The sequence below is a fragment of the Biomphalaria glabrata genome, chromosome 8 (assembly GCF_947242115.1).
Source record: "Biomphalaria glabrata chromosome 8, xgBioGlab47.1, whole genome shotgun sequence".
In the NCBI taxonomy this organism is placed as follows: Eukaryota; Metazoa; Mollusca; class Gastropoda; family Planorbidae; genus Biomphalaria; species Biomphalaria glabrata.
Genome location: NC_074718.1, coordinates 12,008,041 through 12,500,338, shown reverse-complemented (window position 1 = coordinate 12,500,338; position 492,298 = coordinate 12,008,041). Strand labels below are relative to the sequence as shown.

General features: G+C 36.6%; 13 protein-coding genes across 38 annotated transcripts; 9 read left to right on the top strand and 4 right to left on the bottom strand.

The window, feature by feature from the left end:
• The first annotated feature begins 8,463 nt into the window (after positions 1-8,463).
• Positions 8,464-23,995, top strand: LOC106070053 (alpha-amylase-like). Of its 2 annotated transcripts, XM_056039509.1 has the most exons (12): positions 8,464-8,489; positions 10,116-10,187; positions 14,544-14,677; positions 16,964-17,115; positions 17,849-18,043; positions 18,814-18,997; positions 19,650-19,789; positions 20,199-20,355; positions 21,054-21,226; positions 22,399-22,561; positions 23,441-23,594; positions 23,863-23,995. In XM_056039509.1, the coding sequence occupies exons 2-12, from the start codon at positions 10,148-10,150 to the stop codon at positions 23,895-23,897; spliced, it is 1,527 nt and encodes a 508-aa protein (XP_055895484.1). In that variant the 5' UTR covers positions 8,464-8,489; positions 10,116-10,147; the 3' UTR covers positions 23,898-23,995. The 2 variants fall into 2 exon arrangements, with proteins under 2 accessions (XP_055895484.1, XP_055895485.1); XM_056039510.1 differs by lacking the exons at positions 8,464-8,489; positions 10,116-10,187 and adding an exon at positions 11,680-11,807.
• Positions 23,996-30,078: 6,083 nt separating this feature from the next.
• Positions 30,079-49,469, top strand: LOC106070056 (alpha-amylase-like). Its single transcript, XM_056039508.1, has 11 exons — positions 30,079-30,236; positions 35,366-35,499; positions 36,592-36,743; positions 38,641-38,835; positions 39,261-39,444; positions 40,073-40,212; positions 41,191-41,347; positions 42,616-42,788; positions 43,476-43,638; positions 44,502-44,655; positions 48,911-49,469. The coding sequence occupies exons 1-11, from the start codon at positions 30,197-30,199 to the stop codon at positions 48,961-48,963; spliced, it is 1,545 nt and encodes a 514-aa protein (XP_055895483.1). The 5' UTR covers positions 30,079-30,196; the 3' UTR covers positions 48,964-49,469.
• Positions 49,470-53,782: 4,313 nt separating this feature from the next.
• LOC106067228 (glycine receptor subunit alpha-2-like) lies at positions 53,783-150,322 on the bottom strand. Of its 2 annotated transcripts, XM_056039515.1 has the most exons (10): positions 150,063-150,322; positions 138,314-138,384; positions 91,903-91,967; positions 88,626-88,693; positions 87,731-87,957; positions 84,376-84,458; positions 67,481-67,618; positions 58,769-58,983; positions 57,217-57,396; positions 53,783-55,984 (listed from the first exon to the last, which is right to left on the bottom strand). In XM_056039515.1, exons 2-10 carry the CDS (start codon positions 138,382-138,384, stop codon positions 55,820-55,822), a joined length of 1,212 nt encoding a protein of 403 aa, XP_055895490.1. In that variant the 5' UTR covers positions 150,063-150,322; the 3' UTR covers positions 53,783-55,819. The 2 variants fall into 2 exon arrangements, with proteins under 2 accessions (XP_055895490.1, XP_055895491.1); XM_056039516.1 differs by lacking the exons at positions 91,903-91,967; positions 138,314-138,384; positions 150,063-150,322 and adding an exon at positions 91,183-91,238.
• Positions 150,323-155,472: 5,150 nt separating this feature from the next.
• LOC106070061 (uncharacterized) lies at positions 155,473-181,763 on the bottom strand. Of its 4 annotated transcripts, none has more exons than XM_056038064.1 (21): positions 181,642-181,763; positions 179,774-180,103; positions 177,505-177,613; positions 176,586-176,702; positions 176,248-176,309; positions 175,661-175,810; positions 172,517-172,630; positions 172,155-172,235; positions 171,530-171,632; positions 170,934-171,007; positions 168,556-168,620; positions 168,019-168,170; positions 167,862-167,893; positions 167,002-167,101; positions 166,076-166,239; positions 164,553-164,730; positions 163,378-163,517; positions 162,466-162,560; positions 162,152-162,230; positions 160,868-160,976; positions 155,473-159,477 (listed from the first exon to the last, which is right to left on the bottom strand). In XM_056038064.1, exons 2-21 carry the CDS (start codon positions 180,053-180,055, stop codon positions 159,338-159,340), a joined length of 2,346 nt encoding a protein of 781 aa, XP_055894039.1. In that variant the 5' UTR covers positions 180,056-180,103; positions 181,642-181,763; the 3' UTR covers positions 155,473-159,337. The 4 variants fall into 4 exon arrangements, with proteins under 4 accessions (XP_055894039.1, XP_013085343.2, XP_013085341.2 ...); XM_013229889.2 differs by lacking the exon at positions 181,642-181,763 and adding an exon at positions 181,334-181,369; XM_013229887.2 differs by lacking the exon at positions 181,642-181,763 and adding an exon at positions 181,262-181,364.
• A 2,080-nt stretch (positions 181,764-183,843) lies between these two features.
• On the top strand, positions 183,844-188,349 carry LOC106070062 (mitochondrial import inner membrane translocase subunit TIM16-like). Of its 2 annotated transcripts, none has more exons than XM_056038067.1 (4): positions 183,844-184,001; positions 185,776-185,949; positions 186,524-186,646; positions 186,935-188,349. In XM_056038067.1, the coding sequence occupies exons 1-4, from the start codon at positions 183,999-184,001 to the stop codon at positions 187,031-187,033; spliced, it is 399 nt and encodes a 132-aa protein (XP_055894042.1). In that variant the 5' UTR covers positions 183,844-183,998; the 3' UTR covers positions 187,034-188,349. The 2 variants fall into 2 exon arrangements, with proteins under 2 accessions (XP_055894042.1, XP_055894041.1); XM_056038066.1 differs by lacking the exon at positions 183,844-184,001 and adding an exon at positions 184,104-184,387.
• A 4,761-nt stretch (positions 188,350-193,110) lies between these two features.
• Positions 193,111-255,618, top strand: LOC106070054 (transcription initiation factor TFIID subunit 1-like). Of its 2 annotated transcripts, XM_056037438.1 has the most exons (45): positions 193,111-193,282; positions 194,249-194,489; positions 195,472-195,580; positions 197,502-197,603; positions 198,253-198,372; positions 200,485-200,526; positions 201,046-201,173; positions 201,997-202,326; positions 203,355-203,531; positions 205,547-205,757; positions 206,772-206,825; positions 207,161-207,264; positions 208,000-208,131; positions 208,945-209,019; positions 209,356-209,469; positions 210,652-210,825; positions 211,521-211,694; positions 212,659-212,849; positions 212,965-213,079; positions 213,208-213,349; positions 213,550-213,680; positions 214,695-214,775; positions 215,011-215,133; positions 234,789-234,932; positions 235,307-235,391; positions 235,524-235,620; positions 236,885-237,008; positions 237,798-237,914; positions 238,341-238,483; positions 239,308-239,479; positions 240,574-240,779; positions 243,061-243,169; positions 243,680-243,778; positions 243,934-244,026; positions 244,372-244,456; positions 245,001-245,068; positions 245,173-245,292; positions 245,697-245,789; positions 246,380-246,532; positions 247,479-247,602; positions 248,033-248,127; positions 248,990-249,061; positions 249,916-250,036; positions 250,185-250,316; positions 252,154-255,618. In XM_056037438.1, exons 2-45 carry the CDS (start codon positions 194,286-194,288, stop codon positions 252,447-252,449), a joined length of 5,781 nt encoding a protein of 1,926 aa, XP_055893413.1. In that variant the 5' UTR covers positions 193,111-193,282; positions 194,249-194,285; the 3' UTR covers positions 252,450-255,618. The 2 variants fall into 2 exon arrangements, with proteins under 2 accessions (XP_055893413.1, XP_055893415.1); XM_056037440.1 differs by lacking the exon at positions 200,485-200,526.
• Positions 216,403-229,149, bottom strand: LOC106070063 (ankyrin-3-like). 2 transcript variants are annotated; one of them, XM_056037441.1, is made up of 3 exons: positions 228,684-229,149; positions 226,228-227,930; positions 216,403-219,582 (listed from the first exon to the last, which is right to left on the bottom strand). In XM_056037441.1, the coding sequence occupies exon 3, from the start codon at positions 218,754-218,756 to the stop codon at positions 217,557-217,559; it is 1,200 nt and encodes a 399-aa protein (XP_055893416.1). In that variant the 5' UTR covers positions 218,757-219,582; positions 226,228-227,930; positions 228,684-229,149; the 3' UTR covers positions 216,403-217,556. The 2 variants fall into 2 exon arrangements, with proteins under 2 accessions (XP_055893416.1, XP_013085346.2); XM_013229892.2 differs by lacking the exon at positions 226,228-227,930.
• A 57,956-nt stretch (positions 255,619-313,574) lies between the features above and the next one.
• On the top strand, positions 313,575-370,822 carry LOC106054617 (Krueppel-like factor 12). Of its 13 annotated transcripts, none has more exons than XM_013210567.2 (7): positions 346,189-346,343; positions 358,294-358,654; positions 364,033-364,785; positions 365,500-365,599; positions 365,714-365,798; positions 366,496-366,710; positions 367,165-370,822. In XM_013210567.2, exons 2-7 carry the CDS (start codon positions 358,553-358,555, stop codon positions 367,335-367,337), a joined length of 1,428 nt encoding a protein of 475 aa, XP_013066021.2. In that variant the 5' UTR covers positions 346,189-346,343; positions 358,294-358,552; the 3' UTR covers positions 367,338-370,822. The 13 variants fall into 13 exon arrangements, with proteins under 13 accessions (XP_055893728.1, XP_013066021.2, XP_055893731.1 ...); XM_013210565.2 differs by having other exon boundaries at positions 346,191-346,430; XM_013210566.2 differs by having other exon boundaries at positions 346,191-346,463.
• LOC129927674 (uncharacterized) lies at positions 327,139-332,479 on the bottom strand. Its single transcript, XM_056037752.1, has 2 exons — positions 332,167-332,479; positions 327,139-331,390 (listed from the first exon to the last, which is right to left on the bottom strand). Exon 2 carries the CDS (start codon positions 330,446-330,448, stop codon positions 327,539-327,541), a length of 2,910 nt encoding a protein of 969 aa, XP_055893727.1. The 5' UTR covers positions 330,449-331,390; positions 332,167-332,479; the 3' UTR covers positions 327,139-327,538.
• Positions 370,823-375,430: 4,608 nt separating the features above from the next.
• On the top strand, positions 375,431-408,459 carry LOC106076197 (uncharacterized). 2 transcript variants are annotated; one of them, XM_056038636.1, is made up of 19 exons: positions 375,431-375,750; positions 380,699-380,831; positions 381,056-381,172; positions 381,525-381,711; positions 382,666-383,983; positions 384,399-385,022; positions 385,877-385,971; positions 386,279-386,404; positions 388,647-388,713; positions 388,824-388,888; positions 389,652-390,181; positions 391,290-391,381; positions 391,531-391,652; positions 391,904-392,040; positions 394,469-394,642; positions 394,920-395,112; positions 395,473-395,592; positions 398,007-400,559; positions 401,566-408,459. In XM_056038636.1, exons 2-19 carry the CDS (start codon positions 380,791-380,793, stop codon positions 401,659-401,661), a joined length of 6,657 nt encoding a protein of 2,218 aa, XP_055894611.1. In that variant the 5' UTR covers positions 375,431-375,750; positions 380,699-380,790; the 3' UTR covers positions 401,662-408,459. The 2 variants fall into 2 exon arrangements, with proteins under 2 accessions (XP_055894611.1, XP_055894610.1); XM_056038635.1 differs by having other exon boundaries at positions 389,649-390,181.
• Positions 408,460-416,268: 7,809 nt separating this feature from the next.
• On the top strand, positions 416,269-436,723 carry LOC106054614 (uncharacterized). Of its 3 annotated transcripts, none has more exons than XM_056038431.1 (2): positions 416,269-416,393; positions 431,713-436,723. In XM_056038431.1, the coding sequence occupies exon 2, from the start codon at positions 431,759-431,761 to the stop codon at positions 432,920-432,922; it is 1,164 nt and encodes a 387-aa protein (XP_055894406.1). In that variant the 5' UTR covers positions 416,269-416,393; positions 431,713-431,758; the 3' UTR covers positions 432,923-436,723. The 3 variants fall into 3 exon arrangements, with proteins under 3 accessions (XP_055894406.1, XP_013066011.2, XP_013066012.2); XM_013210557.2 differs by lacking the exon at positions 416,269-416,393 and adding an exon at positions 416,400-416,721; XM_013210558.2 differs by lacking the exon at positions 416,269-416,393 and adding an exon at positions 416,731-417,023.
• Positions 436,724-447,761: 11,038 nt separating this feature from the next.
• On the top strand, positions 447,762-464,912 carry LOC106060823 (SH3 domain-binding protein 2-like). 3 transcript variants are annotated; one of them, XM_056038512.1, is made up of 3 exons: positions 447,762-447,854; positions 447,971-448,095; positions 460,700-464,912. In XM_056038512.1, exons 2-3 carry the CDS (start codon positions 448,076-448,078, stop codon positions 462,186-462,188), a joined length of 1,509 nt encoding a protein of 502 aa, XP_055894487.1. In that variant the 5' UTR covers positions 447,762-447,854; positions 447,971-448,075; the 3' UTR covers positions 462,189-464,912. The 3 variants fall into 3 exon arrangements, with proteins under 3 accessions (XP_055894487.1, XP_055894486.1, XP_013074283.2); XM_056038511.1 differs by lacking the exon at positions 447,762-447,854 and having other exon boundaries at positions 447,905-448,095; XM_013218829.2 differs by lacking the exons at positions 447,762-447,854; positions 447,971-448,095 and adding an exon at positions 454,763-455,132.
• A 17,777-nt stretch (positions 464,913-482,689) lies between these two features.
• On the top strand, positions 482,690-491,648 carry LOC106060825 (uncharacterized). Its single transcript, XM_013218830.2, has 2 exons — positions 482,690-483,273; positions 489,997-491,648. Exon 2 carries the CDS (start codon positions 489,999-490,001, stop codon positions 491,085-491,087), a length of 1,089 nt encoding a protein of 362 aa, XP_013074284.2. The 5' UTR covers positions 482,690-483,273; positions 489,997-489,998; the 3' UTR covers positions 491,088-491,648.
• The last annotated feature ends 650 nt before the right edge of the window (positions 491,649-492,298 follow it).

The following is a 492,298-nucleotide window of genomic DNA, read 5'->3' as shown; positions in this document are numbered from 1 at the left end:
TAATAAAATTCGCCCGCCCCCCCCCTCCGGGGGGGAGAGTCGGCCGAGTGGGGGGGGCGATCGCCCCTACCGGCCCCCCCCCTCCTGGATCCGCCAGTGTCCGAGAATCAATGTGAGAAAAACAACGTGTTCGACATTTGGCGTTGACAGACAGAGTTGATATACGCTTGGTAAAAAGCATAAAGTCTTGTGGAAGAAAGGGCGGTAAGAAATGTCTTAAGAAGGAATACGTTCACTCATGTGCTTCATACATTTCCACCTATTGTTAGAGGAGATACGAGTTACTTCTCCTGCTACCACCCAGTACTTGTAACTGGAAATATCTGGTCTTATAAAAGCCCTGCCCTAGTGACAGTTGTACTGTTGTACCATATTGTAATTTCGTTACAAAAGATTAAATATCATCAAAGCAGTTTAATTTAATTTGATTTAATTCAGTAACAGATTTAAAAAATTCTAATTAAATTATTGAAATGTAACTTTTTGGCACCACAAAAAGATACAAAAGAAAAAATATAAAGAACAAGACAAGAAGTGTAAAAAGAATCACTATCGCATCTTCAAAACTCAAAATGAAAACGAATAATCTTAATCTAGAATAAAAATAACCTAATCCAATTAAATCAAGCTGCATTTAAATATCAGAAAAAGACATTAACCAAACAGTTGATGACCTCTGGGACTGTCGTTGAAAGACATCTTCATATTATTTTAAAAAATTCAATACCAAATAAATACTCCAAAAAAAAGAATTAAATACTGGTTTAACAATAAAAGTAAAGAAGCTTTGCAAACAGAAAGAAAACCATTAAACCATAAAAAGTACCTTCAAATTCAACATCTAACCCAAAAAGTAAGCAGACAGCTGCAGAGTGAATACATACACAAAGTAATAGATGAGGATAATAAAAATCTATGCACATACATTCCATCTAAGAGTATCCCCATTAAAAGTGAAGTGAACTTAACACATAAGGATAACAGCAGGAGTATACCCATTAAAAGTGAAGTGACCTTAACACATAAAGATAACAGCAGGAGTATCCCCATTAAAAGTGAAGTGAACTTAACACATAAGGATAACAACAGGCGTATCCCCATTAAAAGTGAAGTGAACTTAACACATAAGGATAAAAGCAGGAGTATACCCATTAAAAGTGAAGTGAACTTAACACATAAGAATAACAGCAGGAGTATCCCCATTAAATGTGAAGTGAACTTAACACATAAGGATAACAGCAGGAGTATACCCATTAAAAGTGAAGTGAACTTAACACATAAGGATAACAGCAAGAGTATCCCCGTTAAAAGTGAAGTGAACACATAACGATAAAAAAATTACAGCTAACAATCAAGTAGAAAACATGGACGACATAGAAGTACACGAAAATGGGTTACAAAAACTTAGCCAACATAAAACCAAATAAAGTTTCTGGACCTGATGGTATTCCAGCTAGATTGCTCGAGCAACTAATCCACGAGCTAGCGCCAGTGCTTAGGCATCTCTTAATCATGGTATGTTTATAATGAGTAAATAGACCCAATTTTATTAGACTTTTATTAGGCGTTTAAAAAAATTCAAATATCTTGGCATTAATGGTTCATTTCATCAATAGGTTCTCAGAATTTCCCAATAGAGAGAGAGAGAGAGAGAGAACAAACTGTAATAGTAAATAACTCCAAATCAACACCAATATTAGTAAACTCGTGTGTACCCCGAAGAACAATCTTAGGCCCACTACTGTTTCTAATTTTAATAAATGACCTAACGAACGGCATTAGTTCAGGAACAAAAGTCAGATTATTTGCAGACGATTGCATAATATACAGAACAATAAAAACAACACAAGATACTGAAATATACAAAAAGGTTTAGAAGAATTATAGAAATGGGAATTTGATTGAAGCGTATCTTTCCACCCAGAAAAATGCCAATATTTAAGAGTGAGAAAAACACTAAACAAATAAAATGTACACATTTTATTCATGGTAAACCTGTTACACATAATACTAACTCAAAATATCTAGTCGTAATAATAAATGAAAAGTTATTATAAATTTTGCATATCAATGAAATTTTTGAAAAAATCAAACAAATTATAAGGGTTTATTACAAGAAATTTTTACAAATAAAACAAGAACAAAAAACTAAGATGCTATTTAACCTTATTTAGGCCAATATTTGAATATGCATCCCGCAACTCTAGAAAACATTAAGAAACTAGAACAAATACAAAATAGAGCAGTGAGATAGTATAGCAAACAAATATTCACATTTAATAAAACAAACATATTAAAATTAGTATTGGCAGAATTGAAGTCATTGGTTAATATTGTCAATGAAGGTTGAATGTCAATGAACGTTGAATATTAGAGACTGATTGAATGGTGTAATACTGGGTTCTTACTTCTTGAAGTGCTCTAGACACGTGACGAGACAAACACTATACGACTGACTCAAGTCCGTTCAGCAGACAACATGAAGATTTTATTTACAACATAATAATAATATACTGCACTCCTTGTTAGTGCTACAAGTCAAGAAATAATAATCCCATCCGCATAACAGCGGTATCAAAAGTATCCAATACGTTAACAACAAATCACGTCCGCATCTCAGCGGGTAACAATAAGAACAATTACTACTAGTGACACTGGAGCTTCAACTATAGATATCCATTGAAATACGAATAACACCTTAATATCCAATAAGCACATAATGAAATCAACTCTCAAATATTATTAATCAACAATGACTAGTCCATCGACTTTCATGCTATATGCATATATATATACACCAGTCCATGAAGAAACGTCCAACTTTCCTGGACCAGGAGCAAGACCTTACTGACTTGGCTTGACTGAACTCCAAGTCAACTTTATTCATTCTACTTCCTGTTTTCTACATCAGGAATTCCACGTGTCTTTTAAACTCTTAACATGACGTGAACTTTAGATCATGCAATGTCAACTAAGACTGTGACAAATATGCATGACTAGATGCATGACGCGTAGGACGTAATCATCTTCTTTTTTTGAAGTAACGTCTGTATTATATAAGATAAGAAGATAAGATAGTATTAGTATTATTAGAGACACTTCAGGACGGAAGAATGAAAAGTAAAATAGCAATTATTCATTAAACTTGAACCATAATTTACAAATAGAAAAACAAAATCTATTTAAATACTCAGAAAGACACAAAGACAGAAGCACATTTCTTATTTCATATGCTAGGACGAATTCGTACAAGTGCTCTTCTTCCATTAGAGAATGGAATGGAAAAACCAAGGACATAGAAGATTTTAAACCACTGATTAACATGCATGATTAGATTGACAAATGAAATGCGCATGACGTAATTATCTTCTTTTTTTTTTTTAAAGTAACGTCAGTAATTTATAAGATAGGATAAGATCTCTCTCTAACAATACAACAAGACGGCATTAATACAAAACATAGAGATAGTTTCGAAGTAGTAGTAACTAAACTAAAGAAACACAAGATTACAAAGAGAGTTTGTGTTACACAAACTCAGAGGCGGCCCCCGTCGAAGTCGGATCCCTGTCGGATCTGCATATTCGCAAATAATATTCAAGAGGTGATTTAATTTTGATGTAAAATGTTTTACACGTTTCGGATGTTAATTCAGAGTTGAAGATAATTACTTCCTAGTCCAACGACGGGGGATGGGAGCGGGTAGGGTTTGAACCCTGAACCCATAAATCTGAATGACAGTCCAGCGCGCAAACCGCACGACCAAGCAGCCATCCGATGGTCAAAAGTAATAATGTTTCAAAGATTCATTTGCCGTAAATTTAAATTTAATAAAAAATAGTAGATTAGTTTTAGTATATTAAAACATTACAATATTGATCAAAACGTTTGGAAATGAAAATCTACACTTTTTTTTACACTTTAAGTTTATAAATTGAAATTCTACATCTTAATCTAGTCTATTTTAGTCTAAACTAGATCTAGAAATTCTAGAAAAAAAATCTAGATTTGATCTAAATCAAGATATCATTCCTTTTTTAAACGCGAGTCACATAACGAGGCTTAATAAACATTACTATGCCGAGTTCTTTTTTCATTTCGTTTGAAGAATTTATTCCATATAACGTCAGAGGGAAAAAAAACACTACGTCACACGGCCTAGCTAGACTAAAAATCGCCTTCATCTATAAGAGCCATTTATCGAGTGTTCATAGACTTAGGTGCACCGAGTGCGTTCTTTAAGCATTTCATTTAAAGAATTCATTCCATATGACGTCAAAGGAAAAAAAACACTACGTCACACGGCCTAGCTAGAATAAAAATCGCCTTCATCATTACGAGCCTTTTATCGAGTGTTCATAGACATTGGTGCACCGAGTGCGTTCTTTTAGCATTTCATTTAAAGAATTCATTCCATGTGACGTCAAAGGAAAAAAAAAACACTACGTCACACGGCCTAGTTAGACTAAAATATGTTTTCATTAATACAAGCAATTTTTTCGAGGGTTAATAGACATTGGTGCACCGAGTGCGTTCTTTTAACATTACATTTAAAGAGTCCATTCATATGACGTCTAAGAAAAAAAATTCCATTACCTCACAATAGGCTAGTACCGGTACCATAAAAAAAAATGTCTTTATTTACACGAGATATTTAACGAGGGTTCATAGACATTGGTGCACTGAGTTCTAATATAATTTATTTAAAAAGGATCAAAGCCGCATTGTTTTTGCGTTTTGTCTATCAGTCGGTCTGTCCGTCATCTTGATATAAAAAAAAAACAACTAAAAGTTATTAAAAATTGATTAACCTTTATTTTACGTTTCAAAACATCGCAATAATTTTTAGGTATGAACACAATTGAAAAGTTTATATAATAGATTGTTCCGGATGTTTGTATAAATAGTAAAAGAAAAAGAGAATTTCAGATAAATGTAATACCGTTAATTAAATTTTTTGGATGGTCTCGTATAACAATTAGATGTACTACAGCCACGTGGAGAGATTTTCATACCTTACTTTGGTGTTTGGATTCTGTTTTCCTTAAAAATCGGAACATAATATTAACGATAATTAGATTTTTTAATGTTTTAGGTAGAAAGTTAAATGTACTGTAATTATTTGGCGTTAGTAGATTTTTAAATAAATTCGGAAATTTTTGGCGACGATTTGTAAGAAACAAAATCCGGAACTTTCTTCATCGATTACAAAACTTCTATGTTATGTTTTACAAGAAAATAAAATGTCTAAAAAGTAATTTTCAGTAATCAATTCTAGTAAATTACTTTTTTTTAAAGCCTTATGCGATTTCAAACAATCATTAGGCATAATTCATGTTTTATAAAACAATATCCGGAACATTTTTACACTTAATGAAATATAAGTCAGTATAGAGATTATGATTTAGCATTAATATGCTATTTACATAAAAAACGGAACAACATATTATTGATAATGTGTTTTTGCAACGTTTAAGCATGGAAATTGAATGTAATATAAGTTAGAAGAGCAAACAAACATTTGTTGGCGTTGATTAGTTTTGCACAAAAAAAATCCGGAACAATCAATTTTAGATACTTAAAACTATTGAGATGTTATGGGAGGAACATTAAAGGGTAAATCAGATTTTCAATAGCTTTTAGAGTTCTAGTTTTTTAAATCTAATCGTGACGGACAGACCGACCAACAGACAAAACGCACAAAAATAAGCTTCTTTTATTCGGATGGGGGCACTAAACAAAAAATAAATAAAATCTGATTTTTAAAAAAAGTTTAAGGAATTGGTTTAGCACCTGATCATGTTGCGATGTTACGCTACTGCACGAAAATCGCTGCATAAAAAGTCCATTTAAAAAAATGTGCGTGATATTTACATACAAAGTGCATTATTAGCCTTTATAAACAAACAGAAATGTTTTCTTTTAATTTTAGCAGCTAGTTGACCAGAAAAAACGTCTTTAACTATTATTTATATTTGTTGTAAACATTTCCTGTACATTTTAAAAATATATTTGACTTAGTGATACTGAAAATACACAAAAATTGTCCATCTTTGTTAGCATATTGTAACATTGCCTCCCTTACATTTACGTAATTGTTTTAGAATTGGTGTATTTTTATGAAAAAATCGCTTGCATAATTAATTTTATAAATTAAACGGTTTGCTTTTAGAAAACCAAAAGTAGCCGTTGCATCTAAACTTTTCAAGCCGGATTTAATGATTAAATAATATTTTTCCTATCTCTTCTAGTTTTCGAGATCTGAGTGTGACAGACGGACAGACGGACAGACGGACATTTTGCACAAACCTAATAGCGGCTTTTTCCCCTTACGGGGGCCGCTAATAAATGGAGTAGGAATCTTATAGTGCTGTGTCAATAAGATGACTAAACATAACATATATGATATAACATATAAGGAGAGCAGTACTACAACTAAACATGACATATAACATATAAGGAGAGCAGTACTATAACTAAACATGACATATAACATATTAGGAGAGCAGTACTAAGGTAACAAGTTTATTACAAGGAGAAGGGGAAGAAAATAGGGCAAAACGTAGGCAGGCTTAGACGAGGACTTGAACCACTGATCCCGACGGGGCGCCATCGCCTAGCAGCGACCATTCACCAGACCAACATACACCTCCGCTGTGAGGACTGTTATGGAAAGGAGTGTGGGCGGGCTCTATGTGGGGGCGTGCAATGCGTGGCCCGGGGCGGTGATGCGGGACCACATAGGCATACTCGTGTAAACGCTCTTTTAGCACTAAAAACTTCACACCTCAGGTACGCTCTGTTTATTAAGTAGCGCAAAAATATTTCTAATTAGGATGATACTGTAATGTTGCTTTACTTTTGTAGTTATTACTTCTACATTCTTAGAGATATGGTTAAACATAGAGGGAAAAAAATGGACAGATGTTTGTCTTTTTTTTTTACAAATTAAAAACTACATGTATTTAACATTTCTCTTCCTGCTTATCTTTTCTGTTGCCTAATGCTGCTGAAAAACAACTCAATACAACAAAAATTCGGTTAAGAGCCCGAATGATTTCTTAAGACTTTCTTCTAAGAAAACTGTTCTGTTAAAGGGAAAAATCTGACTTTATTTTAGCCAAATTCAGTGTCAAAGTATTTAACATAAACTGTTATAATTTCCTTTCTATAGTGTTCGTCCCGTGTTTTCTGCTCTACTTGAGATGATATTTTATTCTTTTTAATCGAAATTCATTTTTTCCTATTCATTTATTACATTCTTTCTACTTAAGTAGTATCCCTCTCCCAATACCCAACTTCCGGGTTTACGTCCTTCACGGGGTTTATTTGAAACATAAATTCGACACCACCTTACACTTGCAACACTGACGTGTGCAGACAAGAATTTTCACAAAAAGAAATGAAAAATAATTTCGTGTATTTTTCATTGACATTTCCATTTCTCAAGTGTTTGTCGTCTGAATGACTTGAATAGTCCTAGCAGTAAGTAGAAAAAAAAACAACACACCTTTCAGACCTTGCGATCTATAAGGGTAGATGATGTTTAGGTCCTCTGTTTCTTTGGCCGAAGGTTAACGAGCAGGGTGTCATGTAGCCAGCACAACGACCAACCATTTTTACTTTCCCCAATTAAAGTCTGGTACCCATTTGAGTTGGATGGACTCAGTGGCACACTAAACATTCCGACTTTCAGAATCTCAGCCTAACCACTCAACCACAATAATCCTTGTACAGGTGATAAAAGACTCTGAAATTTAAAAAATGGATTTTTTTTTTTTGTAAGTTTATGTGAATGAAGCATTGTGATTTGCTTTAAATTCCGGACCTTTTTGCCCGGTTCCGGCCAAATTTTGATGCCCGTTGGAGACACTATGGAGAGTCAGTGGAGACAGTGGCGCATTTCTTGCAAGAGTGTCCTCAGCTCCTTGAGCTGCGGGATAGTTTGTCTGTAGTCACTTGACCTGTATGGAAGCTTAAAGGCACTACGCCTAACAGCAGAATTTCTCCTCAAGGCTCTACGGAAGGACTAATCCTTCCAGTCTTGTTACCAATGGGAGCTCATCTCTCAGGTGTCGGACCTTGAATATTTTGTAGTAGTTTTAGTAGCGATGGATTAATACTTAGGAGAGAGGTTCTCAAAGAGATGTGCGTGGGCTTTCACTTATACTGCTTCCAAAGTACAAACATAAACCGTTGCGTATAGCAAAAGATCATTTACTGTCGTACCTTAATATGTAGGCGGGACTTAAGATCAAGGCTAGTCGCCTGGGTGCCATGTCACGTGATCAGTTGATCCTAAGGCAATGGCAATGAACTCCTTAGATTAGGTCACAAGAAGGCGTGAAAATAATGGTTCATGGTTAATATAGCGCGGACAAAAGGAAGGTTTTAGGAAGACTTTTGAAGAACCAGACTATTTAAAGAGGTAGTTAAGAGGTTTTTTAGTTGTAGAATGTCTGGAGAGTCATGCCTAGATGTCGCTAGTTAAGGTATAAAGTTGATTCGTTTATTTCATCTTCACTATTATTATAGTATCTTGTAACTGAATTAGTATTTACTGTTTCTATATTTATTGTTTCAAGTTCCAGTTTGAAGGAATTAAACTCAGGAGATTTGTGTCTACACTGTGTCGTATAATTGCATCTTAGTAGTGTTCGGGCCATATCAACGGCACCTCCGAATGCTCATGTCACATGATTTACGTAAGCCTCTCTCTTCCAATGACGTTGTGACATAGATAATTAGAAAAAACAAATGGTACAGTCTTTAAATGATTTGTATTCGTCAATGAGTTGGGAAATACGGGGTAATAACATCGTAATCTTAAAAGTCTCTTCTTGTAAATAACAATAATAATAAGGCTTGTCTTCAAGTCCGGAGATTAATGAGGAATGCAGTAGACCTTTTCCCCGTGGCTACGCAGCCCCAGATGTGACCTACATATTTTGCCCCATCCATCGCAAGCATAACCATTGTCCGCCGGTGATCGATTAAGATTTTCTTTTTCGCTGTCTGGGTCTGTCCGCAGATTTTCTTTTGTTCTCAAATGTGTATCCCGCGTCATTTGTGAGTGACCTCCAGCTGTCTCGTTCTGAAGCCACATGCAACCAGATATTTAATGTCAATTAAGGCAAGTTAGCGCCTAAGCCGGTCTTTAAAGCGTTTCCGTAGGGCACCTCTGATACGTCGACCACCTTTTAGCTGGTTATGTGTCGTGCTTCTTTTTATTTCTTTGTTTGTTTAAACATTTGTTAGATGTCATTTTAAAAACCAAAATAAATTAACATCACACAACACACTGCACTCTTTAAACTAAAAGGCGCATATTACAAAACTTGTATCCGCTCAATCTGTCTGTTTGTTTGTCTGTCTGGTAAAAAGTTCAAGTGGAAGAAAAAACGTGTTCATAATTTTTACAAGATTGACAGTTGATGTTACCTGTGTAAGACTGACAGTTGATGTTACCTGTGTAAGACTGACAGTTGATGTTACCTGTGTAAGACTGACAGTTGATGTTACCTGTGTAAGACTGACAGTTGATGTTACCTGTGTAAGACTGACAGTTGATGTTACCTGTGTAAGACTGACAGTTGATGTTACCTGTGTAAGACTGACAGTTGATGTTACCTGTGTAAGACTGACAGTTGATGTTACCTTTGTAAGACTGACAGTTGGTGTTACCTGTGTAAGACTGACAGTTGATGTTACCTGTGTAAGACTGACAGTTGATGTTACCTGTGTAAGATTGGGAGATATTTAGAAAATTAGGAGATATTTTTAAATAGATAAACTAATCAATATCAAGGACATTATATTGAAAATGTTACTGATTTTTTTAATAAAAAGATTTTCTTTCAATTCGTTACTTTGTCGGAGTACATTTTAATGTCGCTGATGTAAGTTGTCTTTTTTTTTTTATATTCAACTATTTACTTAGTCACAAGTCAATATGTAGACCTGAACAAGACAGCAACATTGACACTTTTTACTGAGCCAAATACTAATTATGTAGTGTATTTGAGCGAACCACTACTACCACACTCATATACACTACAATACTAAAAATCATAGACACATAATATAAAAGTTCCTTTGTTTTTGTCCACATTATGCAGACATTTGATTTGAACGAATAAAGCTATCAACAATGATTTATCAAGTTTTACTGGTGACGTTTTTTAACTATGGTAAGTTATCACCTGTAACATCAGCTATAAGCAAGCCTCGTTTTGAGAACAAATGTAAAAAAAAAAAAGTGAATAGTGTTTGCGTATAGGAGAATTAAGTAATAGTTTATATGTTTTTGTGGCCTGGGGTCTTATTAGAAATAATCTTCCATCTTCTGTCAAATATCTTTCAGCGTCAAGCGTTTCAAAAAGCCTCGAAAAACAAAGTTTGACGTTATTATAAAGAGTATGTGTCTGTCTGGTATAAATCTTGTACACATTATAGCTCCCGTTTCCCATTCTGAAATCAAGTTTAAATTTCGTTCAGTTTTTGTAAATTTAGGTTTCGTCTTTATTTTAATACCTCTTCTGGTATTATTAGAATTTCTGTTGTATATTAATTAAATGTCCTACTTCACATCAAATTTGTTGTTGCGTATGTCTACTAGATCTACTGAGTAATATTACCACAAACATGAAAGTTCACGAATAAACTCAAGCTTAGCAGACATGGTTTTTATTGAATGTAAATAACAATTCATAATATATTGACAACTTCAGCCATCAAGAAATCACATGTAATACTTCCCATAAATTGACAATATAATCCAATAGAATTCATCAAGTACATAGCTAGTAATGCTTTCTACACAATAAGCATGATACGTCTATCTTCTTCTATATCCATGGCGTCTACTGATTTCTGACCATGTGGTAAACTCTTAAAACGAGACTTTTTACCCATAATTCAACTGTGGACCCTTGTTTCCCACGTGAAACACAATAAACAATACGAACCAATGTATTCCGTGATTCCCGACTAGTCCATGTCACAATAGCTATCAAACAATGATGTGACAGTTATTCAATGTCGAAGACAATACATAAACCAAACTAAAAATGTACAAATTTGTTAATTAATTCTGTGGTTATTAATTATTACGTTTGTTTATATAAAAAGGAGATAAATATTGCGGTATTGAGAGATAATGTTTGTAATAGTGTGGTTCTCTCCCATAAGTTAACTTCGTTTTACAATTATTTTTTTTAAATTTTTGGATTCAGAGACATCCATTGCAATTATCAAAGTTTGCCCCTCCATTGTATTCCCGTGACGCATTTATGACGCTTGTTAGCAAAAACTTAACCACGCATCTACAGGAAATAACTGGATATAGTAGTTTGAAAATGAGAAGAAGTTGATTGATGTATCCCATAGTACAGTGTTTCCCAAACTTTTTCCTTAACGGAGCACTTCGAACATTCAGAGTATTACTTCATGTTGGGTGCTAGTAGTTAGTTATTCGTTCGTGGAACACCTATTCAGGCCTGGCGCAACATTAGGGTTCCGCGGAACACAGTTTATGAAACACTGACATATATATTAGATTGCTACTGGGTAGACTTCTTCATTATTATCAAACTGAACGCGAGGAAGCGCTTGAGAGTCAAGAATTTAAATTCTCTCTCGCGAGAGCTCTGGGCGGAAACACTGAAGCTGTGCGCATTGCACGTGCCGTCAAACAAGCCAAGATCATGTGACTTCCGGTGATACCAATCGTTAATAAAGGCATCAACACTGGCAATGTGAAGTCTTAACCTGTGAACAGTTCAGATCAATAGCTCGTTGACACGTCACAGGTTAGTGTTCAGACCTTCTGTAAAGATTGGTCTCACTTCTGCTGACGTTCGGCTTGATCAGTGTTAAGTATGAGCCAATAAATATAAACCGTTCTTCACTATACTGTAATAGCTTGTCAGGCCTTGGAAACCTCCATAACGTAGGTAGTTCGATATCCGCGTATAAACACCGGAAGTAGTATTCCATTTTTCCTTTGAAAGTCTGCCTAGGTCCAAAACGATGGTATTTTGAATTTCATAGTAAAATTAAAATTTCTTAATTTTTTGTACAAAATTTGTGCTCAATGTGACCTGGAATGTTGATATTTTTAAAAGGAATGTCCCGATTACGCCAGTGTTGGCTTGTTTTTATTTGTTTGAAGATCAAATGACTGCATATTTTTGTTTTTATGTTTGTCATATGAATTAGTCCACAAGGCAAGCTTTTGAAAAAAGAGGCATTTGGGCATTTGCTTAAAAATGCATAATTAATAAATTAGAACCGTATTATCGACCTTATTCGATTAAAAAAACGACATACAGTGAAGTACTCTCGATTCACTCAAATTTGTGACCAATTATCGATAGTTGACATTTTCAGCACTGAACACTATATTTTATGACAGAGTTGGCAGAAATATTTTTATCCATGAAATCAAGAGCTTTGTTAGAACATATATACATCCATCACTGTCAGTACATATTTAAATCCTTCTCAATTCACCCCCTATTTATAACCATCTATGATTTGAATATTTTCTTTTTAAAAGCAATTGATTAATCTACATATAAAATTAATTATTTTTACATAAGGTTAAATATTTTTCTAATTATTCCAATTCAATACAATATAGGATTTGATGTTATCTATTAGGGTAGTTCTGTATAATTTTAAACAAAAATTCTTAGTTATCTTTTAAATTAGTTTGTGCCACTAGTAATATTCATATAATTTAATCTTGGTTTTCATCACATAATGATCAACTACTCTAGATAAGTTATTATAATTATTTTACTTTTATTATTAGATTTTATACTATTAATTTAAAGATTTTTTTATTAACAATACTATATAGCTATTATTGTTTTATACAAAAATATAATAAATTTAATTAAATTTTAAAGGCAATACTATGAAAATTTTTTCATATTTAGGTGAAAGATATCAAGGACCTTTACATTCCATTAAAAATTGCTAGATTAGCAAGAGTTGCTATTTACCTCTCTGATATAATGCTTTTGGTTGTCCTCTAATTAATTATTAAACCATGATAAATACTATTAGTAAACTCCACTCAATTTTTAAATCAAACTCAAATTAATTGAGAGTGGACAGATGAGAAAGAAATGAAATGGCAAATGAAATAAAAGCTGCTTTGAAAGACAATGGTGTGCAAAATCCTCAAACACATGTTTTGATCGAAGAAAATATATTGTTTACAAAATCTGTGAAATTTGCAATATCTTATTGGGAAAAATATGAGGATGATGCTGGGATTATATTTATTCTTTAATTGTGATACTATTTTACATCTCTCTAAATGTATTTTAATGTTATTTGATTGATTTGCTAATGAGTGATAATTGTAAAGTTTATTAAAAAAAAAACATTTGTTGGAATCAAAAAATAAATCTACATTAATTAATAATCAACCTATTAAATAGAATACTTAGACATTTTTAAAAAATATATTCATGCATTAGACATTAATATTTAGAATGTATTTAATATTTTGATGATACCCATTATGTTCTTCATTAAATAGTGTTGCAGATTTTATATAGAATTGATATAGATGTAAAAATTATTTACATTTTCATGCATCAAAAATTACTTGAAATCAAAGCATTACTTTTCATTTTTTTAAATAATATTTTCAGCATAATAATTAATTCATACTTTAAAAGTATAGATACCAGACACTAAAATAACATTATTTATTTCTCTTTTAAGATTTAAATTTAAAAAATGACTTTTTAACAAACTTAAGTAATTTTTCAAATCCAAAAAGTGTTTTATTATATATTTATTAAGAGTACACTTTTTTTTCTTTAAATATAATTAATAATCCTATCCATACATTCAAAATAAATTCCATGTTACATGCAATAAAAGGAAACTCAAAAAATAAATTTAAAAAAATATGAGGTTCATTCTTGTTACAAAATTAGCTCAATTGGCAGCACAATAAAAAAAATACTCTTGACCTATTTCCCAGTTTGATTCAACTTCCGGTAGTGAACAGAAATGACATGGATCTAAAAAAAATTAGAATTTTCCCCTCTCAAATAAAAATTAATATCTCCCCTTCCACTTGTCATACAATGATAAATTTAGTATGGTTGGAAATATTTTTTCAAGCCCTTTTCAACCATATAGGTTTTATTAGTATATTGTGAGTTTGAATTTTTTATCGAACTACCTACATAACGGGTTTGCCCGATCAGGGTGCCTGTAGTTTTATCTTAATCTACGGGCATCAGACTTTTACTAATCTTTGTTGTGCTTGTTGAAGATAAACACCAAAATCTGTAATTAGAACTAGGAATAGAAGTCATAGTATGCCATAAAGTCCGAAACATATTTAGTTAGTGTATAAAATATAGTAGGTATTTCTGAATCCTCTTTAAAACGTTTCTCGAAAGAAAAAAAATTATGCCTAATTTTTAGATAAGTTTAGATATATTATTTATGACTGTAATATATATTGTTAAAACATATAATCACCAACTTATATAAATATACGCTCTCGTCAGCTCTCTCGGCCTACACTGACCCTCACTGTATTGGGGGCAGAGACGGTATTGTCCATCTGTTTGAATGGAAATGGAACGACATAGCCGCTGAGTGTGAGAGATTTCTTGGACCTTATGGCTATTGTGCTGTCCAGGTAAGGCAGTTCTCTTTAAAAAAAAGTAACAATATTTTTTTAAAACCTCGTCTTGAAATGTCCAGACGAGGTCACATGACTTGATTCTTAAGTTTCAAACTTTCCTTCAGAAATGTAGATTATTACATCCTAGAGCAAACCTTCTGCTGTACGGAATGGGATGAAAGTGGGCAGGGTTTGAACCCGAGACAATCGTTAAGACTTCCAAAGCGCATAGTATACGGCCAGACAATCATCTAAAATCATCATCGTCGATAATCTCCAAATGAAATGAATATGGTCCTTAGGTCGTCCCGTATTTATTCATGCTATTATTAAAATAGCAATTTATATTTTGTGGGGATACAATGCAACGATTTAAAAAAAAAATAATGAAATTAAAATATAATGAATTGTAAGAAAAAAATTGTTTAATATCTGATTAACGGCCTATGATTTTATTTGCAATGGGCATTTACAGTTATGGCTGATAGGTAGCTATTAGTCTGTGTATTTTTGTACAATTTTTGCACTGTAATATAGGCTACCATTTCTCGTCTTTTTATAATAGTTCGATTGAACTAGAGTTTAAGTATGGGACATAATGGGGAGTTAATTATTTTTGAGCTATTGTAAAGACTAGAGTGATTCCCCTTGTGAAGCTTATGTAAGGGCCTCTAGACCGTGTTTAGTTGCCACTTGCTCCTGAGTTACCAGCTTGACCACCTGACCTGTGTTTTGAATAGTATTTTTTCTGTTAGTGGTCGTGTGTCTTGGGGTACTCGGAGAAGTGTGCCCTGCTCTGGAGATCTTTGGGCTAAGTATGTCTTTAGTATTATTGTATTTTATATAATGTTTTAATTAGCAGATATAGCCTCAAATGATTTCCAGGCAGTATAGCTTTACCCTGATGTTCTGCATCCTGGGGTACTCCCAAACGTGACATATTTGTGTTACCTTTCTCTGAGGGATTCAACCTGTATTGAATCATCAGATAGGCTTTACCAAACGGATGTCTATAGGTGGGATTCTATGAAGCTTGTAGGCTCATAGGTTTCCCTGAAGCATATAGTTCATCATGACCCCTTTTATTTTTTTGGCGAAAAGCGGCTACTGTCAGCCTGAAGCCTGTAACCACAGAATGGTCAAAAGTGGTCATGTGTTGATCTGAGGCCTGTGACCTTTATTTTTCTACACTGATGTGTGATTTCCAGAATGTGACGATAATGTATATATTATATGACTAAGGCTGTGTGCCATACTATTTTTGAGTATCTTTTGTTCACTTTGTGTTGTGTCGGCCTGTGAGTTGATGGCCATTTATTTACACATTTATTTTACTCATGTAAATAAACTTTGTAAATATGTTTACCTGCGACTTTGTTAATCTTGTGTTGCATACATTAGTTAATAACTTAGGCAGTACAAGTAGGGGCCAATGTACCTCTAGACGAACGAGCCAGCACACCATTAACACTGATCTGTTGACCTAAAATATCTAACTAAATCTAGCTATAATTCTAATTGAATATTTGTAGCTATACCCGCTACTAGGTCCTGTGAACTGATCATATTGGCTCGTGAATCCTCATTATGTCACATGGGGGCTCGAAACATTTCATCAGGAATCCTCTTTATTTACGTGACAACAGCTGTCTTTCTATTTAGCGTCCTTGACATTGCTTAGTTTGTCTATTTATTTCAAACTCTCTCTCACGCTTCCTGTTTCTCAATTCCTCTTTTCAGCTTGCAAACTCTTCATGGGTAGAAAATGAAACGGATTTCGAAAAACGGCTCTAATGATTATTGATTTAAGCCTATAGCTAAAAATAAAATGTCAGCCAATTGTCCATAACGTATCTGTTTTGACTGCCGTAATTTTTCAAATTATAAACTTGTTAGACTTAAAATCGTCTATTTCGAAAAGGATTTAGTCATAAGTTTAATGAATATGTTACAAGATCTATATAATCGTATAGAAATATCTGCTTTCAACGCGCTTTCTTTTGCATTTCATTTTTTGTTTTCAAATTTCATTGTAATAAATCATTACTGATTGTCTATTTTACTAGTTACATTCTCCAGCCCACTTTGTTTTGATTGAATATTTTACTAGTTACATTCTCCAGCTCACTTGGTCTCTAAAAACATCAAACTTTTGTTGATTAGTTGTTGTTGTTGTTTTCAATGCAGAACGAAGGCTTAGATCTTGACACATTAAATACATTTTGTTTGGACTCCTATAATAAACTCTAGGATAGATAACTCTAGATAAGTGAATTATGAGGTTATCTTTCTTTTCCCCAGACCTCACCAGCAAACGAGAACAGAATTGTCACCAACCCTTACCGTCCATGGTGGGAGCGCTATCAACCCGTCAGCTACAAAATTCATACCAGGAGCGGCTCTGAGGATGAGTTCCGAAACATGGTTGAGAAGTGTCAAAAATCTGGGGTTAGGTAGGTTCCGACTTTTTTTTTCACAATCTTAAAAATAGGTCAATAAGTTTTTTTTCAATAAAATATCTCAAACCAATTGCCTGTCTGAAAAGGTAACTGAAGGAGAGTTTAAAATGGTGATATTATGAGAAGCGGCGCAGAACAGAGTTCAAAGATATTTTACAATGAAAGAACAATTGTTGGGAGACTTTGGGTTACGTAGAGCCTTTCTTTTGGACGCATTTCGAGTTTTTCTTTTTATATTTAACGTCTGTTTGCTATAAACATAGAATTGTGGTGGCCGAGTGTTAAAGCCTATGGTTTCCAAAATTGAGGAATTTAGTAATTTTAAGTTTGAATCCAAGTAAAGACTAAACGTGTAAGGTCTTAGAAAATTTTAACACCTCTGACTTCACCCAACTCTAATGGGTATGTGACATCAGTAGAGATGGTTGATCATTGTGCTGGCCACATGTTACCATCCCCAATCTTAGGCTAAAGAAACAGACAAACCTAATATATTTTGCCTCACGGAACGCAAATTTCTAAAAAAGAACCCTATATTTCTTTTTTTTTTTTTTTTGCTTTAAATTATGAAAAAAATTCTAGTCTATTCGCTTGTAGATTAAAGTGGAAAAAATCTAACATAATAGAGTGATTTCATGTTGACAAATTCTTTAATTAAACCAGAGTCTAAGTAACTAAAGTACTTCACTGGCTAAATACCAATGTGTCTGGGATTATTTGTGTTTAGAATTTATGTTGATGTCGTCATCAATCACATGACCGAGTCTGGAGGTCAAGGTTTTGGTACGAATGGAACTTTCTACGACGCAGACCACCTTCAGTTTCCCGGAGTTCCCTTCGGCCCGACGGACTTTAATGACGGAAGCTTGTGTCATTCTTGTGACATGAATATCCACAGCTACGGCAACGCTGAGGAAGTCAGGTGAGCGTGGTCCAGTTTTTAAAATTAATTATACAAGATATTTAAGAACAATGTAATTATTTACTTTATCAACGCAATACACTAATCACTGTGCCAGCGAAGTGCTTATGAAAATAAAAGGTTTCAATACTATCTATTGATAGTTTTTAACTTTTAAGCAACTACACAAAGAATAAAGGGAAATAACATATAGCTCTACCATCACATTTGTCAAGTACAATTTTTTCTTGTGTTGTATTTTTTTATTAACTAATTGGTTAGTTCTTTTATTCTTTCTTGTGTTATCTGATACAAGAAATAATTGTACAAAATTTCTACTAGATCCGAGATTGGGTGTGGGAAAAATAACGTTTACAAAAACTGTACGAGACAGACAGACAAAGTTTATATAAGCTTTGGAAAAAGTGCTTAGTTCTAAATCTAAAAACAAAGTTTCTTCGTTTTCACTTGGTATTTCTAACTAGTTCGTAATCCAAATGTGTCATGTGGTTCTTACAGGAATTGTTTATATATACAAAGTTTATATAAGCTTTGGAAAAAGTGCTTAGTTCTAAATCTAAAAACTAAATTTCTTCGTTTTCACTTGGTATTTCTAACTAGTTCGTAATCCAAATGTGTCTTGTGGTTCTTATAGGAATTGTTTATATATACAAAGTTTATATAAGCTTTGGAAAAAGTGCTTAGTTCTAAATCTAAAAACTAAATTTCTTCGTTTTCACTTGGTATTTCTAACTAGTTCGTAATCCAAATGTGTCTTGTGGTTCTTACAGGAATTGTCGACTTGTCGGACTTCATGGCGGACTTCTAGACTTAAAGATGGGCACAGAATACGTTAGTGAACAAGTGTCCAGCTACCTGAATCGCCTTGTGGATTTGGGAGTGGTAGGATTTAGAGTGGACGCTGCAAAGCACATGTGGCCCGAAGATCTGATAGAACTTTTTAATAAGGTCAAGGTTAGAGGAATCAGATGTTTTTCTATTGTCTTTAAATAAATCCATCACATCATTGTTGTTGTTTTTAAAATCAATTCCTCCTTTTTGAAGCTGAAGATGGTTTTTAATAACTCATCCTATTTATTTTTTTCTAACTCTTCATTATTGCAAGGAGTCTTTCAAGCAAACCTTTCACTATCAAGTTCTTCTATCACTGTCCATCCAATCATTTTACAAGAGTGTGTGGACTTCATGATTACATAAAAATGTTAATTTTCTAAAGAAAAATTGTTAGAGCTGTTTTCAAATTACCGGTCCACCTAGTTTCCAGCCACCACCATTAAAAAAGCCAAGCTCAGAAAGTGCAAAAAGAACTTTCTACATTGTGCAAACAAGAGCTTCTAAAAACACACAAACAAATATCAACAATGTAATAAACATGCGCAACAAAAGAATGCTTTTGTGAAATGCTTGTATTCATTGTCTGAACTTAGATACTAATAAAACAAGGATATAAAACTAATTTTAAAAAGAATTTTTAACAATGTTTTTCCACAAGTCAGCCCACTCCCCCCAAAAAAATATAAAACAGTCATGTTGGCAAATCAGTAATAAAATTAATATCTATATGTATGCATCTTAAAGTTTAACAAGTGTGCAACTTATATCAAAGGATCTCCCTATTGGAGGGCGCCCATTTGTGTATCAGGAAGTCATTGACCAGGGAGGTGAACCTATCAAAGCTGAGGAATACTTAGCTACTGGCAGAATAATCAACTTTAGATTTGGATTGCAGCTGGCCAATGTTTTCAGGTCAGTGCTAAGATCTACAAGTTATATAAGTTATAATTACTAAAATTGAATTTTGTAAACGAGTTTTAGCTTCTTGAGCTGATACCAATTTATATAAAGCAAATTTAATCAAGTACGAAGGATTCTTTGTTATAACTCTGTAAGTTATATGTTGCTTACCATCTATTGTTTAGTCTTTAAGGATTTGCTAATTGTTTTCAGCATCTGTCGTTTGGTCTTTCAGCACAGCATCTTTTGATTGGTCTTTCCCGATTGGTTGTTTAAACATTCAGTATCTCTTGTTAAGCATTTTTATCATCTTCTTTTTAGTCTAGTAGAAGTTTCTTCGACCTATTTTTTTTTTGTTTTGTTTTGTAAGCTGCCCATATTGCTTACATAATATTTAAAATATGCCCATCTTCCTCCACAGACGTCAGAACGCCATGAAGTATCTGAGCAACTGGGGCACTGGCTGGGGCATGTGGGCATCAGACTCGGTAGTCAACTTTATTGATAACCATGACAACCAACGAGGTCACGGTGGAGGCGGAGGCGTTCTTACACACTGGGAGCCCAAACCTTACAAGGTACATCATTATCTACATTTTACCTTCCTCTGATTTATTAGCTAAACACTTCCTTTTCTTTCCCTTTCTTGTTTTTTCTACTTACATTTTTACTATTTTATTTAATATATTTCTTTATAAATATTATAAAAGACTCTAGGTATCACATACAAAAACCGCATCAGAAATAAAGAGATACGAACCAGTAGTAATGAGATTTGACCCCACGATGACCTGTTAACTGATGTCGAAAAAACGAAAACTAGAGCTCTATGCCATATCATGAAGTCCTCAGAGCTCGCAAAGAACTTCCTATAGGGAATAGTTGTCTTCCTCTCTCTCTCCTCAGTGACTATCACTGTCTCTCTTGTCCCTCTAGTTTTTCTCTCCTTGTTTCTCTGTGTTTCCATGTATATCTCTTCTAACTCTACCTCTCCCTCTCTGTCTACCTTTTTTGTCTGTCTGTCTCTCACTCTGTGTCGTTCCTTCTCTCTCTCTCTCTGAGCGAACCTCTCATTATATTTCTGTATCTCTCTGTGGACCAGACTGTAAGCTAACGCCTGAAGTTATTTTGAAACTTAGTTATATAGAAACTGAGAAACTGAATACCAAAACTCAACTAAACCCGCACACAATTACAATAAGAGCATTTAAAGTTTGAAAGATAGATTGAAAATGTTTACCAAGACAACGATAAAATCTTTATATGTCTAAATTAGATGGCTACTGCCTTCATGTTGGCCCATCCCTATGGCATGCCTAGAGTAATGAGCAGCTACGAGTACAACAGGGCCAACAATTACGAAGGGCCACCACACAACAGCGACATGACCACGGCCAGTGTCCAGATGAGTGGTATGAGGTGTACCAATGGTTGGAGCTGTGAGCATAGGTAGGTGGAATAGAATCGACTCTTTGCCTTTATTGAATCGAATCTTTGCCTTTATTGAATCGACTCTTTGCCTTTATTGAATCGACTCTTTGCCTTTATTGAATCGACTCTTTGCCTTTATTGAATCGACTCTTTACCTTTAATGAATCGACTCTTTACCTTTATTGAATCGACTCTTTGCCTTTATTGAATCGACTCTTTGCCTTTATTGAATCGACTCTTTGCCTTTATTGAATCGAATCTTTGCCTTTATTGAATCGACTCTTTGACTTTATTGAATCGAATCTTTGCCTTTATTGAATCGACTCTTTACCTTTATTGAATCGACTCTTTGCCTTTATTGAATCGAATCTTTGCCTTTATTGAATCGACTCTTTGCCTTTATTGAATCGAATCTTTGCCTTTATTGAATCGACTCTTTGACTTTATTGAATCGAATCTTTGCCTTTATTGAATCGACTCCTTGCCTTTATTTAATCAACTCCTTGCCTTTATTGAATCAACTCCTTGCCTTTATTGAATCAACTCCTTGCCTTTATTGAATCAACTCATTGCCTTTATTGAATCGACTCCTTGCCTTTATTGAATCAACTCCTTGCCTTTATTGAATCGACTCTTTACCTTTATTGAAACGACTCTTTGCCTTTATTGAATCAACTCCTTGCCTTTATTGAATCAACTCATTGCCTTTATTGAATCGACTCTTTACCTTTATTGAATCAACTCCTTGCCTTTATTGAATCGACTCCTTGCCTTTATTGAATCGACTCCTTGCCTTTATTGAATCAACTCCTTGCCTTTATTGAATCGACTCTTTACCATTATGGAATCGACTCTTTACCATTATTGAATCGACTCCTTGCCTTTATTGAATCCACTCTGTACCTTTATTGAATCAACTCCTTGCCTTTATTGAATCGACTCTTTACCTTTATTGAATCGACTCTTTGCCTTTATTGAATCGACTCCTTGCCTTTATTGAATCGACTCGTTGCCTTTATTGAATCGACTCCTTGCCTTTATTGAATCAACTCCTTGCCTTTATTGAATCGACTCTTTACCTTTATTGAATCAACTCTTTACCTTTATTGAATCGACTCTTTACCTTTATTGAATCGACGCCTTGCCTCAATGTAAAGTTCTTATGTGTCTTAACACTTTACATCTTCCAGATGGAGACAGATCTACAACATGGTCGGCTTCCGAAACATGGTCTCTGGTACTGCTCTAGAGAACTGGTGGTCAGGGGCAGATTACCAAATAGCTTTCTCCAGGGGTGACAAGGGTTTCATTGCCCTGAATCTGGAAGGTTTTGACGTAAACCAGAACTTACAGGTCAGTGCGGAATTTAGAATGTTTCTTACACAAGTAAAATATAAAAATTTCTCAAATTAAAAAGTTAAAAAAAACTGGTTATATTAATGCAAATTGCATCAATTATTTGGAATCAATAATGCAAACATTATTATTAAAAACTTCGAAATAGTTTTACTAATGGTCTATGTTTAGTGCAAATGTCATACTTATAACATGCTAGATGTTTTATGGTCCAATCACTTGTGTGGACCAGTTGGGAAGGGGAAGGGGGGTGTACCTGGGCGGGACTGTTCGTTATAGAAAGCCTCTACACTGAACTGCTACGTCACAAATTGTGGGCAGTGGAGACTATAGCTCGTTGCTGCGCCGTACTAACCTGTTGTTATAGGTTTCTACTGTCCACAGGTTGTCACGTTATATCTCTCTTTCTCTCTTGTGGTTTTCTTTCTGTCTTTCTCTCTTGTGGTTTTCTTTCTGTCTCTCTCTTCTGTATCTCTCTCTCTCTCTCTCTCTTTCTTTTCTGCTTCTGTTTAATAAAATAAGGAATATTGTCTGACAATGAGTGCAAAACATTATAACTATAGAAAACCAAAAAATACACATAGAGACTATGTCTCTCTCTTCTACCTCTCTTTCTGTCTCTCTTTTCTACCTCTTTTTTTTTGCTTTTTGTCTTTCTCTTTTCTACCTCTTTTTTTGTCTCCATTTCTCTTCTACCTCTCTTTCTGTCTCTTTATTTCTCTTCTACCTCTCTTTCTGTCTCTTTATGTCTCTTCTACCTTTCTTTCTGTCTCTTCATGTTGCCCTATGTAAAGGAAGGAGATAAAATAAAAGTATTTGAAATAATTTTCTTGTTTTTTGTTTTAAGATCTAGTTCTTAATTTTTAAAATCCACAGACTGGTCTCCCAGCTGGAAGGTACTGTGACGTCATCAGCGGTGACATTGAGAATGACAGATGCACGGGCAAGACGGTAGAGGTGTACAACGACGGTACCGCCCATATCAATGTGTGCTCAAACTGTGACGACCCGGTGCTGGCCATTCACGTTGGTAAGTCTTTCGATTGGTACTCTCTAAAATGAGACTACTATTTGTTAAGGATGTCATAAGTCATTCAGCAAATCATTAAAGTTTGAAACTATCTTTTTATCTTATAAAATACAAACGTTGCTTTAACAAGAAGATGATTACGTCCTACGACGTAAAAAAATAAGTAGAAACCAGAGTGTAAAAAGTAAAAAGTAAGAGTGTATTTAATCATAGAACTAACAAATATTGATACGTGTGTTATTTCTTGACTTCATCTTATACATTACAGGCGCTAAGATTGGATCACCCCCAAGACGCTTTTAAACCCAACACAGAAGTTTTCAAGTAGAAACCCATCAATTTTTATTAATTTATTTTATTCATTGATGTATTATTTAACATTAAACCAAAATATTTATACAAAATAAGACAAATGTTTTTTTTTTGTTGTTGTTTTGTTTTTATTCGATATATCATAAAGCTTATATCAACTCACTCTGTCTGTCCGGTAAAAAGTTTGTACAAGTTATTTCTCCCACACCCAATCTAGGATCAAGCTGCAATTCCTCACAATTGTTTCTTTTACCTGACAACACAAGAATCAATGTTAAAAAATATCAATTAGTTAATCAACTCTTGGTAATTAATTATTTTGTTTAATATCTTAAACAAGGGAAAGAAATTCTACTGATAAGGTTGTATAAGTTTAATTATACTTTGTAGAGAAAGTTTTAAACTAACAAAAGTTAACTATAAAATCTTTTATTTTCATTAGCATTTACCTGGCAAAGTTGTTGCTTTATAGTTGAGAAGGCTCCAACTCAGAAGAAAACACCGCCAAAGAACACACCTCTGAAGAAACAAGAAAGCCCTGTTGTCATGCTAAAGAACAGGTTCTCTGTGCTCGCTGATGAGAGCATGGAGACTGAGCAGCATGTCAAAACCAATACTCCGGGAGAACCCGGAGACATCATGTTTGACACAGGTTCTCCTCAGAGAACCCAGCCAGACACCCCAACCTCTACCGAGTTAGAGGTTGACCAACTCCCTAAGGGGAGAAATCAAAGCGGAGAGGATGCCCGAGGTGAGAGAGGAGGAAATAACCTCCGCTCTAACCAGAGGGATCTCCCCTCTCCAGAGAGAAAGACTTCCCCCAAAAGGGGGTTGTCCTCCTCTCCATCCAAACCCAAGAATAAAAATACCAAGGTCACTGGAATAAAGGGAAACCCCTCCAGGGGCCTCCCAAGGCCAAATAGCTCCAAGTAGGTCATCTAGAATAAGCCATGGATTCCAGAATTGTACAGTGGAATTGTAGAGGCCTCAAGGCCAATTACGAGGAAATGCAGCTACTGATGGACTCTGAGACTCCTGTAGCTGTCTGCTTACAGGAAACATTTCTGAAAGATTGCATCAGCTTCCGAAGCTACCGTGCTTACACCAAGAATGTTGAGGATGCAGAGAGAGCATCAGGTGGAGTCTGTATCCTTGTGAAGGATAGCATCCCCCATGAGAGGGTAGAACTACAGACCACACTACAGGCCGTAGCAGCTAGGATAACCCTTCACAAGGTTATCACTTGCTGCAGCCTGTATCTACCACCAGGCGCTTCATTAAACCGAACAGACATGGAGGACCTATTGAAACAACTCCCCCGGCCTTATTTAATCCTTGGGGATTTCAATGCCCATAACACCATGTGGGGATCCAACAATACCGACACAAGAGGTCGTATGCTGGAGGATATCTTCCTCCAACATGATTTATGCATACTTAATGATGCATCACCGACCTACTTGCACCCAGGAACTGGATCATTCACATGCATTGACCTCACCGTATGCGTCCCCGGACTTCTGGACGATTTTAAATGGTCAGTTAGCAATGATCTACGGGGAAGTGATCACGTCCCAATCATCATTACTAACAATCTCCCTTCATTGGGACGACCTCAGCGGTGGAAACTGAATAAGGCCGATTGGGAACAATTCCAAAAAAGATGCTCTGAGGATATCACAGAAAATATCCTCCATGAACAGAACCCAGCTGATACCTTTGCTAGCAAGCTACTAAGTATAGCCAGGAAAGTTGTACCCCTAACCTCTGCAAATCCAAAACGGCCTAGCAAACCATGGTTTGATACAGCTTGCAAAAGTGCTATTGGTGATAGGAAAAAACGACTGGCTGCATTTATAAAGAATCCTTCCCAGGAAAACCTAAAGCTATTCAGGATAGCTAAAGCAAAGGCTAGACAAACCATACGGTCAGCCAAAAGGAATTCCTGGAGAAGTTTTGTCGGCAGTCTGGATGCCAAAACTTCTGCTAGAGCGGTTTGGAAGGCAGTAAGGCGAATCAAAGGGAAAGAATCAAATGCAATAGGGCATTTGAAAAACCAAGGACGAACTGTCACGTCCCCCAGAGAAATAGCTGACTGCCTTGCATCCTCAATAGCAGAAAAATCATCCACTGCACACTACACGCCAGAGTTTCAAAAAGTCAAAACCAGGGAGGAAAGACACCCCATTGATTTCAGGTCAGAGAACAATGAAGACTACAACAAACCGTTCTCGCTTGAGGAACTGAGGGAATCGCTGGACAAGTCACACGACACAGCGCCTGGAGAAGACGAAATCCATTACCAGTTCCTCAAGCACCTTCCCGAACCCTCATTGGCAGTCCTGCTAGGGGTCTATAACTGTGTGTGGCAAACAGGCGCTTTCCCAAACAGCTGGAGGAAAGCCACAGTTATACCGATACCTAAACCGTGAAGAGACGGCTCTGACCCAGCTAACTATCGACCAATAGCACTAACAAGCTGCATCTGCAAAACCATGGAAAGAATGATTAACAGTAGGCTGGTCTGGTACCTGGAAAGGAATAAAGTGATCTCAAACTACCAGTGCGGATTCCGGCAGGGGCGGACAACAACTGACCACCTGGTAAGGCTGGAAGCTTATATTAGAAATGCATTACTCAGAAGAGAACATCTAGTAGCTGTATTCTTCGATATAGAAAAGGCCTATGACACAACCTGGAAACATGGCATTCTACGTGACCTGGCGCTTATGGGGCTTAAGGGACACCTCCCCCGTTTTGTGGAGGAATTTCTGAAAGATCGAAAATTTCAGGTTCGAGTGGGCAACTCCGCTTCTGACACTCATGACCAGGAAATGGGTGTACCCCAGGGCAGCATTCTGTCAGTCACCCTGTTCAACATTAAAATAAATAGCATCATAAATGCGCTGTCCCCTGGCATAGAGTGCTCTTTGTATGTTGATGACTTTGTCATTCTTACTTATGGGAAAAACATGAACACCTTAGAAAGAAAATTACAGTTATGTTTAAACAAAATTCAGGGTTGGGCAAACTATAATGATTTCAAATTCTCCCGTAGACTCCCCGATGGCTGCTCCATCTTTACGGCCGAATTGCACGCAATATTGCTTGCACTTATGGCCGTAAAAGCATCAGAAAGGAGTAAATTTATAATCTGCTCCGACTCCAAATCTGCATTGCAAGCTTTGGGGCGGATGAAGACTGACATCCCATTGGTACATAAGAGCCTGAAGCTGTTGGACCAAATAACAGCCGACCGTAGGGATGTCACCTTCATCTGGGTCCCCTCCCATGTTGGCATTGAGGGAAACGAAGCCGCAGACAGAGAAGCAAAGAGAGCCCTAAATCATGCGGTGTCAGGAACCCAAATTCCCTACTCGGACCTGAGACAAAGTATTGCCTCTGCCACCTATCGAGAGTGACAGAACCGATGGGAGGCTGAGACTCACAGTAAACTCAGGCAGATTGTGGCGGATGTCAGGTGGCGGCCCACATCTAAGGGTCTGACAAGGCGTGGTAGCACAACCATGTCCAGACTTAGGATTGGCCACACCTACATCACGCACTCTTTTGTACTGAAGAGAGAGGAGCCCCCACTTTGCGAGTACTGTGACTCTCGCCTCACCGTGGAACATATCCTCGTTGATTGCCCCAGATACCAGGATGTCAGGGCGAAATATTTTAGAGCCACTAATCTAAAAACACTATTTAATAATGTCGACCCTGGGAAGGTACTGGGCTTTATTCGGGAAGTGGGGCTATCTACGAAGATGTGATTTCTGAATTTGTGAACATGCACTATTTACATTAGATTTTTACCAAATATTTAAATTTTTACTACCTTTACTATTTTAACTGTGAATAGACCTTGATTTTAATTATATGACTGTATAGAATCTGGCCCTTGTTGTTTAGAGAGAGAGTAGTCCTTAAGGGACTGCAGGCACGACATGGCCTAAATTGTGCCGATGTGCCTCAAATCAAAAAAAAAAAAAAATATAAAAAAAAATAAACGCATTTAAAAAGCGAACAGATTTTATTTTCTCCCCCCCCCCCCTTTTTTTTTTTCAACTGGTCCAGACAATTGATAAGATATTAGCGTATTGTGAAAGCTAAAAGCAAGAAATCGAAATAAACAAAAACAAAAAAAAAAATTGTAATTGCACAGATTTATTATTGTTAGTCTAGACTTATTACAAATTTAATGACTTGACTGAGCCAAACTAATTAATACAACTACGCTTAATATAACTTTTTGTGATTATTTTTAAAGTATTTTTAAAATGTTTTTTTTTTCTTGTTCTAGCACATGTTATAGGTTCAGGAAAGTCATTCAACTTTAAGAATACAGAAGCTGTAGAAGCTACACAACCCCAGATTTAACATAGTAACTAGTTATCAGTAGTATGATCCCATATATATATATATATATATATATATATATATATATATGTAAGCCCATATAATGAAAGGCCTAGTTGATAATTCCGAAGATTAAGTATAAGAGCTCACCCACGTGACCACGCAAACCCAGTTTTAACCTACAAATTTCGCAACACCTAATGCAGCAAAAGCAGCTGTTTTGTTTTGTTGTTTTATTCTGTTCGTTGTCGTTGCTTTTTGTTGTTGTTTTTTTTTAGACATTTCAATGGTTCTTCAGAATTTAAGATAATCTACACCCTAGCTCAAACCTCCCGCAGGACGGATATGATCAACTCAGCTACAATTGTTACGATATAGCCCTCACAGCTTTCCCCCTTCTACGACGCTGATCTATCTACAGTTAGGGATCAGCGGCTTCGCAGGCTCTGCGAGGGCTTAGCGCTTGGGGTTGTAAGCTGGGTAGTAGTCGCCAGCTCCTGATTTTTCCTCAGGGTTAACTTCAAATTTAAGCCTAAAACAAAATAATCCATCAAAGACACAAAACTGGAAAGAAAATGTGATTGTGTGCGTTGTGAAATCGATATTGGGACACGTCAAGAACAAGCAAAATCTAAAAAAAAAAAAAAAACATTATTAAGTGTAAAGGTAGGAACTCCACATTTACAAGACTGAAATGGTGGTATAATCTGAATTAGCCATATTGTTATTGTTGGTCTAGATCTTTTACAAATTTAATGACTTGACTGACCCAAGATAATGTATACAACTACACTTAATATAAGCTTTGTTGTTTTTTTTTAAGTGTTTTATAAGTTTTTCTTGTTTAAAAATCCAGTTGAAACAAATGAGTTCATAATTCACTTGTGAAAGTTTTTGTTAGTATCTTTATTGTCCTTGACATTGCTCCTTTACTTCAGCTGATTTCTTATCTCTGCTATTAGTTACCTAGTTATTGTCTAACTCTCTACTTCGCCCTAGTTCAGAAACATGAAAATCTTTCATTAGCTCTTGAAATTAACTTAGTCTTACATTGTAGTGGCCAACTAATTCAAGTGTGTGTATTTGTGTGTGTGTGCAATGTAGCGTTTTTAAAGTACTGTTTTTGCAAATTTTCTGATACCCTGATTTTTTTTCTCAAAAACCCTGATTTTTTTAATACCATGATTCTTTTCTTAAACCTTTTTTTCTTAAACCCTGATTTTTTCTTATACCCTGATATTATTAATACCATGATTCTTTTCTTAAACTTTTTTTTTCTTATACCCTGATTTTTTTTTATCCTCTGATTTTTTTCTTATACCCTGATTTTTTTTTCTTATACTCAGATTTTTTTTTACTTATACCCTGATTTTTTTTCTTATACCTTGATTTTTTTCTTATACTCTGATTTTTTTCTTATACTCTTTTTTTTATACTCTGATTTTTTTTCTTAAACATTGATTTTTTTTATACCCTGTTTTTTTAACACTCTGATTTTTGTATACCTGATTTTTTTTCTTTTTTCTTATACCTTGAATTTTTCTTATAACCTGATTTTTTTTAGGTATTATTATTTTCATGAAAAGCGTTATTTTGTCAGAGTACATTTTAACGTCGCTGTTGTAAGTACTATTTTCTCTAGACTATTTGCTTACTCACAAGTCAATAAGTAGACCTAAACAAGACAGAAACATTGACACGTAGAGTGATAAGAACAGGTTCATATGGTGACTTTGTACTGAGTCACTTACTGAGTTCTTTAGAGTAGTTGATCCAACCACTACTATCACACACACACACACATACACTACACTACTTAACATTTTCCTTTGTCATGGTAACGATAGACACATAATATAAAGGATCCTTTGTCTGTGTCCACTCCAGGCAGACCCAAATTGTCATTTGAACGAACAAAGCTAGCAGCAATGATTTCTCATGTCTTACTGGTCACGTTGTTTCATTATGGTAAGTTATCACCCTTGAAATTATCTACAATAAAGCCTCGTTCTAACAATAATGCTTCAAAAGTACAAAAAAAATACTGAATAGAGTTTGCAAATATAAGAACTAAGTAATGATAAATATTGTTACAAATGAACAGTGATAGGTAGAGGTCAACGTATGACCCCGGCGAGATGACACAGCAGCTAGTGTTCCCTGGAATCTACATGTACAAACAAAGACAGGATGTGAAGTGTCCTCACGTGTTGTTCCAGGGGACGAATAGATCTAAGTAGAGGGACAGTTACTAATGAACAGTGACAGATAAAGGTCACTACGTGTGACCCCGACTTGATGACACTGCAGCGAGTGTTTTCTGGAATCTACATGTATAAATAAAGACAGGATGTGACGTTTCCTGACATGTTATTCCAGAGGATACTAGGAGTGTTTGTGCAACTTTGGACAAGCGATTAGGGACTCTATATAAGCCAGAGAGTTAATGTGAAAGTCAGTCGTATGGAGTCGTGAGTGAGCCGTTACAGTCGATACAGACGATGTAAGACGTGTGCGGCTCTGTGGAAGAGAAATGTGCGACTCGATGCAAGTTAACTAGGGTAGAGTTAACTGGAGTGGACTACTGTCGTTAAAGTCTATACAGCGAACTACAGTGGACTTGAGCCGTTACAGTCGATACAGTCGATGTAAGACGTGTGCGGCTCGGATGTGGTAGACTGGAGTACGACTTGGTTCAGCTTTGGGAGACCTGGAGCGACACTGGGAAGTGTGTCGTTGGTCTGTTCTGTAGAATACGGCTCGATGCAAGAAGTGAAGAGATGAATTGCAACGAAGTGAAGAGATGCAGTGCAACGAAGTATAGCTAACAGTAAACTGACAGATATTGTACAGTCTTCTATGCTACATGTTACAGTAATGTTAGAGTTAATAGTCATTAAAGTTATATGAAACTGAAAGTTTAGTCGTCAAGTTCTTTGCAGTGTTTTTATTTGTGTGCCTACTAATACATTTAGCCAGAAGATTCTGAAATACGTAACAATTGGTGTCAGAAGTGGGATCTTTCTGGCTAGAATGTATTCCACCAAACTTCTTGATGAACTTGACATGAAAGAACTTAGACAAGAGCTTCGAGAAAGAGGTCTACAGCTTAACGGAAATAAGGAAACGCTAACAGCACGTCTCAGACAAGCCCTGTTGGAGGAAGATGAGAATCCGGACACTTGCCAATTTGAAATCAAACCTAATACGATGGATCTCCTGAGAACTTTGCAATACAAAATGAGCTCGGTGAATGAGAGCATTAAGGAGATAGAATCAGAAATCAACACTAGATTTTCTTCATTTAACCATTTGATCAAAGCCATGAATGAGAATGAACAAATAGCTACCACGCCCAACAAGACAGAAGAACAAACAGATACGATAAAAGATCAAACGAAAATCATGATGAACGAGCTACTGAAAACTCAGCAGTATCAGATTGAGTCGACTGATGAAAGAGCTACACCATTGATGAACAGCGAACAATTGTCCAACCAAGAATGTGACGATAGAGACAATTACGATAGAGATGCTGGTGATGGTTGTGCTGTCTGTGACTGTGATAGCAAACCAAACGAATGTGACCCACAAGAAATGAAAAGAGATGGTAGCTGTTATTGTTTCAACGAGAATCTGAATGAGACAGTTGAAGAAACAAGAGAAGAGACCTATAGTTCAACCGAAGATTTTGCTAGAGATATACCCGATATGAGTACATCAACCAGCCAGACAGAACAAGACAACATTGGGTCTGCGTCCAAGCCTGTTGCTGTGGGCCTTAAAGACTTCTGTCTTCTATCTGCCAGTGTCTACGAGAGGAACTCGAAACTTGATTACTGCAACAATGCGTTTGACAAGAACTGTACGTACGTAGCTTTACAAGAAGACTGTGAATGCCAAGAAATACACCAGCAAGGTCTGGACTTAACAGAAGCTTGTCCAGCTGTCAAGATCAGCGCGAGAAGTCCTGGTCAAAGTCAAGGAAACACAATAGAATCTGATGCTGAAGTTGATGGACCTTTGCACGTTGAATGTTATCAGCCTGCCCCACAGGCGAGTGCTCCAGACTCGGATGAAGGTGATGACGTGTTTGACACCTTGCCTTCAAGTGGACTTGCAGCTCATTCGCAAAGCACCCATCGAAGAATAATGCTGAAGCAACTTGTTAGATCAACAGTCTTGATGACTACAGCCATGAAATGCAATGCCTTCCTATGTGCTAAGTGGCTGTCATCAGCATTGATCGACAAGAAAGCAAGACAACGACATCAACGCAACCAAAGAAATATCAAATGCAGGAGTCGGAGAAAGCGATACATGCAGAGTGCAACGTGGATGGCTCCAACAAGATCAAGATACAAACCCACCCCTTCTCCCACTGATAGACCCCCACCTCCATTTATGAAACTCCATAGCCCATGTTGTTAGAAAACAAGCCCACCACTTCTCTCACTGATAGAACCCCACCTGCACTGATGAAACTCCACAGCCCATGTTTTTAGAAAGATTCTGTCCGGAACCATCAGACCAAAGAAGAAAGCCTTACGAATCAGTTGAAAGTGTGAAGCCACTAAAGAATAATCTAAGAACATTCCTCATGAGAATAGGTTGATGAAGTATAACAGAGGTTTTAGAGGAACGATAATCAAGTCAGAAGCAAGAAGGACAGAACTAGTGTAAGATGCCAGAACTGTGAAGTGAGTAACCATCTGAGATAGAACTGTACAAATAAAACTGTACGAGAAGATCATTCCAACAAGCATCGTACAAACCCAAAGTCAGTTGCTGTTGTAAGAAGAACATTGCTGTACTGTGATGAACCAGGTTATCTCTGAAGAAGCTCTGTAAAAAGATGCTGGAAAATGTAAAACTCAGCCAGTGAAGCACGAACTCGTTAGAATGCTGATGAATTTTCTCGACAAGAGTGCCCAATGTCGTCATCTGAAGGTCGATGTTTCAATACCAAGATTGATGAAAACATTTGTGAGGACCTGCTGAAAAATGAGGATTTGGCTCCCATTCTTCTATGGAAAGAAGATGGACAATTGCCAGATTGAAAGAACATCTCTGAGAAGGGGGCAACCACCAAAGCTTCCTACTTGATCGTTGATCGATTTCATCAGTATCGTGATGAAGTAGAATCTGTTCGGGACGAACAGATCTAAGAAGGGGGCAGTGTTACAAATGAACAGTGATAGGTAGAGGTCAACGTATGACCCCGGCGAGATGACACAGCAGCTAGTGTTCCCTGGAATCTACATGTACAAACAAAGACAGGATGTGAAGTGTCCTCACGTGTTGTTCCAGGGGACGAATAGATCTAAGTAGAGGGACAGTTACTAATGAACAGTGACAGATAAAGGTCACTACGTGTGACCCCGACTTGATGACACTGCAGCGAGTGTTTTCTGGAATCTACATGTATAAATAAAGACAGGATGTGACGTTTCCTGACATGTTATTCCAGAGGATACTAGGAGTGTTTGTGCAACTTTGGACAAGCGATTAGGGACTCTATATAAGCCAGAGAGTTAATGTGAAAGTCAGTCGTATGGAGTCGTGAGTGAGCCGTTACAGTCGATACAGACGATGTAAGACGTGTGCGGCTCTGTGGAAGAGAAATGTGCGACTCGATGCAAGTTAACTAGGGTAGGTAGAGTTAACTGGAGTGGACTACTGTCGTTAAAGTCTATACAGCGAACTACAGTGGACTTGAGCCGTTACAGTCGATACAGTCGATGTAAGACGTGTGCGGCTCGGATGTGGTAGACTGGAGTACGACTTGGTTCAGCTTTGGGAGACCTGGAGCGACACTGGGAAGTGTGTCGTTGGTCTGTTCTGTAGAATACGGCTCGATGCAAGTTGAGAAGAGATGAATTGCAACGAAGTGAAGAGATGCAGTGCAACGAAGTATAGCTAACAGTAAACTGACAGATATTGTACAGTCTTCTATGCTACATGTTACAGTAATGTTAGAGTTAATAGTCATTAAAGTTATATGAAACTGAAAGTTTAGTCGTCAAGTTCTTTGCAGTGTTTTTATTTGTGTGCATACTAATACATTTAGCCAGAAGATTCTGAAATACGTAACAATATGTTCTTGTAACCTGGGTCTCAATAGAAATAAGCTTACTTCTTCTGTAAAATACCTTTCAACTTCAAGCGTTCCAAATATAATCTAAAAAGAAAGTTGGAAGTTATTTTGTCGTTAGAGACATCCAGGGAAACATTATTATCTTATCTGAGCCATTGGCCTAAACTGCCAACAGGTTGCGACGTCTCGCTTCTTATGATGTTAGGCCTGATCAGTACATAATACTAGCCCATTAACATTCGTGTGCTATAATAAGTTGTTCAGTTGCTACCATACTCAACAGCCTTGAGACATGTACTTCTTAGCTGAGGTTTGTTGAAGATAATCATCGTCATCTGTAAGTCGAACTAGGAATAGAAGTCTTATTATGACAAAGTCGAGAACATATTTAGTATTCTTCTTCTTCTTGACACTGTCAGGTAGAATTGAGCCCTCGGCTCTTGGAACTCCAGGCCTGCAAAAGTGAACAAGAGCTCCCTTTCACCGGCCTGAATGAGAACAGTGTACACTGTTCTGTATGACGGGGTGTCAGACTCGAGGCCAGAGACCGCGTGCAGCGGGAACCCTGCCATTTTCCTTTACTATACCAGGCTAACCGTGCAGGACACGCCATTTATGTAACGGCTCCTTGAGGAACGGCGCCTGGATTGTGACAAAGTTGTGGGAGCTTTTTTACAACTCCGCACAGTGCAATGAGGATGCTCTCGCACCCCCCTTAGGCACCCCAACGAGAGTCTTGTTTTGCTACCATTTAGCCTAATCATTTCATCCTACGATCTTTTCCACCCGGGCGCCACTATGAGGCAGGGTAGCATGCCCGGGTTAGTATGTGTATAAAATATTAAAATATATAAGGTATTTCTGAATCCTCTTAAAAATTTCTCGGGGAAAAAAAAGAATAATGTCAAATTTTTAGATCAGTTTAGATTACTTATTTATGACTTTAATATAATGTTAAAATATATAATCACCAACCTATATAAATATATATTCATACCAGCTCTTTCAGCCTACACTGACCCTCACTGTATTGGGGGCAAAGACGGTATTGTTCATCTGTTTGAATGGAAATGGAACGACATAGCCGCTGAGTGTGAGAGATTTCTCGGACCCTATGGATTTTGTGCTGTCCAGGTAAGTTCTCTTCTAGTGAGGTAACAACATTATTTTAAGGCCTCGTTTTGAAATGTTCAGGGTGTATGAAGATGTCACCTGACTTGACGCTCAAATTTTGAGTGTTCCTTCAGAAATGTAGATTATTACGTCCTAGAACTAACCTACTGCTGTAAGGATGGAAGCGGGCAGGGTTTGAACCCTAGACAATCGTTGACGTCTGAATCGCATAGCACTCGGCCGAACAACCATCTAGAAACAACATTTTCGATAATCTCAAAGTTAAATAAATATGGCCTTTTACCATACAAAAGTTTGATAATCAAATTCGTTAGGATAGAAGAATATTTTTAGGATTACTATTAATCAATTAAACAAGATCAACATTTTAAAAATACATTTTTTTAAAGACAATACCAGGGATAGAACTAGAGTCTAAGTAATTTATAGCATTTATTTAAAACAGCTGACTTTCCAGTAACGTCTTGATCATTGTCTCATTGTTTGTCTGTTTGTCTAATTGTTTGTCTAATTGTTTGTCTAACTGTTTGTCTAACTGTTTGTCTAATTGTTTGTCTAATTATTTCCAAATTCTCTCTCACGCTTCCTCTATTCTTCAATTTCTCTTATCAGCTTGTACACAATTCATGCAAACCTAGAACCTGGACATGGCTGTAACGATGTTTTAATGTATATCTTGAGAAAAAAAGAATGAGCTATTTGGTCAGAATATTATCATCTTAGAAATAAAGTTTGTCTGTTATGAAAAGCGGTTGATTTAGAAGTTTAAATAGATATATTGTGGTATCCACATTATCGTATGTCAGCTTTCAACGGGCGTTTTATTTATTTATTGTATTTGGTGTTTATTTGTTTGTTTATATGCGTTTCATTATAATAAAAGTGTACTGATTGTCTACTTTGGGAGTTATATTTTCTATCCCACTCTGTCACTAAAAATGACATCAAAATCTTGTTGATTAGTTGTTTGCCCTATGCAGAATGAAGGCTTAGATCATAATACATGAAAAATAAATTTTGTTTGGACTCCTAGAGTAAACTCTAGGGCAGATAGCTCTTGGCGGATTGGGCAGTTATCTTTCTTTTCCCCAGACCTCTCCAGCCAATGAGAACAGAATAGTCACCAACCCTTACCGTCCATGGTGGGAGCGCTATCAACCCGTCAGCTACAAGATTAATACCAGGAGCGGCTCCGAAGATGAGTTCCGAAACATGGTTGAGAAATGTAACAACTCTGGGGTTAGGTAGGTTATGACAATTTTTTTTTTCACTTTCTTAAAAAAAAAAGTCAATAAGTTATTTCAAAAAATAATTGACGAGACTTCTTTGGTCAAGCAGAGGGTCAAGCAGAGCCTTTCTTTTTGACACAAACATATTTTTATTATTGATCTTTTTTTTTTTTTTGGTGATGATATATGTTTGAGTGCTAGATGACAACGATGTCATGATGTTACGATGAGATTGTGTTGATTAGACAAAGTGTTTCTGATGTTCTAATTTTGTAACGCTGTCTTTTATAGTCGATTTTAGACTTCTAAAACAATATCGTGATGCCTAGATACTACTTCAAAGTATAAACTCAAAACTGAAATCTGCTTGAAATAAACACAAAGCCTTTATTCTTGAACTAGAATCACTTTAATAATATACATTCTATACAAATGTACAATACAATTTAATAAAAATTTTTTTTTACTTTAGTCGCCGCATCTTTCCCAAACTCAAAATTCAAATCCTTAAATACATCCTCATGCTCCCCTTTCTGGTAACTATTTTCAGAGCTTATGGAAAAACAGTCATCGTTTTAAATAAACTTGTCATTACAGGTCAATAACATGCAACCATGACCTTGTGCTGGAGAAATACAATCTAAAAATAAACTTAATACAATAGCTGCTTCATGTTACTTGACACTTTTATAGTAACGACAACTTTCTAGAACTGAATGTAACAAAAACTAAAGAACTTATAATAGATTTTAGAAAGAAAAAACAAACTATACGTGAACTGCAAATAAACACTACATCTATAGAACAAGTAAAGGCATATAAATATCTAGGCGTTATCATCAACAACAAGCTTTCATGGGAAGACCACCTTGGAACTCTGACAAAGAAAACAGCCCAGCGACTCTTTTTTCTATACAAACTCAACAGTTTTAAATTAAACAAGAAGATCCTTGAGACATTTTACGGCGCGACTGTACAAAATCTGCTAACATACGGAATAAGTTGTTGGCAAGGCAACGCCTCATCTAAACTGTTGCAACGTCTAGAAAGCATCATTAAAAAAGCATCAAAAATTACACTCACAACATTACCACATTTAAAGGAACTTTTTGAACAAACGTGCCTAAGAAAAATCGAAAAAATCTTGGAAGACAACGGCCACCCGCTCCATCAGAACTACGCCAGGTCGTCGCGAAGTGGGCGACTGCTGTCAATCAAAACAAGAACGGAGCGGTACAAAAACTCGTTCGTACCTCACTCGGTCAGACTCTATCACCGCCACTCATTGATCAGGGAACATGAAATGCACCAAGATACCTGTGTGTAGTCGCTGAATGAACTCTTTATGTTGTCTGTTGTATTTATGTGTATTTTTCTGTTGTGTTGTCTTTATATGAGAAACGAGTCCTTGTAATCACAACAAATTTCCGTAAGGATCATTAAAGCAGTCTTAGTCTTAGTCTTAGTCTAATGAGACGTGGTGGCCAAGTGGTAAAGTACCCAACTTTCAAAATTGAGAAATCGCAGTGAAAAGTAAATGTTTGAGATTTTAGATTTGTTAAGAAGCCCCTGACGTCACCCAACCCTAATGGGTATTTGACTTCAGTAAAGGTGGTTGATCATTGTGCTGGCCACATGTCACCCTCGTCAATCTCAAGTTAAAGATACAGACGTACTTATATACTATGCCTCAAGGAACTCAAGTTCTTTAAAGGAACCTTACTTTTCTTTTTGCTTTAAAATAGGAAAAAATGTAATATAGTTTTGCTTGTTGATGAAAGGGAGAAAAAAAGAAAATCTAACATAATGTAGTGATTTGATTTGACGAATCATTTTTATTAAGCTAGAGTCTAATTAACTAAACCACATCACCTGTTCAGTGTCACTCTTTTCTGGGTTTGTTTATATTTAGAATTTACGTTGATATCGTCATCAATCACATGACGGAGTCTGGAGGTCAAGGTTTTGGAACAAATGGAACTTTCTACGACGCCGACAACCTTCAGTTCCCGGGAGTTCCCTTCGGCCCGACGGACTTTAACGACGGCAGCTTGTGTCATTCTGGCGACATGAACATCCACAACTACGGCAACACTGAGGAAGTCAGGTGAGCGTGGTCCAGTTCTTTATCAATTCTACAAGACATTTACGGAAAATTTTATTCACGTGACCTTTAGTCTTTTGAACAGGGCTCGACAAGTACAATAACTCCATTTAGTGAAAGATAGGCACTGTGTTTCTCAGACCTTGACCCCTGACACTCAGTTCACAAACAAATTACGTTCGCAAGAACATCCATTTTTTCAACAAACTAAAGGGTAAGATGAGGCGGTGTAAGCTCCCCCAGAGAATTTGGCGTTTTTCCAAACTTGCTTTTACAGTTTTGCAATGATTGTTGAAGAATGATGAAACGTGACTAAAATAAAGAGATGTTTTGTTCTTAACTTAAAAGTTTTATTATTTTCACTAACCTCCAAATCTTCACATAGCATTGCCAACTCGTTCTTAAAGGTGTCTTTGCCTCTATTAAAGGAATTGTCGTCTAGTCGGACTTCACGGTGGACTTTTAGACTTAAAGATGGGCAAAGACTACGTGAGAGATGAAGTGTCCGGCTATCTGAATCGCCTGGTTGATTTCGGAGTTGCGGGATTTAGAGTGGACGCCGCAAAACACATGTGGCCTGGAGATCTAATAGTACTTTTTAGTAAGGTCAAGGTTAGAGGAATGTTTTTTTTTTCTATTGTCTTTAAATAAATAACATAAAGTGTTGTTGTTTTTTAAATCAATTCCTTTTTTTTAAGCTGATATGACAGTTTTTACTATCTCTTTCTATTTATTTCTTATAATGTTTAATTAATACAAGGAGTCTTTCCAGCGAGCTTTGCACAATCAGGTTCTTCATTCAACAGTCCATCTAAAGATTTTACAAGAGCAAGTGTATTGGAACATCACGTTTACATAAGACTGTAAAATTTCTAGAAAAAAATTGTAGTGCCGTTTTAGAAATACCGGTTCAAACAGTTTCCAACCAGCACCCTTAAAGTTCTTTCAAAATAAGAAATTGCGAAAAGGATTTCCCACACTGTATATAGAAAGAGCTTCTAACAACATATCATCTTAAACATGCGCAAATAAAGATTGAGAGTGCCAAAGGCTACTATAATTGCCTGAACTCGGATAAAAATAAAACAAGGATTAAAAAAAATTAATTAATTTTAAATTGAGATTTAATATTCTTTGTGTGCCAACAAGTCAGACCCTGAAAAAAAAAACTGATGTTGGCTCTAGTACTAAATATATGTATGCTTTTTAAAGTTTAATAAGTGTGTAACTTATATCAAAGGATCTCCCAAGTGGAGGGCGCCCATTTGTGTATCAGGAAGTTATAGACCAGGGAGGGGAACCAATCAAAGCTGAGGAATACTTCGCAACTGGCAGAGTTACCAACTTTAGATTTGGACTGCAGTTGGCCAATGTTTTCAGGTCAGTGCTAATTCTTACAAGCTATATAAGTTTAAATTAACAATATTGAATGTTCAAAGCGAGTAGGCCTATTAGGTGTTTGAGCTGATGTCAACTTATAAAAAGCGAACTTAAAAAAGAACGACCGATTTTTTAAACTCTATAAGTTTTGTGTTGTCTGTCGTCTACTGTTTGGTCGTTTAAAATCTGCTTGTTTCTGTTTCATCATATATTGTTTAGTCTTCAATCATCTGTTGTTAGGTCTTTCAAGATATTTTTGTTTTTTTGTTTTTTCCAACATCTGTTGTTTGGTATTTCTGAATCTGCTGTTTGGTCTTTCAGCATCTATTGTTTGGTCTTACGTAATATGCTGTTTGGACTTTCAGCATATATTATTTTGTCTTACGGAATATGCTGTTTGGACTTTCAGCATATATTGTTTTGTCTTACGGAATATGCTGTTTGGACTTTCAGCATATATTGTTTTGTCTTACGGAATATGCTGTTTGGACTTTCAGCATATATTGTTTTGTCTTACGAATATGCTGTTTGGACTTTCAGCATATATTGTTTGGTCTTACGGAATATGCTGTTTGGACTTTCAGCATATATTGTTTTGTCTTACGGAATATGCTGTTTGGACTTTCAGCATATATTGTTTTGTCTTACGGAATATGCTGTTTGGACTTTCAGCATATATTGTTTTGTCTTACGAATATGCTGTTTGGACTTTCAGCATATATTGTTTGGTCTTACGGAATATGCTGTTTGGACTTTCAGCATATATTGTTTTGTCTTACGGAAAATGCTGTTTGGACTTTCAGCATATATTGTTTGGTCTTACGGAATATGCTGTTTGGTCTTTCAGCATCTATTGTTTGGTCTAAACATTCAGTATTTTTGTTTAACATTTTTCGTTTTTTTTTTGTTGTTGTTTTGTTGTGTAAGCTGTCCAGAATGCTTACATTATATTTAAAATATACCCATCTTTCCCCACAGACGTCAGAACGCCATGAAGTATCTGAGCAACTGGGGCACTGGCTGGGGCATGTGGGCATCAGACTCGGTGGTCAACTTCATTGATAACCATGACAACCAACGAGGTCACGGTGGTGGTGGAGGGGTTCTCACACACTGGGATCCCAAACCTTACAAGGTGACTATTTTATAATCATTTATTACATTTAATACATTATGATCGACCTTGAAGTGTTTTTTCATTTCTCTCTTTTTTTTCTTTCTTTACATGTTCTTTTCTTTTACTCTCTCTCTCTCTGTCTCTCTCTCTCTTTGTCTCACTCTCACTCTATATATATCTTCTCTTTTGGCCATTTTCTCTCTAGCTCTCTTCTTTCTATGTCTAGCTTTGTCTATGACTATCTCTCAGACTTTTTCTCTTTAACTCTGCCTCTCTTCTTTCTCTCGCTCTCTCTTACTTTGTTTCTTTAGTTTCTCTCGCGTATTTCTCTGTGTCTCAATGTTTCTCGATCTGTCTTTCTCTATCTGCCTCTCTCTGTTTCTCCCTGTCTCTTTCGCATTTTCTCTGTCTCTGCCTCTCTCTCTCTCTCTCTCTCTCTGAATCTCTCTTACTGTTTTCTCGTTGCGTCTCTCTGTTGGCCAGACTGCAGCCTATTGGTAGATCTTATTTTGACATCCAATCGGCTACTATACAAAAACGCTTTTAATGTAACGCTTTAGAGGCTCAGAACATGGAGACTCAGCCAAACCCGTATATAATTGCAATATGAGCGTTCAAAGTTTATAAGATAAGACTAACAATGTAAACCAAGAGTTATGGGAGGACATGTGTGTGTTTCCATGGTTTGGACGAGAAAAGGAAACGCTAGATTTTCTCGCTGTAGAATGATACAAGAAAATATTTTTAAAATACTTAAAAAACGAAAATAAAACTTATATTAAGCATAGTTGTATCAATTAGTTTTTCATCAGTCAGGTATTTAAATCTAGACTTACAATAAACGACAAATAGTTTGTTATAGTTATTGAAAGTTTTGGATCAATCAACATCGTTTTTGTAGAAGCAAATGTCTAGAACTACAATATATAATAAGGCTTGTCTTCAAGTCCGAAGATAAATGAAGAATGCAGTATTGCCCATTACTACGCAGCCCCAGCTATGACCTACATATTTTGCCGCATCCAATGCAAGCATAACCGCTGTCCGCCGATGCTCGGTTAAGATTTTCCTTACGCCGTCTGCGTCTGTCCTCGGCAGCGGATTTTCTTTTGGTCTCAAATGTGTATGCCGTGGCTACAATTTAACTACATACAATCACACCAAGTCTCTGAATATCGAAACTCAACTAAACCTGCATACAATGACAATATAAGCATTTACTGCTTGAAAGATGTATTTAATTTTTTTTATCAAGACAAGGATAAAATCTTTCATGTCCAAACTAGATGGCCACTGCCTTCATGTTGGCCCATCCCTATGGCATGCCTAGAATAATGAGCAGCTACGAGTACAACAGGGCCAACAATTACGAGGGGCCACCACACAACAGTGACATGACCACGGCCAGTGTCCAGATTACTGGTATGATCTGTACCAATGGTTGGAGCTGTGAGCACAGGTAGGTGGTCACTACAAAATCAAATAATTGTATGGCATTGTTTTCGGAGCTTACTTCAGAGCTCAGAAATCTAAGCGCTCGTTGTAAGTTGTTATTTCAACAAAGGTAAATTATAATTAATTTTTTTTTTTTGCGATATGATTATTTCCGAATGTTTATAAGAAAAAGAATCGAATGTTTATAAGATAAAGAATCGAATGTTTATAAGAAGACGAATTGAATGTTTCTAAGAAAAAGAATCGAATGTTTCAGTTTCTAGTGCTCGTCCTATCTCTTTACTCTTACAGGCTTTGATCCTTTCTTAACAATCAAACAAATGTCCTCATCTCAAAATGTTGATAAGACATTCATTTTTTGAAGCAGAACTATCCAGAATAAATGTTTTGAAAGATGACAAGTTGATCATCCCTTCTCTCGCAAATAAATGATAAATGTCATCTATTAGTTTGTGATACAATAGTTGGGTTAGAATCAGAAATACTAACGATAGGGTTACTTTCTGGTTGTTTTACCTTCCTATGTTTATCCTAATGACTGGCAAGGGAAGCGATTACTGAGTTTCTTTGATTATTTACTCTCTTTAATTATTTAAAAAAATGTGAATTGTAAAATCATTCATTAAATTGATTCCTCGCCTTTGACCAATGAAAATTTGTTATATGATGTGACGTTTTCATCTTCCTACAGATGGAGACAAATCTACAATATGGTCGGCTTCCGAAACATGGTCTCTGGTACTGCATTAGAAAACTGGTGGTCAGGGGCAGATTACCAAATTGCTTTCTCCAGGGGCGACAAGGGCTTTATTGCACTGAATCTGGAAGGTTTTGACATCAACCAAAACTTACAGGTCAGTGCAGAGTTTAAAAGGGCTGATGAAAAAAAAAGGCTGTGATTCGCGACTTTTCTTTAAATAGAAAATTGTAACATTTGTACATAAACCAATTCTGAGTTTGTGCTGCCTTTTTTTTATATCGATTGGGAGAGATAAAATACAGATACCACTAGCAGTACAAAGTAACTACACCACAAGTACAGTATAGTAAGTGCTACAGCAATTTGTGGCCTCTACAAAGAGTACCCGTTTTTATAATAATTAAATTGGCATATTTTATGATGTTCTTTGTCATCAGTGTAACTATTCGACCTCAGAGATCTGTTCGCTCCATGAAGTCCGCGCCTTTACAACTAAGTTTCGATTTGTGGGCTTTTCCAGCAAATGGACCAAAATTTTGGAGCTCGTCTGATCAGAGTTAAGCCCCATGTTTCACTATGTTCAAGAATAACATTTAAGGCTTTATCTGCTGCATGAATACGTAGATATACGGTAGATATGTGTGTCATTTTAACTCTTGTTTTCATGACTAATGTGTCTTCATAACGTCTGTAGCCTACATTATGTCTTTAACAGCGCTATGTAATCTAAATTACTATCATGATACATGCTATACTGCTACTTTGGTATGATATTATGATTTGTTGGCGTGCTAAAATATTTATAACACTCAACCGTCTTTAACATGTCTTTAACAGCGCTATGTAATCTAAATTACTATCATGATACATGCTATACTGCTACTTTGGTATGATATTATGATTTGTTGGCGTGCTAAAATATTTATAACACTCAACCGTACGGGCTGCTAATGCATTAGTCCCTTTGTTATTTTTCGCCCTGAATTATATGTCAAGAAATACTTTGATATTCCTCAGACTGGTCTCCCGGCTGGTAAGTACTGTGACGTCATCAGTGGGGACATTGAGAATGACAGGTGCACGGGCAAGACGGTGGAGGTGCATAACAACGGTACGGCCCATATCCAGGTGTGCTCCACCTGTGACGATCCAGTGCTGGCCATACATGTCGGTAAGTCTTAATTAATTAATTATTTGCATATATTTGAAAACAAGTCAACTGCCTCTTTAAAACCATGCGGTGTATGGGGCAGATGATGTTAAGGTCATTTATTTCTGTGGCCCACGGATTACCGAGTGTCATGCGGCCAGCACAACGACCAACCTTCGAAGCGCCTTTACTTTTCCCCAACAAATGTACCCACAAGAGCTGGCTAGCACCTAAAGGATCCCGAAATAAAAATTTCCAGTCTTATCACGTTTCAAACCCGGGACGGACCCTGTGGTTCAGAAACCAAGCTCCTTACCACTCAGCCACAGCGCCTTGACAATAGTGGTAAAAAACGAGACCGCCTTCTTCATCATTTTCACTTATCTCTTAGTCTGTTGAACCGTTTTGGCGCCGCCGTTTTGGCGACGCCGTTTTGGCCCCGCCGTTTTGGCGACGGGACGTTTTGGCGCGAGATATCATTTGACGATAATTTAATAAGCACGTAACTTTTATAATAATGTTTATTTCACTCTACCATAATATTGTATGTATAGTATAAATTCTCACACCGTTCAGCGAATTTTATTTTTTTTTAATTATAAAGGTTTTGCTTATTTCATGAATATAGGCCTATAGTAAGTCAGATTCCTGAATGGTAATGACAAGCTATCTGTGAGTTCTGCTAATCGCACTGGATGACATTTTTGGATTTCTTTCCAAAAGATTTTTTTTTTATTTGACATTAGTGTAATATACGAATTAGCTAAGTGTCACACTTTAATATAACAAAAACCATGTTAACATCGAAAGCTTTATTACGCTGAATGACGACAATCACTCCACACATAGTAAAGTTCAAGACAAGGAATGTGGTCAGTACAAACTCTAAAGTGAATCCACAAATGTAAACAAACACTAGGGGTGACAATAGATAGAAACAAATTCACGACACTAAGATACTTTGAAAAAATATATTTTGAGAAATTGGGAAGGGGTGATTTGGGTGACACATCTCGCATTGACGCAGGTAGAGTTAAACAAATGAAGACAAGACCAGCACCGAACACTGGTCGTTGGCGTCATGCGTCTGTCGATCATCTCCTTGGGAATGGTCATTACATGTGACACCTATCCCGCCCTCTCTCTTTTGCTCAAATTTCACTCCTTGTCTATACTCTTTCCTCCACCCCTCCCCTCTCTCACGCGTAAGACGATAATCTGTTTCTAGCAGTCCACTTGACATCCCTAGGTGCGAATTTATAATCCTTAATCTTTAATTCCGAGAGCGGCCCAAAGTCTACCCCTCTCTTTCAATCTCTTCGCCCTTACGTCTTTATAAGCTCGCGTAGTTTGGACCATTCACTCATCATTTTATCCAGTACGCAGACAGACTAGAAAAACTTTCGCCATTTTATTCTATTATATTTCTAACTAAAAACCTCTAATATCTTAAAAAACTTTTTGAAAATAAAAGTGTGCCTCTTAACAAACACACATACACAAGCCAAAATGTTTATTAAAGAAAATGATGTGAAAAACAAACACACATTTACATTTAGTACGTGAAAACACGTAACACAAACACTCATGCAAAACATAGATATGAATAATTCTTTTAAAAGAATTAATACAATAAACGTACATAATGTATTTCGCGCCAAAACGTCCCGTCGCCAAAACGGCTGGCGCCAAAACAACCTTCGCGCCAAAACGGCGGGGCCAAAACGGCGTCGCCAAAACGGCGGCGCCAAAACGTCCTGCTTCGTGTGACACCACATATGATCTGTCGACCGTCTTTCTCCATTCCCCTTTGTTTTGTTTTGTTTTTGCCTCGAATAGAATTTATTTGAACGACAGGCACGTTCAATCTTTAATGTTGTTTTCCTAACGTTTTCTCTGTCTGCCTATTCTTCATTTCATTGTATTATTGGCAAAAGGTATGGCCCATTTTATATGACCAAAATAATGTAATTTGCATTTGTTTTTTTTTTTGTGTTTTTTGTACATTAGTCAGCAAGTCATCGTGGGGCACAAAAGCCATTGTGATCATGTAATCTCCTAAACACAAAAAAAGTTATGAATCCTATCTTTTACTAGAAAGTCGCAGACACGCGTTATTTGACACATAGGGTGGCAGTCCACTGAGATTTGTCACCAGCGTTGTTTGGCACATTGGGCGGCAAGCTACTGAGATCTGTTAACAGCGTTGTTTGGCACATAGAGCGGCAGTCCATTGAGATCTGTCACCAGCGTTGTTTGGCACATAGAGCGGCAGTCCATTGAGATCTGTCACCAGCGTTGTTTGGCACACAAGGCGGCAGTCCATTGAGATCTGTCACCAGCGTTGTTTGGCACACAGAGCGGCAGTCCATTGAGATCTGTCACCAGCGTTGTTTGGCACATAGGGCGGCAGTCCACTGAGATCTGTCACCAGCGTTGTTTACAGCATCTTCCCAACTGATGTCTCAATCAACGCTGCAGAGCCACATTCAGCCTCCTGCGATCTTTACAGATGCCTTCCATGTTTCTCGTGTTCAGCAACGCTTTTTGCTCTCGGTGCCAGGATCTCTGTAAAGTTCTTCAAATATTGGCAAAACTCTAAAAGCTTTAGATTAATCAGATTAAAGGCTGATGCGTCGATGCACTTGTTTATGATAGATCCATTAACACAAACACCACTGACATATATATTGATGACTTTGTGGATAAGATTGGCATTGTAAAGAAGACTTACTTACTTACTTAGACTTAGGTCCTCCCGCGCCGTTCGGCGCATTGGGCGGCAAGCTGTCTCCATAATGATCTGTCACTGGCAATGTCTGAAGCCTCTTCCCATCTGGTGTCCACTGTTCTGAGGTCCTCCATGAAGGTGTGTCGCCAGGTAATACGAGGACGTCCCTGTTTGCGCTTTCCTCGTTTTGGCTTCCATGTTATCGCAACTCTTGGTGTGCGTAATTCATTTTGACGTAGAACATGTCCCTCCACATTGTAAAGAAGGGAAGATGGTAAAATAAAATAGAAAGCAATTTAAACAAAGCGATGATCGAAATGCTTGTTGTCAATAGCTGTTGAGAATGCTGTAAAAATTGCCTTCTAGAAATTACATCCAGGTAGAAAAAAATACCTGTAGACAATACCATCTTATAAATTACAGACGTTACTAAAAACAAAAAAAACAACATTCTTTTAAATCTTTTTTTTTAAAAGACAATACCTCTTATATACAACTTATTTTTATAGAGTGTGAAGTGCAGGGGGTGCGTAAGATGTGTGATTGTGTGTGTGTTTGTTTATTGTATTAGTTGTGAGTGGTGAACTGTTTTAGCACGGGGTTTTCAAAGGAGGACAATAAGGTTTCCTGTGGTCAGTCTATCAGTTGGAGAGGTGTCCTGGTCCGCAGGGCCGGTCTTAGCCCACTGCAACCTATGCGGTCGCAGTGGGCCCTGCGCTTTCATAGGCCCCGCGCTAATTCTAGGTGTAATCATTATGTTGCAAAATATATGCGAAAAATTCCTGGAAATCTGCTGAATTTATTAAAATCTCCTGAAAACTCATAAAAATTTACTGAAAAATATACTAAATTGTCATTTGTGGGTTTCATTCATTGCGGAAAACACCAATCCAACACGCGAGGAAAGAAAAAAATCATTGTCAGCTTTCATGTAATAAAATGTAATAATCGTGCGTAACTGTTAGGACCGGCCCTGCTGGTCCGAGTAGCGTGATGGTGATTGTTGTCAGTTGTATTGCCTAGATTAATTAAGTAGATATTATTTCTGCTATGTGCATATACTAGATAGTTAGGGTAATGTTATGTTGTGTCATGATACCCTTAATTAAGTAATTTATTATTGAATCTAGTCTAGGCGCCCTGGAATATTTAATTTGGGCACATTTAGATACTCTAGTAATGATGATTATGTACTCTATATTATATGTGTAACCAATTGTTATGCAGTAAATAAATATTAATTACTACTCTGTTGTTGAATGTACTTTTGTAATACTTATACGCTTTTAAGGATCTAGAATAGAGAATCATACCCTTAGTACATCGAGCCAGTTGTCTATAATAAGAACTACCCTAGTCCTTTACTGAGAGATAAATTGGCTCTGAATAAATAATGAATGTTTGATAATGCTGTGTAACTAGAGTTTGCCCAGTGCGGCCAACAATGTACACCAACTGTTACATTTCTATGAATGTTTTAATTGTTGTAACAAAGTTATCACGAAAGGTACGAATATTGTAATAATTCGTGTATCTCTTTCACAGGGGCTAAGATTGGGTCACCACCTCAACGTTTTGAAACGCAACATCAAGTTTAAACCCAACTCAGCCGATCAAGCTTGAAATAAACAGACGCCTTCGTGTCACTAAAATATTGAGAGCGGTTAAAAAAAAACAATTGTTTTTTTGTTCTGTCCGTCCGTCCGTCCGTCAGCATGTTGAATCAAGATTTCATAAAACAAAAGTATTATTGATATTCTAATTTCAATATTGACTTTCGAATAATTGTCATACCTAAAATCCCCCATTGTTCTTCTGTAATGTATATGATGATAAATGGAAACCTTTTGGTATCAACATTTGTGAATGGGTTGTAGGATCAAACGTACTGAATAACTAAGGTGCCCCTTGTTGCTTTGTGTATCACATGGATAGCCTCAACATTTTTTTTTACATTTCTGTTCACATATAGTTTAAAGAGGTCATTAAATATTCATAAAAAATATATATGTTTTTTGATATTTGAAAGTAATATTGTTTTGAGATAAATCTCTTGCATAATTTCTCGCCAACCCTGCCATTACATTTTTGTGCAAATACATTACCAACACTTTTTATCGTTTTCAATAGTATGATTGAATTGTGTGTGGCTGTTCTGGATGTTTAGTAACACTGACGTATTTCCTAAGAATGCAACATTGAAGTTTGTTAGATTTCCATGCTCTGCTAGTGATACTGGCACACAGGTTCAATAATTCATCAAGAGTAAGGACTTTTATTCTTTTAGAGACATCTCGTATAACTATGACTTTTTAGGGGCCCCCGAAAGGGAAACTGACGATGTTAGTTGTTTTTTTTAATCGGTCCGTCAGTCCGTATGTCTGTCCGTTTCTCCCATTAATCTCTAAAACTAAAAAACGTTATTGAAAATGAGATCTCATAATAGTTCGCAGCTTGCAAAGTGCTGGTGCAACGTTTTTTTTCTAAAAATGAAAACTTTTTGTGTTAAAAATTAATTATGCAAATCATTTTTTGTTATAAAAAAAAAAAACACCACTTTTAAAACAATAATATAAATCTAAGGGAGACTATGTCAACAAAGAATTATTTTTTAAAATATATTTTTGGTAACATTTATTCAAATATATTACTAAAATTGAAAATAAAACATTAAATAAGTTGTGTTTTTATGATACACAAGCTACTAAAAGTGAACAGAAAATGTTTATTTCTGTTTATAAAAGTAAAATATTTACGTTATATGTTAATATTATACACCTATTATACAGTCGACATTTTTATGCAGCGAGTAGAGTGCATTGGCGTACTATCCGCTGTGGCCGGCGTGCATACTGGACTCCAGATAGTCTTAAAAAATCAAATCAGATCTAGTTATTTCTTTTTTTAGCCACCACGTAAGTTAAAAAGTAAAAAAAAAATATATTATTTTTTATATTGCATTTCATTTTTGGCATACAATTGAATGTAATATGATATAAAATCTTATATCTATAAAAATATCTATATTAGGCAGATCCAGATTTTAAAGTGAAAAACATTGAAGTAGAGAAATGTCTTGAAATCGCTCTCCTAACTAATATTAAATTTGTGTAGTCAAAACATGGATTCATCTCATTTTTTTATATAACAGATTGTTCCGGATATTTATTAAATACATATTAACGCTTTATGACTGTTTGAAGTCTCTCTTCTGACTTAAACAGCATTTAATTTTCTTGCAAATACATTCAAAAACCTCAATATCGATAATAGGTTGTTCAGTTTTTTTAAAAAACTAATTGACACGAAATGATTGATTTCTCTATTAGCTTATACAACATTTTATTTTCTTGCCATCACAAAAGTCTATTTATCGATAATAGATTGATCTGGAATTTTTAGAAATTAAAAGCAAATTAACTCCAAATATTTCTAAATTGCTACTTTGATTTATATTACATTTCATTTAGTTACCAAAACGAAGCTAAAGTTTCCGTATGGATTGTAGGTTGTTACAAATTTTAAAGTAAACTAAATGAACGCCAAATAACTGTTTAATATGTTAAATTGTCTTTTGCCGGACGTCGGCGGACGTTGCCAAAAAAAACGCATTATTGCTCCATGAACAGCTTTCTCGAGGTTTAGTTTTACATTACACGTAGACCTACTTGTTTTGTTTTTTTTCATGTTTCTGTTTAATATTGTCTAAAGGCCGAAAGGTCCAATGGAACTTCATTACTACAACGTCAGCAACGTCGACAAGTTGACAGAAATTGTTCCGTTTTCCAGACGTCCATGTCTGTCATCTTATCATCACATTATAACTGAGGTTAACCAACGAAGCTGTGAGTTGGTGAGAGTTCATGCGGAATTAAGTAGCAATATTTGTGAATAGTTGGACTTGATTTAAGCAGATTCGGATTACCAGAATGTCTGGTTTGGCGACAATTTTTTTTTCCCAATGAAACTCCGGGAAAACCAATCTCCACCAGTTGACATCTAGAGGTCCCGGAGTTCTGTTAGAATCATCACAGACTGAAAAGACAGAAAATAGTATCTGTGAGGAATCATTTTAATTTTCTAAACCCCCCCAAAAAACAGAGATCTACGTGTATCTCTAGCATTGTTTATAAATCTCCCTTAAATTAGTTATTAGCAGTTTAAAAAGTATAATTTCTGACCGTGCATTGCCTCCATGTAATCCATACACTTTTTTTATTTAATACACAATAATTTAATTGTAAAGGTATAATAAATAATTGCTAAAAGTATCAGACATGATGAAGAATTTACAATAATCATTTTTTTAAATTCAGTATTGAAGAGATGACATTGCCAACAACACATAAGACACTAACGTAAGTTCAAGGTATACACAACAATTTACGTTGACATTGTTCATGATCTGTCCAAACATGACAATAATCTTACATAGGTGAACTTTTTTTTAATCAAAGCTAACAAATAAGTCAACATTAAAAGAAATTTGTGAGATAGATAATATATTTCAATAATTTAAGTTTTCAGGTAGGTGAAAGAATCATATCATAAAATTATGCACATTTTAACTTTAATACTATTTTTTTAAATATGTTAATTTCAATGCCTTTAGAACAATATATATTGAAAGCCAAGGCCACAGCGAACGTTATGGCTGCCTGCATGCAAAACTAAATATACCGCCCCCCTTTTTTTTTCTCTTAAATTTAGACTGAGCTCAATACGGTATACAAATGACGCCCTAGGATTTCAATTCATTTTCAAACCATTCCTTTTTCCTGTCACAATCTCCACGTTTTCGTGGTGACCGGTCACTTCATCCCCGGTCATTTCATCCCCGGTCACTTCATCCCCGGTCATTTCATCCCCTGGTCATTTCATCCCCTGGTCACTTCATCCCCCGGTCACTTCATCCCTCGGTCATTTCATCCCCAATTAAATATTTTATATATAAGTATGATTATGTAGAATGCTTTCTTTTTTACATTTTATGACATATTACTAATGCGTTTATAGTGTTTCCTCTTCCACTTTGTATTCTTAATGAGAAATCTAATATTATGATTTCCCAAATCGTCTGTTGTGTACAAAAAAATGTCTGTGTCAATTGCTTTCAAGCTCCTCTAAAACGTGAGACATTGCCCAGACCTGATTAACAGAATATTTCGTTCTATAACGGATTGCCAGCGTTGCTTTTCAATATCAGACACTATTTGCCGTGTTGAATCTTTTGATGTTCTCTTTTCAAGAGCAAGAACTAGTTCTGACATTTGAAATGTTCTCTATATGATCTGCATTCTATTCGTCTTTTCAGAGCTAATGAAATATTAGTCCAACCATTTATCTGTAATGCCTTTTTCATTTTCCTCGAACGAACTATATGGACCGCAAAATAAAGCGACCCAGAATACAAAAGCAATTGACGGTGTACTTTTGACAAAGCTTCTATTAACTCACTCTGTTTGTCTGTCTGTCTGTCTGGTAAAAAGTTTGTACACGTTATTTTTCTCACACCCAATCTCGGATCAAGCTGAAATTTTGCAGAATTATTTTTTTACCTGACAACAAAATACCAATTAGTAAATTAATTATTGGTAATAAATTAGTTTGTTAGGTATCAATGGAAAGAGATTGTAATTTACAGGAGTGGTGGTATAAGCTGATTTGTAAAAATGCCATCTTTTATCTCAAAGAGAGTAATTTTTTATTTCCAATCTAATATTACGCGACTAGAAATATGTGACATATTGAAAGCATTTAGAAAATATGAACACCCCCCCCCCCTAAACTCCGAATAATGTTACACAATATATCAACTACTATACTAAATATGAACTCAAATTTGTTTATATACATTTTATTGTTTGTATCAATTATGATAATAATTCAAGTAAACTGTAAAACAATGAAATGACATCAATAAGAATTTCAATGAAACATAATAAATGTCAAAGTAAACTTAAAGACAATAGTTCTATCGTACACAAACTGTTTTGTTTTTTGGTGGGGTTTGGAAGATGTATACTCAAGCACATACAAACATATTCACACAAACACATACAAACATATTCACACAAGCACATACAAACATATTCACACAAACACATACAAACAAACTCACACAAGCACATACAAACATATTCACACAAGCACATACAAACATATTCTAACATGCACATACAAACATACTTACACAAACACATACAAACAAATTAACACAAGCACATACAAACATTTTTACACAAGCACATACAAACGTATTCACACTTCACAAAAACACATACAAACGTATTCACACTTCACAAAAACACATACTAACGTATTCACACTTCACAAAAACACATACAAACGTATCCACCTAAGTAAAGCATACTAATAGTCTTATTCGTGCAAATATAACAGCAAACAACAATCGCATTATAGTCAGTCATTTAGTTTTCTGTAGTAGGATTTTTAAAGGCAAAGGATATGAAATTATTCAAACTGATATCAGCCAAGCCCTTTGCAACTGTTATTTAATATACCATAGGAAAAGATGCTATAGAAATATATAGCACCTGTTAGTGTACCGGTCCTATCGATATTGCCATTAACGTCAACTCCAAGAGATATCACATCATTGTTTAATGTTCACTTTAAAGTAGCAATGAAAAAAAAAATGTGATTATGGTTAGTAAAGATTTTCATATAGAACTATTTGTTACCGCCCTTGCCTAGGTTTGCTTTATTTTCTTTTTCCACTTAGAGGCGGACAGGCCCCGGGCGAGTGTCATACACAGACCAATCGTACAACAACATGCTAAGACACTCGTCCACCTCTTAATGCTGTAGGCCACATGGTTACAAAATGTGAAAACATAGGTAGGTACTGGCAATACGATATTTCGAAATAAACAATACTATGTTAATAGCTTTCATGGTAATTGGTAGATGCCGAGAAAGGCTTACAAAATATTGAGTAACTGGTCCTTGTTTATGAAAACTGGTTTGCTATTCGCAGCTGACGTGTCAAGGGAATCACCTATCACGCCCCCCCCCCGGGTCATGCAATGGGGCTGAGTTGATAGTCACACTAACCACTCCCTAAGCCCGCCTCTGTTTAACGAGAGTCCAGGTTTTGACATCATGTAGGATTGTTTTGTCTAATTAGGCCTGGAGACTAGTTCTTGGAGATACAATTTTTCTGCACACTACTGGTACTAACAGTACTAAACCTGAAAGACGGGAAGACTTTTCATTGAAAAAAAAAAAAGGAGGGTGCTAAACTTTATGATATATATATATATATATATATATCATGGGCGTAGCTGGAGGGGAGAGGTTGGGGGTCAAACTGTGACAGATATGACTTAACAGTCACCTCAGGCACTGCAGAAATGAACAGAACATCCTCATTCCACACCCCCCCCCCTCCTCATTTACTTTTACAAAGGTGTCATCGTTTAGTCGTCTCATCAGATTGATGGTTCAGTTTGACGATTTTCTCATGACCTCATCCAAAAGTAATAACACATTATGTGTGTAGACCATAACGCCCATCTATATAATAGTGTCTGTACAGCTGGAGTTGTATATACCCGGCTACGCTGGGATGTAGTCGCTAATCCTAGTTTTTAGTCATACAGATTAGCATCACCCAAGTCCAGCTCCACATTGGAAAAGGTCTTGTAAAAAGAGCAATCACGTACTCGTTCTATGTTGCTAATCATGATATCAACAGGTAGACTATGTGTTACTAAGGCTGATGTGTTTCCACAGTAGAATGGCGTTGTAATGCTGATCAATGCTTCAAGAAGCTGACAGTCCCGTTGAAAGCTGTAACTTCAGCTACGTTACCTGTTTTAGGTTAACGAAACCTTTAGCGACAACTTCTGAAGTGCTTCTAGTGTCACATTGGCATTCTCCTAAGCCAGAGATGGTGGTTTCGTGTTCGGTTAGATGTGCTAATGTGACGCTGGAGCTGCCTTTCCACAGCTATACTTGGATGTTGTGTCGCTAAACCTGGTGTTTAGTTATACTGAATAGTATTCACTGCCCAGCTTCAGCGTCAATATCAAACAAATAGAATAAATAGAAGACAAGGGTTGCAACTCTTGGTTTCATTTCCTATGTAAAAAGAAAAGTAGTTTCCCTTTAAGACCTTGTGATTTATGGGGCAGATGATGTAAAGGTCATCTGATTTTATATATGATGAAATAGAATTCTCAGATTATTGGGATTCAAGGGTTTAAGTTTGATCCTTGTTACTGTTCATGATTTAGTTTTCTCCTACCAGTATGAATACATGAAGATAATAATTCAAGGCCATGAGTATATCAATGTAGCCCACGGTGACACGGCATTCAGGTCACAGTCACATCGGCATCACTGGATCTCAAATTATTTTCCATATCATTAGTTTTACCCAAAGGCAAACGTGAAAACTTGATTTTTACTGAAGGTGATGTTTAAAGCTCAAGCATAGGCGTAGACTGTAATGTATACAAATATAAAAGCCATGAAACTAATAGGGAAGACAACCATGGATATTTTGTCAATCAGTTTTGCAAGATTTATCGACCTTGGGTCCGGTCTTCTTGCTGGAGGAGCAGCATAATTTGAACTTCTGGCATTTTTAGTCTGAAATGAAAGCAGATTGAAAGTATAAAAATTCGATAATCAAATATGCAAATGAAAACATTAAAAACAATTATTCAATTAGTGCCTATCCGATAATAACTCATAATTATCACTAAATTTAATCTAACGGCGAATATCCCGCATTGGGTTTGTTATCTTTTGCCCAAATTTATGCATTCTAAGGAAGATAACCCTTTACTCCACATGCTGCATCTAGTTATAAGAAAATGTTTCTGCAAGGCATTCCAAAAAAAAAATGTTTTAAACAAAATTAAACAAACTCATTTGCATCAATCTTTTTTTTTTCTTTTTTCTTTAAACTATAAAGAAAAAACAATATTTAACCAAGGTCAAGACAGAAGGAACTGACGAGGCATATCGACAGACGAATGACAGACAGACTTGACAGATTGATGACAACCTGATGATGTAATAAGACACACAGTACAAACATATGGATCGATACTTGTTTGTTTGACATGTTTCAGATATTTCTTCAGAATTGAAGATTATTACATCCAAGTTCAAATCTCCCGCAGGACGGTGAGGGATGGCAGCGGGCAGGATTCGAAACTGGGGGGGGGGGGGGGAACTAGACGACCGTTCCTAACGCCTGCAACATGACACCAGGTGACCAGGTAGCCGTAACTGGACATTATCTGATATGTTTCACAAACAAGCATATGTTTACCCATTAAAACAAAATAAAGTCACACTCTTTAAGTCAAACTCTGCTAGTTTTACGTCCACGAGTTAAGTTGCTCAAATCTTTTTTTTTTAAAGATTTTTTTATAACTTAGAACATTTTCAAGTCCAGCCACATTTGCTGCTCACTTTCAGTCTGGTAAAGGTAAGAATGGTTGGTGGTTGACATGGCCACGGAACACACACTTCCACTGACATTATGTGATCCCTTTCTAATATTATTGACCTTAAGTTCTCAATTAAAGATTTTATTTGACTGTTTGGGACCGTTCAACACAAGAAAACATGAAGAAACTAGGACATTCGTAAAATAGAGCCAAGTGGCTTATAACAAACGAGTACACACATTTCATTAAAGTATCTCTAATTTATAAAATATGCTGGGTTTTTTTTTTATATTAAATTTTGCTTTGTTTTTCTTAAATTATATCCGCTCCTTCTTCGTATTTTATTATCTTATTAACTAGAGTTTCTATCTGGTGCCAACTCAAGTGGCGCGTGCCTCAAGTGGCGCTTACATTACTTACATTAGTGAACGTGTCTCGGTAGGCCTGTAGTGGCTCCGACTCCATGATGACTGACCAGGTGTTGTCCAGGCTGGACACTCGGCGAGCGAATGAGTTGACCACGGCGAACTCAAGCAAAGAAGCGAAGGCAAAGGACAAGCAAGTGACCATCCAGACGTCGATGGCTTTAATGTAAGACACCTGGAACACGAGGAAAGACTGGACTAGCAGTGATAGGTCAGTTACATTTATTATGTACATTCATAAGTAGAATTCATTAGGTCATTCATTACGTACGAAGAAGAAGAAGAAGAATTATGTCATTCGTTAGGTACGACTGCCTACTAGGTTACGTAGGTACATTCATTTAGTACATTCATTTGTCTCATTCATTAAGTACATTTAATAGGTTATGAATATTACATTATGAATATTCATAGACTTGAATCTTAAAAATAATACTTCCTCTAGTAAATATGACACTGAAACGACTACTCTGAACCTAAGGTACACCGGTGTTAATATAGATTTAGAAGTCACGTGGTATGAATAATAGCCAATGGGAAGGAAAAGTACTTCATTCAAAATTTCAGGAGTTGTTACATGGAGAAAAGATCGACAAGATTGCCTCCTTAACATGGTTGAAAGGTGGACACTTGTACCCCGAAACAGACGGTTTTGTCACATCAATACAGGATAGAGTTATCAGGACTACAAACTTAGAAAAACCTTAACCCGTAATGTCATTGGTGTGAACAAATGCCCAAAGTGCAGAAATAAAATGGAATGATGGAAACGTGTAAGCCCATAATGACAATAAAGTTTTGTCCGAATCTTTCTACTTAAGTTGTTTATAGTCAGGTGACGAAACGAATTCACCAGCACCTGGCCTTGGCAAACTGAGAAAAATACTATTTTGCAATATAAATACTCACTACAAGAGGTTCTCGAGTCAACAACTACAATACTGGTATAGTTGGTCATTGATAGGGTGATATAGTAATAGTAGTAGATTTTAATAGACCAGACCTACTTTTTATCTCTGAACGTGATCATGGCTATTGCTGTGACACATTACTTTAACAAAATACGAAGATGGCCAAAGAGTAAACTGTGTAAACCTAAGCTCGGACATCAAGCGATTCTGTAAGTTTCCTAAAATTACAGTATTCTCAATAGAAATATCAGTCCATGGGATAATAACTCATACATTCTCATTACTCTGAATATTTCCTAGGAAGATTTTCATTGCGGTACAGCTTCAGGCTTGACATATTGTAAGAATATTTCTCAGTGGACAAACTTAAAGGGAGACTCCAATTAATTTTGTTTCCCTTTAATGAATCTCTATCCTGACAGCGCTAGATAATTTGAAACACTTTTATAAGAATAATAATAATAGTATTAAAAGCAAGAAGAGGAAGGAAATGTAAAGAATTATAATTATGACTATACAGACTAGACATAATTATTTTTCTAATCATATACAGCTAGGCGAAACACTGCATTCCTTGCTAAATATCTGATTCCAAGATATTCGCCATTTAGTTACAAATATGTATTCCAGATTTACCTTGGGTAGCGAAGATACAGCCATTGTCTTCATATTAGTGATAGTGAGTACTGTCAGTATCCCCAGGGATACCCTGCCCGGGACTGAACCAACATCCAGGTAGAAAGACACCCAGGAGAGGACAACCACCAGCGCGCTGGGGATGTACAGCTGTATCATGTAGAAACCGACTCGACGGTGCAGTTTGAGATCCATCTGAAGACAGGAGAACGTGTCTGAAAGAGTAAAACAAAGTGATTGGCTGAAAATATCAGCTTATGAAAATATCAGCTTATAAAAATATCAGCTTATAAAAATATCAGCTTATGAAAATATCAGCTCATGAAAATATCAGCTAATGAAAATATCAGCTTATAAAAATATCAGCTTATGAAAATATCAGCTTATAAAAATATCAGCTTATAAAAATATCAGCTTATGAAAATATCAGCTCATGAAAATATCAGCTTATGAAAATATCAGCTTATGAAAATATCAGCTCATGAAAATATCAGCTTATGAAAATATCAGCTAATGAAAATATTAGCTTATGAAAATATCAGCTTATAAAAATATCAGCTTATGAAAACATCAGCTCATGAAAATATTAGCTTATGAAAATATCAGCTAATGAAAATATCAGCTTATGAAAATATCAGCTTATAAAAATATTATCTTATAAAAAATTATCAGCTTATGAAAATATCACTTTTGACGTGTTTGGGACATATTGGGCATTTTCCTACATGGAAGCAAAGCCATAAATAACAAGCTGTTCGGTGTATCCGGTGAACAGAATACTGAAGTATTGATGAGCGAAGCATTTTAATAAAGCTAATCATTTTGTCCCCTTTGTAGCCCTGTAAAATCAAACTCCTATGCTGTTTCTCAACAGTTGTATTTCTATATGGAGCCCTTTCTTTTTTTTAATTAGGTTCCATTCTATCGCCACCAGATTTCTTCATATACCTTTCTCTTCTGTTTTTTCCCTTCTTACTAAATTTTCTTGCTTAAAGAACGTCAACAAAACCTCAAAATGTAAACAAAGAGCAGATAACTCTGATAACCTTTTAGTGTGAAAACCCAAATATTATAGATAAGAAGTCTATGCAATGGGAGGTGTTCACAAACATAGTTGACATTGACTTGTGCATGACTAAAATAGACTAATCTGTATAATGTAGTGCAAAGTCGGGGTCTCAGCCACGAAAAATATGTTTCCCAATCATTGATCTTCAGACGTGAAGAGTAGACTTTTAATTATAGTTGAGCATAAATAGAGAGTTCTATTCTGAATCCTATTTACACCGAGGCCAGATGTTATAAATAACAATACACATACACAAAAAACAGTGGCGTAGCATCCATGACGCGAAGGGGTTCAATGAACCCGGGCCCACGACCATTTAAGGACCCACACCCGATGGCGTAACAAACATGGACCAGGGCCAGATTTATCTATATGCAATATAAGCTATAGGTTAGGGCCCCCAAGAAATATTTAGTAGTCAAATATTATATCTGAACTAATTTGAGGTTCCTTATCTTAAATAGCTTAGGGCCTTTTAAGTCTAAATACAGCACTGCATGGCGCGTGATTAATGACCAATTGTGACCTGCCATTGGGGGGGGGGGGGACAAAAAAGTGGGGTAAAAATAACTGCAAGTTTGTAAAAAAAAAAATAATAATAATTAATTAACAAATTTAAAAAAATTAAAAGTTTCCTTAAAATATCCTTAACGGCATATCTAACTTTATTAACTTCAAAACATTAGCCCTGTTTTTAGTTAGAGCATGGCTAGTGTCAGTATACAAGCCACTCGGACGGTTTTGATGAAAAGAGCTGCTTTCATCAGGTTTATTGTAATGGTGTGACGGTGTGTTGGTGAGGACGTTTGGGTCCCATTCTTTCTTTGGGTTATTTCCCCTCCATGCTAATTACATTTGAAACCAAAAGAAAATCCGCTGCCGAGGACAGACGCAGACGGCGAAAAGAAAATCGTAATCGGCCACCTGCGGACAATGGCTATGCCCTGGATGTGGCAAAATATGTAGGTCACAGATGGGGCTGCGCAGCCACGGGAAATACTGCATTCCTCACTAATATTCGGACTCGAAGACAAGCTTTATTTGTTTATAATTAAACCATTGTTCTTTTTTTGTTTTTTTTTTATAAAAAGTGTGTTTTTTTTTCTATCACCAGAAATGTATATAAGATATTAAAAAGGTTAGGAAAAGTTACTTATGAAATCGTTAAAGTCTTAAGGATGTTGACTATTTGTGCTACTTATCTTGACTTCGTAGACTGAATTGGGGAGGAGGTTTATAAAAAAAATATCTAAAGATAAAGCGATAAATACATTTATCATGAAATAGTGTCTTTTAGTTTAACGACTGCTTTGTCGTATGGTATGTGCACTGGACTGTCGTTCGGATGGTCTCGGATTTATACCCCGAGACAGCATCAATGTTGCTAATTTTCCTACCGAATTGTTTCAAACAAAAAAAAAAAAAGAAAACATGATAGGCCTAATAATGACTTAGCTTCATCACCAAGCTTGGAACGGTGGAAGATGCAAACAAAGAGCACATTGAAGAAGTTGACAATTAGGCCTACTGACGGAAATTTCATCGCAAAGTGATTGCTAATTTTTTTACTTAAGCACGCAACAACCTTTTATTTAGAGGTCATCGTGAAGAGAATCGTTTAGGTGACCCAAGTAACAACGACAATTTCTTAGCAGTACATACATTCTTAAGAAAACAAGAACGGCAACAAACACAACCTCTTACCTCATCCCCCACAGATTCAAAGCGATATAAAAGAGCCTGTTGGACAATGTAGTTTTACCAAAAAATACTGAAAGAGATCCAATCTTCGCCATTGTTCTCCATCACGGTTGAGAACACTCAAGAAATATTAAAAGTTGATTAAATTAGCATTATTTTCTGAAATTGTTTTGTGAGCTCCGATGACAAAATATCCAAAGAAATTGCAATCAAGGATCATTTGTAGGTTTTTTTATATTTGTGAGAACCAGAAGTCTGCAACATTGGCTGAACAAAAACTAAAAGAAATACAAAATCACCATCTTTCTATAAATTACTTGCGAGGCCAAGGCAATATGAGCGGACAGTACAAAAGCCTTCTGGCATTGTTCAAACAAAAGCAGCCACTTGCGCGTTATGTTCATTGTACTTAAACATGGTCTTCAATGATTCTGTCGGTTGTGTTCATGAAGTTGTAATAGAATTAAAATGTCTTTTAGTAAATGTATCGATACATACAAACTACTCGATTTTTTTGTCTCACAAAATTTCAAAATTTGTCATATTGGGGGGGGGGGGGGGAGGGCATCAACATTTTCTTGAACCCGGGCTCACTGGTACCTTGCTACGCCACTGCACACACACACACAGGCAATTATAATTCTTGTACCTGTGGAACCTATTTAGGACTCGAATTGAAATTTAAGCTTTTCTTCAAAATTGTTTAAAGAAATTATCAAAAATGAAAACAATGTAAACCTATCATAAGAAATTTTGTAGATATCCTAAAAAGAGATTTTCATCAATGGCAATACACGGTACCAACATACAGTTAGTGTATTCGGTGTTAAGAATAAATTGAAGGTTGGTAATATATATATATATATATATTTGTGCAAAATCTTTTTCGTAGCTATTGCCTTTGTAGATGTTTTTTTTGTTTTGTTTTCATTGAAGTTCAATTTAGCTCCCTTGATAAAGCTTTATTATATCTAGCTCCATTGCATGATATAAAAATGAAAGGGAAAAGATTTTGTTGCCAACTAGAGGACTGGGCCTATTTCGAAGGACATTTGAACATTAACATTAACCGAGTAGAAAATTTATAAAAAAAAGCAGGATGAGGATCGAACCCAAAACCCAACAGTAACAAGAGACACTAATTCAACGTGTCCATCTCCCAGGGCGAAATATCAACTTGCGGTTTTGTGTTTTTTGTTATAAAGATCAGCAAACAAATAATTCCCAATGTCAATATCTACAGGGGGGAGGGAGGTGCTCTGACTCCACCTCTTTCCCACCTCACTAATAAAGCTATTGATTTAAGCAGAGCAAAACTTTATTCAATAGAAAAGTTTAGATTGTTTAGGCGGATACAAATTATACAAATTGTAATGACATAATTAGATGGTAAGATTAGATTTGCTTATGTAGCATGACACATAAACTACCCCAAGAGATTGATGACGTCCTCTATAAAGACTCTATAAAAGTAAGACCTCTTTTCAGAGCGGCCGGATAGCCCCATTACAGAGCCCTGCTCGAACTCATGAGGGCAAGTGATGTCAGAACAAGAGCCGAAGTACTTACACGGTTGACAAAAGATCAATCACCTTATATCTTGTGGTTTTTGGCTCGAGTCCTGGTCAAAGCACTTCGATTTTAACTCACATAATGATGTGTCTAGCGATAGTCCCGATTGTCAACCTAAATTCAGCCGACCTATATATCTTCAGAAATACATATGGTTAGTGGCTGAGGGCTCACAAGTTCGGATCTCGGTGAAGACTGTAAGTTTTAACTTTGGGATTTTTAGGACGACTCTGAGTCCAGCCAACTCTAAAGGGTACCTGTCATTAGTTGGGGAAAGTAAAGGCAGTTGGTCACCCCAGATTAAACGTCGTCCATAGAAACAAATGACCTTTACATCATCTGCCCTATACATAGCAAGGTCTCAAAGGGTTACTTTAGTTTTACATACCTTCAGAGATACATTTCTCAGAGGCTTAACTAGCAATAAGCGGCTGGTGCGGAAGGGCATCAAAATTTTACCACACAATCAAAACCAGCTCCTAACGTATTGTTCTGCGTGTAAAAAGACCATGTTAAGTTAAGTCAGTCCGATTGATCAGTCTCGAGTATTTTACATTTTACAGCCCTTGGTAAACAAAAATCTGGCACCTCGATGAATCACGAAAGAGGGGAAAACGAATTTGCATGACAAAACCAAGTGCGAGAATATAGCTTTTTTTTGGTGTGCATCAATAGGAGCTGCCAAAATGGCATCACATACTTTAGGTCAATGATAGGCGAACTACGGCCCGCGGGCCTAGTCCGGCCCTCGGAAAAGTTTAATCTAGCCCGCCACGTATTTTGCAAAAATGATTAAAAATAAAAATTTCCTTCATAATGTAAAAATTTAAGCTTTTAATACAATTTGAAACTTAAGAACAATATTAATTTTATTTCGTGATTCCAGACTTGATGCGTCTGCTGATTTGAAATCCGCAAAAGTGTAGTAAACAAATTTCAGTGAACGTTGATTGATCCTTAAAAAAAAAGTGGCTGTGGATCTGGTGTCTATCGTCTCTTTATTTCACTGTGCGATTCCAAAATCTCGAATATAAAAGTCAAGTTGATTCTGAAAATCGATGTGTGTTTTTTTAAAGACTAGTGCACGCAGAAGTAGCTTTTCATAACTATTAAAGGTAAACCATTGTGTCTCATTGATACATCCTTGACTGATGGCAAGAGAAAACAAAAAGCCGAAAAGTATTAAGCCGGAAAAATCTTATTCGAGAAGATTATATTTCTCAGAAAGCTCGTACATAAGGAAGTTATATTGTAGCGCACAGTAATGCTCAAAAAAAAAATAACAACTTTTTTATGGAGAATTGGTAAATAATTTAAAGAATTGCGAAGTTGGGAAAAAAATAATAATTTGAAACTGCAATTTTATCTTGAAAAACATCTAGATTTGAATAGGAGAATCAGAAGATAAAAATACAATTAACAACACTGTTACCTCAAAAATGGGTAACCTTAGGTCCCGCTAGAGGACTATGAACGAAAATATGAACTTCAATGTGGCTGCACAGTTCGTTGTATTTATAAGAGGCATAGATTTTTTAAAAAATGTGACAAAAATAAACATTTTGATGATTTTACCAATGCTTATGAAATAGATTTTAATTTCTCTGTAAGACTGTTACTAGTGTTACATATAAAATAGTCATCAATGTAATAGTAATGCGTGTAAATACTTAACATTCTCGTTGACTTGCAGATAGACGATTTTAAAAGTGTCTTAATTCAATGCAATCTGAATACTCTGAAGTACTTTACGACACGAAAGAAAAAATGACTTAGATCAGGTCGTGTCTTCGAGATAGAATTTGGGCACTGAAATACGACTAAGATTTTCTTCCATGAGAAAAACTTAAAATTTAAATATTCGTCATGGTCTTGAATTTTGCATTCTTCGCAGACCTGACGTCACATGAACAAATGAAATGTTAAAATACAAGGAAAAATAAAAAATGTGTTGACAATATCACATTTCAAGTTTCAAGCTACAACTTCAATTTGCCAATCAGCTAAAAAATGTCCTGTCACATTTCACGAGGATCAATTCACTGAATGAAGGGAGACAGACAAAGAAATTCTGAAGATAATTTTAGGCAATTTGCTGGCGTTTTCTTATACTCATTGCAATGTTTGCAAGTTTGTTTAGAAGTAGCTTTTTCAGTAATAACACATAGTAAAAGCTGTGTCAGCTTAACGGCTGAACATCTCAGTTCTTTCTTGAGAATAACCACGTCCTAATTGGAACTCAATTATGACCACTGTTTATCGAAACTTTTACACCTTCTAGCATCGATTTATTGAAATTTCGATATAATTAAATCTAATACTAAATTTCTGTATTATTGAGATAAAAAATATTTTGGCCCGCCAAAATTATTCCTTTAAGTTTTTGGCCTGCTACTTGAAAAGTTTGCCCATCACTGCACCACTGCTTTTCCTAGCTAACTAATGTTAAAAGTTGAATAATTATGAGATCAGTGACTGGATCTCAAGAGAAGCACTGGACCACTGCAATCGTTCACGCAGTCCTGGTTTGTTGTTTGTTCTTTTCATCTCATCGATACAATGTGAGTACTAACAAGGCAGCTAATAACGAAATATCAAATGAAGATGGTTATATCTATTGATGATGAGCACATACACGTCACCGAGACCAAATGTATTGATTTTCGGCAAGTAGAGTCCATGACGTCAAAAAACAAACATCGGACTAACGACTACAAACACAAGGGAAACAGGCAAGTCAATCTCGTCCAATAGAAGTAGAAGAAAGACACAGACTTAAGACAGACTGTCTCTGTGGAGTGACAGATGGTTATGTCTTAAGACATGCTGATTGGGGGTGGGCAGGAGAGAGAAAGAGAGAGAGAGAGAGGAAAAAAAAGAGCGAAAGAGTAAGGAAAATGGCAAATATCATTTGTCATGATCGGATTTCAGGGCGAGTCGATTATTAGACATCAACGACTTGGGAAAGAGGTCACCTGAGTTCACCCTGACTTTGACAAGGGTTATTGGGTTGTAATTTTATTATTTCTCCGAAAAACGTCAAATATTCCCCGATAATTGTGTGTGTGTGTGTTTCTGTGCGTGCGCGCTTGTTCAGTTTTCGATGTTTGCGAAGTGGCCAGATTTTAAAGGCCACAACAAAAAGACCAAAACATATTAGCATTGACAGCTGCTGTTTGTTGTCTGTAAATATTTCCATCCCAACATGGGAGAACATTTCTACATTTTAAGGCAGAAAATGTTTTCTACGCGCCATTTTAGCCTTGAATCTTTCTTTTATCTTCTCCCATATATTATAGAGTGATTGTGTGTATGTGTGTTTCTGTTAGCTGAATAGATTCTGATGTAAAAATCAATAAAACTATGGCGAATAATTTGTTTCTATTATCTTATCTTATCATTTACAGACGTTACTTCGAAAGAGAAGATGATTACGTCTAACGCGTGCCCCTTCGTCATTATATTCCTGCCAAGTCATTGGTTCTCCTGGCTGATTCAGGCAACCCGTTTCATGCTCTTGTAGCACAAGGAAAGACGGATCCTTTGTACAAATTTGTCCTAGCATATGGAACAAGGAAGGAATGTGCCTCTATCTTTGTGTCTTTCTATTTTATTAGCTTTTTTTTTGCATTTGTAGATTATGATTCAGTCTTAATCAATTATTGCTACTTTTCTTTTTAATCTTCTACCCCAAAATAAGGCCCGCGGGCCAGATCCGGCATGCGACGTGCTTCCATACGGCCAGCCTAAACGTCGGCATAAAATATAGAAAATCCCCCCCCCCCCAAAAAAATGTACAAAATGTATCTTTAGGGCCCTCAATATTTTCTAATGGATTACTACCAAGGCATTTAACATTATTACATTCATGAAATATGACTATAGAATGGACGGATCTTTACTTTTTATAGAACATGATACCAATGCTAGCCAACATGTTTGTTTTTATAAAGAAAGTCTGACTGTTTAAAAAAAAAAATAAAAAAATAAAAAAACAAGAATACCAAAATATAAACAGAACTTACGCCATTTTTTTTTTTGTAGTGTAAAGAGAAAATTCAAATATCCCAATACTTCAATGTAAGTACTAGATCCTCGGGTTTGAAATAAAATAGTTTCAGGTCAATTTCATTTAGTTGTATGTTTTCCATCATGTGGCCCGCGACACTAGTGTTGGAAATTAAAATGGCACGCAGATTGAATTAGGAATGGCATCACTGTATCTATCCTGTAGGAGTTCTAAATTTAGTGATTTTACTAAAAGTGTTACTCTAATTAAATGTGAATATTTGTTATAAATCTCACAGCTCAGTTTAGTTCAGAAAACAAAAAGATAAAAAAAAAAACATTATTTATATTAATATACTGACCATTAATATCCGACATTCGTTGGCATTCCTTGTAGTCCATTCTGGCCAAAATAAATTGCGACATCTCCAATTGTTTCAGGCAGGTAAGTGGACTGTCCAGACTCCATCGAAACTGTAAGCTCTGATTAGTGAAACCAACTGGAGAAAAACGTCACGGCATATTCGATATATTCAATTAAACAACAAGGGAATAGTAACACGTTATTTATATATATGTTTGAAATTTGGTACACAGTTGCAGGAATATCTTGTAGTTTCTGTGTACTAGAGTTATTTCTGTATCTAAAATACTTTTTTTCCCAAATATTTTTTTCTTTTCCCTAATTCCATATTTTCTAGAATAGACCATAGTGCAAACTTGTAGTTGGTCCCCAATGATTTAGATATAATAAACTATATAAATTCAAATTTTGTATTTGAATATCTTTGTTAGTTTTTTGAAATACTGTGTAGAAAAATGAACATACTGTTGTCTTGTTTTTGCCTCAAATTACATGTAAAAAATATTTCTCCACAAATATACACAAATTTGTAGACAAAACATTTAATTTTTTTTCCCAAACATTTATGTCACAGATTACATTATAGAATTGTTTGTACATTTCACTTTTAAAAGAAAATATAAGCCCTCGACATGAGCCTCGGGATTTACCCATCAAATTTAGACACTTGATAGCACGTCAGGATTTACCCAAGGGACGTGACTAGTATGTTTGAAATCTATTGGTTGATTTGAAATTAAACAAAGACATTTTTTGAAAAGAGTTAGCGCCAGAGAATTGGCGGGGAGTAAGGAGTCGAATAAATAATGTCCTTGTAGACAGTCACGTTTCTAAGAGCTCTGTTTGAAAAGCCTTTGTAATATGTTTCATGCTCATTGATTTATAATTTATACATAAGCTGTACTTACGTTATATTTGAATAAAGTTCCAGAGTTTTGTTTTATCAAAGAATCGTCAATTGTGATTCTAGATCTTCATTTTTTGTTAACTATTGAATTCAAGTAAAATCCCCGGCATCACAACACATCGTGACAACTTGCATCATGTATGTTGTGACATATCTGGCACTCTCCGACGAACAAAAGTTCATGGACAACTTTTAACGAAATTTATTCAAGATCTAGGACCAATTTCTAAAACTCTTCAAAGGAACTTCATTCTTATTTAACGGAGGTCAGAATTTCTGTGTTTAACAGGTCAGTTGGTTATCGATAATTCTTACGTCTAACTCACGAAATCTATTATTATATGTAATTGGCAAAAGGAATAAGACCAATATACATAATAACTGGCAATATAAAAGACCAGTAAAGCAAATAACTGGCAATATAAAGAAGACCAGTAAATAATCATTTGTCTAGCACAAAGTAAACAGAAGACCAGATTTAACCAACTGTTAAACCAGTAAAAAGTACATCGGCTCAATAGATCTATATATCAATCATACGACTCCAGTAACTACAAGTCTACTGTCAAGAATTTATTAGCAAATTGAGGCTTCAAGAACTTTGTCACTAGATCTATATTATTATTATATCTGAGATAAAGCCAAAATCCAGATATCGAACATTTTGCTCCAATACAAGAAACTAACAAAAAAATTAAATATGGCTTCCAGTTATAGAACACAACGATTCTTCGAATTGGTAGAATTAGCCAAAGAAAAGCAAATCCCAAAGTCAGACCAGTGGCAGTGGGCAGAGAAACAAGAAGAAAAGGAATATCAAGAGCAAGAATCTGAAAAACAAAGGCAAGAATCTGAAAAACGCATGCAATTAGAAGAAAAAAAATTACAAGACGCCGAAAAACAAAGACAACATGAAAAAGAAAAAATGGAATTCGAAAGGCAAAATAAAGAAAGCATTCCAATTCAAGGTCACTCAAGTATGTTTGACAAATACAGATTAATGAACAAAATATCGGCTTTCAACGAAAACATTGACAATATGGACTCGTATCTCCTAAGATTTGAAGAAATAGCTACAACATCCGGTCTACCTGAAGCACATTGGTCGAGCTCACTCCTCACCCTTTTGACTGGCAAAGCTGTCAACATTTGCTCACAACTGTCCATCAATGAACGCAGCACTTACTCTGATATCAAGGTAGCTCTACTGCGCCAATACGGAGCAACTTCAGCCAACTATAGAAAGAAATTCTATAATGAAAGGCCACAGCAAAATGATGATCCTCAAATTTTTGTAGCTAATATGTCAATGTGGTTTGATAGATGGGTATCCATGGCAAAAATAGAAGAAAGTTACCAAGCTCTTCGTCAACATATTATTATCGACAACATCACCCATGCTCACTCAGAAGATATTCAATCCTACATTATAGAGAGAAATCCTACTGATATACAGACATTAACCAAGATCATCAGACAATATAAAGCAGCCTATCCAAACAAGTCAGTCAAACCATCTGTTGAAGAAAATTTTGTCTGCTTTGCTCAAGACAAAAATGCAAGATATAAGTCAGATGACAAAGTCAAATGCAACAAATGTCATAAACTAGGGCATTTCACGTCTCAATGCCGCAGCAGAACCACAGAATGTTCATATTGCCATAAAAAGGGTCACCAAACTCATGAATGTTGGAAAAAACAGGCAGTCTCCAAAAATCAAAATTTTGATAGACCCACATCACCAACTCAAAGATACAGCAATAGAGAGCAATACAATCTCAACAAAGCACCTGGAAACAATAAACCAGATAACAACAAACCTCGCTACAGAAGTCATTCACAGGACTCCAGACCACAATATATGCCAAACAGAAGCTCATATAACAGAAGCTATTACAATGAGCACTCAACTATGACAGTCATTGCAAAGTCCAATGGTCTCAAATTTTATCCAGGCTTTGTAGGAGACAAGAAGGTGGAAGTTCTTCGTGACACCGGAAGCACGTCCACATTAGTACATGAACGCTTCGTACACGCAAACCGTTTCACAGGCAACCACGTCCAAGCCACTGCATTCAACGGAACTGTCAGCAAGTTACCTGAAGCCATCATTTATGTTACTACACCATTCTTCAGTGGTCAAACAAAAGCATTAGTAACACCCAATCTACCAGTGGACCTAATCATTGGAAACATAGAAGGAGTTAAAGAATGCACTCCTCAAGAACTTACTGAATGGACAAATGCCATACAGCAAGGTCAAAAATGTTTGGCAGTAATGACAAGATCCATGTCCAGACAACAAGAACATTTGGCACCTGAACAAGTTAGCCAAAATAATCACATGGCTACCTCAGTTACTCACGTTATGCAGAATGCAACAGAACCAGTTACTAGTCCAGTAGCCAGCAACAATCAAGAACACTCAACATGGACACCCCCAGTTACATCAAGCCCATACCTACCGGTCATAAGTCCACCTCCAATTCCAGAATGTCCATTATTGAACTTTGAAGAACAAGACGACATGCCCAGAGTCTCTAACAATGATACAAGAACTCTAACTGGCCAAACTGAAGTCCATCAAGACAAGTCATATTTCACATATGATGACTTCAAAGAAGAACAGAAACGAGATCCAACATTGCGAATACTTTATCAGAAAGCTCAAACAAACAGCTGAATCTACCAAATAAACCATATTTTCAAGATGGCCTCCTGGTGAAAAATGCCATGCATAAAGACAATTCCATTCAGCAAATAATAGTGCCACAGAAATACAGGAAAGAAATACTGGAAACAGGACATAACATTCCACACGCCAGCCATATGGGCGTAGTCAAAACTAAAGCCAGAATCCTCAAAGAATTTTATTGGCCAAGTATCATTAAAGACGTCAAGAAATACGTGAAGTCATGTCATATTTGCCAAGTCAAAGGACCTAAGAACAACAAATCACAGGCACCTATTCAAGATATGGAATTGACAGACAAGCCATTCCAAAAAGTCTCAGTTGATTTGATTGGTCCTATGCCAGTAGCTTCAACAAGAAACCATCGATATGTCCTGACATTGATTGACACATGTACAAGATGGACAGAAGCAGTACCTCTAGTCAACATTACAGCGCTTGACATCACCAGAGCTTTGTCAGAGATATTTTCCAGAATTGGTTTCCCAGAAGTTATCCTCTCTGACAGAGGCACACAGTTCACAGCTGACATTACCAAAGACTTCATGAACATGTACCACATCAAGATGAAGTTCACAACGCCCTATCATCCCCAAAGCAACGGGCTTTGCGAACGATTCAACGGTACTTTGAAGAGGTGCATTTCGAAAATAGCACACGACAATCCGCAGAATTGGGACTTATTGCTACCAGCAGCTCTGTTTGCATACAGAGAAAGTCCTCAAGAAACCACAGGATTCTCACCTTTCGAGATGGTTTATGGCGCCAACCCACGAGGACCGATGGCAATCCTCAAAGAAGCTATTATTCGCCAAAACTCAATTTCATCAGAAACCAAGACAGCGTTTCAACATGTGCAAGATACCAGAAACATAGTCATATCTGCATGTGAAAAAGCAAATGAAGCCACAGCCATAGCAAACTCCAATACCAGAATGAGAGTCAATAGAAACAGAACACTGAAACAATTTGAACCAGGAGATCAAGTATGTCTGCTACTACCAGACAAAAGCAACAGACTATTCATCAAATGGCAAGGTCCATTCCCCATACTCAGAAAGATAACAGATGTTGATTATGAGATAGACATACGCAACAAAAAGAAAATCTATCACGTCAACATGTTACAAAAATATAACAGAAGGTACCACAAGCCCAGAACAAAATGAAAGAGCCATATCATGTCTTGCAGTCATACCAGAAGAAGATGAAAATGACACGTCTGAATTTGACGACATCAATATGCCACAAACAACTACCAAACAAACTGAATTTTGGCAAGACATCAAACTCAATTCAATGACACCGCAAAAACAGAAAGAACTGACTACCATTCTCAAAGAAAATTCAGACATATTTACAGATGTTCCAGGCAAAACGTCAATTGCGGAACACAATATAATACTTACTGATTCCAAGCCTACAAAAACAAGACCTTACCCATTACCAGTACACTACAGAGACTTTCTTAAACAAGAAATTAACCAACTATTAGAGCAAGGAATCATTGAACATTCCAACTCTCCATATGCTGCACCAATAGTTCTTGTCAAACGAAAGCAAACGACAACTCCAAGAATGTGTGTCGACTTCAGACAGTTGAACAAAATAACCCAACTCGACTCATATCCTATGCCAAATCCTGAAGATCTTATGACCAAATTTTCAGAGGCAAAGTTCTTCACCAAAATAGACCTATCCAGAGGTTATTACCAAATACCAGTCAGACAAGAATGCAAACAGTTTACGGCATTCACCACAGCTTATGGACTATTCCATTTCAACTTCATGCCATTTGGTCTAGTCAACGCCAGCAGCACCTTTAATAGAGCAATTCACAGCATACTAGGCAATCGCTCTGACACAGTGTCATATATAGATGACATTTGCATATTCCATAAGACATGGAACGAACATATCAAAGGACTACAAGAAGTTTTCAGCATACTGAAACAACATGGTTTTACCATAAAGCCTAGTAAGGTAGAACTAGCCATGTCAGAAATATCCTTCCTGGGTTATAAAGTCAGCTACAATTCGCTGAGACCTCAAGAGAACATTATTCAACGCATACTAGACATCAAAGTCCCCACCAGTAAAAAGCAAGTGAGAAGTATTTTGGGTCTGTGTAACTTCTACAGACATTTCATACCAGGTTACACAGCACTCATAGCTCCATTGACTGAACTCACTAAGAAAGGACAACCAACGAAGATTCCATGGTCGACAGAGCTACATACCACGGTTGAGAACATTAAAGCTGAATTTTCAAGAGACACTATTCTCAAACTTCCAAATCCAGAGAAGCAATTTTACCTCGCCACAGATGCTTCATCTTCAGCCATAGGAGCATGCCTAATGCAGAATTACCAAGACACTTCACAGAAAAGCCAAGAGACTTTGCACCCAGTATTTTTCATCAGCAGGAAGTTGTCACCAGCTGAAACCAGATACTCAACCATCGAACGTGAATGTCTAGCCATTGTATGGGCCATAGCCAAGTTCTCCAGATACCTACTAGGTGCTCATTTCACACTCCTAACTGATCATGCACCACTAGCATTTCTGAACTCAAAAAAGTTAGCGAACAGTCGTTTAACTCGTTGGAGTCTACAACTCACAGACTACCAATTTGAGGTCAAGACAATTCCTGGACGTGAGAACGTCTTCGCTGACACACTTTCCAGATGTATTTAATTCTTAACATAATTGTATATATATTTTTCTTCCACAGGTGTAGTATATCAGTTTTGTATTGTCATATTTTAATTTCATCATAAGGCACCACGAAGAGAAATAACCTATTCAATTCAAGATTTAATTTATCCAAGTATTATGCTTTGTACAACTTTTGATATTGTTCATGACAAGCATTGTCTCATTTTCATAACCACTTGCATAGTGAGACAGGTGTTCAAAGTCATCAATAATTTTATTCACTGCATTTACATTTTTTATTATTGTTGTTATCTCCAAGTTGACTTTATTTTGTCATATGTTACCTCAACCATTTTTCTATAATTTCATGTATGGTATTTTGTGTATATTTAAATATTTTTAATACATATGAGCATTTCTATTACCATACAAATGCTAAATGGAGGGGGGGGGTAATATGTCACATATTACATTATAGAATTGTTTGTACATTTCACTTTTAAAAGAAAATATAAGCCCTCGACATGAGCCTCAGGATTTACCCAAGGGACGTGACTAGTATGTTTGAAATCTATTGGTTGATTTGAAATTAAACAAAGACATTTTTTGAAAAGAGTTAGCGCCAGAGAATTGGCGGGGAGTAAGGAGTCGAATAAATAATGTCCTTGTAGACAGTCACGTTTCTAAGAGCTCTGTTTGAAAAGCCTTTGTAATATGTTTCATGCTCATTGATTTATAATTTATACATAAGCTGTACTTACGTTATATTTGAATAAAGTTCCAGAGTTTTGTTTTATCAAAGAATCGTCAATTGTGATTCTAGATCTTCATTTTTTGTTAACTATTGAATTCAAGTAAAATCCCCGGCATCACAACACATCGTGACATCTTGCATCATGTATGTTGTGACAATTTACATCACTCTAAACTCTAAATAATTTGTAACAGAAAAAATCTGTCTTAACAACACAAGCGTCTAGTGTGGTAGCCTTAACTTGTTGCCACCACTGGCTAGCATATGTGAAAGAGGATCAATTTTGTAAGTCTCTCTTGCCAGTACATAGACTCTCCACAGCCATTCCTACACATTACCTCCTCGTGGTGACGGAAACTGGGGCTGGGAAGCCTCAGGCAAATCATCAAGGGTCTCTGAGGAGGCTTTGACCCAAGATGTTAGTTAGTCATAGCCCCATCGGCGTGCGTACCTGCCCTGCTACCCACAAACCAGGCCCCTAGCTAGAGATTAATAGCCGCAATGCTTTGTGTGTGTCACTGTAGGGTCTAAGGCTAAGGGAGTAAACCATAACAGAAAATCTGGTTTTGGAGCCCCGTAGGCGGGGGGGGGGGGACAGTAGCAGTGCTCCTGCGGCTACCTGACCCCAAATTGCGATGGCCTTCCATCCCTTTGGACCCGTCAGTATGGAAAAGAGGCGAGTGCTGACTTGTGGGCAATTTACCACCCAGACTTTCCCCCAGCATAGGAGAGGTCACTCCATCTCTGACAACCTGTGACCGCAGCAGAACATCAAGGATTTGCCTCTTTAGTCACACAAGAAGTTGCAAAGGGAAAAGGAATTCTGTCGAGACGTAAAATGCCAGACAACAAAGTAAGCAGGGCCGGTCTTAGGCCACTGCAACCTATGCGGCCGCAGTGGGCCCCGCGCGATGCAAATTCTAGGTGTAAATTATTAAATTAAACCATTTTAACTTATTATTCAAGGGTTCCTTGAAATCTCCTGAAATTATTAAAATCTGAAAACTGATGCAAATCTCCTTAAAACAGACAAAATTGTCATTTCGAGTTGTCATTCAATATGACAAAGTGGTCATCATCGAACCACGATGGACGAACTATATCAATATGGACAACGCCAATCCTACAAGCGATTTAAAAAAAACGACCTAGTCAGCTTTCATTTCATAAAAATGTAATAGTAAGCCGAAGTGTAACCAAAACAAGAAGTTCAAATACAGTACTTAATTTACGTTCATAGTCACTGGCATAGAAATATAAATCTAAATCTATCTCGACCTCTTAAGGAAAAAAAACAACAACAAAAGCGATATTTTGCTAGTCTATAGTAAATCTAAAAGGCAGATTTGAATGTTTATTTGCTTTTTTTTGTGGAAAACTACTACTGTAGTTGGCTCGTTAAGTTAATTTGATAGTGATTTTGTAGGCAAAAATCTTAATTTTCACTTATTATCCTTATCACAACCCAAATTAGGCCCCGCGCAATCCGTCTCGCTTTGGGCCCCGCAACCCGTAGGACCGGCCCTGAAAGTAAGTGTCTGTATGTCAGGAATCAGGAAGTAATGAAGCTGAATACATTGGGACTTAGGAGAGTAGACCAAAGTGGAAATAGAGAGCTAATGTTTGCCGTTTTCGTTCTTCTATAAAAACATTTTAGTATAAGAACAAACAGCTCATTAACAACACATTGGAACATTTCGCTCCTTTGTTTTCTTTTTTTTTTTCGGAGTTTTATTTTGTTTATTTATTGTGCTAGTTTCCCAAAGTGACTAAAGCGATGCCGTCAGTGCAGCATTTTTCATGTCACTAGGGCAGTGGGAAGATGTTTCCGAACAGCTGACGCTCTTCCGATCTTTTATTTTTAGAAAAGCATCAAGGCATTGTGGGAAAGCTAGGTAAAGGAATACATCAGCACGAATCTGTGTGGATGTTTAAAACAGGATTTGCACATGCTGATCTTTAAAAGAATAATACTGGTGTTAATAATAGGCACGGTCTGCTTTTAATTGAGTAGTGCTTTAAGTTACAGAAGTGTTGTATGGATGGTATCCATTTTCTTGAACAGATTAATATGAAAGTATACCCCATTGCCAATTTAAAAAAGTGCGAGACAGAATATTATATATTTTAAATGTTATGGTTTTAAAGTAGGTGTATAATTTTATCATAAAATATTATAATTTGCTTTTTTTTAAACGTATCCTCCACCTTCACATATCTGTCGACCGTCTTTTTCTATTCCTCACTATCCTCTGCCTTGAATAGAATCTCTGTCAATGGCAGGCCCGTCGATTCTTTGATGTTCTTTTACCATCACTTTCTCTGCCTGATGGTTTGAAATTCTGTTTTCGAATTTCCTCATTTGTGATGCGGTCTTTGTGGGTGACAGAAGGATCCTTCTATAGAGACTCTGTTCAATTCTCCTTTCTAATTCCACAGTCAGGGTCCAAGATTCGCAAGAATGTCGCCATGACCAAAGAGTGCGTCTGACTTTAATTTCTTTCCAGGATGTTTTAAGTTTCGTAAGCGCTGCTGTGGACTTATCAGTTCTAGTCAGTCAGGGCCGCCGCGAGGGTTGTGGCCGCCTGCGTGCGAAATTAAAAATGCCCCCCCCCCCTTTTTTTTTTCTCTAAAAAACAATTCCATTAAGACTGAGCTGGACGCTGTTCCAAAAGTGGCTTTTGATTTAAATCCATTTTTTGTAGACCGTTCAATTTTTTCCTTGCATATTTGCACCGCTGTTGTATCCCTCAAGTACAACTATGAGCCATGCACTAGGAACAATTATGGATATACGTGCCTACAGAAATCTGAATTATTGTTTCTTTGTAATAAACATTATAGAGTTATATGGTCTGGACGTGGATATGTTCACGTGTTTGTTATTGCAAGTTAAAGCATAAGAATAAATAAAAGCTGGAAATACAAAAGCCATCAAAACTTTTTCAACGTTCGTAAACTTTCATAATAATTATCACGATTGTATTTTGGAGAGATGTGCATTGCATCCACAATCATCTGACATACATGGATTCAGAGTTGTCTACAAATTTATCCAACAAATGAAGCAACTCAGCGCTGAATATTTTTCATGAGTTTAATACAAAGTAAATACTCCAAAGTACAAGTCACTTATACAATGGCTTGAAATAAAACATAGTAAGGCAGCTTGTTTCTCACATTCCCGAGTGGCGACTCCCTAGATAACAACATTTTCGTTCGAGCCCCTTTAAGAAGCTGTAGCCCAGGGGAGCGATGTAGGCTCCAATAGTGAGGTCCGTGAGTTTTTTTTTAGAATGTAGTAAAAAAAAAAGAAACTTAGTCACAACTTTTAGGTTTTATTTTTCATTTAGCCTTCTTTAATTGAACACTGTGTATAGAAATGATAGAAACCAAATTAACGTCTTGTTTACATAATGTGTAAGCCTTGTAAAAAGTTCCTCATGAAGGTAGAATTGAAGATATGGCAGGTTTCCACTCAAGCCGGCGAGGGGTCTGAACATTGTTTTCGCCGCCCCCTCCCCCTTTTAAGGTTGTTGGTCGATTGTTGGCTTGTAGCTCAAGACAGCTAGTACAACTAAACCGATGTAAGCGTTTTATATTTGTTAATAACTAAACTTTAAATAACTTGAACTAACTTCTTTGTGAACAAAAACTCAATAGAACTGTTTTAGTATTCACAGATTTAACTTGAGATATAGATCTAATAGTAATGAAATAAACTGATATTTAAACAAAATCTAGCTCACAAAAAAAAAGTCTTTACTCTTTCATGTCTTAAGATCGTCTCACATTTGCACTAGGCACGCTAATTTTATCACGGTCACTGCATAACCACCAATCAATCGCTTAACCTCTTCTTACCGTCGCCTAGGAAACACACACACTCCATAACACCCCTTTTTTGACTTTTTAATTACCGGTAATAGATCTACTTATAGTGCGGGCTATTTGACTTAAACAAATATTACAACAACCGCGAAAATTCATGGCCAGAAATGAGTAGGTGCCTATTGAAAAACCCGTGGGATTCCCTCGTACACTGCTCTATTTTTTTGATTCTAGTTTCCAAAATAATTTCTTATGCACGAATATCGTTTATATTTTCAAAGGATAATGGAATAATTAGAATTTATATAAAATATTTAAGAACATTTTTTATTTAACTAATTTTTTTTTAAAAAACCTTGCAATAATGATTTGGCCGCCCCTTAAAGTCGTCCGCCTGCGTGCAATGCACACATTGCACAATAGGTAGCGGCGGCCCTGTAGTCAGTAGTTCAGTTCCTGCGTCCGTCGTCTGAATCCCCCCAGGCCCCCAATTGAGGGGGGCTCCCAAATGTGTTTTTCGAATTTTTTTTAACATTAAATATTACGCCATCATCTAATGTCATGATGACGGATATCAAAATGCAAAGGCCCCCCTAAAGAGACCAAGCCTCTCGGGCCCCCAAATCACTAGCTACGCCCCTGTCCTCTTAACGAAATAAAACACTTCAATACTCCAATGAGAAATCACGACACGTTTGAGCACACACTTTTAACTAACAATATGGAACCTCATTTCAATAAGATTCACAAAAGTATTCAACATGAATGTTAAAACTTATTTACTGAAGGACTCCCCCCCCCCCACCCCCCCACCCCGCCTTTTTTTATACAGGTCTATAAATAACATTATCTAGAACGGGAAATGCAATAATTACTTTTGATTTCTAATTAATTTCCTCTCATTCTCCCCTCTTTTGTATAGAGACTTGAATGTCTTAAGCAATATAACTTCCTGTTTGCACATCTCTTGAGAGCTTAAAGCGTAAATGTTATATGTTAAATGGCAGCACTAGATGCACTGGTCTCTTAATAAGAAGAAATGTAGAATCAAACATAGCGAAATAAATAATATTGTTGTAACTCCGCTCCCGTGCCGACACTGATGGTGCGGATCAGAGCACCGTTCACCACGAGTAGGAGAACACAAGTTGATTCTACAGGAAGGACTGTTGTAGATCCGGCTGAAGGGATCTGCAGGTTATGGGGTCTGAACTGTCTTGGGCTAAGTGCTGTCCTGCGTGATACCAGTGAACTGTTTGGAGGACCTGAAGCGACACTGGGAAGTTTGTCGGTAGTCTGTTCTAGTGTTAAGTAGGTCTTGGTAGAACTTAAGACATTACTCCCTGTGACTTGATAGCTGAAGTCCATATCTAACTATTTGTTTATAGCTGTAAATAAATGTATCGACTATTATTACCTTCTACCTTTCGTTGAGTGCTTGCCTTAGATTTACTACAACATATTTCATTCATCTTTCTCTTCAAATGTATACGTATATACTAATGTGAAACTAATTGTCGAAACAATTAATAATACTTATGTAAATTCATATACGAAGCTAATTGCCGAAAGAACGATTACAAACTTGTAACAAAGATATTGAAAGCTGCCAGACAGCACTGATTACACTGTTTGAGAATGTTTTTTTTTGTGTTCAACTAAGCTAGATCTCTATCTTTTCATCTTTTGTTTTTCCTTTAACGCCGACTCGGAAAGAATCCTCCGAACTTCAAATAGATTGCAGATGTATAATGGGAAATGAAATGGGTCAATATATTGTCAACAAGTATATCCTATCAATCGCTCATCTTGTGTACACACTTCTTCAATCTAAGAAGTTTTTAGATCATCGTGGAGCACCAACAGAGAGAGGTCATGTGACGTGGCGCCATATTATTTCCGCCGGATTCTGATTAAAGACTATGACAGTCACCAGAAGAGTCAGGGGAGCGGTGGCGGTGAAGTCCCCTGGGTAAAAAACGCAATTACGCGTTAACCCTGAAGAATCTGGGTCCATTACTTACTTCCCTTTGACATCAATACCGGGGCTAAATATAGCGTTCTACCATTGACTGTTAACACAAGTACAAATAATCATATTGTTAATAATAACAATTTTATATCATTAGACATTTTGTTGTATACAGATTGAAATATCCCGCATAGAAATCAAAACCGTTTGACCAATGTTGATAAAACTTGACATAAATGTTCCTTAGGTCATGGCAGAGACTGTAGTGTATCTTTAATATCTTCCCACAAACGGGAGCCCTAATAATAAAAAGAAAATACCTAAATTTATCTCTCTTAAGAGCGAAAACGTTCAAAAACGAATCGGGTAAACCCGGCCCGCAGGCCGCGGATCATATTCGGCTAGTTTTGAATAAAATTTCTTGTTGAACTTCAAAGTAAACGAAGCTTTTATTGGCTGGCTATACATAGCTTTCAACTTGAGTGTAGAAATACAAGGGAAATAATAAATATTTTAAATTAAATACAAGTCATCAAGTCATTCGTCTTTTGCTCGTTCCCCCCCCCCCACTTCAACTTTCACTCCCTCACTTGCGATGGGGTTATGTTAGAATTTAAACTGCCTATTTAAGCATATCATCTGCCATAATATTACTCATGGCTACATCAGACAATCGCACACAAACTCTATAACATAAAAGTCGAGTTACTTTGGCCACCAAGATCTAGAAAGTGTAGTTCTATCTATAAAGTAGATTATAGTTTCATGAATGAGAATATCACACACATACCAATAGATCATAATTTTGTATGTCTCGTACAAAGAAGCTTAGCTACCCAACTCAGAGGCTAGAGTTTAAATTCCGATGTGATTTTAATGATTCACTCGGGCTGACTTATTAGCCGAGAACCGAAAGTCAGCACAAAAACTTTCTTCCACTACCCCCCGGGCACCCAACACACACACACACAAATATTCACAAAAAGACCGCACTGTGCAAGCTAGGAGAATACAAGACACCTAGTACAAAACGATAATAACAGATATAGATCTAATGATTCTATTATTTAAACAGAACTGTAATGTTTCGAATTATTGTGTTGGAATTAGATGTTAGCTATGATATTGTATTTCAATTCGACGCAAGATGAGAGTCAATAAGGATGATGGTATCATGAATAATTGTTTTTTCTCTCATTTTTTACAAATTCAAACTAAATGCAAGGATTGAAAATTGGAATGCTTATTACACTGAGGAGTCTACATACAATGCCTAATTCTTTTCGGTGCTCCCTGTCTAAACATATAGATCACATTATTTTTAGATTCTGTTTTCTAATCCTTTCTACAAAGCTTATATCATTTCACTTTGTCCGTGTGGTAAAAAGTTTGTACACATTATTTCTCCCACATCCTTTCTGCTGGATCAAGCTGAAATTTTGTACAGTTATTTCTTTTACCTGACAAACAAGAATTAATTTTTGAAATAATAATTTACTATTGGTATTAATTATTTTTTTGAACAAGGGAAAGAAATTGTACTTGACAGATGTGGTGGTATAAGTTGAATTGAGGCGGCTTGAGCCATGATTTCGAATTCAAGTTGTACAACTTTTTTTTACAGCGATCACGGTAACATTCATAAAGATACCCCATCTTTTACCCCGCCCCTTTCCCAATTTGACCAAAACGGGTGATAGGATTACAGCGCGTTGAGAAAGCTTAAAGCATGAAATTTGCGCTAAACAAAAATGATTTCTAAAAATATTAATAATAGCACAGATGTATTATTGTTAGTCTAGATCTATTACAAATTTAATTACATGACTGATCCAAACTAATCGATACAAGTACACTTCTTATAAACTTTGGTTGTTGTTTTTTTAATATCTATATATATATAATTCTCTTCTTCGCTCAACAGTTTGGACAACAAGAAGAAGTAAAGGAAAGATCACTCTTTTATTTCTGCGGATAGAGTTATCCCACGAACTTTACGAGCCTTGCATGTAGCGAAGTCATACAGTATATCATAAAAATTCTATTTCCTACATAGATAACGCTCAATAGCAAGAATAAACAAATGTTTCAATCTATACACGAGAAATGTTGAACTAAAGTAATTCTTTATTAGTTTGAGGCGCGAGAAGCTTCTTTCACCAGATTCCAAAATTATGGGATAATGCCGTTTTTTTTATTGCGCGTAGGATAGGCATTTTCCTTATTGAATGACACCCCAAAATGACAATTTTTGTCTTTATATTTCAGGAGATTCGTATCAGTTTTCTAAAGATTGTAATAATTTCCGTATATTTCCAGTACTTTTTCGTATATTTTGCAATTTCAGGAGCTCCTGGTAAATTGACAGGAGGCCACGGGAATTAGCGCGGGTCCTATGAAAGTGCGGGGCCCACTGCGGTCGCATAAGTGCGGAGCCCACTGCGGTCACCTAAGGCCGGCCCAGCAAAATAGCGGCGTATGCTACGCCGCCCGTCGACTAGTATTTTATGTTTGTCTTGTTCCTCATGCAGTGCACATGATAGCAATGTGAGCACTGATACGATATGACCAGCGTCCGTCTATAGTAACATTCCCTTGTTAGTGTTATGATTTGATTCACCAACTACATTGGTTTCAAGCACGAACACACACACACACACATATATAATTTTATGCCAAAGTGTGAATAAATGAAAGAATCAATACTCATGCTGGAGTTTGTGTTTAAGTTTTGTTTGTTTATTTGTTTGTTTCAATTCCTGATGTTGTTTAATCAATGCATAATTCAGAAAGAGAAAAGAATGGATTCAAAGATGAAGAGATTGATGAGAAACAAACTTCTTTTTTTTTATTTCACTTCTCAATCAAAATATCTCATTTTCAGACATTTGTAGATGTGTTGATGTGCTTTAAAATCTACTATATCAAGGGGCCCGAACTCTGGCCCCCAAACCTTCCTATAGAACAAAAACTATTCGGAGAACTGCCTGATCTGGAAGCCACTGCGCTGTAAATCTCAGATATAGGATTCCTGATCTGAATCCTCCGACATTGAGAACGAAGAAGCTTTAAAATCTTTCTCTGATATCACAGGATCCTTTGAAAGTGTTCAACATGTGATCACATAGATCTAGGTACTTTTAAAACCATTGTGTGCTTCTTTCCAGTCTTTGATTTAATTTGTTGTTTAGACAGTGGGAGATCGAGAAGAAAGACAATTCTTATGGTCTTCATTTATAACTCTAATTTATTGTAATCACGCCAGTGGACAGCCTCCTTTGAATGTTTATTTTACAAATTAAAATTCATTTCTTTGTTAAAATTAAAAAAAACTGTTACATTATTTAAATATCAATACTTTAACATGCATATAGTTTTTGCGTTGTATTAAAAGTGCATTTGATAACCAAATTTAACTCACAAAAGTTTAACATATGTAATTTGAACTTTTGTTTTTGTAATGGGAGCTAGTCACTGTTGATTCTAGATATTATGATTTGCATTGAGCTCTTATGGCAATGTAATCTTGTACTTATATTTATTGTTAAATAGGAACTTTGTTAAAAATCATTATCTGTATCGGCACTGCATTCTTTTCATTATGAAGCTTATCAACTAGCTGGCGAAACTTTGAAAGAGTCAAAGAGCTGGAAACTCGGCTGGTATTTGGGAATTTCTAAGGACGTCCCTAAGTTCAACAAACTCTCACGAGATCTCGACAAGTTTATACAAATAGCTAGATGATGCAGGGAAAAATTATGTACTGGCGTCTACAAAAAGCCCTTGATAATAGTCAAGTACTGCGTAAGTGTAGAACTTGCAAGCAAGTGTTGAATTGTACAAACTCATTTGTCTTCTTTTCTTGGTATCTGACACCCAGCATTTGTTTTTTGTAGCATTTACCGTCAAAGGTTTGAATTCTTTCGGCCTCAGCGTTCAGTGTCCAACTTCCACAACCATATAATATCGCTTTTAAAATGAACTAACGAATTCGATTTCTATCTAACTCCGGATCTATGTTAAAAATACCTAGGTCATTAAAATACCCAGCCTAACTTTAATGTGAGGAACCTACTTACAGCTCTTCATTAAGAGAGAACACGTTTGTTGATCCATTGGGAACCTGTGGAGTTGCATCAAGCAAGTCGCTGTCAGGGAGATTCTGAAATGAAGAGATTTGAGATTGAATGGACGAGGGATGAACAAAAAAAAACCCTGTACCTTAAGGTCAAGGTCATCGGGTGCATATATATATATGCCATAATTATTTTTCTTGATTAGTGTAAGACAAAAAAGAATATTTGTTCTTTTAGCGTTTACAATTATGTTTAATTACTTTGTTTTGTGCTAAATAATTAACTCTAAATAGTATGTAGTAAAATCTGGTGGAACTACATATTTTTTAATGCTTGGATTTAAAATAGAAAAATGTAATGATGACATTTTAAAGAGAAAATAAAGAACTATTTTGTTTAAATTTTAAAGTCAGATATTTTGCATTATTCATGTAAACGTCATTCATTATTGTCTGTGAATACTAGTCGTGATGTTGTTGTTGTTGTTTTTCACGAATCTTTCATTCATTTTTTCAACCAATCATTGTCATCATCGTTATCCTAGTCATCATCAAACTCTGTTAACAAAGAAATCATGTGGCCAGCACAATGACTAACCGCCTTTAATTTTTTCCCAACTAAAGTCAGGCGCGCATTAGAGCTGGGTGGACTCCAAGACGCCCTAAAGATCCCGGAATTAAAAATTCCAGAATTTGAACCTGGGACTCTTTGTTTCGAGTAGCCAAACGCTTTACCACTCAGCCACCGCACCTTCATCCCAGCCAGCTAATCTTTTCAAATCTCATAACGATCTCATAACGACACTTCTTAGAGAAAGCAAACATTTATTATAAGCCCTTACTTCGGGGTGATCTCAATTTTTGTTTGGTATACTGTAACAAGTTACACACAAATATTGATCAGTCGATTTAGGTTATTACTATAATCTTTGGTGGGGGAACTTTCTGCTAGGGATCATGTATACATCTAATCTATATCGAGCTGAACTAGACCCGACCTACTCAAGCCTCGTATATAATCGCCTTTTCAAAGCGAGAGATTGGACTCTTACAGTCATCAGTGTGTACACAGAAGATGAGACTACGCAGGAGAGCTTTGTAATGTAAAAATTTAAAGGCCTCTTTCTTTCATTCTCTCTTTCTCTTTCTCTCTCTCTCTCACACACACACACATTCTCTCTTTCTTTTTCTTTTCTTCTAACTCACTCTTCCTGTCTCTCTCTTTCTCTCTCTTTCACTATTTCATTCCATCTCTTGTCTTTCTATTCTCTCCATTCTCTCTCTTTCACTCTTTCTTTCCATCTCTTTTCTTTCTATTCTCCCCATTCTCTCTTTCTCTCTCTTTCACTCTTTCTTTCCATCTATTGTTTTTCTATTCGCCCCTGTCCCTCTCTCTCTTTCACTCTTTCTTTCCATCTCTTTTCTTTCTATTCTCTCCATTCTCTCTCTCTCTTTCACTCTTTCTTTCCATCTCTTTTCTTTCTATTCTCCCCATTCTCTCTTTATCTCTCTTTCACTCTTTCTTTCCATCTATTGTCTTTCTATTCTCCCCTGTCCCTCTCTCTCTTTCACTCTTTCTTTCCATCTCTTTTCTTTCTATTCTCCCCTCTCTCTCTCTCTCTCTCCCTCTCTCTTATTCTTCTCTCTTTCCCTCTTTTCCATTTTCCTCATTCTCTCTCCCAAGTTTCCCATCCCTCCCCTGCTCTCCATCCCTTTATCTCCCTCTTTCAGCGGCTGTCAGAATGGCCTCTATTCTTTTTAACATTTTCGTCACAACCCTTAAATGTGTAGATGATTGTAAGACACTTGATGGCGAGCCTAGGATACAAGTCTCATAAATAATCTATGTGACTATCCGATACATTGATGGTCATGTATAAACGTTTCAGAAGGTATACAGCCAGTCTTTCTCAGGCTAAGTTTTTTTTGTGTGGTTTCTAAGTTCAACAATTGCAACATTTTCACTTGATGTTAACCTTATTTAATAGGGCTTAAACATAGAAAAAAAAAGATCGGGACTTTGGTAAACATTGGCTAGTATCTTGAGTTGTTCTATCTCCATTAGGCTATGTTTCTTTTTCAAAGCAACACTGTTCAGTGCTAGAGACAAGCGTTGGAAAGGATGAGGAAAAGAAATTGGGGAGGGGGATAGAATTTAAAAATGCTTGCGGGGTGGGTGGGCTCAGAGGTGTAGAAAGTACTTGCAAAGTAAACTGTAACTTCTTACATACCCACTCTTACTCTCACAGTAACCCCGCCAATGGTAGTGCTCCATATAAATTACTATAAAGAAAAAAAAACAACAGAAAATTACCAGGAGAGTATTTTCGTTAGTGATGATGGTCCTAGATAATGGTGCGGGAATAGCCATTAAGTTGCCACACCACCCACTAGATAAGTGTACTCCTCCGCGCTGCGTGGATTATTGGACGTCTCAATAAGCTTTCCCTGAGTGTGTCTCTATTATTATAGTTTTATACTTTTCCATCGATTATCTATCTAGACGCTTTGGTTTCTTTAGTGTATTTACGTATTCATATAAACATTCTCATCCATAATTGAAGCTTTCTGTTACCAATGCACAGTCTAAGGGGTGGAACTTGTATAGAATTGTGTAGAAACTTGATATCAAACTAGAAAAGTTCCAATACTACTTGGAAAGTCTCGTGTAACAGAGCAGGAAGACGGTTTTAACTACATCGAATAAAATCAATAGATCAAGAACAAATACTAGGTTTGGGCTATAATCTACACGAACGGCGTTCAAATGTCCGCATTTTGATTAACCACTATGTTAAGATATTGAATCTACTGCAAGAGGCATTACTAACATAGCGAAAGAGTATAACTCTTGTAATCTACTATATATACGCAAATATACATGTAGGTCCCGCACTTTAATGGGTCCTGCGCTAATTCTAGGTGTAAATTATAAAATTAAACCATTGTAACTTATAACAGGGTTCTCACGGCCTCCTGATTTTCCAGGAGCTCCAGGAAATCTCCTGAAATTGCAAAATATACGAAAAAGTCCTGAAAATTTCCTGAAATTATTACAATTTCCCAAAAACTCATACAAATCTCAAATTGGGGTGTCATTCAATATGTAAAACGCCAATTCTACGCGCAATAACAAAAAATCGGCATTGTCAGCTTTCATTTGATAAAAATGTAATACAATAACGAATTTATTTTCTAAAACAAAATCTTTATTTCCACTTATTATCCTTAAACCCTACCCAGGCAGGGCCCCGCGCAATCCGTTTCGCATAGGGGCCCCGCGATTGTTAGGGCCAGCCCTGATCGGGGTGCATTATGAAGCGGGTTCTTTCCGAATCAAGTCAAATCAATGTACTTACCTCATTTTGTAGACGACTCTTCCATCTCTGTACAAATGCAACAGCCTGTTAGGGACTGTTATGTCGTGAAACTCGGACGACTTCTCGTTGACGAAGTAGAGGTCAGGGACCCAGAACTTGGCGATGAGCTTAGAGTCCAGCTCCAAATGGTCAGCGTTGATGAGCTCGTAAAACTGAAGCCGGAAGTCGTACCAAGACTGGGTGACCAGGACATTAATGGAAAAGTCCTGATTGACAAGTTATTCAAAATTATAATAAGGCCTTCAGTAATTAAAGAAACAAATGTATTAATCTACGAGACGTATGTAAAATTAGGGTTACCAAACGTCCGCTAAAAAAGGAGAATATGTCCGACTTTCTTGTTTTGTTTACTATCATAGCAGAGTATGCATCAATCGAGGCCTATGTATCAGAAAGATATCAGGCTTTTTGACAAGCATCGGTTAACATAGAAACATAGACTCTCCATTGTGTTAGTTACAGACCTTTATTCTCACAAAGTAAAATCAGAAGGAAAAAAAACCTAAATGAAGATCTTTCTTATAATGAAAGTCGCCTTGACTTTGTAATATGATGCTTACTATAGACTCTAGATGTCACTGTTTTAACAGCCTTTGATTTTATGTCAATTATTTATCATTGTAAGCCTAGTTTTCAAAGTTTACTTTTTGTCCTCCTATTAAGGTTGTGTCCTCCTTTTTGTCCTCCTATTAAGGTTGTGTCCTCCTTTTTGTCCTCCTATTAAGGTTGTGTCCTCCTTTTTGTCCTCCTATTAAGGTTGTGTCCTCCTTTTTGTCCTCCTATTAAGGTTGTGTCCTCCTTTTTGTCCTTTCCTAGAGTGTGCAGGTGTCTGGTAACCCTATCGATAGCTTTAAAACAAAGTGATATATTTTACCATAGTCTGCTCGTTGACCGAGTTGAGAGCGTTTATTTGAAGTGAGACATTCACCAGAGTTGGCAGCGCTACTCAGATTTGATGTGAGGAAAAAAAAAAGAGAAGATTATAACATTATGAGCAGTCTCTAGGGACATATACATTATCTCAATAACAAAAACAATAAACTAGCACAGTGATGTCCAATCAAATTCGACCTGCGGGCCATTTAAATTTCTTACTCCCGTGTCGCGGGCCACATGAACGAAAATGCACAAAAAACAAAAAAAAAAAAAAAACGAAATGAAATATACTTGATATTGAGACTATTTGATTAGAAACCCGTGGATCTAGTAGTTACCTTAAGAAATTGGATATCTGAAGTGATTTCTTTCACGCATCAGAAAATGGCTTAATTTCTGTACTTACAATAAAACCAACTCATTTTCTTGTCGCTTATTTTGCTAAATACTTCCATCGATCTCCAATCTGTAGGCGTAGTTTAACAATCTTTTTATTCGCGGCTCAAACCAAAAATGCCGTCCTATTTGTTTGATAATGAGGTTTATATATTGTTCTTTTTTTAAACAGCCACACTTTCTTTACAAGTGAGGCCCAACATAATTTGACCTCTTTTTTTTTGGAGGGTTGTGCCTACCCTTTTTGCCGACATATAGGCTGGCCGTATCTGACCCGCGGGCCGTATTTTGGGCATCACTGCACTAGCACATAGCTGAAATAGGCTTTTTCTTGTCCAATTGTAAAAGTTTGTTTAGGACCGAAATTCTAAGTACTTCTTAGTTCGTTTGTAGTAATGTGGTAGTTCACCACCGTAAACGTTTTCACCTTCACCTTCAACTATCCCTTAGTCTGTTGAACCGTTGGGGCACCACACAAGATCCGTTGACCGTCTTTCGCCATAGAAATAGAAGACTGAGTAAAATTCATTTAGACCTAATTAATAGATTTGAAAAAATTCTTGAACAAATAGAACCCATTCGTGATTACCATTAAAAGGAAAATATTTTTTTTAGTTTAGTTGTTTCTATATTTCGCTGAAAGGGTAACTTTACCTTTTTTTTACTATATTTAGCTATTAACCCTTGTTCGTAAAAGAAACAAAAAAAATGAATGGATTAGAACCCTCAATGTTATAGGACAAAGCTAATTGACAAAGTGGCTGACAAAAACTTGCCAATAAGAATAACCACGTTAGCGATCTTAATTAAAATGTCAGCACAGTTGCTTCCCTGGAGAAAGAATGAACAGAACTAGAAGTCATTCTGAAGAGTGTCCTTCGAGGATCAGGGCAGCAGCGACATTGACCATTCACTGATTCCTAATGCACGTGCAGTGAAGGCAAATGACGAGACTGTCGTTAAGATAATTGTAATTTAATTTCATTTCACTATGATTCTTTTTAGCTTCAGCTATTTTGAAAAGAATTCACTGATACTAGAAAATGTTTATGCCCATTGAGCGATGACAGTGATACCAATATTTTTCATTCAAATTATATTCTCGTATGTATTTTTTAATCACCAACTATTTAATTGGCATACTGTCATATAAACAACATTATGGTCATTGCTGAAGACTAGAGACTATACTCGGCACGCATAGTTCTAGCTCAGATGCAGTGGCATAGCTAGGGTGGGGTAGGAGGGGGGAGAATCTGAAAATCCTCCCGGGCCCCAACTTGAGGGGGCCCCCAAATTAGTGTTTTTTACTTTAAATATTACTAAAAATGCAGGGGCCCCCAAAAAAGCCCCCAAATGATGGCAAAATCTTAGATACGCCTCTGCTCAGATGGAGAAATTATTATGTCAGGTTGAAATGGCTGACGATAGGGATCAAAGGGTCCAAATGGCAAAAATCTGATAATGCTACCTGAAAAGAATCTTGAACATCATTCCTTTTCTCTCAAAGCAGAATCTGACAGAATGTGTATATGTCACTACAAATACAAAACGAACTTATTGCAATAGTGGGGGATTACGAGCCAACATATCTCTCGACAATTTTGACAGTACATCTAAAATCTAAAAACTGGATCAAATTTTTCCAAATGTTAAGATTACTTTGTCACGTAAAATAACGGGCTAATGATTCTTTGGTCTTTCATTTGCATCATCTCAGATATCGGCTAGATTATTGATTTATAAATATCGTCTTTATTTGAATATTTCTGACACTTGCGGTAAGTGCTGCATATATGTAAGTGAAGTTTTTTCAGTTTTAAAGTTTATCAACAATTAATGGCGAGCAACGATGAAAAATAAGCGACTCACTAATTTGGCTATTGATGGGGAAAAAAATAGCACTTAGGGAAGAAAGAGTACTTGTACAAATTTGTCCTAGCATATGGGATGAGGAATGTGCATTTAATTTTGTGTCTTTCTGAGTATTTTATTAAATTCTGTTTTGTATTTGAAAATTATGGTTCAGTGTTTTATGTATATTCGCTACTTTAAGTCTTCTATCCTGAAGGCTTTCTAAACTTAGTGATTTAACTAAAGGTGTTACTCTAGTCACTATAATGAGTGTAATAAATAATGAAGAGAAAACAATCCAATACTTTACAAATGGGCAGAAGTCAATGTCTGAACACAACAGTTATACACAACCTTGTTCCTCTCTCAGTCCGCCAGACTTGACCCAACTTTGTTTTTATGATACAACACATAGTTCATAGCCAGATAACCAAAACACCGTTGACCTACACGGAGAATGTTTACATCCGTCCCTTTTTAAGTACACAGGCCTGTGTCGCATGAGTCGGTTGATTACACAGAGGCTACACTGACCAGCATCACAGTTCAGTTACAACAATATATTACCAGTTTACCATGTGGATACATGTTCATATATTACCAGTTTACCATATGCATACATATTCATATATTACCAGTTTACCATGTGGATACATGTTCATATATTACCAGTTAACTATATGGATACATGTTCATATATTACCAGTTTACCATATGCATACATATTCATATATTACCAGTTTACCATGTGGATACATGTTCATATATTACCAGTTTACCATGTGGATACATGTTCATATATTACCAGTTTACCATGTGGATACATGTTCATATATTACCAGTTTACCATGTGGATACATATTCATATATTACCAGTTTACTATGTGGATACAGTTGACAATCTCAGGCATACGCTTGGATATTGGGTCACTACACCAGCAGTGGCTGAGTGGGGCCATACGTGAAACAAGTTGACGTCTTGGGAGAACCTAACATTACAAACAAGAAATCAATGAACCACTTACACATGTCAAACGTGGGTGTCACTGTACTGTCATAGTCTCCCAGCAGCGCGTTCAAGAACAAAGTCCTGTAACGAGAAGAGAAGAATCATTAGCCGAGCCCACGCCTTGTTTCCAGGCCGAGGCTAATTAGTAAAGAACAAATGATTTCAGAGCAACAAACAGTACAAAACTACTCCACAGTGAAATAAATTCACAGACACATTTCTAGACATGGTTGAATCTTAGATCTAAACAAAAATCTATGGTTGAATCTTAGATCTAAACAAAAATCTATGGTTGAATCTTACATCTAAACTATAAATCTGTGGTTGAAGCTTAGATCTAAACTATAAATCTGTGGTTCAATCTTACATCTAAACTATAAATCTATGGTTGAATCTTACATCTAAACTATAAATCTATGGTTGAATCTTGTATCTAAACTATAAATCTATGGTTGAATCTTATATCTAAACTATAAACTTAAGGTTCAACTACTGTAATTCTCGTTCGGCTCGCCGAGAACATAACTTATGTTATTATCTTTCTGTATCTTAGCATTGGGCAGTACACATACAAAAAGTCAAATATGAAAAAATATTTTTTTATAAAAAGCTTATATAGTGGAATCGCGGAAATATCTTTCAATATTGCAAGATTTTTCTGCCTTCCCTACAAAAAGAAAACATAATAAATTACGATAATTAATTAAATTAACTAATTGGTGTTTTTTTTAATTGATTCATGTATTGTTTTAGACAACGAATAATTGTGCATAGTTTTAACTTGATCCGAGAATGGGAAATGGTAAAATAACATATTCAACATTTGTACCAGACTGACGGATGGGCGAAATGTGCAGTTCACTTGTGCGTGTGTGAATGAAAAAAGGCACATTTCATTTAGGTTATGCAATCCCTTGTTTAATATAGCTTGCTGTCAGTTTGTTAACGCTGTGTTTCCCAAGCAACAGTTCAGGCTTGTTTGAATGCCTGTTCTCTCTACAGCATGCCAATAGAAATCATTTTTATTTACGTTCTCAATATATGTAGATTTCTTAGACTAGCCTATAATAACGCTGTTTCCATGGAAACCATTGAATATGTTTGTTTGCCTTACTGCATTCTTCCCCCATTTTTTTCAAACCATTTTTTTAAAAAGAGTTCTCGTTCTTTCCCCTGTTGAACAAACAAAACATTATGTGTATGTGTTTGTGGAAATGAGGAGAGGCCAGCGGCGTCGCTAGCTACGTTTGGCGGTGTGGACCGTACCGGGTGACACCGATCAGGTGAACCCACCTAAGGAAAACATTTTCAGAAATAATAATTAAAAAAAAAAGAATCGTTCAAATGTTATAGTTGTGTACCAATAAAAACGACACCAGCCGTCATAGAATGCCTGAACACTGTTTTGTTTGTTTTAAATGTTTCGGATGTTCCTTCAGAGTTGAAGATAATTACTTCCTAGTCCAAAACCTCCAGCATTACGACGGGGGATGGGAGCGGGCAGGGTTTGAACCCGGGACCATCGATAAATCCAAACGACAGTCCAGCGCTCAAACCGCACGACCAGGCAGCCATCCTGACCTGCAACGTCGCAACTTGTGGGCAGTTGAGACCAATTGCTGTTTGCCACGTCACAGGTCTGTACGACTTAGCAACGAGCCATTGGTGTAAACTGCCCACAGGTTGTGACGTCGCAGGTCAGTGTTCAGGCCTAGTGTAACGGTTGGTCTCGATCAAAGAATGTAGGTAATTGGATCACTGTCTTATCTTTTAACAAAAACATAAAATCAAAAACAAATGTCAGTTTTTGTTGTTAATGTTGAATTGGGGTGACGCCATTAGTTGCGTGACACAAAACCAACTGGTGGGGAAGTTAAGTATTTCTATTTTTTTTACAATGGGATACATTCACACAGACACATATCTGCAAAACCCAGACACAAACACATATTAACACACAAACACACAGACAGACACACATCCCGATGCATAACTATAGATCTATTTCAGACAAACTGGACAACTTGATAGCACTGGGTGACACGCCTCTATAGATTAATTGGTCACTAATTGCCCTGCGCTGACCTTCGCGTGTCTAGAAACAAGAGCCAATCAAGGCAGACGGTGTATTTATGACTGGATTAAAGGAAACATCTCGTTTATATGGTGTATTTTCTTTTTTCGTTGGCGTCATCAGAACCGGATATCTGACGAAATCTTGAAAGGTCAAGGGCGGTTAACTAACGAGAAAGACAACAAACCCTTTGACGGGAGTGACGACAAAGAAAGTCAGAAATCTGCGGAGGACTAAGAAGAAAAAACAAACAAAAAAAGATGGAAGGTTTCTGAACATAAAAGATAAAGTCATCTAATTACCACAAGTCTCTACATTCAATCTAAAGGGGAAAAGAATGGGTGTGGGGGGAGTGAGGGCTTAGCAAGATTAAGGGGAGGGAGGGGATCAGTCTGGTCTGTGCGCGCGCTATTGTGTGTGGACTCTGGGGGAATGCGTGGACTTTCGTCGTCCAGTGTATGCCAGACGATGCCAGCGATGCTGACAGCTGCTGACATGAAGATCTAATGGCCTTATACATTATAAATGTCGGTTCTCATTGTTTTAGATAGATGTGAAGCTAGGGGAAAAAAATTGCCAGAGATAATAAATCTTTGAGAAATGAGGAGAATCACTCAAGAGAATCACTCAAGAGAATCACTCAAGAGATTATTTAGAATGAGCGAATGCAGAAACAAAAAATTGATCAATGAATACCAGCATTTCAGTGAAGCATTTCTAAGGTTGCACCGAGGCATTGCTGGAGATGATATACATGGAAGGACGGAGAAATATTATTTTCAAAAAAAAAAAATGAATGAATAATTTTGAATGACAAGACGAGTTATTCACCTACTCATGCGTATGGCTATTTAATACTTTAAATCACTAAATCGCTAACTACGGCCTTCGGAACCAACCGCGACGTGATGCTTTCCGGCCGTACTTGAAATTTTATCCAGCAGTTTAAAACGAAGCGTAAAGGATTGCCTCCCTTGGTTTCGACAATTTCCGGTGGACATCCGGCTGCAGCCCATGTGTCGGAAATGTATATGTCCCGACATTGTTTGCTCCGAATTTATATGTCGCAAAATTATAGGACATAAGCCGAAAATGTAAGTGCATTGTGTTTTACATAGATAGTTGTGTATCAATGATTGAATTCTTTAGTCCCATGAGAAGTTGCATAGGGAAAATGATATTTCCCGAAATGTAAAATGCCAGAGAGAGAGAGAGAGAGAGAAAGAGAAATAGAGAGAGAGAGCTTGTTTAAAAAATATTATTTAGATTAGGCCAGAAACTATGGACTAGAAATCAAAATAAAATCCTTTTGAATAATTGTTGTTAGGTTCAACTTAAAATATATATTCTCAGATAAATACATTCTAAGTCTGGATGATGCATGATGCTAAAGTTGGACACTGTCTTGCTACCACATACTGTCTTGCTATTACCACGTACTGTCTTGTTACCACATACAGTCTTGTTACTACATACTGTCTTGTTACCACATACTGTCTTGTTACTACATACTGTCTTGTTACCACATACTGTCTTGTTACCACATACTGACTTGCTACCACATACTGTCTTGTTACCACATACTGTCTTGTTACCACATACTGACTTGTTACCACATACTGACTTGCTACCACATAGTGTCTTGTTACTACATACTGTTTTGTTACCACATACTGGCTTGTTACCACATACTGTCTTATTACCACATACAGTCTTGTTACCACATACTGTCTTGTTACCACATACTGTCTTGTTACCAAATACTGTCTTGCTACCACATACTGTCTTGTTACCAAATACTGTCTTGAACCACATACTGTCTTGCTACCGCATACTGTCTTGTTACCACATACTGTCTTGCTACCGCATACTGTCTTGTTACCACATACTGTCTTGCTACCGCATACTGTCTTGCTACCGCATACTGTCTTGTTACCACATACTGTCTTGTTACCACATACTGTCTTGTTACCACATACTGACTTGTTACCACATACTGTCTTGTTACCACATACTGTCTTGTTACCACATACTGACTTGCTACCGCATACTGTCTTGTTACGGTTATATGTATGTCGTTAAGCTAAGTCTCTACACCCATTAAAAATGCCTCTCTATAAAGCCGTCAAAAGTAATCTGTTTACATTTCGCTAGTCTTGTACTAGTCGCCCGTCATTGTCTCTAAGTCAAAAGTTTTCCCTTTTTATGAAACAAATAACTTTTCCCGCCAAATTCCTAATCGTACCATAACAGTACCAACAGTGATACTCGGATACTCAAGAAATAATGAAGAGTATATGGTGTCTTTGGAGGCTTGGTGGCTTAGTGGTAAAGCGCTTCGCTTCCGAACCTGGGGTCCTGGATTCGAATATCAGTGAACACTGGGATTTTGAATTTTGGGATTGTTACGGCGCCCCTGAGCCCACCTAACTCTAATGAGTAGCTGACTTTAGTTCAGGAAAGTAAAGGAAGTTGGTTTTCTATGTTGGTTACATGGCACCCTTCTTGTTATCAGTTGGCCAAAGAAACAGACGACTTTAACATCATCTATCCTATAGATCGAAAGGTCTGAAAGGGGAATTTTATGTTGTCTTTAATCAAGCTCCAACGAATGAAACTGATAGCGGATCTCTGATTTGGTGACATTACTAATCAGTGACCAGGCTAACTTCTCAAACCATCAGATTGAAAAAAAACAAAACGTTTGATCCCTGGAGGTCATTGCCTTAACATTCACTACTCATATGTCACGTGATTGGATGACTCGCCTACAGTTTCTACGCCTCCACAGTGTTTTCAAACCACATGGCAGACACAGGAGGGCAACATAAATACATTAGGTTGATAGAGCAGCTTTAGACCTTTAGTAGGCTAACAGCTTTTTACAAAGCTTAAATCAACTCACTTTGTCTGGCCAAGAGTTTGGACACATTATCTCTTAGACACCCGACCTAGGGTCAAGCTGAAATTTTGAACAATTTTACAGGAATACACAAGGATCAATTTTAAAAAAATTACAAATTAGTTAATTAACTATTGGTAATAAACTACTTTGTTTGGTATATCAAACAAGGGAAATAAATAGTACTTGACTGAGGTAGTAGTAATAGTAGTAGTGGTGGTGGTGGTAGTGGTGGTGGTAAAAGCTGAACTATAGCACTGGAGGATCTGGGGGGGGGGGGCGGTACGGGCGAAACGAAAATTTTCAGTATAAGAGTCACGATTGAGATGAGTTTTAAACACCAATAATGTTTTCCTAGTCGCCTTTTTCCAACCTTTACTCAATCTGATATTTTTCTAGTTAAATTTGGGACTATAACTCACAATTTATGCTTGAATTTTATTGAATATTATTTATCGATTTTTTTTTCGGCGGCGATCCTCAAAGCCTTAGTCTAAATATGTAGGGTATCTGATCTTTTCAAGGAACAAATCGGTTTTATTTGCAATGTATCAAGGGCCTATAAATTCAAGTACATTATTCAAAATTTCCTTTTTTAATAGGATGACTAATGAGCTTTAGGTAAGGAAAATGCGTTTCTTCAGTGAAAAAAATGCTTTTAGCATATATATTCTGTACATACGTTTATGAATAGGGTTAGGGTTTACTGGGCGATAGGGTTAGGGAAAATAATCGCCCCCCCCCCCCACTCCAATGTTCTGGATCCGCCCATGCTTTATAGATTGTTGTCTGCAACTTATTTCAAATTTCATTATATGACTGATCCAAACTAATAGTTACACTTAATAAAAGCCTAGGTTTTTTTAGCGGCCCCCGAAAGAGGAATAGACACTAATAGTTTTGTGTGGTCTGTCCGTCCGTCCCGTTTAGATCTCAGAAACTAGAAGAGAAAATGAAAATCGAACATTATGATATTTTAGACCATTCAAAGTTCTGATGCAACGTTAATGTTTTTCATGTTTGTTACTATTGTACCACGTGACAGTTGTTGTGTGCCGTGTATTACTTTGTTGCTATTCTATGTTTTGTTCGGCGTGACTTGTTTTCAATGCAACGTGAGATCGCTGGGTTTTGTGTTACAGAGTTTAAATGACTTCGTCTTTCAACAAAAACAACAACGAATCAAACAATTGAGACCCTGGATTAGAAGAGCCAACTGTTCAAGCGTTTTGATGACCAAGAGATATTTTAGACCAGTCTTTACCACTAGTTTGTCTGAAAATGTTTTGTCCTTCATGTCACGTAGGACATTCTCTGGTGACATCTTCTCTGGGGAGGATTCTGCAGTCGGTCAGTAATCAATTGGAAACATTTTCTGTCCATTGTTTTTTTTTTCGTCTACAGAGAAAACAGACTTGATACTCTTTTTATGTCCGTATTTTTTACGCCTGTTGGTGTTGCTGCTGACGGTAGTTGTTTTGTCCTTTTGCGAGCCTTTACGCCAGTGGCGTGGCCTGGCTGGAAAGCTGGATGACCAATATGTAGGTGAAGCTAAAGAGTAACAAACTCATTCGTATTGGGTTTTTTATTCATGACAGTCCTGTTTGTCAGATTGGAGAGATGAGTGGTTTGCCCTTGTATATATTTTGGGACTGGTAAAATGATTTCTAAAGACTGTAACAAGAGCTTAAATGTAAACAAGATGATGTTTTGTTAAAGATCAGACATTTCATATTTTTACCATCACGACACGTTTCATGATCTTAACATCACGACACATTTTCATGTTCTTACCATCACGACACATTTCATGATCTTAACATCACGACACATTTCATGTTCTTACCATCACGACACATTTCATGATCTTACCATCACGACACATTTCATGATCTTAACATCACGACACATTTTCGTGTTCTTACCATCAAGACACATTTCATGATCATACAATCACGACACATTTCATGTTCTTACAATCACGACAAATTTCATGTTCTTACTATCACGATTTCATGTTTTTACCATCGCGACACATTTCATGTTTTTACCATCACGACACATTTCATGTTTTTACCATCACAACACATTCTATGTTCTAACAATCACGACACTTTAAACTGAGTTGCCAGGTAAGAGACCACACCTAAGTGTAGGGGATTACCAGGTCAAGAAAAAGTGAATGACGAATCAGAAAGGAACTTTGTCTAGAGTTATGCCTCTGTTTACAAATCTTCTTATTACCTGGCAAACTCTTCATCATTCATGGGTTCAAAAAGATGTGTGGACACTGGTTGGATAGGGATCTCGAAAACAGTTTCTAACGACTCTCTACCCTGTATGTTGATTTTTTAATCCATGACATAAATAGCTAGTTTCTTAATGTAATCGTTTACAATATATATATATATATATATATATATATATATATATATATATATATATATATATATATATATATATATATATATATATATATATATATATATATATATATATATCCGTTTCCACCCGAGTCTGATAACCATTTTAGGTGTGCTGGCGTTTTTTGTTTTTTACAGACTCAAATAGAGAGAGAGAGAGAGAGAGAGAGAGATAGGGAGAGAGACGAAACAAAGCTAGAGGAAATAGAGGCTGCTTCTTGAAACTGTTAGGTAGAGTTGAGCTTTCGGCTCATGGAACTCTAAGCCAGCAAAAGTGAACAAGAGCTCCCTCTCACCGGCCTGAAAGAGAACACTGTACACTGTTCTGTCTGGCGGGGGTCAGACTCGCGGCCAGAGGCCGCGTACACCCGGACCTCTCGCCATTTTCCTTTTTTTTTATACCAGACTAACCATGCAGGACAAGCCATTTATGTAACGGCCCCTTGAGGAACGGCGCCTGGATTGTGACAAGGTTGTGGTAGCTTTTTTTTTTACAACTCCGCACAGAGTAATGAGGATGCTCTCGCACCCCCACGGGAGTCTTGTTTTGATACCCTTTGGCCTAATCGTTTCCTCCTACAATGGTTTCCACCCAGGCGCCTTTATGAGGCAGGGTAGCATGCCCGGGTGTTCAGACTTAGTATGACGATTGGTCTCGACCCAATGCGAAGCGGGAATACGTGAGGCGGGAAAACGTGATGCGGGAAAACATGAGTCGGGAAAATTGAGAAAGACAAGTCGCTGCGTGGATGGCATAGAGAAAAGGACGAGCCGATTCTTTGTTGACAGCAGAAGAACAAAACAGAAATTGTATAAGAATCAACATTGGAGGTCCAACGACTTTCCCAGGAGGTTAGGTAATAGAAAAAAATTCGCTTATCACTCTTCGCATCTCTTCTTTCTCTCTTTTTCTCTCTTTCTATCTCTTGTTTACGTCCTCTCAACATCTACAAGCCTGGGAAGATGTCTATACACATTGATTTTATCCACCGGCTCTATTGCAATCCGTTCGCAACATTCAAGTACCGAAAAGAAATTAAACTGGATTTGTTTTGTATTTCTTTTCTTTTTTTTTTTCCTCTTTTTTTTTTTCCTACAGAATGATTTATTTTAGGACATCTAAAAAACATGAATTCGTTGCGAGAAACATATTAAACGGAAAAATACAGTTTGATTAAATGTTGCTAGGCGCTGCCGAGTGTTGAGTGATAGTTGTTTATTTGTAATTTGTATAATATCAAGATGTATGACCAAACACGTGACCCCGTGCCCTTTCCTAACTACAGTTATATTCTATTCTATTCAATGAATCTAATATACAATGATGAAATGTTCAAAACATGAAGTCGATGGCCAAAATATACTTGTTTTATTATACAGTTAATACATATACTTACAGAAAATTGGAAATGTGCATATCTAATGTATATGATTGAATGTAAAGATATATGTATGTATGTCATGGGCGTAGCCAGGGGGGGGGGGCGTTTGGGGTTCAACCCCCCCCCCCCCGAAATGAAATCCCCCCCCCCTAAGGGGGGGAGTCGGAATTTAGTGACTGATTTTTTGCTTTGATTTTGTTTATTTTAGGTGAGATTTTAATACTAAACCATCACTTGCCCCAGCACAACCAAAGGGGTTTTGAGTTAAAAAACCCCTACCAGGGGGTTCGAGTTTAAAAACCCCTACCAGGGGGGGTTCGAGTTTAAAAACCCCTACCAGGGGGGTTCGAGTTTAAAACCCCTACCAGAGGGGTTCGAGTTTAAAAACCCCTTCTAGGGGTTTTGAGTTTAAAACCCCCTACCAGGGGTTTTGAGTTTTAAACCCCCTACCTGGGTTTTTTGCAGTTAACTCCCCCTCTTCTATAAAACAAAACAAAAAAAAATGCAATTCCAAGAGCACAGTTAAGGAAGATTTTCATTTTAAAACCCCGTCTAAAATTTACTATAAACCCCCTCTTTAATATAAAAAAAAGCTAATTACGCACTCAAAATGTTATGAGCGTAGCTAAATGGGTTTTGACTCAGTTTTGAGTTTAAACCCCACTTCAGCGGGGTTTGAAGGTAAAAAATACCTCTTTAATAATAAAAACAAAGCAAATTATACATTAAAAATGTTATCAGTGTAGTCTAAGGGGTTTTGAGTTTAAACTCCCCTCCAGTGGAGTTTGAGCTAAAAAGTACCTCTTAAATATAAATAAAAAAAAATTACTCACTCTAAAATCTATGAGCGTAGTCAAAGGGGTTTTGAGTTTAAACCCCCCGCCAGGGGGGTTTGAGGATAAAAAATTCATCTTCAGTGTAAGAAAAAAGCAAATTACGCACTCAAAATGCTAAGAGCGTTGCCGAAAGGGGTTTTGAGTTTAAACCCCCATTCAGAGGTGTTTGGTGCTAAAAATACATCTTCAGTATAAAAAAAAAGCAAATTACACACTAAAATTATTTGAGCGTAGCCAAGCCAATCGGGGGGTTTGAGTTTAAACCCTTCTTCTACAGATGGCTTTTTTTTTAAGTTTAAAACCCCTCCAGATGGTTTTGAGTCTAAGATCCCCCTACAGAGCATTTTGAGGTGGAAAACCCCCAACAGAAGATATTGACGATAAAACTTCTCTTTTCGATATAAAATCTAAAGCAAACTACAGTCACTTAATTCCAAGAGCGTATTCAAGAGAGGTTACACATTTTTACCAGTGGCAGGGCTCCATTAATAAACTGCAGTGAATAGTCATCTACCGAAATCGAAAAACACTAAATGTGGCTCAACAAAGATGGCTAAGATCGGGTCTAAATCAAGGAAATCCTATGCCGAACTGGGAGTCGACCCCTTAGTAAGATTCTGAGAGAACGACGCATGAGGTTTGCGGGACATGTTCTCCGACAAAATGAATTACGCATAAGAAGAGTTGCAATGATATCCTAGTACAACTTGACGCCACTCATTTATGGAGGTTCTCGTGGTAGGTGGGAAGAGGCTTCAGACACTACCAGTGACAGATTTTTATGGAAACAGCTTGACGTCAAATGCTCCGAACGGCGTGGGAGGGTCTAAGTCAGTAGGAATAGCACATTAGGTTTTTGAAAAAAACTTTTTAATAGCAGGAAAATGCAGTGTAGATACCTCAGAATATGCATTTTGTTGGCTTTCAATACCAGAAATAGTGCTTGGCGGCGGGGCTTCGCCCCGCGTTGGGGAGCTCCTAGCGCTCCCCCAGACCCCCTTGCTAGTGATGTCGGGGAGTCTACAATTTTATGGAAACAGCTTGATGGCAAATGCGCCGAACGACGAAGGAGGGTCTAAGTCAGTAAGAATAGCACATTAGGTTTTTTTTAATAGCAGGAAAATGCACTGTAGATACCTCAGAATATGCATTTTGTTGGTTTTTAATATCAGAAATAGTGCTTGGCGGCGGGGCTTCGCCCCGCGCTGGGGGAGCTCCTAGCGCTCCCCCAGACCCCTTTGGTAGTAATGTCGGGAAATCTACAATTTTTCCACTAATTCATGGAAGAACCTATTCTAGGGCACAATAAACGTCTTCCGAAAGAATGAAGGGTCAGAATGTAATAAAGATTATGTACACACACACACACACACACACACATAAACACATATAATTTTTTTTTCGCGAGGGAGGGGGGGGCGGGGGGGGGGGGAATTCACCCCCCCCCCCCGAAAAAAATCCTGGCTACGCCCATGATGTATGTATGTCTCGCACAGAAATCGAAACCGTTTGACTAATCTTGATGAAATTTGGCCTAAATGTTCCCTAGATCATGTCGGAGACCGTAGTCGTGGTGTATGTTTAAAGCCCCTCTCACAACCCAGGGGGCCCTTAAAAATAAAAAAATACTTTCATTTATCTCTATCAAAGAACGAAACTTATAAACAAATCGGGTAAACCCGTTTTCACAGTATTTTATATTTATGAATAAGTTGGATGAACGGATAAACCCGTTTTTACACTCTACTTTTATTTTTATGGTAAAATTTGAAATTTGCTATAGATCTAAATCCAATCCACTAGGTCATTAATATTCAAACTAAGGCCCGCAAGCGACGGGTCATATCCAGCTAGTAGAAATTTATATTAAAGACTGTGTGCACTAAATATGAGTCTGCGCAGTACTTTTGACTCTGTCTTGATTGAAAAGAGAAAGTCAAAGAGATATATTCATAGAAAGAAAGAGAGAGAGAGAGAGAGAAAGAGAGAGAGAGAGAGTCAGAGAAAGAATCAAAGACAGAGAGACAACACACAGAGAGAAAGCGTCAGAGACAGAGTGTTGGTGTAAGAGGCAGAGAGAAGAATCATAAAGAAAGAGACAGACAGACAGAAGGACAGACAGAGAACATATAGAGAGTCTGAGAATATACAGAAAAAGAAACCAAGACAGCGAGGCAGAAAGTAAAAGTTCCACTTTCAGACCTTGCGATCTATAGGGCAGATGATGTTAAGGTCATCCGTTTCTATGGCTAACGGTTAATAAGCAACCACCAACCGCCTTTACTTTATCCAACTAATGTAAGGTACCCATCATAGGCACCCTAAAAATCTCGATATTCAAAATCCCAGTCTTTACCAAGATTCGAACCCTGGAACCCAGGTTCAGAAGCCAAGCGCTTAACCACTCAGCCACCGACCCCCCCCCCCCCTCTTCCGAAGCAGAAAGACAGAGAAAAGCAGAAAGTTAGAGAGAGGCAGAGAAATAGAGAAAAGCCATAGAAAGAGAGGTGGAGAGACAAAGACAAAGAGAGAGAGAGAGAGAGAGAGAAAGCAAGAGACAAAAAAAGAGGGTTTGCTGTTTACTGATCGATAGGTCGATACTTTAAGGGCCAGATTATCTGCCAGACACAAAAGCAACGTGCATAGAGCGGAAGTCTCAAGGGGAAGGGGAGGAAACGTGTCAATGCAGCAGCAAAAGTTTTAAAAAAATAAATGAAGACAAATTTCGAAACTAACAAATTGTAAAAAAAAAAATATTTTTCTTAATTTTGTGTTTAGTAATTCCTTTGGGGAAGCGACGTGAAAGGAAGAGGGGGTAAGGGTATAAGGGAATATCACAACGACTGCAACCCTTAAATCCCGAGCTGCCGACCCCAAGGACTGCTCTAAAGAAAAAAGTACTGTTCTTTTTCTTTGTTTTAATGTTGAGGACAAGCAGTTTTATAAATACTGACTTAAGTTCCTGGTACTTGAAGTTGTTTTTTAGCGGCCCTAGAAAGGGGAATAGAGGCTATTGGTTTATTGGTTTTGTGTGGTCTGTCTGTCCGTCCGTTCGTCCGTCCGTCTGTCCGTCCGTCCCATTTAGATCTCGTAAACTAAAAAAGATATTGAAAATCCGACATCATGATATTTTACAACTTTTAAAGTTCTAATGCAATGGCTATTCTTTTCTTTCCTGAAAGCGAAAAAATTTAATTTTTGAAATTAACTATGCAAGCAGTTTTTTCATAAAAATACACCATTTTTACAGCTTTTCACTATTAATAGTTGTCACAGATTACATTATAGAATTGTTTGTACATTTCACTTTTGAAAGTAATATAAGCCCTCGACATGAGTCTCGGGATTTAATCCTCAAATTTAGACACTTGACATTCAAGTCAGGATTTACCCAAGGGACGTAATTAGTATGTTTGAAATCTATTGGTTGATTTGAATTTAAACAAAGACATTTTTGAAAAGAGTTAGCGCCAGAGAATTGGCGGTAGTAAGAAGGTAAAGTCAGTCGAATAAATAATGTCCTGGTAGTCAGTCACGTTTCTAAGAGCTCTGTTTGAAAAGCCTTTGTAATATGCTCATTGATTTGTAATTTGTACATAAACTGTACTTACGTTATGTTTAAATAAAGTTCCAGAGTTTTGTTTTATCAAAGAATCGTTAATTTGTGAGTCTAGATCGTCAAGTTTGTTAACTATTGAATTCAAGTAAAATCCCCGGCATGACAACACATCATACCATCTACATGTTGTCACAATAGTAACAAACACGGGAGGCTATTTAGTAAGGGAGTAAACGATTTACCATATTTTCAACACAATCATGCAAACGGTTTTAGATTTTTTGTAAAAAAAAAATGTAATGTATTGCTCAGTTAAGTACGTTCTCTCATACTCATTACTTCATGTACAAAAAATTCTATTTAACATGCATATAAGTGGAACATAATTTAAAACAACAGTTAATAAGTAGTTATTCATATTATCGCGTGAACTGCAGGATGGAATTGTGGACATAGAACACTTAACTAAAGCATTTTTTTTTTTTGCGGAAATGTTTTTTATTTAATCTTGAGGCTTTGAATAAGAGATTGACACTGCCTGGGTGGACCACTTCGGGGACCGATTCTGAGATTGTGTTTCCACACAAACTTTCTTTGTAAAATTGTTTTTTCTTTGTAACAACTGTACAGACTCAGCATTCAAAGAGTGATACGTCTCTCTCTCTCTCTCTCTCTATATATATATATATATATATATATGTGTGTGTAGTTATCGTTCTTTTTGTAAAGAAAGAAACAGTATGACATTGTTTTATGGATTAGATCAATTAGCCTAAAGTGCTAATAAATAAATGTAATTGAAACTAACACTTTTAACATAAAGGCATGAGAAGATTGGTCGTAGACGCCAATCTGTCAAGTCTGTCGCAAGTCTGTCAAATCTGTCGCAGGGGCTGAGGGTCTCACACTTTCACACATGCATCAGTTTATCGTTACAAAGGATCTAGAGTTCGTATGCACGCTAAGTTATGTAAAACCCAGCCCTGAATAAATAGATGTAAATGAAGTCATGGCATAAGCTTTAGAAATAGAAAAGTTGCAGACGATCAAATCTAGTGGCGTAGCTGCAGGAAATAATTTTTTTTAAGCTGGCTTACTCAGCATTACAGGGGCGTCGCTATACAGAAAAAATTCAGGATTACGAGTCTCACCAGTAGTAGCGCTGAAACTTTACACTTTATAGTAAAGCGAGAATCGACTACAAGGTGGCCACACTTTGTCATCAGTGTATCTATAATAAATATTAATAAAGAAATGCCCTTGTACTTTAGCGAGCTGATCCCTTTATATGCCCCTCAGAGAGCCCTGCGCTCAATGGACTTAACGCTGTTAGTGGTGCCACGTTTCTCCCTCAAAAGATACGGTCTGCGGCCTTTTTCTGTGCACCGACCAAAGGTTTGAAACTCACTCCCCATTGGTCTCAGACAGACAACATGCTACATTACATTCAAGAAGAACATTAAGACCGATCTGTTTAAAACTTTATTTAGATTAGTTTGTCATTTTAGCTCTCGTGTTTATATTTGTAATAGTATCACAGCGCCTTAGGCCTACATTTTGTTTGTTAACAGCGCTTTATAAATAAAATTATTATTATTATTATTACAGTTCAGTGGTGCTCAAACCCTTTACACCTGAGTGGAGTGGAGGACATTTAAATTTCAGATACGTGTGACTGGCAGCATCACGGGTGAAAAATCGTTCCGTCCAATGGAATTTGTCTGTGGCTTTAATGGCAGGAGTTTCTAGGGGCTGGATAGCACAACACTATGGAACGGATAAGGTCCACGGGCCTTAGTTTGGGCATCACTGTTTTAGTGTTTACTTAGACTTAGGTCCTCCCGCGCCGTTCGGCGCATTGGGTGGCAAGCTGTTTCCACAAAGATCCGTCACTGGCAATGTCTGAAGCCTCCTCCCACCTGGTGTCCACTGCTCTGAGGTCCTCCATGAAGGTGCAGCGCCAAGTTATACGAGGATGTCCCTGTTTGCGCTTTCCTCGTATTGTCATCGCAACAATACATCACATCAGTACACATCACTACATCACATCACTACACTACGTCAGTACATCACATCATTATATCACATTACATCAGTGCATTGCATCAATACTTAAATCACATCAATATATCACCTTACATTACATTAAAAGTTATGAAACTTTAGTTTTCACATCTTAATTCAAACCATCCAAAAGATACCAAAACAATTCCCATACAAATCTGTTCAATGTTTTGATAAATACCACTAATAAAATAGCTACTGGGATGAAATCAAACTGGCTGCATTCTTTGTGCTAACACCAAGCTCCTACATTGGTTCCTAAATATGTTTTGTCTCATTGATTGATGGGTATGCAGTGTTGATCTCCCTTTGCTATCATAGTTTTATTATGCTCAATGCGTCCTCTTCACATTTAAATCTCAAAGGGCTGCTGTACGCACGCTTATGCATAGGGTTAGGGTTTAGTGGGCGTTAGGGTTAGGGTTTGGAAAAAAATCGCCCCCCCCCCCCAAATCCAAAGTTCTGGATTCGCTAGTGAAATATAAAGAGAAAGCTTCTTGGTGTATCTGTTCCTGTTGGAAACAGGAATCGTTGACAATGTATAAAAGGAATGTGATATTTATTGTACACTTATTATCACTACAGAATGAAGTGAAGGTTCAAAACCCTTTGGTTTGTAGCGCAAAATGATATAATTATGTTACAGTATCTAAGCTTCGCTCTTTGATAACTAATACACGTAAATTCAATTGGGCACTAATGATCTTAACTTATACAATACAGACGTTACTTCAAAAAAGAAGATGATTACGTCCTACGCGTCATGCATGTAGTCACGCATGTTAACCAATGACTTAAATTCTTCCAAGTTACTGGTTTTCCTGGCTGGCTCAAGCAACCAATTCCATGCTCTAATAGCACCATGGATAATAACTAGTGGTAATAAAGCCATAAAGATAAACTACTCGGGATTATATTTAGTTGGCAGTAGAGATCTTTCAGTGTAGCGCCCATGGCATTGCTTAGTTCAGATACGTATCGCAAAATGTTTCGCATGAGCGCAGAGTTGTCTTCTGTGAAGTGAAAGAGTTGTCTTAGCTTTGTTTAAATAAAATAAACCTTAAAGGGAAACTCCGATGGTTTTTCAAATGTGAGTAATTGACATATTTGAATTCTGCGTAAAAAGTTGTAATAGTAAACATTTTACCATTTTTTTATTTAAATGCTTAGAAACATTTATATTTAATAAATTAGACAGTAAATTATTGACATCTCCAAAAAAAAACGGGGTGCTTTGAGATTTTGTTTTTAGGTTAGGCATACGTCACTTCCATCAACAATACTGATAAGGAAACTAGATTTAAACAATCGTATCGCTTCATTCTTACAGGCTCTTGGGCTTAATGACGGCCTATTTCATAGCTATGGTACAGTTATAAATACATGTATAGGTAGATCTAAAAGCATTAGGATAACGAACTCGAGAAAAAAAAGTAACATTTTCATCTAAGCCTTTCCCTATCCCAAGAAGTAAATAGATCGTGTGTCTAAATGATTCGAACAAGCTGGTCAGTGTAAGGCTAGTCGAGACTACGTCATGACAAGACAACCAAGCGATAGTGTTTGTTGTGTGTTGAGTGGTCAAGCGAGAAGATACACACTGCCGTGGTTAGTCAAGCATGTAAATCTCCTTTAACACGCATTTTGTTTCTTTGCTTACAAGATCTAGATCTGCATAGACGAAGATATATTTCTTTTACGAGAATGTTAACTTTGCTGTATGGTCTCCTGTTATACAATAAGTCAATATATTAAATTAGTAGGCTAGTGTGACGTCACATAGAAACCCGGTGAAAGTCTGACTGTTTTGGATGCGCAGGAAAATTACGTCGGAAAAACATCAAGTTATTATTGCAAATAAAAAAAAAAGAATCATATATTCATTATCTGTAAATCAAAACACATATTATATCAAAAATTGTCAAAACCATCGGAGTTTCCCTTTAAGCTGAAATTGTTAGACTTTTAAAGACGAGATATTTTCTTCTCCGACAGTTTTTGTTGAAAGTTCTCTCGTGATAGGCGTTGTTGCTGTACGGGCCTGACAGAAATGAGCGCAAGTTTGATCTCCAAGTCCTGTTTTTAATTGGATGATTCATATCTCGACTTCAGCATCTTCAGTCTGATCCTTCTTTTAGGATCGCCAGCCGCGCGTTTAACCATTTTATCAACGCGCATCTTTTTTTTTTCCTCACTGCATTCGCTTGTTTCTTAATTCAACAACAACTTTCTTCTGCAGTTGAAGATTATCATACGTGGAGGCACTTTCATAAATTGCAAGCTTTTTTAGGTGTATCCGGTATTCAGAATAAGGAAATATTCATAAGCGAAGTATTTTATCAACCATTACAACTTTGTTTTTCAATTTTCAGCACAATACAATCAAATTTCTCAATCCATTTGCCTGCAGCACAAAGTTTTTTTTTTTTTTTTTATTTAGCTGGTAACAGTGATCTTTAAATATGGCGTCATAGGCTTTGATTATTTTTTCGATTTATTTTAAAATCTCTCCACAACTTCCTCTTTTCATTTTATTTTGTTTTTCTTTGAATTCCTTTATGTCGGCTCCACATTTCTTCACATCGTTTTCTCTTCTTTTTCTTTCACAATAAATTTCATTATATAAAAAAAAAACATGTAAAGAAGATTTCTTGAAAATCATAGTGTAGATTAACTTTTAGTGTGGCATCCCCAAAAAAATATAACAACAACGAAATCAATTTAAGTTCATACAATAATTTTTAGAATGCAGACTAATGAAGAATAAGAATATATAGAGACATATCCCTAGACAGCAGTTAACAATTTTGTGTTATGCTCGAGGTGTAGTCAACAATTTGATCTAATAAAAGAAACATAATCTTGCGACTGATTAAAAGAGAGGAAAACATCAGCGTGACATTTATCCTAATGTGTACATGTCACCGTGGCATCAATTTTAATGTGTACGTTGCATCTATTCATCCTTTCTAATGTGTATATGTCATCCTCCCATCTATTCTAATGTGTACATGTGTACATGACATCTTTCCATCCGTTCCAATGTGTACATGCGAGCAGTAAATGTCAAGTCCTAATGTTTCTAGAACTTGATGAATAGTTATTACGTTTTATATTGTCCGCTTGTTTCAATATTTCTTTAATTCGTTTCAACGTCCTTTCATAAATAAAGAGTCTATCGTCCTAGTTCAAACCTCATCCAGGTGGTCAGGGGAAGGGGTGGAACCGTGGAAGCGAGCAGGGTTCAAACTAGGGACCATTGTGACGACAGTTTAAAGCGCTAACCAAACAACTTTCACTCTAAATGTTCAGAAAGATAAGGACAGAGATTCAAAAGTAATTCGTGGAAGAATCTCTGAAGAGCATGAAATGAATCTAAAGAATACATATCAAGAAGCAATCCAATTCAGAAAAGATTGAATGTATCAATGTCAGGTGTAGTTAAGCCTATGTAATTCAACATAGAATCTAATACAAGAGATAGAAAGAATCCCCCTATCCCCTTTCTTGCAAGAAAAGATAGAATTAGTGTAATGCAGGATTAGAAAGAAGTTATCAAGTGCAGGAATAGATATATCTAGGAATATAGGAATAGAATCGAATCTAACGATTAAATAGATAGAATATGTCTAATTTAGGAGATATAATCTATCTGACAATTGACATGATAGAATCTGTCTAAAACTTAGGAGATATAATCTATATGACAAATGACATGATACAATATGTATAATCTAAGGAGATATGATCTATCTAACGAATGAATTGATAGAATGTCTAATTTAGGAGATATCTATCTGACTAATGAATTGATAGAATCTGTCTAATTTAGGAGATATAATCTATCTAACGAATGAATTGATAGAATGTCTAATTTAGTAGATGTAATTTATCTGACGATTGAATTGATAGAATGTCTAATTTAGGAGATATAATCTATCTAACGATTGAATTTATAGAATGTCTATTTAGGAGATATAATCTATCTAACGATTGAATTGATAGAATCTATTTAGTGCAGAGATGAATAAATTCTATCTAATGCAGAAATAGAGTTTATCCATGTAGAAATATTTAAAATTTAAAGCAGGAATAAAATCTAAATAATTTCGAAATAAATTCTTTTATAATGCAGGACCAGAATAGATCTAAAACAGAAATGGAATTTGTTGCAGGATCAGATATAATCCAGCAAGAGAATCTATCTAGAGAATCTATATGAAACTGAGATAATTTTAGGAATGAGTCAGGAATCTATCGCATGTAGGAATACAAACTTTTCAACGAAGGGCAACATGACCCAGGCCTGTCACTTGTCTTTCAACACTAGTCATTACGTTTCCCATCAGCGCCAGCAAAGCATGTATGTCAAATTCATAAAATGCTTACGGATGATGGGTCTCTCTCACGTTCCAGGAAATACAGACACTGAAGACTGCCAACAAGCAGAACAATACTCATGTCATTCCACACAGAGAAAAAAACAGTTTTGTTGCCTAGAATGGACCTCATTCACCAATCGTAAACAAACAACATTTAGCCACGTGATAATATTGATAAAACAATTTTAAAAACCTATCACGTGACAGCCTTTACGGATTGCGTAATTTGTATAGAAGAGATAGAGAATCATGTGGCTAAATGTTGTTTGTTTACGATTGGTGAATGGGGTCCATTGTCTCTGTTAATTTATAAATATTTTCTTATTGGACTCTTCAGTATTGATGCAGTTGAGAAGTTTCTGTCCGAAAAAAAACAACAACAAGCAAACATATATCATATAAGGGAAAGAACTGCACTTGTAGTCATTTCTCTCCATACTGTAAGATTTATTTCCCTTTTCTATAATAAAACAAAATGTATTAATTACCACTAATTATTCAATTAAGTGGTTACTTTTTTTAAAAAAATTGATTCGTCTTTGTTAGCGAGAATGAATAATCGTGTCAAGTTTAAACTGCATACGGCATTAGAAAGTGGGAGACATAACGTGTACAATAGTTTTACCAGACAGACAGACAGACAGACGAGAGAGTTCATATAAGCTTGGTAAAAATAGCATGGACATCAGATTTTATTTGTTTTAATAAAATGCTCCATTGTCGTGTGTAAAATATCCAATTATGTGCTTTCAATACTATAGTGCGTGTGTGTGTATGTGTTAAGTGATCCAGTGTGTGTAAAGTGCCCTTTAGTGTGTATGGGAGTAAAGTACTACTGTGTGTGTAAAGTACTTTTTGTGCGTATTCGAGTAAAGTACTTCTGTGTGTTTGTATGTGTTTGTAAAGTACTTTTTGTGCGTATTCGAGTAAAGTACTTCTGTGTGTTTGTATGTGTGTGTGTAAAGTACCTTTTTCTGCGTGTTTGAGGAAAGTACTTCTGTGCGTGTGTAAAGTAATTAATTGTGTGTGTGAGAGTAAAATACTTCAGCGAGTGTGTGTGCGCATGCGCGTGTGTTACATAGCTAATGGCATTCTCATTAGAGTTCAACTCTGAAGAAGCCTCAGTGAAAACTTTTCAAATCCATTTAGAACTGGAATTTAAAAAAAAAAAAAGTGTATTGCCTTAGGGTTATCACGTGAGTCCGTAACATCAATGCACTAAGTTCAGCGGGGCATTTGGTGCAAAACTTAAATCAATCTATTGAATCAATCCAATGGTCTATGAGAAATCAACTTATATAGTAATTTTTTAAAAGAAATTCTTTAATTTTATCTGCTAGATAGGCGCTAATTACGTCCTATGCATTTCTTGTGTCTATCTAGTCATGCATGTGATCAGTTATTTAATATCTTCTTAGTCGTTGGTTTTCCTGGCTGATTAAGGCAACCCATTCCCTTCTCAAATTGCACTAGGGAAGAAGGAGCACTTGTATGTATATGACCTAGCATATGGAATACGAAATGTGTCTTAATCTTTGTGTCTTTCTGGGTATTTTATTAGGTTTTGTTTTTCTGTATGTAAATTATTGTTTAGTGTTTAATAAATTATTGCTACTTTACTTTTTATTCTTCTGTCTTGAAGTGTCTCTAAATTTGGTGTGTTACAGCTTTCTACTTTATCTATATAGTTCTCTAGAAACTACCTTAGTTTCTCTCTACGTCTAGGTGTTTCTGGGTTCAGCTGTAGTTACATAAAACACTTAAACAACTGGATGAAAATACAGAACCTTGATTAAACTTCATGGCACATATCACACGCTGGTCTCTCTTCTCTTCTATCTGACAACTAACACATTTCCGGTCATTTGTGCATTTGTAAAAATAGATTATACACACCTACAGACATTTATCCGTGACATGGCGATTTAACTTGTGGTGTTACTCTAATCGAATGTGAATAGTTATTTATCTACCTCGCTGCTCTATTATGCGCCAGTTCTAGTTTCTTTGTTTGCTTGAGTTGAGGGGTCCGAAACAGAGAGTAGATATATCTATAATCTATTATTGTATATTAGATAAGATAAGATTAGCCTAAGGTTGATTAGAATTTTAGTTTTATGTTCCCTTTTGATATTTAAAAATTTCTTAATTTCCCTAATGCTTTGATTTCTCAATTTTGATTTTTAATTCAATTTATATAGGGATTCACACTTGAAACTGATTCCTACATTAATTCATACCTGTATTTGTGTATCATTGAATTTGTTGTGTGATTCAAAATATAAAATCATTAATAATCTTTTTGATTATGCTACATCGAAAACGAAAGAGCTTCTTAAGGAGACATAGCTCTTATGGTTTGAACACAGACCTATATAATTTATATCTAGACTGGACATGGAGCTCTTTTAACACTACAAAAAATGTCGTTAAAAAAAAAAAAAAAAAAAAAAAGCTGAAACAAGGCGTTGTTTTGTAAAGTAGTTACAAGAAGTAAATTTTTTTTCAGCCTTAGATATGTAACATAATTTAATGCTCAGATCTAGGTCTGGTAATTGAATATCGAAAATACGAGCAATCTCGTCTCATAATTATCTTACTGCAACAATTAAACAATAGATACATAATCTAGAATGTACATAAGATGATTTAAATCAACAGGTGTGAATTATTTCGATCTAGAATTTTCGAAACATTATCTCAATGGAAATGGCTTCATTTCGTATATTTGCGTGAATTCTTTTTAAAAATCCGCAAAATGGTATTGCATTATCTCTAAACTTTGAAAAATAAAGATCATAACTTTTCTAATACAGTATAGATCGATTTTCCTTACAGCTTGAAATAGAGTTACGTACATAACAATGTATATAAGTATATATATAGGTCTGTGATCTGATCATTATTGGATACGAATTTGGTTCCTTTTCCAGTCTAGGTATAATATATTGGTCGATGGATTAGAATCTAGACTTCAGGAAAGGTTTCAGAACACAGTTGTTTCCCTTAACGAGGTAATTACCTTTCAGCAAGACTTGGTTTTAGAATGACTGGATGGTCCAAAACAAACAAACAGACAAACAGTGCAAACACAACAAATAAAGCGATGAGAAGAATGCATGGAAGAGTCTACAAAACTTGATAAGCCGACCTCTCTTCCACTCAGTAGGACAGCGTTTCTCAAACTGTTCTGATAAGTTCTGATAAGAGGATACAAAGGCGTGACGAAGAAAGGCTACAAATCGTCTTGCTTAACTTGAAGTTACTCTTACGATGATCATGGCAGTGGTAAATGACTGTTTACTATGTAAAATTAGATATGAATATCAATATGTCTCTCACAAGCTATTTAGTATTTACAATTCCTATATTCAGCTTGTACGTTCACAAAACATCAAAAACCTAAATGGAACCTGGACACAATTCTTTAAAACGGCTCTAATGATTTTCCTAGAAATTTGACAACTTATGTATTTCTTTTGGGAAAAGGATTACTAGCTATTTGGTCACACTGGGAAAACTCTAGTTTAACCGTTATAATTTTTCAAAGTATAAAAAAAAATTAAATAGATGACTAGAAAATCTTTATCTTGAACAGACTATTATGTTTTCGGGAATTTACGTATGTTCGCCTTATTAATTAAAGAGTTGAATAAATTAACAGAGGTTCAATAACATTTTTGCGCACCAGCGTTTAAGGCCAATCATTAGAATATTATAATTTCTAGTAGATTTTACATTCGCTTAACCAGAATTTTTATTCGGGGTGGTGGTGAATGGACGGGTAAATTTTTAAAAAATATTTTTCAAACTTATCATTCATTAGCTATTTATGCAAAATAATTGTTCTATAAGATGCATAAAAGAGGCATTGTCTTTCTTTTAAAGTATTTTTATTCATTTTTCTTGTGGTTTGACTTAACTTTACCTGCGTTTTTTTTTTTTTTAACTAGATTGAATTATTGCCTTTTAGACAGCGGACGAATGAGTGCAGGAAGCTCCTGTCGTCTGAATGCACCGCTGACCTCGCTCGGGGAGCTTTCAATGCTCCTTAGACACAGATGGCTAAGTGTGGAAGTAATCTTTACGTCCGGGGGAGGGGGGGGGGAGATCACGGGTAAAGGTTTGAGAATCACTGCTGTAAACCAACATGTCACGTCTTACAGCGTCATCATCTATCAACAGTACAGAATCTCGCTCGAGTCTAATTTGTTTACCAACAAAACAAAGCACGATGGAGGTCTACCAAAAAAAAACAACAAAAAAACAACAATAGCATCAGTCACTTGATAAAAGAGAACCCATTTTTGTGGTTAGAGCCAAATCTGTGTCCAATTGTATGCAGCATTATTGGCAAAACGTTTATAAGTTGCCAGAGTGTAGGCGTGAAAAAAAAGGGGAATATGGGAATACTTGTTACGAAGAATTAATGTCTCATTATTAGCTCTAAATGTATACCACTTATTTATTTTTTCGTTAAGATATGCAGGTCAATTGGCAGGTTTCGATATTCTGAGCCCTACGTACATGAAGGTAAAATAAGATTTCAATAGAGCTTTCTTTTTGTTTTGTTTTGTGTTGTTTTTATACCAAGTTGTTCTTATAATGAACTTACTCCGTCTGTCTGGTCAAAATCTTGTACACCTTAATTCACCCACTTCCCATTCTCAGATCAAGTTGAAACTTTACACAATTATTTATAGCCTATGACAACACATGAAACAATGACAAAATATAGCCGAATAGTTCGTCAATTAATAGATTTTTTAATTTGGAAAATGTACTAAGCAAACGGGAGATAAGACATGCAATATTGAGAGCTATGGCAGCGAATGAACGGCTGCTCTCTCCCCAAAGCGTGAATGCGACTCACCATGCAAGGTAGAAGACGCGTCAAAGTCGCCAGACTAGGAGAATAGCTTTACGCAGTTGTGTAATCAGTATGTCTATCTCAATAAGTTTCATCTAAAATAAAAGCTCAACTAAAAGTACCAACAAGAGGACGAAATGCATACAGAAACTTGATAAATGTTAATATTTATCTCAGATCGGACCAGAGACGTAGTGAGCCAGACGTGCGCCCCGGGGCGAGGTACCGGCCCCTTCCCCATTTTCCATTAACATCACATAGAAATATAGGCTGGTGTGGCACCCCCCGAGGGTGGCGCCCGGGGCATCGTGCCCCCTTTGGCCCCCTCACTACGCCTCACTGGCGGACTCATAAAGGTAAGGGTAAGATAAGATAAGATAAACTAAACGGTTTGTTCTTTTTGGACAACAAACCCGTGTGGGGGTTTGCTTATTTTTGTCTACAAACGATAAGGGTGAACTGTTCACCATATTCAGTAAGAAATTACAGACAGACCTCACAAAACTAATATTGGCTTTTTCACTTTCGAGGAAGGGGGGATTAAAAACTGTATTTTTTTAAAAAAAAAAAAAATCTCAGCAACTAAAAGTGAGACAAAGACAGACACCGTAACATGTTCTGGTAATTTTGTCATCGTCCATTGTCCACTATTTCGATTAGTTTAATGTAGGCAGCAACAGGGACATGATATCGACCAGAATGTATACACATTTAGCTCACGACTCGGTGTGGTTTTATTTAAATTAGGCTACTTTCAAAATACTTCCGGGTTAGGGGAAATTTGATACTTCAAGAAAAACATACAGTTTCAATGAAAGCCCACGTGACAGAAATAAACAAGAACCCTGTTGTGTTCTGGCATTCTGATGCAGACGTTAAACAGAATGGCCGATATAAGCAGCAGATATAAAAATACAGAAACGGAAATCAGAACAGGGGACAGCCTCCTTTCATTAGCGGAAGTTCAGCGAGGAAGCAAGGGCAGCTAATCAAGGAAACATAACACTTATCCAACATTGCGAACTGGGGCGAGGCGGATTTTTTGAGTTTTAAATTTTCTCTCCCTTACCCTCAATGAAATCAGGAGGGGGGGCTTGAAATAGAGGAATGTCATGTTTTTTTTTTTCGTTTTTTTTTTTTGTTGTTTTTGTATTTTTTGAATGTCTTATACAACTGATTTAGAAACATTCTTATCAGCTATTTGTGTTCATTTAGTGAAAGCAATATGGCTGACAGAATTATTATTGCTACCCCTTATCCTATAGCATACGTTTTCCGTTGTTCTCAGACATGCAGAGCAGGCCGCATTGTCATCAATTATCTCTAAATCCCCTACATCAATGGATATATCTTGGAAAAAAAAAGTACATATTCCTGATTCAGACGTTATACAGAATGGCGCTATAAGCAGCAGATATAACATTACAGAAACGGAAATCAGAACAATTTAAAACATCCAAAAGACAATAAGACTTAGATCAAACAATATGATTTACAGTCAGCGAGTTTAAAAAACAAGGTTACAAAGACAGTTTGTGTGGAAACACAAACTCAAAATCGGCCCCCGAAGTGGCCCACCAAGGCAGGTAAAAAGGCATATATAATTTTAGATAGAATATCAGAATGAAATTCTATCAAAGGCAAATGACAGAGAAGAATGGAGAAAGAAGGTTGACAAATCTTGTGCGGTGCCCCAAGGGTTTGGCAGACCAAGAGATAGGTGAAAATGGATGTGCAGTTGGATATGAGCATGGCCTATTTGATGTCTTTTGATAGTCTGCAATCTTGTACAGTTTACGCGATAATATGAAAAAATACTTATTAATTGTTGTTTTAAATTATGTTCCACTTATATGCATACTAAATAGATTTTTTTCTTTAAAAAAATGTAAAAAAATTTTTTTGAAAATGTTGTTGTTACTTTGATAGAACTTACTTAACTAAGCAATACAATTGTAAAAACATTTTTACGACTTTACTTAGCAATACAATTATAAAACAAACAATCTAAAACCATTTGCATAATTGTGTTAAAAATATGGTAAATAGTCATCTCCCTTACTAAATAGTCTTCAGTCTTTGTTACTATTAATAGTGAATAGTTGTAAAAAATGGTGCATTTTTATGAAACAACTGCTTGCATAATTGATTTTAAAAATTAGATTTTTCGCTTTCCTAAAAGAAAAAAGTAGCTGTTGCATCAGAACTTTGAATGGTCTAAAATATACTATGTTGTCGTATTTTCACTATCTTTTCTAGTTTACGAGATCTAAACGGCACATTCGGACGAACGGAGGGACAGACATTCCACACAAAACTAATAGCGTCTTTTCACCTTTCGAGGGCCGCTAAAAATATGAAAAAAAAATTTCAATTCAAACTAATTATGGTTTTCATTTCTACCATACAAACTGGGAGGTTGGTTAAAACTTGGTTGGACAGGGATCTTGAAAACGGCTATAAAGATTTTCATAGAAATTTTTGCATCAATGGTAAAAAAAAAAATTAGATAATTGGCCACACAGGAAAAAGTTTGGTTTGACCGTTATAATTTTTCAAAGTAAGAAAAAATATAAAAAATTAAATTTGGCTAGAAAACGAAGAAATATTTATATTAAACGAAAAATACGTCATCGGGTCGTTGAAGAGTTCAATAAATGAATGTTAGGGAATAGTTTGCGCATCGTCTTCTAACTCTAGATCTAAATATTTTCTAACGGCCTTTCATTGGAATATTAGTACGTCTAGTAGATCTTTTTTTTTTTAAAGCATTTTTCAGATGTTCTTGTTTGCAATTCCTCTTCTTGGCGTGCAAACGGGGTGGAGCCTGGACACAGGACGGATATTTCGAAAACGGCACCTAGAAATTTGAAAGCTTATGTACCGGTATATATTTGTGGGAAAAAAATCAACTACCTAATTGGTCACACACTGAAAACTCTGGTTTGACTGTTACAATTTTGGAAAATATCATCATCTTAATTTTATATTTGGTTTACATCTTGAACATGTTTTCAGCGGAAATTCCCGCACTAGACTCAAATGTTGTTTTTTAATTCAGCAACAAATAAATAAATCATTAGCTTGACTGTTAATGAAGAAGTTGATTTTGTAAGTTTCCTTGCAACAATTATAATGAAACATTAAAGGAAATAACTAGAATGACAAGTTGGATATTTTTTTTCTGTTACTTGTATGAACCCTTTGCTTTTCTCTCTTAAGTTTCAAACTTAAGTTAGTCGCCTAATCCTTGCAGGCGAGAAAAAAAAATCTTTTGTCTGGCTATGAGCTGCCCTGATATCATCACCATTTTGACTTTATGGCCGGAAGGGGAAATTGAAAGGGGAATTAATTCCGAATTACAGAAGTGGGGAAAAAAATGATCCATATTTATCTAGGACACTGGACAAGGGCAGTATCATTGATTTATATATTTTATTAGGTACTTGAAGCTTTTTTAGGTTTGGTGCCTGGGTAAGTTGGCAGCTTCGGCCTTGATCAATAACAGGTATGCTGGGTGTGTTTATCATGTATCAGTAAACGATAGAGGCATCTATGCATATGCAAATGAGTGTCATAAACTAGTTGCTCCTACCTAAAGGTTATTAATTATTTTGTTTGGTATCTTGAACAAGGAAAAGAAATCGTACTTGTCAGATGTAGTGGTATAAGTTGAATTAGTCTCATTGAGGACTCGAGCCCTGAGTCAACATTGTTTTTTAATGCATTTGAAAACGATTATGTAAACATTCACAAAAGAAACCCACTTCTTCCCTCCTCCTTTCCCAACTGGTCCAAGTGATAGGATCATAGCGCATTTGTGAAAGCTAACAAAGCTAACAGCTAAACAAAAAGTAAAAATATTTCTAATCGCACAGATTTATTATCTAGGTCAGTTGTGCACACGATAACAACACAGATCCAAACGAACTGATTCAATTACATTAAAAAATTAAATTAAATTATAGCTTTTATATAGCGCTACTTTCATGCTTTTAGCATGCTCAGAGCGCTAAGGTTCAATCTCATTTGTGGACCAGTGGGGGGGGGGGTATCTGGGAGAAGAATTTTCCATGCTGCCTTTAGGCGCACAGTAAACACAACACTGCTCAAGTCGGGTGTCGAACATCGAGCCCCCACGAGAACCCAAATTCAAGCGTACTTAGTCTCTCGACCACGCTTCCAACAACTTAATATAAGCTTTTTTAAAAGTATTTTTTCATGTTTTTCTTGTTCATTACTGTTTGACTGATCCATACGTGTTTGATTCTAAAAGATAATGTCGACATTAATTTATACTCATTCTTAATTTGTAAGTAGACATCGAACGGTGGAGAGATATTGGAGGTTGGGTGGATGTGGATGTGGACAGGAAAATGAAGATGGGCTGTTCGTTTCTTGTCACAAGATGAAATGGCCACAGAAAATGGTGTTATGAGCCAGGGCCATGGGGAGTTAGGGAGCCCAGTTAAATGGCTTGATGGAGAATTAGAAAGAGAGAATGAAGTTGTAGGAATGGAAGATAAGAAAGTGATAGAGAAAGAGAAGTGTGTTTGGAGTGAGAAACAGTTTGTAAGGTCAGTGCTTGTACTTGAAACAGAAAATTAGAAAAAGATTGTGAGCGAAAGAGAGAGTAAGAAAAAGTGAGTGAATCAGAGAGATAGAGAGATAAAATGAAAAGAGTGTCTAGAGGAGTGATAGGGGAGTGAGAGTGAGAAAGAGTGCGATTATGTGTGCGGTGTCGATACTGTGACATCATTCTACTTTATTCTAGACATGGATTCTAGAAAAAACGATTTAAAAAGGTATACATTGGTTGAAAGTGATGTCATCGTGGTCCTTGAGACCTTGGGCTACTGCAGGCCCTTGAGCAGTTGCGGGTCCACAAGTTGTTTAGAGTCTAGTTCAAGATAGAAAGTTGAGTTGTATCAGCACAAAGTTGTATCAGTATAAAGTTGTATTTGAGTAAAGTTGTAACAATATAACTACGGTGCAACAAAGAAACAGTACTCTGGGGTTTTATTACTTCAGAGAATAAGCAAGAATTTTATGTCAAGTTAAGGCTGAATGGACACCATTCACCAATTGTAAACAAACAACATTTTGCTACGCGGTTCTCTATATCTTCTATACTAATTACGCAATCCATAAAGGCTGTCACGTGATACGTAATTTTCATTGTTTTATCAATATTATCACGTGGCTAAATGTTATTTGTTTACGATTGGTGAATGAGGTCCATTGAGAATCAGTGAATGGTTTGAATGTATGTGTATGAAGCTTCTTCAGTGTGTTTCAATCAAGCGATTCTATTTGCTCCATTGAATATAGCACAAAGAAAGTAAGCAGTGTATTGTAAACAATAATAATAATAATTAGGCTTGTCTTCGAATCCGAAGATTAATTAGGAGTGCAAAGTGGCACTAAAACTAGAGATGATTGCACTTGTATACACATCCGAAGAAACTCACTTCTCATGCAAGAAATGTTGCTACACTCTTAATTGTCTAGAGACCATGGAATAGTCCAATCTATATTTAGCATCGTTGATCATTCCTAGCCAGGCGTTGGAAATAAAATATGTATGACTTTTCGTACACTAGAAAATGACCCAGTGATCTGTAGATAAATCGAATGTTAAAAACAAGTAAAATGTGAAAAATATATATAAAAAAAGAAGCTTATCTAATGGGAAGAACCTCGAAATCACAGCCAAATATTTCAATACAGCAGTTTTTCATCCCTTTTTCTGTATACAACAAAATTAATGTATTAATATTAATTAACGAATTGATTAGGATTTGACTGATTCATGGGATGTCATCGACTATAAATAATTGTGCAAAAAATTCAATTTGATCCGAAAATGGAAAGTGGTAGAAAAAAAGTAAACAAAATTTGTACCAGACAGACAGACAGACAGAGTGAGCTACTTGTAAGCTTTGTAAAAATAAAGAAACAGAGCCAAGAACTATCAAACTGAAGCGACCTTTCAGCAGCTGAAACAGGTTAAGTCCCATGAAACAACGAGTGATAAGATGAAAAATCAATGGATTTATAGTGATGTGTCTGTGTCTGTGTCATAGGCATGGGACGGGTGTTGTTTACAGTTGAGAGAGTGTTTATGATCGGTCCTTGGCTTGTAGCTAGGAACAGCTAGTACAACTGAGCCGACGCAGACTCTAATGAGTCAATAGTTTTAAGCTTCATCTTAATTGTGAATGTATTATTGACTTTGGATTATAATTAATTACAAAGCTTATATCAACAGAATGGGTGGATTGTTTTTCACGTTATTTCTCCCAGTTCCCAATCTCGTATTTAGCTGAAATTTAGCACAAATATTCATTACTAGTCAACAGGCGGCGTAGCATACGCCGCTATTTAGCAGGGCCGGCCTTAGGTGACCGCAGTGGGCTCCGCACTTATGCGACCGCAGTGGGCCCCGCACTTTCATAGGACCCGCGCTAATTCTAGGTGTATAAATTATTAAATAAAACCATTGTATAACTTATAACAGATTTCCCGCGGCCTCCTGTCAATTTAGCAGGAGCTCCTGAAAATCTCCTGAAATTGCAAAATATACCAAAAAGTCCTGGAAATATCAGGAAATTATTAAAATCTCAAGAAAACTCATACGAATCTCCTGAAATATATAGACAAAAATTGTCATTTTGTGGTGTCATTCAATAAGGAAAATGCCAATCCTACGTGCGATAAAAAAACGGCATTATCCCGTAATTTTAGAATCTGGTGAAAGAAGCTTCTCGCGCCTCAAACTAAACAAGAATTACTTTAGTTCAACAACAATTCTCGTACATAGATTGAAACATTTGTTAATTCTTGCTATTGAGCGTGATCTATGTAAGAAATATAATTTTTATGATATACTGTACACTGGCGGATCCAGGGGGGGGGGCGGTAGGGGCGATCGCCCCCCCCCACTCGGCCGACCCCCCCGGGGGGGGGCGGACGAATTATAGTATAGAATTCGCACAATTTGTATGCGAATTTATTACTTATGTTAATAATATATACTAATTATTTATATGTCAACCTATTTTTTAGATTATTTTGCCCCCCCCCCTTTCTAGTATTTGGTCGATTTGGTAGGGTCGGGTGGGGGCGATGGCATCAATCCGCCCCACCCCCCACCATAAACTTTCGAGTGGGGGGGGGCGGTCCTATTTATTTGTATAAATCACAGCTTGCTAACAGAATCAATTAAATATCTATATGATTAAAACTTGTTATTGGTATTTTAACCGGTCTTTATATAATTTCGTTCACCTGTTGGCCGATTTGGTAGGGTCGGGAGGGGGCGATGGCATCAATCCGCCCCCCCCCCCACCATAAACTTTCGAGTGGGGGGGGGCGGTCCTATTTATTTGTGTAAATCACAGCTTGCTAACAGAATCAATTAAATATCTATATGATTAAAACTTGTTATTGGTATTTTAACCGGTCTTTATATAATTTCGTTCACCTGTTGGCCGATTGGAAGGGGAAGAGTGAATACCTCCACTGCCCTTCCCATCTAAACCCTTTGAGTGGGGGGGGGGGGCGGTCCTACTTTTATGGAGAAATCATAGTATGTTAACAAAATTAGTCGAATATTTATATAATATAAACAGGTGGAAGTGCGATACATGCAATCACCTTCCCCCCATCAAACAAATCAATACTTTTTCTTTTTGTATTATAGTAAGAAATTACAAAATTTAAAAAAATCTGTCACTAATATAATTTATATATGCTATAAAGTAAATTCTTATATCGAGTCGCCCAACCCCTATTCTTTAATGCAAAATGCAATCAATAGCAGAAATTATAAAAAGGAGCTAGAATTAATCGTTTTCATTTTACCGCCCTTCCCCTTTCCAGACAGAGTTTGTGTAATTTGACATGAATTTGTCATAACTATTTTAAGAAAGACTTTTTCAAACGAAATTTTTCACTATAACAGTCACGGTTGAGATGAGTTCAAAAGCCAGATAATCTTTTCCTAGTCGACTTTTTCCAACATTTACTCTATCTCATATTTTTCTAGTTAAATAAATTTAGGACTATAACTCACAATTTATGCTAGAATTTTATTGAATATTATTAATCGAATTTTTTTTTTCGGCGGCTATCCTCAAAACCTTAATCTAAATATGTGGGGTATCTAATCTTTTCAAAGAACAAATCGGTTTTATTTGCAATGTATTAAGGGACTATAAATTCATATTAGAATATTTTTTTCATTATTCAAAAGGTCCTTTATAATAGAATGAATAATGAGCTGTAGGTCAGGAGAATGCGTTACTGCAGTGAAGAATGCCAAAAAACGCTTTTAGCGTCGAGGCTTCGCCCCGAACCTCACTGATGAATAATAAGCTGTAGATGTCAGGAGAATGCGTTTCTGCAGTGAAAAATGAGAGAAAACGCTTTTGGCGTCGGGGCTTCGCCCCGAACACCACTAATAAGTAATGAGCTGTAGATGTCAGGAGAATGCGTTTCAGCCGTGAAAAATGCAAGAAAATGCTTTCGGCGTCGGGGCTTCGCCCCGAACCCCACTGATAAATGATGAGCTGTAGATGTCAGAAGAAAGCGTTTCTGCAGAGAAAAATGCAAGAAAACGCTTTTGGGCGTCGGGGCTTCGCTACGAACTCCACTGAAGAAGCTTACAGCGCTCTCCCAGACCCCCAAGCTTGCAAGAGAGCTTGTTTTTTTTCTGTTTTTTTCGCCGAAGATTGAGAAACAGTCTAATTTTCTTCTCATATATCGAATATATATATATATATATATATATATATATATATATATATATATATATATATATATATATATATATATATATATATATATATATATATATATATATATATATATATATATATGCTGTACGCACGTTTATGCATAGGGTTAGGGTTTACTGGGCGTTAGGGTTAGGGTTTGGAAAAAAATCGCCCCCCCCCACTCCTAAGTTCTGGATCCGCCAGTGATACTGTATGACTTCGCTACACGCAAGGCTCGTAAAGTTCGTGGGATAACTCTATCCGCAGAAATAAAAGAGTGATCTTTCCTTTACTTCTTCTTCTCGTCCAAACTCTTGAGCGAAGAAGAGGATTGTATATATATCGATTCCTAACAAAACATGAATCAATAAAAAAGTAACCATTTTACTAAATAATTAATCGTAATGTATCAATACGTTGAATATAGAAAAGGGAGATAAATCTTACAGTATTGACATATTTATATAAGTTTTGTTTTTAGGAGAAGTATTATATATATTTATCGCCTGTTATTCTTTTAGAATCAAGGGCTAATTGTTGTAGCATTGTGCGTATGCTTTCAAATTCACTCCAGTCATAAAACGCAGGAAATACGTATCTACATTTACATAATCTATTTAAACACTAATAAATACCCGCCATTCAGATTGTTACCTCTCGGTTATGTCTGACTTAACTTTCTCCTGACGACACTATAGCATCAGCGTGATTCTCTAGTAATGACATATCAACATCTTATAGACCTGGTATCTTACGTCGGTTGTTGACATGGCCATTTCTCACCAGACGTCATCTCACTACTCTATATTCAGCTTAATTTGGCGTCTCTGTCTATTAGATGGTATTAAGATATTGATCTAACCTAGGTTGTTTTTTTTCCTCGTTACTGTATTCATTTTTTTTTAAGTTGAAAAAGAATATAGTTCCTCGGAAGATGGTCACTGGCTAAAAGAAAGATTTAGACTAAGACTAAGACTGCTTTATTGATCCTTACGGAAATTTGTTGTGATTACAAGGACTCGTTTCTCATATAAAGACAACACAACAGAAATATATAAAGGCTGAAAAAATAGTGTGTATTGTTTGAATTTTACAGTAAAATGTTAGTAAAATGTTTTACATGTTTCGGATGTTCCTTCAGAGTTGAAGATAGTTTACTTCCTAGTCCAAACCTCCCGCAGGACGACGGGGGATGGGAGCGGGCAGGGTTTGAACCCTCGACCGTCGATAAATCCGAACAACAGTCCAGCGCGCAAACCGCACGACCTTGCAGCCATCCAGTAATGAGTATTGGGTGAGAGATTTGGAATCGAGTATTGTACAAGTTCAACTAGATCGCGATTTTCAAAATCCTTCAAAATTGAAGTAAAAAATGTGCCTCTGTTAAAAACCAGGAATCGTGAGATATTCAAGACTAGAGAAGCTAATCTTATTACGATAGTTTGATTCTAAAAGCCCTCTCTCTTTCGATTAGATAATCTGAAGAAAAAACTTCCTTACTTCCTTTCACCTTTTCCTTTTCTTACTCTCTCAATCCGACAAGACGTCTTTTTTTTCTCCCTTCCTCTGTCTCTCTTTCCCTCTTTCTCTCCCTATCGCTCTCTCTTTCTCCCTCCCTCCTTCTCTCCCCTAATCTTTCCTTCTGCGTCTGACTTCAATTAGCTATTATGCAATAGATAAGAGAAAAATAATAACATTGAATATCATAGCTAATACAAACAAACAACAAAATTTAATTTGTCTTCAAACAAAATCTACCATTGAGCCATTGTCAATCTAAAGCTTCCTCCTCCAATCCCACCCCTCCCAAATAATAAAATCTTTCTAAAGAATATCTAAAAAAAAACGTTTCTTACTTAAGTAACCACAGTAACGTGTTCTTTGTTTACAGGTTTTTTTTTGTTTTTTTTTTGTTCTTGTTATTAGCAATTATACATTAGCCCATTGGCATTACTTGTTCACTTGTTTACTTAAGTAATGTACAAAGTGATAGACTGTCGGGGGGTGAGGGGGGGCTGACGATCCAAGAAAAAAATACAAGCCCGACAGCAATAAAATACAGTATGAGAGGAAAAAGAAGAGAAATCGATACGGTGCAATGTGGCAGCGATATAATGGAACCTATACAAAAAAAAAGGCGTAAGAAATGGAAAGCAGATGACAAGAGGAGATTTTGAAAAGGACAAGAAAAAAATTCAAGGACGCTATCTAACAAGTAGTGAGGTGGCCCGGTGCAGTGAGCACATGATGTCATCCCCTTCCCTTCTCCCCCCTCACCCCACCCCACCCCCTAGTAGAGAAGTTGGCGAGCGAATAGAGGTAAAGAAATCACGCCATTTCTATACAAAATTGTTTATCCTAAAAATGTATGCTAACTGTTTCTATTTTAAGCCATTTATATATTGTTATCACCCCCCCCCTCCCTCCTCATTGGTATGTTGACCAAGTCGTGGGGCTGGGAAAAGGGCGATTGCACCTACCGTCCCTCCAAACCTAACTATCCCTACCATATATGCTACTTATAGATATGCTATATCTTTTGCTCTACTGCCACACCTTCCATTCCACCGGAAATAAAAAAAAATGTTTTACATGTTTCGGATGTTCCTTCAGAGTTGAAGATAGTTTACTTCCTAGTCCAAACCTCCCGCAGGACGACGGGGGATGGGAGCGGGCAGGATTTGAACCCTCGACCATCGATAAATCCGAACGACAGTCCAGCGCGCAAACCTCACGACCAGGCAGCCAAATAGGACTAATAAAGCATGACAGTCAAATATGACTCCAATTTTTATGTGATTCTGCAGTTTCTAAATTTATTCTTTATCTCAAATTTACTTAAAGAAAGACTTTGTTTTAAAAAATGTAGAATTCATAAGAAACTTATTTAAAGTATATGTGTAACAAGCTCAAAACTTCAAATATTATTTTCTAATCGCCTTATCCCTAAATTTTTCTCAATCTCAGAATTTTTTCGATTGTATAAATAACTTTGAGCGTATAACTCACTTTCAGGTTATGCTTAAACAGCTAAAAATGCACAAAGTTGATTTGACAAATAGTACCGTTGACGGTCGTTGACTTGTAGTACCAAACTGCTGGTAGAAAACTAAACCGCTGTAGGCATGGGAGACAGAGGCACATGACAGAGCATCATGGCGTCGCGCTGTGAAAACAGGCGCACAGATTTCTGAGGAAAAGAGAACAACGCTGGCAGAAGAAAAACGCCAGAGAAGAAAAACAAGGCCCACGACACTAGTTCCAGCTGGAATAGCCTGCCCAGTGTGCAGCCGAACATTCCGGGCTCACATAGGTCTCACCAGCCACATGAGGAGGCATAAAATCCCAGTGCAAAGCCCTCAGCCCCATGGATGACACAGTGGTCATCATCGAATCACGATGGACGAACTATAGTAATATTTTAACTTGTAAAACTTGTAAAATAGCTTTTGTGAGCAATAGTGTATACAACTTGTATTACAATATACACAAACTTAACCTTGAGATGAAATGAAATAAATGTAATAGATTTGAGCAATAATAGGCCTATAAAAAAGACAGCTGATGACGATGTCACACTGCATATCCACCATCTAATCGCTAACTAAACGAAGTTTCAGAAAGACGTAGTGAAAAAAATAATTCGCAACTTAAATTTTCAACGATATGTTTTTTTTTTCTGAGGTGACCCCAAACCCCACTTAATCTAAATCAAGTTTTCTTAACGTGCGGTGGCATTTTTGCTGACGGGGCGGGAAGTAGGAGGGGGGGGGGGGGGGTAGGTATCCTTTTTTTTTTTTCAAGAGACAAAAAGAAAAAAGGGTTTTATTAACAAGGTAGTTTGGGCCTATAAATTCATACCTGAGTATTGGATAAGTAAAAATATTACTTTAAATTTTATAATAACTTAGATATTTTATAATGTATCCGCCAAAGCTATTCTATTTGTTTTTGCTCGCTATAAGACGGTCCGAATTTCCCAGAGCGTCTAATCATGGGTCTGCTCATGTTGTCTGTTGACCAAAACAGTCCCTCCACAGGAGGTCTCGCATAATGTGAAGACATACTTACTCTACATATGGCTCGATTGTCACTCAAACTTTAGTATGTGCCTGTGCCCCCACCTTACATTATTTTACTTAATATGGCCTGATTTTATTTTAATAGGATGGATAGTGAATACATTTGTATATCATAGTATGCAAGAAAACTCTTGGCATCTATAGCGATCCGCCAGACCCCCTAGCTGTATTAAAGGAAACGTGTTTGTTTTTTTTTGTTTTTCTTGGTTGTTGTAGTTTTGAGAAACACTATTCTCAATACTAATATTGACCATAATCATAATGAATATATTCACTATATGTAGGCCTACACTAACATCGATCACTATCACAAATAAAGGCCGTAAGTTTCTTATTTATCGTTTAGTGTGTATAAGAAATCGAGCTCTACTAGAAGCACTATATACGGATGTAGGGTATCCAAAACGATTCTTAAGATTAGTAGATTAAAGTGTAAAAAATTGCGTTTTTTTTTTTTAAATCCCGAGGCTTAAAGTGTTGCTTTTAAAGAAAATATTATAAATCTTAAAAAGATTTTACATGCGGCCTTTTCGGTGGCCCTACCGGTCCTATTGGGTACAAATGTTGTTGCGCCTTTAATTGTCTTGAGACCGTGGAATAGTACAATCTATATTTAGCATCGTTTACCATTCACAGCCTTTAATAATCGTCTACAAATTCCATTGTATCATTATAGGACAGACATAATGGAAACTGGAGATAGAATAACTAGCCTGGTGTTTATATTGTGACATTGCTAACAATGTATACATGTTTTGAATGCGAGCCAGGCGTTAAACTACGTATGACCTTTCATCTACTAGAAAATGACCAGTTTTCTATAGATAAATCAAATGTTAAAAACAAGCAAATAAAAAAAAAGAAGTATTTTAAAAGGAGCTTATCTAAGGGAAAGAACGCGAAATGACTGCCATATATTTCAATACAGCAGTTTTTTCATCACTTTATTGTATAAAACAAAATTAATGTATCTGCATTAGCCCGAAAGCCCATATAGCCAGTCCGCCCCTGAGTATGTAGAATACGCAGTAACATAGTCTTTTATTTAGATCTACATGTAATATTGATATATTAATTATCATTAATAGGCACAGCTCTATTAATCTAGATCTAACCCCTTTTTTCAGGGCCGGTCCCACAGATTGCGGGGCCCTATGCGAAACGGATAGCGCGGGGCCTATTCTGGGTCGTGATAAGGATAATTTGTGAAAATTACGATTTTGTATTAGAAAACAAATTCATCTTTGCATTTTATAAATACTTTACTAAGTACAAAACCACTGTCAAATTAGCTTTACGAGCCATCTACAGTAGATTGTAGTTTCCCAACAAAACGCTGATAAACATTCAGGTCTGCCTATTAGATCTACTATCGACTAGCAAAATATCGTTTTTGTGTTTTTTTAAAGAGATCGAGATAGAATTATGTATATAATTATATGCTAGTGCCTATTAAAGTAAATTAAGAATTTGAACTTCGAATCTTGTTTTGGTTAAAATTCGCCTTATTAGTACATTTTTATTAAATGAAAGCTGCAATGACAAAGCCTTTTTTTTAGTTGCTAGTAGGATTGACGTTTTCAATATTGAATGACACCCAGAAATGACAATTTTGTCTGTTTTTAAGGAGATTTGCATCAGTTTTTAGAAGATTTTAATAATTTCAGGAGATTTTCATGACTTTTTCGTTTTACAATTTCAGGAGAATTCCAGAGACCCTTTAATAATAAGTTTAAATGGTTTATTTTAATAATTTACACCTAGACTTCGCGCGGGGCCTATGAAAGTGCGGGGCCCACTGCGGCCGCATAGGTTGCAGTGGCCTAAAACCGGCCCTGCCTTTTTTTATATAGAGCTGTTCTGACGGGGAAGGGGGCATTTTAATTTTTATTTCGAAAATGTAAAATTTCACTCAGTTATATCTTAACAAATGTCTACACCAGGAGTAGCTAAGCACATTTCGAAATCTGTTTCGGCCAAAAAAGCAAAACTCAGAACCCATGAAATATTTCAATATTGAAATAGAAATTACTTTGCTGTGTAGGCCTACATGTGAATGAAAAGATGCAATAGTGGATAAAAGAAATATACTCAAGTCTTGCAGAAACCAACGTTACTTATGAAATATTTATGCTTTTCCTTTTTTCTTTTCATGTTCTTTTTGTTTTGTTTGTTGGTTGTTGTTTTTTTGCATACTGATGGCAGAAGGAAAGCATTAAATCAGATGAAGTCTGGAATAAAACCTAGCCTACTTAGAACTCCAAGAGTCCCGGCGTGGTTAAACCACTTGCACATTTTAAAGAAGCTGTGCTTATGTCAAAGGTTATACTAAAAAGCCAGCTCCAAGAAACAAATACAAATGTATCTAGGAATTCAAAATCTATATATTTCTCTCTCGAGTCAAGCATCATCAACTTGAATACGACTTTTGTTTTTTAATGTGCCAGTTTTTTTTCAGAGTTTTTAATAAGTCTTGAACTATCTTTTAATGTATTTTCCAGCCTATTTCTTTATATTGAACATTAAATTTGTCAATATAAATGTCACGACTTCGTTGGAGAGTAGTGTCGTCTCTCAAATTACGTAACATACACGAGTTCAGAGTTGCCTCTATTTCAACACAGCGAAGATACACTGGTGTTACTGTACTGGTGTAGTATAACATTTTCTTTGAGATTATTATCTTCAAACACAATTCAGTATAACAATATTATTTTTTAAAATACTTTTAAAAAACAAGGCTTATATTAAGCGTACTTGTATCAATTAGTTTGGATCAGTCATGTAATTAAATTCGTAATAGATTTACACTAACAATTAAAAAAAAGCATTTATAAAAATAAAAAATGGGGAACGACCTTAATTCGAACTCATGGCTCAAGCCTTCACAGGCTTCTCAAGCCAACACGGTAACCACTCTGCTAGTGGAGACCTAATGACCATGTAAGATTGTATCTATGGTTACTATAGTCTCCACCTATTTTTCAGGTTTTTGTTGACTAAGACTCAGACGTCAACCTATAAAGGGGACTAATTCAGCTGATACCACCACTTCAGTCAAGTACAATTTCTTTCCATTGTTCAAGATATCAAAGTAATGAAATACCAATAGATAATTCATTTATTGATTTTTTTTTATTGATTCTTGTGTTGTCAGAAAAAGAAATAATTGAGCAGAATTTCAGCTTGATCCGAGAATGGGTGTGGAAGAAATAACGTGTACAAACTTTTAAACATACATAGTGAGTTGATATTAACTTGATATATAAGGTTTGTAAAGAAGTAATCTGGCGGTAAACAGATTCACACAAAAAAATCACTGATACAAATTATATGAATAGTAAAAAAAAACTTGTCTAGTGAATAATATTGCAAAATAAATGAAGCACAGTGAAAATATTGACGATCAATAACTATTGGCCAATGATCCCAATAGCTAGCTTGGCTTTCATGTTATAGACTTTTTTGGCTTGGGAAATTATTCTTGACCCTACGCTACAACTTCCTTTCATTCGATGACCCACTTGGTTGTTGACATGAATATATTTTTATGGACTTCAGGAAGTTTCTCACATACACATAACCGGGTCATTTACAGAGACACAATTTTTTCGATCACTGACCAATCTCTACAAGCCAACATTTCTGCGGGAAGCGTGACAAGAAACATACAATTTAAGAATTAAATACAATATTTAATTTTAAATTCGAACCTTATTTTAATCGTTTTATAATGAGGCAACATTTTGTGAAGGAATATGTAGTGGTAGAATTATATAATTCTAAGTAGGCCTAGTGGTCTAACCCCTAACCCTAACCCTAACCATATACTCCTAACCCTATACTTCTGAGTAGTGGTAGTTCTATATACTTCTGAGAAGTGGTAGATCTATATACTTCTGAGTAGTGGTAGATCTTTATACTTCTAAGTAGTGGTAGATCTATATATTTTTAAGTAATGGTAGATCTATTTCTTCTTGTCTTTTCTTATAAAATATGGATGTTACTTCAAAAAAAAAAAAAAAAGAAGATAATTAGGCTACGTCTTACGCGTTACTCATCTATTCATGCATGTTAACCAATGACTTAAATTATGGTCATTGGTTTTCCATGCTCTGATAGCACTAGGGAAGAAGGAGCATTTGTACAAATTTGACCTAGCATATGGGATGAGGAATGTACCTTTATCTTAGTGTCTTTTTTAGTATTTTATCAGATTTTGTTTTTGTATTTGAAGATTATGGTTAAGTGTTTGCACCTTGAAGGTTGACCTACCCACCTTCTATCAACACATTTCATGTCCGACAAGAGAAAACAGAACTCTGGACTTATGTTATTGTAACATCAAAGGAGCATTCACATCTCGTGAAAAGCCACCACTAGGATCATCGGACCACAAAACAATACAACTGCTGCCTACTTACCGTGCAAAACTTAAAGAAGGAAAAATCATTCAAAAAAACGTACAAGAATGGACACAAGACAATATTCTCAAACTACAGGGATGTCTAGACTGCACTGACTGGAATTTGTTCAAAGAGACCACTTCAAATCTGGAAGAATGGGTCGACGCAGTGACAAATTACATCAAATTCTGTGAAAACATGTGTGTCAGTACTAAGAGCATCAAGATATACCCCAACAATAAACCATGGGTCACTGCAAAAATAAAACGGGAAATAATCAAAAAGAAAAGAGCATTTATGAGTGGCGATGGACAGACAAGGAAAATTGCTCAACGAAATCTCAACGTCGTTCTTGAGGAAGGGAGGAGAAACTACCGCACCAAGCTGGAAGACTCAATTAATACAAGTGACATGAGACAGACGTGGGGCATCATGAACAAAATGGCAGGAGCACAAGTCAAATTTAAAAATAATCTTGCTACAAGAGACGAAAAAACATTGGCCAACGAGTTAAATGATTTCTATTGTCGCTTCGACACGAAAGATTTTAATTATCTAAGACTCAAAGCCCTTGAGGATGTCAATGTTAACAACTGCTTAGAATTAGCGATTACTAAAGAGCAAGTTTGTAACATTTTCAAAAACGTCAACCCAATGAAAGCTGGTGGGCCTGATGGAATAAAAGGGCGAATCTTAAAAGAATGTGCTGAACAACTAGCTGAACCTTTCCAAGATATTTTTTCTACTTCATTACTAAACCATGAGATACCACCTGTGTGGAAGTCATCTATAATTGTACCTGTGCCAAAGGTTTCCAAACCAAAGGAAATGAATGACTATAGACCTGTTTCACTTACTTCCATTGTGTCTAAATGTTTAGAAAAATTGGTTAAAATGTTTCTTCTGAATGATCTTTGTAATAAGTTAGACCCTTTACAATTTGCTTACCAAAAGGGTAAAGGTGTAGACGATGCCATCCTAAATATTTTAAACTGTGTCTACAAACATCTGGACTTACCGAACACTTATGTAAGATTGCTCTTTATGGATTTCTCATCAGCTTTTAACACTATACAACTTCATTTACTCATTGAAAAGATGAAAGCGTTGCAGATTAGTCCATACATAATACTATGGGCTAATGAATTTTTGACCCAGAGAGCTCAGAGGGTTAGGGTAAACAATGTTATATCTAATGAACGCATAGTTAACACAGGGGCGCCCCAGGGGGCTGTAACATCGCCATTGTGGTTCATTTTGTACACCAATGATTTTCAATCCGATAGTTATTGTTGCTCCTTCACAAAATTCGCTGATGATGCGGCTCTTCTTGCCCAGCTCTCAGAGAGCTCAGACGTAAATGAGTATTTCAAAGAACTAGAACACATTGAGGAATACTGTAAAGATAATTTTTTATTATTAAATGTAAAAAAAACCAAAGAAATGATAATCGATTTTCGTAGGGACAAGAAGGGAAATGATATTGTTTCTGTAGCTGGAGAGACTATTGAAATTGTGCAAACCTTTAAATACCTTGGTACTATCCTAGACAATAAACTAAATTTTACTGCAAATACTGATTATATCAGCAAAAAAGGGCAGCAAAGATTACGACTACTAAGAAAACTGTCCTCGTTTAATGTTAGCGAAAAGGCCTTGGCTATGTTTTATCACGCTCACATCTGCAATATTTTAAGTTTCAATATCACTGCCTGGTATGGCAATCTGAGCATTAAAAATAAAAATAAACTTAATAGAATCCTAAATGCTGCTGGCAAAATCATTGGCAAAAAACAAACCCCATTTGGGCAGTTGTTTGAGACAAACATCTATAAAAAAGCTAACAAGATCCTCGAAATAAAGAATCACCCTTTGTGTCAGGACTTTGTGATTTTACCATCACAAAAGAGATACAAGACACCGATAGCAAAGACAAACAGACACTAACACTCTTTTGTTCCCCTGGCAATCAAATCATTAAATAAGAACAATCTGGTATAAACTTTGTCACATGTAAATTATGAGTGAGTCTGGTGTGAATGTACACTTTGGTTTCTTATAGTTATAATGTTTTTTGTTTGGTGTAATGCACAAATTGTAAGACAAATTTCCTTACGGATAATAAAGATTATTATTATTATTATTATTATTATTATTATAATTGCTACGTTACTTTTGAGTCCCTTATCCTGAAGGCTTTCTAAATTTAGGGATTTTACTGAATTTGTTATTGTAGTCAAATGTGAATATTCATTTGTCTTGAATCTCACTGCTCTGTTTTGTGTCTGTTCCAGTTTCTTAATGTTTTCTTGAGTTGAGGAGTCCCAAACAGAGTTCTATTATTGGCCTAACTAGATTTAAATAACATTTTAGTTTTATGTTCTTATTTGAATTATAGAAATTCCTTTTCATAATTTTTTTTTAAGTTTCATCAATATGGGGATTCCATGACAGTTTCTCATTTATTATAACACCTAGGTATATATACATGTTCCAATTTGAATGCCATTTTCGGTAATTCGTCTAATTTTTTGTAAAATACTTTTAAGTAGTTGTAGATCTATATACTTCTAGGTAGTGGTAGATCTATACATTTCTAAACTCCACTGTACAAACAGAGAGAGAAATGTATCTGCGACGTAGTTATGTCTTGTGTTTAGTTATGAGTTCACTAGTCACTAATAGAAAAATCAATGCACTAATGGTACTCCTAGGACAAGAGTTTTAAGTAGCTGAACGTAACAACAACGTGAATGTCGATTTCTTAGAGACAAACATTGCATTGTCGTAATGTCGTAATGAAATAGATAAATCCAAGAGTTACGGAAATCAAATAAAGTTAGATTTGGAAGAATTGAAGTTCATGATTGCCCATACAAAGATGCCAACTAGGAGATTTGTTTTATCCTAGCAAGTATTTAGTCCGTCTTGTAGGGACTCGTTTGTTTATTTATATTTTCTTCATTTATTCATTAACTCATTTGTTCACTCTTTCATTCGTTTAGTCATTAACCCCAACGTTCACTTTTTCATTTGTTTATTCATTAGTTCATTCGTTCACTCTTTCGCTAATTTTTGCATTAACTCTTTGTTCACTCTCATTTATTATTTTCATCAACTCATTCGATCACTCTCTCATTTGTTCATTTATTTTTTGTCGTTTATTAATTATTTCCATTATTCATTTACTGATATGTGTATTCGATAATTCACGTCTTTGTTAATGACTTGATGCGCTTATGTAAGGGGACTAGATATTTTGGGAGCCAAAGCGGGACACATATTCATCATGGGACATAGAAAACAAGTTTTGATTTTTCGAGCAATATTTCAACAACTAAGACAATCCTCACAATGTAAACACACACACACAATGTAGGCTTACACACACAATAATTTAAATCATTGCAGGCTTTCTGAAACCTTTACCAGGATAGATCTTCTTTCTCTGCGATCCATCTGAAAGCGTTAACCAGATAATCGACAAAATTTCAGTAAAATTTTACGGTTGTCGCCGCTGCACCACCTGGTCTTTCCATAGCCCAAAATTCATTTTTGCTATAATCTAAATGAACGAATTTTTTTTTAAGATTTCCCGCTAAGGGTGGCACAAAGAATTGTATCATCAGTTGATACAATTTCATTTTATTGTGGGTTCGAAGCATCAGTGAACGCTGTCAAAAACTAACCTGCTTCTTGGTTTTATTCATTATATAGGTGCCAAACCCTTTAGTAACGATTTCTTCACATTTCATTCTTGCACATATGTGTTTTAGCTCATACATATTTTTTTAATACTTTCAAGGTGTAGTCCATTGATTGAAAACTGTATGATAAGCAAAACTACCTTTAGAGGTTGCGCATTAATCTATAGTAGAAGTATTTATTGTTGTAGAAGTAACTTAATGGGAGCTTACTGGTAGCTTCCAATTGAAAATTACGATCTGCATTCAGATGTTTAGATTAATTAATCCTACTTTGCCAGAGAAAACTGTGATCGACTTTTCCAGCATCACACTTCACTGTGAGTGTTGATTCGTCTTGCCCTCTTTACAAACGGGAACTCTGCCTGTAGGTTGCTACGAACTTTGATGTTCTTTTTGTATAAGAACTTTCTTACCCTGACATGAACAGAAAGGAAAGCCAAGCGTATGAATACTGTATGCTGGAATTGATTAATAGAATCAACGAAAAATTTACGCAACGACAACCGCCAACAGTTGAAAGAAAACGTGCTGAGGTCAGTTTCTGAGAAGAGGGAGGAGGATGCAAAATACAAGCACTACCCTTGCCTCGGCCCTCACCGGAGCCTTCTAAGCAGTGGTCATGACATCACAATCAAGAAGAAAACGCCACAGGGTGGTACTTTGCAGTTATTAGTCAAAACATTAGGAAAAACTTTAAGAGAAAAACTTGACATTGATCGACTTTTTTTTTATGATATTGGCCTTCCCGCCCGGACATTTTATGAAAAGCGTGACAGACGGTCCAAAGCGGGACTGTCACCCCCTAAATCGGGACGTCTGGTCACCTTGGCTTATGTGTTATTGTTTTTCACTTGTTCATTTTCTTTGTTTAGATTCATGTCAGAGACGAGGAGATGTAATAGAAAATGAGATAAAGTCATATAATGCGGCGCTATAAGAGAATGTGACATTGAATCTTACCTTGACTGATGATCCGCTTTGGACATGTCTACGCTGATTAAGATAATTATAGGCAGCAGTAATGACCTCATCTGAAAATATCGAATAGAAAATATTGTTCATTACAATTCCTCTATTAAGCTTGCAAATTCATGGGGACTGGGAAAAACCTGGTCACAACTCTAACGATTTTCCTAGAAATGTTTCATTGATGTATATCATTGGGAAAAGAATTACTAGCTAATTGACCGCACTGGGAAAACTGTAGTTATACCGTAATAGTTTTTAAATATCTAAAATTAAATTTTGGTCTTGAAGATCTTTATTTTCAATACACACTTCAGCGGGTATTTCCGCATGTAGGCTCCATTTATTAAAATATATAAAAAAATAGACGTGTAAGACCATGGAAGTAAGACCCATAGACTTATATATACTCATGTATATACTACTCTAGACCGGACATGGAGATTTTTTAGCACTACAAAAATCTCGAAATTTTTTTTTTAGAAAGTTGGATCAAGGCGTTGTTTTGTAAAGTAGTTAAAGAAGTAAAGTCTTTTTTTTTCAACCCTAACCTATGTAACATATAATTTAATTTTTAGAACATAAAAAATTAGAGTACTCTCGTCTCATAATTATTATTTTGCAAATTTTAGATACATAACCTAGAAAGATCTAGGTAATCAATCTATTTAAATGTACGTAAGATGATTTAAATCAACATGAATTATTTCAATCTAGGATTTTTGAAACATTATCTCAATGGAAACAAATAGGAAATGGCTTTATTCATATATTTCCGTGAATATCCGAGAAATGATTTTGCATTATTTCTAAACTTTGAAAACTAAAGATCATTGCTTTTCTATGACAGACATGAAATCCCCCCTCGGGGGGGGGGGGGGGTCGGAGTTTAGTGATGATCTTTTGCTTTAATTTTGTTTATTTTAGGGGAAATTTTAATACTTAACCATCACTTAGCACATCCAAGGGGTTTTGAGTTTAAAACCCCCTACCAGGGGTTTTGAGTTTAAACCCTCTACCAGGGGGGTTTGAGTTTGAAAACCCCTACCAGGGGGTTTTAAGTTTAAAATCCCCTACCAGAGGTTTTGAGTTTAAAAACCCCTACTAGGGGTTTTGAGTTTAAAAAACCCTACCAGGGGTTTTGAGTTTGAAAACCCCAACCAGGGGGTTTTGAGTTTAAAAAACCCTACCAGGGGTTTTGAGTTTGAAAACCCCTACCAGGGGGTTTTGAGTTTAAAACCGCCTAACATGAGGGTTTTGCATTTAACCCTCTTCTATAAAACAAAAAAAAATTGCAAACGAAAATCCCCAAATTCCAAGAGCACATCTAAGGAAGATTTTGATTTTAAACCCCTCTCCAAATTTTAAGATAAACCCCTCTTCAATATAAAAAAATCAATTACACACTCAAAATTGTATGAGCGTAGCCAAAGGGGTTTTGAGTTTAAACCCCTGTTCAGCTGGGTTTGAAGCTAAAAATACCTCTTCAATATAAAACAAGATTACAAAGAGAGTTTGTGTTACACAAACTCAGAGGCGGCCCCAGTCGAAGTCGGATCCCTGTCGGATCTGCATATTCGCAAATAATATTCAAGAGGTGATTTAATTTTGATGGTCAAAAGTAATAATGTTTCAAAGATTCATTTGCCGTAAATTTAAATTTAAATTAAATAAAAAAATACTAGATTAGTTTTAGTATATATTAATTATAACATTGCAATATTGATCAAAACGTTTGGAAATGAAAATCTACACTTTTTTAACACTTTAAGTTTAGAAATTGAAATTCTACATCTTAATCTAGTCTATTTTAGTCTAAACTAGATCTAGAAATTCTAGATCTAGACTCTAAAATAATTTTAATTAGAATATAAATCCAGATCTAGATATACTGTAATAAAAATCTAGATCTAGTTTAAAAAATCTAGATTAGATCTAAATCAATGTGGTGGGTTTGGCACAGAACAAACTAAATGACATGACGAAGGCAACTCGTAGGACGATTCCAACTGTTTATTATGCATTAAAGACCTGCAGCCATACATAAACACATGGTGTAGAACCAGACACGAACAGGGAGTGGAGACGACGTAGGTCCAGTAGCATACGGACACTACAGCGATAAGAGATGCCGGTCGAATGGACAGTGCCCACGTTGGTCTGCCTTGTCATGCGCGGACACAAGGCGCCATCTAGGGTGAAGGGTCACGTGGATATCGGGGTGGCCGGTGTTTCCTGAAACGGTATCCGCTCCACTACAGAGCCCCTAACTTGAAACGACCCGTCCCGGGGCGTTCAGCCTAGTAGGTTTCTGAAAACCGAAACAACTGTTTCTTGTCAGTGTCTTCTGGAACGACAAGCATCTTTCCAGTTTGTAACGTGCTGGTTCCATCGGTCATACAGAGTGGTCTGTCTTTCTCTAAACATAATGACTGGGAAGCTGTAGAAAGTGTGATAGGGAGCAGTGAGCGAAATAGTCTTTGTGGCTGGTTAAAATGCTTGTAGTTTCTTCTTTGTCTATCTGGCCTCCGGACTCTGTTATGCCTGTTCTTGTTTGGCTGCCCAGAGTTAAAGTTTCTATTTCTCGATGTTTGAATTGAGTGACTTGCATCTGTATTGTACATTGCATCAGCTTGTTGCTCATTGGTTCGTTGTTCTACTTGGTGGGTTGGCTGTGAAACAATGGGTTCACTGTTGCTCACAGATTGAACCTCAGCTGTGAGTTGTGGTGATTGCTGACAGTGACGCCTTACATGTCCAACTTCCCAGCACTGGGTGCAGACTGGTGATCCATCATCAGTGTATGGGAAGAATCCTCTCTTCGTCCTTGACCACACAAGACCCGGCGGTGCTGTTGGTCGAATTCTGTTTTGGTTGCTATGTTTCGTGTGTCTTTGTGTTGGTCTGCGTTGACTATGTGGTTGACTAGAAAGTGGGTTAGTTGAGCTTGGCAGACTGTTATAACCAGACCCCTGGTGTTGTTGACTAGAGAGTGGGTTAGCGTTAGTTGAACTTAGCAGAATGTTATAGCCTGACCCCTTTATCTCTTCAAGTTGCTTCTCTAACTTGGCCAATTTTGCTAAGAGAACCTCAGACCACTGCTCTTGGGCTCGAGCTGCATCTTTGTTCTGGTTCTCCAACTTGAATGCATAGTTTCGTAGACTTTGAAAACTTATCTGGGGATGTTGCGCTATGAACCTAAACAGCTCTCTGCGAAGTTCTGGATCTCTCACTCCATAGGCATATTGGTCCCTCAATCTTTCCTCCTTGAAGCAATCTATTCCTTCTCTTTTTTCTTGTCTTATGGCCGTTGTGAACTCCTTAAATAGTCGGTGAGAGAATTCGAGCAGTGACTCACTTCTTCTTTGCTGAGACATCAGAAATGTAATCTCTGCCTCTCGCACAGGTATGATTACTTCAAACGCAGAGGTAAGTGCATCGAGCAGAGCTTCTGGATCACTTCTGATATGAGGTGGCTGAAGATCTACCTCTACTCTAGCTGAACCACTTATATTCGCAATGATGGTTGCTGTCTTCTCTTGAGGCGAGAGGTAAGGCCGAAGTTCCCATAGATCTCTTACTTCTCTGACGAAATCTTCAATTGAAACCTCAACATTTCTGTCATCCCCACTGAACTGTCTCATTTTTCTAGCAGGTTCTATGATGTAGTGAGGGCGCTGGCAGGCCAGCTTCAATGCCTCAAGTTCAGCTTGTAGTCGAGTCAACATCCCTTTAGGGACACGTTCCATTCCCTCCGGCTCTCCTCCACTGCACGTGGGACCCAAGTCTCTCCCTTTCACTGAACTAGGTTCCACCATCTCCATCTGGCTGCAGGTCTTAAGAAACTCTAACAATAATAGTAACCTAATAACAAAATCTATCTCAACAGAAACAATGTTCAAGCGAAGTAAAATCACAATTAAGAAAATATAAGCAAATTATATTAAAATAAACTAAACTAAATCTAACTACCCTGAAACAAAAAGAAGAAAACAAAAAATAGAAATTTTTTGAAAGTACAGAAACAGGAATAAACTAACTGTTACTTGTTGACATCTACGTCTGGTTGTCACTTTCTTAGTTTCGGTTGTCAGGAAGCAAATTCTGAGACGCCTTCTGATCGAACAGTGTTGTCTCACTTCCTGACCCCACTCGTGCTACCAAGTTTCTGTGGTGGGTTTGGCACAGAACAAACTAAATGACATGACGAAGGCAACTCGTAGGACGATTCCAACTGTTTATTATGCATTAAAGACCTGCAGCCATACATAAACACATGGTGTAGAACCAGACACGAACAGGGAGTGGAGACGACGTAGGTCCAGTAGCATACGGACACTACAGCGATAAGAGATGCCGGTCGAATGGACAGTGCCCACGTTGGTCTGCCTTGTCATGCGCGGACACAAGGCGCCATCTAGGGTGAAGGGTCACGTGGATATCGGGGTGGCCGGTGTTTCCTGAAACGGTATCCGCTCCACTACATCAAGATATCATTCCTTTTTTAAACGCGAGTCACATAACGAGGCTTAATAAACATTACTATACCGAGTTCTTTTTCATTTCATTTGAAGAATTAATTTCATATAAAGAATTCATTCCATATGACGTCAAAGGAAAAAAAACACTACGTCACACGACCTAGCTAGAATAAAAATCGCCTTCATCATTACGAGCCATTTATCGAGTGTTCATAGACATCGGTGCACCGAGTGCGTTCTTTTAGCATTTCATTTAAAGAATTCATTCCATATGACGTCAAAGGAAAAAAAACACTACTTCACACGGCCTAGCTGGACTAAAAATCGCCTTCATCAATACGAGCCATTTATCGAGTGTTCATAGACATTGTTGCACCGAGTGCGTTCTTTTAGCATTTCTTTTAAAGAATTCATTCCATATGACGTCAAAGGAAAAAAAACACTACGTCACACGGCCTAGCTAAACTAAAAATCACCTTCATCAATACGAGCCATTTATCGAGTGTTCATAGACATTATTGCACCGAGTGCGTTCTTTTAGCATTTCATTTAAAGAATTCATTCCACATGACGTCAAATGAAAAAAAAACACTACGTCACACGGCTTAGTTAGACTAAAATATATTTTCATCAATACGAGCAATTTTTCGAGGGTTCATAGACATTGGTGCACAAAGTGCGTTCTTTTAGCATTACATTTAAAGAGTCCATTCATATGACGTCAAAGAAAAAAAAATTCCATTACCTCACAATAGGCTAGTACCGGTATCATAAAAAAATGTCTTTATTTACACGAGATATTTAACGAGGGTTCATAGACATTGGTGCACTGAGTTCTGATAGAATTTATTTAAAGAGGATCAAAGCCGCATTGTTTTTGCGTTTTGTCTGTCAGTCGGTCTGTCCGCCATCTTGATATAAAAAAACAACAACTAAAAGTTATTAAAAATTGATTAACCTTTTTTTTTACGTTTCAAAACATCGCAATAATTTTTAGGCATGAACACAATTGAAAAGTTTATTTAATAAATTGTTCCGGATGTTTGTATAAATAGTAAAAGAAAAAGAGAATTTCAGATAAATGTAATACCGTTAATCAAATTTTTTGGATGGTCTCGTATAAAAATTAGATGTACTACAGCCATGTGGAGAGATTTTCATACCTTACTTTGGTGTTTGGATTCCTTAAAAATCGGAACATAATAATAACGATAATTAGATTTTTTAATGTTTTAGGTAGAAAGTTAAATGTACTGTAAGAGAGAAGTGAGTTAAAACATTTTTCATAAAAATCCGTAAAAACATTATTTCGTAAATGAGAAGATTATTTGTTTATTAATTAGAAGAGGGAGTTCAAACAATTATTTGGCGTTAGTAGATTTTTAAATAAATTCGGAAATTTCTGGCGACGATTTGTAAGAAACAAAATCCGGAACATTCTTTTTCGATTACAAAACTTCTATGTTATGTTTCAGCAAGAAAATTAAATGTCTAAAAAGTAATTTTCAGTAATCAATTCTAGTAAATTACTTTTTTTTAAAGCCCCGAACAACCTATTGTCGATATTTTTAAAATTTGTTTAAAGATGAAAATACGGAACAATTTGATATTGATAACCTAATTATAGTGACGCATTGTCAAATAATATAAGTGTAATATTAGTAAATTATGCGATTTCAAACATAGCATATCGTAACATTGCCTCCCTTAAATTTACGTAATTGTTTTAGAATTGGTGTATTTTTATGAAAAAATCGCTTGCATAATTAATTTTATAAATTAAACGGTTTGCTTTTAGAAAACCAAAAGTAGCCGTTGCACCTAAACTTTTCAAGCCGCATTTAATGATGAAATAATATTTTTCATATCTCTTCTAGTTTTCGAGATCTGAGTGTGACAGACGGACAGACAGACAGACAGACAGACGGACAGACGGACATTTTGCACAAACCTAATAGCGGCTTTTTCCGCTTACGGGGGCCGCTAAAAAAAGGAAATTACGCACTCAAAATGCTATGAGCAAAGCCAACGGTTTTTTACTTTAAACCCCCCGCCAGCGGGGTTTGAAGCTAAAAAATAAATCTTCAAAATACAAAAAAAAAAAATTCGCAGTAAAAATGCTATGAGCTTAGCCAAGCCTATTGGGTGTTTTTGAGTTTAAATTTCCCTTCAGAGGGGTTTGATGCTAAAAAAATACCTCTTCAATATAAAAAAAAGCAAATTACTAACAAATTCTTTGAGCGTAACCAAGCAATGGGGGGTTGTGCTAATATTAGAAGATATTACGTCATTGTTTGTTGTTTATGTTTTATGCGAAAGGAAAGAATCGGACGGAAATAAAAGTTAGTTATATATGTCTACCTTGATAAAGACAGTCTCGTTATTATCATTATTAATTAGTAACGTCTACAGTAATTTATTATTAATCTGTGACTACAGAACAAGGTGTCAGCACAGTTTCCGGGAAGTGATCAGAAGATTATTGAAATTAGAAGGAAAACTGAATCTGATGCTAAATTAAAACTTGTAATGAATTATGTCAGAGAAGGTTGGCCAAAGATAAAAACTCAAGTTCATGAAACAGTGAAAGTGTATTGGTCATTTAAAGACAGTATTCATGAAGAGAATGGAATATTGTTTTATGAGAACAGAATTATAATTCCTTCAAGTATGAGAAATGAAATTCTCGACAAGTTGCACATAGGTCATTTTGGTCTTGAGAAAACCAGATCCAAGGCAAAACAGAGTGTGTTTTGGCCAGGATTGTCTAAAGATATTTTTTCGACAATAATGAAATGCGCAACATGTGCAACGTTCAAAAGAAATAATGTGAAGGAAAAATTGCTACCTCATGCTGTACCAGACAGACCATGGAAAAAGGTTGCGACAGATTTGTTTGAATGGCGAAACAATGACTATTTGCTAGTTGTGGACTATTTCTCCAAATATCCTGAAATAAAACGACTAGAGAACAAAACAGCAGAAAGTGTTATCAGGGCAATGAAAGGTATTTTTGCTAGACATGGCATACCAGAAGAAATAGTGAGCGACAATATGCCATTCAATAGCTATCAATATAGAGAGTTAGCTTCTGAATGGGGTTTCAAGATAACAACATCAAGTCCCAGATACCCTCAATCAAATGGACAAAGTGAGGTGTATGTTGGTATCGTAAAGCAGATATTCAACAAAGCATACAAAAGTGGGAAAGATCCATATCTCGCTATGCTCGAGTATAGAAATACTCCGATAAGCGGACTGCTTTATTCGCCATCACAACTGATGATGAGTAGAAGACTCAGGGACATCATTCCAACTGATCCCAAACTATTGAAACCATCGGTAGCTGAAAATGCAGAGACATTACTCAACGAACGACAGAGGAAAAGCAAAGTGAGGTACGATGCAAAAGCAAGGTTACCTAAAGACTACTCTGTCGGGGAGAAGGTGAGAGTTCGTCTAGGACAAACATGGCAGAAAGCAGTCGTCATTAAGAAACATCCATCACCCAGATCTTACATCATAAAGACAAATGATGGGAAAACATACAGACGAAATCAACGGTTTTTAAACAAGAGCTACGAAGAAGACATCTCTGGGTACTATGACACCGACGAAGACAATGAACAGCAAACTGTTAGAACAAAAGAAACAGACAATTATAAACCAACATCTAGAGAACTTGCTGTGCCGGTCAAGACAACCAGAAGTGGTCGAGTTGTCAAAATTCCTTGTAAATATAAGTATTAAGAACTTTAAAAGGAAGGATGTGATTATAGCTTCAAAAGGAAGGATGTGCTAATATTAGAAGATATTACGTCATTGTTTGTTGTTTATGTTTTATGCGAAAGCAAAGAATCGGACGGAAATAAAAGTTAGTTATATATGTCTACCTTGATAAAGACAGTCTCGTTATTATCATTATTAATTAGTAACGTCTACAGTAATTTATTATTAATCTGTGACTACAGAACAGGGGTTTTGAGTTTCAACCCCTCTCCTCCAGATGGCTTTCTTAAAAATTTAAAAACCCTCAAGATAGTTTTGAGTTTAAAATCCACCTACAGAGCGTTTTAAGGTTGAAAGCCTCTCTCTTCAATATTATTTCTAAAGCAAACTACAGTCACCAAATTCTATGACCTTAACTAAATGTGGTTTAGAATTAAAAATTCAAATTGAAAAACACTAAATGTGGCTCTACAAAGATGGCTAAGACAGATTTTAGGAGTCAGTTATAGAGATCGGGTCTAAATCAAGGAAATCCTATGCCGAAATGGGAGTTAACCTATTAGTAAGGTTGTGACAGAGCGTCGCATGAGGTTTGGGGGACATGTTCTCCGACAAAATGAATTACGCATAATAAGAGTTGCGATGACATCCTAGTACAGCTTGGCGCCACACTTTCATGGAGGTCCTCAGCCTCAGAGCAGGTGGGAAGAGACTTCAGACATTGCCAGTGACAGATTTTTTGTGGAAACAGCTTGCCAGCAAATGCGCCGAACGGCGCGGGAGGGTCTAAGTCAGTAAGAATAGCACATTAAGTTTTTTAAATAAAACTTTTTAATAGCAAACTAATGCACTGTAGGTACCTCATAATATGCATTTAGTTGGCTTTCAATACCAGAAATAGTGTTTGGCGGTGGCGCTTCGCCCCGCTCGGGGGAGCTCTCAGAGCGCCCCCAGACGCTTGCTGGCAAGGGCGAGAAGTCTACTTTTTTTTTACCAACTCCAGGAAGAACCTATTCAAGGTCACAACAAACGTCTACCAAAAGAATGAAGGGTCAGAATGTAATAGAGATTAATTATGTACACACACACACACACACACACATCCATCCATACAAACATTTTTTTTTCGAGGGGGGGGGGCAGAAAAAATCCCCCCCCCCGAAAATAAATCCTGGCTACGCGCATGATATATATATATATATATATATATATATATATATGTGTGTGTGTGTGTGTGTGTCTGTGGACTAGACATTCTATATCTTGAACACACGTACGCCAGCGGGTATTCCCGTATGTATTCAATAAAAATTTAAATTAACAAATACAATTTGTGCACCGTCTTCCAAATCTGGATTTATGGGACTACCATTAGAATTTTATAGTAGGCCTGGGCCTACTAATTGTTTAACGAATTGTTTTTCTTATTCAGGCCTTGTCAGGTAACTACAATGAATAATTTTGCAAAGTTTCAGCTTGATCCGAGAATGGGTGTGGGAGCAATAGGCCTAACGTGTACACACTTTTTACCAGACAGACACAGTCAGAGTGAGTTGATATAAGCTTTGTAAAAATTAGGATTGTTTTTTTTTTTAAACAAAAATAATGTGTACAGACACATTTTAAAAAGGCAAACGTCATTTAAACTGTCTTCATTCTTGCTGCTATCTCTGACGTCATATCCCTTTACGCCATCATACCGCACTGCGTCTTTGAAACAATGTTACTCTACATCCGGGCTGGAACTTAAGGGGGTGTAACTCATTCATCATGTCGCAGACGAACACGCCACGAAATCGTATTCAGAACTCTAGCTAGTAACATCTATAAGTGTCAGGAGTTGAAGAATGACCAGGCCATCGGCAAGATTGTACCTACTAAATATTTAAAGCTTTTAGTGAGTCACTTGAATGATTCTGCACCTGCCTGTGTACAGCTATTAACTCTTATCTAGAGACAGGGGAAGAGAATTTAAATAGACACCCAGCAGACAAAAACATTTTACAGACTCAAAGACATTAGACTTGCTCTGATCGAACGAAATGTAACGAGACAGCGCGGAACAGTACGAAGAAGTGCGAAAAGACACGAAGTAGCTCGAATGGCATAAAACGACGCAGAAGAAAAAAATAGTTTGTGCCGACGATCCGAAACCAACAAGAATTTATATCGTTATTTTTACAAAGCTTATATTAACTAGCTCGTCTGTCTGTCAGTCTGTCTGTCTGGAAGGATTTTTTAAACGTTCTTTCTACCACTTCTAATTCTCGGATCAAGTTGAAGCTTTGCACAATTATTCAATGTCGATGACAACACATGACTCACTCTAAGAATTAACGAATTAGTTAAAATTAATTAGTTGTAATTAATTAATAGTGTTTTATTTAGAAAAGGGAAATACATTTTGCAATATTGAGATAAATGTCAGTAATTTAGCAGTTCAATCCCTTTTAAAAGTTTTGGTTATAAAGAAAGTATTTATGATTTTTCTTGTTTTGTTTTAACCAAACTTAGCCACAACGTCATAGGGACTATAGAAACGAGTCGGATCACTTTCAACGAAATTCAGACGGCATATTGTTCGTGGTAAAACAAAATCAGTGTCAAAACCTCATCATCACAAGTTTATTGATGTAGGCGCGGTGGTAAAGCGCTTGACTTCCGAACCGAAGACCGAGGAGTCCCGGGTTCCAATCCTGGTGAGGACTTGGACTTAAATGTCAAAATCTATGTCCACGCAGCTCTAATATTTAGTAATTAATGCGTTGATATAATTTTGGTGCTTTTAAACTTCCAGAGTTTCATAAATCCGTTTAGCAAATGATTCTGTTAAGGCAACAAGTTATCATGGTTACGTTTCTCTTGTAACTAAAAGGGTTGAATAACTGAAAGTGAAAAGTGGGAGGAGGGGAATAAAGGGGGGGGGGTCATCGTGCTAGCCACATGACACACTCGTTAACCGTGGGCCAAAAAACATATGAACCTTAGATCCTCTGCCACATATATGCTGTCAATAAGAGGAATCTAAGAGTGCCTCATTCCTTTCTTCACAAATAAGTCATACTAAATTAATAGATTCATTTACATTAAGGGCATTTCTCTGAAGTTTTTGAAAGACTGTTGGGGCTTACAAAAAAAATCCTGCACAGGGCCTGCTATTGCCTTTATACAGCCAGGGTGTCTTCACCGAGATTCGAACTTGTGACTCTCCCTCCCCGGTTTGGAAACCACATGTTTTACTTCTTAGCTTCTATGTCTTAAATTGTATGTACTTAGAACAGATTTAATTAATAAATTATCCAGAGCTTGAAGTCAATGCTGGATTTAACTATAGGCAACATAAGCTATAATTTAGGGCCCACACTTGCTCTAGGACTCCTGAAATATAGGTCCAGTTCCAGTGATATTTTCAATCATTTGGAAGAAAAGGAAAATGTACCTTTATGCTGATTACAAGTGGCCCTATATCAAGCCTATATCCTGTCGTGGTTGAAGTCCATTCACTATAAATATTAGCATCTTCCTTCACTTACCTTGCACTTAAAGTCCTTACGTTCAGCAGTGAATTATTCCTGAGAACAAGGAATCACTTTAATTTCGATTCTCAATTGTTACAATCCACACAAAGTTCGTGCAATATTCAGACTATTGTGCAAAAGAAAAAATGTTCCGGTATCGTTATTATTGCCTAGAACAAATATCCTATGAAATGGATTTATTTGCCATCCAATAATGATTTCAGTGAAAGAAAGAAGAAGAAAAAAAAAAAACAATGTGGACGATACCAAATCGAATGTCGTCTGAATTGCTTGAAACGCGAAGGGGAGTAACTCAGCGGTGGGTCAACCGGTCTCAGAGCGAGACCAGGATTGGAGAGATTGGAGAGAGATTGTCGTTTTGTAAAAGTGATTACTTTCCTCTTACTAATGAGTGATAGATACAAGTGGATAACATTTTACCGTACATTAATAGTACATTGTAGACGTATCATAAACATATGAGTATTGTCGCTAATTAACTTGATCAGCCGAGCTAATAAATTCATAACACTGGGCGCAAAATGTTCCTAAACGTCGTTTTTTTTTTTTTTTTCAACTGTAGAAGGAATACATGCGGGAATACCCGCTGACAAACTCGTTAAAATGTTTTTTAAAAACGCGAGCCAACTTTAATTTGGAGAAGATAATATTGGGGAAAATATAACGGCCAAACTAGGATTTTTCTTGAGTGGCCAACTAACTTAAAATTCTTATCCCAAAGATATACATAAACTGCCAAATTTCCAGGGACGTTTTTTTGGAATTTTCTTAACTAGACTTGTTAACACACACACACACACACACACACAAACATGCATTAAACTTGCACGCGTAGGACGTAATTATCTTCTGTTAAAAAGGAACGTCTGTAATAGTATAAGATAAGTAAATCGTAGCAAGTGGGGTGTGAGTTTCATCCCTCGCACAAATAAAGCATTTTACACTTTGATCTGTTGTATTACCAGTCGCTTCGCTCCATTAATAAAGTATAATGAATAAATTTTATATTGGACCTACACTTCTTTTTTTTTTTATAAAACAGCAGGATATATGCAATAATTATTAATTTATAAGTAGCACATATAAATACCTCAGATCTAGTAGAAAATACCAAAGGCTGGAGGAAACACTGAAAGCATCTAAATAGAGTAGGGTGATCAAAAATAAAAAAATTTGGGATGATAATTTAATTTAATAAAATAGCTTGTCTGAAATTTGTTTTTTTAATCTGTTTCAAATGAGACAAAAATAATGTTTCTAATCAACACGGCTAATCAACACGGCTAATCAACACGGCTAATTCGAACACGGTCGAGGCGTAAAACCCTTCTTCGTCATAATAATTTTTTTTTACCGGCAGTGCAGGATGCGCGAGAAAATGCGCAAAGACACAGTTTTGAAGTCGTTTATCCTTTGGTATTGTTCCATGATTAAACCATTTAATGAATAAGGCTAGACTAGACCTCTTGCCAAATTGAAATAGATTTTTAAAATTATTATTTTAAAAAATATAACGGTCAAAATAGAGTGTTCCCATTGTGGCCAATTAGCTAACAATTCATTTACCAAAGATATACATCAATCAACTGTCAAATTTCTTGAAAAATTGTTAGAGCCGTTTTCCGGAGCTTTGCGTACCCACCCAGGTTTCACCCAGGTTTTTGACCCGATGAAGAGTTTACAACCTGAAAAGATGAATTATAAAAAATGAAACAATTTTTTCTACCCCTCCCATATTCTCTCCTTCCCCCCTCCCCCATTTTCCGAAAAAACATATCCTGGTTAAGCGCTTGTGCAAATCTACTCAGAGCCTATATAAAATTCTAAAGGTAGGCCTATAGATCCAGATTTAAACGATGCGCAAAATGTGTTTATTTAAATGAATACAAGGGGTAAGACTGTTCAAGATATAGATTGTCTTCACATCCAGACCAAAATTTTTGTTCATAATTACTGAGACGGAGGATATTTTTTTTAATTTTGTTTTTAGTACATTTTCATGTAAATTAAGTAAATTAAGTTGTTTCTTGATTTAAAACAATGATTCGCTGAAACGAAGGCAATTGTGAGATTCCTAATGATAAGTTACACCAGACATCGATAGTTATAGTTGCCTTATAGACCTACTTGTATTTCTTTAAATCTAATCTGCTGACTTAGAGCAAGTAAGAATTACTATTCAAGTCATTAACTTCACGAAGAAGGACGTCCAAGGGAATCGATCACTGGGCTACCCCCCAGCTTCACCCCCCTCCCTGGAGATCAGGCTCTCGATTCAGTGATAGAAAACCTATCTCTGACTTTTAATAAGAAAATTGGGAATAGAGTGTAAACAGGGGGAGAACGAGAGTACTAGACTAGTGTACTATTACTGTATATAATTTTATTCGCCATATTTGGTGGGTTTCCCCCGTGAGGAACTTTCGTGGCCTGTTCAAGGTTTCCGGCGGAAACTGTTTGAAAATGAAAGTTGCCAAGCCATCTAGGAAAGAAAAACAATCTCAAGAGAGTTCACCAAACGACCCTTTTGGATAACGCACGTGGTCGTTTTCGTTTTTTAAAGTGAGACTCTCCAGCGACCGTTCAATTCATCAAATCGGTCTTCGTAAATAGGTGGGAGAAGGGGGTAGATGGGTCGTTTCTCCGTCTTGCTGCTGCCACGGGATTGGCGATACAGTGAAAAAATCCACTCTGCTGATTCAGAAAGCCTCTTATATACTCTCTATTTCCCGTCAACTGAGTCATTAGCAATGTTGTTAAAGTATGAGTTAGTATGTAAATATCCCGCCATACCAACATGAGGTGCCATCATGGGACATCATTGCATTTAATCAAGGAGAGTGGTTAAGCGCTAGAAATACAGACTTATATATAGATGTAGATAGATTGGACAAGACTTAAATGTTTTTATTTAATGGTTTTTTTTTATTAATCACACAATTTCGAAACGAGAAGCTTGATTTTTCCCCCTCTACTGTCTATTCTATCTAGACGTCTAGGTTGACATTTACCACTGTTAAATGACAAGTTAGAATTCTATTCCCCGATGACGTAAAAAAAAAAAGAAAGTGGTCCTTTGACCTTTGACCTGTTTGGCTCGTGTGACGAGAAAATGGGAACGTGAAAGCACAAACTCGTATCCTATGACACCGAAACAAAAATATTTATTTAACAAATCGAAGCGAAGTTGAAACGTCGGTCATATTTTGTTTCATTTAACCCGGAAATCATGAAAACTCAGAAGATTGCAAAGAATTTGAAGCTCCTTCTTTTTAGCCTTTGTTGAGCCAGATTAAGTCTTTTCTCAATTTAGGCAGATGACGTCCTTGTCTCGCATGCATACGTATAATCAAATCAAACTCAAGTAGTGACACAACTCTCCTGCACTATTGTGTACCAACGGAAAATGAGATGGTTAAGACATATTGTGAGACAATCTAGCCGAGATTGTCCTCCAGGGTACGTGGATTTGCATAGCCGCAGACCAAGAGGTGTGGAGAGCTTTTGATGAGCGCATCGTTTCAGAAATCCACCCCCTCAACCCTCTCAACTAGCTCTATCTCTAAGATGCTGTGTAGAGTTGTAGAGTCACTTGAATGCAAATATATAGATCTAGCAATCCCACAACCAGAAAAATAAAGAAATTTGAGACAGAGAACAAACTGCCCAACAGGCAAGTCACATCCCTGGTGACGTTGAGAAGCAGATGTTTTGTACAAAAAAAACTTCTCGATCATGGTTTAGCAGCACTCACACTTTAATTATAGGCTTAGCCAAAAACAAAAGGGGGGGAGGGGGAAATATGTCATTTGAAATGTTTACTTTTAGTGCTAGACATTTTTTTTTCTTTTTCTTTTGAATTGTTTTTATGTAGTACATCTTGCATGCAGGTTCTCAGGGAAATCTCTTTTACGGAAGGAGGAGGTAACTGAGAGAAGGTTTCCGTGCTGCTTTTAGGCGCTGAGCAAACACAACTCGGGTTTCGAACTTGATTCGCTAGATAGGTAACAAAGCGGTTTATGCTTTTCAGCGACATATCCAACATAAAACAAAACTAAAAAAAAGGGCTAGAAAGAATAAGTTTAACATCTAAGTACATTATAAAAATGTGCTAACAGTGTTAGAAATTAGTTTTTAAAACCTTGTTTAAAAAGCTTATATTAACTCTTTCCCGTCTATCTGTGTGAGAGGAATCTGTACACGTCATTTCTCTCGCTTCAAATTCTCGGGGCAAGTTAAAACTATGCACAAATATTCAATGTCGATTACAACACATAAATCAATTTTTAAAAACACAATTATTCAATCAATTTGTCGTAATTAATTAATTTTGTTTAGTATAGATCATGTACTTAGCTGAGTGGGAGATAAACCTTGTGTAGAGAATTTAGTCGTTTGCTAAAATTTGTAAATAATAGACTTGGTGGGTTTCCCCGTGAGGAACTTCCGTGGCTACTTGAATAGCTCAGTGGCTAAACATGTCGGCCTTCCAACATGAAAGCCCGAGACTTCACAACCGAGCATCTTTTTTTTAAATTGATTTTGAAAAGGCAGCAAGGAAACCTTCCAGACAGTATAAGATAAGATAAGATAATTGATGCAATTTCATTCTATATAGGCTTTGTTTTTGTGTGTTTTTTTTTTAAGTATTTTTTATATTTTACCTGAAAATAATTTTTCTTGGTTTTGAAAATAATAATATATTGACGCTATATCTAAAAATCTAAGAAAAGTTTAATAAGAAGTTAACTGTTATATTAAAGAAAAGCATCACAATTATCAATTAAATGGTCGAATAGCCTTGGCGTGATAAACTTTCTATCTTAAAATTGTAATAATAATTTTAAAAAATTGGCATCCCAGACTATTTGTAATAACAAAATAGGTGTTGTGTTTCACATTGACAATTATAGGCCCTATAGTTTATTTGTAAGAAAACGTATGCGGACTAATGCATCGATGCTCAGCATGTGGGTCAGATAAATAAAATGATGGCTTGTATATAGCATGCTCAGGGCGCTTTGGTCCAATTGGGGTGGGGGGGGGGGGCAGGGGGTATCTAGAAGGTTTTTGTCGTCGAACCTCGAGCCCCCTTCATAGGTAGTTTAAGCGCACTTAGCCTCTCGACCACGCTTCTGCAATTCTGTGATACTAAATGTTATTGTTTTGTCAGGCCAGTATTTATAACCCCGTGACCTATATTGCTGGCACGTCAATGAATGCGCTAGTTGCCAGAAAATATTAATATAGACAGACGTATGTAGGCTTGTATGTAATATATTTTGTTCAATTGAAAGAACGTAGGAATGCTAAGTGCGACAACATGATCAAGTGTGTAGGACACATCAAGCAAAAGTAAAATGAATGTACACTTATAAATAATGAAACAAATATGAATCATAAATAAGAAGAATAACTGATTTCTTTTTATTTAGTATTGAATATAGCTGAGTAAATAATACATGTATACCTAGTCCATCTTGGTTATTTTAACAGATTTTAGAAGATGTATACATGTAGCCCATATAATATACATAAGTATACATAGTGCTTATATAATATACATAAGTATACATAGGGCTTATATAATATAGAAATTGTTTTTTAAATACCAACAATGTATGATTAGTCTGATAGAATTCAAGAGCAATAACTACTGACACCAAACATTGTAGGATTGAAATGTCACACAGTAAGAAAAAACTCAATCATACAACCCGATTTATGACCAGATGACACTTTGACCAAAGGTATGAGGAAATGACTTCATAAATCTCCACCAAAGAAACAGATTTTTTTCTACTGGAACGACTTCTTTTTTTGTTTTGTAAAAAATTATACCTTGATGCATATTTTGATGAAAGTATTTTTAATTTCTTTTTTTAAAATATAAAATTAATTTAAAACATAGATGTCACTTATTAAAATCTTTACCTGATACAATGGCTTAGCTCAACTGTTGAAAAATAATTGGCCCCACTGATAAAAGAAACACAATTCTGTGTTCAAAATGTGAAGAAATAATGCAAGTAGCAAAATTATAAAAATGGGATCACAATTCAATACACAAACACTTTATGCTCACACCATTAGCTTCAATGCTTAAACTATTCAGCTTAAAAACACTACAATTAACTTCTGAATGTTTCAAAGTGATATATATTGCAGTAGAAAACCTAATAATAGTTTGATTCATAAAAATATATATTTAATATCTTGGTGCTGGTTTAAAAACTCTCAAACTGTTTCCTAGTATCATAATAAACTAAATGAAGGGCAACATAAATAATAAAATATTACATGTTACTTGGTCTGAAAATAAACTGATTTCTTAAATAATCTTTATCAGTGATTTTACAAAAACTCTTCCAATGTTGTCATGCAAAACAAATTGGAGAACTAATTTCTATCAGTTTAAAAGAAATGAAACAAAAAAAATCACTTAGAATTAATTGCACACAAAATTGTGTTGATAATGTTTGCTAGTAGAGATGAAATACAATGGATGACTAAAAAAAAATGTTTTAAAGTATTTAAATGTAAACAAAATGTTACAAAAGATTTTTCAGTTCATTTTATCTTTTTAAAATTGATTAGATATCAAATTAAGTACAAATGCATATTTGTTACAGTCATCTCATGTTCTGTTAATCTAAATCTGTGCAACATTCTGTAAATAATTACATAAAACAAATAAGACTGAAATATCTTTCAAAACTTAAACTTAGTTTTGATTTTTTTTAAACATGTAGTTTAAAGTTTAGTTTTTTAATTTTTTAGAGAGTATCCGGCTCAAGGTAATTAATGCTACAATTAAAACTGTTTAACATATATTTTTTTTTAAATATTATGTATTATATAATATATTATATATAATAATATTAATTACAAAATCATTCTTTATTCTCAGTTTCCAAACCATATTTAATTTACAGTGAGCATGAATGTAAAATGAACAATTAAATGATAGAATTGCACAATATAAAAATGTAAACAATATCAAAATGTTTTATTTAAAATAGGAAGAACTTGTAATTTGATTTGCATAAAAATAATATTTTTTAAAAATATGTAAGTATAGTAGAATGGTCCCTATAAATAAAACCTCTTACAAAAGCATTACACAAAAATTGAGAATCAATGAATAAAAAACTTGCTATTGAAGAGCGCATGTAATAACATGTTCCAAGATATGTGGTGTGACTAGATAAGATTAACAATAAAGTCAGAAACTGGGGATACGATGGACGGAGAGCACAGCTTTGGCTACCTTATCTTATCTTATAAAATACAGACATTACTTCAAAAAAGAAGATGATTACGTCCTACGCATCATGCATCTAGTCATGCATGTTAACCAATGACTTAAATTCTGCCAAGTCACTGGTTTTCCTGGCTGGCTCAGGCAACCCATTCCATGCTCTAATAGCACTAGGGAAGAAGGAGTATTTGTACTAATTTGTCCTAGCATATGGAAAGAGGAATGTGCCTTGACACTCTACACTTTATATCCAGGTGCCTCATTATAAAAATGAAACTGAAAATGCCAACAACTTGAGAATAGCATTTCAGAATAAATTTTTTACTGCTTGTATCCTATAATGATTGATTTACGCAAAAAAAAAAAAATTTCAATATAATAATAACACTAGTTGGAATACCAATTTTACAAATGCAATGTTCACACATGCATAGATTAAAAGGATTATTTAGTCTTAAGGGAGGCTGAGTTGTAGTAACAAACAAATTGTAGATCAGAAATTATTTTTTTGTTTAAATTACTGTACAGAAAGTTTTTGTATAGTTCTGTGAAATATTAAACAAATAGAAACATATTATGCATAAGTATAACAACAAACATGAATATCTTTGCAAAAAAGATTTAAAATAAGAGTTGTATATGTTGACCTTGTATGTCTCTCTTCTTAGCATACTTCAAGCAATAACATACTTACACACTTACACATGGCACATGCTAATGTAAAAGTAACCTTAACATTTTCAAAGTTGGTTTTGGCTAGTCTTAAGAGAAAAATATATCCTATTGAGGTCACAGTACTGGCATTAACTTTTAAAGCTTCTTGAAACCATGAAATGAGAAGATTTAAGTGTAACTTTAAGATGAAAATAACATTTTATTGTATACATTTCAAAAACAAATAATTTTGCGTTATGGAAAACATTTTTGTCCACAACAATTTGCATTTAAAATATTCATGAGTAGTTTGAGAGAGGTGTGCAGGACTTTGAATCAGACAAGCGATTTTGAAAGAAATTATTATTTGTGAATTGAGAATATCTATTTATATGAGATTATAAACCACAGATTGATAGAATCACACATAATCTTCAAATAATAATATCAATAGAAGGATATGAAATCCCTCAGCAAATTCAAAATAGTTTCAAAATTATAATTATATTAATATGCAAGTTTCGTTGTTCTTTTAATTTTTCAAAAAAACTTTATGAAAAAAATTACTTACAAACATAATCATTACTAAAAACATATTTCAGAATTTCAGATGTGTTCTTAGAATAACATAATATGAACAATGCTATGTACATAAATTAATTACATAAAACTGTTCCAGAACAAAAAAAAGTAATTATTTGTATGAAAGCATCAGTCATCAGGAAGATTCTTTTGATACACTGGCCAGACAAGATCTCAAATGAGGAACTGTGGCAAAGAAAAAAACAACAGCCCATTGAAATAGATATCCTTCAAAGACGCTGGAGATAGCTAGGTCCTACCCTTCGTAAACCTGCATCCAACATTACAAGGCAAGCCCTCACCTGGAACCCTCAATAAAAGAGGAAGAGGGAATGGCTCAGGAGTGCATGATGCTGCGATTTGAAGCAGATGGGCTAGACAAAGGGACAGTTGGGGAGACTCGCCCAGAACTGAGACGCCTGGAGGAAGCTGGTTGGTGGCCTATTCGCCAGCTGGAACCACAGGCAGAAGAAAGAAGAAGAAAGAAAAATCACACTTCAACAACTATTAGTCAAGGGTGTAAATGTTGTCTCTCAATCTCAAAAGTAAAGGAGCTATGGATATATAATTAAAATGTTTTCTTTAGGCATGGTAAAAAAAAAAGCTAAAAAGCAATATATAGTTAGCTAATTTAGCTATTATCTATTAAAAAATAATTGTTTACATGACTTCTGATAATACAATACGCTGAATACAATACTGACCATAAAATAGCATAACAATTCAACAATATTTACATCATAACACTGTGCTGCACTTATCATCAGAAGAGTCATCGCATAGTCATGTTGAGTGGGGTTGACGTGGTATTGGTGTTGCTAGCAACATCGCTGCGACAAAGGGCATGCTCGGGGGTCAACATGAAGAAGTACATACCCATCAAGAGGATGTAGATAAAAACAACAATGAAACCTAGAGGGCAGGATGGAATAAATGAATATCCTTTAACAAAACTCGTATCATGAGATGAGATAAACATTAGTGATTTATGAAACTGAAATTTAGTGAATAAATGAATATCCATTAAAAAAAACTTGCATCCTGAGATAAAATATTACTTAATATCAATTAGTGATTTATGAAACAGAAATTTATTAATTTAAACAACTGAAATTTAGATCCTGAAATTTTAATCATTACATCAACAGGAATTCACTTTTTTTTATAAAGGAGCTAAAGAAGTATTGGCTTGTGCTTGACATTGTGCAACTTGAGTTTCAGTAATTGTTTGTTTGATTAAACTATCTATCTTGACTTACAGTTTTCATCTAATATAGAAAGCATTCAGAGAAAAAAGACTAAAAAAAATTGTCAGAATCTTATCTACTTCTTGAAAGTTCTCATATAAAATGTTATCCATGCCACAGAGAAAAGGTCCCTAATTATGATGGGTGTTACATGTAGTTTGTATGCCTGTAAATCCCCTCCCAAAACAACCTTTTTATAGGGAGCTGTGTGCAGGATAGCACTCTCAGGAAGGTTAAATCCAGAGGGTTACAAAAAAAACAACTTAAAAGGTCACTCTAGAAAAATTAGATTAACATTCACTGAAGGGAAATGCTAGGTTTGATTGCTCATGAAGTCACGAGTGTCTAAGTTTCAAGATATGAGGCAAGGAGATCAGCCATCCATTAACAACGCAGATCCTAAAAATAGCTAAGAAAATAAGCAGGCATTTCTGTGGCAGACCAAACCTACCCAGGCCATGGATGTGGCCAACTTTCTAAAGCAAGGATTCGACTCAATAGCCATCTTGGAGCTCATGAGAAATATGAAGTGTGCTATGTTCTAATATGAAGAAGAAGCTATAGATATAATGTGTTATATAAAGACACTATATATAATGTGTTATATAAAGACACAAACTCAATGGCTGGTAAATCCTATCAGTTGAGCCTTGTAGCTTGAACTTACACACATACATTTTGTGGAAATTAATTATTCCTTCTATTTCTACATGATCTATGTTAATGGCGAGTGCCCTTTGTCAGTGCCAGAGATAAACACCCAAAGAGGCAAATTTTATTTATTATTAAATATATTCAAGGCCTTTTGTTTAAGACAAAGAAAACATTTTCAATTAATCTGGAAAGTACTTAAGCCATGTGACTTAATAGGAGCCCAATTCATAAAGCACTGGTGGTTTATGTTCAATGTGTGAGTATTATTCGTGTTCGCATGTATATTGTCATTGTAATAGTTGTAATTCTGAAGTGGACCAATGTAGTCAAACTGAATTTCCATTTGTGATATTAACAAAAATAATTTTCACTCCAGTAATGATAATTTACATAAGACTAACCTTGAAAGTAATCACTTTTCCCGTCTTGAAAAATGTAATTGATGATAACTACAGAGAATATAACAGCCCACAGGTGAATGTCATTGAAGACAACATAAAATCCCATCGGCTGCAAAGAAAAGAGAAGATACACATGTGCAAATATTTAACATTTCAGTTAAACAGTAATATGGCATCGATGATTTGTTATATAGTAAATATGAACAAGTAGGGCAATACAGGTCCATCTGTTAAATGGTTCTTAAATATTTTAAAAGGGTCTCTATAAAGTAGTTTATTAACCCTTACAGAGATTGTTTTTTTTTTTTTTATGTTTTTGAAGTTCCTTCAGAAATTAAGATTATTACATCCAAATTCAAATCTCCTGCAGGGTTGGCGGAAGATGGAAGCAGGCAGGGTTCAAACTCAGAATGATTATGGCAACAATCCAAAGAGCATACCACACAACCAGACATTTTTTAATGTAGGAACTGTCATGAAGTATACATTTCCAGATTCAACCAGTAAGTTTTTTTTAACTGATTCTAAACTTAGTCAAACTAAGGAATTGTTTGGATGCATCCAATGTCTTTTTAGACATAGGCATAACTGTATACTTTACAGACAGAAAGATTTCTTTCATTTAAATATATTCCTAGTATTCAATCAAATGTCTAAATTACTTTATTTGTCAAAAAAAAAAAAAAAGCAGTGATGTGAATTCCAATTACACCCATACTATCTAGTCTAAAATAACAATATAAACATACAAACACTTTGTAATAACCAGGTTTCTAGTTTGAAAACTAATATTATTAGTTTGAAAACATAATCATAATCATGTTAGTACATCTTGAGATTCATGATGTATGTTTTAAACTTCTTTCATTGAAAAGTTCTAAGTTAAGTTCTGGTATAATGTTATTGTTTTTTCTCATCTCAAAAGTAACACTGGAAGGTTCAAATAAACTTAATTTAAATTAACTATGCAGTGATTTCCAAATCAAGCAGTTGTTCTACAGTCAGCATATCATGTAGAGAGATTGGAGCTGATTCAGTATGCAGATTTGAAAGACAAAGTTTTGTTATGTTGCCAAAAGCAATTAATTATCTTTCACAAAAATGTTATGATGTTCTGCTGTTTCTGATTTGGAAGGTATTCACTCTTACAAGTATATAAAGTAAATGCAAATTGCTCAATTAAATAACTTAGAAAATCAATCCAACTATATAATAATTGTTGTTTCTCTCATCGTATAGTCAACAAAAAAACAACATTTTGATTGGATTTATTGGCTTACTCACATAAATTAGATTGACTAGAACAAGAAGTGGAATTTGAACCAGACAAACTTGAATAGCTGTTGAACATCCAATTTCAATTCTGGGAAGAAAGAAAAAACAAAGATAAAAAAGACAATTATTGGTAAAAGAGAATCCATCGCAATGTTTTTTTTTTAAAGAATTTATAGCATTTATTACAATACAAGTCTAAAAAGTACTGAGCCCAGATTGTGTTCAAAGGCTTGATAAAGTTTTTTTTTAGTTTCATAGCAGATCAAAACTGTTTGGTTTAAAGAGAAAAAAATGAAAGAGAAACCAGCTAGCGGCCTACTCACCCAAGATTGACATTATTTTGTAAAGCAAACTGAACTCCATTGACAACCTCTGGAAGTTCAGCCACCAGAGACAACATGGTGACTCCAATGAAATACTGAATAAAAATAATATCTTGTTAATTTCAGACATTCCTTCAAGAAGAAGGTAATTACATCCTATGTGTATCTATGTGTTTATCTAGCTGTGCATGGTAATTAGACTTCAACTCTGCTAAGTCATTTCTTTCAACTTTATTTTAAATCTGTGATTTTAGAAATACCCCAGAAACAACGTCAATTTGAATCTGAATATTTTTTTTTTTTAATTACATGGTAATTTTGACCAAAATTGTTGTTTCTGCAATTTAAAGGTTTTATTAACATGACTTAGCAGAGGATGTATTCAACTTTTGTTTTGACATAATGCAATCGAGTTTTATCTTATGACCATCATCAAATAAAACAAGATAAGGCTGTGCAGCCATATCTTGAGACCCTCATAAAGACCTTCCAGTAGGGAACTGTACCAGGGAAAAGGAAAGGCAAACAAACAAAAATTTGTGAGAAGAAGATAGCATCAAAGAAAGGATGAACTGTCACTGAGAGAGATTCTAATCCTGGCAAAAGAGAGAAATGGAGAGATACAGTCAACAGATCATACATGGTGCCCTAATGGTCCAACAGACCAGGGAACAGATAATAATCTTTCAGTAAAAAAAGTATGATCTTCAGATGATACAAATTAGAAACTTGGGGATAGAAAGTTCTATCATATGTCAGGGAAAATGGCTATACAAAATATGATTACTATCAAAAGCAAAATTTTAATGGAAATTTATATCTCTGGCCAATCTTTTCCTTTGCTAACTGGTTATTACAAAGAATCATTCTAAATGATAAGACCATGTATACTGTTTTGCTAACAATATTTACTTCAGAGATTCCAGAAAGTTCTAGAAGAGGTTGGATATTTTCAGAGATCAGGTCTGCACATAGTGCAATGGCCACAGCACAAAGCAAGAGGATAATCGTACTTTTTAACCTTGACCACTGGGCATCAGAGTGACCTCCTCCTGGAAATAGAATAAAATACACAATAAATTTTTTGGTTCTCACCAATGTAATAGAAAGTGTAAAGAGTAAACTTATATAGTTACCAGAAACAATCGAAAAGTCTAAGTTAGTTTTGAATTTACAGTTACATAAACTTAATATGGAAATATTGTCAAAATCTAAAATGTTTTATACAAGAGTAAAAAAAATTAACAAAAGATCGTCTCTCGAGACGTAAAATGCCACAGAAAAAACATTCAATTGCATTTGGTTGAGGATTTCATGATTTTTGTTGCCAAAAAAATATTTTAAAATGTGTTTATCATCTAGGTTTTTTTATTTTTCAAAGTAAATAAAATCTATCTGTTAATGGTAATGGCATATATTTCATTCTCTGGAGTAATAATTTAAATTGAAAAAAAGGTAAAGGAAGAGTACATCTTAGCTGTAATTTATAATTGAACATTATTTCTATGAAACATTCACACCAGTGGTATTAACCTTGTTGAATAAAATATATTTTCTTATTCAAGCCAGCAATTTTTTATTTTCAAAAAAGGTTCTAATAAATGAAAAAAGTAAGCATGCAAATTTAAGTCTATCAACAAAATGTTTTGTAATGCTAACAATAAAAAAAAGTATATTTATGATTGGCAATTTTCAACTGATTTTAAGTATATCTATAAATGATTAAATTTGCATAATTATTCTTTCCTTTAAATTTAAATATGATGTTTGAATATTATACATTTTTAAATAGTATTAAATTATAGAAAAATCCTTTTTAGAAAAGGTTTCATTGCCTAGAAAATCACATTTGGTGACATATTTTAACTACAAAAAATAATATCAAACATAACACAGTATAGAACTGAAACTTAAATTGGTCAGAAATTTACATTTTAAAACCTGGAATAAATAAAACAAACACTTTATGGTGCAGACTTTGGTGACATATATTTAGCTGCTGTGGTTGAGCGCAATACATTGACTTAAGAGACAGATTTACTTAAGTATCACCATTTCCTGAACAGATACAGAAATGTAAAAGTTACCATTTAGAGCATTTTCTTCTTTCAGCTCCCGCTCAAACTCTTCAAAAACAAACTCTGAGTGAGTCTTCATGGTAAACAGCAGACCAATTAAGTAAGCCAGAGGCAGAATGATTGAGATTACATACACCAGAGGTCTAATGTGTTTATTGTACAGAGACCTATCACCATGGAGACCAAGCTAAAAAAAAAAAAAAAAAAAAAAAAAAAAAAAAAAAAAAAAAAAAGAGCAAAATATATCCATTTGTAACTATACATACTTCCACCATTCCCTAAAAATATATATATAAAGCTTAATTGGCTAAATACTAGACTAAACATAATCTATCAGAACTAAAGTTTGCATTACAGGTATCCTCCAAAGTTTTCATACTCAAACTGGTGTTTTAGATTTTATTAGTTAACTTTATGGGTTCAACTATAAGAAAGCAGAAAAAAGTAAACAAGTTAAGTCCAATTGTTATGAACATAATAATAACAGAGTCGAAAACCATGTCCGCTTAGTATGGCTTTAATACACTGAATGACTACACAACACACTTGGATTTGCATAGTCTTTAAAAAGGACCCTTTTTGAAGCACTGATTGCATGTCACTTCCCTTGCAGGGCATTGAGAGCGGGGATGCTTAATCCGGCCGCAAAAGTAACACTTGCTAGCTAATGCATTTACTTCATGTGTGTGTGAATTGCTTGCACTCTTTGGAATCGTTACATTTGGCGAGGGTGTGGTCAAAAGAATTGGTGAGAGTCGTTGCCACGCAGTTAGTTTCCTACTGTGATGATTCATACTGTAATGAGTGCTGATAAGCATGTTCTAGTAAGCGAGCCTCCTCGAAGGTGTCCTTTAAACTCAAAACAGTCTTTTCAAGTAGGCGTTTTTGAATGCTGTTGGACACTAGTCCATTGATAAACAAATCTCTAATAGCCTCTTCTTGGTGTTGTTCAGCAGTCACTGCTTTGAAGTTGCAATCTTTGGATAGAATTCTTAATTTCTGCATGTAGGCGTCTATTGTTTGACCTTGCTCTTGTTTGCAAGTAGCTAACCTGTGCCTAGCAAACACCTCATTCTTTGGTTGTATGTAGATGCCGTTTAGAGTCTGGATTGCTTCATCAAATGTCTCTTTATCAAGTATCATTTGGTATACAACAGGAGAGATATAGTTTATCAGTAGTTTCCTAGTATCCAGATTATCTACTAATACTACTGATACAAAGTTTTTAAAAGTTTCATACCAGTGCTGTCAATGCACTGATGCTTGAGGTGCTGTGGGCTCTATGTCAAACTTTTCTGGCCGAAATATCCTATCCATTTCGAAATTCTTACAAATTCTGATTCAGTGTATTAAATTGTTATGAACATACTAAATAATATCAGAGTCGAAAACCATGTCTGCTTAGTATGGCTTTAATACACTGAATGACTAAACAACACACATTTCATGAACACATTCTTACGGACAAGTTACAATCACATGTAAACACAAGAACGACAACCGATACAGCATATAATTTTCATAACACCTACCAATGACTGCTCACATTGTTGACACAGGAATCCAACTGAGTCATTCAGTGACGTTATGTATGCCTTTTCTGGTGGCTGAATTGTGAACTCTTCATAGATGCGTTCACAGCCTAAACATCTCAAGCTGCCAAACACTTTGGAGAAAATGGTTGGAGCAAAAACACCTGCAAAATAAAATAAAAGCATCTTTATAGGTTTTAAGGTTTTGTTAAATTTAAGCAGTTTAGCAAAAGGAAAATAAAAACCAAGATTTCTGGTTTAAAATTTTTTAAATCCCTGGCTGGTATGTAATGGAGCCCTATAATTATATAAAGATATGAAACATACTGTAACAATTAATTTAGATAGTTTTCTATTTGCATTTTGTTAAGAAAATTAAGAGAGGTTTGACACATAAATTGTGGGATTGTTTATTTTGCTTTTTTTTCACTGCCATGGTGACGATGATGTAAAGGTAAAAAACATGAAACAGGAATAGATTGGAAGTTAGCTGATAGAATAGTGTCATATTATGCAATCAAGGTTTATTCAGTAGGAGTTTTTCAGACTTAGTTATTTTGTACTGACACAGATTCCCTTTATTGATGCATAAAATGTTTCAATCACATACAGTCTTTCTCAACTAGTTTATTCTTGATCCATGCTTGTGTTCTACTTGAAGTTTGTTGTTACCTCCACTTTAGCCTGGTCAACACTCTACACAGGACACAGTGAAAGGTCTTAACAAATCTAATTCAATTAAAGTTAATAAAAACTTTGTATTGTTAAACTAATAGTTCACTGTTTACATTTTCTAAGTAAATAACATGAAATTTGGTCCTAAAAGCATAATTTATTTTGCATTTCACAAATTTAGTTTGAAGTAATATTTTTAGAGATACAAAAAACTTATATGGCATTAAAAAAAAAAAGAAAAACAAACAAACCTAAGACTGCCACAAAGAGAAGTGAAGAGCTGATGTTGGCAGACTTGGGATTAAACTTTTGAGTTCTATACTTGATGCCACCTGTCACCATAGACATTCCCTGAAGAAATATTATAAGATTGTCACACTTTATTGAAATACAAGCCAGTCACAGAATATATATTCTAAAATAAATAATATTATAAAATACCGGTAGTGAAATTAAGAACAGCACAGAGATATGTTTGTAATCTTTAGGATATGTTAAAATGTATCTAATGAATATGTACATTATTTAGATTGTCTTGTTACATTGACCTATCCTTCTCCAGCATCTCTGAAGGATATCTACTTCAATGGATAGGTCACACCCTTCACAAGCCTGCATCAAACATAACAAGGCAAGCCCTAACCTGGAATCCCCCAAGGAAAGAGGAAGAGGGGATGGCCCAGGAATACATGGTGCCGTGATTTGGAAGCAATGCCAAGCAAATGGGCAAGATGTGTGGACAGTTAGAGAGACTTGCCCAGAACCAAGACGCCTGTAGGAAGCTGGTTGGTAGCCTATGCCACAGGCAGAGATGAGTTTATATTGAGCTTTGTATCATTCAGATATTGTTCACGTTTTCAAACATTGTATGTTTGTCAAACTTTGTACAATATTTTTCAACTGTTAATTACATTCAATGTCCCAAAGAGTGAATACAAATTTGCTAAAATCATTTGTGATCCATCATGACATTACATTTTTATATAACAAACACATAATCATCATCATCACCATTTAAATTATGATTTGCTTCATGGGAATGGAGTGCCACAAAATTTTAAGTATATTCTAATTTTATTTATTTATTAAATAGTAAAACATATGAACTTACCGGAATAAATAAAATACTGCATAATATAGCACCTAGAAGACACAAGAGAAAAATGTGTCATTTTAGTAAAATATTTACAATTCTTATGCAGAACAATATTTTTTAATTGATTTTTTTTAAACAAGTGAATTACTCTGAATGTAAAAAAAAACTTCACCTGTCAGAGATGATTTAACAAGCTCTTGATAACATTCCTGGCCAGTGTCACTTCCTTTCTTCAACATAATGATAAATAAAATCACTTCCACCATGGAACCAAAAGTGGCATTTAAAATGGCTCCAACTGCAAAACTGCTTTGGGCTGAGATACTTCATAACGAAATCATTCACATAAATAAATATTTTGCATGGCATACATTTGAAATTAATTATAGAAAAAAAAAGAAATGATTCTCAAACAGGGATTTCCATTGAGAACAAGAGAACATTAGTTTAATGATAAGCAAAAAAATAATTAATTATCAAAAAAACTTTCTTCCATTAAGCTTATTGTTGTTTTTTTTATATTTGACTTATTAAATGAAACATTTATCAAATATGATATTAACTTTATACAGATGAAGCTTCAACTAAATTATTATTTGTAAAAATTAAAAAACTAAAACTTTCCTTCCTCTTGTTTTAATTTTATACTAGTAATTCAGAAGAACATTTTATAATGATGACATAATTGCAGACAAGTGATTTTAATTACCTGGTAATTGCCATCCCAATGTAGTATGTCAGAGGAATAATGGCCAAAACACTCAGAATACATTTCTGATTATTGGAAAGAAAACAAACCAAGATCAGAAGTATAATGACATTTACTTAAAACAAAACAAAACAAAAAAAAGCAAAATATAAAAATACTTTTTAAAAGAACAAAGCTTATGGTATGCATAACTGTATCAATTAGTTTAGATGTCATGTAATTAAATTTGTAATAGATCTAGACTAACAAAAAAAAATCATTTATAATTTTTTTTTTTTTAAAGGGGGGACAACCTGAATTTAAATTTGTGAGCTAAAGCCTTCTCAGGCTTCTCAAGCCAACACCACTCTGCTAGAGAAGAGCTTATGGTTGTATAATTATCTAATGTTTCATTTTGTTTTCCCTAAGACTCAGGCAACAACCTAAGAAAAGGGACTAATTCAGCTCCTACCACCACTTCAGTGAAGTGCAAGTTCTTTCCCTTATTCAAGATACCAAACAAAATAATTGATTACCATCAGCTAATCAACTAATAGGTTAATTTTTAGCGGCCCCCGAAAGGGAAAAAGACGCTATTAGTTTTGTGCGAAATGTCTGTCCGTCTGACCGTCTGTCCCGTTTAGATCTCGTAAACTAGAAAAGATATTGAAAATCCGACATCACAATATTTTAGACCATTTAAAGTTCTGATGCAACGGCTACTTTTTTTTTTCTGAAAGCGAAAAATCTAATTTTTAAAATCAGTTATGCAAGCAGTTTTTTAAAGAAAAAAAGCTAATTAGTATGCATTATAAGTTAGACCTAACTTAAAACGAATAGTAATCTTATAAACTTTATTTTCTTGAACTTTTTATTTTTTTTGCGATTTTTTTTTTTGATTTTTTTTATTTTTTTTTTTATTTATTTTTTTTTTTATTTATTTTTTTAGGATTCGAATAAGAGATTGAGCCTTTTCAAAACAATAAAATTATTTATAAGACTTCAGTTAGGCCTGGAGAGGCGCGTTAGTTGAGTGGTAAAGCACTTGTCTTCAGAACCGAGGTGTACCGGGTTCGAATCCTGGTGAAGACTGGGATATTCAACTTCGGAATCCTTGGGCGCCTCTGAATCTACCTAGCTCTAATGGGTACCTGACATTAGTTGGGGAAAAGTATAAGCGGTTGGTCGTTGTGCTGGCTACATGACACCCTCGCTAATCGTAGGCCACAAAATCAGATGAACTTTACATCATCTGTCCTATAGACCACAAGGTCTAAAAGGGGAACTAGTTAGGCCAGGTTCACATCTAACTTTACATTCACTTTCACCTATCCTTTGATCTGCGGGACCGTTGGGGCACTACACAAGATCTGTTAACCTTTTTTTCTCCATTCTTATCTCTCATTTGTCTTTGATATAGTTTCATTTGCATGTTCTTTCTGAAAATATTGAAGCCTGCCTGGATGGACCTTTTCGGGGGCCGATTTTGAGTTTGTGTTTCCACACAAACTTTTTTTTTGTAACCTTGTTTTTTATTGTTGTTGTCAGGTAAAAGAAATAATTATGCAAAATTTCAGCTTGATCCGAGACTGTGTGTGGGAGCAATAACATGTATAAACCTTTTACAAGACAGAGTGAGTTGATATTAGCTTTGTAAAAAAAACAAGTTATTGACATTGATGATATGAGTATCTGGAATGATTTCCCTTGACAAGGGAGTGGTGTACTATTAAGTGTCAAATGTGTTAAGAATGTGTATGTAAATAAATTTACACATGAATCTGGCATTAAAGCATTGGCCTTGTTTATTGTTATCAAGTGTATCATTTATAGTTAACACAAGTAAAGTAAAAAAATACTAATAGCTAATATTGAATGAAATTGCATCAATTATTTTGAATGATATGTAATACATTTTTAGTAGAACTAACAATAATAAATTTGTGCGATTAGAAATGTTTTTATCAATTGTTTTTGTTTAGCACAACTTTCATGCTAATGGTATACTCAGTGTTCTTTCAAGAAAATAAACTGCTCAAGTCTAAATTCAAAGCTGCTCAAGTCTAAATTCAAAGCTGCTCAAGTCTAAATTCAAACTCAAGCCTAAACAACAGCTACTCAAGTACAATAAAAAATTTGAGTGAACGACCTTATTCTCTTCACTTAACCAAGTACATTTTATGTATAAAACAAAATTAATTAATATCAACAAACTAATAAAATATTTTTTTTTATTGATTCATATCATCAACAAGGAATAATTGTGCAAATTTTTAACTAGATCCAAGAATGGGAAGTGGGATAAATAATATGTAAAAGCTATCACCCAGACAGACAGACAGACAGATGAAGTGAGTTAAAAATAAGCTTAGTGAATAAAAAAGATTTAAATGACTTACTGGGACAGCCCCAATCACTGAATTGTCAACTGCATAGCCCAGAATAATAGAGAGAATAACAAAAATGAGCAAATCTAAGAAGATTGTTAAGAATACAATTGAAAAAGTGTACAATTTGTAAAAAATATAGCATTACCTATTTTTCTAGCTCCTTAATTAAAAAGTATAGTTATCTATTTAAAAAAAAGGTCTATTAAAGTTATGAAGTAAAGAATAGTGGATGAAGTTAAATTTGGATAGAGGAAGGTGGCTATAGAAATATAGAATCAGATGACCTTTACATCACCTGCCCTATAGATCCCAAGATCTGAAAGGGAACTTTACTTTTGTAGAGTAGAATGACATTAATAGCTCCAAACATATACTAGAATATTACATTACCAGGACATAACCAACCACTTTACTGTACCCACTTCAAATTATAAAAAGATATAGAAATGTTTTAAAAATAAATGTGTAATCAATTTATTTTTACTGAAAAATAAAAAGGAAAAAAATCTAATATCTATCAAGGTTACATTCTATTGCATCTTATTTAAAATACTGTTTTCTTGAAAAAGTTAAATATTTAGTAAAACAAATGTTGAAAAGGATACTGGCTAAAATAATGTTGACGCCATCAACTGTGTACTTGTAGTAATAAAAGTTGACACTCTGGTGAGAGTACATTATGATCTCACTTATCTGGCCAGTACCATCCTGTCAATGCGAAGCAGAAGTCACAAAATTTAGTGCCTATTATTTCAATTCTATGAATACAAATGAAGATTTAAACAATGACTGTATGTTACTCTAAAAATAAGAATAAAAAGTAAACATTAAATATTAATATAAAAAAACATGAACAATAATGGAAAATTTTTATTTTCAATGGAACTCATTCACCAATCGTAAACAAACAGCATTTAGCCATGTGGTGCTCTATCTCTTCTATATAATTTACGATCTCATGTTTAATTCATGATGGTTGTCACGTGACAGTTTTTTCCGTTGTTCTATCAATAAGATCACGTGACTAAATGTTGTTTGTTTACGATTGGTGAATGAGGTCCATTGAGCTTTGAAAAAAAGATATCTTCTTCTTCTTCTTCTAACCAGCTTTATTGCTGCTGAGCTGTGAGCTCTTTTGCAGACTGTGCCAAAAAAAAAAAAAGTGTGCTGTTTGAAAAAAAGATATAAAAACAAGACTAATTTGTATACAAAAAAACATATTGTACTCACCACATTTGTGGCACCATAGCTTCCAGTTTGCACTTCATTTGGGGGCAGATATAAAATTTTTGTAATGACTTTGCTGTTAAGCTAAATAAAAAAAAAAGATTATTTATTCATAGATAAAATTAAAAAAAAAAAAATGTTCTGCTCGTAATTTATTTCTGTCTTTAAAAGTTCAATCAAAATACAGTAAAACATCTTGGGGTGAAACAAATTTATAACAAACATTGAGTACATTATATCAAAAACAGTTATCTAAATACTGTACACAAATATTAATGGTACAAGACTAATGACAATAAGAAAAAAAAGTTCATCCCCTTTTTTAAATGTCTATCCTAAAAAAACATTCATAGTTTTTAATTTACCTTGGCTGTAGGAATGGATATAACAAAAAACCAGTTAATGAGCCAAACAACTGAATGAACTGTGAATAAAACTGGTATCCCAAGAAGCAGCCAAACATAGGATGCAGCACTGTCCTAATGATTAAATTAGATTAGAAGTCAGTACTGCAACATTTAAATAGGCAAAAGATAATAATTCAAATATCAAAAAGTTAATGAAATTTGTGTCATTTTTTTTTACAAAGCTTAATTAAAGTTGTTTGTCTATTTACATTTGTTTTTTTATATTATTATTATTATTACTTGTACTTTTCCAACTATCAAACTTTGTTTTTTGTTATTTTAATAACTTAAAGGTGATAACATTTTCAAGTACTCTTAAAACAAAAGTCAGTTACATGTGATGACTTCTAAAAGTGTCCATCTCAAATAATTAGAAATGAGTAAAGTAATGAAGAATTTAATTGAAATGTAATAATTTGTTTATTTGGATTATGCTATTTATGCTTATAGAAAAATGAAAATTTGATTTAAATCATTTAATAAGTGTGACAAGTCAAAAACTCGCTGTCAGAGTCACTCAATTTTATCACAGCATTAATTATTATTTTTCATCATTTGTCTATTTTATTTTTAATTATTTCCCCATCCTACCTCCAATTTCTTCACCCGCCCCACCTTTCCTCTCTACCAGGCTAGACTTAGTCCACCACCTTGGAGAAAATTAGGCCAGTCCTTTCATTTATCTGCCCTTGACCGGGGCAAAGATAGACACGTTCTCTTTAGTCTTATCCGCGGATGTCCGCCGCGATTGACCCCCCCCCCTTGGGTGGAATGTAGGTCACTCTTCCCCCCACGTCTCTCTTTGATCTAAGAGATTACACGGGTCAATACACCGCGTGGTACTCCAAGGTGTGACGCTTGTCGGACTTCACCCACGTGTAAGCTAATTCTTAGCCTAGGACGTTTCCTGTGTCCGCCCACATTTCCCAGGCACATATAAGTAGATTCAAATCAAGCCAGACCCTTTCACTCCTCTATCGCTGTCGATCGAGTCTGGACTATATCATTTATTCTCCCTCCTAGAGGAATACCTGGTGGTAAGCCGAACTTAATCACAAGTTCCATCTTAATTACTCTGTGTATATTTCCATTGGATTTTATCATGTGTATTTTGCTTAGTTCATTTATATTTAATTAGTGCATTGTGTATTTCTCACTGGCGTAAGTAGAAAACATAAACATGTGCTATGTATATATTTTAGTATTGCATTAATCTATTAATGCTACGTTGCTCAATTGATCATTGATGCAACCATGTATATATTTGTACACCTTATTTTATTTCCTTTATCTCGGTTGATCGCCTTGATGATTTTACTATCGCACTAATACTGCGCTTAGAAAGGAGATATGAATTATCTCCCCTGTAATGAATTATCTCCCCTTTACTCATTTAACTCTAATGAGAGTTGCGCCGCTTGAACGGACACACCATTCAAGCGCGCTCCATTGTTCTCGACCCACGGTCATATGTAAACAATCATCTGGGTCGCTGACCACCGCCCAATTCAACCCCCCCCCCCTTTTTCTTTCTCTATCCACCTGTGTTGTTTATTTGAGATTATTATTTCCCCTTCTATGTACATTTTTATATTGGTATTTCCCCTTTTATGTACATTTATATAATGCTACTATCTGCCATCTATTTTCCAAATCCCATTTGTCATCATCTCCTCATTGTGCTCTAAAGCAATTTCACCAATCTGACGAATGCACCTCAGTCGAGGGCATCGATAAGATGTATGAGAGACATGTCCTAACTTGTCTTTATTTATCCGCAGCCTCCCTCAGGTGTCTGCCTATTTACCTACTGGCCTATCTAGGTGCTTAGTGCTAATCAGCGCTGCACTTGCCTAGTTGCTACCAAGAATCACCTATTGCCTATTTATCGGATTACTTACCTGCCTATCTATTTATTTGCTATTTGCTGTTCAGTGTCTAAACGACGCTACTCAACTCTGCTACTTGGCGCTATCGGCATTGCCCGCCTATTCGACAGCCCACCTGTCATCTTATTAGGTGCGACGTCCCTATGGACTCAGGTCTGTGCGAGACGTCATAGCTACGCCAACCCTCTGCAACTCACTGGACATATCCTGTCAACTACGCTGCCCACGGCAGATCAGCTCTGCCCGCAGTAACCTTGTGCCCACGGTAGCCGGCCACCCGCCCTACTGTGCCCACTACCGATACTAGAACTTGGGATTGAGACTCCACAAGAACTATATCACCGGCGTCCCTCTATCCGCTAGAGCGCCACCTCCAGCTGCAGAACCTCAAGCCAGGACACAGCCAGCTGCGACATCAACAGGACAACCAGCTAAGTCAGAGGACAAAGTGACATACTCTCTAATTAGGTGCAAGAGTGATGATTAAACATATTATTCACTAGAGATAGATGCAAACCCTCCCCCTTTTATTCTTATATGTATATTTATGTAAATAAATATTCTTTTATTTTAACTTTTGTATCTATCTTTCATTGCTTCGTCTCATTGCGTGTCTGCTCCCGATTCATATGCTGATAAGTGGGGGTGTGATAGCATTAAAAATAATCATCCCCTAGACATTAAACGCGCCAAACACACGTCACATTTCCCCACCTGTCACAATAAGCAAAGAAAGAATAGTTAGCTACTAACTACTTATTTAAACCAAACTTTCTCTCAGATAAGCCAATATAATACAAACTGTCCATTATAATCAATAAAAATAACATGAAGTGTCTTTAAAAATAGAACTTCAAAATAAAAAGATGATAATGTTTTAATAACTCATTTTAGAAGAACTTAAATATAAACCAAAGTTCATTCCTATAATGATTTTATACAATAATGCTACAAGGATTTCTAAAGAAAAAAAAATTCAGATAATTTATCTAACTTCTTTAATGACAGTGTCAAGAGCTGAATATAAACCTAGAATAAAGAAAAGCAGTTATATGTTTATAACAAATCTAAAATGCAAAATTTCTGTTCTGCATTTAACTTTCGAGACAATTAAACTGACAGAACCTAAGCTCAAAAGGAAACTTGGCCACTATTATGGAACCTAAAAGAAAAATTCTTTGCCTCTCAAGCAACAGTAAGCAATAAAGTTTACCCAAAATCCCCAACAAGTTTTCTTCTTCTTCTTGTGGTTATCAGAGCTGTACAAAAGAGATTGCTTCTCCTTCAAGCCATTCTTTTTACCATTACTGTGGCTGCTGGCTGCATTATAAAAGGTCAAGATGGGTTGTTCAACTGTTTGAACCTGAAGACAGTAAAACAGCATCAGAGTAAATAAGTCTCATGAGACAAACATAGAATCCTTTAAGACAGAATCCTCAAAAACCAAAAAGCATAACCCAGTGTCAATATGTTAGTATAACTGGCCTCAAATGAAGTGTACTATTGCAATATTTTTGTTTAAAATAGTTTTGCTACATCAGAAAATAGAAAATGTACTAAAAACTAATTTTCATTCATCTGGCTACAACACAATTTTTTTTATATCTTCTCTTTTCAATATATTTTACAAGGTTGGCGTAATCATGTGAAACACTGCACTCATCCTTAATCTTTGGAATTGAAGACGTTGCCATTCGATAAGATTTTTTTCAAGCAACATCATTATACTTGTCATAATATTAAAATGCATCCACTAATAACAGACTAACAGGAAAATATTTTAATATCATATATACATACCTGGTATACAAGTTTGCCAAATGGCCAGAAGAAATAGTCAGCCATTCGCCAACAAAACTTTCCTGCAAGTAAAAGAAAAATGCATATAAAGCTATATATTTATATATTTCATACTTATTTTAAAAAATGCTTGTTTTAATTGTATACATTTATAATGTGCTCCATAGAATGCTATGTTGCAGAACAAGTTTTTTCTTATAATAATAAGGCTTGTCTTTGAATCCGAAGATTAATGAGGATTTTTTTCTAATAATGTAATATTTAACACATGAATAAATTTAATAATGTTTTGAACAAGCTTTTTGTCAATGAAACATTACCTAGATAACTCTGCTTACCATATGAAAGCCCTATAACTGTTGCTCCCATAATGATTCCAATGATTACATACACTAGGGCTAACCACCATCCAAAAAGTAAGGTGTAGATAATGTTGAATGGACCAAATGTTGACACTAGGAATATAAATCATAATGTGAAACATTAGCTTTTAGTTGTTGTGTTTTAGGATCAGTATTGAAATATAGTAGAATTAATTTGGCTGAAGTAATTTTTTTCAATTTTTAGCTATCCCTATAAATATAGATGCTAATGTCTTTGTGCTACCTGTCTAGTATGTTTATATCTCGGATCGTAAAAGTGATGTATTTAAACAAATCAAAAGGTTCACCAGTTATTTCATATCAGAAGCATATGTAGAGCTTTGTTAAGTTTATATAGCCTAAAACATGATCTTTCAAGCCAATTTTTTAAAATCCATTTTGTATTATGTGTACATATACTTTATATGTAGTTTAGATACATTTTCACCAGCTGTCCTTGATCTAAAAGAGCAACAAAACAAATCTTCAAAAGATCCTCTTTTTCCTTCTACCAAGGGTGGTTAATGTAAACAAAGTTCTGCTATTGGTCAATATAAGATCACTGTCATGAGTGACATTTAGTTTGTGCATGTGATAATGCATAAGTGCAACAGACATGCACAGGCCATCTTTAAATTTGTGTATAGTTTTGAAATTAATAGAAAAAATCAAAGAACAATAAAGGATTTTATTTTGTTTTTATTAGTAGACTTAAGCTAACAATCTTTCCGATATGTATATTTTTTTTTTTTTACATATTTCTGTTGATTTTTTTAAAAATGAATTTACTAAAAACTAATAACGAATACTTTAAAGTTCATTAAAAAAAATAATAAACTAGCCAAGATTAATACTTGTTTTCTTCTAGAGTATGTGTGATAGTAAAGTTACCCACCTTTAGCATCTTTTAACTTATTGATATCAGAATATAAATCTTGAATGATCTCAGAACGAGCTTCCAGTGGACGAGATGTTACATGACCTTTCCACTTTTTAAGCCCAAACTGGGAAAAAAAGAGTTTAAATGCACTAATGTCACAGCTAAATTATTTAAAATGTAATTATAATGTTGTGAAGTATTTATATTGAAGATTTTTTTTTTTTTAAAAACTGATTAAATTTTTAAGAGACATTGTAGTAAAACATTATATACGTTTTATTTATGTCGATCTTGGGTGGATTTCATTTTATAGGGATAATCCGACTTTCAAGATCATCTTGTCTATTCAAGTGTAAGAAAAAGATAACATTATTTGACCCACTTTGGGATTCCAGAAAAAATAAAAATAGTTTATAATTTAGTAAAGCCAAAAGTATACAAAAAAGATAAAACATAAAAATTAACTGGGGCTCAAAAATTTTAGTGCCAAGTATAAAATGACAACAATGATCTTTGTTTAAATTTACATAAAACTTACTGATTTTGCAAAAGATTTAATTCTTTACTTATTCATGACCCTGTATATTTATTACTATCAAATAAAGGATTGTCTTCATCAAGGCCAAATATAATTTAAAAAATAAAGTTATAAAGGGTAATCTGCTTATTTATGATGTTGCATTAATGTGGCTTTATTTACATTTGCACCATCATCAGGGCAAATTACTGGGGCAAATAGTGCAACACATGCCAAATATAGAAACCAGATTCTGATGACTAATGATTGTTACAGTTCCTGAACTGGAAAACTGTCAGCACTTGATAACCTATCCACATTCCAGGTTTGATAACTGTGTCTTTTAAAATGATAAGTTTTGTTTGCACTAGATTTGAATTTTCTACTTTTTTTTATCTCTTTACTTAAAAAATATATACAAAAACAAACAAAAACAAAACATATAATTTTTTTTTCTAATCACTGTTGATTTTTTTAAACTTTAAGGTATAAGAGAGAAGTAATGGAAAAACAACCCTTTTGTTTTAATACATACATATAGATCTTGCTTGTAGAAATTTTACTTAAAACTTTCATTGTAATTGGGGATTTTTATTCTAGCATCAAATAAATAAATAATATTTTATAAACTAATCTGTTATGCTAAAATAAACCCAGTTAAATATACATTTTCTTTAAATGCTATTTTTTTTAATAGGCAATTTTGTTCCCATATGCAGTTTCTTGTCACTTTCACTGGTACTACTGAAGGAAATGATTGTTTTGTAGGAAGCCAAAATCAAATTTGAGAAGTCTCATAGGTTTTTATGGTTTTTGAATAGCTTGTCTTATTCAGTTCTTTATTGGAAATGTTTTGGCTGGGCCAATCATTATTTGTTGAATTAGAACTAGAGGTTAGAGTTATAATACATCTTAGGGTGCTCTAGTGAAGAGACTGATATGTATGTGTATTGACTGAGGTATTGAATAAAATGTTCTAGTTTGGTGGTCTTCTTGATAGTAAAGTAGTTCTCCTGTCAGACTTTGTGGTCTATAGGGCAGATGATGTAAAGGTCATCTGTTTCTGTGGCCTAAGGTTAAAGAGGGTGTCATGCGGCCAGCACAACGACCAACCGCCTTTACTTTTCCAGAACTAATGTCAGGTTGGGTGGACTCAGAGGCGCCCAGAGATCTCGAAATTAAAAATCCCAGTTTTCACCAAGTTTCAAACCCGAGACCCCGGTTCGGAAGTCAAACACTTTACCGCTCAGTCACAGTGCCTCCCCCTTTAATTATAGGAAGAGAACTATTTATACTACATACCATTAAGCGGACATTGCACAGTTTTCAGTGACAAGAAAAGGTGTGAAGAAATGTATTGTTCAAATAGAGATAATTATTATATAGCTCAATATTACAAATATAACTAACATATTATGTCTTTGGGTTCACAATTGAGAAATGGATTCATTCAACAAATAATGACTAGAATTTATAATTGCACCAAAAAGTTGACATGTAAAAAAATTCTAAAACTTCTTATCTGATATCAATTCAAAAATACATTTGCACCCTTACCCTAACTGCCAGTATATGTATTAATACTGAATTTAGATGTTTTTAGTATAATAGATTTTTTCTTTAAATAAATAAGCTAACATTTATGCTTGTATAAATATTGTTGTTTGAATTGATAACAGAAAGAATATTTCCCAACAATTATTATAATATTTTATCATAATTTAGCTCATAGAAATTATTGTAGCTTAAAATTGCAATAACAATTACCTTATAATTGTTTGATATCCTGTTTGCTTCAATTGAATTCTCAGCAAATTCTGTGGAGCTTTTCTGCAATGTATTTTTCCGTGACCGTAAGGATGTTGTCAAATGCTCATGGGTTTGGTCCTCAATGACAATGGCAGGCATATTTTTATCAAGGCAGAATGACACCTTATCATCAGACAAGCCATCCGGCAAATGTAAACTTGATTTTCTTGGAGCTGAACATTCTGGTAATTGCTCTGCCTTGTGTGTACCAGTTTGCTCCGTAATCTCAATGTCTGACATTTTTTAATGTTCCAACACTGTTTAAATGTCTCTTCAATGACTTATCATCTATACATAAGATTTTGTTTTAAAAAGTTATAAAATGATACCTATAGTAATATAAACATATTAGACAATTTATTGATGTACTACTATCAGAAACGCACTGAATCAAGCTCAAATGCGAGGGTATATTCTACTTTTAAGAACTAAACGATGCCTGCTGAACTCATGATATATCTACTTTTTGTGGTCATTAAAATATTTCCTTCTTTAATTATTTTAATTTTATGAAGAACAATTGCAATATGTGTTATTTTTATTGCCATAGTCTGTCAATCTATCAGAATGAAATATATCTCACATCATGGTAATAATTCTGTAAAGCTATAGGCCTACTTGAGAAGCTTTAAATTCAAATTCTGTTTTGTCCGAATTGTTCATTAAAGCGCTCCTTTGAATTCTGTCAAGCCTATTTGATCATGAGTTACATATATAACAAGAGAAGAGTAAAATTTCATATCAACGTATTTATGACTAAAGGGGGGTCTTGTAAATTAAATCACAAATAGGCTACTATTATAAGTATAAAGGGGACTAATTCAACCTCTACCACCACATCAGGGAAATACAATTTCATTCCCTTAACTAAATTATTATAATTGATTCTTGCATGGTTTGTCAGGTAAAAGAAATAACCATGTTAAATTTCAGTTTAATCCGAAATAGGGTGTGGGAGAAATAACGTGTACAGAATATTTAATCTAGAATCAATCTTAACTTAGACTCTAGAATAACCTAACTAGATTCTAGTCTGTTAGAGTCTAGATTTAGATCTACTCACTCTATTATACTCTATACTTATATTATGTCTACATAACTATAAATTATAATGATTTATGATCATTATAAACTTAAGACACTGACTCCGACATACATGATTATAATAACTAAGACATAAAAGTCTAAGACGTTCATACATAGATCAAATTATTTTATTATATTATTATTATCTAGATCTATAATTACTATAGTCTATATTTATAATATTATACTAATTATTAATAAATTGTAGATAAATTATAATTATAAATTAATTAAATTAATATTAATCATAATTCAGCAGTGATAATCCAGAATTAGAATAGTTTAATTTAGATATAGTTATTATAGACTAGATTCTAGAGTAGAAGTCTACTAAAAGTAGTAATGTGAAACTGTTTTAACTATAAAATAATCCTAATAGGTCAGTTTTACTGATCCGAACTCTAGATTCTAGATAAATAGAAAAATAAATACTACTAAACGAGCCTTTTTGTATATATGTTATGTCATATGACTAGATAGTCACATGCACTTTAACCTTTAACCTCAAAAGGGTACACTACTTTAAAAAAAGTACCTGGATGACCGATCCTAGCTCGGTTAAATAATTTCCTAAGTCATTTTGGGAATATTTTTGTAATTACGAAAATGAACGATCATATAAATACTACTAATCTGAAGAGTTACATTTAGTGTTCTGTTAGTTCTAAATGTAATTATACATGGCGATTAAATATAAAGTCTCTTAAGTCCTTCTATAGTCTAGACAAACAACAGCTCACATCCGTCTTATAGTTTTACAATCCATTTTTTGTGTAAAACTATTGTAGGTCTACTATTACTGGCTTAGAAGAAAGTCTTTGCAGTGTAACTTCTTAGATGGTTGCGTTCAAACATTTCATTATGGAATTAGTATACATTCATTATGTCTTTAGTACGAAACATCAAGTGACGCAAATCTCTACGTTATAGGATAAAACAGGCACTTTGTGACAAAGTAAAATGGCTCATTTTTTCTTAATAGACTTAAATCATGGCATTAGTTTTCTAAAGAAACGTTTCCATGGGACACCTCTGTTACGCCAAACAATATGCTCGTTACCCATACGGGATACGTGCCCTGCCCAGCCTGACGGTTGGACTATAAGAAGTTCATACCATCCATCCATCCCAGTGGTGCTACAGCCCGTGGAGGGATATGGCCTGCTTATACACATCCCTCGATCCATTCAGATCTCAACTGGGCCTTCCATCTCCAAGCCCTAACCCCAAGCTTTTTACCGAGGTGTATAGTTAAATAAAAAGAGGCTGCAGCGTACGCAAACTCGTTGGCCGCTGGCTAGATATCATGTTCAGTGTGAGCACGTAAGGCGTAGAGAAGCTGTGTTATGACCATTTCCTTTGTTTTGGTACGGGACAGTAGACACAAAGCACGAACTTATGGTAATAATTCAACAGCAAAAAAAATAATAATAAGGCTTGTCTTCGATTCCTAAGATTAATGAGGATTGCAGTATTTCCCGTGGCTACGCAGCCCCTGCTGTGACCTACAAATTTTGCCACATCCAGGGCAAGCATAACCATTGTCAAACAGTGGTCGATTAAGATTTTCTTTTCGCGTCTGCCTCTGTTCTCGGCAGCAGATTTTCTTTGGTCTCAAATGTGTATCCGGGGCTTTGAATAGAGGTAATTCTTTAAGTCCGTCAGTTACGCTGGACAGAGCGGTATCCTGTATGGAAGACGAATCTCAGACGAACGCATGCCAAAGGCAGTCTTTTTTTGGTGAGCTAAAAAAGTGGACGACGTAATACCGAAACGCTTAAAAGACAGGCGCCAACTTGCTTTAGCTGAAATAGAACAGCTGAAGGTCACCAGCAAAATAAACAACAAAGTACAAGGTATCTACACCGCTCTAGGCAATTCAAGTGTTATCAATTTATAAAGCCTTCAAAACACAATAACTAATCGTACATTGGCACATTTAATTTCATTACTTCTCTTTCATAGTTCTATAATAAATCAATCTACAGTAAGATGGTGTGCAAATGTTTAATTAGGTCTATTGATCCTTGAGAACTCGTTCTTGTTTGCAAAGAAATATTTTAGTGTACTGCGGTAAGCCTAGTGATGTAGGCAGCGTTTTTCCCGTTCACGTCACGGAAAATTTTCATTCATAAAACATTCTAGCCAAAATTAATTTTTCGATAATGAGGCATTTTCAAACCGATATAACGGTCGACCTCGAGTTTTCCCGATGTGGCCAATGAGTTGAGAATTTTTTTCTCACTATTATGCACATACCGTGAACTTTTAAAGGGAAACTCCGATAGTTTTTCAAATTTTAGTTATTGACATATTTAAATTCTGCGTAAAAAGTTGTAATAGTAAACATTATATCATTTTTTATTTAAATGCTCGGAAAATTTTATATTTAATAAATTAGACAGAAAATTCTCCACGCCCCCCAAAAAACGGGGTTCTGCGAGATGTTTGTAGTTTTTAAAAACGTGACGTCACAAGGGTGCTGGCTAAATATAGATCTAGACCTATATAACCGATAAACTCTCTAGTCTAGATCTAGACCTATCGGATCGCATTTATCGTTACGCTTCGTTAGAGCCGTTTTCGAAATAAAATTTATATATATATAAATATATATACATACATACATACATACATACAAGAATTGCTCGCTTAAGAGTATAGGATATATTTAAAAAGCTGTTAAATTAGCCATTTTTTTTATCTAGCTATAACTAGTATAACAATAGTCGGTAGTGCAAAACGTTATAAATACCGTTAATCTATTTAACAATTAAAAAAAAAAAAAAAAAGAATAATGTAGAGTGTCTTTATAGAGCTGATTCAATATTTGTTTGTTTGGTTATGCTTGATGGTCATGTTTTTTGCTAAAATTTAGAATTAAAAAAATATAAATCTAAAGAACTAGATCTAGTCAATTTTCAAATTTTACCATATAGTCTTTGAATTTTAGTTAGTAGTCTAGACCTAAATTTAGATTTAGATTTTGTACTGCTTAACATGGACCGGAAGTTTTTATCACTAGCCTATAGTCTCATAAACGAGGTTAGTTATTCCGTCATTGAGAGAGGTGGAAAAAAACAAATTCAATGACGAAATGGTAAGATTGTTTTCATCATTTTAAAATCATTTAAAAAGTAATATTACGGTCTTTAGAAGAGCTATTTTTGTCCTAGTTTGTTTTGGACCAAGTTTTGAAACATAGCACTAGATTCAATCATTCATTAGATCTAGACTCTAGATCTAGAATCTAAATTACTTGAATACTTGATATTTTTATTTAGTGAATTATTATTACAATATTAGATCTAGATCTATGACTATGATCAATTTTGAATTTCAATTTACTGTGTCAGACAGTTGAGTTGTGTGTCACCTGCGACTGTGTGAAGTGTGTCACCGTGTGTTATTACTGTTAGATCTAGATCTGTGTTAAATAATAATATTAATTAAATTTATAAAACAAAATTGATGCCTTACCTTGCAGTAAGTAGATCTAGGATAGATTATAGTCTAGAATTTAGATAATAATTAGATCTAATATCTATCATGATCATCTAGATTATTCTAGGATCTAGTTCTAGAGATCATTATTGACATTATGATTATCTGGATCTAGGACAATCTTGAATCTAGGACTAGTCACTAGGTCCTTTAAATACTAGATCTAAGTACTAAGACTTAGAGTCTTAGCTAAGACAAGATCTAGACTAGATGATAGATCTAAAATATAAACTTAGATTCTATAGTATAGAGTATAGATCTTGATCTAGTAGCTAAATAAGATTTAGGATGAGACCATGAGTGCAGTGCTTCACGTGACCATGCAAACCCAATTGTGTAAGCTACCAGTCTATTTAACTTTCCTTTACATCTTCAATACTCAATACTCCATTATACTGGTCTGGTAATCATGAACTTCATGAAGGCTGAAGGGTCTTGGAGTACTCTTCATGAAATTTCTTGTTGTCCTAGCCTGACTAAAAATAAACCCAGAATTTGTAATCAAAACTTATTTTGACAGTTGAAATGCTGTCAACTGAAAAATGAAACTTACTTTGTCAGATGTAGCTCTAGATCTAGATTGACTAAATCTAGCTATGGATACATTTTATAAACCAAAAAAAAAGTTTTATATCAGGATATATATCATATATATCTAGATTTATTTTAAATTTAACTGATGTTCTACATTGCCACCCCATGTTTCCATAACACACTCTTTCTTTACACTCTAACTAATTAATGTAGGAAAATTGCTATTGCAAGAAAAGAACATTGAATTTAGAAAAATCTAACAGTAACAAAAATGAGAATATTTAAACCATTTTATTTTCTCTCTCTGTGTATCTGTCTCTTTGTGTGTCTCCATCTCTCTTTCTCAGTCTTTGTCTCTCTTTCTTTCTCTGTATCTCCTCTCTTCCTCAGTCTTTTTGTCTCTCTCTAGTGTTTCATTTATTTCAGGTCAACCTGAAAAGGAGAAAATATACATAATTTATATGGCTTTGATTCAGAAGATTAAAGTTTTAAGATAAGTGCAGAATTTCAAGAATCAAGTTTGGAACTGCATATTTGGCCATGACTTCAAGATTATTTCCCTTACCAATCTGAGACACATACACTGGTATGACAAAGTAGAAAACACCAAACTGTGGGAGATGAGTGGACAGAAAAATATAGACGTGCAGATCTTAGAGAGGAAGTGGAGATGGATTGGTCACATCCTTAGAAAAGATACCAGCAACAGAGCTAGGCAGGCCTAAGGCCTCAAAGGAGTGATGATGATGAATCTGAGACACATAACCTAGGAGACCAATAATGTAATACTGTCCAGTGTTATGCTATTAATTAACTTTTGTCAATTTTTGTTGCAGGCTAAGTACCTTGCTCAGATAATACTTGCTGGCACACAAGTAATTGGTAAAGCTTTCGTTAGGGCAGTGAAACAAGAATATGCTGCCAGCCAGCAGGCCGCCAAAAATGCAGGTGGGGGTCGTCATGGGGCCAGAAAAGCAGCAGCTGACTCTGTTTCTGGAATGACTTTACAGGTGAAATGTTTTTTTTTTTTGTTTTGTTTTTTTTTAATACTGAATAGTTTTTTTTTGTGACATTTATACTTAGTTATTTTTGTTGTTACTGATCTAGGATGATGGTACTGGAGGTTTTTTTTTTGTTCGTATTTGTTTGTTGGTGGCACTACAAATAGTATATAAATAGATGGCCGTCTTTATCATAAAACAACTATTGTTATCATCATCATCACTCCTTTGAGTTCCTCATGGAACATAGGGCCTCGACAAAAACACACCACTCTCCACTGTCTCTTGCTAGCTTTTTGATGGTTTCCCAGCTCTTCCCGGTCTTCTCTGCTTCTTCTTGTTATCCTCATAATTGATGTGAAAGCTTGGGCTTGGTCAAAACATTGACAGTGAAGTGCTTATAAAGATCCTACATTTTTTTAAGTGCTTATAAAGATCCTACATTTTTCAATTACTTATGTGTATTTCTAACATAGTTTATAATATATTGCACATGGATTATTGGCAATGTTGCCAGCCCATTTAACATTGCGACAACAAAAAATAAATACATTTTGTTTTTCTTTTTATTTTCTTTTTTTAGGAAGCCAAGCAAGTCCTAAATTTATCTGATATAACAGACACTCAAACATTACTAAAAAATTATGAACATCTCTTTGAAGTGAATGACAAGTCTAAAGGAGGCTCTTTATATATACAGTCAAAGGTTTGTCAGGCACAATTCATTCCATTTACTTGTAAGATCAACTATCCTTTTTTTAAAAACATTATTATTATTTCTTGTTTAAATTGTCTGGCTTCAGTACTAGCTCATAATATTAGATTTATATAATAAATAATTTCCAATGTCAGAGAAATTGTGAACTTTAATACTTGATGCTTTGTAATATAGTGACTTAATTTCACTGGTAAATATGAATTTTAGCTCCTAAGTTTGCTTGCAAGTGATGTCAAATTGGTAAATGTCTTTTTTTTTTTAAAATATATTTTCTAGGTTGTTAGGGCCAAGGAGAGGATTGACATGGAGTTGGCAAATTTACAAAAGACACAAGCAGAAAAGGCAAGGCGGTCTGCAGATGGTCCTCACTCTTGACACTGTGTTAGGGGATTAAGCATGAATGACATGAGTGAATCTAAGTTGGGATATGTCAAACACGTTAGTGATCTGTCATTTTATAAATGGCATGGTTGACTATTTAGCTCACATTTAAAACAGAAGTAGAAAAAGGGAATGTTTCATGTGATACAGTTGTGTACCTTTGAACACTAAAATATTCAGGGAATTTATTGCACGCATCTGTAGATAATGTGTGAGCTTATATCTCTGAGGTCATGGAGTATCATTATGGAATTTAAATATTTCTTTTTAATTTTAAAACAAACATTATACTTGGGTAGGTTGAATAAAAGTGTCTGCTGTTGTCAGTAGATAAAATGCAGAATGCACCTTTGTACTGATTTATTAACTAATCATTATACAGAGACTTGTTTATACTTAAATTGGTAGTAATTAAAGGTCATGCTCATAACTTGAATGACTAAAGAAAGAAGTTTTCAAAAGGGAAAAGGTTTTATTGCTTCTTTTTCCTTCGAAATTCATTCTGTGATTGTTTAACAGTATGATTGTGTAATTGTCACCTTATGATACAATATTGTCATACTTAAATTAATCATGAGTATGTGTAATTATTATCATATACAATTGTACAATTTTTTTTTAAAAATGTTAAGTTTTTAAAGGTTACTTAATATTTCTGATCTTTCAAAGTGTGTGTTCTTTGGTGCATTTTGAGTAAAAATAGCATTTAATCAACGTATAAATCAATCTGATAACAAAGCAGTAGTCTTTAATATAAACTTAATTTTTTTTTTATTTCTCAAACGTTTTGAATATTTCTTATCTTCCATTTTTTTTAACACATTCATTTATTTAATTTTCATTGAAGGAATTGTATTTTTAATCTAACATTCTAATCTCATAATAAACTCGTAAATATTGTTATTGATCAGAAAAATGTGTGGTACATCCACTGTATAATTTAGATCTACAATTTATTTAATATATGAATAATAATTATCATTCACAGTCAATTATTGAAACCTAACCATTGCTAATGAATTATACAATATATTAATTTTATAATTAATTTGAAAAAAAAATGCTTTTTATATTGCTAGTATCAGAATAGAAGGGTGGACATTTGCGTACCTGTTCAGAATCTATTCACTCTTAATATAACAGCTTATTAGAAATAATGATTGTATCGTAAGACATGGTTTGAACTTAGAGCATTGCATACCACACTTGTAAACTTTTTTTAAGCAAGCATTTTCAGAACTTCTGTTGCATTTTTGATCTACTGATGATTATGTTGACCTGTAAATAAAAAACAGCAATCATATAATGTTTTTATTTGTTTTTGTTTTTTTTTAATGTAACATTGCTTTGTATTTTATAAATAAACCTAAAAATTATAATTTTAAAAAATGTTTTGGAGGGTGCTATTGCAATTTTTGATAAGTCTTGTAACTAATGGCTCACAAAGCAGTAGTAAGCAACTGATCATATTTTCATTGATTGTTAAGGTCCTGCTTGGATGTCTTTTGGTTGTGGTGCCATTGGGACTTAGCTGTTGAGGATGCCTTTTTCTAATATTATTCAATCATTAACTATCTGGAATATTTAATTGCTTCTTTACTAAAAGTAGAAAAGTTGGCAATGCAAACGGGGACATCCAGTGGGTGACCAAAAGAAAGTTTTTTTGGATTGGGGGGAGGGGGGCTTTCCTCTTTCACTTAAAATACCTTAATCTAAAATTTATGTAGGTATTGATCTAACATTGATAAGAACTTAAGATTCTACCAGCTCAACATACAAGGAGTTATTCCGGCTGAAAATGTCTGAGCCAACGCAAGCAGGCTTATAGGCCCTATAATTGTATGTGTTCACTGTGGCCTACTTAAACAATACTTAACCTGTTGGTCTTAAGATGACAGACTGTATGAAATATATATCGGCAACAAAATTAATAGAACGTCATTATGCAAGTTTCAGAACATGAAATAACCTAGATTGTATAGGTCAGGCACTATAGTCTCTACTATCCCAATATGTAGCTTAGACCGTCAGAATAGCGACTATTTTTTTGTGATTGTCGAAGAAAGGCCCCGGGAGTTGGTCAATAAACACCAAAGACTTTTAATGGGCAATTGGACATACATGGGTGTAGTGAGAGGGGGGCATCATGCCCCGGGCGCTACTCTCGGATGGCTCCAAAAGATTATCAAGAAAAATATGGTTTTCTGGAAATGTTTAATTCAACAAAAAAAATCAAAGTTCTGGAAAAAATATTTTTAACATTTTCACTCACATCTAATTACCTGTACTTATGTTTCTTGATCTGCCTATGCTAATTTTAATTCTACGGTACATGAGTTTTCCACTCGTGTGTTAGCTGATGTAGATACAATGCGCTGTGTTTATCACAATTTGTCAGTGTGCATTATAATAATGTCCTCTACAATCGAAATATTTTCAGTTTGGAATTGTGTAAGTTTTCCTTTCAACTACTTTGTTCAAATTTTGAGGACATCGATCGTTTCTCAAACCGTCGAGCGCCCCTCACCCTCTTAGGGTGCTGACAAAGAGTGCGCAACTTTTTTGTAAAAACTTATATTTGCCAATAGTTACAATTTATAATCTAAACTACTCAGGACAGCACTTATAAAGCTAAACAACAACAGCAAAAAAAAAAATGTTATTCAATGGATACCAGCACTATAGAACTAGAAGGAAATGCATGAGAAGGCTGACACACTCGCAAAGTGTGTGAGAACAAACACACAATTAAACATTGCACTCTATCCAAAAGAAATTAAACTATTAGTAAATAAAATAAATGATAAATGGACAAGCTCTCATCCGAATCACAAGAAAGATGATGCCTATTATAAGCTATCTCGACAAGATCAACGTCTAATCTTTTGACTGAGGACCGGACACAACAGATTGAGACAACATATGTACCGGAAGCTAAAAATTGGAACTAGTGAAATCTACCCATGTGGAGTATCACCGGAGAATGCTGACCATGTCTTTCAAAGCTGTTCTCTTTACCAAGAGGCCCATACAAGACACTGGCCCCAAAAAACACCCCAATAGAAAGAAAATTATAGGCCTATGGAGAGATCCCTGATTTGAAATCCACTTCTCAATTCATCTCGTATTGGTCATCTGAACGCTCCAACATAACAATGAGAAGGAGAAGAAGAATTTATAATCTATATTTTGCCTATTAATCAAGTAAAATCGATAGCAATTACCAATGATTTTAAAATTAATGGATAAATTAAGTGAAGCGTGTGCAACAAGATCAACTGATAAAGCTTATTTATGAAATATTGTTATGACTTTGCCATGCGCACCGCCATCCAAAATAGTGCAGAAAGAAGGTGCGCACTATCTGTGACTAAACATTTCCGCCCAAGGAGAGAGTCAATATGGAGATGCTGTACCCAAGGCAGATGCCCCTTTGTGTTTGTCATGTCTCCGTGTAAATAAACGTCTATGTCTCGTTGAGTTGCCTCCCTTCAGTTATTACAATTGGTGTCAGGAGTGGGATTATAGGCAACTCAACGAGAGGAGGTAGGATTTACAATGGCAGCTTTGAAACAATTAGACCAACTCTCAGTTAAAGAGCTTAGGAAGGAACTTCGTTACCGATATGAGATAATTGGTGGTACCAAGAAGGTGCTTACAGCTCTTCTCCGGCAAGCCTTGATAGATGAAGACGAAGATCCAGATACCTACTTATTTGAAATTAAATCGGAGATTCATGAGCTCATTGGCAAGATACAGGAAGAAATTGATGCATTGCGTGAAGAAATTAACAGGATGGGGAGTAAGGTAGATGAAAGTATATTGCAAGTGGAAGGACAAACAGATCAATTTGATAAAATGGTGTCTCAAGCGAAAGAAGGAATAGACTCGTTAGTGAAGGAGCAGTTGCCTGTAGACTCGTTGGTGAAGAAGTTGCATGGTCAGGACTGTGGCTGCACAAACAGTGGTGACGGAGACGCTGGGAATTGGAGCGCCGTCTGTGTCTGTGTTGTGGGCAAGTCTTGTGGTTGTGACTTTCAAGACGAGAAAAGTGACAATGATTGCTGTGATGATCTCAACGAGATGTACCAAATCGAAGGGAAAGAGACAAATAAAGAAAATGAAGACTGTTATTTGCCTGAAGCGTTTGTTCCTGTTGTACCTGTTACCAGTACCTTAATGAGCTGGACATATCAAGACAACGTTGGGTCTGCGTTCAAGCCTGTTGCTATGGGCCTTAAAGACCTCTACCTATCTGCCGGTGCTCACGAGGGAAATTCGAAGCTTGAAAACTGCATCCAGAAGTTTACCATGAACTGTACGTGCGGCGCATCACACAATTTAGATGCCAAGAAAACCACCAACAGGGCATATGCACTTCTACCATCATCATAGACATTGGCATAGATGAATGTCAATCAAACCACTCTAAATCTGAGCTGTCAAGAGGAAGACATTTTCCACTTGAACCTGAAGAGACCTATCTTCTGGACGTGAGACTGTTATCTGAGGATGACTGCGGTGCATTAGACTTTGTTTGCAACGTGGCTGCTTGTGAACCTGCAGCTCCCTTGAGAGGCGTCTGTCGGGAAGGTCTGCTGAGACAGCGTGTCCGATCAACGGCTGTGCTGAAGAAAACAGTGCTCGACACTATCTCTTTGTGTGTCAAACGGCCACGTCATCGTCGCAACAACAGCCTGGTCAACTGGAGACAGAGAAAGCGGCACTGGAGGAAAACAATGCGGATGGCTTCGTGGGGAACACGCTCCCTGCCGCCTGTGGCTCCCACTGATCGACCACCACCTGAACTGTCAAACCTCAGCTGCAGTGTTTCTTTTCGGGACGAAAAGTGCTAAGACGGGGGCAATGTTATGACTTTGCCATGCGCACCGCCATCCAAGATAGTGCAGAAAAAAGGTGCGCACTATCTGTGACTAAACAAGTCGGATGTTGACATTAGAAGAGAACGATTTCCGCCCAAGGAGAGAGCCAATATGGAGATGCTGTGCTCAAGGCAGATGCCCCTTTGTGTTTGTCATGTCTCCGTGTAAATAAACGTCTATGTCTCGTTGAGTTGCCTCCCTTCAGTTATTACAGTATAAAATTCTAGCGTGTACTTTGTTACGTCCGAACGGTCAAATTTTTCGAAGTGATGTTGGCTACCGTTGTTCATTTAATGCTTTTTTGTAAACAATTAGGAACCCCACAAGACTTCTTTCTGAACACAAGTAGGCCTATGATCTTTCAATCAAGCCCATTACTAACGAACTAACTTCCTCGAATGTTTGATTTTAACCCTCTGCCGAGGACAGACTAGCCCGCGAAAAGAAAATCTAAACCGACCACCGATGGACAAAGGTTATGCCTTTAAAAATGGTGTATTTTTATGAAAAAACTGCTTGCATAATTGATTTAAAAAATTAGATTTTCCCTTTCAGAAAAGAAAAAAGTAGCGGTTGCATCAGAACTTTGAATGATCTAAAATATCATGAGATCTAAACCGGACAGACGGACAGACAGGCCACACAAAACTAATTGCGTCTTTTCCCCTCTCGGGTTCCGCTAAAAATGGACCTTTGGGCTACGGGGCCTTCATCAGCTATTGGCCTAAATAGAATTTTGCAGATAAATCACGCAATTATATACTTGTCTTAATAATGTAAGCTATTTCTATTTTAACCCATTTTTATATCATGCCGTCCTCCCCTCCCCACCTCTTACGGTAATAATAGCACTGTCTGGTTCATTTGGGGGAGAGGATGCAATGGTTTCTACTACTCCCTCCACCCCTACACCTCCAATAAACGAACGTAAGCCTTCGGAGGGGTGACGGATCTTTTTTTATGGAGAAATCACAAAAACTGTGAACAACATTGGTTTTTAACTTCCGTACACAATATATGCTACTTATTGATATCTTAACAACATTCATATTATTATTCGGTGAAGAAATTTATATCAGTAATTTTATAAAGACGGATATTTAGAATCTAGATCTACGTACTCGCGAAAGTGCGATATATAATTTTTTACCGGAAATATATTTTTAATAAACGGAATCACGCCCAACATTGTTTACACACTTTTACTTTTACTCCTGTCCTAAGTAATATGTGCAGGCAACAAAAATAATAGAATCTAGAGTCTAGAGATGTGAATAATGAATTAAAATGATCCCTCTTCGAGTCTCTTTTATATTTGGTGTATCTAGAAGTAGATCTCGATCTAAATATTTATAATATGGTACGGATAGATCATTCGTCCAAGAAAATCTAGCTCTAGAATAGTCTAGAATAGATTAGAGATTAGATCTATTTAAATCAATAAATCTATTTATTTCATTTTAGATCTAAGATTATGATTAGGCTATTACGGCTATACTATAGACTATAGATTATATATAGAATATAGATCTAGAATGCTAGATCTAGTTTATTTTTTATTTTTGGTCTTGTTAAGACTAGTACTAGTAGGATCTAGATTTTTTTCTAGATCTACTTACTATATAGATAGAGTCTATTACTAATTAGTATTAAATATTATTATATAGATCTAGTAGGGATGTGAAATAAAAAATGTATCTTTGGAAAAACAATTTTTTGTTAGTACATCATTAAAATACTTTAACTTTAACAGAAATTTCCAATGGTGTATAAATTATGACTCTATGTTTAACAGTTAGAAAGTTATGATTTTTTTTGTGGCGTTTTGACCTAACATTGGTTGACATGGAACGACAGACAGGAGAGCTTGTCGCTGGCTAAGCTGGCGAGACACACCCCCAGCTGAAAATTTAAAAAGTTGGAATTGAGTTGCGTAGATGATAGATCTACTTATTAAATAAGAAATTTAATAGTAGATATAGTATTAGTAGTAAATTTCTAGCTCACAAAGCTGATTTCATTTATATTTATGAACTTTACTTGTTTAGAATGTAAATATTGAAGGGAATAAACAAATTATTGGGTCTTGATTAACATTGTTAAAAAAGAACTTGAAAAAAGATTTCTAAATGCACCATATTTATCCTTGTTTGACTAGTAGAAGCAGATATAGATCTATTAATTTAAAAAAAAAAAAAAAGAAACAACAACATTGAAACAATAAGAAAATGTGTAACCTGTGATGTTGGTAATTGCGGAAATTGAGTCAAGCCATTATCACTAGCACTTTTATGCATTACATTGTCTTTTTATTTTTCTATTATAGTTAATATGGTTAAAAGGTGATAGAGAGTAATCTCTCCATGGATGATAATTATGAAAATAGTGTGGTCCATGACCTGACATTTGGACTAGACCATGAAGATCACAGCTCTATTCATGACTCTCAAAGCGGCCTTCATCCAGATGAGGAGACCTCTTCCATGTCCAGCATATCCTCACTCACTGGATTTCTTTTTGGCAATATTGATGAAAAGGGGGAGTTGGAAGAGGATTTCCTTGATGAGGTCAGTATGGCTATAAGATCTCTAGTTATTACCTTTGCATGCAGATTTGATTGTCTACCATCTTAAAACTGTTCTGATTGGTGGCACAAATCCTGAGTGGTTTTTTTTTGTGGTTGTTTATACAAAATTTGGACAGCTTATTAACACAGCAGAGTATGAGGTAAACAGGTCTAAGGAAACAGGAAAATATAAAATTAATCTAAAGTGCTATAAATTTAATTGTAAAAATGGAGCAATTGATTTGTGTTATAGCATATAATACACATAATTGTTATGCAAATGACTTTTTTTTTTATTAATCTAAAAAAAACACTTCCATTTTACCATTTTTAATTTTATAACTAAAATTTGATGAATTTAGTTTTTAAATGTGAAATTTTCCCCTATCAAGGCTTATCTTTAAACATGTGTACCTTCAAACTTCCTACAGGATGGTGGGGGATGAAGGAAGCAGAGTTAGAAGAAGAGTTTACCTTTGTGGTCAACTGCTTAAGGAGGTGTTAAATAATTAGCAAATTGACCTGAAGATATAGTAAAATCCAGATCTTCTTGAGACAAATCAACTTTGTGATTAAACACTTTGCTTAAACCAGTAAGCTTTGGGCAGCAGGGGCTGTGTGGGCAATATCCTTCCAACTATAAACAATGCCCAGGCTTTCTTCTCGCTTAAAAGTGTTCGAGATGAACCGTAGTCGCTCTACGACTGAAGCAGGCCAACAAGGACTCATTCACAATGCTAAAAATCTTATAATTTTTAAACATTCTGATGCATGAAATGAACTTAAAATAATTTTTTTAAAGCCTTTTTTTGAGGGGGGATTTATACAAATGAGGCCATGGCTTTTTGTTTTCCATGATTAACAATTCGTACAATCACTGTCTGTGAAAATGTTTTCATTAATTTAGTAACTGTACTTTTATTAACTGATGAGATTGTAGTTTTATTTTTTCTCTCTTTTGTTTTCTTAATACTTTTTTTCAGGAATCTAAACGCCACCTAGGTTCTTTATCTCGGCTTGGAGTTGGTGCAATGGTTCAAGAGCTGGCACAAGATATTTCAGATGGTGCTCTAGGAGGATCTGTTGATGATGGTACATTTTTTTCAAGCAGTTTTTAGAAAAATATAAACTTCAATTCCTGTAGATGGAAAATAGTTTAGATTCATTGCTTTGAATAATTTTTTTTTGATTGTCTTTCTATATTAGTTACTATTTATTATTAAATGTAAAAAAAACCAAAGAAATGATAATCGATTTTCGTAGGGACAAGAAGGGAAATGATATTGTTTCTGTAGCTGGAGAGACTATTGAAATTGTGCAAACCTTTAAATACCTTGGTACTATCCTAGACAATAAACTAAATTTTACTGCAAATACTGATTATATCAGCAAAAAAGGGCAGCAAAGATTACGACTACTAAGAAAACTGTCCTCGTTTAATGTTAGCGAAAAGGCCTTGGCTATGTTTTATCACGCTCACATCTGCAATATTTTAAGTTTCAATATCACTGCCTGGCAATCTGAGCATTAAAAATAAGAATAAACTTTATAGAATCCTAAATGCTGCTGGCAAAATCATTGGCAAAAAACAAACCCCATTTGGTCAGTTGTTTGAGACAAACATCTATAAAAAAGCTAACAAGATCCTCGAAATAAAGAATCACCCTTTGTGTCAGGATTTTGTGATTTTACCATCACAAAAGAGATACAAGACACCGATAGCAAAGACAAACAGACACAAACACTCTTTTGTTCCCCTGGCAATCAAATCATTAAATAAGAACAATCTGGTATAAACTTTGTCACATGTAAATTATGAGTGCGTCTGGTGTGAATGTACACTTTGGTTTCTTATAGTTATAATGTTTTTTGTTTGGTGTAATGCACAAATTGTAAGACAAATTTCCTTACGGATAATAAAGATTATTATTATTATTATTATTATTTTTGATCATCAATTTCATTTAGCTCAGTAGGAACAGAAGAATCTTGAAATACACTTCACATTTAATTAACTTATTAATATAAAGCACTTTTTATATATATTTAAATAAATTATAATCTATATTTCTGGTAAACACACCAAAGCAACATCCAGAATGAATTGTTTTAATCACATTCAAGGCCGACTTTGGCCACTGAAACCTATACGGTCGCAGTGTGCCCCGCACTTTCATAGTCCCTGTGCTAATTCTAAATCTCCTGAAAACTCAAGAAAATCTCCAGGAAAAGTAGACAAAATTGTCGTTTCAGCGTGTCATTCATTATAGAAAATGACAATTCTACCCGCTATATTAAAAGGTATTGTCAGTTTTCATTTAATAAAAATGTAATAATAGGGTAAATTTTAACCAAAACCGGAAGTCCCATTACTTTTTTTTATTTTAAGAGTCACTGGCATATAAATATAGATCTAAATCTATCTTGATATTTTTTAAAATTTGATTGTGATTTTGTAAAGAGTAAAGAAGGAATAAAATGCAAAGATGAATTTATTTTCTAATACAAAATCTTATTTTTCACTATATATCCTTATTCCTCCACAGACTGGGTCCCACACAATCCGTTTCACATAGAGCCCCGCAATTGTTAGGGCAGGCCCTGATCACATTCTACATTGATGATTATCTTATGTTACAATACCTTCAAATAACTTTTAGAATATTGCACTCTTCCTTAATTTTACGACTCAAAGACAATGTCTTTCCACTATAATGGCATGTTGTTAATATGCCTTAGAAGTATATTGTTTGTGAAGACTGGGATTTTTAAGTTTTGGACCTTGGGGTTCCTCTGAGTCCACCCAGCTCTAATGGATACCTGACATTAGTTAGGGAAAAGTAAAGGCAGTCTGTCGTTGTGCTGGCCACAAGACACAATCATTAACCATAGGTCACAAAAACATGACCTTCACATCATCTGCCTTATAGACCACAAGGTCTGAAAGTGGAACTTTACTTTTTACTGGTATTTAAAAAAAGGATAAGAAATACTATTTTTTCTTTTGTTTTAGATTATGACTGTAAATCACCATCGGCTGTGGATTTCTCTGATATCACTGAAATAGTGGATGAGGAAGATGAGCTGAGAAGAAAACCAGATTATGAGATTAAGAGTGAGAAACTTTAAAAAAAAAATTTTTGGATTGGTTTCAAATGAAATGAAAACTGCGTAAATATCTATAACTATTTGTATAGTCTTGGCAGTTTCCATTGTCTTCTTCAGTTTATTTATTATTCAAATTATTTACAAATTTTTTTATGAAAGTTTTAAAAATTTATAAGCCTAAAATATGAAATTTAATAGTTGTTATTTTTTATTTATTACAATAATTATCTTGAAAGAAATAGGTATTAGCTTTATTCTGAGACAGTCTTTAGCTTTATTCTGAGACATTCTTTAGCTTTATTCTGAGACAATCTTTAGCTTTATTCTGAGACATTCTTTAGCTTTATTCTGAGACATTCTTTAGCTTTATTCTGAGACAGTCTTTAGCTTTATTCTGAGACAGTCTTTAGCTTTATTCTGAGACAATGTTTAGCTTATTCTGAGACAGTCTTTTAGCTTTATTCTGAGACATTCTTTAGTAGCTTTATTCTGAGACAGTCTTTAGCTTTATTCTGAGACAATCTTTAGCTTTATTCTGAGACAATCTTTAGCTTTATTCTGAGTTAATCTTTAGCTTTATTCTGAGACAGTCTTTAGCTTTATTCCAAGACAACTAGCTCATGTTCTTTTTGTCTTAAGCTCATTTTATTTGACAGATTCTATAGATGACCAAGAAAGAGAAGAAGATGATCGCAAGCTAATGCCTCCACCTTCTTGGCTGCCATGCCCAACTCAACCTATCAGTGTTGTCACTTCAGACAGTGGCAACAGTTCTGGTCAGTTAGTCAAGTGTTAATGTATTGGATGAAATTACTTACTGTACTGGCAGTATTGTTTCTTGTTCTTGTGTCAAACCTTATTTGCATGTTTCTATCACACAATAATATATTTGTTATTTCCTGTCCTGTATTTGTTGTGCTAATCATTAACTAGTAAGCTCTGTGTGGTAAAACTTATTTATTAATAATCAATACATGCACAAAATGAAGTGAAATTTCCACAAGTTTTGTATGACGGTATATATATATATATATATATATATATATATATATATATATATATATATATATATGCGCTTTTACAGACCTGCCTACCGTTACGTAAAATGCGTATTCGTTACGCAAAATCTCCCAAAAATGACAGCCAGTACGCAAATACGCATTTAACCCGTCGCGTTACGCATTTCGTATGCTTTTTTTTTCTCCTCTCTAGACTAGCTTACAAGCGGTCACGGAGGTCACGCTAAGCCCACCTGTGGGGAGAGGGGCGAAACAGAAAAGGTGGGGTGAACACAATGTGCCCAGATCTATACGTTGATTGTTACTTAATAGCAATTAGATGTCTAGAAATGAAGAACGAGAGAGTGAGGGAGTGGCGGGCTGGTACCAGGTAGGTACCGTCAGTTAGCTGATACACCAATGTGACTTTTTTTTTTTTTTTTTGTAAGTTCATGAGTAGAAATTAATTATGTTGGTGCATTCCTGATTCTCGTATTCATTTGTATAGAAAAAAAAATCGAAGAGCTATTGATTCAAAACACATTGAGTGACACTGTAGATATCTAGATCTAGATAACTTGTTATACAGGAATAGATCTAGCTCGAGTCTAGCTAGTCATTACGTTATGATTCTCTACATTACCCTACAAACTAGTTATAGATCTAGATCTAGTATGATTTAGAATTTAGATTGACTAGATCTAGATCGATAACATCTACTACCATCTAGTCTAGATCTAGACTAGATTCTTAGTCTTAGTATAGAATAGATCAAGTATGAAGGTAGGCCTACGAAAGTTTGGATCTAGCGGATCCACGGCACCGGTAACACTTTTGAGCCCAGATCTAGAGTAGATTATATCCATTATATAGACATAGATCCAGATCTAGTCTAGATATCATCTCTATTGATCTAGATTTAGATTGTAGATCTAATCATGACATCTAATATTATATATATATATATATGACAAAATAGAGGATCACGTAAGTGTTACGCATTCTGGTGCCAAAATACGCATTTTGACCGTAAGTGTTACGCATTTGGACTTTTTTTGGTAGGCAGGTCTGGCTTTTAGCACATTTTTTGTTTGTACTATTGAATTCCAAGTTATTTGTGTATATAGACACCAAGGTTGATGGGAGTCAAGAGTCAAGGTGCTAGGGTTCAGTAAAAAAAGAGTTAAAAGTATTACGTTTGGAATGATTGAGTTTACCTTCATGGCCAAAGTTTATTCACATTTCTTATTGGACATGTAAAATTCTATGACTTGAGCTCACAGTTTGAAGTAAAAGGTCTTGGTCATTAAATGATCTTCTTATCTTATAAAAAAACAGATGTTCCTTCAAAGGAAAAGATAATTATATCTTAAACATATCCATGTTGTAAATGTTTATTTGGAGATGCTCATAAGTTAATGGTGAACAAAGCTTTTAACTGGAATACAAATTCAAGTCACAAATGATGTGATTTTATTTTTTCAAGTCATTGTTGAAACTGTTTTACTTGCGTTTTGTTTTTTGTATTCAGCATTTCTTATCTAAGTCTGTGTATAGGATTATGTATTTTTCTTGAAGCATTTTAGATTTTGCCTATTTGATTGCATTATTAATGTATTCATTTCTGTCTCAATTGTTTTTATATGTCTATTTTTTAAAATCAATTTATGTTTTTCAGTGTTGTCTAATTTTATATTCTGCACTAAAAATATCTCAATTATTTTTTTTAATCCTTTTTTAATTTTATGTGCTTGTTAAAGTGCATCTTGATGTGTATGTCATTTTGTTCAGATGTATACAGTGAAAGCATTGTGGGATTGTGTCTTAATTTCCTGTATTATTGTTTCTGAATGTTGAATGCTTTCTTAATCATCTAATTTTACTTTTCAGCATCTGCTTCCACTCTCACATCAGTAGCAAAATTATCTACTGGTAAGACTCAAGTAAAAACTTCATTTTAAAAAGTAATTTCCCTTTACAATGAACATCGCTGCCCCCCCCCCCCCCCCCCCTCCAAAAAAAAAAGATTGTTCATTTTTTTCTTTTGATTTCCTTGTCATCGATGGCAATGCATATAAATTATACCTTGCATTGAAATAAGTAATATAATGCGCAAACTTAGTTTTAAAAAAAAAGTATCTACACTCTTTGTTAAAAAAAATAATGTAAAGCACCACTTTTAGATCTTGTCCTCTGAGATTTTTCTAGTGGGTACCTTACATTATTTGGGGAAAAGCACTGCCAACTTTTATCTGCTACTCCTTTGCTTTGTTCATTCATTGTTGTTCTCTACTAACCCACTTAGGTTTTGCTTTACACACACACACACAAAAGACACATTTATGTATACTTCATTGAATTCAAGATATATTAATACTTAATGTTTTGTATGCTATTTGCCAGTGAGCATATAATTTTAATTTTTTTTTTGTTTGATAATTAACCAATCAGATGAGCAGACGTCACCCTCATCCCTAAGTCCAAGTAAAAAGTTGAATACTCCTCTAGCAGACATGATGCCTCCAGAGCTAGCCAATGTGGATGTGACTACACTTTTCCCAGAGTTTAGACATGGTCAGGTAGGTCTTGGTGGTAAAAAATTGTTCTTTTGCTTTTTAATGTGTTTTTTTGTTTTTTAGAGCTTTTGGAACAACTTGAGATCCAGCTATCACTAATCATATTTAGATAATTTATTACATACACTCTGCGTTACACCTTTTTTGGATTCGCTACTTTGCAGGGTTTTTTCAAGGCGGCTTACGGCCGATTTATTGCGGATATTGAGGGAAAAATGTAGATGTTTGAGTGTGTTTAGTGTACTGTAAAGTATTTATTAGACTTTTTAAAGCAGTTTCTTTTTTTGCTATGAAAAGGGTTAGAACATGGAAGCATAAAAGTTAACTTTTAAATAATGACACCTTTATGTCAAGCTGTAGTCATTGGATGACTTGTTTTGAAGAGGATAAAGTACATGCCCTTTTCCTCCTGACTTATATAAATATATTTTTTCTTTTTAAATCTTCTTAATAAAAAATAATAACAAAATTTGAGATGTTATGAACAAAATTAGAATTGCCTCTCAAAGTGTATTCATCTTTGATTTATCTATAATTTCTATATTCTTGAGTGGGATAAATCTAACTTTTCATTTGTTCCAGTGGCTGACTTTTGTTACCAACTTTGCTTTTTTAAAAAAAAAGGTCATTACCATTTTTGATCTGAAGGAAATAGATCAGTATTTTTGCCTACCAAAAACAATAAATTGGTAGGAAGTTTTCACAAGTTCTTGAGGAATGAAGATTTACTTTGACATTGCTTGTTGACCAATGTTAGTTTAAACAGTTCCATTGTATTATTAAGTTAGTCTGTGCCTATGAACTCACTCCTTGTTTCTTGTTTAAGGTCCTGAGATTCTCACGCTTGTTCAAGCCAGCCCATGTTCCGCATGTGTGGAGAAAGAAGAGGAAGAAGAAAGAAGAAGATGAAGAAAAGAAAGGCTCCAAAGGGGACAGCAAAAAGAAAGACTCCAAAGAGGATCTAGAAAAAGTCCAGGCAGATGCTGCGGAGAAAGAGAATCAGCCAGAGGTAGACCAGGAAGAGGGGAGTAAAGACGAGGACTGTGAGGATAGAAAACCAGACATAAAAGAGGAGCCCTTCTTTGAGGAGGAGCTAGAGATCAATTTAAATATGGGGAGGATGCCAAAGAAGGAGGAAATGCTAGATGATGATGAGGCAAGCTTTTATTTATCTTTTTAACTTTGTAATGGGTTTCAGTCTAGCTGAGATTACTGTTTTAGCCAAAATTCTCAGAGAAAAACAAATTGAAGAGAGGAGAAAAAATATTGATTACCTCCTGTAAATGTTATAACTACTTTTAAGACGAATTTGGTATGGACACAATGATAATTTTTAAAAAGGGATCTAACCTATATTTAGTACAGTGTCATTAATGGCTGTTACTATTACAATTAACTGGTATAGAAAAAGAAGAGATAGATTAACAAGATTAAGCAATCATTATGGTTTGAAATTTAGCAGGTGTTATTGAATCATCCTTCACCTATTCATTAGTCTGTTGGACCACACAAGATGCTTTCTCTGTCTGCCTCTTCTTCTTTTTCCTGGTAATGTTCCCTGAAAGAAGGTCTTTGTGAGCCCCCATGACATTGTAATATGGCAATAGAGATTTAGTTTGCATTTTTTTTTTACAATAGTTAGCAGGTCAATCGCTGTATTCTAATGTGTTTCACCATAATCTTCAAATACAAAAACAAAATTTAATAAAATACTCTGAAAGACACAAAGATAAAGGCACATTCCTCGTCCCATATGCTAGGACAAATTTGTACAAATACTCCTTCTTCCCTAGTGCTATTAGAGCATGGAATGGGTTGCCTGAGCTAGCCAGGAAAACCAGTGACTTGGCAGAATTTAAGTCATTGGTTAATATGCATGACTAAATGCATGACGCGTAGGACGTAATCATCTTCTTTTTTGAAGTAACGTCTGTATTATATAAGATAAGATAAGATAAGTCTTTTAACTCAAAATAAGCTTTTGTTTTTTTTTAAAGTATTTTTTATATTTTACTTGTTACTATTAAATATATAGTATAGTGTGCAGTGTCCAATTTAGCCATCAAAACAAGAAGAGAACTAATGTGGGGCACCATTAGATTTAAACATTTTTTTTTTCCAAATGTATTTTTAAAAAATAAATTTTTGTATTTTATGTCATCTATTGTGATTGTGCTTTTAAAGGAGCTTTTAAAAAGGCCTATTGATCACAAGTCTTCAAGAGGTCAGTCTGGCTCAGATGACATGGACCAAGACCTTGAAGTTGCTCCGTGGAGGTACGGGCCAGCACAGTACTGGTATGACCACCTCGGCCTTGATGAGACAGGGCAAGGTTTTCATTATAATTTCAAGGCTAAACCAGTAAGTTACAGATTTTGAGGCTTAGTGTGTAGTTACAGATTTACAATTAACAAACTCCATTGTGTACTTGTTAGCAGCATTACTTTATAGAGGTTGAAATTTGTATTGGAGATTTTCACGATAAACTAAAAATGTCAAGAGCGGTAAAATGATCTCCACTGTTGCCAACTATTTTAAAGAGAATTGAGCTATAATGTTAAGAATACGGTATCTCAATGTGTGGCGGCTGATTTCCATATCAAATCTCCTTTATTTCTGCTACCTATTAGTTTTGAAATGTTTTAATTCATAGAAGTATAAATGATTCTTACCTATATAGGAAAGAGCTTAGACAATTTGATTCTTCAGTGCTAAAAAGTGCACAAAGAAATGATCACAAACCTTTTCAATAAAAATAGCCGATCGACACCTCCTTTAGTCAGCAGGAGACACCAAATAGTTAGCTATTTATAGTTTTTCCACCTTGTATGAATTTCTTCACTAAACTAGCATTTTTCAAACGTTTACTTTGGTGCAACCCTAAACAACAAAAAATTTGTTATGTCCGAAAGTTAATGTAGCATCTTGAAAAGTCTTTTTTAAAAGAATATAAATATCAAGGTCAGTGCATTCAGTCAGCTGTACAAAGTTTGCTCGTACAGTTTATATTGCATTTAATACTCTGATTCATTCTTCAACATTTGGATGTATAGTCTTACTCTATGGATTAAGCTGAAAAGGATTAATAAGGTCAATGTTGTGGCACTTCAGTATAGAACTTAATGAACCTATTGTTGTTCTTCTTTAATCATAATACAAATACATCAATTCTCAAAATAATACCACTGTTAATTACTTTGTTTTATTAATCCTTCTGCTTTTGACCAGATTAGGCTGATTAGGGAGATGTATCAGAGTTAATAAATAAATGGCACCAACCATCCTCCTTATGTTATTGTTTCTCATAAATCTGTACTCTTAGTTGGCATTGCTGTATTTCTTTGGTCATTACCTTATTCAGCCAAAATTCTTATTGTTTCCTTAAATTTTGTATTGTGTGCAAACTTGACATTAAAAGTTTTCAGATTTATCATATATACATCACTGTGTTGGTAAAAGTGCACAATATATTCCTTGAAATGAATTCCTTGAGTATGGTGGTCTAGGCTGGAAGGCTAAGTGGAATAAACTGCTTTGCTACCTACTTAATTCTGTTGTGTTTGCTAATGGCAGCACAGAAACCTATTACTAGATACACTACCCCCACAGGCTAGCAAAAGAGATAAGACCACTAGGCACTAAGTATGGTTATAGCATGAAAATGCACTATACAGTTACAACGATGTTGGGACACACATTTTGCCTCTGTTCATTTGTTTCTTTCTGTTTTAAATGGTGATACTTTCTTTAGTGTATTTTGTGATTACTATGTATTTGACAATTTACTTGCCATATTTGAAGTGTTGAAGTTTTGTTACAATGATGGCGAGCCGAATTGGCAAACAAAAGCATGAAACTTTAACATAAGCATAAACCTTTTATCTCTTCCTGAAAAAAAGTGAAATGATGATATTCTGAGGTATGAGCATGATGAAACTCCTACTACTATTTCCTCAGTTTATGTCAGCGGATGACCTACCATTTATGATTGAATAAAAAATATGTAGAAAGTGGAGCACTTTGTGATATCCCACATTTGAGGGAGCTTTTTATTTCCTCATCTATTGTATATTTTAGCCTTAAAATATCTAATTACATCATAATTAGTATTTTCTTGACATATACAGTTAAATTTTTGGATGTAAAGCTAACCTTTGGTAATCCAACATTTTCAGTAATCTGACACCACCCTGGTTCAATAATCGTCAGACTATCAAGATTCAGCTGTATTTTTGGCTTGTTCTAGTACTCATAAAACTTGTTCAGCTAAAATATCTACCTAGCCAACTTTCCTGTTTTGTTTTCCTTGAAGTTTTTGTTTTATGAGTGTCTGTGTAACTTGCTAATCCTGATTTTGCTATTATTCTTTTTAACAGGAGGATGTGAAGAAAGCTGAGGAGGAAGAATCTCTCAGGCTCGACAAGGACCTGGACTATGATCGCTACCTTATGGTCACCCAGCAACGTTGGGAAGACAAGATCATCTGGGATGGGGAGAAGGCTAAGCAGAAAGTTCTGGAAGAGCACAGAAAGAATGCAGAGTTTGCTGGGTGGGTGCCAAGTACCAATAACAGAACGTTTGCCCAATGTGAGTTTCATTATCAGATCCAGCTCATTTAAAAAAACAAAAACATTGGATATTCAGTAGAGTACGCATCAATTTTAAAAAATATTTTCTAAGATTGAAATTCTTCCTTGAATTTTCTTTTGCTGAACTCTTTCTCTCCGTAAGTATTTTCCCACGTTTTGACGGAATTCTTCATTTTGCTCATTACTATTTCACTCCCTTGTTATGATATATAAGCTTCAATAACTTTTTTGTTTGTTTTCAGAAAATGTTTTATTTGGTATAGAATTAAAGGGGAATGCATGCTCTTTTTAATATACCACAAAATAAAGTTTAGAACATTAAACATTAATTTAATTTAATGAGGTCAAATCAATGTTGGTATCATCAGTTAGGAGAGAAAGAGTTAATTGCCAAAAGAAGAAACATGGTAATTGAGTGATCCTGCACTAAGCTGCTGGTAATTTATCAAAGTCCTGAACTAAATACTGGCCCCAGAACCAGCTTAAGAATACTGTCTGATCTAGAAAACCTTGGTATCTTATATCTCAGTTATAAGACTAGCTGTCTGAACCTTTCAAATTTATAATGAGAGTAAAGAAAAGGAAGAAATTAAATAGAGTAATATGCCAATCAGTAATATTGTAATTTGATTGATCCAACTATATGATAATCAGGCTTCAGTGCGCTACATCTATACCATAGCAACAATTAGAAACTATAAAGACAAAAAAAAGTCCTCCATATTACTGGAGAACTGAGAGCTTTTGCAGAAGTCCAGCAGATGAGTCACTCTGATAGAAGCTAGTAGTTTATCAACAAATTTATTCTTCTACTTGTTCATTTCGACAAAAAGAAATTGTCCCTGTTATTCTGACCTTTTGAAGCTACTTGTAAGAACAACATTCCTCCTGCACTATTTTAGAATAAAACATAGTGATTTTATTTTTTTTTTATCAATTTTTTGTTTTGTGGCATTAAATTAAACATTAAAAAAAAAGAATATTCATGAAATAAAACCAATTTTGTTTACAGCCCGTGCTCAGTCTGGATTGTTGCAGAGGTCCAAATCCATTCTAGCAAAAGCAGGTTGGTGTACATTAATTATTGTTCTTAAGGCTATTGTGAAGTGGCACTAAAGAAATACCAAGAACTTCAGGCATAGAGATCTATTATTAAAATTAAGTGAACATCATTGAATTTAGGTCCACATATTGTTACTTTTTTTTTATAGAAATATTTTATTATTGTAATACTTATAGGAGTTTTTATTCAAATGTTAACACTTAAATAGAAATAAAACTTGAAATCATGTTCACTTTTTTATGGCTAGTCTTTTTTTAATTAAACTTACACATAGCTCTAACTTATTGATATTTGATGTTTTGATTTTTCTAGCTTGTATATTTTTCTTGTTCCTCCAGAGTCTGATCCTGGACGAGACTCTGAATGGTTTTCATTATTTCCTGTAGAGAATGAAGAACTTATCTATGGAAACTGGGAAGATGACATTATCTGGGATGCTGAGGTCTGTTGTACAAGATTCTAATTTGCAATGTGATTATCTGATTTAATGATTGCTTGAAGTACATTTTTGTTATACGCTGTATAAAGTAAAGTTCTCCTTTCAGACCTTTCAATCTATGGGGCATATGATGTAAAGGTCATCTGTTTCAGTGGCCTAGGATTAAAGAGGGTGTCATGTGGCTAGCACAACGACCAACCACCTTTACTTTTCCCCAACTAATATCAGGTACCCATTAGAGCTGGGTGGACTCAGAGGCACCAAAGATCCAGAAGTTTAAAATCCTAGTCTTCATAAGGATTCCAACCCTGGACTTCAGTTCGGAAGACAAGCCCTTTACCACTCAGCCAAAGCGCCTCCTAAACGCTGTATAGTTTTTTGAATTTGGAATAGAGTAATGAAATTATTTAATGTTTTGATTGTGGTCAGTTTATAAATATCTTGACAAGTTTCATGATGTTTTTTATTACAACTTTTGTAGTTAATCAATCTTTAACTCTTTTCAAAACATAATATTCCTCAACCAATCAATCTATCTTATTTGTTGGGTCATTGTGTCTGTCACACTTTTGGTACTTAGTAACTAAATTAATTTTCCTTAATTCTCACCAGGAGACTTTCATGTTTCAAAAATTTTCAATAATTTATTGCCTGCTATAAATTGTGCAACATTATTGAAATTGTACTTTCTGTAAGAGTCTTGCTGCATGTTTTTATTCAATATTTATCTATTCCCAGAACATGGATGTCATCTCAAGTCCCAAGGTTTTGACCCTAGACCCCAATGATGAGAACATCATTCTAGAGATACCTGATGACATTGATCCAAACCAGCAAACAGAACAGGGCACTGGGACCAAGAAGGAAAAAGTGAGTCCTAACATGAGCTGCTGTTGCTTTTTTATTTTAAAGTACCCCAATAGTTAAAAGTAGTTAAAAGGAATGACTATTTTGACAACCTGTTATGAAGTTGATGAAAGACACATTATCGTAGTATAGAAACCTATAATTAGTTTCCATCTGTACTAGGAAGGGTGGATATAGAATTGAGCATATCCAGGAACCCATTACAGCCTAGTTCCTGTTTGAAAAAAAAAACTCTTTTTACCTAACAAAAGAGAGACAACTTTGAATAAAAGAAAACAGCAAAAAATATTTTTTTTATTGAAAAAGAAAATCAAATGTTATACAAAGCAATAGTCATTAAACATCTTTGAAAGTGCAAAAATATGTTTAGTTTTCAATGATACAAATTTTTAATACCCGGTACGTTTAACATAAAAAGATTTTAAAATACTCAATTTTAATGGTGGGGGCTTATACACATGGGGAATAAAAAAAATCTTTTTTTTGATAATCTCTTATTATAGAAAAGTTTTTTAACAAATAATGCCGTCCCAATGCCTCCTACACCATTAAGTGTAAATCGTGACAATGCATTTTACCAGCCTGTATTGGGTTAATGTTCATGGCATTTTACTCTAGACTGAATGCCTGATGTTCCTTTACGCAATGAAAGTGAGTCAATCACTCACTTTAGTGGTCACACGATATCTTTGTTAGCCAATTGCCATTAAATTAGCAAACTTGAGATCTTTTAAATCTGAAAGAGAACTTGAATTTAAATATGATTTTTCACCAAAGCAATTTTTACAAATATTTTTCTTTGTTTCTGTCTTCTAGGAAAGTGTAAGAAAAAGTAAAATTTTACTTGGAAAAGCTGGCATCTTGAAGGATGGTAATGATGACAAGGAGGAGGTAACTAGTTTGGCTAAATTTGAGTTGTTTCTTTTTACCCATCATACATTGTGTCAATATTTCACCAGGGGCCAAGACTAAGCCATCCTTTTATTAATATTTTGAAAAAAAAAAATTTGCTCCTGAAAATAGTAGTGGAAACCTATTAAAGATAAAATATTAATGCTAACATCCTTTACATTTTTAGTACTTTGTTTACAAAGCAAATGATACAATAACATTTTATTAATATTTTTTTTTGTTTTTAAAGTTTTCACATGGAAATTATAAATGATTACTTCTAATGTGTACGTATGATGACATCTACCTTTATACATCTTTGTTGTCTTGTTGAAGGTCCCTAATGCTGTCAATGCCAAAGATTTGTTCAACTTATCCAATGACGAGTATTATAGTCCTAAACAAATGGATAATGCTTTGAGGCCCAACATTGGCAGCTCTGTTATACAGGTCAGTTGATTGTGCATTATGTATTCTAAACTTTTTACCTTTAGTATAGATGTGTATAATGCTGATTAAGTACCATAAGTACTGTTTATATGAAAATGTTTATGGCTAGAGATATTAGATTCAGGGCACTGATTCTGTTTGAATGAGGTGATGAAATGTTCTGCTTGATCTGAATACATCACCAAGACAACTCTGTTACATACTCGAGGCTGTTTATCTGTGTCTGTTCATGTACCTGATGCTATTAGCTGATCCACTCTTCCATCCATTGCTACCAAGATCTCCTTCCTTTTGTTTTCTTGTAGTGTTCCTGACAAATTTAGTATTTGTATTACATAATTGGGAGGCGCTGTGGCTGAGCAGTAAAGCACTTGACTTCTGAACTGGGTCCTCGGGTTTGAATCCTGGTGAAGACTAGGATTTTTATTTTCGGGATCTTTGGGCGCCTCTGAGTCCACCCAGCTGTAATGGGTACCTGACATTAGTTGGGAAAAAGTAAAGGTCCCCCATGACACCCTCGTTAACCACAGAATCAGATGACCTTTACATCATCTGCCCTATAGACCACAAGGTCTGAAAGTTGAACTTAACTTCACTTTACATAATTGCCAAAAACATTAGCATTTTCTTGGTCTAGTCTAGTAGACAAATTTCCTTCAAATGTAACTCTTTCTAAATATGTTTCCCAATAGTACAATTTTATTTTTATTTTATCTGTTTCCTTTTTTTAAAATGGAAAGTGTGTGGTTGAGTGTATAAACTGCTTGGCTGCCTATCAAGGGGCTTGAGTTTGAATAATGACTTGAGCTTAGTTGTGTTTGCTGAAGCGTTTAAAGGCAGCACGGAAACCTTCTCCCAGATACCCCTCCTCCCCACTTGATCTACATGTGCACTAAGCATGCTAAATCTTATCTATCTTATAAAATACAGACATAACTTCAAAAAAGAAGATGATTATGCCCTCTTGCCATGCATCTAGTCATCCATGTTTACCAATGATTTAAATTCTACCAAGTCATTGGTTTTTGAAAGATGCAGTATACAAAAATTATTATTTTTTACATTCATGTTTTAATGTTTATAAACGTCATCAAAATATTTACACATTGGCATTTTTGTTTATTTTTTATAGCCTGTAATCTTTATATTATGTTGAAGTTTGCATTGATTCTTCATTCCAAGCATTCCACTCCAGCAGCAGAATTGCGACAGCCCTTCTTCCCTACACATCTAGGGCCAAATAAGTTGCGTACGTTCCACAGGCCACCCTTAAAGAAGTATTCTCATGGTTTGCTGTCCTCATTTGAGCCACATCCTGTTCACTGTCTCAACAAAATCATTAAAAGGAAAGCAAAGGTAATCATTGCTTTTTTAGATTATGTTTCGAATGCTTTGATTTTTCTTACAAATATTATTGGAAATGTGATTTTTTAAAATAATTTATATGCATTATAAGATATACTAATAATACTAATTAATATGCAATAAAAAAAAAAAAAGACATCCCCCATGTAAGTTTGATCAGTGGCACCTCTAAGGAATTTCATTATTGTAGTGAGACAAAAAATGCCTGGCATATCTGGGATCAGGTTGAAACTTTGCTCAGTTATTCATTAGCATAGACAAGAAACAAATCAATTAAAAAAAGTGTCAATTAATCAGTAAATTATATAAAATTTTCTTTTGATACCAACAAGAGAAATGTATTCTTCAGTATTCACAGATATGGTTAGATATGTTCGTTTTTGTCCCCTTCAATAATTGTACACATCATTTCCCCCACAGCCATTCTCAGATCAAGTTGAAACTTAAAACAATTATATATTGTACCTATTCAAACATGAATCAATATTAAAAAACAACAACAATTAAGTTAATTATTGTTAATTAATTATTTTGTTTGATATTGAATAAAATAACTTGAATTTTAAAAAAAGTCTACACCTGAGAGATATAGTTGAAAGTGATAATCTCTTCTTTTTTTTTAAGGATTTTTTGGGTATATTTCCCTGTTTTAAAGCCTCATTTCAACTGTTTCCTATATATCTTAGATAAGAGAACAAGAGAGGCAAGCATTTGGAGGTGGTGAGATTTTCTTTATGAGGACACCCCAAGACCTGACTGGCATGGATGGGGAGCTCATTCTAGCAGAGTATTCTGAAGAGTTCCCTCCCTTGATGATGCAAGTTGGCATGGCGTCTAAGATTAAAAATTACTACAAGAGGGTAATTGTTTAGTTTTTGAAGATGATTGTTTTTACATGATGCTTTGACCCAAAATCCTCTTCAGTGGCGACTGATTCATTTTTGTTGGCATTGAGACAAGATTTTAATGAGCATGTTGACAAAGAAATCGCCATAAGTTTGAGTTCTTTAGCTCAAATAGTACTTTATTTGTAGATCTGCTAGCTTGAAAGCATTAGAAGTGAATCTATAATAATAATACTGTTTATTATCCGTGAGGAAACTTGTTTTACAATTGTGCATTACAAAAAAAAAATACATAATTAGAGCAAACAATTTGTACCACTGCACACAAAATATAGGTTCATACCCCAGTTTCTCTTGAACATAAAATATAAAATTTACAACAGTAAATTACATTTTGTTCAACATTTTAATTGCCAAAGGAACAAAAGAGTTCTTGTGTCTATTTGTGTTTGGGATCAGTGTCTTCTATCTTCTTTGTGATGGTCAAATGATCAAATCATGAAGGAGAGGCTGATTTTTTTAAGCTTGAAACTTTTACAGCTTTCTTATAGCAATGTTTTTTTCTTAAATAGGTTTTTAAGTGTGTTTTATTTGTGCTATATGATCTAACTAGCAGCATTTAGTATATTTATGACATGACAAAGTTTTTTCTATGATTTGTTGAGAATCTTGTACCATGGTTTGAGAAATGGGTCTACCTTTGGGTATTTTATGTTTAGGATGGTAATCATTAATGAATGACTTAGTCACCATAGTAAAATTTTTAATTTTCTTGAGCTGTTTATTTAATCTTTACATTTGTTTTCTATATTTATGCACCTACTGGATACTTTCTGCCAAGTAAACTGGTGTATAGAGTAAATCAACATTAAACAATTAACTTTTAAGTTGTAACTTACAAGGAAAAATATTTTTTATTTTTGCTGACATCTGTATGTTTTATACTTTTTCAATAATGGTACTGGGTATTTCTGTACAGAAACCTGGCAAAGATTCAAACCCTCCTACATTCAAATATGGGGAACTGGCCTATGCCCACACTTCACCATTTGTAGGAGCCCTGAAGCCTGGCAACTGTTTGCAAGCTTTGGAAAACAATATGTTTCGCTCTCCCATCTATGAACACAATCTTCCACCCAGTGATTTTCTTGTCATTCGAACCAGACATGGGTAAGACAATTTTTTGAACATCATGGTTCATTTTTTTGTATGTATGTATAAATCTATTAAGAGTTATAAGGAATAATTGAAATAGTTAACATGGGCATTCTCTTTAATCTATCAGTTATTACATCCGTGAAGTTGAAACAATTTATACTGTGGGACAAGAAGGTCCACTTATGGAGGTCCCTGGACCCAACTCTAAACGTGCAAATAATTTTGTCAGAGATTTTCTTCAGGTCAGTGTAACTTGGGCTTCTTGAAAGAAAATATCTTTTTTTTTTTAAAAAGTGACTCTTAATGATTGTTTAACTAGATAGATTCTTCCAAAGGGTGTGACAAGCAAAATCTTTTTCTTCTTGTCCAGGTATTTATCTACAGACTGTTCTGGAAGAGTAAAGATGAGCCGAGAAGGATAAAGATGGAGGATATTAAAAAAGCTTTCTCATCTCACTCAGAGAGCAGCATTAGAAAGAGGCTGAAACTATGTGCAGACTTTAAGAGAACAGGTAACCAAAACAATAAATTAAGAGTATTGTCATTTTTATAAATCAAAACTTTGTTGTTGCTTTTATCTTTTGATATTTACAAAGAATGAGATGGAGAATCAATAAAGATAGATGATTTTATTTAATCATTTTGGAAACTTCATCAAAAAGGGTTTGTTTTTGTTCTTTATTAGAATAAAGGAAATTCATTTTTTTTCCAGGCATGGATTCTAATTGGTGGGTTCTTAAACCAGACTTCCGGTTACCAACAGAAGAAGAAATTCGTGCCATGGTATCACCCGAGCAGTGTTGTGCCTGGTACAGCTTGATAACAGCTGAACAAAGGCTCAAAGTGAGTAGTTTAGCAGAATTTGTTGCATGGATTGAAGACTTTATTTAATGAATTACTTGTTGGTTACAACTTTTTTTTTCAATCCTTAAATTTAAAGAAAAGAATTGTAAGTTTGATCTAGTCCCTTCAATTTTTACTTTACTGCTGTAAGCTTTTGTTAGTGGAGAATAAAAACTAGCATTGATTCACTAAAAGGATCAAATAACTTTAAAAATATAATTAAAATGGAATTAGAGTTACAATCTGATAAGAATATAAAATATATATACTGTTTAAGTTTAGCTCATGATAAAACAAACCACCTCTGTCAGAGTCCCTTAACTCAAAAATAAACAAAGTGTTGTGAGATTTATCTCAAGTGAAAGCTCACACTTTTCTCCAGTAACATCATTTTTTTAAAAACACCCTCAATCACAGATAATTGAAATAAAAAGTAATATTTCAATAATACATAAATAAAAAAAACTGATACTTAACTTACTAAAAAAAACAACATAATGCATTTAAATACTTAGAAAGACAAGCCAAAGCTAAAAATAAATCTGTTGTTTCATGTAGAGCTGTTTCTTTCCACATGCTACTAGAGCTTTTAACTTGCTGTTGAATCAGCTAGGTAAACAAATGAAGTACAGATATTGTGAGCTCTAAGGCAGATGATGTAAAGGTCATCTGTTTTTATGGTCGATGGTTAAGGAGCGTGTCATGTGGTCAGGGCAACGACCAACCGCCTTTACTTTCTCCAATTAATGTCAGGTAACCATTACAGTTGGGTGGACTAAAAGTCCTGAAATTAAAAATCCCCAATTTGGTAGCCATGTGCTTTACCATTAGGCCACAAGGAATTGCTAAAGTTTAAATCACTAATTAACATGGATGAATAGAAGAACACATAACCATACATAGGTTGTAACAAGACTGCTTTTTGGTGAGATGTCTTTAATTTAGAAGGATTGAGATATTGTTATTTTATGTCTCTGAAGTTTTGTTTCTTTATTTGTTGTTTTCTTCTGACAGGATGCTGGTTACGGAGAGAAGTCTCTGTTCTCTGTGGAAGAAGAAAATGAAGAGGACACACAAACCAAAATTGACGATGAGGTAATGGAGCCACCACAATGATGAGTAATTTTATAGCCAGCAGATTTATTTTAGGAACATTTATCACCATATTCAGGCATATTGTTTACAAACTTAGAAAATGTCTGACCTATCAAGTCATTTCCACCTACAAGTAACTGTAATATAGTCGTATGACTACTCACGATAGAGTAAAAACAAAACAAAGACCCACTGATCTTGTTCAATATTTTTTGGTATTATTTGTGTCCTTCAGATCCGAGTAGCTCCATGGAACACCACCAGGGCCTACATCTCAGCAATGAAAGGCAAATGTTTGCTGCAGCTAACTGGCTTAGCTGACCCCACAGGCTGTGGAGAGGGCTTCTCTTACATCAAGGTCAGTTTTTGTTATTATATGATCCACAAAGCCTTTGATGAAGGCTTCTTTGTTTTCTCCATCACTGTGAGTTATAGTTTTCATAAGATGACTACACAGTCTACAGAGAGGCCTTGTCTTATTTTTGAGATAAATCTATATACTAACAGCTTTGATTCCTAAGTATAGTGGTTTGTTTTTTCTTAAACTGAATACTTGCATTTCAAATCATATAATTAATTTACCCTGGGGAGGTGCGGTGGCTGAGTGGTAAAGCGCTTGGCTTCCAAAGCGGGGGTCCTGGTTGAAGACTTGGATTTTAAATTTCGTGATCTTTAGGCACCTCTGAGTCCACCCAGCTCTAATGGGTACCTGACAATAGTAAGGGAACAGTAAAGACGGTTGGTTGTTGTGCTGGCCATATGATACCCTCGTTAACTGTGGGACACAGAAACAGATGACCTTAACATCATCTGCCCTGGAGATCACAAGGTATGAAAGGAGAACTTTATTTTTTTAATTAATTTACCATTTTTAACAGGTTGCGAAAGTGCATACCTCATAGATTTTGAATTTTAGCTCTTTGAAAGAAACTAGGCTGCTGAGCTAAAAGACCTGGGTTCTAATCCAAGTTACAGACCGGTGTTTTTACACTTAGGAATTTAAAACATTTCTTTGTAAATCTAAAAAATTGTTGGCCAAATGTCCTAGACTCTAAACCAAGCCCTGCAATATAATTCACATTTAGGGAAAGTTGCAGTCCTTGTGGATACCTCTTGAAATACGTATTAGCTTCTGACTAGGGAAATGGATGACCTGACCTAATGTTATTTATTGTACAGGTCACAAAAACTGTTCTCATTTTACTCCCATTAACCAATGTTTGCTGAAAAAAAAAAAAAAGCTGTGTACACAACTCCACATTGCTATAATAGAGAAACATTCTTGATCATTTCTTGTATTAAAACTAGAGCCTCCCTCTCCCCCAAATGTTCATCTATTAGACATAACATCTGTATCCCTGGTGTAGGCCCCACCCATACAATAACTCACACAGGCAGTACACAGTAAACATACTCTGTCTTCAAGCTAATTAACACCACATGATGACAGCATGATCCTCTTTAGTGTAAATGTCCCCGGTACTTGAGTTCATGTCCTGGTACACATCCTCCCCTTGTGTGTGTGTGTATGAATATGTCTGCTGTTGTTAAACACTTCCCATACCAAACAAACAAACAAAATAAATCAGTGAATATACTAAATGACTGTTGGGTTGAAATACAACTCTAGATATTTAGTTTACAAATACAGAGAATTTATTGCAATGTTGATGTATATACAGTTAGAAGCAAGAGCTTTATAAGCTTGCACAGAAATGACTGAGTAGTGCCACTGTTATAGTCACAGCTAGCTAAGTTACAATAAGCTTTGAACAGAGCAAAAATTATCATGTGAGATGTGCACATCTTATAATAAGCACATCTTTAAATTAGCAGATGTATTTGTTTAAAAGTTTGCTATGTACTTCAATACTATCCCTCTGATTATACTAGAAATACGAGATTCTGTGCAGATGATATGTAAGATAGTATTCAATTAAAATAAAACGTTATTGTATGGCACTATCTAAGCCTTGAACATAATACTAACTATGGTAGGCACATATAAAACATAATGCTAACTGTGGTAGGCACATACAAATATCAGTGGCCTCTTAATCACATGTATAATATAATCTCTTTGGCATTGTGTTAATCATTGTATAACTTGTCATAGGATTCCACTCAAGATCTTAGAATCTAACTCCTGGGCAGTTTTCTGGCAGTACCATTACATCCTATGCCCAAGATTGAGCATGACTTCTTTTTTCCCTTTCCTACATCAATAGATGTAAATAAAAAAAAAGTGTGCAATGTACGCAGTAGAACGGGTTTACATGACTAGAGAAATAGCTGAGTGCATTCAATACATCAATAGATTGTAAAGTAATTAGACTTATTAAAGTGGGACGTTGGACGAAGCTGTAGAAATTATTTCTGCCAGTTCCTAAGGCCATAAGGGAAGTGAAATCATTGGGCTGGATAAAACATCATGAAACACCACCCAGCACTGAGAGATTATAACATTTTAAAACAATGTTTGACTTTCACGATTCCATCAAAGGCACATAATGTAACAATAAATCCATTCGTAAGGCAAGTAGAAAGTACCATCCCCAGCAGGGACATGTTCGGAATGTCTAGTTAATGTTTACATTGGCACGAGTCATTTCTTTAGTAACAATGAAAGCGGCTACAAATGACAATGGATGATGGATCTGTGCTTGTTTGATTCTTTCAAATAAATAAGGATGATAATATTAAAGCTGTGATATAGTAGGTCTGACGCCCGAGTGTAGAATTGGCTACAAATAGCAACGAAGAATTTTTTTTTTACTAGGGCTAGTGTTGAGCGGGAGAGATAATTGTATTACACTGCACGTCTTTAAGATTTGTTTCATCTTTAAACAAGAGCATGTTTTTCACTAAGTCCGGTACTTGCAGTGATTGGATGGTTTTGGCTCTGTGACTGCCATGTCCTACTGCAGCGCTGACAGACGTGAAGCACAATACTCTGAGGGACATAATGTGGCTGGACATACCCAGCAAGAGATCAACGCACTCAGAGTAGCCATTCCTTGAGAGATGTTCTTTGAGCCGAGCATTGCTGGCCAGGCTGAAGTCTGATGGTGTGAAAAACCACAGCTCTGCGAAGGTCTGGGCCAGGCAGAGTTGATTTGCAAGAAGAGCTGCACACATTGGAGAAGCGGAATCAACCGGCCAGCAGTAGCATAGAACTCTGGGATCATCTCGGCTCACGTCTGCTGGGGGTGTTCCGTTGATTATAAGTTGTCTTACCAGTTCTGTGTGGCCATCAGTTGTGAACTTGTGAATGAGGCTCGGGTTAATCTTAGACGAGCTGGTGTTGCGTTTCAGTAACATGGAAACACAAGATCTGGTGTTTTGTGTTACGCCATTTCCTGCCAGTAGTAGCCCTAAGGCCCTTTCTTTCCGGTCTTCTTCCAGTGCACACGAAGTCTCCAGGAGCAGACCTAGTACTTTGTCGTTGAGATCTGCAGCAGCCAGAGTCAGTGGACAAAAGCCTGTCTCATTCTCTATGTTTGGATCAGCACCTGCGTCAAGTAACATCCGAATATACTCTACGTCATTTGAACAGGATTTCACTGCATGTATCAAACAGGTGTTACCTCCGTGGTCCCTGGTGTTGACGGCAGCGCCTTGGTGTAATAGATACTCAACTATGTCTTTGTTCTTGTTCATGGCGGCTATCATCAAGGGTGTCGTGCCCATAACGTTCTGCAAGTTCACATCTACGTGGCTTTCACACGTGACAGCTAGGACGTGCTCGATACAGTTGCTTCTTACTGCTAAATGCAGAACGGATTCGCCGCCAGAATTGATTCGATGCGTCATTTCGCCTGCACTAGACAGAAATTTGAGAATTGATTCGGCACCGTCCGTTTCGCACGCTGCCATTAAGGGTGTGTTCCCTGCTGTATCAACCACTGACACATTCGCTCCTTCGTGGACAAGTCTCTTGACGATCTTCTCCAGTTCTTCAAAGGCATTATCTTTCCCCATTTTAGTTACAAGTGTGGCGACATATTGAGGCGACACGGCGTTTAGGAGTGCGGTCTTCTGCCCGTCGTTGGTCACTACCACTTGATTGACATCAGCGCCGTGTTGTATCAAGTAGCCGACTGTTTAGCACGTGGCTGCAGCCATCAAAGGAGTCGTCTCTCGATACTCACAGTTGACGTCTGCACCAAGCTCCAACAGCACCGACATCCAGTCCATGTCGCCTTCACACACCGCAGAATGAAGCGCGCCTGGAGTTCTCGCTATGACCTGCAACTCCTGCCTGGAGTAGCTGTCAAAGAAGAAAGCTGAAGAAGTCTGTTGCATGCGTGCTTTGGGGTGCTTTTCGTTTATCATTTCATCGCTGTTTAGAACAAATTGTTGGCATTCATGCCCTGAATAGCCGTGAAGACTTTCGTGTGATTGTGGGCTATTGTCAGACGGAGCTGGAACAGGCAGTTCCTTTTTATCAATACAGTCTCGTTTCTCTCTGAGAACGGCCTTGCACTTGGCCTTTGACCCTGTTCTTGTCAAGAAACTGCCTTCAACAGGGAAAACCCGAGACTTGCTTCTTGCGTGTTCTTGAGCTGTGTATTGTCTCTTTCTCCACAAGTCGTCTGCTATAGACTTGTACAAATGTTGCATACAGATCAATGTTTTCCCACTGTAATGCCCCAGATTGTTCCGGTTAGCCCTTAGTCTCATTATTTCTTGACAATGTTTGGAGATCTTTCTCTGTATAAAAAAGGACTTTGTATGACTCTTGGTGAAAGGCGGGCCAAAACACTCCGTTGACATCTCGTCTGCAATGATTTGTTTGGTAGGAAATCTGTGGAATAGAAAATGTCTAGTTTGACTTCAGCTGTATTGGTTCAATTTGTTTCTAGTGTGTTGAAGCCACTAAGCGAAGCATATTAATGAATACTGTTTTATTCTTGCATATTTACTTTAGCTGTTTGTTTGTTTTAAAACACACAAGGAGAAACTCAATATTATCCATTTATAATTAAACACATTGTCACATAAGACGATCTCTATATCGGAGATTTTCATAATAGATTAAACAATGTCAAGGACGCTAAACTGAACTTCAAAATTGCCAACTAAATAAAGTTACAAATAGAAAAGCTTTAAAAAAAATGATTCTGCAGTGAGTTCACGAACATCATTATGTAACTTGTAGAATACATAGCTTGTCAACCCTTCCTTTGGAGACACCAAAAAGCTGGCTATTTATAGGTTTTCCACCATGTTTGAACATCTCCAATAACTGGCATATATATTTTTGTCGACCTAAAAATGAAAACAAAAAATCTCATACTTTTTTTTTTGGCGCCAAAACTAAGAACAGCGGGTACTTTTAAACCAGGAACTTTAACAACTGTTATAATGAATCAGTAGTAAAAATCTTTTTCCTTTTTGGAAATCAAGCCAACAATAAAGAAAATTGTTTTCTCGAAACTCTGAGGTATCAAGTATGTATTAAAAATAACAGAACCGAAGAGCAGTGGGTTTTTATAGAAACATGGCTCGTCGACTGCTGACATTTGTGTGTACTGTCAACATATTATCTGAGATCAGCTGGCGCCATTGTTATCTGTGAATGGCGGAAGAATTTATGCCCTACTAGAAAGTAGTTTTCCATACCGTGATATATTTTTCAATGAACCTCATTCACCAATCGTAAACATTTAGTCACGTGATAATATTGTTAAAACAAGGAAAAAAAACTGACACGTGATAGCCATTGTGTATTAAAAATTAGATCGTAATTGGTATAGAAGAGATAGAGAATCACGTGGCTAAATGTTGTTTGTTTATGATTGGTGAATGAGGTCCATTCTTTCTCTACTATTTGCCAAAGAATGAAAGAAAAAGCCTGCACGTGGACACGTGATTGTCCTAACTAAAGACTTCGTCAACATGACCTCTGGCTTATCTGGGCCATTCCCTTGACATCCAGGCTCAAAATAGCTAGCAACAAATGGCGTCGTATCTCAAGGTCTCGTTTCTTTCCAATGTGTGCTTCTGCGTAGCATCTGGAACACTGGTGCCAAATTTTACTTCGCCTGGGCCGTTTCAAATTCCGGCACACATGTCACGGGCAGCGTCACCGAAACAACAAATAAGAAAACGTCGTCGAGTCCTACGAAACCAATCGTCTATGGCAGTGGTTCCCAAACTTTGTTCCGCGGCAGAATAGATGTTCCATGAACTGCTCAAATTAACCGGTAAGCCCCCACGTGAATTAATCTCTCTAAAAAAAAATTTGCAAAGTGTCCCGCTAAATACTCAGAATGTGCGCAGTGTTCCGTTAAGAAACACTGCTTTATAGTATTGTGGGAAAAGGGTTAGGGACCGAATAGCATCTCATTTAGAGACACATGTGGCCCACGGGCCGTAGTTTGGGAATCACTGATCTTTACAATGCCAGCTAGATTAGATCGAGAGTAGTCTAGATCTTTTTTTTACCCTTAGTTAAACATGAAGAGAGATTGGATTGAGAGACACACAGAGAGTTGGGCATATCGTAGCACTTGTTAACCCGTGTTTACGTTGATGCAGTGATTCCCAACCTACGGAACGCGTGCCATATCTGGTACCGTGACGCCAACCCACAGTGCTTAATGAAGCCACAGAGACTTGGTTGTGTTAAACTTTGTGTGTGTGTGTGTGTGTGTTCATGCTTGTCGGACATCTGACCACCAGGTCGAAAAAGGTTGCACATCACCGCTTTAATCCATTAAATTTTGGCGACGGAGATGATTAGATGCGGCCCATCATTGCCCACCCCCACTCTAACCTACTTCCTACAACTCAGCTAATTTGGGAAGGGTGGAAATTTCCAGGACCAACTTCACCACTGCTCTGGTGATTTGCCAGTCTACTGCGTGGTTGTTATAGGCTTCTTATACTCAGGTGAAGACAACTCATCCGCCAACAGTCTTGTACATTCTCTTGAATTCGGATTATTATTTAACTTTATTTACCTATTTTGTTGTATTCTTATAAAAGAGTAAATGAAACTATTATTATTTTGTATTGGCATAGGCAATAAGACCAATATCATTTCACTGGCGCGATACATAAGCCCAGTAATATAAATGGAGTAAAATGAACGTGAAGAATAAAGCTGACCCGGCCTGACCCCCCCCCCCTTTTTTTTTTCTCCAAGATGTTGAGAGAGAAAATCCAGTTCACGTTGACCTGTTCACCACTTCCAGCCCTTGTCACCCGTATTATATATCTATATGTATGAATGAAATAGAATACAGTACTGTGGGGCTGTAGACATTAGTGTTCAAGGCAATGGGTGTACAGTGCAGCCACGAAGGTTTTCAAGGAAGTCTTCAGAAACTGCTGACTGTTCCTTTCTTTATACACAGCCTATATCAACTCATTTTGTCTGTCGCCCCCCCCCTTTTTTTTTTAAATGCTTTTAAAAACAAATTACTGTAACCAGATATCCCTTTCTTTATCTCTCCCCCCCCCCTCCCCTTTCTCTGACCAGATAAGTGATAGGATCATAGCGCATTGAGAAAGCTAAAACCATGAAATAGAGCTAAACATCAACAACAACAAAATTGGTAAAAAATTAATCTCACAGATTCTTTGTTGTTGGTCGTTCTTGTTTGCAAAGAAATAGTTGAGTGTACTGCGGTAAGCCTAGTGATGTAAGCAGCGTTCTTCCCGTTTACGTCATGGACAATTTTTATTCTAGCCAAAATTAATTTTTCGATAATGAGGCATTTTCAAACCGATATAACGGTCGACCTCGAGTTTTTCCGATGTGGCCAATGAGTTGAGATTTTTTTCTCACTAATATGCACATTCCTTGAAATTTTAAAGAAAATCGTTAGAGCCGTTTTCGAAATAAAATTTATATATAAATATATTTACATACATACATACATACATAAATACAAGATTTGCTCGCTTAAGAGTATAGGATTATAGGATTTAAGTATAACATTATGTCAAGATCATGCATTATGTTCATGCTATTGTAAACAAACACAAATTAAGCCTGTCAGGGAAAAAACTGTAATAATGTATCATAAAACACTCTTCTCTTTAGAACATACAACCAGAACTAGCTTGCATCGAGTATGTTTTATAGTTCACCACTTTGGTTGACAAATGTTTATGTGGCTATACACAAACTTAGAGCGTTTACAAATGTAATTACCTGACTGATCCAAAGTAATTGATACAATCACATTTCCTTTAAGCTTTGTTATTGTTTTTTTTTAAGTACGGTATTTTTTAAATGTTTTTCTTTTTTTTTTTTTTTTTTTTACAAAGCTTATATCAACTCAACCTGTCTGTCTGTTTGTTTGGTAACAAGTTTTATACGTTATTTCTCCCACACCTATTCTCGGATCAAGTTGAAACGTTGCACAATTATTAGACAAGACATGAATAAATAATAACAAAAAAAAACAATTAGTCACCTATTACTGGTAATTAATTATTTCGTCTGATACCATAAACTATCATAAATGGAAATTAATAATTCAGTATTCACAGATACGGATAAATAAGTAGGGTTTCGTCCCTTTAGATAATTGTACACGTTATTGCTCCCTCACCCATTCTCGGATTAAGTTGAAACTTTTTAAAATTTGTATGTTTTTTAAACTGTTGTTTCTAATGTTCTATTAGCACTGGACTGAATATTAGGCTTGCTTTATTGATTTGATCCGTTTCTACCATAGTCCCTGATAATGCGTGCAACTAAGGCTCTCCACTCTTTACCGGCCTGGTGTTGAGAGAAAATCCAGTTCACTTGACATTGTCCAGCTCGCCATTTATTTATTTATTGCTCGACACTGCAGGGATACTCTGACTTCAAGCCCCCGCTGCCTTGAGGTACTAAGGCTTCAGGAGACAACCTCGAGTAAAAATCAGGAGTGAAGTCCTTTAGGCGTCGGGAGTATCAACAATGACATTCCCTCCGCAGCTTCTGCAACGGAGTTGGTGCCAAATTAAATGTGAAGCGTTCTTTTGAATCACACCAACAAAGTTGAGAGAGGGACCATGATGCAATGGGCATCCTATGACTCTTGATATAAGGCCCAGGAATGCGCCCCGGAGATGAAACTCTGTTGCTGTTCCAAAGCGGCTAAAACAACACGGGAGGTAAAAGTACTCTGCCCTGTCTCAAAACCAGTGACACGCATCCATTGTCTTCCTAGACAGAAGGAGTCATATATAGAGTGAAAGTCAAATGCTCCCTGCTTATCGGAATTGAAGACAAAATCTGTCTAGGCTTGAATCATGAAATCGCAAATATATCTTTAGAATTGGAATAATACATTACAACGCTGTTTATGAATAGATGTGGCTGACTTTGCTCCCTAAATAGATGTGGCTGACTTTGCTCCCTAAATATATGTGGCTGACTTTGCTCCCTAGTCTAGGGTCTCGAGTTCCCTTCTTGGTGAAGATTGAGATTTTTCTATTTCGGGGTTCGGCGTCCACTAAACTTCTATGGGAGCCAGATATTGTTAGAAAAGTAAAAATAATCCCAGAGAGGGTAGGGCGTCGTCAATACATGTATTGCTCTAAACTCACCAAAAATGTCTTCTTCTTCTTCTAGCCAGCTTTTTGCTGCTGAGCTGTCTGCTTTTTTTCAGACTGTGCCAAGGAAAAATAGTGTGTTGTTTTCTTCAGTTGTTCAGCACTGCCGTACATGGTGTTGGTTATGTTGGGCTGGAGTGGTAGGAAGGGGGATTCAAAGAGAAGATGGTAATTTAACAGAGGTGTGTGTCCTGTCCTTAGTTGGAAGATTGTAGATTGCTCTTTGTGGGGGATGAAGTTAATACTGTCCAATTTGTTAGGCATGTTCATTTCTTTGTACATGGCTCTGCCTGTGTCTCCTGTTGTCCATTGGTTGAGCCACTCCTCTTTGTGGTTTTTGATTAACATTGACCTTAGGGTGATGTAGTTAACAGGTCTATCTGGTTGTTCCATAGATGATCCTGCCTTTGATAGCTTATCTGCCCTTTCATTTCCCATGACGCCAATGTGTCCAGGGATCTACTGTCATGTGATGTTGATGTTTAATTTTGTCATCATCTCATGTATTATCAGTGTATTATTTGTGTTGTCATCTCTCTTGGGCTGTTTGAGGTGCTGCTGTTAAGTGCTTGAAGAGTGGATTAGGAGTCTGTAAAGACAACACTATCTGATGGTGGCTGTTTGAGGTGCTGCTGTTAAGTGCTTGAAGAGTGGATTGGGAGTCTGTAAAGACAACACTATCTGATGGTGGGTTGTTTGAGGTGCTGCTGTTAAGTGCTTGAAGAGTGGATTGGGAGTCTGTAAAGACAACACTATCTGATGGTGGGTTGTTTGAGGTGCTGCTGTTAAGTGCTTGAAGAATGGATTGGGAGTCTGTAAAGACAACACTATCTGATGGTGGGTTGTTTGAGGTGCTGCTGTTAAGTGCTTGAAGAGTGGATTGGGAGTCTGTAAAGACAACACTATCTGATGGTGGGTTGTTTGAGGTGCTGCTGTTAAGTGCTTGCAGAGTAGATTGAGAGTCTGTAAAGACAACACTATCTGATGGTGGGTTGTTTGAGGCGCTGCTGTTAAGTGCTTGAAGAGTGGATTGAGAGTCTGTAAAGACAACACTATCTGATGGTGGGTTGTTTGAGGTGCTGCTGTTAAGTGCTTGCAGAGTAGATTGAGAGTCTGTAAAGACAACACTATCTGATGGTGGGTTGTTTGAGGTGCTGCTGTTAAGTGCTTGAAGAGTGGATTGAGAGTCTGTAAAGACAACACTATCTGATGGTGGGTTGTCTCCCTTCATATCATTTGTTTTCGGCTTAAGTCACGTGTTTCTCGTTAAATACTAAGACGCAGTGTGGGCTAACTTAGTTTTACTAGATTTACTTACAAAGAGACACATTTATGTTCATCATCATCAGGGTGTGTGTGTTTCAATGAAACAATGTATAGCATGTGAAGTGTTGTTGGCAGAATGGGATTTTAATCACAACATTCCTGATTTTAAACAGCTTTCTTTTTGTCTACAACCAGGCAGTAGGGTTTAATTAATTAGCTCTACAAGCTGGAGACAATGTCATTAGTCAGGCCTACTGCAATGGAAGTACTTCGTGTGAGGCGGTGCACCTAAAGAGAAGGATGTCGATCTTTTGGTTCAACCATAAAAACACACCAAGCCCACGACATGCGGATTCACCGTGTTCACTTCTAGCACGCGTGATAGGCAATCCTATAGAATCTATGTCAACATAGCCTCATTGTTGAGAGTACTGACTCTTCTTAATTAAGTTGTTGTTTTCGTACTTTTCGATTTCGACACACACACACACACATATATACATATCGTAAATACTGATATAAATAAATAAATAGATAAATATATATTTATTTATATATATATATTTATATATATATATTGCAGTATTGAGAGATATAGCAGTAATTGAGCACTTCTTTCCCTTACACAAGCTTTGTTTTTCTAGATTTCGCTAGTTGATTCGATCCTTTTCTATCAGATATACGTATTCCTTAACAATGCGTGCAACTAAGACTATTCACTGCTGAGTTTTGCCACCTAAATGTGTACCTAAACGCAACTGGCATTAGGTCATTGCACTGTTCCATATTCTTTTCTTCTTGTGTCTAAATATCAAAGAACATTCCTCAGCTTTAAAGTCATTGACATGGGGTCACGTGGGTGTCAGCATTGTAACAAGTATCTCTGTGTTACTCTATACATAATTCTGTATCGATCTCCTAGCATGTGTGTTACTTCTATCTCTGTGTGTTCCACAGAAAAAATGTTTATGGGGAATTCCCACATTCGACGTCTATTTCTTGGAAAGCGTTGTTATAACTACCTCACCCCATGGTGTACATAGCTTAATAATTGATGAGGATTTGTGTCCTTTTGATTAGGTCTGTAGTCCATTGTGTATACCAATCCCCATTATATATAATTTATGAGGATTTGTGTCCTTTTGATTAGGTCTGTAGTCCATTGTGTCCACCAATCCCCATTATATATAATTTATGAGGATTTGTGTCCTTTTGATTAGGTCTGTAGTCCATTGTGTCCACCAATCCCCATTATATATAATTTATGAGGATTTGTGTCCTTTTGACTAGGTCTGTAGTCCGTTGTGTCCACCAATCCCCATTATATATAATTTACGAGGATTTGTGTCCTTTTGACTAGGTCTGTAGTCCATTGTGTCCACCAATCCCCATTATATATAATTTATGAGGATTTGTGTCCTTTTGATTATGTCTGTAGTCCATTGTGTCCACCAATCCCCATTATATATAATTTATGAGGATTTGTGTCCTTTTGACTAGGTCTGTAGTCCATTGTGTCCACCAATCCCCATTATATATAATTTACGAGGATTTGTGTCCTTTTGACTAGGTCTGTAGTCCATTGTGTCCACCAATCCCCATTATATATAATTTATGAGGATTTGTGTCCTTTTGATTAGGTCTGTAGTCCATTGTGTCCACCAATCCCCATTATATATAATTTATGAGGATTTGTGTCCTTTTGACTAGGTCTGTAGTCCATTGTGTCCACCAATCCCCATTATATATAATTTACGAGGATTTGTGTCCTTTTGACTAGGTCTGTAGTCCATTGTGTCCACCAATCCCCATTATATATAATTTACGAGGATTTGTGTCCTTTTGACTAGGTCTGTAGTCCATTGTGTCCACCAATCCCCATTATATATAATTTATGAGGATTTGTGTCCTTTTGATTAGGTCTGTAGTCCATTGTGTCCACCAATCCCCATTATATATAATTTATGAGGATTTGTGTCCTTTTGACTAGGTCTGTAGTCCATTGTGTCCACCAATCCCCATTATATATAATTTACGAGGATTTGTGTCCTTTTGACTAGGTCTGTAGTCCATTGTGTCCACCAATCCCTATTATATATAATTTATGAGGATTTGTGTCCTTTTGATTAGGTCTGTAGTCCATTGTGTCCACCAATCTCCATTATATATAATTTATGAGGATTTGTGTCCTTTTGATTAGGTCTGTAGTCCATTGTGTCCACCAATCTCCATTATATATAATTTATGAGGATTTGTGTCCTTTTGATTAGGTCTGTAGTCCATTGTGTCCACCAATCCCCATTATATCTAACACACATCTGCCTAAACCTATGGAGATACGATAAGAACGAAAAAACATTTATTTACAGCATCTGAGAATATGATATTTGTTTGCTCTTGTTTAGTTTCATTGAAATGTTTCCTGGCTTTAATAGTTGGTTAGCTCACAGTGCATTAAAATTAATAATAATAATAATAAAGCTTGTCTTCGAGTCCGAAGATTAATGAGGGATGCAGTACTTCCCGTGGCTACGCAGGACCAATTATAAATTAAAAAAAAAAGCAATCAAAACACCACTATAGTGTGTAGTTTAGTTAATAGATATTTAAGTATAACATTATCTCAAGATCATGCATTATGTTCATGCTATCATTATTGTAAACAAAAAAAAAAAAAATAAGCGTCAGGGAAAATACGGTAATAATGTATCGTAAAACAGTCTTTTATTTAGAACATACAACCAGAACTAGCTTGCTTTGAGTTTGTTTTTTAGTTCGCGACTTTGGTTGACAAATGTTTGTGTGACTATACAAAACGTTTTCTTTTCAACTGGTGCACAGCTTGAAAACTTCTAACATTAGATTTGACCAATTGAACTGTTGTTGATTGATGAATTCGTAGATCTATCCGCGTCAGGCTTGTTGGGCAAACCGTATTATCAACTCCCAGGTTAGTATTTGACCAAAAATAAGGTTAATGTAAAGTTGAAATATGCCACGACTTAAAAAAAAAACAACAATAACAACACATAGATTTGGTATATCAGGTTAAAATAAATTGTTCTGAGTTTAGGCCCTTACCTTGTCAAGAGAAACGTCCTCTTGGTAGGTATGATTCGATAAGAGATCTGCCGAGTATCCAGCAGTGTCGGTTTGACTTGTATCGACCATGACGTCACGTTTTCCGCGGCCTTCACATTTAGACAAAACATAAATTCGGTCGTCGCAAACCCTGGCCTTATTTCGGGACACATGTTCTCTGAAACCCTATTTTGTCTCCAATGTTTGTAAAGCAGAGGAATGGCGCTAAGACTAAAAATAGCCCATGCCTGGAGGTGTGTCTCTATCCCGCGTTTTTGATTCGTTGATTCGTAATGCAGACGACCAGGGGAGATGAACCTTTTTTTTTTTTCCTAAGGATGTGGAGACCCAGACGTCTCATGGAAGGTGCAAAGTCTCATTTTAAAATTAGATCTAGAACAGTGTTTCCCAAACTGTGTTCCGCGCGGACTGACTTGGTGTCCCGCGAACTACTGGAATAATTAACTAATAGGCCTACACGTGAATTAATCTCTAAGTAAATGCAAAAAAAAAAAAAAAAAAGATTTGTATTAGTTCTTCCTGGTAACAAAATACATTCTATTACATCACTATTAACTTTGAACTGATCTAGATTCTATCCCTGAATTGAAACAAAAGATCCACCTTTCATTTTATGTTTGTTTGTCTGATGAGTATCACACTATTTGAAAACAAGATGCTAGTGTGCTCCTAGGGTTGTGTTCTAGGGTCCTGCTGTTGACCCTTACAGTCTATACTTGGGTGCAGAAGGTTGTTTTTTTTTAAGTATAGAAAAAGGCTGGACGCCACGACAGATGTTTAGAATTCAGATTGCTGGTATCATGCCTTATATCAAGAAGTTATGCTCTTTTACGATATATAATACCATAAAAGTCATTAAACCATATATATTAGAAGTTTATACTACAAAAAAAAAAAGCTTAATTTGGAATATGGTTTCATTATTATTTTTAATTAAGCAAGTAGAGAAAAAAAATCCAACTTAAAAAAAAAAAAAAAAAAAAAAAGCAGTGTTCCTCTAATGCTCCCAATGTGCAAAGTTGTGAAAAAAAAAAGTTTGGGAGCCACTGATCAAGAAGTCTGGTTTATTTAATATTTTTAAACTGTACCAGTGTAGCTTCTATGGAGATTAGCCAATTGTCAAGACAAGACAATGTGTTATGAAAATATAACATTTCACTAGTGTAAAGCATTGCTCTTGGAAGATCTAGGAAAATCAGTTGTTAAAACCTGAAAGCTCAGCAGAATAAAGTGGCTTGCACTCACTCAGCACAGCTAACACACTCGCCCACAACGACACTAAAGCTTCACATGTAGCACATTGAAAGGCCGCCGTGACCTGGTTACACATATGCACAACCCGGCACACAGAACAAGGCGACCTTAGCCACAGGAGCTCAGTTGGCCCAAGTCTAACGCTGTTGTCTCATTGATTACTGACATCGTTTGCTGACATTGTGGAAGTTGGTCGTTATCTAGCGTATCACCTGCAACACCTCTCTCTCCCTCTCTTTTTTTGTCAATTGTCATGGCGCTCGATAAGAAAGGATTTGGCAGGGGCGGCGCTTCGAGACGTGGGAGTAGGGTGTCAGAAGTAGGCCTATTCACATTCCCATAGTCTTGGACTCCTTGCTCTTGACCTAAAGTGAAACATTTCACGCATTACAAATAACTGCAGGATTTATATACAGACGTTCATGAAGTAGTTTAGCCTCTCACATCATCTTGTACATGGAGTTAGCGAATGATCAATACCACTTGTTCTGCCCACGTACATTCTTTTATTATTATTATTATTATTCTGTTGTTGTTTGTTTGTAGCCACTAGTTCTACTTGAATGTGCTGCCTCACGTCAGGCCTGGGCGTCTTTGGTTACGGGCCATGGGTACCAGAGATGTAAAAATGTACATCTCTCCCAGACATAAGTTTGTTCAGTCAAGCTTCCTTTGGCCTAGAGTTCCGTGAGTCTTTGACTCCACTCTTAGGCCAATTAATAAATAATAATAAGAAGTGTTATTTTGGTCTGGTATTGCTTGATCGCCATTGATACCGCAAACAAAGTGGAAGTATTCTTCTGAAACTCTCCAGCTCCTGATGAAAAGGGAAAGTTATTATTATTTGACAGATGATTTGCACTACCATAATTGGGAATGGGCACTGCAATAGGATCACGTCATTCAGTTAGGTGCTCCAACTGTGATTAGATCACGCCATTCAGTTAGGTGCTCCAACTGTGATTAGATCACGTCATTCAGTTAGGTGCTCCAACTGTGATTAGATCACGTCATTCAGTTAGGTGCTCCGTGATTGGTGGCGTGGTGGTTAAATAGTAGAGTGCTTGGCTTCTGAACCGCGGATATTCGGGTTCGAATCCTTGTAAAGAATGGGATTTTTAGGAGGCCCATGAGTCCATTCAACTCTAATGGATACCTGACATACCTTTGGTAACTAAAGGTGATTGGTCGTTGTGATGGCCACGTGACAGACTCCAGCATTCGATGAGCTTTACATCCTCTGCACCCATAGATGGCAAGGTCTGAAAGGGTTATATTTCTTTTAGAGCTCTGTGATATCCTCAGTGGAGCTTATGCTGCCAAGTGATAGTCTGCATTTTAAGCTCTAGAACTACATTATGCAGGCAGAAGAACAACGCCTGGTGTATGTAATATCGTTAGGCCTTTTCAGTCTCTAGGTCCTGTGCATCCTTAAGTCCGGGCCTGGTCCCGAAAGACGACTGTTGAACTTTCATCAGGATTCGAGACTGAGAGCTGAAGATGTTCAGAATAACACTTTCACTTTGTATGTGGTTTCAATCCCGACAAACCAATACCTCACATAAATAATCATATTCTTCTTCTTCATAATTGCCCTAAGTGTTGAGTGTAAGATCTTGGAACTCAAGACCTATGGAAGCTTGCCTACATCTGCCTGTCTGACTAAACAAAATTTAGTCAAATATCCGTGTATGGAGTTCATCTCTTCGAGTGGCCGTGTCTCTTGCACTCAGCACATGCAGTAGCAGATTTCCAGATTGTCTAAATATCATCACAACTCGACTGGACTCTTCAACTCGGCGGTGCGTCATGCATGGTGAACCTGCAGTCCTACAGATTTATGCCCAAGCTTTGAGAGCGAAGTAGGAAATTTTCAAGTCTCATCGAAAAAACTAATCAAATTTGGGTCGTCTGTTATCTCCAGCGATACTTAAAAGAACTGGCGTAGATAGTATATGATAGTATGTAGTTAGTATTTTATGAAATTCTTTAGAAAACTCAGTTGCTATTCATCAAGCTGAGTTTTCTAAAGAATTTCATATAGCATTAACTTTATGTTATACCAAATCAAATTTTAAGCTTTCTGATCCCCTGTTACCACCGAAGTACTCTCCAAGTGTCTCTCAACTGTGTCAGAATTAGACTGAGATTAGAGATTACGATGTTATTAATTTCAAAAGCACTATCAATTCTTTCTTTAAACTTTTCTTCACTGCTCAGCAGACGACACAGAGAGTACAAAGTTAATCTTTTAAATTGTACTAATTAGATTAACTCTACAAAAGTGCACTTTTTGTCTCACTTTGGTCTTTTAAAAGTACAAAGTACTGTATAATTCCTCAGGCGTGATACTTTCAATTTTGTTATTTCTTTTAAAACAATGCGCACTCGCACGCACACACACAAGCGAGGATGTGACCTGGTTTGTTACCTTGACTTCATTCTTTAACATCTGCTGTATCCTTTTAATTGGACAAGTAGAACAATCTGATAAACTTACACTTGCAACTGGTTGTTGTTTTGGCATTGACCATTTCAGAAGTTCACATACCGAACAAGAAATTGGACATGACCTTTTGATCGAGTCCTAAGTCATATGTAAATTCATGACTGTTGTAAACTTTTCATTTGGTTCTAAGTCCTTGTTAGTATTCCTCGCTGGTAGCTTATATATTTTGAGTGGTAAAGCGCTTGGCTTCCGAACCGAGAGGGCTAGTTCGAATCCAGTGAAGAAGGGAATTGTGGAATTTTAAACGTAGGGATTTTTAGGATGACCTTAAGTTCACCCAACTAATGGGCACCGCCAGGGTACTTGACAAACGTTGGGGGAAAGTAAAGGCTGTGGTCTTTGTGCTGACCACATGACAACCTAGTTAACAGTTGGCCATAGAAACAGATGGGCCCTCATAGATCGCAAGGCTGAAAGGTGTAACTTTATTTACTATTTACTTCAAACTATTTGGGCTTTGTGCTGGTGACATAATGCCTTTTTAAACTTTACATATTTTAAGCCTTTGGATTTCACTTCCTATGCGACTATTGAACTTGCGATTCAAATACACTTTTAAGTCGTTTGGCACCGTCTAACCCAATGGGCACCCACCCTTGTCTGGCGCAATGTTCTCACAGCGTCACCGCCACTGGTTTGGTGAACTTTCTTACACGTTGATAGCCACGTGACCGTAAGTCGCCCCCGTTTCCTTTGACCATTTTTAATGTTTCCAGTTTAGAGCAGCTCTAGGGTCTCTGTGACTTGCAATGCTCTGTCCATTTAGCCTGTTTCTGCTTCAAGAGGTCATCAATTAACTGCAGGTTACACGGTGGCAGCGTGACCTCGTTCCAAATAGATCTATAGTTACTGATACCAAAGTTCTTCTGATGCGACACTTTAAACCTGGGGTTGGGGGGGGGGGGCAAGTACCACCTCACTGACCCTCCCCTCTTTCCCAACCCCTTACACCACTTATAAATGGCCTTCTAGGCAATCTGGGCTACTAATATTTTTGATACAATGAAGTGAAGATCACGGGCCAGGTGTTCTTCGTTTGTTTCTAGGTTAGGTCGTTGGCAGTGGCCAGCCTAAATTAGACTCGAAACATTCACGTTTCTTAGCTGCTCCTCCATGTTTGTTTGTTTGTTTTGTTTTAAGCAACTCAACCTAGTTCATGAGTTGTCCACCCTATTTCAGCAGTGAAGTCCAGAGACTATTGTTTGGATACAGCTAAGAATTTCAAATTTGTATACTAAGCTTATATCAACTCACTCTGTCTGTCTGGGTCTGGCCAAAAGTTAGTACATGTTATTTCTCCGACACCTCAATCTCGGATCTTGCTGAAATTTTTCACAATTATTTCTTTCACTCAACAACACAAGAATCAGTTTTTAAAAATTAACCAATTAGTTAATGAACTATTAGTAATATTATTTTTTTGGTTTGATATCTCAAACAAGGGAAGGAAATAGTACTTGACTGAAGTGGTGGTATAAGCTGAATTAGTACTCTTTCCTAAGGGAAAGAAATAGTACTTGACTGAAACCCCCCCCCCTTTTTTTTTAGTCCCTTGAGACTTATTACAAATTGAATTACATGACTGATTCAAACTAATTGATACACTTAATATATGCTTTGTTGTTTAAAAAAGTATTTTGTATTTTGCTTGTTTTGTTTCTTTTTAACATTCAGTATTGCCATTTTTTTCTTTTGTCATGTGTACTGCTGTGCAGAGTCAATTACTCCTATGGTAAAACTGAAGACATTGTTCCTAAACAGTAGAGAAATGTCTATCTGTAGTGTAGAGAATTGATCACTTTCTAGGTTGAGGTAAAGATTCCTTCTCTCTGTACAAAGTGACATTTGTTTTCTACATTAACTTTTGACTTGTAGGTTTTTTCTTACACAGCTCCATGGAATTCACTGGCCATCTGCCCATTAAGCTTTAACTGGAGCTTGACTCAAACTGTCTGTTTCACCACTTTGATGAGTCATATTAAAACCTGCTTCCTTAGAATGCAATTATCATCCTCCGCCTTTTTTTTTAAAAATGTAATCTTGAATTTGTGTTAATTCTTACATAGTAAAGTTTCCCCTTTCAGACCTTGCGATCTATGGGGCAGATGATGTTAAGGTCATCTGTTTATTAGGCCAATGGTTAACAAGCAGGTCAGCACAACGACCAACCATGAATGGAATTGGAAGCGATATGGTCAATGAACTTTTAAATCTTTGTTATATTTACAGCCCTTGACCTCTGATCTCTGAATTTTGCATTGTGAGGCACAACTTGTATTCAACTCTATGTGTCTCAGTGTTTAAAAACATTCTCCTTTCAGGTCCCCAACAAGCCCACTACGAAAGAGGAAGCCAAGGAGACACCAGTCAAGAAGACAGTTACAGGAACTGACGCTGACTTGAGGAGGCTCAATCTACAAGATGCCAAGCAACTGTTGCGTAAATTTGGTGTGCATGAATCTGAGGTCAGTATATGTAATAGAGATAGAAGAATTTTAGTTTTTGTTGTACCATAAGGTTAAAAAATTTTCTTGCAAAATCTCAGCCACTTGCACTTAAATTATCAGAATTTTAGAAATATTTATCTCATTATTTTATACACTCTGATAAGATGCAATCTAGGCAGCAAAATGATCTTTAAAGATGGGAAATAGCACAGTGGGTTGAGTTTAAGAATAATTAAAAAATAATAATTCTACATCATGTTTGTTAACAGTGCTCTATAAAAAAAATGTGTATTATTATTATTGTTGTTATTGTAAATGTGCAATATTGTTATGTTTGTAAACACATTAGTCACATGCCAATATTATATAGTGTTTATGTTTTTGTTTGTTAGATCAAAAAACTGTCGAGGTGGGAAGTCATTGATGTGGTCAGAACCATGTCCACGGAACAGGCTAAACAAGGCCAGGATACTACAGGTGATACTTGCCAGTTTGTTCTTTCTGTCCATAGTTATCTTTATTGTTGTTTTATTCTTTTAAGTTATTTTCAAATGTTTCCTATTGATGGACTACATTCTAACCTTTGACTGACAAGATCTTTTCTAACAGGTTGGGTAAAGTTTGCTCGTGGGAATCGTTACTCTGCTGCAGAACATATGGAGAGGTATAAGGAGGAGTGTCAGAGGATATTTGACTTGCAGAACAGGTTGGTTCCAGGTGCTTTTTAAACCTATGAAGTCTTGAGGAGTAGCTGGTTTTGTATTTTAGTTGTGAGGATGGATTCTCAGAGATGAACAAGAGTTGATTTAGGGCTGGTGATAGGCATAGAGATGCACCATATAGGCACTTAGTTAGCATAGAGATGCACCATATAGGCACTTAGTTAGCATAGAGATGCACCATATAGGCACTTAGTTAGCATAGAGATGCACCATATAGGCACTTAGTTAGCATAGAGATGCACCATATAGGCACTTAGTTAGCATAGAGATGCACCATATAGCCACTTAGTTAGCATAGAGATGCACCGTATAGGCACTTAGTTAGCATAGAGATGCACCATATAGGCACTTAGTTAGCATAGAGATGCACCATATAGGCACTTAGTTAGCATAGAGATGCACCATATAGCCACTTAGTTAGCATAGAGATGCACCGTATAGGCACTTAGTTAGCATAGAGATGCACCATATAGGCACTTAGTTAGCATAGAGATGCACCATATAGGCACTTAGTTAGCATAGAGATGCACCATATAGGCACTTATTTGGCATAGAGATGCACCATATAGGCACTTAGTTAGCATAGAGAGGCACCATATAGCCACTTAGTTAGCATAGAGATGCACCATAGTTGACAGACTTTGAAGGCTACATTTTGTGACGGCATGGATAGTGGGGTTTAGATTGTTTATAATGTTAATATTATTCAGTTTGTGTTAGGCCGTCAAGGTGACAACATCTAATTATGGACAGAGACTTGACTGTGGCCTTTACATTTTAAACTTCATTCAATTTATTCAACCGTCTGAACTTAGTTCTTCCCTTGTTATTGTAATAAGCTTTGTTCTTAATAGTTATTAAACCTGCACAATTAACTCAAACATATTCTAAATAATATATCGAAGCCAAAAAGCCAATTTACAACTACAAGACAAGCTCTTTACACTTGCTAGTCTAAAATATTGTTCCTAATTAACAAAAAAAATGCTTTTATGCCGAGTTAACTCCCCTCATGGCTTCATATGAACAGGATTGTATTCTCTGTACATTAGAAATATATAGTCCCAAGGTATGTCATAACCCATTGAGTTGGGCGAACTAAAAATCCAGAAGTTCAAAATCTGAAATTTACTGGAATTCTAAATCAAGACTTCCTTGGTTCAGAAGCCAACTGTAAAAATATGTAGGCTTGCAGACTTGTACATTATTAAAAGCTATTTTCTTACAATTTGTTGTATTTTTAATTAGGGTTCTAGCTTCCACCGAAACTTTATCGACTGATGAGGAATCCACATCTGGTGAAGATTCCGACTTTGAAGAAATGGGAAAAAATATTGAGAGTATGCTGTCTAACAAGAAGACAAGCATGCAGGTAAATTTGTTGTTTCAAGTCACATCTCAATAGCTCCTCATTTAACTTCTTCATGAAGTTACAGTTCTTTAAATTAAGTTTTTTGCAATAGCAAAACTTTTCAGACTTCGTAATATAACATGTTAAATAAATATATAACATGTAATTTAATTATTGCCACCAATTATCAATATCTGGGTGGCATTTTACATCTTCAGAGATGATCTTTTCCCTTTGCAACTTTTCATACTTGCTCTCCATGTGGATCTATTCAGTACCTCTTTTTCACAACTGGCAGTGAAAAGAGCTTCATGTCGCCCTTGCATACATCTGCATACCTTAAAAGTAGGTGACCAGCGGCTCTCCTGCTTTCTATTAGATCACCATACAGAATGTCTTGGGGGAGCTGACCTTGTAGCATTTTGTGAACATGACCAAGCCAGCCAAGGCATCTAATGTTGATAACACTGTATCTTCACAGCATTCCTAATTGGTTTATTTTGCTAGTATCATTATATTCTAAATATCTATGTTATTATGACTGAAAAATGTTTCATATTTTTAAAAAAATGTGTGTTATAGTCATCACAATAGTCTATTTTGTTCTAATTCTATTGCATTTATTACAATACTGGGTACATATTTTTTTTTTTGTTGTATTTCATAGCTTTGTTTGGTAGTATAGATAGAAATACAATGAGTGTAAGGTGTCTGTGAGGAATTCATATTGTGTGCCAAACTATTATGGTCCACTATGTTGTGCTACACCACGTACCAAAAGAAATACTATGGTGAAATGTTTACTTGCAGCTGTCCAGGGAAAAGGAAGAAGCTGAGAGACGAGAGCTGCAGAGGATGTTGAAAGGTGACATGGGAGATAAAGACAAGAAAAAAGGAGCGCAGTCTAACAAGGAAGATGAGCTCATGGTTAGTACTACAGCCATTTATTTCACTGATAGAAGTTTATAAGACTTCTCAAATTTCTAATTTTTTATCTTTTATCTACCATCTACATACAGTATTTCAATTCCTGATTAATTATATCGCTTATAATCAAAATTCCATCCAACTCCTGTGATAATCACACCCTGTGCCATTTATACCAGTCTTTTTTTTTTATATTCTAACTATATATTTTTATGTTATAGTGAAGTTTCTTGGAATCTGATAAATGGTGTTAGTTGTAAGTTATCACAACACAAACATCAACCTTTCAGAACTTCTGAAATTAGTCATCAAACAGAAGAGAACATCTTTCTGTTGGATTATTGAACATTTTCTCTAGCTAGTATCAGAAGTGAAATTGTATTTTGAACAATTGTTGAAGGAATGTTTTTTGTTTGTCTGTTTCAGCACCACAGGGGAAGAAAATTGAAGATTGTCAGAACACTAAGAGATGACACAGGTAGACAGTTCCAGAGGTCAGAGATGGTGACCAATCCTGTAGTCATTGATACTTACCTGCGTATACGACAGACCAGGGACCCCAATTTTATGTAAGTAATTACTCAATAGTTGTCATGGAAACTGGAAAAGCAAACAAATTAAAAAGTGAAAACATCAGTGATACTAGATGAAACAAAAAATGCAAACAAGTCACAGCTTATGCAAACAGCTTAGGGACTTGTATCTTATCTAATTTGTAATTTGATCTTTCAAAGCCTACATATAAATATGCATGATCAAAAAGTAAGGTTCCCCTTTCAGACCTTGTAATCTATGAGGCAGATGATGTGAAGGTCGTCTGTTTCTGTGACACACTGTTACCGAAGGTGTCATGTGTACAGCACAATGACCAATAGCTGTTACTTTTCCCCAACTAATGACAGGTACCCATTAGAGCTGGGTGGACTCAGAGGTGCCCAAAGATCCTGAATTTAAATCGCAGTCTTCACCATGATTTGATCCCAGGATCCCCAGTTTGGAAGCCAAGCGATTTATGCTCAGCCACCGCACCTCTATGATCAAAGAGTAACTCAATTTAATTTAGTATTTCAAGTCAATGCATTAGGACAACAATATCAGAGTATGTGTTAGACTTTGTGTTCTTCAGTACCCAAGTACCTTTTGAGAAAAACTTTTCAAAGACCATCTCTCCCTTTTTGTCAATTTATACATTTTAACTATTTTTTATTCAGTTTCAGATGATTGTCTGTTATCAAAAAAAATTTTTATCACCCTCCCCCCCCCCCCACACACACTTATTCACCAAGTAAATGTTATTAGTAAATCCTTTCTAGTCGCATAATAAGAACATAACCCAATGTCTTAATGTAAGTTAGTCCTTACTGTTACTTTAACAAATTGTGTCTGTTTCCAGCAAGCAGTTTGCTGCAATGGATGATCAGCAGAAAGAAGAGATGAGGAAAGAAAGGCGAAGAATTCAGGAACAGCTCCGGCGCATCAAGAGGAACCAGGAGAAGCCAACATCAACTCCTCCACCAAAGAAAAAACCCAAGAAAGACAAAGAGCAGCTAATCAAAGCATCAAAGGTAACATGCTTATAGTGTAGACCAGTGTCTAGGTTTGATTTCATTCCTGTACATATTTCATTGGAAGCCTTGTGTTTCTGTTTAATCAAAGCACTGGATGTTAAGTTTGTGACCTTGACCTAAAAAAAAATATTTGACGCAGGTGCCCAATTTATTAATTTTTTTTGGCATGGGAAGAGGGGCAGATGATTTTCTGTCTCATAGGTCACATCACTGCTAAAAATCATTTAGTTTAATGGAACTTCATTATGCCCTGTGGGAGTGGACTTTCCAGGGGTTGGATATCACTGCATCCCAGGTCAGATGTTGGGGCCTTAGCTTGGTCATTCCTGTCTTAGAACATAATACATAGAGATGTAAATGAGCTTTCTGGCCATGCCTAACAAGACATAATTACTTGGCAAAGTTAGTCCCAGAGAAACATAATATTTGGCATCATTGTCTTCTGGCCTGCCTCTACCATGGAATACAAGGCTAGTCTGAAAGAGTGCAACTTTGCAAACAAAAGAAAGTTTTTAAGTCCTAATATATGTCCTGTAAGTGATTTGAGTGCAAAAGTCATACACTGAAGGCTTCACTATGCTTAATAGAAATGAGTAACTAGAAATTCAATGTCTTAATCTTGACATTAAATGCTTAGGTTTTATTAAAGATGGGAAAGATGTATTTTTATGCACCGAAGGACAGAGGATTTCATTTAACTCAGAGAAATGGGTGAGGGGTATATATATCTAGCCAGTTAATTACTTAAAGCAGTTTTGTTTCTCTTTCATGATCCATCTAAAGATGCATCAAATCCTGATCACTGAAAAATCATGTTTTGATGCATGATGGCAATTGGAAAAAAAATAAGTTTATACCCCCAACTCCCAATACTCAACTGGTTTTCAGCCACCATGGAGGTTACTTTTTATTTAGTTATATAACCAAAATTGGCTAATGGATCATTGACAGCTGAAACTTGTTTGGGCAGTTTTTTAAATGAGTAACTCACCAGATGTGATGTGACAGGTGTTTTTTTTATTATTAGAGACAGGTTGTTGTTTTTTTGTTAGACCTGCTTACTTTAAATCTAAAACCTATTTTGTCCACAGATGAAGTGTGGTGCTTGTGGTCAGATAGGCCATATGAGAACCAACAAGGAGTGTCCCATGTACAACACTCGGATGGGCGGCTCAGGGCTTCAGGTGGCCATGACAGAGGAGCAGGAGGAGGAGGAAGAGAAGAACATCCCAGTGGACCAGGACCTGATCAATGTGGAAGGCACCAAGATCATCATGTCCAAGACACTTCTGGAGCAGTGAGTTAACTGTCCTTGTTATGTCGTGTCAATTATTGCCCTTTATAAGGGTATGAGCCTACCCGCAGGGAAAGTTACGTGGGGTAACTCTAGTCCAACTTGCAGAAATAAAAGAGTTATCTTTCCATGAATTATTCATGGAGGGTTATACAGTCGGCGTGCATGCGTCTTGTCTCGCATGGTTGGGCGACGTAGAGAATTATATATAGAGAGAGAGATGGTGGTTGGTTTGGTTGATACAACTTATATATAATATTTATTCTTATATTATAAATTACATAATTTTTTTTTCCTTAAGGGTATATGTATTCATATGTTAGTCTAGTCATTCATATTAATTAGAGACTGATACTCAACCAAGTCTTTGACTTTCTTGGCTGATTTAGTCAAACTATTCCATTCTCCTCTTGTAATTGGAAAGAAAATTTAAACTGTTTTAACATATTTTTCCAATGCTCCATAATTTCATTTAGTTTCATTGCTTATTAAATCAAAAGCATTTTTTCCAAGTGGATAAAATAAAACAAAGTCATATTTATTTTGTTGTTTCTGTAAAATAACAAATTTAGCAAGAGAGAGCATTAAATAATGCAGATTATTTGGTGGCTTAAAGCAGTGGTGCCCAACCTTATACGGCCTGCGGGCCATTTTAATTTCCGTGTCGCGGGCCACATTAATGAAAGATAAAAAAAAAAAAGAAATAGAGACTAAAACATTTTAAATAGTTTTATCACAATCCCATGTATGCTTGTAGATCTACTTACAACCATAAGTCAATATGTAACAATGGTTTCAGGCGTCTTGTAACTGAAAGTTTTTCCACTATATTAAGTTCTTGTAAACATTGTACCCAGCAATTGTTTTCACATATGTGCAAAGTTTATGAGGACAACAATGCGTAGAAATCTATTGTCTATATTGCTCGAAATTTCTCAAGCAGGGAAGTCTGGCTTTGTAAGTCAATCAGTTCCATTTGGTGTCACTCCTCAGCGGCAAAAGAAATGATTTCGAAATCTGCTGCTCTGTCATTTAGTTTTGAATTTGGATTTTCACTATCTTTCACTCATTTTGCAATTTTTATGTCAGAAAAGCTGAAAGCTACAACTGTTGTTTTTTTCTGGACGACTTTATTCCATCTCTGCCAGCAATAACTTTTTTATGCTTCATTTCTCTTCTTAAAATGTGAGCAACTCTGTAGCCTCTATTACAGCCGACTCATTTCTTGACTTCTTGATAAATATTTTCGCCAATCACTAAACTCTACTCAACTTTTGACGTAACTTTCCGATTTATTCTTTGCGGCTCAAGACAACAATGCCTCAATATTTTTGTAATGGTTTGTTTTAGAATGCATTTTATGTTATTTTACTTAAAAACATAAATGTACAGATCACACATATTGACTTATTATGTTCCACAAAAAAAAAAAAAAAGATCTGTCCACTTTTCCTGAAAGTTTCAACTTCCAATTTTGTTTCTTCGACCATCCCATTTCAATAACGAACAAATGTTACATGGAACGGCACCAATCATGTTGGTGTCAGAAGAACACGAATCAAAATGATGTAGATAAGATGCCCTGTATTCTACACATGAGATGTCAAGGACATGGCTAGCTCAAGACAGCCGCGGAACTATCCAAGACTCTAAAACAACTGTTAATTCTTGTCGCCGAAAAAAAAAAAAACTTGTGTTCTTATAGAAAAAAATAAATTAACGTGACTACTACAAGTCGAAAAATTAGAATGAAATCCATCAAAGAAAAAAGTGAATCCTAACATAGAAAATACATTTTTCAACCTTTTTAATTTTTTTCTATTTCCTATCTTTTTGTGGCAATGTTTTGGCGGGCCGGTCTGAACTACTCCGGCCCGCGGGCCGTAGTTTGGGCATCACTGGCTTAAAGTAATATAAATAAAGACCAGCATCTGAAGTAAAATTTAGTTAAATAGTTACACCTCTTTTTTTTTTCTGAAATATATCAGAATGCCTTTGTAAAATAATTTTTATTTTCATCATGAACAATTTAAATAGCATTAGTTACCAGAATTGAAAACAAAATTTTCAATTGTGCGATATTATTTATTTACCAGAATTTTTTTTAAAAATCTCAATTGTGCGATGTTACTTGTATGTTTAAACAATTTTAGGTTTGAGGTTTTCCGATTTTTTAAATTTTTTTTTTGGAACTGCTTTTGTATAGCATATATGTAAAAATATTCTTGTTAGTTGACTTGCAGGTTAAGAATTTGTATACATACTTCTAATTTTTTCTTGCTAGTGCTGAAAGCATTCGTCGTAAATCTCTTGTGCTTAAAGTTCCAAAGCAAGCTGTGGAGACAAAGAAAAAGAGAAGAGTTAGCAACATAGTACATTGTGACTATTTGAAGGTAAACTTCTGACAGTGAACCATTGTGTAGCTGTTCAGTGCTTGGCCAAATTTGAATATACTAGCTGTTTTTACCTGGCATTGCTAGGGGTTTTTTTTTGTTCTGTTTTTGTTTTGTCATATTATAAATGGCGTCTATGTTGCTTTATAAGTAAAAATCTGTCAAGATGTCTTATTGACCTAAATCTAGTATACTCTCTTGTTGTAGGACGTTGCTTATCCCAAGATCACTTTCTCTAAGTTTTTATTAAGATTGGTCAAAATATTTTTATTTCTATAAAGGACATACATACATTCTACATAATATATTAGATTTTGGATTGATTTCTGACACTAGGAACTTTTCAGTTAATTCTATTTTCTGACTTAGCACAAAACAATCCTTTACTCTTTATGTTGTCATAACGATTGCATTGTGCCTGTATTTCTGTTTGGTTTAATCAGATAATCTAAAAGACTTTCTATTTTGAAAATGCTAATTAAATTTTTTTTTTTAAATTTCCTTGATAAGAAACCAAAGCAGTCTTCCAACAGACGTCGTACAGATCCACTTGTCACTTTGTCCTCCATATTCGAATCTATCTTGAATGAACTCAGGAGTTTACCCGATGTAAATATAAGTTTTCATGATGTTATATCATATAAATAGATCTTAAATTTGACTCTTAAGATTAGTTACTATTAGTTTTTTGAGTTATCACAATTTATTTGTGTTGTTGAACTAATATATTCTTTTGTAAGTTTCGTGAAAATTTTTGCTTTCAGATTCAACTATTTTTGTTTCCTGTTAACCCCAAAGAAGTGCCAGATTATTACAGAATCATCAAACGTCCAATGGATATGCAGACAATGAGAGAGGTCAGTTGAATGGCGTTAGTGTGTGTTTTTTTAATGTTCATGCTGTTGGGTACAGATGCCAACATTGTTGATTTTTTTTTTCATTTTCCATTGTATTTTTGTTATTAAAAATCATAATAAAAAAAAAACATTCACATGAGAAATAAAAACTACAATTAAAATAATGTTAGAAAATTAAAGTGAGAATTTTTTTTTTCTGTAATTCATACAATCACTTTATAGTATAAGTCTCAGTAGCCTGTCAAATAATGTGCTTGTAAAGATTAATTGCTGTTCACTTTTCCATGATATAGTCTATGGGAACTACATCTTTTTTGGTGTTAACTATGAAATTTTGTTTTCCAGAATGTCCGTCAGAAAAAATACAGGTCAAGAGAAGATTTCCTCACTGATCTGAATCAGATAGTTGAGAACAGCAAGCTCTATAATGGTTTGTTTGACTAGATCTAGTAGTTGTTAGCCCATGACCAGCTAGTACTCTAGAGAAATATGGTGCATTAACTTTCAAAGTCAGCTGATTCTCCATGTAGCTCTTTACAAATGGTCTTGTGGAACTTGTGCCATGACCAAGTCTCCCCCTAGAAATTTTAAGAAGCCACTAGAGCAGCAGACATTCAGTAGCATTGTGTTGCAATCTTTCACAGGAACAAACAGATCATATACATTTTGTTTAAAACTAGTTGTCAAAATGAGGTCCACAAAATTCTCATCTCAATTAATATTTTGCATTTCACCCTAGGGTATGTCTTAGCAGTAAGTAGTTTGTGAAACAAAAATCAAATTTCTTTAAAAGCTGGCCTACCTAGCAAAAAATAAGTAATAAAATGCTTTAAAATGACAAGTGCCCTTTTGAAACAGAATGTTGAGCTTCTGTAACTAGAAATTCTCTTAGTTTTATTCCATATAAAAATGTTCAGTTTATTTCTCACAGGAAGTCGCAGCTGTATCGTAATTGTTTGTTTTTAATTTTTCAGGTGCTCAACATTTGCTCACCTTGAATGCTCAGTCTATGTTGACCTTGTGTATCCACAGAATAGCCGAGGTACTTTCTTCTTTTTTTTTTTTTGTTTCATGTTCTCATTCAACAATGAATTTTTATTTATTACTTATGAAAATGTGATTCTAATTTTTAAAAATATTTCACAGAAAGAGCAGAAACTAATGCGTCTGGAGAAGGCAATTAATCCTTTACTGGATGACAATGACCAAGTGGCCCTGTCTTACATCTTTGAGAAAATCATTCTTTCTATGAAAGCAATTGACACTGTAAGTGTTTGGACTGGCTTCTGGTGTCTCTTTGTTACAGTCCTGTTTGTGTCCAAGTATTTTTAGTTAGATTTATGTATTGGGATGTTGGATGGCACGGTGGCTGAGTGGTTAAGCGCTTGGCTTCCAAACCTGGGGTCCTGGGTTTGAATCTTAATGAAGACTGGGATTTTGAATTTCGGGATTCCTAGGGCACCCTGAGTCCATCCAACGCTAATGGGTACCTGACTTAAGTTGGGAACGTAAAGGCGGTTGGTCATTGTACTGGCCACATGACACCTTGCTTGTTAACTGTTGGCCATAGTAAAGATTGCAAGGTCTGAAAGGGGAACTATTGGGATGTTATGTTTGTGGTACATAATCACTTGAAGGAGTTGTGCTACTTTATTTTATATATTTTGCAGTCTTGGCCGTTCCACAATCCTGTGAATAAAAAGACAGTCAAAGATTACTACACAGTGGTCAAACGTCCCATGGATCTGACCACACTGCTGAAGGTAAAACTTATCTTGAACATTTCTAAAGCTTACATACATTTTAAAGATTCTATAGTCTTGGAATAATGTTATTTAATCTTTAGTATTTATTCTTGAAATGTTTTCTAATAAGTTTGTTTGTTTTGAAACAATGTTATCTTTTATTAACAAAACCTACTTGATTCATCATTATCATCATCTTTCCTTTGCTTTCCTCATGGAACATAGAAGCTCAGTAAAAACATGCCACTCTCCACAGTCTCTTGCTAGTCTTTTAATGGCTTCCCAGCTCTTTCCTGTCTTCTTGGCTTCATCTAGTACACTGCGTCGCCACATTCTTTTTGGTCTTCTTCTACGTTTTGTGCCCTGGGGAACTTTAGACATAGAATACAATAGATGACTACTTGGTTGTGTGGTATGCCTTCTGGACTGTCTTCCTGATGGTGCTGGGTTGGAATCCTTCTTTCATACCTCGTCATCTTGTGTGAGTTTTGTGGTAGGATGTAATAATCTTTACATCTGATGAAACATCTGAAACATGTAAAACAAAACAATAATCTTCCTTTTTTGGAAAGAAAGTTTTATAAAATGATCAATTTGTTTTCTCAAAGAATGTCCAGTCACACAAGTACCACAGCAAGGATCAGTTTGTGGAAGACGCAGAGTTGCTGTACACCAATAGTCTCCAGTACAATGGACCTGAACACACCTACACACAGACTGCCCGCAAGTTGATGGAGGTCATGAAAGATGAACTCAATGAGGTTAGTGTTTCTGGGAATAATTATTTTTTTTAAATGTTGTGACTTTTATTTGTTCTTTTAGTAATGTTGGTCTTGGGATTGAATCTGTGATTAGGAATTCTATTAAAAATTTTAAGTTTTTGGTGAGATTTTTACAATTCCAGAAAATTTGCAAATATGTAAGTTGTTGGTCTTAGTTCTGGCTACATAATGTTGATTGGTGTTAATCGTATTAAACAATGCATAGTTTAGGCGATATTGGATTGAGCCTGTTATGTATGGTCTAAGTTGAAGTGCCTTAGTACTTGAACAGTATCAAAAGCTTGTCTACCACAATGAGGATCTCTAGTTCAAATCCTGTAGAAGGCTTTTATAAATACTCATCTCACATAATATTTTTATTAAGGTGATTTGGACCCAAAACTACATAGCAAGCTATAAAATATCTTTTTTTTTCCTGCTGTTAAAATGAATGGTTTATTCAAATTCATTTTATGTTTGAAGTCATCCCTTTTGATTAACATTAAGTATAGAATTTTGGAAAAAAAAATTCCTTTCCTTTGGATAACATTTGTAAAACAATTTTCTCATAATAGATTAGCAGGAATATTTTTTTTGTGTAGATATTTATTTTAAAAGATTGTGGTGGCTTATTAACCATCAGGTCACGAGTTCAAATCTTGCTGAAAAATGGGATCTTGTGCTTTTAATTATTCTGAGCTTTTTAAGTCCATTCTGCTGTATTGAGTACCTGACAGTAGTAGATCATTGTGCTGGCCACTTGACACTCTTGTTGCCATAGAAACAGTTGAGTGTTGTTGTGCTTGCTGTGTAAGGGGTACTGCTAAAAAAAATCTTAATACTACTAAAAAAAGACTTTGACATTTACATTTTTTGTTGCTTATGTTTTACTCTTGTGCTATGACTTGGTACAAAATGATTTTTGTTTTGTCATTTGCCTGTTTAGCAAGAGGAACACATTCAGCAGCTAGAGGCAGACATCAGAGCAGCTCAAGAGGCAGCATTAGATGCAGCAGATACTGACAGCATGACAGGGACATCAATCAATCGAGATGATGGCAGCATATTAGGTTTGAACACGCTTTCATAAATTATGATGACCAAGATACAATATATATATATATATCCTTTTTCCTTTAGCTGTTTATTCATGATATCAATTATAATTGGTACAAATTAAATTGAGGCCTATAAGTTTTTTCAGTGCGAAGTAGCACAGCGAATTTATTAGAATATCTAAGAATATTATATTTGTTTGAGTTTCTGAATGTCAACATTAACAACATTAGATAATAAGGTTTGTTTTCGAGTCTGAAGATTAAGGAGGAATGTTGTATTTCCCGTGGCTACAATTGATAACCATGCTCAACTCTGTTTATAAAATTTGTTGTCTTTTTTAAATAAAAAAGAACAAGTTTTATGTGTCCAATGTCACACATTTGTGTTATACTGACTTGCAAAAAAAAAAAAATAAAGTTAAAAAATCTCATCCCAAACCAGATACTGAAAGTTTGGATGGCTTCAGCACCAAAGAACACATGACCATCACTGAGGAGTACAGCAACTCTAACATAAGAACTTTTAGTGAAAGTGGGGTGAGTTTGTCAGCCTATATACGTGTCAAGGAGACTCTGTGATTTAAACCATTTCTTTGGCTCGGTTGCTACCCAGTTTTGATCACACACTAGCTTTGTCTTTCTTTCTCTTGCGAAGACAATTGAAACCAAAAAAAACCAGGGACATTTATTTTAGTCCAGTTCTAGCATTCAATGAAGAAAATAATTTCAATATACTTAGTATGATTTGTTAGAGTTATCAAAAAAAACAACTTCAGACCTGCAGAAAAAACAGTAACAGCTAAAGAACTTAAGCAGTATTAAATTATGAAATGGGGGCTCGTTGGATGAGTGGTTAAGCGCTTGGCTGCCAAACCTGGGATCCTGGGTTTGAATCTTAGTGAAGATTTTAAATTTTGGAATTTTTAGGGCGCCCCTGAGTCCACCTAACTCTAATGGGTACCTGACTTTAGTTGTGGAAAGTAAAGGCGGTTGTTCGTTGTGCTGGCCACATGACATCCTGCTCGTTAACCTTTGGCCAAAGAAACAGATGACCTTTACATCATCTGCCCTATAGACCACAAGGTCTGAAAGAGGATCCAATTCAAAGGCTACTGGCTCCAAAGTGTTTAGAATCTTTGTTTTCTTGTTATTTACATGGAGGTCAAATTGACCTGTTTCTTACTTACTACATTTAGTTAGATGTTAATCAAGCCGGAAAATTTGTAGAACTGATCCTATAGGTTTATTATGAGCTTTGTAGCAGTGTTTTCAAATGGCCTTGTTCAGAATATTTTTCTCTTTAGATCTACTGGTAATCTATAAATTTGGGCTGTATTCTAAGAGGAATTTTGATTAATGCAACTTGCCTTATGACAGCGTAATTTGTTACACTTCACAGGCTGGTCATCACGTGTCAGACTCTGAGTTTGTTGATATTGAAGGAGATGAGGAGGCAGGAAATAGAAGCCAGGTAGGACTTCTTCTTAAACTGTCAGGTAGAGTTGAGACTTCGGCTCTTGGAACTCTACTCCAGCAAAGTGAACAAGTGCTCCCTCTCACCGTCCTGTATGAAAACAGTGTACACTGTTTTGTCTGGCGGGTGGGTTAGACTCGCGTGAAGAGGCAGTGTATAGATCTACTAAGACCCCCGACATTTTTCTTTTCTGTACCAGGCTAACGTTCAGGACACGCCATTTATGTAACGGCCCCTTGAGGAACAGCGCCTGGATTGTGACAAGGTTGTGGGAGCTTTTTTACAACTCCGCACAATGCAATGTGGATGCTCTCACACCCCCTTTGGCACCCCCACAGGAGTCTTGTTTTGTTACCCTTTAGCCTAATCGTTTCCTCCTATGATCATTTCCATCAGGGCGCCACTATGAGGCAAGGTAGCATGCCCGTAAGCCATGTAGGACAAATTAATGACGAGTTTGGTCAGTTCCAGATTTCATAAAATGAACCCATGGATAGAGGAAGTACTCTTCTGTATTTGCAGTACTGGCATTTCAAAAATGTTCTTAGAATGAGTAAAATTTTGTTCTGCCTCCCACCCTAGCTGTTTGAACTTCTGGTGTTTATTCCAGATATACTTCCCCTCCCACTGCCTGGTCATGTGATAAGCGCTCTGGATTATCATCTCAGTGGTCCTGGGTTCGAACCTTGCTTCCTGCGACTCCCTTTCCCCCTGCAGGAGGTTTGGGCTTGGATGTAATCATCTTCAATCCTGAAGGAACATGTGAAACTGTAAAATGTCAAGTGAATGAATGTATAGTATTTAAAGTATGCTTGTCAAGGTAGAGCTGTTCATTCCTGTGTTTTTTACAGGGACAGAGAGAGAGCTACACCGAGGAAGGTGAAGCTGAAGATGATGACCTTGCCAAAGACCTTCAGTTGTCTGATGCTGAGGAAGAGGATGAAGAGGATGAGGATGACAATGCCAGTGGAGGTAAGAGACACCTTTATTTGTAGCCTCTGAGTAAGATGCTAAACTTTATTACTGGCCAATAAGTAAAAAAAAAACAGTTGCAAGAAACAGTTTAGAAACATCTGCATAGATATAATGTTGTTAAAGAGAAATATATTTCTTTCAACAGGGGAGATAAATGATCTGTCTGAAACTCAACAAGAGGAACAATCCATGGAAGTAGATGAGAATGTTGGAGGTTATGATGAGAACGCTCGTTCCTATTTTGACACTACTGGGGAAGAAGGTGAAGTTGTAGAAGGTGAAGGCTCTTTTTTTTTTTTTTTGTATTCTATCTTACATTTGGCTTTTTGAGAAATGATGGGTTTATTTTTTCTGCTGTTTGGAGTGTTGAGCATCTGAATGAGAATTCAAATGTCTTAAAGCTGATGGTAAGACATCTCAGACTGGATTTAGATAACTTAGAACTCTTGACTGAATATTATCATGATTGTTAAGAATATTCAAGGGGTTATCGTAAAAGGGTTTCCTCACTCTATTGACATCAATGAACTACTCATTTGAATGAAAAGTTTCGTTTGGTTTTTTATCAAATTGCATGAGATTTTAAATCACTAAATATCAACACAGTAGAAAGTCATTAATTAATACACCTTCACTGAGGGTTATTAAAGGAGTGAATTTAAATTAAATACTATTTAGCGACTTTCTCCATAAAATAGTTACTTGCAAAAGTGGTTGCATCATCAAAGAAACTTTTAATTAGAGATAGAGAAGGTAGGATAATCGCTGGAATAAGTGCATAGATCTAAAGAGATTATGCAGATAATAAAAATGTAATTTGAGGAAAAAATTACATGTTCAATTGTTTGTCTTAAAGCCATGTAAATGTTCCTGTCAGGTTCTTTTATTACTAGGCTCGTTAGGGGGTTACTTAAATTATAAACTTATAAATTTAACTCCAACTCTGGATATCCATGAATAATAATAATACTTTACTATTCAATAAAGCACACAACGACATCGACTCTCAAGGAAATATTAATACACAAACACCAGTCCAGGAAGCGAACGTCCAACCTTCCTGGACCAGGAACAAGGCCTCACTGACTAACACACTCTCTCGCACATTCATTGAAGACTTAATCATTCAGTTCATAACACGTGCAAGACTGTTCACATTCAAAACTTGGGCCTGGGAGTACATAAACAAAGGGATATAACTATCATACCAAAATATCAAAGTAACATATTCACTCTCGCCATACCTCCCCCTGACAGTTCCATTTCATTTTTTTTTTTAATTAACTTACTGCTAAACCACTAAAAAATTATGAATGAATTATTTTTTTTGTTCGAACAAAAAGTTTTGCATTATTTATGACATTTAAAAAGCTACAAACCATCTCAACTTATCCAGAAATTCAAAACACATAAAGTACTTGAATCTTGCACAATCTGTATAGAAGCAAAGCGTAAGGTCATCAACTTCATTTTTTACAATAAATCTATTCAAGTTACTTCATGGATGGATGCGATTCTTGAAAACGGGTCAAACAATTTTTGTAGAAATTTGAATGTTGGTGTGTATTGTTGGAAAAAGAATTACTAGCTTGTTGGCCATGCTGGGAAAGCTTTAGTTTGACAGTTATAGTTTTTCAAAGTATTAAAAGAAAATAATTTAAATTTGTCTAGAGAACTAGAAAATGTTTATCTTGAACAGATTCTGTCTTGGGGTATTTCCGCATGATGGCCCCATTCATTAAAATAAATTAATGTTCAGGAACATTTCATGTACCATCTTCTAGGTCTAGATTCTATTCTATCACTTGAATAATTATAAAGTCTAGTATATTTATATGTTCGCTTAACCAGGGTATTTTTCTATAGGGAGGGAGAGGAAATGGGACAGGGCAAAAAATATTCAGTTTTTTTTAAATCTAACCTTCATTTGTTAAGATTTAAAAAATCACCCTATAAGTTATATAAAGGAGGTAGTTCTTTTTTTAAAAAGCATTTTTTATGTTTTTCTTGTTATGACATTAACTACATAAATCAATCAAGTCTACAATAATGGATTAGACTTTTTTTTTATGCTTTAAATATTCTGTTAAACTTAAGGATTGATATATTTACAGGTGAGGCCTACGATGCTGGTCAGTTTGATGAAGAAGGAGACAGCTTTGACCCCAGTGAGTTCTTCAAGAACAGCACACTGGCCTCAGCTCAAGCTCAGGCCCAGGCAGAGGGCGGAGTGGACATCAATGACGACCTGCAGATCTCTGATGACAGCGATGAAGAGAGGCGGGCAGAAGGGGCTCAGCAGGCACCAGCACAGGAAATGGTGGAGGAGGAAGAAGAGGAGGAGCCATATCCCATCATACCCACTGAGAACCAACAGACTGAGGGCTTTGATTTTAACGAGTACTTGTGATCTTAGAGATATAGCATCATGATACCCTTAATTTTGTAGTATAATGTAATATACATTTGTAGAGAATCCTGATCTTTGAAAAATATTTTTTAATACTTATTTTAAATGGGGTAAATATATGATAGGTATATGATAGATCATGAACACATTATCAAATAGTGATTATGTTTCTGAACATATCACAACTGAAAGAGTTAAATCTGTTGACTCTGTAGTTGTTTTTGTATCATTTAATTCAAAGTTTTTATAATTATAATATTATTATAATAATCCTTATTATTCATGAGTAAATTGGTTTTACAATTGCGCATCACACATAGAAAAGCATTATGCTAGAAACAAATCAGTGACAGATCTTTGAGGAGACCGCTTGCTGCCCAATGCGCCGAATAGTGCGGGAGGATCTAAGTCTAAGTAAGTAAGTAAACAAATCATATGATGGCACTCTGTTGCAATTTTTAATTAAATGCTCTGCCGTTCTGATGCAAATAAAAATAAAATAGTGGTGAGTCACGAGTGTTTAAAAAAAATTGTGTGTAATTTGTTTTTGTAATTTACTGACACATTTTGTTACTAGAAATGTATACAAATATAGTCTAGTTTAAACCTAGAACCTAACATTATTTGTAAACTTATCAAACTTATTTGACAAGTATCAGTACGAAGATCTAATTTCTTGAGTAAAGTCAACAGTTGTTTTTAATTAAAACTTAACTGTCCATAAACACGTTTTCCTAAAGTAAATTGATTTCTTTTTATTTCAAACATAAACAGAATATACAATCTGCAAGTGACACTAATTAACAAGACTTCCCTAATAATAGCACCATGTTAACAATTCTGTGTGTTTTTATAAAATAAATCTGATCAGTTTGTTTTTTTATTTGACTCATCATTCAATAGTGAACTTGCATTATGACTGTACAACGCAATGTTTTTTTTTTTGTTTTTTTTTTACAAAACTTATATCAACTCCTGCCATCTGTCTGTCTGGTATAAATTTTGTACATGCATCTCCCACTTCCCATTCTTGGATCAAGTTGAAACTTTGCACAATTATTCATTGGTGGTAATTATTTAATTTTGTTTGGTATAAAAAAGGGAAAACAGTATTGTAAGATTGTAAATTAGCAGTTTTTTCCCCTCAAAAAGCTTTTTTTTTTTTAATTATTGTTTATAGTTTGCTTGTTCATAATATTAAACAATAATTGTAAACTATGAAGCCTGTTTCTTTTTTTTTTTTTTTTTACAACAGTAAAATACCTGCTTTTCCTAATAGACATTTCAGGCTTTGAAATTAAGAAACCACAAAAAAAAAAAAAAAAAAATTCCTTTATATATATGTCTGCTTTGAAACCAAGAGTTAAGTAATATAATGAATATCCTGATCATATTTCTATAACTAATCTCTTACTGCCATTTAACAAAACTCAAACTTGTTAGTATTGTTCATTATCATTGTTCATTTTTAAATTTTTTATTTTTTTTCATTTTTTCACATTGAAAAGTAAAATTTGTAACTGAATCTGTTTGTGTCTTTATTTGTAAAGAAGGGAAGGGGGGGGGGTATCCCTGACCTCAGGATAATTTGAGTGTGTGCATTTCATGGGAAGTTGCAATGAAATAAAATGGTTGAAAAAATATAATACATAAAAGGGAACAAATAGCTTTTGGTCTAGCTCCCTGCATCTAGAAGAGATTTGAACTCAGAATATTTTGTCTTTGGTTATATTTGAAACCAGTGTTGGGGTGTCAGGCAAGATACCACAAATACAATACCTGTACAAATGCAAGCAACTTTTAATAGAAAGCTAAAACATGATGTCCAATGTATTTGTGTACAAGAAATATTGTGCTCTCTTGTTTTGAGTCTGTATATAAACTTCCTTTTTTTAACATGTTTTTTTGTCTCTTTTATATGACTGTATTTGTATATAAGGTACATTGTTCATTTGTGTTGTTTATCACTGCGGGAATAATTTAATGTTTAATTACTTTAAAATTTTGTAATTTGGGCTTCATAAGACACACACTAGTACTTTGAACACCCTGAACCATAAGACACTTCATGTTTACAAAAAATTCACAATTAAATGGTGAGCTAATTATTCAATAAAACCCACAACAAACCTTGGCGACAGTTCTCTGCTGCTCTCATGATCTGCTCCATTGGACTATCTCCAATTTAAAAGTACTTGTATAAGCTTGCCTATTCTTTGATATAATATGTTTAAGTAGTTAATTTTTTTTTTGGCTAGAAAATCTCCCATTGACTTATTGACACTTTAATGACTGGAACTTCTACTAACCTTTAACCTTCCTATCAATAACGTAAAATTAGCATATTCCAAAGAGTGCAGTAAATTTTTTCAAAAACCCTTGAAATAAAAAAAGAAACTGTTTCCTATAATGTGGAAAAATGTGGTAGATTTGTATGTTCTCTGATTTGATCTATTTGAAAGCTATCACTGAGTGAACATGTTTTGATAAGTTTACATTTTGGTAAACATTGTTGACAATTTTTATGGGCTAAATGAAAAACGTTTGTATGTAATACAGTTGTTCTGATTTGAGAATGTGAACATTCAAGTGCATGTGATAGTGGCCAACGGAATGTGGAGTAAACATACATTTGTCACTTTTTTTTTTTTGTTGTTGAGCTAGTAGGTTAGAGCTTGAGTATTCTTTCTTTGACAGTTCATGTCTTCCTATTAGTTTCCATGAATATTTATAGTTACGTCGATAGTTTTTAGGTCCTGGTTAAGTTTTAATAATAGTTTCTTTGTATAAATAGTTTTTAAAAGTCTGAGTTAAGAATCTTGAAGAGAAAAAAAAGCTTGTACATAATTTTTTTTTTCTAAAAAAAAAGGAAACTACGAAAAGTAAAAGCAAATAATTCTCTTCAGTCATTGAAAATAAAATATAGATACATTATTTAATTCACTTCAGCTTTTAAAGCAAATAAAAAAAAAAAGCTTTTAATTTTTTTGTTATCATGCTGTTGGCCATCATCCTTTTTGTTGCATTTATGATTTGAGAAAAAAACTGAAACATGTTTGATGTTATGCCAAGCATAAAACTTTGTAAATATTGTGTTTGGCTTGTGCACAAGTGTGTTGAGATGTTGTTTTTCATTTAAAGAAATTAAAATTTACACTTAATAATTTTTGATCTAGAGAATGTCTTTTTTTATTGCTTAATTTTTTTTTCATTTATATTTGACTTCTAAACTTTTTTTTAACAACTGCTAAATTTTTATTGACTGTACCAAATATAAACTTATATGAAAAAAGACGTCACTAAAGGTTCCTTTTAATAAAACGAAGATAGTATTTTATGGTAGCTATGAAGACCCAGCTTTGACCTACAATTTTTCTTCACCTATTCCTTAGTTTGTTGGACCATTGGGGCACTACTATGACCTTTTGACCCTCTCTCTCTCTCTCTCCATTCCTCTCAGTCTTTGCCTTAACTAAAATATCTTGAACTGACAGGACCATTCATTCTTTGATGGAGTTGGCTGGACTGTCGTTTGAATTTATCAATGGTCCCGGGTTCAAACCCTGCCCGCTCCAATTCCCCGTCGTCCTGTGGGAGGTTTGGACTAGGAAGTAAACTATCTTCAACTCTGAAGGAACATCCGAAACATGTAAAACATTTTACAAACAAACAAAGAATTGTATATTAATACACATGAATGTACCGCATTACTTCATGAAATTCTTAAATTCTCATGATTGGTATGGCACTCAAATAGTAAATCTATGATTATGGAAACTCGATCTTAAATTATAGTATTTAATAATTTGTTCTATTACTTTCGTCTTAAATTTCATGGGAGATAATCAACGTGTGTACAAAAGTGAACACTTTTTTTCTGTGATAGTTTCCCTTTAATTGTTTAACCCTTTTCACTCTACCATTGAGCAAACTTTTCAAGGTCAAGATGATCTGACAGGGTACGGTTTGAAATAGCGGACAGCGGACATTGCTCAATTATCTGTGGAGTATATGTAAAATGTGTTGACAAAGGCGTCACTCAAATGATGTTCATATTTATTCTCGTACAGGTGGCAAAGGAGACGAATAATTTAGACCCGGTAGAGAGAAAATTTAGGCTGAGAGTCCTGTGTGGGTTTTTAAAAAAAAGATGGAGGCATGCTCTAATGATGATCCATGTGGTACAGCCAGAGCCTGGAGTGTTTATATGAAGACTCGTGCTGTACCAGTGTAAATACGAGGCTTACAGCATTGTGTCACAGCCAACTTTGTCCCGGCAGGAGGGAGCTTGGTTATTGGATGCTGACACAAGGCGTTACGTCGTCTGTTCTCAGGGAGTGTTTTGCTTGCTCGGAATATCATGGAATGTCACGGCAAGATGGAGTATGTATACTAGAACACTGAATGAAAGACGGCGCGATGTTTGATGTTTGATGTCAGGAAAGTGCTGTGTGACACAACAGAAATTTTGTGGCGAGATAGAATTAATAAATACGGGATTTGAAGTAATGCGAGGTAGACTTGGCCAGTGTTTGACTAATATATCAGCACGTTAACTCTTTCTCTCCTAACAGACGATACCAACGTTGATTCCACCTGAATGTGGTAAATAATTACGGAGAGAAAGAGTTAAGCAATCGCTTGGGGTATCAAGGGTTAAGGGGCACTTAGCTAGAAGTAAAAAAAAAAAATCAAAATAACTTGGACCTATGTCTTTCAAGTGAAAAAAAAATTGTTGCTAAAATATTTTTAAAGAGATCCTCTGGGAATAAGCCTAGTGTTACCCCAGTTACAGTGCAACGAATAAGCCTAGTGTTACCCTAGTTACAGTGCAACGAATAAGCCTAGTGTTACCCTAGTTAAGGTGAAATGAGTAAGCCTAGTGTTACCCTAGTAGCAGTGCAACGAATAAGCCTTGTGTTACCCTAGTTACAGTGCAACGAATAAGCCCAGTGTTACCCTAGTTAAAGTGAAATGAGTAAGCCTAGTGTTACCCTAGTTACGGTGGCTTAAATAAGCCCAGTGTTACCCTAGTTACGGTGGCTTAAATAAGCCCAGTGTTACTCTAGTTATGGTGGCTTAAATAAGCCCAGTGTTACCCTAGTTACGGTGGCTTAAATAAGCCCAGTGTTACTCTAGTTACGGTGGATTAAATAAGCCCAGTGTTACCCTAGTTACAGTGGCTTATATTAACCCTAGTGTTACCCTAGTTACGGTGGCTTAAATAAGCCCAGTGTTACCCTAGTTATGGTGGCTTAAATAAGCCCAGTGTTACCCTAGTTACGGTGGCTTAAATAAGCCCAGTGTTACCCTAGTTACGGTGGATTAAATAAGCCCAGTGTTACCCTAGTTACAGTGGCTTATATTAACCCTAGTGTTACCCTAGTTACGGTGGCTTAAATAAGCCCAGTGTTACCCTAGTTATGGTGGCTTAAATAAGCCCAGTGTTACCCTAGTTACGGTGGATTAAATAAGCCCAGTGTTACCCTAGTTACGGTGGCTTAAATAACCCCAGTGTTACCCTAGTTACGGTGGATTAAATAAGCCCAGTGTTACCCTAGTTACGTTGGATTAAATAAGCCCAGTGTTACCCTAGTTACGTTGGATTAAATAAGCCCAGTGTTACCCTAGTTACGGTGGATTAAATAAGCCCAGTGTTACCCTAGTTACGGTGGATTAAATAAGCCCAGTGTTACCCTAGTTACGGTGGATTAAATAAGCCCAGTGTTACCCTAGTTATGGTGAAATGAAAAAACCTAGTGTTAGCAATACAGAGTTGTCGACTGCTGCTAAAATAAAAATTGTAAATATATGCCGAACCATTTATTCTTAAATACATTGGACTCAATCCAGAGTGAAGTCAAGTTCCCCTTTCAGACCTTGCGGACTATAGGGCAGATGATGTAAAGGTCGTCAGTTTGTATGGCCCACGGTTAACTAGGGTGTCATGTGATAAAGCGAGACAAAGTTTGATATAGGTCTTTAAAATCCTTCTTAGACAAACTATTCAACAAATCTTAAAGTCATTTGAATCCAATAGAGCTTGAATATATCTCTTCAATAATCTGACACCGAATCAATTGCCTAGATCCTCCTTGCTCACTCGTTTTCTGTTTGTGTGGAGACTGGTCAAGTGACATTTTTATGAGCCTGAAGAAAGAGAGGGTTTATAACCCTCCCTTTCTCTTCGTATCCTCCTTGTTAAATTACCGACTATCTTCATATGTAGCTAATTTTAGAGTCTCTTGCCCTAAAACTACATTCTTCATCAACACTGCTTTTTTTTTTCTTGTGATTTCTCGCGGTACTTAGACTTTACTCACTTAGTAACAATGGTTCTCGTTCTATTCATAAGAATTCTGATTCTACTTCTAGTCTCATGCCTAGTCATTGTATGCCTCATAGTGGCGCCCTGGTGGAAACGATCGTAGGAGGAAACGATTAGGCTAAAGGGAAGCAAAACAAGACTCCCGTGGGGGTGCCTAAAGGGGTGCGAGAGCATCCTCATTGCACTGTGCGGAGTTGTGAAAAAGCTCCCACAACCTTGTCACAATCCAGGCGCCGTTCATCAAAGGGCCAATACATAAATGGGGTGTCCTGCACGGTTAGCCTGGTAAAAAAAAAAAGGAAAATGGCAGGGATCCCTGTGCACGCGAGTCCGAAACCCCGCCAGACAGAACAGTGTACACTGTTCTCATTCAGGCCGGTGAAAGGGAGCTCTTGTTCACTTTCGCTGGCCTGGAGTTCCAAGAGCCGAAGGCTCAACTTTACCTGACAGTTTCAAGAAGAAGAAGAATGCTTGTCTAGTGAAGACTAATAATTTTATACCTGATTCTACGCTTCATAATAACAGACCAAATCAGCAGAAACATTTTCAAATATTATATTCAAATATTAATATAAATCATTTTAATTTTTTTTTAAATTGTATCAGCTAATAACAAGGAAGTCGAGTTAAAGTAATATAAAACTACAAGACGAGAGTTTTTGGTATTCATTTAAGTATTTTTTTACTCCATCAAATTTATTTGTCATATTTAGAGTGAGAATTAATTAATATAGAATTTAATTTTAAAGTTCAATAAACGAGAAATAAAAGTATTTTTGTCCAAGTTCGATCTAGAAATTGCTCAATCTGAAATATTTCTATTATGACAATAATGCAGGATAGGATTTATTCTTGATATGGCTCTAGGCAATTTAAATGGGGCACCTAGTAATCAATATAAAGCAACTTTTACTTTGCTATTTCTTCAAAATTATTGAAAATGTCCCTGGGACCATGGGTGGTAAACTGTAAGTATTTTTAGTGTAACTTTTTAAATGAATCATTAAATGCAAATTTAAAAAATAAGGACAGATGAGTCCATGTTTACAGATTTAGAACCTCTCCCGTGAGCGTCTGTACCAATTGCGGCACACTTCCAAGTGGACAAACTCACACTCTCTCGTGCAAGGAGAGGACTTCAGCGTCACGAACACCACTCCTACACATCTTCAGGTTTATTGGACATGTACCTACGTCACCGCTTTCTACCTCCCACGCTCCGGTGATGTATTCACTAATATTCAAGTGCTGGAAGGTCACCAGATCATCTAGGAAGTGGAACTTACTTCCGATAATGAAAAAAAAAAATAAAAACAAGGGCGTAGCTGACCGGAAGGAATTAATGTCCGGACGCTTAGGACTTATCTATAAAATCGAAATAATTCTAAACTCTGTAAAATAATCTTGAAATTGTTACTAGGCCTACCCCTTGTACAAAGAGTGGCCGTGTCACTGGTGTCAACTTAGAGTAATAACACTTCATTTGTAGTCATTTATTCTCTTTAGAATTTTAGGCTACTTTTATAGTTATATAAATAGGTCTAATTAAGTCAACTTATATCTTTAACCCTTAAAGTGCTGAACTGTTTTACAGTGAGTGCATACTAAATTGAATTACAATTCTAATGTTTAGAGGCTTAACTACCACACGCGTTTTAAGGGTTAACAGTTGATGGTGCTAGGTGTTTTATGTTTTAACATAGATTTCATTGGAGCGACTATTGTCACTAGCTTTATTTTTTATGTAGACATACAATGCACCAACTTTCTACGGGTGTAGATTTTCCTGAATCTCTCGATGGCTGCGGAAGTCTAGGGCAGGGGTCGGCAACCCTTTGAGCGAAAGAGCCAAAAACGACAATTTACCAAATTTTAAAGTTTTTAAAGAGCCGCCACAATTTTTTTCTTGCCAACAATAAATAGTATTCACACAATTAATTTTTAATTTAAAAAAACTAATATATTAATTCATATATACGTTTTTCCACACCAAATAAGATAATATATATATGGTTTTATTAGATAATTATTTTTCTTTCGGTAACAACTAAAGCAGTTATACATTTACTTACAACACTAACTTGTACTTGAATAACAAACAATTGACAAAATTCAATGGGAGGTTGGCTTTGCATGGTTTTAGAAAGTTTGGATACGATACATTTGATTCATAAATTGTTTTAATTTCAAACACGACTCTAAATTTTCATTTGTTAGTTGACTTCTTACTGTACTTTTATTTATATATGAATATAACACTTGCACGGATATGTCGATCCGAAAATACTCAGTACTTCAAATGCCAACTTCACCTCACTCTAGCATTCTGGAAGACTATCCCATGCGTTGAATATAGGCTAAGTGCCTCAACTCGAGACATTTCTTTTATTTTTTATTTTAAAGTTGTCAAATTTGTTGCGTAATGTGCATACATTTCTGGACCTCCAAATTTTCCAACTTGTTTTTTGACTCTGTACATTTTCACTCCACAAAGCTTTACTTTTTAAATCGATCCATTGAATTTCTAGAGATCCATTATCAATTTCAAATGGCTCAATGTGGATTTCGTTACGATTTGTGTTGAGAGGATTTATTAGGAATGCTAGAATAGTTTTGTTGAACTGTTCAAATCTGTCAAGAAATTCATCTTTGATTTTTTTTTATAACTGTGCTGAAGTAATTTGTGTCAATAGTTGCACTGGTTTTATCGCGAGACTGCTTTAGACATTGAAAATGAAGTAAGTGCATATCTTCTGCAAAAAAAAATATTTTTTTTTCTTCAAAATAAACTAATTCTTCTACCAAAACGTAGCCTGGGTTTTAGTTTCCTTGTAGTTTAAGATTTAGCTCATTTCATTTCGCTCTTACTTCCACCATAAAGTACAATTTTTGCAACCATTTGTCGTTCTCTTATTCAGGGTGATTAATGCTTGTTTCATTTAGGAATGTATTTATTTCATTTAGGAATGTGTTTATTTCATTCCAGCACAAAGCAAAACGTTTCAAGCCATCGCACTTCATTGTAAAGAAGAATGTCGGAATACTGTGTCTCCATCTCGTTAAAGAGTTCTTTTAAATGAAGATGGTAGAGTGTTTTTGATAAGATGATGTTTATTATCTTGATTATCAAATTTATGACTTCAACAATTTCGGCCATAAATGTTTGGGCACAAAGCGCTTCTTCCTGTATGTGAAATGTAAGAATTCGGTGGTTTATTTGGCTCGAAGAATCGTTGTTGCTCCTTAACTTTTCCTGTCATACTTCTGGCTCAATCAGTTGCTGCCTAAACGATTTTATTTAACTCGATCTTATTGTCTTCAAGGCATGTCTGCAAGGCATTCGCTCTATCTTCCCCTTTAGTTCGTCATGAGAGTAGCAATCTTGGAAGATCTTCTTTTGGACCTTGGGAAGACATATACCAGACAAAACGGACAACTTGTGCCGTGCCTTTTAGGCCGCAAGACTAGCAAGTGATAAGGCAGAAAGTTGAATATCTTCCACCTGGAAATATGTTGAAGATATTTTAGCTATTCTATCTTGTACTGTTTTAGCGGATAATGGCATAGCTTTGACTTTTTTTCAAGGTTTCTGTTTTTGTTGTTTTGTTGAAATCATGAAACTGTTCTTCAGACGCACGTAGGAAGCAGTCTTTGACATACTCACCATCTGAAAATGGTTTTTTGTCTTTTTGTACAATTTCTATTGGTACCGCACAGCTTGCCAGATTAGCATTACTTGTAGATGTTTCTAACTTTGAGAAGATTATTCGCTTCTAACTCATTTACTTAAAACAACAAACTATACGTCGCAGCCAAAGCACGCAGTGAAGATACCGTTTCGTCTTGCGTCGAAAGCGAATTAAAACTTCATAGAAACATCCGACCATGGCGTCATTTGAGAGCTTCCGACGACTGACGACACGTGTAATGGGGGGTGGTATAAAGCTGAGAGATAGAATCAGTGCCTTTTCTTAGTTAAAGATTCAGATCTATTTGAAAAATGTTTCGATAAAATAAATAATATTTGCGTATGTAACTAAAGAGCCGCAACTTCACGTCCAAAGAGCCGCATGTGGCTCGCGAGCCGCAGGTTGCCGACCCCGGGTCTAGGGATAGAATGTAATAATCTTAAACTCTGAAGAAACATCCGAAACATGCAAAACAAACAAAACTTCTATAGCCTCAACGCCATTGTGTGTGCCTGTGTGTTTCAGTCAAGACAAGTTATCTGCATTTCCAGACAAGTTACAGAACTTTAAGTTATCTATCTGGTCATTGCGGATATGAATATAACGGAAGTTTTACTTCGAATCAGCTTGGATTAAATACGTTTCTTTTTTCCCTTGGTTGGGAAGGGGGCAGATTTTTGAACTTGTTAAAGTGTTTGTGAGTTCATCTTTCGTTGAGTGGTCTCTAGAGGACTGAAGTGTTGACGGCGACATATTGGCGACAGAAGAGTTCCGGTTGGAAAAGGATTGGAAGCATGGATTTATTTATTTTTTTGAAATGGGGAAGAGAGATACCCCCCCCCCAAGTTAATTTTTTTTTTTTTAGATTAGATTCACGTTTCGCAGATACACGCATGTTTCTGAGGACGATGAGGTAAGTTGGGGACAAACTAGAAAAAAAATTGTCCTAAAAATAAAATCAAACTTATCTGTTAGACAGAGATATAAATATAAAACACCCAAAAAGCAAACTATCTCCAACTCTAGTTACTGTTGCTTGTGCCATAAATCATACAGTAAGATATAAAAAAAAAAAAAAGCTTTGTCATTTACAGATTTTCCACATCCTGCAGCATATTCCCCAACAAACTTAAGGGGGGTTCACTAGTTTTCCTTAGCGGCTAGCTTAGGTGTTTCCCCTTCTCCTGTGCACTGTTACACTTGACTGAGTTTTCTGTGTTTAATGTCCCTTATAACCTTCCTTGGTAAAATAGAGCATACGATAGTTGTACAAATATTTTTCAAACGGTCTTGTATTAAAACAAAAAAAAATATTACAGGCTTAAACACCATCTGCAGTTATATAAGAATAATTTCAATTAATTTGTACAAAGCATATATCAATTCACCCTCACTTAAAGAGTGATTTTTTTTACTCTTAATAACAAATAAATGTTAGATTTAAAGATTCCATTGCCTTTATATCTAACATTTATTAGATATTATGAATTTTAAAATAAAATCGCTCTTTAAGTTGTATAAAGGAAGTATTGCCTTGTATTGTATTAGAAGGTATTTCACATCTAGCACTCCAATGGTTTTCGTTATTCTTTGTTGCCCTGTTGCCTCTCAATAAATGGGCATCAAAACACACAGTTTGCTTGAAAATGTGAAAGATATTCTTGTTTGTTTCCAAAGCGTACTGAGCACATCTCTGTAAAGCCATTGCATCTTGAATGGGATCTCATGAAATTATGCTAAATAGACTTGGTCAGTGATATCGTATGTCTTGATGTAGACTTGGTCAGTGATATCATATGTCTTGATGTAGACTTGGTCAGTGATATCATATGTCTTGATGAAGCTACATATTGCAAGGGCACTGTAAGCTGAGAAAGTTAGCCACTCCCTGGCTTATTTTCTTCAAAGCAAGACATGCTCAAATGTACTTATAGACCTCTGTTGTTTCTTTATAATGTCTTGCCATGTTAAAGTTTCCCTCTGTTTGACTTAAAAATGTATTTGTGCTTTTTAGTTCCTGGGGCATTTGGTGAAGTAAAAGATCTTTGTCTGGTCAACTGATTATGATAATTGTCCAAACTATATGTTTTTAATGTATGTGTCCAAACTATATTCTTTTAATATATGTCCAAAGTATGTTTTTAATATATGTTTCTATAAATCAAATAAGAATATAAAACTAAAATGTTATTTAACCTTGGTTAGGCCAATAATAGAATATGCATCCTCCGTTTGGGACCCGTCAACTCAAGAAAACATTAAGAAACTGGAACAGACACAAAATAGAGCAGTGAGATTCATAACAAACGAATATTCACATTTGACTAGAGTAACACCTTTAGTAAAATCATTAAATCTAGAAAGCCTTCAGGACAGAAGATTCAAAAGTAAAGTAGCAATTATACATAAAACACTGAACCATAATCTTCAAATACAAAAACAAAATTTAATAAAATACTCTGAAAGACACAAAGATAAAGGCACATTCCTCTGCCCATATGCTAGGACAAATTTGTACAAATACTCCTTCTTCCCTAGTGCTATAAGATAAGATATTCTTTTAATATATGTGTCCAAAGTATATGTTTTTAATGTATGTGTCCAAACTATATTCTTTTAATATATGTGTCCAAAGTATATTCTTTTAATATATGTGTCCAAAGTATATTCTTTTAATATATGTGTCCAAAGTATATGTTTTTAATATATGTGTCTAAAGTAGGGGTGCACCGGATAGTACTATTTGATATCCGGCCGGGGCCGGATATGACCGGATAGTAAAATTTGATATTCGGCCGGGGCCGGAGCCGGATACCTAAGTGTCTTGTTAATAGCTTGTGTTGCTGAACATTTTACGAAACTCTTAAATAACATACCTATATTGGTTGGTTTTATTTTTTTCCTTTTATATACGTTATTGTGTTAAACTCTGTTACTGATTGATTTATTCAAGCTTAACAGTATTTCTAAAAATCTGTATAGCATGAGTGTGCCTGTGTGTATGTACGATGCCACCAACTGTAAAGGATGTGTGTAGGAAGGTCAATGTAAATAATGTTAGTATATATTTAACTAGTTACAAATGTAAATCTCATTTATAAGTAAAGTGCAATCTGCCTTGTATAGTTGTCGGATGTATGTGTTCATGAATTTCAGACCATCAACTTGGTCAGATATACCTAATGAGCCTACACATGTAGTCCTAGTGTAGTGTGTATAGTTGTTTGTGTTAACCATCAAGCATTGTTTTTTTCTTGAGCATACGCACGCAATAGAGTTGAGTGTCAGTCAAAAAAGATAACACATTGGCATGGTCAGTCAAGCATATAGATAACTTATACCCGTCCACTAGTTAGAGGTCAAGGGTTGTTGTTTTTTTTTTACGCTCCAGCATATTTGTTTGCTAGATCTAACTGCGGTACTATTATTCAATTTATTTTATGCGATTTTAAAATTTACTGTAAGGTTTTCCGTTATTTATTAAGTCAAAAGAATTAAACAATGAAATTAGCTTTCTTTCTAAAGGTTTTAATACAAGGCAAAAAAATACACACACGCAAACATGCACATCTTTGTTTTATTTTATTGTGCAAAGAACGTACGTAAGAAACATGAAATGCAAAGAACGTATGTTAGAAACATCTTCCTTAATTATTACTTATTAATTATTTTATTCGTGGTTTCAGTAACTGTTACAAAAGGGATGGATGTCAGGTGTGTAAAAGTTCTGTGTAGCTAAAGGTCACTCGTTTAGATGCGTGTGATCTTTAGTCCAGCTTACAAATTGAGATTTGTGTTCAAGTAACTCGGCACACTTGAAAAGGTGTGGCCTCTAGCCCAACCACGTGATTAAGATTTTTCTCCAAATAAGCAAACTCTTTGTCCGGATACCCGTGTAGATGTTTGGCTGTCCACCCCCCCCCCCAACTAAGTAAACATAGTTCCCTCGTGTGACCTCTAGAGAGCGCTTACGTCCATCGTATCTGACTTGGGGTCACCTGTCAATCAATGAACTCAATGTGATGAACTAAACAAATAAAAGGGGGAGGGAGTTGTTCATCTGGAAATATACCTGGTTACCTTATAGGTGTGGCTCTTGTAGTCCAGCCCCCCTAATAAAGATTAACTACTAAGTAAACAAACTCAGTTCCCTCGAAAGGTGTGACCTCTAGAGAGTGTCAATACGCTGACATTAAACCTACGTCCATCGTATTTAACTTGTGGTCACCTACCTATAAAAAAAAACTCAATGTGATGGACTAAACAAATAAAAGGGGTGGGAGTTGTTCATTTCTACCTCTGGAGATATACCCGCACAGCTAGACAGACGTCTGGTCAGCATGGCGTAGTCAAGGAATGTAGCATTTTAACATGTTAACTAACCTACTCAAAGGTCAAGACAAATTGAAAAACGTGCCAGCCATTGCTGCTCTGTATGTAAAGCGCATTTATGATGTTATAAAGTTTCATTTCTATTTATATTAAGTTATTAACACGCCTTGTCTTTATAATAAACGATGTTTGGTGCATATTCATAATGGCTCTATTTTTAAGCACATTATTTTGTTTTAATATAAACATTAATACATTCTACAACAGACATTAATGGAACGAGGTCCACTTTATGCATATTAAATAGGTGTATTTTTTACTATCCGGTTTACTATCCGGTAGTGATATCCGACCGGAGCCGAATAGCACCGGATAGTAAAAAATGCCGGATATTCGGCAGAAGCCGGAGCCGGAGCGACTATCCGGTGCACCCCTAGTCCAAAGTATATGTTTTTAATATATGTGTCCAAAGTATATGTTTTTAATATACCGTTATGTGTCCTAACTATATGTTTTTAATATATATGTGTCCAAACCATTTGCTCCCTATCTTGCAAAGGTATCCGTCAGAACTAGTAGCACTGAGAAATACTCTCAGATCTCAATGCTAAGTCCACTCTTCACCAGGACTTCATACCTGTGACCTGATAGCAAAATCATTGAAGGTTTTACATAAAACTAGTTTATACTTAAACCAATGGGAAAAGCAGAACATTCATGCTTAGTTGCACTTGGCTTTTAAACTGTATGCTCTGCCAGCCACCCATAACGAAAGGGGATTTTACGACATTTCTGTGCCCTAATGCTAGAGGCTCAGGTGTTTTTCTTCGTTCCACTAAAAAGATGAAACATGAGATGTTCTGAAAGAAAATATATCCTATTTATGGCTTCTCTTTGGTATCTTTAGCTTGATCATTAAATAAGTCAGAAAATGTTGTTTTCTGTCTAGGGCTTATGTGGGAGTACTTATAGTAATACACAGTATATATTTAAATGTGGTCTTTTGTGCTTCTGTGGTCTTTGACACCATCTAAATATATTTTGTTATAAATTTAAAATTTGGTTTGGTTAGTGGTTGTGGTTTTTGAATTTTGGTAATGGGTTGATGGGAGTCCTATTGAAACACAATGAATGGTTGTCATTGAGCTGTTTTTGCTGATAAGATTTAATCTAAAAAAAAATTTTTACAGATTTTTTTCTTACTGAACTGTCATTGCACCAACATGTGAATTGAGTTTAATGTTTTTCTTAACCTTAAGCCTTGTGGGTGTTTTTGTGTGTATTTACCATTAACTTTGTTGGAATAACTTGTTGTGTGACTTCTAAAGAAGGGAAAACTGTCCCAGTGACAAAAGAGAATAGGCAAAAATTTAAAAATTATTGTTCGGTTACCTCTCATGACACATTGTTGTATTAATTGGTTGATGTTTTGGCAGTTAGTTTGTAAATTTTTTTGTATTAATTGGTTGATGTTTTGGCAGTTAGTTTGTAAATTTTTTGTATTAATTGGTTGATGTTTTGGCAGTTAGTTTGTAAATTTTTTGTATTAATTGGTTGATGTTTTGGGAGTTAGTTTGTAATTTTTTTGTATTAATTGGTTGATGTTTTGGCAGTTAGTTTGTAAATTTTTTGTATTAATTGGTTGATGTTTTGGCAGTTTGTAAATTTTTTGTATTAATTGGTTGATGTTTTGGCAGTTAGTTTGTAAATTTTTTGTATTAATTGGTTGATGTTTTGGCAGTTTGTAAATTTTTTGTATTAATTGGTTGATGTTTTGGCAGTTAGTTTGTAAATTTTTTGTATTAATTGGTTGATGTTTTGGCAGTTAGTTTGTAAATTTTTTGTATTAATTGGTTGATGTTTTGGCAGTTAGTTTGTAATTTTTTTGTATTAATTGGTTGATGTTTTGGGAGTTAGTTTGTAAATTTTTTGTATTAATTGGTTGATGTTTTGGGAGTTAGATTGTAAATTTTTTGTATTAATTGGTTGATGTTTTGGCAGTTAGTTTGTAATTTTTTTGTATTAATTGGTTGGTGTTTAGGAGTTAGTTTGTAAATTTTTTTTATTAATTTGGTTAATGTTTTGGCAGTTAGTTTGTAAATTTTTTGTATTAATTGGTTGATGTTTTGGGAGTTAGTTTGTAAATTTTTTGTATTAATAGGTTGATGTTTTGGGAGTTAGTTTGTAATTTTTTTGTATTAATTGGTTGATGTTTTGGGAGTTAGTTTGTAATTTTTTTGTATTAATTGGTTGATGTTTTGGGAGTTAGTTTGTAAATTTTTTGTATTAATTTGGTTGATGTTTAGGAGTTCGTTTGCAAATTTCACTTTACATCACTAGTTATGTTCTGTAAAGTAAGGTTCCTTCAGGCCTTGTGATCTATATGGCAGATGATGTTAAGGTCATCTTTTTCTTTGGCCAGTAGTTAATGAACAGGGTGTCAATTGGCCAGCACAATGGTCCACCGTCTTTGCTTTCTCCAAATTGTCAGGTACCCATTAGAGTTGGGTGGACTCAAGGGCAACCTAAAAATACTGAAATTCTAAATCCTAGTCTTCACCGAGATTTGAAATCAGGACCCCAGGTTTGGAAGCCAAACTTTTAACCACTCATCCAAAAGTAGTTCTCCATTTCTAAGTCTTGTTACATCTGTTACGAGACTCTTAATCATACACCAAACAAACCCATGAATAGAAGATTATGAGAACTTTAATCTTGGTTCAACAAATAATATGTCAATAATAACCTCGTTTACATTACTCCATTTTCTAATCCTCCTCTATCTTCCTGTGTTTATAAGTAGAATGTTGTGTAACATTTAGAACAAATAGCTTCTTATACTTTTGCATACCAAGAGAAAGCCTTCAAAGTATTGCATCCCACAGAGCCAAGCATGTCCTTCAGGGGGAAGTACAGCACAACGACCAACCGCCTTTACTTTTCCCCAACTAATGTCAGGTAACCATTAGAGCTGGGCAGACTCCGAGGCACCCAAAGATCCCTAAATGAAAAACCCCAGACTTCACCAGGATTCAAACCCGGGACTCCCAGTTCAGAAGCGAAGTGCTTTACCGCTCAGCCACCGTGCCTCCCAAATTTAACAATAGTTTCCTCTAATGCTATGGTCGCTGTTGAATAAACATCTTGGCATGTAGTCTAGTGTACTGGATTGATTACTGTTCTAGCAGGCCATTGCTTTGCCTTGTAAAGATAGTTTAGGTTCTGACTCAGTTCATCTGCAATATTGTTCTAAATGGACAAATGAGAGCTAAGAAGTTTCATTGGCTTGTAGTTATCCCGCATAGATGTTTTACATTTTGAAGGTATCTCTAATTCCTTTTTTGAATGTTCTTGAATATCCCTCTTCCACCACATCCTTTTACCTATGTTTGTGCATAGCAGTTAAGTAGACTCTAAAGACTGTAAAAGTGTCAAACCTCTCAGCATCATAAAGATGCCTTGAGGAAGAATGAATTCTTATTCACAACTTTCAGACCTTGTGATCTATGGGGCAGATGATGTAAAGATCATCTGTTTATGTGGTCCATGGTTAACAAGGGTGTCATGTGGCAAGCACAACGACCAACCCCCTTTACTTTTCCCCAACTAATCTCAGGTATTCATTAGAAATGGGTAGACGCAGAGGCGCCCTAAAGATCCCGAAAGTAAAATCCCAGTCTTCACCAGGATTCGAACCCAGAACCTCCGGTTTAGAAGCCTAATGCTCTACCACTCAGCCACCGTGCCTCATTCACATTTAAAACCTCAACATAATTCTTACCCTAACACAGCAAGATAACGCAACACATCCCAAAAGATGAAAATCAGAACCAGCAACACTTGTCCCTGATTGCAGACCACATCCTTCACCCATGCATACAGTATCAAAGGGCTTCTTGAACACTGACCACAAGATATCCTTCTCAGATAAAAACGAATAGAGTATTGCCTAATCTCTAAATTCTGTTGAGATTTAATCCCTGATGTAGGACCCATGCTCTGTGGACATACGAAGTAAATATGTATTACACTATTAGCTTTAAGAAAAAAAAAAGAAAGATATACAGAATCTTTTTTAAAATATCTTAAAGAGAGCTTTCAGGGTTATCACAATGTTTTTAATTTAATACCGGAATGGTTACCTACAACACTAATGTATTTTTCAATCTTAAATACTGAATCTTTTGAAAATGTTTGTTTTTCACTTTATTTACTTTGAATATTTTCAATGTCTAACCCTCTATTCAAACTGTAGTTCTGGCTGTCTCCGGTAAAAAAAATATGGTGATTGAAATTAGTTTTTTTTTCCTTCATTTTATTGTTACCATTTTCCGAATCATAAAGTGCCCGCTTGAAATCATCGTTTATAGCCCTCCATGGGGTTCGTTTGCTTCCCTTGAGGCAGTCCCCTGGTGTACATGATACTTCCCATGGCTCATTAAATTCAGGGTTGGTTTTTTTTATCCGAACAAAAAGCTTGCTGGCAATCTATTTTTACTGACAATCTATTTTTACTGGCAATCTATTTGTATATTACTGTACAGAACGAGTTTCACTTTGATATACCTTGCCGAGAGACTGGAGTTTGATTCCTTTTTGAAATGGGTAAAGAAATGTATGTATAATTTGAGGAGTTTTGTTGTTGTTATGTGAATCTCACCTTCTATGCAATTGTCATCTAGAAAATGTAGGCCTGGCTGGCCTTAGGTCTAGCAAACAAGGCCGTTGCTTAAAGTTTCCAATTGGTGGGGGCCTCGCACAGCTTATACTTTGAATAATTCATAGAAGAAATAGCGAAACGTGTCCTCAATGTCATTGTTGGAGTATACTAGTTTATATATAAATATAAATTGCATAATTTTAGTTTTTCGCCTATTTTTTTTTCTATTTTATTTGGGACCACCAAATCACTTCGCCTAGGGCCTCCAATCATCTAAAGCCGGCCTTGATGTAGCCCCTTGGATACCTATATTATATTGTATACATATATACATCAACATAGACTATGGATAAAAAAAAACATTATAATTTGTACAGAAGTAGAAAGCGTACCTTTCTGAGGGCAAACCTTTTTGGTAGATAAAAGTTTCGCTCTTTTCATTGGTTGAAGTGGCCCCAAAATTCTCCTATAGAACAAAAACTATACGGAGAACTGCCTGACTTGAAAACCACTGAGCGGTTCATCTCAGATTTAAGATTACTGATCTGAACCCTACGACATGTAAAATGAGCACGAAGAAGAAGAAAGAATTGGTTGAAGTTTATGTGAAAAGCGATTGTACTATTTTGTACCTGTTGTTTTGAAAGACTATGACCTTTTTCTTACTCAGACTGGGATTTGAACCCAGGATATTAAAATGACAGCCTGCTACGTCTCATGTTAACACACACACAGAAATTGTTCTGTTTATTTAGGCTAAATTTTTTTAAAATGTCTGACCCTCTATTCGAACTGTATCTTGATTTTAGTTACAAAGATTGGTATGGATGCCATAAATGGAAGCTCCCTTAAATACGCCCCACAGTGTTAAATGACACAATAAGGGAGGTAAGTACGTAAAAAGATGTAACGAATACATCAACATTCAAGACAGACATGTTCAGATATGCATTTAAATAAAAAAAAAGACGACAGAATTTTTTTTTTATTCAACTGAAAACAAAACTGTTCTGTTTAAATTTAAACATGTTGCTTTTTATTTCAACAAAGTTCACAATTACTTCACAACATTCAAACACGAGTTCTCTTATTACATCCTGAGTATCCAATGAAACCAGAACATGTGGCTTGGGAGGAAAAAAAAAGGGGGGGGGGATTTTTCAAAAAGCTCTATGTTTTTGTTTTTTTTTAAATTGTAAACAAATAACTACATTTGACATAATTGGGATTACAACACTAGGCATAGTCAGTTTGTGAAAGCTATAAACAGTAACAATAAACAACAAGCAATAGAAAAAAGAATACTTTTTTTTTACAAACACAGCGATGGGAAAGAACCGCTAATTACTGCCATTCACTGAAAAATACAGAGTTAAGCTCCCTTTCTGCTATATACAACAAAATTTATTAGTACTAAATGATTAACAAACTGGTTAATTTTGGATTGATTCGTATATTGTCATTAACTATGAATAATTATGCACAATTTCAATGGGAAGTGGGAGAAAAAAACGTGTCAAAATGAAATAAGGGAATTAAATCCTTATATATCTCTCTACATCTCTCATTTAGTAGCAGTTATTCCCCTTATTTCGATATCAAACAAAATAATTAATCACCAATAATGAATTAACTTATTTATAATTTTTTTAAAAAAAATTGATTCTTGTCTTGTCAGGTACAAGGAATAATTGTGCAAAATTTCGATTTGATCTAAGAATGGGAAATGGGAGAAAAAACATGTTCAAACTTTTACCAGACTAACAGACAGGCAGATTGAGGGACAGTCAGAGTGAGTTGATGTAAACAAGCAGATCTCTCAAACGCACAGCGGGGAGTTATGAGGTGGGGTGAGACACCTTTGTTGCACAAAGAACGAAGCCCATTTTTTTCAATGTACTATCAGCCCAAAAAGCCTCACTTGGTGGCAGTGCAAATGAGACGAAAGAGATATGATCTCATCCTTAAACGCTTCTGTAGAAAGTAGATCTACCAGGGACACATCGTCTTCAACGTGTCAGTCGTCTGCTAGGCTTGCAGCGTGCATGTTAACGAGTCTTCTGTTTGATTGGGTCCACTCATGCTTCAAATGATAACATCTTTAGATCCAACGTTTGAACATTTTCTCCCATTGCTTCGTATCGCGCCCCCCGACTGTGTTGTGTTGGGACCTCCCACCGAAGTTTTATTCCTACCACAATAAGTAGTGGTAACGCTTGCGGAAGTTCTTCGCGTGAAAGGTTTACATAGGATAGGTGGTGGAAGAAATGAATAAGATGAGATTTTTTTTATGCTGCTAGCTGATATTTCACGCATTCAGATCTGGCTTTGCAAGTAAATATAGACCACACGAACCCATTGCACAGACCATATAGTACGTTAAAAGTCGTTATGAATACAATTAAGCTGTGGCTATTTAAAAGTGTCAATTTCATTTAAACCCAATTAAAACAGAACTATATACAAGAAGGACATTTAAAAGTGGCTATAATATTGGCTATGCATTGTGATCTGATTTATAGGTCGTCTTTTTCTTTGGACGAGGGTGTCATGTGGCCAGCACAACGGCCAACCATCTTTACTTTCAATCAGTTTAAAGTTCCCCTTTCAGACCTTGTGGTCAATAGGGCAGATGATGTAAAGGTCATCTGTTTCTGTAGCCTACGATTAACGAGGGTGTCAGGTGGCCAGCACACCGACCAACCGCCTTTACTTTTTCCCGACTAATGCCAGGTACCCATTTGAGCTGGGTGGACTCAAAGGCGCCCGAAAATCCCGAAATTAAAAATCCCCAGTCTTCACCAGGATTCGAACACCGGTCCCCGGTTCGGAAGCCAAGCGCTTTACCACTCAACCACAGCGCCTGTTCGATCAGTTTAGAATATCTTTATCTCGGCCACGGATTAGACCAACAAAGTGTTCATATTTTAATGTTGTGGGTCCTTCTAGTGTATAAATGTTTTTATTCTTGATAAATTGACTATTATCACGTGACAAAACGTGTCATAGGTAGCCAATAACAACGAAAGCTGCTTGATTACACTTTTGTTCTTAAAACATTGAAATCTTGGAGTAAAGCTCTAATAATCCAAGAAAGCGCAAAGGAACTAAGAAGTCATAGGAAAAAATGAATACTTTTTAAAGACAAAACTTATTAAAGGAAAGAACCGCTGATTACTGCCATTTATCTGAAAATCACAGGGTTTAGCTCCCTTTCGGCTTTATAAAACAAAATTAATTAGTACTAAATGATTAACAAATTGGTTAATATTTGGATTGATTCGTGTATTGTTATCGACTATGAATAGTTATGCAAATTTTTAACTTGATCCGAGAATGGGAAATGGGAGAAAAAAAAACGTGTCAAAACGAAATATGGGGAGTAAATCCATGTATACATCCATATATCTTATTTAGTAGCATTTATTCCCCTTATTTCGATATCAAACAAAATAATTAATCACCAATAATTAATTAACTAATTGTTGTTGTTTTATTATTGATTCATATCTTGTCAGGTACAATGAATAATTGTGCAAAGTTTCAACTTGATTCGAGAATGGGAAATGGGAAAATAAAAAAACCTGTTCAAACTTTTTACCAGACAAACAGACTTTGTAAAAGCTTTGTAAAAAATAGACTCTGCAATAAATGAGTAAAATAGTAAATCAGGGCTCATTTTATTTTATTATTTTGCTTTCTAATCCTTTCACGGTAAATTTAATATTTGGATACATTTATATAGTGTATTTACACATGACGTAGGATTATTTTTGTTACCCGGTACAACTCACATTGTGATATTAAATTGATTAATGTTCTATATTAAATTTTTTAATCTTTACTATTTCACGGCCACGATTAGATCTTGTGTACGTCTTGATATAGAACTGTATAAAAACTTCGCAACACCAGTGGACACAAAACTACCAGATTGTGCATGGCCGTCTGCTGTTAAACCTTGCAAACTTTTTCAAACAAGATAAAGTGCTGTCCTGGAAAAGCGCTAAAATAATAGGAAGTCTGTAGTGGTACTTTACTACCTTTGTACTTAAAGCTTGTACTTAAGGAGGGACTACTGTACAATGGTCTACTTTCCAAAGTAACGATACGTTCGAAATTGCTGGCCACAGTCTAAATGGCTCGGTCTCATGTATATCTTGATGATTTTTACTGTTAAAAATATGTTGACTATGTTAAAAACAAATCAAGCACAGTATATATTTTTTAAAATACAAAGCGTGTCAAAGGAAAGAACCGCAAAATCACTGCCATGTATCTCAATACTGCATGAATAAGCTCCCTTTTTCTAAATAAGACAAAATTAATTAATTACCACTAATTTATCAACTAATTGGCATTTTTTAAAATTCATGTATTGTCATCGATTATAAACAATTATGCAAAAATTTCAAGTTGATCAGAGAAAGGGAAGTGAAATAAAAACGTGGACAAAACGTAATAAGGGAAACAACTCCACACATACAGTCACATCTCTCGATAAGTAGTATTTATTTCCCGTTTTCGATACCAAACAATTTAGTTAATTACAAATGAATAATTAACTAAATATTATTGTGTTATTATCTTTTTATTGATTCATGTCTTGATGGGTACAACAAATAATTGTGTAATAAAGTTAAAACTTGATCCGAGAATGGATGGTACAAACCGTGTACCAGACAGACAGAGTGAGTTGAACTAAGCTTGTAAATAGTCCACACTTCTGATATCTGAGAATCGCTGAGCCAGCACTACCCGTCACTAACGTCTCTATTAATATAATAAGTCCTTTCACACTGTTTTAGCCAAAGTGCTAACACACAAGAGGGGACTTAATCCTGGTGTACAGTTCAGCTAACGGAGTTGTTATTCTTGTATGCCCCTAACAATCCTCTTATTCATCTATTTCCTTGAATGCAGTGTGTTGAATGACGGTGCCCCCCGCCCCCCTTCATTTATTTTTTCTGCTTCTAAACTGAAAAGGGAAAAAAAAAGGTCTGAATTTAATGTTTGAAATTCACGTAAACACATATTCTCTCTTTCATTTTTTAATCTGATTTTTTGTTTGTTTACTTTAGATTCACGTGGATATTTTGAGTGTGTCGACTGACCTGTTTATTTTGTATACCAGATATTATTATATAATACCGTTTTGGATCTCTCACGCTGAGGTTATGGGGGCAGACAAGAATAAATTAAAACAACAACTACAAATAAAAATCGTTTTAATAAAACTTTTTTTTTTTACATATGCCAAGACATAACACTGCACGTATAGTCTCGTGGTTATGCTATGACATGGAAATGCAATGGGATAAGCACACTCTCCAGGTAATCTGTTCCTTATTTAAACTGAATCAGTTTCTGGTGTGACAATATAGAGCAGGGGTTCTCAACCTGTGAGTCGCGACCCCTTTGGGGGTCGATTGACGATTTTCCAGGGGTCGCCAAAGACCATCGAAAAATGAATTGCTATAGTCTGTTCTTCTATTGCTGTGTGTGGGTGTGCTGGGGGGGCGCGGCAGAGTGGGGGGTTGTAAAAAGGGGTCGCCGAGCCTAAAAGGTTGAGAACCGCTGATATAGAGCAATCAAAATAGTACGTGTGTTATTGAATGGATAGCATGTGAACTTGTTCGAGCATCTGCAATTATTGGAGATTTTCAGGATAAACTAAACAATGTCAAGGACTGTACATTAAAATTCAATGTTGCCAACTAAACATCGAAACAAAACCACAAGAAAAGAAAAAGCCGCAAACGGAAGAGTTTAGACAATGTGATTCTGTAATGCTAAACTGTGCACATAAACGTTGTAGAGAAGTCAATCAAAGCATTTCTTGTCACCACTGCCTTTAGTTTGTACACCGGATACACCGGGGCCGGCCTTAGGCCACTGAAACATTTGCGGCCGCAGTGGGCCCCGCACTTTCATAGGCCCCGTGCTAATTCTAGTTGTAAATTATTAAATTTAACCATTATAACTTAAAACAGGGTTTCCGCGGCCTTCTGATTTCTTAGGAGTAAGGAGCTTATGTAAATCTCCTGAAATTGCAAAATAAAAAATAAAAAAAAGGCCATGAAATCTGAAATTATTCAATAAGGAAAAAGCGTATCCTAAGGGCGATAAAATTTAAAAACGTCATTGTCAGTTTTCCTTTAATTCAAATGTAATAATACCATTATTAAAAGGGCGAATTTTAACCAAAACCGGATATCCCAGTACTTTATGTACTTTAATGTTCACTGAAATAGATCTAAATCTATCTCGATCTCTTATAAAAAAATCAAAAGCGAGTTTGTTTTTTTTAATTTACATGTTTAGATCTAGAAATCTAAATCTAGAATTAGAATGAAAATGCTACATCTATACATAGATCTAAATTTACACAGATTTGATAGAATATTTTCTTTTTTCATCTTCAACCCTACCCAGACCCTCGCAATCCATTTCGCATAGGGTTCCGCAATTGTTAGAACCGGTTCTGCCGAAATACCAGGCACAAGATATACAGCATACTCCCAAGAACATAGTATTCACACACACACACACACATCAATGCATATACTTGTCATCTACAATTTTATAAAACACTGGCATCTGGATCTTGTTCATTTTTTCTGACAGCCAAAGGGCAGCGTTGAGAAGGTGTAGCGTTGATGTAGCCTCACAGAGAAGGAGTAGCGTTGATGTAGCATCGCAGAGAGAAACAAACGGATTCTTGTTGTTTTTTTTTTCAGTTATAATGTTTTAAAGAGAGTGTATGTCTTAAAAAAACAACAACTGACATTGGCCCAGCGACGAGTGCTTGGGTTATATAAAAGAAAAAGTCCCGGCTCCAGACTGTTTTGTTAGTTGATTATTTTGCACATGCTGTAAGAGTAAAAAGATACCATAGACTTATATATTATATCTAGACTTGAAACCGGAAACAAATTTTTATCCGCGATTGATTGATACACAGACCTATATATATATATATAGATTTTTATGTACGTAACTGTTTTTTAAGTTCTAAGGGAAGTGTTTTTAGCAATGCAATCTTCTATCGAAAAAAAAAAGGAAGTAAAACTGGTGTAGATATTTCCAAAACTAAAAAAAATTAATTAATTAAAACAAGGTTACAAAGAAAGTTTGTGTGGAAAAAAAAACTCGAAATCGGCCTCCGAAGTGGTCCACCCAGGCAGGTAAAAAGGCAGGTTTCTATATTTTCAGAAAGAATATCAGAATGAAATTCTATCAAAGGCAAAGGACAGAAAAGAATGGAGAAAGAGGGTTGACGGTTGAAGGGATTGGTGAAAATGAATGTGAAGTTAGATGTGAACCTGGCCTGATTTCATGTAATGATTATCTTATTGATCTGATTGTTATGTATTGGGTCAATCTCTTATTCAAAGCCTAATTAAATTTTGAAAAAGGTAGTAGTTAGTATGACAACTTAGCAATACATTTGTAAAAAAAATAATTTTTTTTTTGACAAAAAATCTAAAACCGTTTGCATAAATGTGTTAAAAATATGGTAAATAGTTATCTCCCTTACTAAATAGCCTCCTGTGTTTGTTACTATTAATAGTGAATAGTTGTAAAAATGGTTCATTTTTATGAAAAAAAACTGCTTGCATAGTTGACTTTAAAAATTTAAATTTTTCACTTTCAGAAAAGAAAAAAGTAGCCGTTGCATCAGAACTTTGAAAGGTCTAAAATATCATGATGTCGGATTTTCAATATCTTATTCTAGTTTACGAGATCTAAACGGGACGGACGGACGGACAGACATTCCATTCAAAACTAATATCGTCTTTTCCCCTTTCGGGAGCCACTAAAAATATGTTGTGGAAACGTTACTAGATTAATATAAAACAGAAAGAAGTTTGGAAGAGTTGTGTGCATTTGGTGTTTATAATAGACATAGGCCTACTCAGTTCTCTCCATCAAATCAATACGTATATGGATGTGGAATTGTTAGGACTCCCCCAAAGTCTACGTAACATTAGTGGGTACCTGATAACATATGGGAAGTAAAAGTCATTGTGCTGGCCCTTGTAACCGTCGGCCATAGAAACAGATGAGCCTTACATCATTGGCCACCATAGATCGCAAGGTCTGAAAGGGCTGTCTTTATAAGAAAACTTGACTTCTAATTAATTTATCGGCTGTATGTTTATCAACTAACCTGCATCAGATTTGAGTGAAATGATTACTTCATTTAACAATTGAGACTTGTTGGTTTTGTGTGTTTGAGATTTCATGGTACTCAGGATTGCTTCCCCTTGAGTTGTTGTTTTTTACTCAAAATGTGTTGGTCGTCCATCTGACTTAAGTTTCTACTCCTTATCAATGTCTACTAAATGTGTAGCTGCCTCTTCTTCTCAGTCCCTCACTCTCTTTTTTTTTCGTACTATTTCTCTCTCTCTCTCCATCTCTCTCTCTCCAAACAGTCTTCTGGAGACATCTTCTGAATGTTCTCTCGGTCTCTTTCTTCCATCCCTGTCTCTCTACCGTCTCTCCGTTCGTTTACCGTCTGATTGTCAAAAGAGTGGAGCCGAAGCCTCTTCGAACTCTAGGCGTGTAAGCCTGCTTGAACAAACCGTTCTGTCTGGAAGAGGTCCAAGTCAATGTCTATGTAAAACATTGCTATTTCCGATATATTTGGCACTCCGAGCGCATGGACTTGAATGCATGGCCGAAGGCCGAGCACACGGGAACCTCCGCCATTTTCCTATGTCGTACCAAGCTAACCGTGGAGGACTCGCCATTACTATAGCGGTCCCTTGAGGAACGGCTCATGGATTATCGACAGGGACGTGGAGGCTCTCGTTCAACTCCTCACCGTGCAATGGGAAAACTCTCGCATTCACTTGGACACTCCCACAGGAGTTAGCCTAATTACTTCCTCAAGTTAATCGTTTCCACCCGAGTGCCACGTTGAGGCAGAATAGCACGAAATTGGACATTAGGATAACAAACTCACTTATCTTATTTCGTATCCTAGTTCAATTTAAAAAGAAAAATATTGTCTAGCTGTCATTCCATTCAAATGACAGAAGTTCCAAGTCTTACAAAATTCTGTTTGTGTGTCTAGTCAGCATAATAAAGTAAAGCCTATGCCAGAGGCGACCTTAAGAGGTGGCGAGCAGGGAAACCGCCCCATGCCCCGCGGCTTAGGGGGGCCCCGCGATAAAGAGAATCTTTTGTCCCCGTCAGCCCCATGGTACAAATAGATAGTCGTGACCATGATATGACTGTAATGTCACTCGTCCTTCCCCCCCCCCCCCCCCCCGCACTGCCAAAGCTATCTCTGCCTATGCAATGAAGACCGATCAATATATATATAATACACGAGTGTGTGTATCAGTATTTAGGTGTGTTTGAAAAGGGAGTAGGGGAGGGGGGAGAATTATCTGAACAGTGTTAATGTGTGAATGTCGTGTTAAGGACAATAAGAGGAAATGGTTGAAAAAAAACAACATGTTATTGTCCCTATTCAATCTTAAAAGATATGTTCACTTTAACAAGATTCGTTTTGTGGCTGCCAAGTACAAATTCTTATCGATATAATTCTATTTTCTCTTGACTGGGCAAGCCTGGGGAGGCGCGATGGCTGAGCGGTAAAGCACTTGGCTTTCGAACCAAAGTCCCGGCTTTGAATCCTGTTGAAGACTGGAATTGTTTAATTCCGGGATCTTTGGGCGCTTCTGAGTCCACCCAGCTCTAATGGATGCCGGACATAAGTTGGTCGTTGTGCCGGCCACATGACACCATCGTTAACCGTTGGTCACAGAAACAGATGACCTTTATATCATTTGCCCTATAGATCGCAAGGTCTGAAAGGGGAATAGGATGCAAGCCTGGAATGGATATGACTTATCAGATTGAGACTAGGTAGTGTAGCAGTAGGTGATCTCCCCTTGTCGCCTCGTCATAATTTTTCATCTTGACCCCCTATTTAGGGTGAGTTTTATTTCATATTGTAAAGTTATTTTTTTATGGATTCGATCGTATTCGTATTTTGTAATTAGATTAGAAGATTAGAAGAATCTGTTCTTTATCTTTTTATAAGGTCTCAGTCTTAGGTTTCAGTAGTGAAATCGCAAGTCTCAGTTTTAGGTTACAGGACTGAGGTTTTCATGTCAGGTTGTCTGTCTGGTGTTTCAAGTTTGATTTACCAGTCTGAGGTTCCAGATTCCAGATTGCGGGTTGCTTTATCCAGACCTGGTGGTGCTTTGTGAAGTTGTGAGCTTTGATGCTACTATGAACTTTGCCTATTTATGGTCGGTGAACAGTTTCTTGGATAGAAGATATTTGGATTGTCATGAACATTTGTATTGTAATGATCCTGATTACTGAATCTTTGTCTTGAAGTGGAACATTGATAAGGTTAATATTATTTTTCTTAAAATACTAATTGAGTATTGAATTAAACCATATTATACTAGATCTTTATGTACTTGTATTTGTTATCATTATCATTAATCATATATCATTTTCATTGTATAAATATCATTAGATTAAATCTATATTTTAATTGAAATCATCATACACATTGTTTATTAGTTTATGCACAACTTGGTGTGTATGGTGTGACTGTCGAGCTGAAAGTAATATATGTTATAAAGTAATTAGAACACATACACACATTGCAAACTAATAATGTTTTAATACCTAAACACATTAATACTTTGTAATTAATACAATTAAGTCCTGACACAGATATTGTTGTCTTTACAGACTCCCAATCCACTCTTCCAGCACTTAAGAGCAGCACCTCAAAAAGCCCAAGAGAGTTGACAACACTAATAGTGATAATACACCAGATGATCACAAAATTAAACATCAACATCACATGACAGTGGATCCCTGGACACATTGGCGTCATGGGAAATGAAAGGGCAGATAAACTTTCAAAGGCAGGATCATCTATGGAACAACCAGATGGACCTGTTAACTACCTCACCCTAAGGTCAATGTTAATCAACAACCACAAAGAGGAGTGGCTCAACCAATGGGCAACAGGAGACACAGGCAGAGCCATGTACAAAGAAATGAACATGCCTAACAAACTGGACAGTATTAACTTCCTCCCCCGCAAAGAGCAATCTACAATCTTCCAACTAAGGACAGGACACACACCTCTGTTAAATTAGCATTTCAATAAAATAAATTCCACACAACTCCCCCTTTGTAGACACTGCACCTACCCTAATGAAACAGTAAACTATATCCTCTTTGAATGCCCCTTCCTAATCCACCTTAGGCAGACCCCAATTCCACTACAGCCCAACATAACCAACACCATGTACGGGAGTGCTGAATAACTGAAGAAAACAGCACACCATTTTTCCTTGGCACAGTCTGCAAAGGAGCTTTCCCCTCCCCTCTCTTTATTTCAAATTCTGAAATTAATTTTATTTTACACATTTTAATAGTTACTTGATTTCACGTTTCTATTCGTTGTGTCCGTCGGTTTATTTTTGTTGGTTTGTTCAGCCTCGTTTTATGAAACATAAAATGTGTAAAATATTTGTAGGCAGCAGCAGGATTCGAAACCAAAGGTAGAAAGAGACTGGTCCTTACGATCAACACTATACATCACTATTCTTTTTATTTTTTTTATTCAGTACTGAAGAGATTACTTTATCAACAACACATAAGACACTAACATAAGTTTACGGTTTACGCAACAGTTCACGTTAAAATTGTTCATAAACTGTCCACTTTTTTTTTTTCCTAAATAGGAAACCTCAGAATTTGCGCTATTCAATTTTAGCTTTATCATCATAGGAATCCTTGGGCCTTAGGCCTCTTCTTTGTCTCTTTTTGGGGGCTTTATATGCCTCTTTTATGGGCCCTCTTGCCTCTTTTATGAACTTTTTAAAAAATTTATGTTATATAGCTTTTTATTTGTAAGGTCTCATAATTCACAAGTATTAAATCATAAACAATTGAAAAGTGATTAACCTAAAAATATAATAATAGAAATATTATTTAATATCAAAGACATACTACCTAACCTTTGAAACCACTAGAGACAGAAAAATGATACAAGGATCCTCTACCCCAGAACAATCAACACAATATCAAATATCCCTGACCCCCAACACCCCATTTCTGGAATACTGCCTGAGTATTGTACAAGCATATGAAAATCAGTAATTGAATTTGGTTTTTCAAAATACCAAACCGCATTTAATGCGACACACTTTATATTTAGTATCGGCTGGTCCAAAAGTAGGTGGAGAGTATGACGAATACAATGTAATATCGGTTAGTACATTTATTTTCATTTTAACTTTGTTTTCCCATTGATGTTATATAACAGGCCACCTACTCTTGGACCACCCTGTATAACTTTCGATTGGGGCAGTGTCCAGTAATATTTGCACGCGTGTGCGCGCATGTGTGTGTGTATGTGGGGGGGGGGGGGCTCCCTTTTCGGTGATCATTTCCCTGTAACGCCTACACAATGGTCGAACTTCTGTTCTGAGGTCACGCCTTGGTTTGATTGTTTTTGGGGTCCAGGTCAACGGGGAGGTGAAAAGAAAAGTTCGAATGAGGGCTCGTCATTGTTCTTGCCTCGCCCCTGTGGCCTCCACCCCGCCCTACCATTGCCCCAAAGTCTCTGCTTCTGGAAATAGTTCACGGCAAACATGTGAATCTCCGCCCGAGTATTGACACGGGTCAAACTCTATCCCCCCCCCCCCACACACACACACCTTTGCACTCACACTGGTTTAGGCTCCAGGTCCCGACATTTCTTCACACCTTGGTATTGACTGGTGGATACCGACAGGGCGTAGTGGAGACAAAGACAGGCCGAGAAGAAAATGGAGCGAGAGAGAGAGAGTGAGATAGAGAGAGAGAGTGAGATAGAGAGAGAGAGTGAGATAGAGAGAAAAGAAAGAAGGGAAAACAGTAAATGTGAGAGAAGGAAAACTGTATGAGAAACATATCGAGATAGAATTAGAGAGAAAGAGAGAATTAGAGAAATAGAGAAAATTAGAGAGAGAGAATTAGAGAGAGAGAGATTTTGAGAGAGAGAGAGATTTAGAGAGAGAGAGAGAATTAGAGAGAGAGAGAGAATTAGAGAAAGAGAGAGAGAATTAGAGAAAGAGAGAGAATTAAAGAAAGAGAGAGAATTAGAGAAAGAGAGAATTAGAGAAAGAGGGAGAGAATTAGAGAAAGAGAGAGAATTAAAGAAAGAGAGAGAATTAGAGAAAGAGAGAATTAGAGAAAGAGGGAGAATTAGAGGAAGAGAGAAGTAGAGAGAGAGAGAGAACTCGAGAGAGAGAGAGACAGAGAGAATTAGAGAAAGAGAGAGAATAAGAGAAAGAGAGAATTAGAGAAAGAGAGAGAATTAGAGAACGAGAGAGAATTAGAGAAATAGAGAAAATTAGAAAAAAGAGAGAATTAGAGAGAGAGAGAGAGAGAGAGAGAGAGAAAAGAACAAGGGCTATAATGAGAAACTGAACACGGTAGCCAAAATGCTGGTGTATAACTAGTAGGGCCTACAACGCCGCAAAGTGAGCACTCGTCTTTATGGTAGTGAGAGCTGGTCAACATACATGCACTAAGAGCATCGATTAAACAGTTTTTCACTTCCGCATCTCCTGGCGGGATCGTGTTTCCAATTCGGAAGTTTTCAAATTATTACAATACACTAAATATCTATGCTTTTTTTTTTTTTACAAAGAGAAGACTACATTGGCTCGGACATGTCATTCGCATTCCGAATAGAAGCGTTCCTATAAATATCCTCTATGCCGATCTTGTGGAGGCAGTCAGATCCAAGACTAACCTACAGAGGCGTCTGCAAGCGAGATCTGAAGACTAGAGGCATTAATGAAAGCATGTTGGAGGAAATCGCCCAAGAGCGGACAGCGTAGAGGCAAACTGTGTGTGCTGGTACAAACCTCGCAGAAAGCAAAAGGAATGAAGCGGCCTAGGAATAAGAAAGATAGCTGACCTTTCATATAGCCCTAAAAGAGGTGAATTCACATGCACGAACTGTGGCAAACTTTTCCACTCCAGAATCGAAACTAGTGATTCAACTAGGCGCATTGATTCTCTCTCTCTCTCTCTCTCTCTATATATATATATATATATATTCCGGGCTCACATAGGTCTCACCAGCTACAACCACTGAACCAAACGAGGAGGCACAAAGCCCCAGTGCAAAGCCCTCGCCCCCTGGATGACAAAAGTGGTCATCATAGAACCATATATATATATATATTAGTTATTGATAGATTAAATAGCTTTCGGGATCAACGAAGGGGAGGTCTTTATTGCCCAGAGATGGACAGGAAGCTGGTCCTAGATATTTTCCTGCACTTTGATGGTTGATGCACCAGTCAGGTCTCAGTACACCGTCAGATGTACGTTACACTAAATATCAAATGTCAGGTCTCAGTACACCGTCAGATGTACGTTACACTAAATATCAAATGTCAGGTCTCAGTACACCGTCAGATGTACGTTACACTAAATATCAAATGTCAGGTCTCAGTACACCGTCAGGTGTACGTTACACTAAATATCAAATGTCAGGTCTCAGTACACCGTCAGGTGTACGTTACACTAAATATCAAATGTCAGGTCTCAGTACACCGTCAGATGTACGTTACACTAAATATCAAATGTCAGGTCTCAGTACACCGTCAGATGTACGTTACACTAAATATCAAATGTCAGGCGAAGTTTAAAAACTTTAAAAACTTGCCAAAGATAGCGCCTCATACTTTTACTACAGTGCAAGCTGGGAAGAATGCGGGTGGTGGGTCATTGTAGTTATCACCAGTAAGTGACCAGGTAGCCAAACTGTCGGGCGGTTGGCCTTTATGTTGACCATAATAAGGGGATGGGTAGCACTTTACCGTGGCTGTGGGGCTTCTGTCACCTGCAGGGCGTCAATAACAGTTGGGCTCTTTTTGACAGCCGGTAGCCACAGTTCAAAACCTCATTTCCTTATCTGGCGAATGCAGATAGATCTACTATCTACCAGGAGTTCCGGGTTCCTGTTGACTTATGAGTATCACGTCAGTGTCCCGCTGTGCGATCAAGTCAACGTTGACACCAAGGTAGAGTGCTGAAGTAACGTGTGCCTGTCAAGTGGACAGTCCCGTTGGACAGCTACGGTGTGGGGGCGGGACTGTACAGTGGAAAACTGCAACATACCGCAAGGTCAAGGCCGTAGAGCACTCTTGTCATCTCACTGCGTTTAGTGTTGCTGTGACAACACACTCTTGTCATCCCACTGCGTTTAGTGTTGCTGTGACAACACACTCTTGTCATCTCACTGCGTTTAGTGTTGCTGTGACAACACACTCTTGTCATCCCACTGCGTTTAGTGTTGCTGTGACAACACACTCTTGTCATCTCACTGCGTTTAGTGTTGCTGTGACAACACACTCTTGTCATCTCACTGCGTTTAGTGTTGCTGTGACAACACACTCTTGTCATCTCACTGCGTTTAGTGTTGCTGTGACAACACACTCTTGTCATCCCACTGCGTTTAGTGTTGCTGTGACAACACACTCTTGTCATCCCACTGCGTTTAGTGTTGCTGTGACAACACACTCTTGTCATCTCACTGCGTTTAGTGTTGCTGTGACAACACACTCTTGTCATCCCACTGCGTTTAGTGTTGCTGTGACAACACACTCTTGTCATCCCACTGCGTTTAGTGTTGCTGTGACAACACACTCTTGTCATCTCACTGCGTTTAGTGTTGCTGTGACAACACACTCTTGTCATCTCACTGCGTTTAGTGTTGCTGTGACAACACACTCTTGTCATCTCACTGCGTTTAGTGTTGCTGTGACAACACACTCTTGTCATCTCACTGCGTTTAGTGTTGCTGTGACAACACACTCTTGTCATCTCACTGCGTTTAGTGTTGCTGTGACAACACACTCTTGTCATCTCACTGCGTTTAGTGTTGCTGTGACAACACACTCTTGTCATCTCACTGCGTTTAGTGTTGCTGTGACAACACACTCTTGTCATCCCACTGCGTTTAGTGTTGCTGTGACAACACACTCTTGTCATCCCACTGCGTTTAGTGTTGCTGTGACAACACACTCTTGTCATCCCACTGCGTTTAGTGTTGCTGTGACAACACACTCTTGTCATCTCACTGCGTTTAGTGTTGCTGTGACAACACACTCTTGTCCTCTCACTGCGTTTAGTGTTGCTGTGACAACACACTCTTGTCATCTCACTGCGTTTAGTGTAGCTGTGACAACACACTCTTGTCATCCCACTGCGTTTAGTGTTGCTGTGACAACACACTCTTGTCATCCCACTGCGTTTAGTGTTGCTGTGACAACACACTCTTGTCATCTCACTGCGTTTAGTGTTGCTGTGACAACACACTCTTGTCATCTCACTGCGTTTAGTGTTGCTGTGACAACACACTCTTGTCATCCCACTGCGTTTAGTGTTGCTGTGACAACACACTCTTGTCATCTCACTGCGTTTAGTGTTGCTGTGACAACACACTCTTGTCATCCCACTGCGTTTAGTGTTGCTGTGACAACACACTCTTGTCATCCCACTGCGTTTAGTGTTGCTGTGACAACACACTCTTGTCATCTCACTGCGTTTAGTGTTGCTGTGACAACACACTCTTGTCATCCCACTGCGTTTAGTGTAGCTGTGACAACACACTCTTGTCATCCCACTGCGTTTAGTGTTGCTGTGACAACACACTCTTGTCATCTCACTGCGTTTAGTGTTGCTGTGACAACACACTCGCCGTCATGATTTTTTTTTTAAAGAATGAATTTGAGAAGCTTATGATTTAAACCTTTAAAGGCAAATGGGTTTAAAAACAACAACTCAAGCACGATTATTGCAGTCTTCAACCTATCTTTAAATACAAACACGAGTTTTAACAAGAGTTCTCTCACTCGATTTAAACCAAACAAAAACAATATATAGTTTATGCACACTTTTTATGAGATTTTAGCCACTGCCGAGACTCTAGTCTAGAGTGTTTATCATTTAGTTGGCAGCAGTGATCTTTTAATATGGCGCCCTTGTCATTGTGTCTTTCAAAACCTTTCTCAATCTTCTTTTCCTTTGATTACGTTTTTCCTTATGTATCCTTTATATAGACGCTGCTTTTCTTTACATCGCTTTCTCTTCTTTGTAGTTACTGTTTATTTTTTCTTCCATTCTGTCGCCATCACAGTTCTTCGTGTTGCTTTTTTTTTCTTCCATTTCTCTCATAGTGCAAACAAAGAAGAGATAACTGCGATTTACTTTTGGTGTGAAACTGCCCAGTTATTTCACAGACTAATATACAAGTCAAAGCTGTTAGCTCAACATAACGAGGGAAAAAACTATAACCTTCGGTGAGCTAGCAAGGTGTCTGTTGAAAGGCTGGCTTGGTGATGTCAGCCGGATGGAGGACAATCCTATCTTGAAAGTCATCCTTTAAGGACAACTGGTGACAGGCTCAAGAAGAACTGGTCGTTCCCACCCTCGATAAGTTGATGTAATCAAACGGGACCTCATCACTGTTGACTACCTGGAAGACATTGTGACTGCACTCTGAGGCGACCAAGAAAACTATGGACAGCGAAAAAACATCGGCCTCAGCTCTGGAAGAAAAGCCAAACGAAAAATGCCTGGCTCCTCTATCACCAAAGCGAATGCCAAACCAACCTGCTTTATATATGGACGGGAGTGTTTCTCGAGAATAGCGCTTCAAAGACTTGTGAAAAAATGCTCCCACGAGATGAACCATAGTCTTGCTACCTAGCTGCGCGATGAACCACAGTCTTTCTTCGAGATGAACCATAGTCTTGCTACCTAGCTGAGAGATGAACCATAGTCTTTCTTCGAGATGAACCATAGTTTTGCTACCTAGCTGCGAGATGAACCATAGTCTTGCTACCTAGTTGCGAGATGAGCCATAGTCTTGCTACCTAGCTGCGAGATGAACAATTGTCTTGCTACCTATCTGCGAGATGAACCATTTTCTTTCTTCGAGATGAACCATAGTCTTGCTACCTAGCTGCGAGACAAATCATAGTCTTTCTTCGAGATGAACCAGTCTTGCTATCTAGCTGCGAGATGATCCATAGTCGTGCTACCTAGCTGCGAGATGAACCATAGTCTTGCTACCTAGCTGCGAGATAAACCATAGTCTTGCTACCTAGCTGCGAGATGAACCATAGTCTTGCTACCTAGCTGAGAGATGAACCATAGTCTTGCTACCTAGCTACGAGATGAACCATAGTCTTGCTACCTAGCTGCGAGATGAACAATAGTCTTGCTACCTAGCTGCGAGATGAACCATAGTCTTGCTACCTAGCTGCGAGACGAACCATAGTCTTGCTACCTAGCTGCGAGATGAACCATAGTCTTGCTACCTAGCTGCGAGATGAACCATAGTCTTGCTACCTAGCTGCTAGATTAACCATAGTCTTGCTACCTAGCTGCGAGATGAACCATAGTCTTGCTACCTAGCTGCTAGATTAACCATAGTCTTGCTACCTAGCTGCGAGATGAACCATAGTCTTGCTACCTAGCTGCGAGATGAACCATAGTCTTGCTACCTAGCTGCGAGATGAACCATAGTCTTGCTATCTAGCTGCTAGATGAACCATAGTCTTGCTACCTAGCTGCTAGATGAACCATAGTCTTCCTGTTGGAGGCTATCAGAACTACGTACTACCACTTTTTTTTAATTCCCATTTTTTGTTTCATTGCAAAATCCATGTTTGTTCCTGACTATGAAATAAAACATACCAACTTCCACCGGTTACGCCCACAAATCCGCCCCTTTAATTTCACGTTCTAGGGCAGTATTTTCACGTGTCTGTGTTGCTGTAATTGCATGTGTGTCAACTGTGCTGTGACTTGACTCTATACAATAACCTGCCTTGCTGAGTGGTCGAAAAATTTGTGGGTGATTTCCCCTCCCCACCTCTCTCTCTCTCTCTCTCACACACACACACACACATTTGTGTTCCTCCATTGACGAGACAGACATATTGATAAAGTCAGAAGCTCTTGAATAATACAACCCAGTACCAGACACAACTAACTGGAGGACAAATCGTGTGCTGGTTCTGTAACTGGCGTACGGTGTATATCATATGTAGGTACACTTAAATATTTTTTTAAAATAATATTTTTATACAATGCAGATGGCTGCCTGGTTGTGAAGTATGCGCCTCAGGTTGTCGTCGCGGTAGTTTCCAGTTTGAACCCTGCCCGCAATCATCCCTAACCATCATGCAGGAGAATGTAATCTTCTTTAGTAATAAGTCAGAAACTTGTAAAATAAACAATTCAACCTTTCTGTCTCTCTCTCACCTTCCTCTCTTTCTCCCGCCCTCTCTCCCTCCCCTCTTTCTCCCGCCCTTCCTCCCCCTCTCTCTCTCGGCCTCCCTCCCCTCTCTCTCTCTTTCACCCTCCCTCCCTCTCCTCTCCCTCCCTCCCCTCTCTTACTCCCTCCCTCCCCTCTCTTACTCCCTCCCTCCCCCTCTCTCTCTCCCTCCCTCCCCTCTCTTTCTCCCTCCCTCTCTCTCTCTTTCTCCCGTCCTCCCGTTTTTTTTTGTTGAAAATTTGTTGTTGTTGTTTGTTTGTTATTAAACACAAAGACTTGTTACTAAGTCTAAGTTCATCTATACTAACATCAAAGTAATTCTATTCATACTAGATCGTTGTACGTATGAGATTCTTGGTGAAGTTACTTTTCAAAAAGTTATTTTATTGTGCAAGTGTCTCCCATGAAAAGTTTAAGACTTGTTGATGGGCGATGTGTTGATAAATGTAGATGGTGACCGCGAGTTCGGAAATACAACCAACAACAGAACAATCAAGAGAGAGATTGAATAACTCCAGATGATAACTTCAAAACAATTTAATGACTAAAAAGGGCACAGTCTTCGTGGTCTCTATCTCACCAGTCGGTCGTTCTTCGTCCGTGTCCGTTGGTTCTCCATTTCCGTTCTTACTTTTTAATCATCCGTCACGTCACTACGGAAAAACCCAATTAAACCCAAACTTCTACGCGTCTTTCCAGACTGGAGGGCTGCCTGGCCTCGTGGTATTCGATTCGGACTGTCGTCACGATAGTCTTGGGTTCGAACCCTGCTGTCCACTTCTGACGTCCGTGAAGGATGTTTGGGCTGGGAATCATCGTCATTTGTAAAGGGACGTCCGAAACATGTCAAAGGAAATCTGTGAAGAAACGTTTTGGAGTGTAACTGAAACGATAATAATAATAATAATAATAGGTTCTCGAGTCTACTGAACATCTGCTGTACTGGGATAGGCCTATTCTGACCGACAAAACGGTAGATTTCAATCGCCCGGATCTGCTGTTCATCGATAAAAAAGAAAAAACCGCTACCATTATCGATATCGCCGTACCACTGTCTCATAATTTAAGAAAAACTGAGATAGAAAAACAAAGAAAATATGGGAACCTAGGCTTGGAGATTAAGCGTCTATGGAAATTGTCCAAAATAACAATATACCCCATTGTTATATCAACCGAGGGGATAATAACAACTGACCTCACAGACACCTTCAAGGCCCTTAACATTCCTAGGAACATCTTCGTTGCCTGTCAGAAGGCGGTACTGCTGCAGACCTGCCACATCACCAGAAAATTCCTCAGTGGAAACTGTTAAAGGGACTACGATGAATTTTGTTTCTCTTTAGCGAAACTCGACCCTGGCAGCGCCAGAGAATGACTACTCGTTCATTTCTAACATAATAATAATAATAATTAATATTAGTATTATAATAATAATAATAATAATAATAGTAATAATAATAATAATAATAATAATAATAATCTTTACTATCTATAAGGGAATTTGTCTTACTATTTGTGCATTACACCAAACAAAACATTATAACTATAGATTTATAAGAAACAGTTAAACAATACAAATGTATTTTTTTTTTTTTCGGATAATGCTAATGCTTTGGGGACCTTTAGGACTACTCAGTTATAGTATGGTCCAAAGTAATATTCTTTGCCTCTGTTCTCCAAATCTTTTAAGATTACCGAATAAGGGTATCTATGAAGGGGCCTAGAGGTTCGAAACCCGACTCGAGCAGGGTTGTGTTTATTGAGCGCCAAAAGGCAGTACGGAAAACCTTCTCCCAGATACCCCTTACCCCCACTGGTCCACAAATGAGTTTGGACCATAGCGCTCTGAGCATCCTATAATCATGAAAGTAGTGCTATATAAAAGATATATTTATTAGTATTATTATGAGTAATTCGATGACCTGTCTTTCTAAAAAAAAAAAATTGACGTTTAATGATTATGTACATGAATGTATACACAGATAGGCCTACTATGCATCAGTTTCTTGTTAGTTCATATGGTCTACATGCCTGGCTGCTATACCATTCGTTACTCCTATTAAAAGGTTACGTCTATTAGAATATGTCCACAGCTGTAATGTTAGCTTCCAGCATGTCGTTCGTGGGAGCCAGCCTTATCAACGGAGCACTGGTTTGGCCCAACGTCTTGTGTACTAACCTGAAAGTCAGAGGTGCAGAAATGACCCGATGATGTACACGCCATCACAGTCTTGGCATAAAACTGATCCACCCCCCGCCCCTCTCCATAACGTGTTCACACACAAAAAAATATTAAATAAATATTATTGCTCTTCCGTATCATACCCACGCATGCGCGGATACGTTAAGATATGGAGCTCGTGGGTTTGTGAGGGGAAAGACCATTCCGTTCACTGTGAGTTCAGTTAATATAGTTATTATCTCTCTCTCTCTCTCTCTCTCTATCTCTGTCTCTCTCTTCTTTACTCTCTGTCTCTCTTTTCTTTTACTCTCTGTCTGTCTGTCTATCTTTTCTTTTACTCTCTGTTTCTCTCTTGTACTCTCTGTCTCTCTCTCTTTCTCTCTTTTACTCTCTGTCTTTCTCTTATTTTACTCTCTGTCTCTCTTTTATTTTACTCTGTCTCTCTCTTATTTTACTCTCTCTGTCTCTCTCTTTTACTCTCTCTCTCTCTCTCTCTCTGTTACTCTCTGTCTCTCTCTCTCTCTCTTTTTCTCTTTGTCTTTCTCTTATTTTACTCTCTGTCTCTCTCTTATTTTACTCTCGCTGTCTCTCTCTTTTACTCTCTGTCTCTCACTCTTTTACTATCTGTCTCTCTCTTTTACTCTCTATCTCTATCTTTTACTCTATGTCTCTCTCTCTTTTTTTCTCTATGTCTCTCTCTTTTACTCTCCTCCTGTCTTTCTCTCTATTTTACTCTCCGTCTGTGTCTCTCTTTTACTATTTCTCTCTCTGTCTCTCTCTATTTTACTCTCTCTCTCTCTTAATCTCTGTCGTTCACTGTAATCCAATCCAATAGGAATAAGGACTGTGCAGGTTTTCAATGTTACTGTCATCATTTCGTGTCATGATATCCAAATACAAATGGCTCTAGAATGGATATCTAGAACAAACAGAAAATGTCGGCAGAAATATCGTAGTCTGGTTAGTGATTGGATTTCGAGAATCACTGTAGAACATTGCACTTTGAGAATCACAGTAGAACAGTGCACACACTGAGAATCACTGTAGACCATTGCACCTTGAGCCTGCGCACCCCCCCCCCCCACTTGCCTTCCATCTCGTGCACGCCCCCTCTCCTAATTGCGAAATTACATCATGATGAAAGTCTCAGTCGTCGAGCCCAAGCCCTCCCCCCCCCCCCCACCTCCATATAGATGTTGAAGGTAGGGGAGTTAATGGCCTGCAAAGTTTGAAACTACACAGGATGACCTATATTAGTTTTTAAGCTTTCATTTCCCTTCAGCCCAACTGACTGACGATCATTGTGAGGAGTAGCAGTGTTTGGGATGAAAATCTATGTATATATAATTCTCTACGTCGCCCAACCATGCGGGACACCACGCACACACGCCGACTCTCTAACCCTCAATAAAAAAAAAGTCATGGAAAGATAACTCTTTTATTTCTGCAAGTCGGACTTGAGTTACCCCACGTAACTTTCACGGCGACAGAGAGCGCGGATCAAAACAAAAATGGGGGGGGGGGGGGAGAACAAGTAATCTTCTCTGTATATATAATTCTCTACGTCGCCCAACTATATTTTAGCCTTTGCCATGACAATTAATAAAGCCCAAGGCCAAACGTTCCAAAAGAAATGCCTGTATCTTCCGAACCCTGTTTTCAGTCATGGACAATTGTATGTTGCTCTCTCCAGAGTTCCTCCTTTTCATTCACTCACGGTCGTTTGCCCAAACCCACCCCATTTGGACAACTGTGTCTTTCGGGAAGTGTTCACCCGTCACTAAATAGTTGCGTATGCTACGCCGCGGGTCGGCTAGTAATAAATAAAAACTCATACAATGGTGATGTTCTTGCCCCCCCCCCCCCACTACGATATGAGCACCTTATTTCCTCACATTTTCAACCAGTAGCGAATTTTTACTAAGTTTATATTAACTCTGTCTGTCTGTCTGTCTGGTAAAAAAAAAAGTTTGTATACGTTATTTCTCGAACACCCAATCTCGAATCAATCTGAAATTTCGCACAAATATTTATTTTACCTGATGACACAAGAATCAATTAAAAAAAATAATAACCAAATAACCTTAACTATTGGTCATTAATTATCTCGAATAAGGGAAAGAAATTTTACTTGACTGAAGTGGTGGTATAAGCTGAGTTAGTCCACTTTATATGTCTAAATTGTAATAAGCACTGTATAACTATTCTCTAGTCATAAGTTCTCTAGTCATAAGTACCTCATTAGCAGAGTGGTTAGCACGTCTGCCGAGGAGGCTTGAGCCACGAGTTCGAATTCAGGTCGTTCCCTTAAAAAAACAAAACGATGAAGGTAAAATCCACCCAGATTTCCCTTTCTCTCCCCCCTCCCCACCCCCATTTTCCCAACTGGACCAGACAAATGATAGGATCATAGCGTATTGAGCTAAAAGCATGAAATAGCACTAAATAAAAAAAAAATAAAAAAATTAAAAAAATATTAATCGCACAGATTTCTAGTTGTTGGTCTAGATCTCATTCTCTGCCTCCGGAACATATATAGCCTCATTCTGTTGTGTCCGATTTTGAGGTGAAAGATTAGAATGTTCAGTTGAAATAGTTTTTACCTTTAATAACGTGAAACGCATCATAATAGTCAAAGACTCAATAGTACACATTATAGCTATCAATCATGTGCCTGGTTCTTCTAGATCTATGTATGTATTTTGCCACTGGCAACGTAATTTCCCCTAATGGCACGTCACACTGATTTATACATGTCTATCACTAGTCCTTGATCTACTCGTGTGGTGACTTCGTTGGGGTGTGGGGGTGGGGGTTTTAACTCATTATCTCCCTTTCTCGCTCTCATACGCCTTGCGTAAAGCTCTGACGTAGGTGTGACGATCTTACCTATCTACGACTTTTTTTTTCAGACTATAAGGAAGGGGAAAAAAAAAGGTTCACTTGGCGTGAAGCTCATTAAAAATGGGGAAAATCTTTTATTCAAGCCAATGAGTTGTTTGAAGGGCACGGGGGAAGGGGAGAGAAAAGGCTCAGCCGATGACAGCCGACTGCCGCAGTTGTCTGTCATTGTCCTGTCTCTTTCACTTCCTTTTGACTCTGCACACTTTCAACGCCCCGCGTCTCTCACGCCCTTCATTAGAATAATCCTCCCGACCTCGCCCTTTACGTGGGGCGCCACGCCCTTTTTTTTTTTTTGAGCCCCCGAGGGGGGGGGGGGTGAATGGTTGGCGACACTTGACAACGTTTGAAATGAAAGAAAAAAAAAGTTGACATGGGGGGGGGGGGGGATAATGAGGAGGGGGGCGGGTTAAAGACGTGCACATGATAGCAGACAATAACTTTTACTGAATTACAGGAGGGATCAAATTAATCGAAAGTTTTGTGGGCATGCGTAAATCTATGCGCTAAAAGGAGAATCAGGGCGCGCGCCTAGAACTCAGCTCGGTATCACATTAATACGGATCTTAAAGATAGCAGGATAGCAGGAGGCGCTGTGACTGAGTGGTAAAACGCTTGGCTTCCGAACCGAGGGTTCCTGGTTCGAATCCTTGCGAAGACTTTGATTTTGAATTTCTGGATTTTTAGGGAGCCTCTGAGTCGACCTAGCTCTAACGGGTACCTGCCATTAGTTGGGGAAAAAGTAAAGGCGGTTGGTCGTTGTACTTGCCACATGACACCCTTGTTAACCATGGGCCACAGAAACAGATGACCATTCCATGTGCGTACCCAAGGGGGTTTTGACCTTGAAACCGTCCTTCAATAAAAACATATATGGACGGAATGTTTCTCGAGAATAGCGCTCCAAAGACTTATGAAAAAAAAGCTCACACGAGGTTTGATCAGTTATGTAAAGTACAATTTTTACCATTTGCTTGGCTCCATTCATAACAAGGTTACAAAGACAGTTTGTGTGGAAACACAAACTCAAAAAAACGGCCCCCGAAGATGTCCACCCAGGCAGGTAAAAAGGCAGGTATCAATATTTTCAGAAAGAACATCAGAATTAAATTCGATCAAAGACAAATGACAGAGAAGAATGGAAAAGAAGGTTGACAGATCTTGTGTGGTGTCCCAGCGGTCCAACAAACCAAAAGATAGGGGAAAGTGGATGTGAAGTTAAATATGAATCTGGCCTAACTGATGTCTTATAATGAATATCTAATTGATCTAATTGTTTTCTAAAGGGTCAATCTCTTATTCAAATCCTCAACATTTCCTTAAAAAAAAATACTTCCTTTAGTTCATTATGTGCCCTGTGTGTATGGTGCAGTTCACGAGATAATATGAAAAACTACTTATTAATTGTTGTTTTAAATTATGTCCAACTTATATGTATACTAAATAATTTTTTTTTCTTAAAAAAAAATAAACATTATTTTTCGATAAATGTAAGAGTTGGTAGAACAGAACTTACATAACTAAACAATACAAATGTAAAAAAAAACATTTTTTTGACAAAAAATCTAAAACCATTTGCATAAATGTGTTAAACACATGGCTAAATGTAGTCTCCCCTACTAAAGAGCCTCCATTGTTTGTTACTATTAATAATGAATAGTTGTAAAAGTGGTGTATTTTTATGAAAAAAAAAAAACTGCTTGCATAAGTGATTTAAAAAATTAGATTTTTCGCTTTTAGAAAAGAAAAAAGTAGCCGTTGCATCAGAACTTTGAATGGACTCAAATATTATGATGTCGGATTTTCACTATCTTTTCTAAACGGGACGGACAGACATTTCACACAAAACTATTAACGTCTTTTCCCCTTTCGGGGGCCGCTAAAAAGCAGTGAATAGCAGATCTGATATTTGACCTGCAATTCTCGTTAGAAGAGTAGCAGGATATTGCGCTGTTGACACCTCAGAAAATGCATCTTTTAAGTTTTGAATACAGGAAATAATGCTCAGCACATAGCGTTCCCCTAGACTCCTCAGCTGGCAAGGAAGGGTACATACTGCCATTCCAATAACTCCACTAAGAACCTACAAATAGATTTTTGAGAAAGAAAACTGAACGGACTTGCTGTACTGAACATACAGTACGTAAAACTCAAGTATATAGAATTAAAGTGTGTGAGTGTGTGGGCGGAGAGAAAAATAAACAATAGCCCCCCCCCCCCCTCCCAAGGCAAAAAAAAATGTTTCTACGTTCATGGTAGTATATGTAACCAAAACCATATCAACAACAATGAATCCATAGATTCTTGCAGTCTCCTACCTCTCTGACGTCATAATACTGAATACGTCATCACACTCAAGAAAGCCTTCGCACCGAGCCGCAGTGTTCAAACTCGGTGAATGTACTAAGTACCTAAAGGGCTTTATCTTGCGGGTTTGATCGGCGCCTTCACGGAGGTCACGGTTTGATCAGAGGAAAGGGGAGAGAACTCCCTCGCCATAAACTCGGATGAGTGTAGCATTTTGAACAGTTATCTTCTCATTGTTATTTTTGCGCTAGAACCACGGAACGCCTCTGCGCTCAACAGCAAACATACTGACAAGATTTATACCACGCTTAAAGAATGATTGCACACATGTACATGCTTTGTATACCTTTATAATATTTACTTTCTGTCGTTTGCCTTTGTGTTCAACTAGTTGGTATACCCAGTCGGTGTCACTGAAGACAGGCTTGTATGAATTGGACCTGATATGAAAGCCAAATAGATTTGCTATTTATTCTGTTCCTGAAATGAATCTAGCTCATTGAAAGCTATTAGTAGAATTCATTATTTTCTAATAGATTTGTGAAGTATTTTGCGAATGATTTTTTTCGCCCCTTTCTTTTTTTTCTTTTTTCTTTGAAATGCCCGGCCTCTAAGTTAAGTGTTCCTATTGTATGCCCGCTACCTCTAGGGTAAGTCAGGCGTGGTGACGTTGTGTAGTTGGCAGTTTGGTGTGCCACGTTGAGAGCTAGGTACTTTTCTTAACAGATTGTATTGTGTAAGTCAGCAGGGAAAGAAATCTGGGGATGATTATTAGCAAGCGTAGTGAAGCGTTATATTTGAATCTGAAGATTAAAGATGAGCGAAGTATTTCACGTGACCCCCAAAGCGACCTACATATTTTGGCATATCTGCTGCACACAAGCCGTTATCCTCCTTGGAGTTTCTAAGTTCTCTTTTCATCGTCTGCTCTTGTCTTCGGCAATGTGTACCCCGCGTCCTCTGTGAGAGCGCTCCAGGTGTATTGGCAAGCGTGTTACTTACTTAGACTTAGATCCTCCCGCGCCATTCGCCGTATTGGGCGGCAAGCTGTCTTCATATAGATCTTGCTATGTTTGAAGCCTCTTCCCACCTGGTGTCCAATGCTCTGAAGTCCTCCATGTAAGTGTAACGCCAAGTTATACGAGGACGTCCCTGTTTGCGCTTTCCTTGTATTGGCCACCATGTCATTGCAACTCTTGGTAATTCATTCTGTCGGAGGACTTGTCCAGCAAACCTCATGCGACGTTCGGACACAATCTCATTAAATGACCGAGTCCCAGTTTGGTATAGGATTTCTTTGCTTGAGACCCAATCTTTGTAACTGACTCGTAAAATCCGTCTTAGTTATATTTGTTGAGCTACATTTAGTCTTTTCTAAATTTTGTGAGTTTTAACTTAAAGATTTCTCTTATAAATATATTTATATTTATTTATATTTATATACAGTGCTTTTTGTGTGACGGAAATGTGGGGAAAAATTATTACTTTTCTTGTATTTTTACAGTTATTATTAATTTATTAGTAGTTAAAAGTTAGGCAATAGGGGGCCTACATCACTGAGTACCGGCACCTATTTTTTTTTTTTACAAAAAAAAAAAGCACTGTATATAAATATATATAATAAATTATACCTTTTATATACTTTCATGCTTATAGCATGCTATGATCCAATCTCATTTGTGGACCGATGGGGGAGGTTTTTTTTCCGTGCTGCTTTTAGGCGCTCAGTAAACACAACTCTGCTCGAGTCGGGTGTCTTCATAGTTAGCCAAGCCAAGCCAACTTCAAGCGTACTTAGCCTCTCGACCACGCATCCCATATATATATATATGGGAAGGGGGGGGGGTCGGGAAAAGAAGCTACTTTGTTCTATTAAAGGAGAGTGAAAGAGAGAGATTGAATACAAGAGGACGGACGGCTGATGTTCGGGAGACTGAGAAGAGAATACATGAAGCATTGAACATTGAGGAAAACTTATTAAACAGACCACAAGGAAATGTTGATAACTCTTTAACATCTTGTGATTCAATTTATATTTGGTATATGTCTACAGTGACATTAAATCTCTCAAATATTGATCAAAAATATAAGTTATATAAAAATTTAGTTTCTGTGTTTTTTGTTTTTTTTTTAAACGAAGATTTTAAGCTTTTATTAAAATCTGTGTTTGAGTTAATTGATGCGCTTATATGGTAGGCTGGATTTAGGTGTACAACTAAACAGACCCTCACCCAGTAACAGCGATGTTACGGGGTGCCAATGGCTGCTTAGTGACCATAAAGCAGTGTTTCCAAAAATTTTGACCTATGTGTACCCCTTTTATAATTTTTGGAATGCTGAGTACCCCTCGCCCCCCTTCCCCAACCACCCCACTTTGATTTATTAACAGAACATAATAAAATGGTGTTGTTTTTTTTAATCAGCATAGTTAATGAGGTGCCCCCCCCCCTCCAAAGTCTTCCAAAACCCCTGGAGGTACGCGTACCCCACTTTGGGAAACCCCCGCCACAAAGGATCGATGGAGAGTATCATGGTTTTGTCGTCTGCTAAGCTTTGGGAGATACCATTTCACTGCAAGACTCAGGAAGGGGAACGAGAGGAAAAGGATCTCTAAAAATCGTAACTTTTTAAACAAAGTTCAGATTACTGTGACTAACTTTTAGATTTTCCATAGATGGATGCGAATCTATAAATATCAAGATTTATTGTTTTAGTGTATCCGCTGACTATGGAAGTATTGCTAAGTACCTGTACCTGCAACAAGAAGTATTGCTAAGTACCTGTACCTGCAACAAGAAGTATTGCTAAGTACCTGTACCTGCAACAAGAAGTATTGCTAAGTACCTGTACCTGCAACAAGAAGTATTGCTAAGTACCTGTACCTGCAACAAGAAGTATTGCTAAGTACCTGTACCTGCAACAAGAAGTATTGCTAAGTACCTGTACCTGCAACAAGAAGTATTGCTAAGTACCTGTACCTGCAACAAGAAGTATTGCTAAGTACCTGTACCTGCAACAAGAAGTATTGCTAAGTACCTGTACCTGCAACAAGAAGTATTGCTAAGTACCTGTACCTGCAACAAGAAGTATTGCTAAGTACCTGTACCTGCAACAAGAAGTATTGCTAAGTACCTGTACCTGCAACAAGAAGTATTGCTAAGTACCTGTACCTGCAACAAGAAGTATTGCTAAGTACCTGTACCTGCAACAAGAAGTATTGCTAAGTACCTGTACCTGCAACAAGAAGTATTGCTAAGTACCTGTACCTGCAACAAGAAGTATTGCTAAGTACCTGTACCTGCAACAAGAAGTATTGCCAAGTACCTGTACCTGCAACAAGAAGTATTGCTAAGTACCTGTACCTGCAACAAGAAGTATTGCCAAGTACCTGTACCTGCAACAAGAAGTATTGCTAAGTACCTGTACCTGCAACAAAAAGTATTGCTAAGTACCTGTACCTGCAACAAGAAGTATTGCTAAGTACCTGTACCTGCAACATCAACTCTTTCGCATGTAGTACACAAAAGTATTTATTATTGATTTGGTAACAGTCGGCGTCCTTGACATTGTCTATTTATTTCTAAATCTACACTTTTTTTTCATTTTCTTATGTTTTTCCATAAAGTTTCATTACATCGCCACTACATTTTTTCTTTTTTTTTTTCCTTCTTTTTCTTTTCGACTGAATTGTAGACTATTATTTAATGAACGTAAACAAGATCCTTAACCTGAAAGTGTAAACAAAGATCAGATTACTACTAATTTGGATTTAGTATGAAAATCCATATAAAAGTGACCGTGTTCTAAAAGAGATGGAGCTGGAAGTTAGAGAAGGCATTCTGTTTACAGCGAACTTAGTCAAAAGGTGACATCAATTGAAAATGCTTACTAGCGCCTGTTTCTCTGCACTACATGTCACCAATGACTGTTGCTGCGTTTCACCTTTTTTTTAAGTGTCTAATATCTTCCTTCCAGGATGGCTGCCTGGTCTTGCAGTTTGCGCGCTGGACTGTCGTTCGGATGTATCGATGGTCGAGGGTTCAAATCCTGCCCGCTCCCAACTCTTCAACTCTGAAGGAACATCCGAAACATGTTAAACATTTTACAAACAAAACATTTCCTTTCTTTTTTTTTTATTTAATAGAAAGGATGGCTTTATGTGAGTATCCATGTTGTGTCTGTACTGCGTTTGTGAATGCATGCACAAATAACTAGATAATTCTCTGGTTTAAATCTAGTTTTGTATAAATCTCTTCGCTGTGTCTCCTACTTGTCCGTGTCTGACACATTTTTGTAAATAAAAGGTATGTCTCCGCCCACTTTCTAAACGCCAAAGCGTTACGTTATGTAGCAGCAACGCATAACAATGTTATACCCCCACCCCACCCTCCTGTTTTTTTTTAAATATTTATTGTGGACCTCTAGTCGGTCCAACCAAGCGTGCGATTTCATTCCAGCCCCAGCCCGTTCCGCCCCAGAAGTAGAGTAATAGGTCGTCACGGGTGATATAAACTTCCTTATTGGCCTCCAGCGGTTCTTAAATATGTAAGCTAGTCGGTGCTTGATACTGTAGATGGGGTACAAAAGGAGGGGTGTCGGATCGTAAGTGGCGCCCCCCCCCCATGTTGACCTTAATATAATACATGGTCTCCTAAGTAGGCCTATCATACACATCAGTGCAATATTATACATCACTGGAAACAAAGACACATTTAGATATATACATTAGCATTACTGTAACACGCGTTGCTGAAATATAATAAGCATTGTCGTTAATATAACACAGAACATTACATGTAACATTCTGTAACCCAAATAAACATTTTGAAACATAAGAAATCTGCTATCAAATTATGTCGCGTCATGGCATGGCAATGATTTTGTGTCACTCGTAGAAGTCTAGAAAATGATAGAGGTTAGTATATTCCAGGCATGTTTACATTTAAAAAAAAAAAAAGGTGCTTAACACAGATCTATATAACATATGTAATAAAACTTTGCTTAACCGATATCTCTATGTCAAAGACGTGACAAGAAATGCTTAACCCATATCTAAATGTGTATGTCAAACATGGGTCAAGAAATGTTTAACCCATATCTAGATGGGTCAAGAAATGTTTAACCCATATCTAGATGTATATGTCAAACATGGGTCAAGAAATGTTTAACCCATATCTAGATCTGTATGTCAAACATGGGTCAAGAAATGTTTAACCCATATCTAGATATATATGTTAAATATGTGTTAAGAAATGTTTAACCCATATCTAGATGTATATGTTAAATATGTGTTAAGAAATGTTTAACCCATATCTAGATGTACATGTCAAACATGGGTCAAGAAATGTTTAACCCATATCTAGATCTGTATGTCAAACATGGGTCAAGAAATGTTTATCCCATATCTAGATATATATGTTAAATATGTGTTAAGAAATGTTTAACCAATATCTAGATGTATATGTTAAATATGTGTTAAGAAATGTTTAACCCATATCTAGATGTACATGTCAAACATGGGACAAGAAATGTTTAACCCATATCTAGATATATACGTCAAACATAGGACAAGAAATGTTTATCCCATATCTAGATCTGTATGTCAAACATGGGACAAGAAATGTTTAACCCATATCTAGATCTGTATGTCAAACATGGGTCAAGAAATGTTTAACCCATATCTAGATCTGTATGTCAAACATGGGACAAGAAATGTTTAACCCATATCTAGATCTGTATGTCAAACATGGGACAAGAAATGTACTATGTAGATTGAGTCCTAACACGACTGAGATTTCAAACACACACAAGTTTCTTGGGATAGATCGAATTGTATTGGAGCTCCTGGAGTGTTGGGGGAGTAGCTTATTACGTCATGGCTCAGAGGCAGAAGTTTGCTGGATTACTTCTGACGACAACAAGTTGATCTGACAGAGTATCTGTGCAATGTGAATAGCCAAAACGTCCACAGATTTAGACATTCCGTTGGGTCAGCCATTACCTTAAGTCGACACATCCAATACACGCGCTTCGCTTGTAGGCAAGTCATCAAAATGTTGTTTTTTTTTGTTTGTTTGTTTGTTTTTGCTTTGTTTATTTGTGCTGTTTATAGCTTTCACATACTGACTACACCTAGTTTTTTAAACCCGATTATGTCTCTTATATACAGCTATTTGTTTACAATTAGAAAAAACAACAACTCAGAATTTAGAGCTTTTTGAAACATCCCCCCTTCCCCTTTCTTCCCAAGCCACATTTTCTCCTTTCATTGGATACTCAGGACGTTATACGAAAACTCGTGTTTGAATGTTGTTCAGTACTTGTGAACTTTGTTAAAGTATGAGCCTACGTTTTCGATTTAAACAGAACAGTTTGTTTTCAGTTGTATACATTTTTTTGTCGTCTTTTTTTTTGGTTTTATTTACTTGCATATCTGTACTTGAAGTCTTTAACGTTGATGTATTCGTTACATCTTTCTACGTACCATTTAACACTGTGTGGAATATTTAAGGAATCTTCTTTTTATGGCATCCATAACCCGGGCATGCCACCCCTGCCTCATAGTGGCGCCCGAGCCTGCTACCCTGCCTCATAGTGGCGCCCGGGTGGAAACGATCGTAGGAGGAAACGATTAGGCTAAAGGGTAGCAAAACAAGACTCCCGTGGAAATGCCTAAGGGGGTGCGAGAGCATCCTCATTGCACTGTGCGGAGTTGTAAAAAAGGTCCCACAACCTTGTCACAATCCAGGCGCCGTTCCTCAAGGGGCCGTTACATAAATGGCGTGTCCTGCACGGTTAGCCTGGTATAAAAAAGGAAAATGGCAGGGATCCCTGTGCACGCGGTCTCTGGCCGCGAGTCTGACACCACAGTGTACACTGTTCTCATTCAGGCCAGTGAAAGGGAGCTTTGGTTCACTTTTGCTGGCATGGAGTTCCAAGAGCCGAAGGCTCAACTCTACCTGACAGTTTCAAGAAGAAGAAGAATGGCATCCATAACAATCATTGTAGCTAAAATTAACATAGCATTTCTATATTATTTTTTTTTCATTACTATTGTTAACCCACTTAAGGAACCTCTGCTATAGTTTAGTTTATGCTATCCTTATAATAAATCTTAGTTCCCTTCTCTGTATAAATAAAATACCGTTCCTCGACAGGAATTCAATGGGGAACCACTCCTGATGAAATGGTGTTAAATACGAGTGCAAGAAAACATGAGACGTCTTTTGTGTACGCCGCCTGAAAATTGGTCTATCTGTATGGAACCCTCGATACTTTACAGACAGATGCTAGTGTTCCGAAGATTACATAGGTATGTTGTATAATGTTTTGCGGAGCCTTGCCCAACCCTTTCCGGGGATAGGGGAAGGCGTAGTCTAGTGTTTGTGTGTTGACATGGATTACCTGTGAATTATAAGTTGCTACATCACCCCTACCTTCCCACCCACTGTTTTATAAACATTCTCACGTAGGCCGCACTCATATTACATTTTAAATGGGTTGTAAAGATAATTATATGCACATGTCCAGAATCAAAAGCAGTATTCACGGAACCGGATCTACTTGTTCAGCAGACGACATCGGCCACGGAGCGCCAACCATCACAGTGTTTTACGATTTCAGCAACCACTGAGTGTATACGGTGCACTTCCTTCAATACAAATCAATGGCGCGGGTATCACAACATTCAGAGACAATGCTCTCACCACTACTTCATGCTTCTTATCATGGCGGGAGATTTTTTTTTAAAGGATATCAGTGGCGTAGCTAGGGTGGGCGGAGGGGGGTCCAAATTTGAAAATCCCTCCAATTAATTAATTATTTACTAGATCTCTTAACAATAAATCATTCTTCCAATGTTCTTCCACTGTAGTAGTAACTGTAGTACATATCTATATGTCTGTGACTTTGTGTAAATTGTGTCCTGTTTTTTTTTTAATATACCTTTTTTATTATTAATAATTTGAATTCTCACATTAAAATAGATGTAAAGTAAAGTAAAGTAAAGACACTCATGCTGGCCAGTAATCTTCAAGTCTTGTTTAAAAAGATTTATGTCCGCTGTTTTACACAGCGAGTAGATCACGAGATTTCCCAATAATTGAAATAAAGCATTCTAGACTTACGACTATAGCCTACGGAGATATATTTTTGTTTTTGCGTAGCTTCCGGATTGCGCTTCGTAAGTGCATGGTGGTCATAGTAGACCTTACGTCAACTATGGTTATCTTTACATTGTCAGACCCTGCATTTACATAATAGTAGCTTATCCTTACATTACCTTTTTTTTTAACATTAACACCACTTAGCTTACCTTTACATAGTCATGCCTTACATTTAAACCGTCATAGCTTATCTTTACATCGTCGTTTGTTACATTTACACCCCCATAGCTTATCTTTATATCTTCTTACCTTACATTTACACCGTCAAAGCTTATCTTTACATCGTCGTACCTTACGTTTACACTGTCATAGCTTATCTTTACATCAACGTAGTTTACCTTTATATTATTATTATTATTTTATTATTAAAACTTACATTTACATTGTCTTGTGAAGCTGTAGTTTCGGTTAACGACAAAAAGTTGTTTTACGACAGAAAAACTTAACATAAGTGTTGTTTTGGGAGCCAACTTTTGGTAGGTGTCACATTGTTGAAAATAAAAGTGAAGTGTCAGACCCTCAACTGACAGCCGGATTCCCAGACATATATTTAATTACTAACTCCCCCCGCCACCCCAATTTTCCAAATCAGAATGTAACGTTCAAAAAGGCCTAAGTGAGTAACTGAGACTTTCCTCTTCTCAAGATTCGTCGTGACACGACAATAAATGATTGAAGCATTTCCTCCCCTGTCGCGCAGACAAAACCGATACCAACAGTCTCCCTACCACCAAGAGCCTGGTTATACATTCTTTATGGAAACATTTCAACGATACATAGACCTTAAAGAAAAAAACATTGTCAGGTGCATGATAGCCCAGTATGCCTGTGTTGGGAGAGGGAGTCATTTGGCCCACTTTGCGCAGAGCCATTTCTTGCAAATAATCGTGTTACTAATCGGATTTGTTGAATCAAGTATTTCTTTTCTCGTAGGTACATTTTTACAAAGCTTATATTAATTAGACTGTCTGTCTGTCTTGTACAATTTTTGTAAAAGTCATTTCTGCCACACCCAGTCTAGGATCAAGTTGAAATTTCGCACATTTATTCATTGTACCTGACAAAATAAGAATCAATATAAAAAACAAACATACAAATAAACAAAACAACAATGACTAGTTAATTATTTATTATTATTTAGTGTTTATTTGGTACTAAATAAGGGAAAAAATGTACACGGCAGATATGGGGGTTTAACTTGAATTAATCCCCTTTAAAATTTGTGTAAATAATTAGGTCGTCGCTTAAAATTTTGAAACTAACAATAGATAAGTAGAAAACCTTCTACTTTCATAAGCACTTTGCCGGCTCAGTAGTTAGTGTATTGGCTTGAGGAGGCATGAGCCCTCGAAGCTCGAGTTGAAATTCAAGAGTACAACTTTAAAAAAAAATGCACTGAAAAAAAAGGGATTAAGGTAACATTCACACAAATAACCCCTCCTCCCCCCTTTTCCCCTTCCTAACTGGTCTAGACATGTGAGAGGACCAAAGCGTATTGAGAAAGCTAAAAGCAGGAAATCGCGTAAACAAAAGCAATAAGTAAAAATATTTCTAATCGCACATATTTATTATTGATAGTCTAGAATCTAGAACTATTACAAATTTAATTACTTGACTGACCCAAATTAATTGATAAAATTACGCTTTATATAAGCTTTTTTTTTTAGCGACTCCGGAAAGGGGAATAGCCGCTGTTAGTTTTGGTGTCGTCTGTCTGTACGTCCGTCCCGTCTAGATCACAGAAACTAGAAAAGATATTGAAAATCCGACATCATGATATTTTAGACCTCTCAAAGTTCTGATACTTTTTTTTTCTTTTCTGAAAGCGAATTATTTAATTGTAAAGTGTATATATGCACGCAGATTTTTATTTCATTTAAAAATTATTTAAAAAAAAATGGGAGACAATATTTCAAATGGAGATCATTTTCATATATGACCTATAATCTCTAAATCTTTATGCTGAGTTTTCGTTATATTCTGTTTCAAAAATGGTTTAAATTTTTTTTTGTTAATTTTTATTACGAAAATCATTATGTTTTTTTTATATAAGCTACTTAATTTCTTTTTGGAGGTACATGCTTCTGTTTTAAAAATGGATAAATGTATTTAGTATGCATATAAGCTGAAACTAATTTAAAGCGCCATTTAATAAACAGTGTTTCATATTATACACTTGAAATGCAATGCGCCATTTGCACACTGATATTTAAAATGTAATAATAATAAGATTAATATATGTTGATATCTCCGCATCATATGGTATCATGTCGTCACATAGCCTAACAATTTAAGAATATTAGTTAAAATTACAATGTATACACAAGTCTATTTTTTTTGTATATTCGGACGTAAGGTTTTGGTTGTTAATAGTTTATTAATTCTAATATTCTTGCTGAAAATATTGAAAGCTACTTTTTTACCAGCCTAAATGGACCACTTTGGGGGCCGAATGTGATTTTGTGTTTCGACACAAACCATTTTTATAACCTTGTTTATATTTTTCTTTAGATCGAGATGTATAAAGGTTGCAACAAAGGTAGAATACAATTCCTATACGTCGAAGTGATCCCATTACATGGTCACGTGACATCGCCAATTTAATTATAGTCTTCATTATGTGGTGTAGCTAGTGATTTCCGGGGGGGGGGGGAGGTTGTCCTTTTTAGGGGCTCTTGCATTTTGACATTTGACATCATGACATGGGATAATGGCGTCAAGTGGGGGGGGGGGGGCACGGGAGGATTTTCCAATTCTCCCCCATTCCCCCCACACTAACTATGCCACTGTCTTCATGACTTTGTTGAGGCTGTTTGACTTGAGAGAAGAAGCGTGTAAAACTGAGGCCGATGTCTATTGAATACTAACTTACTCAGCCTACTGAAATTATACATTCCTTCGTAGGATGACTATTGGGTCACAATTAAACAGATTCTCTTTTCATCATAAGGCTCAATCTCATCCCACACTGCAGATCTTGTACGTAGACAACCGGTTGAAAAACAAAAGGGGAAAAAGCGATTATTTAGAAAAAAAAAAGCATTTTCATTAAAAAAAATATTTTGTTCCCAGCAAGTCTTGCCATGGGCTAAAAATAACACAAAATTATCTCCGCATTTCGCAATTTTATTTAGCACCCCTCTTCAAATTTATTGCCCTCAAGGCGCATGCAGTAGCCCAGCAGACATTCTTGAGGAAACAGTGAAAGTATAGCCATGGAAATGTGCGGGGTAATCTAAATATAGTTTCGTTGCTGTATGTCTTTTAAGACTATCGGTGCGGTTTACATTTTTTAAAGAACCAACACTTGAAACGGTCTTCTAAAAGTAAATTAAAACAACAAACATGTAGACATTCCTCTCTTATAACCCCCCAGAGGCTGCGCCCCTGAGTATCAAGTCTGTTTGTTCGAGCCCTATCGTTATAAAAGGCCTGAACACTGACCTGCAACGTCACAACCTGTGGGCAGTTTAGACCAATAGCTCGTTGCCGCGTCGTACAGACCTGTGACGAATGCCTTCTCTAACGAATGGTCTCGGTTGATTACGTCAGGGTCGGCCCTAACAATTGCGAGGCCCTATGCGAAACGGATTGCGCGGGGCCCAGTTTGGGTAGGGATAAGGGAGATACGTGGAAATTAAGCTTTTGCATTAGAAAATAAATTTTGCATTTTATTCATAAGTACAAAATCACGATCAAGTTTACTTTTACAAGCTATGGGTCTAGCCAAGTCACACAGTTTAACACGGAGGCAGGATCTCCCACATAGATCACGATTAATAGCAAAATTTACCAAATTTTTCAAGCTATCTTTGAAAATACTGACATCAAGTAATTCTTCATTAGTTTGAAGTGCGAGAAGCTTCTTCTAATTTCACCAGGAAAGAAGGAGAATTTGTACAAATTTGTCCTAGCATATGGAACGAGGAATGTGCCTTTGTGTCTTTCTGAGTATTTTATTAGGTTTTTTCTTTTCACCTGATGTCACAGTTACTGGTATTGTATAATGCCGTTCTTTTTTTTTCTTTTATCTCGCATAGGATTTGGGTTTTCCATATTGAATAACATCCCAAAATGATAATTTTGTCTATATTCGAGAGATTTTTGTGAGTTTTCTAGAGATTTATTTAATTTCAGGAGTTTCCAGGACGTTTTCGTATATTTTTGCAATTTCAGGAGATTTCCAGGAGCTCCTGAAAAATCATGAGGCCGCGGGAACCCTGTTTAGTTATAATGGTTTAATTACATAATGTACGCCTAGAATCGGTGCGGTGCCCACTGCGGTCGCATAGGTTGCAGTGGGCTAAGGTCCTAAGTCCTGTTGACTTATTCTAAGCCAGTCAAATTTAATACTAAGATATTGACTTTGTATTCAAAATCAAAACGTAATGTGGAATATCTTGAAGCACGGACCCCTCCCTTCTTTGGAAGACGCCTCGGGCTCCAATATGTGTTGACCCTAAATATAGAATTGTTTGTGCGGACGATTATGGAAATTGTTTTGTATTTGTATTTCTCAGTCCCTCGTGTCTTAAGTGAAGACTTCAACAGAACACACATCCTTCTGTTTCGCAGCTTCAACTGACTTTCATCAGCTGATCACCCCCCGTTAATTACCACAACTGCGAGGTCTTGCTCGTGATTACATCAGAATCACGTCAGCCAATAGAAACCATGCAACCCCGTAACACTTTGTTGCATTCAAAGACACTAGCTCTAATGCATGTAGTGTATGTACTTGTGTTTGTTTATTCAGTTACTTATCCCTTTTGTAGGATTGTATCTTAAGGTGGTTGAAATTCCAGACATGCACCTAAAGGATGGATTTATCTCAGTCTTGTCTTTATGAGATCTTTGACTGCTTACTGACTGACTTGTTAATTCACGTGAGTTCGCCTCTGCTTCTTCACAACTCTGGTCATATAATTACAAATAAATATTAAACTTTGATACCTGGCCAGTGAAACAATCATTTGGGCAGAGGTGTAGCTAGGGTGGGGGAGAGAGAGGGAAAAATTGGAAAATCCCCCCCGGGCACCCACTTGAGGTGGGCCCTAAATGAGTGGTTAAGAAAGAAGTTAAGCCCCCCGGGCCCCCAGACGACTGCAAATTCCTAGCTACGCCACTGCCTTTGGGTAAATTCCACTTTGACTATTTTGCGTCTTTGTGTCAGTCCTCTCACAGTTATAAAAAAGGACTATTATATAAATGACTACTGTGACCATTTGCTGGTAGACAACTAAACCCTTTTAGGAGTAAAATATAAAACTTCAAATAACTTGAACAATACTGAATATAATGTTACGTATTTCTGAATCTTCTGGCTAGAAGTATTAGTAGGCACACAAATAAAAACACTGTAAAGAACTTGACGACTAAACTTTCAGCTTCATATAACTTTAATGACTATTAACTCTAACATTAATGTAACATGTAGCGTAGAAGACTGTACAATATCTGTCAGTTTACAGTTAGCTATACTTCGTTGCACTGCATCTCTTCACTTCGTTGCACTTCATCTCTTCTCAACTTCTTCGAGCCGTATTCCACAGAACAGACCAACGACACACTTCCCAGTGTCGCTCCAGGTCTCCCAAAGCTGAACCAAGTCGTACTCAAGTCTACCGAATCATAGCCGCACACGTCTTACATCGACTGTATCGACTGTAACGGCTCAAGTCCACTGTAGTTCGCTGTATAGACTTTAACGACAGTAGTCCACTCCAGTTAACTCTACCCTAGTTAACTTGCATCGAGTCGTACACATTTCTCTTCCACAGAGCCGCACACGTCTTACATTGTCTGTATCGACTGTCACGACTCACTCACGACTCCATACGACTGACTTTCACATTAACTTTCTGGCTTATATAGAGTCCCTAATCGCTTCTCCTAAGTTGCGCAAACACTCCTAGTATCCTCTGGAATAACATGTCAGGAAACGTCACATCCTGTCTTTATTTATACACGTAGATTCCAGAAAACACTCGCTGCAGTGTCATCAAGTCGGGGTCACACGTAGTGACCTTTATCTGTCACTGTTCATTAGTAACTGTCCCCCTACTTAGATCTGTTCGTCCCCTGGAACAACACGTGTGGACACGTCACATCCTGTCTTTGTTTGTACATGTAGATTCCAGGGAACACTAGCTGCTGTGTCATCTCGCCGGGGTCATACGTTGACCTCTACCTATCACTGTTCATTTGTAACAATAATATAGACAAAATCAACGTGTGATCGAATAAAACAAACGTTAGTAGACTTTGGTAATAATATCTTTTAACAAAATCTAACCCACTACAATAACACAACCGTTCAGTCTCACGTTCTGGAGTCGTCTCCCCTAAGACCAAGTGACGACAATGCCACCTATATTGCATCATTCGCAACCAATCGCTAAGCTTGGCCCACCGTCACCATAGAAACACATACACACACATACACTCCTTAACACCATTGGCTTTTGACGGTCTTTGACTTGTAGCACTAAACTTCTGATAGACAGCTAAACCGCTGTAGGTGAATTATATTTTAACTTGTAAAAACTCGATATAACTTGAATAACTTCCTTGTGAACAATAGTAAATAGACATTTTATTACAATAAAGACAAATTTAACTTCAGATGAAATGAAATAAATGAAGTAGACTTGAGTAATTAAATGAAAAATGGTATTTCGAACAAAATCTAACTCACTACAAAAATCACGTCTTTTCACTCTGGCAATCTGGAGTCGTCTGGCCTACCCTAAGACAGCTTACGACAGTGCCACTTATCTCGCTTCATCCACATTTCATAGCCTCCAACCCATTGCACCGTCACCATAGAAACACACACATGCACTACATAACATCATTGGTGGTACCATTTAATTGCCCTGTATTTCTGTTCTGTTTTCAATAGGTGCTGGATGTAGGTGCTAGTATGAGATCCTCTGTTATGGAGCAGTGGCAGCACTTGACCTAATAGTCCTGGCCACACGATGTCATGTAAGATTCATGCTGTGGACTAGAAAATTTATATCAACACACTCGGGCGCCAGTTTTGGCTGTGAGAGTAAACTTGGAGCAAGGGCGTGGCGCCACTTGATGGTTGCTGCCTTGTTTACATCTGTCCCCCCCCCCCCCCGTCTCCTCCTTGTTCACAATTTCCCGTTAAAACTCTCCCTGCCCCCCCCCCTACCTCAAAACTCTTTTGGCCTCTTGTTTGCTGTCTGTTCACCTGGTGCAGGTAGGACACCGCCCCTACCAGATCGCGAAAACAAAGTCTTCACTGGACACTCACGGGGCGAAAGGGGATGGTCGCCACCATTGATTGATTTGCTCCTTCAAGTTTTTTTGTTTCTTCTTCTTCACGTTACATTTGGTGTTTCTTGCATGAGGAGTCGACCCTGCTGTTCACTTGGACTAAAGGTAGATATCTAATACAAACTTTGGTTTCTCGCTAGTGTTTCCTTGTCCTGTTTTGTTGTCCGATGCTTAGATTCATGTATTTGTACTTTCCAATTTAAATGGATGCAAACATCAGTTAAACACGATGAAGTGATCCAATCAAATGTTAGACATGATGAAGTGATCCTATCAAATGTTAGACATGATGAAGTGATCCAATCAAATGTTAGACATGATGAAGTGATCCAATCAAATGTTAGACATGATGAAGTGATCCAATCAAATGTTAGACATGATGAAGTGATCCAATCAAATGTTAGACATGATGAAGTGATCCAATCAAATGTTAGACATGATGAAGTGATCCAATCAAATGTTAGACATGATGAAGTGATCCAATCAAATGTTAGACATGATGAAGTGATTCAATCAAATGTTAGACATGATGAAGTGATCCAATCAAATGTTAGACATGATGAAGTGATCCAATCAAATGTTAGACATGATGAAGTGATCCTATCAAATGTTAGACATGATGAAGTGATCCAATCAAATGTTAGACATAATGAAGTGATCCAATCAAATGTTAGACATGATGAAGTGATCCAATCAAATGTTAGACATGATGAAGTGATCCAATCAAATGTTAGACATGATGAAGTGATCCAATCAAATGTTAGACATGATGAAGTGATCCAATCAAATGTTAGACATGATGAAGTGATCCAATCAAATGTTAGACACGATGAAGTGATCCAATCAAATGTTAGACATGATGAAGTGATTCAATCAAATGTTAGACATGATGAAGTGATTCAATCAAATGTTAGACATGATGAAGTGATCCAATCAAATGTTAGACATGATGAAGTGATCCAATCAAATGTTAGACATGATGAAGTGATTCAATCAAATGTTAGACATGATGAAGTGATTCAATCAAATGTTAGACATGATGAAGTGATCCAATCAAATGTTAGACATGATGAGTTGATCCAATCAAATGTTAGACATGATGAAGTGATCCAATCAAATGTTAGACATGATGAAGTGATGCAATCAAATGTTAGACACAATGAAGTGATCCAATCAAATGTTAGACATGATGAAGTGATCCAATCAAATGTTAGACATGATGAAGTGATCCAATCAAATGTTAGACATGATGAAGTGATCCAATCAAATGTTAGACATGATGAAGTGATCCAATCAAATTTTAGACCTAATTTCAGATCTAGTAAGAACCCAAAAACAGCTTCCTGCATAATTTATAATTAAATCGCCCCTGAGATTTTGTGAGCTATATTTAGATCTACTTCAAGATGTTATTGGGCTCTAAAATAATTCTAATACTGTCACGGAACAACTTGTGTTGATATTAACGACAAGCGACGCGTTTTATTCTACGACAACCATACTTTTTGTTCCCTTTTAAATTTGTAACATTTTAAATACTAAGACCAAAAAAAGGCCAACCACCCAATGTGTCTACTCGACTTGCTGTCCTTCAATCTACATCATTTAGTTTTCACATTGGACTTTTGATGCAGCAAGTTACAAAAAAACAAAAAAACTCTCCTTTCTTTGTTTCTGTCTTGTATTTTGTTATGTACAACTCTGTATCATGCTGACGAATTGTTGATACTTCAAAGAATAGAAGAAAACGAATCTTCCGTCGTTGATAATTATCTTTGAAAACATTTCATTGAGAAATAAAAAACTGAAGCCATGAAATAAAGCTAATCGTTTGCAGTCATTTGATGTTGGGAATGGGGGGGGGGGGGCGTACCCTGATCCTTGAAGTTCCAACTGTGACGATAAAGATTGAAACGAGATCTCGCTATTACCTTACCGCCCCCCCCCCCCCCGACGTCTTATGTTTAAAAAAAAAACAAGCGGTGGGTTATTTTAACGAGATCCGGAACACTATCCAGGAATTTAAGTCAAAAACTCCAGTCCAACAACTCCCAGCCACATCCATACCCCTTTTTTTTTTTTTTTTTTTTTTTTTCATTCTCCCTCCCTTCCCCCCGCCCCCCCCCCCCGCCCCTTCCTACAGGTATTGTTTCTTCACTTGTATAAGTATCGACTTCATAAGTTCATATAACATAAACTATAGAATTTGGGGATCATTTTATAAACAACCTTTCTTCTTATTGTGTGGGTACATTGGTTCTGTTTTGCTTTTTTTAAAACGTAATATTTTAAACTTAATATTACTTCAAAATAAAAAAAAAGAATAATTAAAAAATAAAAAATTCTAAATATAATACAAATGGTTATTCAAAGCATATAAACTCACTGTCTGTCTGTCTATCTGTCTGTCTGTCTGGTAAAAAGTTAGTATACGTTATTTCTCTCACACCATTTCTCGTATCAAGTTGAAACTTTGCACAATTATTCATAGGCATAGACAAAAAATTAATTAATTTAAAAAAATTAACCTTTAGTCCATTATTTACTAGTAATTAATTATTTTGTTTGATATCAAAGTTTTCGACTGTCTCTTATCAAAGTTTTCGACTGTCTCTTATCAAAGTTTTCGACTGTCTCTTATCAAAGTTTTTGACTGTCTCTTATCAAAGTTTTCGACTGTCTCTTATCAAAGTTTTCGACTGTCTCTTATCAAAGTTTTCGACTATCTCTTATCAAAGTTTTCGACTGTCTCTTATCAAACTTTTCGACTGTCTCTTATTAAAGTTTTTGACTGTCTCTTATCAAAGTTTTTGACTGTCTCTTATCAAAGTTTTCGACTGTCTCTTATCAAAGTTTTCGACTGTCTCTTATCAAACTTTTCGACTGTCTCTTATCAAAGTTTTTGACTGTCTCTTATCAAAGTTTTCGACTGTCTCTTATCAAACTTTTCGACTGTCTCTTATCAAACTTTTCGACTGTCTCTTATCAAACTTTTCGACTGTCTCTTATCAAAGTTTTTGACTGTCTCTTATCAAAGTTTTTGACTGTCTCTTATCAAAGTTTTTGACTGTCTCTTATCAAACTTTTCGACTGTCTCTTATCAAACTTTTCGACTGTCTCTTATCAAACTTTTCGACTGTCTCTTATCAAACTTTTCGACTGTCTCTTATCAAACTTTTCGACTGTCTCTTATCAAACTTTTCGACTGTCTCTTATCAAAGTTTTCGACTGTCTCTTATCAAAGTTTTCGACTGTCTCTTATCAAAGTTTTTGACTGTCTCTTATCAAAATTTTTGACTGTCTCTTATCAAAGTTTTTGACTGTCTCTTATCAAAGTTTTCGACTGTCTCTTATCAAAGTTTTTGACTGTCTCTTATCAAAGTTTTTGACTGTCTCTTATCAAAGTTTTTGACTGTCTCTTATCAAAGTTTTTGACTGTCTCTTATCAAAGTTTTTGACTGTCTCTTATCAAAGTTTTCGACTGTCTCTTATCAAAGTTTTTGACTGTCTCTTATCAAAGTTTTCAACTGTCTCTTATCACGTAGTCAATGTCTAACAACAACAACAAAGTAATTGAATGTGCATTGAAACAAAGCTAACGAGGCCAGTCATACAGAATCTGAAATTATATTACACTTAATATTTGGAATCGGTTTTAGGTCTAGGATTTCCAAAGCTTGTTGATCGGTGGAACTTTCATGTTGAAGATCTGTGTTTGGCATTGCGTGTTTTTTTTTTTAAATATATACCTGTGGAGTTTGGTGGATTTAAATCAGTGTGGTACCCATAGTTTGAGTATCGCTGCCCTAACAGGTACCCTGGGGGGGGGGGGTAGCGTGGTGAAGTGCGAGGCTCCCAGGTGACGTCACCTGCTGGGATTGATTTGGAGATCAGTGCGAACAGGAGGCAAGGACTCGCCGGTCTTATGTCTCAAGTTTAGGTGGGAAATCTTATTTGTGCGCACATGGCGCAGTGCACATGGCGAGTGCATTAGTACATTTGTGTGTGTGTGTGTGCATATGAGTCTCTGTGTTTTTGAAATAGTTGAAATAAAGGTGAAGTAGTTGTTTTCTTTCTAGTATTTAGATCTAATGATTAGAAGTTATACACTAATAGATCTAATTATTAGAAGTTATACAATAATAGATCTAATGATTAGAAGTTATACACTAATAGATCTAATTATTAGAAGTTATACACTAATAGATCTAATGATTAGAAGTTATACACTAATAGATCTAATTATTAGAAGTTATACAATAATCGATCTAATTATTAGAAGTTATACACTAATAGATCTAATGATTAGAAGTTATACACTAATAGATCTAATGATTAGAAGTTATACACTAATAGATCTAATTATTAGAAGTTATACACTAATAGATCTAATTATTAGAAGTTATACACTAATAGATCTAATGATAAGAAGATATACAATAATAGATTGGAAAAAATAACTTATATTAAACACTAAGTGAAATTAGAAGGAAAAAAATTCAATATTTTTATTGATTTTTTCCCCAACTTCCTTTTGATAACAACCAATGGTCTAGCAGCCTTAGCTAATGATATCTATTTATATTCAACATTCCTTTTATTTTATTTTCATCTAGGTACATCGCAATTTTTTTTTTAACAGATGCATTTAGATGTTTAAGTGAATGTTACGCTCACTGGTGTCGCTCTAAACAGTCACGTGTTTCTTGGAACAAAAATGATTGGCCTATGTGCAGTGCCCTTGCCTGCCCCCCCCCCCCAATGTTTTTTTAAAAAAGCAAAAGATTAAGTTACATTATGATGATTACAAGGGGGGGCCCATATTACAAATACTCTAGGGCTTTAGCAAGTCTAAATCCGGCTCTGTTTCTGTGGAGTTGCTTTTTCTGTGTGGTCGACGACGAGCACAATCTCATTGTCTGTGTACTCGAAGATTGTAGGGAAAATAATAACAAGAATAATAATCTGAGAACCGCTTGAAATACAAACGTTTCACATAAGATTGAAACATGTTTTTTTTCCATCAAGAGTCCATATTGACCATTGATCGTAACATGGAACAGATCTGTTAGTCAACCATCAAACACTGGTTGCTTTGCTTTTCCTGCCCGCTCCACTGGTTTCTATATACCCCGACCCCCCTTTTCCCTGTTCTGAAAGAGAAATCCCGGACTGCGATAAGGAATCACTTTGTTCCTGTTCTGAAATGACACAATGGAAATACCTGCTTGAGGTCAGGTTTATTACAGGGGATTTTCCTCCTCCCCTGATTAAAAAGTTCTTCAGGTCAGAGAAGGAGGATTCTAAATGTTTTTAATATCTTTGTATCTACTTATCCCCCCTTTCGCTTTTTTCTTCACCCCCCTACCTCTTTTCTAAAGTATCTAATGAAATAGAACTCGCCAGAATGTAGTTCAGTGCTAGTTGTTGTTAACATTGTTTCAGGTGAAAACTACACAATGTAGAAAACATTTAAACTTTCTTCTTCCTCTCTCTCCCTCTCTCTTTCTCTCTTATTGACCAATAACTTTGATTCGGACTCAAAACTTTAATTAATAACGACTCCTATGCATCTATACAACTTGAATGAAACTATCCTTTACTATTTACTGTTGCAGTTGGTAATTGTATAATTCTTGTATTTATTTGTTTGTTTATTTTCGGTTATTTATGTTGTCTATTTCAATAACGCACGGAAAGAGAAAGCGGATAAAGAGAATGGCTATACACACTATTAACTTGTAGAATGTTTGTTTGTAAAATGTTTCGGATGTTCCTTCAGAGTTGAAGATAGTGTTACTTCCTAGTCCAAACCTCCTGCAGAACGACGGTGGATGGGAGCGGGGAGGGTTTGAACCCGGGACCATCGATAAATCCAAACGACAGTCCAGCGCGCAAACCGCACGACCAGGCAGCCATCCAAACAAGCAAGCCATAGTGAGGAAAAGGCTGCATCGAACATTTGTCTCTCTGGAGCCACCTACTTTGGTTGGGAAAACGAGACCTGTCCCCAAACTAACACAGTGTTGTCTGATTACCTCCCTTATTTAGACTCTCTTTAATTAGCATGCAGAGTTATAAAAAGGAAGGGGGAGTTTTTATTGGAAGAGTTATGAGATGTCTGACAGGCCTAATGTTCCTCGATTAAAAATGATATCGCTAACACGGTGACCAGTGGTCAGCTAGAACTCCGAAATCAATGAGAAGAAACATTGAGACAGTTCCAGTGACAGCTGTGTGTAGACTTTTTTAGTGTAGAGTTGGAAGTTATTCTAGTCGTTCTTCTTTCTATTTGGAAATATAAGTCTGTATGAAGTCTTCTTTCTGTTTAATTTCTGTTTGGAAATATAAGTCTGTATGAAGTCTTCTTTCTGTTTCAATGATTTCTGTTTGGAAATATAATTTTGTGTGATGTCGTTTTTTTTTTCCCCCTGAGGTTTTCTCTAGTGCCCTGCTAAAGTTTTTTCCAGACTTTCCCAGTAATTCTGGAATGACCCATATTTCTATTTTTGTTGGCAACAAACCTTCAATAAAAGAAATGGCTCCCCATTTGTCATTGATATCATTGCGATGAGTCAGAGAGAGAGAGAGAGCCAGTGTCGACAAGTTGTCTGATAAGAATACACCCCCCCCCCTTTTTTATTCTTCCTCGCCACCTATTGTTTTGTTTTTCATACTTGTATTTTAATTGATCTTTACCCTTCACTTTTGATTCCCTCCCCCCCCCCCGACCCATCACGTTGAAGCATACTTTACCAGGAGCCAAATTAGAGCCTATAAGCGCCATTCACGAGAACCGTCTACTCCCTTAAACTGTGTCATTCGTCTGACACTTCCTCTCCCCCGTTTTCCCACTTTTCTTTGTCTAATCCACTTTTGACACCTTTTAAAAAAAAAAAAGGGAGGGGGGGCTCTATACCCTCTAGCCTGCTGACATCTAAAACAAGATCCTTGTTCTCCAAAAATGGAGTAGAGAGAGAGAGAATGAGGGGGGGGGGGAGGAATACACATGTAGTAGGTTGTTATCTATCGTTAGTGCTGGTAGATATCACACTTCGACACTTTGCCTAATCTGTAGTGCGTGTGTTTTTGTTTGGACCACAGCATTGTTGTATCAATTGGCAGGATCGTTGTTGATATCTCCTGGCCTTCATCTTCTGAGATTCACAAGAGGGGAATGCCCTCTTCTTCTTGAAGGGTTAATCTCTTAAGGAGGGAATAGAACACCAAAACAGCCCGGGTGTCATAAATGCAGAAAGCTCCATAAAAACAATTGAAGGTCACTTGACAATAATTTTTCATGGCTGGCAGTAAATTAGCTTCATGCGTGCTTTCACATTTCAAAACGAGGTAAATTCTGTTTCAAGTGGAGTGAGTGGATGTGTGGGCGAGACCACTTGACCACCAAACCAAAGAGGGGGTCGAGTTCGAATCACGATGGGGACTAAGGATTTGAGATGTATGTTAGTTGAGCTTCTTAAAAAAGTTATCCCCCCCCCCCACCCACAGATACCCCAATGCTTGATTTCTTGTGGGGATTGAAGGAACTCCGAGACTGACTCTTTCTCAACTTCACTTCTGCTGGTGTCGGCCAAGTCAGCCAGGAAAACCAACGACTTGGCAGAATTTAAGTCATTGATTAACATGCATGACTAGATTGACTTAGGGACACCCTAGAACGTAATCATGTTCTTTTTGTAAGTAAAGTCTGTATTTTATAAGATAAGATCAGAAGACATACTTGTTGTGAAAGTATTTTGGTATGTGTGTGTATGTCGTGGAGCATGAGTGTCCACCCTTAAGTTACGCCCCTGTTCTGTACCAGTCCAGTGGTGGAATGTTTCAGCCTAGCGGGGGTAACGTGAGATCAGGAATACAGAAGGGCAGTTGAGCGGCTAGGCCTGTTGGTGTAGGTTGTGAGACGGTAGAACACATCCTCTACGATTGCAGGGTACTCAAGAAACACAAATGAAGATAGTAGTCTTGAAACAGATAGAACTGGTGCATGCTGGGGTCTCGCCCTGTACGGAGACAAGCGGACCCTAAAGAACACTACCAGATACCTGGACCTTGATGTAAGGGATTAATCCCAGTACGGAGCCTTAGTGCGTGGAGGCTTACAAATGGTGTAGGTTTTGAGCATGGTTTTGAGGTAGAAAATAGAATGTACATAAAGTGCTGCAGATTACTATTAAATAAAACTATTCGAGTTTGGTACTTCGATGAGACGTTTTTTTTTTTGGTTCATTAACAATTAGGAAGTCATCACAGTGCTCATTTTCATACTCGCGTTCTTCCACCTGGTTCTGTAACCTTACAGATCGTTTTTATTTTTAAAACATTTGATCTTCTAAAGTGTTAATACAATTCCATTCCAAGCTTTTCTAAGGCACTACAGGCCATTGGTAGAAATATATTGGCTCATTGTAGGCCAATATTAGAGAATTAAGTGGCTCATTGGAAACCAATATTAGAGAATTAAGTGGCTCATTGTAAACCAATATTAGAGAATTAAGTGGCTCATTGTAGGCCAATATTAGAGAATTAAGTGGCTCATTGTAAACCAATATTAGAGAATTAAGTGGCTCATTGTAGGCCAATATTAGAGAATTAAGTGGCTCATTGGAAACCAATATTAGAGAATTAAGTGGCTCATTGTAAACCAATATTAGAGAATTAAGTGGCTCATTGTAGGCCAATATTAGAGAATTAAGTGGCTCATTGTAAACCAATATTAGAGAATTAAGTGGCTCATTGTAGGCCAATATTAGAGAATTAAGTGGCTCATTGTAGACCAATATTAGAGAATTACGTTTCTCATTGTAAACCAATATTAGAGAATTAAGTGGCTCATTGGAAACCAATATTAGAGAATTAAGTGGCTCATTGTAAACCAATATTAGAGAATTAAGTGGCTCATTGTAAACCAATATTAGATAATTAAGTGGCTCATTGTAAACCAATATTAGAGAATTAAGTGGCTCATTGTAGGCCAATATTAGAGAATTAAGTGGCTCATCGTAAACCAATATTAGAGAATTAAGTGGCTCATTGTAGGCCAATATTAGAGAATTAAGTGGCTCATTGTAGACCAATATTAGAGAATTACGTTTCTCATTGTAAACCAATATTAGAGAATTAAGTGGCTCATTGTAAACCAATATTAGAGAATTAAGTGGCTCATTGTAAACCAATATTAGAGAATTAAGTGGCTCATCGTAAACCAATATTAGAGAATTAAGTGGCTCATTGTAAACCAATATTAGAGAATTAAGTGGCTCATTGTAGGCCAACATTAAAGAAGTAAGATTTCCACTTTGTATTACAAAAAGTAAGGAACCAAAACAACCACCTTGAACCATTCGTTTGGAACAAAACACAAACACAATGTATTCATCAATAAGAGCTAGAGAGGAACTTATTTGTCCACTGTGCACCAGATAACTCAAGATCCATGATACGCTTAGCAACATGGTGCCTACATTTCAACGACCTCTTCCTTTAAAAAAAAAACAAAAAAACATTTTTTTACCTGTCTTTCTGTTTTACTTCCAAGTTTTTTTATTTCCTTCCAACTTTCTGTCTATCATCTAGTACACCTTGGCCCATCCCTCTCTGCGATGGTTCTGAATTATGTGTACATACCTGTACCTCCCACACCCACACCTCATTAGAAGGCCTCCCATCCCTCCAACCAAATCTTATGTTTGTCTTCTTTGTACCTCTCTCTCTTTCTCTCTCTCTCTCTCTCTTGCTTTTTTTCTATTTCTCTTGCTTTCTCTCAACTCTCCACCACTCTCATATATCCGTCTCACTCTGACTAAACTAGAACCTAGAGTCTGATTGTTACGTGAAGCTGGTCTGCATTATGTGGTGCCCAAATCGTCTCCACAGTGAGACATAATTCGACCTGCGGGCCATTTTAATTTTCGACACTTATGTCGCGAGCCACATGACCGAAAAGATACACAAAAAAAAAAAAAAAAAAAACGAAATGAAATTCCCCTGATATTAGCACATAGGAAATCCGGGGATCTAGTATTTACATTTATTAATGAGCTATTTGAAGTATACTTTTACGCGCCCAAAAATGGCTTCATTTCTCTACTTAAAATTTGTGCAACATCGTAGCTAGCTTTACGAAACAAATATGATGGCTTATTGTCACGTTCCACACACACACAAAACAAGCAAAGTTCCGTTCACTTTTCCTGGTAGATTCTACATTCAGAGAGCCCCATTCCATAAACACTCAAACATTAAAAGCCTTGGTACCATTAGAGAAAAGTGAGGACCCTAACGTGAAGATAAAGTATCAACTTTTTTTTTTTTTGATGGGCGATTTTCTACACTTTGTGCCGACATTTCGGTGGACAGGAATAAACCACGTCGCGGGCCGCATAGGACACGCGGGCCGTATTTTAAACATCGCTGAGCTAAATGATTGTATTTTATCTCCAGGTTAGTTAGTCACTACGTACTTTTAACTTTTAACTGTGTACTATCGTGTACTTCCTTATGATAACGACTTATCTTGGTTCACATACAGTCCATACAATTCTCAGACCTCCATAATGTGTACTATTGTGTACATATCGGACTTGCGTGCATATACACGCTACAATAACAATTATATATATATATATATATATATATATATATATATATATATATATATATATATATATATATATATATATATATATTATGTATATTTATAGTTATAGTTATATAACTTAAGGCGTATGTATGTATGTCCCGCATAAAAATCAAAACCGTTTGACAAATCTTGATAAAACTTAGCATAAGTGTTCCTTAGGTCATGGCGGAGACAGTACTGCAATTTTTCTCCCTTGACCGGAGGGCCCTTAAAAAAAAAGGAGTCTATTTTGTCTCTATAAGAGAACGAAGTTTTTTTTTTTTTTTTTTTTTTTTCACCAAATCGGGTAAACCCGTTTTCACGTAATATGAATAAGTCGGCTGTACGGGTAAACCCATTTTCGTGGCAAAATAAAAAAACAAAGCGAAGGAAACATTCTCCAAGTTTGACATAGATCTAAATCCAATCCACAGTACATGTAATACTCAAACTAAGGCCCGCAGGCGCGGGTCATATCCAGCTAGTAAAGATATATATATTAATAAGATATATATATATCAAATGCTACATCTTTGGGCCCCCAAGAAACCTTAAAACCATTGTCACATCACAGGGAAAAATGATTATTTATTCTTAAATAACCGGCATAAAGTTAAAAGTTAATATAATTTTCCAATCCTTATAACTGTTTCAAAACATAAGATGGTTAGCATGTTGGTCCCTTTTAAAAGAATTATATTTTTTTTTTAACAAAAAGTTTGTTTCGAACAATCAAATCTAAAACAGCTTGGGGGGTTCGGTCGTGGAGACGAAAGGCCCAGGTGAGATCTGCATGGAGGGATGTGTTGAGTCAAGCCAGAGCCATGGGCTGTAGCGCCACTGGGATAGATGAATTGTTGCGAACAATAATTATTTGAAATTAAGGTTTATTATTTCCCTAGCTCTAGTCCTCTCCGTTTGACATACCGATCGTATTTTAGTATTCACGAAGACATCTGTTTCAGTCACCTTTCCACACATATCTAATATATTGTAATGACCATGTTCTGTAGTGACTCTATGGTTGCGTTCTTAGCGGCTTCATAGGATAGAGCGAACACAAGGGCTTCGCTGGTGTGGTGGAATAAGTCCGCCGATCGGTTCGTTTGCACTTCCCGATGGGGACGATGGCCTGCGACTCCTAGGGGTAAAGTCTTAGAGCCACAACGTGGTAAATATTTGGTTGATGTTATATAGGCACATAGACAGGCACAAGCAAAACGCAAAGCTTATTGATTTTATGAAAGAACAAATATTTAATAAAGATTAATTAAGAAGAAATACAATCAGTGAGTGAGGGGGGGGGGATGTACAAGAAGATTTAGGATTTTATGGTGACGTTTAAGATAATATCATCACTGGGATGTTGCTCATAAAGATTCGTGTATGGTTTGCTTATTCGGCTGTCTCTCACTTATCTGTTATGCAAGGTTCTCTTTCGGGGTGGGGTAAGCTGAAGCTCCGTTGTGTTTTAGCCAGTTGTTGGTGCCCTGCAGGTAGGCAGGCGCTAGTGTGAGGAATATGAGGATGCCACGCGGTGGGCTTACTCCTGTGGTAGTTGCAGACCGGTCCTGGGACGTCAGCCTGGAATGCCTTCGGTTCGGGTCGAGGGTGATGAGTGACTCACCCTCAACGGGAATGTGTGGAGAGCTGCTGAGGTCTGCCTTCAGGCAACAAAACACGCCAGCCCTGGTGTAGGAGGCTATGAAATGAGACATGAGAGAAGCCTGAATTATTAAACCATGCAGGCTGGTCGGCGAGGGGCGCATCCTTGATAGGAGCGTCTCCCTCAGGCTAACTAAGATACTTGTCAACAACATTTTACTAGGTCTAGTAATAATTGCTATACCAATAATACAATAATAATAATACAAATATAAATGTACAAGGCAGGGGCATAAATGAGGAGGGAAACAGGGGGACCATATTACAGGGTTGTAGCCCCTGTGACCTCATTGACCCACAGGTAAACAAGTCCGCGGTCACTCGTGACCAGAGGACCGTGACAAGAAGAAGGGAGGGGGGGGGGGGTGCAAAAGGGCACATAACTATGCAGGTCGACAAGCTGAAAATAGTGGGGTAGACACGCGAGACTGATTCTCGGGACCTAAGGATGCATGGTAACAGCACAGTATGTGCATAACCAAAACAAGCATGATCATAGTGTATATATATGTGCACATATACAGGTACATATGCACAGGTAAGAAAATGATCTAGACGCGAATAGGTCCAGATGGATATGGATATGAATGAATAACAAATGCATAAATAGACATTAGGGTTAACTGAATCGCAAGGTGGATGTCCACCGTTGGGACTACAGTCAACATTGACGAGTAAACGAGGAACACATATTCAAAGATATTTACAAATGTAATATTTGGAAGCAAACAAGGGTTAACATGGTAATGATACATGAACATATATGTTACAGGCGAAGACACACTAAATAATAATGATAAAGTTTTTCCAACTCACCCGCTTTGCCTTACACAAGTTCCCAAATGAATCGTTGACTTGAGAGTCTTCTGACTTCTCAGTGATTCTGATCTAGAATGGCATTAACCTGAAACTTTCGTCTCCGGCTTTTATAGGTTCCCGAACGGTATGTTAAGAGTAGTGACGATCCAATGGCCAGCGAGTCTTTTGAGTTTAGAATTGTTAAATTGGACCAATCTTTTCATTTGGGGCTCATTCACCTGACTTCTTTAACCCGCGACCCGGGGGGGGGGGGACGAAGGAGGATGAAAGCGGAACCATACCATAATTATCAGGCTGGACCATCGCTCGACGGTACCGCGGACGGAAACGATTTGAATAGCCCTGGCGTTAGGAGTGTCGACTCAAAGGGATGTACGTGGACACCAAATTTTAATGTCCCTGGACTTTACGGTTGCGTGCTTTTGTTTCGGCGTTTGGGGCGTAACTTTCAATTTTAATGTTCCTGAACTGAACGGCTGCGTACGTTTGTTTCGGCGTCTGGGTGTAACTTGGGATGTGTGTTTATGGCCTATAATTTGGGGGTTGGATTGGTGTAATAGATTGTTTGTGTTCTACCCTGGTCAGTTTAGTGTAAAAGGGACTAGTGGTTAAGAGGGGGGGGGGGTTAGTTCCGCACTGGTCAGTTCTGTATTGAGAAGGGACGCGTTTCGTCACACACCCCTCCGCCAAAGATAATGCATTGTAAAGGCATTATTAATTTCGAAATTCTGAACTGACCTGTGAGAGGTTGCCTAGATGATAGAGGGACAAGCGGGGCCCCTACGTAGGAGCGTGCATTCACTGATCACGTCATCAGGTCCAGCGTGAGCTGGGATGCTATGGTGGACATCAAACTCCACCACAGGATCTGGGGTTGATGTATTGGCAGACACACTTATGCACCAATCAAGGAAGGCGAGAGTTACTCCCTCTTTGTGACTGCCATTACGGGCAAGAGAGTGGCTAAATAGTAGTAGCCGGGACTGGGTGTTCAGCTTGTTTTCATTGTGTTGAAGCTGCGGAAGGCCCTTCGAGAACTTAGGCGTGGTGAGAAATACCTTACGCCGGCTGCAAAAGTGTGGCCACCCTATTCTATCAGACAGATAGCCTAGCAAGAATGTAGTGAGCATAAGTGTTACCACCAGTACTGGTTTGGGAAGCACATGGAGAGTTGAACCATCGTGTGAGGGCCCATGTGATGCTTTAGGGTTTGAACCATAGTGATGTGCAAGAAACATCAACGAGACTACTAGACATAGAAACTTTAGACATATTTTGCAGTCTTCTCGTTTATTAGCTGAGCTAACTTGCAGGTTTGATAGTTGGCTGGGTGGCGGGTCGTTTTCACTCAGAATGACCTCGGCGGGGTTAGAGGGTAGCTCATCTATGTGGCTTAAGGGCGGATGCGGTTTTAGACCCTCGGCGTTGAGGAGGGGTGCAGAAATGTGTAAAGTGGGGAACAGAGATGCCTTACCAGGCGGCTCGAAGGGGAGACATTGTCTTGTCCCATAACAGTTTGTACAGGCGCTTCTCGTGATGAGTGGCCTGGGGTGGGTTTCGGTGGACCGTGAGTTAAAGGCGGCACCAAGGGGTTTGATACCTCGCACTATATCAGGTGCAATCATGGTGGCGCTGGATGCGACGTCCATTACGCTGTCGATGCCAGTGTCCTGCAGAAGGACGATGGCGGCAGTGCCAGTGCCCTGTGCATTGATGGGTGCGCTGGCAGAATGGGTGCTTCGCTCGATGGCGAGAGCGTTGAGATTTGCGGCCTGCATGACAACATTCGTGCCGCTAGAGTCAGCGTTCTTCGTGATAGAACTGCTGATGGGATTCTCGGCCTTTACTCCTCGGCTCTGTTTAGAGTTCTGGGAGTTGGGTTGGCCAGTTTGCTGGGTTTGAGGGCCGAAGCGCTGGGATCGTGCCGCGTGACTTCGTGCTCCTCCCTCCCCGCCCGAATGGTGCTGTGGGAGGCCAAGTTTGCGAGCTATTGGGCGCCTATGTATTTTCGACTTATCCCTTTTCACGGGAACGAAAATCTTTGCAGACGACAGGTAGCTTCGTGGGGATTCCTTGTATCCTCTGCGGAGAGAGTTAAGGGTTTCCCTTGCGCCATCCTGTGGAGCCTGGGCTCCAGTAGTCACAGGGAATGCGCTGATGTGGTCCGTTTCAGGGACCGAGGGGTTAGCTGTATTGGGGTTCACCGGAGTGACCCCTGGGGTAGTGAGCCTCGGGTCTGTAGGAGTTCCCAGGAACACGTATTTATCACCAAGCGTTAGGTCAAAGCATGGATTGTCCATGACGGCCGCCTCTATCCTACCGTTGACATATCTAGATCTCACCTTTATTCGGGCGATCGGAAGGGTGAGTGGGGGAGAGTTCAAGTCTGCGCCTTGTATGGTGACCCATTTGTTGCTAATATAGCGGGGCTTTACCAATGATTTCCTGACGATTGCTGAAAAGGAGCAACCGGAATCGTATAGACAATTAGAGGATATTCCGTTCACTAATACCTTTTCGACTGTAGGGGGATGGTTACTCGGTGATGAGTCTAGGACGGGAGTTGCTTGTGTTATCACCATCAGTGGTTGGGCTGAGTAAGGGCGACTTCTATTATGACACTCGCTGGAGTCATGGGTAGGAGAGTTATGGAAGCTGCACCACTTCTTTTGCTGCCTCGGCGGGTTGGGAGGAATGGGGTGGCGGGGTGCTTGGTTGTTGGGCTGGCGTGTTTGTTTGTTGTTATTGTTATTGCTGCTAGTTGACGGGTCGGGCTGCTTATCTACCTTCGCTATCGATGGGCTTTGGTCTGATGTTTTAGTTTTCTGCTCCCTGTGGGCTGCTAGAAATCTATCAGAGTAACTGACTATTTCTTGTGGTGTAGTGACACCGCTTTCATCTATGAAGATGCGAAGGTCAGGGGTCATACATTCGCGGAGCTGTTCTACCAGAATAAGGTCTTTTAGGCCTTCATAATTTTGAGTGAAGGGACTTAAGGATAACCATTTATCCAAGTATTTCTCTAGTCTAGTAAAGAGACTGGAATACATCTCGCGCCTTTCAAGGCGAGAGTTCCTAAATTTCTTGTGGTAGGAGCTGGCGGTCAAGTCGAACTGGACTAGCAGTGCGTTCTTGAGCGCTGAGTAGTCGTTTTGACTGGATGAGGGGAGCTTAGCATACACCTCGTAGGCCTTACCCCGAAGAGCTTGTGACACTCTAAATGGCCATTTGCCAATTGGTAGCTGGTTGTTGGTAGCCACGTTTTGAAACCTTTCTAAGAAAGTCTCTATACTTTCTTTGGTTTCATCGAAAGGTTCTAAGTTGAAGTGAGGGGTTTGACAGTTAGGGGAGTTTTGATCGGCAGCAATTGTGATGCGGGATTCGTCGTTAGCTTTTAATTTTTCTAACTCTATTTCCTTTTCTTTCATACGGAACGCGTGAGCTTCCTTTTCCCTCTCTCTATCTATTTTTTCTTTTTCCCTTTCCCTTTCTCTATCTATTTTTTCTTTTTCCCTCTCTCTATTTTCCCACTCCTCGAACTTAGCCAGGACGAACGTTGGTCGATCATCAGGTCTGATACCTATTTGGTCTGCTAGCTCGTTGAGCTCGCGAATTTTGATAGATTTAGCTGATTCGGCTTTTGATCTAGTGCCTTCAGCCATGTTTGTGGGATAGAGGTGATGGGGAAATATGCTCAGAAGCTAAAGCGGGTGAGAGGCTAACTGAATATTTATTTAATTATGTCTTCACCTGTGTTATTATCTAAATATGATACAACAATTATATAATTAATATAATATACTATACAGCATTGACATAATCAAACCATACTGAGCAATGTGTAGTTCTATGTTATCAATATATATTTATAGGGTCTAGTGGGTGGAAATTTGTGAACGTTCTGCTTATTGCCTTGTGCCTATACTGAATGAGTTAGGGTTTTGTGATCCCGGACTAGGCGTCACAGTTTACCCCCGTTGTGGTGGAATAAGTCCGCCGATCGGTTCGTTTGCACTTCCCGATGGGGACGATGGCCTGCGACTCCTAGGGGTAAAGTCTTAGAGCCACAACGTGGTAAATATTTGGTTGATGTTATATAGGCACATAGACAGGCACAAGCAAAACGCAAAGCTTATTGATTTTATGAAAGAACAAATATTTAATAAAGATTAATTAAGAAGAAATACAATCAGTGAGTGAGGGGGGGGGATGTACAAGAAGATTTAGGATTTTATGGTGACGTTTAAGATAATATCATCACTGGGATGTTGCTCATAAAGATTCGTGTATGGTTTGCTTATTCGGCTGTCTCTCACTTATCTGTTATGCAAGGTTCTCTTTCGGGGTGGGGTAAGCTGAAGCTCCGTTGTGTTTTAGCCAGTTGTTGGTGCCCTGCAGGTAGGCAGGCGCTAGTGTGAGGAATATGAGGATGCCACGCGGTGGGCTTACTCCTGTGGTAGTTGCAGACCGGTCCTGGGACGTCAGCCTGGAATGCCTTCGGTTCGGGTCGAGGGTGATGAGTGACTCACCCTCAACGGGAATGTGTGGAGAGCTGCTGAGGTCTGCCTTCAGGCAACAAAACACGCCAGCCCTGGTGTAGGAGGCTATGAAATGAGACATGAGAGAAGCCTGAATTATTAAACCATGCAGGCTGGTCGGCGAGGGGCGCATCCTTGATAGGAGCGTCTCCCTCAGGCTAACTAAGATACTTGTCAACAACATTTTACTAGGTCTAGTAATAATTGCTATACCAATAATACAATAATAATAATACAAATATAAATGTACAAGGCAGGGGCATAAATGAGGAGGGAAACAGGGGGACCATATTACAGGGTTGTAGCCCCTGTGACCTCATTGACCCACAGGTAAACAAGTCCGCGGTCACTCGTGACCAGAGGACCGTGACAAGAAGAAGGGAGGGGGGGTGTGCAAAAGGGCACATAACTATGCAGGTCGACAAGCTGAAAATAGTGGGGTAGACACGCGAGACTGATTCTCGGGACCTAAGGATGCATGGTAACAGCACAGTATGTGCATAACCAAAACAAGCATGATCATAGTGTATATATATGTGCACATATACAGGTACATATGCACAGGTAAGAAAATGATCTAGACGCGAATAGGTCCAGATGGATATGGATATGAATGAATAACAAATGCATAAATAGACATTAGGGTTAACTGAATCGCAAGGTGGATGTCCACCGTTGGGACTACAGTCAACATTGACGAGTAAACGAGGAACACATATTCAAAGATATTTACAAATGTAATATTTGGAAGCAAACAAGGGTTAACATGGTAATGATACATGAACATATATGTTACAGGCGAAGACACACTAAATAATAATGATAAAGTTTTTCCAACTCACCCGCTTTGCCTTACACAAGTTCCCAAATGAATCGTTGACTTGAGAGTCTTCTGACTTCTCAGTGATTCTGATCTAGAATGGCATTAACCTGAAACTTTCGTCTCCGGCTTTTATAGGTTCCCGAACGGTATGTTAAGAGTAGTGACGATCCAATGGCCAGCGAGTCTTTTGAGTTTAGAATTGTTAAATTGGACCAATCTTTTCATTTGGGGCTCATTCACCTGACTTCTTTAACCCGCGACCCGGGGGGGGGGGGACGAAGGAGGATGAAAGCGGAACCATACCATAATTATCAGGCTGGACCATCGCTCGACGGTACCGCGGACGGAAACGATTTGAATAGCCCTGGCGTTAGGAGTGTCGACTCAAAGGGATGTACGTGGACACCAAATTTTAATGTCCCTGGACTTTACGGTTGCGTGCTTTTGTTTCGGCGTTTGGGGCGTAACTTTCAATTTTAATGTTCCTGAACTGAACGGCTGCGTACGTTTGTTTCGGCGTCTGGGTGTAACTTGGGATGTGTGTTTATGGCCTATAATTTGGGGGTTGGATTGGTGTAATAGATTGTTTGTGTTCTACCCTGGTCAGTTTAGTGTAAAAGGGACTAGTGGTTAAGAGGGGGGGGGGGTTAGTTCCGCACTGGTCAGTTCTGTATTGAGAAGGGACGCGTTTCGTCACAGCTGGCCTTACGCTTGCCACTAACTCTAATAACCTTTTTTAGCTCTGGATCTCGAACGGCATCGATGAAGGCATCAGTGACGATTACTTCGAGGAACTCCTGTGCTGCTGTGGGGTATGCCAGATGGGCAAGTCGTTCAATGTCCGTCTTTAGCTCTTGTGGGGTTTCACTGACCCGCTGTTGTCTGGTCTTCAGCTGGACCCTATAAACTTCCTGTAAGTTCTCGTCCCCGTATCGAAGCTCCATAGCCTGGACGAGAGCAGCATAATCCTGCTGGTTTGGAATGGATTGGAGTACTTCGGAAGCCTTTCCTCTAAGGGCCAGTACTAGAGCGGTCGCTTTTTCCTCCTCGCTGCTCCATTTGTTGACCTTAGCAGCTGCCTCAAACTGTCTTCTGTAGACTGACCAGGAGACGGACCCATCAAACACAGGGGGTTTCATCTTTACAAGCCCTTCGGGTAACATTGATCCTGTATTCATCTTTACAAGCCCTTCGGGTAACATTGATCCTGTATTACTCACCGGCGCCTTGCTGAGCCCTTCTCTAACTTGAACTTTCAGTTCTTCTATGTCTTTTTCTACCACATCGACTCTCTGATTCATCGTGATCTCCATCGTGGTTATTTTCTGGTTAACCGATACCAATTCTGTCCTGATACCTGAATCGAGTGTGTCTATTTTGTCCTGCATGGTTCTAATCCCTATATCAAGTGTATCCATCTTTTCCTGCATCTTACCTAGGAGTTCCATCTTTTCCTGCATCTTACCTAGGAGTTCAGTTATATCTGGCCCTACTTCGAATTGATAACTGTCCGGGTCTTCTTCTTCCTCAATCAGGGCCTGCCGGAGACGAGCTGTAAGTGTCTCCTTGCTACCACCAAGCTTTAGACCTCGATACCGAAGCTCTTGTTTTAGTTCTTTAATCAAGAGTTGGTCTAGTTGTTTCATAATAGGGGAAGCCATTACTAACTTACCTCCCGTTCGTTGAGTCGCCTATAATCCCACTTCTGACACCAATGTTACAACATTTAAAGGAGGCAACTCAACGAGGTATGGGAACAAAGATAATACAAAGTTTAATCAACATAGATCACCAAAAACAAGAACCGTTCCAATCTCAATCTTTTCGCACTTCCTCTTCCTCTCTCCCCGTTCATTTAGTCCATCATCGTGCGCTGGTGCGCAACCATAGAGTCACTACAGAACATGGTCATTACAATATAAAGCACATAGTAAGGCGTATGTACCTTTGTATGTCCCGCATAGAAATTAAAACCCTTTGACCAATCTTGATAAAACTTGACATAAATGTTCCTTAAGTCATGGCAGGAACCGTAGTGTATTTTTTAACGTCCCACCCCAACCGGGGGGGGGCCCTAAGAATACAAGAAAATACCATAACTTATCTCTTTTGAAGAGTGAAACGTTGAGAGAACTCGGGTAAACCCGGCCCGCAGCCCGACGGGTCATATTCGGCTAGTGTATACATATGAATGAAACGTAGCTATGAGATACACTTATTGGTAGTGAGCAGGGGCGGAGACATATGTGAATGAAGAGTCTGACTTACAAACAGATGTAGATCGATATGGAGGTGTAGATTTACACATACGGAACGCCTATATGGAAATATGCATTGCACACACTGACACAGGTACACATGTATGGTCACTACATATATACTCACATTAACTCACATACAAGTAACACAGCTTTGTACCCACGTTCTCACCGAGACCACGTGATTTGTCGCTCTTCATTAACTGTCAGGGTTATTCCCCCCCCCTTTTTTCTTTTTAAATTCTTCCACCCTAAGCAAGCTGGGCCTGGCCAGGTAAGTATGAGATAATTCACAGAACACGATTCGGGGGATGGGTGGGGATGGGCTTGTGCAGATAAACGGCAAGGGGGGGGGTGTGCTGTGAGAGGTGGCGTATCCGTGACCTTGCTCACTCCTGATGTTTTTTTTTTTTTGTGCTTTTTTTTTTTTTTACTGAACATGTTGCCATGCACTAGAGGCCCATACTCAAGTTTTTGGATTGAAGATCTACCCACTCCTTGATTTGTCTTTCGTCTGGATGTGAACCTCCCTCTTAAAGACACCCCTCCCCCCTTGCCCTTTTCATCTCTCTTTTCTCATTTCATTTTCTTTCTCCCATTTGTAAGCACTCTGGACTCAGTGGTCCCGGGTTCGATCATGACCTTGTTGTTTTTTCTTTGCTCGACGACACCCCCCAACCCCGACATCCTACTGGGCGTTTGGGCTAGAATGTAATAATTTTCAGTTGTAAAGGGCTCTCTTTCCAACTCTGTTACTTCTAGTTCTACTGACTCTCTTTCCAACTTTGTTACTTCTAGTTCTACTGACTCTCTTTCCAACTCTGTTACTTCTAGTTCTACTGACTCTCTTTCCAACTCTGTTGCTTCTAGTTCTACTGACTCTCTTTCCAACTCTGTTACTTCTAGTTCTACTGACTCTCTTTCCAACTCTGTTACTTCTAGTTCTACTGACTCTCTTTCCAACTCTGTTGCTTCTAGTTCTACTGACTCTCTTTCCAACTCTGTTACTTCTAGTTCTACTGACTCTCTTTCCAACTCTGTTGCTTCTAGTTCTACTGACTCTCTTTCCAACTCTGTTACTTCTAGTTCTACTGACTCTCTTTCCAACTCTGTTACTTCTAGTTCTACTGAGTCTCTTTCCAACTCTGTTACTTCTAGTTCTACTGACTCTCTTTCCAACTCTGTTACTTCTAGTTCTACTGAGTCTCTTTCCAACTCTGTTACTTCTAGTTCTACTGACTTTCTTTCCAACTCTGTTACTTCTAGTTCTACTGACTTTCTTTCCAACTCTGTTACTTCTAGTTCTACTGAGTCTCTTTCCAACTCTGTTACTTCTAGTTCTACTGACTCTCTTTCCAACTCTGTTACTTCTAGTTCTACTGACTCTCTTTCCAACTCTGTTACTTCTAGTTCTACTGACTCTCTTTCCAACTCTGTTACTTCTAGTTCTACTGACTCTCTTTCCAACTCTGTTACTTCTAGTTCTACTGACTCTCTTTCCAACTCTGTTGCTTCTAGTTCTACTGACTCTCTTTCCAACTCTGTTACTTCTAGTTCTACTGACTCTCTTTCCAACTTTGTTGCTTCTAGTTCTACTGACTCTCTTTCCAACTCTGTTACTTCTAGTTCTACTGACTCTCTTTCCAACTCTGTTACTTCTAGTTCTACTGAGTCTCTTTCCAACTCTGTTACTTCTAGTTCTACTGACTCTCTTTCCAACTCTGTTGCTTCTAGTTCTACTGACTCTCTTTCCAACTCTGTTACTTCTAGTTCTACTGACTCTCTTTCCAACTCTGTTGCTTCTAGTTCTACTGACTCTCTTTTAGATCACTCTAACTTAATTATACGTTTGTCTCGCCATTGGCCACTTTACCCCTGTTGTGCACTCATAAAAAATTGATCTAACGAATGTGTGCCAATATATTGACTATGTCCGAGAGATTTGATTCGGAAAGAATGTAGATAATGTGTTTAACGAATGCTGCACATGACACACAAAGGTGTGCATTGACGTCATTTCTTATGGACAGATTATAGACTGTCTTGAGTTTAAATCTCTTGAGAATTTATGCCAATGATAAGACTTCAGTCCACCTTAAATGAAAGCAACATATCTGTCTGAGCTGATTCTTAGCAGATGCTAATTCGCCAAAGCTATTTTTTAAAGAAGGCTCTAATTTAAGACTTATATAGAGAGGCCGAAGGTCGAGCCCACACATACCTCAATTTCCATCTATGTACCATCCACTGCCGGTATGATACATCGTGACAGGCTGATAAGGCTTTCTTTCATACCCGTCAAGTGAAAGCAAATGGATTACCCAAGACACTCTACGGAGTTCCATTTGCTTCTCTATTGCCCCCATTATTTCTATTCATGAACGTTTCCACCTAAGGTGGCTTGAGGATGAGCAGGGTGATGCGTAGGAAAAGTCTGTCCAAATTTTCTGTTTAAAATCCTAGACTTTGAATTGACTATTAAAGCAACGTCATTATCATACGTCTGCATTTTGCCCAGAAAACAATAACGATAGCTTCTCTTTCTTGGCAAACAGCACAACGGAAGTGGATTGAAATGATGTACTATTTTGCAAGTACAGATTTTTCAGCTTTGTTTGTGTGTGGTAATATAACTTTTCGTTCTCCTTTGACAAAGCTTATCATCAACTCTGTCTGAAACAAACCTCGGACCACGTTCTTTCTCCCACTTCCCATTCTCAAATCAAGCTGAAACTTAGCACCAATTATTTAAAAAAAAAAATAAAAATTAAACAAATAGTTAATTAAATAATGGTAATGTTTGATATCGAAAAGGGAAGTAGTTCTTACAGTATTGAGACATATGGCTGTAAATTTGGAATTATTTCCCTTAGACAAGCTTTATTGTTTTTTTTTAAAGTATATATATATATATATATATATATATATATATATATATATATATATATATATATATATATATATATATATATATATATATATATATATATATATATATATATATATATATTTTAATTTGCTTGTTGCTTTTTTTTTTTGTTCATATTTATTGGAATCTTAAATTCTCATTTTTTTTTCACCCATTCGTCTTTCAAATTCTTTATTAGTCTACTTTTTATTTGTGTTAAGTAATCGATTTACGACCCATTAATTATTTGTGTTAATTGATTAATCTGACACGTCCACTCGCGCTGAATATGATCAGATGACCTACATCTTACGGACAGATTATAGATTTGCGACACAAGGCCTTGCTGACCCATTTCTGGTCAGTGTTAGATTTGACCTACACGAGTCTTCTAGTCAATGTACACAGTAGGGCTTGCAGTCAACACGATTCAGTGTCTCTGCTCTGGATCTGTTTTCGCAACATTACAACCATCCCTGGATTAAACGAACTGCTTCGTTCTTGTAGCATGCTATCACACACACACATTAGGACGTGCCGTATTGGAGCCTGCAGGAGTGGCCATGTCATCCCCATATGTAAAGGTTTAGGTGGTAATCATAGGCGTGACAAAAGGGCCGAACAAAAAAACTGTAAACCATCTTCGAGTAGGAAAGATATACATATTAGAAGCTATGTACCGGAGGCCAATGGTCGGCTGTGATACCATAGATATTCGAAGTTATGTATCGGAGGCCAATGATCTGTGAGAGAGTTAAAACAAGTGGCTTGGCTTTGTCTTAGACCTTATTCTTGCGTCGTCCTAGGTAACTTACATTTCATTCTGAAACCCTGTTCTAATGAATGTTCGTTTAATGGACACTTGATCTCTTCTCTTCCATCGTGTCTTCAAGCAGCTCCTCCCCCCGCCCTTTTTTTTCCACCCACCTGATCTATGCGTGACCTCCGTGACCCCTATGTCGAAGGTGCCGATCTTTCACAATGAACGGCAAGTGCCGATACAGTTTGGGATCAGCGGCATCGCAGGCTCCTGAATGTTCCTCAATGTTGACTCCTTATGCGTTTCCCGAGTTTGGGTATTGCTGCAAGAGATTTGATTTGAGTATTCCTTCAACTAGAAGGGTTTCTCAACCTGTGTCGCGACCCCTTGGGGGCCGATTGACCATTTGCTAAGGGTCGCCTAAGACCATCGAAAATATGAATTGGTATTGTCTACTCTTCTATTGCTGTATGTGTGTGTGTGTGGGGGTCACGGCAGAGTGGGGGATTGTAAAAAGGTTGAAAACCGCTGCTAGATGGTAGCCAGACAAGGCTAACAAGCCCCTCCTGCCCGAAGGTTTCTTGTTTAGGTACCAGTTGCTTGCCTTTGCCCCTTCTCCTGTCAGCGGTTCCGTCGGACCAAATATCTGAGCCACGCTTGAAGGCCAGGAGTTGGATTGTTTGTCAGAGGCTATTTAAGACGCATGCCATTTTATAGATGAAGGAGCGCTTCTTCTGTGCACCGTACTGCAGTTCGGATTTAACTCCAACACATGTCGAGAAGTCTTAAACTTGGTGTGATTTTTTAAAATCATTTCAACCATTTCTTTCAATTTTGAGATCTAAGGCTCTTTCCATCATATCCAACATAGGATGCACTCTACATTAGAGCTACGTGGACTAGGGATGGAGGGGAGAAAGGATCATCAAGGATGGGGGTGTAGCATCTTGCTTCTGATAAGGGGAGAGAAGGAGATTTGAACAACGGTCATCAGGCTAATCATTCCGCGCTCTACCTGGTGTAGCCACCTAGACGTTCAAACATGTTGCTTATGAAATGATGTCAGCTCCAGATCTTCTCCTTGACAGCTTCCCCCCTCCCCCCCCCTCCCGAGTAGATATTCAGATATTCTGTGGTGGTAACAAGTGTCCGCGTGACCTCGCGATCCCCCCCCCTCCCTCTTATTTTCCTCTTTGCGACTGTCTCACTCTCTCTCTCACACACACACATACTAACTCTCTCGCTCACGTTCAATGTCAGTGAGTCTGACCCACTTCCGCCGCCCTCCCCCACAACGCATCACAGAGTTGTTGGTCAAAGTGAGTGTCTCCAAAAGTGTCCCACTTTCCGTCTGCCTCGATTTTTTTAAAGGCGTCCTCTTCCTCCCACACGTGTCCGTCTTCGTCGCCTCACATCTCTGTCTCTCTCCCTCTCTCTCCCTCTCTCTCTGTACTTCCCTCCCTCCCACTCACTTGCCAGTGTTCCTCCTCGTCCTGTGAGCGTATTGTGTTGATTTGTTCGTAGCAATGTGAATGAAGAACACGGCGATTGGCACTACGCGATAGATGAACAGAAAGTTTAGTAAGAAGAGAGAGAGAGAAATTATGTGAGTGCTCTCTGAATGGAATCGTGTATTATCTTTAAATCATCCTCATCTTTTTCAATCATTCTCTCAATCACACATTCTGTGTTTCTTTCTTACTTCTTTCTCATTTTTATGTTGGAGCGTTCAGATGACTAGACCAATATAGGAGATTAACTGTTTGAGTGTTCAGATAACTAGACCAATATAGGAGATGAACTGTTGGAGTGTTCAGATGACTAGACCAATATATGAGATGAACTGTTGGAGTGTTCAGATGACTAGACCAATATATGAGATGAACTGTTGGAGCGTTCAGATGACTAGACCAACATAGGAGATGAACTGTTGGAGCGTTGAGATGACTAGACCAATATATGAGATGAACTGTTGGAGCGTTCAGATGACTAGACCAACATAGGAGATGAACTGTTGGAGCGTTGAGATGACTAGACCAATATATGAGATGAACTGTTGGAGCATTCAGATGACTAGACCAATATATGAGATGAACTGTTGGAGCGTTAATATGACTAGACCAATATATGAGATGAACTGTTGGAGCGTTCAGATGACTAGACCAATATATGAGATGAACTGTTGGCGCGTTCAGATGACTAGACCAATATATGAGATGAACTGTTGGAGCGTTCAGATGACTAGACCAATATATGAGATGAACTGTTGGAGCGTTAATATGACTAGACCAATATATGAGATGAACTGTTGGAGCGTTCAGATGACTAGACCAATATATGAGATGAACTGTTGGAGCGTTTAGATGACTAGACCAATATATGAGATGAACTGTTGGAGTGTTCAGATGACTAGACCAATATATGAGATGAACTGTTGGAGCGTTCAGATGACTAGACCAATATATGAGATGAACTGTTGGAGCGTTCAGATGACTAGACCAATATATGAGATGAACTGTTGGAGTGTTCAGATGACTAGACCAATATATGAGATGAACTGTTGGAGTGTTCAGATGACTAGACCAATATAGGAGACGAACTGTTGGAGCGATCAGATGACTAGACCATTATATGAGATGAACTGTTGGAGTGTTCAGATGACTAGACCAATATAGGAGATGAACTGTTGGAGCGTTCAGATGACTAGACCAATATATGAGATGAACTGTTGGAGCGTTCAGATGACTAGACCAATATATGAGATGAACTGTTGGAGCGTTCAGATTACTAGACCAATATATGAGATGAACTGTTGGAGCGTTCAGATGACTAGACCAATATAGGAGATGAACTGTTGGAGCGTTCAGATGACTAAACCAATATATGAGATGAACTGTAAGAGCGTTCAGATGACTAGACCAGTATATGAGATGAACTGTAAGAGCGTTCAGATGACTAAACCAATATATGAGATGAACTGTTGGAGCGTTCAGATGACTAGACCAATATATGAGATGAACTGTAAGAGCGTCCAGATGACTAGACCAATATATGAGATGAACTGTAAGAGGGTTCAGATGACTAGACCAATATATGAGATGAACTGCGCAGTGGTTTCTAAATCAAGGAGCTCTCCATATAGGTTTCTTTCTATAGGGTTGTTTTGGGGCCAGTGTCTTGTTCGGGCCTCTTGATAAAGAATGCAGTTTTGACGGACATGGTCAGCATTCTCAGGTGACACTACATGGGCAGATTTCACTAGTTCCAATTTTTAGCTTCCTGAACCATATGTTGTCTCATTCTGTTGCGTCCGATTCTGAACCGAAAGATTCTAATTTTCCTTGAAATGTAGCATCATATTATACCTGGACAATGGACTTGGTATTGTGGTGAGTTTCTGCATGTACATATCAGTCTTGTTAGTTGTACAATAAGTCGACTGGAATACATTGCATTGAATCCGTTGTTGTGTTACTGAGCCTAATTCAACGTGAGGCCTTCTTCCACTTGATGCCATCTCTCCTCCCCTTTAGTGTTCAAACACAAAGAGCGAAAGACAAAAACTAACGAGAAATGGACGTAGAAGAAGGAAGAGTATTAAAGAGATAGAAAGAAAAAAGTAAAGCATGAACAAGTATGGACGAATAAATGAAGTTACGACAGCCCAAGGAAGACTACAGATATACAAAGAGAGAATCTAGTCTGTTATAAAGAAACACTAACTCTACTAAGGTGAATGGGACAACACCAAAAGAGAAACAGACGTAACCAGTTACAAGAAAAAACGAAAGAGAGGGGGGGGGTAATCTTCATTAGGAGGGCTATGTCGAAGGGGTGGGGTCGCTGTGGGAGCTTTCTACTTAATCTTAGGGAAAAGCTGGAGATTAGAAAACGCCCCTACGTAAGTGCTCCTTACCCCCCCCCCCCCCCCCCCCCCCGTTTATTTTAACCATCCACCATAGTTTGTGATTTCTTCGGGTTTTTTTTCTTTCCTCTCTACCTAGTCTCACCTGGATGTCCCCTCAGCCTCTTCTCTCCTCACACTCGCCCTCACACACACACAGACAGACACACAGACAGACAGGCTTTACTAAGTATCTGCTTGCTTTCTATTTCAGGATATGACTGATAAAAAAAAAAAGCAACTGATGTCTTCTTGTGTGAACATCATTCTTTTTTTTTTTTCTATTTCCTTCTTTCTTTCCTCTTTTCGACTTGTACACTCCTATCTCCACTTTCAATATATGTAACTTTCTGTTTGCACAACCATCGTCAGTCACTTCTTAGAGTTATTGGCTTCATTTACAATGTAGGTCTTACTTCTCTCTCTCTCTCTCTCTCTCCATCCATTCAATCTTTCTTTCTCTCCTCTTTTCTTTCTTTTTGTTACCCATCTCCCTTTTATCTCTCTCTCTCTCTTTTGGTTTTCTCTCCTGCCTTTGGTTTCTAACTTTCTGTCTCTCTCACTTCTTCATCTCTTTCTCTCTATTCTTTCTTTCTCTCTCTGCCTTCCTTTCTCTCTCACTTCTTCATCTCTTTCTCTTCATTCTTTCTTTCTCTCTCTGCCTTCCTTTCTGTCTCTCTCACTTCTTCATCTCTTTCTCTCTATTCTTTCTTTCTCTCTCTGCCTTCCTTTCTGTCTCTCACTTCTTCATCTCTTTCTCTCTCTCTGCCTTCCTTTCTCTCTCTGCCTTCCTTTCTGTCTCTCTCACTTCTTCATCTTTTTCTCTCTATTCTTTCTTTCTCTCTCTGCCTTCCTTTCTGTCTCTCTTTCTCTCCATTCTTTCTTTCTTTCTCTGCCTTCCTTTCTGTCTCTCTCACTTCTTCACCTTTTCTCTCCATTCTTTCTTTCTCTCTCTGCCTTCCTTTCTGTCTCTCTCACTTCTTCATCTCTTTCTCTCTATTCTTTCTTTCTCTCTCTCTGCCTTCCTTTCTGTCTCTCACTTCTTCATCTCTTTCTCTCTCTGCCTTCCTTTCTGTCTCTCTCACTTCTTCATCTCTTTCTCTCTATTCTTTCTTTCTCTCTCTGCCTTCCTTTCTGTCTCTCACTTCTTCATCTCTTTCTCTCTCTCTCTGCCTTCCTTTCTCTCTCTGCCTTCCTTTCTGTCTCTTTCACTTCTTCATCTTTTTCTCTCTATTCTTTCTTTCTCTCTCTGCCTTCCTTTCTGTCTCTCTTTCTCTCCATTCTTTCTTTCTTTCTCTGCCTTCCTTTCTGTCTCTCACTTCTTCATCTCTTTCTCTCTCTGCCTTCCTTTCTGTCTCTCTCACTTCTTCATCTCTTTCTCTCTATTCTTTCTTTCTCTCTCTGCCTTCCTTTCTGTCTCTCTTTTCTTCATCTCTTTCTCTCTCTCTGCTTTCCTTTCTCTCTCTCACTTCTTCATCTCTTTCTCTCTCTCCATTTCTCCTTCCCGCAAAACAGCAGGGTTTCTGTACGGAGCTTTTGCTAGTGAGGATTTGAACCTCTCCAGTCCTCACTCAAAGGGAGTTTGGTGATTGTCTTTCCATCTTCTCCCTCCCTCCCTTCATTTCTCTTTCCATTCTCTCCCTCTTTCTCTTCCTTCCTTTCTCTTTTCCCCTTCTCTTGCTCCCCTTCTCTTCTTCTTCTTCTCTATTCTGTTTATTTCTCTCTCTATCTTCCATTCTCTCTCCACCTTTTTTTTTTACCATGTCCCTCTCACTCTTTTTTTCCTCTCTTTCTGTCCCCTCCTCTCCCTAGTTCTCTGCATTAACTCAGTATCCTCTTTATTTTTTGTTCTCTCAGACCTCTTTCTTCACTTATCTCCGTTCTCTTTCTCGTGATAACATAATTGAAAGATATTCACGTACTTACAACAAATACTTAGCTTGTCCTTACATAGTAAGATTCTGAAAGAAAAAAAAAACTCGTGAAAAAAATAGTTTTGTGTGTGTGTATATGGTGTGGACGTTGGGTGGTGGAAGGGGAGGTGTAAGCTGCCCCCCGCCCTTCCCAGTTTGCTGTATTAATTAGATGTCTTGATCCGGGTCCCAAAAACAAAGCTGCCTTCTTTAATATACGTCTCACCGGGAAATCCCAGGACTCTACGATCACGCTGGTTTCAGAAGTGAGGCTCAGTGTGGTTGTTAGCAAACAGTTTACGGTGTACTTGTTATAACAAACCAGAGGCGTAGCTGGGGGCGGGGGAGGAGAATATAAAATTTCCTCGGGCCCCCATTTTAGATGGGTGTTTCAATACGTGTTTTTTACGTTAAATATTAAATATTACGCAAAAAGCAGGGGCCCCCAAAGAGGTCAAGCCCCCCCCCCTGGGCCCCCAAATGATGGCAAATTCCTATCTACGCCACTGTAACAAACCATATGGCACTGCCATGTCAAACCAGATGAATGTGTTGTACTGCTGGGTGTTCATTGGTGAAATATCTGTCCCCTGAAACGATCAAATCTGATGTCCTGTAGGTCATTAGCAGGCCTAATGGGGGTGGGTGTGTGAGTCTAGAGGGGGGGGGGGTGGATGAACGGGAGACTGGCGACCTATAAAAGGAAAATGGGGATGTGAGGAGGAAGGGTGGACATAAAGGGGCGGGGGGGGGGTTGTGTCACTTCTAAATTATAATGTTGGTATCACATTTCTATTTCGTACTGGGAGAAGGGGATTAAGGGTGGGGAGGAGGATTAAAAAAATATATATTGAAGAAACAATGGCGCCCATTGTGTCTCATAAAAAAGTCGCCACCAAAGTTAGTGTGCTTCTTGGATAGCTTGGAAGGGAAATAAATTGTGGGGAAAAGGGAGGTGGGGGCAGATATTTACTGCAGCTGTACGCAGGAAGAAAAAAAAATAAAGTTATCCCCCCTTTTTTTTCACGAATAAATCATATAAAATCTGAAGGTAATAACCGATGTATGTTGACTGTTACTGCTATGTGACTTAATCATTGTTGTGATATTGTGTGTTATCACCCGCCCCCCTTTAAATTAACGTAATCTATTGTGAATATATGTCCTTATAAACATGGCCACTAGACTCAAGTCAAGATGGCTGAAGAAAACGATTTCCTAGGATGCTTGATGAAAGACGTAGAAACAGAGCAAAGTGAATCATGTATCAAGGTAGTGAGAAACTCTCGCTAGGATTTGGTGTCTCCGTCTGTGTGTCGGACTATTGAGATAATGTTGACCGAGGCCTCATTAGAATTGTGGCCGAGTGGTAAAGCGCTTGGCTTCCGAAACGATGGGTTCGAATCTCAGTGAAGACTGGGAACCTGACATTAGTTGGGGAAAATTAAAGAAGGCTCCATAGAAACAGATGACCTTTACATAATCTGCCCTATAGATCGCATGGTCTGAAAGGAGTAATTTACCTTTTTACTTTTATTGAATGATAGTGGAAATTTTTTAAAAATATGAAAACATCCTGTGTTGGTGTCGAGTTGAAAAGTGCGTGTCAATAAGACTCCATACTTCCACACAGGTCAATACATTTCCTAATCATTTCCTTTAACTTTTTCACTCACACAAACACACACACACGGCTCTTTAAGACTATCATGCGCAACACACACACACAATAGTAAGCCCCTACTTAAGACTATCCTTCACAACACACACACACACAAACACGATGTTAGTTGTAGTTTGTTTCCGTGACCTTTTGACACACAACATACCACGCGCGCACATACACCAACACGTAGACCCTAGCGCCATCGCCCCTTGATCTTGGAACCTACATTTATGAACGCCGATGACCATGTTTGCCCCTATCTTACTCCCCCCCCCCCCCATTTTCAGCATCATACTTATTGTCAACGTCGCAACGTCCACCCCCTTTTCCACCCCCCACCAGCAACAAGAAAATTCATCTCTCTTAAAAACTCTAGCTAGATCTCTCTCGGCAATCTTCGCTTCTGTTCTAACACACCCATGTCCGTAGTCCGTTTTTTCCCCCCTCTCTGTATTATACCCCCTCCCCTTGCCCCTACTTTACTCCGTGCGCTCCAACCCCCCCCCCCAGTCCCGCCTCCTTACACTCCCACCACCCCGCCTCCTCTCATGTCTATTATTATCTCGTCCGTTAGGCAAATGGACCACTCCTAGACACACCTACCAGTCGGTGAGAGACGGAAAGAGAGAGATACAGAGAGGGAGAGAGAGAAAAAAAAAAAACAACACTTGGGCACGGCCCAAGTTTGTGTGTGTGTGTGTGCGTGTTGAGGTCCTGCTCTAAATATTAGCCTACTTGAACTTAGTAGGGGATTCACTTGAGTTCAGTTCGTCAGTTGGATATAACGGTATTCCCATTATAGTAGAGGGTATTTGTTTTAAAGAGGCGACGACAGGGAGTTCTCTAGACGTGTGAACATGTTCCCAGTGTTATGGTGTGTAGCGTGACATTGTTAGGACAGCATTAGGTACAACAGCAGACTCTCTGCTTCTGTTAGTTTGGTGTAATTACGTATGTGCTGATTTCCTTTGGATTATTTGTGATTATTTTGTTATTTGTGATTATTTTGTTATTTATGATTATTTTCTTTAATTGGACTGTTTGGATCACTTTATTTAGGAAGGTTTTGGCCCCAATACAGTCTCACGCTTTATTCACTTTGTTATATTGACTTAGATGAGGATCTAGATTTAGGTTTGATTTTAGTACATTAAGTTTTAGAAGATGTAAGGACTTAGCTTCAATTCAATGGTTTCAAGTCTATAATGTTGATATCTAGATCTAGATCTATATTCTAAATACAAATATAGAATTAGCCGAAAACACCGTCTCTCCACCCGCTTTTTAGGCAATCGTATTATGATTTCCCATTGTTTGTATTCCTTTCTAGCGTCGTTAGCTAAAGATGTCATTAAATTTAATTAATTCTAGTGATACTTGTTTTATCTAGATCTATACTATAGGCTTATTATGGATAGATTTATCAACTCTGGTCTTCGTAGCGAAGCATATAAAACCTTCGGACTGGAACCCTGTTCTTTCTTAACTAAGAGCTTGTTGTTTACCTAGTATCTAGATCTACATGTAGACATCTACTGGCATTTATTTATCTACACCCACCTACCGGCTTTCTCTGCATTTCTATATCTATTCTATTAGAGTTGCTATTGTTTTTGGATTTTTTGATTCAGTAGATGTCATACTGTTTTGTAGGCCAATTTAGACTGAATATTTATTACTTTCTTTCACATTTATTTTTTGGTCGCTGTTAGTGTGAATGACTGATGTAAGTTGTAGGCTGAGATAGTTCCATAAAGAATGCAGCCGACGCATTTAGGCCAAGGCAATGATCGGTCACTATATTGAACTGTTTGTATGGTCCTCTGTGACTGTCACTGACGTGTCAAAGAGAACACTCTCCTGTCACTCATACTCATTTGATGGTAGGCCTAGAAGGAGATGGCGAGCTAGCCTTGGTGTGGTCAGTTTTCATTGACCACTGGTCACTATGCGTGGTTTTAAAGTAGAATGCAATGCCTATCTTACCGAGAATGTGATTTTAGTTGTAGTCTCTTTACTCATACCTGTGATTTAACTCTCTCTCTCCGTAATTATTCATTTTCTTCATTCGTGTCTCACTACCCTGTTATGATTAAACTTCAATAACTTTTTTAAAAAAATAAAGTTTATAAAACCAAAAATTAATTTAATTTAATGGGATCAAATCAACGTTGGTATCGTCAGTTAGGAGTGAAAGGGTTAAAATAAAAAATCACCTTCATTCCATTTCACTTTAGTGTGTGCGGGGGTGTGAATATAGAAACACACGAATACGTATTAGTGCAGAGCTCACCCGTTGAATAATATTACGCAAGATAATCTTAAATGGTCCAACTCATGACATCTAGGCCTACCAATCACCTTTGTCGTGCTGTAATGGCGGGAATGTGGACACGTAGATCTGGGTCTCTTCTCGATAACATGAGCGCATGGCCATTTTAGTTATTTTTGTTGTTGTTGTGGGCGTACAACGTGTTGACGTAGTGGTGCGTTGTACTTGCTGCTTGGTTGGGACTCTTGAAAGTGTAGCGTGAGTGATGTGAGGGTGCCTTGTTGGGACGTGAATGTGTAGCATCATCATTTCTAGCTCTCTCTCTCTCTCGCTCTTTTCTTTATTCTCTCTCTCTCTCTCTCTCTTTCCTTGCCGTATAATAACAGTAGACAATTGTGTTGCTAAAATTAAGATTTAAAAAAAAAGGTATGTGCAAGTAGTGGCTATGAATGTAGCTCTGTTAATATTTAGTGGCTTTCTCCAGATATCTCAACATACCAATTCCCCCCACCCCCACTGCTCCCATCTCACCTTCACCTGTCACCCCCCCCCCCCTTTTATCAACCAGAAGCTGAAGTTACAACCAAGTAGTGCAGCTGCTCAGTGTTCTTACGGGAAGGCCAGGACGTAATATCATATGCTCATTTTTCTATATAAATAAATGACTTTTTTTCACTTAGAAAAAAAAAAAGATTTTGGAGCTTACATTTAGAGCTATCTAGAACCCCTGAGATACCCAACCCATTACATCGAGCCACTACGCTCCTGTGTGAACCTACCTAGTTCATTAGGGAACGTGGCTACTCTTCCCTTCGTCTACAGGACCACGGTCTTACCCTTGCTGTTTTTTTTCTCCCCTTCTGAACGCGCTTCACCCGTCCTCCTACCGGAACGCCCACCACCACCACAGCATCTTCTCGTCTGCACCCACACCCGCGTTCTGTTTGGCACGCGCAGTCCTGTGTTCAACTTCTGTTGTATTTTTTTTTTATATCATTATTTTTACCTTGCCTAGTTCAGCGTGTCACGTTCGTTACGTCAAGGAGGTGCGGCTTGGGGGTGAGAAATTAGGGGGACGGGAGAGAGGGTAAGGGGGGTGGTGGAAAAAAGGGGAGAAGGTCTGTACTTGTTGGGAAAGGGGAGTGTGTGTGTGGGGGTGATAATGAAGTAGAGAAGACATCTATGAGATGTTACGTATGCAGTCTGAGATGCTGTAGATTGTGTGGGATGCTTGTAGTATGAAATGTTATCTATTCCGTGGCTACGCTGGTATCGTGTGGTTAGTACACTTCTTTTCTCCCAGAAGTATTCTGATGACACATTGAAGCCTGGGATAGTTGATTTCGTGAACAACCAGCAGAAGTTCTCTTTGAAAGACTCGGCTATTTTAATCATCCATATAGAAATAAAATGAATCAACACGCACACAATTCTAAATACCAATACACAATATAAAGTTAATTTCAACAAGAAATCCACAGAAATAAGAGTCTTCATTCTAAGACTTTTTCGCTCCACACACAGATTGCTGCCTGACCACCACTTTCCACACCCAAAATGCTGCCTGACCACCACTTTCCACACCCAAAATGCTGCCTGACCACCACTTTCCACACCCAAAATGCTGCCTGACCACCACTTTCCAAACTCACAATCACCACACACACACACACTATTTAGGCATGCATTGGTTTGTTGCGTGATTGTTTTCGTATGAATCTATGAGTTCTCTCCTAAGTTGCATATTTCGTTCAAATTTCTTGCGGTTAAACTGTGCGGTGCGAGTGATTGGACGAACAGGACACAGATAGGAGAAATGACGCAATATATAGTGCTATAGAGAAAGAGAATTCTGATGCAAGTCGTCCTTTATAATGTGAATATTCATTTTATCAAACACCAGAGATAAGGACTTAGAACTGAACTGGTTTCCTGGCGTGAATCTGACTGCAGTTTTATTTCTTTAAATAAAACATATATATAGATTACATTAGTTAAGATTAGATTAGATAGATAAGATAGATAGATAAATTGATGGATAAGACAGATAGATAAATAGATGGATAGATAGATTTGGATAGATCGATCTTAAATGGATCACGATGGTCCGGGGTTTGAACCCGACCCGCTGACATTTCCTGCCGACCTGCATAAGTTCTTGGCTAGGACGTAATAATCATTTGTGAAGGAAGATCTGAAACGAAAACAAAATACAACACTACTGTTAAGCACCCATCCTCATGTAAACGCATCCATTCGTTTCGTAGATCTACAGACTTATGGACGCAGCTTCTTTGCGTAGATTTTTGCCTCAGTCGCTATTTCTCTGCTGTTGTATGTGTCTGCGTGTGTCCCCTGTAACACACACAAGCACGGCAACGCCCCCTTTTCTCTCGCCGTTACTGTGTGATTTGCTCGTGACACAAGAAAGCTGAACAAATTGGCCACGCCGATGCCTGGTCCTTGCACACACACAAGCTCGAAACACATTTGCCAATGATTGTATATCATAAATAGAGAAAGCTATTCACAGATGTAGAGATAAAACAATTCAACTCTTGTTAGCTTTTAAATTTACCCATAACAACTGACTGAAACCTAAGAAACAGAATGTCCTTGGAGTGAGTCTTAACCCCCCCCCCCCTCCTCCTGCCCTCTTTAAGGCCCCCCCCCCCTCAACTCCTAAACCACTTTCTCAAGATTGTTAATATTGTTTTGAACACAATGACGTAACAGTCCACCTCCACCCCCTCAAAGCTGACCACGTTCAAGTGGTGTGTTGTATTGACCAGAAAGAAACAGTGTTCAACATGGCTTCACTAATAGGGCCACTGGTTAGGTGGGGGCGTTTGGGCGTGGACGAAATTTCTTACTATCGATTTTAGTTGACAACTTGTGAGAGATCGATTTAACGCCCCCTTTTGTATTGCTCTCTCTCTCTCTTATTAAACCATAAATCGGATGCGAGATTCTCGACAAGAGGTATTGAGTATGTAGCTCAGTATGCCAAAGTTATCATGTCGACATACACACATCCATCAGAATGCACAACGTTAGTTTGTATCAACTGTTAGGTAATAGTAGGCTAAAAATAGATGCTCTATCTCTACCTCATCACAACTCTTTTCTTTCTACACACATTGTGATCACGCAATGTTCTTCATTTCCTTACAGGAGTGAGCTCGTCAGAACTACAACGTAACATGATTACGTCATTTTCATGTCATTAATATTGTGTAGCCAAATAAAATAAACAACGAAAGGATTATGTTACTCTCTAAACAAAGTGTTGTAGTTTTTTTCTCCCTTATATTTTTGTTAAAATCCTGTTTAATGAAGAGCTTTAGTCTATATTGTATTACTTAAAGATGAAGATCTATAGGTCATTTGTTAAAGCGTTTTACCTAGTCCCTTTATGTATATTTCGATCTAATGGCTTATTTCATATACCCAGGTGTCACTATCTCTAATTATATTATCTATGTCGAGATGTACAATCGAAAGTAATGATTCTATTTTATTTCAAACTGAAGTTGCAATGTATTGATCCAAAGGCGTCGCGAGCGTTGGTGTCATCCGGTGCGATTAGGTAACGGTGTCACTTGCTTTCATCCTTCTACCAAATAAAAATGTTCCCCAGTAAAATCTGTGGGTTTTTTTTTTGGATAGATCATAAAAAGAGCTAATTACGACAATTGATTGATTGATTGATTGATTGATTGATACACAGTTGTAACAAATTTTATGATTATAAAAAAAACTAAACAAATCATACTTACAAGATAGTAAATGAACTATTCGAATTTATTTTGTCATTGAATACTAAAGAGAGAACAAAATGGGTCAATATGGGAATCGAACTCTAGACTTTCGCCTTAGTAGCGCGACGCTCTAGCAGCTTAGCTTGTTTCTGGCATTTAGTCACTTAGTGTCACCCCCTGGTAAGTGTCGCCAGATGCGGTCTGCGTCGCTATTGTCAGTTATTTGCTGGCAGTTATCTTATAGCTGGGCGTAGATGAGCGTTGCCTGATGTACTGGTATCTCGCGGCTGTTATCTGAACCCAGTGTCCCATTGCTCTTTATGTCAAGATGTGATTGAAATAGCAGTTCCTGTGTGTGTGTGTTTGTTGCCCTGAGTTCAATAGCACAGTGGACATTAACTTTGCCACACCCTCTTTCTCTCTTTCTCCCTCTCTCTCACTCTCTCTCTCGCCACTATCAACTATTTATAGAGACTTTATAGTGGAGTGTAGTATCTGAAGCAATGAGGGATATGAAGTGCTCACATTGACCCCCTCCGAGGCACACTTACAAAGCAGTTGTCCCCGTCCCCCGGCTCAATACTTCTACCCGCGACTTTTCTTTTGTTTTCTCTTCTACACTTTCTCTCTCTCTTTCCCCCCTCTTCTCTCGATCTTTTTTAAAAATCTATTTCTCTCTCTTTTCGCTATCTTTATCTCTCTCTCTTCCCCTCTCGCCTTCTTTTTTTTCTTTATTTCTCTCATCCCTTTCTTTCTCACTTTTACTCTCTCTCTCTCTCTCTCTTTCCCACTCTTTCTCAATATTTCCTCCGTTTCTTCCCCCCCCCCCCCAAACGGTATGGGTCATGTCTGCTACCACTTCCCATTAAGGTTCTGTATTATTTTTTTTCTATTCAAATGTTTAAAATAAATTGTTCATCTATGGGCCCAAGCCACAAGTCTGGGAGCGTGCAGCGTTTTGTGTTACACTAACATGTTTACAGTACGGGCCAGACACGCCCACCGTGTGTTCCCCTGCGCAGTGAAATGGACTTGTTCCTTGTCTTATCACAAACCATCAAAGTGCATAAGTTCCGTGTGCGTGTGTGTGTACGAAGTGTGTGTGTGTGTGTGTCTTTTGCGTGTGTGTGTGTGTGCTTGAATGTAAAACGTATTTAGGGAGGATATTTTTTTACCTCATTTCCTATTTGTACACAGACTAGTCTCCCCCCCCCCCCTTACAACAACTACCACCCCCTCCCCCACTTTGTCCTTGTTTGAAACGAACTTTCTATATATATCTACTAAGTCTTATAAATTGTTACCTCAAATAATTAGCCCTAGCATTCAAACAGCTCTCAGACGTTTTCACGAAACCATTGCTAAGAGATAAACTTACTTTTCTGAAGACAATTTTCTTGTTATCGGGGCTATTTTTTGTCTCCACTTCACCCCGATATCTTGTTTAGGTCTTTATCATGTATTGGGTTTTTTGTTGTTGTGTTTTTTATTTTGCTTTGCGCTGACTGTCCTGTTGTTATTTTGAGTTAAATACTAACGTAATACACCCGTATTAATGTACTAGAACATTACAGAAAAACCCAGATTCGTATTTTTGTGCGAAACAAAACAAATCTATAACTTATGTTTACCTAGTGAAAGTAATCTGTTAATTGTTGTCAAACTGAATTTCCATTCGATTGGGCCAATACAAATTATCTTATCTTATCTTATTAAAATATCTTCCTATTCTTTATTAAGCACAGTCTGCGCGTTACGTGTATGTGTATTGTCTATAGGTTACGTAAAAGTAAAGTTTCCCTTTTCAGACCTTGGGTTCTATGGGGCAGATGATGTTAAGGTCATCTGTTTCTTTGGCCAACCGTCAACGAGCAGGGTGTTATGTGGCCAGCACAACGATCAACCGCCTTTACTTTCCCCAACTAAAGTCTGGTACCCATTTGAGTTGGGTTGACTCAGGGGCGCCCTAAAAATCCCGAAATTGAAATCCCTGATTTCACCGAGATTCGAACCCAGTACTTTCAGGTTCGGAAGCCGAGCGCTTAACCATTCTACGTGAACATGTTTTTTCCCTGCCGGCGGAGAATAGGGAAGTAGTTGCGCTAGACTACAAAAGTATAATTCATTAGAAAACAGTTGTGTTTGTGTGGGAAGTCTCGCCTGTCACCATTCTAATTAGTCGTAGACCTCACTGGGGGGGGGGGGGGGGCTTTCTTCTCCGTTCTGGGTAAATTTTCTACAATCTATTTATAGACGCTTTTTTTTTTAGTTATGCTTTTTTTCTGCCACATCCGCTTAGAATCCACCCCCGCCCCTTTTCATGTGTACAAACTTTGGTTCGTTTTTTTTTTATTTTTTTAAACGATTTAAAGAGCAAGCTTACCGTGGTGAGTTTGTTTGTAATGTTGTTGTTTTTTTAAATTCAATTTTGTGAGTCTCGATTGGTTGTGTCTCGGTTGGTTGTGTCTCGGCTGGTTGTGTCTAGACCTTTCTGTATTTTTTTTAAAGATCTATATCTAGATCTAGAGTCTCTAATTAAATGTACTTTGTTCAAACATGGCGTAGGGGAGTATTTTCATCGAGATCATGTAGCCAGGTGGAGCTAAGCATCATATGTAGGTCGCTGCTGGGCAACTTGGAACTCTGCGAATATTACGAAATGTCCCTCAAGAAATGTCTAAATATAAATACAAGTCTTAGTACAGTTGTAATAAATCCTGACTTAAGAAAGAGAGACAACAAGCGATAATCATCTTCTCAGCTACCAAAGACACACTCACCCCCGTTATTCTCTCTTTTTCACTCACCCACACGTGTAAAAAACAAAGGTTATATAAGGGAAAGAACCGCAAATTACCTCAATACTGCAAGATGTATCTCCTCTTTTCTTTACAAGATAAAATTAATTACCACTAATTCATTGCTTAACTAATTATTTTTTATTGATTCCTATGTTGTCATCGACAATGAATAATTGTGCCAAATATTTCAACCTGATGCGAGATTGGGAAGTGGGAGAAATAGGGTGTACAAGATTTATACTAGAAAGACTTGATAAAAGCTTTTTATATAAAAAAAAAGAAAGGTCTGTAAGAGTTAACACTTTACTCTCTTAAAGCTCTACTATCACAATCTCTCTTTTTTTTTTTCTCCCTTTAAGCTCATTCCTAAACATCCACAGAGTAGAACAAGAAGAGGAACATTCAAAGAGAGATAACTTCTTTCGCTCACTGCCTGAAATCATGTCCTAAAGTTTAACCTCATATCCCCAGTGACACCCTAAAGAGATCTAGTATGCTCTCTACACTGCAAGACTCCACGTTCTCAGGCACCGCCCACTGGGATCCTACATTCCCCTCCCCCCTCCACTTTATATTATCTACTTAGCGCCTCTCCCCTCCCGTCGCCCTTGCGCCCACCCCGCTGGCCTTCATGTAACAAGAGGACCTATTATCATCAGCCGTTCTGCAACTCAGGAGATCTCAAGTGAGCATTAGGAGCAGAATGGGGGAGTTGCTCTCTCTGCTCACACGTTAGACCAACACCCCCACCCCCCTCTATCCTTACCTCCCCCCAACTTGAACATATGTAATGTTCAACATTGTTTTTGTACACACAAACTTACACAAAGGGCGTATCCATGACATGGAAAAGGGGGGTGTGCCCAAGTGAACCCCCCACCCTATCAGATAAATGACATCTTTTACGGTAAAGGGCCGCTGTTCTGTTTGTGATGTCTTACGATATATCAGCGCGGCTAGTAACGTGGTCGTAACCGCTAGTGTGTGTGTGTGCGCGTGTGTGTGTGCGTGTAATACCCCCCTCCCCCCATTTTTCTTTCCAATTTAACTCATTCATTGCGCTTGTTGTTTCGACTTCATCGCCGAATTCTTAGCCTGGCATGTCAAACATATTTTTTTTTACAATACCTCTACCTTCGTGGAAACAAAAAAACTTCTGGTTGTGACTTTGACATCGTTCTCGAAAACGGCTCTAGCGATTTTCCTAGAAATGTTGGCAGTTGTTGTATATTGTTGGAAAAAGAATTACTAGTTCGTTTGGGATAATAACTCAAGTTTGTCTGTTATAATTATTAAAAACTATAAAAAGAAAATTAAATTTGGCCAGAGAACTAGAAAATATTTCTCTTGAATGGACCACAGTATACGTCCGCATTCATTGAAGAGTTTTATCAATTAATGTTCAGGAACATTTGGCGCATCCTCTTTTTCATCTAAAGGTCTATCATTGGAATATTGTAAAGTCTAATAGATCTAGATCTATACATTCACTTAGTCCAATAGATCTAGATCTATACATTCGCTTAGTCTAATAGATCTAGATCTATGCATTCGCGTAACTAGGAAAAAAAAAGCGCCTTAAAAAAAAATAATAACATTCATTAGTTAGTAAGAGCCAAATAATCGCTCTATAAGTTGTGCTAATGAGGTATTGTCTTTTTATTAAAAATATTTTTTTTTCTGGAATAATATTTCGAATAAGGGTCAGTAAAAGCAAAAAAAAAAAACTATAGTTATTGAAAGGGGAGGGGGTGGCTGTGTAAACATGCTGGCCACACGATACACTTGTATTATATAGTTGAAACAAATGGGAAAAAAAACGGTGGGTATTTGTCATACCAAGCTTGTAGCTACATTACCGTCACAGTGTATTTTTTTTATGTAAATAGACTTTCTTAAAAACGGATTCAAAACTTATTTGGCTTTCGGACTTAGAAAACTATATGTGTCTTTTGTCATTCGTACATCTATTAATAGATATGCACAGCACCAGGCATACTGAAGCTGTGATCCTGAGTGAACTTCTTACATAGACTTCCCTTACATTTACCGCCCAGTATCCTCTCATTCCCCCACCCCCCTCCCGTTATGAAGCTTTGTCCCGGTCTCGGGGAAATGGCAACGGAGGTCAGAATAACATGTTTCCAACATTAATATTCTCGCCCCCCCCCCTCCTCCGCCCTACACCCCCTCTCCCTCTTTCGTTGCACAATGTTGAGTGACCTTTGACATAATGTGACTGAAATGGACTGTTCGGGAAGGGACAGCAGACGAGTTAAAGACCAGGGACAGGAAATTGCACCTTGTTTATTGTGAAATTATGGAATTACAGCTGCATGGCAAAGCACCTAGATGTCTAATATTTTTAGTCATTGATAGAGTTGCATTGTATGATAAATGCATAGGTACAAACACATAATACAATGACATTTTAAACTTTTATTTTTCTTTTTCCTCCTGAAATATTCACAATGACTGTATGCACAGGTCTCTTAATAAATCGGGACGCGACTTTAAAAAAACTAACAAAACCTGTGTATGAAGAAAAAAGAAAAGCTGAGTATGCAATGAAAATGTCAGTTGTAAATGGAAGCCTGCAGTTTGTGGTTTTAACGGTCGCTGCTCACAAAATACTTTGGTTTACTGGCTTTGTTGTGTGCCCCCACCCCCTTTTTTTTTTCACCACTGTTTTCTCACTGTTTCGGGTGCCACTGGCATTAGTGAGTGTCATGCTGACGTAACGAAACGTGTCACTGTCATTCCATGTCACGATGTCATTTATCACATGCACTTGTCAGTTGTAGGGACCGCTGGTGAGTTGCGTGGCCAGGTATTGTTTGGTTGTGCTGTACTGTTAAGGTCTTTCCGGTAACTAAAGTGTGTAATAGCTTCTGTGTGTTGGAGGCTGTGTATAAAAGGGCTGTTTTAGTGTGTAGTGGGCTGTGTGTATAGGACTGAGCGTAGTGTAAACATGACTATGTAGATGGGTGTGTGTGTAATGGGTTGTATTTAAAGTGGGCTGTGTGTATATGACTGAGTGTAGTGTAAACGGGACTATGTAGATGGGTGTGTGTGTGTAATGGGTTGTATTTTAAGTGGGCTGTGTGTATAGGACTGAGTGTAGTGTAAACAGGACTATGTAGATGGGTGTGTGTGTAATGGGTTGTATTTAAAGTGGGCTGCGTGTTTTAGTCTGCGTTTAATTATTTGTGTTGCGGATTTGAGTACCGGTTGTGAGTGTGTATAGTAAATGATGTTTTCTGGGTTGTGTGTTTTGTGTAGTGTATAATGCCTTGTGCATTGTGTTCTGTGGTTTATGAGTTGTTTGTAGCGGGTTGTGCGTAAAATTAAAAAAGGGTTGGGTTTTTCCATTGTGTGCGCGTGTGTGTTGTATATCGAAGATCAAGGTTGTCGTTGACGTACGTTTAGAGGTCAGCGTGACGTTGTAAATCTCTCCCCTGTTCACTTCCTCATTGATATGTATCGATTAAAGATCGAACACTGAACTGATTTATAAATTTTAGGTGTTGATCGATATTCTCAATATTAAAGGGAAAAAAAAGAATCCTAAAAGAAATATATGCTCTCTAAGCTTGTCAGACTGGCAATGCACTTGTACAAAAGAATTCACATAAATATCAAAACTTGGCTATGGTGGGTTCATATTGACCGTAGTACGCACATTACCTTTCTCACCTCTACGTTGACATTCGTACTAGCTTCTACCCGGTACATTGGAACTAAGGGGAAAATTGAAGGGGGGGGGGGGTTGTCACTAAATATGAGTTTAATTTTTTTTTTCCTATATGAAAAGAAATTGTGATTTATTATTTAAAAAAAAATTCCTATGTGTGATTCGACTGTGTTGTTTTAATGCTATGTTTTATCCTTCGTTTTTAATAGAGATAACACAAAAGAATACCAAACATTAAATTGCCATCATTCAGTGAAGATTTGTACAAGCCAATATAAGACTGTGCCTTTGGATTAGAACTGTGATTCTCGATACATCTTCTTTCACAACATTAAGTATCTGCAGCCAAATATATAAAGTTATTAAACTAGAGGCGAACTGTCTTATTGTCCGAACGTTGCAAGGGAAATAAACGTGAAAAAGGTCAGGATTCCAGGAGTTACCTGTTCCTGACTGAAACGCCGTCCGATGCTGGAACACAGCCTACTTTGGCAGATCCCTTCTGGGTACAGGGGGGTGTGGTGTCAGGATTTATCGCGCGAGGGCGCCTTGCAGTTTGTCTTTATGGCGGTAAGTGGACATATTGTCTGTCTTGTATAACCACATATTAAAAAAATGTAGATTTATGCTTACAACTAGATCTATTCGTAAAATATGCTCTGTTTATTTTTCCTCTCCCCCATCATCATTTTCACTTTTGGGTCATTCATCATCAACATCATCATCAAACTCCATTAGAGTGAGGGCTTGAGAGGCTTAAATCCTCTCTTGCAAAAGCCCTGGACAGAAACCCTGCTGTCTTGCGTAGTGCATAAATGTCGCCATACAGGTCGAGAATTTTGGGTTTCCCAGACCTGTCGAGACGGAGATCAGCAAATCTGGGGCAGTCAAACAGAATATGAGGCACGGTTTCCTCTTCCTCCCCGCAGATGGGGGCACCGTGAATCAAAATTTGGTCATAGCCGCGAGAAATGTGAGCCAACAGGACAATGGCCTGTCCTGCACTGTGCTATAATAGCTTGCTCAGGCCTGGACAGCCTCCACCACGGGGAAGTGCGGTCAGGGCGCCTCATGCGCTCCCAGACTCCACGGGCTTTTTTGGGACTTATCCCAGCACTCAAACCACTTTTCCATTTCTGTTTTTTTGTATTATAGCCAGGGCTTGGTGAAAGCTTACAGCCTGTTCAGTGGGTGGAATTTGCCCTCCCTGGTGGGCCAAAGAGTCTGCAATTGTGTTACCAGTCAGTCACTTTTGGGTCATTGGGTCAATCCAGATCACAGAGAAGCATACAAATGAGCCAAGATCTGCATGAAACTTAGGCTTTCCTTAGGCTTTCCTTGTCACAACGTTCCCGACTAGCAGCTCAACGATCAAATAGCTCAGCTACCAAATGTCTCCCACCCCCCTAGCTCAGCTACCAAATGTCTCCCACCCCCCTTTTTCCCCGCCCCCTTTTTTTTTTAAATACTACCTTCGCTACTGGGAAATGTATATCTGTGCCTTAACTTAAACCTATTGCTATTCCGTTTTTTTTTATATTCAATGACCACTACACTAGTCGATTCTCGTTTTGAGTTATTATTATTATGTTAGAAACGAATGAGTATTTGTATTATTATTATTATTGTTGTTTTTGTTGTTGATTATCTCAGCATAGAGTAGCTTATTCTACGTTGGAAGGGTCAAAATAAATAGGTCTCAGCTGGGTCTATGGGGCTACGAAGCCAATGCTAGTATTACGGATACGTTCCCGAATGACACCATTCGAGTTAGGGTTACAAGCCACACGCGACAGTAACAGTCTCGGTTGTACAAGTAACATAGGCACCATGTGTGACGGGGTAGGGGGCGGGAGGTGCTGCATTATTATGTACCAGTAACGCTTGTCAATATTGTCATAAAGAACATGTTCTCCTAGAGCCCCCCTCCCTCGGACCCCTGCTCAAAGGTTACTATGTTCTTCCTTATTGCGTTTGCCTGTGAAGTTGAAGCTTGTCAATGTCTTGCTATCTATTTCATTATTTCATTGTATGTCTTACAAGTTGAATTGCATTATAAGCTTTCAATGTGTTCTTAGAATAGGAGGGAGGGCGGTGAAAGGAAGTTGAGTGGTACCTCTTTAAGGGGGAGGGGGCGTTATTGCTTCTTTTTATTTTTACCGCAAGTCTGTGCTTCTTGCCTGGCACCTCGATAGAGATGTCCAGGAAGTTGAGTTTAATCTGTCCTTTTAAATGTTTTATAGACCCCCCCCCCCAACCGGTTGTAGATCTAAGTCTACATTGCACTGTAGTGACTGTACATTGTCAACGTAAATCTTGTAAACCCTCCCCCCCCACACACACACACAACTTCTTTTTCTTTCTTCCCCTTTTTCAGTTTTCACATGCGGACCAAATTTAACCCTTGCGGTTTGGGACAACATACATTGGCTTCTGTTCAGTGATGGTTGTTTTCAGTGCCGGTACTCAGTGATGGATTGCCCAACTTTTGACAACTAATAAATCAATAATAAACGTTAAAATACGATAAAAGTAATAATTTTTCTCCACATTTAAAAAGTTGCCGGTACGCCGTACCGGTGCGTACCGTCACCAAAAAAAAAAAGCACTGGTTGTTTTTAAATAGCTTTGATGCTGTTGTTTAAAAAAATAAATGGGTGGGAAAAGAGGGGTTAAACTTGCACCTGAATGATCTATGTAGATCAATGTTTATATTAAGTTAAAAAATAAATTAGTACATCAACATTTCTAATTTATGTAAAGTCCAAGGTTACCGTAGTTGTTACCTCTGTTAAGCCGATTTGAGATCCACGGATTGTATAACTGTCTGCGATTCAGATGCATAATTTATATTCAGTTCAATCTGCTTTGACGTGGTTTAAAACTTCTAGGTTATGATACCTTTGCTTTTTTTTTTTTACACCTTGTTGGAAGGTGTCTTAAAACCTTTTTGTCTAAATCCACTGGTTTACCCCTCCCTCTTTTTTTTTTCTCTCTTCTTTCTGTCTCTCTTTAAAACGGGGGCAATATATGTTTAGATGGTGCTTAGGGTTAACATGTCTCTCGTCTGCTTCTATATTCTGTTGTTATTCACTTCCTGTGACTCATTTGGTGTATTCACTCCCTTGAAAAAGTGCCCCAATTTTCTATTTCCCCTGCCTGTGTCGTCTGCTAAGGTTTATATTTGTGGTTCTCCTAACTTTTGATTTAAAGTCGTTTTACTTGTTCTAGAAGGTGAAAATAAGTATATCTAATTGATTTTTGTCCTTATTAACTAATCTTAGAGTAAATTTCGCCCTTTCAAATTGAGCCAACGACCCTGCATGATATTCGTTGACTAGACCAACATATTTTTTTTTAACGCTAGTATGGCATTGCACTATCCGTATAATATCAATTCACTGATTACTTACTCTCCTGATAATCGGCTCCCCTCAGCTTACATCATATTAAATTATCTGCCAATCTCGCTTACGTCATTTTACTCTCAGATAGCAGCCATTCCTGCCAACTTTTACTTACTGTCTGGCAACAAGTGTCGCTTGTTAAACCACAAGCTTCTGACATCTTGCAAGCAGGACCGGATGAATAAATGACTGACCTGTACTTGAAAGCATTCTGTTTAGAGCGTCTTGTTGGTGAAACTCGATTGACCTTTTTTGTGGCCCCTATGTATTGAAATTGTGGCTCTTTGACATTTAGATGTCAGGTCTGACCACAGAAAATAGAGCTAGGTTGGGGGCAGGATAATGAGTGGTTCCTGCATGTCATGGCGAGGTGCGATATCGTCTGCTAGACGGATAAACTTGTAACGAAATGTTTGAAATGATAAAAAAAAAAGGCAATTGTTAACACTGGAGAGGACGGTGCGAAGAAATAAGATGAGGGTGCATGTACTGTACAATGTACGTAATGATAGTGGTTCGTCTTTGTGTGAAGTTGTCCCTCGAAGTACACAGCATCAAACAGTCCACACTCCGTACACATATAAATATTTAATAATTTGTTATATGCTTATGAAAATAGAAGGCTTCATAGCTATCTTTTGATAATTTCAAACATTTAAGCGACGACCTCTCTACACAATTTAATAGTTTTGTCAGGTACAATAATCGAGCAAAAAAAATCAACTATTTTTTCCGAGATTGGATGTGGGAGAAATAAGGTGTACAATCCTTGTATCACACAGACAGACAGGGTGAGATGATGTAAGCTTTGAATTAGTAGCAACAGACCTTCCACATCATTAGGAAATTTTTAAAGGCATCGAATTTTGTTTACCCTCAACAAATTTCTACCGCGGCAGTGCCATGGGATGACTAGTACTTCCTATGTGCAGTGATAAAAAAGACAAAACTTGTGGGACATGTTTGAAACAGTAACCACATCTCTAAGCTCCGATTCAGCCTTGATCAGGTAGAACGCCCCTCTCCCCCTTTTATTTTTTAAATCATCGTTAGCCTATATGGAGCGGGGGGGGGGGGGCTTGAGCTTACCGGAACTCACTGGGTTGGTCATAATGCCATCTTCACGATGCATAGGTAAACCGTGGGCCACTCTAACAGGTTAGACCTAAACTGTCAGCCCCACTTCCCCCCGCCCTAAGTGCTATGATTCACTGAAGAGCCAACTTCTTATCAAATACAACATGCCCCATCACGTCCTTGACTGGGTCACTCTTGTGCAACTTTGTGAGAACCGCCAGCAACCAAGCCCCGGCCGGAGTTGATTAGTTTGGTGAGGAGAGATGGGGTCAAGGAGTGGCCGGGAACTAAAGCAACACTTGTGTCAGCTGTGTGTGTGTGTTGGCATATATAGATCTGCATGAAGTGTAGGGTGCAGCTGGGGGAGAAGGGGGTTACCAGGTGGAAGGGGGAGGCGGAAACATTTTTGTAAAGGTAGGGGGGGATAGTCGAGGTGTACTCTGCGGTGACAGTATGTGAAGGAATCTAGTCAAAATGTGCGCATCGGACACCGTTGAGATTAACTATAGTGGCTCGTTATTATACAGTAGAGTACCGGTTTACAAGAGTGAAGTCGTTGCTAGGTATCTTTCACTAAATTTGGGTATTTGTGTAAATGATTAATTAGAGCCCAGACAGGGCTTATGGTATGATACATGTATCAGGATCTATGGATCATTTTCGATTCTAGATACTTGAAGTGATTATCGTATATATATATACATGTGCATACAACGTGTTTCTGTGTGTGAAACATTGAATCTAGATTTATATATGTCTTAGTGGTGAGCTTACTGAGTTCTCGAGAGACTGTATTGCACTATCTTTTGTGTTATCTGTTGTCGTGATAGCAGGCTGCAAGACTTGACCCTTCTGTGTCCACTTGACACATTCCCAAGTAAGATAAAACAACACGGCAACACACCAGTGGGCCCACGCTGAATGGATGGTGTGCTTGCGTCAATTAAAAAAAACACACCCAATTAGCACACTGGCGTGTACACATAGAAAGCTACTCACATCATGTACTGCCTCGTGTGTACATGTGCACATGTGTCAGCACACATTCCAGTACAATGCATGTCGCTACACAACTGACATGTTTATCTTACCTTACCAGATTTTTCTGATTACACCATATGCCAGTTAATAATCTATCATGGAGGGCTATGTTGTACTCCTCACTGCAAAGCTCATCGTTGTTTTTACTGACTAACACGCCATGCCACTTTTCTATGCTAACTAAAGTTACTTTCTATAAATGTACATGTTTGGACAATTATAAGTTGGTACAAAAATTTTAAAACATTTTTTAATAATTGTTTTAGCTATTTATTATAAATGTTACATAGTAACATACTCAACTCACACAGTAGGCCTATAGATCTATTTTATATATAGATCATATAAGATCATTAAATGAATAATTTTTTATGTAACAAAACCTTTTTTTTATTGACAAAAAAAATATTTTTTTTTCAATAGCAACTTGAAGAAAGAATGACACAAGATTCCTCATCAGCATTTGTCACACCAAGTCCCTCCCCAGAGGGCATTCCTCCTCACTCCATGTCATCACCTATAGCTAACAATTACAACCGGGGCATCAAGCGACACAGAAGTGGCAGCGACGGTGACGCCAATGACAGTGATAGTGATAAATGTGCCCCCTCAGGGCAATCAGAGCCCAGTACTCCACTCTTGCCTGTCTCTGTTCATAAGAAGAAGAAGACCAGCTTGAAAAAAGACCATCAAGGCAGCAAGAGTATTAAGACTGAACCCAGCTCTGCTTTCACCAAAGGTGACTTAAAGAGTGTGAATGAAGAGGACTATGATAAGGGCGACAGCCTCTGTGGTATACCCCCATGTCATACAAACACTTCAGACAAAGCTGGTGACTGTGTTAGGGGCTCTTCTTGCAGAAGCCCCCACCTCTGTGTTAACTTTTGTTGTAACAATAATAACAATGTGGACAGTATCTACAGTCTGCACAAACAGTCGTCGCCTGCATTGCTTTCATCCTCATCCCCCCTGCACAGCTCAGCCCCTCTGTTGTCATCCATCTTCCACATACAGCCCAAAAATGGCAATACCTGTGACATTGTGAACTCTCACGAGCTCTTATGGCCTGGCCACCTCAGCCCAGACTTTAGCAACAAGCTGGAAATTAAGGCAGAGTTTGACCCTTCACCTTACAGCTCACCCTCGCCTGCACTATCTCACTTGTCAGATGATAAGGTATGTAGTTGTTTGTTTTTTTCAATATATATTTTGTCATGTTAATATTTCTAAATGTTTGTCTCTTTTTAATTTGTCAAGCTCAACATATTCAGTGCTTAACATGGCCCAGTTTAGAAAGTTTTTCAGTGCTTAAGATTGCCCGGTTTAGAAAGTTTTTCAGTGCTTAACATTTTAAGTATCATTGACTGAAACAAGACATTTGTCAGTCAATATTAAATAACTGCCAGATCATGTAGTATTTGTTCTGGATACACTGCTCCATAGTTTAATCCCTGCCCACTGCTTTCTCATGTTCTCGTTTTTTTTCTTTAGTTTTTTTTTTGGGTATGTCCTTATAATCTTCTTTTCACTTGTAACATTTGAAAACTTATGCATGCACTAATTTTGATATACAGAGTTTGATTTGCCATAAACTTTTCACCACTTAAATTAGTTTGTATTATATAAATTTGCTTATTTTGATCTTTTAAAATGTAAAAGATCTATTTATTAAGCTCCTATCAAGAAGGTAGGTAGGTCATATTCAAGTTAAATAGGTGACAATAAAAAAAATTTTTTTTTAGATTCATTATAATTTTTTATTTGAACAAAAATGAATATTTAGAGTACTTTATAAATGTTGTTTAGATATTTTATTTTGTTTAGCTTTAAAGTAAAGGAATATCTTTACATTCTGAAGCCATTCAATTATTTTTTTATATATATTTCCAGGACCAGTGTGAGCCAGTAGATCTTTCACTTTCAAAATTTAAAGTGAAGTCAGAGAATCTGTTTCAACAGGGACTAGACTTACGCATTATTCCAAAACGTGGTAAGATCATTTATTAATACCACTGCTCCATGCTGGTTAATATGTATGTACAGCTTTATTTGTTTGATGAAATGTTATGTGGCCATACAATAAAGTGTTACTATTCTCAAACAGAACCTGAAGAAAATCAATCAGACGCAGGGAATAAAATTGGCTCAGCTTCACTTCTGCCATTGCAACGGATTAAAGAGGCATCACAGTAAGTCGATTCATTTGGCTTATTCCTTTTATAAATTTCATTTTTTTTTTGTATACACAATTTTTATATACACACAAAAAAGCCCCAAAAAGCCAGTGGAATCTGGGAGCACAGGAGGCGCCCTGACCGCACTTCCCTCGTGGTGGAGGCTGTCCAAGTTTTGTTGTTCATCACCTCCACTCACTTTCAGATCATTGCATTGACCTTGACCTTTTACCCTAAGAGTTCTTATAACAGCATAGAAGCAAAGTGAAAGAATAAAGAGAAATATTATTTTATCCCTACTTATTGGACTGTAGTCTGTAAAATGGCTGCCTTTCAGAAATTATCAACTTTCCAATCTAGCCACAGTTACTCTCATGTAAGGTTCATATCAACTGCAAAGGTTAAGCCTTGAATTATCAAGTCAATAGAAAAGCAAACTTTTGTATAAGTCAGTATTGACAAATCCCCTGGAAGTCGAAACACTAGATATTGTGTGTTTCTAACAGTTGTTACCCTTTGAGCCACTGTACTTAGGGTTTAATATATTAAATCACTTGACTTAGTCCTTTTGACTCTCTGTGAAGCATAGGACCTCAACAGTATTTCACCATCGATCACTGTTCTGTGCTATTCCCCTAAGTTAGGTCCATGTCCATGTTTTTTTCTTGTAATAATATTAATGAGTATTATTTATTGGAACTATTCATTTCAGGCAATTTAAAAGTCAAAGCAATGCCCACAACCAGTTTGACATCCAGTCTAGAGGGATCCGCTACTCCATCACACCCAGGTTTGCCAAACAGGAAGAGGCTTATGATGATGTAGAAAGCCAGAAGGCTCGTCGTGTTCACAGGTGTGACTTTGATGGCTGCACCAAAGTCTATACTAAAAGTTCACACCTAAAAGCCCACCGCCGAACACATACTGGTAATGTCTCAATAATATTTATTGATTTTTTTGTTAGATAAATGCTGTCCAAAGTATTCAAGAATAAAGTTTTTAAAAAATCCTTGCTAACGCACAGTTTTACTTAAGTTTTAAATTTAAGGCATAACAAAACAGAACAAATCCAAAAATGCTTTTTTTTTTGTTTTAATTTATTAGGTAACTTATTTTTAAAAACTTATTGCTGGTTTTAGATTTTTTATTTGTAATTTAGGATAAATGACTTGTAGTGGTTATGGCTTGCAAGAAAACACAATATATTAAAATATTTTCTGTATTTTTCTTTTTTAACCCCATTCTTGATGATAACTTGACATTTTCATCAACTCCAGAGATTTTAGGACTCTACTGTATCAAATTTTTATGTTTATCTATGTTTTTATTTTAGTATTCTCGTAAGTATAATTTTCATATACATTTCCTTTACCTGTTACAGGTGAAAAACCTTACATTTGTACTTGGGAAGGTTGCACCTGGAGGTTTGCTCGGTCAGACGAGCTCACACGCCACTTCCGCAAACACACGGGGGACAAGCCTTTTAAGTGCCATGTTTGTGACAGAGCTTTCTCTCGGTCAGACCATCTATCTCTTCACATGAAAAGACATTGAGTCATTAAAACTCTGTCAACCAACAACTTATTTCTTGATGACTTAATGTCCTGAGCCTGTGACATGCATGCAGCTGCAAAAAAATCACTGAACACGCTGTCTACCTATCTTAATGTACATAGATCCAGTAATCAGATTCAAAGGCATTTAATGTTTGACCATTTTGATGCATTTGTTATATTCTGAACCCGAGTGTTATTGATACAAAGTTTTCAATATGGAATTGATATTAACTTTTGGCAGGCAACTGAGGCTTGTGCTAAATTTGTACATCTTTACACTGTTTATCCATTTAGATTGAGCTAACACCTCTTCTTCACTTACCTATATTTCAGTTTAAATATTTCCAACATAAAATTATTTAAGAAGACAGTTTGTAAGTCTTTAAACCAAAGTAACAAAAGAAAAAAAAAAAGGAGAAATGCTAAAAGATAAAGTAACAATCTGGTAAGATAATCACATATCCATTCAGTATTGTGATTCTTAATTTTTTTTTATTGAGTTGTTCCTCTTGAAGAAATGGCAAAAATTATTCTCAAACCTTTTATCAAATTTTTGTTTTGGGAGGAGATAATAACCTTCTGAATGATATGAAAACTTAAAAAGCTAATTTCTTGATATATGTACAAGAGTACAAGAACATTTAAAAAAAAAAGGGGGGGGGGACACTTATTTCAAAGTAATTTTTGATGAATTATTTCTTTTTGTTTTTTATTATTCACTATTTCTATGCTTGTTTATAATTCAATTATTTATATTCTACTTTTTTTGGTCACTTTATTTGTAAAGATGAAAGAGTAAATTAACAATACTGTACAATGAGTTTTCCTTTGTTGTAAAAACTAACTTGGCTATATATATGCCTTCCTGCCCTCCAGTTCTGTTAAAGCACATCCAAATACATGATGAGATTAAAAATGGTTCTTGTGATAATTCCAACTTTTCAAACACCAGACGTACAATGTGGAAAATTACAGTTGGCTAAAAACTTCTTGAAATGACTAGCATGAAGTGATAGTATATATTGTTGAAGGCTGTGAGTTTTCCTTTACTTTCTGGGTTGTTTGTTTGTTTGTTTTTTTATTGGAGTAAAAATAATTCATTATGTTTATTTATAGCCTTTGTTTTGACCTGGGACTTGGTCAAGGAGAACCAGTTGGAGTTTAATAACAACTGCGGTAGAAGATGTATATAATAGACTTTCTCTTATTAAAGAGAATTTGCGATTCGAGAATGGCTCATTATGTTTATGAATCAACTTGTACAAAACTTATTTTAAACTTCATTTACTAGTAATTCATTCTTGGAGATTTACAGAATTACAAATGTATGCTTATTTTGTTTGGTTAAATTTTTTTAGTCCATTTTTTTTAAGCAAATAAAATTTTGAGTCATTTCTGCATAGCAAAACAAAACGTTTTTTTTTTTTATGATTGTTTGTACAGTTGTATAAATATAAATTATGTAATTTATTGTAAATATTTTAGTGTGATTTCTGTTGTTTTTTTTTCTCTTACCATCAACATTTTTTATTGTTGACTTTAAAAAAATATTTCCTCTAAAGCAGGAAGTGAATATAACTATCTCCCCTACCCATTTTCATGTAGTATAAATATACAGTCCTTTCCCCTGCATCCCGGGTCTTGTCTTTCGATTTCTATATTTGTGATGCGCATACAATGGGTGAGTGTCTTTATATATATATCAGGAAATATGCTGATTTTTTTTGTGTACAATTTTATTAGAAGTAAAGAAATGTCATTTAGACTGCTGGTACTGTCTTGTAATTAAATTGGCATTTTAAAATGCCAATGGCTGTATTGTTGAATATTTATAGCTGTGAATGAATTGAAAAAAAATATGTAAATCAGATATTTGATTTGTGATTTGCTCAGATGAAAATTTATTTTTTAAAAATGTGCTTCCTTGGTGACCATTTCTTATTTATGTATCGTGTAACTTTGTCCGGTTATTTCCTAAAATTATTTTATTTTTTAATTTTTTTTAAAAAGTAAATGCTATTTGTTATATTAGCTGGCAGCATCTTTTAAAAATAGCAATGTCAGCTTTGGAACTGCTAAATGGTCTTTTGTTTCTGTCATTTCTAAAAAATATATGTATTCATATTGTTTCTAGGGTTGCCAAATCGTCAGTAAAAAAAAATAGACTTAAATTATTTTTTTTTCAAAATTATGTCACTAAGAGAAAAAAAAAGTATGCCAATCAAAATGAGCAATTACAGACATTACTGTCCAAGTAATTCATTGACATATTGAGACTAACAAGTAACAACTGTCATAAACATGTTTAAAAAATAGTCTGCTATAAATGTGTAAAGACATGCAAGATTCAGAAAGGTGTATGTTACAAGTTTTTATATATGAAGTTGGCAACCATGACCTTTATGCTTTTTAAAAAAAAAAAAGTTTCTTCAACCTATTTTTTTTTTTTTGTAATATAAAAAAGAAACTGCTGAGGAGAACATAATTCTTTTTGCTGCTAATTTGCAGCAGTTAGTGTCTATCTAGTCCCTCAACACAAGTGCTGCTTTTTTAAAGTTGGCAACTGCTTGACTTTTGTCTTTGATGCTTTTCTTTGTTTGTTTTATTATTTTGTTTAAAGCTGATTTAATTCTTATTAATTTTGTTTATGCAAATGCTTAAAACAAAAAGGCATCAATCAAATTGTTTAAGTTTAATTTTTTGATGTTTTTTTTTTAGTTGAATAATTAATTGCACTGAATAATGTATGAGGCTGGAAAAAGTTGGTTATTTTTTTTTGGACAATAATGCCCATTTATTTTGTTTTTTTGTGTGCATTTTTTTTATTGCAAATTCTTTCTTTATTGATTTATTTTAAAGAACGTACCAATATGAGAAATAGTTAACTATGTACATTTATATTATCAGACCAGTAGTTATTGAGTGAGAATAGACAAGTAGGCTTCTAACATTTTCTGATTGTTATTAGTGTTATAGTGACCTAGTTGTTGTTGGGTGAAGGTCAAAGTGGTAAGTTTTCTTTGGGTAAAAAGGATATTTTTTGTCTTCCCTGTGATTTCATTGGCTGTTTGAATCCTGTAATGAAAATATTTCATTCATGTTTTTTTTTCTTTCCCTTATTGTGATTGAGATCTATTTTATTCATAAAATGTATGATTCATTTTCTTCCCTGTCCCTGCATTTGCCATAAGATATTATTTTTGCCAGTGTTTTTCATGGATTTCACGTCTGTCTGTACAGTGCCTGTCTGAATGGAGTAGTATGATTGGTGATGTTTTGGTGTCTGCTTGTTTGCCATTGTTAGTGACCACCTTCATTTTTCTTAATTAAATGTTGAGTTTAAATGTGTATTGTTTTAATAAGTGTGTGTGTCTTCTGCTAATGAAAGGTTTGGTTAAACATTGGAGATGAAATAGCTCTTATTTTGAAATACCATATGTAAAGAAACAAGTAAAACAATAAAAATGGACATATACAAAGAAATATTGAGGTGCTTTTTTTGTTTGTTTTAAATTATAATTAATTGTAACTTGGAAGTTTTTTAAATGAGTGCAAGAGAAAACAAATTAATTTTCAATTGTGACAATGCTTCCTTGTAGATCTTGGCACCTTACAATAACATTAGTCTCAAGCTACAGACAGTCCAGAAGTGCAACTGATCTATAGATGCGATAGATGAGTGGGGTTCTTAGCCTTGTGGAGAAAGCTACAGTCCAGAAGTGCAACTGATCTATAGATGCGATAGATGAGTGGGGTTCTTAGCCTTGTGGAGAAAGCTACAGTCCAGAAGTGCAACTGATCTAGAGATGCGATAGATAAGTGTGGTCTTGTTTTTAGCCATATGGAGTAAGCTGTAGTCCAGAAATGCAGTACCAATACCAAAGTCATACCCAGATAATGAATGTGCAAAGGTACTTGTACTATAAACTAATGTGACATTTATGACGAGCTAGTGGTACAGTAGTCTACATAACAATAATAATCTTTATTATCCTTGAAGATAATTAGTCTTACAAATGTGCATTACATATGTAACAATTTTCTTTTTACCTTTACCTATCCCTTAGTCCATTGGACCGTTGGGGCACCATGCAAGACTCGTCGACCGTCTTTCTTCATTCCTCTCTGTCTTTTGCTTTAGTTAGAACCTCTTTCAATGGCAGGCCCGTCCATTCTATAATGTTGTCCTCCCATCGCTTTCTCTGTCTGCCTCTTCTTCTTTTCCTGGTACTGTCCCCTGAATGAAGGTCTTTGCGAGCCCCGAAGATCTTGTAATATGGCTATTTATTTCAAGCTTGCATTGTTTTACGATAGCAGGTCATCATGGGGTCCAATCGCTGCAGTAACACTATCTATAATCTCTTAGTTTGTGATGCGGTCATTATGTAACAATACATTACTTTTACTAAGACTAGATACTTCCGCGCCGTCCCATTTGTGTTTTTATATAGGCTAGGTTTCAGTGCTTTCTGATATCGGCCAGTCGGACAAGATTTTCGTTCATCATAATGCTCGAAATCAAACATGTTTTTTACAAAGCTTATATCAACTCACTCTGTCTGTCTGATAAAAAGTGTTCACACTTTATTTCTGCAACACCCATTCTCAAATCAAGCTTAAACTTCGAACTATTATTCATTGACACAGACAAGATATGAATCAATTAACAAAGAAAAAAAAGAGTAACCAATTAGACAATAAAGTAATGGTAATTAATTATGTTGTTTAATAGCAAGAAAGGAAACTATTACTTCAGTATTTACCGATATGGCTAAAGTTGTTGGGTTTAGTCCCCTTAATGAATTGCTACTGCTATTTCTCCCTCACACATTATCCGATTAAGTTGATACTTTAAGCAATTATTTATTGTACCTAACAAAACACGAATCAATAAACACAAATACAAAATACTCAATTGGTCAATTAAATATTGATAATTAATTATTTTGTTTGATATCGAATAAGGGAAATAACTTGCACATTATTGGTAGATCACAGACATATATATATCTATGTGGTAGATATAGTTTGAAAGGCTGAGTTCCTCTTTAGATGATTTTTTTATCTTTTTTTAAAAGAATTTTCAAAAAAAATATCTTGCTTGTTTTATAGTCTAGATCTTTCCGTGCGTTTATAACACAAGCCAGTTCTTCTGCTCCCATGATAATACTTTCTGAATTATGTCTATGCAATAATTTTCAACTTTTTCATTGCTGATGACATATTTAACTTGGGCTTCTGTAACAATTTATTCACTAATATTATAAATTATATATATGTCATATAACAACAGAAAAACAAAATTAAAATTCTTTAGTTTAGTACCGAGACCATTAGAAAACGTTAGGAGTTGCGGCTCTTAATAAACAATTTTTACAATTCCTTTATTTAGCTTGCTCATTCATGGACACTGGGTGGCTGGGTGAACAAATTTCTCTTTAAAAAAAAAGAGCTCTAACGATTTCCAAAGATATTTGGCAGCTGATGATATCTTTGGGAAAAGAATAGCTAGACGGGACGGGGTAAAAGATATCCATTTTTTTTAAAATCTAAAATTCATTAGTTATTAAGAGCAAAATAATAGCTATACAATCTATGTAAAGAAGAAATTTTCTTTTTTTTTTAATTTTTGTAAAGGTAGGCCTATATCAAAAATATTTTGTTCTTGTTTTCCGTCAAGTCTTTCAAAAATGTATTGTCAATAGATAAACATATTTCAGCAAAGAATGTATATCTAGTAATGTGTTAAATTCAAATAAAATTTATTGAAAACTAAATAAACGAGACGTTAAAAAATGAAACTTTGCAAGGCTGCAAGTTTTTTCGCTGAGAAGTTGTTATTTCTCTGAAATCCCCCTCCCCTTTCTCTCTTTAGTGACACTTTAGTCTCTTGTGGATTCCGGCCCTAGACATACTGTCAAATAGGCCTATAGACATTATTGAGATCTATCTTATTATAAGCATTGAATATAAATATTGTTGTAACTCTAGGTTAGGCACTCAACGAATAGGCATGCAACTCAACACAGTTTAACAGGAAATAATAGTTGTGTTTATTCACTAGGGTAAACACATAACATGATGATTCATCCTTCAGCTTCCTCAGAGTCTCACTACTAAGTATACCAGTCCTTTGCTACTTAACCCGAATGTGGACCAACGACAGCCTTCCCCGCTTCGCTCCAGGTTCCTACTACAACCTTCAGGCAGCATCAAAAGCTGGCTTCTTCTTAGTTTCCCAAACATTCAGACTCTTCACAATCCCTGATGCACTGTTATTCTCTCCGTTCTAGTCTCTTCCTGTTTACGTTCACTAGTGCGCTAGTGCGCACCTCAAGCACTGGTGCAAGGCAGGGTTACAACACTACACCCACCTTAGTCTTTTCGTCCCGAAAAGAAAATGTTCACGGTTGATCAATGCAGGTGGAGGTCGGTCAGTGGAGTAACAGATTGCATGGAGCGTGCTCCCCACAAAGCGATCCACACTGCTCTCTGCAGGTGCCGTTTTCTCCTTCTCCAGTTTACCAAGTTTCTTTCGACACGATGTCGCAAACGTGGCCTCTCCATCCTAACGGTTGTCGCTGGCGTCAGCCACCTGACACATCGAGTGGTAGATTGTCTGTAAGGCACCTTTACAACGTTTCAGGTGCAAAAGTCCATCAGCTGCAGGGTTCCTCTGACCACCTTCAGAGCCTCTCTCGTTGGTGAAAACAGAAGTATCGAAGTCCACTGGTTTCAGACCCTGTTGATGGGTTTCTTGACATTTGCACTCCCTTCGTGAAGCACTGCATGTACAGCTGTTGCTTACCACCTGAATGCAACAATCAAAATTCAAGTTCCCCTCGTAGGTACTGGCAGATCGACAGGGGTCCTTAAGGTCCAAAATGACAGGCTCTAACGCAGGCTCAAAGTTTTCCTGCTCCGTCCAGGTCATTGTTGCACTCAAAGCTGGTACAGCAAAAGTTTCAGTCGCGTAGCAGACTTCTTCTATTGCTTCGACTGTCTCTTTCTGTTCATCTTTGTGCTTAAAATTCTTGTTAAGATTGACGCATTCTTTGTAACTATCAGTACAGCCACAGTCTTGAATGAGTAACGGTTCATTGTTGTTGAATGATGTTAGACTCCTCTCTCTTATAGGATTGATCTGGCCTTGCACGTTACGTATCAGTTTGTCCATAGAATGATTCATCGAATCCTGGAAGGTACAAAGTTCACTTAACCAGTTCTGCATGGTTTTCAGCACCTCACCAATATCTGGTTCTACCTCAAACAGGTATATTTCCGGATCCTCCCCTTCATCAACAAGAGCCTGCCAAAGACTGGCTCTCATTTTTTCTTTTGCACAGAAGATCCTCAGCTCCCTGGCTCGGAGCTCCTCTTTTAACTGTTTACAGCTAAGTTCATCTAGCTTCCTAAGCGTTGCCATTCTTTCCTTTCGTTGAGCTGCCCAAATCCCACTTCTGACACCAATTGTTGTAACTCTAGGTTAGGCACTCAACGAATAGGCATGCAACTCAACACAGTTTAACAGGAAATAATAGTTGTGTTTATTCACTAGGGCGTCTAGGGTAAACACATAACATGATGATTCATCCTTCAGCTTCCTCAGAGTCTCACTACTAAGTATACCAGTCCTTTGCTACTTAACCCGAATGTGGACCAACGACAGCCTTCCCCGCTTCGCTCCAGGTCCCTACTACAACCTTCAGGCAGCATCAAAAGCTGGCTTCTTCTTAGTTTCCCAAACATTCAGACTCTTCACAATCCCTGATGCACTGTTATTCTCTCCGTTCTAGTCTCTTCCTGTTTACGTTCACTAGTGCGCTAGTGCGCACCTCAAGCACTGGTGCAAGGCAGGGTTACAACAATATGTTTAAACAAATAGATCTAATCAAAATGGTGAGTATTTATCTCCTGGCGCTTATAGTTGATTTGCGTGACTGAAAGTAATCCATATTTATAGGCCAGTACATGAGAACAATATTATTTTTTCATTTACCGAAGAGCTCCATATCAGAGACATGAAAATTCTTGAGTATTTCACAAATAGACTCTTTCTACTTTCAAATAGAGAATCTAATCCAGAGATCTAGATCTAGATTTATATATCTACAATGTCAATGTCCACTCTTTTCTTAATAGATCTAGAAATCTAGTCTAAGTGTTAGACTATGTCTAACTAAATGTCAGAAATTAGGCTGTCACTTGATCATAGACTAGATTAACTAGATATTAGATCTAATTAAATCTGTAGTCAAGTCAAAGTGTAGTCACTTCACTAGTCACTAGTAGTACTATCAGTCAGCGTAGTAGTGGATCTAGATTAGAATCTAGACTATTCTAGATCTAGTAGTATTTCTAGAGTTCTAGACTAGGACAAGTCACTGTCACTAGTCAGTGACTGAGTCTGAGTGAGTAGAGGCTAAGCCTTTTTTTTTTTACGTCTGGAGTCGGTCATTTCAAATTTCAGCTTTTGGACTTTTTGTTTATAAATACTAAAATAGAGTAGGTCTAGATCAAGATCTAGATTAAACTCTAGATTCTTTATTTATATAGATCTAGAGTAAGTTATGCACTCCAAACTCCTATAATAGTCTAGTATAGTAAGTATACTAGACTATATCTATTGGCCGAAAATTCAAAGTTTGACTTTGACAGCACATTATTATAAATCATTATGATTATAGATTATAGATCTATGGTTTGAGATAGAAAAGAGAAAGTTATGAAGTCTGAAGTATTGAAATCTTTAGTTTAAGCATTTAAGGAGAATAAGGATGACTACTTATATTTGTACCCCTAACCTATCCTATATTTGTTATTAGATCTATATTTAAGGTAAATATGGATGTGTCTTCATTTTATTCAAACAAACTTTTTCACACTTTATTTGATTCGAAACACCAAAATTTATTCCAAACAGTTAACTCAGATTTTGATTCTATATTATTAACTAAGTTTTAAGATCCACAGGCATAGCCCTTCACATGAAATCATAAAGATGCTTTAAATTATGCATAAATACAAACACAAAAAATAACAATTTGAACACACTTATTCTACATAAATTAGGTCACTGGGATTATGACTTCTACACTGACTTTTAGACTTTTTAAAAATGTTTTTTTTTTGTTTAGTCATTTGATAAATTTCTAATACAGTTCATCTCTTGTAGTATAGTATAGGCTAGGATAGCCATTCTCACCAAAATAGCTGAATCCTGGAGGAGTTCTTTTAGCAATAAAAAAAAACACTCTTATAGCAGAAGAAATAACCTTACCTAACTCAAAAAATATATAATCAACATTTTGTAAAATTAGTACCACATCAACATCCCTAATAATAGGCAGTATTTACAGACCACCAAATTCTAGTTTAGAATACGTATGCAAGAACTATGTAATCAGTTTACTACACTTAAAGAGACAAATAAAAAGGCAGTTTTTTGGATTATGTGTGATTTCAACCTACCTGATATAAAGTGAAAAACACTAACCATAGATAAACACCAAAACCTTAAGGACATAAATGAGCTTGTCATAGAAACTTTACACAAAGTTTAGATCAAATCCTTAAAAAGCCAACTAGATTAAACAACACACTAGATCTCTTCTTAACCAACAGACCTGGATTAGTAGTAGATTATGATATCATCCCTGGTCTATCAGACCATGAGATCATAAAACTACACAGTCCGATAAAAGCAGTAGCCAATATAAAACCCAAAAGAAAATTCTTACTCTGGAACAAATGCAACCTAACACAACTACATCAAGCTGCATTAAAATTTCAACAAACATTCTTATCAGAAAGAGACATTAACCAACCAGTCGATGACCTCTGGAATTTCATAAAAAACTATCTTAAAAACATTATAGAAAACCATATACCAACTAACTACACATCAAACAAAATAAATAAATGCTGGTTTAATAATAGATTAAAGAAGCTTTGTAAACAGAAGGAAAACCTGTATAGAAAATTTAAAGAATCTAAGGCAGAAAGAGTTTATAAAAAGTACATAAAAATTAAACACCTAACCCAAAAGTAAGCAGACAGCTGCAGAGTGAATACATAAACAATGTAATATCTAAAGATAACAACAAAAAACCTATGGTCATACATTAAGTCTAATAAAATGGAAACAACAGGCATATCACCATTAAAAGGAGAAGACAACTTAACACACAATGATAATGAAACTAAAGCTAACGTCCTAAACAAATACTTTGCATCAGCATTCTCAGCCCCAGGAGACAAAGACATATTACTGAATTTGAACCAAGTAGACAACATAGGAGATATAGAAGTACAAGTAAAGGGAATCCAAAAACTATTAGCCAACATCAAACCTAATAAAGCATCTGGACCTGATGGTATTCCAGCTAGATTACGCAAAGAACTAAGCAATGAGCAAGTACCAGTGTTCAAAATACTTTTCAGGCATCTCTTAACCAAGGCAGAGTACCAAGGGACTGGAAAGAAGCTAATGTCACCCCTCTATTTAAAAATGGAGAAAAATCAGACCCAGGAAATTACAGACCAGTATCACTTACCAGCATCACATGTAAAATCCTAGAACACATAATATGTATCAACATCATAAACCACTTAGACAAACATAATGTTCTTACTCCATACCAACATGGCTTTAGGAAATATAGATCATGTGAAACACAACTAATGGGACTAATTGATGATTTTTCAAAAGGTTTAGATAATAGTGAGCAAATAGATGCTATCTTACTAGATTTTTCCAAAGCTTTTGATAAAGTTCACCACCATAGTTTGTTTTTAAAAAAATTAAAATATTTTGGTATTAATGGTCCATTGCATCAGTGGATTAAAAATTTTCTGATAGGGAGAGAACAAACTGTAATAATAAATAAATCAACACCAATAACAGTAAAGTCAGGCGTACCTCAAGGAACAGTCTTAGGTCCACTACTATTTTTAATTTACATAAACGATTTACCAAATATCATTAGTTCAGGAATAAAAGTCAGATTATTCGCATAAGATTGCATAATATATAGAACAATAAAAACAACACAAGATACAGAAATTTTACAAAGAGAATTAGATGAATTACAGAAATGGGAATCAAATTGGAGCATGTCTTTCCACCCTGAAAAATGTCAGTTATTAAGAGTAACAAAAAAGCTAAAACAAATTAATTTCAATTATGTTACGAATATTTCTGTTACGAATCTCACTATCCAGGCTCTCTGCAAATGGCACCAAACGACACCACCAACTTAAAGAACTTGACAACTCTGGGCTTCAAAGTAACGTAGTAGTTTAATGTCAATAAATAACAGCCAACACTGTACAATTGGCAGCACGTAACACAAGACTGTACAAATATCTCTCCGCCGTATCAACTCTTGCACTGGACTCTCTCTGTCTCGTCTCGGACTTGTACTGAGCCGTTGTAACGAACTGTAGATCGGGAAGTTGTGACTCCGCTTTCTGAACCTTCTCTCGTGAACCGTCTCTCGTGAACCGTCTTGACTGCGACACCTCCGCTCTTTATATAGGGTCCCTACTGGCCTTCTCGAACCGGACAGAACGCCGCTCGACGTTTCTAGGTGGTCAGATGACTACAACTCTCGTGACGCTGCGATCCTTCCCGAACTGTCCTGTTGACACTCGACTCGGCTGACAGTCGTAACTCGTCACGGTTGACCGCTCGTCTAGCGCTGGCCTGGGGCGATTTGCGTCGGCTGAATACACACACACCACTACCCCCATCTGTGCCACCACCAGGTTTATAACAATATTCATGGTAAACCAGTAACACAAACTAAAAACGCAAAGTACCTAGGTGTTATCATAATGAAAAACTGTCATGGAATCCCCATATTGATGAAACTATCAAAAATCAAACAAAGCATTAGGGTTTATTAAAGAAATTTTCTATAAATCAAATAAGAACATAAAACTAAAATGTTATTTAACCTTGGTTAGGCCAATAGTAGAATATGTATCCTCTGAATGGGACCATTCAACTCAAGAAAACATTCAGAAACTGGAACAGACACAAAATAGAGCAGTGAGATTCATAACAAACGAATATTCACATTTGACTAGAGTAACACCTTTAGTTAAATCACTAAATTTAGAAAGCCTTCAGGATAGAAGACTTAAAAGTAAAGTGGCAATTATACATAAAACACTGAATCATAATCTTCAAATACAAAAACAAAATTTAATAAAATACTCAGAAAGACACAAAGCTAAAGCACATTTCTCATCCCATATACTAGGACAAATTTTACAAATACTCCTTCTTCCCTAGTGCTATTAGAGCCAGGAAAACCAGTGACTTGGCAGAATTTAAGTCATTGGTTAATATTTATGGCTGAATGCATGACGTGTAGGACGTTATCATCTTCTTTTTGAAGTAACGTCTGTATTATATAAGAAGATGAGATACTCTCTAATACTCTCTCTATATAAATCTAGATCTATCTAGTAATCTAGTAGGTCTAGATCTAGGCATTTAACTTCATTTAATGTATCAAGCTCAGTTCAAAGATTTGCCCATTTATTCTCTATAAAAAAGCAACAACAACAAACAAACAAATAAATTAAAAGCAACATGTTTTTCAATATAAGATCATTAAGATTGATGTCCAAAACTGGTTGTTCAGTATAACTTTTGGTAAGAAAATCATAATTCAATTAAAAAAACCTATTAAAATTTTTTTTTTATGAAATCAAACAACTTTGCTTATGAATTAAATAAATATTAATCAGCTGCAAAAACAGAATCAATTTTGGCATGCTCATTAGCATAGACTTAGCCAATCAAAAAATATAGCCATTAATAAAGGCTGGACTTACTTTATCTTCTTTTTTTAAATAGACATACAAAAAAACAATTAGATCTAGCTGTAGATTAAAAAGTAGCTCTTTTGTAGCTTTTTCATTCCTTCCTTTCATTTGTTAACGAGGGGATTAAGTTTTTCAAAAAATTGTATTATAATATTTCTAATTATGAATTAATAATAAGCCATTTTATAAATCCACACTGCCAGGTTTTCCCTCCTACTAGAGTTAGTGTGATACATGTGTTTTGGACTGTTGTTAAGGTCCCAACTTTCCCACTTACATCCCCTGCTGTCCTGCAGGTAGTTTGGACTAGGACGTAATCTTCATTTCTGAAGAAATGTCCAGAACTTTTAAAACAGCTGTTTAGTTTGCTTATGCCTAAGACTGGCCCTGATATGATAGACCAGTTGAGATGTTATAATTATTCAAAACTATTTTACTTTTAATCTTAAATAGACGTACATTGTTTTTATTTATATTAAGTGCTAATATTTATTATTTTAAAACATGACAATCACCTAGGGTAGTGACCATCAGCATATGATGGGACTCTTGAGACACCCCAGACAAAAGGAATCTTTTTAAAGAAATGCAAACTTCACTAAGTCTTGAGTATGACATCTAGTAAAAAAACTTTCCAAGGCAATCAAAAAAGGTAAGTGTCAAATACTAAATTAGATGATGCTAAAAATGTACAATTTAAATGGGTAGATGTAGACAAAAGTAGTTTCTCTGAAATGTTTTCTTTGTTTTTTTTTAAATTATAATTCTTCAATGAATATATATATTGTATTAAAAAACAAACAAAGCTAAACTGTGTATATACTTATTTTCTAGTTTCAAAATATTAAGCGTTGTTTTGTTCATTTTTTTCATAAGTCGAGTACATGTTTCTGAAAGTGAAAAGCTGCGACGTGATGTCGAGGAACTAGAGGATGCCCTACTATTGCACTCTAGATATCATTCTCAGACTGACAGCGTGAGAGGTTTGATTAGGTATGTAAAGTATGCACCTGCAGAGTTCTTTAAAAAATGTAATTAGTTAGCTTACCTACAAGAGTTAGCATAATTGATGTTCTAATGATTATATATGCTAGTATTTATTAAGCTCTAGTGAAGTTATTTGTTAGCTAATTGAAATTGGCATTTTAAAATTAATTTCATATCTTTTAGTTGTACTTTTTAACAAAACTGTCTTTCTTTATATCACTAATGAAATAAAAGTGGGTTATTGTTATCAAAAGTTAAAATTTTGACTAGCATCTAATCCCCACTCAACACTACAGTGGTAAACCAGGAAGATTTCTGTAATAATTTTTTTTTCCCTTTTCCGTTTGGTAATAATCAGGAAGGAGATAGATGGCTCTCACTGGGAGCATGGAGGAGATGGGAAACTCACTACCTATCATTCAAAGCGTGATTTGATTCAGCCATCAGAGATGAAAGACAGAAAACATGACAAGAACAAACTTTTGCAAGAGAGAAATGAGACGTCTTTGAGAGATTACTTCAACTCTGGTGCTGTGAATACAAAAGTAAGTTTTATTTTAGTGTATTACAAAACGAATTACTGGTTGAAATTGAATAAAAAATTATTTTTTTTTTAAAACTTACAAGTAAATGGACATTGTAATTGACAAAGTAAATTAAAGCCATCATAAATAGTTATAATTTTAAACAAGCAGAAGAAAAAGATTACTTTTAAAATAATCAAAGCTTATCTAAGGTAAAGAACTGCCATTATCTGAAATGTAAGGGTTTAGCTCCCTTTCTGTCATTTAAAACAAAGTAAATTAATTAGTATTAATTGATTAACTAATTGGTTAATTTTTGGATTGATTCGTGTTTTGTCATCGATTATGAATAATAATGCAAAATTTCAACTTGATCCAAGAATGGGAAGTAGGAGAAAAAACATCACAAATTAATAATAGGATTAAATCCATATATACATCCACATCTAATTAAGTAGCATTTATTCCCCTTATTTTGATTTCAAACAAAAGAATTAATCACCAATAATTATTTATTTAGTTAGTTAATTTTTTTTTATTGATTCATGTCTTGTCAGGTACAATGAATAATTGTGCAAAGTTTAAACTTGATACGTGAATGGGAAATGGGTGAAAAAAATATGTTCAAACTTACGAGACAGACAGAGTGAGTTGTTATAAGTTTTTGTAAAAATTGATTTTGTGTGTCTATAGCATGCTTATTTCTCTCTGGTCCAATCTTCTTTGTGGACATGTGAGGTATGTGGGAAAAGGTTTCCATGCTACATTTTGGCCCTCAACAAATGCAAAAACTCATGCTGGTAGCCAAGCAGTTTATGCCTCTCAGCCATTTGTCCCTAAGTTACTTTAAACAAAAAACAAATAAAGGAAAAAACATTTTAGATTAGTTGTTTTTTGTTTTTTTTTTTGTATCAGTTTAGGTTTTATAGAAATGATGTTGTCAGATAACTATTTATTTGTCTTTATTGTTTAAAGGAAAAGCATAGGTCAAGGTCATCTTCCAGACACTCAAAAAAGGAGAAGCAAAAAATTGAGGGGCTTTATGTTGAGGGTCAGTTTTCTAACTCTGATTGGTCAAGGGTAGACACTGATTTGACCTTGAAAGGAATGAACACCAAAGACAAAAAACTTACACTAGGTGTTGACAGAAATGCAAAACTGGAGAAAGTTGATGAAAGAAGTCCAAGAAGAACTAAGCAAGAAGCAAGAAACGAGCATCAGAATAGTCGGAGTGTAAATAACTATTCTAAGGACAAGGTGTTAACACAAGTTGGCACTTATGACGTAGACAAAACAACCTTGACCTCATTTCATTCTACAGACAGAAAAAAAGAGAAAAACAACAAGACCAGCAAGGATCACTTGGTGATTGCTGCTGCCCAGAGCACAAGAATGCTTGATGCAGATCCTGCTGGTAGAAATCCTGTTTCTAGTTTAGAAATCTCGTACACTTACATGCCTCCCGGGCCGGAGGCTCACAAGCAGCAGTCAGATCTTACATACCAGAAAACACTGGAGTTTCTGATGTCTCAGCTCAGCCCTGCCAGTTCTCCTCACCATGCACCCAGAGAGAAAACTAAAAGACATAGAAGTAGTGAGCTGTCTAAAGACAGTGGGAGAGAGTCTAGGCACGAGTCACGACGTCACACTGGGGATGGGCGTCATATTTCCAGCAAATTTGGGGCAACTAGCCAGGGGGTGTCGTATCTAGACTCCAGAACATGGCAGCCTGGTATCAAAGACTCAATTCCTGATGAAAGGACAGCCCCAAAGTTTGAAAAATCTTATTCAGGTCTAGAGAGCTACAGAAATGACAGATTTTCTTTATCTCCAAGTTCTGGAGACTCCAGAACCAGTGAAGGGAATAAATTTGAAATAGATTTCCCTGGTTTATATAGCTTCAACTCCCAGCAAAATCTTTCACATAAAACTGACGCAGTGGCTAGAAATCAAAGTGAACCTAATTACATAAGAGCTCAAACCTTGATGCCAGAGTCACCCAATGAACATCTAGAGCATTCCCCCAGTCCAGTGTTAACTAATCAGTCCAATTTCATCTCATTCCAATCCAATGCCAGTGTAATCAAACAAGCAGCATTCAATACATTCCAATCAGAACCGACTTTAACATCTGCCATCACTACAAAGACTTGGGTGCCACAAGACCCTACCACATCTGCCATTACAACACAGACTAGGGTGTCCCAAGACCCAGACACATCTGCCATTACAACAAAGACTACCCAAGACCCAGCCACAATTGTTCCTGAAAGTGCAAAACAAAGCTCCTGTGGTAAGTGGCTTGTCTTTAAATAAGTTCTCTCATTTTTGTGACATAATAGTAGTTGTATCAAACTTCTAGAAACATGATTTAATAATTGAACATCCAGAGTGCAATAAAGACATTTGTACATCAAGGACTAAAAATGTATTTTGAAAAACTACGTAAGAGAAGCAAAGAATAAGAGGATTGGGGACATGTTATATATAAGCCATATACAGTTATATAGCATAATAAAATGATGGCCCAGTGCTATTTTTTGAATCATAAAAACAGATACATTTTGAATATTTTGTATTGTTATTGAGAAATTATAATTAAATAATAAAAAAAATTGTTAGACTAATTGTAACCATAACTTCAATGTTGCCTAAAAATATGGAATTTAAAAAAAATTAAGAATGTCTCTTTTTATTTTTTACTTCAGAGAAGTTAGTATGTGATCCTGATGTCCGAACCTGGCTTGAGAGCCTGGGTCTGCAATCACTTGATCACTACATCCAACTTTTTGCTGAGCACCAGATGGACATTGCCAGCGTTAGGTTGCTGACTACTGGTGCCCTAAGAGACATGGGTATCAATGCCCTAGGTCCCATCATGAAGATAATCAAGGGAGTTCAGATTTTGTGTCGACACGATAACATTCATGTAGAAAAGTCTGAAGTGAAACTTATCGGAAAGGACAGTCATAAAACTGAAGAGCCCATTGGCCAGGAACCCAGTAGGTCAGCGTTGAGTCCAGAAGAAAGCAATGTGGCATCTTTGAATGTAGAAACATTAAGATCTCATGAACAAGGAGAGACAAAGTCAGGTTTGCAACTATCTTCTCAGGAGACAAACTCTAGAACTGAAGAACATGACAGACCTGAGAGACCTAAGACTAATGCATGGGAGCCTACAGAAAATCAAACTGAAACAAACAGGACACACTCTTCATCTGAAAAGTCAGAAAAAGGATATGCCAGTAAGAAATCAACAAAAAAGAAATTGAAAACATCTAGGTCAGTGGTCAAAGGGAAGCCACCATTGGCTAACAAAGTTGGTGATGATGGTGAGTATAAAGCTATTTGATTCTTGATTTATATTAATATATGCCAGATCTTTCAACTGTATTTAAAACTTGACTAAAAGTAAATCTCTCAACCGTTGCATCTTCCAATGATATACAAAGAGTTATTTATCATTTGACCTAACAAAAGATGATAATGTGACAAGTTTTTAACATCTGTAATTATTATTTTTATTTGCACAATAATTCACTTTTCAGCTGGTTTAAAAACATACTCCCTATCTGTTGGGGACCCTAATAAAATGTACTTTTTAAAATCAGTTTTATAGACCAATTTTTAGTAATACAGCAAGAGTTTACAAAACGTTAAATCTTCCACCTAATACTGAGCTGGATATAATTGTCAACTCCGGAGAGCAACTCATCCAGAATTAAAACAAATTGAAAGCTGCTTTCTTTCAGACAATCTTTTCTGATCTAAATCAAAGGGAGTACAACCAGAAAGAAAAGCAGGATATAGTCTGAGTGAACTGACCACCTCATTCATGTCTCAACATATAAATTGTTGACACATAGCCTTCTCATCCTGTATCTGGTATAGTCCAGAATCATCACATTTTTAATTGGATTAATAAGCCTTTTATCTATAGGAGGTATAAAACCAGAATCAGAAAGGTAAACCAAAGTTAAAGTAGATTTTTAATCTCTTATCAACATGAACGTCTTGTTATCACATGGCTACATTATAGATGTAATAATCTTCTATTTAGAAAGAAAGTTAGTAATTTATAAGCTTAAGGATAATTTTGAACATTGTTGATTGAACCTCCTAAAAAAATATACATTCCAAATATGAAACTCATGTCATTAAACTTTTTTTATGACATTTTTTTTAGGTGTAGCTGCTGCCGCGAAGAAGTTTGCTGCCAAACGCCAGGAACAAATTAGGAAATTGGAAGTTGAGGAGAAAAACTTAACAGCAAGAAAACAGGTAGGTGAAAGCATGTTGCATTAAGATTAGAATTAGTATAGGAAGTTGATTGAGAGTAACTCTGTTTTAATTAGTTTTTTTTTTTGTGATGATATGCTGAACATTTTAGTTTAGAATGTAAAGTTTCTGTAAATTATTGTGTCATTTGTTTACATCTTTAGAGTAGAATAGTAGCTCATATCAGATGAAAGCTTCTGCTGAAAATGGGCAAAAAGGATGCAGAGAGAACATAGATATCTACCCAGCAACAAAATCTTTTGCACTCTCCCTGAACCTTTTGGGCTAAACAATGCCTATTCTATTTCAGATTAGAGATGAGTTGACCACTAGACATCAACTTAGAAGATCTTCAAGCCTTGAAAGAAATGGTCAGGGCTCAAGTAGTCTTGCTAGGTCATCATCTTTTACATGTGTAGGAACTGCTATAGAAGAGGTGAGGTTTAATAATGTATACATAGAGTATTGCTTTGAAATGATTGTATATTGGTCTCATTGAGCAGGCTTCATTGTACTTGTATAAACGTGGTTGAGAGGCTAAGTACGCTTGAACTTGGCTTGTCTTGGCTACCTATGAAAGGGGCTTGAGGTTTGACACCCGACTCGAGCAGAGTTGTGCTAACTGAGCACCTAAAGGCAGCACGGTAAACCTTCTCCCAGATACCTCCTCCCCCAAATGGTCCACAAATGAGATTGGACCATAGCGCTCTGAGCTTGCTATAAGCATGAAAGTAGTGCTATATAAAAGCCATAATTTATAAAATAGTTGAATCAGTATAAAATAGTTTGTTAGAATTTGTAGTTATGAGTATGTTAGATATTGGGAGTCAGTGACAGGGAAAAGTATAATCCTGTTATTCTCAGCTTCTTTGCAATGTTATGTTTGCTGGATAATTGAGGTAATAGGGTCTATTGGAAATCACCTTCACCTATCCCTTTGTCTGTTGGACTGTTGGGCACCACTCAAGATCTGTTGACTCTCTTTCTCCATTCCTCTCTTTCTTTTGCCTTTGATAGTATCTCTTTTAATGACTGGCCTACCCATTCTTTGTGTTGTCTTCTCATAGATTTTTTTGTCTGCCTCTTCTTCTTTTTCCTGGTACTGTACCCTGAAGGAAGGTTTTTGCAGGCCCTGACGACCTTGAGATGTGGCCATAGAGTTTTAGTTTGTGTTTTTTTTTACAGTAGTTAGCAGATCATGGCAGGTTCGGATTGCTGAACTAATCCTGTCTCTAATCTCTTTGTGATGCGGTCTTTGTATGTGGTACCTAGGATCTTTCTTTAGTAACTCAATTCTTTGCTAGGATCCTCCTCTCATCTTTAGTTAGAGTCCAAGATTTGCATATATATATATATATATATATATATATATATATATATATATATATATATATGTATGTATATATATATATATATATATATGTATATATATATATATATATATATATGTATATATATATATATATATATGTATATATATATATATATATATATGTATATATATATATATATATATATGTATATATATATATATATATATATATGTATATATATATATATATATATATATGTATATATATATATATATATATATGTATATATATATATATATATATATGTATATATATATATATATATATATGTATATATATATATATATATATATGTATATATATATATATATATATATATATGTATATATATATATCAAAGAATGCACAAGAGCTGTGGCTAAGCAGCATTATATCTATCTATATCTATTTATATATAAATCTACATGTACTTTATGGCTTATTGTACTAACAAAACATGAATCAATTGAAAAATTAAACCAATTAGTCAATTAATTATGTAGTTTGATATAAAATAAAAGAAATAACTTCTACATTATTGAGATCCACACTTGTAAGTGCTTATTTTTTCCCTTTAGATCAGCTTTGCTTGTTAGTCAGATTTCTTCCTCAAGTTTAAACTTTAGACTTGCAGAAAAACAAAATCTAATGATCGCCAGAGTTCAAATTCTTAACATCCCATGGCTTTGTTTTCATTCCTACTAATTTTTTACAAACTTATTACAAAGCTTATATCAACTCACTCTGTCTTTCTGGTAAAAAATTTGTACACATGATTTCTCCCACACTCAATCTCGGATCAAGCTGAACGTTTTACAATTATTTCTTTTACCTGTCAATACAAAAATCAATTTAAAAAAACAACAACCAATTAGTTAATTAACTATTGGTAATAAATTATATTGTTTGGTATCTTGAACAAGGGAAAGAAATTGTAATTGACTGATGTGGTGGTATAAGCTGAATTAGTCCCCTTTATTGGTCATTGTCTGAGTCTTAGTAAACACAAACCTGAAACATAGGACAAGACTATAGAAACAATAGATAACTATACAATCTTCCATGTTCATAAGCTTTCCACTAGTAGAGTGATTACCGTGTTGGCTTGAGAAGCCTGAGGATACTTGAGCCATGAGTTCGAATTCTGGTTATTCTCCCCTTTTTTTAAATTTAAATTTTTTATTGTTAGTCCAGATTTCTTACAAATTATATACATGAGTGATCCAAACTAATTGATACAAGTATGCTTAATATAAGCTTTGTTGTTTAAAAAAGTATTTTTAAAATTATTTTCTTGTTTTTCTATCAATGTACTTAAAATTCCAGCAAGATAAAAATAGTGATGTTGCAAAAACTGAAGGAAAGACAAACAAGAAACGTGTTCCTAATCTCAGTGAGTAAATTACAAGACATTTATATTCAGTTTTTGTGTAAAAAAAATTTTGGTTAGAACATGTACAATTTGTGTAAAAATTAAAATGCCAAGAAACTATTTCTCTGTAGGGCAAGTTAGTCTTGAGAAGTATGCTAGGGATGACAGTGAGATTTATTCTGTTAGTCTTTCTGATGTAAGTAAGGTCATATGCATTTCTTCATTTTTGTGTAAAGTGATATTTTTTAACATTTGTTTTTATTAAATTCTTTACAAAAAGGGAGAAAAAATAACATATGGAAATTCAATGTAATATAAATTTAAAAAAAGGTTGCCTGGTGGCTGAGTGGTAAAGCACTTGGATTATAAACCAAATGGTCTTGGGCTCTAATTTGAGTAAAGACTGGGATTTTGAACTTTGAGATCTTTAGGACACTCCTGAGTCTACCAAAGTCTAATAGGTACCTGACATTAGTTGGGTGTAGTAAGAGTGCTTAATCATTGTGCTGGCCACATCACACCCTCATTAACTGTTCGCCATAGAAAGAATTGACCTTCGCATCATTTCTTGTAGATCACATGATCTGAATGGGGAATTTTTTTTTTTACATTTTTTTTTGTAAATACAAAAAAAAAAGATTTTTGATTCTAAAAACTAAATTGCAAACTGAAAAGTTGAAGGCAATCAACACCTTGATTAGTTAGTGTATAAAGAACTTTTGAAGATTGGGTTAAAAACTTACAATTTGAGACCAACTCTGGAGTTCTGGCAATAAAAACTTGATTTGCCGAAAAAAACAAACACATGCTGTTAGATATTATTATATCTGGACATGTAAAGGCCCCCCCCCCCCCCCCCCATCTCAAATAGCTTAGGGCCTTTTCATGTCTAAATCTTGCCCTTAACATGCTTATGAAAAGTGCAAAATGTGACGGAAGGTTTTCTTTCATTTCAGCAGAGTTTGGAAAAAAGTGACGGGCAAGTATCACCTCATGAGGAGTGGAACTTGGGAAACATTTGGGCTTTGAAGAAGCAGCTCTTCGATATTGAAATGAAGCTGGCACACAAGGAGGACATGTTTAAACAGAATGGTGCTCAAGGTTATCCTGCTAATCATCAAGATGTCTCCGGCACCACCAGAGGAGGTGGTGGTAGCGCTGATGAAAAACTTTCTTTACTACAGCTGGAAGCACACAATGAAGCAGGCTTGGCAGATGCTTTGCCTGGCCTGCAAGAAGATCTGAATCATAACTTCAAGCCATCAACTTTCAATGGTTTGCCTCCTAGAGATTTACAGTTGAATGCTACATCACTCAGTAAGAAACATCCACTTGTTAACAAGGATAACACAGCTGGCTTGGCAATGAACAAAGATGATAGGCTGAATGGCGCGGACTTGACTAAGATGGCAGTGGCTGGTCATTCCATGGCCATCAAAGGGACTACTATACACAGGGACTTTACTAAGCAGTTCCAGGCACACACTAAGTAAGTACTGAGGATATATGGTTGTATCTTTTGTCTAATTTCATTAAGCTTTACTCACAATCGCATAGTGGATTATGCTCTTTGGCATTCTCTATTTGGCATTTAACTCTCTCAATGTTTGATCCTGGAGTAGACTCCTCCTTTAGTTAAATATCAAACTTTCAATATTTAATTTTGGACAAGATCCTCCCTAAGTTGAATATTCAACCATATTTCTTTCAATGTTTGATCCTGAATTAACCTTCTCCCATAGTTAAATGTCAAACTACATTTGTCTCAATGTTTGATCCTGGACTAAACTTCTCCCATAGTTAAATATTCAACTACATTTGTCTCAATGTTTGATCCTGGACTAAACTTCTCCCATAGTTAAATATTCAACTACATTTCTCTCAATGTTTGATCCTGGACTAAACTCCTCCCATAGTTAAATGTCAAACTACATTTGTCTCAATGTTTGATCCTGGACTAAACTCCTCCCATAGTTAAATGTCAAACTACATTTGTCTCAATGTTTGATCCTGGACTAAACTTCTCCCATAGTTAAATATTCAACTACATTTCTCTCAATGTTTGATCCTGGACTAAACTTCTCCCATAGTTAAATATTCAACTACATTTCTCTCAATGTTTGATATAGTAACTTTCAAATATTTTATTTTAAATTGTTTTTTGTTCCTCTTACTTATGTACTTAATTAATTTTAAAATTCCATTCCTTTTTCTGTCTGCCTATAATTTTAACATTAAAATAATGCATATATTCAAACAAAAATGTTACTTTTTTTCTTTTTTTACAAAAAGTTGTCAGTCATTTATTCCTTTGCCTAGGACCATTGAAGTGTCACAAGTTTTTCATTTTTCTACTATATACTTTTCCATGTCAAGGTTTCCCTTGAGTGTGTTTCGACTTGATTAACATTATCTTCCCATCATCCTTTCTTTTGTTGTATGATCCTGTGAGCTTTAGTTTGGAAGTTGTTTTTTAAAACTTGATGACCTTGTGACCTGGCCAGAACATTATTACATTAGTGGTCTCAATGAAAGAAGACATATTAGGAGTAACACTTTGTATCTTCTGTTATGCTTAATACTGAATTGTCTTACAGAATACGTCCAGACCTGACAGCAACAGCGTCCCATCTTGAAGACCTTAAGAAAGTGAAGTTGGATAAAAATGATGTGACCTATTCAGAAAGAGGTTGGACTGTTTCATTTTTGTGCACACTCCAACTGATACATTGCTGTCTTTAATTAGGATTTGTTCTGATTTAGGTTTGTCAAATTAGGTCTGAAAACATAACATTGTCATTGCTCATCTCTTTAAGTGTGTGTGTGTATGTATTTCAGACTTAGTTGGGGATGGAACATTTTCACAAGTATTCAGGGGAGACTATAAAGGAACAACTGTGGCTGTCAAAAGGTTAAAATTTCCTTTGCAGTCTACAGACAAAAACTATTTCGCTGCTGAGGTAAATTATTTCAGTTTTGAAAATATATATCACTATTTTTATGTAAATTATTATATAACTATGCCAACAAACCCCAGATTTTTACATTGAGGAAAAGCAAGTGAAGAATCATGACTTTAGACTTTGGTCTTAGAAGATTGAACCTACAAATGTATTTTGATCACTGTATGTGCTAACCCAAAAGTCAATCTAACACTAAAGATTAATCTAATGCTCTGTTCATCCTATGTTTTTTTTCTTGTTGTTTCTAGGTTTCTATGCTTCAGAAACTACATCATCCAAATGTGCTGTCTCTGCTGGGTGTCTGCAACATCAGAAAGTTGACACATATAGTCCTGGAATTTATGCCTGGGGGAAATCTTCATAATTTATTGCATGGCACAAGCAGGTGAGATAGTCTTGTGGTTCTGCAGGTTCTATACATATATGTATATATTGTTATAAACCTGGTGGTGACACAGATGGGGGTAGTGGTATGTGTAGACAGCCGCAGAAAATCGTCCCAGGCCAGCGCTAGACAAGTGGTCAACCGTGACGAGTTACGACGTTCAGCTACGATGCTTCGGGAATGATCTGTTTGTCTGGGCTCATATTTATATGCTTGGCTCTTGTGTTTCTTGACTTGGCTCGTTAGGGGTATGAATACTCAATTACACTTATTAATACTTGCTTAGTTACTCACATAAGAACAATTACTACTAGATACACTGAAACTCCAACTATAGATATCCATTGAAATACGAATAATACTTTAATACTCAATAAGCACATAATGAAATCAACTCTCAAATATTATTAATCAACAATCACCAGTCCGTCGACTTTTATGTTATATACATATATAAACACCAGTCCAGGAAGTAACGTCCAACCTTCCTGGACTGAGAGCAAGACCATACTGACCTAACACACTCTCTCGCACATTCAACGAAGACTTAATCACTGAGTTCACAACACGTACAACACTTTGCATTCATAACAAGGGGATATAACAATCATACCAAAATATCAAACTAACATTCATTCTCGCCATCTCCCCCTGACAAATAGAGCTTAGGAGCGTCATGAGGGATATAGTCATGTGATTAACCAGAAGGGTCGAGCAGCATTCTAGAAGGCCAGCAGGAACCCTATATAAGAGCGAAGGTGTCAAGTCGCTTCACGTTACCTCGCAACTTCACAAGTACAAGTCGGAGTCAAGAACCTGTCTAGGTGAAGTCAGTCCGGAACAGAGATTCAAGTGCAAGTCAAGGAAGAGGCAGAGAGTTGATACAGCGTTACAGAGTTGATACTTTGAAATGTAAAGCTTTTGTACAGTCTGCATTACATTGTTGCCAATTGTACAGTATTGGCTGTGTTTTATTTGCCATTAAACTGTTACTTTTGTACAGTCTGCATTACATTGTTGCCAATTGTACAGTATTGGCTGTGTTTTATTTGCCATTAAACTGTTACATTATTTTGGAACCCTGAGTTATCAAGTTCTTTAAGTTGGTGGTGTCATGTGGTGCAATTTGCAGAGAGCCTAGATAGGGAGATTCATTACAATATATATAGAGATATAAATAGATATATATTTTTACTTTACTGTATTCTTCTGTTTTCTGCAGAAGTGTTGCAGAATTTGTATTTTTATCAATAATGTAAGCTTGCCTAAGAGATTTCGTGGCTAAACATAATTATTGTGACTATTCTCTGCTAAGCTGCATTGTATCAAAACCGTTATAGATTCTAGCTTTTGCTGTCCTTTAAAATATCAGTTTCTTCATGTAAGAACAAAAGTATTCCTAATGATAGATAACCAATCTATATTATAAAAAACAAGAATGGATTTCAGGTCATATTGAAATAGAAGATAGAAAAACATATTGGTCAAAGATGAGAGAATGGATAAACAATCCAAATCCATGTCTACCTGGAAGAAATGAAAAAAAACAACAACAAGAGTTGAATAAATGAGAAATGGACTAGCTCTCTCACAGAGTTCTAAAGAAAAAAGATTGTCCCAATATGAGCAACTTATAATAATTTGTCTCAGAACCAGACACAACAGAATGAGATAACACATGTTCTAGAAACTAAAAATAGGGGCTAGTGAGATTTGCTATTGTGGAACATCACCAGAGAATACCAACCTTATCCTCCAAAGCTGCATTTTCTATCAAGAGGCCTGAACAATACACTGGCCCCAAACCCTCCTATAGAACAAAAACAATATGGACAGCTACCAGATCTGGAAACCACTGTGGGTGTCTGCAACATCAGAAAGTTGCACATATAGGACTACTCATCTGAACCCTTCCACTTATAAATGAGAACATAGAGGAAGAAGAAAAAATAAAAACCAGATTATCTGTCAAGACTTTTACTCTTTTAACTTGCATCAAGTCCTTTACACATTGCCTCTCAGAATGACCTATTATTCTCTAACATTTTCTCCCATAAAGATCTTTACTCATTGCCACTTCCTCCCATACAAATCTTAATTCTCTGCCCCCCTACCACCCATGAAGACCTTTAATTCTCTGACACTTCCTCTTATAAAGATGTTATTTCCACTACCATAAAGTCTTTTACTTGCTGCTACCACCTCCCATGGAGACTTTTACCCTCTGCTATTTCTTTCCATTAAGACCTTTTCTTGCTGTCTTGACCTCCCATAAAGACCTTTGATGACCCTTTGCCACTACCTTCTTATAGACCTTTACTTACTGCCAATATAGATTTAATTCACTGCAGTTACTTCCCTTGAGGATAATTTTAATTGGACTGAATTTCATTTAAATTCTTTTTTTGGGGTCTTCTCCTATGTACAGGATGACTTTAGGAAGTGATGTGTTTTACAAGGTTGCCAGAGATATCAGTTCTGGTGTCTACTATCTTCACCACCGACAACCCCCTGTCCTTCACCTTAACTTAAACTCACATAATGTTTTGCTGGGCCCAGAGTTTCATGCTAAAATAGCTGACTTTGGCTTTTCCAAACTAAAGTATGTATAACTGTTACTAGCATTTTTGTTACGATACTAATTAGTTATAATGTTTTAGCTATTTGATGCTATTCAGTGTCCTTTTTTTTTTAGTAAACGCTTCACTTGTGCTCCTGGACAAAAATATTAATATAATATGATAGCATTTTTTTTTCAGTAGTCTAGTTCTATATGATTGTTATAGGAATTGTTTGAAAGATGAATAATTTTCTTAGACACCATTTTTCATTCCACGATATAGAATTCAACATCTGAGTATTTTTTTTCTTTTATTTAGACATGAGGCAGATACCAAATTACCCAAAACCAGCAGACCAAAGCATGTTACGGGTAACCTCCCATTGTGGATGGCGCCAGAGTTGATTTGTGCAGGGGAGGTAACCGCCAAAGCAGACATCTACAGTTTTGCTGTTGTATTGTGGGAAATGATAACCAATAAACTTCCTTATGAAGGTTGTTCAGTCTATCAGGTCAGTTCTAGATATCTTACTTTTTCTTCCCTTTTTTTTCTATGGCATGTGAAATCGAATTCACTTTGTTTAAATCGGTTGTAACATCATCCATACTTGGTTACAATTAGGGTATTGAGTTGCTAATAAAATTCTTACAGCTGATGGTTTTCCCAGTTATAAGGGAAGAACTGAATTGACTCTTAGTGACCTGTCCATATGTAAGAATCTTGTTTTGAAATGCTTATGGCAGCAATCACAAGCTCTTATCCTCAGCTGCCCATTCTTTCTATTGTTGAATAAATAAATAATAAGGAAAAAAAAAGAAAACAAAAATGCTTCCAGCGAGCTAACATTCACACTCATTTTTAACTTCCTCAGGTGTTAGAACAGGTGAGGACCAATAAGCGTCCATTGATTCCGGACCATTGTCCACCAGATTTGTGCAGGCTTATACAGAAGTGTTGGGACCAGAATCCTGCGGCTAGACCAGGCTTTAAAGTGAGTCATTGATTTGAGCTATAATACAATACATTGAAAATAACATCAAATTTGCTTAAAATCTTTTTGCATGAATATTCAATTTTTATTTTGTATTGAGTAATGTAGAAACCATAAATTGTTAAAGTTGTTCTCTTTCATACTGCTCTAAATTATAGTGCACTTACTATACTGCCATTCTCTGATGAAATGAAATGAAATGACAACTTTTTAGGATTAATGTTACTTGCAGGAAGCTTGAAATCCTAAAACTTGAAAGTTTAATACTTGCAGGAAGCTTGAAGTCCTAGAAACTTGAAAGTTTAATACTTGCAGGAAGCTTGAAGTCCTAGAAACTTGAAAGTTTAATACTTGCAGGAAGCTTGAAGTCCTAGAAACTTGAAAGTTTAATACTTGCAGGAAGCTTGAAGTCCTAGAAACTTGAAAGTTTAATACTTGCAGGAAGCTTGAAGTCCTAGAAACTTGAAAGTTTAAAACTTGCAGGAAGCTTGAAGTCCTAGAAACTTGAAAGTTTAATACTTGCAGGAAGCTTGAAGTCCTAGAAACTTGAAAGTTTAATACTTGCAGGAAGCTTGAAGTCCTAGAAACTTGAAAGTTTAAAACTTGCAGGAAGCTTGAAGTCCTAGAAACTTGAAAGTTTAATACTTGCAGGAAGCTTGAAGTCCTAGAAACTTGAAAGTTTGATACTTGCAGGAAGCTTGAAGACCTAGAAACTTGAAAGTTTAATACTTGCAGGAAGCTTGAAGTCCTAGAAACTTAAAGTTTAATACTTGCAGGAAGCTTGAAGTCCTAGAAACTTGAAAGTTTAATACTTGCAGGAAGCTTGAAGTCCTAGAAACTTGAAAGTTTAATACTTGCAGGAAGCTTGAAGTCCTAGAAACTTGAAAGTTTAAAACTTGCAGGAAGCTTGAAGTCCTAGAAACTTGAAAGTTTAATACTTGCAGGAAGCTTGAAGTCCTAGAAACTTGAAAGTTTGATACTTGCAGGAAGCTTGAAGTCCTAGAAACTTGAAAGTTTGATACTTGCAGGAAGCTTGAAGACCTAGAAACTTGAAAGTTTAATACTTGCAGGAAGCTTGAAGTCCTAGAAACTTGAAAGTTTAATACTTGCAGGAAGCTTGAAGTCCTAGAAACTTGAAAGTTTAATACTTGCAGGAAGCTTGAAGTCCTAGAAACTTGAAAGTTTAATACTTGCAGGAAGCTTGAAGTCCTAGAAACTTGAAAGTTTAATACTTGCAGGAAGCTTGAAGTCCTAGAAACTTGAAAGTTTAATACTTGCAGGAAGCTTGAAGTCCTAGAAACTTGAAAGTTTAATACTTGCAGGAAGCTTGAAGTCCTAGAAACTTGAAAGTTTGATACTTGCAGGAAGCTTGAAGTCCTAGAAACTTGAAAGTTTGATACTTGCAGGAAGCTTGAAGTCCTAGAAACTTGAAAGTTTAATACTTGCAGGAAGCTTGAAGTCCTAGAAACTTGAAAGTTTGATACTTGCAGGAAGCTTGAAGTCCTAGAAACTTGAAAGTTTAATACTTGCAGGAAGCTTGAAGTCCTAGAAACTTGAAAGTTTAATACTTGCAGGAAGCTTGAAGTCCTAGAAACTTGAAAGTTTAATACTTGCAGGAAGCTTGAAGTCCTAGAAACTTGAAAGTTTAATACTTGCAGGAAGCTTGAAGTCCTAGAAACTTGAAAGTTTAATACTTGCAGGAAGCTTGAAGTCCTAGAAACTTGAAAGTTTAATACTTGCAGGAAGCTTGAAGTCCTAGAAACTTGAAAGTTTGATACTTGCAGGAAGCTTGAAGTCCTAGAAACTTGAAAGTTTGATACTTGCAGGAAGCTTGAAGTCCTAGAAACTTGAAAGTTTAATACTTGCAGGAAGCTTGAAGTCCTAGAAACTTGAAAGTTTGATACTTGCAGGAAGCTTGAAGTCCTAAAACTTGAACGTTTGATACTTGCAGAGAAGATTATCTAATCAGAAAACAAACTTGCTTTTTAGCAACAAAATCAATCTCAATTGCAGTTTCAGTTTTGGTCATAGAAACCCCCCCCCCCCCTCCAATCCATCCATTTTTTTTCCCCATTTAATTCTTTGTTTTCTCAGTTTGAATATTTGTATCTGTTGCATATGTTTCTATTAGAATTTTTAAAACTGAATTTGGTAATTTATCTCAACTTTTAAAGAAATACTGATGCAGAAGTTGCACTATATCATCACATTCTAGTCAGGTCCTCTCAGTAACTTTTCCCACACTACTGTGTATAAGGATGCTATCTGAACATCACACTGAATAATGGCCTTTTGTTTTTTCCCAACATGTTTAAATATCTATTACATTTAATTTAGCTCTAGGGATAGTATTACCCAAATTTGAATTTCTAGTATCCATTTTGTTTTAAAAGTTTTGTTTTTTTTATTAACAGGAAATTTTAAAGGCATTAGAACAGCTTTCTGTTTCTCAAATATGGAAAGCTCCTGATTTACCTTTGAATGCCTTCCAAAACGATGAGCTTGATCCAAAAAAAGAAGTGCCATTTAATAATCTATCACTATCAGAACCAGAGTTGAAAGTCACAAAAGTCTTTGAACCTTCAGAAATAATTAGCCAAATAGAAGACAAGACAAGATTAGAACTAAAATCAATCTCTTCAGAGAGTGATTCAGAGTCTTTCGTTCTTGTTGAAAACAATCTGGGTCACAGCATTCCAATGGACATTCCTCAACTCAGTGGTCAGTTCACATCGACAGAAAACTCAACACTACAAGAGTTAGCACAGGCACACATAACATCAACATCTCCAACTGTAACATTAAGTCCTGTGTTGAATTTGTCAAAGTCTAGTGCTTCACAAGACATTCCTACTTCCAAAGCAATTCACCCAAATGTGCACAACACAGTCCAGAAAAGGAATAATGTTTCAAATAATTCTGTTCAAAAAGCTACACCGAAGAGTTTTCAATTACCAGGTCAAGTCATGAGCAAGTCAAATGACTTCCAAAAATCTAGTCATGTATCTGGGGACAAACTGCTTCCCCTCAGACACTCCATGGACAAGCCCCAAGCTCCTTCTTCTGTTCCTTTCTTTTCAATGAGTCCATCAGTGTCTGAAAAAAGCTTGAGTAGTAGAATGTCAGATGAAGCTCTGGCTGGGCTGATCAGCAAATATACAAATAAGAACAATAGCAAGGGAAGTAGAGAGACCCCAGATAGTGCCTCATTCACTCTGAAGCCATCAGTTGCCCCTACAAGTGCACATAACATAAAAACACCCACTGCCAGTCCACATTGTATCAAAACTCCTGTATCTAACATCTCTGACAGTGACAGTGTCAATACTTCAACAAACTTTGCTCCATCAACTGATATTCCAAAGAGGAACTTGCATAAGCCAGTACCATCTTGCAAAAGAAGTATACATACTCCACTCACTGATAATGAGTCATTCAGATCTTTAGTCCAAGAAGAGCTCCACCCACCATCAGATAAAAGAGTCAACAGCAAAGCTTCCCTTCATAAAGACAATGTCCCTGCCAACCGTTTGGCAGATACATATAGCAAATTAGATATAAAACCCTCAACTGAATGTGTCATTGACTCATTAAGTGAGATGAACTTTGAATCAAAACTCAGAACTTTTAGAGGCTCTGAAACCATTAGGACTGTGGAGTCCCCAAGGATTACTAAACCTGATTCGCAGAGTACAACTTTAACAAATGTCTCTATGAAAGATGAGACACTAACAAATGTAGAGAATACTTCTATAGATCAGGCTATTCTATATAGTGATTCTGAAATTACCCTGACCCCTAAGGATTTGAAGTCGAGTGCTGAGTTACTAACAGAATCAGTGCCTGATATTTCATATAAAGTAAACAATAAAGCAGAGCCAAAAGACATAGTTAGCAGCTCTGTTTCTTCATTTCCTGAACTGATTGACCTCCAGGGTATGCCTCATCATGTGCAGACTGAGACAGCATCAAAAACAAGTACTGCCATAAATGCCAAATTTTCAATAGATATTGATATACAGAAAACATCTGTTACTGACAGTCTGTTACTAGCTAACTTATCCCAAGACTCTAGCCATTCATCTTCATTGGACAGTATTTCTGAGGACAGCTTATGTGTTGAGTCATCTAACCATCAGGAGGACACTGGTGGGACAACTTTGCCTGAGTCACAAGAAGTGATGTCCCCTCGAAATGGGCATCATTCTAGAACTTCATCCCCTAAACCGCAGCCTACCAAGTCTATCAAATACAATCAAATCAAGCCAGTCACTGTATCCTCTTTGAGAACTCCTGAAACACACAAAACACCTTCTCTAGTCAGCCCTCAAGAAAGTTTCTTTCTTTCTGAACAATTCAATAAGGTTCAACCCATATATTTGTTTGAAGGGCACGCAGAGTCATTGAGTGCCAAAGGCAAGAATAGTAAGGGTAACTTTGTGCAAACCACATCACTGATCAAAGAACAAAAAACTGTTTCCTCTGTAAATACATCAACACATTTCAGAAACCCAGAAGCCCACAACCTTGATGTGGTTCTTCCAACAACAGTTGACAGATCTGAACAAGCAGTGCAGCCTTCATCTGGGGTACCACCAGCTCCTGCTTTAAAATCAGTAAACTATTCTTCTCCCCTAACTTACTCAGGATCTCAGGTCTCCAAAGAAGATACCCCTACATCTGTTCTTGGAGGGCTCTCCAAGTCAATATGGTCACAAGAACATTTACATCCCAATGGACAAAGGAGGCCACAGCCCACTGCACAGGACAGGAAAGACAAAACTCCTCAAGATGGCCAAGCCTCAGTTGGAGAGCAGTCAGTGAGGTTCTCTCTCGAGGCCAGCATGCTGAAAATGCAGAAAGGTCAGCTGAAGTCAGTTAAGACCAGAGAGCCTCCTCCATTGGTCACTGTGATCAAGGAAGTGGACGATACCCCAACAATATCTGTAGCCAGTATTTTGAAGAAGGTAAGTGATCAATGTACTCATGGTCACAAACATTTAATATTACCATTCAATAACATTTAATAGTTGTCAGTTGTCAAGGGTTCTAATCTAATTTGAAAAAGAGGATGTTTCTCAGGCAACCCAGCTGTAACCTAACGCAAGTGCTTGACATATAGCCTTTCAATCCTAGCAGCTTCTTAAAAATTTTTAAGTGATTTTCTTTTTTACCACTTAATATAATGTTTAGTCTTAGCAGTTAAGAAAGTTTAAAATGCTATTGTGTTTCAATTTGTTTGAAGTGCAATAGTAGTAGAGGTAGAACTTTATACATATCATTGTAGACCTTTATATTTATTTATGCATTCTACTTGGCTATTTTACCTTTTAGGTCTTAAACAGAAACTTACATCTTTTCAATGTGTATAACTTTTAATTCTACTTATTAATAAATCATTTTAAAAAACAAGCAATAGAGAAAGGATTACTTTTTAAAAAACAAAGCTTATATAAGGGAAAGAAATGCTAGTTACTGCCATTTATCTGAAAATGGCAGGGTTTAGCTGCCTTTCTGCAGTATAAAACAAAATTAATTAGTTAGTTTATTGGTTAATTTTGGACTGGTTCATGTATTGACATCGACAATGAATAATTATGCAAAATTTCAAATTGATCCGAGAATGGGAAGTGGGAGAAAAAAACTTTTCTAAATGAAATAAGGGGACTAAATCCATGTATCTTTCATTAAGCTGCATTTATTCCCCTTATTTGGTTATCAAACAAAATAATTAGATAATATTTAATTAATTTACTAATTGGTAATTTTTTTTTTATTGATTCATGTCTTGTGAGGTCCAGTGAATAATAGTACAATGTTTTAACTTGATCCAAGAATGGGAAATGGGAGAAAAAACAAACATGTTAAAACTTTTAACCATACAAACAGACAGACAGATAGACAGACAGAGTAAGTTGGTGTAAACTTTGTAAAAAAGGAAATGAAAAATAAATTATTTTCATAATTTGACAGGCTTTGATTGATAGACGATTTGCAATGGGAGTTAACCATGACAGTGCAGACTTCACCCCTGATGCATCATGGTCTATGCAAGATGAAGAACTCTGATCAAACTGAATGAAAGCAGATATCTTTAGTTAGGTATTTGCATTGCAGTTTAAATATTGGAAGAACAAGTTTGGCTAGTCCGATATGCAATTAGCTGATTAAATACAGGCTTATAACTGTCATAATATGATCTTGTGGCTGTCATAATATTTGAATTTAATGCAATAGAATACTCATATATTTTTTAATTTTAGCTCACTATCTTCTTTTTTTTTTTTTTTCTAAATCATATCTAGTAATGTTATTTATATTTATGACTTTTATGAGGTATCATTACATTGTAATTGACTTCCTTCCATTAGAGATAATTTGTTTCCACTATTAAACATTTTTCTATGGTTGTTTTCATACCTTTTTTTAAAAATGTTGTTAATGACCTATTAGTTACTAAATTGTACACATTTTTTTTTGTGTAAAAATGTTGTTAATGACCTCTTTGTTACTAAATTGTACACATTTTTTTTTTGTATAATAGAGACAAGAGTTGTTTGAAAATAGTTCAATCTTTGAACAAAGAAAATGGCACTATGAAAGTTATTGTTTCTACATTTCAAACTTGTGCATATTGAAAGACTCTATAAAAGTATTTTGTTTATCATTATGTTTAGATAACTTTATACTTTCGTCTGAACACGATCTTGGTTTATAATGACACTTCTGTACAGACTTCAACTTTTCTGTATGATATTAGGCTCAGGCCTCCTCAACTGATATCTTCTGAAATGTGTCTACAAGATCTTATAGAACCAGAAGTTCTTCTTATAATGAGAACATTGATTAGATTAACTACAAGCTTCTCAAGGAAAGGGAAATGGTTGAAAGTAAAGGTTAAAAGTAAATGATTTACTTCAGCTGTAGATTTATTGTTTCATTTACTTTCCCCAATTCATCTACAACTAGTCAGTGGAAGATGTTAAGTTTTGTTTATTGTAACACTTATGTAGAAGATATGCTTATATTCTTGAAGTATTTAATACCTTGAAGATGTTATGATACATACTCTATTTATTTTGTCTACATACACAACAACTTACAATATCTACAAGGTTTTTATTTAAAAATATAAAAAATAGTATTTTCATCTTTCCAAAGAAAATTAGTAAGTATTATTATTATTAATCAGTTAAATGATTTATAGGCTCATTCTCTATAGACTAATTCAACCAGCGCCTGTGATAACATTGAAAAACCTAGTAACTATCTCATAGCAATGAGTGTTATTGAATCAGATTTTTGTTACACTACAATTTTGTTGTGTTTGTTTTTTTCATGGACATTTTTATTGCCATATGCAAAAAATAAATATTTTGTAGTGACCTATGCATCTTTAATATGTACTATGACTAATACCGGTAATGTAATAATAATAATATGTTGTATTAAAATCACTGGTAGGGCTGAAGAGTCAACATCACATTTCTACACAATGTAACTATCTTTTTTTTTTAAATATAAAATTGTATCAACTGCAAATTTATTAAGAAGAAATTTGGCACCAACATATTGAAAGACTGCATCACTAGTTCAGTATTCAATGGTTCTTAAATATTTTGACTAAAAATGATTATAAAATACAACTCTCCAAATCTGCAGCCTTGGTTGATGTCTATTTTGTGTGAGTATATTGTTTATTTGTATATGTTTGTTGCTTGTAAAACATTTCAGATGCCATTAAATGTTATAACACATTATACATTAAATATGCATTCCATACTTTTTTATACTGACTTACAAATGGTGGCAAAACAGATTGTATATCTTTTGTGATATTATAAAATTGTTGTATTTATCATATGAGAATTGATTTTTTTATCCTATACATATCTATTATTATTTCTATGTATAATGCTTTATAAAGATGATCATATATGCACCAACATTCCTTGAATGCCAACTGTTGTGGAAATGATCTGTAAGAGGTCCATCTAGGGCAGTGGTTCTCAACCTTTTAAGCTCGGCGACCCCATTTTAGAATCTCCCACTCTGCCGCAACCCCCTCCCCCCCCCACACACACAGCAATAGAAGAATAGACAATAACAATCCATATTTTCGATGGTCTTAGGCAACCCCTGGCAAATCGTCAATCGACCCCCAAGGAGGTCGCGACCCACAGGTTGAGAACCCCTGATCTACGGTTATATGGTGCCAGGGTTTAAAAAAAAACAAAAGAGGTTAATTTATGTAATAATAAACTAGAGATGGTTTGCTGAGTTGTATATATATAAGTTTGCAAATACCTTTTATAGAAATGTATATTCTACATATCATTTTATGTGTATACTATATGGTAGTGATATTTTACAAGGCAATGTCATTTGTATCACTATTCCTGAGACATTTGAAATGCAGCTGAAAACATGCTTTGAGTGTGGTGATAAAATATAAGATATAATTCTTTTAGTTGTGTTTATTGTGAGCATCATTAACTTCATTTCATGCAGTGTTGCACTGTTGGTTTACTTTTTAAAATGTTTGTTCCATGGGGCTTTGCCCCTTGTTTTCTTTGTTATTATTATGATAAGTATATGAGCTTTGACATAATGGGCAGCTATGTTCTAGGAACAGCACAACTTGTTTGTAGAGTTCCGGTGTACTTTGTTCTCCAAACCTTGGACCCAATCATTTATGTATCTCTTGTTCATTCAGCTTGATCACTTGCTAGAAATGTGTCAAGCTTCTTACTTTAACATAATTTCTGAAAGGCTGTGTGTTTGTCATGGCAGGTCTATATAATAATAATAATAATAATAATTTTATTTATAAAGCGTTGTTAACAAACAAAATGTAGGCTCAAGGCGCTGCAATAACATTACAAAGACTACAGATAAAATAACAAATATTATAAAAAAGGTTTAAACAGATTAGGTCTTTATGTTCTTCTTAAAAGTGGTGTAGCATGTTGTCTGTCTGAGATCAATGGGGAGTGAGTTCCATATATGACTTTAAGGTGTGCAGCTCAACATTTTGTTTCTGCTAAGTACTCAGTAAGTAGACTTAACATCCTTAAGTAATCACTTCCAGTCTAATTACCACTAGAGTTTAGTAAATGTATAATACCTCATCAGTCTATGTGGGTATATTAACTTAGGCTTAGGTTTAAAAAAAAATGTTTTTTCCTTTTTTTTTAAAAATCTGTTATCAGATTGATCTTAAACTTCAAAATGAAACAAAATATTTATTAATAAATAAAAAAGGCTGAAGCCTCTTTTGTTGTATTGACTATACATTGGATATATTTCTTTAGTGAATGTTTTAATATATTATAAGGCAATCTTTTAACATGGTATTTGAGTGACCATTTTGATATGTTCTTTGATTGAGACATTCACTATTTCATTTGTTGGAATCATTTCATTAAAACTAGCTATTTATCTTGCTCACAGTTTGGTGTCAGTCTAAAATCAAAAGATATTGTAAAAGTAATCTGTTTGAAAAGAAATCAATATATTCATTTAACTAATGTGATATCTGGTGAATCATTTATTACAGTTTTTAAAATGTAATTCACTCTTCCTTTCTATGTCATTAAATGCGCTTTATTTTGTCTGGAGTAATTTTTCAAAAATATTTGTTACTTTAATATCAGCATCCACTGGAGTGTTGTATGTTTAACATTGAATTTCAAGATGAATGTACTGTGATTGTTCTACTACAGTGTTTCCCAAACTTTAAAATTTTTTCCTCAATGGAACACTTTGCACATTCTGAGTATGTTGCTTATTTGTTTAGAGGGATTAATTCACATATGCTGGCCTACTAGTTAATTATTCCTGTAGTTCTTGGAACACCTATTCAAGCCTCACAGAACACTAGGGTTCTGTGGAACACAGTTTGGGAAACACTGATTTAGTGGATAGCTGTTACAATGTTATGTCACAAATATCTTGTTCTTATTGTAGCTATGATTGAAGCTATTCAAGAGTCTATATTTATTCACATAAATCTTCTGGTGCTGCTTTCAATAGTTCACTGTAAATAGTTGTATAGGAGGTTTTGTTCTGAAATGACATTGGCTGATGTTTTAGATCTGGTTAAACACCAAGCTAAACACTTGTTCCATTGGAAGCAGGGTATGGGTGTGTTTACACCTTTCAATCAAACATTTGTAACATCACTTTTTTTCCCACTGCTCAAAACATAAAGGCTGATTTGTTGATTAAATGCTTGCCTGTTAAATCTTTGCATAATTGGAGAGGAATTGATTTGACAATTTATTAACATAAAATACAATATTTTAAGAATAGATTTTAGTTGTATTTTTTAGTCATACATTCTTGACAGTTGTCATTATTTGAAAGAATTTTCATTTTCCATTTTAGAAAATAATTCATAGTACTTTTTTGTGTCTCAAATTAAAAAAAAAATTATATTATTGTTTATTAATGGAACCAAATATCTGTGTGTGCCACTAGTAGTTTCTCACTAATGCTTGAGTCTTTACACTAAAGAGTTAACTTTGGCGCCCATTTAATTTAATTTTATTTCATTTACACCCTAGAAACTAAACAAACATAAATAACTCTATAACAAAAATTAACAATGTACTGATCACTATGACATACACTAGAAGAATATTTCAGTGAATCAAGTAGAAACAATTAGTAGGTATAATATTATTATAGCTTTTATATAGCCTTACTATCATGCTTATAGCATGCTCAGAGAGCTTTCGGTCCAATCTCATTTGAGGCCCAGTGGGGGGTAGGGGGTATCTAGGAGTTGGTTTTCTGTGCTGCCTTTAGGCGCTCAGTAAACACAACTCTGCCTGAGTCGGGTGTCGAACCTCGAGCCCCCTTCTAGGTAGCCAAGTTCAAGCGCACTTGGCCTCTCGACCACGCTTCCCACTATAGCTATAATAGCTTTGGGTCAGTACTATCCTATTACCTCGTGTTTATATAAACTTTTGTATATTATTTATATATCAATATAAACATAAATAAGTGATTATTTCAGAATTCTGAGGTGATTGGTGTATACAGTGCATGTGTTTTCATGACTAGCCTTACAATTACTTCATATATTAGTTTTGATAAAAACAGTTTTGTGAACATTATTATTTCCATATGCAGCAGACTTTTTCTATCCCCAGTATTAGTTTAAAATTTAGCAAATCATTTCTTTATTATAAACTTCAAATATTTTTTTTTTACCCATTTTGATCAAGAAAATGTTCTTTATTAAAAGTTTTTCTGATTTTTGTAACAGGTCTCTCAGTGGTAATGAAACCAGATTTGATTTGCTTAGCAGAAATAGTTGATTAATATTTCCACTATTTTAAAGTCTATTTATAGGAATTACAGTAATTTCAATGGTGTTTTCAGATCAGTAAGCATACTTATTTATTCAAGATTGATTCTGGTAAAAATCTTTCCTGTATGTTGACTGGAACATGAGTACCTTTTTATATTACTTGGTGATACCAATATTATGTTTTTATTGTTTTCAATTAGAATAATACTACTTATAACAGAGCATAACTAGAGATATAACTTTCATTATACTATTCCCCCAAATGTGCCATTATTTCTTCAATTACTCAGTGACACAGAAACTCAAGGACTTGTGTTTAAAACCATATCTGTTGATAATATTTACAATTTATTAACAAATTCTATTTAGTTACTTTTGTATTACATTATTGTATTATTAAATTGTTTTATCAGTGCTGCCTCACTTCAAGATAGAGAGAGAGAGAGAGAGCAGCCAGGAGTGACATTCAGAGTTGTTCCTTGGTGAACACTTTTGTATTTTAATTGTAGTGATATATAAAAAAAAATTATTTGATTTCTACAATATGTCAAGAAAATGTCTTTATTTAATAAAAATAAAATCAAAAGCAGCAAACATGCAATTCTAGCTAAAATGTTTATATACATAATAGCATCGTTGCTTAAGGGGGAATATTTGCACATTTTAAATAATCTTTAATTAAGACACAAATGTAAAAAAAAATTGGAATTGAAAATGTGATGAGATTTAATCACTGGTATTCTTTATTTTTTAAACCAATTTTTTGTGACCATTTTTATTTCAAAAAAATAAATCAAAAAAACATTTTTACTGTTGGTCATGTGAATGGGTGAATTTTTTTTATTTTTTATTTTTTTTAGTGAAGATTTATTTTTTAAATACTGGCAACTTGAATCAAAAATATCAGCTACAATAAAACCCAGATATAACTTAAGATATTTGTTTTTAAAAAGAAAAATGCTGAGACACTTTAAACAATGAACATATAAGATATTTATTAACCTTTGGTTATTAATAACTTTTTTTTGGGGGGTGGGGGCTGGATGTTGATAGTAGTTAGTTAGTTCCGTTAGTTCTACTTAGTTTCTTTTGTAGTTTTTGTTTTGTATAAGAATTTTATTTTTAAATATTTTGCTATTAATTTACCATGTTTACTAGTTAGTTTCACTGTATATTTCAGTATAGTTCTAGTTGACAATGATTAAATGTGGAGATATATATATACACTCACACATGGCACTATATCTATTGCTTTGAAACTCCGATGTTGTATAAGTGACAAGAAGAGAGTTTGCTGCATAGAATCTAGTTCCTGTTCACAAACAATGTCTAGTGGCAAGCAGTGGCTCCACATCTTTGTCTTTACAAATGACTTATGAAAGCTGTCATGACAAAACAAGCCCAGCCTGCTCTCCAAGTATTTAGAAGGAAGGACAACTTTGGTCTGCTAAATTAAATGATCTACTAGTGCTGATATTTTGTTTTATTGGCTATGTTTAGAGAAACTGTAATCAAAACAATACAAGAGTTATCCAAGTCATTCACAGTTAATTCCTCTTGATTTTTGCTTGCTTTGTGTTTTGTCAATTCTGTGTGTGTTAGTCTGTCTGCCTGGCCAAAAGTTTGTGCATGTTAATTCTTCATCACCCAATCTAAAGCTGAAATTTTGCACAATTATTTCTTTTACATGACATCATAAGAATCAATAGGAAAATTAACCAATTAATTAATTAACTGTTGATACTTAATTGCTTTGTTTGGTATCTCAAACAAGGGAAAGAAATAGTACTGAAGTGGTGGTATAAGCTGAATTAGTCCCCTATTTATTGTTATCTGAAGCTTATTACGTAGTTAATTACGTGACTGATTGAAAACTAGTAACTTAATACTTTTTACAAAAGCTTATATCAACTCACTCTTGGGGCACAACATGGCCTGAATTGTGCCCATATGCTTGAAATCCAATCCAATCCTTCAACTCACTCTGTCTGGTAAAAAGTTTGAACACGTTTTTTCTCCCATTTCCCATTCTTGGATCAAGCTAAAAATTTGCACAATTATTTATTAAACCTGACAAGACATGAAGCAATCAAAAAAGTAACCAATTAGTTAATTAATTGTTGGTGATTAATTATTCTGTTTGACATTGAAATAAGGGAGATAACTGTTAATTAAATAGAGATCTGGATGAATATATGGATTTAATCCCCTTATAACATTTTGAAACGTTTTTTTCTCCCACTTCCCATTCTCGGATCAAGTTGAAACTTTGCATAATTATTCATAGTCGATGACAATACATGAATCAATCCAAAAATTAACCAATTAATTAATCATTTAGTACTAATTAATTATTCTTTTTAGAGTAGAAAGGGAGCTAAGCTGAGGCTAAAAAATGGTAGTAATTAACTGTTCTTTCCCTTAGATAAGCTTTATTTTTTGAAAAAATTCTTTTTTTCTATTTCTTCAACATCAATAGTGTATAAGTCACTCCCCTTGATTTTGGGGCTGTGAATGGATACTTATGATTGAGTGTTAAGATTTGAAAGGGGCTGTATAATAACTACATTGTTTAGTGCAGCCGATTCATTCCAGCGCCTACCATTCTTGATGGTCATTCACTTTCTGACCTTACCCATGTAGACCTGCTACATGTTACATTAAGTTTGGAAACCTACTTAACACACACACACACACACACACCCTTTCCATATTTTATTTTTCTCTTGTAATTGATATCAAGTTTAGTAGCGGTACATTCTCTCTCCCCCCCCCCCCCCCCCACCTTTCTCTCGTCCTGTTCTCCTTCTTCTTCGTTCTCATTGTTATGTTGGAGTGTTCAGATGACTTTGACCATTTCATGAGATGAACTGCGCAGTGGTTTTCTTTCTATTGGGGTGTTTTAGGGCCAGTGTTTCATACGGGCCTCTTGGTAAAGAGAGCAGTTTTGGAGGACGTGGTCGGCATTCTCTGGTGATACTCCACATGGGCAGATTTCACTGGTTCCAATTTTGAGCTTCCGGTACATGTGTTGTCGCATTCTGTTGTGTCCGGTCCCGAGTCGAAAGATTAGACGTTGGTCTTGTCGGGATAGCTTAGGTATAGTAACCTGTGAATCCGATTATATTTAGAGTGCGCTAACTCTACAGTACAATAGATATGTATCGAAGGGATTGGGTCGAATCACTTGATCATTAAGAGTTTGTAATCTATTGGGCTAAAGATATAAAGTTCACTTGTTTCTATTGCCGACAATTAACGAGGGCGTCACGTGGCCAGCACAACAACCAACCGCATTTACTTTCCCCAATTAATGTCACGTATCCATTACATTAGAGTTTTGGTAAATATTAACTTTCCTAGACAAATCATTCAACCAAGTGAGGCTCGATCACCAGGTACTGAATAATTAAACTACATTTTTTTTTTTTAAATCGCTGCTTGAAGTTAAAAATTCGGGAAGTAAATAAATAAATGAACATGTTGGAGTCAACATTATTTTTGTTAAAGCCGGATGCTTTGGAGAACTCATTGTGAAGGCGGATGCTTTGGAGAACTCATTGTGAAGGCGGATGCTTTGGAGAACTCATTGTGAAGGCGGATGCTTTGGAGAACTCATTGTGAAGGCGGATGCTTTGGAGAACTCATTGTGAAGGCGAATGCTTGCAAAGGGAAATAAATGTGTTTTGACAGTTGCCAAATTGACGACCCCTGTTTCTTTCGCACCAATGTCTTGAATTTGAATGTAATGTCACATTACTTGGTTTCCAAAGTCCACTTTTTTAAAGGTATAAGCAAGTCAGCTTAAGTTTTGTTGACACTGGGCAAGATGTGGGGAGGACTTTTTAAAATAACTATTTTCTCTCTCTTTCTCTCCCTTGTTCTCTCTCATCTCTCCATTGTTTACTTTCCACATTTTTCTCCCCCCACCCTGTTTTTTCTCTCTCGCTCATTCTCCCCATCGCTATCTCTTCTCTTGCTCTCTCCCTTGTTCTCTCTCTCCCTTGTTCTCTCTCTCTCCCTTGTTCTCTCTCTCCCTTGTTCCCTCTCTCCCTTGTTCTCTCTCTCTCCCTTGTTATCTCTCTCCCTTGTTCTCTCTCTCTTGTTCTCCCTCTCTCCCTTGTTCTCTCTCTCCCTTGTTCTCCCTCTCTCCCTTGTTCTCCCTCTCTCCCTTGTTCTCTCTCTGCCTCTCTCTCTACCTGTTCATTTTTCCTCCTATCTATATTAATCTGACTTGTAAGTTTCCTACTGTATTCAGATTGTTACATACCAGCCCAAACCTCCTGCAGGACACTAGGGGATGACTGCAGAAGTCTACGTCTCAGTCTCACTGACCTGTATTTTAATGTCAACAGCTCGATACATGGCATGTACAAAGATGTAGGTAAAATAGATCCGGGAACACCGTTAGTTTAGCAGACATAAAAATACAGCTATCAAGGAAGGTAAATTGTCATTCCATGTCTACCAAGAGAGACCAAGAGAAAAATACAGCAAAGGGAAAAAATATATTTTAAAAAATTAAAAATAAAAACAAATAATTAAATAGGCCTACATGTAAACCGAATATCTTTTTTAAAAACATTTTAAACATAATTAATTATATAAATCTTCGTAGAATTTTTTTTTCAACTTGATACTATTATGCCGTCTTGTGTTGAACTGTTTTAAAACTGTATTCTGTAGTATTTTTATTTAACCTCTAACAATTAGTTTTACTCCCAATAGGGTATAAAGCAAGTATTAAAATCCCAGTGATTCTAATCACTATGCTGTATACAACTACAAAATTATATCAAACTAAGACTGATTCAATCACCAGTTTAAATCTTATATTGATAGGAGTCTTTAAAAGTTCTGACAAACTAATTAGAGTTAGTTCGAGCATGGTTCACAAGATTGAAGACAAAGGAAAAGATTGTTTTCATATAAACATGAAAAAAATTATTCGCACAATTCTTTTTTTTTTTTTTTTTGTTATACATGATTTTACTGATGTTAAATAAAAGTATGTGGACTTCATCTGCCAATTATTATCAATTCGTGCATAGCGCTGTCTTCATGTACAAGAAAATCCTTCAATGTTGGCTGTTAATGATAGCAGGCAATCCCTTCACATGTCCCTTTGTTAAACCAAGGGGCATCACTCTTGATCTGTCGACCGTTTCTCTCCATTTCTCTGTTGTTTTTTTGCCAGGATTTGAGTTTCCCTCAACGACAAGCCCGTCCATTCCTTGATGCTGTTTTTCCATCGCATCCTTTGCATGTCTCTTCCTCTTTTTCCTGGTACTGTTCCCCGCAAGAAGGTCCTTGCAATATCTTCTCGTGCTGTCGTAGCTTGCGTTCTTTGACAAAGGTTAGAAGGTCATTGTGGGGGCTAGTGTGGTCCTGTTTCGGTTTTGATGACTTCATTGTAGGTAATGCAAATATTTCTTCTTTAGCATCTCAATTCCATGGCTATGATTCGTCTCGCTAATTTTACATCTAGTCTTAGAGTCCAAGATTCTCGAGCGTACAAGAATGTCGCAATAAGCAAGTGTCAGTAGCAAGTCTGGTGAGACCGGATGCAATGTTTCTCTGTTGTTATTTAGCCCAGAGAAAACAAACGTTATGGGTCCACCTGCTACAACACCAGCCTCGATCCACATTGATGAAAACAAGCAAGAGGCCGTAAATGAATTCTGCTTCCTTGAATCCAAAATTTAAGATGACCTGTCTCTAGAAGAGGAGATAAAGAAAAAATCATAGGAAAGTCTGCGACCTCCTTCGCTAGACTCAAACCACACATACAGCAATAGAAGAGTAGACAATTTTCGATGGTCTTAGACGACCCCTGGCAAATTGTCATTCGACCCCCAAGGGGGTCGCGACCCACAGGTTGGGAACCCTTGATCTACACAATCCCCAGACAACAACGTCTGTGAGGACTTGGCCGTGGATGATAAGCGCTTCCAGAAAGTTATCCTTTACAGGTAACTTGCCACTGGCTCAAGAAAATCTAGTCGTCCCCAGCTCCAATTTGTAATCAAACAGGACCTCATAGCAGGGGGACATTGATGGTGACTACTGGGAATTCATAGCCCTAAAGCGCACTGTGTAGAGAGAGATGGTGACCAGGAAAATGAAAAATAGCCAGCTCTACAACCAATTCAAAAGCCACCTTAGCCTGCGATATATGTGGACGGGAGTGCCTCTCCAAAATAGGGCTCAACAAAGGAAAAAGTGTTCTACTTGAGGAACAGTATTCTGATGGAAGTCAATAATTTAGGTCCTTTGATTTTTTTTTAAACCCTAAAATACTCTGAAGCTTTTATAATAAAAATTAATACTATAATAGTTCTTTTTTTTTTTCGTGATTTCACACAAACTCTTAGGCGGACCCAGTATGTCAGGTGAGCAATGCAAACGAAAGAGGAGGTTTTGATATTTTTTTTTGTTTTTGGAGGGCGGAGAGCACGATTAGCAAGAAACTAAAATGAGATTTTTTAAAGCTTTACATTTTTGACAGCTCTGCTCTGGATGTGATATGTGAAAAATTGTTTATATGCACTGTAGTCTCAAAACTACAGAAACCAAAAAAAAAGAAACATTTATTTTGAAATCTATAACTTTTTTATTTTCAAAACCACAAGATGTAACAATGTAAGTAATTTCTAAATACTTATGTGTTTACTATGAACAAGTAGCAATTTAAATTGGTTAGAGATAAAAATAAATACTTTAGAAAAAAACAACAACAAAGCTTATATTAAGGTGCATCAATTAGTTTAGATAAGTCATGTAATTATATTTGCAATACTCCAAGACTAACAATAATAAATCTGTGCGATTAGAATTTTGTTTTTTTTTATTTAACGCAATTTCTTGCATTTATCTTTCTCAATACGCTATGATACTATCACTTGTCTGGACCTGTTGGAAGGGGATAGGAGGGAGAAAGAAGGGGGTATCTGGGTGGGTTCCTGGTCATTTCATCCCCCGGTCATTTCATCCCCTGGTCATTTCATCCCCCGGTCATTTCATCCCCGGTCACTTCATCCACTGGTCCTTTCATCACCCGGTCATTTCATAACCCGGTCATTTCATCACCCGGTCACTTCATCCCCGGTCACTTCATCACCTGGTCATTTCATCCCAGGTCATTTCATCACCCGGTCATTTCATCCCCCGGTCACTTCATCACCCGGTCATTTCATCCCCTGGTCATTTCATCCCCCAGTCATTTCATCCCCGGTCACTTCATCCACTGGTCTTCATCACCCGGTCATTTCATCACCCGGTCATTTCATCCCCCGGTCACTTCATCCCCTGGTCATTTCATCCCCTGTTCTTTTCACCATCTGGTCATTTTATCTAACAAATAGTAATTGTAAAAATTATGAAATAAGCAATATTTAATATATTCATTTTTATTTACATAACAAAAAGTGCAATACATTAGATAAGAATAAATTAAATGACATTAAACAACTATAAAAATTGAACATGTATAAATATAGAGGCAATGTGAACAAGTGTTTTTGTGTTCATCTACACCAATAAGATAGATCGGCTATTGATTGTAAGTACAGAAAACGATCCATCGATTCATATTGCTGATAAATGTTTGCAATTCTCTTTGCCTATAACGCAATTTGTAACTTTAATGTTTAAAAGAAATTAAAGCAAAACTTATATAGGCGACATGATATCCTGTCGATAGGTGAAGTCAGCCTTTAGTAGAACAAATAAAACCGTATTTCAAGGCTAAAAATGGCGCGACCATTTTCAAGAAAGAGCTATTGAAAAATAAAATTAGGTGAGAGATGGTCGTCAGGAGTTATCAGTGGCAGGGTCATAAGTATTCTAATCGTTTTCATCTCTCAAAAGATTTCCACTACTTCCACCACACCTTGGCCCTTGATCATTACGTCATGCGCAGGATAATATTATCCCCCCCCCCCCCCATCCAATAGTAGCACTATAAGCTAAGTACACACCCAAATTTACAATATATTATAAGATTTCTCATCAAGAATGTAAAGTGGAAGGGGAAACACTATAAACGCATTAATATATAAAAAAGTGCCATGGAGTTGCTTATGAACATGATTTAACAGCTATTTATAGTTATTTTCCTTCCCCCCCCCCCTTCTACAAACAGTAAAGGGAACTAATTCAGCTTATGCCACAGTATCAGTCAAGGAAAATATCTTTCCCTTGTTCGAGATACAAAACAAAATAATTTATTACCAATAGTTCATTAACTAATTATTAAATATTTTTCTTTCTTGATTCTTCTGTTGGCATGTAAAAAGAAATAATTGTGCTGAATTTCAGATTGATCCGAGATTGAGTGTTGGAGAAATAACGTGTACAAACTTTTCACCAGAGTTGATATAAGCTTTGTAAAAAAAAAATAAAAGGTACACATTATAATTGAGCTGCAAATTTATTTAGAACCTGTTCAGATAGTTCAAAGGGCCTACATACTGTATTAGTAATCTTGATAAATAGGTCTGGTGTTTAGAGGATAGCTATTCAACTTTAAAACATATATTACAGAAGTCGATGTCATTGTGTAACAGGAAGTATAAACCGCAGTGCTATTGAACACATATATCGATCTAGGATAATACATACTATTGAACGTTTCGCGTTTCTAAAGCTAATATTAGGCTTGAATGGTGCGTACAGGGGCGTAATAAGTTTTCTTTTTATAACTATTCATGTTCTTTCAGTTAACATTCAAGTTTTGTTTTTGTTGTTGTTGTTTTTTTTTTACTTTAAAAAACGTAGGCTATTTCTGTAAAACAAAATTTGGCCTCAAAGTTGTGTCCGGTCGATGAGAAAAAAAAAAGGTATATGAAGACAAAAAATCAGCGAAGGAGCTTTAATAAAAGATTTGACCGAAAACTGGCCCTTTGTCATCTAGAGAACTGTTCAAAAAGAATTTTAAAAATTACAAAAAGAGAGTTTGTGTTTTCACACGAACTCAGAGGCGGCCTCCAACGGGTTAGCTCATGGGTCCGCAATGTAGATAAGACAGGTTTAGACATTCTCAGCGCGAATGTTAGAAGCTATGAACTATAAGTTTCCAACAGAAATAGTCTCTCCCTCTCTCTCTCTCTCTTTGTCTCTGTCTCACAGTAGTTGTAGTTATTGTAACTATTTATTTATGCTCTTTGGATTTGGTAATTTGTTTTTATTCACTCACTCAATGATTGTTTAGCACTTAGAGGAAAAAAAAAACGGGCGAATAATCCACCATTTCACCCGTGGCGGGGACTTTCCCTATCTACGCTCCGTTAGTTTACATTGGACCACTTGTTTGAAATCATGCCAGAAAGAAAAAAAATCGATTGGCCATTTTAGTTCTTTCCTTTTGAGGACTGCCAACCACGTGACCACATAAAAGTTCTAATTATTGCAAGCTGACATGTACTGTGCAATCTCAATAGATCTAGGCCTATCTCCGTATATACACACAACGTTGAACATCGTAAGTCTCACTAGACCTATATAGAATGTGAAGCAGGAAGTGTATTCATCTAGCCAGGTAGCAAGACGGTTTCACACTGTGTACAAACGGCTTAAATGTAAACGACATCTACAGTGACATACGATCTCAGGTCAATGGTTTACTTATATTTAAACTTCTGGGGCCCTCCCCCGTTATAATTATTACATTATAAAAGTGTTATCCTTAGTATCTTGAGTATCGAGTGTAACGTTGAATCTAACTTTAAAGGAAATAAGGACAAAGTCAACTATGTGTGGAAGTAATTCGGATTAGAGCAGTGTTGTTATTTGATACGCGCATGAATCTAGTAAGTATTGTTTTTTTGTTACGAGGTAAATATAAAGGTTGGTGCACATTGTCTCGTCTGGAAAGTGCTGTGTGTTGTAGGTTGCAGCAATAATGTGTGTGTGTGTGTGTGTTTGTGTGTTATTCTCAGGTTGTAGGTATTGCTATGTAATGAGTGTGCCGCTGATGCCACCTATTATGTGACGTTAACTTTGTTGTTATGTGAATAGTCAAGTGTCAACAAATTATTCTCAGAGACACTTGTTTGACAACCTTGTATGCCTTTGTAGTGGAGCCTGAGGTGTGACTATATCCTGGCACGAGGTAATGGAAAGTTAAATCTGCAGTTTTTCAGTTCTGTTCTGTTTAATTGCTGTCCACAAATTGATGTAACTTAAAGAATTTGGGGGAAAGAATAAAAAAAAAAAAAACTACGCATTTTTTTATGTTACCTTTATTATTGTTATTATTATTATTTTAAATTATAAATACCCAACGATAAAGCTGCAGTGTAGGCTTTTTTTTTTTGTAACAATTTTCCTTACAGGAATTCTCGTCCATGACTATATTTCTGTGTACTTTATGAGTGTGTTATGTCCCACATAGGGTAGAATGTTACGATTTGATAAGGAGCTAGGGTTATAAAATTAGAGTTTTTTAAGTATTTTTACTGCTTGGGCCAAGTTTCTGAGGGCGCGCCGGTGTATGTAACACATCTCAATGACATGGCCATGCGTCATACGGAGATTAGACGAGCTAGCAGTACATTAGCTAATCTCTCTCTCTCTACTTTCTCTATTTTCAACTCAGTTTTTCTCCCTTTTTCTCTCTTCTCTTTCTTTTCTCTAATCTCTTCTCTTTGTATTCTCTCTCTTTTTTTGTCCATCTCTCTTTCTTCCATTCTCTCTCTTTCGTCTTTTCTCGCTCTCTCTCTCTCCCATCTTGCTATTAGCATATCACAAATAGGAGACAACACAATGACACCAATCGAGCCAAGATACAATCATGTCATTCAACGAAGAAACATGTCACAGACAGAACAGGCATGTAACACTGCAACACAGTCAACAGACAAACCACAACCACAAAGATGTAACATGGACACAATAAGTATACAACGAAAACGCACCGAAGTCGCCAAGGTGCACAATACACGAGATATTTATAGACACAGGTAAGGACTGATGACAAAAACAAAATGTCTGCCCTGTCCATAGATGCGCGTGTACGGGTAGGGGTCTAGGGCGACATGGCCTTGTCCGAATTGACACGTATTCTTGATTTTTAAAAGGTATTAAATTTGGTAAAAAGATGTACCCATATCTACTACAAAAAAAATATATAAAAAATCCATATTTCTGTAAAAAATAATGTATTACTTTTGGATTAAAATTTATGAAGAGCATACTACAACGTTAAATCGAAGACCCCACTAACGTAGTTCTCGGTGTCTGGTTACAACCCTGGTATGAGCTAATTCAACTCCCCTGTCTTCTTATAGGCTCTCCAAACATGCACGTGCTGCAGTCTCGTATGGAAGTCAGCTGCTGCTAATGTGTTCACCTAAGAGTTTCATTTGCTGATACCTTAGTTGGGCTCATAATGCAGCCCCCTCCCATACTTAGTTGGGCTCATAATGCAGCCCCCTCCCATACTTAGTTGGGCTCATAATGCAGCCCCCTCCCATACTTAGTTGGGCTCATAATGCAGCCTCCTCCCATACTTAGTTGGGCTCATAATGCAGCCCCCTCCCATACTTAGTTGGGCTCATAATGCAGCCCCCTCCCATACTTAGTTGGGCTCATAATGCAGCCCCCTCCCACTTTTTTTTTATGGCCATCCAGCAAAAAATGTTTCATAGGTCAACCCTTATTTGTTAAAGATAAGTTTCATACTCAGAACAGAGTTCGTACATCTAGATTTTTCGTTCTGTCTTTAACCAGAATAGTTGAGTAGTCCAGCTACTTAATAAGACGTATACACTTAAGGAAGGTCGAATCGTTAGAGTAATTTTAGAGATCTTCAGAACTTAGGGGAGTAGGGAGAATCCGATGTATACAACTGCCTGGAAGACATAAACTTGTGTTTTAAGACCAATATTGTTACTCTCTAGAGTCTTCTCCTGAAAAAAAAAAATTGTCCATCAAGATAGCCTAGCCCTACTGGAACTCTCCTACCATCGAGATTTATTTGGCCCCACAAAATACTGTAAAATGCGATTCCTTTAAATGGTTCTTCTACAAATGGTTAGCAAAAAAATGGTTCCGCGGTAATTATTTCGTAGCAATAAACGGACCAATGGTTCACCCGACAAAGCCGACTACTGGTTCACCCAACTACTGAAAGATTTAAAAACTCCTTTATCCCACTTTCGGTCAGAGTGTTATAACATAATCTGTCGTCATCGAGAAGTACACAGAAGTCCAATTCATAAAGCGCTGGTTTTGAATGTGTATGTGTTTCGTGTGTGAATGTTGTTCGAATTTTTAATCAATATTGTTTTTGTAAGGTAGTTTTGCTGAGCTTGTCAATTGTAGTCAAACTGAATTTCCATTAGATTGGATCAATAAAAATTATCTTATCTTATCTTTATCAACACTGCTCACGACTAATGATAGACTTCAGTAGATATTTTCAATATTGACTAATTAAACATGCGAGCAGAATATTAACACTATATTACTATCCTATGAATCTATTTTCGATGAATCGATGAACCAAATGTCAGTGAGCCATTTGTCGTGTGAACCATTTTTCATGATCAACTCTTAAAGCGATGTATTAGTTTAGATATATGGACAACATGGAATGAAATTTCGCATACTTGTAAAGCGAAAAAAACTAAAAGCCAAGACACTTCAGTAATAAATGATCTTTGCTTGATAAGGTCCAGTCTATTTTGACGTGGTCCAGATGCCGAGGCGTTGATCATCATCATCTTTCATTTGCGTTCCTCATGGAACATAGGGCCTCAGTAAAAACACGCCACTCTCCACGGTCTCTTGCTAGTTTTTTTAATGGCTTCCCAGCTCTTTCCGGTCTTCTCTGCTTCTTCAAGTACACTGCGTCGCCATGTTCTTTTTTTTTTTTTTTTTTGTCTTCCTCTGCGTCTTGTGCCCTGGGGGTTCCACTCCAAGGCCTGTCTAGCTCTGTTGTTGGTATCTTTTCTAAGGGTACGACCAATCCATCTCCACTTTCTCTCTAAGATCTGGATCTCGATATGTTCATCAATCTCTCACAGTTCGGTGTTTTCTATGTTGTCATACCAGTGTATTTTCAAGATATTTTTCAGACATCTGTTGATGAAAGTCTGTGTTTTTGTTGCTGTTGCTTCAATTGTTTTCCATATATCAGAACCATACAATAGGACTACTGGGGCATTAATACTGGACTTAAAATAGCAAGGGCAATATGTAGAGTCAAAAAGCACACGAAACGGGACATTAATGTGTAATTTCCTTTTTTTTTAAAAGAACTGGGTGACGGCTTTGGTTATGGGAAAAATCCAATATGACAACCAAATGTATATTTTAACCTATAGCCAAGTTTGTGAGACCAATCCACTGAACTAAATTTAAGTTTGTAATTTAGGAAATCAAAAATACATTTCTGAGTGTACTCTTATCTTATCTGATATAATACAGACGTTACTTCAAAAAAAGATAATTACGTCCTACGCGTCATAAATTTAGTCATGCAAATTAACCAATGACCTAAATTCTGTTAAGTCACTGGTTTTCCTGGCTAGCTCAGGCAACCCATTCCATGCTCTAATAGCACTCGGAAAGAAGGTGCATTTCTGTTAGCTAGGATTATTTTATGAAAACTTAGGATTGGCTTGCGGGTTTTATCGAAACAAATCTTATATGAAACATGTCAGATTAACCTTGGGAGGAAATATGTTTCCTGGGTGTATGAAATGAAATCAGCAGTGCATTTAGATGTACAGCGAAAGGTATTCCCGTATCCAATTCTGTTACCTTAAGTTTAGTCATCACAACAGTTTCTGTGCCATCGTCTGCTCCACATGTGTAGCTGTAATTAGTTCATGTAAAGTTATGCTTTTACCTAGCGGTTATGTATGTAAGTATGTATGCATAAGAAATGGGTCTAGTTGCTGCTGGGTTGGGAGGTATCCCTGAAAATCTAATTTTTGTTATTTCTGAAGCTAGGCCTTTGAAATTTGTTATGGTAACATATAATGATATTCTGAAATAAATAATACTAAAAAAAAAGTTTTTTGAATGATGGTTACCATGGTAACGGCGGCCATATTGTTTATTGTATACAAATTAAAACTCTGAATTTTGTAAAAACTAGTGATCAGAAATACATGAAATTGAATTAAAAGATAAGAAAAAAGGATCCTCTAAATTGGTACAACGTCAGAATTAAAGATTAAAGTATGTTAATTTTTTACAAATTTTGAATTTTTAGTAGTTTTTTGACCTAAAAAAAAACAGGATAAATATTAATTTAAAATACGTTTTTAAAAAAAGTAAATAAAATATTGAAAAAAAATCATTGCACAAGTAAAGTTAATGATGTCCTTAACATACAAAACGTGCAAGAGTTACCTTATTTCTTTAGCGACAAAATGTGTTTTTCTCCCTTGTTTCTGAGTGGTCCCTAAAACAATTGTTTTATTATTTTATACACAAATATTTGTTTTAAACATTATCTTACATCAGTGATGCTCAACTTTATTCGGCTGGCGGGCCATTTTAATTTCTGACACTCGTGTCGCGGGCCATACCAACACAAAGATTAACAAAAAAAAAAAGGGGGGGGGCAATAGACAATTGACCGTTTTTATTAGAAAACCCGAAAATCTAGTACTTACATAAAGTCATGAGAATCTAGTACTTACATAAAGTTATAAGAAGATAGTACTTACATAAAGTCATGAGAAGCTAGTACTTACATAAAGTTATGAGAAGCTAATTCTAAACTACTTGTAATTATCCGACTGCAGAGATTGGCCGCAGATGGATTTTTCGATGGATGAAAATTATTCAATGTGAAGACGATCATTATCACATGGTCCAGACTGAACGCGATCATTATCACATGGTCCAGACTGAACAAGATCATCATCACATGGTCCAGACTGAGCAAGATCACCATCACATGGTCCAGACTGAACAAGATCACCATCACATGGTCCAGACTGAACAAGATCATCATCACATGGTCCAGACTGAACACAATCATTATCACATGGTCTAGACTGAACACAATCATTATCACATGGTCCAGACTGAACACAATCATTATCACATGGTCTAGACTGAACACAATCATTATCACATGGTCCAGACTGAACACAATCATTATCACATGGTCTAGACTGAACACAATCATTATCACATGGTCTAGACTGAACACAATCATTATCACATGGTCTAGACTGAACACAATCATTATCACATGGTCTAGACTGAACACAATCATTATCACATGGTCCATACTGAACACAATCATTATCACATGGTCCAGACTGAACTAATTCATTATGACATGGTCTAGACTGAACACAATCATTATCACATGGTCCAGACTGAACAAGATCATTATCACATGGTCTAGACTGAGCACAATCATTATCACATGGTCTAGACTGAACACAATCATTATCACATGGTCCAGACTGAACAAGATCATCATCACATGGTCCAGACTGAACAAGATCACCATCACATGGTCCAGACTGAGCACAATCATTATCACATGGTCCAGACTGAACAAGATCATTATCACATGGTCTAGACTGAACACAATCATTATCACATGGTCTAGACTGAACACAATCAATATCACATGGTCCAGACTGAACACAATCATTATCACATGGACCAGACTGAACACATTCATTATCACATGGTCCAGACTGAACACAATCATTATCACATGGTCCAGACTGAACAAGATCATCATCACATGGTCCAGACTGAACAAGATCATCATCACATGGTCTAGACTGAACACAATCATTATCACATGGTCCAGACTGAACAAGATCATCATCACATGGTCTAGACTGAACAAGATCATCATCACATGGTCCAGACTGAAAACATTCATTATCACATGGTCTAGACTGAACACAATCATTATCACATGGTCCAGACTGAACAAGATCATCATCACATGGTCAAGACTGAAAAAGATCACCATCACATGGTCCAGACTGAACACAATCATTATCACATGGTCTAGACTGAACACATTCATTATCACATGGTCCAGACTGAACAAGATCATCATCACATGGTCCAGACTGAACAAGATCATCATCACATGGTCCAGACTGAACACAATCACCATCACATGATCTAGACTGAACACAATCATTATCCCATGGTCTAGACTGAACACAATCATTATCACATGGTCCAGACTGAACAAGATCATTATCACATGGTCTAGACTGAACACAATCATTATCACATGGTCTAGACTGAACACAATCATTATCACATGGTCCAGACTGAACACAATCATTATCACATGGTCCAGACTGAACACAATCATTATCACATGGTCCAGACTGAACACATTCATTATCACATGGTCCAGACTGAACAAGATCATCATCACATGGTCCAGACTGAACAAGATCATCATCACATGGTCTAGACTGAACAAGATCATCATCACATGGTCTAGACTGAACAAGATCATCATCACATGGTCTAGACTGAACAAGATCATCATCACATGGTCTAGACTGAACAAGATCATCATCACATGGTCTAGACTGAACAAGATCATCATCACATGGTCTAGACTGAACAAGATCATCATCACATGGTCCAGACTGAACACAATCACCATCACATGATCTAGACTGAACACAATCATTATCCCATGGTCTAGACTGAACACAATCATTATCACATGGTCCAGACTGAACAAGATCATTATCACATGGTCTAGACTGAACACAATCATTATCACATGGTCTAGACTGAACACAATAATTATCACATGGTCCAGACTGAACACAATCATTATCACATGGTCCAGACTGAACACATTCATTATCACATGGTCCAGACTGAACAAGATCATCATCACATGGTCCAGACTGAACAAGATCATCATCACATGGTCCAGACTGAACAAGATCATCATCACATGGTCTAGACTGAACACAATCATCATCACATGGTCCAGACTGAACAAGATCATCATCACATGGTCCAGACTGAACAAGATCATCATCACATGGTCTAGACTGAACACAATCATCATCACATGGTCTAGACTGAACACAATCATTATCACATGGTCTAGACTGAACACAATCATTATCACATGGTCCAGACTGAACACAATCATTATCACATGGTCCAGACTGAACACATTCATTATCACATGGTATAGACTGAACACATTCATTATCACATGGTCCAGACTGAACAAGATCATCATCACATGGTCCAGACTGAACAAGATCATCATCACATGGTCTAGACTGAACAAGATCATCATCACATGGTCTAGACTGAACAAGATCATCATCACATGGTCTAGACTGAACAAGATCATCATCACATGGTCTAGACTGAACAAGATCATCATCACATGGTCTAGACTGAACAAGATCATCATCACATGGTCTAGACTGAACAAGATCATCATCACATGGTCCAGACTGAACAAGATCATCATCACATGGTCCAGACTGAACAAGATCATCATCACATGGTCCAGACTGAACAAGATCATCATCACATGGTCTAGACTGAACAAGATCATCATCACATGGTCTAGATTGAACAAGATCATCATCACATGGTATAGACTGAACAAGATCATCATCACATGGTCCAGACTGAACAAGATCATCATCACATGGTCCAGACTGAACACAATAACCATCACATGATCTAGACTGAACACAATCATTATCCCATGGTCTAGACTGAACACAATCATTATCACATGGTCCAGACTGAACAAGATCATTATCACATGGTCTAGACTGAACACAATCATTATCACATGGTCTAGACTGAACACAATAATTATCACATGGTCCAGACTGAACACAATCATTATCACATGGTCCAGACTGAACACATTCATTATCACATGGTCCAGACTGAACAAGATCATCATCACATGGTCCAGACTGAACAAGATCATCATCACATGGTCCAGACTGAACAAGATCATCATCACATGGTCTAGACTGAACACAATCATCATCACATGGTCCAGACTGAACAAGATCATCATCACATGGTCCAGACTGAACAAGATCATCATCACATGGTCTAGACTGAACACAATCATCATCACATGGTCTAGACTGAACACAATCATTATCACATGGTCTAGACTGAACACAATCATTATCACATGGTCCAGACTGAACACAATCATTATCACATGGTCCAGACTGAACACATTCATTATCACATGGTCTAGACTGAACACATTCATTATCACATGGTCCAGACTGAACAAGATCATCATCACATGGTCCAGACTGAACAAGATCATCATCACATGGTCTAGACTGAACAAGATCATCATCACATGGTCTAGACTGAACAAGATCATCATCACATGGTCTAGACTGAACAAGATCATCATCACATGGTCTAGACTGAACAAGATCATCATCACATGGTCTAGACTGAACAAGATCATCATCACATGGTCTAGACTGAACAAGATCATCATCACATGGTCCAGACTGAACACAATCACCATCACATGATCTAGACTGAACACAATCATTATCCCATGGTCTAGACTGAACACAATCATTATCACATGGTCCAGACTGAACAAGATCATTATCACATGGTCTAGACTGAACACAATCATTATCACATGGTCTAGACTGAACACAATAATTATCACATGGTCCAGACTGAACACAATCATTATCACATGGTCCAGACTGAACACATTCATTATCACATGGTCCAGACTGAACAAGATCATCATCACATGGTCCAGACTGAACAAGATCATCATCACATGGTCCAGACTGAACAAGATCATCATCACATGGTCTAGACTGAACACAATCATCATCACATGGTCCAGACTGAACAAGATCATCATCACATGGTCCAGACTGAACAAGATCATCATCACATGGTCTAGACTGAACACAATCATCATCACATGGTCTAGACTGAACACAATCATTATCACATGGTCTAGACTGAACACAATCATTATCACATGGTCCAGACTGAACACAATCATTATCACATGGTCCAGACTGAACACATTCATTATCACATGGTCTAGACTGAACACATTCATTATCACATGGTCCAGACTGAACAAGATCATCATCACATGGTCCAGACTGAACAAGATCATCATCACATGGTCTAGACTGAACAAGATCATCATCACATGGTCTAGACTGAACAAGATCATCATCACATGGTCTAGACTGAACAAGATCATCATCACATGGTCTAGACTGAACAAGATCATCATCACATGGTCTAGACTGAACAAGATCATCATCACATGGTCTAGACTGAACAAGATCATCATCACATGGTCCAGACTGAACAAGATCATCATCACATGGTCCAGACTGAACAAGATCATCATCACATGGTCCAGACTGAACAAGATCATCATCACATGGTCTAGACTGAACAAGATCATCATCACATGGTCTAGATTGAACAAGATCATCATCACATGGTATAGACTGAACAAGATCATCATCACATGGTCCAGACTGAACAAGATCATCATCACATGGTCCAGACTGAACACAATCACCATCACATGATCTAGACTGAACACAATCATTATCCCATGGTCTAGACTGAACACAATCATTATCACATGGTCCAGACTGAACAAGATCATTATCACATGGTCTAGACTGAACACAATCATTATCACATGGTCTAGACTGAACACAATAATTATCACATGGTCCAGACTGAACACAATCATTATCACATGGTCCAGACTGAACACATTCATTATCACATGGTCCAGACTGAACAAGATCATCATCACATGGTCCAGACTGAACAAGATCATCATCACATGGTCCAGACTGAACAAGATCATCATCACATGGTCTAGACTGAACACAATCATCATCACATGGTCCAGACTGAACAAGATCATCATCACATGGTCCAGACTGAACAAGATCATCATCACATGGTCTAGACTGAACACAATCATCATCACATGGTCTAGACTGAACACAATCATTATCACATGGTCTAGACTGAACACAATCATTATCACATGGTCCAGACTGAACACAATCATTATCACATGGTCCAGACTGAACACATTCATTATCACATGGTCTAGACTGAACACATTCATTATCACATGGTCCAGACTGAACAAGATCATCATCACATGGTCCAGACTGAACAAGATCATCATCACATGGTCTAGACTGAACAAGATCATCATCACATGGTCTAGACTGAACAAGATCATCATCACATGGTCTAGACTGAACAAGATCATCATCACATGGTCTAGACTGAACAAGATCATCATCACATGGTCTAGACTGAACAAGATCATCATCACATGGTCTAGACTGAACAAGATCATCATCACATGGTCTAGACTGAACAAGATCATCATCACATGGTCTAGACTGAACAAGATCATCATCACATGGTCTAGACTGAACAAGATCATCATCACATGGTCTAGACTGAACAAGATCATCATCACATGGTCCAGACTGAACACAATCACCATCACATGATCTAGACTGAACACAATCATTATCCCATGGTCTAGACTGAACACAATCATTATCACATGGTCCAGACTGAACAAGATCATTATCACATGGTCTAGACTGAACACAATCATTATCACATGGTCTAGACTGAACACAATAATTATCACATGGTCCAGACTGAACACAATCATTATCACATGGTCCAGACTGAACACATTCATTATCACATGGTCCAGACTGAACAAGATCATCATCACATGGTCCAGACTGAACAAGATCATCATCACATGGTCTAGACTGAACAAGATCATCATCACATGGTCTAGACTGAACAAGATCATCATCACATGGTCTAGACTGAACAAGATCATCATCACATGGTCTAGACTGAACAAGATCATCATCACATGGTCTAGACTGAACAAGATCATCATCACATGGTCTAGACTGAACAAGATCATCATCACATGGTCCAGACTGAACACAATCACCATCACATGATCTAGACTGAACACAATCATTATCCCATGGTCTAGACTGAACACAATCATTATCACATGGTCCAGACTGAACAAGATCATTATCACATGGTCTAGACTGAACACAATCATTATCACATGGTCTAGACTGAACACAATAATTATCACATGGTCCAGACTGAACACAATCATTATCACATGGTCCAGACTGAACACATTCATTATCACATGGTCCAGACTGAACAAGATCATCATCACATGGTCCAGACTGAACAAGATCATCATCACATGGTCCAGACTGAACAAGATCATCATCACATGGTCTAGACTGAACACAATCATCATCACATGGTCCAGACTGAACAAGATCATCATCACATGGTCCAGACTGAACAAGATCATCATCACATGGTCTAGACTGAACACAATCATCATCACATGGTCTAGACTGAACACAATCAATATCACATGGTCCAGACTGAACAAGATCATCATCACATGGTCCAGACTGAACACATTCATTATCACATGGTCCAGACTGAACAAGATCATCATCACATGGTCCAGACTGAACAAGATCATCATCACATGGTCCAGACTGAACAAGATCATCATCACATGGTCTAGACTGAACACAATCATCATCACATGGTCCAGACTGAACAAGATCATCATCACATGGTCCAGACTGAACAAGATCATCATCACATGGTCTAGACTGAACACAATCATCATCACATGGTCTAGACTGAACACAATCATTATCACATGGTCTAGACTGAACACAATCATTATCACATGGTCCAGACTTAACACAATCATTATCACATGGTCCAGACTGAACACATTCATTATCACATGGTCTAGACTGAACACATTCATTATCACATGGTCCAGACTGAACAAGATCATCATCACATGGTCCAGACTGAACAAGATCATCATCACATGGTCTAGACTGAACAAGATCATCATCACATGGTCTAGACTGAACAAGATCATCATCACATGGTCTAGACTGAACAAGATCATCATCACATGGTCTAGACTGAACAAGATCATCATCACATGGTCTAGACTGAACAAGATCATCATCACATGGTCTAGACTGAACAAGATCATCATCACATGGTCTAGACTGAACAAGATCATCATCACATGGTCCAGACTGAACAAGATCATCATCACATGGTCCAGACTGAACAAGATCATCATCACATGGTCCAGACTGAACAAGATCATCATCACATGGTCTAGACTGAACAAGATCATCATCACATGGTCTAGATTGAACAAGATCATCATCACATGGTATAGACTGAACAAGATCATCATCACATGGTCCAGACTGAACAAGATCATCATCACATGGTCCAGACTGAACAAGATCATCATCACATGGTCTAGACTGAACACAATCATCATCACTTGGTCTAGACTGAACACAATCATTATCACATGGTCTAGACTGAACACAATCATTATCACATGGTCCAGACTGAACACAATCATTATCACATGGTCCAGACTGAACACATTCATTATCACATGGTCTAGACTGAACACAATCATTATCACATGGTCTAGACTGAACAAGATCATCATCACATGGTCCAGACTGAACAAGATCATCATCACATGGTCTAGACTGAACAAGATCATCATCACATGGTCCAGACTGAACAAGATCATCATCACATGGTCCAGACTGAACAAGATCATCATCACATGGTCCAGACTGAACAAGATCATCATCACATGGTCTAGACTGAACAAGATCATCATCACATGGTCTAGATTGAACAAGATCATCATCACATGGTATAGACTGAACAAGATCATCATCACATGGTCCAGACTGAACAAGATCATCATCACATGGTCTAGACTGAACACAATCATCATCACATGGTCCAGACTGAACAAGATCATTATCACATGGTCCAGACTGAACAAGATCATCATCACATGGTCTAGACTGAACACAATCATCATCACATGGTCTAGACTGAACACAATCATTATCACATGTTCCAGACTGAACAAGATCATCATCAGATGATCCAGACTGAAGACGATCTGATGATCGAACACCTTGCCGCATAGATATGGTTGGTGAATACTTCAATGAAGCCACAGAGGCTCAACAACTTTTCTAATAACTCTTACTGTCAATCATCCTTGTGGCACTATCAGTAGTCACTCTCACCTATTTCTCCTAAGCAAAAAAATAAAATTAACTGTGAGGGTAGAAAAACTTCTTTGACCGCACTTCGCCACTGGTGGTCCCATGTAAGCTCGTTATAGCTATGAACGTCTCTGAGTTCAAAACTTGTTTTGACCGTCAGTAAATACCAAAATTTTGAGCGGTATCAAATATGTCGGTAGCCTTGTCATGGGAAATAGAAAATAGCTTTACACTTGACTCATTTTCTTCTTGTTTTTTTTAAACTATTCTCACCAGTCCTCCACTTTTGGTGTCATCTATCAATTGTGTCTCAAACCAAGAATGCCACCTTATTTATTTTTGTATTTGGTTTCATAAATCTGTTGAATGTTATGTTCTTGTAAAAGAGGCACTCCTTCTTTATAAAATAAATATGTTGGCTTACTATCGGTATCAATCCATTTACCCTAGCGCAGAGAAAGACATTATTATGTTTGAGGCGAGAGGATTTTCTACACTTTGTGCCGATGTTTCGGCGGGCCGGGTAAAACAACATAGTTGACCGAATGTGACCCGCGGGCCGTATTTCGGGTTTCACTGTCTTACATCCTAACCTACAAGGATCGTACCCTTACACTCGGTAAAGGAGACAAAACGATGTTTCCCCAAAACTTATTCTTGATATTTTAAAGTATCATGTACATTATTTTATAAATAATTATAATAAAAATTATAAATAGTTATACTTAATAATAACAATCTTAGTATCCGTCAGGAAATATGTTTTACAAGTTGTTCATTACAAATGACAATACATTATAAGAGCAAACAATTTATACACTTCCACGTTCATACCAAAGTTTCTGTTCAACATTACAAGTGATATTTACAACAGCAAGTTACATTTTATGTAGCAATACCATAGCCAAATAAACAAACGAGTTCTTTGTGTATAGATCTATTTGTCCTTGTGATCGGTGACATACACAAAGGTAGAGATTGTAAATTGTTGAAATCCTGAACAAGAAAGGATTGTTTTACGCTTAAAATCTTCATAGCTTTTTTAGCAATGTTTGTCTCGAATAGGTGTCAAAGTTGGAGCTTGGTTGTTACCAGTGTTCTTATTAGCAGCATTTAGTATTTTATTAAGTTTTAGTTTATATCTTTTCATTATTGAGATTGCCGAACCAGGCAGAGGTGTTGAAACTTAGAATACTGCAGATCTGAGCTTGGTAAAACAGTGACAAAACGAACTCGTACATGTTAAATACATGTACCATGTAATGCTCGATATAAATCAGGTTTCTTAGAGTAGAACATTAGAAGATAAGAGTAACATTCAGTTTGTAAAAATATAATAATAATAATAATCTTTATTATCCGTAAGGAAATTTGTCTTACAATTTGTGCATTACACCAAACAAAAAACATTATAACTATAAGAAACCAAAATGTACATTCACACCAGACTCACTCATAATTTACATGTGACAAAGTTTATACCAGATTGTTCTTATTTAATGATTTGGTTGCCAGGGGAACAAAAGAGTGTTTCTGTCTGTTTGTCTTTGCTATCGGTGTCTTGTATCTCTTTTGTTTATTATGAATTTTACTAATTTTAAACTAAATGCTTTTTGTTTACAGGCGATGACACTAACCTATATTTTCTGCTCGTCTGTTCATTAAAACCATGACAACACTTCCGGCCAACATGAAACTGTACGGCAATGACATGTCCGCCCAGAGTCTGATAAAACAGCCCAAGATGGTTGTTAAGTATGGGCTGCTTCGAAAGAAAAATAATACCCTGAACTTTGGGCGCTGGCCTCGCCGGTTTGTCATCATGAGGGAGTCAGATCTGAACGTTTACGTAGACGAGAACTCCAAGGCGCCAAAATCTTCTTTTTCCCTGCAGGGCTACAACACAGTGAAAAGGGTAGACACCAAAGGGCAGGACTGGGCATTTTCGGTCCACCCCGCCCACAACACGGACCCCAACAAGATAAAAACATTTAGTTGCATTAGTAATTCAGAAAGACTGGACTGGATGAAGGCCATCAAAAGGCAGATGTATGTTGCTAACGGCATGACCATCCCTGATACCACAATGTCAGAAAAACTGAGGTCAATATCCCTTAGTGAAGAGGACAATGATGAATATTATTTAATCGAAAAAGCGATAGACATCTCGGATGAGATGATCCCGGAAATGACCAGCGATTCGGAAGAAGAAAGTTCTGATTCCGGAAGTGGTGGAAGCAAAGTGGGCAAAACTAGCAGGTCGTTTTCTCTTCCTCAGAAAGACCAAACTTCTCCTTCGTCGTCTGCTGGTAAATTCAGGAAGACGTCCACGTCTGCCATTTTCGAAAGTGAGGCTGAAAAGCGCGCGAACTCTAAGCCCGTATTGCGGTCCCGCTCTGACGCGGCACCTCCAGTGCCCCCTCCCCGATACAGCGACGTGATGGAAGGCTGCCCCAACTACGTCAATATTCCCGGTCTGGAGGACGAGACGTACGAGATCCCGGACGACTTTGTTGTACACACGCTCGAGGCGCTGTGCACCATCCACGAAGAAAACCCTGACCGCGAAGAACTGAACCAGCGTCTTCTAGCAAAGAGGCATCCAGGGACCTACCTCATCCGCAAGTCCAGGAAAGGGGATGAAAAAGTCCTGGCGTTTCTAGCGGAGGGTGGGCAGGTCAAGGAGTATAAAATTTACGAAGTGAATTCAAAATGGACGATTGACAGAGTCAAAGAGTTCAAGGATATTAACGACCTGTTAAAGCATTACTCTACCATGGAGAAACTTCCAAAAACAAACATTGCTTTGAAGAAAGGCTTCTTTGAAAGTTAGGACATTCAATTCTATTAAAGGAGAGATTCTGTTTCTTCTCCATGTACTAGGACCAGTAAAAAAAATGAAAGTGGACTTTACAGAATGTTTCTTTGAAAATTGCTTTAGAATGTCTTTTATTTTTAGAATGTCTGTTTTGTCAACGTTTGTTTTTACTATAATTCAAGTAGAACTGTATACAATTTTATATTTAAGCTTATTTGAAAGTATTAGCTTTTGAAGGAAACAGCTAATTTTACCTGCGTCACCGTAATTCACAACAGTCTCTAATAATTTGTGTGCAATAAAGGAAGTTGCAGACGCTATATCAGTCTGACCTATATATGCACCTCCGATTTAAACAACAACAACAACAACAAAACTTGTTGCCAGGTTTATTAAGTCCATACATTATTTGGACATTTATTCTGTGATATTTCATTTATACGAACGAGAAATCATTATTATTAATAGGATGTAATACATTTATTGATCTTGTACAAATGCTGGTTATTTTTTCCCTAAGATACAAATCTTCAAATAAAAACATTACTTTACCCTTATACCAGAATCTACAGTGGTCTTATCTTAGCAGGGCCGGGTTTACGACTGCGCATACAGTGCAGCTGCCCAGAGCCAACATCTCAGAAGGGAAACTCCACAAACTATAAATTAATTTAAAATTTAGAAACTAAATGAAAAATACAATGCCAAGGAGACAAAAGCAAGAGTACTTTAAAATGTCTCCAGCATTATTCATTTTATTACAAAAGGTTAGGTCAGTCCATAAAATGCTGCAGTCTATATAGAGCCTAATTCTCTGTTGAAACATATTTTAAACAAAAATAATTTTAACACATTTTTATTCTATAAACATTTATGGGCCAGCTTTTTAAGCATCTACGAGTCAAGAGAGGGTTAGACTATAATTTTACGTTTTCGTGTAATTTTTTGTAATCCCTACCCTCCCTGGCTACATTTCTAAATGTCTGATTCTCACTGCAAGCAGAAAGTAGTTCTAAATATGTAAAGAGTATGAGCTGTGAATACTTAACTGGCAGCATACAATCTTGTCATGTCATTGAGAGTGTATGTTTTCAGCACATAAATAAACACACTCTTTAATACAACACATTTAAATAGATTTATAGACACTTACACGTACAAGAATGGAACTGCATGTATCTTAAAAACAGCTGCTGACAAGTGGAGGGATTTGGTTACGCGAACACCTACCCTCCTAATGACATCTATTGTTATACAGACTGGTCGGTTCTGAAGGACCCCATGAGAGCCGGGTATAAGGCCTATATCTGTTACCCGGACCCAGACAAGCTGTCAAGCACATGCGGCCTCGCTGCTTGTAGCTTCGACGCTGAACTAACGGCGATAACAATCTCACTCAACCACAAGCTCCAAAAACTGCGTGAATAGAAAACCGTTGCGACTACCGTTGTAATGGTACCGACTCCCAGTGCTGCCTCCAAGCCAAGGCTGGCTTAGGGGGAAAGTCCCAAATGGTGGAAGAGGCTCTCGGCGCCGCAAATAACATCCGTCGACTTATTGGAGCTGTCATCTTTATGCAGTGGGTGCCCTCGCACTGCGGTGTGAGCACAATGAGCGCTGGCCATGCCCACTTTCGAGGCCCAAAGTACGTTTCAACAGGCTACGACAGTAAACGAGAGTGGGTACATGGAAAATGATTGAAATCCTGGGATGAATCTTAAACTGACAGGGGAGTCTGGCAGCACATGCGCCTACCCTTACCAAGACGACCCGTGGTGGAGGCTAAAACGGTCGGAACTGTTGATACGGGACACTGCCCCATTGGTGCATTCTTTGCCCGGTTCCGGCCCAATCGTAATACCCGTTGCCGACATTCCGGGGAGTCAAAAGAAACGGTGGTGCACGTCTTGCAAGAGTGTCCGCAACTAGATCTGTATGGAGGCTATGAGGCACTACGCCGCACGGGAGAGTTCCTTACCAGGCCACTACTTGTCACCAATCGATGTTCATCTCTGGCTACACGAACTGTCACAGCACCACTATGACGAAAGTCAAGGGACAAATCATGTGATAGATGAGGTGATAGAACCTTACCAAAAAATGTGTGTATGTGAATCTTGGGACAAGAAATGCTTCTCATCTGTGTCTTTACCACCCATCCTCCTTTGTATTTTGTTTTGAAAGCCCCAACCCCCCACCTCTAGACTGAACTAATCAACGAGTTTGTGATATACACATATATATATATCATCGGTTTATATTGTTTAATGGTGTCACTCCAGCCAGTTATTCTCCATAGCTCTTTTCATGCTCATTTGTATTTTTGTTCTGACTGTCATTATATCTCCTTGCTTATTTATTGATGTCATGTTCAGAACAAAGATATATGTTGAGGATGTATGCATTTATGTTGTAAGTATTTATGTTGTAAGTATTTATGTTGAAAATGTAAGTATTTATGTTGAAAATGTAAGTATTTATGTTGAAAATGTAAGTATTTATGTCGAGGATGTATGTATTTATGTTGAAAATGTAAGTATTTATGTTGAGAATGTAAGTATTTATGTTGAAAATGTAAGTATTTCTGTTGAAAATGTAAGTATTTATGTCGAGGATGTATGTATTTATGTTGAAAATGTAAGTATTTATGTTGAGGATATAAGTATTTATGTTGCAAATGTATGTAATTACCTGTAGAAGATGCATGTATTCATGTTGAAGAAGTATGTATTCATGTTGAAGATATATGTTTTTAATGCTCTATGTATTTATGTTATAGATATATGTATTTATGTTGGGGATGTATGTATTAACTTGTAAAAGATGTATGCATTTACCTGTAGAATATGTAGGTATTTATGTTGAAAATGTATGTATTTACCTGTAGATGATGTATGTATTTAAGATGTATGTATTTATGTTGAAGATGTATGTATTTACCTGTAGAATATGTAGGTATTTATGTTGAAGATGTATGTATTTACCTGCACAAGAACTGAATTGGTCCGCATAATGGAATCTATGGAAGCACAAAAAACTTATTGCTACGCCAACGAGATATAACGAGTAGCTGTTTTTGAGTTCCTTTATCCTCCAGGACCCCAAAGCAATGAACAAGTTGTGATCTATCTTATCATTCAATATACTGTATCTGTTTTTTATCAGCATACACATTAGGATTTATGAGTCATTGTTCTAGATCTAAATCTATACCTAAGGCCTCGATGTTCACATAAAACTTATAATGGTGTGATTGTAGATTTGTATGTATGTGATAGTAGATTTGTTTTCAAGTTATTGTAGACTTGTCTGGAATTGATTTTAGATTTGTTTAAATGTGATTGTAGATTTGTCTGACTGTGATTGTAGATTCGTTTAAATGTGATTGTAGATTTGTATGTATGTGATTGTATATTCATTTAAATGTGGTTGTAGGTATGTCTTGCAAGTGAATTTAGATTTGTCTGACTGTGATTGTAGATTTATTTGGATGTGATTGTAAATATGTTTGGCTAGTCACGTTTTTGTGACTAGCACAGAAAATAATAATAATAGTTTTTTTGTTTTTCAATACAACACAATACACGTGTGTTTATGTGAGTCTTTAGTCTGAAAATTACTGACGTTTTCATTGTATAAATTGCGAGTCATGTATAAAATTTATTTTTACAAATTTGTCCTTTTAAAAAAAATGTACATAATAATTATTTAGTTGGGCGGCGTAGTATACCTATGAAAGTATATGCTCCTATAATTTATGCTATTTTTGGCTAAACAAAGAAGCTGACATTAAAAAACAAATATATTTAGTAGCCACTTATGTGTTGGTGTTGGTTACAAGCATTATAAGATAACTGCTCACTTTGAAATGTGGAGTAGACCAGAAATGATATATATTTAGTATATGTAAAGGTGGTCAAAGAAAGCGCTTCAGGGACACCTTCAAAGCTTCTCTGAAGGCGTTCAGCATAGACCCAGCCACCTGGGAGACAGAGGCACATGACAGAGCATCATGGCGTCGCGCTGTGAAAACTGGCGCACAGGTTGCTGAGGAAAAAAGAACAACGCTGGCAGAAGAAAAACGCCAGAAAAGAAAAGCAAGGCCCACGACACTAGCTCCAGCTGGCATAACCTGCCCAGTGTGCGGCCGAACATTCCGAGCTCACATAGGTCTCACCAGCCACACGAGGAGGCATAAAACCCCAGTGCAAAGCCCTCAGCCCCCTGGATGACAAAGAGGTCATCATCGAACCACGATGGACGAACTATATATATTTAGTATCCAATGATTCCCAAACTACTGTCCACAAGCCATATTTGGTTTAAACAGTACATATTAAAGTCACAGAGGCTGTGTTCCATTGGCCTTGATCTTATTTTGTTGTATTGTGGTCCGTGAAATGCGTGTCGGTATTGTAAATGGCCCCACAGACTGATACAGGTTGGGCTTCAGTGATTGAGAGTTAAGATGGCCCTTTACTATTCCTTTTTTTTTTTCAAAATCAATCCCCGGGTAGTTTCCCCTGAACAAGCATTGTATATACTTGTGTTAATTCGTTGGCTATTAGGCCATTATTTGGTTTTTAATTCGTTACTAGTTCGTTGATTCCTACTTTTGGTAATGTCTTTAACGTAAGGATGTGTGGCCCAATCAGCTACCGCCTCTCTCCCCGACTCCCTCCTCTTATTCTTTGTATCGCTCACTCTTTCTCTTCCACAACCTCTCCATTTCTGAATCAAAAACTCTCCAAAAACCAATCCAAAAACTCTCTCCCTCTCTCACCTTGTCTCTCTCTTTCTTTATCGCTCTCCCGTATTGTCTCTCACATCCTCTCTTTCTCTAGCTCCCTTTCACTTTCCCTATCACTTATTCTCTCTCACTCTCTCTTTCACCTTTAACCCAATCTGAGGACAATTTTGTTTTGTTTTCTAGGACATAGATTTTTAACATTTACAACTGGGTATTTTTTAAATGTTGAAGATGAGTTTTGGATTATTTAAAAACATAACATCGATTTAAAAATATTTCTTTAAACTTGAAAAAACAAACAAACAAAACACACAATTACAGCCAATCATTTTCCTTTATAACTTACTCTAACTTACTCTAACTTACTCTAACTTACTAATCTAATGTTTGTGTATCAACTGCTGAACCTATCTTTCAGTGATATCATGTTTTTATTTTTATTTCAATCAGTTTGTACTTCCTGGTTGTTATCAACATTTCTTTTTTTTTTTTACATTTGTTTTCCCTATACGTTTGGAACCTCTCTCTCTCTCTCTCCTCTCTCCTTACACACACACACACACACACACTTTGTCTCTATCTCCTCTCTCTCTCTCTCTCTCCTCTCTCTCTCCTCTCCTTACACACACACACACTTTGTCTCTATCTCCTCTCTCTCTCTCTCTCTCCTCTCCTTACACACACACACTTTGTCTCTATCTTCTCTCTCTCTCTCTCTCTCTCTCTCTCCTCTCTCTCTCCTCTCCTTACACACACACACACTTTGTCTCTATCTCCTCTCTTTCTCTCCTTACACACACACACAAACACACTTTGTCTCTCTCTCCTCTCTCTCTCTGCTTACACACACACGCACACACTTTGTCTCTCTCTCCTCTCTCTCTCTGCTTACACACACACACACACACTTTGTCTCTCTCTCCTCCCACCTATCTCACATCGGGGTGATTACTTACCGGATTACTGGGGGTCGTTATTAATTACTTACCGGATTTCTTGGGGGTCGTTATTACTTACTTACCGGATTACTGGGGGTCGTTATTACTTACTTACCGAATTACTGGGGGTCGTTATTACTTACTTACCGAATTACTGGGGGTCGTTATTACTTACTTACCGTTTAATGGGGGTCGTTATTACTAACTTACCGTTTACTGGGGGTCGTTATTACTTACTTACCGTTTACTGGGGGTCGTTATTACTTATTCACCGTTTACTGGGGGTCGTTATTACTTACTTACCGTTTACTGGGGGTCGTTATTACTTACTTACCGTTTACTGGGGGGGTCGTTATTACTTACTTACCGTTTACTGGGGGTCGTTATTACTTACTTACCGTTTACTGGGGGTCGTTATTACTTACTCACCGTTTACTGGGGGTCGTTATTACTTACTTACCGTTTACTGGGGGTCGTTATTACTTACTCACCGTTTACTGGGGGTCGTTATTACTTACTTACCGTTTACTGGGGGGTCGTTATTACTTACTCACCGTTTACTGGGGGTCGTTATTACTTACTTACCGTTTACTGGGGGGGGGGGTCGTTATTACTAACTTACCGAATTACTGTGGGTCGTTAATACTTACTTACGAAATTACTGGGGGTCGTTATTACTTACTTACCGAATTACTGGGGGGTCTTTATTACTTACTTACCGTTAATTGGGGGGTCGTTATGACTTACTTACCTTTTACTGGGGGTCGTTATTACTTACTTACCGTTTACTGGGGGTCGTTATTACCTACTCACCGTTACTGGGGGGTCGTTTTTACTTACTTACTGTTTACTGGGGGTCGTTATTACTTACTTACCGTTTACTGGGGGTCGTTATTACTTACTCATCGTTTACTGAGGGTCGTTATTAATACCTGATCTTTTTGTTATCCTCATTAACATCAATATCTCACAAAGGCCGCGGGATAAACATTTGAGACCAAAAGAAAATCTGCTGCCGAGGACAGACGCAGACGGCGAAAGGAAAATCTTAATCGACCAATGTTGGACAATGGTTGTGCTTTCTCTGCTTGTGACAAAGTATATAGATCACAGCTAGGGCAGCGTAGCCACGTGAAATACTGCATTCCTCATTAATCTTCAAGCCTTATTATTACCATTAATATTATGTATCATCATTATCAACAATATCATCAATATAATTTTATTATTAATATCATTATATAATCATTATGCCCTTTCTCTTTATTATCTCTTTCATCAACTTCATCGTCCTTATTTTCCATTCTGTCTTTATTATGATTCTCATCTTCATCACCAGTTTAAAACTCAAAACGACTCTTCTCCAGTACGTTTTCAGAATGTCAACATCTACTACTTGAGCTAAGCTGACATGCAGTGTCGTAGCTCGGGTGGTGGGAGAGGGGAGCCCAAATTTAAAAATTCCTCCGGGCCTCATTGAGGGGGCCGCCAAATGAGCGCCCGAAATTATTTTTTTACATTGAATATTACGCCATTATTTCATGTCATAATGTCGAATGTCAAAATTCCGGGGTCCCTAAAAAGGTCAAGCCCCCTGTCCCCCCAAATCCCTAGCTACGCCACTGCTGACTTGGATATTTAGACTTTGATCTACATGGTCCTATGTCATCTTCATTCTTTAGCTAAGAAGTAGGTCACAGGTAAATTGTTTGCTAACATTGTTGAGATTCTCTACTTGTGTGGCTATCATTTTTTTTAAGGTTGTGGTTAGTGAAAGGGTTGGTTAAGGTGGTATAGAACTAATACCAAACATTTCTTTTTGTTAGTTTATGAATGTAAATAATGCGAGTATTGTCTGTGTGTGAAGCTATAAGTGATTGTGATGTCTGAATTTATTATTTTTATTTTTTTGGTTACGCACATTTATTCAAGGGAAGTTAACCATACAAAGTAACTGTAGATATACGGAATAGAGTTACTGCCCTTAGCATAACTATCGATTGAGGTAAATACGCAAAGGAAATATTGCATTGTTGTAGATTAAAAAAGAAATGATTTTATTGTGATTGATAGACTTCGATACATTGAAACTATGACACATGGATTATAACTTCTTGTAATTATCTCCCCATTTTTCTGACAACACAAGAACAGGTAATTTCCATGTATGGATTACGAGCTTGACAGCCAGTTATAAAACCATGTAACTTCGATATCACTTTTATATATATATATATATATATATACTAGACATATGTTACCCGCGACCCGCGGGTCTTTATTTGCGCATTACTTTCGATATAGTCACTGAGAGTGTTTTGTAAACAATTAAACGAAATAATAATGTAATTTTTATATAAAGCGAATGTGTCAATGTAAAAATAGTGTGAATGAAGCTATCAAATCAAAATAGCTAATAGGCTTAAATCCATTTTTTAAAATTAAAACATTTGCTTTTGAATAATCTAGTGGATTGGATTTAGATGTATGTTAAACGTAGCTAATGATCCTTTCACGTTATTTCTCTTTCGCTACGAAAATAAAATTAGTTTTGCGAAAATGGTTTACCCGAAGTCGATACATTCTTATCTATTAAAAACGAAAAGAGCGATAGCTTTGTTAAATAAATGGGATTATAAAGTGAACAATTAAACGAAATAATTTTTAGTACGCGATTCATGAATGAATATAGATCTAGGCCTATCTCAACTCGGCTTCGTGGCTTTCGTAAATGTATGTAGCTTTAGAAAACCAAATTTGAATGTTTACATGATCAAAATATGAAATGAATGGACTTTAATTAATATGTTTATGTGTTAAAGTATAAGACTATCTGTGCGAAGAGAAGTTTTATCATCTTAGTGTTGAATTAGAGTTTTAGATCTAGGGATGGGATTATAAAGTAACAATAAAACGAAATAATTTTTAGTACGCGATTCATGAATAAATATAGATCTAGGCCTTTAACTCGGCTTCGCAGCACTCATGGGTGAATGTAGCTTTAGAAAACCAAATTTGAATGTTTATTTGATCAAAATATGAAATGAATGGACTTTAATTAATATGTTTATGTGTTAAAGTATAAAACTATCTGTGCGAAGAGAAGTTTTATCATCTAAGAGTTGAATTAGAGTTTTAGATCTAGGGATGGGATTATAAAGTAAACAATTAAACGAATTAATATTTAGTACGCGATTCATTACTGAATTGTCTAATGAAAGAATGTTCGTCAGGAAATCTGTAATCACAGATATAAGGAACTAATTAATGTAAAAAATGCTTTTGAAACACAAAATTGAAGGTTAATTTTATTATATAATGAAATCAATGGATCTTCTTTTGTCTTTTCATGTGTCAAAGTAAAAAACTATCTGCGCAAAGTGTATTTCTTAAAATTAGATCTAGGTCTAAATCCTTTCTATCTTTTCTCATGTCAACATTGTAGACATGGCCTAGATCCATAAAATACTATAGCTGTAATAGAGTCGGACAACTTTTTTTTTTTTGAGGGTCTTAAGTTTGTTTTAGGGCTACAATACATACACTACGGTCTAAGTTGGTACCCAAGGAACATTCCTGCCTAGTTTTATCAAGATTGGTCAAGCGGTTTTGATGTCTATAAGTAACATACATACATACATACATACCCCACACATTCTACTTTATAATATAGAAGATATCATGGGCGCCTGCGCAGGTAAGTGCAAAAAAAAACCTGGATTCCAGGTTGCCAAATTCTAGCCATTTTTGTTGGGCATCATCAGATCAATTAAAATCTAGGTAGCAGCTAAAAAAGTAGTGTAGTGCTTCCACTGGTGACTGAAGTACAGTTGTAGCAGACCAGCCTAGGCTTATCAGGAATTGATGGCTGGCCATGTACGTGCACCCCTCTGAATTCTGAGTAACCAAATTTTAGCCAGTTTTTTTACACCTTAAAATCAATTAACTTCCACTATGAATCAACCTTACATAGAGTGGATCTTCCGCTGAAATAAAAGTTAATAAAGACAAGCTATTATTGTAATAAACTAGAAAAGGTTCATCTGTAGTTCATGTCCGACTATTTGAGCTTTATTCTATAGCAGGTTTTCATTTACACATAATTATAGTTATCATGTTATTTAGTGTAAAGGCCTAGAATAGGATAAACGTTTTTTTTTTGGTTGTTGTTTTTGTTTTTTGTCTGGAGGAAAAACCCTTGCCAGCTGTGTTTCGATATGATATATGGGAAAGTTTATTCGAACAAGAGTGAAGAGTGCAGTTATCTTGGTCAATGTAGTTACGTCTTGCGGAGTTGCGGTCAATGTTAGCTCTCAATAAAATAGCAAGTGAAACACGTCCATCAGTTTAAGAAAGAAGTGATATAAGAAAGTCTTCCCATGCCATCTGAGTCCAAAAATTGATTTGTATCGATGGAGCACTGGCAGCAGCAAGAAACCAAAATATACGAGCAGCAGCATGAACGGCATTTTCTTTGGTATTTCGGTAATAAAATGCAGATTTCTCAGGCACTGAACAGATGTTTTTGAGGGTTGGATTTGTTGATGGCGATCATACTCGAAAAGAATTCATTGGGTTTTGTCACTGTTGTTAAGAGAGACACACTGCCTATGTCTAAAGTCCTTGTCTGTATGGACAAACTACTCGGCCAAGGCTACGATGGTTGCCCCGTGATGGGTAGCATTCAAAACTGTGTTCAGGCAAGGATAGGTGAAAAATATCCAAAAGCAGCCTTAGTCCATTGTGCGTCTCACAGACTTAACCTTGTTATCAATGACCTGAATGATGTTTCAGATATCAGTAATGCTGTTGGTATCAAGCGAGAGCGTTGGTGCTAAATGTACCTCGTTTGTGTGAGACATGTCAGACTGAGAAAAACGGATTCATTCGCACTTAAAGTCACAACTTTGAGAAGATCTTTGACTGTTTGGTGTATTTTAAAATAGCACTTGTAAGTGAAACCAGACAAACTGCTTAGGTGTAAAAAAAAAAAAAAGATCCTGCAAAAAATCCTCCGGGAGCCCATTATATATAATACAGACTACTTCAAAAGAGAAGATGATTACGCCCAACGCGTCATGCATTTAGTCATGCATATTAACCAATAATCTAAATTCTGCAAAGTCACTGGTTTTCCTGGCTAGCTCGGGCAACCCATTCCATTCTCTAATAGCATTAGGGAAGAAGGAGCATTTGAGTATGTTGATGCTAGTATATGGAACGAGGAATGTGCCTTTATCTTTGTGTCTATCTGAGTATTTTATTAGATTTTGAATAAATGACTATATATATATATATATATATATATATATATATATATATATATATATATATATATATATATATATATATATATATATATATATATATATATATATATATATATATATATATATATAAAGAACAGTCGTATATTACTTGCCCTTCTGTGAAATAATTCAGGTAGATAGAGCCAGACAATTAGTGTTACCAGACACAAACACACCCAGAGGAGAACAAACAGGAGGACACACACACACATAAAAAGACTAGGATATTGCACTGTACTTCATGAAACATTTCAGCCAATCAAAGACTTTAGAACTTGACTTTTTAGTGGTGAATTTCTGAGACACATCTTTCCCTAATGGTACATCATTAGCGCAAGCCTACTCGTGGAAGTCCATGTATGATATATATTTTTTGCAGATAGATATGTGCCTCTCACTGGAGGGTGTATTTGCCTCATTTGCCCACTCCTTGTTGATTAGCAAAGTAATCTTTTTACATGTATTATTACGCCCTGTAATACAAAATAAATCCTAGCAGATTTTGATGTATTGTGAGGAACTAATTTCTTTTTTTAACATTCTTGAAAAACAAACACTATTTAAGAAGGAGGTTGTCAAAAATTGTCACCTTACTAGCGGTAATACAGGAGACATGATACGAAGATTTACCGCTACACACTGAGATTGTAAAAATTATGGCTCAATTTGTTTAATTTAAGTTGACAACAGTGACGTTCAATTTAGAGTCCTTGTCATTGTTGAGTTAATCCTATTGCTAGAGCTAAATCTTAATTTTTGATAACTCTCAGCAGGTGTCAACCAGTGTCAAGTCACACTCAGTCACTGTCTATTTGGCATTTCCCAAGGCATAGACTGTAGGACACTTCTATAAGTCTATAATTAGAACATTGGATTGTCTCTAAATGCATGCTTTGGCTTTGATAAGATTGCTGGCAGGAACATGTATTTCCTTTATATCTATCTATAAGAGGTAATAAAAAAAAATACGTATATTCAGTGTTGACATTAGAGCCTTTACTTTCGATTTAAATATAATCTAATGTTTACTTATGTCACCAATCAATAATACATCGACAAGTTGAACTGGAAACCTTGCGTACTGTTCCTCTTTGTACTTCTCGTCTCTTATCATAATTCTATCTATCTATCTATCTATCTATCTATCTATCTATCTATCTATCTATCTATCTATCTATCTATCTATCTATCTATCTATCTATCTATCTATCTATCTATCTATCTATCTATCTATCTATCTATCTATCTATCTATCTATCTATCTATCTATCTATCTATCTATCTATCTATCTATCTATCTATCTATCTATCTATCTATCTATCTAATCTTTAAGTTGAATGTAAATGTAATTAATAATATTAATACATCTATAATATTGAATGTAAATGTAATGAATAATATTAATACATCTATAATATTTGTGAAGACAGAATTCGAGTAGCCTACTTGCTTGATTTCATCTCACTTGGAGTATCGGTTAACATTCAAACAGGTGTCTGACGACAGCCTAAGAATAGACTCGTCTCTTGTATCCAAGGTATCCAACACAAGTTTTAGGTATATATGTCATTCTTATTATGTCCTCCTTCAGCCGCTAGGCGACTATGGATCATCTCATGCCTGGGCATTTTCAGTGGTAGAAACGAAGTCGACCACACCTCATTTCCCCCCTCTCCACATATCTAAGGGAGCGGCAAGTGCCAATACAGCTTGGGATCAGCGGCGTCGCAGGCTCTGCCATGGTGTGGCACTGAGTGTTGCAAACTGCCTATGGATCGTCAGCGACTCATTTTTCCTCAGGGATAACTCCCGAAGCCTTTCCCAGGATTGGGTATAGCTGCAAGGCAGCAGAGGTTTGAATTCAGAGTTTTGCTTCTCCTACGAGTTCTACGGGGAAAACATGTCTGATATCAGGAGCATCGATGTGATGCTTTTTAATGGGAAAACAACAACAACAACGGCCTAGTCTTTAGTGACACTTTGACTAGAATAAATGAACAACCAGATTGTATCCGATAAGGAGACAAAAAAACCCAGTGAAAAGCCCACAGCCCCCTGGATGACAAATGTGGTCATCATCGAACAACGATGAATATCCGCTGCTATTTCATCTATAGTTTATACCTAGTTATACCTCGTTGTTTATTTTTTTCGATTTTATAAACCTGGTTTTCATTATTTGCATAATGAAATAAGTAAACATAGAAAAGGAAGACAAAACGGTATGTAGAGCTGTAGAGGCAATATAAGGAAAAAGAAAAATTAAGAAAGAAAAAAAAGAAAGAAAAAAGGTCAGAAAGAAGGAAAAAATAGGTCAGAAACGAGGATAACGCTTATCTTATCTTCTTATCTATTTACAAAGGAAGACAGAACAGCAGAAAAAAAAAACTTCAACAAAATAAAAGTAAGCGTTAAAATATTTAGGCTTAAACTTCAATGTATAACACATGTAAGATTATAAATCATATTTCTCAGCAACATTTTATTTTTGACATTTAGAGTACTTAGAGAAAAGAATGCATCTGAGTCAATGGTTAGTCTAATACTCCTGACCACTGTGACAAGGCATAGCATTGATAAGCAAAAACACTTTAAAAAAATTTTAGCCTACAAAGAGCCTTGAATGTATAAGGACACCACTGTTCATAAACGAGGTGATTGTAAAACGAGGTATCTTTCTATCCTGTAAATGATTTTAATATAAACAACTATTTAAAAAATTGTATTCTACTCGTTAAGAAGAATTAAATTCAGTTATTGGATAATATGCAAGAAAACAACAGAGTACAAACAGGACATTTTCACACTTTAGGACCTATCCGACGAAAAAGACTTCTTTATAATGGAGGTCATGACCTTTACTTTAGCCAGACGTCTGGTAACCCAAAGATCGACGTTCATGTTGAAATAAAGAAACTAAAGAATGATAACGACGCCATTTTGAAATATCAGTGTTGCCAACTAAAATTTAAATTAGTTTGTTTGACAACTAAGCTGAGAGCTTAGAAATTTGATTTTGCAGTACCGAAAAAAAGCATAAAAGTTATTGTAAATTAAAAACAAAATATTTACATTGTCAATACTTCCTATATTCTTTATCGTCACCGGATACGCAAAAAATAAATAATTAATTTACTGATATTTACAGTGGAGAGTTTCACGGTAAACTCAACAAGGTCAAGGACTCTAAATTGAACACTGTTGCCAACTAAATTAAAAAAAAAAGCCTATATATAATTTAAAAATGTTCTTTTTCATAGTTAAAAATTTTCCTCAATGCGTTATTGTAATATAAAAAAAAAAACTTAGGCTATGAGCCAGCTAATGGAAATCACAAAAGACTTATTTGTATTTGGAGGAGGGATGCGGGGGGGGGGGGCGCAAAAACGCAATGGGAAAGTGATAAAAAGATCATCAGTGTGAAAAAAGTATAAAAAGGTCTATAAAATAAGTTGTTTTCTTTATTTTTTAATTAATGAAGGAATTTTTCTCATATCCAGAGGTCGGAAACCCTACCCCTCCCTTTTCCCGTTATCTAGAGGAGAAGAAAAAAAGTTGATCATCATCACTGGTGGTGCCCCAACGGTCTTGTATTCTTAAGGATCATTCTAAACGACCTTGCCATTTCCAGGTTCCAAACAGGCTGCACAACCGAGGCACCAAAACTTCCTAAATGCATTCCCCTCAGCAGTAACACACATACACATGCATGTAGCACACAAACAGTCAATCACACACATAGAATCACGCAACTACATCTTCAGTTACATAGACATAGACTTGTATATGCATTTCAATGTATTTCACAGCAGGTGAAGGCTTTAGGTGGGGGGGGGGAGGAGTATAACGAGGTGCAGGTTTAATGGGAACGTGACGGGGAAGTAATAAGACAAATGTAAGAGCAGCGAAGGATACGCTTCAATGCTTCTACGAGTATAACAACAACTAGGTATATTCCCCGAGATCAGATGTTATGATGTTGCGAGGTGTTATTTAACAACAGCTAGGTATACCCCCCGAGATCAGATGTTATGATGTTGCGAGGTGTTATTTAACAACAGCTAGGTATACCCCCCGAGCTCAGATGTTATGATGTTGTGAGGTTTTGCTTAACAACAGCTGCACATTTTTCATACTTCTCACGTGTATTTCTATTGTGTTTATAAAACCATGGCTGCAATACACAAAAAGTAAGTTGTTTTTCTTTACATAAAAATATTTTTAAAAATTTTTACACTTCCATAAACCCTGTAGAAAACAGTTGGGTTTCAGATATTATAAGCTATCCCGATAAGATCAACTTCTAATCTTTCGACTCAGGACCGGACACAACAGAATGCGACAACATATGTACCGAAAGCTAAAATTGGAACCAGTGAAATCTGCCTATGTGGAGTGTCATCAGAAAATGCCGACCATGTCCTCCAAAACTGCTCTCTTTACCAAGAGGCACGTACAAGACACTGGCCCCAAAAACACCCCAATAGAAAGAAAACTATATTGAGAGCTCCCTGATTTAGAAACCACTGCGCAGTTCATCTCATGTATTGGTCTAGTCTTCTGAACGCTCTTACAGTTCATCTCATATATTGGTCTAGTCATCTGAACACTCTTACAGTTCATCTCTTATATTGGTCTAGTCATCTGAACGCTCTTACAGTTCATCTTATGTAATGGTCTAGTCATCTGAACACTCTTACATTTCATCTCTTATATTGGTCTAGTCATCTGAACGTTCTTACAGTTCATCTTATGTAATGGTCTAGTCATCTGAACACTCTTACAGTTCATCTCTTATATTGGTCTAGTCATCTGAACACTCTTACAGTTCATCTCTTATATTGGTCTAGTCATCTGAACACTCTTACAGTTCATCTCTTATATTGGTCTAGTCATCTGAACGCTCTTACAGTTCATCTTATGTAATGGTCTAGTCATCTGAACACTCTTACATTTCATCTCTTATATTGGTCTAGTCATCTGAACGTTCTTACAGTTCATCTTATGTAATGGTCTAGTCATCTGAACGCTCTTACAGTTCATCTCTTATATTGGTCTAGTCATCTGAACGCTCTTACAGTTCATCTTATGTAATGGTCTAGTCATCTGAACACTCTTACATTTCATCTCTTATATTGGTCTAGTCATCTGAACGTTCTTACAGTTCATCTTATGTAATGGTCTAGTCATCTGAACACTCTTACAGTTCATCTCTTATATTGGTCTAGTCATCTGAACACTCTTACAGTTCATCTCTTATATTGGTCTAGTCATCTGAACACTCTTACAGTTCATCTCTTATATTGGTCTAGTCATCTGAACGTTCTTACAGTTCATCTTATGTAATGGTCTAGTCATCTGAACACTCTTACAGTTCATCTCTTATATTGGTCTAGTCATCTGAACGCTCCTACATAAAAACGAGGACGAAGAAGAAGAAGAAGATGTTAGGAAAACAAACGAGTTTGTACTTTTACAAGTCATGTGGGGGGGGGGGGGAAGACTCGTCCAAATTAAAGTGGGCTGGACAACGTAAAAGATTGAGCCGGACTTTTTCTTACTAGCTAGAGACAGCTGCTGACCGGAAATAGTGGAAGGATGTTCTAGCGACTACGTCCAGCTCCTTTAAGATGCAAATCAAGGAAATGCTGTGAATGCTGACAATTTGATGCGAGGAGTTCTGATAAATAAAGTAAATAAAGTAAAAGTAAATAAATAAAGACGTACATTATGACGTACAGGGATAAAAGTGAGAGTGACGTAAATGATGACGCAGTGGGACTCAGGAGAAGGTGACTTAAGTCCTGAAAGAGCAAGATAAATACAAAGCTCAAAATGGGGGCTTATTTTTAATTAATTTATGCGCATGTTTCCTCTACTGGCTGATGGGGATTAATTCTTAATTATACATATTATAATAACAAACCATCCGTGTATCATTAAAACAGCTGATCGAGTTGGTTGAAATCCTGGAAATAAAAAAACAAATTCCTACAGTGCAACTTTTATGCTATAAGCATGCTCGGTGCGGCCTGGTAGAATCTCTTTTATGGACTTGTGGGGGAGCCAAGGGAGGGGGTATCATGCTGCCTCAAACCCTCTTAATTAGTAGCCAAGCGGTTTATGCCCCTTTTGATTCTAGAGAGCAGGGTTCCATTTCTTCAAGTTCGGTAAACGCAGAGTGGGCACTGTTCATTAAATGTCACACTTAAGAAGATGTACACGAGCTTCAAGGCCAGTGTTGAAACTGACCATGTTACATGAACGAGCTCTACAAGGCCAGTGTTGAAATTGACCATGTTACATGAACGAGCTACAAGGCCAGTGTTGAAACTGACCATGTTACATGAACGAGCTTCAAGGCCAGTGTTGAAACTAACCATGTTACATGAACGAACTACAAGGCCAATGTTGAAATTGACCATGTTACATGAACGAGCTCTACAAGGCCAGTGTTGAAATTGACCATGTTACATGAACGAGCTACAAGGCCAGTGTTGAAACTGACCATATTACATGAACGAGCTACAAGGCCAGTGTTGAAACTGACCATATTACATGAACGAGCTACTACAAACACTTAGTTCCTTATCCGCGTGTAGAAAATAACTCGTGCACAACATTGTGTGACATCCTGCTTGGTCATTTGATATGTGCTCTGAACGGTTGGTGCCGGATTCGAACCTCCCCGCCTGCCTTCATGCAAGATGTGATTATCTTTCAACTGTGAAGGAATACTCTAAACATTTATAACAAACAAGAAGAATATTAAAAAAAAACTACTTTTTTTTGCTTATATTAAGTGTAATTGTATCAATTAGTTTAGAGCAGTCAAGTAATTAAATAATTTGTAATTATTATTTATTTATTAGATTTTTTGGAGACGATTGCTTAATACAGTGATGCCCAAAATACGGCCCGCGGGCCAGATCCGGCCCGCGATGTGCTTCCATCCGGTCCACCGAAACGTCGGCACAAGATATAGACCCCCTCCCCCCCCCAAAAAAAAAATGTATCTTTACCTACGTTAGAGTCCTTGCATTTTTTCTAATGGATTACTACCAAGGCGTTTAACATTTGTGCGTTCATGAGATAGGACTATACAATTAACAAGGCAACGTGAACGTGTCTTTAATTTTTTGTAAAATATGATACCATTGCTAGCCAACATGTTTGTTTTTATAAAGAAAGTCTGAGGCTGTTTTAAAAAATATAAACAGAACTTACGCCTATTTTTAAAGTGTAAAGAGAAAATTCAAATATCCCAATAATTCAATGTAAGTACTAGCTCCTCGGGTTTGAAATAAAATAGTTTCAGGTCAATTTCATTAAGTTTTTGTATCTTTTCCATCATGTGGCCCGCGACACTGGTGTTGGAAATTAAAATGGCCCGCAGATTGAATTGTGTTGGGCATCACCGGCTTAATATATAGAACAATAAAAACAACACAAGATAAAAAAATGTTCTGGGTGGAAAGACATTCTTCATTTTGATTCCCATTTCTGTAATTCATCTAATTCTCTTTGTAAAATTCGTTATACTGTGTTGTTAAGAGTAACAAAAAACAACAACAACAAAAAAGAACAAAAACAACCAGCAAACAAACAAAAAAACAACTAAAACAAATAAATATTGTTCATGGTAAACCATGAATCCGTAACAGTGAGTAACACAATAAAAACTCAAAAATATCTCGGTGTCATAGTCGATCGCAATATATAATAAAATCCCCAAATTGATAAAAATTACTAAAAAATCAAACAAAGCATTAGGGTTTATTAAAAGAAATTACAAAGCAATGAAGAATATAAAACTAAAATGGTATAACCTTGGTTAGACCAATCAATAATACAATATGTAATCAATAATACAATATGTATCCTCTGTTCGGACCCCTCAACCCAATAAAACATTAAGAAACTGGAACAGACACACTAGTTCAGTGACATTCATAATAAAACAAATATACACATTTGGCTAGAGTCAAATCACTAAATTTAGAAAGCCTTCAAAGTTAGAAGACTTAAAAGTAAAGTAGCAATTATATATAAAACACTGAACCTTAATCTTCAAATACAAAAACAAAATCTAATAAAATACCCTGAAAGACACAAAGATAAAGGCCCATTCCTCGTTCCATATTTGTACATATGCTCCTTCTTCCCTAGTGCTAATAGAGGATTATTAGAATGGGTGGCCTGATTCAGCCAGGAAAACCTATGACTTGACAGAGTTTAATTCATTGATAAACATGTATGACTAGACTGACCTAGGAACAAGCATAAGAAGTAATCAACTTCTTTTTTGAAGTAACGTCTGAATTTTATAAGTTAAGAGGATAATTTCCATTAGAGGGACCAAGCCTCCATAAGAAGATGGAATCAAATAATGTGCCAGCGAATGGCTTATGAGAATATGAGGTTTTCTAGTTATCTATTGTTAGTTTCAAACTTTTAACCGACGACCCAATTCTCTAAGCAAAGTATAAAGGGGACTAACTTAACTTGTACCACATCTTTCAAGTACAATTTCTTTCCCTTGTTCGATACCAAACAAAACAATCTCTAGTTAACCAACCAATAGTTAATTAACTAATTTTTTGTTTTGGTTTGTCAGGTAAAAGAAATAAATGTGCAAAATTTCAACTTGATCCGAGATTAGAGAGTGGCTGAAATAACATGTACAAACTTTTATCCGACAGACGGACAGTGTGAGTTGATTAAGCTTTGTAAAAAAAAATAAACTTTAATGTATCTAAGAAAAGTCACCTGGCCAGTGTGCTTGTAGCTCAATACGTCGCATAGATTAAATGTAGTTCTCCCGGAATAAGTAAAAAAAAAAAAAAGAGCAATCGCCTGTGGCATGTAAGTAAAAATACATCCGTTTCTTTTTATTGTGTTTTTGTGCGTGTAAAAATTGGGGAGAACATTTTACATTTTTAAATTTATTTTACGCTGTTTTCGCTTCTGACTTTCTATTACTTCGTTCCATTATTTCTTTCGTTCTCGCTTATGAATTCTATTTGTTCCGTTCACTGAGAGAAAACAAAAGCACAAAGTTTCCGTTGACCTGCAATTCTTGTTATTGGCACACTTTCTGTTCACAGGTATTATTTATTGGAGTTGTCATGCCCATATAGTCCTATGTATCTACTTTTAGTTCTCTCAGAATAGAACAACGAGAACAAGAATAGGTTCACTGAGGCGTGTGATGAGGGACTTATGCGTCAACTAGATCTAGAGATTTCTGTTAAGCTCATATTTTTATCCTGTTGCTGTTACACGGATGAATAACAAAACTCCAGGCTGACATCAACATTAAACAAGCAAAAATATTTTTTTTTAAATCCTTTAAAAAAAAACTTTATCTAAGGAAAAGAACTCCGCACTTACAACTATACCTATCAATAAGGGTAGAAGTTTTTTCCCTTATTCGATATGAAACAAATAATTAATTTACCAATAAATAATTGAACATTTGATTAATTTTTTAATTTTAATTGATTCATGTTTTGTTAGGTACAAAAAATACGTGTTTAAAGTTTCAACTTGATCGAGAATGGGTGTGGGAGAAATAACGCGTTCAATTATCTAAAGGGACGAAATTCTCCATATTTAGCCATATAAGTGAATACTGATTGATTAATTCACTTGTTGGATTTCAATCAGAATAATTAATTACCATTAATTGATAAACTCATTTTCAGCGGCCCCCGAAAGGGGAAAAGACGCTATTAGTTTTGAGTGCAATGTCTGTCCGTCTGTCCGTCCGTCCGTCTGTCCGTCCGTTCCGTTTAGATCTCGTAAACCAGAAAAGATAGTGAAAATCCAACATCACAATATTTTAGACCATTCAAAGTTCTGATGCAACGGCCACTTATTTTTTTCCTAAAGCAAAAAATCTAATTTTTTAAATCGCTTATGCAAACAGTTTTTTAAAGAGAAAAAGCTTATTAGTATGCAGTATAAGTTAGACCTAATTTAAAACAAATAGTAATCTTGTAAACTGCATTTTTTTTTGAGGATACGACAGTGTTTACTCCTCACGAAAATAATTACGTCAGTTATAAGACTTCAGTTAGGGCTATTAGGCCAGGAGAGGCGCGGTAGCTGAGAGGTAAAGCGCTTGGCTTCCGAAACGGGGTTCCCGGGCTCGAATCCTGATGAAGACTGGCATTTTCAACTTCGGAATCCTTGGGCGCCTCTGAGTCCACCCAGCTCTAATGAGGCCAGGTTCACATCTAACTTCACATTCACTTTCACCTATCCTTTGGTCTGTGGACCGCTGGGGCACCACACAAGATCCGTCAATCTTCTTTCTCCATTCCTCTCTGCCATTTGTCTATTATAGAATTTCATTCTGATGTTCTTTCTGAAAATATTGAAACCTGCCTTTTTACCTGCCTGGGTGGACCACTTCGGGGGCCGATTTTCAGTTGGTGTCTCCACACAAACTGTCTTTGTAACGTTGTTAATATTTTAATTTAGTATCTCAAGTACTCATTTATTTATCTCTTAAAATGTGAGAACAATTTTGATAAGGTTTTTAAGACTCCGCCTCTCTACACATTTATGCAAAATAAACACACACACACACATATATATATACACTCTGTCTCACACATACAAACACCTTACAATGAAATTTTTAATCATAGAAAAACTTATCTAACTTTAATAGGACTGAACAAACAGTGCACTGCGTGAGAGAGAGAGAGAGAGAGAGAGAGAAAGAGAGAGAGGGAGAGAGAACATAAAGGAGAGAAAGAAAGATACAAAGAATGAACGAAGTAGAGGGAGTGAGAGAACGGGGTGGGGGTGGGACGGGAAGAAAAAAATACCGGAGGTGTGTGTGTGTGTGTGAGAGAGAGAGAGAGAGAGAAAGAAAGATTAAAATAATAGCTATGCTCAAATCCTATTTTGGTCGATTGTGGATTAACCAAAGACAACCAGGAAGTATTATAGGAGCTAGATATTAATAGACGTATAATGCAGTCAATACATTTAGTGAACACGTTAGGTGAGTGTTGGTTCTCGGTACCATTTCCTGCGAGCTACCTTCTAGAAAGTGTGTAACATCCCAGGGCGAAGATTTCAGTTTTCTAAATGGTAGCAATGGAGAGTTCTTAAACGAGTCGAAAAGCAAAATGATTCAGGCAGAACAGTTTTTAGTGTTACACTTGACTGACGTTTACGATGTCGACCTGAACAGTGCCATTTGATACAGGTAGGGACATAGGTGTCATTGTCAGGGTCCCGAGGGAGGCCCTGAATCTAAAAATAACAACGTCATTTCTCATTTCGTTTTTTTTTTTTTAAGGGTATTGAAGTCAATGATGAGGTTACGAGATTCACTCACGCGTGTCGAAAAGTTTCTGATTTCCACCTCTTGTAAGTCAAAAAAGTTTAACTCTTTCTCTCCTAACTGACGATACCAGCGTTGATTCCACCAGAATGTGGTAAATAATTACGGAGAGATAGAGTTAAAAAGGTCAGTTAGAAAACCTAATAATTTTAAGATTAAAAACAACAACAACACGGAATGTCCAAATATTTGTCTTTCTATTTAAAGTCAGTCAATTAATAACATCATACCCAGTCAACTAATTGTTAATATACTAACAGACTGTCAACCGTCTTCCGGCCTTTTTCTCCTAGTAAAAAGATAGAATTTTTAAAAAGGCTAATATTGATGTGTTTTCTTTCAGAACGCACTATTCATTCTAATAAAAAAAAAGTCGAGGGTCATATTAAGTCTTAATATAGTATTATGCGAGAGACATTCTAGTTAGGACTACATATTGCGCACGGACGTCTGTAATGGGCGTGAGCTTTTAAAAAAATGTTCTTCGTGTTAAGTAAGACGTCTCTGTCGCAGACGTTGTTTTTTTTTCACACAAAATTCGTCACTATAATTAAGTGCAATAGACGGAAGAAATTCGACTATTCTGAGACAAAAAAAAAATCAGAAGAATCACACTAGCGGAGATGTTTTAAAATGTTTTCTTCAAAACGTTTTCACCCATAGTGTTGCATACGCACCTCGCAAAAAGCTGTCTACATTTAACAAGGTCTTATTGGAAGATAATACGACGTCTCTTACTTCAGATATTTTATTTTTTAAACATGTAATTGTACTTATAATCAGATAAGTTTTTAGTTGGTCGTTGGCTTGTCACTATAAATAGATAGTACAACTGAACCAATGAAGGCGTTTTATATTTTTGCTAAATAAACTTTAAATAACTTAAACAAACTTCTTATGTCAACATAAACTAAATATATCTTCTTCTTCTTCTTCTTCATCGTTCTCATTGTTATGTTGGAGTGTTCATATGACTAGACCAATACATGAGATGAACTGCGCAGTGGTTCCAAATCATGCAGCTCTCCATATAGTTTTCTTTCTATTGGGGTGTTTTGGGACCAATGTCTTATACGGGCCTCTTGGTACAGAGAGCAGTTTTGGAGGACGTGGTCGGCATTTTCTGGTGATACTCCACATGGGCAGATTTCACTGGTTCCAATTTTGAGCTTCCGGTACATGTGTTTAACTATATCTATTATTGCAATATTCACAGATTTAACTTGAGATAGAGATCTAATATTAATGAAATAAACTGATATTTGAACGAAATCTAGTTCACCTCAAAACAACGGCTTTACTCTTTCAAGTCTCAAGATAGTCTGCAGTTTTACATTTGCATTTCGCTAATTTCATCATCTTCAATGCATAACCACCAATCAATCGCTTAACCTCTTCTTAACGCCGCCTAGGAAACACACACACCCAACAACACCCCTTTTTGTCAAGAAGTAGCGCTCCTCCCCCAAATTCGAGGTACTCGCTCCCCCCCCCTTCCCGGGAAATCCAAAGTTTGGGAAACCCTGCATTAAAAATACTGATGATCAATAATGCAAAACAGAAAAATAGTAATAATAATCAAATACGCAATACTTTCACAATTTTAAAAAATAAAACACTAAAAAGAAATTTAAATAACGTTATATATAATTAAATATTAAGTAGTTCTAATATTAAATATTTACAAAACAGATTCCGTTTTTAACTGATTTTACTTAGAAAGTAGATAATTAAAAATGTATTTTAAACTAAAGCCATTGAACAAAACCAACGAAAAAAAAATTATCCTGTCAAAATATTGTGTATCGTTAACTTGAAAGTAATAAGTATGAATACAATGATGGTGTTTTTAAAATAGAAAAGCAGTTAATGAAATGCAAATATTTCGAATTCATATTCATTTCCCCACGTATTTCTTGCACCAGATCACATTTTAATCCCATTAAATGTAGGATGGACTAAACCTTTGTCCTACGGGCTCTATTTAAGTTTTCTTTTCGGCTTCTGCGCCCATCTTCGACAACGGTTTTTCTTGGGGTCTCTTTCCGAGGTCAGCTACTGCCAGATGTTTTCCTCTATGCAAGTCAGGGCAAAATGGCGCTGGTTTGACTCTTACGGGGGGCATCTCTGTTACGAAAATATGCAGGTCGAGATTGGATTGGCGTGATGACGTAAAATGCTAAACTCAGTCTCTCTCCCACTCTCTCTCTCTCACTCTCTCTCTCTCTCTATATATAAATATATTTCTATGCCCATAAGCTAAACACGGATTGCTGTTTGATTAATGACCCTTAGCCAAGCCACAAAGAAGACATCAAAAATCTGTATTTGTTTTTTTTTTTTTTTAAATCAACTAATGTGTAATCTAAAGTCTTACTTTTTCTTTTCAACTTTAAAACTGTAAGGTGAAGTCGTTCTCCCTGTCATCTCTGAACAGTACTTCTATTTACTCAAGATCACTTCCTGTTCTGCCGCCCTCCTCCCCCCTCCCTCTTTGTTACCCCTATATTCAATACATCTACGAAAATGTTTTTCCTAAACTGTTCGGGTATCAAAAGGCGATCGTTGGCAGTCTTTGTGGTATTACAAGATGGCAGCACAAACCACTCATGTCAACAATTTATTTTAGCTTCGGGAATTTCTGGGGTAGAAGTTTGGATCTTAAGGAAACGGGGGATACGGTTCAGTGATTATCTTGACTGGCTCTCAACCTATCACGTCACCTTGACTCTTGCCCGTCGTCTGCTGCTAGATTTTTACCTGCCTGTATCCGCCAAGCAAAGGGAAGCAACCTTTGTCCTGTGCTGCATGTTTTGTCTAACGAGAGAACTGGTTACTCCCCGTTCTAAAGGTCACGTAGGGTGACACTTGGGTTTGGTTTGTTTGGGTTTGTGTAAGAGTCGTACCAAAAACACATGTTAGCGAACACATACAGCCACACACACACACACGAGCATAGTAGCATGTTCACACAAAAGCATACACACACACAAAAGCACGTATTCACAATCTTAATCCAATACATTCTAGAGCCATACAAAAATGTTCACACACACACATGCAAAAGTGTGAAAGAAAAAAAAAATTATTTACAGACTTTTATTACTTAGCATGTCTTTCCGCCCATTTCGTAACAAAAAAACTAAAACAAATAACAAGCAAAATATTAAAAAATCTTTAAAAAAAAAAATAAAGCTTATCTAAGGGAAAGAAATCCACACTAACAACTACACTAACAACTACATCTCTCGATAATTTAGAATTTATTTCCCTTATTCGATATCAAACAAAGTAATTAATAACCAACAATTAATTGACTAATTGGTAAATTTTTGTAGTGATTCATGGTTTGCTAGGTACAATAAATAATTGTTTAAAGTTTCAACGTGTTTAATTATCCAAGGGGACAAAACCTTACATATTTATCCATATCAGTGAATACTGAAGGATTTATTTCCCTTGGAGTTATAAAACAAAATAAGTAATTACCAGTAATTAATTCACTAATTGCATAGCTGTTTTATATTGATTCAAGTTTGTCTATGCCAATGAATAATTGTGCAAAGTTGAAGTTTGATTTGAGAATGGGTTTGGGAGAAATAACGTGTACAAACTTTTTTACCTGACAAGAGTCAGAGGATATACAAATTGTAAAAAACTACTGATTTTATTAATGGTAAACCTGTTACACAGACTAAAAACTCAAAATATCTAGGTGTTACAATAAATGAAGCAAGATCACAGGAATTCCATATTGATGAAATTATATAAAATCAAAACATCAGTATCTATTAAAAATGTTACAAATCAAACAAGAACATGTAACTAAAATGTTAGGCCAATATTGGAATATGCCTCCTCTGTTTGGGACCCCTCAACTCAAGAAAGCATAATGAATATAGGAAAAAAAAACACAAAATAGAGCCATGAGCTTTATAATAAACGAATGTTCACGCTACATTAGAGTAACACCATTAGTAAACAAAATTCACTCAATTTAGAGACACTTCAGTAGCTATAATATATGAAACACTGAACCATAACTTACAAATAGAAAAGTAAAATCTAATTAAATGCTTAGAAAGACACAAAGATAGAGGCACATTTCTTATTCCTTATGCTAGGACAAAATCTTAAAAGTGTTTTTTTTCCCTATGGCCAATGACCAATAGAGAATGGAATGAGTCGCCTAAATAATCCAGAAAAACCAACGACTTAGCAGAGTTTGTAATCATCTTTTTTTTTTTCTGAAGTAACGTCTGTAATCTATACGGTAAGAGAAACATCACATCTGCAAGCGCATAACGACAGCACACTCACAAGACCGTAGAAAATATGCCCTCATAACAAAATGCTACGCGCATCCACAGTAAATAGCTGCATTTCTGGTTCTGTGGTTTGTACTCAGGATTGTTGTCTCAGTGGTCCCTGGTTTGAACCCGGCCCTCCACTACATTCCGTCCTAAGGTACTTTTGGTCTAGGATGTAATAATCTTCAAAGCTGAATACCCGAAACTTATTTAGCGACAAATTAAATGTACTGACACAATGTGTAGGTCATAGCCAGACCCGAGTACGCTATTCTGCCTCAACGTGGCACTTGGGTGGAAACGATTGTTAGAGGAAGTGATTAGGCTAAATGAATAGCAAAGCAAAACTCCTGTGGGAGTGTCCAAGGGAATGCGAGAGCTTTCCCATTGCACGGTGCGGAATTGAAAGAGAGCTTCCACGTCCCTGTCGATAATCCATGTGCCTCAAGGGGCCGTTATACTAATAGAGAATCCTGCATGGTTAGCTTGGTACAACATAAGAAAATGGTGGGGGTTCCCGGTGTGCTCGGCCTTCGACCATGCCTTCTAGTCCATGCGTCCGGAGTGCCAGATACGTCGAAAATAGCAATGTCTTACATAGACTTTGACTTGGACCTCTTCTATACAGAACGGTTTGTTCAAACAGGCTTACAGGTCTAGAGTTCGATGAAAAGGGGAAATACTTCAGCCTTTACCTAAGCTTCGGACCCGAATCAAATGTTTAAAATGTACATTTCTTATACCAATTTTAAAATGTACATTTCTTATACAAATAAATCCTTTAATTCACACAAATTGGTATTAAATGCCTTTTCATTTCAAAGCTCAAATGAATTCACAATATTTATAATTATATTTAATGATTGGCTATACCTGCCTAATCCTAAGTTACACACTCTGAACTATCTTTTCGATGGTCCTAGTTTAGAACTTAGAACCCTACCCGCCGCCACCCACCTTCTTCCCGTCGGAGGTTTGGCCTAAGATTTAATAATCTTCCATTGCGAAAGAACGTCCGCAATACGTGCAACAAACAAACAAACAAACAGTTTTGAACTAAATGAATGTATTGTTTGACTGCAACAGCGTTATGTCTCCTACTTTTGTTTTGTATTGCAGATTGAAAGAGATCAAATTTGACATCATCAGCATGACATCATTTGTGACATTAAAAGTATCTGACGCTGGCATCTCTGCCCAAGACATCATCTCGCTGCCCAACGCCCAGATCAAACACGGGATAATCCGTAGAAAGAATCCGACCATCACCTTCGGAAAATGGCCGCACCGCTTCATAGTCCTACTGAGAGATTCCCTCTACGTCTATCATGACGAGAAATCCAAGTCACAGTCACAGTCCGTATCCCTCCGCGGGTACAATCGCGTGAAGCGAGTCACGTCCAAAAAGCACGATTGGTGTTTTGCCCTTCTTCCGGAGCAGAACGAAGCGTCTCTGAAGCCGGAGAAGTTTGCTTGCGTTAGCGACGCAGAGCGGAGAGAATGGATGATCGCCATCAGGGCGCAGCTTTACATCGCCAACAATCTGGACATCGTGCCACACAGACCACATTCATTCTCTGACGAGGATGAATATCTCAAAATAGAAGAGTCTATTTACGATTCCAGATCTAGAGAGCAGGACATGATAAGTTCCACGTCTGAAGAAGAGAGTTCTTCGGATTCTGACATGGAAGAAAAATTTCCGGTTTTTAGAAAGTCCACTAGATCGTACTCATCCCCAGAGGCTTTGAAGGCAGAAGAAATAGGCAAATTAAGAATGTTGGCTAAATCAACGAAAAGGCAAGAGTCTGTCGATGCTTTGCGGACCCTAGACTCAGTAAAGGAAGAAGATGAATCTGGGAAAAAACGCGGAGGAAGTACAAAGATAATGAGGATTCCTTCAGTGCCTCCGCGATACAGCGAAGTCGTTGAACCCGTGAAAAAAACTGAAACAGCCCAAGACCCAGATTATATGAACTTGACCAAGATGAAAGAACATCTTGATACCAGTGATGGAGATCCAATGAAAGCTCCATGGCTGTACGATGTACCTCCTGAGCATCCCCCGCCTCCACCGTTTCATTGCCAAAAACTAAGACCGAGTATGTCTCAAGATTCGAAATTTTATCAGACACCTCCTACTGACATATTTCCTCCAATACCCAGGAAGCATCCGATCAAATCGACAAATTCCAGCGAGGATTCTGGAATTAGGTGCTCGGGATCGTCCACTGAAGAAGCCCAACAAGAGGACGACCTTTATGTCCTACCCCAGGGGGACGAGAGGCTCTCGCTTGAAGCTTTGTGCACGGTGGAGGACACCAGCTCAGACAGGGACCATATCATATGTCAGCTCCAGGCCAAACAGCTCAGCGGCACCTACCTGATACGCAGGTCCAGGCAAAACCCAGATGAGAAGGTGCTGGCGTATCTCACCAAAAACCTACACGTCAAAGAGTTCAAGATTTACTCGCAGGGAGAGAAAGTTTTCTTGAAGAGTGACCGCCTCTTTGATAACATTGAAGATCTGCTGAAGCACTACACATCTGTAAGCACTTTACCCACTACAGAGTGCTATCTCAAACAAGGTTATCACACTGTCCATTAGTCTGTGTGAAGACTCAACGCTCAGTTTTTCATTTTACAGCATGGTAGATATATAAATGTCTGCCAAACGCTGAGAGACTTTAAATATCGAAGATGATGTTTAATTAGTTTTTAACCAATTTAAAACTGACAATCTTTAAATATTTAATAACGCTTGTCTTCGAGTCCGAAGATTAATGAGGAATGCAGTATTTCCCGTGGCTGCGCAGCCCCAGCTGTAATCTACAAATAATTAATGTAATATTTACATTGAAATTAATATTGTCACAAAACGTTCATGTTGACGATTGACGATGTGACAATTAATCAGTGAATCAAGGAAGGATAAATTAAATAAGACAATAAATGTGATCAACACCGGACACATTGGCTCTATATTGACATTATAGTCATCAGATGTATTGTTCTTCTTTCAAACGAAAGTAGTGCAAGCGATTGTAATTGAACAATTAGAGCTAGCCAGGGCTGGGCTTACGACAATGTTACCGCACTGAACCTTACCATCTTCGGGAGAAGGGGGGGGGGGGCTACACAAACTAATTTTAAAAAATGAAGAAGCATACTGAAGTTCAAAAACGGAAATGAGAGGTTCCAGGAACACATTTAATATTTGGTCATCAGATTCAACTTCTGAATAGGCCATGATGTGTTCACCTCCAATCTAACAGGATTGCAACTACATTATGATACCTTTTTTTTTTCTTCTTTGTGGTGCAAATGTGGTACTCAGGTTAGGTATACATTTATTGAATAAATTCTCCGGTCCCCAAGCTCTAGAAAAATACCCCTCCCCCTGATAAAAGTTACAATAAAGAAGAAGCAATATTCTGCTCAGGCTAAATATGATTGAAGATGCAGTTAATTACGAATGTGATTGAAGATGTGGTCAATTGGGAATATGATTGAAGATGTGGTCAATTGGGAGGTGGGGTCGTCATCACTATGTCCACAGCATCAAACGTTTGTTTGTACTAGCGAGTGGCTGTGTATGTACCATAAATATCTACACTGATTATTGGGACAAAGTTCATAAATACGTGTATTCAACCTGCTAATGACGCCTCAAGTAGAATAAGCGACAAAATATTTTCTTTCGAGAAGGGGGAAGTGTAATTGGCATTGATGACATTCCAACATCCACTTGGCCTACATAAGCTTTGTCTAGTAAAAGTACTTAAAGATAAAGTATTAATATTCCGAGATAATATTCATTCAGTCTACTATTAGCATCACTATAAATCAGGGAAACTAAAGATATGTGAAAATTGAATACTGTATATATCAGAAAATCAGTGGCGTATCGAGGGTGCCGGGCGAGGGGCAGCAATGACACCACAATCATAATCAGCAACCGCAGAGGGAATTGCGATCAACACTCATTGAGTGCTTAATTATTATTATAAAAAAAAACAAACAAAATATATAATAAGTTTAAAAAAAAACTTATCTAAGAAGAACCCAAAATCTACAACTATATATCTCAATAATGTAGAATTTATTTCCCTTTTTCGAAATAACCACCAATAATTAATTTGCTAACTGGTTAATTTTTTATTGATTCATATTTTTTAGGTACATTAAAATTAAATAATTGTTCAAAGCTTCAGCCTAATCCAAGATGAGAAATATCGTGTACAATATCTTAGGGGGACACAATCCACATATTTAGCCGTATATGTGAATACTGAAAGATTAATTCCACTTGTTGGTATCAAAGAAAACAATTAATTCTAAGTTTTTGTATTAACTAAAACTGTTTGTTTTTTTTATTTTATTGATTCTTGTCTTTTCTTGACCAGTGAATAACTGTGCAAAGTGTTAACTTGATCCGAGAATGGATGTGGGAGAAATAACGTGTTCAGAATGTGTACTAGACAGAGTGAGTTGATAGAAGCTTTGTACAAATGTAACATTCTAGTTAAAGGGATGCTGATGTATTGTAGCGTGTGTGTGTGTGTGATATTGTGCTCGTGATTTCATGTTCCACAACCGAGTATATTCTGTTTAAGTAAATTGAACTGTTAGATTATTTGTATGCTATCAGATGTTTGATATCCTGTACACTTATTTTTTTGCAAGGATACAACACGTCCCTGCAGGGGACGTAGTAAGGAATTTGCCATCATTTGGGGGGCCGGGAGGGGGCTTGGCCTCTTTGGGGGATTTCCTGCATTTTGAGTAATATTTAATATTTAAAGTAAAAAAACACTCATTTGGAGACCCCTCTTAATTAAGGGCCCGGGGGTATTTTCAAAATCTCCCCCTTCTCATCCCACCCTAGCTACGCCACTGCGTCCCTTCTGAAATGATCAGGTATGATGGATCATTAGGATCCAGGAATACAAGACAAAGGTTAGCATATAACAAAAACAACTAATAGTTAATTTCAGGAAACATATGCACGTACAAACAATACATTAATGTTTTACTTCACACACCTGGACCATATGCACGTGGAGAGGGGTAGGTTAGATATGGATACACAGTAAGAGAACATTATGTATTTACCTTAAAATGTTTCCTTCTTTCAATATCACATGTGTTATATGAGATTTGATAAGTGTACGTCCCTCACTTTATCATCACATATATGATTTCCAAATATTTTAATTAAATTTTATAATATTTTGGTTTTAAACACTTTGAATATGTACGCGCACAAAAATAATGCACCTATGTTGTTTTACAAATAGTGTCTATTATAATAAATTTTCTGAATGAAGAATGTGTATTAGTAAATTAATAAAGAAAACGTACTCTTAAAATACGTGCATTACTATATATGTATGTAGTGTATTAGTTAGTTGACCTCCTTCATTCGTAGAACGACTACGGTTCATCTCGATCACTTTTTCATGTGGCTGTGGAGCACTATTTTGGAGAGTCACTCCCGTCCACATATAACACAGGTTAAAGTGGCTTTCGCTTTGGGGGTAGAGAAGCCGGCCATCTTAAATATGGCATGTTTTTCTTCCAGAGCTGAGTGAGGCTCATGCATTACGTTATATGATATTGTGCTTATCTGATTATTCGTTAATACCGCAACATGTTTTGGCATTGTTTTAATTATTTATGTAACAGGGGACGTGTGACATTGTGGAATATACAGCTTGATTACCTATTAGGGACATGGTGGTCGAAACTCGACTCGAGCTGAGTTGTGTTTGCTGAATGCCAGCACGGAAACCTTCTCTTAGTCCCATAAAGACCAGAACACACTGAGCAGGCATAGAAATGAAAGATGCTCTAAACAAGAAATCAAAGGAAAAAAAACTGAACATTTTTAGCTTTGTTTATTGTTACAACTCTTATGTCACGCTGTTGTTTGAAGAGATAGACTTGTGTTGTATCTTCTCCCAATCACGTGACATGTGGGTGCGGAGGTGTCGTTGATATAAGCCAAACACTACTATACTACTGTACTACAATGACACAGTGTTGATATAAGTCAAACACTACTAGGTAAACAAGGATGTCATGTGGCCAGCACAACGACCTTTACTTGCCTCAACCATAGGAAGGTACTCATTAGATTTGGTTACTCAGAAGAGTTCTAAAAATCTCGAAATTCAAAGTCCCAGTTAGCACCAAGATTCGAACACGGGAACTTTCGGTTCAGAAGCCAAGTGCTTTAACACTACGCCACCGATCACCCTTCATATATCTAAATTAATTAGAATAGTTACAAAATTATTTTAAAAACAATATGAGTGTTTAGAACAAAAGAACAAATTGTTAAAGTTTAAGATTAATAGTTTCTTATATAGTTGACAACATTTAGCTCATACAGTTCACTTCCTTTTGTCATTTTATCTGATACATCGTCTCAGAGACCAGCGTGTATCCGATACACATCAGATTTCAAGGTGTAGGACATCTGGAAGCACTATAAAGATCAACTCAGGAACCATTTTACCCTCAGTGTCTTAGAGGAAAACCCCTGGAGGACATCTGATTAGTCTGCATTAGATTTAGCAAAATATTCAGGTCACAGTTGGGTTTGCAAGGCCAAGTGAAATACTGCGCTCACTCTTAATATTTTTGAACTCGAAGACAGGGACTTTTTATTAATTTACACATTAGATTATGGATGGCTTGAAAAGTTGTAGGTTGGTCCCGTAGTCTGAAACTATCACAGAGATATAAGATACTGTCTACTTAACGATTATAACAAATTAATAAATGTTGTACTGCAAATATAAATTTAACGAAATCATATATTGCGAGATTTTTTTTTTTGGTGCAAGCGGTTTACAGAGTACGGAAGTATTTTAACCTACAAGATACAATTTCTGCTCCTGACTCATCATCGACTCTCACTTGACGTGGATGATTAGGCCTACATTCAAAAATTTAACCTATTCTTACCAGGACAACTAAGCCATTTTCATGATCCGAACCGCAGAGGTTACATTTGCCAAAAAGGATTTTTTCGATTCGCAATTTCTACCAAATATGTCTTTAAAAGCCAACATTTTAATGTCTAAAGTATTAATCAATAATTTCTTCCGCTTAAAGCACTTATTAACACTTTTTTGGTGCGTAACTTTCTTTAGTTTTAGATATTTTTCTTTATGTTTATTTTTTCACAGATCTATATCTTAAATCTAATTCTCCTCTAGGTGTAAAATGCAGGTAATAGTCAGATTGAGTGTAAGAGATTATCCTTAGATCTGTGTGATTATCAAATTAGTTTTTTCTTCTGTATTAAAGTGCGCGCTTGTGTGTGTGTGTGGAAAAAATTCCTACAATTTGACTTGTAAAGACTGTAGTCAAGGATAATGTGTTGCTCATTTTTTAAACGACTATATCTAGATCTATAAGTATGTCTCTGTTTTTAAAGATCCATTTTATAGTCTCGACCTTTCTTCATATCGCTTTCTTCTTCTCTTCTAATGTATCCCTTTAAGAACGTAAACGGGATCTTAAACATCAAAGTGTAAACACAACAATTCTGTGATTAACGTTTATTGTGAAGATCCCCAATAAACATGAATTATGAATCATAAATTTAACTTGAACTATCAAAACATTTAAAGTAAAACTTAACAATAAAATGATTCATTAACACGCCGATTTCTAATACAATTAGTGCATTAGGTGACACAGCCCTACCCTGCACAAGTTATATATATTCATAAACATGTATGGTAATGTAGAAACAAGACTAACATACGCACTCACAAGAACAAAACGTGAACAATGAACATGTTACATAGAATATAGCAAACAGACACACACATAGCTTTAAAATATTTATACGCATTCAAGCGACATCGTTCCGACCATAGCTAATGACCAGGCATTCATCTCACAGAGATTATCCATAGGCGCTTCGCGACTGAAGGAGGCCATAAAAAAAAGCATTCAAGTATTCCGTTGCGTGTGTGTGTGTGAGAGAGAGAGAGAGAGAGAGAGAGAGAGAGAGAGAGAGAGATAGAGAGTGAGAGAGACTCGTAGTCACGTGGGGAATGAAAGAAATGAAATTCAATCCGAACCAAATAATAGAGAGAGCAATGACCTGACATCCTTTTCCCGTTTATGACATACGGTAAACATGTGTGCACTGATCTTACATCGGCGACGCCTAACCCTTTTCGGGTGTGTGTGTGTGGGGGGGGGGGGTCTTGTAAATTTCCTTCACTCCTATCTCGGGCTGCCTCACCAAACAAAATAAGGCCGAGAATTATTGAACTGACCAACTGCAGCTTCACATTGCACCGTGAGACATTGCACCGTGAGACAAAGTTTTGAAGTGCACCACGTCTTAAGCAGGATGAGACCCACGGGCCGTAAGTTGAGCATCACTGGCTTACATTCTTTTCACTCTTTTCTACATTTGGTAAAACATTTGAGGTGGATAAAAGTAAAGGCTGATATATTTCGCAGCTACTATTGAGAGGAAGGAATAGAGGAATCTATATAGAGGGGATGGTGACGAGGTTTGTTTCTTGGTCAAATGTCTTACATGTTTCGGATGTTGCTTCAGAGTTGAAAATAATCCACTTCCTTGTCCCAACCTCCTGCAAGACGACGGGGGGGGGGGGGGGGGGGGGAATGGCCGAGGGCAGGGTATAAACTCAGGACCATCGAGTCCTAAAAATAATCCAGCGCGCGTACCGCACTACCAGGCAGCCATCCACGGTAAAGCTTTAAAGTGTTTGACTTCCGAACCGACGAGTCTTAATATATATGTTCAGGACAGTCCATTGAACTCTAAATACTTGACATTGGCCGGGGAATATAAAGGTGTAGAGTCTAGACTAGACTATCAGGACCGTCCATTGAACTCTAAATACCTGACATTGGCCGGGGAATATAAAGGTGCAGAGTTGCTTCCTGACCATAGAAGCGTTGGGGGACAAGACAAATCATTCACTGACCAATCGTTCAAAATTATTGATTCACTCGACAATTGATGCACCCGACAAATCGTTCACACGACAAATGGTGGTTCACAGACATCTGCTTCTTCAACAACTTCTTCATCAACATTTGGCTCACAAGCAATGGTTCACACGACTATTTGTCGTGGAACTGAAGCGTCGGTCATTGAAACCGATGATTCATGTTATGGTGCGTTTAAGTGTTTCTGATATAACCACGAGAAAAGCTGGGCGGATAGGTTGGTTGTGTAGGCTGCATAGTTTGTGAACAAAATTAGTTGAATTAATTTATAAATTTTATATTATGTCGCTCCCCTTCTTGGCCGATTCGGTGGGGTAGGGGGGGGGGGCGATTGCATGTACTGCCCTCCCCGCTCTAGCCCTCTGATTGGGGGCGGTCCTATTTTAATGGAGAAATCATAGTTTGTGAACACAATTAGTTGAATAAATATATAATATAAACTACTTATTGATATGTGAACCCATTTGTATATTATGTCGCATCACACTCTAATCTCAAATTTCATGATTAGTAAATATAAAATGAAAAAGGATTGCACCATGTGATGCAATCGCCTTTCCCCCATCGGACAAACCAATACTTTTTGTTTTTCTATTATAGTTAGGAAATTACAAAATAAAAAATATATAATTTATATATGCTATAAATTAAATTCTTATATCGAGTCGCCCCATCCCTATTCTTTAATGCCAAATGCAATCATTAGCAGAAATTATAAAAAGAAGTGAGGAATAATCGTTTAAATTTAACGCCCTTCACCTTTCCAGACAGAGTTTATGTAATTTCACATGGATTTATCATAATTATTTTAAGAAAGACTTTGCAGTGGAAAAGTTAGAATTCAAACGAAATTGTTCAGTAAAAGAGTCACTATTGAGATGAGTTTTAAATTCAAACTATATTTTTTTTTAGTCGCCTTTTTCCAACCTTTACTCAATCTGATATTTTTCTACTTAAATAAATTTGGGACTATAACTCACAATTTATACTACAATTTTATTGAATATTATTTATTTAGATGTCTGGAGAATGCGTTACTGCAGTGAAGAATGCAAGAAAAAGCTTTTGACGTCGGGGCTTTGCCCCGAACATCATAGCGAAGCTTATGGCGCTCCCCCGACCCCAGGCTTGGAAGACAAAGGCCTCAACAAGACTGTTTTTTGTTTCTTTTTTTGCCGAAGGTTGAGAAATACTTCTTTTTTTATTCTCATATATGCATAGAGTTATGGTTTACTGGTCGATAGGTTAGGGTTTTGAACAAAATTGCTAGTGATTCATTGGCACTGTTCCGTGCTGTCCTCTACACTGTGACTCTAGCTTCTTTCAGAGTATGCAGATTGCGTTGCTCCTTCTAATGACAATAGAGGCTTTAATTATGGGAGCCTTTCTCTTTTCACCTTTTTTATACAGGCTATAAAATATGTTAATATAAAATTTATAAGCCGAGGTTTGTATGTCGTATGTAAAAAAAAATTATTTTTTTTCTGGGAAATGCTAGTAAGTAATAATATGATCCATGGGCCTAGATTATGTACTAACGGGTAAAGTTTAGATGCGCACAGCTCCATATAATGATAAGAAGGTTCAGGCTTATTCGTGATTTTAAAACTTCAAAAAAAAGTAACCACCAATCAGTGACGTAGTGACCAATACGTGCGACCGGGGCAAGGTACTTTATCTGCTCTCTGTGTGTGCCCTCCACGAGGGTAGCGCCCCCTCACTACGCCTCTGCCACTAGTGTCCCACTAGTCGTATACTCTAATTTAATTAGGACTATCAATTATCTAATATTAAAAAAGAACTAATCTTTATTATAAAAGGGGACGCAACTACTTAAAATATTAAAAAGACATTTTTTTAAAGTTATCTACCTTGAACTTATTAACTCTAACGGTGAGTCCATTCCTACAAGATAGTGCCAGATTTCTATTGAACATTTCTGTATTTACAGAGCTTGAAGTGGGAATCATCAGTCACTTAACCTTTAGTACACTGAACGGCACATGTTCTACTTTGTGACTAAGTCCTTAATTAAATTGTTTATTAAATTTGTTGCCACAGATTCTCCATTGGGCTGACGCTCGAACATAAATGTATCGTATTTTTTTTTCTTGTAGTTTTTTTTCTGCTTGGCTACCTTTTTTTTTTTTTTAAATTGTTGTTCCCCGGTCGTTGGTTTGTAGCCCCAAGCAGCTAGTAGAAATAAACCAATGTATGCGTGTTTAACTTAGAAATAAACGTGAACAGAATTCTTTTCACTTTCATTTAAAAATGTATATAGAATCAATTTGAAATGAGATATAGTAGTAACACAATTGAATTCATAATTGAAACACAATCTCACTACAAATACGTCTCTACTGTCTCGCGTCTCTAATTTGTCTCCTCAACTTTCAGACAAGTCCTTAATATTTACTTGAATTGCGACAAACCACATCGTGGTTTCATCAGAAACTATTAAGTCTACACAACCAAAACCATCCGCTCTCTTTTTCTCATGGTTACGTGCGCATACACTTGATAGCACTTATCTTGTACATATGTTCCTTCAAAACAGAAAATACTTATGTCTTACGACTACGAGTATCTATGTGTCAGTCTAATAGTGAATGCTAGTTAGAAACTTAAACACTGTTAAGTCATCCAGGATGATTCAGGTCTCCCTTTCCATGCTCTAATGGCGCTAGGGAAGAAGGAGCACTTGTATCAATTTGTCCTTGGATATGGAATAAGAAATATGCCTTGTTCCCCAGAAACTGTGCCCACATTAGGAAAATCTAAACAAATTACTTAAGCCCAAAGATCTTACGGTGTAGTCGCATTGTTACTGTCTGTTTTCCAATCTAACTTTCTGATCATGGTATGCAATAAAAAAGTTGAAACTTTTCCCTCTCTTAAAGTTCAATTCTTACAAATAGTATTATTTCACTGATCCTCCACTACCAACAGAATTCAACAAATATTTCAATGTTTACGGCACTTTGGCATCAGTGCATCCATAATAATGAAAAACCTTAGCGAACTGATCACTTCTTTAGTCTTTCAGACTTAACTCCAAACATTCGCTTTGCTTTTCTGTACACAGCCCAAACGTTTGGTATTCCTTTTACATGGAACTCAGATAAACCTCTCTCTGCACTACATTTGAGAAGAAATCAAAGACCTACCTGTTCAACAATGTATTCAGATTTGTTTACCTTTTTATGCAGTTATACATTTTGTTAAGTTTGCTTTCACATCAGCTTGAGTCTGCAGTATTTATGTCAAACGCGTTTTTGCAATGAAGTTTTTTAAAATTATTAGTATAAAGTCAAGCAGCTAAATCTCCCCATATTTTTAAATCTAAATAAAAAATAGCAATAAATTTCGCATTATATAGTTCTCGCTTCTCCTTTCCTTTGCTTTAAACTGTATAATTGTTAGGAGGATTCTCTAACATAAGAGTTGCCTCTCTCTCTCTCTATTCAACAGTATCAGTGAATCGATAGTGTGTCAACAAGTGCGCCAATACGACCCATTAAATCGAATATCCCCCTCGCCTCTATATGTACCACCTTGGTGTTGGAACAAAGATGACTATATCCAAGGCGATATTGTTTCGCAGTTGTCTCTCTTAGGTGTGCAGCGCCTCTCAAAGACATTCACCTCGGAGACAAAATGGCGACCAATGGTCTGATGAAGTGGAATGTGTGGTTGAGAGGTTTAAACCGCTAGGCTATCTATCAAGGAAGCTTGAGTTCAAATCCAGAGTCTCGTTTGCGCCTACAAGCTGCTGGGAAACCCTCTCCCACGGGTGCTCAACAGAGATTGAATCACAGCACACTAAGCAAATTTTGTATAATTATTCATGACTACACGAATCAATTCAAAAATTTATCAATTAAATAATCATGCGGTAGTAATTAATTAATTGTATTTATATAGCAGAAAGGGAGCTAAGCACTATAATTTTCTTCAGATAAATGGTTGTAATTACCAGTTCTTTCCCTTAGATTGGATTTGTTTTTAAAAATATTCTTTTTTTTTTCTAATGCTTGTTGTTTTTTTTTAAATTCAAATGTGAAACCATCACGGATTGATCTCAAAGAGAATGCAAAGTATGCAATAAACTTGTATATATAGATCTATGTAACAACCAAAGTTTCTCTATCAGACCTTGACATTCATTATGTAGTGTGTTGAATTACTCAGTCGTTGGTCTGTGGCTTCAAACAACTAGTAGGTGTACAACTAATCCAGTGTAGAACTTAAACTAAACTTGAACTAACTTCTTTTTAAAACACAAACTGAATAGAACTTTCACAGCTTTCAACTTTAATATAGATGTATGCAGAATGAAATAATGATATCTTGGGCATTTAAAACAGAACATAACTCGTTCTCAAATCCAATATAAGTCTTGCTGTCACCCGTCTGTCGCTTGTTCTTCTGGTCTTTAACTTCATATCCTTAGTGATGAACTTGAAGTTTAACAAATCAGTGAATCACCTTGAGGTTTTTGTCGGAATTTATGCAGCCTACACAACCAAAGTATCCGCCCACCTTTTCTCGTCGTTACATCATTGTTTGTTATTTTAAAAGTATTTTTTGTTTATCTCGTTTTATCTACTTTCACTTTGTCTATCTAATGTCTGAAGCCACTGTTAATTCAAGTTATGACAGCCTTGCTAGGATCCAGTAGCGTAGCTAGTACTTTGCCATCAATTGGGGGGCCCGGAGGCTTGAACTCTTTGAGGGCTTCTACATATTGCGTAGTATGTAATACTTAATGTAAAAAAACACTCATTTGGGGGTCTCCCTCAAGTGAGCACCCGGGGGGATTTTCAAATCCTCCCCCTCCCTCCCCCACCCTAGCTGCGCCTCTTCTAGGATCCTGTGAAAATCATAAATGACCCATAGCATGGAGACATGTTTTCTACACCTAATCCTGCACATCTTAAAGGTTAAACATAGATTCCTAAGTTAAGTACGCTCACTTGACAGGTAAATAAAGTTCCCCTTTCAGACCTTGTGATCTATGGAGCAGATGATGTAAAGATCATCTGTTTCTGTGTCCACGGTTAACGAGGGTGTCATGTGGCCAACACAACTACCAACAGCCTTTACTTTCCCCAAATTAATGTCAGGTACAGATGAGGCTAATAACGACAGTCAATTGCTTCTGTACAACGATCCATAATTCAGAAAATACATTCGGAATATGTTTTTGTAACTAGACTTAGTGATATCCTTGTTTAACCCTTTCTCTCCGTAATTATTTTCCACTTTCTAATAAATTTAGCCATTTTTCTCATTTATATTTCACTATCCTGTTATGATTAAATTTTAATACTTTTTTTTGTTTGTTATAGAAATATGTTATATTTGATAAAGAAATTTAGGGTAATGCATACTCTTTTTAACCGATACAAATTAATGGTTATAAACCAAATGTTAATTTAATTTAATGGGGTCAAATCAACGTTGATATTGTCAATTAAGACAGACATATTTAACAGTAGTGAGGGGACGAGTTGATTATTATTCAAATTATTTTATCGAATAAACTGACTTTTAGCGAAGAAGTCATTTTAGTTGTATACTATTTTCCCTTTCTGCGGATCGCCTTCGGCCGTCTCAGGGACAAGGACCTCACGCCACTGAAACAGTGTCGAACCAACTGCATACACAAATACACACACACACAAAGAGCCCATTCCATTGAGCGTCACTATTTTTCTTTTCATGCTTTCCGAAAAAAACAACAAGCTGGTTTGATTACTTATCTTGATCTATAGACTACATACGTGGGAGCCTCTGTTCAACTTCCTTGTAGATCTCAATGTGTTATCACTGTACATTTATGTGACAGTGCACAGTAGGAACTGTTCAGGTAAACTGTAAACAAACTGAGATCCATTCTACTCGTGAAATACATAATTCAAACTGATCCTTTTAGAAATATGTATCAATTATACAGTTGTTGTTTTTTATTACCAAGTTGACTGAGTGAAGTACTTCTGCCTATCAGTGGCATAGCAAGGGATTTGTAGGACCGGGGGGCTCGGCCTCTTTAGGGCTCCCCTGCACTTTAACAATCGACATCATGGCATGAGATAATGTATTTAATAAATATATAAGTCTAATGTGTAGAATACATTCAACATGGTCACTAATTTACATAACAACATGGATAGCAAGATAACATGGCATTGTCTTAATATTCAATGTAAGAAAAGATTCGGACACTCATTTGGGGGTCCCCTCTAGTAGAGCCCCGGGGGGGGGGGGAATTTTCAAATTTTGACTCCCCCCCCCCTCACCCTAGCTACGCCACTGCTGTCGAACTGAGGACTGAGAGCAGGGAAATGTGGGCGTGTTTTGATTGTATTGAAGATTTTGTTGACTGTGTGACGCAAGAAACGAGTTCTACTGCTAAGTAGCCCACCATTATGTGATGTTACTACAAAGCTTATATTAACCCACTCTGTCTGGCTTATATTGACCCACTCTGTCTGGCTTATATTGACCCACTCTGTCTGGCTTATATTAACCCACTCTGTTTGGCTTATATTAACCCACTCTGTCTGGCTTATATTGACCCACTCTGTCTGGCTTATATTGACCCACTCTGTCTGGCTTATATTAACCCACTCTGTCTGGCTTATATTGACCCACTCTGTCTGGCTTATATTAACCCACTCTGTCTGGCTTATATTAACCCACTCTGTCTGGCTTATATTAACCCACTCTGTCTGGCTTATATTAACCCACTCTGTCTGGCTTATATTAACCCACTCTGTCTGGTCAAAAGAGTTTGAACACGTTATTTCTCCCACACTCAATCTCGGATCAAGTTAAATCTTTGCGCAATTGTTCATTGTACCTAACAAAACATAGATTAATTTTAAAATTAACCAATTGATCAATTAATTATTGGTAATAAAATATGTGTTTCTGAGATCATAGAAGGGAAATAACTTCTCCATTATTTAGATATAAATTTGTAAATGCAGAGTTCTTCTCCTTATATAATCTTTATTAAACATTTTTTAAGCTTGTTTTAAAAGTGAATACGTATTGCAAACAAATACACACACACACACACACACATTTCGCTTTGATAGTAGAAGTATGGGCGTTGGGAGGGGGGAGATTCGTGGAAAGAGTTGAACTAAAGTTTCCAACTTACTTATCTCAAAGGAGGTCATGTAGTTCCAGGAAATGAAATAGCAGTTTCTGAAAAGCTGGGGGCGGGGGTCACTAGCAAGCACATTGAAATGAGAAGCTTTGAGGGGTCTTAGGTAGGGGTCTTAGGGGTCTTAGTGCAACTCTACAAGGCTTTGAATGAGGGGCAAGTATAAGTATGTAAGAGTGACTGTCTTTATCTATCAATCTATCAATCAATCAATCAATCTATCTATCTATCTATCTATCTATCTATCTATCTATCTATCTATCTATCTATCTATCTATCTATCTATCTATCTATCTATCTATCTATCTATTTTCTATCAATCTATCAACCAACCAATCTATCTATCTATCTATCTATCTATCTATCTATCTATCTATCTATCTATCTATCTATCTATCTATCTGTCTATCTGTTGTCTATCTATCTATCTATCTATCTATCTATCTATCTATCTATCTATCTATCTATCTCTATCTGTTGTCTATCTATCTATCTATCTATCTATCTATCTATCTATCTATCTATCTATCTATCTATCTATCTATCTATCTATCTATCTATTGAAAACTTCACAATAATTTTGCTTCATGTTAACTAAGATCTATTTAAAACAATGTATTGCATCGAGATTCTATTCTCTATCTGTCAACATCCTTGGCTCAGTGATCCAGTGTTATATACGTTATAGTCATCCCTGTAAGTTTCTGTGTTCTTTTACAAAACGTAGTATGCATGGGTGCATTTTATGCAAGAATGGCGCTGTATGAAAGATGTGCTCTAGATTATCGCCCATAATGTGCACTGGAATAAAAATTGAATGGAGACTTCATTTAGTTGGTACTCGTTTGTTTGGTGACTCCTTTGGTTGGTGGTTGATTTAACTGTTGATTAGTTGAGCTAGTGAATGATTGAGTTGGAGACTGATTGATGACTGAGTTCCACCGAGAGTTTAGAATTTAACTTTCTCTCGAGATGGACGTTTAGTTGTTTTTTTTTCACTTTGTACCAGCCTATTAAAGTTAAACACTCTGTACCAGCCTAGTAAAGTTAAACACTCTGTACCAGCCTAGTAAAGTTAAACACTCTGTACCAGCCTAGTAATGTTAAACACTCTGTACCAGTCTAGTAAAGTTAAACACTCTGTACCAGCCTAGTAAAGTTAAACACTCTGTACCAGTCTAGTAAGACTAACACTCTGTACCAGCCTAGTAAAGTTAAACACTTTGTACCAACCTAGTAAAGTTAAACACTTTGTACCAGCCTAGTAAAGTTAAACACTTTGTACCAGCCTAGTAAAGTTAAACACTCTGTACCAGCCTAGTAAAGATAAACACTCTGTACCAGCCTATTAAGGTTAAACACTCTGTACCAGTCTAGTAAGACTAACACTCTGTACCAGCCTAGTAAAGTTAAACACTTTGTACCAACCTAGTAAAGTTAAACACTTTGTACCAGCCTATTAAAATTAAACACTCTGTACCAGCCTATTAAAATTAAACACTCTGTACCAGCCTATTAAAATTAAACACTCTGTACCAGCCTATTAAAATTAAACACTCTGTACCAGCCTATTAAAATTAAACACTCTGTACCAGCCTAGTAAAATTAAACACTTTGTACCAGCCTAGTAAAATTAAACACTTTGTACCAGCCTAGTAAAATTAAACACTCTGTACCAGCCTAGTAAAATTAAACACTTTGTACCAGCCTAGTAAAATTAAACACTTTGTACCAGCCTAGTAAAATTAAACACTTTGTACCAGCCTAGTAAAATTAAACACTTTATACCAGCCTAGTAAAATTAAACACTTTGTACCAGCCTAGTAAAATTAAACACTTTATACCAGCCTAGTAAAATTAAACACTCTGTACCAGCCTAGTAAAATTAAACACTTTGTACCAGCCTAGTAAAATTAAACACTTTGTACCAGCCTATTAAAATTAAACACTTTGTACCAGCCTAGTAAAATTAAACACTCTGTACCAGCCTATTAAAGTTAAACACTCTGTACCAGCCTAGTAAAATTAAACACTCTGTACCAGCCTAGTAAAATTAAACACTCTGTACCAGCCTAGTAAAGTTAAACACTTTGTACCAGCCTAGTAAGGTTTACTTCCTGTATTATATACAAATAATCAAATAAAAACATGACTTTATCATATGTAGTCAGTGAGTGCATTCTTAGTAAGAAAAACACTGAGAGTAATCTTATAAAGACTTTCCCTTTTTTATACAACTTATAGAGCTATTGTTGTTCTCTTAATAACTCATGAATGTTAGATTAAAATAACAATGGAATATTTTAATACCCTGCCCGCTCCTTTACCACGATAAAGAATCCTGGTTACTAGACTTTAATGATACTCCAATGATAGGCCTTTCAACCCTTAACATTTATTAATTTATTAAACTCTTAAATGCCTTACATTCGGAAATTCCCTAACGCAATAGGTTTTTCAAAACTCAAGTTGGATATAGATCTAGACCTAGTTCTCGAGCCAAATTTAAATTTAAATTTATTTATTTTATTTTTATTTTGAAAAATTATAACGATCAAACTAGTGTTTTCCCAGTGTGGCCATCGAGGTAGTAATTCTTTTTTCAGCGATATATATTAACTTTTAAATTACTGGGAAAATCGTTGGAACTGTCTTTGAGATCCATGTACCTCATGTAGTTCTGACTTAAATAGAAGTATTGTAAAATGGTTCCACATTATTTGTCATATCTAGTGGTAAACCGATTGATTTCTCTGCAATAATAGGCTACTAACAAAAAAAAAATGATCTGAATTGGCGTGTGTACTTTGTCTTTTAAAGAGCCCAATTTTCTAACGCTTCTATCGGATTGCTTGTTTATATCTTGTGTAGGTCAGATGAATATCATTCGAATCAGTGTTTCTCAAACTTTTACCAGTCGCTCCCACCAGCACTTATTTTTTTAAAAAAAGGTTCGCGCCCTCCTTAACGCTAGAAGTTTCCCCAAAGCGTTTTCCTGCATCATAAGCTGAGGCCAATACCGCATTGTTTCTCCTAATAAGAATAAACGCAGGCAAACCGTTAAATCCGGAAAATAATTTGAACTTGCCGGAACACAAAGTTTAACTGAAGTATCAACTCTTTCAGTGCGAATTATTTTAATGGAAAAAATGAAGTTTTCCGGGATGACCACAAATTTTCAAGGAGGGTTGTGTTACTAAAACAAATATAACTTTTTTATTTTATTAAATAATCTAACATATTTCATTTTATTTTAAAGGAAAATACAAAAGTATAATAAAGAAAATGAATAAATAAAAGATTTTCATGAATTTTAAACTGATCACAGAAAAAATATTTTTTAAATTTATAAAAAAAAATTAGATATATTGAAAGATTTAACTTTTTAATTAAACATTTAATCCATAAATATTGAAAAATCACAAAACTCATTTAATCACTTCAAATTTTATAAAAGATGAATAAATGCGCTAAGAAATTGTATTATACACATTATTACTTTTTTTTTTTTTTTTAACGTGTTGGCACTATTGGTACTGCATCAAATTTACTACCAAAACAAATACCAATCACTCCCACATCCGGAAAATTAAAAAAAAGAGAAATAAAAAGTTTAACATAAAAAGATAGTGAAATAAATATTAGAAAACAAGTTACTCGCTGAGAGTAACGCCGCATTGACAAAGTTAAAGAGAATATCTACAAGTAAAAGTCATAGAAGATGTCGGTTCGATGAATTCTCAGGTCAAGATTACAGACAACGACGTGCCCTTACTTTGGTGGCCTTTGGAGGATCGACGAAAAGTCAAACAAGAATATGTTTCTGCCCACTTTTGAGATACGCTCAATGCAAAGTTCAATGATGGTTCATTATATCTTCTGACTTTAGGGAGACTAAAGCCAACAACAATTAAACATCATGGGGAAGCGTTACAAGTTGTGGCTTGAGAGTCACCGAAGACACCAAAAAAGTCATCTATATTATAAAGTAGAAAGTAAGGCGAATTTATGTGTGTATGTGCCCAATAGAAATCAAAACCGTTTGACCAATCTTGATAAAACTTGGCAGAAATGTTCCTTGGGTACTAACTTAGACCGTAGTGTATGTATTGTAGCCCTAAAACAAACTTAAGACCCTAAAAAAATCTGTAACTTAACTAGATAAATCCAGGGGGTATTACTTGTTTGATTTCTTACAGATCACACGAGACATTGTTACTGAGAAGACTATTTATTGTTTTGTGTAATTTCCATCAAAGTTAAATTACTGTTTATATTACTTCCTATTAAGTCAGAGGATGTCTCAATGTTTGCCGTATTTTGGTTACAAAGGTCTATGAAAATACAAATAAAAAGCAACTAATGACTTCAGTAAAAACATTTTGATAAGACTAAGATGATAAACTATTGAGGACAAGGGATTAGCGAGGTCGTCAGAAAGATACACATCAGTGACAAAGGAGCTAGCGAGGTCGTCAGACTGTGATTTCCTACATAGATGTCAGGTATTGAAAATACATCTTTAATAAGTTTTCTAAGAAATACCTACATCCTAGCTACAATTTATTTTGTGTGTATTTCGTTAGAAAAAGAAAATGTAACAATGTGGTTTTCATATCCCATATTTTATTAGCGAATACTTTGTAACAAGGATTTCCATCTATTATTGAATTAGAACGCAGTACATTTAATACATATTAAAATGACTTACACGATGTAGATAAGGCTGTAAGTAACATAGCCAAGCTGCTTGCACACAAAAAAAGAATATTCCTGAGAAATAAAGACAAAATAGTTGACTCCAGTGAAATCCGACAGACACATTATCAACTAAGAAATTATTACTTATTAAAACATCTGGTTAAAACGTAAAGTTTAAGGCTGCCATACATAGGATTGAATCTTCTGTTTGAAGACCTTTTTTTAAAATGGGATATTTAAAAGACCTCTTTTCTTAAGGTTGCCAAATTGTACCAAGTGACATTTCTCGACCTACTAAAGTAGATAGAGTGTCCATATTCAAGCTCTATATCTAATAAAAGTCCAGCCATCATAGATCTTTTCAGAGGCGTAGTCCAATTTAGTGACATAAGTAAATAAGAAAGGTATATACGTGAAACTATTAGTCTACCTGTCCAGCTGTAAATGAGTCTGAGTGACTTTGTACAGGAATTAGGTGGGGAGAACATTTCGAAACTGCTTCGTTGATTAGTTACCAAATAGTGTATTTGAGTTTCTGTAGGTGTACTGAAGATAAATTGTATAGGTTAGTAAGCATGGGGGGGGGGGGGATATACTTTCGAGCTTGACATCAATTGGTTTCGAATACTACTGAGTGTTCTGGTCTGTTTAACCCCTGGTAAGCTATTCTGCCTCAACGTGGCACTCGGGTGGAAACGATTGACTGAGGAAGTGATTAGGTTGAGTGAGTGGCAACACAAGACTCCAGTGGAAGTGTCTAACAGAAAGCGAGTGCGGAGTTGAAATAGAGCTTCCACGTCCCTGTCGATAATTTAGGCGCTGTTCCTCAAGGAACCGTTACATCAATGGCGAGTCCAGCACAGTTAGCTTGGAAAACTATAGCAAAACGGCGGGGGTTCCCTGTGTGCTCGGCCTTCGGTCATGTATTCTAGTGCATGCGCCCGGAGTGTCTCGCATTGGAAATAGCAATGTTTTATATAGGCATTGACTTGGACCTCTGTCAGACAGAGCGGTTAGTTCAGGCTTGCAAGCCAAGAGTTCGAAGAGCCTTGTACTCATGTCTTTTAACAATCAGACGGTGTATTTAACAAATAGCGTCTGATGGCATTTCAAGTTCCTCCTTAGCTCACACTGTTCTAACACTAAGTTATATGTGAGAAAGAGAGAGAGAGAGAGAGAGAGAGAGAGAGAGAAATTTAAAAAAAGAAAGAAATGAAGACAGAAAATAAGAAAGCGAAAAAAGAGATCAAAGGAGACACAAAGAAACAAGCGAGAATGAAAAAAAAAGATAAAAAAGAAAAAGAAGGATAAAGAGTCTGAAAGAGAGAAGAGTAGAGAGAGTGTACTGACTCCACACTATCTTTGTCATTCTTTACATGATCAGTCTATATGCTATTTTATGTTCCACATTACAATTTCCTCATATTCACATATACAGAATACAAAACAGAGAAAGTACAAAGCATTCATTTCTAAATATCTATCTATCTATCTATCTATCTATCTATCTATCTATCTATCTATCTATCTATCTATCTATCTATCTATCTGTCTGTCTGTCTGTCTGTCTGTCTGTCTGTCTGTCTGTCTGTCTGCCTGCCTGCCTGCCTGTCTGTCTGTCTGTCTGTCCGTCCGTCCGTCCGTCCGTCCGTCTATCTATCTATCTATCTATCTATCTATCTATCTATCTATCTATCTATCTATCTATCTATCTATCTATCTATCTATCTATATGTGTGTATATACATTTTGGACATTCCATCAGAAATGAACAGTGTTACATCCTAGTTCATACCTATTACTTCATGACAGGAAATGTTCCACGTGGTAATACAACCATTCAATAGAACTCTCAAAGCTTGAATGCCCTATTTGTTTGTTTCCTTTTTATGGTTAAAAAAGGAAATTCCTATTTCAACGTTTTGTATTTCAGATGTGTTACCCCCCCCCCCCCCTTTCCGTCCTAGAATAAATTGCTGGTTTTGAAAGCCATCACCAAACGTGACAGAAGTACATTGTAAATCGAGGCATCTAACTGTACAAAACTACGCTTGGCTAAGCTCTTTGATAAACATTTAAGTACGAATTCAACCGCCTAAACTGTGGGTATAAATAGGTCAACTATAAATAGATCTAGGGAGGAAATCTTACAGAAAACAAACTTAAAAATAAACAACTATGAAATTTTTTATTTTTTTTTTATCAAGCTAAAACGATAAGTATTTTACTTCGACTAAATAATGTTTTATTTCACGGGACAAAGGATCACAACTCTAAGTCTTGAGAACCACTAAGCCATAAACCAGTTCTCTTTATACAGTTTATAACTAACTCTACGAGCAAAAGAATGAAGTGTCTATTATATAAACTTTTGGCTGGTTCATATTTAGATCAGTGCAGAGGGAATGTAGCAGGATGTCTTTTTACTTATTTCTGTTGACGTTTCGTTCAAGTTGCAGCCTTCACTGTGTCTGGAAGGCACGTTGAACTAAAAGGAATATTACATTACTGGCTTGTTTTGTTGGTGATAATATTCTTCCTTGAAGTCACTTTTAAAAGGATAACTTATTATTTGAAGAGGTATAATGCTGTATAATGCTGTTGCCTCTAGTTCCTTCACTTGGAATATACTCGCTAAAAGAGATGGCGTGATTCAACGGAAGATTAGAATCTACATTCTTCTTACTCCTTGAACTTTCAAAACAACGCAAGAAGTGTTAAGAACATTTCATTTGACGAAGCTTGTATCCACATATATATGTTATATCATTTGTTACAAACATCTTGTTCCTTTATACAAGTAAGTACGAAAAACTGAAGTTTTTTTTTTTGTATTTACTTTTGATTTATATACTTATGCTATTTAAAATGAGCTTTATTTTAAACATAACATTATAAACCTCCAGTGTAGCAAAATTAAGTATAGTTTTTGGATTTCAAAGGTTAGAGCCTTTGGCTAAGGGTAAACAAGTAGTAGTCTTGGACTCACTTACACAATGATGTACACAATGGGTTACATTTTATACTCATGGCTAAAACGCCAGGGCAACAGCTCACAACAGTGTGCTTAGACGTATAGAATTGTGGTGGGTTTGGCACGGAATTAGTAAATAAACAACTCTTAGGCCGATCTGGATCTGTTTATTGTACTCTAAAGACCTGCAGGTATGTAAGAACACACAGTGTTGTAGTAAGCACAATTTGAAGCAGTAAGTCCAGTAACGTACAGCCACTACAGGGACAAGTGATGCCGTTAGAGTGGACAGTGTCCACGTTGTTTTGCCTTTTAAGCGCAGTCATCTAGGGGAAAAGGTCATAAGCCTATCGGGGTGGACGGTGCAGCCTGAAGAAACATCCCACCTCACTACACAATCATTACCAAATTTTGAGGTGACCAATTAATAAAAATCAAAGTAGAAAAAAAAATGTGTCCATCAAGGTGATATTCACCTCTTAGACGTGTGATGGTCATCAGAAAGAAACATGAGACCTCCAAGCTGATTCTCTAAGACAGTTCCCGGTCATTTCATCCCTGGTCACTTCATCCCAAGTCACATAATCCGCGGTCATTTCATCCCCTGGTCATTTCATCCCCGGTCATTTCATCCCCGGTCATTTAATCCCCTGATATTTTCATCATCTGATCATTTTATCGAACAAATAGTAATTGTAAAATATATGAAATGAGCAATATTTAATATATTCATTTTTTTATTTAAATGACAAAATGTGTAACACGTTAGATTAAGAATAAAATTAAAAGCCATTAAAAGCTATAACAATTTAACATGTATAAATATAGAGATAATTTTTAAAAAGTGTTTTTGTGTTCAACTACATCAGTAAGATAGATAAGCTATCTATTGTAAGTACAGAAGACGATCCATCGATTCATATTGATGAACAATGTTTGTTATTCTCTTAGCCAGTGTTGCATATTTCTTCCTTGGACGTTCTTCAGTGCCGGCGCTAGCCTGTAAAACTGATGCCTTGTGCAACTGACTATCCTTTCGTAGACCATCTAGAAATGTACATGGTCTTACTTCAACCACACCTTGGCCTTTGATGATAAGTTATCAGCGGCACGGCTATAATTATTCTAATCGCACTTCTATCTCTCAAATGATTTTCACTACTTTCACCACACCTTGGCCTTTGATCATTACGTCATTCGCAGGATAATATTATAAAATTACAACCCCCACATCCAATAGAAGCGCTTTAGCTAAGTACACACCCAGATTTACAATATATCATAAGATTTCTCATCAAGAATGCAAAGTGGAAGAGGAAACACTATAAACGCATTAGAAACATGTCAAAAAGTTTCAAAAAGCATTCTTCATAATCATATTTATATATTAGATGAAATGAGGACTTCAAGCCTTAACAGCACAATTAAACAATGAAAAAGAAAAATATTTTATTTGACCGGGGGATGAAATGACCGGGGGATAAAGTGACCGGGGGATGAAATGACCGGTCACCCTCTAAGACGTCTAACATATCTTCATCTCTTCCCTCCTCCATAATATCAGTGGTGAACAATTTGGGACCTTTTTGTACTTAAGTGTTAATAGCACTAGCATGTGCCCATTACAGCCTAAGTACTTGCAACGCTTGAACAGAATATTACACCATTAACGTGCCTACTTTTTCTCAGGGGTCTCAAAGTTATACCAGGCCATAGCACATACAAAGTATCAGTAAAAACGTTAAATGTACCTATTGCGCTTTCTTTACAATCATCGGACTTTTCACATGCCCCCATTTAATAAATTATTGCATTCCGAGTATCATAAAACTTAAGTCGTAGTGGGATGTGATCTACACGGCTTAGACCGATGTGTAGAATTGAACTGTTAGTCGTACAGACATATTGGACATTATTTAATTAAACGAAGAGAGAAGACGTGTGTACATACTGACACGAGAGCGCATGTAAATAAATCAAGAGTACCTGGTACACAAAATAACAAGTTCACCTATCAGACCTTCAGATCCATGAGTCAGGTGATAGGAGGATCATATGTCCAACGTTGGTGTCTTGCGGCAAGCACAGCGACCGACTGCATTTACTTTCATCAACTAATGTTAAAGTTAAAACTCAAACAGCAAAAAACTGAAACAGTAGAGTATACGTCCAAAGTCCTAGCCTACTACAGTCCTTATAATATTGTACTCATGAACTAGTTACAACCGTAGTGTTGTTACAGGATGCTTGATACTATTTATAGATGCATCAGTCCAGAATAAATTGTAACTAAACAAGTTTTAGGTTCATTGCATATTTGTTTACTACATTCTATTTTATCCTTTTAGTCTTAAAGTTTTAAAGTATTCGATGTATTGCTAAGAAGCTGGTTACCTGGTTACAATAAACTGCAACAGAATATTTGGTTATATTAACACAGATGTTCTCAAACTTTTTTGACCCACCGACCCCTCAAGACTTGGAGTTGTGATCCTTTGTCCCGTGAAATAAATAATTATTTAGTCGAAGTGAACTACTTATCGTTTTAGCTTGATTAAAAAAAAAAAAAAAATTTCATAGTTGTTTATTTGGAAGTTTGTTTTCTGTAAGATTTCCTCCCTAGATCTATTTATAGTTGACCTATTTATACCCACAGTTTAAGCGGTAGAATTCGTACTTAAATGTTTATCAAAGAGCTTAGCCAAGCGTAGTTTTGTACAGTTAGATGCCTCGATTTACAATGTACTTCTGTCACGTTTGGTGATGTAGTAAAAAACTTCCCACAGACCACAAAGAGATAAAGCTACAAAAATTAGGAATATGTTTTTGCAACCAGAATTTGTAGTATCCTTGTTTAAACATTTGTTTAAGTTCCTCGTGTGTGGACATTTCAGTAAGCTGCTCCTGCATTAGTATGGATTCATATGTGATTGGAATCTGAGTTTGCACGCGCCTTGGCGTCCGTGGACCACAGTTTGAGAAACACTGTATTAACATTACGAATCACTTTGTCACATTGGATTTCAACTGAATATTTGGTTATATTTACATAACGAATCATTGGTTACAGTAAGCCTGCTGTAATCCTCTTCATATTTTGTAATAATAAATTATTAGACAGCATCACGTATTTTTCAAGGTACTTACAAACGATAATTACGTCCTACACGTATCCAAGTGCTAATTTACTCGTACATGTTAATTAACTGATTGTTTAGCCTTACTGATTCAGGTAACAATTTCCATGAACTAATGATATTAGGGAAGAAGGAGAATTTGTATAACTTTGTCCTAGCACATGGAATAAGGAATGTGTAAATCAGGTCTTGCAAAGCATCGCTGGAACAAGTGCGTCATCCAATATAATGCCTCCTATTCCTAGAGAATATAACCTCATCTTAAACTAACTTTAGCCTAATAATTCGAAGGACTCGGATCAGCGATGCTAGTATACCATGCAGACACTAAACACGTGACGCTTTGCTAATCGGGACCTTGAAACTCCTGCCCATAGTGCGAGATTAAGCTGCAGAGGCTCACTTCCAATATACTCCACATGTGTGTCTTCTAGAAACTGTCAGGTTGAGTTGAGCCTTAGGCTATTGGAACTCTAGGCCAGCAAAAGTGAACAAGAGCTCACTCTCGCCGGCCTGAATGAGAACAGTGTATACTATTCTATCTGGTGTGTGTGTGTGGGGGGGGGGTCAGACTCGCGGCCAGAGGCTGCGTACACCGGGATCCCCGCCATTTTCCTTTTCTATACCAGGCTAACCGTGCAGGACACGCCATTCATGTAACGGCCCTAGATTGTGACAAGGTTGCGGGAGGATGCTCTCGCACCCCCTTAGGCACCCCCACGGGAGTCTTGATCTGCTACCCTTTAGCCTAATCGTTTCCTCGTACTATCGTTTCCACCTGGAATCTACTATGAGGCAGGGTAGCATGCCCGGGCACATGTGTGTCTCAATTTTAAATGGCCCTCTGGCAGAACAAGTTTGATAGCCACAGTCATACATCAAGTGCCAATACAATTTAAAAATGTATTAGTAAAAGCTTTCGAACAGTGATAGAGATAGGGACACAACCTCTGAGCGCATGATATAGTTTACTGAGTCATTTGAACTTGGCGCATTGATTCCTGCTGTGCTGCTTAAGACGTAATGCACGTATCAGGAGCGACGCTTAACTCTGGACAAAATTTCGGGCCTAGTTTGAATATGCATTGAACTCCTTACTTCCCGGTTTGCTATAGACTCAATCTCACCTTCAGGGCTTTCATATTTCAATCAACTTTCGTCAAACACCACGCTCTACTTTGTGTGCGTTGATGTAACAAGTCAATATTTACTCTTGAACCTGGTTTCTTCTGTTTGTATTCATGCGCTCCCATTGAGTAGAGTTTACTTTAAACCGAGCGCTCTTTCCCGTATTTCTCATCTCCTAGATTGACCTAGATCAATGGTGCTCAACCTTTAACGACGTAGGGGACATACAATTTTCATCCCGATTAGCACGGGACACAAAACAATAAAGTTCGCGGAGTCCAGTTAGTTCGTTCATCGTTGTTCGACAATGACCACTTTTGTCGTCCAGGGGGCTGAGAGTTTTGCACAAATGTTTTGTGTCTTTTCATGTGTCAATTGCCTTCAATTTTTCACTGAATTTTTTCATCTGCCAGCACTGTCGTCTGCTTTTTAGCGGACCCGTAAGGGGAAAAAGCCGCTATTAGGTTTGTGCTAAATGTCCGTCAGTCCGTCTGTCCGTCTGTCACACTCAGATCTCGAAAACTAGAAGAGATATGAAAAATATTATTCCATCATTAAATGCGGCTTGAAAAGTTTAGGTGCAACGGCTACTTTTGGTTTTCTAAAAGCAAACCGTTTAATTTATAAAATTAATTATGCAAGCGATTTTTTCATAAAAATACACCAATTCTAAAACAATTAGGTAAATGTAAGGGAGGCAATGTTACAATATGCTAACAAAGATGGGCAATTCTTGTGTATTTTCAGTATCACTAAGTCAAATATATTTATAAAATGTACAGGAAATGTTTACAACAAATATAAATAATAGTTTTAGGTGTTTTTTCTGATCAACTAGCTGCTAAAATTAAAAGAAAACATTTCTGTTTGTATATTAAGGCTAATAATGCACTTTGTATGTAAATATCACGCACATTTTAAAAAATGGGCCCCTGGTTCGAATCGTCGTGAAGATTGGGAATTTTTTATTTTGGGATCTTTAGAGCGCATCTGAATCCACCCAGCTCATATTGGGTACCTGGGTGTCGTTGGGGAAAAGTGAAGGCGGTTGGTCGTTGTGCTGGCCACATGTTACCCTCGTTAACCTTGTTAACCACAGAAATGTGCCCTATAGTCCACGTGGTTTGAAGGGGGAACTTGACTTTTACTTACTTTTTACTTTTATTTCTGCGGTTTTATAACTTTTATTATACGGGTAGATGTTTCAAGACGTTGGATATGGCCCGCTGGTCCTAGTTTGGTGACCACTGTGTTCACTCATACATTATGCTTTTTTTTTAGACGACTTTAAGTCAAGAGTAGGCTGCAACACAAGTTTACATTTCCTTGTCAGCTTTCACATATCACTTAGTCGGTTGAATCGTTGGGGTACCACCCATGATCATGATCAACCGTCTTTCTCCATTCCTTTCTGTCGTTTGCCTCTGATAAGAGTTTCATTCACTGACAGGCCTGTTCATTCTTTGATGTTGTCTCCCCATCGATTTCTGTCTTCCTCTTCATCTTCTTCCTGGTACTGTTCCCTGAGGGAAGGTCCTTCCTCGCCCTGAGGGCCTTGTGATGTGTGACAGTGTCCATAGAATTTGAGTTTACAGTGTTGACAGTGGTTAGCAGGTCATTGTGAGGTCCGATTGCTGTATTAATTCTGTTGAATCTCTTCATTCGTGATGCAATGTTTTTAAGTGACATCTAGGATTTAATTATATCTTTATAACTTTCAGTTCATTGAATAAATATGAATGGTAACAATGAAATAATAATAACATTAATAAATCTCCGTATCCTGTGGTATCAAGTCGTTAGTCGAACTACAAATTCGGACTTTTGGACATTTTCGACACGAGTACATCTCTTCTTCTTGTATCGAGAGAGATAGTTTGTGGTTCATAGTTTCTGATATTCTTTCTGAAATATTGAAACCTGCCTTTTTACCTGCCTGCCTACCACCACATCGGGGGCCTATTTTGAGTTTGTTTCCACACCAACTGTCTTTGTAACCTTATTTTTTTTTTAAATTGATTTTTTGTTAAGTAAGGCAAAAGAAATAATTGTTCAAAATTTTAACTTGATCCTAGATTTTAGGTGTGAGAGTATAACATTTGATCAGACAGAGTGAGTTGATATAATCTATGTAAAAATATAGGGAGGAGTTACAAAGCGGTGAGGGGGATTGCTCTTATTCTTATAGATGTAATAACATAAAATTTAAGGTACAAATATTCGTATCAAATATTTCTTTTACAAAAAAAAACACATTTTAATTTTTTCATTTCCCCTATTTCAGGTATGTCCAGAGTACACGATACCCTATCCAGAGTGACCACTCTGCCGTCACAACTCATGAACCTTAAGTCCCATTCCGACATTTCAGCTCAGGAATTAATTAAGCTTCCCAAGTTTGCTGTCAAGTTCGGAGTCCTAAGGAAGAAACCAAAGCTCTCAATTCAGAACAAATGGCCGCGAAGGTTTTTGGTGCTGTTAAAAGATAACATTTATATCTACAAAGACGAAACGTCCAACGCCCCCAAAAATCAACTACTTCTGCGTTGTTTCAACCAAGTTCGAAGGGCCGAATCCGAGACCCATGAGTGGGCTTTTGCGCTTGTCGCCGACAACAACTTAAAAAGTGTAGGCACCAAAGTTTTCGCCTGCCTCAGTGAGGAAGAAAGACTCGGCTGGATGAGGGCCATCAAAGACCAGCTGTGTCTCGCACACGGCATGCCTGACTCGGAAGTTGAGTCGTGCAGGAGAGCGCGAAGCGTGTCAAGCAATGAGTTCGATTTCCTAGAAGAGGTGGTCAGTGTAGGACGTGACATTCAGTCCGATACTTACAGCTCTGGTAGCTGCGGCTACTACAGTAGCGACGAAAGCATCAGCAATGCAAGTACAAGCTCCTTACCATCCCCTCCGCCAGATCCCACGCGGCACAAACGAAAGCCTGCAGTTCTTCCCAAACCATCAAAACCACAAACAGCAGGGGGAGGGGGGGATAAGAGGAGTAGCAATTACATCAACGTGGAGGACGTCGAGGGCGATGACACCTACGACATGCCCGTCTTCGAGAAGCTGGAAGTGCTCTGCACCGTCAGTGACAACAGCATCGGCAGGGAAGAGCTCCTCCGGCAGCTGAAGTCGACAAGGGCGCCAGGGACGTACATGCTGCGGAAGTCAAGGCAAAATGAGGACAAAGTTTTGTCCTACCTGGCCCAGGACGACACTGTCAAAGAATACAAGTTGCACAAATTTGGAGGCTCTTTTAGCTTAGATAAACTAAAAATGTTTTCGACCATTGAGGAACTTTTGATGTATTACACTGAAACCTATTTACCTAATTCGGAGAATAAACTCAAACAAGGCTTTTATAAAGAAACTTGAAACTGGACAGTGAATTCGCATTGATTCGATAACATTGTTTTGTTGGATTGGTATGAATTTCTTTATATTAATTTGTTTTAAATAATTGATATTTCATTCATTTGCAGTAGTTTTTTTTTATTAGTTTAAGTAAAGCTACTCCTAACTCGTGTCTTTAATGTTTACAGGTAAAAATCTTATCGAAATGTAAAAAAAAAAAAGTCCCATTTGTTATAAAGAAGTTAAATGTTATTTCTGTTTTGGGGAAGATTCTTTTATTTTGACAATGGACGAGGGGGGGGGGGTCAATTTTTTTTTAACTGGTATATTTCCAGTTTTCGAGACAAGTATACGACAAAATTTAGTTCCGTACAAATATCCTAGTTATACTTTGTACAGGCTTATTTGTAAAGATGTGTGGCTGGCCATTGCCTCACCTCCAGTATGGTGTGTGTCCACATTTCAAATATATTAACATTTACAAAATATGCATATTACGTTTTAAAAAATAATGATGTTGAGATTTAGTGTCTACCTACTCTGTATTTCTTTCTTCACAAATATAACCTGCTTTCAGATTTAGATTTTATTCAATTTTGTATTATTAAGAGCATTTATATCGAAAGGGTAGCATCTCCACACATATTCTACCCAGGACCTCCACACAAATCATACCCTGGACCTCCACACAAATCCTACCCAGGACCTCCAAACAAATCCTACCCAGGACCTCTACACAAACCCTAACCAGGACCTCCACACAAACCCTACCCAGGACATCCACACAAACCCTACCCTGGATCTCCACACAAATCCTACCCTGGACCTTCACTCAAATCCTACCCTGGGCCTCCACTTACTGAAATCCGGCTCGGGAAAAAAAAGGTATTAAAATGTGACTTCAATACGAGCTTGAATATAACTAGTCTATCTACACTATACACACAAAAATAGACTAGACTCTTACAATAATTTGGACATTTTTAAATATGCTAAATAGACACAAATAAACTCTAATAGTTGGCCTCCTTCAGTGGTTGAACGGCTAGGCTTCATCTCGTAGCACACTTTGTTCATGTGACTGAAGAGAGCCCTTTTCTCCAGAGACATTCCTGTCCACATGTATCGCAGGTTAAGATAGCATTCTACGTGATGGTAGAGGTGACGTTTGCGGATTGTAAAGATGCTCTAAGTAGCTCAGTGCTATACTCACTTTCTTGCCATAAGATTTT

What these genes read in the sequence shown, in the direction of transcription:
- LOC106054617 (XM_013210562.2), top strand. Translation starts at nt 363,687, where the DNA reads ATGCCAGTTAATAATCTATCATGGAGGGCTATGTTGTACTCCTCACTG. An exon ending in GTTTGGACAATTATAAGTTG is followed by an intron (nt 363,837 to 364,032) that starts GTACAAAAATTT and finishes TTTTTTCAATAG; the next exon opens with CAACTTGAAGAAAGAATGAC. An exon ending in ACGCATTATTCCAAAACGTG is followed by an intron (nt 365,600 to 365,713) that starts GTAAGATCATTT and finishes ATTCTCAAACAG; the next exon opens with AACCTGAAGAAAATCAATCA.
- LOC106060823 (XM_056038512.1), top strand. Translation starts at nt 448,076, where the DNA reads ATGGCTGCAATACACAAAAA. An exon ending in ATGGCTGCAATACACAAAAA is followed by an intron (nt 448,096 to 460,699) that starts GTAAGTTGTTTT and finishes TTTGTATTGCAG; the next exon opens with ATTGAAAGAGATCAAATTTG.
- LOC106060825 (XM_013218830.2), top strand. Translation starts at nt 489,999, where the DNA reads ATGTCCAGAGTACACGATACCCTATCCAGAGTGACCACTCTGCCGTCA.
- LOC106076197 (XM_056038635.1), top strand. Translation starts at nt 380,791, where the DNA reads ATGACATCTAGTAAAAAAACTTTCCAAGGCAATCAAAAAAG. An exon ending in TAACAAAGTTGGTGATGATG is followed by an intron (nt 385,023 to 385,876) that starts GTGAGTATAAAG and finishes CATTTTTTTTAG; the next exon opens with GTGTAGCTGCTGCCGCGAAG. An exon ending in GAAACGTGTTCCTAATCTCA is followed by an intron (nt 388,714 to 388,823) that starts GTGAGTAAATTA and finishes ATTTCTCTGTAG; the next exon opens with GGCAAGTTAGTCTTGAGAAG.
- LOC106070062 (XM_056038066.1), top strand. An exon ending in TTTCTGGAATGACTTTACAG is followed by an intron (nt 185,950 to 186,523) that starts GTGAAATGTTTT and finishes TTCTTTTTTTAG; the next exon opens with GAAGCCAAGCAAGTCCTAAA. An exon ending in CTTTATATATACAGTCAAAG is followed by an intron (nt 186,647 to 186,934) that starts GTTTGTCAGGCA and finishes TATATTTTCTAG; the next exon opens with GTTGTTAGGGCCAAGGAGAG.
- LOC106070054 (XM_056037438.1), top strand. Translation starts at nt 194,286, where the DNA reads ATGGATGATAATTATGAAAATAGTGTGGTCCATGACCTGACATTTGGA. An exon ending in TAACAGAACGTTTGCCCAAT is followed by an intron (nt 205,758 to 206,771) that starts GTGAGTTTCATT and finishes TTTTGTTTACAG; the next exon opens with CCCGTGCTCAGTCTGGATTG. An exon ending in AGCTAATCAAAGCATCAAAG is followed by an intron (nt 239,480 to 240,573) that starts GTAACATGCTTA and finishes TTTTGTCCACAG; the next exon opens with ATGAAGTGTGGTGCTTGTGG.
- LOC106070063 (XM_056037441.1), bottom strand. Translation starts at nt 218,756, where the DNA reads ATGGGGAAAGATAATGCCTTTGAAGAACTGGAGAAGATCGTCAAGAGA.
- LOC106070053 (XM_056039509.1), top strand. Translation starts at nt 10,148, where the DNA reads ATGATTTATCAAGTTTTACTGGTGACGTTTTTTAACTATG. An exon ending in ATGGCTATTGTGCTGTCCAG is followed by an intron (nt 14,678 to 16,963) that starts GTAAGGCAGTTC and finishes TCTTTTCCCCAG; the next exon opens with ACCTCACCAGCAAACGAGAA. An exon ending in ACGTAAACCAGAACTTACAG is followed by an intron (nt 22,562 to 23,440) that starts GTCAGTGCGGAA and finishes TAAAATCCACAG; the next exon opens with ACTGGTCTCCCAGCTGGAAG.
- LOC106070061 (XM_056038064.1), bottom strand. Translation starts at nt 180,055, where the DNA reads ATGTCAGACATTGAGATTACGGAGCAAACTGGTACACACAAGGCAGAG. An exon ending in GCTATGGTGCCACAAATGTG is followed by an intron (nt 171,633 to 172,154) that starts GTGAGTACAATA and finishes TCGCATTGACAG; the next exon opens with GATGGTACTGGCCAGATAAG. An exon ending in TCTCTTTGTGGCAGTCTTAG is followed by an intron (nt 166,240 to 167,001) that starts GTTTGTTTGTTT and finishes TTTATTTTGCAG; the next exon opens with GTGTTTTTGCTCCAACCATT.
- LOC106067228 (XM_056039515.1), bottom strand. Translation starts at nt 138,384, where the DNA reads ATGAGGTCATTACTGCTGCCTATAATTATCTTAATCAGCGTAGACATG. An exon ending in GACACCCACGTTTGACATGT is followed by an intron (nt 88,694 to 91,902) that starts GTAAGTGGTTCA and finishes AAATCTGAGTAG; the next exon opens with CGCTGCCAACTCTGGTGAAT. An exon ending in ACCGAGACACGTTCACTAAT is followed by an intron (nt 55,985 to 57,216) that starts GTAAGTAATGTA and finishes CTTTCATTTCAG; the next exon opens with ACTAAAAATGCCAGAAGTTC.
- LOC129927674 (XM_056037752.1), bottom strand. Translation starts at nt 330,448, where the DNA reads ATGGCTGAAGGCACTAGATCAAAAGCCGAATCAGCTAAATCTATCAAA.
- LOC106054614 (XM_056038431.1), top strand. Translation starts at nt 431,759, where the DNA reads ATGACAACACTTCCGGCCAACATGAAACTGTACGGCAATGACATGTCC.
- LOC106070056 (XM_056039508.1), top strand. Translation starts at nt 30,197, where the DNA reads ATGATTTCTCATGTCTTACTGGTCACGTTGTTTCATTATG. An exon ending in TGTAACAACTCTGGGGTTAG is followed by an intron (nt 36,744 to 38,640) that starts GTAGGTTATGAC and finishes GTTTATATTTAG; the next exon opens with AATTTACGTTGATATCGTCA. An exon ending in ACATCAACCAAAACTTACAG is followed by an intron (nt 43,639 to 44,501) that starts GTCAGTGCAGAG and finishes GATATTCCTCAG; the next exon opens with ACTGGTCTCCCGGCTGGTAA.